The 486,720-nt window shown below is 42.2% G+C and overlaps 6 protein-coding genes across 22 annotated transcripts; 4 read left to right on the top strand and 2 right to left on the bottom strand.

Annotated features, from left to right (window-relative positions):
• Positions 1 to 87,815: 87,815 nt before the first annotated feature.
• Positions 87,816 to 294,416, top strand: DOCK10 (dedicator of cytokinesis 10). 13 transcript variants are annotated; one of them, XM_081861455.1, is made up of 58 exons: positions 87,816 to 87,845; positions 113,621 to 113,711; positions 190,568 to 190,684; positions 194,379 to 194,468; positions 200,750 to 200,832; positions 204,296 to 204,368; positions 204,646 to 204,768; positions 205,162 to 205,296; positions 214,823 to 215,006; positions 216,812 to 216,897; positions 218,405 to 218,488; positions 219,301 to 219,456; positions 224,863 to 225,081; positions 225,343 to 225,465; positions 226,067 to 226,149; positions 229,996 to 230,118; positions 233,998 to 234,077; positions 235,395 to 235,582; positions 236,632 to 236,697; positions 237,403 to 237,495; positions 238,434 to 238,557; positions 238,730 to 238,851; positions 240,568 to 240,654; positions 242,366 to 242,458; positions 244,639 to 244,757; positions 246,078 to 246,147; positions 252,392 to 252,505; positions 253,399 to 253,470; positions 254,896 to 255,042; positions 255,955 to 256,038; positions 257,424 to 257,520; positions 257,750 to 257,794; positions 258,234 to 258,409; positions 258,511 to 258,627; positions 260,246 to 260,357; positions 261,669 to 261,790; positions 261,882 to 261,996; positions 262,862 to 262,928; positions 264,581 to 264,628; positions 265,355 to 265,456; positions 267,565 to 267,689; positions 267,979 to 268,091; positions 269,284 to 269,421; positions 271,811 to 271,993; positions 272,704 to 272,814; positions 274,157 to 274,372; positions 274,895 to 274,952; positions 275,274 to 275,372; positions 277,231 to 277,337; positions 279,019 to 279,141; positions 280,180 to 280,293; positions 284,889 to 285,035; positions 286,799 to 287,009; positions 288,755 to 288,945; positions 290,629 to 290,729; positions 291,004 to 291,142; positions 292,354 to 292,429; positions 293,795 to 294,416. In XM_081861455.1, exons 2-58 carry the CDS (start codon positions 113,625 to 113,627, stop codon positions 293,860 to 293,862), a joined length of 6,546 nt encoding a protein of 2,181 aa, XP_081717581.1. In that variant the 5' UTR covers positions 87,816 to 87,845; positions 113,621 to 113,624; the 3' UTR covers positions 293,863 to 294,416. The 13 variants fall into 13 exon arrangements, with proteins under 13 accessions (XP_081717581.1, XP_081717588.1, XP_081717587.1 ...); XM_081861462.1 differs by lacking the exons at positions 87,816 to 87,845; positions 113,621 to 113,711 and adding an exon at positions 115,810 to 116,035; XM_081861461.1 differs by lacking the exons at positions 87,816 to 87,845; positions 113,621 to 113,711 and adding an exon at positions 115,810 to 116,035 and having other exon boundaries at positions 190,565 to 190,684.
• On the bottom strand, positions 208,372 to 211,623 carry LOC309341753 (uncharacterized protein). The gene is made up of 2 exons (XM_081861524.1): positions 211,590 to 211,623; positions 208,372 to 211,376 (listed from the first exon to the last, which is right to left on the bottom strand). Exon 2 carries the CDS (start codon positions 211,339 to 211,341, stop codon positions 208,486 to 208,488), a length of 2,856 nt encoding a protein of 951 aa, XP_081717650.1. The 5' UTR covers positions 211,342 to 211,376; positions 211,590 to 211,623; the 3' UTR covers positions 208,372 to 208,485.
• A 10,633-nt stretch (positions 294,417 to 305,049) lies between the features above and the next one.
• CCDC195 (coiled-coil domain containing 195) lies at positions 305,050 to 314,540 on the top strand. Its single transcript, XM_081861665.1, has 5 exons — positions 305,050 to 305,164; positions 305,968 to 306,096; positions 308,981 to 309,286; positions 311,879 to 312,140; positions 314,175 to 314,540. The coding sequence occupies exons 3-5, from the start codon at positions 309,022 to 309,024 to the stop codon at positions 314,305 to 314,307; spliced, it is 660 nt and encodes a 219-aa protein (XP_081717791.1). The 5' UTR covers positions 305,050 to 305,164; positions 305,968 to 306,096; positions 308,981 to 309,021; the 3' UTR covers positions 314,308 to 314,540.
• A 2,182-nt stretch (positions 314,541 to 316,722) lies between these two features.
• On the bottom strand, positions 316,723 to 338,436 carry LOC309341759 (guanylate cyclase soluble subunit beta-2-like). Its single transcript, XM_081861538.1, has 16 exons — positions 337,828 to 338,436; positions 335,922 to 335,995; positions 332,372 to 332,466; positions 331,612 to 331,772; positions 331,016 to 331,115; positions 329,475 to 329,695; positions 328,916 to 329,027; positions 328,185 to 328,288; positions 326,997 to 327,213; positions 325,358 to 325,678; positions 324,335 to 324,483; positions 322,891 to 323,037; positions 321,674 to 321,828; positions 320,152 to 320,366; positions 319,086 to 319,196; positions 316,723 to 318,369 (listed from the first exon to the last, which is right to left on the bottom strand). Exons 1-16 carry the CDS (start codon positions 337,828 to 337,830, stop codon positions 318,218 to 318,220), a joined length of 2,337 nt encoding a protein of 778 aa, XP_081717664.1. The 5' UTR covers positions 337,831 to 338,436; the 3' UTR covers positions 316,723 to 318,217.
• A 17,279-nt stretch (positions 338,437 to 355,715) lies between these two features.
• CUL3 (cullin 3) lies at positions 355,716 to 405,780 on the top strand. Of its 5 annotated transcripts, none has more exons than XM_081861529.1 (17): positions 355,716 to 356,177; positions 377,978 to 378,175; positions 384,681 to 384,794; positions 386,064 to 386,224; positions 387,976 to 388,090; positions 389,360 to 389,588; positions 390,602 to 390,747; positions 392,003 to 392,179; positions 392,920 to 393,090; positions 394,424 to 394,531; positions 400,472 to 400,596; positions 400,849 to 400,945; positions 401,643 to 401,777; positions 402,548 to 402,616; positions 403,418 to 403,604; positions 404,831 to 404,976; positions 405,301 to 405,780. In XM_081861529.1, exons 1-17 carry the CDS (start codon positions 356,112 to 356,114, stop codon positions 405,430 to 405,432), a joined length of 2,376 nt encoding a protein of 791 aa, XP_081717655.1. In that variant the 5' UTR covers positions 355,716 to 356,111; the 3' UTR covers positions 405,433 to 405,780. The 5 variants fall into 5 exon arrangements, with proteins under 5 accessions (XP_081717655.1, XP_081717656.1, XP_081717657.1 ...); XM_081861531.1 differs by lacking the exon at positions 355,716 to 356,177 and adding an exon at positions 367,327 to 367,439; XM_081861533.1 differs by lacking the exon at positions 355,716 to 356,177 and adding an exon at positions 367,563 to 367,694.
• Positions 405,781 to 418,107: 12,327 nt separating this feature from the next.
• Positions 418,108 to 434,549, top strand: FAM124B (family with sequence similarity 124 member B). Its single transcript, XM_081861590.1, has 4 exons — positions 418,108 to 418,239; positions 422,665 to 422,699; positions 428,494 to 429,239; positions 432,088 to 434,549. The coding sequence occupies exons 1-4, from the start codon at positions 418,214 to 418,216 to the stop codon at positions 432,742 to 432,744; spliced, it is 1,464 nt and encodes a 487-aa protein (XP_081717716.1). The 5' UTR covers positions 418,108 to 418,213; the 3' UTR covers positions 432,745 to 434,549.
• Positions 434,550 to 486,720: the final 52,171 nt, after the last annotated feature.

Raw genomic sequence — 486,720 nt, 5'->3', positions numbered from 1 at the left:
ATAACACAATGCAAGATTGCATTTTTAATGATAAGCTAAAGGTGGCATTTCAGCTGGCTGGAGGTCTTTTGTTAAAGCTCAATATATTTTGCAGGTTGAATTTATGAGGTAAGTAGCACTACAGCCCATAGAGCTTAATCCCCGAATGTTGATGGTGGCGATATTAATTCTGTGCCCTTCACCAGCAGGTTTCGGGGTGGGTTATAGCCATTTAAAATTCAGAATTAAAAGCAATTAAAACAAAGGGTCCCTGAAAACACCAATAGGATTGCAATCATGCTGGAACCTGATAAATTCCATATTATACTATGTAGCACTATTTTTTTGGGAGTGGGATATGTCATAAAGCACGGAGGTCCAACAGGTCGATCGCGATCTACTGGTAGATCCCTGTGATGTTTTGGTAGATTGTGGTCGATCTCTGGCTCCCTTTCCTCTGCGCATAGCTGTCAAGTGTTCCTTATTTGAAGGGACATTCCCTTATTCCAGCGCCATGTCCCGCTGCTGTCCCTTACTGATGGATGTCCCTTAAATGTCCCTTAAATGATGTCCCTTAAATTTCAAAGGAAGCAGCGCCTCTCCCTCCCTCCCTGCTGGCCAGGGAGGAGGGAGGCTCCAACTGTGTTGCTTGGTTGTGTTGCTCACCCAATAAGAAGTCTAAGAACGACTGGGGGGTGGAGCTTGCATGCCTTGTGCTGATCAAATCGGCTGCGTTCCCTGGGGACTCGCCTTTGCTCAGTGCTTCCCAGTGGAGAGGTGACGTGGTTTTCCTTGAGGATTCATTTGGCTGCTGGCTGGGCTTTCTGCCTTTGGCTCAGAGGGGCTTAGAAGTTGAACATACCTGTGCTGACTGCTTGGATCAGAATAGGATGGATACGTCATTGACGGCCCACTCACCCTTGCCGGCGAAAAGGTCTGTCTGGTGGGGGAAAAGGAAAGGAGATATCATGGGGGGGGGAGGCTGTGTGTGTGTGGGTAGTTAATGCAAGCTGAGGGGGGTTTTGAATGCTGGACGCCATTTTGTTGCACATGCTGCTGCAAACTTTGCAGTGCAAAGCCAGGTGGGGGAACCATCTCTGTGTGGCTGTTTTCATCCATCCCCCGGAACTCCCGTCCCCCCCAAAAACCCAAAAAAGCTCTCAACAACTTTGAGCTGAACCCCTAAAAAAAATGGGGGTAGATGATCACTGCCAGATTTTAATTCTGAAAGTAGATCGCAGTCTCTTGGGAGTTGACCACCCCTGTCATAAAGGATGGACACAGCTGCTTGTATTTTTTGCCTCTTCTTAGGGGTATGGCTATAGAAGCTGTCATGATGAGCTCATGCACATTAGCATTTACCAGTCCACCACTACATAGGAGTTGAGAACCATGTTGATAGTATCATTCTCTAGTACTAGGTTGTTGTTGTTGTTTTTATGAGATTCCTAGATTGCCCTCAGTCTTGCATACTTCCTGCATAGAAGCAGGGAAATGAAAAATGCACACCAATCTGATTTTGCCATTTAAAGTGTGATTTGTAATATATCCTCACCTTTTCCCTTTGTAGCTGAACACATTCTAATATTTAAGAGTCTGCCCTTTTTATTTTACCTGCTCTATTTTATTTTTGATAAAAATATTAATAAAAATGGTATGATCAATGTCCTCTTTAGTAGGGTGGCCATACTCCAAAGAGCTAGATTTGGTGAGAGAAGTCTCCTCACAGTGCCTGAGTAGCAGGATAACCTCCATTGTTCAGTGCGTCATTAATGAACAAACAAAACAGGCCACACACTTGGAGTTTATACGAAAAAACCCCCTCACAAAATGTTTAACGTATTTCCTAGCATATGACTTTTGTGACTCATGCCCTTTTCCAATACCCTGCAAATCAGCTAGTTTTTATCGAGGAACAGTGTACGATATTAATAGCAACCGCAGAAAATAGAACAGAAATAGAAGCTGCTTTTCCCAGGTTGTTGTCAAAATAAGGCTGTAAGAAAGCCTGCTCCCTTCCTGAATAGGCCTCATTAATAGTAGAATGTTTCACTTGTTTTCTTTAGGAGAATGTTATGATCTTCCAAATCCTCTTAAGATAATAGCCGTTCCTATCAGTGGATGTGCTGAAAGTGCCACCACTAAAGAAGTAAAGAATGTAAATGCGCTGTCCCAATTAACCTTCTTACAATTAAAAAACATCTCTATCTATTAGTGTGCCCATTAGTGATATTCTAGTTAATGGTCTGTCAACATTTCTATTAGACCTTTCCTCCCCCACCCTACCCCGCTGCACCCTTTCAAAAGTCTCCGCTAATCACCTTGGAAATACATCCCTGTGGATTTACAAGACACTTCATACATGCTTTAAAGGACTTAAATGTGGCTTCGCGCTATTACAATTCATTGCCAACGCATTTGTACAGCACATTCAGAATGTACCGAGCAATTTACTGGATAGATTTATCTTTTAATTTCCCTGCACATCAGAGTAAAAGCACATTAAAATGCCTGCCTTAAATTAAATTATTTGTGTATTATTTATTTGTAGAATTATTTTTTCTTTATCCAGTTCTTTCTCTTCGAAGCTTTTTTTTTTTTTAAAAAAAAGAGGTGGCAACAAAAAGCACCTATTGCCACTTTTATCATAACAACCACATGAAGCAAATCAGGCTGAGAGATGTTACCTAGTGAACTTCATGGCAGACCAAGTCTCCCCAGACATGCACTGCAGTCCTAGACATGTTTACTTAGAAGAAAGTTGCATTGAGCTCAATGAGATTTGCTCCTTAGAAAGGGCCTAACTACATATTAACATTGACTGCATGGGTTTAGAAAATTTAATCCTAGGCACAGAAAGCCTGGTTCCCATTAGGATTGCAGTTCACAGGGAGGAGAGGCTTAAACCCTCCTTCTTAAGTCATGAGCCTGTTGACAATTCCTACTGCACTCCAACTAGAGCTTAAAAATGCTTCTATTAGCACCAATGGGAGTCCCCCCCCCAACAGTAGTTGCAACACAGAGGGATTTCCATCAATATCATGACTGGGGAAGGAAGGGTTAAACCTCCCCTCTGCACACTTTGCTCCTATTAGAAATTAGGGGTCCCCATTGTCTTTTTAAGCCACATAACTAATTAACTTGTAGTTAAGCCCTCTGAGAATTTAGGATTCCTGCCTTGGTCCAATGTTTTCCAGTGGACCACCTCTGATAGATGAGCTGCATTTTTCATAACTGATGTCTGCCAAGCAACAGACTGATACAGACAGAAGCTTATATCTGATGATATGATCCTTTATTAAGAGATTTGGGACAGTAGGTTATGTTTTGCGCTCTAATGCCTAGACAACATGGGGTGAAGCAAGGACAAGGTTTCATCGTTAATAGCGTGCAATCCCATGACATCTTGACGGCTAAGCCACACTCCCCACATTATTGTCATGTAGATTCTTTGTGTGTCAAATGCATTACAAATTTAACATGCTCATGTATATTGCATTTGCTACTCCTTTAAACTTTAAAAACACATTTAAACATTTTATAGTGCCCTAGAAAAAAACTATGATATTCTAGTGGCTGGCAACACAGAGTATTCAGGGGGTGGGGGCTACAGAGAGAGACTGAAAAATCTTTTAAGTGCAGGTTATAAAATGCCATTTAAACACATGTTTTCAACCCACATTTTATGTTCCTACTGAAACCCTACATAAAAGCAGAAACACTAGTTGTAAAGACTGTCCATCTATGATTTTTGCACCCAAAGGCAGTAAATTCTTTCACATGCCCAGCCGAGTTTACTTTGGGCAGTCTGAGATGACTTGCATCAAAACATCACCTGCCCAGTTTGGTATGTAATTGAACTTCAACCCAGTTGCTGTTCTCTGTCTCCTATTTCTCGAATGTAGATTTTTATACTTTTGGTCTGCATGACTCATCGGAGCCTGGAAAATTCCCCAAAATGATGGAAGATGCTTTCTCATTAGCCAAGATTAATCCATTCAAGCCCCAAGAGATTATTCTTATTCTGTTTAATTGGATACAAGCCTTGCTCATTTTCTTTAGGTATTATCACCAGGACTACGCATGTGTGAAGATATATTCACAGACTCTGAAACCCTGTCAAGGTTGCCTTTGTCAGTATTATAGAGAGTCTATGTTCTCCAGTAATATGACTTTGGAGATTTCAATTCAGAGCTCATCACAAGCCATGCAGCCATACAACTCTCTCTTACACCCATTCTAATAGGACACCACTATAATTATGTGCTGACCCTCATGAACATGCAGGACAAAGGGGAGGAGGGTACCTTGGGTTACATACGCTTCAGGTTACATACGCTTCAGGTTACAGACTCCGCTAACCCAGAAATAGTGCTTCAGGTTAAGAACTTTGCTTCAGGATAAGAACAGAAATCGGGCTCCGGCGGCAGCAGGAGGCCCCATTAGCTAAAGTGGTGCTTCAGGTTAAGAACAGTTTCAGGTTAAGAACGGACCTCCTGAACGAATTAAGTACTTAACCTGAGGTACCACTGTACAAAGCTAAAATTCGCCCTCATTGCTCTGTCCACCATTGGCATGTGGACCCCGGAAAGCTGCCCAGAAGGGAATGTAGCCCTCAGGTGGAAAAAGGCTTCCTACCCCTGTTCTACATGATGTTGCAGTGTGTCAGAGATACTCCTGCAAGTGTCAGCTCCATTTCCTTAGGGCCTCCATAGCATCAAAGGGATGCAAGCATTACAACCCTTCATTAGCCATTGGCTAAGCTGCCTCCCTATAACAAAGCCTATGTAGATGTCACTGCAAATTCTTTCCTGTGTAGTTTTCTAGGTTGTAAGCCCATTGGGGAAGGGACCTGTCTTCTCAGTCTTTGTGTGCCATGTGCACAGATGCTGCAATAACATTGGATTCCATTGGGCTGAACAGAACTGCTCCGCTTGCTGCTTATGTAGGTATAACAGTGACCCAAATTCCAAGGTGCTTATGAGGACGGGTCAGAAAAGGAAATGTTATTGTAGATCCTCCCCCTATTGTGTGGGCAGGTGGTCCCTCCCCCTACCTGGCCTAATCACATTGGCAACGCCTCCCCAGGGAGGATTGGACAGCTGGCTGAGGTAGGCGGAGACCTCCAGGTATCCCACCTGGGGAAGGCGAAGCCAAGCCTGTGCTAATGGTGCTGCATAGGGTCCAGGGGGCTGTGTGCGACCATGCAAAGGGCGCCCCCCATTTAATGTGGGGAGCGGTCCTTGTAGATATCTTTACAGATGGGGAGGCTACACACATCCACACACAAATATATTTTTCTATCTTGACTGAAGGAAAAGTTTGAATCCCAAAATGGAAGCCAATTTTTTATTCAATCAAATGAGCTTGAAGCCATTCTTGGGGGTTTATGGGGTGGGTGGGTGGACTTTGGATGTGGATTCTTGACACTTTTGGACAGTTGGGACTAGCAGTATTTCAAATATGCCTAGCCTACTTTTTATGCGGTTCTATTATTCTTTCTACCATGCCTGCATTCAGACAGCAGTGAAGTTCTTATCAGGGGTCCACAACAGGCTGCTATTAAGCTTTGTGCAGAGAATGTTCAATGCATGGCCACAACATCTCTGAAGAAATAATTTATGTGTGGTGAAGGCAGATTAAAAATACAGGCACTTTAGTGCAAGACCCCATAAAGCAAAGATGTTTTGAATTTCCTGAATGGATTTTTGGCTGCAGATCAAGCACAGACTGGTAGTTAGATTCAGCTTTTCCATTTCTAAAAATAAACACAAAAACCTCCATACCGATCAGGCACGTGAGTTTAGTGGTAGGGACGATTTGAGCTTTAGGGCATCTTGTACCAAGCATATGGTGAAATTATAGCAAAATGGGTTTTGAAAACTATGGTACAGTATAAGGCAAATGGTAAAACAACCAGCGATTTCAGTTAAAAGGAGCAATAGAAAAGCTAAACTATTTTTAAACTTCTTTTCAGGCTTTGCTTATTTGCTTATAAAAATGTGAGTTCATTACCCAGGAAGGTAATGTAAATAAGGGTGTATCTACGTCTTTTAATAAGACCTAATAGATCAGCTAATTATAGTGCTGAGAAAGACTGCTATACACACAAGCAAATGTGCTACCCTAGTTGCAGTGGAGATATTTTTCCAGAGAATTTTTCAGCATGGAGGCATGATTCATGTTCCTACTGAAAGTTTGTTTGTTTAACAAACAAAATGACACTGTTGTCTGTGCATATTAAGGTCACCTGTAGCAATAATTTATATTCCAGTGTTGCCAAAATAGCATAATGCTATATATTGTTGTTATTCAGGGAGCAATCCTAAAGGAAGATCTGCCAGGCTGAGTGATGTCAGGAACCAGAAAATCTCCAACTGAGTCAGTAGGTTTCCAGCTCAGCTGGATTTTACTACCTGAACTCCTCCTTCCTGGCTCAGTCTGAGGTCTGCCAGCATTTTCTCCACATTCTGGCTTAGCCAGAGCCAGCTGAGCCAATTCCAAGGGATAAGATGGTGTAAGTCATGAAAAGGCATCCTGAAAGCAAGGCGGGGGTGGGGAGGAAGGAGGGAGACATAGACAGTATCCTAACCCTGTTCAGCATGATCACATGACCTAGCAACCCAGCATACATTAAGCTAGCAAAAAAAGGGTTTTCGGGACAGAGAAAAAACGGTGTGTGCAACAACAGATAATTAACATGGAATTTGCTGTTACAAAATATGATAATGGCCTCCAGTTTAGCTGGCTTTAAAGGAGGATTAGACAAATTCCTATGGGATAAGGCTATCAGCCATATTAGTCTTGATGGCTGTATGGATCCCCCTGTTCAGCAAGAAGCATGCTTCTGAACACAACTTTCTGTGGGCAGATGAATGGTGGCTGCTCACAAACATTTGCTGGAAACATGACACTGGACTAGGCATTCTTTTAGACCAGGCATCCTCAAACTCAGCCCTCCAGATGTTTTGGGACTACAATTCCCATCATCCCTGACCACTGGTCCTGTTAGCTAGGGGTGATGGGGGTTGTAGTCCCAAAATATCTGGAGGGCCGAGTTTGGGGATGCCTGTTTTAGACTGATCTAGCAGGGCTCTACTTGTATACTGTGTTCTCCATGATACAGGGAATTGGGGTGAGACATTAAAGCAGCCATGGGTGGTGAACAAGTCTGAAAAGTGGACACCATCTGAAGTAGAAGGTTATGTAAGAACTGTTATTCTAAAGCAGCAATGCTGCAGCAAGCAAAGGCTCTAACAGCTCAGACAGCTGCTAGTGGCTGCAAAGCCAGACAGGATGTGTGTGACTGCTGCCATGGAAACAAAGGGGCAGTCCATCCTTATTGAGCACAGGATATGAGCTCAGTGTGTGTCATATGACCTGTACAGGATGTACATGGGTGGAGTTTGGAGTTTTCTCTCTGTTTGTTGAAGAGAGCAGACATCTTTTACTGTATGACTGCTAAAGACAGGAATAAAGGCATGTAGTTACATTTCTGTCTGAGTCTGATTCCCCTCCCTGGGGATATGCTGGAGAGCAGGGAGGAGGAGAAGCAGTTGGTGTGTTTTTCTCACAGCCTGAGGAAAATCGCCGGAACGGACCTCGTGTGTTTTTCCTGCCGGGAGCCGCCGGAGGGAGGTCAAAGGAATTCAGCCGGTGCCTGCAGATAGGCACATACCTCTGACCGAGCCTGAATTCCAACAAGAACTATGTCCCACCAGCTCTACTTTTATTCTCTAAATCTATATGGGTGAAAACTAGATAAAGCCTTAGGAGTTAGTGCTACCTCCCAAATATTACAGGGCTACAACTCCCACAATTTCTGACCGCTGGCCATTCTGGCTGAGGTTGATGGGTATTGGGAATATAAGAACGTCTTGAGGTCACCACCTTGGTCACCCCTGGTCTGGATCCCTGCTTTAGAAGAGTGAGGGAACAGGCTAAGTGTCAGCGACTGTAGCACACATTTTAGCTGCCCATTGTGATTCTTCTTCACATTCTAGCAGCAACATGAATGACATACAGTATAGAAACATACGAAGACAAAACCACAGTTGTTACTTAATAGTGGCTGTGCAAATGCAGCAGGTGTATGTTTGTAGCAATAATTTTGCATTGGCATGTTTAAAAATCTTTAAACAATATTGTTGCTTATCCCATTTCTCGCTCATGTTCTCTTTTTGTTAAGTTATTGTTACTGATGATAAGTCATTGGGAGATGGGAGATGAGAAATAAACAAACATTCCAACAGGGTGTAATTATGAAGTGGGAAGCTTGAAGATACCATTAGCATGCATTTACTCATATATATTTAGAATTTGTTCTTGTTTTTCACTACCAGTCCAAGGAATTAGAAAATCAAAAGCTAGGTTTTGCATCGCTCCATAATAACAAAAGATTCTGCCTGTATGATACATAAGTTCAAGGAATGCTCCTGTCACATTTTAGAGCAGTAATATTGTGAATCATAATTCCAAGGCAATTGTATGATATTCTATCAATGCATAATGGATATGGGGTTAGCCTTGCTGGATAATGCACTACTTACGTGTGGAGACAATATCCACTGACAATATCAATGACTGAACTTGATGAACTCTTGCACAAAAGAAGAAGAGCGCTTAACCTGAAAGGAAGGGTCATGCTGAAGCTGACTGGTCTCAGGGTACATTTGTTGTCAGTTTCATTTCAGCTATAAATCCCACCAAAGTCTCAAGGCAATGTCTAAAGATTGACTCCAGACGTTAAGCTATGGGGTGATGTAGCTGAAAATGACAAGTGCCTTCACCACACTGATTTGAGATTAGTCCATTTCAGTGCCCATCCTTGTGCCCATCATTTCTAGCAAAGATATTAGGATCAAAAATTCTTGGACCATTGTCTGGGCACAATGATGTATTGGGTGGGGGATAAGAAGCTGAGGCTTGATCTAGACAAATGATGGTTTTGGTCAGTAAGAGAGTTGACCTGGGCTTGGAGTCACGGCCTGTGCTGAATGGGGTTGCAGTCTCCCCTGGAGGATCAGGTCCACAATTTCAAAATGATCCTGGATGTGGCCTTGTTCCTGGAGGATCAGGTGGCAGCAGTGCCTTCCATCAGCTATGGCTTATGTGCTCTTTCCTAGATTGTGCAGATCATATTACAGTCATTCATGCCTAGATCCCATCAGAGTGGGATCTTGCCACACCCTCTGCAAGAGGCTGTGCTTGCAGAATGTTTGGAAACTGCAAGTGATGCACAATGCAGTGCCTGCTTTCATGCGTTCACTTCTCATAACATATTCCACCAGTTCTTGGTTTTTGTTTTCACTGGCTTCATTGCCAGAAACACTATTCAAATAGCTTGTTATAACCTATAAAGCCCTAAACAGCTTGGGAAGAAACTGTTATCTGAAGGGTCACCTCCTCTTGTATAAACCCAGCTTGTGCAACTCGCTCCCAAAAGAAGCACGGCTAGCCTCCATCCTTTTTGAATTTTAGGGCAGAAAATGGTTGTTTTTAATTCAACTGTATCTTGCATTTGTTTTAACCACCTGCTGTATGAATGTATCTTGTTGCTTTCACATCCTCCTCCTGGGCTTCTCAGACTCGCTTTGCTGGATTCTGTTGGAAATGGGACTTGATAGAATCTAGATCTAAACCAGTAGATCTGTGTGCGAGAAGGAGTAACGGTGCTTCACACCAGTGATGCCACACACATTGCCTAGTAGTTGCCCCAAATAGAAAAAAAGCCCAGTGAGTTACTTCTCTCCTAACAACATGGTATAATTTTTGCAAAATGGAAAAAGGTGCTATCACACCAAACAGAAGTGATTCCTCAGTAATATGCATGGTCCCCACACAGCAAATGATCAACAACTGTGTGCTTGTGGGACTCTGCATTGACCATCCCGGAAGGCTCATAAAACATCTTCCTGCTGGCATCTGTTTGTCTCAGGAGATAATGGAGGAGTGTGCTGTTGGGGGTGAGGTGAAGCTGTTGACAGGCTGCAGTGCCTGCTGTGGCTGTAGAGACTGATATGGGAGAGACATGTTTTGTTGCAGCTGAGGTAGATGAAAGTGTCCAGTTGTGCTGCTGGAGATGCACCATGCCGTTTCTTCTCTGCGCTCCTCCCAGTGGTTATTTTTCTTCTGGTCCTAGCACTTTACTGATACAGTAGACCATTGGGTTACGTTACTCTTGAGTAATGTAAACTTTGGGTTGTGAAAGTGGTAAACCCGGAAGTATTTTTCTGGGTTTCACCGCTCACACATGTGCAGAAGCGCTCTATAGCGCTATGTGCGTGCGCAGAAGTGGCGCCTCTGGATACAGTTTTTTTGGGGTGCACACGGACCCCCGGAATGAATTAAATTCATATCCAGAGGGTCCACTGTAGTTGAAATATGGTAGGATATTTTAGTTTTGACTCGTTGAGCACAAATCAATGAGGACTCTCTGGTTGTCTTTGCAATCCAAGGGGAGAATGCAGGATTTGGGGTCCCTGCTGCCAGAACATTCTCTCTCTCTCTCTCTCTCTCTCTCTCTCTCTCTCTCTCTCTCTCTCCCTGCCAAACCATTGAGAGCAGAAGAGCACCTCATAGTCTTTGGCAGAGGATTAGCTTTCCCCTAAGCAAGATCATATAATCAGTCCGACTTGAAGAAACCTGATTGTTTGCATTCAAATGCAAATTCTGCAAGGTTTTGCAGAATTCTGCTCAGGCCCTAAAGCTGACACTTCATCCCTAGTGTAAACATTTCATTCATAGTCGTCTCCTTGTCAGGTAAACCAGGCAGAGAAGAAAAACACTTGTTTATCTGCAAGATCACCCTGAAGCGGCATGTATTTATTTATTTATTAGTTCAGAATCCTCTTCAGGTTCTTCTGGCAAATCCTTCTAACTCTAAAGAACTTGGAAAAACGTCTCAGAGTAGATGATATCATTGTGTAGATAAAATTATGCCTCCAGGCTGTCTGAAACTTAGCAATTTAGATTGGTTGCAACAGATCTCCTTGGGCTCCTGGCTTAAATTGAGCTATACAAGACTATAAGCATCCCTATCTCTTGGTTAAAAGATGCACTGTGTCAGGTACTTTATTAAACCCAAAGAACAGAAAACAATCTGCACCTGAAGTGTAACAAAGGGCAAGGAATAGGGGAAATCACTTATTTCCTCCATACAGGGAATCAATCCATGCAAACCTTGCACAATGAGGGCAATAAAATTAGTTAATTATGAATGTTCATTATTATGTTTTTTCTGTAGTATTAAAATATTAATGCTCTCCCTCCTCCTCTGTTTGCATGGAACATGTCCACCAGTTTGTGGTCTAGGCATTTCTGGAAGAAAAAGGATCTTTTGCCCTTCTTTTGAGCTATCTGTCACACAACATTTCTTGCATAAAAACTCAGATCCTAGAACAATGTTATTTCTCTCACATCTTATCCCCACCATTTTCAATGCATGTCCTGCTCTTCAGAAGTATGGTGACATTATGACATCCTGCATATCTTAGTTCTGCTGAGACTGACATTCCTTTGCTCCAGTTTAAGGCCTCCAAGGTCATAGAGCTGAGGGTGGAGAGTACCTTGCTTTGCATTGCAATAACATGCATCTAGTGAGTGAGGAAGAAGTCAAAAGGAAAAGAAACTTTATAACTTTTACTGAAAGTGGAAAATTTAGATTAGCATACATCTAACATGCTCACAGATGGAACCTAATGTCCCTGGGGAGGTTTAAAGAATGAAAGTGAAGAGCAGTTATTGCTTAAGGCATTGTTGCGTACAAGACTACTAATGCTATTTTTATAAATGGCTTCACTTGGATGAAAATTGTGTGCAACCTTACCATTGTTTTCCTCTCTGAAGGCAACCTATCATTCTAGTTAACTATGTCAGATTGTGTGTGTGTGTGTGTGTGTGTGTGTGTGTGGAATCTTCAATTGCTTTAGAAGCTGTGGAATGTAGCTTATCAGCAACATTGGTAAGAAAATTGATCAGTGGATCACACTCATTGGCATTTAGTCATCAGTTCATCTCTAATAAGCTGAGTCGGTTATCTAGAATTTAATTGTGGATACAGAGACTGACCTAGCATACGTAACCAAGACTTGGGGGGGAGCAGGGAGGAGTTAATCTCTCCCAACTGTACTCCCCTGAGTACTTGGTTCAGCATTAGGAAGAGGGGTGGGGTGGGGGAATCATGGTCTATCAGAATTCTCTCTCCAGTCAGTGCCAATCTGGAGTGTTTGTATTTTGCACTGGGAAGGCAGGACAGATTGGGGATTCTGCTGGAGTACCCCTCACCCTGTTGTCCAGCAGTTTCCCTATATGAACCGACAGAATTGGCCATGGATGTGGTGCTAATGACTCCAAGACTGATGGCCTTGGAACAGCTTGGGATTGAAGAAGAAGAGGAAGAGGAAGAGGAAGAGGAAGAGGAAGAGGAAGAGGAAGAAGAGGAGGAGGAGGAGGAGGAGGAGGAGGAGGAGGAGGAGGAGGAGGAGAAGAAGAAGAAGAAGAAGAAGAAGAAGAAGAAGAAGAAGAAGAAGAAGAAGAAAAGTTTCGATTTGAAATCCCGCTTTATCACTACCCAAAGGAGTCTCAAAGCAGCTAACATTCTCCTTTCCCTTCCTCCCCCACACACTCCCAAACACTCTGTGAGGTGAGTGGAGCTGAGAGACTTCAGAGAAGTGTGACTAGCCCAAGGTCACCCAGCAGCTGCATGTGGAAGAGTGGAGACGCAAACCCAGTTCCCCAGATTACAAGTCTACCGTTCTTAACCACTACAGCACCTTGGCTACCATGACAATCATGGGACTATCTCATCATTTCATCAGCCCAATACATGCAGCATAACACACTCTATACTTGGTTTTCTTGGAGGAAGGGGAAGGTTAAGTAAGAAGGTGCTCTGAAAATGGGGAATATTACATCTATTCCAAATGGATTCAAGGGTCCTTGAGGGACATCACTGGTACTTCTCTTGCAAACCCTGGAAGCAGAGATAACCCTGGCAGCTGACATGACCATTCCTGAGTGCTTTCTCACTTGACAGAGCCCAAATTGGAAGAAGATGGGGTGTGTGAGAGAATTTGCCTTCAGAAGGAACAAAATTAAGGCAAGCACACATGGGTTCCCATTTCAGCCCCAAATCAACCAACTTCCCCCCTCTCCCACTCTGCAGTCCTAAGTTGCAGTTCTCTTCCGGAAAAAAAAAGAAATGACATTGCCACAGTTCTCCTTGTTTTCATAATGCTCAGGTTTGATTACTGCAAAAAGGGACTGCCTTTGAAAAATGTTTGAAAAGTTAGCATAGTTCACTTGTACTTAATAACCTTCCTCACTTCCTTTCCCAATTGCTTGTTTTAACTGATAAAAGCTCTAAACAGTTTAGGACCAAAATATCTAAGGGATCACTTTCACCCACATAAAACTTTCACCCACTTTCATCCTTCAGCTGAGATCCTGATTAGAAGACCATGTTTCTCTGCCTTTGCCTTTAGAGGTGAAGCAGATGATACCAGAGATAAAGACATTTTGGTAGTGGTTTCACTGGTATGGATCCTTCATAGAATAATAAAATCATAGAACTGAAGAGTTGGAAGAGACCTTCCAAAATACATGGAACTGATGTAACTGTAGTTTTATTTCGGGTGCCCAGATACAGCTGTCTGGTTTGCCTGAGCCTTTAAGATATATCCAGTGGCACCCTGTGGAATGCCCCCTCATCAGATGACAAAGAAATAAACAACTATCTGACTTTTAGAAGACACCTCAAAATTGGAAAAATACAAACATACCAACGGTGAAGGAGTGGCAAACAAAATTTTATTGAATTGGCAGAAATGACCCAAAGAATCAAAAACCAAAAAAATGCAAAGTTAAAGGACGATTGGAATAAATTTATGGTCTATATTGAAGGTAATTTAGGAAACTTACCAACTATAGCAGGTCAGCTATAAAACTTTCGATGTATAAACCATTTATTAATACCAGCTGTTAAAACTTAACTATTAAAAGTAGAAATCCAAAATCAGCAGGGATGGAAGTCAGATGTTTTATGTGTAATGTATTAGTTTTTTTCTGTTTTGCGGTTTTTTGTGTTTGTCTTTCTTTTTTTTTATAATTTTTTCTGTTAAGATATTTAGTGACTAGTTGTATCTATTCTTTTCTATACAATTGTATTTGCTTTTCTCTTTTTATTTTTATTTTTCCCTTTTTTTTGGTACATTGTCTCTGTATGTGTGTCTCAAATGAATCTCAATAAAAAAAAAATTAAAAAAAAAAGAAGACACCTGAAGGCAGCCCTGTTTAGGGAAGTTTTTAATGTTTGATGTTTTATTGTATTTTTAATATTTTGTTGGAAGCCATCCAGAGTGGCTGGGAAAACCCAGCCAGATGGGCAGGGTATAAATAATAAATTATTATTATTATTATTATTATTATTATTATTATTATTATCATCATCATCATCATCATCATCATCATCATCATTTTCCATCTGTGGGGATGGAGGTCTGAAAAGAGTTTCAGAGCACTTTCAATTGAAAACACTCAGATTTCTCCTTGTGAAAAAGAACCCTGATTGCTTATCTGAACACACTGCAAAGCCCGCCCCTGACCTTCGCAGACAAGATGGAAAGGTTGGGGTTGGAGTGGGTGTGGGTCTGCTCAGCTTGTATAAGAGAGAGCATTGTGGCAGTGTGCGCAGGCACACACATACTCTTGCACACACCTTTTTGGCCACCCGAAGAGAACTTCTATTAGAACATTTATATCTCACCACTTAACAATAAAATCAAACTCAAGGTGAGTAATAATAAAAAGATACATTACAGCAAAATTAAAAACAAAACTAGCAGTGAAACACAGCAGCAAAATGGGCTCATAAAAACCACTGAATTATCTGTTTATTAGGGTGCTTCCCAATACTCTGTTTGTTGAGCATTCGTCCTGATTTCCTTGCAGGAAGATTAGACAAAGTTGGCTTTTTAATGAGCATTTGCTCTGATTAGTTTGCAGGAAGGGTAGAAGATGGTTGCATCAAAGGAGGTGTTACCCCACACTTTCCACACAGCATTTCCCTGTCACTCTCCTGATCACACAGAAAAATTGAATCTTACGGGAAAGGAAGTTTGCGCTCCAAATCAGCTTTAATTACACAATCTGAATCTGCTCATCCTGGTGGATCTTGCTACAGGATTGCACCACGACTGGCAGAGTCAGAATCCAGTGGATCTCTGGCTGGCCTGGGAGGTTCCGGGCAAAGCAGTGCTATGCTGGTGCAACTTGTCAGTGTTTGAAAAAGAAAATGTTCTGACCTCCTTTTTATTCCTTTGCCTAGTCCTCAGACCTTAGTTGGCACAAAAGAGTCTTTGAAAAAGAGTATTCTTGCAGAGTATTGCTGCTTTTATTCTTTAAAAGTCTTCTTCTCCAACCACGACCGACAGCTTTTACACACACCAAACGCAACCAGCTTTCTACCATCCATCCAACCAACCCACACCCAGCACTAACATTGACCACTCTCTATATACAGGTACAATTTGGTGAAAGGTTGCATGAGTCATTGTAGGCTGCTGACTTAGCTCTTTTAGCATTAAAGAAAAAGCGGCCAATTTTTAGCCGTGACACAACTCTCCATCCTCAGCTCAGCCAGAGATGTGCAGGTGTATCTCCCCCATCCCAGCTCAGCTGAGCCCTGTGGATCTTGAGTAAGCCTTGGAAAAGGAGTGCGATGGGGGTGCAGCCAGAGAGAAGACCCGCTCAGCTAGGTCATGTGACCTGGCAACTTGGTATAAATTAAACTGACAAAAGGTGTGGTGTTACTCAAACACTATTCAAGGGCTTCTTTCCTGCCTGCCATGATTTGGCCATCTCAGCCAGCAGTACCTCTGCTCCAGAATGGAGTTTGGAATGGACGTACTTAGTCACGGCTTAACTTTCTATCAGCTTCCAGCATATAGGATTGCCTTGCCCTTGCTTGAAACTCACTTGAAAATAGTGAGCCTGGAAGTGCCCTTCAACTAGTTGCTGTGTTAAATCATGTCCGTGAGGCTCCTTTAGACTGTTTTGCTCAAAGCATGAATGTTGGGGGTGAGTGCACTGAATGTGCATGCTCCCATCCTCTTTCCCAGTCTTAGAGCCATAAGTGTGTGTGTGTGTGTGTGTGTGTGAGAGAGAGAGAGAGAGAGAGAGAGAGAGAGAGAGAGAGAGAGAGGAGGGAGGTGCTAACATTTGAAATGAATAACCTGATTGTGCCAGTCCACAAGCTTTCCAATTTCATCCTTTAAACAGAAATCAAAGCCCAAAGTACTCCAAACAGACCTTTCTCGCAGCCATGGCACACACAGGATATGAAAGAGGGAAAGTGACAAGCATTTTCTGCCCACATATAGGACTCCAGAAAGGAAGTGGCATTATTACTTCTGTTATCTCCACCTTCACATTCTTCACCGGTCTCGAGCCACTTCAATGGCAACATGGTTTCGTATTTCTGATGTCAAATATCCTGCTGTTGTTCAGTTACAAATATCACCATACCTTTGAAACGATGGCAATAGAGCCAAACATGTTGGGCAAGATTTTTATCTAATTGTGAAGAAATAAAATATTACTGGCAGATTTTAGAATGGAATCTGCTAATAATAATAATAATAGTAATAATAATAAGCCCTACTAGTTTCTATTAATTAACATAATTATTAATTAACATAAGGTATAATTATGAAGTTTCATGCTTCCAGTCCATGATAATCCATGATTATGGAACCAATCCTTAATAAACTTCCTAGGGATTAAGGTGGTTGTTATTGTTTTGCTGACATTTGCTTCTAACTATGGATAGGTGGATCTGTCAATTTTGCTATTTCTTTGTTTTTCCAGTCTCTCGGTTCTCCACATTTCCACATTGGTTTGCAAACTAAAAAAAAAAAAAGGCCTCATGAAAATCCATCAACATTTTAGTAATAATTCCTCCTAATATACATGTTTTTATGCAATTTTGCCTAATTTACACATTTCTTCAAACCAGTTTTGCACAGTAAAATTCATTTGTGTCTGTTATTTTCACTAATATCCATATGGCTATTTATGTACACTTTGCCCTAGTAGGTGCATTTTTGCATGTATTACTTCGTTGGAGAACTGGATCACAAAATTCAGAGAAGTGTGAGTCTTGAAGGGTGGCTGTGAATTATGACATTTTAAGTTATTCCAGCATAAATTGATCCAATCCCAAACTTGGGAGCCTCTGAGAAAGAGATTGTGGTGAATATGGATCTCAGTTTTGAAGTATGAGTCTTTGATCACATGACTGAGCTGAGCAGGGTTTGGAATAGCGTGCCTTGTCTCATCCTGACCCCATCACACACATCTTTTGGGGGGACTTATGTAAGTGACTTATGTTCTTATGCATATTGATACACTCAACGAGCTCTGAAAAGTTAGTGAGTTTGTTACCTTCTGAGAAGCCATGTTCTTCAGCAAGACTTGTTCTTCTTTGTGCTTGATGATTAATATTTTTAATAATGCCTTTGACCAATTTATGAAGACCTGCACCATAACACTCTCCAGACATTTTCATTTAATTAGTTATGGTAATGTGATCATTGCTAATATTGAGAGGACAAACACTTACAGAAACAAAATTCCCACTGGACTTATCTCAACTAGGCTTTAACAATTGCTCTAAATATTGTTTCCCAATAGCAGATGGCTAGAAACTATGTCAAGATGTTAATCCACTGAATGTGCACTTAATAAAGTGACAATGGAAAACCCCTGGGTGAAGCCCAAGAACAGAAGGCTGGAAAATGGAGATGGGCAAGAAGAAAGGAACCAGTCAGGCATGTAGGAGAAAATAACTCACTCAATGGAAGGTTGAAAAGGAAGAATCTTAATTAAAAGGGTCAGTTTGTGAGGATGTTGAGCCAAGGATGTTCCTTTATGCCCTTAAAATGATTTGGCTCAGAAACACCATGTCCACTGTCTTCTTCCCCAAAACAAGGGCTAAATGAATCTAGTCAGGTGCTAGCCCAGACCTGGTGCCAGACACTGAGTCCTTGGAACATGAACCAGCACCCCACAGGTCAATAACCTTGTGGAGGAGACAGAATCTTCTGGAACTAGAGTTAAGAATCACCTTGAAGAGCTCTCCAGTGGGAGACCTGCTGAAGAACCTTGGCTCTGTCGGAGAAGGAGGTGGAGAATGCTGGTGCCAAAAGGTTGAGGTCAACTTTTGAGACAGCAACCCCTTAAACTATTTAATACCAGAAGCTATAGTTAGGGCGCGGTCTAGGAAGCCAGAGTGTATAAAGCCACTCTCTGGAGTCTTTTAAGTTGTTGATAGCAACACAGGTTTCTGGCTCATGAATCTAGTTTGTCTTTCTTAATATGGTGTACCTCCCCTAACCTTTTATATATTTCAATTCTAATTGTGTTGTAGGTGGCTTTGTGAACTGTTGCAGGGCTGGTGGCATCAATCAGAAATTGAACTGGAATAAAGCTTCACAGCCTGCCACCCCTCCCCTCCAAATTAGATTGATAAAGAGTAAAACGTTTCTTAAGCAATCCAAGGCTCAGCTAAACAGCAGCTGCATTTGTATTTGCATTGAAGGAATGTTACAAAGCAGGGACATTCAGTGAATGCAGAAAACGAGATCAACTGATCAGTATTATTTTTGATATTGGCCTTGGCTCTGTACTGATTCCCAGATGTTTCTCTTGACCTTTTTTATTCAAGGCTCCACCTAAGACAACATGTGGAAGTATATCTGAATCGTGTGTGGGTACTTTCTATCTTCATTTTCACTCTTGCTGGGTGAGAGGTTTAACAGGTCACCCCAGCACCACCACATATATGAAGAGTTGCAGCTCAGGGGTGGAGTATCTGCTTTGCAAGCAGAAGGTCCCAGGTTCAATATTGGACATCTCCAGGTAGAACTGGGAGAGACCCCTGTTTGAAAACCTGAAGACCCATGGCAAAGTGTGAGAGTTCAGAATTTATCTGGTTAAATTCCCTGGTGTGTGTCACCTGCTGACGTCAGCTTACAGAAGCTGGGCGGAGACAGAAGAATAGGAGGAGACTTTTTTCCTGTATTGTTCTGTTCCCTCTGTGTATCCGGAGAGGGAGACATGTTTTGCAGCAATGGCTGCCAGCAGTGACGGACTTTGATGTTGTAATGTTTTAATAAAGACCTGTAAATAGACACACTGTCTATGTATGCTTGCATGGAGAAGTAAGGCTGCTTTACAACGCTGCGTGTTTCACTCTGCTTAAAGCCGTGACTGAAGAGACAGCAGAAGAAGCGTGCCGGACCGCTGTAAGTGATTGATTGGGATCGTAAAGCTGTCTGAGATCGCGGCTCCATCGATCAAGCTCAGAGATCGCGTAGACAATATTAAGCTAGATCAAGTTGGACTTGAAACAAGACAGCTTGTTGTGTTCCTATAGCCAACGCAACACAAGACTTGTTCCCCATCTGAAAACAACCAAGCTAGCCTGATCAGTTCAGGTGTGGCAATTCCTGTTATCTGATGAATACTGGGCTGATTGTAAGGTAAAGGTAAAGGACCCCTGGACTGTTCAGTCCAATCAAAGGCAATGGGGTGCAGCGCTCATCTCACTTTCAGGCTGAGGGAATCGGCGTTTGTCCACAGACAGCTTTCCAGATCATGTGGCCAGCATGACTAAACTATGGAGGACCATGATGAGTGCATTCTTATACAAATGCACCCTTTGCAAGGCTGCAGGTAAGATCATTCTGCAGTCATTCTAATGCATCGGTGAGCATCAGCATGACAATCTGCAAAATGAGAATGTTCATATTCTTCAAACTTTTGAGGATAAGTGAATTTGAAAAATGCTTGGATACCATGACGTGACCATAGTAACCTAATGCGTGGAGCTTTGTGTTATCTTCCACCTCTCTCAAAGAAGTTCAGTTCTGTTATTGTGAAACAGCTACATTCAGGTTTTCCATAAATACATTTTTACCTTCTGTGTAGTATTGGAACACGAGACTGAACAACAAGATTTGTGCAACGTTTTGCATGCTGAAATCTACATGCAGAGCTGGCCCTGAATCCTGATCGTTCAAAGCATGCAAATCAAACAATTTGTGAAGCTACTATTTTATGGACACAGGTGGCGCTGTGGTCTAAACCATTGAGCTTCTTGGGCTTGCCAATCAGAAGGTCGGCAGTTCGAATCCCTGCAACAGGGTGAACTCCTGTTGCTCAGTCCCAGCTCCTGCCAACCTAGCAGTTTGAAAGCACATCAAAGTGCAAGTAGATAAATAGGTACTGCTCCGGCCAGAAGGTAAACAGCATTTCCGTGTGCTGCTCTGGTTTCACCAGAAGCGGCTTAGCCATGCTGGCCACATGACCTGGAAAAACTGTCTGTGGACAAACACCAGCTCCCTCAGCCTGTAAAGCAAGATGAGCGCCGCAACCCCAGAGTCGTCTGTGACTGGACTTAACTATCAGGGGTCCTTTACCTTTACCTTTAATGTTACATTTGGAATCACTGTGTTTCAGAGAAGCCTATACATTTTCTAAGAATTAGCAAAAGAATAACAGTGTCTTGCTATTGGCAGATGTATACAAACACACTCATGTACCACTAGACAAATGTAATGAAAGTCCATGCACTTTTTAAAATGGAAATTTGAACTATGGGTTTTCAATCAAGCTGATTGGGGTGCAAATTAAGTTCTGATTAAATTAAGTTGCGGAATTGTTATTAATTCAACAGCATCGGAATAGGCAGGCAGAGACTGGAGAAATGCACATTGAACAATTCCCAGCCTCTCATTAACCTAATGGGAATTTTCATTTTCCAAACCTTACCGTATAACACTTGCGGAACCAGGAAAGTGTGGCTGAATGCCATATCAAGGCACAAAGTTGAACAGGAAAGTTCAAATTATGGCTCCTCATCTTAATGACAACTGACACCATGGAGTGCTTAAGGAGCCTGGGACTTTCTAGCAGCCAGTGAGCAAACGGCAGTAGCAGCAAAGCTTCAGGAGCTGTTTGGCAGCCACCCACATCCTAAGAGCCAGAGAGAAAATTGTAAATTCTCATTCATTTAGCAATGACATACTGCAGAGGGAGGGAATAAGACTGGGACCAAAACCACTTATCACATTTTATGAACACTTTTAGCAGTGTTGAAAAAACGCTTCACTTTCTTACTGGAAAGAAAAACATTTCTAAACCACTTTTCATTTTAAAAATCCCAGTGTAGTTTACAACCGTGGAGTATATTTCTACAATAAAACAACAGGGCAACCATGATAAGACACAGCAATACAGTAAAGCATTAGCAAAACAGTACAGGAGGCATTTCAAATCTGGCATGAATGGTCACGAACCACTTGGTTCAAAAGGTTAGGTTTCCATAAATGACAGAAACACTTAACTGTTGGAGCCTGCTGTGCTGCAGGGGTGGGGGTGGGGTGATTGTTCCATAAAAATAGGCACCACCATAGAGAATGCCCACCTCCATGTTTCCACAAGATGGGATTCAACAGGTTGCCTGATGGCCAACATAATCCTCCATAGAGAGTGATCTAATAGGAAATGAAGTAGCTAGATCAATTGTTCGAAAGAAACAAATAGTACAAATACTCCCTCTCAGGGCTGCATGTAATTCCACAAGGCAATGTAAGAGCTATTCCCCCATCACTGGTGCTCCAAATTTAGAGAGGCTTCTCAAATTCTCTTTGACCAGCTTCCTCCTTTGCTTTTTGAATTCAGACTGGCAAACCTTGTTTCCACATTGGAAGCAACACAGTGGGAAGCCTCTGCTTGAACCAACAAGGGAAAGGATAGGCTGAGGCAGGCAGATTTACCACTGAAGTAAGTTAAGTCCAGGGACGTGGGTGGCACTGTGGGTTAAACAAGCCTAGGACTTGCCGATCAGAAGGTCGGCGGTTCGAATCCCCATAACGGGGTGAGCTCCCGTTGCTCGGTCCCTGCTCCTGCCAACCTAGCAGTTCGAAAGCCCCTCAAAGTGCAAGTAGATAAATAGGTACTGCTCCGGCGGGAAGGTAAACGGCATTTCCGTGTGCTGCTCTGGTTCGCCAGAAGCGGCTTAGTCATGCTGGCCACATGACCCGGAAGCTGTACACTGGCTCCCTCAGCCAATAAAGCGAGATGAGTGCCGCAACCCCAGAGTCGGCTATGACTGGACCTAATGGTCAGAGGTCCCTTTACCTTTAAGTTAAGTCCAGTAGGCAGGTGTAAGTCAGCCACATTGATGCAAGTCCAAGTATGTCAAATTGGGTCAAGGTAAGCCAGTTCATAACAACTTCAGAACCATGGTAAACGCCGGATGTGTATTACTACTTGAGTTATAAAAAGGACCATTAGAGTCATGTAGTCCAACCCCCTGCAATGGAGGAATCTCTTGCCCGATGTGAGACTCGAACCCATGACCCTCAGATTAAGAGTCATAAGCTCTTCCAGCTAAGCAGTCTCTGAAAGCAAAGAATATTGTCTTGGTAATTTTGACAATTTTCCTGAACTCCTTGCAATGAAGTTTGGCAGGTTTGTTTCACCTCCCTCATTTGTCATTTCCCTAAGTTGCTTTCAGTTGACATTATCATCTAGTCACATGTTCTGTTATTTGCTTTGATGCCATCTTCTGCACTATTAATTGATAGAATGGGGTTAGCCATAGCACTAGTTCAGGAGGAAAAAGAAGATAACAGAGAGAAGTCATGCTGAGGAAACATGCATCTTACACACAGCCTCATTGGATCGTTTTGGTGATAACTTGGTCCATTGCCAGGCTCTTCTTTGTGTGATATTAATGCTCTGTCCCCCAAAAAATCTTGTGCTTTTAAAAAAACTATTCTTCATCAATTAATGTTCAGGGATGTTTTTAATATGTAATGCTGTATTGTTTTTAATACTGATTAGGAGCCGCCCAGAGTGGCTGGGGAAACTCAGCCAGATGGGCGGGGTATAAATAATAAATTATTATTATTATTATTATTATTATTATTATTATTATTATTATTATGAGAAATTAAACATGGGAAGAGAAAACATTTGTGAAATTCCCATGGATGGGGATGTTGTGGGACAGCGGGTGGAGTTGTTGTACTTAGCTTACATTTGAGGTGGCCGAGAGCTTATGTAAGTATCTTTGTTTTCACCCTACAAGTCATCTCTCCAGATGTTCAGTGGAAAGAAGAACACACACACACACAAATACCGCCTTCTGTCATCTTGCAATAATAAGGTTAGCTCAACTCCATACCCATTTGAAGTTATAAAGAAATTTATTAGCCCCTTTAGCGGGGAAAGAACATATCTGGGGAATTGGAGGACAGGTTCTGGCATGGTACTAGTCCCATCAGATGCTGCTCCCAAGGTATACACACCACTGGGAAAGGGAAACAGCCTCTCATTTGCTGGTACAGCAAATTTATTGTGCTGGGACAGTAATAGAACAAGCTCTATTACCACACGGCAATTCACGTAGAAATTGATTGGCAGGAGATTCAGGGCAAACAAAGGAAAGTACTTCTTCACACAACATGTAATGAATTTATGGGATTTGCTGCCACAAGACATGGTGACAGCCACTAACACAGACAGCTTTGCAAAGAGATTAGACAAAGTTATGGGCGATAGGTCTATTGATAGCTTTTATCCCTGACAGTTATATGGAAGCTACACATTCAGAGGTAGGAAGCCCTTGAAATTCTGTTGCTGGAGAATCGCTTCATCATGAGAGGGCTACTCTTCTCTGGCTTTGTTTTTGGGCTTCCCAAAGACAAATCATATCGTATACCTAGATCCATTCACCACTCACCAGAAAAGTATTGATACTTTAGTATGAACTTAATTTGAGTACTTCTAAAGGTATTATGAACATGCATGAGATATTGCTGTGCATAATTTTCTTGTCTGGAAAGCCTGAGATAATTTGTTCATGATTACATGCAGAATGTGACAATGAGCTTTTGAAAAGCAACAATAACAACAACAACAACTAAAAAACAGCTCATATAGCTTTTTTTTTTAAGGTCCTTTCCACCCATCTATCACAAAGGCAGATAATAAAATATTGTATATGACAGAAAACCTGCATAAAATATCCAGACACTCATAAATTTTAATATATCAACTTCAATATTCTTTTTGTAGTCATTCATGAGTTTATTACATATTCTGTTTTCACTATAGAGATATGAACGGTTGTAAACAGGGTTGTCAAAAATGGATTTTTCCAACATTCCAACATTTTCTGGCTGTCTTGAGGTCTTAAATTGACCAGAAACATAAAGATATTCTGACTAACATTAGGAAGAAGTTTCTGGTGGTAAGAGCCATTCAACACGGGAATTGACTACCTTGGAAAGTGGCAGATGATTCTTTGTTGGAGGTTAGATGGCCATTGAGGTCCAGCGCCGAGGGCCTTCTGGCAGTCAACTTACTGCGATAAGTGAGGTTACAGGGAACCAGGCAGAGGGTCTTCTCAGTAGTGGTGCCCACCCTGTGGAACGCCCTCCCATCAGATGTCAAGGAAATAAACAACTACCTGACTTTTAGAAGACATCTGAAGGCAGCCCTGTTTAGGGAAGGTTTTAATGTTTTATGTTTTATGCTCTTTTAATATTCTGTTGGGAGCCATCCAGAGTGGCTGGGGAGGCCCGGCCAGATGGGCAGGGTATAAATTAATAATAATAATAATAATAATAATTCAATTTTTTAAGCTGTGGTTCCTGCATTGCAGAATTTTGGTCTTGATGGCCCTTGGGGTCCCTCCCAACTCTATATACTCCCAATTCTGCAATATGTACATAGTGATGTAGGCACTTCAATCTCCTCCATGCGATTGGACCAGATGCTTGCTTTTTGTCTGTCAAGCCCTTTCACACGCGAATGAAATGTGTACATGGCAGGGGGGTATGTGAACCTCTTCTTTCTCTCTGTGTGTGGAGGGGGTCTGACAGCTCTTCATCATCCAGCTGCCATCATACCTTCCGAATACCTTCTATCTATCCATCCTTCCATCTATCCGTCCGTCCGTCCATCCATCCATTACACCTTGCTGTTTCCCCATGGAGATCAAGGTCTCCCTTCACTTTATGCTCACAACCACCTTGTGAGTCAGGTTAGATTAAGATGTGGTGACCAAGGTCACCCAACTGAGCTTCATGGCTCGGAGGGGATTTGAACCTAGGTTGCCCTGACCCTAGTCCTATATTCTAGTCCAGTGGTTTTGCACCACTGTTCTTCTCTTAACTGGGCTAAACATAGACATTTCACTCTGCAGCTCTTGTTTTCCTTTCCAGAGTGTTTTGTCATTTAGAACCACAAGAGAATGTTTAAAAGGTGACAATTTTTTTTTTGAAAAAACAACCTTCTGTGTTTCAAAAATAAAGATAATGTGCTAGCATGTTTACTAAGGAATCTTTTATTATTTCTCTTAAATATTTTGTTCCAACCGGATGACAGGGCATTTATAATTAATAGAATTTGTTACAAACAATACAACACCTTGAATTGTTGAATGGCTGCAGTTTCAGAAAGGGTATGCATTATAGAGAAAACAAATGAATATCATGTCTCTGTGTGAGGTGTATATCTGAAATTAGTAACAGTAGATCAGGAATGGGGAACAGCCATAGAACACCTGCTTTTCAGGCAGAAGGTCCAAAGTTCAGTGCTTGGCATCTCCAGGAGAAGGTGGGGCTGTCTCATGTCAGAAACACTGTAGAGTCACTGTCAGGTAGAGACTATCCTGGCTGTGAGTCCTGCCAGACCTACTCCTTGGCTTGAGGCCTTTTCCCACCTAACCTGTGAGGGTAGGGCCTTGACTGACTCGAGTTACAAAAGCTGAGGCTGCTGAACAGACACTTGGGCTGGGGTATCATGCAGGGGGGTTGTTGCTATTGCTGATGCTAATTTTATGTGTCTTTGTTTTGCATCTTATTATGATTTATGTGGAAATGTTTCAATTTGTGTGCTTTTTGATCTCTTATTTATTGTTTATGACTACTTTTGTTACAATCTACTCTGAGTAAACTTTAATTGAATACTACCCTGTGTATTGTGTGTGTGTGTGTGTGTGTGTGTGTGTGTGTGTGTTTGTTTCAGGGGTAATATTTCAGCAGTTTGGTACAATCATGGCACAAGAAGTCAATTTTATTTTCTTAGTTTGTGCTAGTGCTGAGCACTGGCTTTTACTTTCATTTGTATCTGGAGAGCATCAGTCAGTTCCTCAAAGTGAGAAGAACACATCTTCCCTGTCAAGTTGAGATGGTATGTGTTCCCTATAGCCCCATTGTCATTATGAGTAGGTTAAGCATTGAAGGCATCATTTATCAAGCATTCCAGATGTTACTAATGATCTTGCTTGACTTTATTACACTGTCACTGACTGGTGCTCTCTTAGAAGACCGATCATTACTTGCCTCTCAGAATATGAATCCCAAGATGAAATCATGTGTCTTTCTTCATAATCCTGTTATTTTGATGGGATAATCCTGAAACCAAGGGCGTCTTTGGTGTGTGACAGTTGCAGAACCCTACATGGAATGGCTTTCTGCATTGTAACAATGAGCAGTGATAAAGTCATTATGATTAGCTAGGTTTGGGTATCCAACTGTCCATACATGAAGAGGTGCACAAATCCAATCCAGGCTAAATTATTCACGAGCCATCAGAATTCAGAAAAAAACAAAAGCAAAACACTTCCTTTCATTGGGCTGGCTAGAACTGAGCATAAAGAGCAGGGTTTCCTCCAGTTACAAAATGGCTGTGTGAGGAGGACCATTTCAACGAACACAGAATCTACTTTGGGCCTGTTCACATGCTGTTCATGACAACCTCTCATCAGCTTCTCAGGTTTGGTGAGCCCTTGTATTACAATAATCATCCCAGCACTAGGGTAACACAACAGGACTGGGAATGAATGTTTAGAACTACTTCCATATTTCATTTTAACATCTAATCTGAATTGCAGAATTGTCAGAGCACTGACAGGCAATGAAAGGCTCAAGGGCTTTATCCAGTTTCTCATAGATGGAAGCAGAGGTGAAAGAGGGCATAGAGATGGTACCCCAGAAGGCTTTAAAAAAATGCAGATTACTGAATGTATGTCCTTTTGTATCAAGGTTATTGGTTTCACATTCACCCGGCCACAGCCTAGCCAAAATAGGACTCTGGCAAAGAGTTGCTACAGGTTCTTTATCATGTACTTTAGCTTTAATCAAGATCAGCTTGTGAACATACCATCCTCAGGGAAGTGTTTCACAGGTTTTCCCATCTTTTATTTGTGATTGTTGTCATAGGAATTAGATTAAGCATCTATAGAGGGAAACAACATTTATTGGCTTTCATGGGTAAAAATATGAATGCAAGCTTGAAAAATATTTGAAGATTAAGTTTCTGGGTTTAGTGGTTTGATAGTGCCTCTGCATTTTGAAGACTACATTGTTAAACAGTGGGTGCAAATCATATGTGCAAAACAGCTCGTCACCACACTGCAATCCACTATGCTTTCAATACGTCAGTTTTTAGGCTGAAATCCTGGGAGGAAATCTCACAGAATTCAGGAGAGACTGCATTGGTTATTGTTATTGTTTTATTTGTCACATATTGCACAAAATGTTGAAAGCAATAAATCCATAAATGAAACAGTTAAAGAAACTGAAAATATCAGTAAAATAACAGAACCCTTAAAACACAAGGCTTGCACATGGCTGATGTAGATGTAATATCATAATGGACCTCTGTATTTTATGTTTTGTTGTTGTTTTTTTAAAAAAAACATTTTTGCCAACAGCAAGGAGGACAGTGTAACTCTGGTTCACAAGTCATTCCAGAGGCAAGGACCTACCTCCATGTGGGAGGAAGAGAAGGCCCTTTCATGTGCTTCTAAAGATTGAGAGTAGTGTACCCCCTGAAGAAAATTACATGTATTAAAGGAGAGGAAGGGATGTGGGGAGAAATTTGGTTCAATTCCCATTTCAAGGTGAATCAACCTAATTTGCACTTCCTGAAACACTATGTGAACCAAAAGAGAGCCAGCCTTTGAAACAGATGTAGAAATGTGGAGAACTTAACAGAAGAATGGAGAAACAGAGAGGACCTTTGTATCTAGAAATGCAGCCTAAAGCTAGAAGTAAAATATTTTCAAAGTTTGGGAAGGCAGGAAAGGGGACAGGAAAGCATGAAGGCAACAGTCTATGCTCCCCTTAAGGCATCATTTGCAATCAACATGGCAGGGTGTACTACATTTTTTCCTTAGATACTGCTCTAGCACTAAGGTCACGCTGTCTATGATTGAGCCTTAAGCAGATGACTGAATCACACAGTCAACCTCATTGCTGATGCTCAGCACCACAGACAGCTCCAGCAGGATGTCTGGGTGCAGTTTTAGATGCCTAATGATGTATTTCCATTTGAATGAATGGCCTAAACTAAATAATGAGAAAACTGCATACTTGTAATACTGACCACATCCTCAGCCCCTCATTTCAAGGCATGAGATGTTCCAGAATGTTTAGGGAACTTCTGGATGATGGTGCCACAATTGTTTTTAAGACTACTATATTCTGTAACATTCTGACTTCCACTTCTAATATTGTGTAAGTTAGCTTTCCCCCCTCTTTTCTCTTTTTTGCAAAGAGCTTTATGGAACAAACAGGTCACTTTAATATCAAAAGCCAATGATCCATACAATCAAGTAAACAATAATTTGCTTCTGCCAAAATGGCTTTATTTCTAATTCATTCCCGCCTTGGTAATGACTTTTCTCTGTTGTGTCTATTCTGCTGATATTAACCACAAATTGCTTTTCATCATCATCATCGTCGTCGTAGCACTAAACAAACTGCAGCCAAAAAGAAACAAAAAATATAATATGAATTAGCTATGTATCTACCGTTGTAATTGTAAGCCGCATAAAACAAAAAAGGAGGGACTGTTCTTTGTTTTTCATCATTTTCTTTAGCGGTATTTTACCCGCATCTCTATTTACAGGATTAGTGCAGAATCTCTAAATTGTTTATAAAAACCAGTGTAATTAAGTGGGGATGTTAATGAAGTGGAACTTTTTAAAGACCTTTTAGAGTCCCCTTGGGTTTTTATCTGGGAATCACTGGTTGTTGTTTTTTCCTGCCATTACCAGAAGCCTACTTTATATACTGGTGCTCGGGAAATTAGGGGAGTACTCAGCGGTCTCGTAATCTCACACAGTCCTCAGAGCTGGCTGTTCATAGCTAGGCTGCCTCCAGCCAGCTCCCTTGTATGGCCCAGCACTATAACACATGCCAAGCAAGCAAATGGATTCTGATCAAATTGTGCAATCTCAAAAACCAACCTTTCTCTTATTATACATGATATTCTAAAAGGGAAGAAGCAGATTTCCAGGAGGAAAAGAAAAATATGGGTTCTAAATGTAGTTCCAGATCATTTCAGACTCTATTCAATAGTGATGTTTAAGCCCCTACCATATTTTGTGGGAATGGAGTGAGGAAGGGATATTGCAGGAAAAAAGCCATGGATATTTCTGTTACCTGAATGCTTTTCTATAGAGCTCCCCGACACCCATGAAGGACATTCCTAGGCTCATGAAGGAAGGTGCTTCCTATATTTCAAGAATGGGTCTAAATTGTGACCAAAACAACTGCAGCAAGAACAGTAGGTCAATACCTAGAATGAATCATGCTAACTGGGTATTTCCGATATAGTGGTACCTCGGGTTAAGAACTTAATTCGTTCTGGAGGTCCGTTCTTATCCTGAAACTGTTCTTAACCTGAGGTACCACTTTAGGTAATGGGGCCTCCTGCTGCCGCCGCACTGCCGGCACACAATTTCTGTTCTCATCCTGAAGTAAAGTTCTTAAACCGAGGTACAATCTCTGGGTTAGTGGAGTCTGTAACCTGAAGCGTCTATAACCCAAGGTACCACTGTACTGATATTTCCTATAGGGCAGGAAATATTCAGCGGCCAAGTTGCTCACTGGAGCAAGACTGTTTGAGCATATTACACTGATCCTAGTCTGACCACTGGCTACCAATTAGTTTCTGGGCCCTATTCAAAGTGCTGGTTTTGACCTATTAAGCCTTAAACAGCTCAGGACTTCTATACCTTGGGGACTGCCTCTTTCCATACGAACCTGCTTGGCAGGGGGTTGGACTCGATGGCCCTTGTGGTCTCTTCCAACTCTATGATTGAATGATTCTATGATTCTATGAACCTACCCGGACCCTGAGATCATCTTCTGAGGTCCTTCTTCGTGTGTCTCCTCCTTGAGAGGTCCGGAGGGTGGCAACATGAGAATGGGCCTTCTCTGCACTGGCTCCCCGTCTGTGGAATGCTCTCCCCAGGGAAGTTTGCCTGGCACCTTCATTATACACTGCCAGGTGCCAGGCAGAAACATTCCTTTTTAACCAAGCCTTTGGTTGATTTGATTGATGTCCTATGCCCTTTTAAAATAGGGGGGGGGTGTTATTGGGTTGTTGTTTTTATTTTGATTATGTATTTTGTGGTTTTTTATTTTGATTTTGTTCTGCGAATTACTCTGAGACCTCCGTGTATGGGGTGGTATATAAATTCAATAAATAATACTAATAGAATAATGAGGATGAGGATGATAATAAATATTAATGCCACCACCATTTCACTGCTGGTATCAATGACTGAATACATATAGCATTTTTTTCTGCAGATATCTGCAACTTCCCTAATGCTGGTTGGTCTCCATATCTAGGATAGTACTTTCCATTAGATACAATTCCATTTTCATTCTTCTTTTCAAAATCTGACCACCAAATTGACCCATGAAAACATTGTGTTTGGTAATGGCTATAAGAACTGATTAGATTTCCCGTGGATAAAACTTCTGATGACAGAAGCTCCACTTCTATGTAGTGACTGTAATGGCAAATCTGTTGTTGTTATTATTATTATTATTATTCCAACATACATATATTTGGTTCTAATTTTCTATGGTGAGGTTAATATACTCTTTAAATTTCAAGCTTTTCAATAATAGAGCCCTATAAGCTGGCATTTAAACCCACCATTTTAAGATCCTCTCTCTTAGAAATTGCAAGTTTTCCTTAATTAAGGCATTTCTATTTCTGCAGAAGAGAAACGGCTGACCCAGAGGTTGCTATGAACCTTAAGGAGGAGAGGTAATTTACAACAATTTCCCCTCTGCAAATTCTCCTTAATGTGTTTAGCTCTAAATTCTTCTTTTGATCGTTATACTTGAATGAGGCTTCCTCAAAATAGTGAGAACATATAAATGCTACTTAAATATATCACCACAAATTTGTACTATCTGGTGGGGGAATGAGTAGCTTCCCATTAGCCTCTTGATGGCCTCATCATTCCTCTTTGCCAATTCTGGGCAGTTAGAATGAAGCCACACATTTTATTTTAAAGAAAACAATTGCAGAATACAGGATTTTTTAAAAAAAATAATAATCACCAGAATTCACAATATCATCACCATTATTATTACTGCTGCCTATGAAAAAATGAGAAGAGCCAACTGCATCACATGATATATCCCACATGCTAGGGATATAAAAAGGCAACATTTTCCATTTTGTTCTTCAGTGCCATTTCCATTCTGCTGCAGTTTGGCTTCCGCAAAAGAAAAAGATTATTTATTTTTCTGTGGCCAAATGTAATAATGTAATCAGTTGTGTTGTTGTCATATGATTCCACACTATTCACTGTAAGTGGGGGGAAGGTAATCAATAATGTACTGGGGACAAATAACAACAATGAATTGCGAACTGTGATTCCTTTGTGGCAAGGACTTGGACCCATGGAATCCCTTCAAACTCCACAATTCTATGAGTCTAGGATCTGAAGATGATAGCAAATACCAATTATACTTGCCTGCCTGATTTGTGTTCCTGTTTACAGGTGGACACACAGACACAATTTCTGGTACCATTTCCCATTTCAGTTGAGTTCTCTGACACCCCTTCCAAAGTTTCCCATGGTAACCAAACAGATACCTGTGGGAAGCCGATAAGCATGGGGGAAGGAAAGCATCTTTTGGGGGCACCAGCACAAAAAAGGTAAAGGACCCCTGGACGGTTAAGTCCAATCAAAGGTGACTATGGAGTTGCAGTGCTCATCTCGCTTTCAGGCCGAGGGAGCCGGTGTTTGTCCACAGACAGCTTTCTGGGTCATGTGGCCAGCATGACTAAACCACTTGTGGCACAGCGGAATGCCGTGATGGAAACCAGAGCGCATGGAAACACCGTTTAGCTTTCTGCCGCAGCGGTACCTATTTATCTACTTGCACTGGTGTGCTTTCGAACTTCTAGGTTGGCAGGAGCTGGGACAGAGCAACGGGAGCTCACCCCGTCGTGGGGATTTGAACTGCTGGCCTTCTGATCAGCAAGTCTAAGAGGTTCAGTGGTTGTAATGCCCCCCCCCATGGGTGTTTGTGCTCACTGCAGTATGGGCTATTGTCTGATTTCTGGCTGAGTGGATACAGCTGGGGTGTGGGGTGGGATCCAGGGCTTGGCCTGCTATAAGAACAGACTCTGCCATGGTCAGCAAGGTCAACTTTTTCTTCCTCTTCTCTACCTTGGTATGCAGCAGTGTGGCAACAGGAGAAATGTCAGGTAAGCAGCAAGCTCCACTAAGCTGCACCCACTACAAACATTGCCCTTTCTTTGTTGGCATACAGCCTTGCAGTGCAATTTTATATAAGCTAAGTCAGATGTAAAACCCACTGTGTTCCATTCGGCTTTGTGGTTGTTTAGTCATTTAGTCGTGTCCGACTCTTCGTGACCCCATGGACCAGAGCACGCCAGGCACTCCTGTCTTCCACTGCCTCCCGCAGTTTAGTCAAACTCATGCTGGTAGCTTCAAGAACACTGCCCAACCATCTCGTCCTCTGTCGTCCCCTTCTCCTTGTGCCCTCCATCTTTCCCAACATCAGGGTCTTTTCCAGGGAGTCTTCTCTTCTCATGAAGTGGCCAAAGTATTGGAGCCTCAGCTTCACGATCTGTCCTTCCAGTGAGCACTCAGGGCTGATTTCCTTAAGAATGGAGAGGTTTGATCTTCTTGCAGTCCATGGGACTCTCAAGAGTCTCCTCCAGCACCATAATTCAAAAGCTTCAATTCTTTGGCAATCAGCCTTCTTTATGGTCCAGCTCTCACTTCCATACATCACTACTGGGAAAACCATAGCTTTAACTATACGGACCTTTGTTGGCAAGGTGATCTCTCTGCTTTTTAAGATGCTGTCTAGGTTTGTCATTGCTTTTCTCCCAAGAAGCAGGCGTCTTTTAACTTCGTGGCTGCTGTCTCCTGCAAGTAAGAGTAGGATTGCATCCTTAAAGAGTGTTTTTTTATTATTATTCCATAGCCCATTGTATGGTGCTGCACTTTACCCATTGTTTCATCTGCTGTTGATGTCTCCCAATATCATTTTAGTGTTATTTTAATAATTTGAACTTTTAGTGCATTGCAATTTGCTGTTTGTCAAACAATTATGTTGAGCCACTTTGCAAGGGTAGAGGCCCTGAAAGGTGGATTAATATATTTAAAAACAAAACAAAACCCCTATTGAATAAATATGCTTGCCTTTTTCAATATCCTTGCAGTAGTTCTTAATCTGAACATTTCTTGAATCAAGATACCTAGCTTGAGATTAATTTAGAGCAAGGCGACTGGGGTACTGGAATTGGAAGCTGAGCATCAGCTTGAATTGCTGGTGAGAAGCAAAATGTACTCCTCCACAGAGCACCAAATGGGAAGCACCATGGTGAGCCTGGGGGAAGCCTTCACAGTTTGCCTCACACATTCACACATGTTGGAATCAAGAATCAAAGAAATTGCTCTACCATCCTGGGAAACTGAATTAAACCCGACAAAGTTCCAAGCAGTTATCTTGCTGGCAAGGCTATTAGAACATATAAAGAGCATTTAAAAGGACATTATGGAATATAAAAGGAAGCCTTTTTGAAATAAAGAGTCAGATGCTTATTATGGCACAGTGTTTTGCTCTCTGGATCTGTAGTCATGCATTTAGACAAGCAAGGTAGGGATCTATATCTATATCTATTTAAAGAAAATTGCTTGTTTGAACTCTGAAAATCAAACGTCTAATTTTCCAGTGAAAAATATGCTGCCCTCTCCAGTAAAAATAAGCATGCAATATATATTGTTCAGTCAGAATGTTACGCTAATTTTTCTTTCAATGATTTATGACCCATAAAATAATCTAATTAGCCATTTGAAATGGAAGGCACTCTTTCAATACAATATTATGTTGGGTACGGTAGACATCCTGTCCTCCGTTTCATCTTATGGATATAAAAAAACTATCCATCTTGTACCTTTGGTAGTAATCACGGCATATTGTAATGTTTGGAGTAGATTCATTGAAATTAAAACATGACTAAAGTCCTTTCATGTCAGCTTAGTTAGATATAACCCTCCACGTATTTCAAGTTTTGTGCTTCATGATCTTGGTGATCAGTGACAGAATATTAGTAGGGGGAAGGCAGATGTTTATACAGAATAACATGCTTCCTAATTCAGTTTTGATCTGTACCGGCAAAATAGAATTATTTTGAATTCCAAAATCAGCTGTCTAAACTTCCTCTGCCAAATCAAATGATATCAAGGCAGTCAAGCTCCCAATTCCTTGCCCCCCTTTAAATTTATTAACAGCTGGCTGGCTAAAAGAGTTATAACCCTGTAATTATGTGTGTGTGGCAGGGGAAAGGGTTAAGTTCCTGAAACCAAGTTTCTCGCAAACTTACTATATCAAATCACTAGAACAGACAAATAAAATCCTTATCTGCCTTCTTATTAACCCAACCCACCAGGTTGGGTTAATACCCTTCTGGATGTTAAGACCTTTCTGTATGTTTTCTAGTCAGTTATGGTATCTTAAAGGAGAGCTAAAGATATTATAATTTGCTTTTCTATAATTATCCCTAGGCCTGGGTTTATCTTCAGCATTTCTTCATGGATAATCCCTTTGATTTCTGGAAGATAGATTAGCAGGGTAGGAGTTTGGGAGAATTAACCTGGGCATATTTCTTCCAATGCTTGCATTTGTGCCAATATAATGAATCTTCCTTTCTTGTCCATTGGAGCACATCTGGGTATTATTAGTATAGGTGACAAAGGCAGGAGTCATATGACTTGAGAACCTCCTGCTCCATCCTCTCAAGTTGCCTTTTCCAGACTGCAATTCCTTTCATCTAGTAAGTACAGGGAATGGATTTCTAATTTGCCATTGGGTGCGGGACGGGAACATATGAATCAATAACCAAAATTTATCCTGTACATCTGGATCCTGAAAGTTTAGTTTGATACTGCCTCTCTGGTCACAATTAGACAGGTATTTAAAATTTAAACCATTTCCTAAATCCAGGGAAGCCCCTACAATGGCTTGAATTCCTGCTTGCAGCTTAGATTCTGCTTTCATTATTCCACTGGATTTCATTACTGAATGACCACCTGTAGAACATCTGGATACCTCTTTCTAGAAGAGTCATCATTGGAATTTGGACTTTCCAGGTGTGTTTATTAATCCATCGTTCACTGCCTTTTACTCCCGTCTGCACTGTGGGGCAGGAAACATGGAGTGTCAACCTGTAGCCTCCAGAGTTCGGTCAAAAGAAGAAGAAGAGTTTGGATTTGATATCCTGCTTTATCACTACCCAAAGGAGTCTCAAAGTGGCTAACATTCTCCTTTCCCTTCCTCCCTCACAACAAACGCTCTGTGAGGTGAGTGGGGCTGAGAGACTTCAAAGAAGTGTGACTGGCCCAAGGTCACCCAGAAGCTGCATGTGGAGGAGCGGAGACGCGAACCCGGTTCCCCAGATTATGAGTCTAGCGCTCTTAACCACTACACCACACTGGCTCTCCAGATGCCAGATTGGGGTTTGAACAAATTAGGTTAGCTGACAGACCAAGATCATTTCCTTGGAAGGTAGCAAGTGAGTTTTCAGCATACTCATCCACTATAAATAGCCTTGGATCAGAAGGGCTTAGATCAAAAATGGAAAACAATTCCAAGTCCATCTCCTGAGCATTCATATTGTAAAAGCAGGCCTCTGAGTTCAAGTTCCAATCTTGATAGATGTCATTCAATTGTTTTGCTACTGAATCTGATAGGGACGTAGAGATCTCAGACCTATCCCCATCTTGATGTACCTCCAAACGATCACCAACTTCAGTTTCTTTGCTGGTAGGCCCCGTCTGCGGGTCTACAGTAAGAATTCCTGTTTCCATTAACCCAAACAGTGTACCAATTATGGCACTGAAACAAAAAACTTGCTTTTCCAATGTGTTGATTCTGCTAAAGACCCCCCCCCCCTTTGCTGTTTGTTTCGTCAAGAGACATTGGTTGTGTAAAAGTTCCCACAGAGAAGACTTTCAGTCTCTGTCCTCTCTGTTATGGCAAAATTGTTATTACACTTCATTGTGGTTTTGTTATATGTCAGAAGCTGAGGTTGTCTAGGAGCATATGTATCAGCTCCCAACACTCCTGCTGGGGCCAAAGGAGCCTCTTCTGAACTGTGTTTGCTTAGGAGTAGGGGGTTTGTGGACATTTTTCTTACAATGTCTCCAGATGCCTAACTAAGTAAGAAGTGTGGCGGCTGTTCTACCATTAGAAGTTTACCAGCAATCAATGTATCCTCCTGGGCTGCTAATTGAGAAAGAGCAGCCACCCCCAATGACATTCTGGCCTCATAGCACCACATTTGGGGCCTGGTTTGTTTCCTAGTGCTGAGAAGGGGGCCCATCTGTCTTTCCTGCGCCATTTCCTGCAGCATTCGGAATGTCTCTGGCTGCCTCCTCACCAAGTTCTGACCTCGCCTCAACCTGCTTAGTTTATCAGAGCTGATGAGCTCGCAGCTTGAGACTGTTTGGCTGCAGGCAACAATTTGACTTGACTGCTGCTTTTATATTTACTCTACACACTCCTTTGGTCTATGGAGGAAGACGGCGAACAGGTGGTGAACCTCCCAGGAGCGGCCAAAGAACAATTAGTTTGTGACAGCTCACTTGCCATTGGAAATGAAATTGCTTTATAAGAGTTATATTTCTCCAAGGATCTTTTCTGCTTAGTTTCTAGGGCCATTCCCAGTGCATCCAATGAAGAATGCAAAAAATCTAGGTGAATTTTGGAAGCATTCCCCACTCAGCTATACTTACTTGCTGGAAGAGTATTGGGGGGGGTTATTGGGGGGGCAAAAAAACCCAGACTTCTTAAAGAGGATTTTCTCCCCACTCTGATTTGTCTACTGTGTTTTACTTATTTATTTAACAGGCTGTGAGCATAGAATCTGCTTGTGAAGGTGCAGCACAACACAGGATTGGATCCTCTTGCTTAAAAGGTAATATGGTAAAGGGACCCCCGACCATTAGGTCCATTCAGACTCTGGGGTTGCAGCGCTCATCTTGCTTTATTGGCCGAGGGAGCCGGCGTACAGCTTCCAGGTCATGTGGCCAGCATGACTAAGCTGCTTCTGGCAAACCAGAGCAGCGCACGGAAACGCCGTTTACCTTCCCGCCGGAGCGGTACCTATTTATCTACTTGCACTTTGATGTGCTTTTGAACTGCTAGGTTGGCAGGAGCAGGGACCGAGCAATGGGAGCTCATCCCGTCGCGGGGATTCGAACTGCCGACCTTCTGATCGGCAAGCCCTAGGCTCTGTGGTTTAACCCACAGCGCCTAGCAGTTGGTAAATGGAAGGGTAATGTACAGTGATACTTCAGGGGGCAGGAAGGAGGAGAGGCCCAGCAGGAAGGAGAAGTGCAGGGAAGCTACTCATGAAGGAGCAGCCCCATGCAGGATCTGAACCTGTGTGCCCCCTTCCCAGCCATATTTTGAAACCCTGTTTTAAATGTGTGGTAAAACCCTCAGCCCTACTCCAAATTACTTCATTGGCAGATCTGGGCTGGGTGATCCCTGGGGTTGCACACAGTGAATCAGCCTGGTCCTGGGCCCACAGGGCAGATTGGAGGGCCATTGCACAGCCCCATTTACTTTCAGCAGCAAGGCTGCCTGGTGCAACATTGTTCATACTATTGGGGCCAGCCTGCGCATGAGGTGGGCTGAGGCAGCTGCCTTAGGTGGCAGAAGCCCAAGATGCAGTGCCCGTGCCCGTGCCCGTGCCCGTGCCGGCACCCTGCCCACTCTGCCACTGGCAGCACTGGAGAAGCCAGCAGTGAGATATGATGAGATCCCATAGAGCTTGCTGAAATCTTGCAAGAGTTTGCCAAAATCTCATTGAGATCTCAAGCATTTTATAGAATCTTGTGAGAACCCCTTGAGATCTTGCAGAAACCCACCACTGTGCAACCCAATTTTGCAGCCCCTGAACTCTATAGGCAGCCCTGTTTAGGGAAGCTTTTAATGTTTGATGTATTGCGGTATTTTAATATTTTGTTGGAAACCACCCAGAGTGGCTGGGGAAGCCCAGCCAGATGGGCGGGGTATAAATAAATAAATTATTATTATTATTATTATTATTATTATTATTATTATTATTACTACTACTACTATTATTATTATGCTGGAAATCACTGTGGTCTTGTCCTTATTCTTTTCCCCTCTAAGCTAAACATTCTGTTCTTCCCATGCTTTCTTCACTTACTATTGTCAATACCCTTTCGTGCCCTAGCGAATGCACGACTGAATGGCAAATCAGTTATGTCTTATTTCTTATTCTCCCACTACTCTATTATCCATATAGGCTTATTTTTTTCCTTGACTTGGAAAAGAGGAGGAGTTGGGTTTTATTACGATTTTCCCATTATAGTCAATGATTGAACACAGATATTCATTTCATGCAGTAGAGTTTAGAACTTGAAGCACAGATCAAAGAGGAGGGAGCAGAGTCACAGAGTGGCTCAGAAACAGATCGTTTTTATTTTTATTTTAATGTAGAAAAATAGGTACAAGAGAAAACTTGGGCTCCAGTTTAGGCTGCCATGCTGCTGTAGCAAAGATGTCACCTGCCCCCCCATTATAGAATTACTAACAAAATCAATAGTCCTTGCACCAACAGAACCTCCTGAAAATTAGAAATGTATCACATATTAATGAACCAAATGAATCATATATTAATCATCAGAGCAGCTTACTGTTCTTACACTTAACAACTTTGGGAAGCTGTAGTTAAAGCTGGAATTCCAAATACAATAAATACCTTGATTTGTGAAGGTCTTTCTCTCTCCCTTGTCTCTTAAGTCCCTCCATAGGAGTTTCAGTGGATCTCTTCTACAATAAATATTGTATTCCTAATCATTTGCATGTTTTTTTCATTTAGCTCTAATCAAACTTTCTGATGACTAGAGAATATAGCCATGTACCACATAGGAGATCCCATAGCTTTGGCATCAGGTGAGACTCTGGAAGCGATGAATGAGTGCCTCAATTCAGTAATAAGCTGGATTTAAATGGAAAGTGAATTCTTCCATTTTGACAACAGGGAATTGCTATGGATGGGTGGTCTTTTTGCATTCACTCTGAGAGAGCACGTTTACAGGAAACTTGACTCTGCTTCTGAGCCCAATTCTAGCTGCTGGTGCTCAGCTGTAAGGACCTAAATGTCTTGGGTTCTATAAACCTGATGCAGAATGCACCTAGAGAGCATCACCACTGCTGAGCTGTCATATCCAAGTAGGACATGGAGCTGTGTGGAAAAATGTTCTCCCTCTCTGGCTTGCTTTTTAGCCTGGCCGCCATTTTTTATTCTCTGAAATCCTCCATACTTAGTCTCATTTCAGACATTATTGCAAGGAAGGAGTGTGAGGTACAGCAACCGTCACATAAACGTACAAGAGTGAATATTCAAAGGAAATTTTGCAAAATGGCCCTCATTTTCTGAGCAGAGAGTAAGAACAGGAAAAAATATTATAAATTTTCTCAGAAAATTATATATTCTGAGAGATTTAGGATAAGATCTATTTCAGATACTTCCCCATCTTCTGTTGAGCAATAGGAACAGCTGATCATCTGTAACACTATTCTAGTGATTTTGAGAAAGCTGGTCGTGTGATCAGTAAAGGTAAAGTGACCCCTGACCATTAGGTCCAGTCATGACCGACTCTGGGGTTGCGGCGCTCATCTTGCTTTATTGGCTGAGGGAGCTGGTGTACAGCTTCCGGGTCACATGGCCAGCATGACTAAGCCACGTCTGGCGAACCAGAGCAGCGCACGGAAATGCCGTTTACCTTCCCGCCGGAGCGGTACCTATTTATCTACTTGCACTTTGATGTGCTTTCGAACTGCTAGGTTGGCAGGAGTGGGGACCGAGCAACCCTGTTATGGGGATTTGAACCACCGACCTTCTGATCAGCAAGTCCTAGGCTCTGTGGTTTAACCCACAGCACCACCCACGTCCCTTTGGGTGATCAGTAGTGTGGTCCTTAAAAGCAAAAGACTTGAAATATTGTCTGGTTAGAAGAAGCCCTCGAGTGCAACTTTGTTGTAGCTGGTTTCTCTTTGAAGAATCATTTCCTGTTCTGGTTTGGGCTTTCACAGAGCCTTCTCAGCATGCTGAGTTCAAAAAAGCAACCTAGATTACTGGAGCTGAATGAACTGTATATTTCATAGGATTTCTAAGTTTTGTTATTTCCACTGCTCTGGTTTTTTTCAGTAACTGGAGCAGAAAGAATTTTACTCTACCTTAATGCATCCCAGGGAATACTTTTCAGTTACCTTCTGCTTATCAAGGGAACTAGGAGGAGAAAATGTAAAACACAGCCTTTTCCAGGACAGGAAACCTCAAATATTACACCGAAACCATTGTTATGAATTTTAACAACTGACCAGCTTCTAAAGAACCCTTCATACAAAAACTAAATACTTGGCATCTGGTCATTTATTTTACTTAAGGAAACCACATTCTCGGTCTGCCTCATGTATTTTTTAAGATTCCCAACCAGCTTGTACGCAAAAGACTTCATCAGCGCACAGTCGGTTTCCATGCAGCTGTGAATGAAATGTCAGAGCCTGTCATGCAATACATGCTTTACGATGTAAACAATGAAATTGCTCTGCCTCTCTCCTCCCTGCAAGTGGCTTCTTGAAAGATGTTTTCAAACTTGTTCTGAGGCACTCTTTTATTCTTCTTTTGGATGGCAAGTAAAGTTCTGCATCTCACTTCTTTCTACACTTTCCATACATTTGCTGGTGGGCCACTGGTGTTGTTGTTGTTTAGTCATGTCTGACTCTTCATGACCCCATGGACCAGAGCACGCCAGGCACTCCTGTCTTCCACTGCCTCCCGCAGTTTGGTCAAACCCATGCTAGTAGCTTCGAGAACACTATCCATCCATCTCGTCCTCTGTCGTCCCCTTCTCCTTGTGCCCTCAATCTTTCCCAACATCAGGGTCTTTTCCAGGGAGTCTTCTCTTCTCATGAGGTGGCCAAAGTATTGGAGCCTCAGCTTCATGATCTCCCCAATTGTATTTTTGTTCAAATATTATGGATATCTCATAGTGGCGAAAGAGATGCAGTCCTAAGTAAATTTTGGTGTTTGAGATTCTAGAATCAGTGTAGTCACTGCTGGTTGGAGCTGATGGGCGTTGTACTCCAGTAGAATCTGGAGGGCAGCACATTGACTGCCCATGTTCTAGAACAGGGGTTGGCAACTTAAGGCCCATGGGCCACAAGCAGCCCACGGGGGTCATTTAACCGGCCCATGGACCCCCACTGCCTGCTCGGTCGGCTCCCATGCACTGTGCTAAACCGGTGCAGAGCAGAATGAGTCCCGCCTTCTGCGACAATGGTCAGCTTCCCATTGGCTGCAGGAAGCTCCTGCAGTCAATGGGAAGCTGCGCACACCTCTTTCGCGCTGGAAGGAGCACCGGAAATAGTGTTTGCACATGCATGCACGCACACTCGGGCCCACTGCAGCATCTGTGGGACCGTGAACCGGCCCAAGCCACAAAAACTTTGCCAACCCCTGTTCTAGAATGTCAAAGCAGAAAGATGTCAAACAGCAGTATGAGATATATAAAAGCAGTACAGTGGTACCTCGGGTTAAGAACTTAATTCGTTCTAGAGGTCTGTTCTTAACCTGAAACTGTTCTTAACCTGAAGCACCACTTTAGCTAATGGGGCCTCCTGCTGCCGCTGCACCACTGCTGCACAATTTCTCTTCTCATCCTGAAGCAAAATTCTTAACCCGAGGTAATATTTCTGGGTTAGCGGAGTCTGTAACCTGAAGCGTATGTAACCTGAAGCATATGTAACCTGAAGTACCACTGTAATGTAAAACAGCAACATTCCGCACAGCATTTTAATTAAAGGCAGATTGGAACAGAAAAGACCTCAAAGCCTATTTTAAAGAAGATGAAGGGGGCCATATTATTTTCCTTGGGGAGAGTTCCAAAGCTGTACAGTCACCACTGAAAAGGCCCTGTCTCTTGCCTCAATCTCCCATGTGACAGCCCTTTAGATATTTGAAGATGGCTATCAGATCTCCTCTCAGTCTCCTCTTTTCCAGGCTAAACTTACCCAGCTCCCTCAACCATTCCTTATAAGGCTTGGTTTCCAGACTCTTGATCACCTTGGTTGCCCTCCTCTGCACACATTTCTGTTGTCAATATCCTCATTAAATTGCAGTGCCCGTATCTGGACACAGTACTCCAGGTGTGGTCTGACCAAGACAGAATAGCGCAATACTATTACTTCCCTTGAACATAACACTATACTTCTGTTGATGCAGCCTATAATTGAATATCCCTCTCTTCTGTAATGCACAGGTAAATATCCCTAAGCACATTGTTATATCAAAAAATAGTAATATATAAAAAACCTGGTAGGTATCATGTAAGTGGTACAAATTTTGATCTACTAGGCAAGGTTATCTTGACTAGACCTGTACTGCTGCAGTTTTCAAAAAGGCAATGACCCCACTTAGGCTGTAATCTTTAAGCCCCATTCAAGTATGGCTGGTACCAGCCAAATACTTGAAGACTAGTATATTTTTCCTGCAGCATCTAAATCATTGATGTTAATGTATATGGATTACTAAATTCCTCCCTCTACTTTTGCATTCTGATTTAAACACATTTGGCTTCTACAAATATGGATGGCACTGACCTATTTTATCACTATTTATTTAAAGCCTAATTCCATCCTTGTCACACAAACAATAATCTTTTGCATCGTGCAAATTCTGCATTTGTAATAAAAAATGCCTTGCAAAACTAGATAATTTGCAAATGATATCATGTCTAAATCCATCTCCTATGACAACTGAGTCATTTGCATCTCAGCAGAATTAAAAGTGACACTAAAAGCATGGGATGATTTAAGGGAAATGACATGGAAAGGGGATACTGTATAGTTTAATGGATGAAAAGGAAAAGGAAAAACAGCACATGGTCACACCTTTCTGATTCATTGGAAAGGCTCTGCTTAAAAAGGAATAGGCTATTCAGTCCAGAAAGCGTAAAGTACTAGATACTAATATCTGTTCCCTATAGAAACCATGCAATAGATCAGGGGTCAGCAACCTTTTTCAGCTGTGGGACAGTCCACTGTCCCTCAGACCATGTGGTGGGCCGGACTATTTTTTTTGGGGGGGGGGCAAATTCCTATGCCCCACAAATAACCCAGAGATGCATTTTAAATAAAAGCACACATTCATGTAAAAACAGTAGGCAGGCCCCCAAATAACCCAGAGATGCATTTTAAATAAAAGCACACATTCTACTCATGTAAAAACACGCTGATTCCCAGACCATCCATGGGCCGGATTGAGAAGGCGATTCGGCCGCATCCAGCCCATGGGCCTTAGGTTGCCTACACCTGCTATAGATGATACAGAGTTCACAATGCAGCAGCCGAACAAAAATCAGTCGCATGTCAATGACAATTCAGGAACAGACAACAGTTCATTTCGGCCTTCTGGTGCTAAGTCCAAATGATGGCAGGGCGAGGTGAAACACAGGACACCCAAACAGTGCTACTATCTTGCTCTGCTACTGCCCTCTACTGAGTTATTTCCAGTGTAGCATTGGTTGCAGTTCTCAGAGTAATTGATAAATAATACTAAGTGCCTGATTTTTTTCTACACCCTGTACACATATTAAAAGGGAAAGCAGACCCTGTCCATAGGACCACCATTTAATAGATATGACACAAGAGGAGGGAGAGAGAGGAAAGTGTTGACTTTCTGGGCAATAGATGGGGTCAAGTTGGCCTCCCCTTTGTCATTATGTTCTTGTTCTTTCTAGCTTGGGGGGGGGGACCTGTCACCTGTAACTGCTCCATCTCTAGCCAGTGAATGCTGCCAGGTAGGTCTCCTCTTGCTGCAAGAAATACAGCTTCCCATCCCAGCATAGCTGTCAACGTTTCCCTTTTTTAAAGGGAGATTCCCTTATTCCGAATAGGATTCCTCACAAGAAAAGGGAAAAGTTGATAGCTATGCATCCCAGTAACTCTTGGTCAGTTAACTGTAGATAGAATTTGTGGAGCTGACTATTCTGCATGCTTGATAACTATTTGCCAAGCCACCTGCATGAAATATTTCAAAGAAAGAATGAGTTGGTGCTGCTTTCACTCTGGTTTCAATATCCCCCAAAGTTGATCACACAAACAGTCACATAAAGCTAGCATGGGGTGCTTTGCAGTTAAAATATTTCAGTTTCTTTTTGTTTTGTTCTACTTTATTTCCTTTGATGTATTTGTCACACTCATTCTTGAAAGCTTAAAGCTGGAAAAGAGATATATTAGTTTTTCCTCATAGCTTCCTAAGCACCAATAACTTGCTTTTCATAAAAGGAGACTCAAGAAGGTCAAGATTTCAGCATGAGAGAAATGTACAGTGAGTTTCAGGAAGTCAGTCTCGATGATACCCTGGCTCCTCTCCCAGCTGGCGATCCTCTATCTTTGAGGTTAGGCTATATAAGAGGCAGGCTGCCAAACTACTTCCTTTGTCAAGTTAATGGCTTTGGCTGCCTAGTTAGGCGCCATGATTTAACATATCCAAAGATGTTGCTCTGTTGCCATAGTGACAAATGGGTGGGCCTTTTCCCACCTCACCTGGCTGAATGCCATGTCATTCTAGAATGAAGAACGATAGGTCAAGGGGGCTGGGTGTGGAAGATTGTGTGAGAGAGTGGGTCTGATGCTGGAAGCTGAAGGGACAGAGGCATGCCTTTCTCTGTGCTGGATCCAAAGCTGAGTTGAAGAAGCAAGATTACTGGAGTGTTAATGCTGCAAGCGCCTCCATCGTATGCTCAGGTTGTATATACTGTCTGTGTAAATAAAACCATATATATTGTAAATACCCCACAATCTCCACTGATCCTCATTCCAAGGGAACCAAACCCTGCATAAAGCATAGACCTTCCCAGAATCTATTGGCGCTTGGGGATTGAAGTAGCGTGTAGCAAAATGCTGTAATTGGAAAAGGTACATACAGAAAATTCAGAAAGCTTATTTTACATTTTGCCCATTCTTCATTTCAGATTAGCGTGGAAATTTCCTCTTTTAGTCTGGTACAGGCTTCCCCAAACTTGGCCCTCCAGATGTTTTGGGACTACAATTCCCATCATCCCTGACCACTGGTCTTGTTAGCTGAGTATGATGGGAGTTGTAGTCCCAAAACATCTGGAGGGCCAAGTTTGGGAATACCTGGTCTGGTAGACTATCACTAACCTGAGTTGTGTGGCATGTGCAAAAGGGCAGTCCCTGAAATAGAGGAGGAAATGAGGCATACCAGCCCCATGTATGGGTTAAGAATTTATTGATAACAGGAAGCAAATGGGGTTGGCATGGCATAGGGCAAGGATATGAATTTGAACAACCCACCTGCTGGGCACACCCTTGGTAGCTGCCAGCACAACTGTCTCCATCTTGGTTCATGCCGTGCATCTGGGAACTAGCTGACAACTCAAGGTGAGTGGCATCAGGGTCACCCCACTCAGCTAAGGCTATGGCCTGATATGTTACCCCCCGCAGACCCCACATGGGGTCCCTTGCCATATCCCAATGCCATATCCCACCACAGCAGCCAGGCTGCTGCTACAATCAAGTTACAGATTGGAATGGTTTATCGTTATTTAGCTATTTTGATTCATTGGCTTGTTGAAGGATAATTATAGAGCTTAATGTAAGGAAAGTCACTTATTAATTTTCTATCTTTATATTTAAAACTTTTTCTGCTTTGTAATATACCATTATATCTGATATCTATACAGTTCCCTTTCCTTTCTTCTCATTTATATTGCCTCCTTGCCTCCTTTGCATGCCATTCCTGCCGGCTAACTTCATAGGTTTTCTCTCCACGAGCAAAACTAATGGACAACTTCATTTTTGCTCCTGGAAAACTGCCTTGTTATTGGCTCATGTACGTCCACAACTACTGAGGGACAGTGATGCTTTAGTCCAACAGAGAATCCCACTCAATGATGCAATAAAAGCACATTAATGAGGTGCTAACAGGACAGTTTCCCAAGGGTATAACAAACTGCCCATTAACTTCTGTTTATGGAGCAAGGTCAAAGTCCAACCCCATAAAGGGAATGCCTCACAAATTTCACAACAGATTGCTTAGGTTGTTCATATATGCCAGTAGTACAACTGTTACTTCTTCGTAAATGAAAGTCTCTTTGATTTACTGGTCTTTTAACACTGAGTCCGACACAGAGATGCACCCCTTTAAGTAAAAGTATCTTGCATCTGAGCTGCATGATGAAAAAAATGTTTTCCAGAAGAGCAAAAGATCAGGAAGGAAAGTTTCAGAAGAACAGAGATTAAAGGTGCAAATGCAGACACACCCTGAAGATTATTTGAGCTCGTATCAAAGGTCCTATTTTTCTATTTCTCACTAATACATTTGAGGATAAATAGTGACTCCAGAGTCTAAAGAATGTCAGAAGGCTTAGCAGCTATCAGTAATCCATCTGGTAGAATACACCCAAGGCAAGCAGCTGGGTCATTGGGATTTGCATGGTTTAAATTTCCAGGGCTGGACAATGAGGGTAATTAAGAAAACAGAGCCTAAGGTTAGTGTGCAGTAAATCAAGCTGCATGTAGGTAAACGGAGAGCAACAATGCCAGGCCCCAAAGGCATAGGCTGATGGAAGTGAAGCAGTTAATTCCTCACTTACTGGCAGCATGTCGTTAACATAATGTCGAAGACCAGCTGAACTGAGTCAGGTAGAGTTATACAAAGCTATCAGCTAAGCAGCATCCAGAGTAGGGATGGGTGAATCTGTCAGTTCTGGATTCTTATTTTCCCAGTCTTAATTTCAGCTCTCCATGTTTCCACATCAGTTTGTGATTTTTATTTTATTTACAAAAAGTCATAAGCATTTTAGTGTGAATTTTTCCTCATATGCACAACTATGCAAGCAATTTTGTCAAATATATACAATTTTGCAAAGCAGTTTTCCCAGATTTATTTTGTATGTCACTTTCACTAAGATATGCATCTTTCTGCACAATTTAAACTAGTCTATGCAGGGTAGGGTTTTGTTTTTGTTTCTGTTTTTAAAAAAACATTATTTGGAGAAATGCACTGCAAAATTCAGAAAAGTGCAAATTTCAAAGGATGGCAGTATTTTGGTTCATGCATTGTTTCAGAAAGTGCAGATTAAGTAGGTCCACCTTTAAATGAGAACTGAATGAAAGGTTTTCCTGGCACCTAGTCTCAAATTACTACTTGTCTCATGTTTTGCTATATCTTCTGCTGTGTCTTCCTCTAGCACCAAAGAATGTGGTGCAATGGGGCTGCCATTGGCCTATTCTACACACAGAGCCACATGAAGAGGTCAAAACCTAAGGTGGAGTCATAGAATTGTGGAGTTGGAAGGGACCATGAGGGTCATCTAGTCCAACCCCCTTCAATGGAGGAATCTTTTACCCAACATGGAGCGCAAACTCATGACCCTGAGCTTAAGAGTCAATGGAGCTGAGTAAACTCTTGGCTTTCTGATGGGGAATGTCAAGTCTGAATGTTTTCCTAGCCCTTTCATGCATTATCACCCAAAGAGAGAACATGGATAGAACAGGGCTGTGCAGATCCACCTATAGTTCCACTCCTAAGCCTCATAACTCCACCCCAGAGCCACATAATTCTTTCAGCTCCTTGCGCTTTTGGACAGCTGAACCCACAGAGAAACTTGAAAGCCTCTGATCCAACTTGAGACATCTCCGTCGATTGCCTGGAGCATATCTTACCGCATTGTGGGCAGTATGAGCAAGCAAGGGACCAACTGATCAAACCCCTACTGGCAAATCTGCCGGGAAAATCTGAAGCCTCCCATATTAAATATCTTTTGGAGGATAGGTCCAACGATATTGCACTGGCCATGGCAAAGTTTCTTTCAGAAGTTAAAAGAAACAAAGATCATCATGCTTGAGATATAACAAAATGACCACCTCAGTTTCTCCCTCTTTTGTGGTTGGCTGTCTTAACTGTATTTTGTTCTGAAATTGTTCTATGGGTCTTTGGACCGCAATAAAGATTTTTTATTATTACAGTGGTACCTCAGGTTAAGTACTTAACTCATTCTGGAGGTCTGTTCTTAACCTGAAACTGTTCTTAACCTGAAGCACCACTTTAGCTAATGGGGCCTCCCGCTGCTGCAGCACCGCTGGAGCACGATTTCTATTCTCATCCTGAAGCAAAGTTCTTAACCCAAGGTACTATTTCTGGGTTAGCGGAGTCTGTAACCTGAAGCGTATGTAACCTGAAGCGTATGTAACCTGAGGTACTTGAGACATCTTGCTCTTGGCATGATGTGACTTGGAAAATGAGAACCTTCTCCAAATCACTCTAGTTTTAACAGTTGGTTGACCATAATAAATATTTGATTGGTGATTCACTTCATACACACAGAGCAGTTGCACACCCCTAATAAATGCAAAGAATAAACAAACAAGCACCACAATGGACTCAGAGAGCAGGAATTTAAGTTCTCTATCCCCCTCGTCAAGTGTTCTAAAGAATTGTGCTGGACTTATAGTGGGGAGAGGGTATGCATGCAATCCCCACCTCCAACATCCAATTGCAGATCAGTCCCTCTACTATCAATTGTGAGCCGAACATGGTGTCTGAGCATGGTGTCAACCACATTCAGCTGAACATGGCTAGAATCCTCCCCATGAATCCTGCACAATTAGAGTTGTGCATGCATGCATGTGCATACACACCCCACTCATCCTGCAGAATTTGAGACCTATTTTCTTTGTGAATGGTCAAAGAGTACTTATTAGCATCTTGACACTGAATATCACTCTGGGATTGTTATACAAACTGTGCTAGGAAAACCCTGTAATAGAGGAGCTTGATATACAGCTGAACTGCAACCACTGAAGTCTGGTTAAAGGCTTGAATTATTACCTTTTAAAAGTTAGTTATGGTGTGCCACTCCCTAGATGACTTCAAGCTTCCCTGCTGTCCTATTAAACCACCTATTGGTTCTTAGCCACATCTGAGCGTGATTGCTGGAAGGAACCCAGCAGTGCTTGTATAAAGGTTGCCAACAGTGGAGCACCTTTAGCAATTGCCTCCAGTCCTGGTTGCATGGATATGCTATGGATTTATATTCTCATCACACTGATTTAGGCCCTGTAGGTGCCAGGACTTAATGTGGAGTTACTGTCGGAAATCAAGCCTTTATCGGGAGAAACTGGCAACTCTCCCAGGCACCCAGCTTGGTCTCCTGTTGACCTCCCTGGCTGCATTCCCCAGCAAGATCCAGGCTAGGTCACGATAGGCGATTCTTCCCAAACGTGGGAAGAACACACACCCTCCCTCCTGCTCCCCCGGCAGGGAAAGGAGATAGACAGAAATGTATTGACATGCCTTTATTTCTGTCTTTGCAGCATTACAGAAAACATGTCTGTACTCTTCAAACTCCAGCAGTCAAGTGACAAAGACTTCCTGTACTTCCTGTACATACGCAAGAGGAAGAGCTCATATTACACTCTGAGCAAATTTCGGTGCATCGCCCTGTGAACTGACTGTCCCACTGTTTCCCACGGACAGTCCCAACATTCCCATCATGTTTTGTTTCCAAGCTTCCAGTTTGCAGCTGCATTGCTTCTATATCATAACAGTTACTCACTCTTACAGAAAAAAACCCATATAGTATCCCTTTAATTTCACTACCTTCTTAAAATTGGGTGATTTCACTACCTAATCTTAAACAACTTCTCACCCACAATAATACAGCAACCAGACTTAACATGGACACTGGTACCAGAGCCTGCAATAAACCCAGATGCCAACTCTGCTGCCACATACACCCAGACAACACCATCACTGGACCCAACAACATCAAACATACCACCTCAGGCCTATTTAATTGCTCATCTTCTAACATTGTGTATGCCATCAAATGCCAGCAGTGCCCTTCAGCGATCTATATTGGACAAACAGGCCAAACCCTATGCCAAAGGATAAATGGACATAAATCTGACATCAGGAATCACATGACAGAGAAGCCAGTAGGAGAACACTTCAATCTCCCAGGACATTCAATACAGGATCTCAAAGCAGCTGTCCTATTACAAAAGAATTTCAGAAATAGACTTGAAGAAGTTATTGAATTACAACTTTTTACTAAACTGAAAACTATGGAGAGACCTGGTCTGAATAGATATATTGGATTCTTGTCTCATTACATATGCTAAAGCTATTTTTAGTCATCTGCATACTATCCCTTGCTTTTTCCTGTAGGACTAATTGCAGTCGTTAACAGTCAACAGGCTTACCATACCCATTGAGTCAATCACCCATCTCCTACTATCCTTCTGAGAAAAACCTCACCCCACCCTCCCACTATATATAAGGGTCTGGTGACTTCTGTTTCAGTGTATCTGAAGAAGTGTGCATGCACACGGAAGCTTATATCCAGAACAAACTTAATTGGTCTCTAAAGTGTTACTGGAAAATTTGTTACTTATTTCGACTGCGTCAGGCCAACACAGCTACCTACCTGAATTTACCTTCTTTGTCAGTGATCATGTTAATGGATCTGTGCATGTATCTATTAAAAAGAGCTCCTTACAGAGCAGCAGGATATAAATAACATGATTGATGCTTTGACTTGTAGTGACAAATGCTCTCACACAGAAGCAAATGGGCAACACTCTCTTTCACTGTTGCCCTTAGAGGAGCATCAAAAAGTGACGTGTAGATTATTAGTTCAAATAACTTTGACACCAAAGGAATTGGCAGCATAGGGAAAACAAGGAAGAATAAGCAAAGTGACTACTAAAAAGTGACTTTCTGGATCACACAGACAGAAACCGGGTAATATGAAGATTCAGGATTTGTAAGCATTTCCCCAGCTGGCTTTTGCATATAGCAAAGTATCAAAAGTTAATCAAAGTGACTGAGATTTTAGGGATGGGGGACCTCAGGCCACACTACTCTTCTTTGCACCCTCCCTGAGTACTTCTGCCTGGCTTGAATGAGCCCTTGAGTTCTGCCATTGCTTCTTGCTTGCCTAGATGGAAGATGAAGAGAGGTATGTGCAGAAGCAAACCTATTGTGCAAAGATAAAATTAAAATGTGTTGTTACTTCTGCTTCCAGAAGATTGCCAAAAAGGGCATGGAAAGGGGCTGAAAGAGTTCCCTATCTGCATTTTGGACTTGCATAGCTGCAGCACTGGAAAGAACCAAGTGGGTCTACTAGAGCAATACAAGGCCCTGGAAAGGATATCCTGTTTCAAAGCTGCCCATGAGAACACATTCCAGTTTTCCAGTAAGTAACAGAAGACATTCCACAGCCTCCTTGAGCAGTTCTTCCCAGTTGTAATTCTATAAACACTGGGAGCAGGTCCCACTGAACTCATATTGAGTTTGCTCCTGCTCCTTCCACCTGCAATCTGCTCACTCCATGAAACTCTGCTCCAGAGGGTTTGAGGACCTTCCAGAGCATCATGAAAAGCAGGGCAGGGTGGAGGAACAAGAATTGCCTCTTGCCTTCTGCCAATGGGATCTTCTCCTGGATCTCAGTACCATCTGTGAACAGAAGGAGACCAGCTGTTCACAGGAGGCTAGTTAGGATCCAAGTTGATGGGACTTACTTCAGAGTAGATTTACATTGGATTGTGCACTGAATTTTTCAATGGATTTTCATTTTTCAATGAATTTTTCAACCAATTGGACATTCTAAAGTTTAATTGCTATTTATTGCCTATTGTACCTTGCTCTGTTCTTTCTAACATGCTTTTATGTATTTAAGATTTGTTTGGCTTTAAAAAAAAAGATTTAACAAAACCAATTTCTCCTCTTTTGTTCCTCTTTCACTTTTTCTTTTGTTTGGGCTTGGATCCAGGCAAAGAATATATGGGCTGGCAGTTTTAGGGAGCATTTGTTAGTCAAAAAACCCTCTTTTTTATTCATCATGAATTGAATTCATTCTATATATAAGAACTACTTTCTCTACAAAAATACTGTGCCAGCTTTTGGCTTGAGCATAGCCTAATAATATTTCTGGTTATGATATCCATGCCAACATAATTAATTGCTATTTTATAGCTGGACTGTAATAACATTCCTTCAGCCAGATAATGAAACGGCTGCTCATCTGACACATGATTTCTTTTTCTTTGAAGTTTTAATCTCATATTTAGGAGTTGGCATGGGATAACTTCCTTCTAATCTGACAGATAATAGTCATTAACTTGTGACTAGTTGACTGCACTGCTACTGTTCTGGTGTGGAGCTGCTTGCAAGCCTCTCCACTTTCTATTAAGGGCTCTTAAACCGCAGGGTCAAAAGGGGAGGAAACAGCTTAAGGAACGTAAGAGCATAAGAAGCGCCTGCTGGATCAGGTCAATTGTCCTTCTCGTTCAGCATCTGCTTCTCACAGAGGCCACCCAGATGCCTGTGGAAAACCCACAAGCAGGACCTGAGATCCCTCTCCCCTCCTGTAGTAATCAGAAGAATTACAGCCTCTGAGCATGGAGGGAAAGCATAGCATCATGACTAGCAGCCACCGATAACCTTCATCGTGTGATAGCCTTGATCACGTGGAACTTACCTACTCCAAAGAAACTGAAATAGGTGTAAGCTGGCAACCCAAAAACTACATGTTTACAACAAACTGTGGAACAAACACTTCAAAACGACCTTGACAGATTAGAGAACTGGGCCAAAACAAACAAGATGAATTTTAACAGGGAGAAATGTAAAGTATTGCACTTGGGCAAAAAAAATGAGAGGCACAAATACAAGATGGGTGACACCTGGCTTGAGAGCAGTACATGTGAAAAGGATCTAGGAGTCTTGGTTGACCACAAACTTGACATGAGCCAACAGTGTGACGCGGCAGCTAAAAAAGCCAATGCAATTCTGGGCTGCATCAATAGGAGTATAGCATCTAGATCAAGGGAAGTAATAGTGCCACTGTATTCTGCTCTGGTCAGACCTCACCTGGAGTACTGTGTCCAGTTCTGGGCACCACAGTTCAAGAAGGACACTGACAAACTGGAACGTGTCCAGAGGAGGGCAACCAAAATGGTCAAAGGCCTGGAAACAATGCCTTATGAGGAACGGCTAAGGGAGCTGGGCATGTTTAGCCTGGAGAAGAGGAGGTTAAGGGGTGATATGATAGCCATGTTCAAATATATAAAAGGATGTCACATAGAGGAGGGAGAAAGGTTGTTTTCTGCTGCTCCAGAGAAGCGGACACAGAGCAATGGATCCAAACTACAAGAAAGAAGATTCCACCTAAACATTAGGAAGAACTTCCTGACAGTAAGAGCTGTTCAACAGTGGAATTTGCTGCCAAGGAGTGTGGTGGAGTCTCCTTATTTGGAGGTCTTTAAGCAGAGGCTTGACAACCATATGTCAGGAGTGCTCTGATGGTGTTTCCTGCTTGGCAGGGGGTTGGACTCAATGGCCCTTGTGGTCTCTTCCAGCTCTATGATTCTATAAGATTGTCTCCTCCATGTTGGGCTCGAGCCTGATGCAGGATGGTGTGGTAATAAGGGAATTCAGTCTGTGTTTTATGTGTTCCAGTTTCACAGTGTTTGGCACAGTTCCTGTCCAGATTTTACATGAAGTGCAGGATATCTAGAGGTTAGATCCTGTGGAAGTTGAAGGGACATATTTCTGTTGAGCTTTCTTCATCCTTAATGTGTACTAGTTTGTTGTAAATGAAGAGATCTGGTCACCATTTTGTGTGTACAGAGTACATCTTACAGATGTGTCTGAGCAGAAGAACGATAGGTAGAGATAAGCTGTCCTCTCATGGACTTTTTCAGCTCAAAACTGCACTGCACAGATGCCCTATCTCTCTGCCTCTGTGTTTCTCTCTGTCTCTCACACACAGTTAGAGTAATTTTGATCTAAAATATAAGATGAAGAACAAGAGGGTTTACTTTTCCCTGTGAATCCTTTTTCTGTACAGATATCTCCTGCCCCACAGTTGCTCTGGATTAAAACACACACACAAAAAACCATTTTGGGTTTTTTGCAGAACTCTGGGCAGCTAGTTTAAGGAAAACAAGAATAATAAGTTTATCTATAGTGCCAATAATTTTCAAAGTAAAGAGCAATAACCATATATTTACTCCACCAGAATATGTGAATATTAAACATTTAGCCTTTGTTACCAGGTTCATATGTTTACCTAAGGCACGGTTTAGATTATGGAAGGTATGTATTGTCTGGTGGGTCATTTACTTTACAAGATCCTACAACTAGAACACCACGTTTCCCTCCTTAGCAACTGTATCCAAGGCTTCTGTTAGCTGTCACACTCCTGTACATTGTAACCTTCACAGAGGTCTGACTAATTAGATACAGTTTTACCTCATGTTTCATGTAAAGCTGAGATATTTAACCATAGTGCAAACTAATTATCATGCGATAGTCTCATTGCTCATATATAACCATGCGTTACTCTGAACACCTATCTTTTACATTAAATAATAATAAAGAATACATTTTAAAAATATATTATCAAGAACAACCTGCTGCAATTTTGGGCTTGCTTCCTTCACACATGGTAGGGGAAGACTAAACACTTTTCCTTTCAGTTTTGGCTAACTGTAGTTTCCTGCACAAATGTGGTTTAATCAATCCGAAACATGAAGGGAGGAAGGGCAGACCTACAAGCCTGAAGCTCACTGTATCTCAAATATGAAGGGATAATAATAATAATAATAATAATAATAATAATAATAAATAAAAAGTTACAGATAGGTAGCCGTGTTGGTCTGCCATAGTCAAAACAAAACAAATTCCTTCCAGTAGCACCTTAAAGACCAACTAAGTCAGTTCTTGGTATGAGCTTTCGTGTGCATGCACACTTCTTCAGATACTTCTTCTCGTATCTGAAGAAGTGTGCATGCACACGAAAGCTCATACCAAGAACTGACTTAGTTGGTCTTTAAGGTGCTACTGGAAGGAATTTGTTTTGTAATAAATAAAAAACAACTGAAGAATGACACAACTCACCTGCTCTGTAATGGTGCATTTAGCACTTTAATAAGCTGCTACTTCATTACAGTAGTGTGCAGTGAGAACCATTCTGGATCCTGCTACTACTGAATTTGAGAAAATATCTTTCAGGTTTGAGGAAGTGCAAGTAGATAAATAGGTACTGCTGGGGTGGGAAGTTAAGCATAATTTATGTGCGCTCTGGCACTCGTCACAGTGTCCCGTTGCACCAGAACCGTTTTAGTCATGCTGGCCACATGATCTGGAAAGTTGTCTGTGGACAAAGGCCAGCTCCCTCATCCTGGAGCGAGATAAGCACTGCACTCCATAGTCACCTTTGACTGGACTTAACCATCCAGGGGTCAATTACCTTACCTTTATTTACCTACTTATCCCCCAGTTTCCCAATTTTTGTAAAAAAGCATAATGATTAAGTACAAAATTTATATTTATCATAAAGAGACTCAATGTTGCTTACTATCTCTGTCTCAACAAGATCACGAAATAGATACTAAACACACACGAAAGCTCCTCCAACTAAAAACACCCCTTGTTGCTTCACTGGCCTTCAGGCAAATAGCTCTGACCATGCTCTGAACCAATGAATTATTCTGATAGGCTAATGCTACCTTTTACAGATGTTTATGAAGCAGTCCTGATTCCTCCCATATATGCTGGACAGGTCTTATGACAACACACGGAGTAAGAGCTTTCCAATCAGGGCTGACTTCCTGGCAACCCAAACAGTCACGTGATTTTTCTGCTTTAGAGATATATGGGAGGGAGACTGACAGAAATGCCTCTGTAAATTCAAGCAAGTATGAAATGTATGGGATGGGGAAAAGTGTGTGGCTTTGAGATTCTGAGGAGGATTTTTTTAAAAAGAAAAAAAAGAAAGCTTGACATTTTTAATTGGAGGACTGTGTCCTAGTAGTCCCAGTGAACTAGCCTCCACTGTCTGGATCCATTCATTGGTATAAGTAACTCAAACAGCTCAGACTAGCAGAGGCATGATGTATTTGCATCCAAACACCTTTTCTTTCTCTCTGATGCTTTCTTGAAACCTCCACTGTATTCTTGCCAAATGCCTGTGGATGCAAGAGAGATACCAACATACCGTATGTCTTTTTCTTTTCTCTTCCTCTAATTGTCACTTTGCATCCTTGCAAATTAAAGCAAAAATCCTATAAAATCAAGAAACTGCATATGGAAAAAGTCATTTGGCAAATTGTCTGGATTACATGAGATGTTATACTTGCATGCAGAGTGGGTAGTTTGCTTCCCGTATCTGACTTTGTTGGTGGTTTTTATGATACTACATAACATTTTACTATGCAAATCCTTTCTGAAATGGCAGGAATGACTGCACCATTGATTTCAAAGAGGTGCTTTGTTGTACAAGGAATATTTGTTTAATGGAGTGTCTTATTTCATAAATACATTCATTCTGGGCATAACTGGTACATCAAATTCATTATGTGGTATTTTTATTATGCTATTTCTGCCCACAAACTGAATGGGGTAGCAATTAGACGGCTCCTTAGATGTGCAACAGCATTTTCTGCAATATTGCTGTATGCCACACCAATCCCTGAGTGGGACAAGATTCCGGAGGTTCCAAAGCGTTCATGTTTCCTTTTGGAAATGTGGAACAGCAGGGACTGTGGTGTCTTTAGGATATATGGTTTATGTGCACATACATACAATCTGAGCCTATGATGGAGAGGGTCACAGTATTAATATCCCAAAGGATTCTTGTTTATCCCATAGCTTCAGCCTTGGATTCAAACAGAAATCAAACATGGTTTGCAAATATTCTCTGGCTCTCTCTCCAGTTTACTTGCTTTGCCTCTAGTTCACATCACTGCCACCTCTGCTCTGTTGAGGGAGAAGGTTCTACCCATTGGCCATTTTGCAACGAGCCCCTTAATCTCCCATCACCTCACCAGGAAACTAAATTGGCTACTTTCAGTATTAGAAGACTTGATTAACTTTCAACATTTGCTGAATCCAGGGATTAGAGGGGTCTGGAATATAGCTTAGTACCCCAAACTCATAGCAATATAATCTTTTTATTTATTTAATAGCGTCTGATTTTCAAGCCTCAGTGCAATAATTCCAAGACTGTAATGAAATTCCCATGTAACATGATATTCCTCAAATGGAGCTACCAGACAGCATCATACTTTTCTCAAGTCAAAGCAAATGTTAGCTGCAGTATTTGTTTATTGCGAGAGCAAAATGGTTGTGGCATTCTTCTGATATCTTCTCTGTTCTAAGACTATATTTTAGAGTTGACTCTTTGACTTCTTTTCTGGTTGTTTTAAGGCATTTTGTGATCAGTTGTGTGTGTGTGTTTTAAAATTGCAAACAAATTCATGAACCATTTGGTTAAAAAGGCAGGATACAACAAAGCAGTACATAAATGCCTAGACTTGGCATTTACTGCAAGTCTCCGAGCAGAATCAAGGTGCAGGACTTAGATCGTTGCTCAACGCATGCTGTGCAACTGGGTACTCATTTAATGCTATTTGCAATTTTAAAACACTTGCACCTTATATTGAAGACACACAACATTCAGTTTGGATCTTTGCCTGTAAAGGAATGAAATAAAATTGTAATTTTGTTACCTACAGTACTCATAGTTTCAGCTGTGAGGATATAATTGCACTCTGTTGAGAGAGAGAAAAGAGCCCATTGTGGATCATGTGTAACAACTGGATAGCAGTGGCACAATTACAGATAGGTAGCCGTGTTGGTCTGCCATAGTCAAAACAAAACAAATTCCTTCCAGTAGCACCTTAAAGACCAACTAAGTCAGTTCTTGGTATGAGCTTTCGTGTGCATGCACACTTCTTCAGATACACTGAAACAGAAGTTCATTATGTGGTATTTTTATTATGCCATTTCTGCCCACAAACTGAATGGGGTAGCAATTAGATGGCTCCTTAGATGTGCAACAGCATTTTCTGCAATATTGCTGTATGCTGTATAATATTGCTGTATGCTGTATAAACTTCTGTTTCAGTGTATCTGAAGAAGTGTGCATGCACACGAAAGCTCATACCAAGAACTGACTTAGTTGGTCTTTAAGGTGCTACTGGAAGGAATTTGTTTTGTAGTGGCACAATTGTTTGCATGGGAGAGGGGGATCACCCGGAAAGGCTCTCAGGATTTTGGCACCCACAGAATGAACAACATCTATGATAGATCTCAGGAAGTAATATGTTCTTGCATTTTAAGGCTGGAATTTAAATGCTTGTATTTAAGTTCTGCAGAATGCTTTGTCATGAGACTGATGGGGTGTGTAGGCACTAGGCAGGAGGCAGTCCCTTCCAGATGATCAGCTTATGCTGCACAAAGCAGGGCAGATCAAAATGGATGTCAAAGATCCTTACAATATGCAAAGGAGCTGCTACTTTGCATTAATTACTTTGGCACGTCACTTCTAATCTGAAGCAATTAAAGACCAGGGGAATGCAGGAGACGGTTTCATGTCACATTTTGCTTCCTTGTGCAAGTTCTATATTACGATGACTGAAAAGGAGAAAGTAATAGGATTTCCAGCAAAGCATATTGGTCTAATTTTCTATCTATGTTTAGGCCATGATAAGGGAAAAAAAATCTTTAGGAGTCTGCAATATGCACATCAGTCTCTTTTTGCCCCAGCAGTAGTTCCTCATGCTTTTATCTAATGGTTTTGCCGGGGGAGGGGGTGTTGCCCAACTTTCAGTGGTGACTTTCCAGGAGTTGTGGGAGGCACTGTTGGTGAGAGGGACGGCAAGATCTCCATTTGTGCATACTGAGTTTGATTGGGTGAAACAGCCTGAATTCTGCATTATAAAAAGGGGAGTTCTGAAAACTATATAAATTGTGAAATTTATATTTCTACTATTTATGTTTCTACTATTTGGGGGAGGACAGTGAACATTTCCTCAGGTTTTGCTTGTGTTTGTGTATGCATTTTTAGGAGCTCTTATCATTGGCATATTGTTTGTCAGCACGAATTGCCCACTGGGCATCAAGCATATCTTCAAAAGCCATAAGGGCTAGAAACCCTTATGATGGTCCCACTTTTAAAGTGAAAGCTGAGATTCTCAGAAAGTGAGGTTTGGTGACTGTTTGCTTTGCATTCACATGGAATTGCAGTACATCAGGACCTTTTCCAGGTCCCCCAGCCTCAAGAAGTGAGTTTAGTGGCTGCTAGAGAGATGGCCTTTTTGGTGGTGGCAGCCCACTTATGGAAGAGAGGTTTGCCATATTGCTCTTCAGGGTTCAATATGCTTCAGTTGTTGCATCAAGCTGCCGCTTCCTGTGTTTTGTGCTAGTTTTTATGTCTTTGCTTTATATTTATTTCACTGTTGTTATGTATTTTTAAGAGATTTTTTTTATTGCAAATTGAATTTTATTTTCTATTCAAACCTCACAGAGAAAATAAAGTAAATAAAACAAAGAAACGTTTCTATGAGGCTTCGATGTGCCTGGAGCTCTGCATTAGCAGAAGTTGTTCCTTTCATTTTCAGGGGAAAGACGGTACACTTGCGTACAGAGATCTGCCCCTGACATGCTTCCACAGACCATCATGTGCACATCAGAGAACTTACATTTATAAGCCTCCATACTTCTCCGCTATTTAGGGGAAATACAAGGGAGGGGGGCGGGGCTGACAGATTTCCTTTCCCTTTTATATTAAAATATGGTTGACTTCTTTAAAAAATATATAGAAACCTCAAGCTTTCTAAGAATCATTAAATATTTAAAGTTCGGTTAGTTAAAAGTAAGGGGGATCACGAATCTAAGCCATTTAATCCTTTTATCTGCTCTGACATGAACTCCAGCGCTTGATGAGAGAAACCCTGGGATACTTGCTGATGATGCATCCGTCAGCTTTCCTTTCCAATATAAAAAGCACAGTAAGTACAGCTAATTTTTCAAACTGACAGTGACTTTTGGAAAATAATAATAATTTGAACAATGGGGGGGGGATGTAAAAATATGATTGCATTCCAAAGGACCGGGAGACTTCTAAATTGGACTTGCATTCAGAGAACAGATCGAATGAGGAAATTTCTTCAGCATATATTCTTCATCTGTGGCCTTGTTGGTGTTTGAGTGGAGGATTATTATTTTTTAAGCCATAGGAGAAACAAATTAGGCCTTTTATAGAAGAAAATGGGGCCATTTCATTTGTTGTTTATTGTTTTTGAATATCCTAGCAAACAAAGCAAAAAAGAAGAAGTATCTCAATATTTCTGGGTAGGTGTGCATTTTAAATAGCTGTGCAGAAGCATGTCACCTGCATCTAAACATGTGAATTGTCAATGAACCAGACATCACTAAAAAGCTCTATTAATTCATTGCTTGTTGATTTCAATGAATTGGTTCTTGCATCAGTGGGCAGAGGGAAGTATCTTTTGTGAAGGGAACATATCTGTAATATCTCCCCCCACCCAAAAAAGAAAGAAAAGTTGCTTGGTCTCTCCTTTTCCTTACCCACAGCTACAATAACACAACTAGATGTTCAGGAACTCATTGAATGCCTGGGTGTTAAGTAAAGTGTTGATGGACATTGTAGGAATGATCGCTGGGAGCGGAGCACACTCCCCGCCGGCAGGTAGCTTTAGCTGCCTGCACGCGTGACCTTGGTGTGCAGGGCACACTCCCCCTCACAGATAAAGCCACAGCTGTCTGGACATCTTGCCCTCTGTCTAACCTTTTGTGGTCTCAGTAGTCTGTGGTGTCCTGTCTGTAACCTTTGTTTCTGAGACCTTTGTCTCCTTGTCATACACTGTGCAAGGGGAAAATGAAGCGGTGGAAACAGGTGCCAAAATAGCTTTGTACCACCCCACGATCTTGGAACTGGAAGATGTGTAAAGGTCACAGCCCAAAATGTATCTGCCTGGGTTTGCATATTGTGTCAATAAAAGGAGCCTCCACAGAGCTGGCCGACAGCTTGCTTGCAGCTCACCTGTGTGCAGCTCACCTGCATTATCAACTCCTGCCTCATGTCCTTCACTTCAGGACATAATCATACCAAAATCTCAGGAGAACAAAAGCTTCCCTCCCTAACGCCTTGTCTTACTTCCTTCTTTGGATGCATAACTTTGCTGTGTCATGCTCATGGTAGCAAGTGCTAGCTGACAACAATGTAATATGCACAGATGGGAGTGCAGCTTGTATGTAATCTTCCATCAAGTTGTGTGTCAGTTTCTCCCCTCCTCACCACCAGTGAATTTTTGAAATAGCCCTGTATACTAGGATATAGGATTCCTGAAAGAAGAATGGATTGTGACTTTACCTACTGGTTTAACTGTTGAGTGAATGATAAGTCTAAAATATGTGGTTGTCCTCTTTCCTGTGCTCATTAATTTCTGAAGCTCAGCTTTCTGTCAATACAACTGCTGATGCAATTATGAGCTGCTAAGGAAATAGGAATTTGCCTGTGAAGGCACAACCCTACCAGGGAGATGCAATTAAAGGTGTCAGATTTCTACAAGGGTGTCAGGGTAGTGACTGCCAGACAACTACATTGCACACGGATTTCCTAGACAAATTACTCTAGGATAGCACCTTCGTGCCTATCATGGTAAAGGAAGTGCCAGCAAGGGTATGGGGCATGAATGAGGTATAGTTGGTTGGATGGCAGAAGCAGTGGCTTAGCTTCTCACCTTAGACCAGCCTTGACCAATCTCAAGCCTCCCATCTGTTTTGGACTCCATCTCCCATCATCCCTGACCATTGGCCATGCTAGCTGGGACTAATGGGAACCGGAGTCCAACAACATCTGGAAGACTCCAAGTTGTATTCAACAGTGGAATAGGCCAACCCTGATCCTATGCATTTGTGATATGTAAGCCAGCCAGTGGATTTCAACATAATAAGAACACAAGATTATACAAATGTGTACAACTGAAAAGTATATTGAGTTTCAGGACTCAGACTTTTAATATTTGAGTTAATAATTCAAAATATGACTTAAGAGTAATGTGGTACAACTGCAGTGGACAGTAAATTAAAAATTACACGCTAAATGAGCAAAAGTTTATTGTATGGACTTTATTTCCATTTTAAAGGTAACTTCATATATTTACATTTAGCTCCAGGCAAACTATGCATAACAGCCATTCTCACTAGAAGAATGTAATAGGAAACCAGAAGATAAGGCTACTAACCATGAAGACTATGTTCTCCACCCCAGTATGGTTCTGAATACCAATTGCTTGGAATCAGAAGTAGAGAGAACACTGTTGTCTTTTCATTAGGCATCTGGTTGGCCACTGTGAGAACAGGATGTTGGACAAGATGGGCCATTGGTCTGATCCCACATGCTCTTCTTATGTTTTTTAAACTCCACAGATAGAACTGAAGCCACACAGCAATGATTTCTGCAAGTCTCACAGTGCTCTGATTGAGCTCTAGTGGTACTGTGGCTGTGCTTGATTAGACCATTTCATATATTACATTCTCCCCCAAATGCCACCTAGAAGGATGCTCGGGATGCTTTGCTTGAAGCTCTGTGAACTAGAATTAAGTCAGTCAGCTATCGCCAATCAGCTGCCCCCTGGATGTTGTTGGAGTACAACTTCTGACATTTCTGGCCAGTGGCCATGTTGGTTGGGGCTGATGAGACCACCACATCTGGAGAACATGTTGGGGAAAGCTGTCCTAGGAATTCAGTCTCATTAAACTTGATGTGAGTTAAGCTCTTCTCACACATTAGACACATGTGATGACTGGGGATCAGCCTGCTCAACTCGTCCCACAATTGTTGCCATTTGCCTAAGCTAGTCCTGCCCCCAACCTCCATGTGTTGCGTGTGGACATCAGAAGCGGAGCCCCTATGCAAAAGTAGCTGCTCATGCGCAGATGTTCCATGCAATTGGGAGCCCAGTTGCACCAGCTTCCTGGTCACGTGAAGCCCCTATGCTGGAGCAGATGCTCACAAACAGGGTCTCCTTCTTCAGATGTCTGCACTCAGCAAACAGATATTATGTGGGCAGAGCTAGCCTGGCTTTACAAGCTTGGTGGGCAGTGCTACCAGTGTGTCCTTTCTCCTCACTCAACGCATGAGCAACACGTGAAAGATGATTTTCCATCAGTATAATTATGCTTACAGTTGAAATGTAAGCCATGTAAATGGAGTAGCTATTCATTTCCCCAAGCTTGCTTTGTGTAAGCAGATCACACATACACACAGACACACACACCCCATAAACACTACATAGAATATTTGAAGGTCATTTACTCATTAAATTAAATTTTAACACATCTGTTTGGAACTGGGAAGGTGGCTAATTCTCTAGTTATTATTATTCTCTCTCTTGGCATAATTAGCCTATACTAAATCCAAAGTTGTTTTGATGATGAGTTTAAACTACAGAACGATTGTCTTTAGCTTTCTGCATTCACCTGCCTGTTGATAGAGGGCAGGCAATATTAATCCACACCATACAGTTAAAGCACGTTCAACAAACATTTAAAGCACACTTAAAGCTCCCCCCCCCAAAAAATACCTGGGAACTGCAGCTTGTTGAGGTGCTGGAAATGATAGCTCTGTGAGGAAGAAACTACAATTCCCATGATTCTTTGTGAGAAGCCATGTTTTAAATTGTGTTGAATATGCTTTAGTGGCATAATGTGGATTTGCCCAAAGGAAGGAGACTTGAAAGTTCAGGGCCACCATGTATATTTTTCAAATCCAATGCTTTTGAAAAGCACTTAGATCATCTAAAGTTCTCATCCCCCTCCCCCCAAAAATGTTTTGGCAGACACAGCCATGAATTTTGAGTCATTCAAACTCCTAAAGGTTCAATTTTGGGATAGGCTCTGCTACTTAAGTCCTGCTTCTTTCCGTTAGAAAACATCAATCATCCATGTAGATTTTCTGCTTGGAAACTTGAGCTTCAGTCTTGAAGATAAAAACAGTTGCACTTAAGCTGATGCCCTAAGAACACTTACAGGTTTAAGTGAATTACTTCCAAATACCATGTTTAGAATTGCAGTCTCTTAGAACTTTATTAGCTATCAAGACTGCACAGCTACCAAGTTAAATGCAGACCATCAGCCTCGTATGGTGGCCTGTTAGGAGCTGGACAACCTCTTTGTTTTGCAGGCCCAGGCAACAAATTGTTTATGATGCTTCTGGAGGCAAGCCCAGTCCTACCATTAGATAGAGGGAGGTGGCTGATGGGTGCTGATGGGTGGGTGGTGTCAGCAATGTGTTAGAGCAGAGAACGGAGCTGTTGTCCTACATGTCAGGCCACAAAAAGTCCAGCGTCAGTCCTGCCTAGAGAGGACAGCTGGATCTGGCACTGGGGTTTTATTTGATTTCACATGCCACGAGTTGGCACTTCATTGTAATGATCATTGGCTGCTACCATTAAAAATCTGAGTGAATGAGATTTCAGATGTAATGTAACATGAAACATGATTTGGTGTTACAAGGAGAAGCAAGTATGAGACGCTTGCTTCTTTTCTTCTTTCTTTCTTCCTTCAAGCTTTTGTTCACAGTTTCTGGAGATAACTGCATAATGTAATTTGTTCTAATTTCACTTAGCTTAAGCAAATAATGATCACACCATGGTTTCAGAACCTAGTTTGGTAGCTAAGTGTTGTTAAAGCAAACTGCAATTCTCCTTATTCAGGCATATTCTCAAAACCACACCCAGAAGCTTAAAACTTCCTCCTCTTACGCATAATGAAGGAGGGAAGGGGGGGAGCAAAAACCAACCTAAAGCTTTTCTGTGGCATGTTCTTGTCACAACCAACCACGTAACGTAACGTCAACACTTTTTAGTTGGAAGTGCATCATCAAAGAATTACATTTTTCAGCCATATCTGACTAGAAGTGAAATTTATTTCTGTTCGTTCAAATATAGCTTGCCCTTCGCATTTTATCAAGGTGTGCTTGCTGTCTTTTAAACTATGCCTCAGAGAGATTAATATCCTAGCAACTGCAGCTATGTTAGAAATAACTATAATAAAGCAGCACTTTAAAAATACATGGCTCCTTACAAAGATGAATGGGCTCTACAGTATGGTAAACTGCCATAGCTCATTTGGACAGGGAAGCAGTTCGGACTTCTTATTCCAATGCGTACATGCATTTGCAACTTCATTCCTGAGAACCTTCGCTCTGTTCGTGTATTACTCACTGAAAAATGTGTGGAGCAAGGAGTGTATGGGGCCACCTTCATGTTGCATCTCCCCTCATTTCCAAATAAGCTTATGTTGTGTGAGGTTGTGTGAGCGGAAAGCCCAGGTTGAGAGCTCCTTATGGACCCCTGGTCCAGCGAGTTCTGTACTGTCGACCCTGACTAGCAGTGACTCTGTGGGGTTTCAGGCAGAAGTCTCTTCCAACCCTTCCTGTAGATACCTAGAATTGAACTTGGGACCTTTCACACACAAGGCAAGAGTCTTGATTGTGTGGATCCTCTTCTTGGAGACTTAGGATTCCCTATTCACTGAGTTTTCAACACTTCATAATAAATGCTTCATCTTCTTAGGAGCATGGGTTCGAAGCAGCATAAAGGAAAAAATGTGCTCTGGAGAGGCAGAACTAGCATGTTACCGTATTTTTCGCTCTATAAGATGCACCAGACCATAAGACGCACCTAGTTTTTGGAGGAGAAAAACAAGGAAAAAAATATTCTGAATCTCAGAAGCCAGAACAGCAAGAGGGATTGCTGCGCAGCAAAAGCAGCAATCCCTCTTCCTGTTCTGGCTTCTGGGATAGCTGCGCAGTCTGCATTAGCTCCATAAGACGCACACACATTTCCCCTTACTTTTTAGGAGGGAAAAAGTGAGTGTTATAGAGCAAAAAATATGGTAATATAAAAATCCTGACCAGAGTCTTCTGCGTCCTTCACAGTTGAGCGGGAAGAGTACCCCATATGCAGTATCTTTTGAGAGGACAAATTCCACACAGGTGAATTTCTAGGAGTTTGAGACTTTTGGTTCAGGTGGCTTTTCTGTAAGGAAAGAAAGAAAGTCACAGGAGCCTTTGAGGGGAACAAGTTGGCAAATAAGCTAAATGAGATGTCAGTTTGTTTGGCTTTCTAATCATCTGAATTAAGTCAATGACTGCTTGTCAGCCTCTGTTCTTAAATGTGCAAAAATAAGTCTGGAAATGGGCACGAACCCAACGCCTGTGCATTGTTGGACTGCCAGATCCAATAACTTATAATTTTCTCACTATTAAGGGAAATAGGCTCTCCTTAAATTAATCCTATTTCTCACTAAATAAATAGTTAGAGGGGGAAATCACTTAATATTGTTTCCAAAAGAATTAGGATTCTTCTAAATTACTCAGAAGTAGGTTGCTGGGTTCCAAAATTCTGTAATATCAGCTAAGTTTTATTTATCTGTTTATTGTACTGATCTCCGCTTCATTCATTTTTGAAAAAATTGAAGCAGCTCACATTGGGCTCTTGGTAATAATTCACCCATCCAGACAGTAGCCTGCATTTGTCCTATTTATTTGTTTGTTTCATTTATGAATTGCTTCTCATGAGGCATCCCAAAGCAATTTACAATATAGTAAAAGCATACCCAGAACAACTGCATATACAAAAACTTAGGAGAATGTAAGTTGAGTGGTTATGTGCCAGACTTCACGGAGAATGTATATATAAACCTTCCACGAAGAGGGAATTGTGCACATTTTCTAGCCAACACACATAATCTCCAACAGGTCTTGGGAACTGTGCATTTATCAGCTGAATTTTGTCAACTCTCTGCCCATCGTGCATAATCTGCAACAGGCTTTGGAGAAATTAGCATATATTGGCTGGTTATTTTTAAAAAATTCTCCTACCATTATGCGGGGACACGGGTGGCGCTGTGGTCTAAACCAGTGAGCCTAGGGCTTGTCGATCAGAAGGTTGGCGGTTCGAATCCCTGCGATGGGGTGAGCTCCCATTGCTTGGTCCCTGCTCCTGCCAACCTAGCAGTTCGAAAGCACATCAAAGTGCAAGTAGGTAAATAGGTGGGAAGGTAAATGGTGTTCCCATGCACTGCTCTGGTTTCACCAGAAGCAAATTAGTCATGCTGGCCACACGACCCGGGAAAACTGTCTGCGGACAAACGTCGGCTCCCTCGGCCAGTAAAGTGAGATGAGCACCGTAACCCCAGATTTGTTCGTGACTGGACTTAACTGTCAGGGGTCCTTTACCTTTTTTACCATTGTGCATAGTATCCAACAGGCCTTGGGAAATGTGCATTTCTCAACGGCATTTTGTACATGCCCTGGGCACTATAAACATGCTTCAGGCAGTATGCATAGTCTCTGAAAGACATGCCTCTTTTTGTCCAGAAGTGTGCAATCTATACCCTAACAAACTTTTCCATTTATCAGTCAAGCAGCAGGTGCAGGGTGAGGGGACCTCCAGAGAAAATTCAGCATCCCCATTTTCACCACTTTCAACTGTTTGAGCAGAACAAGGGGGATTTCAGGGACAGAAAAGCTTTAATTCTTCCCTCCCTCTCCCAAAATCAGGATGTCACCCGGTAGTGGAGAGTGTTGCAGGGTGCCACCAATCACCTGTCTTTCGGTTAATCATATTGCTTCTTTTTACTGGGAGGTAGAAGGGGGTGGGCAAGATGGCAGAGAGGTCAGCATGGTGCAAACACACTGGTGGAGCCAACCCAGTACTCCTGCTAGTGTGTTTGCACCATGCAGTCTGCTACTGGTGCTACCACTGAGAAGGATCTAGTAATTTAGCTGGTTTATAATGAAGCCCTTGGAGTGGAAGTGGCAGGAACTGCTACCACCATAAACCCCTCTTCACTCGTCTGTGCCATGCTGTGGTTTTTCATGCCGCATGCTACATATATTGATGCTGGCTGATAAAAATGCTGGTGTATTGATTCATAGTCCTGGATTGGCAGGATGTCTTTAGCTCCTTTAAGCTGAGCTATAAACTAAGAAGAGTACAGTATTTGCATGTGGCGGATCTCAAAACGGATGCTGAAAAAATTGATTAATTTTGACTTCGAAAACAAGCTACTTGTTTTTATGTTGTGAACTGCCCTGTGATCTTCAGGTGAAGGGAGGTATAGATTGTTAATTAATAATCAAGAATAATAATAATATGTCATTTTCATATCATTTCTGCATATGCTGAGAGCATAGCACTCAGTACACTAACTCCATCATCTGCACTCTTAAGAGGCTTTTTGCAGACCTTCCTAAGTTTTCTTTCAAAGAAGTAATACGAAATGCAAATGAAGAGATCTCCATGGATTTATCCTCTATTTAATCCTGTAAGCTAATGTGGGCGATAGCAAGGCAGCAGATGCTATTTTTAGGGAAACAGCCTAAAGTTCTCATAAATTTTGAGAGATGTTATCAAACATTCTCAAACATCAGAAGGATGTGCAAGTAAGACTAATATCGGGCAAGGATTCAAGGAGTAGCACGTGTCTAACTGATATTAATGGCTTAGGAGCCTCTTGCCAGTCTGCAATGAAACCAACCAGAGAGGCTTAATCTTTGCATGGATGTCACTACAACTGTATCTAGTCCAAAGCATTTTGCTTCAGCTAACCTCTTCTTTGCTGCAATGAATTCCTACACTTCCATCTCCCCTGAAGTGGGAATAAAAAATATTATAACTCTTTTGTTCCCGGTATCTTGGCTACAAAGAGCATCATTTTGAGCACACTCTAGTGCAGCCTTCACCAGTCTGATGCCCTCCAGCTCTTTTGGACCTCAACTCCCATCAGTCCCAGTCAGCACAGCAGCACTTGCTGGGTCTGATGGGAGTTGTAGTCCAAAACAACTGGAAAGCACCAAGCTGGCATATGCTGCTCTTGCCTCTGCCAATGCTTCACTACCAAAAATAATATCATGGCAACTGGGGGGAAATTCTGGCCTCATTCATAATGAAGCTGCCGTTGCACCAGTACTTGCTTTCATCTTCCTTTTTCATTTTGCATCTATATGTCAATACAATGGCAAACCTGGGAGCAGAGCATCCCTTCCTTTAGGATTCACCCAATGAGCCCCTAAATCCCACAGAAGCTATGGAACCTTCTCACCCTAGAGTCTTTCTGGGACATTTATTTTCCCCTAGCCCACTTGCCTGCTCAGCAGTGGCTTGTGTGTACACACGCACACACAACCACAGGTCATCCATTAAATTTGATACATAATGGTCTCTCCACTGTAGTTTTCAGTGTCTACATTTGTCTTGCACAATGCACACCTGTTGTTCTAAACTTTTCATTTCTCACCTGGTCCTTGCTTGCTTGTTTATTCATACATAGTTGTTTACACCCACATTGTCTTGCAAGTTCTATATTTTGCAGCCTGCTAGAGTAAGGCTTCTGTTTTTCCTGAGAAGGTGCAATACTCAAGCAGTATTTATGTGGAACTATACAGACAGTGGTACCTCGGGTTAAGTACTTAATTTGTTCCAGAGGTCCGTTCTTAACCTGAAACTATTCTTAACCTGAAGCACCACTTTAGCTAATGGGGCCTCCTGCTGTCACTGCACCGCCGGAGCCCGATTTCTGTTCTTATCCTGAAGCATTATTTCTGGGTTAGCGGAGTGTGTAACCTGAAGCGTATGTAACCCGAGGTACCACTGTACATGGTTGAGCATGCAATCTTAACTTAACTAGGGAGTAAATCTCATTGTGTTAAACAGAAGGGGTTTTGCCCAAGCACTCTCGCATAATGAAAGCTTTGTGATGGTGTCCCAGAGATTGGTCCAGGATCCCATACAATGTTGAGCCACTTCTTATTTCTGCTGAATGTACAGACAGCAGGGTGTGCATTATATTACAGATATTAATGTTGTGCAGCTTGAAGCAACTGGATGCATAAAAACTGACTCCTTTTGGAATAAAACATAGTCCAGGCCCATAAGTATTTGATTCAAAACTTTACTTGCAGAACTTTCTTCAAAACAGAACAAAAAACAAGTGGTACATCCAAAATAGATGCATAAAGTATCTTGTGCATCTCCTGTACAGACTCAGCATCTTATAAGAAATAATTTTACTTCTTCCAGAATTCAAAACTGTGGCTGAATCTACAGATATTTAAAAAAACACTGTGAAAATGCTTTTTTAAAAAGTTTTTAAAAATAAAAATATGGAATTTGCCATAATGCACTTAAAACACACTTAAAACATTATATTTGCAATTCTGGGTCTCTTTCTCATTCCAGCCTACATTAGCCTGCATTCTGCCTAAGGCTATGCAGTCCTGTGGAGCCCTTATCACATCCTTTGTTGTTTCTGTGGTGTCCACAGAGTGACTAACAGACAACTCCCTTCAAAATGATGATTTACAATTTAATATCTTATTCATGTGATCTAAGGTTAAACACTCACAAGTTTAGAGCAGAGAACATTCTCACTTAATCATGTACTCAGTTAGATCTCAGAAAACTCTTAGTTTGCTGCCATGGAAAATCACCAGTGCTAGCAATACACATTCAGGTATTCTCCATTTCAGTGTCAATTTATCAATTATTCTTAACACATTATGCATCGCTGGCAAGGGCACAGCTAGCCAGTGCACCCTCACAAGCACATACATGCTTTCAATATGTGAGAGGGTTCTTATAAATCCTCCCATATAGACATCGCCTTTGTGCATATGTTCTCCTGCTGAACTGGGAAAAGCATGCACTAGATGTTGATGCACATCTTAAAATGCATTTGAAATATGATATCCATTTCAGTGTTTGGCATCAGATGTAACCCTCATTAGTGTGACATGGTGTGGACAACAGTGCACATTTTCATCCCCACTGCAGTGGGGATGGGAATTTAGTAAACCTAACCATAGCTCAGGCTGCAGATGTACACCTAGATCAACACCAATATTTCTTACTTATCATCCCTTTGTAATATCTAATGTATTTCCCTTGTTTTGCCATTCCAAACTGGTATCTTTCATATTAAAGTTTTTTGTAGTTTTTCAGGCAATTGTTATGTATTTGAATTGAGCTGTTAGATTGAAACCATTTAGCTTTCAGTTTGTGTTCCTTCCCTATCGCTGCTGCCACAAAAATAGTCAAAAATAATAATCAGGAAATTCAAAGTTCTCTTCACAATCCTGTTCAAATTCTATTAAGTTCTTTACAGCTTTAAAGAAATACACAGATTTACAGACTGAAGAAATACACTCTTGTTTTTGTTCTTGTAAATCAAAATGATATATGACAATGTGTTTTCATATTAGTGAGGGGAAGAGATATTATTTCCTGTATTGTTTCCTGCAAATCATTTTGCTGTGTTTATACATGCGTAGGCTATAAAACATATTGGCACCCCATGCAGAGATAGGATTAGGAACAGACCCTTAGATTGTTGACAGGGGCATTTTTAGGTCGGGAGCCTTCAGCCAAATCACCTAAAAACATATTTTATATTATTACTAGTCATCTTTGTCTAGAGATGTTTTGTTTTTCTGGGACCTTCATTGGAGTCTATTCATCTTGCTCTTTGAAATGGCAAAGTTGAGCACCTTGGTTAGTATAAAAACTATGACATTTTTTAGCTTATCTTATAAAGCTAGTTTGTCTAGTCCCTTATATTAAGGTAAATGAGGTAAATGAGTCAGAGGAGATGGAGAGGAAACCAATTTTCCTCCCCATCTGCACCACACACTCTGCATACTACTAGTGAATGGGTTCCACAGGGGAGAGCAGTCAGTGGGAAAGAGGTTAACTTCTGGTTCTCACTGGTGAACCAGCAATTAGAGTCATTGGTGGTTAACAATGGAATCATCTGGTGTAACCAGAAAACATCAAAATATGTTTGTATGTGACGTCTTGTTTAATCTATTTAAGCAGCAGTGGAAGATTAAATTTAAACAATTAATCCAAATTGCAGAGAATTTGTAATCTGAGATAACATATGGATCTGTCTTAGAGATGGGAAGGCTTGGGGGGGAATGAAAAAATTGGGTAAAAAACCAGGGGGGTTTTCGTATTTCTCCCAAAGCCGTTTTTTTCTGGGGAAATTGAAAAAAAAAGTGTGTGGAATATTCAAACTATATCAAACTGTGTCTCTCCCCCCCCCCCCAATTTTTCCAGAAAAAAAAGCTTTGGGGTGAAAAGGGGGGAACCTGGTTCCACCCTCCACCCCCAATTTTCCCAGTCTCTCCCCCCCCCCCAGACCTTCCCATCTCTGATCTGTTTTAACAAACTTTTATTTTAAATAAGCCACAGTCATGCTCAGGAAACTGTGGTTAGCTTAGTGAGAATAAGCCATGGTTTAAAACAGCTGTTTGAGCTTTCCCCCTCATCCAACAAACTATATCTTTGAGCATCATTGGGAACTGGGGTTAGTTTAAACCTCAAAAGCAGAAGCTTGATTTCTTCAACACTGCAAATGACAGGGAGAAAAAGCATATAAGCCCAATACCGTCCATGGCTCACCCTCATTTTTGTAAACCATGGTTTGCTGTTATATCTGAACTGACCCTCTATACTTGCAGTCACTAGTAAGGAATACTGGTGCAATGAAACACTGTCATTCACCAGCGGCACAGAAATATGATGCAACTCCGATACACCGTTTAATAGCAAGTATACATGTTAGCAACCATTTTTGCAGAAAAAGCTTTCCAAAAGAATGCCTTCTTCATTCTCTTGCATTTCGTGTTAAGTTTTATCCCTACCATTTTAGCGAATCCTTTCCAGAGTCCATATGGTAGTCCATCTGTCTTCAGCCTCAAGAGTTCAATCCATAGCGAATGATATATGCAGAAATATTAAAGAATAACAAATTGGTTACCATGTAAACATTCAATAATACATTATATGGTCTATTTACTTTTGAAATGAGGAGTAAGGAAATTGAAAGTGGGTAGATAGGGTGCTAATATTTCATGTCATTTAATGAAATAAATATGTAGGTCAGATGAATTACTCTTAAGTGCCTGGGATAGTTTTTTTCCCTCTGGCCTTTTGAAGAACAGCTGTTAGGTATTCAGCTTTTCCTGCAGAGGCTTTCAGAACAGTAGAAAGGTCAGCATTGCATAGTACAAGCCAATTATTTTCCAGACATAACAAATGAAACTGCCTGAAAATAGTAAACTCTAAGTCTGGTAACTTGAAATTGGGAACATGTGACAGTTCTTTCCCGCTGCCATCGTTACAAGAGTCTCAGAGTTTCTTTTTTTCTCAAGTAACCAAAAATATTCAAATACTCCTGTATAATAATGCTGCCTCTGGGATTAGACACACACAGCCTGATGAGGCTCAATTCAATTAACTAGCACTTCATAGACTTGTGGTACGGGAGTGCACTGACCACAAGATTTGCTCCAGACCCCATTTTGGTCCTTCGGATTACAGTCCACAGTGATCTGGAAAATTTCAGAGACTGCCCAATTCATTTTGTGGTTTGAGGCTAAGTTCACTTACAGGAAAACAAAGCTTTGTTTGAAATTTAACGATGGCTATAGCTTTCCCCCACTTTATACAGGCATCATAGCCTCTCCAGAGTGGATTAAACTTTTGGAAGGGGGGGATGCAGGCATCATAAACCCTTGAGTGGGTTATGCTTGCTAAATTATAGGTCCAGGGATTTTTGTTCTAGGCACTGTAATATTATTATTATTATTATTATTATTATTATTATTATTATTATTAATAGACTGTTTCAGAGGAGATGAATCCTGCCAAATATCAAAAGGATAGTGGCAGTGATTGTCCTGTGATAGAAGGCTTTGCGTTTACAGATATACCATGGACAAGCCCAGAATTCTTTTGAAGCTCTCCACTTCAGCTTGGGATCTGTGATTCATCTGAAGTCACTGCACACCTCTAATATGACATTATTAGCCCAAGCTTGTAAATAGCCACTTGCCTGGTTGCTTTTTATGAATAAAAATGGTATCCAAGAGAATCAGAGAAAGCATTTGTTAAGTTGGAAAGGAGTTTTGTTTCATTTTAGAGATGTGTTTAATGTTTAATCTGGCCCTTACAATGGGTGTAAAGGTTTAAGTTATGTTGAAGCCTGTTCTATCCCTCTTATTGTACAGTGGACACTTGGGTTGCGAATGTGATCCGTGCGGGATGCATGTTCGCAACCCACAGTGTCCGCAACCTGCAGTGGCGCATCTGCGCACATGTGGGTTGCAATTTGGCGCTTCTGCACATGCGCAAAGCACAATTTAGTGCTTCTGCACATGTGTGACCGCTGAAACCCGGAAGTAACCCGAAGAAACACAACCTGAAGCTTCTGTAACATGAGGTATGACTGTATATATATTTAGTATATATTGATTTTAAGAATTTTTAAGTGTATTTTTATTGCAGATTTCAAATGACTGGTTTTAATTTTGTGAGCTGCTTTGGGGGCTAGTTTGTGTCAAAGGCTATAGTTAATTTTGTTGTTAGTTCAGTCTAAATATTAATATTTTTATACTGTAGTTAAATATTTTAAAACTTGTGCTCTCCCACCTTGCAGCAACTGTAAGGAGGAGTTTGGTAGGAGATCAACAGCAGTTAATTTTGACAACTGAACCTAGGCAAATTGTAGTTAATCTTAATGATGGTTTGCCATAACAAGCCAAGTTCAGTGTGGTTTATGAAGCTGTAAGATTAACCGTGTAACACTAAACTGTGGTCAACGTAAAATGGAAGTGGAAGCTTCCAATCTCCTCACAGCTGGGGAGGAGGGGAGAGAGAGCATCATATAAGCCCCAAACTCACACAGACTTTTCCTTGCAATGCTAAAACAAAATTTACTGTTGTATGTGCAATGCAGCAGCTGTATTCCTCCAGGTAACCGTGCATAGGATTGCAGCCTAAATCCAAATGAGCTTCTACATGCATGGGACTGTAAATGTAATCTATTCTATCCACTTGTTTTAATGGAAGTTCTGAGAAACACACCAAATAATCAGAAATTCACTTTACATGTTTTCAGTTATATTTTCACCAGCAATGTGTTTTTAACAGAGAGGAGCTGGCGTGGCTGGCATACATCATACGAAAGGTGACTGGCTTCTTTGGTGTGTGGACTGAATTCCAAGTGTGCTTGCCTGTGACTTAAGACACAATTCACGCCAGTTATAAATTATAATAGTTTTGAAGATGAAATCCAGATCAGCTCTCAGCACTGAAACAAAACCCCATTACCCTAATTTATGATATTATTAACTTATTCCATCAGGCTCCTGTTTTCATTAAAGCAATGTGGTTTTTATAAGGCTTAATGTTACTCTTTAAGCATGCTATTAAATACTTGCTTTCTCTAAAGCACATACTTAATTAGAAGGCTCTATTAATACAGGCAACACATTCCCCGCCCCCCACAATTCTTCTGATTTCTGCAGCCAAAACTTAACATTAACACAAAACAAATGATGTTGCTTCTCAACAACCTTACAGAGAGAGCCTAAATGTTGGACTTAATTTATTTTTCTGCTTGAATGATGGATGTCATTTTGACTGCAGGCTACATTTCTCTGTTAGCTAGCCTTTCTGCAGCTGTAAATAAAATCCTCAGCAAGTAAAGAAACCTATGACATGTTGAAATGAAAACTAATATAGTGACAAAACTCCTTGATTATGTACCAGGCAGAAAACATCTGCCCTAAGCAGCGTCAGGGTGGGGTACAATGCCCAGCCATTCAGCAATCTATGCTACTGTGAATAGAGAGAGGACTTTGCCAGATATACAAATGAAGGTTGTTTATTTATTATAATGATAATTCTGAGCATTTGCATGGTGCATTTCAAGTGTTGAAAACTCAGATATTATCTTTGACCTCCTTCACATCATGATGGTGTTGCCCTGAAGGCATTGTTGGAATCCAGCTTCCATTATTCCTGACTATTGGCCATGCTGGCTGGGAATGAGTCCCACAATATAAGGTGAACACCAGGTTCTCCTCCCCTACCAAGAAACCTATATGAGAGGCAAGTATAGTTTTCCATATTTGTGCCCTGCAATCAGGAGCAGAGTGTGGTTGGGAGAAGATAACACACAAGATACAGGATACCTTTTAGTGGATACAGTTTCACAGAAGCAAGGGGTCCATGGCAAGCATCCTTAATTCTGACATCCCATGTGCTATCACAAATGCTTCATCCTGCCCACCTGCTGGGCCATGTTGAGAAGATGGAAGCAGGCTACAACTGCCAGCAACTTATACCATTCCCACAACTGTGGTCCATCCACTTGAGGCAAAGCAGTGGTGCTGTCCCTTGAGGTGGGTTGGCTCATCCTGATACCCTCAAGGTCCCTCCAGTTCCAATATCCCTCTCCCTCTTGATTAAAGGTCCTGTCTGTTGTTTGTTAAGGTTCTTGTGAGTCGCTAGATCACCCCTATTTCTCTCTCAGGGCTATAATTTCCAGAGTGATTTAACAATCAATCCCTCTTCCCAGGGAACTCTGGGAGCTGTAGTTCTGTGAGAGGAATAGGAATCTTCTAGCAGATCTCAGGACCCTTAACAAATGATAGTTCTCAGGAATTTTTTTAGGGGGAAGTCATGACTGTTTAAAGTGGTATGGGACTGCTTTAAATCTATAGTGCAGCTGGGGTCTAAACTTTCACCTTTATTTTAGTAGTTGTGTTGTTGCGAATGTAGAAATTAGTAGATATTGGGAGAAGCTGACCTGTCTGTGACCAATAATATATATGGTCTTACTGTTACTTTTTGGATTTCTATTTGTAAGTGATTTCAAGCATCTCCATTGATGAAAGCAGGAGGTTATATATATTAATCAACACATAAATAAATTCTACTTTTAAAACTCATTACATAGTTTTCTTCAAGTTTTATATGGAGCAGAGAGATTCTTACAAGGGATTCCCCCCCCCCCCATATTTGACTAGAAATAGCGTGGTGGAGTCCTGGAAATGGGTGGGCGTGTTGCGTCTTCTCCCTTGATATAATAACTATGTGTTTCCTATTCCCCCCCAAAGACCCCAATCCCCACATGCTGTCTGATGATCACACCATTCAGCCAATTTCAAACACACTCAGTGAGAGATTTTCCTGGATGGATTTTGACAGCGTGTCCAAACAATCTCTTAAAGTAACAATGCTAAATAAATAGTGTAGTGCCTGGTCACTCTTCCATGCTCAGTTCTCTCTGCATCTCCCCTCTAATCACATCAAAAACCCCTCTGGGTTTGGGAGGATGACGTGAATACAGACCTCAGAGGTTTTATGCCTGTTTGCCCAGGTCTATCAGACTCAGTAGCCAATTCTCAGTGATTTGTAAATGAAGATGCCAGGTCAGGTTACATTTGTCTTTGCACTTCTTCAGGTGGCATCTTCATGACAGCACTCCAAAATCTATCATATCTCCCAGACTGGGCTGCACTCTCCCTGAAGGACAAGGGCTGTTAGAGAGTCATTTGCTTGCTTTAGGAGAAGCTGATTTCTTGTTTTAGGTTTGTAGAGGCACTTATTGGGAACACAGTAAGCTGCCTTATACTGAGGGTTTGTCCACACTCCTATTCGTCCCATGCCTAGGAAGCATGGGTCTGAGCAGTTTTCCCCATGTCCTGCTCTTTTCCCAGGGAAAACCCAGCTCTAAATCAGAGCAAATATCAAGCCAGAGAAAACCTGAATTGCCATTTGCTCCAACTAAATAGTGTTTTTTCCCAGGGGGAAGCAGGAGGAAGTATTAATAATAATAATAATAATAATAATAATAATAATAATAATACAGTGGTAACTTGGGTTACATATGCTTTAGGTTACATACACTTCAGGTTACAGACTCCGCTAACCCAGAAATAGTACCTCAGGTTAAGAACTTTGCTTCAGGATGAGAACAGAAATCGTGGTCCGGCGGCGTGGTGGCAGCAGGAGGCCCCATTAGCTAAAGTGGTGCTTCAGGTTAAGAACAGTTTCAGGTTAAGAACAGACCTCTGGAATGAATTAAGTATTTAACCTGAGGTACCACTGTAATTTATTATTTGTACCCCGCCAATCTGGCTGGGCTTCCACAGCCACTCTGGGCGGCTTCCAACAAAATTTTAAAATACAGTAATGCATCAAACATTAAAAGCTTCCCTAAACAGGGCTGCCTTCAGATGTCTTCTAAAAGTCTGGTAGTTGTTGTTCTCTTTGACATCTGGTGGGAGGGCGTTCCACAGGGCGGGTGCCACTACCTGTATACCTTGCCATCTGCCTGTAAGTTGTTGCTAGGTTGTTGTCAATAGATCAATAGTTAGCCCCTTGCTGAGGCCATCACAGAGAGAGAAAGAGGAAGCAGCAAGCAGGTACCCTTCATTGTGCCTAGATACAGCTCCAGCTGTATCCTTTCCCCCTCCACCTATCAACTGACATGATTAAGGCCACCAAAATCAGCAGAAGAAGAAGCCCTTCTATTGTCCTTAGATCCAACTCCATGACCTGCTGAATTATTTCCTACTAGACTAAGAACCAGTGCCTGAGATGGCTGCTTTTCTCCTCCCTCCCAAACCGCTTTCCTCTTGGGCTGGCTGTACGGACTCAGGAGGAATCCAAATGCTTGGCACAGACCCATCCTTCCCCTTTACCAATGTTTTGGTGGATGTTTCCAGGCACGTTGCTATTGGAGGTGAATTGGCTGCTGTTATGCTACATTCAGCCATAAGGCCTACCACCTCCTATTCCTCAGTAACAAAGACAGCAAAATGATTCACTGGGAATCTTGAGGGTAAGTCCATTTGCACCTGTATCACCTCAGAAGTGGATTTTTGTTGTGCTCCAACCACACTTCACTGTCTAATTCTGGCTTCCCTCACTCTTCAATCTGTTACCCATGCCACCTTAGAAGACGTATTATTTACATTATTAATCTCTTTCTCCAACTTGACCAGGCTCCCGATATCTGTCTGGCTCACATCAGCCTCCTATCCCCCCTTTTCTGACATTAACCATCTCCTCTCCAGCTTTCCTATATCACCTGCTTGCTGTTCTGTTTTGCTCATTTCCCCCACATTTCTGTGTTCTGCATGGTTTTAACCACAAAGGTGCTGGTCGAGTTCAAATACTGCAGGCATGTCCAAAGTCCATGGGGAGGGCCTAATCCAGCCTGCTGGTCAGTTTAATCCAGGCCCTTAGGTAAAAAGGTCAACAACTTTGTTGTTGTATTGATGTATTGTTTTTAACACTCGATTGGGAGCCACCCAGAGTGGCTCAGCCAGATGGGCGGGGTATAAATAAAAAATTATTATTATTATATTATTATTATTGTTTGGCCCTCATACATGTTCACTTCATCAAATCTGGCCCTCTTTGAAAAAAGTTTGGACACCCCTGAAAGCATAGATACTTTCTCTGCCTCTGTAATAAACCATGTATTTATGTACCGCAAACCCTGGCTCTGCTTTTCCCCAACTTGTGCTGCAGTTCCTACTGCTGTACACAGTGACTTTTTGTTAAAGATCCCTGCATGTGTACGTCTGTGTATTGCTATACACATATAGATGAGAGCACATGGTACCAGGGGCTTCTGCCAGATCCTAGAGACCTTCAGCTAGTGGAACTGAAGAATAGGATTGCACACTTAATTGCAGCGTAAGTGGTGGAGATGATACCAACGCCACTGAGTAATGAGGTCAGAAAATGAGGGTTGCTCATGCAGTCAGTTCTCATAAATAAGATTAGAACTAGAAGGAAGCATGAAAAAAATGAATGTAATGGCTTGATTTTAACGTGCACGGTAACTGACATGGAAAGAGATTGTGGGATGTGTAATATTTTGTAGTGCAGGAAGCACAAAGTAAACCTAAGCTTTAAACCTTGCTCTTCAAAGCCCCAGCACAATCAGGACATCATTTTCTATACTGATCCTAATGATACTGAAATGTGTCTGTGTTTGTGTGTGTAGCTATAGCATGTGCACAGCAATATTTATGTTTTGATCAACACAGATCAGCTCATTTCATTCACCTGAAATTATGTTAAGCTCTTGCACACAGAAAAGTGTTGATCAAGATTATACATCATTCTCTATTTATAGCTGAAAAGCTTTTTTTAAAAAGTGCTATTTTATTTTACCAAAATATGTACATTCAACATTCCTGATGCTTAGCTCCATTTCTTAAAATGGAGCCCGAATTTTTATTTTTAAGCACTGGTTATATTTATGGGATCTGGGTCAAACCGAATGTTAAAACGAATTAAATCAAAGAGGATCGTAATTGGAATAAAGAAGATTCTGCCAGCTCCAGTGACCTCACATGTTGCATGGAAATCAACAGAGCATTGGTTGTCTGGTGCAGCTGTGGTTGCTATGGCGATGCAATCATAGGAGTATTCCATCTGCCGAGGTAGGGACAGCTCGGAAACCCCCTCGCAGGTCTGGAAATAGGAACGCAGTAAACAAATGACTCATCTGATTATGAAGGCAGATTTTGAGGTGCAGCTCTTTTGACAGATCCAGTTATGCTAATAATGAGGTTTAAAAAGATCCTTGTTTCTGAAATGGAGGGCTTGGTCACCTTTTTTTTTTTTTTTAAGGATTTCAAAATGTCAGCGGTTCAGACAAAGACTGAATGGCTACATGCAAGTGCGTGCAAAGCCTAGAAGGTGCCCCTTGGTGCACCCTACAACATTTCACATTTCGTTGGTCAAATTCCCAGTTGTGGGATTTTGATGATAAAGGATATTAAGCTCAAAACATGCTCAGAGCGGCTGCAAGCAAATACGTCAGACATAAAGATGCCCCTGGCTTTAGGTTTCTTAGTTTCAAGAATTAATTCTCGTTTAACTATTTGTGCTCAGTATCTTTGGCAATATTGCAATGTGTGATTATGTACAATTTTGCATGTTTATACAGTGGTACCTCGGATTACATACGCTTCAGGTTACATACCCTTCAGGTTACAGACTCCGCTAACCCAGAAATAGTACCTCGGGTTAAGAACTTTGCTTCAGGATGAGAACAGAAATCATGCAGCGGCAGCGCAGCGGCAGCAGCAGGAGGCCCCATTAGCTAAAGCGGTGCTTCAGGTTAAGAACAGTTTCAGGTTAAGAACAGACCTCCGGAACAAATTAAGTACTTAACCCGAGGTACCACTGTAACTCAAGCCTTCAGCTACAGTGCACCTGGCCTGACTCTCTTCAGCATCACTAAGGGCTTTCTGTCTTTAGCAGACCCTCAATTGTCTACCTGTGTCATGAGAGCAATTGTCAGGGGCGGGGTGGGGTGGGGTGGGGTGGGGTGGGGGAATAGACCAGACTGGACATTTTATACAACTGTCTTCCCGCTTGTGACTCATGACTCTCCAGGGCAAAAAAAGGTGGCTGCCTTTCTCCCACACTTCTGAGTTTGTGCAATTGAGACTGCATACACACTAATCTGTTTGTAGCACAAAGAAGTATTTAAAAAGAAAAGAAAACTGAAATAGTTCACACTTTTCCTCAACGTGCTGCTTTCAGTTGTTTCTAGATCCTGCTGTACGCAAGGATGGGTGCGGTAACTTGATATGCATTTGAAAACTTACCCATGCCCCAGGTGAATGGAGGAGAAATTCACGATTGTGATATTGGTATCTAAAAAATGTAGTATAAACACCGACAACTGGGAAACACTGGCCTGCAAGCACTTCAGTTGGAGAACAGCCTTTACCAAAGGTGTCATGGGCTTTGAAGACACTCGAACTCAGAACACAAAGGAGAGACGTGCTAAGAGGAAGGCACACTTGGCAAATCCACACTGTGATTAACTCCCGCCCGGGAACCAATATCCCCACTGTGGAACGACGTGTGGGTCCAGAATTGACCTCCACAGTCATTTATATTGTTAAAACCATGTTTATGAAAAACAATCTTACTCGGCTACAAGTGATCGCCAAAGAAGATACACCCACCCAATATTATTGGACAAATGTCCACACGCACACACTTGCTGGGCCCACCGACATCTGTTTTCAAATGGACACACTGGGGTGTAATGCAGAATCAATCAGCAATGAGCTTTTATTTTTAGAATGAAACCAGTTTCTCAAGAAGTGCTTTTTAGGAACAAAAGGTAAGCAACAGATCTAGACTGCAGGGGAGGCTACATAGAAAAGCCAAGTACTGCGTCTCCATTGATTTTAGAATAAAATGCCATGTATGGTAGAACAGTACCCATAGTTTACAGCACAGTCTGGCATGCATGAAGTTATTTTATTTTCCCTCTCTCCCCCTTCCGATAAATTCCTATAAATTCTAATTATTATTGATACAAAATATATTTTACTTAATGTCACCAGTCTAATCAATACATGTTACTATACATCATTTTATATCTGCAATAATTTTGGTATATACACTTTGACACAACTTTGTTAATACAGAATATTCAGAAGTGTTTGAGTGTTGATTTTGTTGTTGTTGTCTTTATGTGATGGTTGCATATCGTATGTTCTAACGTAAACAAAGATATATTTCAATGCAACCATGTTAAACAGTTTAAAGATGAAAATGAACAAAAACTATGTCATAAAGAGAGAATAAAATGTCCTGTGAGCGCAGCCCAAATCTATGGATGCAGATTGATGGGGATGAATATTGCATACTGCACAAACAGAAGTTGATGGTTTGCAGAAGCATGAAGTGAATCTGGTTAGTAGCAAAAGGGCACTTTATAGTCCCTGTCCCTTTTTTAAAAAGAATCTAGCCGACAGCTCTTCTCTTCCTCACTTGGCATGCTCTCTCTGAGTGCCCACCTTTGCTGCTTTCAAACTTCAGGCTCGGTAAGAGCTAGAGAAAAATCTGGTGGTGACTGAAGTTCCTTTGCAAGTAGGGCATTCATGCAGACACTTTGACAGGAGTGCAGGTAGAGATGGGGGAGAAAAGTTCCAGAGTCAAAGCTGAACTTTCATTTCAGTGCTCCTATTTTTGTGGAGGGGCGGCTATCCTTAAACAGGATGTCCATTCCATCCTATCTGATGGTGGATCTAGGGATGCCCTCCCAACAGGTCTCCAAGCTAGCCTACATTATGGAATGTGAAACTGGTAATCAGAAAATTAGATTGAATGGTTTGAAGTACCAAAATACACATTACAGGGAGGTGTGGGTACAGCTGAACCACTTCCCTTTGTCACACCCACAACCTCCAACAAACTGAATCAGATTGGCGACTGCTGGCAGGGTGGAGAACCACAAAAAAAGACACGATGACATTACTCTCTGCTTTACCCCACCCCCAACAAACATGGCTGGTGACCAGAGGTAGGGTCTTTTCTGTGGTGGCATCCTGTCTTTTGCAAATCCTTCCCCAGAGAGGTTTTCTTTTCTTTTTGTCCGGCTTTTAGTTATTGTTATGTTGTTGTTGTTTTAACCATCCTGGCCCTAGGTTTATGTGGTTAGAAAAACTGTGGTTTTTGTTAAGCTGTGTTATTGTTTTGACTGGGAGGATTCTTAACTGGTTGCTTTAAGCATTATCCATCCTGTTTTCTGGATGAAATACAGGGCCAGATTTATAAGGAAAGGAGGAAATCATGAAGTTCTCTGGCTAAGCAGCATAATTCTCCCCACTTCACTATATTTCTATTGAGAAAGCCTGGTTGCAGTACATTGGCTTCTAGAAACAAAGCTGTGTAATCTGTGGTGGAATATAAGGGTGAGGGGGTTTTTTGAGGGGGGGAGTCAGGGGTTACCTAAATCTGTATGCATCAAAGGAAAGTGCAGTGGTTACCTTTTCAAGCAGGCTTTGTTTAATAAAGGTAAATCCAAAATAAAATACGTTGAGGGACTTGCTGAAACCTTCTTGCAGGACAACTCAAATGAAATTTGAAGCTTCCATAGGCGCCGACTCCATGGGGCTTGAGGGGGCCCGAGCCCCCTCAAAAATTCGTTTGGGGGGGCTCCGCCCCCCCAATAATCTCCGGCGCCCCTCCAGCAGAGCGCCATCGCCGCCCCTCCCCCAGCCCAAAATGCACAGGGAGGGGCGGGCTGCATGCCTCCTGCCCTCCCTCCCGAGCAAAAGCTCCACCCAATTTCCTTTGGAGCTGATTAATAGGCGCAGCACGCTCTCCCCTATTCGCTCACGAGGAGGCGGCGCCACTTTATTTGCATATTCATGAGCTTATTTATTATTCATGAGCTTTCCCGGGCCCCCCCAATATTTTTTATAAGTCCGCGTCCCTGGAAGCTTCTTGCATCAAGAAACCTTTCACACAGAACTTCATAGGACTTGAGTTTTGTTAGATGATTTCAGAGGCTGTTAAAAACAAATGAAGGATCAACATTGGAATGTTTTATTGGCATTACCTGAACTAAATAATGAATGCAACACTATGTGAGATCATCGCTCCTCAACCTCCAGAGCATGGGAAGTCACCCAAAGACTTATAATTTGGCATAAAATTTGGACTATTTGATCGTAGTATAATTTGGAATGTTTTTAATGCGGCTTAATTTGGATTGTTAAAATGGAAAACTTCATAAATATTATTATTTTTAAAAAGAAAAAAAATAGAATAGTGCTGAATAGAGTGATTCCTCCCTCCCCCAACTACTATTGTCAAATATGAAAATGCAGTTGTTTGCTGCAGGGAACTGATAAATAATAATTCAGACTGCCTGTCATTTAACTACAGGAGGTTCAAAGACATCAAAGCCCACATGTCACACCAAGAGTCAGAGAGCACTGAGAGAGCTTTCGTGAAGTCTAGACTGAGGGGGGTGGTATGGAAAAACACCTACGTCTCATGCATCTTCTTATTTTTGTTTGCTACATGCAGCATCATACGCATTGCACTTGAGTGACACCAGACAATGAGAGGAGGGGAAATGAAATTAAGTGGAATTCCAGATTGATTTCCCGATGATGTCTAAAACAGCCCAGAGGTACGTTGGATATATGAAGACCGACGGCAACATATTGCAAGCTGTCAGAAAGTTAACATTTCAACCAAGCAAGAATGTATGAGATAAACAGACTAGAGATTAGGGGACAGCAGAATGGCCCAAAATATTGAATGTTCCAGAGAGGAGCCCTTTGCAGGCAGCCATAAATTTCTGATCTTAAAAAAAAAAAGCCATCTCTCCTTGTATTGCACATCTTAGCCTTCTTCAGGTCTGAACATGCAAAGACGCAAGCAGGAACATGAGAACTGAGGTCCACTTCCTCAGTGATGCTGCACATGCCAGGTGCACTTCTTGGCCAATGAATGACTGGCGTTAGCCTAGAGGGGGCTGTCTGACTTGTGCATAGGGCTTCCAACACAGTGACAGGAACCCTGCTCAATCAGGTGTCAAACGGAGAGCAGAATTTCCAAACATGGGAAATCAGTTGCTTAGCAACTAAGTCAGCACGTTGAATCAAAGCCACATGCATCTCCTTCAATGTCCTTTGGGCCAAAATTTAACCAAGCACCAAGTGTTCTAACAGATGGGGGACACACAGAGATTGTGCCTCTTGCTCTCTGTACGCTTCTTCCAAGTCTGTACCTCTCCATTAGAATCTATTTCAAAATACATTAGCTGCCAATCTTCCATTTTTGCTACTCGCTGTGTCTCATGCTAACTTCTTGTAAAACACTTCAATACCAGTATGGGAAGAGGGAATCATATTAAGCCTGAATTGTTCCCAGCAGGACAAGCACTTAGCCGAAAGGTCCCTTAGTCAAAATTCAAACATCTTAGAACATCTTTAGGCTTTCTGTTTTCAAATATCCTTTTGCAAGTTTCTTTCTTTCTTTCTTTCTTTCTTTCTTTCTTTCTTTCTTTCTTTCTTTCTTTCTTTTTTCCTACTTGAGATTTAAATGAATTTGTGGGGTAGCTCCACTCTCCCATAGGGAGTGCCCTTTTTATAGATATGTGACATAAGTTGCTCCACTCACAATAATTGTTGGTATAACTGGATGGCGGCTTCCAGACTCCAGTGGAGAGTTCCGTTCATGATCTCCAGTAAGAAACACCAGGGGAAAGGGAAGAAAACCAGCTTGTACTCTAAATCCATGCAAACTGTGTGCTCTAAACTTTCAATGCTGCTTAGACATCATGCCTCGTTTTCAAAATGCAGCCAATCACCTTTCCAAGGTTACACAGTCCAGAGTCATATTGGTGGCAATGGGAAGTGCTGGCTTTCTGGGGTTGTGCCCAGTTGTCTCTCTAGCTCAGCCTTCCCTGACGATTATTTCCCCAGTTATTGTTGGATTCCAGTCCCTATCACTCCAAACCAGTGTGGCCAATGGTCAAGAATGATGGTAGCTGTAGACCTACAACATCTGGGGACTCAGGTCAGGGGAGGTAGCTCTCACTGATTACATCAGAACTTGACTGAGCTAAAGAACATCCAGCGCTAGGGTGATCATATGAAGCAGAGAAAATAAACTACTGTATTGGCCTGAATATAAGCCTCACTTTTCCCCCCAATTCCAACCGTGAAAAGTTAAAGTGCAGCTTATATTCACGACCTTACAGTATGCAGCCAAGAGTGTGGGGCAAACAGCGCACCCGCCCTGTCCGTAGTCCCCTGTTCTCTCCCCCAAGGCCAAGAAGGGAGAGAGGGAGGAAGGAAGGGGAAAAGCCACTGGCAACACAGTGTGGCTCCCCCCCCCCCCCCCAGTATGCAGCTAGGAACAGCGAGGAATGGAGCAGCTTATATTCAGGTATATATATATATATATTTGCCCCTCCAATTTTAAAGGTGTGGCTTATATTCGGGCCAATACGGTAGTTGGACATTTTTACCTCTGAGGAGGCTCTATTAATCCATTATAATTTATCATCATTAATATAGAGACATTTCTACTGAAAGAACCAGATCATCTGCTGCCTGTTTCGCATCAGTTAAGAAGGTCTAGTCTGTGGCCACAGACTTAACTAAGCTAAAACTTTTAGCACAACCGCATTCACTACTTAGGTTTGCACATCTAAATATAGACACGGATCTCAACCATTAAATGCATCTGCTTTGTTAATAAGCATACAAAAAGGGCATGCAATAAATGTTATGCAAAAATATACAATTACACCATTGAATACCTTCCCATATCATACATATTTATTCAAAATAAATCTGCCCATAACTAATGTCTTTTGGAGAGTGTATTGTAGAAGCCAGGCAAACCTGTTGACTTGAAATGTGAAATAGTAACAAAAACAGTTGGGTGTATTCCCTCAGTTTTTAGGTTTTTTTAATCATGATTCTTGAAAACCACCTTGATGTCTACCTGTATTGGTGGAAATGGAAAGACGCTTTGGTTTCATCACATTTGTCTGCCTCTCAGTTTTATTGACTGAGTCTGGCAGAATGCCAAAAGTGACTGGGCTGAGTGTGGGGAAGGTTCATTGTGTGCTTTCAGACAATTAGATTATTTTAAAAGCTCCGTGCCAAGGGAAAGCATGGCAAGGAGGCTTTCCAGTTACAGCGATAACGAAAATAGTTACAGGCAAAATGTCATTTGAAAGGGAAGGAGAAGAAAAGCAGGGCAAAGGGATGAAATGTTGTCCTCCTCTTGCCGTCTCTTTCTCTCAGTCTTCCCCAGTGCACTCCAATTTCATGAAGCTGGAGATGGTCAGTGCTTCAATTGCCCCATTTCTTGATCAGAAAGGTGGGTCACTTATCTGGTTCAATGGTTTGGAGCCTGAAGGTGTGTGGTGTGTGTGTGTGAGAGAGAGAGAGCTTGTTCTCTATTTCTCTTCATCCTAAATTAGAGGTGCTGGGTGGAATTCATTCAGTTTGCATTTAAAGCTTGAAACTACCTGATTCACTGGGGGCACTGTCATACAGTGGTTCCGCTCCTTCCTCCTGGGCCGTGTTCAGAAAGTGGTGGTGGGGGATGAGTGTTCAGACCCCTGGGCTCTCACTTGTGGGGTGCCTCAGGGTTCTGTCCTCTCCCCCATGCTTTTCAACATTTACATGCAGCCGCTGGGAGAGATCATCAGGAGGTTTGGGCTGGGTGTTCATCAGTATGCGGATGATACCCAGCTCTACCTCTCTTTTAAATCAGAACCAGTGAAGGCAGTGAAGGTCCTGTGTGAGTGCCTGGAGGCGGTTGGAGGATGGATGGCGGCTAACGGATTGAGGTTGAATCCTGACAAGACAGAAGTACTGTTTTTGGGGGACAGGAGGCGGGCAGGTGTGGAGGATTCCCTGGTCCTGAATGGGGTAACTGTACCCCTGAAGGACCAGGTGCGCAGCCTGGGAGTCATTTTGGACTCACAGCTGTCCATGGAAGCACAGGTCAAATCTGTGTCCAGGGCAGCTGTTTACCAGCTCCATCTGGTACGTAAGCTGAGACCCTATCTGCCTGCGGACTGTCTCACCAGAGTGGTGCATGCTCTGGTTATCTCCCGCTTGGACTACTGCAATGCGCTCTACGTGGGGCTACCTTTGAAGGTGACTCGGAAACTACAACTAATCCAGAATGCGGCAGCTAGACTGGTGACTGGGAGCGGCCGCCGAGACCATATAACACCGGTCTTGAAAGACCTACATTGGCTCCCAGTATGTTTCCGAGCACAATTCAAAGTGTTGGTGCTGACCTTTAAAGCCCTAAACAGCCTCGGTCCAGTATACCTGAAGGAGCGTCTCCACCCCCATCATTCTGCCCGGATACTGAGGTCCAGCTCCGAGGGCCTTCTGGCGGTTCCCTCATTGCGAGAAGCAAAGCTACAGGGAACCAGGCAGAGGGCCTTCTCGGTAGTGGCCCCCGCCCTGTGGAACGCCCTTCCAGCAGATGTCAAAGCAATAAACAACTACCTGACATTCAGAAGACATCTTAAGGCAGCCCTGTTCAGGGAAGTTTTTAACATGTGATATTTTACTGTATTTTTGGTTTTTATGGAAGCCGCCCAGAGTGGCTGGGGAGGCCCAGCCAGAAGGGCGGGGTATAAATAATAAATTATTATTATTATTATTATTATTATTATTATTATTATTATTATTACTATTATTTCGAGAGCCAGTGTGGTGTAGTGGTTAAGAGCAGTAGTCTCGTAATCTGGGGAACCGGGTTCACGTCTCCGCTCCTCCACATGCAGCTGCTGGGTGACCTTGGACTAGTCACACTTCTCTGAAGTCTCTCAGCCTCACTCGCCTCACAGAGTGTTTGTTGTGGGGGAGGAAGGGAAAGAGAATGTTAGCCGCTTTGACACTCCTTGAAGGGAGTGAAAGGCGGGATATCAAATCCAAACGCTTCTTCTTCTTCCAAAACATCCTGTAAATATAGCCATCCTTAAACTTCTCTGAATGTTGCAATGCTGTTCCCCAAGAAAGCAATATGTATAAAATGCATATACTATAGTAAGCTGTGCATGCAAATGCAAATATCAGTGAGAATTGCATACACAAATGCATCAGGTGAAATTGCTTTGGAAAAATATGTGTATTAGGCAAAATATCATAGAAAACATGCATATGGGAAAAATTTGCACTAAAATTCTGATGGATTTTCACATATGCTTCCCAAAATTGCAAACTGATCTGAATTTAAGATTGGGTAAACAGGGAAGTGAGAGAAACTGAAACTGACAGATTCACCCCGATTTCCATCATATCTTGCCTTGGGCTAAAGGACTGAAAACAGTAATACACATATACACAGGTATTTGCTTTCCATACTTTACAAGTGTGTGGTAGGAAACTGTGGTGTACATGCAGCAATTGTGTTTCCAATGCAGAGCATGCAGTTTCCTCAAGACCATCTGCTCTGATATATTTCTTCAGACACAGCATCTTCCTGTGACAGGTTAAGTGGTAGGAGAATGAATAGGCAAACCTAAGAGTTTGCCTATACCTGAAAGAGCCCTAACCTGGAAAGGGAGTGAGGCTCACCTGATGTCTCTGAACAAGGCAGGCATACTGGGGCTCTGAAGGTACTTGGGACTCACAAGAAAACAAAAGGAATCTTCACAGTATATATTAGGCAAAATGGCATGCCAAAATCAAAATAAATTTGAACCAAAGTGCTCATAATATTTCATGTGGACTTTAAAAAGAATAGCAAGCAGGTGTCAACAGGTGAAGAACTAAACTTTAGATTGGAAAAATGAGAAGCTGAGAGAAACCAAAACCGACAGATTCATCCACCCCTAATAAGCACAGTTGCCTAATTGTTTAGGTACTCTTAATCCTTAGGCATATTCTACCAAAAGCCAGTGTGGTGTAGTGGTTAAAAGCAGTGGACTCATAATCAGGTGAACCGGGTTCAATTCCCCGCTCCTCCACATGCAGCTGCTGGGTGAGCTTGGGCTATTCACTCTTCTCTGAAGTCTCTCAGCCCCACTCACCTCACAGAGTGTTTGTTGTGGGGGAGGAAGGGAAAGGAGATTGTTAGCCGCTTTGAGACTTCTTCGGGTAGTGATAAAGCAGGATATCAAATCCAAACTCTTCTTCAAAATGGAAGTTTTGTAACCCCACTACAGGCCATAGCAAGAATGACATTGGTGCGTCACCTAGCCCAGAGTTTTGCCAACCCAAATTAAATTTGTTTTCTATTGCATATGTTTCAGGGGGTGACCCCCACTTGGATGACTGAGTATTTGGATGCTGAGTTTAATGGTCGATTTATTCAAACTAGCCTTCCGCAGCCAACAGGGAGAATGGGAAGCAGAGATGGTGAGCAGGCATGGCCTGGGAAGAGGCCCAAAAACCAGAGGGAGAAGCTTGGAGGAACACTCAGCCCTCTGTTGGGGAAAAAGTGCACTGTATCATGTCACTCAGTGGGTAGGTTTGCTACTTTTTGCACGAAGGTCCAAAAGCTAATAAAGATTATGATGATGATGATGAAAGTATGGCAAATATATAGAGAAAAATCACAGCTATATTCCCTGACTTGCTTGTGTCGTTGTATAACTTCCTGTTGGCCCAGTTAGCTCTAGAGTGAGTTTACAAAGAATAAAAATTGCCAGTTGTTTTTTTTTGCTTTTCTGATGTATGAAGCTCACCGAGAAAAATTAATGAACTGAATTAAGCTACAGAATTACATTCAGAAATGTTTCTTTAGTGGGGTGGGGTGCTATTTAGTAAGTGGGTTTAATTAAAACAAATAGAGGGTGGCATTCTCTATGTTCCACACAGCAAGACCCAGATATTTATTTGAATCCAAAAATAGCCATTTCATTAAGGAATTAATGATCACACGGATTATATTATTACTTTAGCCTGCTTAATATGTAGTTTACTGGAAGCAAAACCACAGGCAAAAGCCATTTCTTAAGCAGCTGCATTGTGTTAAGTTGCAAGCTGTTTATATCATTATGGTAGCTCCAGCACCAACCCAGACCGTGGTGCTGTGGTATTGGGAAAAGCTATATGATTTAGAGTCTAACTCACGCCACAGTTTACTTCTTAAAAGAACAAGCTAGACCAGTCAATTGGTGAAGCGGGCATTGTGTTGAATTTTCTGCTGCTGGCAGTCTTCTGTTTTCACTTGTCAATCAAGTTCAGTCCAGTAAGCAATGATGAAGTTTATCGTGTGCATCAAGTCAGCAGAAAATTCAGTAAATTTTGCCTTATAGGCCAATCCTGTTCTCCACCACTCTGAGTCCATGATGCTTCATGGCATCTGGCAAAAGGATCCAGGGCTATTCCCTTGTTCCCATGCTAAGGCATGACTCTATACAATCATATTGATGGGAAAAATCTGTAACCACTGTCTGTGTGACATTCACAAAACCACTGAGGAACTGCTATAATTCTATATCCCCTGCAGCATAACTTTGCACTGGTTATCAAATGGACAGGCAAATGTGCGGGGAATAAGGAAGAAGGAATAGCAGAAAAGAAACTTGAAAGTAAATGACGAAGCTCTGGACAATGTCCCTCCCCTCTGTCTCCCTCCTCCCCTGGTTGAAATTGCCCCAACTAACAAATATTGGGACCTGGGTGGCACTGGGGGTTAAACCATAGAGCCTAGGACTTGCCAATCAGAAGGTCGGCGGTTCGAATCCCCATGACGGGGTGAGATCCCGTTGCTCGGTCCCTGCTCCTGCTAACCTAGCAGTTCGAAAGCACGTCAAAGTGCAAGTAGATAAATAGGTACTGCTCCGGTGGGAAGGTAAACAGCGTTTCTGTGCGCTGCTCTGGTTTGCCATGTCATGCTTAGTCATGCTGGCCACATGACCCGGAAGCTGTCTGTGGACAAACACTGGCTCCCTTGGCCTATAGAGCGAGATGAGTGCTGCAACCCCAGAGTCGGCCACAACTGGACCTAATGGTCAGGGGTCCCTTTACCTTTATCTTTAACATATATTGAGGGGACTCAAATGGGTTCAGTTCCTAGGAGTTGGTGCCCCTGCCCTGAACTATGCCAGCTGGTCATTATAGGAATAACTGTTTAAGAATTTGTGCCTGAGTTTGATTTCCAACTCCCTCTACATTCCCTGTCCCTTTTACCTGTGTTGCGTGTTGCGCTGTGGTTTTTTGGGTTGCAAACCTGAGGGCAGGGATTGCGTTGTTTTAACTGATCAAATGTAAGCCCCCTGGAAACCTTTTTGGCTGAAAAGTATTTTTTCACACACACACACACACACACACACACACACACTCTCCAAAAGAGCCCTTTGGAGTAATATCAGGTCATTCCTGTGTTCTCATAAGGATCTATCACATGTATCTAACAAAATGTTAAATAAAGTGCCAACATTTGTTGTGAAAGCGTTTTGGGGAGTTCAACATAAGACATTGATGGAAGCTGGCAGAAAGCCTGGAAAGCAAAGAAAAGTAGCAAGCAGAAAAAAAATATGGATGTGGAAATCAGGTTGGGAACTACAACAAAGTGGTATTCTATACTCTTTCTCATGGTCAAAGCAGTGATTTGTGAGAAGAGGAACCAGAATACCGTTCTATGCAATGCTAAACCATGGTTTGGTGTTACAGGGAGGAGCAACATTGACCTTTTGGCTCCGCCCCTTTGCCCTCCCCTTTCCCCTTCCAGTGAAGCTGCAGAGAGTTCAGAAACTTCTGCTTCCGTTTTAAATTGAACATTTAAACAAACCCATTTGCTACCACAAGGACCCTTGCGCTTGCGTTAGGAGAACGCTGGCTACAGCGCAGAGAGTTTGCCGCCACTTAAAACCTGGCTATTTATAAAGCAACATATGTTTGTTTCGTTTTGTTTTAGAAGTGCTTGATTTGTTTTGTTTTGTTTTGTTTGAAGAGACACATTTAATTGGACAGCCTTGTGTACATACCACCGGAAGGAATCGGTGACAAGCACTCATATGTCTACTCTGAAAGAAGAATCACTTGATACTTTGTTTGGAGTTTCTCCTCAACAGTGAGCGTCCCTGTAGTGGAATACAAATGAAGTTGTACAGCTGGTCACTCTGCAAAGCCTATTAGAGTAAGCTTCATTAGCTCTTTTGTACAGTTTCACTAGGGGCTAAGCAGCGCTCTTTTCTGTCTTTGTCACTGTTAACGCATGTCTATGCAATCTAAATATAGGAACCTATAGATGCGCAGTTTATTGCCAAGGCGCAGCTGTGAAGTTACTGCGTACAACCAAATTAGAGGAAAGGAACAATTGTAGGGATCAGAGACCTCGCTAAAAGCTATTAGAAGCTTTGACTAAATGGGATATTGCGTCTTCTTCCTCCCTTTTTTTTTACTTCTGCATGCCAATATATCATCAATGAAGAAAACAAGCTTCATTATCAAAGTAATAATTAGGTTTTTGCTGCCAATTTTTGCTTTTTCTTTGTACCACTCAATATTTTGTATGGGGGGGGGGAGAACTTCCACAGATGACTATGTCTCCTTTCTTCCTTTTTTCATCCTTGTCTCCTAAATTGGCTGAATTCAGCAATTACAGTTTCAGGCTATTTGTGTTTGTCAAGCAAGCAAGCTTCCACTACACAGCTAGCTACTTGTGTATGCACCTGACAGTGTGAGTCCTGTCTTAGAACCATTTTTATCATCATCCTGTACATCTTTCTGTACAGTAAGAGCTGTTGGACAGTGGAATGGACTCCATCGCAAGGTGGAAGCAGAGGTTTGTTGGCCATCTGTCCTGGATGCTTGAGATTCCTGCACTGGCTCCTGGTGGAGTACAGGGTCAGGTTTAAGGTGCTGGTTTTGACCTTTAAAGCCCTATGCGGCCTAGGACCCACATACCTATGGAACCGCCTCTCCTGGTATGCCCCACGGAGGACATTAAGGTCCATAAATGACAACATTTTGGAGGTCCCAACTTGCAAGGTGGTTAGATTGGTCTCAACTAGGGCCAGGGCCTTTTCAGTACTGGCCCTGACTTGGTGGAACACTCTGTCACAAGAGACTAGGGCCCTGCGGGACTTGACATCTTTCTGCAGGGCCTGCAAGACAGAGCTGTTCCACCTGGCCTTTGGTTTGGACTCAGTCTGACCCTTATGTTTCCCTCCCCTTATGGTTTTGATCTATGGGCTACTTATAAAATGAGGCTGCATTTTAAATTGCATTTTAACCTGTATTTTAAATTGGTGTTTTTTCCCCTATTATGTTTTTACTGCAATTTTTCTGGTGTTAGCCGCCCTGAGCCTGGCTCTGGCCGGGGAGGGTGGGGTATAAATTTTATTTATTTATTTATAGTTCTACAGTTCTATAATTCTATGATCTCTACTCAGTTGTTAGCATTGTTGAGTTCAATGCAACTTACTCCCAGGTAATTGTGTAATGGATTTTGGCCAAAATCGGACAAAACCTCTAAATGTAATTCTGGGAACTTTCATATTCTCCTATAATATCATAAGGTATGTATGTATTCCTATGAGGCATATGTGTATCCTTTGACATTTAAAACACATTCGCTGTGATATGGAAGGATCTGGGGTTACATATTTGCTTTTGGACTGACTTTCTGTACGCAGTTTGTCAAAGAACCATCAATGGTTGTGCACTCTCATTTTATTAATAGTTGTTTCCACCCGAATTTAGCTCTCTACTGCAACCTACTGATATATCAAAGAATCACACATTTAAAAGCAGGTTTCCATTCACCAGCATTTTCTGAAACACAATAGTTATGAAAGAGTTCAAAGTCTCTGAGCTGAAGACAGATTGTGTTGGTTGAAATCAGTGGGGTGAGTTAGTTGTGATTGAAATTAAGTCCCAATGATTTCAGTGTAAATTGTTGTTGTTGTTGTTTAGTCGTTTAGTCGTGTCCGACTCTTCGTGACTCCATGGACCAGAGCACACCAGGCACTCCTGTCTTCCACTGCCTCCCGCAGTTTGGTCAGGCTCATGCTTGTAGCTTCGAGAACACTGTCCAACCATCTCATCCTCTGTCGTCCCCTTCTCCTTGTGCCCTCAATCTTTCCCAACATCAGGGTCTTTTCCAGGGAGTGTTCTCTTCTCATGAGGTGGCCAAAGTATTGGAGCCTCAGCTTCAGGATCTGCTTGCAGATCTTCTTGCAGACTCTCAAGAGTCTTCTCCAACACCATAATTCAAAAGCAGTAAATTAAGTGCAACTAACTTAGGATCTAATGTTGCTTCAGTGTGGAGAGGAGGTCTCTTTTGGCCCACTGGGCCAGATCTTTATCTGCCCCACCCTGGAAGGCCCACCTTGACAGGCCACCTGACAGTTACCTGCCATCATATTGTAGTCAGGTGATTGACAGGTGTGTTGTACTGCCCTCAGTGGTGGAAGGAGATATTGCTCAAGAAAAGCTGGGTTTTTCTTGCATCATTTCCTTAATCTTCTGCATATTTTCTTGGATATAAGGCTTACCGAACTCATGGGACTTCCTTCTGATTGTTTGCTTATTGAATTTATATCCTGTCCTTCCTCACAAAGGAACCCAGGGTGGCAAATAGCAGGCAATAAAACAACAAAAAACATCTTTTTAAAAGCATCTTAAAAACAATACCAATGCAGCTAGGAGGAATAGAGCTTGTTCTAGCCGGTCAGAAATGATTGTTTCATCCTAAATTCTGCTTTGCAGGAAAATGAAATTATGCATCCTTTAATTGCCAAGCAATCAGGTGTACTTCACAGCTAGCGTCACAGGAAGAAGGAAGCACCTCTTAAACACTTCAAACTAAATGAAAATTACTTAACTAATAAGATGCAGGAGATTTTGCAGATCTGTTGCAGAATGGCAGATATTTATTCATAAAGAGAAAGGGATGGGGGGGGCACAGAGAGGTCCATGCAAACCTACCCTTTCAAATTACAATAAGTGTTTTCATGTCTCAGAAGTATTGAGCTGATCCAGTTTTCCTCTCCTGCGTTTCCATCATAACATGTATGGACTCTTGCGTTCTATCCATCTATGCTGTTATGCTCTTTATTTTGTGGTATTAGTGTGTGGTGAGAATTTAGTACCAGAAATGAGCTCACAGCCCTTTCATGCAGACATCCACTCTTAGTCTCTCCCTGCCCCCCAAGTATCTTCTGTTTAGCAACCTAGTTTAGAACATATATTCTTGTTGCAATGGTCTAGAAATCAGGAAGCACAATTATGGCAAATATACTTTGAATCACTCAGGAATCAGTTTGTAAACTGGGAAACAGAAACTTGTAGTTCTACTGTGTCACCCAGAGATTACACGGACTGAGCCTACAGTAAACTATGACCTACACTCTATTTGTCAGAAATTGCAGACAAACATAACTATGCATGAGTGACAGGTAGTACGTGAAAGGGTTAAGACCAGAAAGTTCTGTTCCTAGACTTAGCTTGTGCTGCTTCCTGTTCCTTACATTCTCTTTGCACCATATAATTGACCAAACTGCATGCGGCAAGCTATCTTTCTGTATTTTGTACCCAAGAGTATTTTACCTGTGTTCTCCTTCCTGCTGCATGGAACAATGCATGAATCAGAACTTTGGATTTAGTAAGTAAAACTTTTAAACTTACTTAAGAGGGTGTGGTCTGTTCATTGCTAGATGAGTAGAGAAAGGGGGGCAAGAGCATTAAAGCAGACAAAATGGGATATGCAAAAGGGTTTAAGAACCTATATTCCATGCTATACTGCTTGTTAACTCAGAGAGTTTTAAACTCTGCTAAGGTCTCTCTCTCGCTGGAGAGTATGCAAAGCCCAGTGTTTTTTGATTCTAGGTATTCAGCGAATACTTTTGTTAATTGCCCACACATGGATCAGATCTTTTCCCACCTCCACACTATTAACCACAACTTTAGGCAGCTTGCTCATACAACCCATTCCAGTGCTATTGTGCTGGGGGTGTCTAGTCTTTCCTCAGTTTCTTGGCCAGTTTTTCTGGTTTTTTCACTCATATCCACATAAAACATGGATTCCCCCAAATAATCATTGGAACTGTAGTTTATCAGTCACAGGGCTAGTGTCATGGGCCAGGAGTCAGCTTCACCTGTTGAAAAGCAGCCTGAAGGGGGAGAAGGCAGAGTGACTCCACCTGCAGCTGATCAACCTTCAGGTAGTCAGAGGAGAAGATGCTGATGAGAACCAGCTGGCTTCAGCCTTCTTAAGCAGAGCTTACAGTCAGATGCTGATAACAATGCTTGCAGTTCCTGGCTCCACTTTGCTGCTTCCTGCTCACCTTGACCCTTGACCCCATGATCATCAGATTCCCTGAGCCTTGGACCATTTGACCACATGGATTGTTGCTTGTCCAACCTTAGGGCTGGACCTGACTTTGGATGCTGACTTTGCCTCCAGGCAAGTATACCTCAGAGACTCTTCTAATTGGCTGGCCTCCCCTTCCACTGAGTTCTGCATGTGATTGCTCAGCAATAAGACTATGACAGCTACAAGTCCCAGCACCTTTAACAAACTACAGTTCCCAGAATTCTTTGGGGGAAGCCATGTGCTTAAAATGTGGGTCATCTGCAGTTGTGTTGAATGCCAAGGATGGCAAACCTACAGATTTATGCCAGCTCTTCTATTACATTAGCAAATAGATTGAAATTGAGTAGAAAAGTTAAGAGTAACATAGAAGCCCTAGTGGGCACTGTCAACAGAACCATTTTAACCAATCAGCTCCCCCTCCCCCACCACCTCCCTTAAGGGTCATATTCATATTTAAATCTGTCAAGCAAAAATTACCAAGCAGGACATATTGTCAGGAAATGGTTTAAGGGCTATCTGTCACCCGCTGTTGCTGAATTAAAATGAACAGAGTTCACTCATTTCACAGAGTGCATTGGCAACTCAAACACTTACAGATATTGGGATCGTAAGGAACTACCGGTAATTTATGCAGCAGAACTTTCACCAGAGGAGGTCAGAATGCACACATACTTCAGGACTACCCAAACCCAGGGATTTATTCTTGGGATACGGTATTTGTTTAATTCATAATTACAAAAGCAGGGGGTGTCAACATCTGCTGCTGCAAGTTGAATGTATTAACAGCTCAGCAGTGAGTGATTTTGCTTCTGAGGCTAATGCAGATGTTGCTTTGAAAACTCATGGCGCAGAGTGAAATAATTGTAGCAAGAGAGCAGGCTGACATGACAACCACAGCCACACGTATACAGCAAGATCAGTGGTATATTATTTGGGCAGTAATTATATTGGAAGAATGTGAATGCCCATCACACACACACCTGAAAAGATGGGGGTATGTAGAATCATAGAATCATAGAGTTGGAAGAGACCACAAGGGCCATCGAGTCCAACCCCCTGCCAAGCAGGAAACACCATCAGAGCACTCCTGACATATGGTTGTCAAGCCTCTGCTTAAAGACCTCCAAAGAAGGAGACTCCACCACACTCCTTGGCAGCAAATTCTACTGTTGAACAGCTCTTACTGTCAGGAAGTTCTTCCTAATGTTTAGGTGGAATCTTCTTTCTTGTAGTTTGGATCCATTGCTCCGTGTCCGCTTCTCTGGAGCAGCAGAAAACAACCTTTCTCCCTCCTCTATGTGACATCCTTTTATATATTTGAACATGGCTATCATATCCCCCCTTAACCTCCTCTTCTCCAGGCTAAACATGCCCAGCTCCCTTAGCCGTTCCTCATAAGGCATCGTTTCCAGGCCTTTGACCATTTTGGTTGCCCTCCTCTGGACACGTTAATTTTAATGAACAGAGTTCACTCATTTCACAGAGTGCATTGGTAACTCAAACACTTACAGAGATTGGGATCGTAAGGAACTAATTTATGCAGCAGAATTTTCACCAGAGGAGGTCAGAATGCACACATACTTCAGGACTACTCAAACCCAGGGATTTATTCTTGGGATATGGTATTTGTTTAATTCATAATTACAAAAGCAGGGGGTGTCAACATCTGCTGCTGCAAGTTGAATGTATTAACAGCTCAGCAGTGAGTGATTTTACTTCTGAGGCTAATGCAAAATGAGACTTTCAAATGTAATGTAAAATGAGAGTTTCAAAACGACAAGAGTGCTGCAGGGAGAACAAAGCTTCTGTAGTCAGCAGAAGTCAAGACAAATAGTGCACCATATACAATGGAATGCCTTTAAACAATCTGGGCTGCAATCCTGAGATCTCTGGGAAGTGATCCCATGGGACAACAGGATAGAGCATGGGTAGGCAAACTAAGGCCCGGGGGCCAGATCAGGCCCAATCGCCTTCTAAATCCAGCCCACGGACAGATGGAATCAGCGTGTTTTTACATGAGTAGAATGTGTGCTTTTATTTAAAATGCATCTCTGGGTTATTTATGGGGCGTGCCTGTGTTAGTTTCTGTTTGCCACTGTGCAGCTGCTTAGAGTCACAAGACTCTGTTTACATTCCAGAGACATTCCAGGCTGTTGGAAGTCTCACGGGAGACAGATGTGACGTTACTGGTTTCCTGTTCCTTTGTTTGTTTCAGTTGCTCTCTGCTCTCACAGAGAGAGGATGTGTTTTCTGTCTGTGTAGTAAGAAATAAAGCATATCGATGTAGCCATAAATCTCATCACTTCCGCGTGCTGCTTTGATTTTCTGCTGAATGGGGATGTGCCTGGAGCCTCATCAAAGGCTCAGGTCGTCAATCACGTTGGAGGGCAATTCCGGAAGATGAGCTTTATCACCTCGGTCGAACAGAGATTCTGACAGCCTGGTGTTTTTACATGAGTAGAATGTGTGCTTTTATTGAAAATGCATCTCTGGGTTATTTGTGGGCCATAGGAATTCATTCATCCCCCCCCCCCAATATAGTCCAGCCCCCCACAAGGTCTGAGGGACAGTGGACCGGCCCCCTGCTGAAAAAGTTTGCTGACCCCTGGGATAGAGCATATCTCCCCCTGTCAGGCAGAGCAGAAGATCTGCATTTTCCTTGCAGCCACAGAAGTGTCTACAGCAGGCCCGCCTCCACTGCCGACAGCACAGAAGACCAAAAGGAGGCATTCTGGGGTAGGACAGGGTTCCCCTGATGTCCACAGAATGGGTAGGGTGGTAGCTAGACCTGGAGCTGGTGTGCTTGTTTCCCCTCCTTTTGGGACACACACAAAAACCTTCTGCCCTGCTGCCATAAGCCTAGCATGGCTTTGGATTTGGTGCTTTCTTCAGTTCCTCTCTCCCACACTTTCAGATGACTCCACTCATCTTTCTTGTTACAGAATTCTATTCAGCATTCTATTCAGCAATCTTTTCATTGTGTTACCTGAGGTGAAACAAAGGAAGGGCCTTGATGCAGAAGGCAATTGTTGCAGTTCAGAGCACCAGGTTCTTGGCCATGATGGAAGCACAAAGGCTGTTCTCGGATACATTAATTTACTACTCTTTGTTCCAATATGTTCATACCCTGCTTTTCAACCCAGATGGGCTCTCAAATCAGCTTACAATTTAAATTCATATAGTGGTACACAATATCATTAAAGTGTTGATGCGATGACAGAGGTGTACCTAGGGTCCCTTTTTCACCCTTGGCTGTATTGGAACCCCACCCCACCCAATGGTGGGGGGGGGGAACCCACTTTACTGTAGTAGCCTCATTAGAAATTACATTTTACACAATGAAAAGCAATGACAAACCTAGACAGCATCTTAAAAAGCAGAGACATCACCTTGCCTACAAATGCCCATATAATTAAAGCTCTGGTCCATAACTTTTCCCAGTCAGCCATCATAATATTATGTCCAACATCTTGTGCCCATTTGATCATAACCGATTTAACCATTTCATCCTGTGTATTCCATTTCAACAGCAAGTTATACATTCTTGACAAATTCTTAGTTTTAGGATCTAACAATTCTGTTTCCAAATGAGAAAGGCAGCCCTGTATCGGGAAGTTTTTAATGCTTGATGCTTTATTATCTTTTTATATATGCTGTAAACTGCCCAGAATGGATGGGGGAACCCATCTGAGCCTCTTGGGCTTGCCGATCAGACGGTCAGCGGTACGAATCCCCGCTACCGGGTGAGCTCCCATTGCTCTATCCCAGCTCCTGCCAACCTAGCAGTTCAAAAGCACACCAGTGCAAGTAGATAAATAGGTACCACTGAGGCGGGAAGGTAAACTGCATGTCCATGCACTCTGGCTTCTGTCATAGTGTTCCATTGTGCCAGAAGTGGTTTAGTCATGCTGGCCACATGACCCAGAAAGCTGTCTCTGGACAAACGCCGGGTCCCTCGGCCTGAAAGCAAGATGAGGGCCGCAACCCCATAGTCACCTTAACCGTCCAGGGGTCCTTTACTTTCACCTTTACCTTAAATAATAAAATTATTATTATTATTATTATTAAACCTAACATATGCATTTGTTTAAACATTTGTTGGCTGGAGAACTGGGTAACTGCAAATTTTGAAAACTGGCTGTTTTTTCAGTTCTTTTGGAAAGTGTGGCTTTGGTAGATAAATCTTTAAATATGAACTGAATGTAATTTCTCTCCTATACCTGCTGGTGAGAAATAGTGATTTGGCCAAAAGTTCATGACATTTACTCAGTAATTCAAGGAGATACGGTTTTGTGAAATCATCCCTCCCCCACCCCCAAACTTTGTTTCTTCAAATAATTTCCTTTATTCTTCAGCACGTTTCCTTGGAAGTAAATCCCACTGAACACATAGGGCTTATTCTGTTTCATTTGTTAGTTTATTAAACTTAAATCCCGCCCTTTCTCCCAAAGCAGCCCAGGGTGGCGAATAGCAGGTGACAAGACAACAAAAACATTGTAATAACATCTGGGAAACTATTCCAATACAGGTGCAGACTGGGAAAGAGCTCTACTTAAAAGGCCCTAGACTTGTGAGACTACAGTACTAACCAAGTGAAAAGCTGAACATCCAGAATTTAAGTATCGTTACCAAGCTAAGAAAGGTAAAGGAAAGTTCAAAAAGTATAAAAATGTGTGTGCAGTTGCTAGTAAACAGAAAAAGTCTGAAGCTGCCAGGCACAAGTTTGCCTCAGACTGTAAGCAGTTTGTATACGATGCGTGGACTACCTCAAAATGGGGTAGGGTCTTATATTTATTCTATTATAAGTGAATAGCTTCGCTATGATACTTAAGATCCAGAGCAGCAGCTTAATCATGAAACGGACCTGCCACAGATCCAAAGCCAAAACAACTCAGGCAGCTACTGGGCGCTTTGCCAAGCAGACAGATGCTGAGGCTTTTGTTCCCACAATCTGGTGTCTGCCACTGAAGTCTAGAGGATAAATTTTCCAAAGCTCCATAACAATATAGCAGGAACGTCAGGACCTCAGGTTTAAATGTCAGCACTTTGGCTTTCCTTTTTATTTTTGGTGACTGATGCGTATGAAGGCGAGACTGTTTTATTGGAAAGAATGCGATTTGGACTACTAAAAAAGACGAAAACCAAGACTCTGCGAGCAGGACCTGTGTACAACAACATCCTGCAAACTTGTAATTCCAAGTAACTGTAATTCAGAACAGAGCAGAGCCATCATGACTAGCAGCCATCCTGACTAGTAGCCTTATCCTTCATGAATTTGCCCATTCCTCATTTAAAGCCATCCAAGTTGGTCACAATTGCTATATTTTATGGGAGTAAGCACCATTGTTTTATTATGTTCTTTCAAGTGGGATAGCTCAGTTGGTACAGCATGAGACTCTTAGGTGGAATCTACACACATAGAAAAAACGTTCTGAAATGCTTTATAAAAACCATTTGTAAAAAAAAAAAAAATGTTGAATTTTCCATAAGGCTTGCCATCGCCATCTAGTGTCACATTGTATATTGCGCTTAAAACAAAATTAAAATGTTTTATTTGCAGCTGTATAGCTGAGCCCCTAGGGACTCGGGTGGCGCTGTGGTCTAAACCACAAAGCCTCGGGCTTGCCAATCAGAAGGTCGGCGGTTTGAATCCCCGCAATGGGGTGAGCTACCGTCGTTCGGTCCCAGCTCCTGCTCACCTAGCAGTTTGAAAACACGTCAAGTGCAAGTAGATAAATAGGTACCACTCTGGCGGGAAGGTAAACGGCATTTCCATGCGCTGCTCTGGTTTGCCAAAAGCAGCTTAGTCATGCTGGCCACATGACCCGGAAGCTGTACGCCGGCTCGCTCGGCCAATAAAGTGAGATGAGTACCGCAACCCCAGAGTTGTCCACGACTGGACCTAATGGTCAGGGGTACCTTTACCTTTATAGCTGAGCCCTTAATCTCAGGGTTGTGGGTTTGAGCCCCACATTGGGTGAAAGATTCCTGCATTGCAGGAGATTGGACTAGATAATCCTTGTGGTCGCTTTTAACTCTAGAATTCAGTGATTCTGTGATTTTTTTTTCCAGCATTCAGCTTAATCGAATGGCTCTGAGTTCTGTTATTACGAGAAAAATTCCTCTCTATCTGTTTTCTTCAAAGAGAAAGGTGTGGGTTTCCCCCAAATAGTTCTTATTGCAATTAGATAACAACCATGAATTCACAATTTCAGACCAACAGCTGCAGCATGGGTAGACTATACACAACATTTTCTAGCCAGTACTTTATACAGCTGTGTTTGAATGTTAGTGCTGATTCATGGAAGGTTTCTTCAAAGAATGCTGGGAGTTGTAGTTTGTTAGTTATTTCAGCAATGGAACGGTGTCCCTGGGGAGGTGGTGGGCTCTCCATCCTTGGAGGTTTTGAAGTAGAGGTTGGATGGCCATCTGTCCTGGATGCCTTAGTTGAGATTCCTGCATTGCAGGGGGTTGGACTAAATGACCCTTGGGGTCCCTTCCAAATCTACAATTCTATGATTCTATGATTTTTCACATGTATGGCCCTCACTTGATGCTTCATCTGAACAAAACTGAACATATGAAAGACCTCAATGGTGGGGGGAAATACTGTATCTGATAAGACAAAGTAGTTTGAAATTCATGAATCGTAACTGATCAGCTAAGGCCACTTTCACTCATTAAAACTTCTTTCAGTGCTATGGCCATCAGAAAAATCCATATGTAAGCTTACCCTTATTTAAACAGAAAAATATGATTAAGGAATCTCCAGATAATTGCAGTAATCAATAGCAAACATCACAGGTGGATTGCTGTTGTTTTTGCCAAAAAGGTTGAACGGATTATTGTTATGACTTGGATGCATGCATGGAAAGCTACATCTTTTAATTGTCAAAAGGAATTATACATGAAACAAGTCAACTGAACTGAAATAGATTTTATTTCTTTATGAGACAGTGGTGATTGTACATGAGCAAAGTTTCCTAATGAATAGTCCAGCACATTCTCTCTCTCTCTCTCTCTCTCTCTCTCTCTCTCTCTCTCTCTCTCTCGTGTGTGTGTGTGTGTGTGTGTGTGTGTGTGTTGTTTTGTATTATAAAACCATTCATCGAATTAGCCACTAGAGGGAGGCAGGAATACATAAATTCACAAACAGTTCCAGAGCTGGTAAAGGAGGCTATTCACACGACAAAGATTTGTTCAGTTTGAAAATATTGTGAATAGCAATCAGAGGGGGAGATTAATTACTTTGGTGTATTGTACAGGGGAGAAGTGATATTTTGCATAAATGTTTTTTGATAAAAGATGCCTTGGTAAGTTTTTTTCAAGCCAATAAATATGCGAAAAGTTGAAGGTTCGATCTTTATGTCCCATAATTAGCAAACATAAAAATATAGAGAAACTAAAACATCTATCACACAAAGAGAGTCAATTAACTATTTTGCTCTTAAAGAATAAGGGTGTCAAGAGAGGAACATGGGAAGCTGCCTTAAACAGAATCAGATATCTAGCCCAATATTGTCAGTGCTGATTTGGCAGCATCTCTCCAGGGTTTCAGGATGGAATCTTTCTCAGTCCTTCGTAAAGAGGTGAGGGATTGAACTGGGTTCTTTTACAACGGAAATGATGTGCTCCACCACTGAGCAATTTGTTTTGCTTCATGGAGCCTTGTCAGCTGTGAAAACAAACGAATTTTCAAAAGCTTGTATCTTTGCTGCAACATATATGTTTGCCTGGGAAACTCTGTCTTGTACATTGGACTGGCACGGACTTTGAAAATATGTTACAGAGCAAGGGAACTGGCAATCAGGGTTATTTAAAACAAAATTAGATATCGCCCAGCATGGTTTGAAAACAGCCACAATAGATTTAAGTTGAATGTGTATGTGGTAGAACATCCTCAGCTGCATTCTGTGTTGTGGGTCTGCTCCATCTCCAGACCATACTCTTTATCATTTCATGTTCCAGCCCTTCCCTTCCCTTCATTGTTTCACACAGGAGATATTAGTGTCAGGGACACGAGCAGTTTATGGAGCTCCTCTTTCCCTCTCCTCTTTGGGCAATGGATGGCAAAAGAGATGTCCTGGAAGCCCTAACATTACTGGATTGAAATGTCCAAGCCGTTGATGCTTGTCAATATAGCCAAACAATTTGACTATGTACACTCTCTTGTTTACTCTGCATCTAATGCGTCCTGCCGCTGGTTTGAAAAGCGGTGCACACACAAATTAGCCGCAATCCATATCTATCCTCTTATCAAATACAGTGGTACCTCAGGTTACATACACTTCAGGTTACAGACTCCACTAACCCAGAAATAGTACCTCAGTTCTCAGGATGAGAACAGAAATTGTGCGACGGCAGCAGGAGGCCTCATTAGCTAAAGTGGTGCTTCAGGTTAAGAACAGTTTCAGGTTAAGAACAGACCTCCTGAATGAATTAAGTATGTAATCAGAGGTACTGTACTCCTTTTTGATGCATTTCCCACAAAAACAGCTTTGATCCACATTGAAGGGGGGGTGACCTAGCTGTATTTTAAGTTAGCAAGGAGCCTTAGGGTGGATCTACACATGGGGTGGGGATGGGGAGACGCTATAAATAAGTCAGGAAAAAAATGCTATTTAAAATATATTCCAAAAAATATTTTTCTCTCCAGCGCCATCTGGTGTTGCATGTTTATAACACATTCAAAGCACTGGGTTGTTTTTTTACTAATGTACCTGAGTCCTTAGTCTCTGCAATGTGGGGGTGAGGGAGGCAGTAGGTCAGCAGCAATCCCGCCCCCTCCGCAGCAACTGCTGCCTTAGGAACCTTTTAGTAAGGTCCAGTCATTACTTTGTGGCACGTAGCCTGGCAACTCTGATCATTTGAGTTAATCAGTCTGCAAATATTTCTAGTTCTTACAAAGGCACTGGGGTGAGTGGGAAGCTTCACCATTACAGTGGGAACGAGCTGGAGGTCTGGCACAAACAGCTGTTTATGCAAAGAGGGGTTATTTATAGATTAGAAAACAAATTAAGGAATCCGGAGGGATTTGGAAGGCATGATTGAATTGAATCGGAAGGAAATAGCTGATTATAAGATTCTAGTTTGTGAGAACAGGCTTAAAATGCATGGACATTGGTGTTGCTGAAAGATTGTTCTGCCTCTACTCTAAACCTTAGATAAACTGTATGTGACAGCAGAAGTTTTCTGTGTTTTCAGCACAGAAGTGTCCCAGTGACACAGAAGTATATCAACATCTTCTGCTATCCTCGTTGCTTTCCCTGTTCCCAAGTGGTTCTTGCCTAGCTGTGGTCATAGCTAGTTTACAGGAGAGAATTGGTTAGTGAGAGAAATTGCTGGAGGGGAGGCATGGGCAGAGTTCTTCACTTTCATCACCTCCAGAATGTCCCTTTTGGTTCTTAAAAACAAAACTTGCTCTCTTTATGTGACTGGTTCAGCTGCATGCTAAACACACTATTGGTAGTAGCTAATGTGTTGAAATTTTTATTTTTATTTTTTTATTTTGCCATTCTACATCAGTAACTGAGAAAATGAATTTTCATTGGAAATGATCTAAGGGGAGTTAAAATGTTGGTGAAATTCTCGTGAGTGAGGTGCTACACTTACTGTACTTTTGTGGTGGCGAAGAGGTGTCTATGAATGTCCTTTATTTAATCCTACAAATCATCTCACCAGTGGAATGCACTCTGTAGTCATCCCAGGTGCCAGCTATCCAGTTAAAGCCCAGGGGTGTTTCTGAGTGTATTTTCTTTCAACCTGCAAATCATCTCACCAGTGGTCTGCACTGAGCAGCCTCCCCGGGTGCCTGCTCCTCAATTAAAGCGCAGGGGAGGACAACAGGAGGCAACTCCTCCCATGCAGCTCTTTCAGACCTTTCCAAACAGGCAATTGGGGAGGCTGCAGAACACTGGAGAAATGCTTGATGGAAAGAAAAGCATACCACCTTTGGCCACCTTGCAGCAATAAGGTAAGCTCACAAATCTACACCCACAAAATCCCCAGTGCTATGAAAATGTGGCAGAAAAAGATAATTTTGTGGAATTATTAGATAGGGCTGTGATAAAATCTATTTGTGGCCAGTGAGGTGGTTCACTAAGCAAACCCACCAGCAGCCACAGTATGACAACAGATCAGGGAAGGAGAGTTTTTTTGCCTGTACTGGGGAGGTGCTGGTGGAAGCACTGCAGAATGCATATTTCTTTTAGCTGCTCATCCAGGACTCATGGAGGTTTCCATGCAATTGCCAACCCTGGAAGATCAGAAATTGTGCAGGATGCCTCCATGAGTACAGGAGGTCCCCTGATTCAGAAGTTTGCTCTCCACTTTTTCAATATGATGGGGAAAGTGATGGGGTCGGTGGAGAAGTTCAATGTGCTTGTCCTTGTTCATGAGTTAGTTTTACACATGACTGGAACATCTGGTAAAGGCTTTAGAAGGCTTCCAACTAAGTCATTGCATGGGTGTGCCAACTTCCGTGACTTTAAGGGAATTTCTCCTCCCTCTCCTCCCTTCCTCCATATACTCCCCAGATCTGCTCTTGAGGTTCCCCAAACCCTCTAGAAAAGATGGGGTCAGTGAGAGGGGGTTAAATAGGGGAGGGGAATATCAGTGCTTATGGAACTTGTTCTGCTTCCAAAGTGATTATGTTAGATACAGCCCTGTCTCTTCACATGATTGTCATTGAAGGAATGCCTGCTATCTTTTGAAGTGCATGATCCTGCTTTGGTTGTTGCAGCACAAACCTCAGGGGAACAACTTGGATGCAAAAAAATCAAAGTTTAATTAATCCCAATGGACCATTTTTTCTGTAGCTGTATTTTTTTTATAGCTACATCCACGTTTCTCAGAAAGGGCTGTAGCTCAGTGGTACACCAACTGCTGAAAGTCTCAGGTATCTCCTGGTAGGGCTGGGAATATTGCCTGCCTGAAACCCTGGAGATCTACTGTCAGTCAATGTAGATGGACTAATGGTCTGACTTGGTGTACTGCATTTTGAATGGCCGTATTTATAATTTCTTATTAATGCACCAAGGAGCTCTATCACATGCTGTGTTTGTTAAGTGTAGAACTGTTTGCTCCTGCAGGCAATACTATGGCACCTTCTTGTGTTTTTAGATTTCCATCTCATAATTCTCTCCTGCCTGTCAAAATAATATAAAATAACTGGGGAGTGGGGAGAAGGGCAACCCTCCAATGGATAAGTCTATTCATCTGAGAACAACTCATTTGCTGGCATTATTAAAATACCTGTAGGTGCCCCGCATCTTTATTCTGGATCATATCACATCTACCAAAGGCTTAAGGATCTCATGTGTGATGCAAAGGAGCAGTTTCTGATTTTGCTACCCTGTGTAATCCACTCGCTCTGTCTGCCTCATTAATTTGCTTCATGCGAGCCAGCAAGCAGAGTTTGACCTCAAGCTGACTCTCAGTGCAAAGTGGTTAAAAGGTTGGTTATAAAGCATAAATGTTCGTGGTAAAGAATAAAGAGGGGAAAGTGGCTCCTTAATGTTTGCACGTATTTTCCTGTTTCAAGAAGAATCAATATCCTTCCATTTTTGGAATAACCCCAAGCCACAGATTGCTGTATGCAAACCACAACTGGTTTTGCCAAAGCAATACAGATATTAGCTCTGATAATTTATATTGGTCCAGGGACATAATAGACCCAAGATGAATGAATCAATTTTCTTTCTGCCTGCCTGTCTGTCTTCAGATTTTTAAACCTCACATGTGTTACAAAAGCTTGTGTCCTCTATGAATAATGGGCAGTACTTAAATTCTTCCCATAGAAGCAAGCATGTTTTTGTTTGTGAAAAGAATGCTGAATTTAAGTTAATATATGCATAAGGAGAATGTCTGTAATTACATGTGGTCTTAAATACCAATGAATATTATTTTAAAGGAGCTCTTCCTTAGATCTGATGAAATAAAGGATTTTGAAGAATCCAAGACTATTTTTTGAAAAACCTAAGACTATTCTTTTTTCATATAGTTGCTATTAAGGGCTTTCTCCCCTTTTCTTTTATACATATGTTTGAAACAGATTTTTAGTCAGGAAATAGCACACAGTTTACTTATCGAACCTTTACTATTAGCTGTGGCAAGTACAACAGAGTTCTAGAGAGAATTACCGTATTTTTCCATCTATAAGATGCCCCCCCATATATAAGACACCCCCTATTTGGGGAGATTCCAATTTAAGAAAAGAGGGGAGATCTATCTGCGTATAGGCCACACACAAATTTTGGACATTATTTTTTAGGGGAAAAACCTACTCTTATACATGGAAAAATATGGTATATGGTATAGGAAGGTGACTTTGGAAAAATATATATCTTACAGACATTTTCTGCATACATTCTTAACATGTAGTTCAGGCCCCAAATATATGTGGCATGCACTTGCATGCATCTTTCCCCTGCATTAAAAAGCAGGTTCAAAATGCTGTCAATCTGAGAAGAATGACAGGAAGAATAAAGAGGACACTACTTCACCCTTTCCCCATATTACCTTCCCCATATCCACTGTGAGCAGAGTAGTGGGTCAGAGGAAAAATTCAGGATAATAATGACTGAAAGGAAGAAAATTGTTCCCTCCCTACCTCCCTGCCCACCACTTCCACTCATACACTTAAGGCTATTTTTGTTTTGTTTGTTTGTTAAACTTCCCAGTACTCACCATACTCCATAAATCTTTTCATCCATAAAACATTTCATTCTAATGCTGTGTGAAGTTTCAGTCTCGGTCAAACTGACAAGTTTCACATCTCCCACACACAAGCTGAACTGCAAACATTCTGAAACATCTATATTCCCTGAACAGTTGGAGTATTTGTGAACATTCCATGCAATTGCATCATCTCAGCCAATCCGTGTCAGAGGCATTGCACACACAATACAACAAAACTCATCTGGCCATGTATAAAACATCAATCTCCTCCTCCCTGGCCCATTGCCTAAATTTGAAACAGCCTTTTCCCAGGCCAGGGCAGAACAACAAATCCAGTATATGATCTGTCTCATCTGTTGGATCTGGGAAAGCAATATGGTTGTCATAGCAGCTATGAAGTCCTGAACACACCTTTCAAATGTCCCTTTTGCCTAGATTTTTAAGTCCCAAAATGCAATTATGTTGTACTCAATACGAGATAAAGCCAGAAACTATCTCTGAGGTGGCTGGTCTGTGAAAGAATAATAATTCTATGCTAGATTCTCAACATGAGCTACAGACAGTGGAAGCTGATGGTGGTCTGCTGCAGGAAAGCAGGAACATATTGTTCAATTGCTTCAATCTGAAAGAAGTGAGAACAGCATTACCCAGCAAGAAACATATTGAAAAGGCAGATCGCAGATGGTATAATCTGGAACATCACAAACCAACATGTTGTTTGTGTTCTGTCTATACCACACAGTGATGCATAACCTTAGAGTGATAATTCTAATATTAAAACCATCCAGAACAATCTTTCAAGAGAAAGAAAGAAAAGAGAGGAAAAAAACCCATTGGTGGTTCTAGAAGGAACAGTTATTTGAATTGCTCCTAGGAAACGAAGCTTAAGCAGAATTTTATTTTTTCATCATCGTTACTTAGGAGGAGTATTTTGCAGTTCAGCTTTTCATGAAAAGGATCCCATCAACTCCTACAAAAAATATGTGTCATGGAAAGGAGGAGGAAAGTATTTCCAAAAAGAAAAAGGGTGATATGTTTCCTATCAATGTTTGCCGTTACTTTGAGCTAGAAATGGTGATTTTTCTAGTGTTCAAAGCAAGTCTAAACATGGGTCATCATCGCCTTAAAGATAACTAAACTTATCTAGGAAGAGATGTATACTGAAGTCTGTATATGCTGTGCATCCCATAAAGGAAAAAGCAGCGTAGGAATAGGCTCTGGTTCAGGCATAGGCCAACTCTGGCCCTCCAGATGTTTGGGACTACAATTCCCATCACCCCTGATCACTGGTCCTGTTAGCTAGGGATGATGGGAATTGTAGTCCCAAACATCTGGAGGGCCAGAGTTGGCCTATGCCTGCTCTAAAAAGGTAAAGGTAAAGGACCTCTGGCAGTTAAGTCCAGTCACAGCCTGCTCTAGTTGATGACAAAACAAGAACTAAGAGCAATTCCTGACAAGCAACCCCTGTTTCATAACAAAACAAATGATGACAACAAAAATAAGTTAAAGATGTGTGGTAAAGAGGGCAAAGTTCAGTTTCTTTACATTCCCATCTTGAATGATCTGTTTTTGACTAACAAAACAAGATGGGAATGTAGAGCAACTGAACTTCCCCCATGTACTTTTGTAATGAAATCAAACTGTTTCGACTTTGTGACTAACTGGAAAACTGTCAACTTCATTCCCAAAATGGTAAAATCATTCATTTGGATGAACTCCTCCAGCTGCCAAACCAACACTTTTGTAACACCCACAGACAGGGCAAGAAGGGACTAGCCGCCTCTTGTTTTTCCTACCAGCATGTAGTCATCACAATCTGTAGCCATTTGACAGACAAATCCTCCAGAAATTTGTCAATACCCATTTTAAACCGAACACAATTTGATTCAAATTATCTTATTGGTACACCACAAACTAGTTGTTGTTGTTGTTTAGTTGTTTAGTCGTGTCCGACTCTTCGTGACCTCACACACTAGTGGGATAGACTAATACAGTGGCACCTCGGGTTACATACGCTCCAGGTTACAGACTCCGCTAACCCAGAAATACTACCTCGGGTTAAGAACTTTGCTTCAGGATGAGAACAGAAATCGCATGGTGGCAGTGGGAGGCCCCATTAGATAAAGTGGTGCTTCAGGTTAAGAACAGTTTCAGGTTAAGAATGGACCTCTGGAACGAATTAAGTACTTAACCTGAGGTACCACAGTATGGGCATAGGTATGCAGGCAACTTCCGTTTTGCACGAGTTCAAAGAACGTATGGCTGTGCATGCACAGGATGGTTTTGGACCCAGAAATGTGAAAGGGGTGGAATGGGGCCAGCTTATTCATGCTCTGCCATCACACACGGCAACCTAGAACATAACCCCTGCACAATACAGGGGTTGCCTGTTCTAACATAGTTACTATCCCATTTGGTGTGTGGATTCCAACAATTATTATTATTTTTTGCCTTGTGTCGGAGTCACTTGATAGTATCAGTGCCTGTAAATACTGGTCAACTATCACATTTTCAGTCTGCATGTAAGAAATATACTCCTAAAGTTCTGGTCCTTGTATCTGGGAGAAATGTCAAGGAACACATATTAACATCTCAATGGCAATGGCTTTTCCTTCACATGTACATACTACCCTGATTCCACCACATTCACTAGATAATCCAAGCAACATAGGGTGCAGCCTCAGAGAGCCCTGAGGCTCACTGCTCTGTGCCCAGACACTGCCTTTTAAAATTAATGCAAACTAAGCTAGGATAGCTGGAGAGAGTCCCTGCAATAAGCTGACGCTGATTTTAAATTTCAAAGCCTTGGCATTCAATAACATAGCCCTTGGGCAACTAAACCTGTGTTTTCCATCTCTTGACTTTCCTAAGTGCCCAAAGCAGAAGAGATTATGCATTCATGTTCTAGCTTCAGACAGGCACCTTGCTGTCATTCAAGCAGAGGTGGGTGTGACAAACAAGGCAGCCACAATGGCACACATTCCTTTCTTTCCTGAATATATATATATATATATATATATATATATATATATATATATATTCCTCAACCTATATAAAAATTCCAGTTAAGTGAGAGAAGAGAATGCCACCCAAAAATCTCATTTCTGCCTTTAGTTTCCTTGGTTATGAATTGAGCGCACAAGCACTAGTGGAATAAGTTGCTGTTTCCTCTCTTCTAGATGGATGCATGCCATTGATGAAATGGAAGAAAAGGACAGATGTTTGCTGCTGCTGCTGCAGAATTTGTTCCATGCTGCCACCAGATTTCAGGTTTGGATTACCTTTTCATAAATATGAGATATATGAAGAGGGTTCGCTCAACATGGTTGTAAAAATGACCAGAAAACCACAGAAATTTAACTAAAACGATGTGACATGCCTTCCTGGACGTGCTATTTATATTTTTATTCAAAATTATACCACTTTACCAAATACCCTGGACAGAAATTCATTTGGAGGGTGGCAGAAGAAAATATTTAAGTTCATATGTTACCAGTTGTGGTGTGGTAACACTCATTCTGCTCCACTCATGATTGAAGGAAGTGATCATGGGGTGGTGTTGCTGTTAAGTCTCAAGACAAGATTACCAGCTTCCAGAGTGGGAAGTAACCATGCTGTCAACTCTGCCCATGATACCCACTTCCTAAAATGTTTTTTGAACTGTGTAAAAGCAGCCACACTGCAGTGTGGGTAACACAGGATCTGAGCCTTTTTTGCAGCCATTGTTTGTAGAACCGGATGTCTGGCAGAATCACTTATCTGCATTAAGTGTGTGAGGATCATTGCATCACTGTATCTGATGATGCTGACCTAGGAGTAATAATAATATAATAATAGTTTATTATTTATACCTAGCCCATCCTATGAGGGCCGGTGGCTTGATTAATGCCTTCTGTCCCCGTATGGGACAGCTGCATATTCCTGCATTGCAGGGGGTTGGGGTTTGGACTAGATGACTACTTTTAGAAGACATCTGAAGGCAGCCCTGTATCCAGAAGTTTTTAAAGTTTGACATTTTATTGTGTTTTCATGTTTTGTTGGAACCTTCCCAGAGTGGCTGGGGAAACCTGACCAGATGGGCGGGGTATAAATAATAAAATGATGATCCTTAGCAGGGCTGGATTTAGGTTTGATAAGCCCTAAATTACTGAAGGTAATGGGGCCCTTTATATGTCCAGCTGTCCTTTGTCAACAACAAATTGTTGCTGTTTTTTGTGTTGAATATATGCTATATGGTAAGTTGTGGACTTAATATGTATCTAAAGCCATTTGCACACAACAAAATACATATTTTATCTAAGTAATTGTTGAAAAGTCCATGCAGAATGTAGGCACCCTATATATAGAAATGAGCAAACCAGTGATATTTTAGGGAGCAGGCTAGCAGACGGGGCCCATTACTTACATCATAGGAGCCTACACAACACAAACACTGTTGCTATTTGTAGGTGTGTTGTTGTTTTTTTGTTTTTTATCTTATATTTTGGAAATGTACATCCAGGGTTTTTTTTCCCCTTTAATTTTTTGGGGGCCCCCAAGGGAGTGGGGCCTTAAGCTATAGCTTGTTTAGCTTATATGCAAATCCGACACTGATCCTCAGGGTCTTTACCAACCGTACAGTTCTGGAACGCAGGGGTGCCAACTTGAATTAGATAGGGGGGGGCAAGTAAGCTCCGCCCCTCATAATTGAACACAAGATGCAACCTGTGCACACAGCATCTGAACGGCAGTGCCCATCAACTTGGCAGTGCCCATCAACTTCAATATTTTGATGGGGGTATAGCTGTCAACTTTTCCCTTTTCTTGCGAGGAATCCTATTCGGAATACGGGAATTTCCCTTTAAAAAGGGAAACGTTGGCAGCTGGGGGGGGAGGGGAGGGCGCTACGAAGGGACCTCGGCCCCTCGGAGTTGGCTCCTATGCCAGCATGTGGGTTATTTCACAGGTAGCAAGGCAGCCCTGCGGAGTGTGGGGCCTCCCTCCTGCTTATTCTAGGGGGCATTTGCCCCCGAGGCCCCCGCTGTTTCCAGTAGGAGCCCTGACAGCCTCGGCCTGTTGCGGGGAGCGGCGAGGAGGCGCTGACTAGACCCCGCTCAGGCCAAGGCAGCCGTGTGTGTGTGTGTGAGAGAGAGAGAGGGGGGGGGCGTCGCTGGGCAGCTGGCGGGGAAGCTTTCCCGCCGGTCGTTCTGCAGAGTTGCCAACTGGGGCGCCTCCGTCTCCGCTCCGATGCCTCGCCTCGCGACGCTCCCCCCCCCCTCAAAAAAAGGAGAAAAGCGCCGCAGAGGTGAATGGGGGGGGGGGAGCGCGCGTGTCCCGCCTTCGAGCTGCCGAGGGGGAAAAGCGAGAAGAAGCAAGCAAGCAAGCAAGCCCCGAGTTCCGCTTCCTGAACGCGGCTGAGAGGCGGGAGTGCTGCCAGTCTGCGCCGCCACCGCCGCCGGACTTTTCCTGCCAGCCGCTCTGACCCTCTCATGGCTGTGGAGAAAACGCGGAGATTCACCCGGAGCCTGCTGCGACCCAGCTTGGCGTCCGAGCACCGCCAGAGCGCAGCCGCCGCCGTCGCCAGCGTCGCCTGCCGCTGCCGGCTCCAGCTGAGGGTGAGTTCAGTTCGCCTCTTCTGGAGAGCGCGGGAAAGGCGCGAAGAAGCGTCCTCCCGTCTCCCCCTCCGGGCGCCGCCAATGAACTCGCGCTGTCCCATCTCGCGCGCTGGCATCCCTTGGCAGGGCGCGCGTACCATGTGGCTTGGAGGGGGGGGGCGTGGAAGCAGCGGCGCAAAGTGGGGGAGACGGAGGGAGCCCTAGCGCCTCCTGTGGCTCGCGGGGAGTCCCGGCGTTTATTGTCGCGACGAGGCGCGTCTGTCTTGGCTCGGAAGGCCGTTGTTTCGTTGTGTCCCCTTCAATAGTATTGAGACTTGGCCATGTGTATAGCGCTGTCGAGCGTTCAGAGCGCCTCCCGTTCGTTCTTTCAAACTTCTAAGCAAACTTTAATCTGGGATAGCTCAGCCGTAGAGCATGATACTCTCAAGGTCGTGGGTTCGAGTCCCATGGGTGGTGGGGGGGGGGGGAAAGATTCCTGCATTGCAGGGGTTGGACTAGATGTCCTTTTGGACCCCTCCCAACTTTACAATTCTATGATTCTATAAGGGAAATCGGTATTTTCCCACCCACCCCTTTCATATTGGAGATGGGAACAGGGGAGAAACGCAGGGCTGAAGCTTTCAGACTTGAGGTTAGCCGAAAAAGTGGCACGCAACAGCGTCCGATGCATGTCTATTGGGGTTTGATGCTGGGATTTTACTCTCAGGGAGATGCGGCTGGGATTGCAGCCTTCCTTCCTAAATTCCCCCCAGAAGAAAGATTCAAAGCAAGGGCTTCCTGCTCGAGCAGCTCTCTTGCTGAGTAATACTATGCATGTGTGATCAGAAGCAAATCTGCACCCTTAGGCATGGTGTTACAGAAGCTCTTTAATTAATAAGATTGTGGCAAAGGTCTTTCATACGGCATGTTCTGGTGTGTTGCATAGGACCAGCATTCGAAACTCCCAGCGTTTTGGGATTTCTGAGCTCTGGGCGCAGTACTGCCCATAAGATTTCAGACTGAAACTGCCACTGCTGGAAGGATAGGAGGACGTTTTTCTGCCTCCCCACTTCCAGCCACTCGTAGAGACTGGAGATCCTCATAAGAATATTAGTGGGGTGGGCGGGGGAAGTGTGGCTTTGTTTTTTGCAGTCTTAAGATGAGGACTAGACCATGTGAAAAATGAACATAAGATTCATTCATTTTCAGCTTTGTATTTTATTATTAAAAAAAGCGAGCCTAGACACTCCATTGTGGTGCCCATAACCTAGGTTTAAGGTGCCATTTAGCTCCTAGCTTTCACATCTCAGAAACACTGCATAAGGCACACTTGGCAAATCCACACCATGATCAACTCCCGCTCGGAAACCAATGTCCCCACTGTGGAAGGACATGTGGTTCCAGAATTGTTAAAACTGTGTTTAAGGAAGACAATCTTACTCAGCTACGAGTGACCACCAAAGAAGAAAGAAGAAGATATGACATCTGTCTCTTTGTGGCTATCTATGCCTATGTTGTTCCTGCTGGACATGGGTGCTTTCAAATAGTAACAACTTCCTGCTGGGTTAGTTTGTTGCAGCTAAAACAGCCAAAGAGGCCTGTAGCTGCTTAAAGCATAACAAAATATATTGTGATACATAATAAATTTATGCCATTAGCATCCCTATACCAGAGTCCAATTTATCATGAAGTGGACTAGTCCATGAAACTGTATTTCATTATGAATTTGTTTGCAGGTTTCTTTATTGTTATTACTTTCTAACAGAGATCCCATCCAGCTACCCCTGTTGCACAGAAAGTGTCATGACCTCCATTGTAAGGAGGGTCCCATTGTTTTTACAGGGTTTGGGGGGTTGTTACCCACCTGAAAAATCACATAGTTTAATATAGACCACTGAGCTATTGATTCTGACTGTAACACTTGGGGAAAGATCTGATGTGTCCTTGGTCTGCAGTGAACAAACATTGCCAAATTATTTCCTGTAATTTTTATGGACATGCGGCATACAGGAACATTGGTGCAAACTCTGTGTCTCTTGCATAAGAAGTGGGTGGATGAAGATGTTCCATTCATAAACTGCCTTCATTATGAGTTCATCATCGATTGGCAATGTTTCCCCATGAAAAAATGATGTCTTAACCAGGGACAATTTTGAATGACCAAGCTGCCATGCAACTATGGCAAAAACCTACCTGTTTATTGCCATCTATGGCAAGTATGTATACATTATTATTCAGCATAAGAATACCCTGCCCTTAACAACAGTTTTTGCTTTACATGTGTGCAAAAAGCATAACTGGTTTTTCTGATACTGGCTGTTAGAACCATTGGGAGGATTTCAATGTAGTTTTAAGAAGATAGTTCCATTTCAGCATACCAGATGGAACAATCTCCCCTCTCCTTCTTCCCCATGCACTATTCTAGGAGTTCCTCTGAAAGCCACCACCCACCCACCCCAGCCAATGTGAGAGGCAAATCAGGAGAATAGAGGGGTGAAAAATACCTTATATTGCTTCTGCTGCCACGCCTCATTCATTTATTGTGACAGGAACAAAGTTAAACCTTTAGAATCAACATTGCTCCTCTCCTCTACTCCAGACATGAGAAGGCATTTGGAAGCTTTTGCTTCTGCTTCTGATTAAATACAATTCAGTATTGCTTTCAGATCTAAACAGCGGTAAATCATAATGATGGGGTGTGGAAACAAGACAGCTTCATAATCCATAATTTGAAGTTGGCTTGTTGCAAGCAAACTCTAGTTCAGATTAACCTCTCCCCCCACCCCCTTCCCCCCCCTTTTTTGCATTCAGTTCACGAGCAGCTATGGTTAATCACAAGTGAAAGCTTCCAAATTCCATTCTGCAGCTGTGCCAAGGGAGAAGAAAATGTGGGAAATATATGAGCCTGAGGCTTCACTAAGCTAATTCTTGTCATGATAAACCATGGTTGATTGTGACATCCAAAGACAGTGTCAGTGTGGGCTCGAAACTGCATAATTTTTATTGTTAAGAATCTTAAGTTACTGTTGGCTAGAGTACCACAGATCTGGAAAATGCTATATATTTCTTGGCTATTCACTCGGCCAAGGATTGTAGCCATGTGTGAACTTACAGAAGGAATTCCATCACCAAGTTCATTTTTATGCTGCACAGCAACAGATTTCTGGCAAAAGAGTTTCCAGCAGCAGTCATTTGGCAGTGATAAATACACCTTGAGTTAGTAACATAAATTACTTAGGTTTGATACATCAGAGTTATACAATGTATGTATTTGTATGTAACATTAAGCTAAACCGTGACTTAGTGTAAATGAGTAAACATGCAGGTTGCTGGAGTGAAGAGCTAAGACAGGGGTCAGCAAACTTTTTTCAGCAGGGGGGTGGTCCACTGTCCCTCAGACCTTGTGGGAGGCCAGACTATATTTTGGGAAAAAATTATGAACGAGTTCCTATGCCCCACAAATAACCCAGAGATGCATTTTAAATAAAAAGACACATTCTACTCATGTAAAAACACACTGATTCCATGACCATCCATGGCTCGATTTAGAAGGCGATTGGGCTGGATCTGGCCCCCGGGCCTTAGTTTGCCTACCCATGAGCTAAGCCATAACATGGTTTAGCATCATGTCTGAATCTGGGCTTGTGGTTTGTCTCCCCCAGACAAGCCACAATCATTATCAAGAGCAAGCCTTAGTTACTGCTCATGGTTTGTCTGGCATGAGATAAACAATAAACACCCACTTGGATGCAATGCAAAGCAAAGCCATGGTTTCAGCCTGAACAGCAGGACTTGAGGTGCAGCAGTCATAATCTTCACTCTGAGAACCTTAATGTTTGTTTGTTCATGCTTGTGCTCATGCTAAACCATGGTTTGGCTTAGTGTTACATGCAAACCAGGTAATTTCCTAAAAAATATTTACCTTTGTTATTTCCAGAAACTGAAAATATATACGGTTATTTAACAAAGCAAAACAAAAAAAACACCCAAGGGAAAACCTCTATTGTACAGTATTTTAAAACATAATCTGAAGGTTGCACCACACAAATTTAGAAGTCTTGCAAGTCTCACTGAAGCTATTTAGCATTACAAGCCTATTAATTCTTAAATTTTAAGACAGGATATTTCTGGCACATAAATAGGCTGGGTCTACACAGGCAGTGGAATGAAACAGGAATTAATGAACTGCATGATTAAAGCTTGCAGGAGAAGAATTATATTTTTGAATGTCCCTTCTGAAAAATGTGTGGGCCAGGCCAACGAAACATCCGTTGGATATATTAATCTACTTTCCTGTTTTGAAATTTTGTGGTTCGATCCATCATATGCCCAGTGACATAACCAAAAATGCAGATAGAATACAGAGGTCTTACTAGTTTGGAAAGCATCACATTTTGGATTAATTTTATGCCTGAATTGATCTTATTCAGATAAACCTATTTCAGTTTAGATGTGAGGGGAGAGGGTGACCCACTCATGACTATTAACTCTTTCAAGGCAGGGGTTTGATTATTTTAAATTGAATTCAGTATATGTTTATTGTACAGTCCCAATGCATTATATTTTCTTTATCTCCAGTTCTCAGCTTTTTCAACAAGTGTATCTTGATGATGTGCACATATGCATTAAACCAAAAGCCTACCCACTTAGATGCCAAGTAGGTGTGCCTACTGATTTCTTCTTCTAAACAACTGTTAAAGCTGTAGGATCCCAATTTTATTTTGCATCTGGCCATCAGTATCATAGCCAACACACTAAGAATCCCTTCAATAAATTATTAGTTTATATGTAATAATTCATTAGTGGGAATATTTAAGTCTCCAGAATATACCATAATGTTTAAAGATCGTTCTGTGTTCATTATTCTGATCTGCAGTTTTCAGTGGATGCAATGTAACTTTTTCTTTTCACCCACCCTTGTTGTTAATTGTGACTGGATCACGGGGCAACAGTAGCTTTTTAAAAAAAGTTTGTGTGGCCTTTCTTGCAAATGCTACATACAGTGGACACTCGGGTTGTGAACATGACCTGTGCAGGATGCACGTTCACAACCTGTAGCATTCACAACCCGCAGCGGCGCTTCTGCGCATGTGAGGGTTGTGATTCAGTGCTTCTGTGCATGTGCAAAGTGCGATGTCGCGCTTCTGCGCATGCGTGACCATCGAAACCCGGAAGTAACCGGTTCCGATTTCGGCGTGTCCGTAGCCCCAAAAAACGCAACCTGAAGCATCTGTAACCTGAGGTATGACTGTATTTGTTAATGTTGAGACTTCAATTTATTGACAGCCCCAGTGGGTGGCACTGACACGGTTATATGATTGTAGGTCTGATTTGCGCTATCTGCGGCCAACCCTCCCCCGCAAAAGCTCAAGAACTTCCCAAAAATTGCAATGGGGGGTTGACAAAAATATTTTTGCACCCGGTATCACCTGGCCTTGCTACACCTCTGTCCAGGCCATTTAAGTTAATGCTAAAAGCAGACCACAGACTGCATTGCCATCAGTGAATGTATTCTAAGCATGTCAAATACTGTGGCCTATTAAAGCCCCGGTAAACTATGGAGGGTCATTTCTAGAAACAAAATGAATAGTCATGGAGGCTTCTAGAAGCTGAATTTGTTTAGCTGGTGCTCTGCACATTTGCGCTATCTGCCTGCAGCAGTTGATTATGCGGAACTGCAGCGGAAGATGTGGACACAGCTTGCCATATGTAGTACCTGCCTCCTGTACACCTGATCAATGTAGGAAGTGAAGCGTGATCCATGTGTGTTTACTCAGAAATAAGTCCTCTTGTATTCGAAGGGTCATATTCCCATATACGTGTGCACAGGACTGAAGCCTTGGCTTGCAATCCTGAATGCACTTACTATGGAGCAAGCTGCATTGAACACAGTGGAACTTGCTACTGTGTAAAGCATAGGATGCCACTGTCAGACTCCCAAGGTGCCACAGTGCTTTCCATCTGTTCTCTTCATAGCAGGAAACAAAGCAGGCGTTTGTGCTTAGTTAATTTCACCCAGCACCATTTCTGTGTAGCCTTCACTCACCATTCATTTTGGTACAGAAGCCCCACTGAAGTGAAGATTGTGCTGCAGCAGTGCTTGGTAGATTGCTCCCTGCATTTGTTTCAGTAAGCCTCTGCATTCTCTTCCTGATGAATACAGCTGCTGATGTTGAGTTATCTGCTAGGAAATTTCAAAATGGACAAAGAAAGTTGAAACCCATGTTTAATTTCACTCTGTGAGTAATTAGACACTGCGGCATTGCCACAGGATGTGGTTAGGAGAAACAATGGTTCAGCAATATTCTAACACAAATTTTGTGTGTTGGGGAGAGAGACAGAGAAAGACCAAATGGTCTGAAGCTTATGGCTGCAGTCCACTTTCACTGTAGTTGTCCTGTTATCTCTAGTGAAATTCCCTTGAATAAATGGTGTGCAACCTCCGTTCCATGCTGTTTAATGGGAGCAATTATTATTTTATTTGTACAGAATGGCTCACCCCACTTTAGAGTCAGAGCTTTGGATTTGAATAGACCCAGAATATTATAACTGATAGGTTAAGTGGTAGGGAATTGGCAGAAAATCCAAGAAACATTCTTCTCTAGTGGAATTGGAAGAGTGTGTTCCCTGAAGAGCCAGGATTAAAATGTGAACGGATAGCAGATTTGCAAGAGCTACTCAGCCAACTTTAGTGACTTTCTCTCCTCTACTTTCTCCTCCTGATCTGTCTACAGGAGGTCTGTGGATCCAGCCAGTTATGATACATGTATGTTAAGTAGGATCTGGCTATATCAGGTTCCTACAAGTGTTGTTGTTGTTGTTTGTTCTTGCTGTTGTTAGCTACATAGTTCCATCACTGTACATGGCACTTTACAGGATACAAGAGAACAGGCTACTGGCCAATGGCTTTTCAATCTAAAATTCAACATGGGGGAAATAGAGAAAGGGAAGTAGAGGCAGGGCTAAACAGGGAAGCAATATACATTAGTTTCAGTCACACATCCTTAGCCTTAGTTGCAGGCTGTGTTCTACTGGGCATGGGAACTAGTGTGCTGTGCCAAAGGCTTCATGGAAGAGGTGGGTTTTGAAAACGTAACCCCATGAAGCAATAGAGGAGCCATCTGTTAGCCGTCACTTTAAATAATGCAGATGGGTTTTAGAGAGAAAAGAAACTGGTAATACTCTACAGGATAATCTGAACAAAAACTTCCAAAAATGCTGCAGAATATTTAGTCTGCGGTAAATCTCATCTTGTTAAACTGATCTTACTTACTGTAAGATAATATCTGTCCCTAGAGAAATGTTGTGAAGAGGCTCACTTCTTAACATTTGTGTTATCATTCAATAGGCTCAGCTACCAACATATAGATATATTTCATAGCTACTGGAACGGTGGATTAGGAGGCAACCAGAAAAGGGCAGAGGCAAGAATGTGTTGCTTGCAAATTCCCTGGCTGCTGGACTCGCCCTCTAGGAGAGACCAAGACAAAGGGGCAGTTTATTCCTGCAGCTCTGTCCAGCTAGCTTGACACCAGAGATGAATTTGTTCCTCGAAAGAGGAGGAGGTAGAAAAAGAGCAAGAAAGTCCAGCCAAAGGAATAAAGCATAACGGAGATGGGAGAAAGGAGAAAAGAAGTAGCAGAAAAAGAGAGAACAAAAATGAAATGGAAAAGGAGGAAAGAATCAAAGAAAGCTGCATCCAAGCTTGGACAGGTGGGTAGATGACTAACAAACTGACCCTTGTATTCTTGAAGATTCCAAGTTAACACACACACCCCTTAATTTAGGTGCGCTGCTATAAGCTGTTGTAATTTTTAAAGTTTTAAAGTAACAAAGAAAGAAAGAAAAAAGAAATCATTTGCTCTATGAATCATGTTGAATAGCAAGCATTTCAAGAGGTTTGTAAACTTCAAAAAAACAAACAGCAAATTAGCTTTAGCTTTACAAAATTTGTTGTCCTGCTGTGGCAAAGTAGCAAGTTTGAAGTGGAAGAGCTGAAATAAGCAACTGGCTTATTTCAAGCTTGCAGTTGCAGGGGAGGAAATGGACTGATTATCACGAAAGATCAATTGAGCTGAGTCAGTCTTACAAAAGAAGGACTAATAAATTTGCTACAGGTGGCAATATATCTGAACATTGTAATATATCTCAGATCTGTTATGATTTTTAGTTTCTACCTTGTCACCTTCAGTAATTCCTAACTGGTTCTTCTGAGGATGTGATTTTTGTATTTCTTGTATTTTGAACTTTGTTTGATGGTTGATGGACTGTAATAAACATTTGATTTATTGAATCATGCAAATCCCCAACTGCAGTCTGAAATAGTCAGGGTTGGCCCACCTGTGAGGCAGACTGAGGCAGCCACCTTGGGCAGCAGAAGCCCAAGGGGCAGTGCCCCCAAAGGTGCCCTGCCCACCCTGCTGCCTCCACTGATGGCAGAGAAGCGGTGGTGGCTTCCGTGAGATCTTGCAAGAGCTCTGTGTCACTTTGTGGGCACTGCTGCACAATCCAAGGTAAGGGTGCCTTCAGCAGGGATAGTGGGGTGACACCTCAGGACTGGAAATAGTGCAGTCAATATGTTTGGTACCTGGGTTGCTCTTTGTATAATTAGACTGCAATATTTGAATGGCAGATATGTATTCAGATGGTGATGATGTGCTCAGCAGCCAACTGAGGAAGGGAAATAAGGGGGCATTTAAGAGAAGGTCTAATCAAGGAGGAGATCTGAAGAGCCTTAGAAAGAAATGCTGGGAATATGTGCATACAAAATAATTAACGACTAAAATGGTAAATGCATGCATATTTCCTTGTAGGCCAGTTTCTTGTGATTCTAATTCTATGTGTGTCATTCCCATGCCACAGATTAGATTGTACACGTGGTGAGAAACAGTATATGCATGCTCCTCAACTGGGTCAGTGTGTGAACCAGCCTTCAGTCAAGGGCTGGAAATATTTAGCTCTAGTGATGGGTGAAATCCCCCTTCTTGAATAATATATTTCGGTCTTTCTGAGCTCTCTGAGAGATCTCTTAAGTACATACCCACACACCCGCATAAAACTGCAGGGGTCAGCAAACTTTTTCAACAGGGGGCCGGTCCACTGTCCCTCAGACCTTTGGGGGGCTGGACTGTATTTTGGAAAAAAAATGAATGAATTTCTATGCCCCACAAATAACCCAGAGGTGCATTTTAAATAAAAGCACACATTCTACTCATGTAAAAACACCAGGCAGGCCCCACAAATAACCCAGAGATGCGTTTTAAATAAAAGGGCACATTCTATTCATATAAAAACACGCTGGTTCCCAGACCGTCCATGGGCCGGATTCAGAAGGCAATTGGGCTGGATCTGGTCCCCAGGCCTTAGTTTGCCTACCCATGGCATAAAGAGTTTCTAGGCTCAGAAACACCCAGCCAGGTGGTACTCTTCCACTGACACAAGCCCTCTACTACTCATCCACCTCCCTACCCCATTTCCACGCATTCCCAACCATCAAATTTGAAAAGAAGGGAATCTGCAGTGAACTCAGCATAGACAAATGGTAAAAAACCAATGACTCACCCTAAATTCCTATGGTTGCTAACTGCAATGATGTATACATTTCAATATCACAATGTGCAGTGTTTCCATAAAAACATAACAGCTCTATGTATGCCCACTGCAGACTTGCAGCCATAGCATAAGATGGACAATTTTCCCAGTCTTTGCTGCCAATTTGCTCCCCCCCCCTTATAACGATAAGAAAAGAGGAAGCGGGAAGGAAACCAGTAGCATATCAAAATTAACCTATATAGGTATAGTATACTGTATACCTATAACTGGGTTAGCCAGTGTAGGGCTCTCCAGGCAGTCAACCACAACCCTCACCAGCTGTGGTCAGCATGGCCATTGATCAGGAATGATGAGAACTGTAGTCCAGCAACATCTGAATGGACCCACACGGACTACCCCTCTTCTGTAACACACCCTACACCTATCTATCTGGGACCGGAGATCTGCAGGAAAAGGTCTTCTGAAGCTCTGGCTAGTACCTGTAGTACATTGAGTGGTGGTGTGCTATAGGACCTTTTTTGAGGTGCCAGCTATGGAATACCCTCCCATCAGAAATGAGGCTGGCATGAGTTTTGATGGCAGCTGAAAACATCTCTTCACCGTATTGGCCCGATTATAAGCCACACCCAAATATAAGCCGCACCTTTAAAATTCAAGGGGGGGGGGAGGGAGGAAAAAAGACAATACCCGAACATAAGCTGCTCCTTTAAAATTCACTCTCACACCTGTTCCGTTTTACCATATGTCTATTTCAGCAGTGATATCGTAAAAGCCAATTTTTGTAAGGTCACGAATTTGAGCCGCACTTTAACTTTTCACGGTTGGAATTTGGGGGGAAAGTGAGGCTTATATTCAGGCCAATACAGTATTTCAGAACAGTTGATAAGTCGTCCATTTGTAATGGGGAACTGTTTTGTGGTGTTTGCTTGGTATGTGTTGCAATACTGGCCTTAATTTGTTACATTGTGTTTTATAATTTCAACAATAATATTTATATGTATAAACCACCCTAATGATGATGTGCGGCATAACAGTTTATTAGAAAACATATAAATAAAAATAGGGAAGGCTGTTAGCCGTGGAAGACTAGTGTCGAGTAGTCACAAATCAAGCTGAAAGTTAGTTAACAGGTGTGTTTGTTAGTTGCTAACTATTGGTTAGTTAACAGGTGTGTTTGACTTGATGCATACTTGCTTAGGATTGTTCAAAACCCTCATTTCTTAAACACATTGCTATCACTCTTAAGTACAAAATTGATGGCTAACATTCACATTTATCTTTGGAAAGAGCAACTGTGCACAGGAAGAAACAAAATTATATGCCATATATGGTGCATGTGCTCCTTGTGCTGTATCGTCATGGAATATAAAGTACATGGTGATTTCTATTGCTGAGTCCAAATACAGCTTGTTTAGCTTTCTTTTGTTATTGAGGGTAAGATAGACTGACTGGGAGCAAATATGAACTTGCATCACTTTGACATGTTGACCTAAATTAAATGATGCAGATATAATGGTGTTTAATGAATGCAGCTAGCTTACAAGCACCAGCAGGAGAAAAACACCTCTTCTCTAACTGGAGACAACTGATACCAGCATGGATGTGAAGAAAGGAAAATTAAATCTGATCAACAAAGGAATGTTTTTTCTGGTTTTATTTGTTGCTCTGCCTGCTTAGGTTTACATTATTACGAGTGTAGGTCTGTTACAGGGATGGCTTGCCTGTAGCCCACTATACAGTATGTTGTTGAACTCCAACTGCTATCAGCCTTAGCCATAATGACCAATGACCAGGGATGGTGGGTGTTGTAATCTGGCAACATCTGGAGGGTGACAGGTTAGGTACCCCTGGTTTAAATGTTTCTTGAAAGTAATTTCCCCTTCAAGTGGGGGGAACCGGGTTCGATTCCCTGCTCTTCCACATGCAGCTGCTGGGTGACCTTGGGCCAGTCACACTTCTCTGAAGTCTCTCAGCCCCACTCACCTCACAGAGTGTTTGTTGTGGGGGAGGAAGGGAAAGGAGAATGTTAGCCGCTTTGAGACTCCTGAAGGGGAGTGAAAGGCGGGATATCAAATCCAAACTCTTCTTCTTCTTCTTCTTATAAATACAATGAACCTCCACTCTCCCATGGAATTCTTCCATACTTAATCTAGGAGAAGAAAAAAGAAAGGATATGAATTTTATGAAAAAGCACATACAAAAGGGTAGTCAAAACCTTTGGTTAACCTATTTGGTATGAAAATAGGTTAACCAAAGGTTTGAAAAGACCTTATCTGAAATCTAAAAAGTACATACTAACTGTAAATTTGAAATGTCAGGTTGAGTCATTTTTTAATTACCCCAAGTACATTAATTTCTCTGTTTTTCTAATTGAAACCTTCCCAATGCCTGCTTTCCCTTCATTATTTCCAGCAGTAGCCATTTGTAGTATAACGTCTCATTCTGCCGAGAATGGGTCGGATTGGGGGGGGGGACCATTTTATCAGGATCGGACCCACAGCAGGTGGCAAAGGATGAAAGCCCCTGCTCCCCAGATTGGGGCCTCTGTACCTGCTATTTAACTTTTAAAAGCCATTGACATAATTGATAATTGTATGAAGAGCATGAATTGTTATTTGCACTGGTGGATATCCAAATGAATACAGATACCAATGATCTGAAATAAGTTTATCTTCTGCGTGCAACAGTCAGATAAACAATGCAAATGCAGTGGGACTTCAAAAGCTAGCCGGAGTCTTATGCTATCCACCTTTGCAGAAGAAGCATGACAACCAGATGGCTAAATTAAACATTATCACCTTTTGCTAAACAAAAAAGTCTAAGCTAACACAAGCAAATCAGTCATGAGTAAACTCATGATCAAATATGGAGTGAAAAAAGAAGCTATGAAAAGGATGGCTTATAATTTCCTCTCTCGGCATACGCTCTTATTGTTACTTTGTGTTCTGGCACCTACTTCAAGGGTCTGGACGGACTTCTGTTTCCACCCACCCTTGTTCTGGTGGGTTCAGTTTCATAAACGCAGAATGTCTATCATCTGTGAAGGTGAAATTTAACGGCATTTTGCTTTTATGCATGCCAGTTGGTATGTAGGGATGGTGATGATTTTCTCAACAATTGAACTTGCACTTGAGCGGAGCCCCGTTAATTCAATCTACAGTCAGGAGAATAGGGTGGGTCCTGGTGTGTGAGAGTGAGTGAAGTGTCAAAGGCCAGGGTAAAGAATCACAGAGTTGGAAGGGACCCTGAGGATTATCTAGTTCAACTCCTTGCAATGCAGCTGTCAAGAGATATGTCTTCAGCAGCTGCACCTCTGTAGGGAAGGAATTGCGCAGCTTAGGAGCTGCCACAGAGAGTGCTCCTTCCTAAACCACCACTTCCCAAACTTGCAAGGGCAGTGGTACTACCAAGATGGCCCCCCTCTGTTGATCTTAACTCCTGGGAGGGTCTGTAGGGCAAGAAGCACACATTCTTCCACTCTGTTCTCTGAAATTATTGGTCCTGTCTCTTGGTGTTGATCAGCATAACGGAACTGTAAGCACTTCATCCATTTTTCATGAAATGGTTATCTTTGAACTAACTAGTGACACCATCATGCCATGTGGAGTTGACAGATATGAAACTTGGGCTGGTTGGAATGTATAAGATGGAACTGCCTTATTATGATATAACTCCTCACACCCACCTCTACTAGCTCTCACTCTGAAAACTGGTACAGCAAAACTGTCAGATGTAAAACTGAGACTCTGAAGTAGAAACTGTCAACAGCTAGCAAAGTACCCTAATTTGCTGAGGGGTTTGTTCCTGTTTCCCCTAAATATGCAGTAGGATGTATCCATTTTCCATCCACTGGCTACCTAAGTAGTTTTTTTTTAGCAATAACTGTTTTTTAAAAAATGTAATCATACAAACATACACAAAGTAGGCAAAGCATACATAAGCTCACCCCAAAATAATGTCAAAATACTGGGGTATACAAGCAAAGGAAAGAAGACTAGATTCAAAAATAATAATTTCTAGGTATTAGAAAAGCAGGTGTGAAAGAGATTATTCTGAAAAGATCACAGCCACAACATTTTTGTGCTTCAAGAATGTGCAGCAAATAATATTTAATCATAGAGTTAGAACCTGAAAGTGATCTAGTCCTTCTTTGGAGAGCATGTCAGACGGCAATGCATATTATGCTTAAATGAGAATTACCGGTCCATTGGGGATACCAGTTGTTGGGAATCACAACTGAGGAAAGTGGTGTTACACTCTGCTTATGGGTTTTCCATAGGCAACTGGTTCGCCACTGCAAGAAGAGGATGCTGGCTTAGATGTAGGTAAATCACATTCAATTAACACTATTTGGAAATAAGATATTTATGGCTGGAATTTAGACCAGAACTCTGAATCTGAAGTAGTTTCTCCCAATAATACAATGGCATTTGTATTTACACCTCCTTTTTGAGGTGTATGTGTCTTTTTAATTTTTCCTTGTTTCTGCCTATAATTACCAGTCTTTCATCTCTACTTAAAGCTCATGTGTTGATGTTCTGTTCCCTTAAACAGCACCTTCTCTACTCACTCGACCTTCTTAAGTGAACTATTGCCTTTTGTCAAACCTTGTCTTGTCTGCGTTTCTGCTGCTTAACCTACATTTCATCTAGTGAGGAAAAAACCCCATGTCTCTCAATGTGTACGGCACATTTTTGATGTGATTTGTGTCACAGTGTCAAATTGTGTTTATTCACTGTGAAATAAGAAATCAGTCCTTTTAGAATGATAGTGTTTAACTTTAAATGGTTCTATCTTCAGAAATGTATATACGTACAATGGCTTATTTAAGAAGGTGGCTAAAAGCCCAAGAGGTTATCTGAAAACCTCACCCAGTTATTAGGGGTGCTTGAAGAACCCATTCTTTGTGAATTCTGATTTGAATTGGCTTGATCTGCCCTTCCTTATTAATCTGTGGATAAGAGCACAGCTTATCTTGCAGATTTTTCTCTTCTCTGAATTTTGTGGTGCAGTTCTCAGCTTAAAAAGCATAGCAAAAATGCATATATATATCAACATGTAGCATAAATTGCATTTAGAAATTTGTATTTTGTGAGAAAATAGGATCAAAAATATGTACTTAAATACAAAATTTCAAGCAGGTTTTTTTTTGGGGGGGGGGCAGAATCACATATCAATGTGGGGGAGAGAGAGAGTAGATGTATGTAATTTATGTGGCACTGACATGGGCCATGAACAAACTGAACCGTCAATCCCTAATTTGAATTTAGTTCAGCTATAGAGACTTCTGATAATTAAACTGAATGTGACTTACTTCTGAGTAAACATGTTTAGGATTACAGAGCAAGTTCTATTAAATTCCAGCTAATTAAGTTCTCTATTTGTTTGACAGGCACATTTATTTAAAAGTTATCAGAGACACAAGCTGACTCCCCAGTTGTGTTACGTGGCCATTTATTTATTTTACATAGTCAACTGAGACAACTTTTCACAGATTAATTCATACTCTGCATATGCTGTGCATTTCAAGTATTATATTTATTACCTTAGAATTAATTACCACAATCCCACATGATAGTATACCGGTAGTATTATTATCACCTAGTGGTGATATTTATGCCTGAGGCCAGATTTGAAAAAGGCACTTGCCTCCTCTCACACTTAAGCACTATGATCTTTTAGGTCTTAGTGAATTAATATAATTGAAATCAATTGGATTTTTCTTGCATATACTTTCCCCCTACCAATTAATCTTAAGTACATAAAGATGCTATCCAGAGTAAACCCATTCAAATTAATGGATCTAACTTAATCATGTCCTTTAATTTCAGTGGCTCTGCTCTGAGTAAACCTTAGCTGAATGGCACACTCTCATATGAATCCTATCCCAGTCTCAGCTTTCTGATGAAGTATGGTTACTTTGAAAGCCTTTGCAGGGACAAGAGAAACTACACACGCTAAAGCAAGTTACAAAAACAAAGCCAGCTCAAAACAAAGCATGGCAATGATGCCTGAGAACAGCAAAGTTTAGGGTTTCCTGCTAGGTGACCGAGTGACTTTAGATAGCTTGACAGGAAGTTGCTGCTGCGTTGAGGTGGCATGTTAAACTTTCTCAGAAATGTGCTTGCCATGTGATGTTTTCACTGTTTGCAAATGCTGTGACTCACTTGCCACTATGAGGAAGAACTATTGACTTATGAAGGTGAAAGCATACTGTTGTGAGTTTGGGGGATTCCATTGCTGAATTAGCTGGGCAAGGGTCGCAATGCCCATATGTACAGGTCTTTAGTATAAGAAAGGAAGTTGCTCTGTGCCAGAGGGCAAATGAGTGGGGGACCCCTTCCCTCAACTGGCTGGTTTAGTTGAACCAAAGAATGGTTCTTGTTGATGTTGCTTACTTAATGTTTTACTTTCTATAAGAAATATTCTCTAAGCATTCTGCTTTTAAATAATAAATAAATATTCTCAGCAACCACATCAGAAGCAAACGTGGAAGAGAGAGGGGGAAAGGACAGTGACAAACAATGCATCACAATGGCTGCAGATGTGTAAACTCATGCTTTATGCAACTATTCCCTAGCAGTTGAGGAAATGATTGATTGGGGTGTGTGGGGTACTTCGCAATATCTGGAGAGCACTGATGTGGAGTGTGGCTCATTATGGACTCATTATGGAGATGTTGTACTGGGGGAAAGAGAGAAAGGGTTGATAGGCTGATCAATAAGAAAGCCCAGGGGCGGAGCCTAACTGTGTTTAAGGCTCAACACAGGGGGTTTGGCAGTTAGTTCGGTTGGTTTCTTGTGGGTGGGAGGCATAGGAGTCAGAGTGAGTTAGACACAGAGGGGAGACAGAGAGAGTGAATCGGACTAGTGTTTCAAAGTACAGCCATACCTTGTGTTGTAGACGCTTCAGGTTGTGCGTTTTCGGGTTGTGCACCGCGCTGAACCCGGAAGTACCGGAATGGAGAACTTCCAGGTTTTGGCCCTCGCGCTTTACGCATGCACAGAAGCACCGAATCGCCACCCGCCTGTGTACAGACGCGGTGCTGTGGGTTGTGAACACTGCGGGTTGCGAACGTCCTCCTGCATGGATCACGTTCGCAACCTGAGCGTTCACTGTATTTAAAACTTGTTTGCGTTGACAATAAACTGGAATCTTTGTTAATACATTACAACCTGACTGAGTCTGAATATATTCCCAAGGAAACCTTGTTGGTGGCAGTGGAAGAGATAAGCTGTGGTGGTGCAGGGTCAATAGTCCGTGGAACGACTGGGGGGGCTCTGTGTGAACACCACACAGAGCTTTGTTTCTGCCTGGGCTATCTGCCTGTTATAGTGATGATCCATTGTTCAAGGCAGGACTAGATCCAAATGCTTGCTCCCTTGCCCTTCTCTCATTTAGCTTGGATTAAGTGGTCAGCTGGAATTAAAAATTCCTAGTTTTTTAAATGCTAAAGAAATTTCAGTAGGCATAGTTGCAATCCGGGAAGCTACTTACTTAAAATATTTCAGGGTGATCTAGCTGCCTTTCGAGGGTTACTCCCTAGAGGGTGCCATATGCTTACTAATTTCCTGCAGTTCCTCATTTGTCTGTTTGCTAACAGTAGTATTTTGAAGAAATTATGTCACTCTTTAACTGCGAGATATTGTGATTATCTGTCTGTCTGACGCAAGAGGTTTTATTTTTCAAATGGATGCTGCTCCCCTTTCTAAATAACGGAGTGTCTATGCACAACAGCAACAACAGCAACACATTCACCCTCATCAACAGCAACTATATCTGCCCACCATTTGTAATAAGACAGTTCGAGGGATTCAGAATTATCATTATATTGATTTCTCTCTTGATCCATTTCTTTTGAACAATGTATTGTCGGTTGGTTCCTGTGCTGCGACATATTTTCACTTCAATACTGAAAAAGTTGTTCTTTCAGTGTGCACATTTTAAATTACTTTGTGTTTATCATACTTGAGTTTGCTTTTTCGTTGCAGAGAGTAAGCGGGGTGCCGCGGGAATCTGTAATTGGTCCTGATCCAATTTATGTATTCATCACTGACTGCTAGATATTCCTAGTTAACTACCACTTCTGTTTGCTCATTCCGTAAGTGCTCTGCTTCTTGAATAGTTCCTTTTGTCTCATCTGATCCAGCTTCTATTTTGTGTCACTTTATTGCACTAGATGGACCATTTCTCACAATGATAATGGTGGTTCTTATCCTTTCCCCCCGGGCTGTGAATGTGCTTTGAGTTTTCTTTCATTTGCATGTGTCTGTAACATAGCAGGAGTAGCTAGCTGCAACATATAGCAATGAATATCATATATTTAAAAAGTGCTCTCGAAGCACATTCAGAGTGCTACAGATCTCATTCTCAGAACTGCAAATCACCTGTCTTGGCCTCTAGTTCTTAAGAGTCCTCAACACATAAGAATACGTGAGAGCCAATGTGGTGCAGTGGTTGGGAGAGTATTGGTCTAGGACCTGGGGGACCAGGGTTCAAATACCCACTCAGCCACGAAGCTCACTGGGTGACCTGGGGTCAGTCCATACTTCTCAGCCTAACCTACTAGGCAAGGTTGATGTGAACACTAGATGAGGAGGGGGCAATGGTGAAATATAAATGTGATAGATAAATACGGTAAATAAATAAGATGCAATCAAGCAAATGTTAGTTGTGGCACTGAGAACAATGAGATAGGATGAATGTATGAGTAACTGATTTGAATCAAGGTGATTTTAATAGGTGTTTTTTCCTTGGTGATTTAATATAGCAATTTAGACGTATTGCTTTACAGATGAATGGAGCTCATACGACTTAAGCATAAAGTCTTTGGCCATACTGCCAACTGACTGATTGACTAATTATTTCAATTTACATCTTGCCTTTCATCACTTGTGTGATCCCTGGCTAAGTAATTTCAATCAAAAAAGCTATACTGAAAGATAAAATGTGCAATCTTACAAAAATAAATTCTGTCAATAGTCAGAAAGGATATGAACAGAATCTGCCCTAAAGCAAGAGAAGTTGAAGAGATCTAACTTTGAAACAAGACCGCAGGCCTTATTATATGGGCCTTTCCCATGGAATCAGCTAGATAGGGTGACAGTTTTGGAAGGGGGGAAAAAGTTTGGTGGTTCAAGCCAAACAGTTGATTTGCTGTGCTGACGGGTTGTCTTCCTCTGCTCAGCCCAGAACACTTCTTCTGGCATGGAGGTGGTAGAGTTTGAGACTTAATTTCAGGGTTGTGGGTTTGAGCCCCACAACAGGTGAAAGATTTCTGCATTGCAGGAGGTTGAACTAGATGATCCTCATGGCTGATCCTAGCATGGATGATTCCAATGCTACTGTTCTATGATTCTGTTTTCCCCAATCTTCTTTTTATCAGACTGAACATGCCCAACACCTTCAACTTTTTGACATATGACTTTCTTGCCACAGTGCTGATCACCATTTTGCATTCCTCTGCATCCCTTCCAGGTTGCCTCCTTCCTTCTTAAAGTGTGATGCCCCAGAACACAATAGTCCAAACGGCATGTGCCTAGATGGATCTGGGTGAAAGGATCATCCTACCTTTTGGGTGGTAACCTGGTTCGTTCCAGATGTTTTGGATTACTGTGGCCAGCATCCCTGAGCATTGGCCATTCTGGCCAGAGCTGAAAAGAATTGTAGTCCAATTTGGACTACCTGGATGACACCAGGTTGAAGAACTCTTCAGTAGATTATTATCTGGGCCCTTCCAGATCTTCAGATCTAGTTTATACATTGCTGTCTGTATAAAGATAATTTCGTAAGATACCCAGTAAATAAATGGCTGGTTAACAGTAAATAAGTGCAGTTGCTGCTTTCCTTTTCTGCAACCCATTTGGCCTACAGTTGCCTTAGTTTGAAGCACAAAACTCCTCTGGCTTTTCATCCACACAGCAGGGTGACCAAGATGATAAAGGGTCAGGAGTCCAAACCTTATGAGGAATGGTTGAGGGAGTTGGATATGTTTAGCCCAGATAAGAGGAGACTGAGGGGAGCTATGATAGTCATCTTCAAATACCTGAAGGGGTGTCTCATGGAAAATTGAGCAAGTTTGTTTTCTCCTGTTCCAGGGGGAGCAGCCCAAACCAATGGCTTAAATTTACAAGAAATGAGATTCCAACTAAACTTAAGGAATAACTTTTTGATAGTAAGAGCTGTTCAAACAGTGGAATGGACTCTCTCAGGAAGATCTCCAATCTTCCTTGGAGGTTTTTAAGCAGAGGTTGGATGGCCATCTGGATGCTATAGCATGGATGCTATAGTTGAGATTCCTGCATTGCAGTAGGTTGGAGTATGATGCTCAGGATCCGTTCCAACTCTACAATTCTACAGTTCTATGAATTACAAAGAGTTTGTCTTGTTCCCTTGGGGTAGGCTTTGTTCTCTTTATACTTCTTTATAGCGATTATAAGCCACAGCTGCTTCCTAGCCATATGTCGAGCAATTCTTCTCTGTCTCCTTATTAAAGCATTTAAAGAGAATGGACCTGATCCAGGACTGTTCAGTTCTGTGGGAATTTTCCTCCACTAGTTTTTTAAAGGGATTTGGAAAACAATTGTATGGCATCCAGTTGCATGGTGAAATTGGGCCTTGTTGCCATAGAAACCAAACTCCAAGCACTCCAGTATGATATGAGTAAAATAACAGCAGCAGCCTGTCATGCCAGGGACATTAATATTGCCCAAGGCCATGCAGCAGACACTAGAAGAGCAAACTACATACACCATAATGGAAGTTAGTCAAACCCAGACTGGTGCTATTAAGACCAGCAATGATAAGTATTTTAGTCTCTTATCTCCCAAAAGGGTCAGCTTCTTCCTAATGTGCAGAAGTGAAGTAATGAAAAGACAAATGGTGCAGGCAAGAGTCAGAGAGGCATCCCATTTTGAAGCAGGAATGACAGCACTGTGTTGCTGCAAGTGTATTTGAAGAAATGAAACTGCTAAGCACAAAAAAGTATGCCTTGGACTTTTCTAACGTGTAACTTTCCTATGCACCAGATCATGATTCAAGAGAAGGAGTTTTCTAGTGAGATGACCTGGGGGGGGGGGAAGCAAAGCGTTTCCTGGAAGGATGCTAACAAAACTCAAGGCGGATAGATGCAAATGCTGTTTACTATGCCTGTTTGCCTCTCATATATGCATACATGACAGAGCAAGAGAGAATAGATCAAAGTACTGCAGTCAGTTCGCTCTTGATACAAGCAAAGAGAAACATTTGGCAGTGGCCAGGAGGCCTTTTTTTAAAAAGCGAGCCATTTAATGGCCCTGGTAAATATTTTCATTTAAATGCTGCCATATTGTGACAGATTACTGAGCAATTAAATCCTAATCAACCCCTGTGTAAAATGGTTCCGGAGAACAGTGTTAGCAGCCCCATTCTCTTTTTAAACAATCCATTCTATGAAACAGCCGTTCCAAAGATTACATCAACAGGAATTACAGGCTTACTCAAGTCCCCATGAAAGTGAATGGCAAGGCTCCCACTGCCTACAAAAGCAGTAGGGCCATGTGTGTGTGCACGCGCATGTGTGTAGACAGAAACAATGTTTTGAAAGTGAAGACAGATGTGACTGCAGATGCAACAGATAGTGAGAAAATAAGCAGAGAAATGAGAATGCTGTTCCTTCTGAAAACATCTTCCTTGCAACACTCGCAGCTCTCTTCATTTGTGAGAAATGAGGCTTAGTGCCAACTTTCCCTGAAGTACTCTTACCTCACACAACTGTACCATTAAGATCTTGATATTTATCCAAACGGGGTCATGTGGTTTCTAAGCACCTCTTTTTAGCAGCTTTCTCAATTACTTCTCTGCCAGCAGTTAGAATACTAAGTTGTTAACTGCTCAAACCCTGTTTCTTTCTCTGCATTAATTATTAGCAATAAAACATTTACTAATGCTTCCCAGTTGGTTACCTTGCTTTTTTATTTTTCTTTTGAGGGGTGGTGGTGGCTGTGGGGGTGGGTGGGTGGAGAGATAATCTGTGCTTAATTCCTTGGAAGTGAGCCCTCCTAGAAAGATTTGCCACACACAAACTGCCTCTGCCAGTATAAAAAAATGCCACAGTCTGCAGAAGTGTTTGTGTGGGATCACTCACAAAAAAACTAGTCTTGAAAAGCATTTCATAGCTAAACAGTGGTGTTTTTCATGAAGCCATTGATGTTCGGGCATGAGCTGTGCAACCCATTTATTGTTATTATCCGCCCCATCATGTTTTAATACTTTAACATGTTAATTTCGTTTGAGAAAATGAAACACTTTCATCCAAAGGTACCAGCCTATGTGCCTCAATGAAGCAGAAGCTGGATTTTATTTTTCATCCTTAATAAAGCAATACAACAAAGTATTTCATTTTTAGTCATCACTGTTTAATCCTCCTTATGGTTGTCATTGCTGATTTTCCTCTCTGTGATTGTTAACAGGCATTTAAATGAGTCTTGCCAGATTTTTTTTTTTTATTAAACAGCTGGTTTATACTTTTCAGCTCTCTGAATCTGGGATCAGGAGGAGGAGGAGGAGGATTATTGCTAAAGAAAAAAAATTGTTCTGTGTTTTCAGAAACAGTTACTGCAAAAAAAAAAAAGAAGAAGAAGAAGAAGAAGAAGGACCTTAATACTCTGTGTGTCGTCTCTCTGTGTGTGTGTTATGTTGTTTCAGTGGATCAAATCTTTCCTATATCTGCATCCAAGCTATTTGGTTGTGATCAGATGATTGCAGCTCAAGGAAATGATTGGAGCGAGCTGGCTGGCTGCAGCTGCACTGTAGGCTGTTTTCAGAGACAAGGAGCTACTGTTTTTCAAACATAGCATAAACATAGAAGTTATTTTGTAGGCTTCAGGATGCAGCTATGGGCTGTGCTGCCAGCATTGTTCTGCTTCATGCCTTTCGTTCAGTGGTACAGAGGAACTGTGCACATATTTGTAGAAGACGGCAAGAGGAATTGTCACATGAAATCCTGCCTCTGGATAGTGATGATGAAATGAGCAGACCCAGAACTCTCATCATAATGGTACAGTATACTCTTTGCATACAGTGACAGCTGAGAGGGGTTTTTAGGACTATTGTTTTGTGATTTCTTGACTTGCGATAGAGAGTGGGGGAGAAGAGGAGAAAAGAGCATTTGCTAACATGCTTGAAACTCTGTGAAACCCTCTAATTGAAATTCTGCCTCTTACCTAACAGAGTGCAATTTCCACCACTCTGCAGCTGAAACTAGGAAAGGCTGTATGCAATAGAGAAAAGGGCATTTTGCTACCTGACAGGATTTCTTTCTGCATTTTGTTCTAGTTGCTGCAAACAGCATCATTTTATTTTGACTATAATTTGTTTTGAATTCTATAGTGTTTCTGTCATCTTCCTTCAAAACTTCTGCCTCAGTGGTATAGACACAGCCATATTATAGAGCAAAGTGATTTCCTAGCACCTTCCCATAGTTCCTCACAACCAATTGTTGCAAATGATTCCTTTTAGTCTTTAAGGTGTATATTTTTGTTAATTTTTTTTTACGGCAGCTAGAGATTTCTTTACCCTGCCAGTAGGCTTTTCCACATTAAGAGTGACTTATTAGATTATGAATGAATACAAGAGATCTCTTCGTATTTATTTTGCTTTGGTTGAAAAGAATCGTGGTGACTTGGGCTCAGAGATGTACCTCCAATTTAAACTAGGTATGTTGGTTGTGCTAGAATTGGCTTTTTCAAGCAGAAGATTTAAGAGTAAGAGCACAATGAAATGAGACCACCCTCCTGCTCCCCTTTCCATTCCCCAAAACACTTCAACTGAATTTCTTATTATTTCTGATTAGGGTATAAAACAAGAATGGTCTTGATTGTTTAGTTCTCAGCATTTTATTTCCAGTTACCATGACCACAGCACAGTGTTTTCGGATGCACTAGTACATTGCAAAGTCTCAAGGCAGGTATGATGTTGCCTCGTGTTAATATTGCTCAGTTCTACATGTTATGCACATCTTTCCCCACAGGGTAAAGTATCAGTGAATATCATTTAGGTTCCTGCAGCACACTGCACCTGAGTAGAAAATCCACAATGCTGCTCCATAGGAAAGAGCCTCTTAATTATTCATAGACATTCAGATATATGGAATGTAAAAGGGGACAAGTGTGTTTTTAGTCCCATACTCATACCTTATGTCTACATGGTTCATATTGGATATCAGTAGATTCTGTCCCTGCAGAATACATGTTCAGCTTTCACTTGTGTTCTGCCAGTCTAGACAGCTGACATGGACTATTGTGGTACAAGTCTCTGTGGCTAACTCCCTGTTTTAACAAAGGATATTCCAGGTATCCAGTAGTATCACCCAGATACTACTATTAGCACCACTGTTAGCACAAATTGCCTTAGGAAGGATTTCTCTTTATGGACCGCAGTGGCCTGTCTTTGCAAGTTTCAAAATTTCACGTTCTTTTAATGAACATTTCTGTTTGTAATTGATTTATTATAGATATGTTTATACCAGGATGGTTTAACTAAGGTGAATTAATTCCCAGGATGGTTTGCATTAGGGTGAAAATAAACAATACAAATCCAGATTATCACAGTGAACACAAGAACTAAAAGGCAGCAAGAGTTTAGAAGCCAGATAAAAAACAATCAGTAGGACTAAAATTATGTGCAAAAGGTTTGGGAAAATTTAAATGCATTATCATGGCACCAGAAGGGGGGAAAGATGGAATTCTCTGGGAAGAGCATTCCCTGATTGGGATGCCATGGTTGAGAAGGCCTGCTGAGAAAGGCAATTTCACTAACACCTAGCACTGAGGAATTCAGGGCTTATCTTCTTTCTTAATGACATGCATCACAAGTGAGTTTCCTGAGCAGAAATTCTAAAACACAGATATTACACTGAAATAGTGCACATGAACAACCTACATATTGCTTTCATATTCTTACATGGAAAGCATTTTAAAATGCAAGTATTTGGACAGAAAATAGATACTATTACAGGTTTCGGGGAGCAATTGACAGCCATAACTGCTAGAGTTAGTGAATGTTAGAATTGAGTAAATTGTAGAATTTAGATAATATTTGGAATATTGAAGGGAAGATGCTAGGGCCTCAACTGAGATAGAAGTTGTTAAGAATGGCAAAAGGTGCTGGAAGCAAGTCTATGGAAACCATCAACTAGGCAAGACGTTGCCAAGGTCATGGTGGCAGGCTGTGCAGCAAGAAAAAGGTGCCGTCTTGCACTAGGTTTAGTTAGCACAACCCTGGGTGAGCATCTGGAACCCCTGGAATCTCATGTAGCCATTCAGCAGAGATTGGGGTGTCATATGTAACAATGTTTTGAAACAATGTATTTGGCTGAGCATACATTGAGGTTGGTGGAATAGCCCCCTATTTGGGTAAGCCTTCCATGGAGAGCTGTGAAATTCAACCACAGAGCTACTTACTTGTGACAAAATGTGGTATTTTTTGGAATGCTCAAGGGCACATGAGGAGCTCTCACCCAATGTATGCACAGGTTGTCCGTTTTCATTGACATCAGATGAAAACTTATTATTTATGTGGAAGCTATGAATGTATAATAGAACACTTTTCCATAGAATTACTTCCTTGCTTAGAATAAAAAATAGAAATGCAAAGCCATTTAAAACCAGTGAAAGGTATGTGACGCAATAGTTGCCAACATCTCCCCACCTGGAAGCTTTTATGTTTTTAAAGCAGCTAGATGAATTACATATATTAATCTCTCCCCATTACTGTAGCTGCATGGGAGGGGATTGTGGGGGGCACTTAATATTGTTGGGATACTGCCAGGGAGACAGAACTATATCCTAACAAGTATATGTTGATGACAGGAGTGAGCCAGCAGTAAATCACACTGAGCAAATAGGAGTTAACTCTTTATTAGCAAAAACAGGATCTGCATAGGAGTGTCAGGCGTAATGAGCAGAACAACTCACCTCCAGTAAGTCTTGCCCCCATGAAGCAGTTGCTGAGACAGGGCCCTTGCCTCCCCACAGGGTTTTTTCCAAGCAATCTGAGACTATGCCTGCATGAAGTTAACTTCTCCACCCTTTTCATGCCTCTCTTGGTTCTTGCAGACTGGGGGGGGGGGGGATTTGTCACAGGAGGAGGGGGAGACACCCGTGCCTTTTCACCAGCCAGACTCATCTCTGCCTCTTGGCCTCACTCTCCTTCTTCAGCTTCTGCCTCTGATTCTGGACTCCCCCCTGCCACAGACTATCCCATCTCACTAAGATCTGTTACCTCTTCAGCTTCCAACACCTCTTCCTCCCAGTCTTTTTCCTCTTCTCCCTCTGACCATTCATTGTCCCATCACCACTCTCTGGACTCTGAGCCTTCTTCCCTTGGGGGTTTCCCAGCTGGTTCCTCCCACCATTCCTCTTTGTCCAAACCAGTCCATGGCAGTTGATCATGCAACTGTTTAAAGTCACAGGAGCCTTGCAAAAAATAAAATAAATAAATGAGGCATTGATTTCTATAGGATTTCTATAGTACCCTTTGTGTAATTACATAGCCTCATATCAGTACAGTACTTCAGTGAATAGCCTTTCCCTGTTTTTACAAGCTCAGTCACTTCCTTCTTATTGAGTTCAGAGTCCATAAGAAGCAATCTAAAAAGAAGTTTGCTAAATTTCTGTTTCCTGTAGAACAGAGAATTTTACAAAAGCACCTGAAGTATTTATTCTTTCTAGAAGATGAGGTAGTAAACAGGATTTGTGCCTTGTTCAGCAAATACACCCAAATATTGTGAAACTGAGTGGGCTGTGAATTTGGACAGCCATTTGAGACTGTCATTAGAGGCTACTTGTGTGACTTGGTTGTGTGTTGTGTTTCAGTTCCTTCATTAGATTCTTTGAGAATAAGATCAGCTGTTGCATGGATGGAATTATCAAGCAGACATCTAAATAGCTGCACCTGATTAAACTTTAAATGGTTGAACCACAGTAAGGCTTACTATTATTTGTTAGAGGGCTTCATCCAAAGACCTCAAAGTTGCTACATTTAGTCAGACATTGTATGCCGTATCATCTGAGAGAGACAGTGATTTTCCAATTTGGTTGCTTTCTAGCGTACTCAGAAGTTTTGATGCATAATAATATTTATTAATTATTAAAGTTGATGTATTTATTGATTGTTTTTTATAATGCATCCATCAATGAGATGCTCCAGGTGGATGTACTAAAACACTAGTACAGCAACACTATGTACATCCTAGAACAATTTCCAATCAATGAGTAGCCACTCGGATGCCAGCTCCAAATACTGCTTTGTGTTCTCTCCAATATTTTCTAATCACAAATAAACACATGACTTTGTGCAGGAGACTTAGCATTAGGTCAGAGTGATTGTTTGTAGTTGGGTCAGCTGAAAAGATACTAGGCTTCCTGCTTTTCAGCACTGGAAGATGAAGGGATGCTCTATTTCTAACCTGTGTGGTTCTTTTCTCCCCACAAAAGTCAATTGTCTTATAACAGGAAATAAGATTTCCACTGGGAAAGGTCTGTAGCAATGTATGTTACCTTGTCTTAAGTGAATAGTTGCCTAGGTGCTTGAAGCCATTGTACACCCCAGTCTTCTGTGTTGCTCTAAAGAATGTGCAACCTAATGGAGGCACTTAGGAGGATTGCAGGAGTGTTACTGGTAGTTCACAGGAGGTAGTAGGAAGTCATGAGTTAGACCAGGTGTAGGTAGTTTGGTGCCCTCCAGACATGATTGGACTAGTGCCAGCCAGTATAGCCAATTGTTAGAGAAGATGGGAGTTGAGGGCCACAAAATATCAGGGCACCATGTTGGGTCTCCCTGAGTTAGACTGAAGGTTCCTATGTCAGAAAATGTTACGCGAAGCAATCACAGGCTGAGCCTTGTACAGCCATATACTGCCAGGCTTCTGTTTAGACAACATAGTGATATAAAAGAAATAGATAGACTCTCTCTGTATCTGAGAATTAACGACTACAGCCAAGGCTTTTTTATTTTATTTGTAAAAGTCAAGGATTAAATGATGTTTATGAAATAAATATTTTTAGTAGTATCACAATTATTCATTCAGCTATAGCATCATTGAATTATCTCGTTCAGATTGACTGAAATTACCCATGTGACTATTCAAGGGCTAGAAATAATCAGGTGTGGAAGGCACACGTGTGTATGCAAAGCTGAAGAAGCAACACCCAAGGAAACAATTGTATTGAACAGGACTGGGAAAAGGTGAATATATTTTTTTGGTGGGGGGGGGGGAATAAGTTACTGGTTGGGATGAGACATTTTGATGAGAGCAGAAATTGCCAGTTTTGGAGTAAAAACCCAAAAGTGGTCGGTATCTAATGAAGCCCTAGAATAAACATAGAAAGACAGTGTTAGGCTAGCTTTGTATTTAAGGACTCACCTGGCTAATGCAGCTACATGAGCAGTTGGTAGAGAAGGAACAGATTAATCTCTTTCTCCTCCGATAGCCCACTTGGGCTGTCTACACATTACCACTTACTCCGGCTCCAGCATGTCTATTTTTCCATGTGGGGCAAGGAGAGCAGTGTTTCTCCTCTTCTGTTGCCAGCAGGGAAAGAAAAGCTTTTAGCCTCAATGAAGCCTACTCCCAGCTTTTTCTTTTCCTTTTTTTGCAGGCTAGTAACTTTTTTGTTTTGCAAAAATAGAAGTCGAGAGATGAGAAATAGGAAGGCCAGAACAAAATAAAGATTGTGCTTTACTTAGTTTACTGTCAGATTGAGCCTAAATAAAAACGAGAAAGAGGGGGAGAGAGAGATAGAATCCACAAATGTGGCTTTGGTCCCAATTCAAGCCAGTTATAAACAGTTAAAGCTATAGTTGGTGTCACATAGTTTTAGACAGATGCAGAGACGCTAATTTTACTTTTAATCTATTCTCAGCTAAGAAGCTGCACCAGACATGTTTGTTTTTCAGCTGCAACCCATTTGCTTGGCGTGTCAAGTAAGCTGGACTTGTTCTTGAGTGTATATTTGTCTTTGGTTCCAGCTGAGTGCAGTTAATCTGGATAGGTGTAAACATACTTAGAAGCTGTCTCCAGGACTCTGGCTAGTAGCAAAAGTCTGTAAACTCAGTGTTGGAAGCAAACAGGCACTTCTTCAAGAGAGGCGCTGATTGAGGAACAGACCCATAAAGCAGAGAGACGAGATGAGGAAGTCAGCCAAGCAAAAGAAAATGCCAGAAATGAAGAGCTTCGTGGGGAAACTAGAGGGGGGATAAAGCAGAAAGATCAAGAGGCAGAGGCAGTATAAGAGTTCAGGGAAGGAGAAGCCAAATGTAAAATGCCCTAATTAAATTGGCACACTGTTATTGAAAAGATAGTTTATTATAATCCGCTTTCTAACCACTGTCTCTCATTGGTCTATCTTAATACCTCAATTTCTAATTATGATGATTAGCCTGAAATTTCTTTTCTGCAGTCCTCATCCTGCTAGAAAATCCTTCGATGTTGCGCATTTAACTACCATCTTACCTTACTTCGGGGATTAACATTTAACGGAACCTGAATGGAGAGTGATTAAGCTGTTTCTGGCACAGACTCCAGAGCAGATCTTCCCATCAAGCAATCAGCACTCGCTGTGCTTTCTTATGGGGTGCACGCCCTTCTGTGAGTGTGGAGTAAGCTCCACTGACATCATCAGCATCACACGTTGGAGCCTGGATTCTTGCAGCTGGACTCAGCTTCATGGAGCCTGGCAGATTTAGACACTGGAATTGTGCCTTTCAGCTTGCAACTCCGTAACTCCACCAAATGGCTTTTAGGCCTGTGGAAATTCTGTGTCCACCAAGGCACATCCTCCGGCAGGAGGCAGAGGAAAATAGAGAGGGCGGGATACACATTTAGCTGGTCAAGTTTTATCCTCTGTGAAATCAATGGTGCAAGTGAGTCATGGCTAACACTGAACTCCCGTTAATTTCAATGTGACTAAAACATGACAAGCAGAACAATCTTCCTGCTCTGCTCAGCAGCAGTGGGGCTGAATGTAGCAGTGCAGCCACTTCTGCACCCACAGCCCCACTGCTTGTGATGACCAGGGCTGAAAGGGTTGTGGAAGGGGACAGCAATGCCATTTTGCTATACCACCACTCAGGTTAGTGCGGCAAAGAGGCCTGGAGCAGGCCCATTGCTGTGGCATAATGCAAACAGGGCTGGCTCAGGATCAGCTGCCCTCTCCCTACCCTCAAAAACACCCCATTTCAAAGGTCACCACTAAGTACCACTAGCTAACCCAACCCACCACTGTTTAAGTTGGCACGTTGAGGCCCTCTGCACTGACAGAAGCAGGCAGGGTGGGGTAGAGGAATGCTTTTGCCTCATCCAAACCCACTCCAGCCCAATGGATAAGGGATTTGGATTGTGGCCCTATGCAATGGCCTCAAAATGCATCAGGCTATTGACAATATTTGAAGGGCTACTGGTTCCCCATTGCTGATGCAGTTCAATATCATCTACTCTAATTGGCATTTTTAAAACAGGAATAAATGGCACAATGCTCTAGTTTGATCCATGATGGCTATTTTGAGGTTTGCAAGCTGTCACTGATAAATATCCTGGTATGCATATACTGTACCTTTCAGGATGGAGGAGTAGTTGAAGCTTGGAAATGTGTGCCAGTTCTAGGTAGCTCATGGGCCAATTCTAGGTTGTTCATGTGTTTCAGTATCAGGAATAAATTGTTTCATTTCTCTTTATAGCTTCAAGAGATTCTGGACAGAAACAGCAAATGGGTGGGAAATGGCCTTGTCTTTCATATTGTCCAGGTCTCCTCGAGTTCAGAATTAGCCAGATGCTGCATGGATCCCCAATAAAAGACTCATTTTTTATTCCCTTAGTGCAGATCCCTGTCAGCCGTAAGATTGCCAAGTAGCAAGAAGAAGAAAAAAACTAGCCTGGCTTGCTCTTGGACCTTGAATATTTGATATAAAGAAATCATCCAATGAAGCTTTTTGTATCATGGAGATAAATAATAAATCCTGCTAATTGCTTCAGGTTCGACGGCTGTTTAAAGCATATTTAAATGGGCCAACTCAAAATTTGGCAGCCGTAAATGCTTAGGGAGGAAATATCCCTTTGAGTCCTGTCACTTATGAGAGCGAATAAGCTGACCTTCTGTGTTTATCTCTGCCTTTGCAATGGTTTTAAACATTTTTCCAAAATAGTTTATTGCTGCTTTATTTTTACTACTAGAATGTATTTTTAATCATGATCAACATGTGTTTTGCAGTAACTATAATCACTCAGTGTGTAGAGATAGTATTTTCCTGAGCTAATTACCCTATGAAAAATAGCAGTTTTATAGCTGGATGATGACGCCCCCAAGACAGCTTTATATTTAGAAACCATTTTACTTCTTTAAATTAGTGGTATTTCCTCTATCCACAGCCCTAATGAGACCATTTCTTCTGTTTCACTACTGGGGAGTCTTTTGATGAGAATAATCAAAATTAGAAAGGGATTCGGATGCTATAAAGACAGACGTTGAATGTGTTGCGTATTTTCACAATATCCTTGGAAGCATATAGGCATGGGTTTGCTTCCATTTAAGACATGCTCTAAGAGCACGAGACTAAGCAAGAGGAGGAGAAAACACAATTAACAAGGGTGTTTTTTCTGGGTTGCAAACAAAATGCAAACAAAATGTGAATGTAAACAATGCCAAATACAATTCGGGCTTGCACTAGGAGAAGCATCATATCTAAAATAAAAGACATGATTGTTCAAAACCGTTCAGCAGCACTGGCCAAGGATAAGCTGTTTTTTGACAGTTTATTGACAAAAGGGCAAGGAAAGTGACAATAAATTGTGTTTGCTTAACACTTGAGGAGGAAAATCTGAGAAGGTGAAGAAGTAACAGTTTTCAAATGTGTAAGTGTTACAACCTTGCATCAGTTAGCTTCCTAAAGTTTCCTTGCTACACTTTATAAGTAAAGATATACATTGTTCAGCAATTCCCCACTAGTAAGCGCTGACAAAGCCCAGTTACCATTTTGATATGTTATGCAATTCAAAACTGCTTTGGACCATGGCAGGAAAATGCTAGTGTGCAATTTTGTTTCTAAATACCGTACTTTTCCGTGTATAAGACGCCCCCTATTTGGGGGGACTAAAATTAAAGAAAATGAGGGGAGATGGCCCAAAGTTGTTAGGGGGAATTGCACATGCGCCATCACCCCAGCAGTGCCGTTGCTGGGGGTTGGCAAAGTGGGCAGCCGCTCTCCCCACACCTCTGCGGGTGGGAAGCTCCCTAGTGGGCTGGCCCCCCCAACCAGCTGGCTGGTGGCGCGCAGCTTCCCCTCCATGTACCTGCGGGTAACACTCCCTAGAGCGCACACCTCCCACAGCTGCATGGGGTGGGGGAATTGCGTGCCCCCAACCAGCTGGCTGGTGACGTGCAGCTCCTCCCCCCATTACTATCCATGTATAGGACGGCCCCAGTTTTTTTACATGATTTTTGAGTCAAAAAACCTCGTCTAATACACAGAAAAATACAGTATTTGTCTACTTTGGAAACCTTTCGCCCTCCGCATCTTGTGTTTCCTATTCCCATTGGCTAGCTGGTACAGCCAATGGTCAGTGTTGATGGGAGCCGTTATCCAACAGGATGGAGGGCCATCCTGTTTTCCCCATCCCTGCTGCAAAATGTACTGCCTGAATGGGGATTGGCTTGTTCAATCAATAAAACACCCAGTAAGGAAGAAAGCAATGAATGAGTTATTGGCAAGCCTACCTTTGTGCAAGCTACCAGGACTAGGCTGGTGTCAGGGATCAGCACTGCTGGGTAGCCGACAAGGCTCTCACCCATGCAAGGGGCCTTCTGCTGGACCCCCCAAGCCTCCAGGTCCTGTTCCTCCTTGTGGCTATCGCCCTGTTTACATACCCTCTCCAGGACTCAAACAGTAGGCAGACTGGAGAGATGGCACAGCATCCTTCTGGCTAGTTGTGTAGACTGGGCCCAGCAGAAACTTGCAAGCAAGTGGGCTGAAGTAACAGTGGCAAGGAAGAGAAGGGCCCATTCAAAAACGGCCCATGCTGGGAGCTTCCTGCCTGAAGATCCCCCCAAACCCAGAGCTGGCGCTGTTCAAACTTCCCTTAATAGGCAGCAAGTTACAGAAAATGAATACTATGTGTTGTGGAGAGTGACTCAACACAGGCCTGTCATTTTCAACAGCACCTGCATGTTCCTTGTAACATGTAGAACTGCCCTCTATAGACACAACTTGTGCTTACATCAGCCTTCCTTGAACCAAAGTCAATTCTGGCTTGTTCAGACTTCTCGTCTGTGCCATGCAGTCATCAGGAATCATAACCGCCTCAACAGATATGGAATTTCCATAGTTGTTTACAGATAAACAAAATTAGAATAACTGTGGAAATGTTTTTCCGTTTGCACTGGAGTCAGCATATACAAAGGAGTCATTTCCTGACGTAAATCTAATCAGATTTGCTGGCTTTTTTTTTTCCACAAAAGCAACTGAAGTGTATATATATGAACAAAAGTGAACTAATCAGTAATGTTTAGAAACAAACAATGAAACGAGTATGGTATGCATTTGGCTTTGCTGTAATGTTGCCATAAGAAAAAAAGAAGCAGATAGAATCTTGTCGGAGATCACAGAGACAGATCCCTAGTCATTCATGAAGTTGGCTGGGTGACCTTGGTACAATCACTGCTTCTCTGGATGTAAAGTACTTCACAGGGCTTATTTATGTTTTGTTTTTAGGCTTCCCTAGTTTTAAGTAGGGGTGCAGGTGGCACTGTGGGTTAAACCACAGAGCCTAGGACTTGCTGATCAGAAGCTCGGTGATTCGAATCCCCACGACAGGCTCAGCTCCCGTTGCTCAGTCCATGCTCCTGCCAACCTAGCAGTTTGAAAGCATGAAGTGCAAGTAGATAAATAGGTACTGCTCTGGCGAGAAGGTAAATGGCATTTCCGTGTGTGCTGCTCTGGTTCACCAGAAATGACTTAGTCATGCTGGCCACATGACCCGGAAGCTGTACGCCAGCTCCCTCGGTCAATAAAGCGAGATGAGTGCCGCAACCCCAGAGTCGGTCACGACTGGACCTAATGGTCAGGGGTCCCTTTACCTTTACCTTTACTAGTTTTAAGTTAAAGTACCATGTGCTAGTGATGGGATCACATGAAAATAAAAATAAAAATCACCTATCATAATAAATCAGAATAGAAGTCGGGGGGGGGGGGCAGATTAGCCTAAAAATACAGCAGGGTCAATAAGCCTAATCACCCAGATCACATTCCACCTGAAAGGCTTGAGAAAATAAAAATGACTTTGCCTGATGTCAAAAAGACAACTTCACTTGGGAAGGGCATTCTATAAAACATCCATGGCCATCAGACTCCATGATTCATCAGTCCCAGCCAGCATGGGCAATGCCCAAGGGTGATGGCTGTTGGAAGGCCAAAGATTCACCATCCAATCCTAAAAGAATTTCCATGGTGGAGAAAGCCTCTGGAGTTGTAAAGATAAACAGGAGACTTCTTGGTATAATAAAAGCAAACCAGAGATGGAAAAAGGTGGCCCTACAGAAGTTGTTGGACTACCACTATATCCCCTGACCAACATCATCCCTGACCAACAGCACTCCATTACAATAATGTCATAAATTATTCAGACAAACAGATTGCAAATTATTAATTCAACAATTCTCTGGAATACACTATATTAAGTGAGCCTGAAAACTGTGTACTGAAGCAGAAGCTGATGATTATATCTTCATTATCAAGTGTGAGAATAAAATCAGATATGCCTATATGTGTTATTTATGGGGTAATCCTATGACAAGATCTTCTGGGATGGGCATTTTAGGAGGCAGCGGATCTCCAACTCAGCCAGCTGGTTCCTGGTTTAGCTGGGCTCAGCCTTTGTTAAGTCCCAACCCCTGGCTCAGCTAATTTTATGCTGGCATAATTTGCTCTTCCCAGCTCATTCAGGGCCCAGCTGGCTGAGCCAAAACTCATTGTTTCATTTGAGCTGGTGTAAGTTCCTCAAAAGAGGAGTTCTGGAGGTGAGTGGAGAAGTGGGACCAGAAGGGGGAGGTTTAGGATGGATCCCAAAGGCCATTCAGCTCAGTCATGTGACCTGGCAAGCCAGTGTAGAACACTATTTTAAAGGTTTGCTTTCTCTCTGCCAGGTTTAGACAGAGGAGCAGCAGCTGTTGCTGCTGAATGAGGTTTGGATCTGGTGTAACTTTACATGGGCTTAATTTACACCATCTTGTTTTATGCCAACTTCTTGTGCATAGGGTTGTTCCCAAAGAATACAGTCATGTGAAAGCTAATTCAAGGATTCTTGTGTTCTGTACTTGAAACTTTGCACAGAACTCCAGATCATCCTACATGGAGGGGAAATATACAAAATTAAATTTTATTTCCTCACACAGGCAATGCATCTTCAGCTATGTGACTCACTTATTTGGTGCTTGGAAGTAAGAGAAATGTATTTGTGAAGAATACAAAAATTGTCTCCTTATTCCACAGATCCTGCTTTGTGTCATTTAAGGGTCATCATAAGAAAATGTATTGGGGAGGATGTGAGTTGTGACAGAGTAATTCATCCTTAACTACATAACACATTTCTGGAAGGACTGGGGCTACAGCCAGATTTTTTTATCTTCCATTCAGCATTCCAAATTCTGACCCTTCTGACATGCAGTATGATTCCAAACATGTTGAGTTGGAAATAAGCCTTTACTGAAGTTCAGTGAAACTACCTAATAAGCATGCTTAGGATGGCAGCTGAACTCTTTCAAAACTTTCAGCTCTGAGGAGGTCAAACGATTATTTTTATTCCAGATGTGATTGCTCGTGCAGATAATAATTTGCTTTCCCATGAGTAAGTGTGTTTGGAGTTCATGCTAGGGAAAAAAGAAGAAGAAATATTGTATCTTCTCATAAAAACTAATCCACAGCCTTTTAGTGTTGAGAAAATAGCATGTTTGAACAGTGCATATTCTGTATGCACTGAGGCCCTAGTCTAGTGCAACACACACATAACGTTTCATATGGCAATTTGTGCTTCACAAAGTAAATCTATGTATCTTTTCATGTGACAATCAAACATGGATCACCCAGATTAATCCAGGGATGAGTCTATATGATCTTCCTGCACAAACACCCAACATTGGAAGGCTTCCTCATTGTTAACACAATACTGTCAAATAGTTGATGAAAGGCTACTGGTGCAATTCTGAAAGCAATGTTCCATATGTGAGGGACACCAGTACAATCACCTCTGATTTTACATGTATCTGGAAAACTGGTCAAACTTTCTGTTTGTCCAGGAATGAAGTTGTAAAGGTTATTTCAAAACTGGCCCCATGTTGCTTTTCTATAACTTTTTTTCCATGCAAGAAGACAAGCCCTAATGACTTTGATCTGAGGTGTCTCAAGGAACATACCTTCCATATTCCACCAGTCATAGTAAGGATGTGCACAGCTCCCCACTTTGCATCCCATTCAGGGCCTGATTTGGTGATTCATATTGACCCTACTCTGACCCAACTTGACCCTCAGTTCCAGACTGTGAGCCAGAAAAACAAATCTTTAGGAATCCCATTAACTTGCATTGAGAAATCAAAATCACGATAAATGTATTATTATTTTTTACATAGGCTTATTTGTAAACATGGTAGCCTCTATAGAGGGGACTGCTAAATAGGGCCAAAATTCCAGGTGGGTTGGTAGCACAGCTTGAAGACAAGACCCAGGCAACAAACATTTTATTTTATTTACAGTAAAGGGGATTGGGAAAACTAACAGATATAAGGCTGAGTAGGTACTGGTATGCTAAGGACTAGAGAAGAAAACAAGAAAAGCTGACTATAAAACAACCAAATGCTGATCAACTCTTTGAAGCTTTCTCACACAAGAAAAACTAAGAAAAGAGTGAAGCAAGTGGAGGGAAAGCTCATAATTTTAATAATAATAATAATTTATTATTTGTACCCCGCCCATCTGGCTGGGTTTCCCCAGCCACTCTGGGCGGCTTCCATAAAAACCAGAAATACACTAAAATATCACAGATTAAAAACTTCCCTGAACAGGGCTGCCTTAAGATGTCTTCTGAATGTCAGGTAGTTATTTATCGCTTTGACATCTGATGGGAGGGCTTCACCATCCCTCCCCGCAAGCACTGTCATTGGGAAGATGTTAGATGAGACTTTCTAGTTGAGGAGTGGAAGCAAGACCGCTGTCTCAATAAGCAAAGCCCACCTCTCCATCTCCCCACCCTGGCATTCTAGCCTTGGACTGGAAGAAGAGTTTGTCAATAAGCAAAGTCCAACTCCCCTCCTACCCTGCTCCCCACACCTTTTCCTTGTATGGTGTATCTTTGACTTTTTGCTTCATTTTAAAAATATTTTTGAGACAATTGTCTGGGATTTTCTGAGTGTTTCTAAACTCAGTCTCCCTGGACCTCCAAAGTGACTTGGAGTGGGGCACTCTCGCCTCACTCTGTGGCCACCAAAATTGACCCAGGCTGCCCCAATTCAGTTTGGAATACAGGCAGATCAGTTGCACAGTCCTAAAACATACCATAGGAAGCCTTCCTTCAGGTGTCCTGTTTTTCAGTGGTGTGTCTGAAAGCTGTAACCAAGATGCGGGGTCTTCTCAGTGGTAGCACCTTGTTTGAAACTGCCTACTCAGATAGATCTGTCCTCTTTTTAACTTTAAAAGGTTTATGAAGACCTCCTTTTTAAGGAATGCTTTCAATTTTGATGTCTTTGTTTATGGAGTATTTTATACACCTCATTGGAGTTGAATGGCCAAAAATCTTATTTTAAAGTGCTTTTTATATACTTTATTGTGTTGCAAGCCCCCTAGAGAGTCTTGATCAGCTGGTTCCATGATTTTAAAAAAGCAAATGAATAGTAGCTTACATAGGAAATTGTCAAGCGTAAGCATTAGACAGTGAATGAGTGTGATCCCCTGCTAAGAACTAGAGAAATATATCTGTCTGAGAAACCAATGTGACTTTGGGTAAAGGACTTGACCTCCTTCTGCTTCAGTCATTTCAGCTGGAAAATTCAGTATAAAGCAGAGTCTGCAGAAACCAGATGTTGTGTCTGAGCTGGGCTTTCCTGCCTAAATTAACTTTTAAAAAATCCTTTCTATAACTACTGCAGATATTTCTGGTACTCATTAGGCAGCCATTCAGAGTTATGTGTGTGGAAATCCAAATAAGCATGTCTGGAAATAGTAAACTGCAGTGAATCTGAATATTCCACAAACCATTGAAAAGCAGCGGCAGTCAAGATTAAGCTGATTTGGGTTGCAAAGGAGAGCACGAACACAGCCACTTACTCTGCCATCCCCAAATCCATTATCATTTTAATTCCTTCTGTTCTCAGCACACCTGAGCTGGATCCAAATCAGCCCAGGTAGCAATACAGTCTTGATCGTTACTCTGAGGTATATTATGCTGCCTTGAGGTCACAAGTCAAGGTCAAATTGCCTAACCAAAATGTCCAGTTCTTTTTTCCTTTTTAAAGGTTAATTAAAAGACTGTCTTTTCATTTGAGGTGTGTCTCACCCCAACTTTATATTGCCCCAGTGAGGTGTATTCCACTCCAACTTGAAATTCTTTTAGGTGCAAAGTGAAGAGCCTCATCATTTTTCTCAGGCTTTCAGAGGCTGATAGGTTAAGTCATAACTAAATAAATATGAGCCTGCCCAAACTCTTAACAGCAACTCAGAGGCCCTGCTCTCTATCCCCTCCACATTGAAAAAAATGACAGGTGGTGTGAAGGACAGGCCCTTTTTGGTGCTGGTGCCAAAATTATAGAAGATCTTGGGAAAGATCCGGCGGGTTCTGTCTCTTGTGGGTTTTGAAAACCTGCCTTTTCCTTTTGGGATAGGCTTTTGAGTCATACCATTTGCTTTGCCATCTTAAGTTTTTCAAGCTGCCCTAATTTTATTTTACACTATTTAGCTTTCATTGCTAGGGTAGTTTAAAAAACCCCACACGCTTCATTTTAAAAATTGTTAATGCATGATTTGTTGTACATCACTTTGTGCATAGCTAATAGAAAAGGGGTGTGTGTGAATGAATGAATGAATGAAATGACTGGTAAATTGATCTTCCACAAAGCTTCCCTCATTCAGCTCTACCCCCTGAGGATTGCATGTGGAATTTGTTAAAGGATATTGGGTGTTGTCATTTATTGGACTTGAATTTTAAAGGCTTATTTTCTCTCTGCCAGGCTTAGGCTGCCTCACCCAGCAGTAGCCCTGCTCCTGAATGGATTGTGGAAGAGGGGCAATTTACACCAGCTAAACTTAAGCCTGTTTAAGTTTCACCAGCTTCCTTTACTTAGGATTGCTCTGCCTTAATTCAGATCCATTGACTTTAGTAGGTTTAACAGATTTTGCAAGGAGCACAACTGAGGTGTAACACACACACACACACACACACACACACAGCCCCTGTCATGCTTTATCCTGCATGGCCTCCTCTTCCCTTAGGGCTAAAGTAATGTACCAGGAGCAAAGTCTCCAATTAATTCACAAGGAAGCAGGGGTCTATGGAACATTTAAACATCTCAATTCTGGTGATTTAGCAAGGACGTCTTAGTGATCTTTGTACACAGAAGGGGGAGGAATGCTTTTCCTTTGGCAAGGCATCATAGCATCTGGACCATGTACAAAGGTAAAAAATAATAATTAAAAAAAATGGTTGTGCTGGTGGGAGGAGGGGTAGCTGATAATATATTTGTGTCATCCAAGACAAATAAAGAGACTTGCATAATTGCAGCCAATGCACTTTATTTGCTAGTGTGTGCTAGCAACCTTCTGGCAGGCAATGGGGTTGGAGGCAGAAGTGGAGGGGGGGTGTACTTTTTGTGCATGGCTGTCTCCTGAAAGGATGCCATCAGCCTACGTTGAAAAAATCCTCTGCAGTTACACCATGCAACTTCAGCTGTTTCTGTGAGTGTTAGTTTTTCTATTTCTATATTTGCCGAGAGGCAGGGGGGAAACACGGGGTCATGAAGAGTCGGACACGACTAAACAACTAAACAACAACAAGGGGAAAAACAGATTGTCACACACACCCCTTTCTCCACGTGGTAAGAGACTCCAGGGGTGCCTGCACTTAACCAGGGTTTGGATTCCTTGGAATGAAGGTCAATGGAGACTACGGGGAATTTAGGATATATGACATTATTTACACATTAGGTTGGATGGGCTCCTAGCAACTTGCCTCCCCATTAGGTTTCCAGGGAAGCCCGAAACTCAGCTTTGTGTCCAGCAAGGGGCAGACATGGCTCTGTCTCTCCAGCTTCCATCATTCACCAAACCCACTCACATTCAGCAGACACGCCCTAGCCTGTCTCCACCCTAGGCTGATGTGACATCCAGCCAGATGAGGTGGAGAAAGACTCACTCATTTGTCTCTGTGGCAACAGAGCTCACTCAGATGCAGATGATAGGCATAGGAACTGATTTGTATGGTTCAAGTTTCCTCTTATAGATTCTAGCCTTCCATACACAGCTATAGAGGAAGCAATGAGATGGCAGGTCTTTTCCATCCACTCCAATGAAATACTAGCTACATTTGGCTCCTATTCTTCACATCTTTCTGTTCCAGTGATATCCAGCTAAGTCATACACAGAGAAGACCTGTTAAAATCAATAGCTGTAACTTACTTAGAAAGGTGTCTGTGTCATAGTGCCATTGCCAAGTAACACTCTGTAGAGGTTGGTGGAATGTGGGGCCAAACAATCAGAATATAAAAGTCTTTTGAGATACTATTGATAGAGTCTGCATACAAAGTAAAGTCCATTCCGAGGGTCAGGCAAAGAGCAATCCATGTAGACCAGGCTTCCTCAACCTTGGCCCTCCAGATGTTTTTGGCCTACAACTCCCATGATCCCTAGCTAGCAGGACCAGTGGTCAGGGATGATGGGAATTGTAGTCTCAAAACATCTGGATGGCTGAGGTTGAGGAAGCCTGATGTAGACAATCCAGAGACCATGGAATCCAATGATCACAAAGCCAAGGGTCCAGGCGGATAACAGGAAGCTGCAAGGTAGGGCCAGGAACCACAGGCGTTGTTTTCAGCATCTGATTGCTGCTGAGAGCTCTGTTTAAGAAGGCTGAAGCCAGGTGGTTCTTATCAGTGCCAGCTGGTTCTCATCGGTGCCTTCTCTCTCAGCTGGTGGAGTCATTCTGCCTTCCTCCACTTCAGACTGCTGTTCAGCAGGTGAAGCTGACTCCTGACCCTTGACAGTTTGTCCCAGTGATAGGCTGATCTTCCAGCAGAGATCTGGCAGGCATGAAACTCAAGATGGTAGCACTGCAGGTCAGACGCTGGTTCTAAGCTTCCTTTGTGTCACAAGAGGCATTTTCAGGTCGTTCTACCCTGTCATTGTCATCCTGAAGAATCGGGTTATGCAGTGAAGCCAGCCCTGTTCTACTGATTCCTATAACACTCCTACTTCTGCTACTGGGAATTTTAACAATGTGCTGATGCCAGCCTGGTACCTACTTATCTATCCCAGGCAGTTTGCAGCCCTTGAACCTGAAAGCTTGACTCTCCAGTAGCAGAAATTACCCCTGTTGACTTAGAGAGCTTTTTCTAGTTAAAATAAGCAGGGCTAGATGGAGCACTTGTCATCTTCTGTTTGAGGCTGTTCCTTATAACCTAATTCACAGAATACCTTATGCTGAAATTCTCAGTATTTTTTTGGGGGGGGGGAATAGTGCAGAAAAAAGAGCATATGATAAAGAATGACTGGTGTGTGACAAATATATTTCTGTCTAGATTACTAACTTTTAGATCATGGAATACTTTCCAACCTTTTGAATTTGGTCAGTTTCTAAGCTTGATCTCTGATACTTTTCTAAAGAATTTATGAGCTGGATTCAGACTTAGTGTGCTTGAGTAGACCCATTGAAATTGATGGGAGTTAATCTAGACAGGACTAGTATATATCCCCTTGATGGCAGTGGATTTCTCCACTATGCATAACTAGGTCTGGAGTCCACCTTATAACTGAGGCTGCTGGGTCAGCACAGCAGCATAATCTCTTTTTTAATGATGTAGAGCCATTTAGTGCTTGAGACACTTTCCATTCTGAGCTAAAAATAAAAATTGGTAGGCAATCATAGGAAACATTTGGTTACTTATCAGAGAGGATAAGTTGCAGTGTATAGAAGAATAATTACATTATCATCCAATCGAGTAACCATAATCCATAGGAAAAGCAAAATGCACCGGTTATGGAACTTACTGAGTGCTTTGGTTCTTTGAGGCAGCCTCATCTTGTAGTGCCTATTGGAGCCAAAGATAAACACCCATCCCCCCCTCCAGAAAATATGAAACCAATATGGATTTTGGAGTTTTAGTAGGCTAGCAAAGGTATTTACCTAATATGGATTATGTAGGAAAGTGTATCCTTTCTACTTCCCCCACAAAAGCCCCCAGACCTGCAGTTTGGCAGGAAAAACCAATTCTGGAAGGGCTCCTGTGCCTCCAAATTTCAACTGCTTCTGCCAAAAGGAAAAAAAAGATTATACCTGTTTTTAGATACCCCCCAAAAAATGAATGGGGAACACAGCTGCTTTTTATACAGAATGGCTCAGAAGTCAAATCACAGTTCAAAGCAGACAGTTGTTGTTGTTTAGTCATTTAGTCGTGTCCGACTCTTCGTGACCCCATGGACCAGAGCACGCCAGGCACTCCTGTCTTCCACTGCCTCCCGCAGTTTGGTCAAACTCATGCTGGTAGCTTCAAGAACACTATCCAACCATCTCGTCCTCTGTCGTCCCCTTCTCCTTGTGCCCTCCATCTTTCCCAACATCAGGGTCTTTTCCAGGGAGTCTTCTCTTCTCATGAGGTGGCCAAAGTATTGGAGCCTCAGCTTCACGATCTGTCCTTCCAGTGAGCACTCAGGGCTGATTTCCTTAAGAATGGATAGGTTTGTTCTTCTTGCAGTCCATGGGACTCTCAAGAGTCTCCTCCAGCACCAAAAGCAGACAGAACGACTCAGAAACAAATTGAAATTTTTCAAAAGCACCTATACAGACAAAAGCATGAATCATGGGGTCGTTGCATACCCCTATGAAATTATTTATTTATTTTTATTTAACAAAATGTATATACTGCTTGGCTGTAAAAATAATAAGCTCTAAGCCTATTTCGTAGGAGGCTTTGGCTTTATGTTTGCTAGGAAGGTTTAGTGAGCTTGATTGGTTATAATGAGGGAGAAAATGGCTTTGTGTGGAACACTAGAATGGCATCAGTGATGGTGTGGCCTTTCCTCTCATCTTCAATAAAAATCTAATGTGAGATACAACTAAGTGTGCCCTAGAGACAAAGACTGTTTTGTCTTCACTGCCTACTCATTTGTATTTTCTGTTCGTTATTACCTTCCGTGAAAATGGTTTCTGGATTTGATTATGTTCCCTTTGTTAATCTGTTAATTCTGTTCTCTCACTCATTTCCTTATGTGTTTAGGTGGTCCATTCTGTGTAAGCCATGGTGTGTTTTTTCCTTTTGTTTTATTTTACCTAGTGCGTAGCACATTAACAATGGCGAGGAGGCTCATTGTCTTGAATTATTGCCGCCATTCAAATAGTCTGTGATTCAGTGCATGTAGCCATGCGTTTGGAGCAGATCTGTTATGTGAAAGAGTCACCAACATGGATGACCATAAACCTGGATTGCTTAAAAAGGGCTATTAGGCAAATTCAAGGAGGAAAGGCTATTGATGGCTACTAGCCATGATGGCTGTGCTCTGCCTCCACAGTCAGAGGCAGCAATGCTTCGGAAATACCAGTTGCTTAAAAACACAGGCAAGGAGAACGCTGCTTGTGGGCTTCCCATAGGCCTCTGGTTGGCTACTATAAGAACAGCCACTGGCCTGATCTAGCAGGATCTTCTTTTGTTCTTACATTCTTAAACCCTGAAGCTGTTGCCAAGGAGAACAGGGCTCATCCCCCTTTAATAATTATGTAGAAGATGACTTTTCTTCTTTTTGGGTGATCACTCGTAACAATGAGTATGTAAGTAACTGTGGAGGCCAATTCTGGATCCATATCCTTCCACAGTGGGGACACTGGTTTCTGGGTGGGAGTTGATCATAGTGTGGATTTGCCAAGCGTGCCTTCCTCTTAGCATGTTTCTCCCTTGCCTCCTGAGTTTGAGTGTCTTCAAAGCCCATTACACCTTTGGTAAAGGCTGTTATGCAACTGGAGCACTCACAGGCAAGTGTTTCCCAATTGTTGGTGTTTATACTACTTTTTTTTTTTTTAAATGCCTCGATACAGTCTTTAAATCTCTTTTGTTGACCACCAGCATTACGTTTTCCATTTTTAAGTTCGGAATAGAGTAGTTGCTTTGGAAGACGATAATCTGGCATCTGTACAACATGACCAGTCCAATGAAGCTGATGTTGAAGAATCATTTCTTCAACACTGGTGATCTTTGCTTCTTCTGAATATGGCATTTCAGCACTGGCAGCATATGCAGGATCCCTGCCACTCTACCTACTAATATCTCACAGATGAACTGAGGAGTTCTGTGTTTTCTCACAAGCTTTACATGCTCACGTCAAATACAAGTTGCTCATCTGGGAGACAACTCTTTATTGATCACACAACTACAAAACAGGGTTCATTTGTAATGGTTAGATTCGTAAGCAATGGTAACAGAAGTGGTGACTGCTATGTTGGCTTCTGTGAAAGGCAAAGACCAATCAAACTGTTTCAAATGATTTATTTTATTGGACTGTTTTAATAGGGTACAACTGTGCCTGCATTTAAAAAGTTAATCAAGATGATTGTGCAAAATATTGTTCAACATTTTTTATTATTATTATTATTATTTTGGTAGAGGCATCTTGCAAATCTCCCTCAACACAATATGTTCTCATGGGAAAAGTCATAGATTATGGAAATGCCTTTCTCAGGGTGGTTTCAATATATAATTTCACTTCCATGCTCTCAAAATCAGGAAAGTGGTTTTGACTAAATATTAAAATACACACAAACATATCCATGCAATGCTAGAGGTGTGAGAATAGAGCCAAAGTTCTGTTTTTGCTTTGCTCTTTAATAAAAAGGGAGAGAAGAGGAATTAGGTAGGCAAATTTCACCATGTGTTACGTTTGTTTGTTTAAGGTGGATTAGGAAAGCACTCCTATGCTTGAGCAGTACAGTGCAGGAGATCATAGTTCTAAAAGATTAGGTAAATAATGTTTAGATAAAAATTTAAAAGGTACACAAAATGGCATGGATATGAGAGAAGTTGTTATATTTATTTGTTAAATTTGTGTACCACCATTCGTCCATAGATCTCAGGGCAGTTCACAGCATAAAAACACAAGATAAAAATATAAAATACATAATAATAACAAAAGCAACCCCCTCCCCCTCCCACAAACACATTTAAAAGGATATAGGATGCTAGTCAGCCAAAGGCCTGGTTGAAGAGGAATGTTTTTGCCTGGTGCCTAAGTTGTTGTCCATTTTTAGGAATGATCCATTTCACATTGTTAGGAATGAGGTGAAACTTGTGTTCACAATAGTAATGGGAGTGCTAGCTGTAGGTGTGATTCCCCAGGAACAATACTTTATAATTTAAACACTAGGGAAAAGATCTTCTTGCAATGAACGTGTTGCCTTGGGTAAATCCTCTAGGTTGCCAGAAATATCTGAGTAATTGCCACACTTTTAAGGAGGGCTCAAAAATTAATTGGAATTGGAACACAAGGAAAGCAGGCTAACAATGGTACAGGCTCAGCACAAGCACAGGGTCGAGCAAGGCAAGAGATGCAGAACTGAACAGAAGCAACCATGATGTCCCAACTGTTGTCATGCCCTTCTTGCCAAGCTTTTAAAGATGAGGTGGGATGATCTCACTTTTGAGACTCTTACCTTATTAGACTGCTTTATATGGAAACACATGCTCCACCTGGACTGGGGCGTCTGATCCCACCTACGAAGGTGATGCCTGGTTCTTGGTGAAAACACTGTGTCTGACTGCAGCTCTGCCACCACTTCATCCACCTCAGATTGTCAAAGCCCTCTCCATTCCTTAATGAATCCCCATGCTGTGCAGGAGTGGTGATGTAGAGAGTTGGCAGATCTTCTCCTCCCTTTCTGATATCTAGAGTCTCAAAGGGAGAACTTCCATCCTTGGGTACCAGCTTTCAAGCCTCTTCTTCGTTTCTTCTCCATTCTCCCCCTGCTGCTGCTGCTGCTCCTCTTCTATCTCGAGCTGCCAAACCATTCAAGATCCTGATGGATCCATGAAAATTAGAAACTATGAAGAATTTGTAGGTGGGGGTTGAGGGAGAAGAGAATATTAACTACCTTTTGATGTTTGCTGTTGGATTCCTTTTGGGAGGGAGGGCAGGATTCAAATTAAATAAATCAATATGCCCTTGTGTAAGAATTAAACATTTTACACATGTGCCACACAACAATGTCTTGAAGGTAAAAGAATGCTTGGTCCATGAATGGAGTTTGCAAATGTGAGATGGCCCACTGTGCTTAATATTGATGCACAAAGGACCTAACAGAGCTCCCAAAATCCCTGGGCAAAATGTTTCAACTAAATAACACCCCAAATTAATTAGGTAGTAGCTGATCAAGCAATTACGGAACATATCCTGTTTTCACAGCAGAATAGAAGGAAAAATGGTTGTCATGGGTAGAGGCAAAGCCCAGCTCAATTAAGAATCTGATGTGCTGTCTATTAAAGGAAATGGAAGACTAGCTTCACGTATTACCAGGAATGCAGGAGCAGAATTCAAAATAGAGCCTTGGGTACACATGAGGCTAAAAGGCCTCTAAATTACTTGATCCATACTGAAATATCTATGGGATCAACTTCCATCAAGGAAAGAAAAACCCTTGTGGGTCACAGTGTGAATGACATGTGCAAATTAAATTACTATTCCCTCTCTGGAAGTAAAGGCATTGGGAAGAGTTCTGGCCTTCAACTTCTGCTTGATGAGCTCCTGTGCTGTGAAAGTCTTCTGGAAGGAAGGAAGCTATTATTACTCTGTCCCTAAACTCTTAATGACTGACTATTTGTAACAATTAGATGAAAGTGTGAGGTCATGCAAGGGAAGACGGTTGTCTCACATAAGTGATAACTAAATAGTTGCTGGTGGCTAGCAACCTGACTCATATGTTGATCCAGTTGGAACAGATGAACCAAAATAGCTAGGTAATCTGCATTAAAATATTCCAGACCCTTTCTTGGAAAAGTCAACTTTATAATGATTTACCTGTCTCAGTGCTTGTTTGTTGAGATCTGTACCAGTTAAATAGGTTATTGTTAAGTGTACCAATTAGCTAGGTAGCCAAGTTGTGCATGACCTAGAAGCCCAAGAATTTTGACCCAGCATCCTCTGTGATGTGGCAGAGGAGGGCAAAATGTGAAGTTGTGCATCAAATTTTACTGCTGACAATTCTAGAAGCCCCAAGGTAGCATCTGGGCTGTCATGAAATTGCTGGTAGGTAGATGTGACGTGTGAAATACCGTATACAGGCATGACCCAATAGTGCAGCTGTTGACAGATTCTGTTTTCTGGTGGATGGAAGGTGCAGAGAAGCTGGCTAGAAAGGACATGCAGTGGCAGTTGCTGAAGATTACAATTGGAACTGCTGTCAATAATTCCATAGAAGTTTAGACAGTGCCCAGAACCCCCAGCACTTTGACATAGGTTGTGAGAGGATTTAGAGATAGCCAGTTGTCGTAATATCTTATGAACAGGGAAGACTAAAGAGCTTCTTTAGAAACTACAACCTCTTTTGAGGAGATCCTGCCAAATATGGGGAAGTGGGAGGGGGCAGCAAGGCAGCAGAAGGCAGGAGAGCAGGCTAGGAGCTCATAAACTTTCTTTCTTGATGCCTTAGGTCAGAAACCAGCAGCTTTACTGCAAGCCCTGTTAAGTGTAGCAGGAAATGATGCATGGAGCATGTTATTTGTTATCAAAGAGTGGCATCACCCCTCTCTCCTTGACTGTAAATGACTTTCTCCATTATGTCCTGCATGGAGTCATGGGGTTATATTTGTAGCCAACATGAAATGTCTCACACAAGGAATATTTACAAGTTAATCTCCCCACCCCCCTGCTTGAATAGTTGCTCCATCTCTGATAGCAAACATGTTGGGAAGAGCAAAGGTATGCTTGCAGGCTATTGGTTCACAAATTAAAGCAAGCTCTGTCTCAGCTGAGGAATAACTCATATCAAAAAAGTTTAGATTGCTAAATTACCATGCCTTCAAGACTGTGCATCCCTAAAGGAAAGTCAGAGGGATGCGGGTGGCGCTGTGGGTAAAACCTCAGCACCTAGGACTTGCCGATCGTCAGGTCAGCGGTTCGAATCCCCGCGGCGGGGTGCGCTCCCGCTGCTCGGTCCCAGCGCCTGCCAACCTAGCAGTTCGAAAGCACCCCCGGGTGCAAGTAGATAAATAGGGACCGCTTACTAGCGGGAAGGTAAACGGCGTTTCCATGTGCTGCGTTGGCTCGCCAGATGCAGCTTGTCACGCTGGCCACGTGACCTGGAAGTGTCTCCGGACAGCGCTGGCTCCCGGCCTCTAGAGTGAGATGAGCGCACAACCCTAGGCAAGTCTGGCAAGACTGGCCCATACGGGCAGGGGTACCTTTACCTTCAAAGGAAAGTCAGCACAATATGCCTTTGATGCTTTATTTTATGTTATTTTGCTTAGAGTGCAGCTTCTGTGCTTGCTGGAGACTCAGATGCAGATGCTTCACAGATTGCTGCAAATAAAGGAAATTGGACAGGCAGCTTTGCTGCTGAAAGCTACAAAATGAGCGAACTGTTGGTCCTTCAATTGGATATCATATGTCAAGGTCCAGTGGGTTCTGGGGGATGATGGACAAACCTTCCACCACTATTTGAGACACAGATGTCAGTAATTTTCAACCAAACATAATGGTTTTATCCAGTGCTCTACAGTCTCCCTGGCTGCTAGTTCTTCCTCGTCTAAAAAAGCCCCATGCCTCATGTCTTCCCCCTGGGCTTTGATTGAAACCTGGACACCCAGGAAGGCTGCAGAGTGCTGATGATTTGTAGAATGAAAGAGGCTATAGTCACAAACAGCCCATGGCCCCTTGAAAAGTAACAGTTTCATTTTCAAATGCATATTCCTCTCTAATTACTTGGTGTGAAATTGTTAGGAGGGCATACAGGATAGGGCACAGCACTAGTTCTATATGAACACCATTTTTATTCACCCAAGACTTTTAGACTCTTGAGCATGTATGCATAATCTTCCTTAAATCTGAGGTTAAGGATAACCCAGAAAGAAGTGGTTTGGAGGGTTTTCTGGATTCCATCCAGGCTGTACCAAAAGGGCATGAGAACAGGAGCTATCTTTTTGAGATGTGACACTGATGAGGGCACATTAATTCACATGACCTAATCCTGCCCAGTAATGCAACCCTTATGCAGAAGTATGCAGATATTTAAACAGGATTGTCTTTATCCTCGAAACAAAATTGGGGAGTTTAACATTTGGGGATGTTACCATGTCAAAGCATGCTTCATCGACTAGAAACATGAAAAGGCACCATTGCTCCTAAACTTGACTGTTGGATTTGAGGATATTTCTGTCCTTACACTCAGGGAGAAAGCAATTTATGATTGCAAGATGAAGCCATACACCACCTACTTTTCAGTTGCTGGGATGCAGAGGTTCAGTCTTGCACCCAGTACTGAGGGGCCCCAGTATTGCACACGTTGCTCACCTGTGACGTCATGCACACACCATGTGTTGCACACCCACCATCAAATTTCTTTTTAAGGAGGTGGTAACATACTGCTCAGCCTTGGTTTTGCAAATCTTAAAGTTGCCTCTTCCTCTTCTAAACCGACTTGCCCTTCTCGGCTCACCTAAACCAGTGCCAAGCATCTGTTCAGTGTGTAACCATCCAGAGATCCTCTCTCTTTGTGTGTGTTTAAATCTAGATCTGTTCTGCTCAAATGGCGCTTTGTCACTGACTTCATTGGGATATCGATCCTGTTCCACTTATTTTAAAGTGTATGGCTTTATATATCTACTGAGGGAAGTGGGACTTTGCTATTGCTCTTCACTAACGGCTGCACTTGCAGAATTCCTTCTCCATTTTGAAACTGAAAGCAGAAGACAAAACAGTCTCAGCTTCGTTTGCTAGGTGGAAGCCATTTGGATGAAGTTCAGTTATTTATCTTGCCATTACAGTGGTTGTTTGGGCCAAAACAAAGTGTTCTCTGGCCAATGTACAAAAGCCCCCCTTTCTTTGTAAATTCCCTTTAAGGGCAAAGCATATTTACCATATTTCTCTGTTGGAGAGGCAGGGCAGAGTTGGAGCTATGTTCTCTTCCATTAGGGCTCTTTGAAACAACAGCATTCTTCGTCTTTATACAATTTGAACCAAATGTCTCTATGTGTGTGTGAGAGAGAAAGAAAGAGAGTCATATATTTGCATGGCAAAGGTATTTTAGGGGCAAGGAAATCTTAGAATGCTTTCCTGAGATAAAGTGTTGCAGATAATGTCCAATGTCCTTTCCAGCTACTGAAAAAAGAATCTCTACTTTCAGTGAAGTCAGCAGGGCTTGAGGGATCCTGTGTTAACTCCCGAGTCTGTCAGGGACATTTTGCCTTGGCAGTTCTTTTCAGAGTGTCATGCGAGAAGTTTTCAGAACGCCGCCAGTGTTGGTGGTGCGAGAGAAAACAAGGACAAATACCAACTTTGTTAATGTTGTGGTTCTTCCTTGGTAGTCACTGGGAATGTCTGCATAGCTTGGCAAAGACCTTTTGCTTTCTTTTCCATTCTTTATTGCCAGACGCCATTGCCTTTCAGTACTTCACTCAGTGGGAGTACAGTGAATCCACTCTTCTGCAAGTCTTCAGAGCAAGCAAGCAAGTCCTCCAGACTACAGTTCCAATCATCTCCAACCAGTGGTTATGCTGTGTGAGGGTGAAAGGTGTTTTATGTCCTGCTCCTGGTGATCTGGTGATACACAGGCAGAGAGGATGAGGGTTGGCCAGGGCCTGTACCAGAACCACAATCCAATTTCCAATACCGGGACAGCACTAGAAGCAGAGTCTATGCCATTACTTCTTATAAGGAAGCAAATAGCTGCCATTCACATTCTTGTGGGGAAACTAAAATACTGTGTGTAGGGAAAACATATTGGGTGATTTGGCCACCAGAGAGAGGGATATACTGAAGGGAGCAATATTCCTCTTGAAAGCACTTCCAGTATTTGGAAGAATGGCCATTATTGCCCCATCTGCACAGTACACTTCAAGCAGTATCATGCCACTTTAAATAGTCATGGCTTCCGCCAAAGTTTTCTGGCAACTGTACTTTGTTAAGGATGCTGAGAGTTATTAGGATACCCCCTCCATTCTGCTCATGGGGCTACAATTCTCAGAGTACTTTAACAATCCCTCTTCCCAGGGAACTGGAAATTATACCTCCATGAGGGGAATGGGGGTCTCCTAGCAACTCTCAGCACCCTTAACAACACTTTTCAGGATTCTGTGGGGGAAACTGTAACCGGTTAAAGTGGTATCCCAGTGCTTTAAATGTATAGTGAGGATGGAGCCTATGTTTCCAAAGTGGGAGGTGGGAAGGAAGCAATGCAGATAATTTCTGCACACAAACATGCCAATCCCAAATGCTTCTGCCTGATGGAAGAAGTTGTCCCTTGTCTTCCAACTCAGGGTCTGGAGGCTGTGGTTAGTTTGGGTCATCAGCAATGGTGCGGTTATCACCGGTAATTTAGTGATGTGGACTTAATGGTCGTATGGAGGTGGGGGAGAGGGCTCCTCAGATATTAATGTATATTGCTTCAAAATGTGGAAAGCTAGTTCTGCTGCTTTGGGGGGCCTTTCCTGATGATTTTGTTGAGTGAGCCCCAATTGTCCATCTCTGTCCACACCACTGGGCTTCAGGTCCAGATTTGAAAGAAATAGGACTGCCCTTTGCTGTGTCCATGTTAGTGGCTGCTTGGCCATGTGAGAGCGGGAGAAGAACTTTTCACCCATTTCTTTTTGCCTTTCCATTAACCAATGAGGCCGCTGCCATTGCAAGGGATGGCTATAGGGTAAGTACAGATTTTCTGCTTAGTTACTGGAAAGAGACTGTGTGGTTGATAGTGATGGAGTTGGGTAAGGAAGGACAGTAACTTTCCGTTCCTCCAACAGCCACCCGCAAAACGTGACTGGCCTTTAGAGAGTTCCTTAATGAAGATAATTTCTGTAAGATCAAACCAGAACTGCAATCAACATTTTTGTTGGTCCCCAAAATAGAAGCTTCCATAATTCAGCACAACCCTTTTAGAGGTCTAGCTATAGTGCCAAAACAAGATTTGATACCTTGGTATTGCAAACAATCAGGTTACTACCATCAGCAACAATTTGCTACATGATGAAGAGCTGTGGGAATTTTTTTTGTAATCAACCAGCAAGATCTCTTGTATAGCGAACTGGTGAGCATATTCAGCTTGTTTTCCACATGTAGTGTTGTACCTGAGTGTTTTTGGATTAGTAATTGAGGGGGGGGGTGTTGCTCCTCTGTTTCCATGGATGACCACGCAGGGTTGTGCTTAGCCTCTGCTAGAATCCAGCCTTTGCTGATGCTGCAGCTCCCTGGAATTAATTACCAGCCCAAATCAGGCAGGTGTCTGGTGTGATGATGTTTAGGCAACTACTGAAGACATTTTTGTTTTGTAAGTCATTGCCTGAGGTGTAACCCAGTCATTTAATCAATTTAATATCTGATGAAATAATGTTGAATTTTCAAGAAACCTTTTGGTTTAATATGCTGTGTGAAGGGCTTTCCTTGTTTACCCGAGCTCCAGGAAATTTCCCGGAAATTGCAGCTGTTAAGGGCTGTGCCCTTAATGAGTGTATTATTTAGGCAATATTTAAATGGTATGGTACCCTATCCTGTGATTAGCTCCACCTTCACCACTACTATGGAGCTGGATTTGGAGTTCGTGCCAGAGTGGTGGACCCAAGTTCCAAATTTGTCTGTTCACTGAAAAAAAAACTCATGGAGTCTGTTCAACTGAGGCTACCATTGCACATTACAAATACCCAACTGGTGACCAGTACAATCCACGTAAAATGATAAGAGTTGGATGAGACTTGGAAGGTCATCTAGGTCAACCCCCTGCCACAGGTAAAGTATTGTAAAGCATCTTCTTGTAGCAAATTAAGTGAGAGAATGGACATGACGGAGACCAATGTTTCACTGGTGCCAGCACAATGTTGAACATGAATATATTGCAATGTCAGGCAGACATTTTTCACTCCAGCTTCAGAGCATCATTGTGGCGATCATTTCGTGTGACAGGGCCCAGCTCAACGATATGTACACCATGAACAAAAATTAGCTTCAAACATGTGCAGAGTGGAATTTCCTCTAAAATGAGTCACCATTAATACTTTCTAGATTCGGTTTTCAGATCAGGTTCTCAGAACATCAATACTTTTTTTAAAAATGACAAATTGAAAGAGCAGTCATACAACTGAAGAATAGAAACCCAAATCTGTTTCGTTTCTCATACATTGTCCTAGAATTCATTCCTCCCAAAGTTCCATAGCCCTTTCCAAAATTTCGTTTCTCCTTTCCTGCTGAAGTTGACATTATGATGGCAATCTGGATTACAATGAGAGGTTAGGAAGAGAAATACTACTATATAAAATACATGCAATTGTTCAGCATTCTTTATATACATCGTTTTAGCTAATTACTTAAAATGTAATACTTTTTACTAAGCATCCAGTGACCCAAACTAACATTGCTAACTTTTGAGATTATATTGCTTTTCTCTCTCTCTTGAGGCTTGGGAGCATCACTGGACATTCCTGTCAGTTGCTAGAGCAGGTGTGGGAAACCTTTGGTTTTCCAGAAGTTATTAAACTGCAACTCCTCTCAGCCCCAACAAGCATGGCCAATAGCCAAGGATGATGGTAATTATAGTTCATCAATGTCTGGAGGGCAAAAGTCCAATGCTCTTGTGTTTTTGTTCATTTGTTTTCCTTCTTGGCTTGTGTGAGTGGCAATTGGGATCTAGGTCTTGGGTTAAGTCTAGATTTAGCCAAAGGAAAAAGCTTGCTTACCACCTATCCATGCCTCCCTCCCTGCAATCCCTATCTAACCTGTGTCCCTGGGCCCCTCTCTGAATGGCTGCCCTGCCCATGTTGGTATGTGACTGCCATACTCCATGCCCTGTGCCTGTGCAGCAGGTTTTGTTCACCCTCCATGCCCATTCCCTGGTCCCACCTGGTGTGCGCACAGACACGGGGGGGGGGGTCCTGGGCACCAACAAAGGATGCAACACCACTGCTTGGCTGGAGAGCTGCATTGCAAAATTCAGAAATGTGTGAAATTCAAAGGATGCTTGCGATTCAGTTCACACATGGTTTTGGAAAGTGTGAATTAAGTCCATTCACCTTCAAATGCCATCTGATTTTCTTCTCAAACCCTTGTTGACACCCTCCATGCAGTTTCCACCTCCTAGTCATGGAAGATTTGAGCTTCTTCTAGAAAATGTCTCCATCTTCCTAGGGAAGCCTTGCTTGCTTGCCCCTTACCAAAGTTGAAATTGCTAACTGGGTGGAGCAGTGGTGTGAGTTTGGGGTAACCAGGTTTCTTCTAATCAGAGTTTCTTAACTAAAACAGGATTTTCTTATGAGTGGGTCTGCAAAGGGAAATATTGTGCCTAAGGCGTCATCCCCACTAGGATTTTATTTGCGGTTCACTGAAGCACCATCTTTTTTATAGCTCACAGGAAGTAATGAGTTATAACTGAGGGTGCTGGGGCTTTTTTTTAAATGCAGCTTCTGTGAATTCAGTAAATGCTCATACTATACTTCCCCTTCAGGCAGTACAGCTAAGTTTCTTCTCTTCTCTGAAGCTGGTGTAGCCAAAAGGTTAAAGGAATATGCTGCCAGGACTCCTACTGACACCATGAGTTTTAGAGGGAAAGTATTTAAAAGGGAGGCCAGTGAACTCTGGAGGAGAAAAAGGACGATTAGGCGAGTAAATCAAGGAGAAATCCACAGGTTGAGCTGCGTATGTATTATATATATATCTATATCTATATCTTTCCTCTTCTTTTATCTAGTTCTTTTCTCATGCAAGTTCCCCATTCTACGGATAGGGGAGAGAGCGGAATTTGAGCTAGTTAATATCTGTGTACAAAGCCAATTGACACGATAAAGTTGGAGGCTGCATTTCTAGTCAAACAGCATATCATGATTCTAATCCTGTCTGAATGTTACAGAACAAAATTAGCTTGAATCTAGTTTTTCATCTTATCTTGGGTTTAGAATTACTCATTTTCCTGTTCCTTCAAGGAAAAAGAAAGAGGGAACTAATAATCTAGATTGGTCTGGCTTTAGACAATATGGGGAAAATTATTAGTATTATTATTATTATTTCAGATTGTTGCCTTGCTTGTGTTTATGACATCGAAATACTAATCTGTCAAAGGAGATAAATGTTGCATTACAAGAGTACAGTTTTAATCTTGGTTATTAGCCAGGCAATTGGCCAAGCAGACTGATTTTCACAATGTTACATCTTCCACCTGGACACACATTAGATTTAAAGCACCATTCCTTCCTGATATACATCCTTTGAAAACTGAGGCCTTTGGAAAGTGCTGCTCCTTTATCCCCTGTTGTGTGCGTTCATCATGCTTGTTTTTAATTCAAGTCCTGGCACAGAATTTTGCATCTTTAAAGTGTTTCTGCTTTCATGGTTTCTTTGCAAAAGGAAGATCCAATTACTTAAGCCTGTCGAGAGAAGCTCCAGAAAGCGGAGGCATTTGGTAATAGTCTCTAGGTCAAACCAGAAAAGATTTTGAGGACTGGGGATTAGATCTCACCTTTTTGTCATTTTTGTTTAAAAAAGCAGCCACAGAGACAGCCCCTCCCCAGTTTGGTTGGCAGGAAACTACAAGAAAGAAGATTCCACCTAAACATTAGGAAGAACTTCCTGACAGTAAGAGCTGTTCGACAGTGGAATTTGCTGCCAAGGAGTGTGGTGGAGTCTCCTTCTTTGGAGGTCTTTAAGCAGAGGCTTGACAACCATATGTCAGGAGTGCTCTGATGGTGTTTCCTGCTTGGCAGGGGGTTGGACTCGATGGCCCTTGTGGTCTCTTCCAACTCAATGATTCTATGATTCTATGATTCTAGGATGACACTGGCAATAGTTAACCCTTTCCCCATGCAATTTTCCTGATGCAAATCTTCCTCCAGCTGCTCTTTCTACCATTAGAGAAGCATAGTTTCCCCTAATGGGAAAGGAGATAAATGCTGAGGCAATGACGGGTTGGTGGTGGCATTAAACCCTCTCCTAAAGTGCTGTGGCAGGTTCAGGAGGGATGAACAAGATAGTGTCTGAATTGATTAATGTTGGGGAAATAGAAATGCTGTGTTATCGATATGCAAGAAATTAAAGAGACAGCATGTCCACTTGAAGAATACATGTTTTTCTCATGTCCAGTCTCAGGAATCCCATATTTAATCTTTGGCTTCTTCCATCAAAGAGACTGGGTGAAAGATGATGGAGAAAATATCTGCCTGAGATTCTTGAGAGCCACTGTCACGCAGAGTAGATAATCGCAAGGTAGATGGGCATCATAAGCAGATCTGGTATGGCAGTTTCCTCTGTCCCTATGCTAAATCTCCTTTGACCTTTCAGATATGCAAGGATTGTTGGGGGCATAGTTAGAGGTCTGTACAATTGTGGCCAGGAATTGAGACTCTGTGGCCCTCAACAGATAGAATCATAGAGTTGGAAGAGACCACAAGGGCCATCGAGTCCAACCCCCTGCCAAGCAGGAAACACCATCAGAGCACTCCTGACATATGGTTGTCAAGCCTCTGCTTAAAGACCTCCAAAGAAGGAGACTCCACCACACTCCTTGGCAGCAAATTCCACTGTCGAACAGCTCTTACTGTCAGGAAGTTCTTCCTAATGTTTAGGTGGAATCTTATTTCCTGTAGTTTGGAGCCATTGCTCCATGTCCGCTTCTCTGGAGCAGCAGAAAACAACCTTTCTCCCTCCTCTATGTGACATCCTTTTATATATTTGAACATGGCTATCATATCACCCCTTAACCTCCTCTTCTCCAGGCTAAACATGCCCAGCTCCCTTATTTCCCCTCTCCCGTGGTTACTATTCTATCTGCTTATTCTGAAAAGAATTTTGAATCTTTGACAAGATACATATTGTATTCTGGTCTCATAATATGGTGAGCCTTGGTTCAGGTTTCTAGACAGAATATTAAGGTGGTTTTTTTGGAGCTGATGACCTACTGCCCTGCTTCTAAATGTCTCTTCATTTTCATCAGGAAGATTTGAAAAATAAATAGTGGTGTATGTTTTGGTCGACCTTATTTGATCAGTCTTATTTTGTCGATCTTATCAGGTCAGCGTATGATTTGGGACATCTCATCTGCCTCATTCTTATTGTGGAAATATCTCACTGCCAATTAACTAGCATTCTGGATCAATCTACGTTAATGCAGCAAAATGGAACTCATTTGTAGCTTCTAGTTTAATGTTGCAAATAGTGGTTTTTGGAGAGTTTTTGGAAGAAACAGGGCACCCTGATCTAGCAGGGAAGGTCTCTTTGTGGAAGATGACTAACAAGCATGCAGATGTACAGCCTTGTTTGCATCAGAATACTTATCAATCCCCATTGAATTGGCTGGGTGGGTACCTTAATTCAGAATGTGTGTTTCCTTCCAGAGCTGCTAGTTTGAAAGTACATATACAGGATTCATTTATTTGCCAAAAATGCATACGCTGCCAAACCTAAGGGGGGGCGGGGCAGGAATAACATGGCAGTCAACAGCATGAAATCAACAATATAAATATATTCACAAAACAAGTTAAAAATACACAAATCAGAAGATCAGATTAATACATCAGTATGACTGGATCACCTCTCAGTGAGTGAACACTGGGTTACACAGGGGTAGGACTGCACCAAGAATAATATTTTGTATGTGGGGTGTGTGTGTGTGTTTGTGTGTGTGTGTGTGTGTGAAAGCCACATCCTGATTTAAAAACAAAATATTGGAGCACTAAAATAAAATTGTTGCTTTTAATAACATTGGTGGTTCTGATTTCATATGCAACATGAGCTGAGCTGTTGTAAACTGTGGCGGCTTACAACAGGAAAGCACTACTCCCTGCATCTTTGAGTTTGAATTAAAGTAAGTTGCAGTCACTGTGGCCTACTGTCCTGTTCAGGCATTTCTCAGTGGCTTGTTTTGCCTTCAGAAAAGTGCTTGAAACATGGATTCCCTAGACTTCACTTCTGCAGTTCATAACCTGTGCCTTCCCACCCAATATTTCACAACTGGAGCACACTAAATACTTGTCCCAAAGGCATTTCTGCTGTCAGTATACAGTGAGTCTTCCATCCTCCGCAGAACAGCTGCAGTTTTCCTCATTGTATTCTGTAAGGCCAGGATGCACTGACCAGCCACAGTGAAGGTGACTATGACTTCTACCATACAATGCATACATAATTCAGAATCAGTTAAGACAATTTACAGGACAAAAATTTTAAAAGAGGGAAAGGATTTGCTGAAATGGATAATTGACCTAGAATACAAAAAAGGGAGGTGTGAGGAGGTCAAGGAAATAAGCTAATGAAAGATTAGTAATGAGATCTGATGTATTTTTCTTTACGTATTTGTTTTTGTTTAATGGGTTTTATTTCTCTGTTTTTTTCATATTGTGATGTGTTTTGTTTTTGTTTAATGTGGTATTTTTATTTTTTCATTCTGTAACCTTTAAAATTTTAATAAATATTATTTTTTTAAAAAAACCAGAATCATTCCCTAGTTTTGTTGAAATCAGCTTTATAATATTACTGTGTCATAATGTCTAATAAATCATCCCTCATTCATTTCTGCCACTATGCGGCGAACTGTTACTGGCTTCTTCTTTTGTTAACAGTAATGAAAACTGTTGATTTGAGGCAAGGGTCACCAATCTTTTCAGGCTAAGAAGATGGCATGGGTGGCAGTGGCTGCTGTGGTGGTTCAGGTGTGGAATAATCCAAATTGCTGCCACAACTGGAAGTGCATAAAAAGAGACAGAAACACACAATGGTCCTGGTATGCTGCCCCATCAACCCACTAGCCCCCCACCCATCAATGGGGGGAAAGGCACTCAAATTGGCTACTGCCATGTTTGCTTATAGAGAGAGAAGCTCTTTGCACCTCTCCTGTGTTCAGAATAGATTGCAGGATGAGTATCCTGGCATCTAATGTTTAGGGGGGGGGGTGTTCACTGTAAGCCAGTGATGGCCAGACTTGGCCCTCCAGCTGTTTTGGGACTACAACTCCCATCATCCCTAGCTAGCAGGACCAGTGGTCATGGATGATGGGAATTGTAGTCCCAATTTGTAGTTTGGCCATCACTGCTGTAAGCAGATGTTAGTGATGCTGTCATTAAATTATGAACTGCTTGCAACTTGCAACTACAACTATTTTTTTTTATTGTAGTATGCATCTAAATCTATTTGCACTTGGAACTCCCTCCCCCCCTTTTAAAAAACTTTTTATGTGAAATGTTCCTATCACTTCCACTTATTTTCGTGTGATGTGACAATTGCATATTCAGTTTAGCTCTACCATCCCTGCAGCTTCCCTCAGTCTTCTATCAAATTCAGGTTGTCAGAGAATAATTCTAAGTTTCAGGAAGCATTCATATGATCTCAAAATTCACCAGGCAGTTTTAGGGCAATCTTATCCGTGTGCTCTTACAGAATATTCACTGTGCCAGGATTATAATAGACAGCCACAATTCTATGATTCTATGAATCCTTTAATGGCCTCTTAGGCTGCAGTCCTGGGCTCATTTACCTGGGGCGAGATGCCTTTGAATTCAAAGGGGCTGAGCAGAAATGTAGAGGATTGTGATGTTGATAGAAATGAATGGAATTTATATTTCAATTACCTGAAGTAGAAGTTATTAAGTACCTTTGCTGCTGCTCTGATAAAAAAAAATGGAGTGGCTTTAAAGTTTGTTTGTTTTTTAAAGCTAGATTATCTGATCACAGATTTCCCACATTGGGTGTTTCTCAGCCCAATCAACATACCTTACCTTCTTGAGTTGCTTAATATGCCTCATGGACATCCCTATTTTCATTGGAGAAATGTTGGAGTGGCCAAAGCTCAGTGGTAGAGCAACTACTCTGCATGCATAAAATTCCATGTTCAATCTCTGGCATCTCCAGGAAGCATTGGGAAAAGGCTGCTGCCTGAGAACTGGAGAATCACTGTCAGTTGTTGTAGACAAGATTGGGCTAGATCAGGAGTAGGGAACTTCCAGTTTTCAGGTGAAACCTGGGACACCAGACCTCCTCATTTTGCTTGTAAGACTGTTTTCCTTGAGCTACAGCATCACATGTGGGGCAGGTAGAGACCAGATATGGGGCAGGTAGAGACATGTCTACATAAAGCAGGATTGAATAACTCACTGGCTGAAGTGTGGAAAGTTCAGTCCTTCTTGGTTCAGGTGCACCAAATGGTTTTCCCGGGACATGGCTGGTGCAGCTGAACCTTACAAAATCAGCCAATGCTGCTTGGGCAGTATCCACCATAGACAAGATGACAAGGTATCCTGCGTCATAGACAAGATGACAAGGTATCAATATGGTGTCAAATATTGACAGGTGGATGGCCCCGTCAAAGTTGATCTGCTGGGGGTGAGAAAAAAAGGGATGAGGCAAAAAGGTTCCCAACCCTTGGGCTAGATGGACCTATGGCCTGCTGTGGTATAATGCAGCTTCCTATGGTCTTTGGAAACTCATATGACAAAAAACTCATGGCAGATGAAAGCGTATTTGGTTCTGAAATGCTGAAGTATTTGTCATCTTTTTTATTCCTTTTTGTGTGTGGAAGTAACAGGCTCTCTGAAGTTGGTTGGATATATCAGCTTCCGTGGATGGAAACTATGTATAGCTCTCAACCATTGGTTTGGAACTGGAGTGCTACGGTGGCCTTTAGCCATGAGTAATTGCACTATGCTTCCTCCAGTGTTGGATTTGCAACCTTCAGGTCTGATCCTCTTCGTTAATCAGGCAGTATTCTACACTTAAAACAATCTGTCTTTATATCACACCCTTGAATACTCTGGCAGGATTTTAACTATACTTCAGTATTTTCTCAGTATTCCAGCATTGTGGTTCAAAGCCTGCCAAATCCTGTGGTATTTGGCCCATAAAGCACAGTAGGGTGAAAAGAAGGAGCTTTCTCCACTCTGTGCCTCCATGTTAGGGTACCTCTGTGTTAGAACTGCCATATTTTCACTTCTTGGTGACAAGCTAAATTTTAAGGATGTGATCTAGCCGCAGTCTACTCAGCCACAAAGGGCCTAGAACGGAAATGAAAATATATTCAGCTGTGCTCCTGTTTTAAAGGGCCTCCTTTAAAGGTCCAGCAAGTGGGCCCATACTACTGCACCCCCACCCAACCATAGCCTAAATGTACACACCACAGAGAAGCAAACTGAAACAACCAAAGGTCATAGAGACTAACCATGTTCATTGGCACAAGCTTTTGTGGTCTAGAGTCCACTTCATTAGTTATTCATCAGAACACCAGAAGGCGCCTGTTGAAGTGGATTTTAGCCCACAAACATTTATGCTGCAATAAAGTGTGTTGGTCATTAAAGTACTCTTTTGTTGCTTTTGCTGCAACAGACTAGCCTGGATACAGCACTGGAAAAAGCAAACTGAGTGGCTAAATGTCTCCATAGGAAGCCACGCTTAACTAAGCAGCAGGCTTTTTCCTCTTGAACGGGCCATTTATGGAGGGTTTGTTTTGTATTGTACAGCTGGCAGTTTGGCTGATCTTGAAAATGCTGAGTAGATCAAGTTTATTGCATTTATGGGTGGGGGTTTAAGTGACTTGTCTTCCAGCTATCTCATCATGATTTTGCTAGAAGCTTCTTGTGAAATCAGGCTCTGTGTAGTAAAATACACCTTGTTTCTGTTTTACTTTCAGGGATTTCTGTCAGTCTCTTCTTTTTCATTGGGCGCATGGGCAGACCGAAGCATGAGTGTTCCCTGCAGGGTCATAGTGTGTCAGATTGACTCTGTTATTCTGTCCTGCGCCCAGTTAACTTCACATGTGAGACTTATTTCTGAGTCATGCTTTTAAAAACCTATGCTCTCGCTAAATACAAGGGCACCAGAATATGAGAAAAGCTTGGCTGTGTCAGAGGAAAGGTCCATCTAGCCCAGTTTCCTGGTTCCCACACTGTCCAACCCTATTTTTCTGGGAATCCCAGAACCAGGGCATAAAGACAATAACCCTACCTAGCTGTTGCTCCCCTACAACAGGTATGAGGGGTATCCTCCTTCTGATTATGTATCATTATACAATACAGCAGTAGTAGCCCTTGAAAGACCCACCCTCTGTGAATTTGTCTAATCTCTTTTAAAGCCACCTAAGCTAGTGGCCATCATTAAATCTTGTGGCAACAAATTCCATCGTGGCTTTTCATCACATAAGTAGTCACTACAGATAGCCTCCAGCTGCCTCCCTCCAACCAGCTGCTCTCTGTTTTCCTACATCTTGCATGGACAAGTTCTACCACACAACGTCCATTCTGCATTTGTAAGGAGTTGCGCTTTCTGTGCGGCAGCAGCTACACTCTGCAACTCCCTGCCCATTGACATTAGGTGGGTGCCTTTGCTGCACTGTTTTTGACATCTGCTAAAAATATTTTTATTTGGGCAAGCTTACCCAAATTTGTAAAGCTTTAGGGATTAAAGGTGGGTCCCTGACCTGACCTATGACCTGTTTCAGAAAACTCCATTTATAACTGTGATTTCCCCCCGTTCCTTTCCCTTGGTTATCACCTTATGAAAACGTCAACTTTTGGATGGTTTCTGGATCAACCAGTCTCCTGCCACCTCTCACTATCCTGCTCCCCAGCAGTCCCGTGTAGGAAGCTTTGAGGACTGTGGCCAACAAAGCAATTTGCCCTTCTGTGGCTACCACACAAGGAATAGAACATAATAGTTACAATGCAGCATGAGGTTTAACACAGATTGTACTCACTGGAGCTTTTCTGTTAGATTCCTATTCAGCAGTTGTGGGCTTTCAAGACAGGCTTTTAATTTAGGTGTTAAAAAGCAGTTCAGAGGTTCCGCACAAAACCTGTAGGATAGTAATGTGATAGAAAAAGCTCATCATGCAAAATGTGCCCCCAAGCACTCAAAGGTTATAGTCAACTTGCATTGCATCTGAAGGTGAATGAATGAATAGACTTTATTTGCATAGCTGACAGGCCATAGCATCAAAGGACAAACACCGACAAAAATACATTACGAATATAGTTACCATAAAATCTTATGACCTATTAAAACCCTAGTGAGAACAATTTGGCTTCACAAGAGCGGCCCGGGATGGCAGATAGGAGCGGCGTGATGGTCTCGTCCCTGAGATCTTTATATAGGGAGCAAGACAAGAGAACGTGTGACACAGTCTCTACGTAGCCAGCTCCACAGGGGCAGAGCCGGTTCTCGAATGAATTTTTTTTATATCTACCTTCAAGAACAGCTGAGGGTAACATATTTAGTCTGGCCAGTGTAAAGACCTGCCTGAGTTTTGGAATGGTTAAGGTAGACAAATAAGGTGCCCGAAAATCAAAGTGGGAGGGGGGCAGATAAGCGTACCAAGCACTAAATTTCTTAATATAGGCCAGATTATTCTGCTGCTCAATATCCTTCATGCGCTGGTCAATAAAGGTTTTTGCCTTGCCATTTTCAGGAGATGCTGTGCTTGGAGGCCACATGTAAGTAGTTTTTGATGCACTACTTTGGACCACCAACTTCTATGAGTATCTCGTGCTACTAGAGGTAGTAGTCCGGATGGGTTTAAATTTAAGCGAAGCCAATAGTTGAATGTTCTTAACCAGGTCCGGGTTTCGACGGAGAGGAGGCCAGTCTCCAGCCATAGGGCCGCATTTGGTGCGCCTGGTGGAATGGCTAGAATCTGTCTTAAAAATTTAGACTGGACCGTTTCAAGTGTGCAGCAATGATTTCCCGTCCAGATTTGGGCCCCGTAGAGTAATTGCGCCAAGGGTTTTGCTTGAAAGACCTCCAGAGCTGCTGGGATATGTCTGCCTCCCTTCGTAAAGTAAAAGCGAGACAGTATTTTGGCGCTTTGAGATGCTTTTTCCCTAGCATATTTATGATGGGCCTCCCAGGCCCCTGTTGACTGGAAAACTACTCCAAGGTATTTGAAAATTTTGACCTGTTCTATTGGCTGATTGTCCATCTCCCATCTGTGATGTTTGTGTCTCCTAGCGAAGACCATGACTTTGGTTTTTTGGTGATTAACCACCAGTTGATCTCTCCTGCAGTAGGCTGAGAATTCTCTTAGTAGCCTTTTGAGGCCTACTTTAGTTCGTGATAAGAGAACAGCGTCGTCCGCATAGAGGAGCGCTGAAATTGATTTTTTGGCCAATTTGGGGGCATGAAACTCCGGGAATGTTAGGTATTTGACCATGTCATTTATATATAAGTTGAATAAGGCCGGGGCTAAAATACAGCCCAGCTTGACTCCTTTGGTGACTGGTACAGGGCCAATTAGTTGCCCATTTACTGAGGTTCTTACATATAACTTGGAGTCTTTATATAGGCTTTTTATCAAGAATAGTAATCTTTTGTCAATGTTGGTGGCATTGAGTTTAGCCCAAAGTTTGACTCATGAGATCAAGTCAAAGGCCGCCTTCAGGTCAATAAATGCTGCGTATAAAGTCCCACGTGTTTTATTGACGTATTTGTCAATGAGGTGTGCTAATACGAAGCAATGGTCTATTGTAGTTCTGCCGTGTCTGAAGCCGGCTTGCTCCTCTGCCAGAACTGCCTCAGTTTCCATCCAGTCAATTAGTTTGATGTGGAGGTGTTTGGCATACAGTTTGCTGGGGATAGTAAGGAGGCTAATGGGTCTATAGTTCGCTGGATCTGCCATAGGACCCTTTTTATAGATTGGAATAATTACTGCCTCTGTCCAGCAACCAGGTATTATGCCTGTTGAATCGATATATGTAAATATTGACGCCATTATAGGAGCCCACCAACTGATATTGTTCTTCATGAGCTCTGCTGGAATGTGGTCTGTGCCCGGGGCTTTGTTGCTTTTCAGTTGGGCAATTAGTTTGCCCACCTCCTCTATGGAGACAGGAGGCCAATATGGTAAATTCTCGGAGTAGGCACTTGGATCATTGTGCTGAGCTTTGTCGTCATAGAAGAGGGTTTGAAAATATTTCATCCACTCCTGGGGTTCTACAGTACATGTGGGACCAATCCGCTCCTGGCCCAGGAGGCCTATAATGGTACACCAGAAGGAGGTTGAGTCTTTCTCATTCGAGGCCTTCACTAAATTACACCAGGCCAATCTCTCAGCTTTTTGTTTTTTTACCTTTAATAGCTGTTTGTAGTTTCATCTTAAATAGATGTAAGCCATAAATAGCGAGGGTGCTCCAGTGTTTCTGTAATTCCGATAGGTTGATCTCAGACGATTCCTTGCTTGTCTACACTCCAAATCAAACCATCTCTCTTGATCCTTTGCCCGCTTTGTAACAGAATTAAGTACCTCAGTTGTTAAGAAGGTCTTTAGTCTTGCTAATAACTCGTTGAACGAGTCCATGGCCTTTTCCCCGGTATTAGCTGATACAATGGCTGAGTAGATGGTCTTCACATCTTCCAAATGGAGGAGATAAGTTAGCTCTGTATTGAGGATGGGGGTCTATTTAATTCTTCTGGGGGCCAGTGATCCCAGATTAACAATGGGGGTGTGGTAAAGGTTAGCCATGGGTTTGTTAAACGATGGGCCATTGAGCGCTAAAATTAGTGGGAGGTGGTCGCTTTCAGTGTTATGTCCCACTTGAAACTTCGACACAGAGTTATAGGCGAATCTTGATATCAGAATATAGTCTATAACACTTCCTCCCATCTTTGAAAAATGGGTATACTCCCCTGGGCGATCCTCTTCCTTACTACCGTTTAATATCATCAGCTCCCTTCTTTTTGCGACCTGGGCTAGACATAGCCCCAAGAAGTTGCATTTATTATCTTTAGAAAGTCGTGAAACACCTGCTTCGGTTGGACTTTCAGGGTCCTGAATCTGATTATATTGGCTATTGGCTGTAAAGATTGTTATCATCAATTCCCATACGGGCGTTGAAATCCCCCCCCCCCCCCCGATTATAATCGGTGTAGAAGGGTGGGAAGATTCTATGGAGTCTAGGAATGCCTCTAACTCTGCCCAGTTAGCTTTCACTATAGATTTATTTTGGCAGGGGGGCAGATAGACATTGACCACTACCAGTGCATCTCTCTTAAATTTGAGTAGGACTGCCGTGGCTAGTGAATTGCAGTTTGGGAGGGCTTTTAAGGAATGTTCAAGCTCTGTGGAAATAAGGCTAGCTAAAACTCCACTAGGCCTACCTCCCCTCACAGATGGAGTAGCAAGTAGGGAGTGACAAGAATACCCATTGAACAGAATGGGGTCGCTGTGCCAGGTCTCCTGCAGGAGGATGATATTGAATCGCTTAAGAAACATTGCAAGTTGTTGATTGTTTTTCTTAGCGCGCCATCCTGCAATGTTCCAGGACAGCAGCTTTAATTCTTTGTCCCTCCATGGTGTAGATTTGTTGGGTCCACGGTGTCCAGTGACCCCTTTACATCTAAAAAACCACTCCCATTAAGTTTGTCAGTAGGCATCTGCTGCATAAGAGAATGATTATCCATAACTCTTGGGGACTTAAGGGGGTGATTTGGACTTGGGGGAGTAGCTATTTCATTTGGGGAGAGTTTTAGATAGTTGAATCAGGTACTCGGAGATGTGACAGTCTGTTTTAGTTTTGCCTTACCATACACCAGCGGGGGCTGCAATTGGTCTTCCGAATCTACACATTTAAAGGTGCCTCCCACCGTCCTCTTGTCCACTAGGCACTTGGGAGATATAGGCCATGTGTGTGAGCCTTCCGTAGTCTCAACATGGGCCTCCTTTTTGGTCAGTCTGCTTCTCAGGGTGTCCAGTCTAACCAAGATTTCCTTTTGGGCTGGCATCTGCAGTGACCAGAACCGATTTATTAGGGCATGTTCTTCTATGGAGAAAAAGTCCTCTCTGTCGTTCAAATGAAGTTGAGTCTCAATAGGGGCTATGTTTTCCTGCTGGTGCACTAAGCTCTGGTTTTGCTGGTTTTGTTGCATATGCACTCTATCGTTTTGTTCCTCTGTTCCTGGTCTTCCTTCCCCCTTGGCCGCCAGTAGGGAGGTTAGCGGAGCTCTATTTTCAAAGATTCTTAATAAATCTATTCCTTTCTTTAAAAATAGATTTCTTGTTCTAAAGATGAAGTTGACCAGATTATGATCTGTGAAAGTGATCAGGGCACGGACTGAATGTCCATCTTGATATAGGTAGTCTATACTGTCTATGTCAGTTGCTTTAACTGCCCCAGGTAGAATGTTGTTTATAATAGTCAGCAGGTGCCTCACGCGGTCTGTCCCTGTGCGAGGACCCAGTGGTTTTGGATAGTTCGTGAATACCATCTTTTCCGGGCTTAGGACCAGGATCCATTCTTTCTTTCTACTGGGGGCTTGGAGTTCCCGCGGGTTCCCATCTATATTGGGGATCCCCAACTTACTTCTGTTTGCAGTTGCTACAGGGGTCCTAGGTGGGTTCAAGACAGGAGCATCCAGCTGTAGTTTGGTTGCTTTTGTCAGGCTGTGTGAACATAGGGGGAGAACGGCCGTGGGGGGGGGCCTTATTTCTTTGAATGTACTTGGGGAATTATTTTCACATATGGGGAGAGGTTTGGTCTTTGGTGAGTCTCCCTTGTCGATCTCTTTGGTGCCTTGAGCTTTGATTTTTTTTTGTGGATATAGGAGGTGATGATAATAAGTTGAAGAGTTTCTGCCACTGTTTTTTGCTGATGTGTTGGGTTTTTCTAGACAGCTTAAAATTTTTGATGTTTTTAGTTTTCTTCGTCTTGGGTTCCGGTTTTCTGGGTGGTATGTGGATTCTGAGTCCAGGGTCTGATCTGTGGCTCTTTTTGCTTGTTTGAAATTCTCCACAAGCGTCAGGAGTAGGCCATTTGTTACTGCTAGGAAGTTGTTGTTTTTCTGAGCGTATCTGATTTATTTGATCATGTAACTGGTCACCCCTCTCTTCTATACTGTTGGCATTCGCTGTGGGCTGAGGGTCTTGCAGGTTTTCCCTGAGATTCTGAGGGTCTTGCTGGTTTTCCCTGAGATTCTGAGTTGATTTTTGGTGCTCGAGGTCATTGGGGTTAGGGGAATTGGTCATCAAGGCGTTCTCAGCTAGGTCCAGTTCCTGCGCCCAGCTCATGGAATAATTTGGTCTTTCATGCTCAGTTTGTAAGTCTTTGCGTTGTATTGGTTGACCACAAACTTGACATGAGCCAACAGTGTGATGCGGCAGCTAAAAAAGCCAATGCAATTCTGGGCTGCATCAATAGGAGTATAGCATCTAGATCAAGGGAAGTAATAGTGCCACTGTATTCTGCTCTGGTCAGAACTCACCTGGAGTACTGTGTCCAGTTCTGGGCACCACAGTTCAAGAAGGACACTGACAAACTGGAACGTGTCCAGAGGAGGGCAACCAAAATGGTCAAAGGCCTGGAAACGATGCCTTATGAAGAACGGCTAAGGGAGCTGGGCATGTTTAGCCTGGAGAAGAGGAGGTTAAGGGGTGATAGCCATGTTCAACTATATAAAAGGATGTCACATAGAGGAGGGAGAAAGGTTGTTTTCTGCTGCTCCAGAGAAGCGGACACGGAGCAATGGTTCCAAACTACAAGAAAAAAGATTCCACCTAAACATTAGGAAGAACTTCCTGACAGTAAGAGCTGTTCGACAGTGGAATTTGCTGCCAAGGAGTGTGGTGGAGTCTCCTTCTTTGGAGGTCTTTAAGCAGAGGCTTGACAACCATATGTCAGGAGTGCTCTGATGGTGTTTCCTGCTTGGCAGGGGGTTGGACTCGATGGCCCTTGTGGTCTCTTCCAACTCTATGATTCTATGATTCTATGATTCTATTGACCAATCCAGCACAGTAGGGGCAATTTCTTTTGGAGTGCTCTTGTGCTGTGGATTCTTATTCCCTTCTTTACGGGGGAAGTAATTGGTGATTTTACTTTGCTTCCTTTGGGGCTCCCACTCCCCCTGAGGTGATATTGGTGCAATTCCCAGGTCCATATAGTTCTTTCTTGTGAGGACCATGTTGAGCGTGGAAAAAGGTAATTGGGGGCAGTTTGTTGGAATCTCTTAGTCCTGGGTTTTTTGGCTTCACTTGGCTCAATTACAAGACGGATTATGTTTATCTTCCAGTTTCCCACCTTCGAAAGGTGGGGAGGGTTGTTTTACAAGCAAGGTTTCATGCTTATCTCGGTGGGCCTCTAGGGTTTCTGCTCCCTTTTCCGTCTTTAGTTCTCAGCTTTAGGGCTTTTAACGCTTCTGTCCTGTGGTGCCTTCCCCCTTATATTTGCGAGCAGAAATACCGAGGCTGTCTCCAGTACCCTCGTCACCCTCAAAGAAGTTATAAATGACTAATAAATCAGAACGGTTTACTGCAGCAAAGTAATAGGGCTTGTGCCAGGGGATAAAATGAAGCAGAACTTGCCTTCAGTTTCAGCCGCTCCTTGTTTTCGCTCCTGCACGTTGCTGGGAGCTTTCTCTTTCTTCGACCTCTCCTGACCTAATCTTTATCCTTGTATATATTTGACCGTTTGAAACTTTTGTCAGATCAAGGCCAGGTCTTATGTTCAATGGATGAAAGCTGTGCGTTAGTTGCAAAGACTGCAAACTATCTTCTTTAGCGTTCCTTGTTACTCTAATTAAAAGCTTAATTGAAGGCGGGAGGTTCTGGATAGGCTGCTACCTCCGTCGCCCATCTGAAGGTGCGATTTAACTTGCATTGCATCTGAATGTGCTGTTTTGCCCCATTGCTCCAAAGAAGAGCTCTCTGAGACTGGTCAAATTTTGGGACCTCAGGCAAGCTATGGATGCACTGTGTCTGCTTCTATGAAATCAATTATGAGGATATTTTTAGTCATCATTGCTGGAAGAGCCGCAACGCTGTGACTGGAACATACAATGAGAAATTGTAGGAGGTGGGACTTGATTTAATCATTAACAAGCTACATAACATTGAAGCCAGTGCATATATAACAGCTGTGAATTGTAGGGGGGAATTCTCTTTGGTTCTGGCACTAGCTCAGACCCAGGTGCCTGTTAACGATAGCTTGTCTATTGAGAATGAATATGGAAGGCTCCATTTTGCAGCCTAGTGAATAAATAGTCTGTAGAAATTGAGTGTAATAGTAGGAGCTTGCTGGTGAGTGCCTCTTTTTATAGTCACATCATCTGCATCTCGCTAACGTAATTCATTACTCATTTAAGCTAGCAAATATCAAAACAGCACTATCAAAATCCAATCCTGCATCATTCAGCCTTGGCACAGAGATTGCCTAATTGGTTCATTTCCAGGAGAGCCAGACAAGTTAAATTCAGGCGAGACAATCCTGAGACTGTTGGCGCTTTAAATTAGAATAAACTCCATTACAAATCTCCCAGAATACATTGCAAGAAAGAAATGCACTAATTCAAACGCTGTAAGACTTTCCTGACTGCTTTTTATCCCAAGGATCTTGGTGCAGAGATAAAATGGTAGCAAAAATTATCAGGATTTTCCATCTCAAACACAGAGAAAACCTCTCAAAATGCAAGGAGAAGGGAAGTGAATTGCAGGGCTTTGTTTGCCAAATCACAACCAATTTTCTCTGCAAAGAATGAAATCAGCACTACTCAGACTGCATATCCTGAACTTTAGAACTCTGGATTATTTAGGGTCCTGCAGCTGGGAGCATAGGGAAGAGTTCAGATATTGATCCCCCATCTCATTTCTGAAACAAAATTCAGGGGTTCCCAAACTGTGGTCTGTAACTTTCATTCTGGTGGTCTGTGGTGTCTGGTTGTCTGTGGTGTCTGTGGATTTGTGGTTGTAGATGAGAGACAGCCCATCATATTGATTTTAATTGCATTTTTAATTGCTTCTTTTATTTCTTATGTTGTATTTTATTGTACTACAGTTTGAATTCTATGGAATCACAATTGCTACAACAGGCAGAAAAATCATTAAGTGAGCCCACCAAGACCTGCAGCAATTTTCAAGTGGTCCATGAAGTGGGTGGGGGCGAGTCTGGGAATCACTGGCCCCGTTCTCTGCCCCCCCCCCCATCCATATGTTGAGAAAGAGAAATTGCATTATGTAGGGCTTCCATGCAATTGGTCATCAACATCATGAATTCAGCTCCCTCTTTCTTTGAAGTACACGAAAAAGCACCACATCACACAGCAGCCATCTTCAAATTATTTGTGAGCTTTGCGCTATCCAATTGCCCTTTAAAGTTAGTTGGACTAAGTGTGCAAAGCTATTCTCCACTTGCCTTGTGTTATAGTGCCATTTTTGCCAAGCTTCTGCCAAAACATATAGAGCATATAGGATATTTTATTTACTTGGAAAGATTTATATACCGCTTAATCCCCTCCCTCCAAAAAAATAATAATAATCTAAGTGGTTCACATAATAGTATGAAATATTCTTGGATAGGTTTGGATCACTTAATACTAAAAATCACATTGGTTTAAAATGAATGAATCTATTTTCCTTAACTGTCCATTACTACAGTTCTGGTAAAATAATGCTTCGTAACAATATACTTATCTAAAGGAAGTAATATACCATGCAGCATTGGAATGGCTCTACAAGATCCAGTTTAGAACTGTCCAGTACATGACTCTGGAGTTTTGGGGAAGCATAGCTGAACTAACACATGGGAAGTCTAGCAATTGCCTCATTTCACAAGTTGTGATGGTGGTGGCACCAGTGTAATACCAGAGGGGTAGAATGTTTTTCACTGGCAATAGGGACACAGAACTCAAGGGTAAGAAAAACAAATGGAAAACATAGACAAGATTCAGACAAAATGTGCTGTAGTAGTAAGAAATGTGAATCTCATAAACATGGAGTAACTTCAGTAAAACCAATTTCTCTTTGCTGCATAAGCTAATACAATGACCATCCAAAATCAAGATTTCTGTACAGTTTGCACTTTCCCTGCTTGGCTTTCTATCCCATTGCTTTCAAGTTTGTAATATAATACTGGCAACTTTTCTTTACTAATGCTCTTTGAGACAGCAACATCACACCCAGAACACCCGCAGTAACCTTGATCTTAGAACTTCTTAGAAGTCAGCTAAAACGCTAGGGACCATTCTAGTGTAACTGAATTGGTAGGATTTCACTATCTCCTTTATCTGATATCTTATTTGAATACTGTATTTTGAATAAGACTTGCGTACTCACCTCACATTACCTCTGTAAACTTCAGATAAATATTTGAAGTGCCTCAAAAGTCTTTTCTCTGTGTGTTTTTTGTTGTTCAAAGAATTTAGGTGCCTGAATATCACTGTGTTCAGTCCTATAAAAACAAACTGTAGAGTTGATGTTTTGCTTGCTTGATAGACTTCTGTTTGTACAATGAAACTTCTCCCTCCTGCTGCAGCCCCACCCCCCATGCACCCCCCAGATCTGCTCCAGGGGTTGGGGTAGAAGAGAGGATGGGGAAGCTCTGTTAACACAAATGCAGTTTCAGTTGCAGGCAAGTGGGATCATCTTTAAGGATGGTCCTGGTTGCCAGCAGACCCCCAGGCCGGTTCCTCCCCCCCCCCCCGGCGTGGGTGGAGTAATGCCGTCATGCCAGGGTGGCACCATGATCACGCCAGCTTCTTGGCCAATCACTTTTGTGTGGGGCGATCGTGAGGGGATATAAAATGGCATAGTGACGCATGTCAGGCACCTTCTTCGCACTGCCAAACACCCACCAACTCTTTATTTTAGATGTCCCCTGGCCTTGCTTTGGACTTTGGTTGGTCGCCTATTTTGGGTTGGGGGGCAGGTAGGAATTTTTCCATTTGGCAGATTGGCATTGGCCACTTGGTTTTCGCCTACCTCTTAGCAATTGTCACAACTTTGTAAGGTTTGGCGGTTAGGCATTGGTTTATTGATTTACGGGGTAGGGGAGGTCAGCCAAGGGTATTCCATTAAAGGAATCCAGGGCCTGGATCCTATCCGAAGTCCGCTTGAGGGGCTAGGGCCATACCAGGCCTCTGGGGACACGGAGGAGAGCTACAGACGGGTTCCCCTGATGTAGCTTCCTCTTTGGGTGGTTTACCCTTACTGACTTCCTGCAAAGAGGGCAGGAGTCCAATATAGTCCTTTGCCAATGCCTAAGCCAATACCGCTCACATTTCTGTAATCAGTAAAGTTGTGGCCTAAAATTTTGCCCAATAACCTTAAACCAAAATTCTGTGTCAGTGTGAATTTTATTCTAACGAGGGGCTGGTTTGAGGGCCTTGCCACGGAATTGGTTTTTTTTTTTAGATGAGACAAATACTTCACCCAGTGATTTCTGTGCGGTGGATCTGCATATATTATGGTTTGTCAAATATTTCCCCCGACTGTGGTTCCACATTGACTCATCACCTAGAGGACCACACATTTTGGCTGGCCTAGGTAGCTAAGCCAAGCTGTATGGTTACCAGGCCCCCATGCCTTTCCTTCAGTTCATCTGTGTTCAGAACCAAGGCCTTAGTTGCTGACCTATCTGTGTACCCCTTCAACAGGTCATAACAATCCCTTGTTCTCCTTTTCACATCCAAAGGTTTGCCACCAAACAGTCAAGCCCAAGCTGGAAAGGGTGTGGGGATCTTCTGCATTCATGTGCCCAGCCATCCCTAGTGCAACATAGCAATGGGCATGATCACCACCACCCAGCTAACATGAACAGCAAAATCCTAGCTATGTATACACAAAAGTAAACTCTGCTAAATTCAATGGGTTTTCCTTCCAGGTGAACGAGAGTTAGGACTGTAGCCATAATCTTACATTGCAAACTCATTTGCCTACTTAGTGGGCTCCCCAGCTGGTGTGGGTGTGTGGCACATGAATTATGATTATGATTATGATTATGATTATGATTATGATTATGATTTATTAATTTGTATACTGCCCTTTATCCTTAGATCTCAGAGCAGTTCACACCATAAAAATACAAGATAGAAAAGACAAAATACATAATAAAAACAAGAATAACCCCTCCCCTACACACATTTTATTATTACATGAAGATTTACCTTTTATTTGACTGCTTCTCCTGAGCACTTTTTTTTAAAAGGCTAATATTGCACTTCAGCAATAACAATGCTTTCACGATGGCTTATGAAGATATAGTCCAGCTTCTGACTGGCAATGGAATGGGGCTGACTGAAAAATACTTTATCCTGACAAAGAGATCAGGATAAATGCCAAGTTAAATAGAGCAATAGTACTTTTTATTTCTATTTCTAGTAAGCCACATGAATTTAAAATGTGTCCAAGCATAAAAGAGTAATGTGGCGGGGGGGGGGGGAATAAGTGTGCAGCTCAGGGAAACATTTGAAATTACAACAGGCTGTTCTGCAGCAAATTTACTGAGAATATTGCCCGTGAGCTGTGATAAGGCATTATGTATGTATTTTTTTATTTTAAAGGACAAGTTCCTGAGCTAAATGTGTTGATGTGTGTAGGATGTGTAGGATGATTTGATATTATTTCCACATGCTATAATTATCCACCACCCCTCCTTGAGCAAGCTAACTATCAGGGATAAATCAGGCTAATAATGAACATTTTGACCAGCCGATGATGCTTTTGTCTCGGTGTGTGCTTTTTCTCAGCACATCTTGCTGTGCATGAAAGCAGCAGATCTCATACTGTGTATATATTGTTTATATATTAGAAACTGAGGCTCCAAAGAAGATGTCAGCTCAGCTTAATGTTGTTCTTGCATCTTGTTTCTGTTTCATCAGCAGGAGAAACCCAAACTTCTAGAGCCTTTGGATTATGAAACTGTCATTGGGGAGATTGAGAAGACTGTTGAAAACGACGGTCTCAAGGAACTCATCCTGTTCCCAGATGATGATTTTTCGGTAAGCGACAAATGAAGCCAGAGCTCACCCAACACCATTTCCCCTCTAGAGCTCCTGGTTAAACTGGACTAGTTCTTATTGCAGAAGAGAGCAATGTAGTTCTACATCAGAAAACCTTTAAACCCAATGAGATATATACATGGATATTAGAGCATGTCCGTAGTTTTGCTTGTCCTGTTTCTTGAAAGCATAGGGCTAAGTATTTTTCCACTTGACTTGTGCTTTCTAGGCATGGGTCCAAGCAGTTTCCCACTTGTCCAACTCCTTTCCTAGCAAAAACCTGCTCTTTAGCTTTAAAGCCAAATGTAGTTACCAAATTCACCCTTCATCTCTCACAACAACTTCCCTGGTAAGTTGGGTGTTGCCGCTTGAACACTTTCACACATCAATGTCCAAGACAGGGCTTCCCCAAGGGAAGGAGATAGTGAGGGGTGTAGCTCATTGGGATCGCCTCTGGAAGAGTAATTGTAAGCATTGGTGTAGAACTGCCCCCACCAGACTTCCCTGCTGGTTAGACCCTCCAGGAGCCTTGGCCCACATCACTGTCAAACAATCCTCAGCCTTCCAGCCAGCTTTGGCACATTTGCCAGGATGATCTCTGTCCACCTCCACAGCTTCAAAGTTGGATGGAAGACCAGTAGCTCGTCATGGTCATGAAAGGAAAGTGCCACACACATAGTGGCAAGCATGGTTGAGCACTGGGTATAACTGCTCTTCCTATGGTGTGGTGTTTATCCACCCAGGTTACATTTTCCCTGTACTTATTGCCATAGCCCAGTAATCCATAGTACTTAATGAGAAATAATTCTTCTCCTTCTGCTCCACCACATCCAGGAATGACCAAAGTTTCAGCTCAGTTCAGTAGTTTTCATTTTTGTAGCATAATGACTTACAGATCTGGAAATGGAAGCATTTAAATTCAGGACAAACTAGAAGATTATTTGTTCCCGCAGTACTTAGCCTAGGAAAATAAAACATCTCATAAGCTACCTAATTCACTGCCTACTGAAAGGTATTGAGCTTGAGAGATTAGTGTTGGAAAACTTTAGCACCGGTGTCAAAGTTGTGGGTTCTTTCCCACTACTGTGATACCAAATGTGAAAGAAGGGGATTCTTTTCTCAAAGCCTTGCTAGAAGGGTACAGGGTCCAACAATCTCAACACTTCTCTCAGAATGAGAGCTTTTTGAGATGGATCCCCTCTCTCTGGCAGATTTGCTTCAATTTCCCCTCAAGTAAATTTTGGGATACACACACACACACACACACACACACACACACATCCCCCACCTAACCAGGTAATCAAAAGCCTGTGGAGGGAAAGAGCATTTCCATCTGTGGTAGGTCAATCCAATTCAAGGTCAAGATCCCATCCCATGCAGTTCATTCAAGCCATTTTGCAAATTAGTTCATTAAATATTTTGATTTGGGTGCTGAAATGTTATCATGAATGATTTAGGCTTTTGCTTCTTTCTGTACCAGAAGGCATTGAAAGTGGTGCATTTTAATAATAGCAGGCAATGAGTTTTAGCCACCTCATCTTTTGATCAAGAGATCTGATTCTGAGATGTATCTCTCTAGGGAGGCTCAGCCAGTTTCCAGTTGAGGTGCAATCTTACTTTGCCATAGTAAACCTCTCTAACTCATGAGAATTTCTGTTTATCCTCCATGCTTAGTAAGGGTAGTAATTCTGAATCACAAAAAAATAGAGATAGCACGCTATAAGACTGCAAAGTATCATTGTATCCCATTGCTCATTGGAGAGGGGACCTGGCATGATGGCCAATGTCTCTGAGATGGGCATGCAGCAGAGCTTCTCAGAGAGCATTAACTAGGTTGCTCAGCAACTGCTTTCAGGGGGCTACATCCCCTGGGCATGCTGTGAGTATTGGGCTGCTCCCCCAAATGAAGATCTGTGCAGATCTGTTTCTTTCTCTAGAGCTGTGTTTTCATTTCTACAACCTTTGGTGAGAGAATGTTTCCATTTAAAAATGTGAGCTGTTACAACCCCAAACTATTTGCTGCCCTTGTCAGATGCTAAAATCAACTCATTTCAGACTAATATAAACTGCAGCAGTTTAGAAACACAATTACTCTACTGAACAGGAAGTACTTTTGTGGCAGAGTTTGAAGCTAGTGGTCTGAGCACGCCTAATTCTCAGAAGGGAAGTTCATTGCAACTTGAAGAACAATACTGAGAGGAGCACAGGATTCTTCATACCCCAGTTCTTTCTAAATTTTGAGTCTTGAATTCCTTTTAAGTTATTATCTGTTCATTTAGGAGAATGTGGTGCATATTAGAACAACGGCTTTTAATCCACAAGCTGCCCATACATTTCAAACATGAATTTTAGTGCGTTATTTGGGCAAAACAGCTGAATAATTTCTGTCTCCAACCTGATAAATGGAGCCACAACATTTGTTTATACAATTTTCACAGCAGTGTGGTCAACTTGCCAGATGTTTGGCACCTGGCCCCCTTGTCTCTCTGACTGGTGGTTACTACTTCCTCCTCCCATCCATATCCACATTCATGCCACATCCGCATGGCATGAAATATACAAGACTGAACTTCAGAGAGGAACTGGGGATTTAAGGCAACTTTTCCCGGATTCTTCCCATCTCCCACAATGCGCAAGCCCAAACTTGCCCCAAAGAATCTTTGCAGTTGGTTCCTGACTACAGTCAATCTTCAAAGAGAGTGACTTTGGTTTAAGCCTTCTGTTGTTTGAGTTTCCCTTTCTTCAGGGAAAGGGCTAGAGCCATGCTCATAAACCAGGGATAATGGGAGCTGGAGTCCAACAACATCTGGAGAATGACACATTGGCCATCCCTGCTCTAAGCTGTGTAGAGCTGTCAGTTTTCCTTCCAGCTTCCTTTAATCAGAGATGGCATTTTTCATCTCCAAGTCCAATGGGTTAAATGCAAAAGCACATCTCTGATCGCTACAGGTACTCCTTCACGCTGAATAATATAATAACAATCAATTTCACAACATGATTATGGGGATTACATGATTAATGGGGATTGCAAAGCATTTTGCCTGGTGACATGTTCTGCATAAATACTAATAATTTATATAGAACACATTACCTTGCAAAATACTTTCCAGTTCCGCTCCTTAATCCCCACAATCATGCTGTGAAATTGTGATGTTTCACAAAATGTTCCCTGTTTATGCCACTAAACAGGTAGTTCTGTGTGAAAGAACATTATTAGATATTGAGATATATGTGAGAAGGAATATATTTATCAATTTCATTGAAAATTCATTTTCAGCAGGATGCAAAAGTAGCAATTGCTTTCAGGGGTATCAACATCCCTCCGATACAATTCATGTTGAGCTGATGAAGCAAATTGTTCTGTTAACAGTTTCATAGACTTGTAGAGTTGGAAGGGACCATGAGGGTCATCTAAGTCCAACCTCTACAATGCAGATATCTTTTCCCCAATGTGGGGCTCAAACCTACAACCCTGAGATTAAGAGTCTCATGCTCTACTGACTGAGCTATCCACTGGAAAGTCTTATTCTCTAGCTCAAATGCTATGATGTTGGGGAAGCAAAGGACTCCATTGCTGTATCACTTGTCTCAGAACCAGGTTATCCATCTCTATATAGCAGATCCCTGTTCCACTTCCCTATTAGACTAAAATGAGAATGCTGAAACATTTTGAATCTCTTTTGTTTAATTGCAGATAGCCACAGTTCCCTGGGAAATAAGAACACTGTACTCATCAGTTTCTGAAGATACAGAGCAAAAAGCAGAGCATTTGTTTGTTAAAGAGGTAAATTAACATTTGTTTTATCTCCTTGACCTTACATAGGTACCGTTGTTGCAGTGGATTTTATTTTAATTAAAGATTAAACAATGTTATGGCCTTTCAAGAAGGCATGAACAATAGCATCTTGATGGGATTTAGCCCAATACAGTCTACACTGTATTGTACCTGCCTCTCCAGGATTTCAGACAGGGGACATTCCCATCCCTAGCTGGAGATATCAGGGGTTGAACGTGAGACCTTCTGAATGGAAAGCAGATTCTCTACCACTGAGCTATGGCCCCTCCACATGAATCACTAGTCCACACAGTGTGGAGTAGCTGTTGTCCTAACTTAGCAAGTATACCATTTGGGAAAGTATCCTGTTTCCAGTTGTGATCTTCAGAAAAGGTGAGGCGGGAGTTGAAACATGATACTCAACACAGTAGCAAAGCCAGCACTGGCTTCCTTGCTTTTATTAGAAAAGCAATGACTTTCAGAGCGGAACATGACATATTCTATCTGGAAATTATTGCGAACTGGCAAGTTGTCGCTTAGACTGAAGCCTTCCATGGAGCCAAAGGAAGTGTGAAAGCAGCGGCACAATGACAAATGCAGGGAGATGGAATTATGATTTCAATGGGAATTTGGTTAATGGAACAGTCTCAGGATAAGGGCTTTAAACTGTTCCACTTTCCATTTCCAAGTCTATATATAGCAAGTAAACGAAAACCTCAGCACAAAGTATTTAGTAGCACCCAGGCTTTTCTTTCCTCTGCTGAGACTGAAAGTATTGCTAAGGTTCAGAATAAGGATGTGCTTTGTTACCATCAGCAGTAATAAAGGTCATTCAGAAATGAAGGACAACCTTCCCCAACCTGATGCATCTCAGATATTTTGGACCAAAACTCTCATCAGCCTAAGACAACATGACCAATGACTGGCGTCTGGTAGGAGTTTTAGTCTAACAACATATAGAGGGCTATGGGAGGTTATAGAAGGCTCTGGGAGGCTGATGTAAGGATTCCTTTATTCCAGCCCATATAGTTGAGGTGCCTGATGGAATGATTAGTAAGATATTGAAAATATTGTTTCCTCATAACAGAGCCACAAAGTGGTATGCCCTGCTTACAGATGATACCCACAGGACAGACTTCCTGGAATTTAACCTCAGGTTCTGTGGAGACACATTTTCCTTTACATTCACTTTTAAAAATCCTGGAAATACATAATAGTATATAATAACTGGTTTTACATTTATGCCTTTTCAATGTTATGGATATTTATTTTGCATGCTAATTATGAACAATATTTAGAATGCTATATGATGTAACTTGCATCAACTGGCCACTTGTCTCTGGTAACCTCTCTCTTAAATCATGAATGTTGGCTCATATAGATCTGTTTTGTTTTATTGGTACAATTGCTGCAGGTTTGCCATGGACCTTGGCTAGAATAATATTTGATTTGTTTTCACTTTCACAAACTTTGCTGTGCATTGCAGAGGAAGTTCGTGAAATGCCACACCCATCTTGGTTAAATTATATTAATTATTCTTTTGTCTTTTTTCCATGCTTATTACAGGGGTCAAATAGGGCACTGTAACATCCCCTTTCTCTCGCATGTTATCAAGAAAGAGGACCTGAGTCTAACCTGAGTATATTCAAGAAATGTTTCCAGCTTTCATTTGTAGGATCTTCTAGATTCCCATTCTTACCCCAGTCTAACCTTCCTGGCTGACACATGCCATAATGGTATCAAGGAAAAACTTCATATCATCAGCACGCTTTTTAAAGACTTGTCATCCAAATCTGGCATGATCCTACTAAGGAATAATCATTTTTTTCCCATTTTTCAGATGTGGCTCTGCCCAGTTTATAGATGGGTGGTCTGGCAGGAAGTAGCTTGTTGGAACATCATCTGAACTTTGCAGGGGCCCCGTCTTGCATGTGCTCATCTGTGGTGCACTGCTGTCCAAAAACGATACAGTTCTTCATATACTAAAGCTAGTCTTTTACAGTTATTTGAATGTGCTTTTTGTTCTGTTTACATTAGATGTATTGATCTCTATGAAGAAAAGCAACCCTTTAGTATTAAACTGTAGGTCCAAGAACTGTGGTTAGTTGTATGTGTCAACTCTGTATCTATTTACAATTGCTTGAGTGAATATGGCATATTATTGAGAATTAATGCTCTGTTGATCTTCCAATGCATGCGTAACTATTGCATTCCCCCCACTTATAATGACTAGTAAGAGAAATGCCAGTGGAAAAGAAGAAAACTGGCCCTTTCTTAAGAATGCAGTTTTTGTCCATGTGCCAGCTACAAAATGAATGAAGTGTGGGATCTTTTCTGATCCTTATCCAACTCACTGAAAGGGCTTTTTCATTGGCTCATATAGTAGTGTGTACACATTGCTGCTAATCAAATATACACTTATCATGGACCAGATGTTTACCAGCTTTCTTTCAGAAAAACCTAAATCACGGGGGGAGGGGGGACAGAGCTAGGAATGTTCTTGTCCACCTGCTAATCTGCACACAAGGGACTGATCCCCTTATATCCCAGTCCAGCATTTCATGCAGAACTCGCATTAGGTCAAATCTGGACTAAGTTGGTTGCATGTTGTTTCCATTTAGTTCAATGAGATTTAATTTAAGTCTTTGGTGACATCAGGTTTAATTAACTTTGTCCAGATACACAACCCATTGCCTCTAATTTTGTGGGAAAGATATGCTGGGTTGGGTATCTATCACTATCTATCTATCTATCTATCTATCTATCTATCTATCTATGCTAGTTAGCAATATAATAATTTATGTCTGCATATAATAATAATAATAATTTATGATAATAATAATTTATGATATAATAATTTATGTCTGTGTATCTGAAGAAGTGTGCATGCACACGAAAGCTCATACCAAGAACTGACTTAGTTGGTCTTTAAGGTGCTACTGGAAGGAATTTGTTATGTCTGCAGGCACATGGGACTGCTACCTTGCAAAAGCTAAGCAGGTCTGAGCTGGTCCGCACCTGGATGGGTGACTTCTTGGGAACAATGTGGGATTTGCCTTGGATTCCATGATGGAAGAAAGGCGGGATATGACTGGGAGAAAATTAATAAATGTGCTCCTCATCACACAAGGCTGTTCTTCACAGCTTTTATTTTGTTCCTCCTTGCAGCAATTGTACATTGGAGGTTATTGTTATTAGACTTTTGCAGACAGTCAAAGCTGGGATAGAGTGACTGACCCTGAAATCATTTTGTAACATTTTGGGGGCAATGGGGTGGATTTGGCAGAGGTGTCCCTCCATTCAGCCCTGCCAGCTTCCACTAGCATCACTCTGCTGGTTTGGGGTTCCCTGTTCCACTTGCCAAACATGTGGGGTGCCTCAGGGTTCTGTCCTCTCCCCCATGCTTTTCAACATTTACATGCAGCCGCTGGGAGAGATCATCAGGAGGTTTGGGCTGGGTGTTCATCAGTATGCGGATGATACCCAGCTCTACCTCTCTTTTAAATCAGAACCAGTGAAGGCAGTGAAGGGCCTGTGTGAGTGCCTGGAGGCGGTTGGAGGATGGATGGCGGCTAACGGATTGAGGTTGAATCCTGACAAGACAGAAGTACTGTTTTTGGGGGACAGGAGGCGGGCAGGTGTGGAGGATTCCCTGGTCCTGAATGGGGTAACTGTACCCCTGAAGGACCAGGTGCGCAGCCTGGGAGTCATTTTGGACTCACAGCTGTCCATGGAAGCACAGGTCAAATCTGTGTCCAGGGCAGCTGTTTACCAGCTCCATCTGGTACGTAGGCTGAGACCCTATCTGCCTGCGGACTGTCTCGCCAGAGTGGTGCATGCTCTGGTTATCTCCCGCTTGGACTACTGCAATGCGCTCTACGTGGGGCTACCTTTGAAGGTGACTCGGAAACTACAACTAATCCAGAATGCGGCAGCTAGACTGGTGACTGGGAGCGGCTGCCGAGACCATATAACACCGGTCTTGAAAGACCTACATTGGCTCCCAGTATGTTTCCGAGCACAATTCAAAGTGTTGGTGCTGACCTTTAAAGCCCTAAACGGCCTTGGTCCAGTATACCTGAAGGAGCGTCTCCACCCCCATCATTCTGCCCGGACACTGAGGTCCAGCTCCGAGGGCCTTCTGGCGGTTCCCTCATTGCGAGAAGCAAAGCTACAGGGAACCAGGCAGAGGGCCTTCTCGGTAGTGGCCCCCGCCCTGTGGAACGCCCTTCCAGCAGATGTCAAAGCAATAAACAACTACCTGACATTCAGAAGACATCTTAAGGCAGCCCTGTTCAGGGAAGTTTTTAACATGTGATATTTTACTGTATTTTTGGTTTTTATGGAAGCCACCCAGAGTGGCTGGGGAGGCCCAGCCAGATGGGCGGGGTATAAATAATAAATTATTATTATTATTATTATTATTATTATTATTATTATTATTATTATGTGGATAGGTGGATTCCCACCATTGGCAGCCAGTGGGAAGCCCCCAGATTCTAGGCTAGTGCAGCAATTTGTCTGCACGCCTTCCACCCACTGGCGGAGGAAGAGGAGTGCGGGGGAGCACATCGCCCCTGACAGTGCAATCCCAGCTGGGTGCCATCGCAGCTGCACCCCCGCCGCCCGTGCTGGGCGCCCCGCCCCTCAGGCAGCGTGCCACATCCCCAGGACGCACGCCACCCCTGCCCCCATCTGCTCTCCACTCCCTGGTGCCGGAGCATGAAGCTCTGCCACTGCTTCCTCCATTGCTCTAGCAAAATGCTGGTCTGCACAGCAGGGCTGATGTTGAAGAGATGGCCTCATTGCTCCACTAAGATAAGCATTGGCTTGCAACCTAACTCAAGGTCATTCTGTACCTGTGGTAGGACTGGTAATCAAATAAACTCGATGTTTCTAGGACTCCTGCCCTGGGCATTTGAATCAGAGTAAAAGCACAGATTTAATTTGAAGAACAGCATGTGTGGTCCTTTTTATTTTTTATTTCCTAGTTCTCATCTAAAAATTATTTCCACAGCTATGTTGTGGCACAAGCACAGGACAAAGAGCCAAGGCAGTCCAGCTGACACAGCAGTGCATAAATCAGCTTGCTACTAGGCACACTTGCAATTTGATTAAACAATGTTGTAGTGCTCTTAAGGCACTGTACAATTATTAAATCCTGCCACAAAGCTTTAACCCTAATTCTCAAGACAGAATTTAATCAAGTCCATTCTCTTTGTTTACTTCTTGATGAAGTTCCTGTGAAATTTTTATTCCTTAGCAAATTTGTCATAATATTAGAATAATATACTGGGAAATGTTTTTTAGTGTGAAGACAAAACTGTCTGCTGCTGTCAACACAGTTTACATGTTTAATGTTCCATTCCTCTGGACAGTGAGGGATCCTCCTTGAGGGATATGTGATGAACTATGGGTACACACAGAGAGAGAATCACACACATATTGAAAGATACCTCACTGTGCTAACGAGTGAGTCCAAGATGAGCAACAAAGCCAAATCATGGTTTGGAAAATATGAGTTGTGTGGAGGAAAAAGAAGTAGTTCTGCTTAAGAAAAAATAAAAAGACAGTTGAGATATAATTAATTGCACAGAGGCTGCAATCATTAACTTGATTGGAGTCTTGCCACAGATTCCACTGGAACAGGGATTGCATGCACCATAAGGAATATTAGGAAAAAACAGGGAGGAGGAAGAATGGAAAAGCTTAGGACTGGTGAGCTTGCAAGGGTAGTGAAATTACATTTGGGGGAATAACCAGCAGTCTCCATACAATATTGAAGGAAAGGGCTGCTTTTCAGGAGGGAAAGGCCTGTTGCGTACTTTCCTACAAGGTTCTTCTCACCCATTTACTCACACTTCAGCCCTGCTGATTTCATTGCATGACTTAATCATGGAGGATTACAACGACTGAATGTTACTTCCCCGAGGAACAGATCTTGGAGATGCTGTGCACAAGGGTTTTCTTACCTACAGCTGTTGTCTCCAAGAGAATAAATCAGCTGTTGGGAGTGGGTGGGAATGGCAAATATCAGTGCCTGGAAGTGGTCTCCCTCCAACAGCTTATTGGTGCAACAGTGATAATAGCACCAAGCATTTGGTGGTATATTTGGGATGCAGAACTAGTGTATGTACTAGGTATATTTCTTGGACATACATAACTTTTTGCACATGTGGGAGTGCATCCACAAAGGTGATCTGCATTTTTTTCTGTATATGAATTATCAATTCCCACCACCACTAAATTTGCTTGATGTAAGTGTCCCTTTCTCATTTATTTATTTTTAGGCTTGTAAATATTACAGTTCCCAATGGCACATTGTAAACTACAGATATGAACAGTACTCAGGAGATTTTAGACAATTACCAAGGTAAGAGACTCTCTATATTTTTTCCTGGTGCTTTAATGTTATTTTTAATAATTATATGTCAGTGTCTAGGTTTATGCTATGGAACTGCCCCTAGCTTCTGGTGAGTTATCTTAGGACACTGTATACACAACATTCTCTGCTATGGCTGCCATTCAGTTCAGTCATAATAAATTCATATCATGTAATTAATCTCCATGGAATGCATGGGCTTGATGGACTCTGAACTGGATCTCAAAATCGGTGTGCTGTTGTGAGTAAGAATGTAAGCATAGAGCCTGGGTGTCCTTGACTTAAAGTGTCTTCAACTCAGGTGTCTTTGGGCAAGTCATACTCCCAGAAATTGATATTTATCTGGAAACATAATGTGGTTCTTAACCCTTTCAAGTTGTGAGAGCAGTTTGGATATCAAAGCTATTCGCTCTTGGATGTTAAGATCAGCAGGAAGGGCGCTTTTTAAATTTCTGCCACCCTGAGAAGCTTGCAGGGGGGACATCAGCAGAAACCACAGAACAGCATGGTGGGGAGGACGAGGGGAATAGTTTTGCCTGACAAGCTGGAATGCTTGTATTGATGGAATGTTCATTTTAGCACAACACCACATTTAATTCCACCCTGGATCACACATGAAACTCAGGGACTTGTTGTTGATTATGATGTTGCTAACCGTAAGGTCCCGGGGTGAATTGCAACAATTAAAACACAGCATTAATATTAAAAGCAATATTACACAATATTTAAAACAAGGGAGACAATTCTCAATCATTCCTCCCCATTTCTGCATGCCCCTGCCCCCACAAATCAGCTATGAAGGGTCTGGGCCTCTTTGGGGCAGATTTAGGGGGTTGGAAAGGAGGAGAAGGAGGAACCCCTGAAAATTGCCTTCCTCCCCATTCTGCTTATTGATGCCTTTTGACAGCAGAGGGTAACCAACTGGATTTTCCCCTGTGATTGTACCAAAAACAAACAAAAAACAAAAAACCCCCAAATCATTCCTGACCACATTAAGCTAGCTTAAGCCCATAAGGATGTTTGCATGCAAAAATCTAGTTAGCTGAAAGGAGGGAAGGAAATGTGCACTATTAGAAGCGGGCACTTCTTCCTGTCCTCTTAAAACACCTTGGGAGTAGATCTAAGTAAAGAACTCACTCATGGCTTCCTGTACTTGTCAACCCTGTATGACAGGGACACCATTTGATCTGGCCCACTGATGACAAGGACAGCCCATAGAGCTGCACGGCAGATTCAGAAGACCCAGCACTTTGAGGCCTCTCTTTCTCAGCTGCCCTTCTACATCTCTCCTGTCCCTTCCATCTTAATAACAGCTTGGGAGTAAACGGGTTGGCCTTTCATTGGACACCTTGTGTCTCATCCCATCCTGACTTGTATTAGATTGTAGAATCTTAGAAGTTTGGTGAGGAGATGGTTTTTGTTTTAAATCAGCTTTCTTTCTTTTTTAAAAGTGCCTTCCTCCCAGCAAGCTATTTTTCACCAAATAGCCCATAGAGCTTTTATTTTTCAATAATAATCAGAACCTTGCCTTTGGATTTTGTACTGAGAACCACATGAATTAGAACCGGGCAGTGATACTACGCTGCCAGCATGACTGAAACCTTGAAGCGCTGCACTGGGAAGATTCAATTGTTTCCTTCCCTCAAGGCATGTTGCGTTAACTGGCTGTTTTGGACACTCACAGAGCACATAGATTGGTGGAGAAGTCAGCTTCACTCAAGAGCAATTTTTCTCTAGCAGGAAACATTTGGGGGGGGGGAGGATAAAAAAAATAAGCACAGGTGGGCATATAATCTGGAGACAAAAAAGTTGACTTTGGGACAGTCTTTTTGTCCTTAAATTGCGAAGTAAGATGACAGGGAAGCATTTACAATGTGTAATATGCCTCATCCTGTGTATTTAGCAGTTAGTATAGATTTTTCATGAGCATCTGACTTCTTCTTTAAGAAGAAGTAGGCCAGGCATGTCCAAAGTCCGTTTTGGGGGCCTAATCTGGCCCACCAGTTGGTTTAATCCATCCCCTGTGGCAGTTTATTCCTAAAAAAAGGTCAACAACTTTGGTTGGTCCTTTGGTCAGCCCTCACGGCCCTCCACTTCATCAAATCTGGCCCTCTCTGAAAAAAGTTTGGACACCACTGATGTAGGCTGTTGTTGAAAAGCAAAACTTTTCACTCTGCAAACTGAAAGTGCTAATATACACTATTCTTTGATATAGACCATATACACAGGCTGCTAGTTAGCTAAGTTGTTGGTACAGGAATACAAAGCCCTATGCAACTTGGGACTGAGATATTCTAAAATATTGTGTCACCTGTTATTTACCCAGCTGATTGGTGTGTTCTGCAGGAGAAATCTGCTGATAGATATAATCTCATCAAGAGATTATATATATATCAAGAGATTCAATGTGATATAGGAATTGGGTCTTCAGTGTGGGGGCACCATTGGAACTCCCTCCTAGGACCTATATGATAGACACATCTCAGCACCTTTCAAAGCCCTTCTTTTTCTAACAAGCCTTTAAATGGAGATTCTTACCCCACTGTGTCGCTATGTGGGATCTGAAATTGTTTTTAGTTTTCATGTTTTTTTATTGCTAATCACTTTGGGAAGTTTCCTGGGAAGCAACTCATTAAATAAACAAGTAGATAGCCCTGTCTGTTCAATAAGATCTTTAGTTAAGGCAGCCCCTGGTTGTGCCATGGTCTGTTGAAGTTCATCTTGTGGCAACTGGGAAGCAGGGCCTTGCCTGAGGTGGTGCCCAGTTTGGGGAGTTGTCTCTCTTCTGAAATGAGACAGGTGCCAACTGGGATGTGCTTTTGGCACTTGTTTAAAATTTACAGTAGTAGCAGTTGGCAGGTTGGCATTAGTGGGGTTGCATTGCTCTCCCAATACTGTATATCACTGCTGGTCATCAAGCGGGGGAAGGGCAAGACAATGGGGAGCTTGGCACCATGTAGGCAGGGGCGGAGGAAGGGGTGTGTGGTGGGGGCGGGCACTCACCACGGGGCCTGGAATGCGCCCAAGCCACGCGTCTCTCCTGGGAGTGACACGGTGGCTTAGGTGCCTGCAGGCTCCTTGCTGCCCCAAACAGTCAGCCCGCCACCTGTCCCTCAGCTGTAGGGCGGCTGAGTGGGAGGAGGCAGGCAGACTCCTCGGAGGCCCCATGGAGCGTCCTGCCCCGGCTGGCCCAGCCCCTGGGTGCAGGGCATGTGCGCCACCCCAGGCGCCCTATCGGCCTGCTCCGCCGCTGCATGTAGGAGCAATGGCAGAGCCAACCCAATGCTCCCAAGCTCCTCGATGCCTTACCCATCCACTTCTTACCACTATATTTTTAAATGATGGAGAAATAAGAGGTCTGACTGACTGCATTAGCAGCCCCTCCCCCTCTTTTAAAGGGAATACTCCATAATATTTCATGAAGATGAAAATTAATCCATTTGCTTTTCCTTAGGTATGAATGCAGACCGGATAAACTCCCTTCACATTCCTTTGAAATTGATCATGAAGATGTTGACAAGGACGAAGTAAGCATACCCGCCCCCACCTGCATTTTCCTCCTCAGTGCTGAGTATCTTGGTGTTTTCCTTATTTTCATGGAAACTTAATAGAAACAAACTTTGTTGGCCATTGCTTGCTCAAAAAAGAAATATATATACTTAAAAAGGAAGTGGAAATTGTTTTGTTTAATAGAAAGAAGGTATTCAATCACATAGTATGGCTTGATGTTTTCAACTTGCAAAAAAATAAGGGGGCAAGGGAAATCAACAAGTCAAAGGAATATTAACCAAGTGTTTTGCACAGGATACAACATCCCACTCATCTTCAAAAGGAGGTGGAGGAGGAGGAAATACAGGAGTTTTCAAATCAGGCTGGCTTTATAAAGGGAATTTTAACAGCACAGTAAACAACAGCATTATGGTTCGGGTAAGGAAAATACTACGTCTTCATTGTTTTGGTGATTATCTATCCATCCTCTCCCTTCTCTGTCTCCCACGATCATTGCATTTCTGCTTTCCGTTTTCATTTAGTTCTTTGTCTCAAAATAGAATAAATGAAAGTGCATTTGGGCTGCAATGCTATTCTCACATTACCTTGGAGTGAGCCCTCATTGAATTCAGCAGGGCTTACTTCTGAGTAGAAATGCATAAATTGCACTATAAGTATAGCAAAGTGGATGTTGCCATTGTCTACTGAAAACGTAACGTATGTTTGAAATGTTTATCAGTAGTGCTACACTTTAAAAAAATTCTCTGAATAAAACACCTTTCAGAAACAATTTGCAGTACGTCCAATCTTGGTTTGTTTGTTTTCACCTAGTCATTCAAAAAGCGCTACTTCCAGCTGACACAGTTGTCAGACAACTCATACATAATGAACTTCTACAAAGATGAAAAGATATCAAAGGAACCCAAAGGCTGCATCTTTTTGGATTCCTGTACGGGGGTTGTGCAGGTAAGCCATTTTGCTGGGTTTTCAAATATAAGCTATGTACAAATGTACCGGAATATGTGTGCGTGTTTCCATAATGTATGTCCCACTTAAACCATCCTTCTGAGGCTGTTTAAGCACATTGTGAAAATCAGCAATTGCTCCAATAAAAGCAGCATTAAAACAATATAAAACCATTGTGCAGAGGAGATGGTTGTATCATCTGCTCGCAGCTTCCGTGACACCCTTCTTTCAGTCTAACTGAAAAGCAAGAGTGACCTGCAACAAAATGTTGCACTGTGAAGTACTCCTGTTCAGGTTTCCACTCAACCTTGCACTTTTCCAAAATATCCCTCCGGTTTTCCATTTCTTGCACTAAAGCAGACACTTAGTGCTCTGTGACCACTAAGCATCCTCAGTCTTCACTGGGCTCTTTGGGCTTTTCCCTTCCACTGATAAGTCCCCCCCCCCAAAGCTTTTTTGTACTTTTGCATACCTGCAAAAAAACACCAAGGGAGACAAAGCTGAGCCCATGCATCAGCCAGCAAAGCAACAGCTGGGTGGAGCTAGATTTTGCTTCCTCCTTCCTGCCACTTGGCTTCTACTGTCAGTTGACTTAAACTGCGGAGCTGAAAGGAAGCATTCTGTGACCCCATTCATTGCTCAAAGGGTGCTGGGTGGTGTGGCTTTTTGTACAGTAGTGGTACAAAGCCACAGGACCACTCTTCCAATCCTGGCCTCTCCACTGCTTACATTGGCAGGGCTGTAGTATGGTAGCTCTGATTTCATTGCGGTCCCACCTTAGACCTATCCAGGTAAATAGCATTGAGGTCAATGCCAGGATAGTGGCTCTGTGGCTACACACAACCACATATTACCACTACTTTTTGTGTGTATATTGTGATAACCCATTGTAATTGACCTGAGGATCATTCAGTAAAAAAGTAAGATATAAATATTGAGGCCCCTTGCAAACCTGTTGATCACGCACATGTCTTGAGCATGAATGACACCATTTTGATTATACTGTATATGGATCAGTGCCTAGCAGATGAGTTTGTTATTGGTATATAGGCTAATACATGCAGGTTGAAATACAGATAATCATGAAACTACTGTGTAAGTTTGTATGCATGTACAATAACTATACAGTGGTACCTCTGGATGCGAACGGGATCCATTCCGGAGCCCTGTTCACATCCTGAGTAGAGCGTAAGACGTGACTGCGCGTCTGCGCATGCGCAGGTCATGTTTTGCCGCTTCCACGCATGCACATGACGTCATTTTGAGCATCTGCGCATGCGCGAGCGGTGAAACCCGGAAGTAACACGCTGCGTTAATTCCGGGTCGCCACGGAGCGTAACTTGAAAACGCTCAACCTGAAGCACGTTTAATCTGAGGTATGACTGTATACAAAGAGACTGTATGTGTTGACTAAGATTTCAGTCCAAATTCCCAGTCTACCAGGCTGACACACAAAACTACTGTTGGCATTAGCCAATGAAAATCCCTGAAATGAGGCATTTTGGGAGACAAAGAGGAGGCAGAACTGGGATGGCCATATATCCTCTGAACCCTGAGCCAGTCTTACCACCATCACCTGAAAGCATTGGGCCTGAACTGGGCCTCTTTGCTATGCCAGCCTCCCCCAACCAGCATGAGTGGCAGGGCTGTGGACGTGGTGGCAGCTGCACCACTCTGTTAGGCTTTACCACTACTGCTCAGGCATTTAGATTGCTCCATAAGTCATACTCAGAGTAGAGCCCTCAAAATCAATAGAATTAAATTACCTAAGTCATATTCCAAGTGTGACTCACACCGGATATCATTCACAGAACATCTCCTTAATGTAGTTATCAAATCGGATGATTGAGTGACCCAAATCATTAATTGCTTTAAAAGAAGAAGAAGAAGAAGAAGAAGAAGAAGAAGAGATGCCAATACATTTAATGATGAACTTTTTTGCTACATTTTGTTGAATGCACAAAGTAGAGCTAACTTAAATTGCACCAGATGTTTTCTGGTGGTGTCATGCGCTTGCCAACTTGGAAGCAAGAGAGTGAATCATCCTGATCTAGTAGTTCTCGGATGTTTGAGATAATACTGATTCACACATGGAGTTCCACGTGAGCCATGAAAGATCCCTCTTCCTCTTGAAAGAATGGCCTAACTTTTAGGGTCCTGATTCATAGCACTTATCCTTATGACTGCTTTGGTTGCTACAAATATGTTTTCTTTGGGTTCTTGAGGTTTTCTTAAGGCACTTTGCTGTGTAGCTGTGGTTGCTCAACCAGACTTCCTGGCGAATACTCAAGTTTTACAGCTGTACTATATTTATCGTCTTTGCTGAACAGAGGAAGTATGCCTCAAAAAGGAGATACAAATACTCTCTGACTGACCACAGTGCCTCCAACACAGAGCAACATCTAACTTAGTTGTAGCATCCATTCATATATTTCAACCATGCAAAATACAGAGTGTGTTTCTTCTACCGTACAATACAAATGTTTTATCTTACCTGCTTTTTGTAATTTCATCAATTCAAAACCAAGAGAGAGTTACATGAATCTATTTGCTAAAAAAGATGGAACTTGTTAGAGAAGGCTGGTAGCCTAGCATGTTGAATGTTAGTCATAGTTGTTTTTCTACAGTGCCTTTAAATAACACATTACATTACTTATCCCATTTATTCAAAAGGAGCAAACTGAAGCACATTATTTTAAGGTAGGGAACCTGCAGCCCTTCTGGATGTTGTTGAACTCCATCTCCCATCAGCCCCTGCCAGCATGACTAATTGCCAGGACTGTGGGAGTTGTAGTTTAACAACATCTAGAGAGCCACATATCCCCTATCCCTATCCCTCACCTGGGAACAAAATCCCATTTTTCCACATATAGAAATATCTCAGCATTTTTATATTTTAGTTAATGTTGCAGAGTCCACCCTCCCCCCCTTTGAAATACAATTATGGTAACATAGATATTCAAAGTTCGCTTTATCTTGTTGAATCCTGGCTAGCTTTTGTTTGGTAAGTTAGATAGATAGATAGATAGATAGATTCTTTATTGTCATTACACAAGTGCAACATTGCACAGTGCAACGAAATTGGATGCCATCCCTTAAAAAAACAACAAAAGCAAAACAGCAACAACAACCAAACAAACCACATTCCAGCCACACCCACACCCACACCCATCAAACTTCCAGGTCACACTATCGAGTTACAGCATTCAAAAAGGCCACAGCTCTTGGATAGAAACTATTTTTCAGTCTATTTGTCCTTGACTTGATGTTTCTATATCTCCTGCCAGAAGGCAGTAGTGCAAACAGACTGTATCCCGGGTGAGATGAATCCTGCAGGATGTTGTTTGCTTTCCTAAGACAACGGGAACCGTACAGTTCTTCCAAAGATGGGAGAGGATGACCAATAATCCTTTGGGCTGTGGTTATGACCTTCTGGAGCACCTTCTTCTCCCTAGCTGTACAACTGGAGAACCAAGCACAAATACAGTATGTGAGAATGCTCTCTATGGAGCCTCGGTAGAAGGACACCAGCAGTTTCTCACTCAGATTGTTCTTCTTTAAAAGTCTGAGGAAATAAATTCTCTGCTGAGCCTTCTTCACCAGAGCAGTGGTATTTGCGCTCCAAGTCATGCCCTGATCGATAGTCACTCCCAAAAACCTGAATTCCGCCACCCTCTCCACCCGTTCCCCGTTGATATACAAGGGCTGAATGACCGCCTTTTTTGTCCTGTAATCCACCACCAATTCCTTGGTCTTAGCTGTATTAAGAGCCAGATTGTTCTCTCCACACCAAACACAGAGCCGCTCCACCTCGTCCCGATAGGCGGACTCATCCCCTCCTGAAATGAGCCCCACCACCGTAGTGTCATCAGCAAACTTGATGATTTTGTTGCTGGAATAGATGGCTGTACAGTCATACGTGTAGAGAGTAAAGAGCAGGGGACTCAACACACAACCCTGTGGTGAGCCGGTGTTAAGGCTAAGGGCTTTGGACATATGTGACCCTACTCTAACCCTCTGAGAACGTTCTGACAAAAAATCCAAAACCCAGAGACAGGTGGAGTTGGAGAGTCCAATCGCCTCTAGCTTGGACACCAGTCTATGGGGGAGGATAGTGTTAAAAGCAGAGCTAAAATCCACAAACAGCAGCCTCACATAACTCCCCGGCTGCTCCAGATGGGACAGAGCAGCATGGAGAGTGGTGGTGATAGCGTCTTCTGTGGATCTATTTGCCCTGTATGCAAACTGGTAGTTGTCAAAAATTGGTGGAAGACAGGAAATAATGTGACGGCGCACCAGTTTCTCAAAACACTTCATGATGATTGGAGTCAGTGCAACTGGTCTGTAGTCATTCAAACTACTGATAGTGGGTTTTTTAGGCAGAGGAACAATAGTTGACGACTTCAGGCAGGGTGGGACAATAGACTGGTGTAAGGACTTGTTGAAGATCTTAGTAAAGACCCTCGCCAGCTGATCCGCACAGCCCTTCAACACCTTTCCAGTGATGCCATCAGGTCCAGCAGCCTTCCTCGGATTCACCATCCTCAATACCTGTCTCACCTCGTGCTCCTCTACAGTGAATGAGGGGCCCCTATGGGCTGGTGGCTGTAATACCGACGTCTCAGGTGGCTCCCTCTCGAAGCGAGCAAAGAAGAGGTTAAGCTCCTCCGCCAGCAAAGGGTCACCGTCGACAGCACCAAGGTTAGGTTTGTAGTTGGTAATATGCTGAATCCCCTGCCACATCTGTCTTGTGTTGTTGCTCCTTAAATTATCCTCAATCCTCTGTCTATAATCCAGTTTCGCCCGTCGAATACCCCTCTTCAAGTTTGCTCTTGCCACACTGTAAAGCTGCACCTCGCCCGACCTGAAAGCCCTGTTTCTTTCCCGCAACAGGCACTGGACCTCTCTATTCATCCAGGGTTTCTGATTGGGGTAAAACCGGATGGATTTATTTACTGTGACAGTGTCTGTGCAGTGATTGATATAGCACAGAACTGCCGCCGTGTGCTCCTCCAGGTCTGAACGATCGAAAATATCCCAATTGGTTCTCTCAAAACAGTCCTGCAGCTGGTGAATAGCACCTTCAGGCCAGATTTTAACAGTCCTTGATATTGTGGGAGCCCGTTTCCTGAGTGGGATATATGCTGGTACCAGGAACAGAGACATATGGTCGGACTGGCCCAAATGTGGCAACTGTAAAGCCCTATAGCCGTGATTTACATTCGAATAAACTTTATCCAGTGTCTTGTCTCCTCTTGTGGGACATTTCACATGCTGATAGAGCGTTGGGAGCACTGTTTTAAGTTCAACATGGTTGAAGTCTCCCGCAATGATGTGCACAGCTTCAGGATACTTGTCTTGCTGGCTGCTGATAAGGCTCTGCAGACATCCCAAAGCCAAGTTGGCATTAGCATCTGGTGGCACGTACACACCAGTTAGCATAACAGCTGTGAACTCCCTAGGGAGATAGGCTGGTCTACATTTAACAGCCACATATTCCAAATCCGGTGAACAGTGACTGCCCACAGTCTTAGAATTTTTAGACCAGCACTTGTTCACATATACACACAGCCCCCCTCCTTTGGTTTTTCCGAAGTCCATGCTTCGGTCATGACGATGTACCGCACAGCCTTCCAACTGAATAGCTATGTCTGGTATGGACGGTTGAAGCCATGTTTCAATGACAAATAAAACGCAGCAATCTTTTACAAGGCTGTTCTTTGCTGCCTGCAGCCGCAATTCATCCATTTTGTTGGCAAGAGATCTCACATTAGCAAGAAATATGCTAGGGAGTGGTGGTTTAGATGGACTCCTCTGCAATCTTACCAGGACGCCGGCCCGACAACCCCTCCTTTGCCTCCTGTCTCTACGCCGCCTTCGCCTCCTCCCTGGAGGCATAGTAATCCATGGAGAGCCCGGTGGCCTGGCTACTCCCACAGGAACGGTATCTGGGCGAAAATAATCAGCTCTTACAGCTTGTTCACACTGTAACCCGACCTTCAGAAGTTCCTGCCTGCTGTAAATCTTTCTTGCCCGGCCAGACATACTCAGAACAAGTAAAAATAAACAAAAACAAAACGCTGAAAAACAAAGGGAGAGCACTAAGCCACAGCGTCTGTGCGCACCGCCATCTTGGCTGACAGTTGATGACAGTTGATAGATGATAGATCTAAATAATCAGCTCTTACAGCTTGTTCACACTGTAACCCGACCTTCAGAAGTTCCTGCCTGCTGTAATCTTTCTTGCCCGACCAGACATACTCAGAACAAGTAAAAATAATAAAAACAAAAACAAAACGCTGAAAACAAAGGGAGAGCACTAAGCCGCAGCGTCTATGCGCGCCGCCATCTTGGAATAAAAGTTAACCAGGAATGGGGAACCTGTATCCTTCCATACATGGTTGGACTCCAGCTCACATCAACCCTATCCAGCATGGCTAGTCTAGATCCATATGTCACATACGTGGAACATTTGGAAATGTTAATTCCAAGCTTTGGAAAAGATTATTTGTTTCCCCTGTCTCTTATCAGGTGGTATTATCAGAGAGAAAAATGAGTTGATCCAGAGAACAAAGTATTGTTGGACAAGAAGTGTGAATGAACAGACCTGCCATTTGCAACCTCTAAATCAGAACATCTAGAATGTTTGTTGTTCTGGAAACCAGAGGTTTCTCAGAACTCAACAATCAGAGGAGAAGAAAGTAGAAGTCTGAGGGGCAAATTAGATAAGATACCTGGAGATCTGTGCCCAGATATTCAGCAACTTTTAAGTACATGTGTATTGTCTGTTGAACCTTGACTGTAGGCTAGGGACAATTAGTTAATTGTGTCACATAGCCAGTGATGAGGGTGGGATTCAGATCAGATTGGGATAGCAATCCTGGGACAGAAAGTATTTCTCCATACCACTTTCTCAGACTTAAATTGCCCTCCTGGTGCTATTTTTCCTATTGGTGAAAACTTGCAGGCACCACATGTTGTAGTGCAGCCTCCCAACTTTCTAATTCTCTATGTTTGCTCTTGGCTGTTCATCTGTTTGGTGTGAAATAAAGTATTTCACATCATGGAAACTCAATATATCCAGCCCATTAGAAGTACTGTATTCATAGTTGTTTTGATCTTCTACTTTCTCTGGCATATGTGATTTGGGGGTGGGGGGGTGGGGTGTTATATGTGGATTAATACATAGGCCTGGGTCTGTGTAACATAAAATAGCTGTTGGAAAGTTAAAACCTAAATAAACTCTAAATGTGAATTACTTCTCAAGCCACTCTGTGATCTTTTAAGAGATGGATAGTTCCAGTAGACATTAGACATAATCTGGGCTGAGCCTGGAATATCTATCTCAACCTATATGATGTGGTGTTTGTGACATTCTTTATGTAGACCATAATGTTGAACTTTAAGTTAAATGTGGGAGATACTAAAGTCTAAAGCCAATTTATCCAGTAGTAGGAGCAGTAAAGAATCAAAGAGGGGGGGGGGGACACACATTATATTAGCTTTGCCACAGAAGGGAATATTTGGCTGTAGATATGAAAAAGAAGCTTTTGCACAGAACCTTGTAGGCTTGCCAAAACTTTGAAGCACATCTTATAAATACATATTGAATTCCTGTTGTCTGGTATGTTTAAGTACTCAGCATGTGAAAATGATTTTTGCTATTAAAAAAAAAGAAACTCGATAACGTTTTGTCATCTAATTTGAATGACTTTGCAGAAAAGGTGAAGTGCCCAGTATAGAAAACATTCAAATTAAATGACATTTGTTCCTTGCTTTCATGAAGGCAGTTCATTTGCATCTTCTTAATAAACAGAGGATTCAGTCTATAGTTAAATCCTTGGCAGATTTTTAATCTTCCAAGAAAGTCACATCTTCTAGGATGCTTTCTTGTTCTTTAAGAATTGAATGAGATGCAAGGAAAGAATAATTTGAGTGCAGATTAAAAGAGAGGGCTCCCCCTTTGTATGTGTTTCTTGGGAGAGAAAGTATTTGCATGTTATGGAATGCTATAAAGAAGGTCGTTTATAAGGAATTCAATTAAGTCAGCAGACAGAGATCAAAGGCCATGCAGTACCAGTAGCCATGCAGTATCACTAGCTGGCTTTTATATTTCAATGCATTTCAACCCATTTATTTTGCTTGGCTTCCATTGGAATACACTGTCTCTTTTTTCTATTAATGTTATTTTCTGTTCTGAAATTACTTTGCATTTTGAGAAAATGCTTGCGTGGGATGTGGGGGTGCTGTTCCCAGCACTTTTCTGAATACAGTTTAGCCTGTCTGCAATTATTGAATATCAATCCAGTCTCCTCTTTAAAGCAAGGATAGCCAATGCAGTGCTCTCCAGATGTTGTGGACAACAATTTCCATCAGCCTCAACCATTGGCCATGAAAGCTGTAGCTGATGGGAGTTGTAATCCGAAACATCTGAAGGGCACCGTGTTGGCTACGTCTGCTTTAATGTGCTAATCAATAGCCATTTCAAGCAATGACCTGAAAGATCTGGCAGTTATTACAGAGTGACTAATCTAGTTTTATACAACCAAGTAGCAAGGTCCATCAGTCTGGTGGCCCAAAAAGCATAGATACTATGTAGAGGCCAGCATAGAGAGTATTATAAAAGGTAAAGGGAACCTTGGCCGTTAGGTCCAGTCATGACCAACTCTGGAGTTGCGGCGCTCATCTTGCTTTATTGGCCGAGGGAGCCGGCGTACAGCTTCCAGGTCATGTGGCCAGCATGACTAAGTCTGGCAAACCAGAGCAGCGCACAGAAACGCCGTTTACCTTCCCGCCAGAGCAGTACCGATTTATCTACTTGCACTCTGATGTGCTTTTGAACTGCTTGGTTGGCAGGAGCAGGGACCGAGCAATGGGAGCTATGGTTTAACCCACAGCGCCACCTGTGTCCCTTTTAGAGAGTATTAGAGCACCATAAAAAATATTGGTATACAACTGCCTTGTGCAAACTTTCTGAGCATTATCAGCTGTGGACAACTTTCAACCTTACTATTATAAGCAACTAGGTTTGTGGTCCCACATACAGTTACTTGATAGTAAGCCCAAATGAACTGAGTGGAACTGGGAGACATTACTGGATCAAATTGCAAAGCATCTGTTCAGGGATAGTCCTGATGGAAATAGACTGAAACTTTAAATACCTAAGACTTAGCAAGGCTGTAGCTCAGTGGTAGAGCATCTCTTTTGTAGGTCTCAATTTAAATCCCTAGGAGAACTGCTGCCAGTCGGTGTAAACAACACTGGCCTATGATAGGCAATTGGTCTGACTCAGAATAAGGCATTTTCCTATGCTTTTTCTCTTGTTTGAGGTATAGGAGGTACAGAAACCTTCAATTGCTTCTATCACTATTGATTCCCAATTACCCGCCTAAGGAGAACATTTGTATCTGCAACTTACAGATGCTACTTCTTGTTCTATTTGTTCAATATAGGATTTGTCATTATAGTTTAATGCTTTTTTCCCATTGCTTCCTCCCTGCTTCTTATAAATATCTTGATCCAATAGAATAACAGGCTTCGAAAACATGCCTTTGAGCTGAAAATGAATGACTTGACATACTTTGTGCTGGCAGCTGAAAATGAGCAAGATATGGATGAATGGATTTTCACTCTCAACAAGATCCTGCAGATAAATCCAGAAGGGTCCATTCAAGAGAGGAAGAGTGCAGACGTCACAGATCTGAAATTTGGTAACAGGGAATGCTTTTAACAATTTTGGGTGCATTGCATTTTTTTAAAGCAATGATAAAAGTAAAGCTTTGTTTCCGCCCCGCCTTTTGCACAGATCTGTTGAAGCATTAATTGTTCGGAATCCCTGTTGTTAACTGCATAGTGTTGGTTGTTTTAAAAGTTTTTCTAGGTGTGCTGCTCCGCGTAGTGTCCTTCAGAACAACATGGTATAAACCAGTACATACAGGGTATTAGCAAATGCATTTCTATCACTTTGTTTCCATCTAATTTATATATTGGGGCAGGAAGCCACAAACCAATCACACTGTTAAAGGTTTAGGAGACCTTATATAGTGAGACCTGCCCTATGATTCAAAATACATTTACATCAAAAGAGACGCAGTGGAAGAGCCTATGCTCTTATTAAGCCTCCCTTCAACCACAGGGCACATCCTGTGGTGGGCTCTACATGTGAGTCATAATTCCACAAGAGAATCGCAACTTTTCTTTGACACATGCAGGAGAAGATAGTTACTTGACAGCCACAGAGATGTTCCGTTGCTAAAGAGGTTTTGTGATGAGAGTGGCAGTCCTTGGCTAATTGGTATTGATGAAAAGATTATTAAAAATGTTTCTCTAGTGGTTTTATTTCTAGATAGACCAGTGGCGTAGCGTGGGTTGTCAGCACCCGGGGCAAGGCAAGTAAGTTGCGCCCCCTAACCCGTGGAGCCAGGTAGGGGCAGAGAGCTGCGAGTGCAAGCGCCCCCCCCCAGATGTTGCACCCGTGTGCCCGCCCCCCCGCACCCCCACGCTACGCCACTGAGATAGACATTGGGCAGTATCTAACAACGTAATTCTGCTGGCTCAAGGACTTCTGGCTGCACAACAGAACTTCCTCTCCTCTCCCTGCACACCCTCCTAAAACTGCTCTGGAAGACTAGAAGTAAATCTGGGGCAGATATAGGAGGTGCATGGGGAATGGAGAGGAAGGGGAAATTATGTTGTGTAGCTAGAAGTTGTAGCGCTAGTAGAAGTATGTTACTGATAGGCACATAGAGCTGTTTGGCAGAGTTGTCCTGCTCTTTCCCCCTACCCTGCCATTTGATGTGCAGACGGCAACTTATGAAAGGAAGCAGGAGAGCCCCTGCGTACGCAGAGCTCCTGTATCATATCATAGATTTCATTATTAAAGAATTTGGGAGAAATTAATCTTCAGTTGTTAATTAGCCAGCTCCTATATGATATCGAGCGACAGAATAATCTGGCCACAATAAGGAAATTTTGTCCATGGTATGATTATTTTCCACTTAGTCATTTTGACACGCTGGCACTCTGTTTGCAAAATTTAACAATTCCAAAATACAGACACACTTTCACTTTCACAAGATTGAATAAACTGCCTTCGGTTGTACTTGAGGGTCGGTTTCAAAATATTCCGCTGGAAAAATGGTTATGTCCCTGTGGAGATGGCAGTATTGAGTCAGTGACTCATGTGCTTCTGGCTTGCACACTTTATAAAGAATTGAGGAGGTTATTACCCCTCTATTATTGCCCATGCTGGGTCGCTCAACCATTGCTACTGTGTCCTTTCTTTTAGCAGATCAAGATGATCCGGTGACAGCAAAAACTGCAAGGTTTTTAGCAGAGGCAATTAGAATAAGATCTATTATTTGATTGTTGATGTAAAAACCCCAAAATGTATTTTCTATAGTTAGGTTTTTACCTCTATCTTCAGTACATTTTATTTTATTGCTGTGGCTAGTGGCTGATGCAAATAAATATTTTTCTGATTCTGAATCTTCAGTTGTGCTTTTCGTTTTTTAAGATTTGGAAGACATGTCGATGAACTATGATTGTCCGCAAGAGGAAACTGATTCTGCAGAGAACAGCTTGCATCCAGATTTTTCAAAAGTAAGAGACTACCGTTGTTAAAATAATAATAAATTCTGTTTGTTGCAGATGCCAAAGCTAAGCATTCATATCTGTGGTCCAAAGTGCCCTGCTCTAGTGGCAAGATGCACCATGCAGCTCCAGCATTGCAAACCAGCCTAGGACCATTCAACTCTCCTCATCAGGATAAGAACATAAGAAAAGTCCTGCTGCATCAGGCCAAAGTGTCATTTAGTCCAGCATCCTTTTCTCACAGTGGCCACTGTGGGAACCCTAATAGCAGGACCTGAGTGCAACAACATTCTCCTTACTTGTGATTCCCAGCTGGTATTCATAGATATGCTGGCTGTGACAGTGGAGGTAGAAACTAGCCATCTTGACTGTAAATCTGTCTAATCCCTTTTCAAAGCATCCAAGTTGGTCTCCATCACTAGGCCTTGTTGAAGTAAATTCAACCATTTAGTAAAATTGCTCCTCCACATCTAACCTTTTTTTGATAGGAGAGAATAGGTTTTGCTGGTAACAGCTGCCATCTAAAGATGTATCATTTTAGCATAGTACCGGGTGCAAAATGGGTGTAGATTTGGCTTGCTGGAGACATTGTGACAGATGACTTTGTCCACAAGCCATTCTAAAGGCATCTTAGCTGCTATGGAGCCATTTATGTGGTCAACCTCAGTTGTAAAGTTTTTAAATAGTACTGGGAGAAATATGAGTCATAGCAGAATGCACCTGTTAAATTTACTTCACAGTACATGCTGCCACATTAATACTGGTGCTTCATGATACTTTTTTCATTGTTAACAACATGGAGTCTTGTAGATGGCAGGAAACAAAACTGAAATCATTTCGGCTTCATGATTAAAGTGAGTTTACAATTAAAGCAAAAACAAAAAAAAACAAAAAAACTGGTTTGGAAAATATTTATCTGAACAGCTTGAGGTTTTTCCAAATCAGAGCACGTGAATGTAAATTTGACTCTCTTACAACAATTTGCATACATAGTGTCAGATTTTGAAGAGTTGCCTTGCCACTTACTGTTTATGGATTTTTAGCTTGGTGTTTGTTACTTTGCTGTTGGCAAATTTATAATTATAATTTATAATGTGGTACCGGTGCATCTGAAATAATTTGCTACAGCACTGGAAATAAGTATGTATTTTAATTACAAACAACACTATTGGATGAAATTAAACATAGTCGATAATTAGGTTAAATGAATGACTCAGAATAAGACAGGATTATCTGAATTACACCAATGTGATATTCTTGAATGTTTTGGAGATTCTGTCCCAGATTAAATGTAGATTTCCCACCTGGGTTTGCTTTGCAGGCTAACATTCAAAAAGAGGGAGAAATACCAGAAACAAAAAGAGACACAAATTATAAATTTGAATGTGTGTGTGTGTGTTGCAGGGAGGGGGAAATAGCTTTGAGGGTCAAATTTGAAACCCTGACATGAAGCAATTTGAGCTAATATGATGTTTACCTGTAGAATAAGAGGATGTTGTTGTTGTTGTTGTTGCAGTACCTCACAGAAACAGAAGAAACTGTCAGAGCATCTCGAAATATGGATAGGTTGAATCTATTCTCCCTAGATCCTGATATTGCTGTAAGTATTATTCTTTGTTGCTTTATATTGTTAGGTGAGAGAAAGCTAAAAGTGACCAGCATGTCCACTGGGGAGACAGCTGTGCCATTCTCACTGTTTTGCCTTTATTATTTATTATTGCTTTGATTTATATGATTTCTTACCTACTCTTCATTGTTAAGGTCCAAGGGCAGATTACAGTAATACAAGCATACAATTGAAAACAAGTAGAACAGTTTATATACAATTGTAAAGACAAGTTAAAACAAAAGCAAAAGCTGCAGAGTATAAATTAAACAAAGTGGAAAGGGTGGGTTCTACAAAAAAAAAAAAAAAATACCTTAAATGTCCAGGGTCAGAATAAAGAGGCTTATAATCAACATACAATGGAAGCTGTGTACTGAAAATGCTAAATGCAGCTCTGTGTGGAGGGAGTTCCACAGTTTACTGACGCTGCTCTGTATTTTGTATAGTTGCACGTATTTCTAATGCTCTGTATTTCAGTGTTTTGAATGTTTTGCTGTAAACTGCTTTGGGCACAGCTCATTGTGGGAAAATAGCATAGAAGTAAACTCAATCAATCACAATTTAAGGGCTGCCACAGAGAAAACTCCCTCCTGGGCCACCATCCATCACAATTATGAGGGCATTGGAACTATCAGGAGTGTCCCACATACTGTCTTTCTTCAAAAAGTAGCTTGTAAAGAAATGGATTTTATGCTGTCTGTCACTGGATCTCTCATCTTACAACTATTTCCCAGAAAAGTCTGTTTTTCCTATAAATTCTGTATACTAACTTCAATCAGCTAATTATCCCAGTGTCTTTATTCCAGGCCTTGAATCCTCAAAGAAAGGAATTTCCAGCAGCAGATTCATTGCTCAAGCCTTTTCAGGAAAAGGATGCCAAGCGAATCATGATAACATGCAAATCCCTTAATCTGAATCTTCAGGCTTGTGTTTCTGATAATGAAAGTGACCCAGTCACCAATGTAAGTCTTAAGCAGAGGTAGGGGGGGCTTATATCAAGACACTGGCCATGGTCAGGCGCAATATTGGCCAGTAAAGCATAGGGACATTGGCCTTTCCATGAGCTGCATGCTGGTACATACAGTTCAAGCAGTCTGCACTTTGCTCTGCCCTTCCTGGACTGGAAGAAACAAACAGTGGAATTGCTGGCTTAGCATCACATGCAAACAAGTGCTAATGGTTAGAGGGTGAGGCTGGTACCTGGGAGACCAGGGTTCAAATCCCCACTTAGCCAGGAAGCTCACTTGGTAATGTTGGGCCAGTCACTGACTCTCCGCATAACCCACCTCACAGGGTTCTTGTGAGGATGAAATGAGGAGTTGCAGAACCACGTTCACCACCTTGAGCTTCTTGGACAAAAGGTGCGATATAAATGCAATAAATAAATATAAATGAATAAACAAACCATGAGCTGAAACCGAAGAACAAATCTTCAGAACAAAGAACAAAAGAAATTTGTGAATGCGTTTTTGAGCTGTACTTTAAAGTGTCAGGCAATCGCTTGGTTACCTTACCCACAATGCCTTGCTCTGGGGGAGGACTCCCCCCCCCACTCTTTCCTCAGAGTGAAGGTAGAAGCACCTGTGGCTGATCAGGCCAGAAGAGGAATATGGAGCAGGAGCGAGAGAAGAGGGAGGAGATGGTGGCGGCAATGAGAGAGGAAAGAGGAAGTAGTAGGGAGGCAGAAAAGGTTAGCTGTGCCAGTCTCAGGCTGTGTAGTGTCTTTTGCTGGCCCTGTTGGGGAGAAGCAACCCATGAGCCCTGGTTCCCACATAATACTAAGCCAGATGTGCTATGTGGTTCATTTCCCCGCTCTAAGAAAGGAGCAGCAAAGCAGAGACATTGAACTGTGTTGCACGGGTGCAGTTTCTGTAGCCATGATTTATGGCCAGTGTTGCGTGTGAATGAAGCCACTGCTTTGTTTCCTCAAGAGAGTGATTCAAATCCCTTCTGAAGCCTGTTGCTTTTCATGGGGATTTGGTAAAAACAGCTGGTTTTATTCGGCATTTTTATTTTGCTGTTATTTCTGTATAAAGAGTGGTGATGTTATATAAATCAATTTATATAAACAACACTGAATGTACACATATTTTTGAAACTCAGTTTCCTTCTAGATTTAAGATAAATAAATAAAAATATGATGCTAAGCCTCTTTTTCACTTTAATATCCATCTTAATAGGTGCTTGCAACTACCTGACCTTCATCAGTACAAAAGCTGGCTGCATCAGGCTTTAGATCAAACCTTATACAAATAAATGAGTTTGTGTGTCTTTACCTATTCACTTTTATGTAATGTAATTTGGGGCATGGGGCCTTGGGAGCAAAGATCAGTGTCTGCTGTCTGATGAGGGACCTTGGAGCAGTCTATAAGCTGAAATAGAACTCATCTCACTGCAAATGGAATAGAATGCAGAATTACAGCCCATGGGTTGGACCCAGGCTAAGCTAGTCATGCTTTGCTCCTATTGAAAACAATGGGAGAAGTTTGCTACAACTTTCAATGAAACTTAAACATGACCAGCTTATACTGGATCCAATTTAACATTTCTCCAGAAAACTGTTTCTCATTTTTACATCAAAATGACAAAATAAAAAAATAACTGTTGCAGAAGTCCAAAATATAATGTATCTGTTGAAATTAGAAACTAAATAAAAGCTGCCTTGGAATAAATTACAAAATACCAGTTCAGGAGCATCAGATTTTTGCCAGTGTCTATGTTACAGAGGGCAGGTTGAAGGGCCTGTGTCAGTAGGTTCTGACAATGCAATTTCTGTGGTTTTTGGAGAAGACATTGATTTCTTTCATTAGCAGATGACATCAGCAGTGTTTATTTTGCACATGCCCGTCAATACTTTTTTGGCAGGATGAAAATGCTGGCGGAATCATAGCTGTAGTGAGAATGGGGCGAGTGCACCCCCCCTACCTACAAACTATCTAAAGCAAGGATTGGAGAACTAAGGTGGAGAGATTACTGTCTTTTTGGTGCTAGATAAAAGATATTTCCATGAATTTGACAGAAGAAGTCTTTGTGCTGGAGAGAAAGGGAGGAATTTTGGAAGTTTTTGTGTAACTCCCCCCCCCCCCGAACCCGGGAGCGTCCTGTGCGTGTGCCGGAGGAAAAAGAATAAGGAGTTTGACAGCTGTCAAAGGAGCTGTCAAACGGGCGGTTAAAGTCAAGAACTTTGCTATTTAATAACTCTCTGAACTAAAGGTGTTACATTTGAATTGAGGTGGTTGGAAACAAAGTAGTAATAAACAACAAAGTAACGGATTGTTGGAAAAGGACTATTAAGCAATTGGAATCCCCCTAGGGGGAACTAGAGACATTACAATGGCTGCAGAGGGAAAATTACTGGCAGAGATAGAAAAAATGTTTTTTCTCGTGGGAATCTTGCAAGAGCAGAGTACGGCTATGAACAAAGAACTTATGACCTTGAATTCTAAAACAAACAACTCTGCTGAATGCATAAAGGATTCGACTGATAAAAAATCTGCAGCTGAACCAGAAGAGACATCTTTGGAATTGGCGGAGAGGAAAGAAGGAGTGGAGAAAGTACAGGTGGAAAATACCAACCAGAAGCCTATATCGTCAGAAAATAAAGAAGAAGATCTTTGGATTACAAATCTGCGAAAGATAAGAAAGATGAGGAAGGAAGTCCCTGGAGTACTTGGAATACTGGAATTTAAAAGAATAAAGAAACATGATCGGGACTTCCTCTTTGAGTATGGGAGAGCAGCTGACCTTTTGCAGCAATTGCTTTTAAACATTTTGGATGGAAGAAAATTTGATGTGACTGTGACAGAACTCCTTCGAGACCTGAGGACCAACAAAAAGGATTACCAACAAAATCGGCAGAGAGAGACTGACAGAGAATTGAAGGCCTCGGATGTGAGGAATCCGGGCTAGGAACTGTTTTTGTGGACATTTGCTTGGGAAGGGATGGAAACCGGGATAGGGAGGGAGGGGAGAATAGAATTTCAAAATTTTTGTATTTGGCCATTGTGACCTATAATTAATATAATAAAGGGAGAAATTCGTGGAAGGGAAGTTAGGTCGACCTTAGAAAAAGGATTTAATGTTTATAAGAGAATTGGATAAATTAAATGTGGACAAGTAAAAAGAGCTAAGTTTTAAAAATAATAATAATATGTTTAAGATTATAGATAAGAACTTGCTGAACTAATTATCGGAATTGGGATGTATGAAGAGGGGGTGGGGGGAAGTCAGGGAAAGAGGGTAAAGAAAGTAAGGGTATGAAATTGTATATGTGTTGTCTTTGTCTTTTTGTGTGTGTGTGTCTTTATAAAATGTAAAAATCCAATAAAAATTTTATATATAAAAAAAAGAGAGAATGGGGCGAGTGCATAATTGCTTTTATTTTATTTATTTGCTAATGCAGGATTTCCAAAAAGTGGAGAGCAAGCAACTATCATTTGGAGTCTTAGTCAATGGTTTGGGACAGGTCGATAGAAATTGCAGAAATTGATAGAAACACATTTTATAAACCTAGCTGAAAGCATATCATCGAACAAACAACAGCCAAAGTAATTTAAAAGGAAAATGCACACATTTGCTTGGGTCGCACATAACACTAAACCATGGTTTAGTGCTATGTGGATGAACTTCACTGAGCATGAATGAAATGTGGGCTTGCACACTCTTCTCCCCATCCTCTGTGACCAGGAGGACTCCCAGGTTTCTTTCCAGTTTTAAAAAATCTGAGCTTAGCATTACATTCAAGCCAGGAACTCAGGTTTCAGAGTCTGGTTCCTTCAATATGCCAGCTTCAAAAATTTCTGTTTGAAGTTGCCTTGTTAAAACTGACCAGTGTTAGCTTGAAACAAGGATTCCTAGTTCAAATGTAAACCAGATTTCATTTACTGGCTCCAACTCTTTAAAAACTTAGAGGAAAACACCATAATAAGCATTTTCTTTTTAGTTACTTTTATCAGTTGGGTAGTCTCAAACAAAATACAACTTGGCCTACCCAATTCAAACTTACCCCGGTGCATTAATTAGCAAAAATGTTGCTTGTTAAGCTGATTAACAATGCAATTCTGTCCATGCCTACTCAAAAGTAAGTCCCATAGAGTTAGGGTTGCCATATTTCACAAAGTGAAAATCCAGACACAAAAGTTGTTGAGGTTTTTTTGCAAAGTCTCCCTCCCCCCCCCCAAAAAAGAAGGTTTTTTTTTTTTAGCCTATTTGTTAGGTAATTGCCAAAAAATCTACACTTCCTATATGGGCTGCTATACGCCCAGGTTTTTTCAGACCTTTCAGCCACTTTCCAAAAATTCCGCCCTGATGCCAATTTTGACAGATGAATTTGGACTATGTCCAGGAAATTCCGGATGCATGGCAGCCCTACATTGAGTACAATGATCCATATAAACATGTATATAATTGCAGTGTAGGGCTTCAAACCTATATAGACTCCTCTGGAAAGAAGTTGCCTGAATTCAACAAAGGAAACTTCCTAATACTGTTTCCAATCGTCTAGTTCAGTATGATGAGACTGGCAGTGACTTTCCAGGGTTTCAGACAGGGAGCATTCCCTGGCCTACCTGGCGACAGGTGCAGAGGAAGGGGGTGCGGTAGGAGCGGGGCACCCCAGGTGTCACCACTGAGGGGGGTGACAAAATGCTGACCCGCTCTTGGGAGTGACGTGGTGGCTTGGGCGCCCGCAAGCTCCAACCTGCCCCAAACGGTCCACACGCCACCTCCCCATCAGCTGTAGGGCAACTGAGTGGAAGGAAGCAGGCAGACTCTTTTGAGGCCCCACGGAGCATCCCGCCCCGTCTAGACCCGTCCCATGGGTGGCTGGCCCCGGCCCTGGGTGCAAGGCACATGTGCCGCCTCAGGAGCCCAATTGGCTTGCTCTGCCGCTGCCTGGCATTGCCAGGGATTAAACCTGAGACCTTCTACATGCAAAGCAGAAGTTCTGTCACTAACCTATGGCCCTTCCTCAGAGATGAATGGGGCCAATTCTCCTTCATGGTGAGAGTTGAAGTCACTTCTTGCTGCTTCTCAGTCCCATGCCTTATGCCACTTGATCTGAGTTACAATGCCTAGGATTGCACGTCAACAGGCTCATCACAGCTATCTGCCAATCACCCATTCCCACCACCCTTCTGAGTAATACCCCTACCCACCTTCTCACTATATAGAAGGGTCTGGAAACTTCTGTTTCAGTGTATCTGAAGAAGTGTGCATGCACACGAAAGCTCATACCAAGAACTGACTTAGTTGGTCTTTAAGGTGCTACTGGAAGGAATTTGTTTTGTTAGGATTGCACTGTCAACCTTGCAGCTTTAGCCTGCTATTATTCTGATTTTTCACTTTTCGTTCCTGCTCTTTGCCTCCAGATTGAGCCTTTCTTTGTCAGTGTGGCTCTTTTTGATATTCGGGACAGCAGGAAGCTCTCTGCTGATTTTCACGTGGATCTAAACCATACTCTGGTTAGACAGATGATGTCAGGTCCTTCACCCTCATTGGAAAATGGTACTATTGAGTCTGCTGGCACTAAAGACGAGGAACCACAGGTCAAGGGGTTTCCAGAAGAATGGCTGAAGTACCCAAAACAGGTAACTAAAACTTCACTAGTTCCACAGGCATTTGCTTTTGACTCCTTAAAGCAGAAAATTATAGTTATTTATTTATAACTTTTTTCTGTTCTTTAGCTGAAAAGGCTCTCAGTGTGACTTGCTAGGCTCAGTAGTATAATAGTCCCTGCCCTTGCAGCCAAGAGCTGGGCTTGGCTCATGGGAGCCTTTAGTTATTTAAACATTTCTCTCACATATTGGGACTTCTTCTGTCTTAGTGAATTTCGCCTCTTGTCTCCACAGGCTGTTTTCTCCATAAGTAACCCTCATTCCGAAATAGTTTTGGTGGCAAAGATTGAAAAGGTGCTCATGGGAAATATTGCCACCAGTGCAGAACCTTATATAAGGAATCCAGACTCTAACAAGGTAATGTGATTGAAAGATGGAATGCCTTTCGCAACCCAGGGGTCAAGTTGAACATTGTACTGAGAAGCCTCCTCAGAACTTGCTTTAGCAATCCATAGGACCACGGTGGATTTTCAGTTGTATGAACAATCTGCTTCTGCTTGTTTCTCATTGTCTGAGTATCTGATAGCTAAGTAATTGAACCTGCTGGGCTATGGTACTGATGGTTACAAATCCCTCCCCTCCCATAACTCAGCTAGGTCCATTGATGAAACCAACATAATGGAACCAGTTACTTAGAGCGGTGGCAGTCTGCCCTTCTCTGGAGGCCTTCAAGCAGAGGGATAGACAGCCACTTCTTGAAGATGCTCTTGCTCTGTATTGTCCTGCACTGGCAAGTGGGTCGGGCCCGATGGACAAATGAGCTTCCTCCAATTTTATGGCAGACCATTGGTTGGAGGAATCAACAAGTGCTTGAAATGTGCAGCTTTCGTGTCACTCTTTCCTTGTGAATAATTAAAACTTCAAGTGATCATCCAGCAGGGTAACATTTACAGTATGTTTATGGGATTTCTGATAGTTTCTTTATAGGAATTATTAATTTGTGGTTTCTTTTCCCTAGTGGGCCCAGAGAGTGTTAAAATCCAACAAGCAATTCTGCAGCAAGTTGGGGAAATACCGGATGCCCTTTGCCTGGTCTGTACGGTACGTAGCTGCCTTTGTAAATGTCATTTTCAGTGATTGATCATACCAACAGAGGCTGCGAAAGGAACTGGCAAGGCACAACAACAGCACTACCCCTATATAGAGGACTATGAATTGGTATAGTTCTCCAGGGCAAGCAAATGAAGAGAGCCAGTGTAGGGTAGTGGTTAGAGGGTTGGACTAGGAGAGCAGAGAGCAGAGTTCAAATCCCCACTCAGCCGTGAAGCTCAATGGGTGACTCATTGGTGGGTTTGGGTAGGGAGGATCCATTTCACTGGACCAGTATATGTATATGTGGATATCTGTCTTCCTTCACCCTCTAAATACCATTCTCTCTCTCTCTCTCTCTATTCCGGACTCCTGTGACATACCCCTTTCTCCATTCTGGCGATTCTGCTTTCCTTTCCTCAGTCTTCTGGTCTGTTCCCCTTTCCCTCCTACCCTCTTGGTCACTCCACTTTCTGTTCAGCTGCTGATCTGAACTTTAAAAACTACACAGAGCAGAAAAAGGAAGTTGGGGACATGATTCTCTCTCTCACTTCCTGTTTCACCTTTCTGTGCTTTTCAAGGCTGGGCGGAATTTCATTTCACTATTTTAAATTGCACGTTAGTTTGAAATAGAGTGGTCCAGTGAGTGGCATTGACTTGACAAGTAACTGCATCTCACACTCATCCCATTTAATTCCTGCTCTTATATGTTACCAGACAGACAAGGTACCAATCCATATACAGGTAGCTCACAGACTGCAAAAGCAGCATTTAAATTAAAGCACAGGATAGCTTTAGCACGGCTGGTAATTGTGGATCAATAGTCCCTTCACATAACCAAAGTAAAGTTTCTGGAGTTTGTAGATTTATCCACGTTTTAGGCTCACAAAGTGGAATTTGCCCTAGTAATTGCACAAGGCTATAAATAGATATTTCCACTAGACACATACAACATGCTGTGCAAAATGTGGCTCGGCTATGATGAAAAGCAGAAATCTTGGACTGTGAATGTGCTTTCCATTTCTTTAATTTCTGGCTATAGTACTATTCCCATTTAATGTGGATTTTTATATTTTACTTTGTGCTATTATAATTTAAAGCAGGCACATACAGCCATAATGTAATCTTTACTCTTGAGTCACTCCTAATCTGACAGTTTCTCAAGCTGGCCACCAAAACTGCCCTTTGTCACAACAGAAGTTTCTGTGTCCTGGAATTTGGGTTGTTGCCTGTACACTTTCCCAAGAGACAATAATTGCAGCACACATTAGAATTACAATGTGAGAAGTCAGTCTCCCTTTCTCATATTTCTACCACAGCTGCCAGAGTTTGCAAATAGGATTTGTACTTGGAGACCTCATTTCCCACAAAATATTTTCCATATAGCCTTCCTTCCATTCTATTATTCTATTATTTTAAAAAAAGGTGGGGGGAAATGTGGCCCTCCAGATGTTAGTGAATGACAGCTCTCATCATCCCACGGCTACTGGGCATGATGGCTAGGGCTGATGGGAGTGGGAACTGAACAACATCTGGAGCACTGAATATTACCAGACCATTTTAGAATCCAATATGTAGAATATCTCAATGACTTGTAATATTAGAAGTATCCTTTATGTCTGATTCTATATCTACCTAACCAACTGCTTCCCCAATATCCAGTGGTGGAGAATCTGAACCTGTATATCTTATGAAGGAAGGGCTTTAAACTAAGAGGTGAAGCATCAGAACCTAAACTTATCAGTTCTCTGGGTGGAACTCTTTTTTAAAAAAGATTTTTAAAAATTGAAAAATTTTCAACATAAAATACAATAAAAGCCAAACTAGTCTTGGGGGGGGGAGGGGGAGAACCAAAATAAGAAATAAAAAGGAAGAGAGAAAAAGGCAAGAGAGAAAAGAAGAAATAGAAGAAACAGACATAAAAGCCGACTGTCACAATTATATCATGAACTTTATGCATATTCAGAAAAGTAGACCCTTCCTGGGAGCTTCAGTGGAAAGTCACTCTTATCATCTTATCCTCAGCCCATGTTTCCTTTCTAGAGAATAATTTTCACATTGGCTTACCTTGTTCTTTTTAATAAAAAAAGCATGCTGTTTTTCAAGATGGGGACAACTGCATCTTCAAGTAAGCTACAGAAGAGATATCAAAAAGATAAGACAAAATGTGGATGGTGGGAAGATCAAGGATAATGATCCCTCATACCAAGGGAGGACAGAGAGCTGTCAGGAAAGGAATAGGGAGGGAGAGATGTTGCACATAGAGTTCAAAAGAAGCCAGTTTATTTGTATGCATGTGCCTACAGTTGCTTAACAACAACAAGAACCCAAAGTCTCCCAACTCCACTGTACCCCCAAATAAGGCTGCTGAAGTGAGAAAACTTAAGGTGAAATGGGGAGTAGACTTTCATGTGAGCTCAGTCTTCCCAGGCAACAAACAGCAGGTGTCCCCCTCAGCATTGATTCAGTCATTGACAGCCCCTTCAGCTTCCGTCTACACCCTCCCTGAGCCACTATTTTATACTTACCTTGGGACTGTAGTAAATACAAAGTAGATCCTGGAGCTCAGCTCTTAAGCTTGCTCAGCCCATCTTTAAAGCTGCATCCTAGAAAAACATCCTGATTCCCAACACTTTCTGTCATGTCATGGCAATGGTACAGAATTTCTATATATGATTCAAAGTGTTGGTGCTGACCTTTAAAGCCCTAAATGGCCTTGGTCCATCTCCACCACCATCGTTCAGCTCGGACACTGAAGTCCAACGCTGCTGGCCTTCTGGTGGTTCCCTCAGTGCGAGAAGTGAGGTTACAGGGAACCAGGCAGAGGGTCTTCTCAGTATTGGCGCCCGCCCTGTGGAACGCCCTCCCATCAGATGCCAAGGAAATAAACAACTACAGTGGTACCTCGAGTTAAGTACTTAATTCGTTCCGGAGGTCCGTTCTTAACCTGAAACTCTTCTTAACCTGAAGCACCACTTTAGCTAATGGGGCCTCCTGCTGCTGCCGTGCCGCCGGAGCATGATTTCTGTTCTCATCCTGAAGCAAAGTTCTTAACCCGAGGTACTATTTCTGGGTTAGCGGAGTCTGTAACCTGAAGCATATGTAACCTGAAGCATATGTAACCTGAAGTGTATGTAACCTGAGGTACCACTGTATCTGACTTTTAGAAGACATATGAAGGCAGCCCTGTTTAGAGAGGTTTTTGATGTTTTATTGTGTTTTTAATATTCTATTGGGAGCCGCCCAGAGTGGCTGGGGAAACCCAGCCAGATGGGCGGGGTATAACTATATAATTGTTTGTTTGTTTGTTTGTTTGTTTGTTTGTTTGTTTGTTTGTTTATTATGCAGCCCTGTGGCTGCATCTTCAGAAGTCAGTCTCACTCTGTTCTGTGAGGTTTATTCCAAGGTGGCCAAAAAGTGTAAGAGGACAGGACTCCTGCACCTTTAAGTGTGGCATGAGAAGGCATCAATTCCCTCATCTACTCCACCATTAAAGGTGCTCTGGTCACCCTAGTTTATTCCCAGGTAAATATGCATAGACTTGTACCCACAACAAGAATGGAGGTACCTCCTTGATATTATCCTAAGTGCTGCCAGAAATCTGGTGTGTGGTGTGAATATTATTGAACTACTTGGATTTCAATGCCCACGCCACAATCTGACTGACGTATTGCTGAAAACCTCCAGATAAATTATGTTTACTTTTAGGTTTGGGGATTTTTTTTTAAAAAAGATGGAATTAATAAAAAGAAAGCTTGAAAGTAGAACTCAGTGGCAAAGGAAGGAACTCATGCATCCCTAGAGATAATTAACAAAAGCTTGGTTTTCATTTAATATATTGTTTCCCCTTTGTTACAGACCAGTCTTTAAAGATAATCAGGGAAATATTGACAGAGATTCCCGGTTCTCACCTTTGTTCAGGCAAGAAAGTAGCAAAATTTCAACGGATGACTTAATGAAACTCGTCACAGAATACAGGAGGTAAGGAATCATTGCTTGGCTGTGTTGATTAACTCCTTTGCATCAATGGTTTTGTTTGCACAGAAGAGATGAGTGCCAAAACAACCACATTACATGGAATGGTTTTCACATTAGTCAGTTGCATGCCAAAGTGGGTTTCCAGCAAAGCTCTTTGGGAAAACTGGAGAGATGTTTGCTGCATTAACAAAGTTTATGGCCGCTTAATTGTAGTGCTGAATGGAATTAATTTCAGTTGAAGCAAGGGGAAAGTGTAGGAATTAAAGATATATAGATGCATTTCATGGAGGAGTGTTTTATCAGGTATATTGACTAAATGGAAGTACAAAGGTGTTTTTTTCTTTTTTTGCCAATTCTTTTTATTGCTTTTCCATAATTTTTAACAAATTGTCACCAAATTAATACAAATTAATACAAATTTAAAAGCTGACTTTCTATCCACACTGATGTCTCCTCTATTTTCCTCCCTCTTTTGCTGCTCCCAATGAAATAATTTTTTCAACTATCATTTCAAAATCCATTCACCCCCTTCTCCCTACACATCACCTGTTCCATTACCAGTTTCTGCTGTGGCTTTTGTACATGGCTATAAAGGTAAAGGTAAAGGTACCCCTGCCCGTACGGGCCAGTCTTGACAGACTCTAGGGTTGCGTGCTCATCTCGCTCTAGAGGCCGGGAGCCGGCACCGTCCGAAGACACTTCCGGGTCATGTGGCCAGCGTGACGAAGCTACTCTGGCGAGCCAGAGCCGCACACAGAAACGCCGTTTACCTTCCCGCTAGCAAGTGGTCCCTATTTATCTACTTGCACCCGGGGGTGCTTTCAAACTGCTAGGTTGGCAGGTGCTGGGACCGAGCAACGGGAGCGCACCCCGCCGCAGGGATTCGAACCGCCGACCATGCGATCGGCAAGTCCTAGGCACTGAGGTTTTACCCACAGCGCCACCCGCGTCCACATGGCTATAACCTGTCCTCAAAATAGTCAAGTACAGTAAATCCTCTTTTATCTATTTATAATAGCCATTCATCAATTTTGAAACATTTCCTTCTGATACCTCTTGAGTAACACTTTTCCTGAGAAAGATAGATCTTGCTTCCTTCCAGACAACAGACACACATTCCTCTCTAACATGGCCTTGAACATTGCTGTCCCAGTAATAAACAACTCAAGCCTCACTGGTGCTGTGTGCAGAGGGTGAAAATGAAATCCATACACGTGCACACACACACACACTCACACACACACACACACACACACACACACACACACTCCCTCCTCTAACACTGCCAATCTCCCAGGATTACCCACCCTTCACATTTCGCCAAATTTAATCTGAATTTTTACATACAACCAGCTCATTAATAAATCATTAATAAATAAACATTATCCATATCTTTTCTTCTCTGTCTGAAAGTCTCTGAAACTGTCAAGGTGGTATATACTGTGGTCCGTCCTATCCCTTTCACTGTTCCTATTTCCAACTTCAAGCTCCAAGAGGGGTGGGTTGATGTAATCTCAACAAAATCCATATCTCCTCTCCATCCTCCCCCCCTAAACTAATAAATCTTCCTGCACTCCATCCTGCAGATCCTCAGTTCCATTACATCCAACTTCACAGCTTATTCTCTTCTGAGTGCTTAACAGACAGTCAGTCTAGTTCTTACCAATCTTTTCTTCTTTACTATTTTTATTTCACAATACAAAGTTCCAAGGGGTGGTCAAAATCCCTCAAAAGTCCCTCAAGGTTGTTACTCTCCTCCTCCTTTCGGGCAAAGTTCTTCATTATAAAATAAATCCATCGCAAAGAGGTATCTTTAAAGTCCACTCTTCCCGAAAACTTTGCATTCCATTACTTTTGGGATGGTGGATAACATAGATCCCGAGAAAAGAAATATGTCTTAAAATAATGCCTTTCCTCCCCTCCTTCCACCGTTCAAGCAAAGAAGAATTTAGCATCTTTCATTCTTTCCAAACCTTTCCAAACAGATGGTTTTCTCCTGCAGCATAAATCAGGATCTTTTTGGGGTTGGGGGTGCCTCTTCACTCGCCAATTATGTCCGAATTCAAAGGTATTCTGCAGCTCACCATGGTAGCTGGTTGGGCCTGTCCTTGGACGGAGCCATTGAGCCCAGTGCCCTTAACTTTTCATCTGGGAGACAGGGATTTCCTACCCTGCTCACAAACAACAAAAAAGGCATTAACGGACAACCACGGTTCGTGCCCTTTCGATACCCTTGAAAGGTTAGGGGAGACATGCCCCTTTCCACCCCGCATTAATCTCCATCTGGGACCCCTCCCGGGTACTGGAGCACCCAAGAGGATGACTTGCCGGGTTCACTGCAAAGCAGGAAGTCCTGTACAGAGTTGTTTTCATCCAGTAACTGCTTCATTTCATGTTCACCCCTCTCTATGTTCACCCCTCTCTATGTTCATGTTCAATGATTTATAAGAATTTAACAAAGCAAGGCTTCTGTGTCATCTTTGGAACTTTGATTATATGTTCAGGCTCCATACAGGAGCTGGTAACCCAACTGGTTTAGAGCTGTGTACAGCTCCCTGGGAAGGGATGCGGGTGGCACTGTGGGTTAAACCACAGAGCCTAGGACTTGCCGATCAGAAGGTTGGCAGTTCGAATCCCCGCGATGGGGTGAGCTCCCATTGCTTGGTCCCAGCTCCTGCCAACCTAGCAGTTCGAAAGCACGTCAAAGTGCAAGTAGATAAATAGGTACCGCTCCGGCGGGAAGGTAAATGGCGTTTCCGTGCGCTGCTCTGGTTCACCAGAAGCGGCTTAGTCATGCTGGCCACATGACCCGGAAGCTGTATGCCGGCTCCCTCGGCCAATAAAGTGAGATGAGCGCCGCAACCCCAGAGTCGGCCACGACTGGACCTAATGGTCAGGGGTCCCTTTACCTTTTACAGCTCCCTAGCAGGGCTCTCAGGACAAGCCTGCTTTGGGTTTTCTCTTAAGCCAAGGGCAGAGAGAGTCCTAGGGTTACTCTGTACTTCAGGTTGCAGTACAAAGTTAATCTTCAGTGGCTGAATCCAGCCTAGTTTGCTTTTTCAGAAGCTACGGCAATTCGTCATCAGCAAGGCTTTGTTCTATATGGCTTAGCAATTCTAGCCTTGATAATGCTTTTCAAATTTGCCATTGAAGAGCTTTCAGCAATGGAATAATGGTCACCTAGACAGAGCTTTCACTTCGTTCCTCATCCCTTCACTGTTAAAGTGCAAAAGCTGACACCGTTTTTCAGCTAGGCGTAGCTGAATGACAATGCAGTGAATATTGCTTGGAGTTATTTCCTACCATTATTACAATAATTGTTGCTGAAAAATAACAGGAATAAGATTTAATAAAAGAGTTCTATTCCTGACAGTTACCTCACTTCTATTTGAGAAGAAAAATGGATTTTGCTGTAGTTCAGCAGTTCACTAAAATTTAATGTTTTGCTTTATTCTTTTCTTTGTGCCTTAAATCACTAATTCCATTTTCCTTTATACTTGGGGGCGGGGCAGGTTTCCTCCAAATGTTGCTGGACTATTTCTGTCATCAGCCCCAGTCGTATGGCCAATGAAAAAGGATAATGAGAGTTGTAGTTCATCAACATCTGGAGGGCCAATGTTCCCTAACCACTGCTTTATATGATGGTCCCACCATTAATTTGTACTGGGAACTGTAGGTCTGTGAGAGGTCTCCTATCAGCTCTCAACACCATTAACAAACTACAATTCCTTGGTTTCTTTGGGGAAAACAATGACTATTGATGTGGATTAAGAGTGCTTCAAACATATGATGTAGATGTGATCTATGTCTGTGTTCATTTGCAACTGCTCTTGCTTATTCTGTCCGTGCCACCTTTAAAAAATATTCCTCTGATGTTTGCAGGGCAGAGAAGATCAACAAAATTCAGATCATACCTGGCAGCTTAGAAATCACAGTTGATTCTGTACCTTTGGAGCACCAAAGTATGATTCCAATTTATAATTTCTAAGAAATTGCTAACCATTGTGATGAGACACTGGGATCAAGTGGGGGGGGCATGAATATCACTTTTTTAAAAAAAAATGGGTTGTTTTTATTGACTCTGTGGTTGCTTTGCATAGGAGTGGAGTTTTGTGAAGGAGTTTGGTAGACAGGCAGATTTTGTACCATTAACAAATCTGACACTAGGCTACATTGCACATCACCATGTCTGTGTTCCACAGAATTTCATGGATAAAACCATTTGCAATTTCAAACATTCCATACAAGCAGCAAAAGTAGAAGCATGACTGTCTTAGTCTTCCTTCCCATGCATTTTCAGACCTTGTGTGATGGAAAGAGATGCCTTTTTTTCTGACATGGGGACAGAGATAATATCCCCCATCTTCACATGAGCCCTAAGAACATGCACAAAGGAAATATGTATCACTCGTGTTTCCCCTTCTGCCAGTTTCATAGGATTTCCTCCTTTGTCAGTCGCACTTCAACAAATTCTGCATCCATAGGCATCTGCAGGAATTTTTCCAGGTGGGGGAAGGTCGAAAGTAAAACACTGAACAGGGAAAGCAGGCTGATTTCTCACAAAAACATGAGATGAATAGTACCTGTACATTTTACTTTTGTATCACATGTTCTGGGCAACCCAGTCAGATGGGCAGCATACAAATAATAAAAATCTACACATGCTAGAATTATGCTATTTTTAAAAGGTAAGCCAGGAATTTGTGGATTATGGTTCATCCAGTTTGGGAAGAAACAAGCCCCCCACCCCAGTTCCCACCCTGTGGATGCCCATGTGTGCATCTTTACAATAGTGTGTATCTTTACATAGTATTATGTAAAGACAACTTTAGTCCAAAGCTTTCCAATTACCCAAATATTCATCCCAAACAGGAGGATATAATATGCCAGTTCTGGAGGGTTTCCCAGCCCAGGGAACCCCCAACTCCCCCCAAACATCACCCAGAAAGGAAAACAGACGAGAGGGAAGCACCACTCATCCCTCACTGCTTCTGGGTGCCCAGCAGGGTTTGAATATTTCACATCTTCCAAGATTCAGCACTCCCCAACCCCACCAAGATATTGCTCAGCCAAGTATGAGTTTTGACCCAGAAAACCAATGTCTGATTGATTCATTCATCCATCAAGAGCTGTGATGGTGTGGTTGTTGTGGGGGTTGTAGGGAAGAGGTATAAGAAGCCCTGCTGTGTTTGCTGGGCTTTCTAGATTATAGCCCATAATAGTAAAAGGCTACAGTTTTGTGACTAAAGGGTTTTCTTTCTTTCTTTTTCTTTCTCAAGATTGTGTAACATCATCGTTTATTCCAATCAAGCCATTCAATGATATCAAGGAGCATCAGCCCACAGTAGAGGTGGAAGAATTTGTCCAAGAATCGACAAAGTACTCCCAGACTTATAGAGTATATAAAAACCAAATCTACATCTATCCCAAACATCTGAAATACGATAGCCAAAAATGCTTCAACAAGGTATGCCAAAGCAAGAGCCTTAGCACAGCAACCCTCAGTGTGTTTACTCAAAAGTAAGTCCCTCTTAGTTCAGCGGGACTTACCTATCAACTAGTTTGTGACTAAAATCTCGATTCCCTTAAACTGAAGGATTCACAAGCAGCTTTCAGTGCATAGGTTAGATCCCTAGCAATTAAGTGATGCTTTCAATTATTCAGCTGCTTGGCCTCAGCTGTTCTCACAAGGGATTTGAGTGCGATTAAGTAGTTGAATGCTAGCTTCGTTGCTCCTTGAAAGCTCACTGTGCTCCTAATAACCATTCACCAAGAGATAATTTGGCCCTTAGTTTGCAACGAATATAGAATACGTCTGAACCCTATTCACCTTTGGAACCCCCAGTTGTACACGCATTTATGTAAAAATAAGACCTGTTGATTTTATTAATTGCATTTGGACCTGTATAGCAGAATTTCCTGTGGAACAGGCCTCTCGTTTCTGTTTGTTTCTTTTGCTCAATTTAAAAAATGCATTTCGTTTTCCAAAATCTCAATCAGGGTTAATGAACTGACAAACTATAGTAGCTAATGATACTAGAGAAGCGGCTGCAATGTAATGGAACTAGGATTGATTCTAAACACTCTTTCATTAAGATGTGCTTCACTGAAATAAATGAGACCTGCTTTAAAGCAGGGCTCAGCCGCATAGACATACCCTGTTAAAAAAAAAAAAATCACATTTAAGAACACAGTATGTCCAAATACAGAACTCGTGTCAAACCTGAAAAAATAAACATAAATTAATGATCATTTTGAATATTACTATATACAGAATGCGAATTATAACCAAAGCAAGGTTTAAAAGTGAAGGGTCGGCTTTCTGTGTTCATATACTCCAGCTGATAAGAGGTTAAATATTTTGCAGTCTTCTTTCTGGCTTCATAACACTGCTCTGGTTTGCTCTCAACTTGGCAGCATAGTGCCAGATTTGGAACAAAGCCTTGTATTTCACACGTCTTTAATTTGCATGTAATTTATGAGCTAATAATTTCCATTTGCACCTTTCTCTTACAGGCACGGAATATAACAGTCTGCATTGAATTTAAAAGTTCCGATGAAGAAGGAGCCAAACCCATGAAGGTGAGCAGAGATGGATCTCATTCACAAAGCAATAGGTCAAAAGCAATTTCTTTGGCAGCCACACGACTGAGGCTGTTCCATGCATTGTTTGTATTTCCATAACAATCCTTTATAATGACAATTATTAGTAGGACTTCTGGAAATGCTTATTCTGCAGTACTTAGAATCATAGAATTATAGAGCTGGAAGGTACCCAAAGGGTCATCTAGTCCAACCTGGCAGGAATCTCTCTGCCAGAGGACTACCTAACTTCTGTTTAAAAATTCCAGTAGAGTCCACCATCCTACACTGTCAAACAGCTCTTACCACCTGAAAATGATTCCTAATGTTTTGTCAGAATCTCATTTCCTATCATTTGAAACCATTGGTTCAGGTCTTGCCCCCTGGAGGTAGGTAAGTAGGTAGGTAGGTAGGTAGATGAGAGGACATTGTACGCTGGACTGTTTCATGTGTGTGTGTGTGTGTGTGTGTGAGAGAGAGAGAGAGAGAGAGAGAGAGAGAGAGAGAAACAGTCCAGTGTACACTGTCGTCTCATATAAAGTACGATCCACATCAATTCTTCCAGCCCCATTATGACAAGAGTTCATATTAGTTATGAGAATCCAGGTTGATAAAGCCTTCAGAGCTTTGAGCACTTAAAGCAGTTGTTGGGAATACAATCCACAAAATGTTACAAACGAATTAAAGCACAATCTATTTGAACAGTGTATCTACGGAAAGCCTGGTGGACCACTCTTTGCATCAGCAGCATATACAGCTGTTCTGCATCATTCACAGAACCCTGATTTTTATGATGAGGTAAGCTTATTTTATTGTGACTTCGAACGTATTACTACTATTTAGGATACATTTAACAGTTAAAGCTCTTGGTCCCGCCACCCTCACAGGCATGCTTGGTGGGGACACGGGAGAGGGCCTTCTTGGTAGCTGCTCCCCAATTTTAGAACTTCCTCCCTAGAGAAGTTAGAGTGGCTCCCTCCTTGTCGTCCTTCCATTGGCAAGAGAAGACAGGCCTTTAGGAACTGACTGTTTTTAAGGAAAGGGCTGGGGCTGCGAGGTGGTTCTATACGCACACCCAGTTTTTGAAAATGATAAGATACACAGTCAATTATTTTGTTATTTATTTATTTAATATTTATAAAACGCACTGTATGTGGTGTACAACATAAAAACATAATACTACAAAAGCATCAATTAAAACATCAATAAAGACCGGTAGTTGAAAAAACACGTTCCAAAGGCTTGCCTGAACAGTGCTGTTTTTTAAAAGACATCTTTTTAAAAGTAATAGACTTATGTAACTGGGTAGAGCCAGTGTGGTGTAGTGGTTAAGAGCAGTAGTCTCATAATCTGGGGAACCGGGTTCGTGTCTCTGCTCCTCCACATGCAGCTGCTGGGTGACCTTGGGCCAGTCACACTTCTCTGAAGTCTCTCAGCCCCACTCACCTCACAGAGTGTTTGTTGTGGGGAAGGAGGGGAAAGGAGAATGTTAGCCGCTTTGAGACTCCTTAAAGGGAGTGAAAGGCGGGATATCAAATCCAAACTCTCTCTCTCTCTCTCTCTCCTACTCTCATCCCCATTTCATGCACAAGTTCCACAGCGTAGGGGCAAGAGGGGAAGTTGACTGTATTAAAACGATGATAAGTTAAAATCAGGCCCAAGCCATCCAGGATCTCCCTCTTGCTCTTGTTTGTGTCCGTCTCAACTAAAGATGGTTGCAACATTTTACATTTCAGGTGAAGCTTGAGCTGCCTACTCAACTCCATAAGAAGCACCACATTCTCTTTTCATTTTATCACGTCACCTGCGACATAAATGCGAAAGCTAATGCCAAAAAGAAAGAGGCCCTGGAAACATCAGGTAGCTATACTTTGATCGAAGCCATGATTTGTGTTGTTCCTGTATTACGTAGTACCATTTTAGGTCAAGCATTTATGACAAGATTAGTTTTTTGTGTGTGACCATTGTTGCTTCTCTTTATTTCAACAAAGCAAAATGTTCTAATGCTAATTAGACCTCCTTTTGGGTGCAGTGGGATATGCTTGGCTACCTTTATTGAAAGATGACCAGCTAGTGTCTCAAGAACACAGCATACCAGTGGCAACCAGCCTGCCTCCCGGTTATCTGAGCCTTCAGGATCCTGCAGCTGGAAAGGTATTGTGTAGCATTTGAGTTTTGTGTCTCTCCTACAAAAAGAAAAGTGTCTGTGAATCTTACAATTTGAAATCTTTATAGTATTTGTGCAGGTTTATTATCCTTGGTGTCTAACACTGCCTTGCTGAAACGAAGGCAAAAGGTTCACTTTCTACATATGATAAGTTACAGAAGTAAACCTCAAGCTCACAGACACACATTGCCTCATGTGTACTCTCTCTCTCTCTCTCTCTCTCTCTCTCTCTCTGTCTCTGTGTGTGTGTGTGTGTGTTTGTGAGAGAGAGAGAGAGAGAGAGAGAGAGAGAGAGAGAGAGAGAATCACCTCATATAACCACATCCTTTTTCTGGTGGCCGGCTCTGGTAAATAATTGTTTATGCATGCATTGCTTCACCTGGCACATTTTGCATGCAGTGTGGATTGCTTGAGAGAATTTTCTTCCATGCTGCACCTGCTATAGAGCTGACATAGTGAAGTACAGTGTAAATATGCCCTTCGTATTAAGACACATGGGGGTTTTCCTTCTAGCTGTTGGTTATAATCCCATACATGTCTGGAATCACATACTGAACAGCTACTTCTGTTCTGGACATCTACAAATAGATGCAGCATTTCTCTGGTTCTGGGTAGTCTATAAAATGTGCAGTGACATGACTTTGGATTAGGGGTAGTGGACATTGTGCTGGTGTCCAACAACGTTTAGGCCTCATCTGCACTTTGCATTTAAATCAGCATCATATCACTTTAAACAGTTATGGCTTCCCCCAAAGAGAGTTATTACGAGACACCTTTTACCATCACAGAGGGAAGAGGAACTGACTGCTAAACCACTCAGAAACTGTAGCTCAGTGAAGGGAATAAGAGTCTCCTAACAACTCTCAGTACCCTTAACAAACTACAATTCCCAGGATTCTTTGGAGAAAGCCATGCCTGTTTAAAATGGCACGATACTGCTTTAAATGCGTAGTGCAGATGGTGCCTGGTTGGCTACTCTTGCTTTTGATAACACTGTCAAGGGGAGGGGGGAGGTACCAGTGCCAAGGGCCTTCTGGCGGTTCCCTCCCTGCGAGAAGCCAAGTTACAGGGAACCAGGCAGAGGGCCTTCTCGGTAGTGGCACCCGCCCTGTGGAACACCCTCCCACCAGATGTCAAAGAGAACTACAACTACCAGGCTTTTAGAAGACATCTGAAGGCAGCCCTCTTTAGGGAAGCTTTTAATGTTTAATAGACTATTGTATTTTAATATTCTGTTGGAAGCCACCCAGAGTGGCTTGGGAAACCCAGCCAGATGGGCGGGGTATAAATTAATTGTTGTTGTTGTTGTTGTTGTTGTTGTTGCCTAAATTGGACATGTGCACAGAATTTTACATTTCCAGTGACAGGAAGAATTTGGCTCAGTATTTCTTTTTATAAATTTAGACATGGTGATCTTTATAAATGTAGACAAGTATGATTAGTCCTGCCCATGTGTTTCCGGTATTCATACACTTACCACAACAGCTGCAGAACTCACTACAGGGAAGTGTCTCCATTCTGAAAATGGTACCTCTGAATGGATCCAACAGAAGGCTGAGGTTCTGAAAGGCTGAAAGTTTGGCTGCTTAATGGCATCCTCTCCCATTTTCCCCCATGGAACAATCCTGCGCCATGCTTTAGCAAGTGTTACAAATCTAGTGTTACAAATTAAGGAATTGACGTGCTGTTTGTATTGTTTGCAGCACAGTGGAAGTGACGTGAAGTGGGTAGATGGAGGGAAGCCACTCTTCAAAGTGTCTTCATTGGTTGTATCAACAGTTTATACTCAGGTGAGCACCTTTACAAAAATTTATCTTGGTGAAAGGCAGTCTGTGTGAAAGGCTGAATACAAAGGCTGTATGTAGAATTTCTGCTTAATGTTTCAGTAGGGTCCCCATGGTTTTCATTTTACAGATGCAGTATTGAATACGAATGTATAGATAGGCAAATCTAAAAAAAGTAGTATAAGCACTGATAACTGGGAAACACTGGCCTGAGAGTGCTCCAACTGGAGAACAGCCTTTACCAAAGGTGTCATGGACTTTGAAGAAGCACAAACTCAGGGCGAAAAGCAGAATCGAGCTAAGAGGAAGTCACGTTTGGCAAACCCTCACCGTGATCAACTCCCATGCAGAAACCTATGTCCCCACTGTGGAAGGACATGCGGATCCAGAATTGGCCTCCACAGTCACTTACGGACTCATTGTTAAGACCGTTTTCATGGAAGGCAATCTTACTCAGCTACGAGTGATCACCAAAGGAGAAAGATAGACTATTTAAACTAAATAATAGTTTAATAAACTGTAATAAATTGTTTAATATGGATATTCCATACTTCCTCAAGGAATTACGGTGGTACCTTGGTTTAAAAACAGCTTAGTTTATGAACAACTTGGATTAAGAACACTACAAACCCTGAAGTAGGTGTTTTGGTTTGTGAACTTTGCCTTGGAAGCCAAACATGTTCCGCTTCCTGTTGAGTGTGTTCCATTTGTAAATTGAGTCCCCCGCTGCTATGGGAAAACACACCTTGGTTTAAGAACGCTTTGGTTTAAGAACGGACTTCCGGAACGGATTAAGTTCATAAACCAAGGTACCACTGTATACAAAGGTTGTCAAAACAAAAATTTCACAGCAGTCCTGAGCTATGGTTGGCAGCAGCAGAACAACAGATCAGCCACCACATCTGAAGCCCTGGTAGCTTATGCTGGGTCAGGGGAGGTAGGGGGAAAGGCTGCCTTCATTTTTGTGTGTGTGAGAAGCCCAGATCAAGCCCCTTTCAGGGGAATGGATGGGCTTAGGATGTGGAGATTTATGGTTGGCTGTACTCTGCTTTATCCTATTCTGGGGCTCTGTGCTGGCTGCCACCAGCAGTCGTGTTCAATCCATCAAGCTTTCCATGATAACAGTGGGGGCCTCTGGTGGACAACAGCAGCAGGTGGGGGACCTCTTTCACATTTGTCCAGCAGCACAGATCCATGGGGTAAGATTTTGCACAGTAAATAGCTAAAGAAAACAGACTAATTAATCTTTTGCAGAAAGGGGGAGGGTGCAGGTATTAGTGAAAATACAATCTTTTCTAGGAAGTCAGTGACACTGCTGACACTGCAACAGATCTGATCAACGCTAAATAAAACATGAAAAACATATATAAAGGAGTGGTGCAGAAGTTAACTGTATCAGGCTAATTTTTCATTGTTTCATTGCTTGCCATTACACTTCTGCTTATAAGAATGCAAGTCAGTATTTCTGACACTTCACTGTCATTTTGTGTATCACTTTGAAATAGACTGAGTGTCAGTAGTTTTGTTGTTGTATTCCGCTGCTGCTGAAATAGTTCGATGGAATTTGATACGTTTTTAATGATGAATTCGTACTGCTGTTTTGTTTCTTGTTCATATATGGTTGGATTTCCCTCTGCTCCTATTGGAGGAAGAGCAGGATACAATGTGTACATGATGTAGGTATAAATAAGTAAATAATGTATTTTGCTGCTTTTAGGATCCATATCTGAATAGATTTTTCCAGCAGTGCCAAAAAAGGAACAGGGATCTATCCCAACCACCTACCTCAAACTTTATCATCTCCTGTAAGGTAAGATGATAAATGATAATGGCAGAGTTAATGATAATGATGCATTTGATAGTAGTGATAAAGATGAGATTACCACTAAGTAATGCTACGTTTTGACTTTGCCTTTTGAATAACTCCCATTGTATCAGTTTTAGAAATGCACACATATTCACAATAATGGATGGCATGTTGCTGAATAGCTCCAAAGCAACTTTGCAAATGACACTGATCGCCCCCCCCCCCACACAAAAGGTTTACCCCAAAAGTTACCGGCCCATGGCAAATGTTTAATACCTGCCCACCTAAGTTCACCATTCACAGCATGGGCTGCTTTAAAAAAAGGAACATATCCTATTCTCTCCCAAATGAAAAAAATAAATCATCCTGCCTGGTCACACAGATGTAACTTTTATTTACCACTGGTGATCAGGCAAGTGGTTATTTACAAGGTTGTTCTGGAGCATTCAAGAAAACTCCAGGGTACACAATGTTTGCTTTCCTTATTTGACTCCCAGGAACTGTATGACCTTGTGTGTTGCTGTTTACTGTCCTTCCCATTCATTATGTGAGTGCATAGGTGGTAGAATGCCATAAGAGCATCCCTATGTCCAGTAGAGACCAGTAGCGGCCTGCATAGCAGCATATTGCTGGTGCTTACCAGAGAGGGGATAAGGCGTGGGGAGCTCAGAGCTGTTTGGGAATGTAATCGCAAGAGCGTCTGATTGGCTCTGTTGTGCCACACAACCCTGAACTCCCCTTGCTTCACCCCTCACCCTCTTTCTCCAATGAGAGCAGCCAGGAGATCAGCAATGCCCCATGTACAGCACTGAATGCCTAATACCATAAGAAGAGCCATGCTGGATCTGACCAGAGACTCATCTAGTCTACCCTTCTGTTCCCACAGTGAGTGACCAGATGTGTTTGGGAAGCTCACAAGCAGGATATGAGCAAAATAGTTATCTCCTGTTCGTATTCCTCAGCAACTGGTATTTAGGCATGATGACTCTGATCAGGGGGGTGGGAGGGGTTAGTATATAGCCATCATTGATAGTTTTGATGTCATTTATCATGACCAGGCATTCTTTTATTCTCCCTGAATATGTATAATCCCCTTTTAAAGTCATGAAAGTTGGAGGGATCACTGCAGCTTGTCCTAGGACACCAAGTTTAGGTTCACTTTTTTTTGAACAATAATTGTCTTATTTACAGATGATCAAATTACCCCTTTAAAACTAGCTCATAACTCTTTGTCCATCACTATTTCTGATGTCACTTTTGTCATGAGGTAAATGTGCATATTGCAGTTTGTGATCCGTGATGCTCTTGGAACAGCCATTTGCACGTTTTCATTCAAGAGCGTTTCCAAAAATTAAATTTAGCCACTTTAAAAGCAAAATCTGAAGCATTATGTCATTCTTTTGGGGGTTTTCCTCATTCAAACAGCTGCAACATATAGAGGAAGTAACAGGATGAGGAAATGTGGTCATTAACTACACCCCTCCCTTTGTGGTCAATTTTCCACAGCTCAGTCTTTAGCAATTTGCTGGCACTAAGGCTTCTCTTGAGCTTTCGTAAGGCAGCCTTCGCCAATGTGTGGCCTTTCAGAGGTTTTGAACTACAATTCCCATCAGCCCCAGCCAGCATTTACTGCCTGGAGCTGATGGAAGTTGTAGTCCAAAACCTCTGAAGGGCAGCAGGTTGGTGAAGACTGCCTTAAGGTTTAGAAAACAGCAAGCTATTGCAGAAAATTCTCCATTAATCTTGATATTAATTCATTTTTCACACTTCCCTTTGTCCAAGAATCTCACAATGGCATACACTGGGTCACTGTATTTTATCCTTTCTTAACTCTGTCATTGTTGGCTAACCATGCAACGATAGAAGAATTCAGATATAGACACTTAAAGCTGGTTAAGTTGAGAAAGTGTTATCAGATCAGTGGCACCCAGGCAGCTCCACTGGACGTGCAGAAATCCAAACTACATCTCCCTGCTCCATGTTCAACATTTGAACAGCTATACTGCTCTGGCTCTATCTTTGCATACCTATTTAAAATACAGTTTAAATCATAGGTGATTTTGGGTACAACTGTTTCTACAGCAAAATATAACTCTACTTTGATGAAATTACATTAATGTGCAGTTGTCACAAAGCAGCAGAGAATCTGCCTGTCCTTACATGTATTTTTGTTTCTTAACCAGAATTTGCTTAAAATTGAGAGGATCCATGTCATCGTGAATTTTCTGCCTGTGATTCTGAACCAGCTCTTCTGGGTGCTTGTACAGAATAAGGAGGATGAGATTACAACTGCTGTGACCAGGTTTATTTTCCATTGTATTTGTTTCATGTTTGCCGTGTGTATTGGGAATATAGGAAGTTGCCTTAGTCCCTCTAGCTCAGTATTGTCCACACTAACTGGCAGTGACTCTCAGGTGGGGGTCTCTTCCAGCTGTACCTGGAGATTCTGGGACCTTCTCTATGTAAAACAGCTACAACCTTCCCAGCAGGTGCCAGACAACCTCTAGTCACTTACACCGAAATTGGGAATGCCGTCTTAACTTTAAAAATGGCATTCATGTTTGAAAACATCTGTATATGCAGTTTTTTTGGGAGGGGTAGAGGCAATTTTCTGTGATTCTGTCATCTACACCAAAGCGGTCACATTTATGGGAAGGGATGGGCAGAATAACTAAGGCTGTATTTAGAATGCACTTCCGTATGACACATCTCTTGATTATCTGTGTATTTTTTATTTTTTTTTTTTGCCTTCGTAACGTCTTGATGAAGTTTTCCGTTCACTTTCACCAAGCAGAGTTTTGCAGCTGACTTCACAGAGGCCACAACTTTGCTAAATAATCCAATATGTTTTTGATATATGTAAGGTTGGGTCCATTTCATTATGCCCAAACTCCAGAATAGATTGTGAAGTCCAGAATGAATTTTTGTAGAAAGTAGTGCTTCCATATTTAATTCAATGAAAAATGCTGGATTTTTCTTCTTCCGTTCCAGAACTAACTGCCTTAATTTCATAGGCAGAACAGCACTGGAGTTTTATGATACCTTTATTAAAATCTCTGTATTAGAATTTTTATAGGCTTTGAAGGTAGGAAGCTGCCTTACATGCAGTCAGACCATTGGTCCCTGTAGCACAGTACTGCTGACTAAAAATAAACATTAAAAAGCAAATATGGAGCAAAGCATTTATCCTGAAGTTATCCTGTGCATCAGTGCTCCCAAAGCAGGTAGCAAGGCAAGCCCCTCGAATTTCCTATGTCAGCTGTTGGCTTCTAGAACCCGAGTTAACCGAGTGGGGGCCTCTGTCTTCCTTCCTTCCTTCCTTCCTTCCTTCCCTCCTCTGCCCTGAGGACTCCCAAGAAGAGAGGAGAGGAGGCTGAGGGAACACTCAACAAGAAAGGGTGTTTGAAAAAGGGCGAGAGGCGGCCAGCTCTGCAGGCAAGGGGTGACATAACTGGGCTCCTGAGCCCCACAGAAAGAATGTAGTCAGTTAAGGGAGCCATAGACTCAAAAAGATTGAAAATTTCTGCCTTAATTAATTCAATTTTCTTGTGTTCCATGCTGAATGTCAAACTCCAAGGGAAAAGGTGTATCTTCATGATCATTCAATAATTTAACTTTACAGGGTGCTTACTGATATTGTTGCCAAGTTCCATGAAGAACAATTAGATCACTGTATCCAAACATACGTAAAGGTAAGAGCATTTAACTCACTTTTTGATCATCTCTGTTACATTACATACCTATCTCAGGTTTCCTCTCTGATGGCAAGTAGCATTTTACGTTGTTGTAAGAGGTGTGTTATCTTCCTTTATTAGCTAACTGTGATGATTTCATCGATTGCTCCTCTTACAAGGAATTGACAAATGGTCAAATTGGCTTCGGTGGTCAATTTTAATAACGATGCTTTTCTGTGTGCTTTGAAATTGCTTGTGCCGTAATATTTCCTTATTTTTTCCCCATTATTTTCTTAAGAAACTTTTTTTTTATTTGTCCAAATTACAGTGCTTTTGTACCTGCTTATGGTATGTTAAATATTTTTAATCTTCCAGCATGATTCTTTGCACATTATCGTGAGTCTGCACTGCTTGTTATGCCCCTTCTCCATTCACTCCTCACCCAAAACTGCCATTGAACTTGCCGGGATATTTAGGAAGCTGGCACCAAGTACCTTAAAAGCATATCCTTGTGTACAGAAATTCAGTGCAACCACTTAGAAGTCCCTGCTGCAGACCTCGATTAGACTAACTTCCTGAAAGGAGAAAGAATATCCCCCAGCTGATGCATCTTCGGTGGATGGGGAAGTGATACATTTTTGCATGTACATACATAGAGCTCTATGCACATTCAGTACATTACATGCAGTCTTTTTAACAATACCACCCTTGGGGCAGATAGAAATCATGCATCATCAGACATGTGCATAGGAGTTCAGGCAGCTAAGTGGTTCCCAATTAGCTAAGTACTGCGAACACCCTATTTTTTCAAAAGCCAATCCACGGACCCCCCTGCTTTTGAAAATTTTGATACGTCTGTGGTAGCTTTTCTGGCATGAATGGTGCCACACACCTCCTGGGTGGGTTACACGGACTGCCTGGCATCCATGGAGTTATGTGCAGTTCCTAGATCTGTAGCACATCTTCCAGTTTATGGATTTCTGAATTGATATGTACCACTTTATGTGCTGCTTACAATACAGGGACGCAGGTGGCGCTGTGGTCTAAACCACTGAGCCTCTTGGACTTGCCAATTAGAAGGTCAGCAGTTCGAATCCCCGCGATGGGGTGAGCTCCCGTTGCTCTGTCCCAGCTCCTGCCAACCTAGCAGTTTGAAAGCACGCCAGTGCAAGTAGATAAATAGGTACCACTGCGGCAGGAAGGTAAACAGCGTTTCTGTACGCTCTGGTTTCTGTCACGGTGTTCCGTTGCACCAGAAGCGTTTAAGTTATGCTGGCCACATGACCCGGAAATATGTCTGCGGACAAACGCCGGCTCCCTTGGCCTGAAAGCAGGATGAGCGCCGCAACCCCATAGTCGCCTTTCACTGGACTTAATCATCCAGGGGTCCTTTACCTTTACAATACAGAACTGCAGCTCAAAAGATAATAATGAACCATGTGATCTTCTCCAGTAGCAATAAGAAATAACAGCTTGATTTACAAATAAGTTCCAACTGTTGCCTGCCAACATGCCTATCCCCAGACAAATCTGACTTTGCAGTCTCTTGAAGGGATGGCAAAGACCTAGAACAGCTTACTCCAACCAGGATCCCTGCATCTCCCATGAAACCCAGCCAGCATGGCCTTGAAGCCTGGGGCTGAATGGAGATCAAATCCATATCATCTGGAGGCACCAGGTTAGAAAGGACAGAACTGGATCATATTGAACACATTCACATGAAATGTTTCCATATGAGAATCTCTACTGTACACTTATCACAACAAAAATTCCTTGAAGTAAGAAAAATAGTGTGAATCAACTCACAGACACTGGCAAACCTCATACAAACTAGTTCAAAAGCAGCAGTTTAGAAAATTCTGTGTTTCGGTGAACAAAGGAATAAGGAAATTTAGAGAGCAGTTGGTGCCAGCCTTCACCTCTGGCTTGGAGTTGCACCGTATTAGTCCAGCCACTTAGAGGATTTCTAGAGAATAAGTGGTACATAAATTTATTAAAAGAATAAACTAGTGAATTTAGGTGTGATTCACATGTGCATGTACATAGCTTCAGAATCATTGCTCAGTGATTTTCCGCCGAATGTTTTTAAAGGGAATGTGTGAACTGCTTCCATTGTAAAGCATTGTGTTTGAGGTGATATGAAAGGTCTAACTGTGGTGTTTGATATGTGATAGCTATTTCATTCATGCAGTTTATCCTTGAAACAAAAAGTGAACGTATTCGTCCTCGCTATTGGGATATGAGTGTACCGTAGTTGAAACACTTTAGGACAGCAATGACCTAAAGCTAATAATTACGGTTATCAGTCCATGTCTGTATTAGGGTGAGATTTACTGAGTTCTGCGTCCATATATTGTCACAGATCATGAAGATTTGCAGGTATCTCAGGCAGATATGCCATCAGAAATATTAAGTGTTGGGATATAAATCCTTTACTGCTAGATTTTGTGTGTAGAAGAGGCCTAACAAAAAATAAATTGAATCTACAGTAGTTATACATTTTTGTGAGAACAAAACAAGAAACACTTTTTTCATTTGGTTCTCTGAGTATTACACTGCTGAATTTTGGCATAAAGAAAGCTTACACCTATGATGAGTAAAATAATAAAGTGGGTGTGATAAAGGAAATTAAACACCTTTCTTATGTTCAAATTGTAATTGGATACAGCATACAAGTGTGGATTACGTGAATAATTTTGGCGAATGGAATAAACTAGTATTCATTCTGTATGCTTGTTGTTGTTTTTTAGCGAGGGTTTAAGAACTTATTGCTAGAAACAGTGCCAGATTATCAAATAGGCAGAGAAGGCACTGGGCTATAGGCCCCACGCCTTTTAGGGGCCCCACAACAATGAATCAAAATAATATTGACTTGATCTTGAAAGAACATTACAATCAAGCTTGCTTATTTCAATGTTATCCCACTAGAGCATGCACATGGGTGAGGGGAGAGATTTTGAATGCCTAGGGGCCCTGGGGCTTCCACGGGATTTAATATAGCACTGGCTAGGGGGAAAAACGGGCAATGGTTAGAAAAACTACCTTGCAAGAGAAAGAAGCAACCCTATAATTAACAAACATTCTGAAGAATGGCAAGGGCTATTCTGCAGTTGTAGCTAAGAGAATGAGCTGTGAATCAGGCACCTTGAATTTTACCTCTGACGTGAAATCACTATGTGACCTTTAACAAGCTACTCCCTCTCAGTCTAAATTCTCCAACTGCTGCATAGGGATATTAATAAACCTCACAGTGTTGTTGTAAGGATTCAAACAAGATAGCAGCCCAGTTCGTATGCCATGATGAACCCCACTCACAAAAGGAGGAAACAAGCCACAGCCCTTGGCTAGCATCATGGCCATACCAGAGATCATGGTTTGTTTCGCCCCCAACAAACCATCATCTATATCCAAGGTTTGCTCCTGGCTTACTTGTGATTTGCTGGACTGAAAGAAATCACAATACCTGGTTTGGATGTAATGCTAAGCCAGGGTTTGCGGGGGAAGAGGAGAAGAATGAAACGATCACACTCGTGTATGATAAGCCATGCTTTATATTTACCATAATGTGCAAATGCAGCCAATGTATGTGAAGTTTTTTGAACACTCAGAAGTGTTTACAAATAATTGTTGTCACTGCTGCTGCTGTTCTATGATTTGGACTTTGGCAGCAGGTCAGCATCTGCTGCAAATGAATTAGTGCCCTTTCCCCTTCTTCAGATATTCGTCACAAAGCATGACGCCATTGTTCTGCATGACAATATCAAAATATACATTATCCCTATATAAATCAGGAAAGAAAGAGATGCTGTAGGTCAGGTGTGAGGGATCTTTGGCCCTCCAGATGGTGCTGAACTACAACTTCCATCAGCCCCAGCAATGGTCGGGGATGATGGGTGTTGTAGTTCAGCAATATTTGGAGGGTCAAAGATTTCACATAATTGCTATAGGACTCTGTTCTTTCAGACCGTAGCCTTGCATATCCTATAGTGTCATGTTTCAACCTATGAAGAGTATGTGACGAAAGCTTTATTAGGGAACAATTTCAAGATCAGTTAAGCTTAATGCTGTTTCACAACATACACAGTACATAATTCCTTGTACAAGTCACATTTCATTAGCCAAATTATGCCTGGAGTGACAGTGGTGCAAAGCTTAGATGTAGTGTATTGTTCAGGTGTAAATGACTGAGGAATGTGTAAGTGTTTAATTAGTTGTTGCTTAAAGTATTCTCTGACTTAATATGCTCAGAGCAGCATTGGTTGAATGGCTGGTTTGCCCCTTCGTACCATATTTCAGAAAAAAACATTAAATGTGCAAGTTACTACATTCCATACATTTCCAGATTGGCCAGTAAGGAGAGTTTATTGCCAAAGAATGGTGCATGTGCAAGCTAATTGCATCTGCTGATGATTTTGTGCTGCCAGGATTGATGCTTTAATATTTAAATGTATGTGTTCAACATTTAATTGCCTATTTCAAAAGGCATGTTTTGAAGGTGTTGCTATTCACCATTATCAGAAGACTTGGCTTCTGTGAGTAAACTTAAAAGTGGTGTGACCCTTTAGGGGAAAGAAGAGTGTGAATCAAGCATTAATGATTCTTATACCAAACTTGTAGGTAAAATAGGAATGTGGACCATGCTTCTACTCATTTGTTAGTAGATAATTATTGCCCTGTAAAATGAGTTTTTGTTTCTTTCTTTGTTTTACAAAACTGCCATAACATTTACCGTACTTCAAGGGTTAGCTCTGTCCACACTTTGGTGCAGGGTCCAGTGTTTTCATGATTTGGAAAGCAAAGAGCAGGGGATCAGTTAATGAAACCAAAAATTTCCAGAGTATGTGCTGCATATACACTATTCCTCTGAGGTACAATCAAAGCACATTCCCTCCCCACTCAAATAAATATGGGCATTGTAGTTTGTTGCTAGGAATTGTAACTCTGTGATGGGTAAGTTACAGGGGCCAGAATTCTTTGAAGGAAAGAATGTGCTTTGAATGTGTTGTAAATATATAGTGTGTATGCATCCATATTCACAGTACAATCCCATACATGTCTACCCAGGAAGGAAACCCACTGAGTTCAAAGGACCTTTCTCCCAAATTCAGCTATACCTTAGAGTAATCTGCATTAAACTCAGCAAGACTTACTTCTGAGCAGACTTGTGAAGGATTTCACTTCTTTTTAATTACATCATAGCCCAGACACTAACATTACATGTATTTGCATTAAAAATTCTTAAATAGCTGGACAATATTTCGTGATTCATAATGCATGTACAGTAATGGTTATTTGATGAATTAATCAACTGTATTTAGATTACTCTGAGCAGTGCCAAACCTTAATTTTGGTACTTTTTGGAAAACTCCCTACTGCAGTTGCAAGAGACAAGTTGTCCTCATGAAGCCACTTTTAGTCACGGGAGTACCCACACAATTTTATCTTCATTAAGTGGTGGGAGGCAATTTGCATTGCACGTAGCTCACTCCATAAAAGCAGTATTTCCAATGCCAAAGGTAGAAGGACTTAAGGATAAACAGCGTTGAGTGCTTTCCTGTCCCAAAAGAAGCTTCCAGCTCTTCAGCCTGAAGTGCTTATGCTATGAACAGCAATCCAGGATTTCTGCAGTTTGATAAACAAAAAGATATGGAGATTCTAATTATCGCCATGGCCTCAAGCATTTATACATAATTCCTATTCCTGCATATATTTATATACAGTGGTACCTCAGTTTAAGAACAGTCTGGTTTAAGAACGATTCGGTTTACAAACTCCGCAAAAAAGTAGTGTCCAGGTTTGAGAACTTTACCGTGGTCTAAGAATGAAATCCAAACAGTGGAAGGGCACCAGCAGCGGGAGGCCTCATTAGGGAAAGCGCGCCTCAGTTTAAGAACGGTTTCAGTTTAAGAACAGACTTCCGGAATGGATTAAGTTTGTAAACCGAGGTACCACTGTATCTAGAAAGCACATAACTCCTCCTGAACCTGAGGACTTTGAATTGATACGCTTCATCCTTTCATTCTGCTTGAGAAAGCAGAAATGAGACATTAGTGCAATAGATTCTGCTTTAAATATAAAGACCACTGTGACACATCTGTTACTTCTGTCAGATGTCAATCATTTAAAGGAAATGGGAATGTTACACTGAGTCTTGGGAGACCAGCCTTCTCACTGCCAGCTGTTCCTCTGTGTATGTGGATGATGTTTTTATTATTATTATTATTATTATTATTATTATTATTATTATTATTTATATATTTAGTATGTATTCAAGACCAAGTCATTTGAAGAAAGAACAGTTCACGAGGAGCTGGCCAAGAATATGACCGGTCTGTTGAAGTCAAATGAACAAAGAACAGTGAAACATGTTTTAAAGGTGAATCTTTCTTTTTTTTCAAAGCTACAAGTTCTAGAAAGGTTTGCATAAATTTACCATTTTCTTCATGCTCCTTTTTTGTGTGTCGTTGGCTCCATACACCAGAGAGTACTTCACTTCATTTTTGTTTGTTGGGTTATCCATTCCACTGAAGTGAACAGAGCCGTTTGCATAAACAGATCTTCCCAACTGGGTGCCCATAGAGGTTCATATGGGATTCTTGACTGGGGTGTCAGCATTTAAAGTGCGTGGAGATATGGGATGAGATCCAACGTGGCATTTGCACATGAAGTTTGAGACTTACATTGCACAAGCTGTAGTGCACAAGCTTAACAGTTACCTAGTAATAGGAACAGCTGTACTAGGGTTTGCACAACATATTTTACAAGTGCAAGGCACCCATTAGATTCTGTTGTTGCCCTACTCTAATCTAGAAATCACCCTGAAGTCTGAAAGTTCACACCAAGTTGATCATTCAGTTTTGGTTATTAATTGAATGAGTGCTATATGCTCTATGGACAACTATTAACTTATTAGTGGGTTGTTGTTTTTAATGAAATTATAGTACATTCCTTCTGTATTCACACATATACAAACTGGGAATTAAAGTAGATCCCTGATTATAGAAGAGCAAGTCAGTTTTCTCACAGTGCTCACAATCTTGCCAGTAGCTTCTGGAAACAAGATGGCAATGTGTGGAATATTTGGACCATTGAAACTCCAAATTTGTTTGTTTGTTTGTAAAACTTTTCTTCGTGCCTCACCTAAATTACAGAGATCATTCTGATTTTAAGAAGGAAACTATAAAGTAAGGGTGAACAAGGAAAACAAAGAAATGAGCATTGCTGTCATTGTGATAACTTACTGCTCTCTCTTTTTTCCAATTTTAATAGCACTCCTGGTTCTTTTTCGCAATTATCGTAAAATCAATGGCTCAGCATTTGGTGGATACAAAGAGAATACAGGTAAGACTGTGTGCTGCTCTCCATTATGAATAAGCAGATATCAATCTTTACAGAGACACACATTTAAAATAGCTTACTTGAATAAAAACATCCCTGAGCATAAGAAAATACTTTGGCATATACCCATTGTTACACACACACACACACACACACACACCCTACAGATAATTTGTATCAAACACCTCTATATATATTCAAACTCTGAAGTTAAAGGTAAATCTATGCAGCTAAGAAAATACATAGCTTGGCTCATAGACAGCCAGCAGAATCAAATGTGTATCTGGCAGAGAAATGAGGCAACAGCGACACATCTGCTGTTTCGGAGAGATAATTGCACAGAGTGTGCATGACATAATCCTTATCTTGTTCCGTCTGGCAGAGCCAAGGCTGTGATTACTCCACAGTCCCAATTATATTTCATTAGGCTGTCAGGTAAACACTTTCTTAAGCACAGTTTTTTCCCTCCCAGAAATAAGCTAAGTAAAAAAACAAAAACCCATTAATATCCCCTTCCTTCCCTCCCTTCCCCTTAAAAAGTAGCAGTTGCCAGGATCCAAAGATGTGTGAGCTAGTGCATAGACTGTCGCTTCTCAAAAGTTAATAATATAATGGCTGCACTCTAGGTACTGGAAGGACAATAACTCAGTGGTAGTGCATGTACTCTGTATGCTGGAGGTTCCCAGTTTAATCCCCATTATCACCACTTTAGAGTGACCTCTTAAGCGAGACCTCTGCCTGAGACCTCAGAGAGAGCTTCTGCTAATCAGTGTAGACAGTGTTGGATTAGATGGTCTGACTCAATATAAGGTAGCATTGTACATTTTTGTGCTCTCATGGCGCATCAAATGTAATTTTGAAGCATGGGTGGGACTTCCAGATGTACTACAACATCCATAATCCCTCACAGTTGGCCATGCTGGTAGGACTTATAGGAGCTCAAATAAAATCAATTTTTAATTGTTACAATCAATAGCTAGTAGTTGAACAACATCGGGAGGTTCACAGATGCAACCATCCTTCTGGAGGACCCCCCTCCCTTTCTTTGATTGGAGAGCTGCTGCTCAGTCAAAATAGACACTGCCGAGTTAGATGGATCAATGGTTTGTCTTACCATAAGTAGGTTCCTATGCAAAACTGATATAATTACCTCTTCCTCCCTTCCAATACATGGTTCTGAACCTACATGAGATCTACATTGAGATCCTGCCACCTGAGGCAGTTGTCTCAGCTGGCTTCACGGGTCGGCCACTCTGCCTAACAACCTATTCATGAGTAATACCATCAAATTCTCCTATAGAGTGCTCATATTGATAGCTTTGAAAGTTGTGGCTTTGTTGGGTTTTGTGGGCTGGGGAGAACCACTGGAGAACTTTGAGTGGTGGCAGGGTTAAACTTTTATTCTAAAGAAGTCATCTGTCTGTTCAGATGCCTCGCACTCAGAGATTTCCAGAATCATTCCAAAATGAGCTGGATACGCTCATCATGGTGATTTCAGATCATGTTGTTTGGAAACACAGAGATGCTCTTGAAGAAACAAGGAATGCAAATCACAGCATTGGCAGGTTTCTGAAGGTAAGATGCTTTTATCACAGATAGCCTTTACTTAGCCTTGGTATGGTCTGATCTACATTTTACGGCAGGGAGGCAGAGGTTATTGGACTCTAGTTCCCTGGCCAGGCCAGCCAGTGCTTAGGCATGATGGGAGTTGTAGTCCAGCAGTATCTGGAGGTTCCCCAGCCCTATTTTGCGACATCCATAAAACCACTACAAACAGTGTGGATTTTCTACATGTTGCTGACACAACATAATGTGTTACACTACATGGTAAAAGTCTTATGGTAAAAGTCTTATGTGATACATATAAATGTTTCTGGGCACCTGGTAAGCAGCACTATGTTGTTTGCCTTCAGCTTGGAACAGTCAGAACCTGGAAGCTGTGCAGCTACACTCCATGTGGAGAAGCTCATGCTAATTTAGCATACTATGCAACTTTATCATACTACCTTACAGTTTGTATTTATAGCCCTTTATAGAACCAGACACCTGGTTTTCACTGACACTAGTTCTGGCAAATCACAGGTTGCAGAGAAAGCATATTTCTAGTGCCATGTCAAAAGCTTAATTTATTTTTTTCATGGCATAATGTCAGTCCAGGGATATATGGGGTGGGGGTGGGGATTGAATCCATGCTTGTCAAACCTATAGTTAGGCTTCTAGACAATGCCTTACATTGGCTTCCCCTCCCTGCAAAAAAAGAACCCACATTACTGTGACACTTCATCTCTTAGTGCCTTTTACACAAGGTGACTTCCTTGTTGAGCTGAAAACTGCTGACAAATATTTGGTCCCCAAGACCAGATATAGTCCACAGTCAATTTATTGTTTGACAGGATTGTGATAACTTTGGTGCTCTGTTGCTTTTCTTCTGCTAATATAATCCCTTTCCGAGGTGAATGATTAAAATAGCTCAATTTTTATTCTTAGCGTTGTTTCACATTCATGGACCGTGGATTTGTATTTAAGATGATCAACAGCTATATAAGCATGTTTGGACCAGGTGACCACAAGGTAAGATAAATCATGTGTGTGTGCAGCCCAGTTCTTCAGCACCTGAAAGAATCAGGTGTTAGGATTCTTGCTCCAGGCTTGTAGTCATGGGATTGTTTTATGTCACATGACGGTGTATGTTTTCATTCTACTTAGTGGGAAGTGACGGAGACAGGATGTTTGGTATTACAGTGTTCCGTGATGTGGGACTATTGTCCTTTGTTCTTTCTCTTTGCTGTCTGATGAGAAAGAGGAAGGAGCTAAGTCAGAATTCTCCAAGTGTATTATATGTGAATAAAGTAGATTAGCCAAAATGCTGTGCTACTGAGTCTGTTACGCAAACCATTAACACTCTGCAGGATCCATAAGCGTGCTAATGCCTCTTGGTATCAGTCACTGTGATGTTCAGGCTGGAGAAAGCTTTTGAAGCTCCCGAACGACCGACCAGGAGGGAGAGAACATGCCAGTCAGGCATGTGTCTCTCCCAGGGTCCTACACACAGTAGGACGATCCTAACAATGGATTAATATGGAGTGTTGGTCTCTACAAGATACTACTTTTCTGTTGCATTTATAATCAAAGCTTTACCAAAACGTAAGTAGAAACAGTTATGCAACATTTATACAGTGCAGCCACAAAAGCTATTCCCAGTCCTACTACACACCCCAAGACTTCAGACCCCTCTAGACTGTTATTTTATTGAGGGTGCATTCTGGACCAGTAACAATGCATCAGTGGTGGAATTATTCTATTTCAGTTGGTTCTGTGGTGCTTCCCCAATGTTACCACATTTTTGCTATCCAGAGGGACAACAAAAATGAGACCAACCCAAAGCATTTGCAGACACAAACAGTATTCAAAGCAGAATCACATGTGACTGCTCTGACACAGTCATGTGCACAAATCATCATGGATGTGCAGTAAAAAGGATCCCTACATCAGCAGGGCACTCTGCACACTGCATTTCCTCTCGAAATACACCCCTTGTTGAAAGCTTATTTATAAAGGAAATACTGAAAGGCTCTACTCCAGCAAACTGTGCAATATCCATATCTGTTCTACATTCCCTTGCTTCTTGAGTAAATAGGAAGTGCTTACACAGTCCTTTTCCCATGGGTCATAGATAGTCCAAACACAAATGCAACATATGGGAATTGTTTTCACATTTATTACACAGTATATCCTGCCCTCTCCCAAAGGGTATCCTCTTATTCAGTACAATTTAATGCTCATAAGAAATAAAATATATTTAAGGATCCAAAATAAATTGCAGTGAAATAGCAAAACCAAACCCAGTTTTACTTTACATGACAGACCACTGGTTTCCTCTTTTCTGTGTGACCTATATAATGCAAGTGAAAATCTCCAATACTGAGTTCAAAACAATCACTATTTTAACATTTCAGATTTTGTTCCAGTATAAATTTGACTTTCTTCAAGAAGTATGCAACCATGAACACTTCATTCCTCTGTGCCTGCCTATGAGATCTGCAGACATACCAGGTAAGGACTTCCTTATTTATTTATTATTTGTTTTCAAGGAAAACAAACTTATTTATCCTAAAGACACTTACATGGAAATAAGCCCTAGGGAAATCAATGGAACTTTGATGCTTCATCTAATTATATGAAGGATCAACGTGCCCATTTTACATTTCCTAGGGAAGCTCATTGTATAAAAAGGTAATTGTTGTCTTTCCCCTCCCCTTCTATTTCTGCAAAATCATTTAAGATCCAGCAACACCATCAGAAACAACACAGCAGTTTCATGCATCAGGTAAGAGGTGAATTGCTTTTATTCCTTCCATGACCATAAATTAATGGATGAACACACTAAGAGGTCCAAATCCCATTCATAGCACTTCTGAAATTAGCTACAATATTACCTGAAGCCAAGCATTTGCAAATGTTGATAGTTGGGAGTCAGTTTGGATGTTTTCCATATTGTGAGATCTTGGATGAGACTAATATCCACCAACCATACCTGACAGAAATGTTTGCAAAGATAGCTAATATTTTATTGCCTTAGTAACTTTTGAAAAATAACTGGTTCAATCGAAAGAGCTTTGTGAAAATATAATGAGTTTTTTTAAAAAAAAGTTAACTGGATAATAGCAATGCCTGATAATAGTACTAGACTCTTGCTTGCATATCAATTTCTTGGACATGCATAACTTTAGTCATATGCAATGAACCTCTTGCCTGTTCTCTTCAAGATATTCCAGAGTATACTGTGACAAATGAGTTTTGCCGAAAGCATTTCTTAATTGGATTACTTCTGCGAGAGGTTGGGTTTGCACTCCAGGAAGATCAGGATATTAGGCACATGGCCTTGGCAGTACTAAAAAACCTCATGGCGAAACATTCCTTTGATGATCGATATGCCGACCTGGTAAATTTTTGCCTTACTTGCATATTCCTGTGTGCTTTTGAAATCTACCAGTCAGCCGCCTGCAGTGAGCCTTTCTCTTTGAATTTCATTTTTTTCCCCAGGAGAAACAGGCAAAGATAGCAAATCTGTATATGCCCCTGTACGGCATGCTTTTGGACAACATGCCAAGGATATATATGAAGGACCTCTTTCCGTTCAACATAAATACGTCCAATCAGGTAAACGAGAGTGAGCTTCTGTTCCACAAATTCATTTTGAGTCATTTTTGTTACGTATTCATGCAGACCTTTCTGTTTTCAGGTCTGTCTTTGCTGGGTGAATAATTAGGTTAATTTATCAACAATTGACCCAAATTCACAAGGCTGACGGCCCTTAAATGAGTTACACACTTATATATCTACCTCAAGGGCCCTCAACAGACTTGTGTTAGCCCTTAAGGATTAATTAACTGTATATTATATAGAAGCCTGTACATAGCCCTGTCTAAAGAGGCTTCTCAGCTATATTACAGTAGTATCTGGATTATCCAGCTATTGTTCTAAAACCCTGAGAGGTGACTGGGGCTATTAAAAAAAAATGAAACAATGAAGGACAAGAGGAAGAGTTACTATAATGCAATTAAGGACCAATTCAAGCATTCATCCACATGGTCCACTCATGTGACTGTAGTAGCTTAGTGCTCTCACTAAGAGATTTCTTGTTACAGATAGGTAGCCGTGTTGGTCTGCCATAGTCAAAACAAAACAAATTCCTTCCAGTAGCACCTTAAAGACCAACTAAGTCAGTTCTTGGTATGAGCTTTCGTGTGCATGCACACTTCTTCAGATACACATATACTGTATCTGAAGAAGTGTGCATGCACACGAGAGCTCATACCAAGAACTGACTTAGTTGGTCTTTAAGGTGCTACTGGAAGGAATTTGTTTTGTTAAGAGATTTCTTGTTTGGAAGAGCTTCCATAGCAAAAACCATATGAAATGCTGTGCTGCTCCTGCTCACTTCGGCCCTGTACAGTGACTCCCAACTTCTTATGGTCTGGGAGACAACCCCACCTGACCTAGCAACTTTCAGGGGAAGCAACCACCAGAGGCGTTGCAATGTGGGTGTGGTCTGCCCCGGGTGCCACCTCCGAGGGGGGTGACAAAATGCTGTGCGGCAGTCAACATCTGTGAGAGATGCTGTGGCTTTGACGAATGCAGGCTTCCCTCTGCTGGAATGGTCCTGCCAACCAGCTTTCTTTCAGGTGTATGGCGGCCGGCAGGCTCCTAATCGCAAGGCACGCAAGGCTCCTAATCGCAAGCTCAACAACTTCGGCTCCTCCCCCCAAAATGAAATAAAGTCAAACCATTATTGCAGGCAAATAATAATAATAATAATTTCAATGGGGGGGGGGACAAGAAATTTTCCACACCTGGTACCACTTGACCTTGCTCTGCCACTGACAACCACTGAGTGTATTCATATTGGCTGACTTGATGTACAGGGTTCATATGTCAACCAATACACTTGCCTTAGAAGCAAAGGCAGCAGAAGGTCCCTCTCCTTGCTCTACATGCATATGTAAAGACAAGTAGCACACGAATAGGGCTTTATCTGAATTTGATTTGAGCACACAGGAAAAATATGTAGACGGAAATATGAAAGATTAACTTGGTAGTGATTATAAGCTCTCCTTAGCATTAATCAGCAGATGCTGGGTTGTTTTTATTTTTAACATCATGCCAGAAAGCCATTCCAGTATCAATGTAATTATATAATGATCAAATTAACAGGCTGTTTTCAAAAGCTGATGATATGAGTGACTAAATTTGTTTCCTTGTTCTCATTGAAATCCAGGGATCCAGAGATGATTTGAGCACTACTGGTGGATTTCAGAGTCAGGCAGCAATGAAACATGCAAACTCTGTAGATACCTCTTTTTCCAAAGATGTTCTTAACTCTATAGCAGGTACGAAAGCAGATGGGGCAGATTGCTCTACTGTGAGGCTTGTTACCAGTTTTTAAACTCTGATTCTTTCCTTAAGATGCAAGGCAAGAAAACTTAACTTTCATATTATATACTATATATATTTTATATATATTATATTATATATTTTTGTCATCCAAAGAATGCCTGAGTTAGTTTTTCAGTTTGTACAGAGCTACAGCACTCTCACACCAGACTTTATCTTATTCCTTCTGTTAATGATATCAAACATGAGCCCAGCCCGTTCTTGTTTTAAGGAAGATTAATCCCTTTGGGATTTCTCCATGCTTCCTAAATGTATGCATATTCTTAAATATTCCTTTCTCCCATAATTCCAGGGGAGAGGAGTTAATCAGTTTATTTCACTTTCCCCTGCTTTGTAGTTACTGTAGGACTGTAAAAATTGGTGCCCAAAATAAACGAACTTTGAACAGGTCACATTGTTCTCTACTTATTTTTGTAAAGTAAATAATTAGAATAGTACATAATTATAAATTGTACCCAGGAGGAGTGACAGATTTACCAGCACATCTGAAGCCTTACTGGCTTATGCTGGTCAGGGTGGGAGGTTGGAGAGTGTTTCTTCCCCCAAAAATGTTGCTGTGCCAGCTCTAGGTCAGTGCAGTTGAAGGGCCCAGATTGGTCCCATGTGGGTAATGGACCTAATGGACCAACGTAGAATCCAGCAGATTCATGGCTGGCCTTCAGCACTCTGTTTTTAGGCTCAATGCTGTCAGTCACCATCAGGAATTCAATCCACCACACTTTCCACAGCTACAGCAGGAACATGCAGAGTGGCAAAACACCCCAACACAAGTCAACAGCAGAGGTCGGCTGAGCTCAGAAACATGGGCATCATTAACTCCTTGTCCTGCCAGAGACCTTCCAAAGGCGGGATACAAGTGTTTAAAATAAGTAATAATAAATAAAATTAACTGCTGGCCCAAATGATATAATAGAAAGACTGTTCGATGTATGTACTTATATCTGTATACAATACTAATTGTGCATAATAAAATTCTTCATTTCAGTGATCTTTGGTCCATTGTGTCTCAGAATGTACCTAACATCATCAATAACAACAGCACAAATATCCCTGTATATTTATCATGCTATGTCAATAGTGTTTCATACACTCAGACCCATGGCCATCAGTGTCTTCGTTAATTGAGCTACATTGTGTTCCACAACTGTGTCATTTTTCCACCCTACACTTTGAGTTTTCATTCTTCTGCCTAATTTTTGTGTCCATAAACATCATTTTAGCATGTTCGTTGTGGGTTTTGTTTCCAGCTTTTTCATCAGTAGCTATTTCTGCAGCAAACCATGCTGACTCCAGAGGCTCCTTAGCAAGTCTCGACTCTAACCCAAGCACCAACGAAAAGAACAGTGAGGCGACAGAAACCTGTGAAAAGGTATGCATGCGTGTGAATGGTTGGAAACCATTTTAAGAATCTGAAGGCCTCCAAGTCACTACAAAGATCCTTTGTATTTCACTCCTAACAGATTGTGAGGCCATTATCCCTAATTGGGTCAGCTCTTCGGTTTGACAAACTAGATCAGGCTGAAACGAGAAGTCTCCTGATGTGTTTCCTTCACATTATGAAAACAATTTCAGAAGGTGAGGAAAACCATAGAGTGCAAGCACTCACAAAAAAATGTTTCAAGCTTCATTTGGGAAAGTAAATAAAAGGGGACATGATAGCAGTGTATAAGATTACACATGGTGTGGGGGGAAAGTGGATAGAGTCAGGTATCCCCTACTTCAAATAAACCTTAATATTGCATAGGAAGAAGAAATTTTTTCTTCACATAGCGCATAGTTAAACCATGGAATTCATTCCCACGCAATGTAGCAGTGACCAACATAGATGGCTTAAAAGGGGAATTAGATAGATATATGAAGCATAAAGTTGTCATGGCTACCTGCCATGAAGACAATGTTCAACCTCCAGAGCTGGAGCAATATGCCTCTGGATACCAGTTTCTAGGACTGACAAGTGGGAAGCGTTCTGCTGCATTCATGTCCTCAGCTTCATTTGTATCCTACATAGCTCCTCCCCCTGGGCTTACCTCACAAGGCTATGAGAATGGTCATGTACTAACTGGCCTTTGGAAGGGGCTGTAGCTCAATGGTGCATCATCTGCTTTGCATGCAGAGGATCTCAGGTTTAATTCCCAGCATCTCCAGCTAGGCAGGGGGAGACTCCTATCTGAAACCCTGGAGACCCACTGCCAATCAGTGTAGACGATACTGAGCTAGAGGGACCAATGATCTGACTTGGTATAAGGCAGCTTCCTGTGTTCCTATGCTCTTGTTTACAGACTTGCTATAGGCATCTAGTTGGCCACTATGAGAACAGGGTCCTGGACTAGCTGGGCCTGTGCTCTGATCCAGCACGGTTCTTCTTGTGTTCTTAATGCTTTGAGTCAGCTCTTTAACTGCGGGCAAATAATAGATTTATATTTTTGATGTCTCTTTCCAGATACATTGATCTCCTACTGGCAGAGAGCCCCATTCACAGAGATAACAGACTTTTTCAGCATTTTAGAGTAAGCTCACTCTGAGGTTTGTCCTTCTAAGGCTGTCATTGGCAGTGACTCAAATAGAACGAAGCAAGGTGTAAATACTGGGTTTTACTGACATTTTGAAAATTCTAAGCCTCAAATCCACATATGAGTTGTTTTTGAACTGTTAAAGGTCAATTATTTCCAATCTTTGCTGGCCTTTGGAAATATTGTTCCCTCTCCCCACCTATATACCTAGGAAACCTGTGAATCTTGAACCTCTTCTAATAACATCTGTGCCTAAATCATGGTGTGTTATGGTCTTCCATATATAGAGAACAGAAAATGTTTTCATCATATGCATTCCTGACCCATCATGGGACAAATTCCTTCCCCTTCTTTCTGTTGTGAAACAAATGAAAATTATTTGCTCCCTATGTCAGCCTCACTATAGATCACGTGCCATGAAAGGGCTCAGAATCTCCTAATATCTCTTAGGTGATGATCCTATGCATGCATTCCTCAAAGTGAGTCCCATTCAATTTACTTCTGAGTAGACAAGCCTAGGAGTCTGCTGTCCTCAGCACTATGCACATGATACCTATAGTTTGCTATATGCAGAGCCAGCTACCTGAAGGTGAAAGATGTGGATGTGCTCAGTTATTAATTTATGGAAATATTTGTATACCCCTGTATCATTTTAAAAATATCAAAGCAGTTTCCAGCAATGGAAACATAAGACCATACAATAAAACCATCAAAAGCAGACATCAATTAACCATTGTGGAAGGGTGTGTTCTTAATTGCCTGCATAGGCCTGGTGGAATAGAAAAATTTAAAGGTTGGCACAGAAGGTGCCCACTTCTTTATAAAACTACCACAGAAATGATAGAGAAATTATTACACTGTCAGTTCTGTCGTGTTCAGGAATCCTCAGCCCTGTCAAAAGAGCCAAACTAGTTTAACCTCTAGAGCAGAGATGAAGAACTTTGGCCCTCCAGATGTTGTTGAACTCAAACTCCCATCAGCCCATTCAGTTTGGCCAATGATACAGGATGATGGGAGTTGTAGTCCAATGACTTCTGTTCAGAATTGGATGTGAATCATGACTCCCAATGCTTCCCTTTTCCTGGCCTGTCTGCTTCCAAAGGCATGGAAAACCTGAGCTGAAAGGTAGTTTGTAGGTCTTGTAAAGCTAGATATGGTTATGCAAGTTTGGTCTTGCTGCAGTGCCATACTCGTGGCAAGAGAGAAAAAATGGTTCAATGTAAAGTGTGTATGCACATTGTTATATATGATGTGTTCAGACACTCACCTGAACATGCAAATGCTGAAAGTGTGGTGGGGAGGGCATGCACACAACCCCCTCTCCCAATGCACATGGCGCACCCCACTCAGTTCCTGACCTTTACCATATTCCAGAGGCAAAGCCTGGGCTTCTCCTTGCACTCACTTGAACATGAGTAGGACTGTTTGTGCAATCAGGGACCCTGTTAAACCAAGGTTCCTCACCCCTACAAGACCTTCTCTGAACAGTATGAAGAAAATTGGAGACTTAGGGGATAGACACATGCAAGGAGGAGGGTGTGCATGCCCTGTTGCTGTTCAAACTTTCGACTTTGTGCTCAGGTGAGTGCCTGACCATCCCTGTACTATCAAACAAAAGCTATCAGAGTCTTACTTTTTCTTCCTTTCAGGGTTTGCTTCCAAAATTTCAGATATCTTGGGAAACGAAACATAGTGAGGTAAGTTGTGGTTTAATCATATAACATATGGCAAGATGAAATTTCAAACACACTTTGAAGCTGGCATGTAAATGAATGACCCAAATATCAGTGTGTACAAGTTCAATCCAGACTGGCTTTTTTCTCAGAAAGCTGAGCTCCAATGCACTCAAGCTGGTAGGATTCCAAGTAATGCTGCTTCCCTTGTTACTACCAAGAAGATAAGTAATTAGGTACATGAAAAAACTTAAGGAGGGTTCATCCCTGTGTACAAAACTTCTAATTTGATGGCATTAGCAGCTGCATGTTGCTTTTAACTTTTCCTATGACAGGTAGTATAAAAGGGATCAATAATACTTTGCAGTGTTTGCAATCCAATACCTTCTTGCCTCTTCATTTTTTGGCCACTATTTCTGAAGTATGAGGCTATTTTTGCAGCTGCCAAGGATCAGGCACACACTTTTCCTTGGCAATATTATGATGGTTTGTTTTTCATTTCCAGCAGCAACAATGAGCTGCTCTGTCTGCTACATTTCCAGCAGTTATAAAATGAAAACAAACTATTGGTATTTTTATTACCTTTTGCCTATTGTGTTTTTCATATGAAAAGGGGCAGCTCAATGCATGTTTTCTCAGAAATAAGTCCTGTTGCGTTCAATAAGGCTGACTACATAAAAGCATATTAAGGATTGCAGCTTACAACAATATTATTATTATTATTATTATTATTATTATTATTATTATTAGGAAAATTGCTGCTGCTTTTAAGGTTGCTCAAACAACACAGAATAATGGAACCCTAAAAGGCTCTAACTCATCCTGCCAGACCTCTGGACTTCTGCCCCAATGGTAAGATACATTTTGCTACTGAGCTTTTAACTTCATTCCAAGCTAAAAGGAGTCAACAGTAACCCTATCCCATGCTCCTCTTCTTTTTCTCTATATTTTTTCATGCAATTACTTCAATCTAACAAGCCACATGACCACAATATTTTTGTAATGTTTATCTTGTATCCAGTTCATCCCACGCGCTAATAGATCCAGCCAGTTTTGCATCTGGTTCACCTCAGTGCTGTGAACTAGGCTGCTTTGAGCTTACAGCTCCTTGGACATGACAGCTCTGCCTTGTGATCTGCATGTAGACCTACCACAGGCAAAGCAGCCAGTGTTCAGTGAATTTAAGAGCAGAGCTATACATGGCTACATCTCCCTGATATTTTCATTTTTTACTTAAAAGCAAAGTGCTCCAGATTTGTTTCTGCAAGCTGTAATTAACAGAACCTGTATCTTCCACTACCTCCCATTGTTGAGTTTTAGTACTTTTAAATAGATGTGTGATTTAGAGTAGAATCTTAATCTCATTTACAGAGATATAAGCCCCATTGAATTCCATGGGGCTTACTTTTGAGCAATCATAAATTAATCAAGTGGGAACTCCTCCTTCTCCAACACCAGCGTTGCAAAAAGTTCAGAGCCTCCTGTTGCTACTTTAAAGTAAAAGATGGAAATGTTGATGGGTTCCCATCCAGTTCACTTTTGGTTTTTTGACTTTAGGAATCCTTAAGTATTGTGATTAAAATCCCTGTTGTGCTGCTATTTGGTTCGTTGAAGACAGTGAGAAGAATCTTACTGTTAAGGGCTGAACGTTTTGAATCTGCTCTGCTTGTCGGCTTTAAGACACATTTATATTTTTATTCCATGGTTCTTTGAGAGCCACTTTGTTCATGCACAGCTAACTGAAACTCAACAGTTGCCAGTATAATAGCCTTGTGTCATGGCGAGCGGCTGGACCAAATGAAGCATGAGGGGGAATGATCCATTCCTTTGCTTCTCGCTCCAGAATAAGCCCTGATCTCACTTTACAGATCTGAATGAATCCTTTCACTGGGCCATTGTATTGCGGCATGTTTACAGGAAAACGACCCTGACGCCTCGACAAAACAAAGGCCTAGCAATGAGGTGTACTGCAGCAAATTCTTAACCCACTGCTTCACTCTACTCTCTCCAAAGCAATCACTTGGTCTTTTTCTTGTCATTGTGCCTTTAACTTAACAAGACTTAGAAGGCTGTATCTTAAGAGAATCTTGATAATTGCCAGTGCTCCTTCTGATTGTTTTTGAGAGCTTTATTAATTGGAAGTTCTGCTGTTAAGAAATCTGTTCTGCTGCTGAAGCCCCAGCCTACACCTCTGATAAAAGAAAGATATGCTTATCTGCAGGACCTATAATAGCAGGAATGGATACATGGGCTACATCCAACGTACCCCTGAGAAGTTTTTTGGTTTTTTTGTGGCTTATCAACATCGCCCTCCCATTTTTTAAAAAAACTATTAAATAATAATAATAGTAATATTTTAAATTCCTTCTGTTGGTGCTCTGTTGTGATGCCATGATGGGGGGGGGGTTGTAGCCCTCCAATAATCATCTGCTTTAAACAGAAAAAAATAAGTATAGCCATATTAATACCACATATGCTTTATACTTGTTTTTGCCTTTTTAAGGAGAGGTATTAATTTAGCTAAATATACAACCCATTAAATATATTTCATTGCTATACAATAATATATCAGGGCAGTGTATAGCTATAAGACATAAAACACCATTAAAGATTGTGCACAAAAAATGCAGTCTTTGACTCAAGATTCAGTTTTCCAATCCTGAACCCCTTCTGTCATTGCTGCAGCAAAGCATGAGGAGACAATTGCTAGTTTACCCAAGTCCCTAAAGTTACTTAACACATGTGTACAAAATTTCAGCTAAGTAATCTTTCTAGTGAGCTTTATATCCCACTTTGCTGCCCATTACTCCTCCTTGCTTCATAACATTCATATTGGGAGAAAACGGAATATGTCGAATAGAAACTGGCATCTTACTCTATAGGTTATTGAAGCAAATGAAGAATTTTTGGGACACGGTATGTAACATTTAAGCAAGACCCTCTAACTTCTCATTTTGCAGGATACATTCTGCCTCCAGTGGTGACGTCCACAAGCACCACAGATCTCAAACTTTACCAATAATACGTGGCAAGAATGCCTTCTCCAACCCTAAACTCCTGCAGATGATAGACAGCACCATTGCAAGTAAGCACAAAAGACCTAGGTGTATGTTGCATTTTGCTCTAATATCAGCTGCTGCCGTGTGGGGTAATGAGTCTTTATGAGTCTTATTCCAGAGCATCCATTAAAACAACTCATTCAAGCATATATCTTTAGCAATTTAGCTAAAAAAATAACTGTGATAGAAAGCCTAATGTTTTACACAAATGCTGTTAAAATGACCTCCCCTTCACTGTTGGCACTTGCCATTAGTCAATTGGTCTGCCCTTGTTGTCCTCAAATACATTTTCCCATGACATTTGTTTTGTTGTAGGTGGTTCCAATGAAACAGATATTGTGAGCTATGTAGATACTGAAGCCAACATTGCCACGGAAGTTTGCCTTACTATTCTTGACTTATTATGTCTGTTTACTCAACATCACCAGGTATGATTTCCATATGACAAAATCATGCTTTACATGAAAATCACAGTGTTATATTATTTATGCCAACCTATTATAGTTGCACAGTTTATTTTTTGGGAGAAAGGCGTGACCCAAAGGTATCATATCTGGGCAAAATCTACGAATCATGCTTGGAAAAGTAAGTGGAATATGCTAGGCCCAATGCACCTTGCATTATGTATTATTATGATAGGTTTTTAACCCTCTACCAAGATTCTTCTTACTTCCTATTCTCTACTGTGTCCTGTTTCTTATATACAGTTGCATAGACATTCATATCTTTCTGTAATAGGCATTTGCAGAGATGTAAGCAATTCACCTTTCAGACAGAAAAATGTGCATGGCTACATTTACTGGTGACGTACCCTAGAATCTGAGGGTGTTGTTTTTTCCTCTGCAATTCACAATAGTTATGCAGATCTAGGAAACGTAAGCAGGTGAGCAGGCATATGATATAATATCAGAAAGTTCTGCAAAGGTTACAAAATGTATATTTACTCTCTCTCTCTTTTTTCCTTGGAGCTTTTGCATGCAAGGCATGTGTTATAACAGTAAAACATAGCCCTAAACTAAAGTTTCAGTAGATTGTGGCATTGTGCCAAACAGCAGTGGTGTGAGGTGCTATTCAGTGGATCTCCCTCAGGCTGGGTTGCTGCAGGTTTTTCTGGATGGAGAGAGGGAAAGATAAGACAACAATGAGGTCTGCACTATGCAAACATCTCAATGGGAGTGTCTGATTGGCTCTGCCAGTGCATTTGCACTGCACTGCCACCTCAGCATTCCACCTTTCCTTCTTTTTATGCTGCAACAAGCTGGCCAAAGGGAGGTCAGGTGAACAGTGCAGCCCCACCATTCTTGGTGGCAAAGCCTTCCTAGAAACATAGGTTTTGATGAGAGGAGGAGGAGGAGGAGGAGGAGGAGGAGGAACATCATATAAGTGTCCTGGCACTTCCTGACCTAAGGGGCAGCAAGTGAGGGGAGGCAGAATTATTTTAAGGGAGAAGATATTATTTGAGATACTTTAGTTGGTAGTACTGAAGCAGCTGACTTGACATTGTGTTGCTAATTTTGTTAAAGCAGGCCTTGCCCATTTGGGCAGGAGAAACAGATGCAGAGAAATCCAGGCAATTTAGCTTTTGAAAGACTGAAAGATGTTTGTTGGCTCGTTTTTCAGAGACAGCTGCAACAATCAGATTGCCAGAACACACTGATGAAGAAAGTCTTTGATACCTTCCTGCTGTTTCTGCAAATCAATCACTCTGCAGCAGCCCTCAAGCACGTCTTTGCTGCTCTTAGATTGTTTGTGAGTAAGGTACGTCCCTACTACAGTTGGGTCACCTGTGATAAGGAATGCTCGTTTGTTGTTTAAACCAGCATTGAAACCATGTCTGCCACATAATTGGTATCAAGTTGCATCCTGCAAATCAGTACTGAAATACAATTTCAGATAATTTCTCATAGAAATTTGTATTTTAGATTCAAAATTTTACCTCAGACATTGATTGCTATAGACATGTTGTCAGTCTGTTGGTTGCTTTTTAAAAAAAATGCTAGCTATCAAATGCTAGAGTTCCAACAAAGGCATTGCATGTCAGCTGTAATATTTGATCATAGATCGATATTATTGAAGATCAAATACAGCCAAATATTAAAATTGCAGCCCATTTCTTGTTAACAGACACATCCTTTCTAATAACAAATATTAAAATCAAATATGGGATTAAACTGAGCTTTAGCATCAAACAGTAGATATTTGATACCCAGGCAACATTCAACATCAGAGTTCATAAAGAATTATTTGGGAGAGAAAGTCCAGGATTATTTTTTTTATATAAAAAAAAATCTAGTTCTTCAGCAAAACTCCTTGTGTTTGTCCATGGACTACTGAACATACGAACGTAAGAACAGACCTCCTGGATCAGAACAAATGCTCTTCTAGTCCAACTCTTTGTTCTCATGGTTGCCAACCAGATAGATGCCAGTGGGAAGCCTTTGCTTACTCATACGTCTGCAGCATGGAGTTGAACTGGCCTTCCCTTCCTCATTGCCCATTCCATCCACAGCTTTTTCCTCCACCATCTTCAGTCATTGCTTAATACGGCAAATTTTTAAAAGCCACAGTTTTGCCAGATAAAGACAAGCCCTTCCTTGAACAGAACCCTATGGTGAAGTACTCGAAACAGAATGCGAGGAGAATGCTTTTCTTTCACAACGTGTGATATTGTAACACCGCCAGTGGCATATTTCTAGGGCCAAGGGAAACATTAGACAAACCCAGCAGGAACAGCTTTCAATTACGTGGCAGACTGTCAGGAGCCTGTTTAATAGTGGGAGAGTGGAGACGTACAGATGCATAGGAAGCTGCCTTACACTGCGTCAGACCATTAGTCCATCTGGCTCAGTAGTGATTGTCCAGGATTTCAGGCAGGGAGTCTTTCCAAGCCCTACCTGGAGAACCCAGGGACTGAATGTGGGACCTTCTTCATGCAAAGCATTTTCTCTCTGCCACTGAGCTATGGCCTTTCTCCAGTCATCTGAACCACCCACTCCATTGTCTGGAGTGAATGGATTTGGATGCTTCCTTGAAATATCTATGGGGGTTAGCTCCATCTTGACATGGTAACATTGCTCTCTTCCTGCTCATTCCATTCCATTTTCCTTCAGTAATCTCATCTCAACAGGTGGCATGCAGGGAATAATATTACTTATTCTCCGTAGTCTGCTCAGCAGATCATGTTATTACTCAGAGAAATCTCAGTTCACTTATTCATATCATTAATTGGATACTATATTTATTTAGATTTTATAGTAGATATATCCTATCAAAATTAAAGAGAAGAAATCCCATCAGAAGCAAAAGCAAATTGGGACTTAAAGCTACTTCAATCAGTTCCTAGGATGTTTTTTGAAGTTATTGAGGCTTCGGTTGTAATGCTTGTCCAAGCAGAAAGGGGGAGCCCTATGCTTTCCAGGAGTCCGTGATCAATAATAAGAGTTGAAGGGTGAGGCTGCAGCCCTTACATGACCTTCCATCACCAGCATCACTGCAGCAAACTGGGAGGGGTGAAGCAGCAGTGAAGTCGGTGCAAGTGGGGGCATCCATTTAGCTCCAGTGCTACAGCTGCATCACACCAACCCTGCTGCTGCCTCCCTCCTCCCAGTAATCTGCAGTGATGCCGGTGAAGGTGAGTTCATGGAGGCACCCGCATTTAACCAACTCCTACTGCAATCCAATCCAACCTTCTACCTACACACTGCAGAAATCCAGAGCTAGAACATCCCCGAGAGATGACTATCTATAGTCTCTGTTTGAAGACTTCTAGTGAGGGAGAGGTCTGTTTCACTAAACACAGCGACTATACAACATGTTGCTCTCTGAGTTTCTCCTGCCTCGTGCTCACTTGCAACCATTGAGCTAGGTGTCAGATAGCCACATATGCAGCAATACTTGTGTTGCATCCCTAGGACATGTACACCTGGGTGAATCAGAATGACCTTGAGCAATGATCTTTGGAGATCACGGTGGCCCACGCAGATAGTCTTGTTGGTGTTTTTTGTGGGTCACGACTAGCTCCTTCTCAACTGTAGGCAGTTTATAAGTGGCATGAGGTCTTTGATTGCCTTCCAGCATTGACAGATGCTGCATTTGTGTTATAAGAAATCTCTTATGTTGTAGCAAAGGTATATCTTTGTCTCCATAGTTCCCTTCAGCATTCTTCCAAGGGCAGGCTGACTTATGTGGCTCATTCTGCTATGAAATTCTTAAGTGCTGCAATCACAGGTCACGGTCAACACAGATGGAAGCCTCTGCTCTGCTGTATTTCTTCATGAGAAAGAACTTTGAATTTAATAAGCAGAAGTCAATAGTCAGGTCCCATTTGCAGGTAAGTAAACACTATGGTGATGAATAAGCATCCCACACAGATTGCTTTTTGAATTTCCTGGTCATGGCATTGTTTTAGTTTTTGCCTCTACTCAGTCCAGAGATGAGCAGTGTCTATGTGCAGATCACATAGAGTTCCCAAGCACTTCTGTTCTTCCAGTCCTGCTGTACCTTGGCAAAATCCCAAAAACCTCAACTTTTCTTTCTAAACTAAAGGAAACTTTCTGGTTGGAAAGGTGCAGGTTTAATTCTGGAAATGCAGTCCACAGCATAGAAATATTCTTGAGACACACTTAGTATACTATATATCCCTGATTATAATTCTGAAATGTGGCATGGGGCACTGCCATCATTTGAGCTGTTAGTTCCCTCTTTGAGCATATACATGGAGACCCAGACAACTACTTGGACTATTGTCCATGTTGTAACTCAGTCAACATAGGATCCTCTTTGTACTAGGTCAGACACTTGAGCCATCTAGCTCAGTATTGTCCACACTGGCTGGCAGAGGCTCTCCAGGATTTCAGACACAGGACATTCCCAACCCTTCCTGGAGAAATTGATGGGACCTTCTGCATGCAAAGCAGATGTTCTGCCCCTAAACTACAGCCCTTTTCCAGTCTATTAAGTTGTACTAGTAGTTCATCTAAGGAATAACCACTTGCTAGCTTGATTTACTTATGCTAACACCTCCTTTTAATGTTTTTTTAGCTCATCAAAGCTGTAAGTCAGTTGATTGCAGATGCAGGAATTGGAGGCTCCCGGTTTCAGCATTCACTAGCGATTACGAATAACTTCGCTAACGGAGACAAGCAAATGAAAGTAAGAAATGACTGGTATTATGTACAACTATAGATAGATGGGTCCTAAGCTACATTATCCTCTATTACAATCTTAGTCCTTTCTGTGAAACCTTCCAAAAATATATTTTGCAAAAGAAATATACTTAATTTTCTAATCACTCTGAGATGCATAATTCAGTCCAGTCCCTACTGCTAATATCTATGCAGTGTATTGTATTTTGTTTCACCACTGCAATCATTGAAGCTATTTACCCAATATTGACTTGAAATTTGTTCAGAATCATTTAGGGTATTGCTAAATCACACCAATTTTTGTGGCTATTGAAACAGTTGTTCCTGGGCACCTTCTCCCCTGGTTTATCAGTACAAAGTCTGATGAAATTGTATATTCTGCTAAATATTCATTGTCAGCTTCAGGAGCTAATCAGGGTTGAAAAGTAGGGCACCAATGTAATAAATAAAAAGATAATGCTGATAAGTATCACATGGACTGGGTCCTTTAGAAAAAAATAGATCAATGTCAGTGGAAAGCTGAAGATCTCAGTTAGTACAGCATGAGACACTGAATCTCATGGTCATGGGTTCAAGTCCCACATTCCTGCATTGCAGGGGGTTAGACTATATGGCCCTCGTGGTCCCTTCTGACATTACAGTTCTATAAACCCTCTATAAGAGGTTGCTCTTTTCAGTCTGCTTTGTATGCTACTGGTAGCCTCATCAACAGTGTTCCCTTGGAATTCTAAGAGACCAATAATCAGTGCAGTTTTGAAATCAGCAATTAAAATCAATGCAGTTTTCAATGGTTCAGTCTGCCATCTTGATTCAAAGTAACATCTGGTTGTATCCAAACATAGACAAAAACCTGCTCCCTGATCTCAATCTTCATGCAAAATTGTGTTACAGTATCTCAAGAGGTGTCTAAATGCTTAGTGAATGAATAACTTTCCAAAGTATTAGATTCCTGGAGAGGGTTCACAAAAATGTATTGGGGTCATGGCTTTTTGCCTCCATACACATCCATTCTGACCCAGTATCTTTGGCTAACTCCTATGACCTCTGGGAAGTCCTGCATATTCCAGCTGCCCAGTCTGTGGCTAGATGTGCAGCTACCACTTTGCACATGATCAAGGTTTTTGAATTGCATGACAAATGCTATATAAAAAAGATGATGCACAAAAAAGGAGTGGCATGCAAAGATGTCAGTAACTGTGTATGAGCAGGAGCAGGAGCCAGCAAGCACAGGATCCAGTGGTTGTGTGTATGGTCCACTATGTCATCTATGCCAAAAGTATGTGATGTAACATGGAAACGGAAATTCTGTAAGTTTAAAAGTACACTTCTGCTGCTTCTCCTCCCCAAAGAACAGTAACTTCCCAGCAGAAGTGAAAGACTTGACCAAACGCATAAGGACGGTTTTGATGGCTACAGCTCAAATGAAGGAACATGAGAAGGACCCCGAGATGCTAGTGGATTTGCAGTACAGTTTGGCAAATTCATACGCCAGCACGCCTGAATTGCGTAGGACTTGGCTAGAAAGCATGGCCAAGATCCATGCTAGAAATGGTGACTTATCAGAGGTAACTTGCAAATACTAATGATGATTTTGTATCCGAAAGGGATTGGGAGGAGCACTCTATATGAGTCTGACTTAAATACATCTGGCTGGAGCAGAGCATGTATTATCACCCGTTGACATTTCCTAACAATTATTTTGTTAAAATGTAAGCACTTTATTGAGTATTATTGTGCATCCTTCCCCACCCCAAAAGAAACCTGATTCAGAGTTCGTATTATTTTAGACTCCTTTATTTTCTAAGCTCTTGCAAGCACATGACCCAGATAGTTGTTTTTATGGTTGAAATCCTGATGCTCTCATTTAACCATACTCTTAGCCTTTTTAGGCAAATCTCTTGGTAACTGGAGCTTAGCTCAAGTAAAGACTTCAGCATCAGTTTCTTGTTTTGCACAAACATTCACAATAATAAATATGTCAAGTGAAGCTTGGTTACCTTTCTGCAAAACACTTGCCTGACATTTATGAGGATAAAGAAAATCTGTGCGGCTTAATATTAACACTTGCATACAATTTCTTGTTGCAGGCTGCTATGTGCTATATCCATATAGCTGCCCTTATTGCCGAATATCTGAAAAGAAAGGGTAAGATAACTTTATTCCAAGGCTAGCATCGATGCAGCAAACAGTAAAATGTGACTGCCTATTTCAATCTGATGAAATTCATGTCCTTTTGTAGTTATCCTTTAAGCAGCTTTGACTCTTCTCAAATGTTTCCCATGTAAGATGCTACACCTAGTAAAATCAATGGTTACAACCTTGCATGTGATGTGAAAATGAAGCTTAACTCAATCTCTTTTGGGAAGGGGGACATTTGTATCTCATTTCTTTAGTGTGTATCATTAAGTATGCATGTATTAACACATACAGATAGCAGAATGCTAATAACATCTCACACTATCGTAGGTTACTGGAAAATGGAAAAGATATGTACCTCTCGTATGCTCCTGGAAGATGCTGAACTCTCTGATAGTAATGTCTTACTAACAACTCATACTGGAGGAAGTGAGTGTTCTAACCACGTCTGTTTATGTGGCATAGACAACCACATTTGACCCACACTGATTGCAGAGATTCAACAGAAGAAGAGATTAACTGAAAAGGGAGGGAATATCATGATGCATATTTATATTCTTTGGCATTGGGAGGTGTCAGGTCTTCTCTCTGTTTCTGTCATTGGTTGGAAGACTGAATTAGAAGAAGTCTTTTGCTACAATGCTGTATACATTATTCTTATAAGGATTACTCCAAGACAACTTCTCAGGTCATTGACTTTCCACATTAAGGTATGCATGGGGTATGCCTGCATAATAATCACTTAGGAAACCCACCAAGATAAACAAGAAAATGAAATTTGGTTGCCTGCAAAGGTCACTCTCTCTCTAACACACACCAACACACACCAGGGCATGATAAGTCAGCATGGCCACTTCTGCAAGCTTCCCATGGGCAACAGCAATCCTGTGCCCAATGACCATGTATGTGGAGTGGGGTCCACCTACCTCCGTACCCTAGTAGTTCCAGCTACCTTTTGTCCCACCTTTAGTCTAGTGGTTTCAAGGATTCTAGTCCTGGTAGAAGGAATATCTAGAACATGGATGGAGAACACGTGGCCTTGGAGATGTTGTTGGATTCCAGTTCCCATCAACTGCAGCCAAATGGGAGCCACCTAGAGGGCCAGAGGCACTCCATCCCTGATCTAGTAGCATCCAAGAAGGAAGTGGGGATCAGTAGTGAGATAATTCTCACTTCTTGTTGTAGGTTGCTTAGTTTATCTCAGTTCAGATTATGCTTGGACTGCATTTTGCATTACTCTTGTAGGTTGCATTTTCCTTGCCTTGCTTTCTAATAAGGATGGGAGAAAGAAAAGGCATGTAAATCAAGCTACATCTACATCTCCCTCGGGTGGAAAACCCCCAGTCCTAAGATGCATGAATCCATTGCCTTAGAACTGGACTGTTGCCACATAGTTGAGGAAATTAATAGAACAAAAAAACTCCTATAACATGAATTAATTTGGAGGACCCTAATAACATGGTAGCTCTTCCCAGTGAAATTCCATTCTTCCTGCATTAGAGTTCAAAAAAATCCATGTAACATCATTCTGGTGATATTTTTTTTTCTGTTTCCAAAAGCAAAATAAAATATATTTAGTGGCAAAATCAATATCAAAAGCCAACTTTGGGGAGAAAGGGAGAAAATGTGACCACTCACAATATTATGGTGATAGTTCTGAGTCTTGAAATGAGTGGATCAAATGTGAATTTCAACAGTTTGTTCTCTCAAAATCTTTCAAAATGGTTTCAGGCCAATCCAAGATTCAGGCCATGTTCAAAAGAGGCTAGATTCTGTGCCAGCAGTATTCATTGTCACCACCTTGCCCTATCCTCTTTTCCTAAACCACCTTGGCAAGGGGGCAGGATGATGGGGAGGTAATTCATCTTTTCTTAACTTCAGACTAAACACAAAGCATATGATTCTGTCAGCATTTTTTTATTTATAAAGAATCCAGGAGCGTTGTTTATTTATGAATGGTCCAAATAAAGAAATGCCTTGCCATATTAGCAATACAATTATTTGGGAGGGTTCTCAATAATGCTTTTTGAATAAGATTATTATTTGCCAGAATCATCCAATAATAATTTTCTGCAGCCTTGCCAATACGTTAATGAACTGAATGGAATTTATAAATAACCTGTCACAAAATTACCCCATTCCATTTGTTCTACTTGCCCTATGGGCTCTGAAAAAAGTCATTTTGCTCAGCATTTCTTTAAAGCATTCTTTATAGTAGCATCCTCTTCTTTTTAAGAGTGTAATATAAATAGATTCATGGGGCTCTTTCTCTTGTTTTTTTAAAAAGGCTTGTTTTCTATGGGATGGCCTGCTTTCCTCAACATTACACCAAATATTAAAGAAGAAGGAGCTATGAAGGAAGACTCTGGAATGCAGGATACACCATACAATGAGGTCAGCAGTGCTAATGTTTACACCCTGATCCCGTGCATGTTTTTTCAGAAATAAGTCTCACTGGTTGTGTTCATATGTCATGCTATATCATTGTTTAGTGTGACGTGCATGAGCTGGGATAAGCCTGGGTGAGCCTCAGATCTGCACACTCACCTCTTCCCTGTCCTCCTAGCCAGGAGGAGAACCACAGAAGCTTTTGTGGTCAATTTCTTATCAACTTTAGCTTGTCAATAGTTCTGATTAGTTTCAAAACCAACCAGCTTCAAAATATGGGTTATGAAGCTGACTTGTTTAAACTAACCATAGTTAGTGCAATCCACGATCCCTGGTTCAGATGCAATAACCAACCATGTTTAAGGGAAATTGAAAGAAAAGTCTTCCAAAGATTTCCTCTCAGCACACAGGAAGGAGAGGAGAGGGTGAAGCACAAGAGTAAGCCTCAGGCTACTTCCAGCACATGTGTTGTGCTAAACCATGGTTTACTGTGGCATGTGAACATGACCAGTGGGACTTACCTAGACCAATGAAACCATACATAGGATTGCAGCTACATTTTACTTTTGCACACTACTTTTTGTTGCTGTATGAAACAAGCCACAGTAAAAAAAACAACAGTTCTCCATCATCACAGCACAAGTACTACATATCCATAATTCAAATTTAGCAGCAGAAGTAAACCAATCTACAGAAATAGAATTTCAGCAGTGCTCTCTGAGGCATAACCAGGAAGAGTGAGAACATCCCATTTCCTTCAATGGAGGTTGCATAGGACAAAATCCTGACAAAATCCTAATTGATAGATAAATCCCCGATAGAGGGTAGGCTTATCATTGCCAAACCCAAAGTCTTGTTTCCAGTGTCTTATTGAAATGTTTACTAGCACAGGGGGAAGCTGGGAAGAGAAATCTGGATCGTCCATTAAGGAACTGGGATCTTCTAAGAATCTTCTAAGAAGCTGGGGATTGTCAGAACTTCGAACGATATGTTGAGGGACCCTCTCTTTCTATGAAAGAAAACAATACCTTGAGCAAAAGCTATATGCTCCAAAATGAAATGTCTATTGCCCACAGAAAGCATGCACTGAAATAAATTGGTGGGTGTGTCCAGTTTTGGAAGAAGAGGCATCCTTTCACCCCATATATCTGAAAGCAGGAGAACTGGAGCTAGTTATATCAATGTGTTTGATAGCTGATCATGCATGTAGCCTTTCTGGGTCTCAGAAAAGTCTGTTGGATTTTATCCTCAGGTGCTTGATCTGCTACCAATATAAATAATCTAGCAGATGTGGATGGTCTTTCGTTTGTGTCTGATGTTCCTTATGTCACCGCACTTTTGCTTAAAGTTAGGGCAGCTTCTTGGATGCCTTTACTATGCTGAAACTACCTGCATTTAGTAGACGTGCTCATAGATTGCATACAGTGATTCACAGGCCCACATAAGTCACCTTGTGCTATCAGCTTAAGAAAGATAGTGGCAGCATGTGAGCATGTACATTGCGGTGCAACACCTATTAACACACCTACCAAAGCCAAGCAGCCTTGGCATGTAAGATGCAAAGATGTCCTCAGATGTTTGCTTCAGTTACTTGCTTCACTAATTTCTTAAACCAGGCCTTTGACTTCAACTATATCAACAGTGTTAATACACAGATTTAACATTCTTTTTACTTGTGCAATTACAGAACATCCTTGTGTCACAGCTGGAATTGTGTGTTGACTTTTTGTGGAAATCTGAAAGATATGAGCTCATTGCTGAAGTTAACAAGCCAATCATTGCAGTGTTTGAAAAACAGAGAGACTTCAAGGTAAGAAAAGCTGAAAATAAGATCTAGCAGTTGCTCTGGGAAGAGTCCTGGAAAATGCCATGGCATACGTTGGACATACTTTCATTTTTCATTCTTTTTTCCATGTTATTCCTCCTCTAGTGGCTAAAGACTTTGTGTATAGCCTATGCACAGTGACAAAGGGCATGGTGGGTGATGCAGGGGACAGTTTCTAGGCTGCAGTTTTTCCACTTAAGGCTGGTACTATCATCAGTACAGCTAGGCAGCCATCTAGGGCACAGGCCTCAGAGAGGCCATCTCAATGTGAATTGAGTTTGTTGGTCTCTTTGCAATTCTGCACACAGCAAAAACCAATGTGCCAGAAGCTTTCTGCACACCTGTTGGCTCACCCAGGACAGAGGGTGTTGATGACATAAGAAAGACACAATAATTTGCCTTGCCTGTGTAATTCAGTTATCCATGTCCAGCCTGCTTCCTCCAGCTATGGCATTGCACTATAGAGAAGTGGCTTTCCATGCAGTCAGCTATATGTGAAGGGAAATCCTGGCCCCCCAGTACAAAATATGCACATTTTTTTTTTAAAAAAAAAACATTTTATTTAAAAGTTTTCCAACTAAGACAAATAATATGCCCAACTTTCTCCCTTTCCCTTCCCTCTTCCATTTAAATACTTGCCTGTACAGTGAGCCCAAATTGGCATTGCTTGAGTCAAGCATGTGTGGGGAGCCTCTTGAGAAGTTCTGTAATACAAGTGATTCATAGAGAGAGAAAATCATTAATAAATCCATATAACAATTACAATTAAAATAAGTGAAACTTTTTTTTCCAAATGCAGCTTTTGTTTTGAGTATATACAGAAGGAGCAAGTGGGAAAAGATTAACTCCCATAATTGACATAGGACTTACACACTTTGCTTGTAATGGCGAATGTGGCTAGACTAAAGCCTCTTAAATCAGTGGTCCAGGGAGCTCCCAAGTTTAGTGCAAAGTTGTATTGAAGATCAGTGCTTTCGCTTTTTAAAAAGCCTATTTTAATTTCATTCATTCTTCTACCTCCAGAGACTGTCAGAGTTGTACTATGACATCCATAGATCTTATCTGAAAGTAGCAGAAGTCGTGAATTCTGAGAAGCGCTTATTTGGACGGTACTACCGGGTAGCATTTTATGGGCAGGTGAGTGACTCCAACATGTTTGTGAACATACAGATACCATATACATTTCTAAAAGACAGTTTCAGAGACGCTCTTCTTAAGGAAAGTGTAATAAGAAAACAAGATGATAGGGGGTGATATTAAGGATGATGCTAGCTGACTTACTATTAAGGATCAAATTCTGAAATCTTTGCTGAAGAATGGAGTGAACCGGTGCTACCATCTCTAGAGCAAAAGTCAGGTCTTTAATATAAATATATATTTAATTGAGGCAGTGCATAAGCAATATTGATGGGGCCTTGCACAAGAAATTGGCTGTGTTCCTGCACATCTAGATGCAAGCCTATGCATGCTTACTTGGGGTGTAAGTCCTATTCAGCTTCCAAATAAACATGCATGGGATCAAAGACAATTAACATGACAGCAGAGAAGCACCGTGAATGGTGACACAGAAGTGATTGATCACTAACCAGGTTTACCTATTTGAGATCCCATAACATACCTCACAGTCCTTGGAGGCAGTCTGAAATTACGGCAGGTCTATCACTTTTGACTTTTGTGGCACCAACGGACCCAATAGCCAGTCTCATCATTCCAACTGTTTACTGGGAGATAAAAGAGAGATGAACACTTTCTAATGAGAAACAGAGAAAAGGGGATACAAATACCACATTTATCCTCTGGTAATTCCTCCTGCCACTCGACATTTGTCATGTTATCCAAAATAATTTTTTCCCTATGTGGCCTGAGATCCACATCCCTGCATTAGTTGTATTTCTCATAGACTCTATGGCTTTGCTTTCTAGCTTGCCTCTGATGCTCTCTGCAGTACATTGTAGAGTAGTCCTGGAGCATGTGCTCTTTCTGCATGCTTGTATTGGTGTAGTGTGTGCTTATGCTTGCCTCTGCTATACACCAGTTGGGTGAGGGGACTAAGCATGCTCTCTCAGAGAGCGCTCTCCAGGCAAACAATTCCCCCTAATCAATTGAAAAGAGGAGGTGTGTAAAGAACAGATTGATCTGAATCATTCTGTCTGCTAATTAGGTTTTAATGCAGAAATTTGCTCTTTTCTTCTCTTGGTCTTATTCAAGGCTGTGGTGAGTTGTCTATTCTTTTGCATGCTTTTTCTTTAATTCTTCTTACTCATTGTCTTCCCTGTATGAGTTAACCCTAACTTCAAGTGCTTTAGCATTCAATGTGAGAGGTGAAATGACATTGCTTTCACTCATTTATATGCCGTGTCGCATCTTGCAAAACTAATTCTTTTGTTCTGCTTTCTGAAATTACAGCTGTTTCTTTGCTGTTTACATACTTGAGGCTTAATGCTGTTCCTCTGTCCAGAGGAAACAGGTTCAGGCCATGTCTCCTTTTCACTGAAATGTCCACTGCAAGCAGATTTGCCAGTTATGTGTTTGCAGAGCTAAGAAGGTATTTATAGTTATCTCCATCCCCACCCACAGTGAAACTATTTCAGGGTCTTATGCATCCATGACATTGTTGCCATGAATAGTTGGGTTTATTGCCCAACTTAGATACCTATCTCTGCTCAAGAGGCCAGAAATCTTCCAGAATATAACTGCAGACCAAAGATAGGGTGCCTCTGGCCTTCTAGATGTTGTTGGTTGTTTGCAGATCTGGAACGTATTCGAAATTGAAGGGCATGTTCCAAACCAGCTAGAGGTGCAAAGCATGGCTGGTGGGAAAAGTGTCCTGGAAAGAGTGGCTGTGACCTGGGGAAAGTCCTGAGGGCCAAATGGAGAAGGTTGCATTTGGCTCCTGCCCGCCTACAAGATGGGAGGGGAGAGAGAGAGGAGGCTGCACTGAAATGGCAGAAATGGGGACACCACTAAGAGTCAAGAGGGAAGATGGAGAGGGAAAGCAGGCATGTCTAGGAGGAGCTACACTGCTGTTCCAAGGCCAGTCTATACCTCACCTACCTGACCAAGAGATGAAGGAGCAAGGAAGCCTTTGCATTCCAAGGGGACATCCCGGCAGATAGGCAGAAGAGCCCATGTGGCTGGCAATGTGGACAGCCAACCACAGGCTCTCCTGGATGCAGGTCCTGTGCTTAACCCCAGTCTCACCTGCTCACTCTTTTGGCACAAGGAAAGACCTCAGAATTGTCCCCTCTCTCAAGGAGGCAGATGCTTCTATTAAACTTACTTTTAGTGGAGCCCAGGTGATGTAACTTGGGGCAGAAAAGAAGAGACTGTAATATAAGCCTCAAGGCTATCCCTTGCTGTATCCCAGCTGATTAAGAGCCATTTTGGCAAGTAAGAGGAGGAGGCGGCAATAAATAAATGGTTATGAGGCAGAAAGGACTACAAGAGGTTTTTCTGTAATCATCGATGGGCTGCTGTTACAACCTTCTTCCGGACTCTGTCGCAGTTGCCAGACTTGAAATAAAACATTCTTATGTGGCTGGAAACAAGCTGTTCAGGAGGAATCACAAGGGCAAAACCCAGTACAAAAAGCTGGGAATGGACAGGGAATGACTTTGGCCCTTGCTTTTCTGGTTTCAGATGTAAAAGCCAAAGAACCAGCCAGCTGTCATTTTTAATTTTTGCTCAGTCTGCAGCTTTGATTTCTGAAAGGGAGGGCAATGTGAAAAAGACAAAAAAAAAAATGGAAGAGTGGACTTTAAAGTTGTGTTCATGTATGGAAAACCTATTATAGCATGTGATATTCCCCAACACCTTTCTATGCGTTAAATATTTCAGTGCACCTATTTATCAAGTGGCAAGGAGATCTTCATCTGCTCGGCTGTTGTAGCAGTTCTGTTCACCTAAAGCAAGGATGGGAATCTGCTGCCCCCCCCCAGATGTTGTTGGACTTCCAGCTCCCACCAACCAGTGGTCAGAGATTGTGGAAGCTGAAATTCAACAACATCTGGAGGACCACAGGTTCGCTATTCCTGATTTTAAAGGTGTTTATTTCAAAATTATTTTCTTTGAGTTACTTTCTTTGAGTTAGCGTCAACACCTTGTCGTCATGGTGATTGTGAACTTGCAGGTTCTCATTCCCTGGCAATATTATATATTAGAGGCTGCTCATTATGCTTAGCAAGCCAGCAATTTATACTGAAATGTTGGTGTCCAAACATACTCAATTTCACAGTCCAGTTCAAAAACATCGAGAGAGCTAAACCTAAGAAACTGAAAAAAGTAAATCTTCCCAGAAACTGCAGAAATTTCACAGGTTTAAAACATGTTGTTTAGTAATACCTTATGAGAAAGCTTCATGGTCAACAATGACTTTTAAAAAGAAGCAGAACTGCTATCAAATGACTTATTTAGTACTCATGTATGTACAAACAACATTAGTATTTCTATGTAACCAGCTCTTTCTTGGCAAGAATGCATTTGATGAAAAACCCACAGAAGACTCCAGTTCTACGGTTCACAAACACAGATCTGAAATACAAAATTCCTAAATGAGGATTTCTGGGGCTCACAGAAAAACTATGTATTAGACTTGACTATTCATAAGCCAGCCTGAACAATAGACAAAAATAATGCTTCACTCAAGTTCTGCAAAATAGGTGCAATTATGTGTACCTAAGGGTGTTTTGAAAACCGTGAAGTTTTCACAGAGCTGCTGACTTCTTAATTGCCACCTCCAAATGTTTGGCTGCCAGAAGAGTCAGAGTGAATGAGTCACCCCAACACAAAAAAGAATGGTGAAAGGAAACACATTTTCTTCCTACATCAGGATCCTTCCTGATGAGCTTGAGGATTCTGTGAACATGTGGAGGAGGCACAAAGGAAGGATTCAATAGTTGCACAGCACTTCATAGGAATATATCCGGCTTTGTTACTGGTCTTACTGGAAAACTTTACATTTTGAGAAACATGGCAGTCCTCTGTCAAGTTCTTGCCCTTCATTTCTATAGCACATAGTCAGGCTTAGGGCTTATCCACACTTACTACAACTCCCATCATCCCTGACCACTGGTCCTGCTAGCTAGGGATGATGGGAGTTGTAGTCCAACAACAGCTGGAGACCCAAGTTTGAGAAACTTCAGTAGACTAACAACACAAGCCTGTGTATGTTTACTCACAACCAAATCCTACTGTGTCCAGTCAGCTTTTCCACCTACTAAATTCTGTTTAGAGTTGGCTGTTAACCCCTAACATGCTTCTAAAGCATTTTGTCCTACTTCAATTGCAGACTTTCCCCCCGTTGTGTTTATTTTTGGCTGAATAGTGGGTTGAACATATATTAATGGCGCTGTGAGATTATTTCACATCTCCTGTGATAATTACTGGATTGCACCACACGGTGGTGCAGTCTCCACAAAATGCGGGTGCCCCTATTATACTGTACTGACTAGTAGTTTGCTCTCCAAAGAGATTTTCTTTCACATTTCACATCAGGGTTTTGTCCCACTGGTAAAAAGCTTAGATTCATCCTGTGCTAATATACAGAGTTTGGTTTTCTTGCCTCCCATTCCTTCATCAAGCACACGCTTCAGCATTCAGATAAGCTGGTGTGTGTGGTTTGCTTTTTGTCCCTTATCAATTAGATATGTTACACCTTCCATCCACAGTGGATTGCTTGGAAGTGTTGCCTTGCTTACTTTCCTCTTAACTATTATGGTTTGTATTTTATATAGGGCTTTTTTGAAGAAGAGGAGGGCAAGGAATACATCTACAAAGAGCCCAAATTAACAGGCCTGTCTGAGATCTCTCAGAGATTGCTGAAGCTTTATGCAGATAAGTTCGGAGCGGACAATGTGAAAATAATCCAAGACTCAAACAAGGTACGGAAAAAAATTAGTACCCCTGAGACTCTGAGCACAAGGTCGCTGGAAGTTCTGCTGACAGGCCCCACTGAAATAAATGGAATATGTGCAGAAACACATTCTTATCTGACTCCCAGCATTTCACTGGGATTTGCAAAGGAAAAAGTCCTGATGGATTGTCCTTGCAGATTCTGGATATGAAAGGATGTTGATTTCTAGCACATCTTAATAATCACAGTCCTGTTCCCTTGTTAGCATGTAGTAGTTCATAATACTTAAATGAGCAGGTCAGGGGCTAATTCCGCTAACCAGCAAATAAAGGAAAGTTTATTGTTCATTGCCAAATGTATCGAAATGCGGTTGCGTTCAGTGAGTAGACCAGCTGGAATTAATCGACCTAACTTACTCCTATCCATTCATTTCAGTGGGTAGGATTTAATTGGAGGCAACCCACTATAAGAAAACACTTGGTAAAATCTTTCTTTACAATGAAGGACTAGAAGGGTGAGGACCTTGTGCCCCTTCCATTTTTGGTACTTGCTAGGCCAGACTTCCTGGTGCCTTCTGGACTACAACTCCCATCAGCCCCAGCCAGCTTGGCCAATGATGGGAGTTGTAGTCCAACAACATTAGGAGGCCATCAGATTGGGGAGAGCTACACTAGGCTATTGCTGAGAATGAGAGATCCACGAGCACCTCCTATAGAGCCAGTGTGGTGTAGTGGTTAAGAGTGGTAGACTCGTAATCTGGTGAAACAGGTTCGCATATCCGCTCCTCCACATGCAGCTGCTGGGTGACCTTGGGCCAGTCACACTTCTCTGAAGTCTCTCAGCCCCACTTACCTCACAGTCTATTTGTTGTGGGGGAGGAAGGGAAAGGAGAATGTTAGCCGCTTTGAGACTCCTTCGGGTAGTGATAAAGTGGGATATCAAATCCAAACTCTTGTCTTCTATATTTCCAAAGAGCTCTTCCTCTCACGTGGCTGCAGTTTACTTGGTCTCAGAGACACAAGTAGCTTGCCAGAGGTGGTATGGAAGGCTGGGTGAAGATACAGATTTGGGGATGAATTGTATTTGGAGTTTCCTCTGATTTGCTTGCTTACTCTTTTCCATTCAGAAGACTTGAAATGACGTGCTAGAAATTAGATATTTAAAAAATAATCTCAGACATACAACCTCAGACTTTGTTGTTGCTGCTGTTATCATTTATTACCTGCCGTTCACCATAAGCTTACAACATTACGTTGTTGAAACTTTACAACCATAAGTTTACAATATAAAGATACAATATTGAAAGCAGTTAAAACAATGTACAATTCTACAAATAACTTGTAGGGTAGCTTAACCTCACACACCAAATCGCAGTGCAAACAGGAGGAGTTTGCATGTCTAGCTTCCAAGTGAAGGGTTGAATCATGGTGGAACTGCCACCAAGAAAGCCTTCCTTAGGGAGTGTTGCCTTTCACTTTCTGTCATGAGAACACTCCCCGCTACACACACAGTAGAAATGCCCAAGTACAAAATTCATGTGCACCCTGTCGGCTGCAAAGAGCACAGGGCTATATAAACCACTGCCATTCTTTTCAGAATGCATGGGAAAAGGACTCTGATCTTCCTTGCCATGCCAATAAAAGAAAGAGGATGGGGTTGTTTGCGCCTCCCCCCACTGCCTCCCATCCCCACTACCGAGCCATTCGTTGCTATATCTATCTTTAATTAATGTTTGGTCATCCTCCCCATTCTGATCTCAGCTGTTTCATTTCATTCGCCGTGCCTGTCCAGGTTAACCCCAAAGACTTAGATCCGAAATACGCTTACATCCAAGTGACATACGTCACACCCTTCTTTGACGAGAAAGAAGCCGAGGAGCGGAAGACCGACTTTGAAATGCATCACAACATCAATCGATTTGTGTTTGAAACACCCTTCACGTTGTCAGGGAAGAAACACGGAGGGGTGGAAGAGCAATGCAAGAGAAGGACCATTCTGACAAGTATGATGGTTGATGCATTATTTAGTGCACAAGGGAGGCTTGTTGTGGAGCTGCCAAAGGTTGCGCTCAGGAATGTATAGTTTCAGGAGGGAATCTTTGTTTTTAGGACATTTGGCACATAACCTCCCCCCACCCCCGGGACCAAAGTTCTTTATTGCTTTTGTTAAAATTGTGTGAGTTATTGGTTCAGCAAAGCTTATTTGTTCCTACAATCTGGATCTCATTTTCCTATATCAAATATAGTACTGTACCTTAGAACTTCAATACACAAAGCCTATAAAACTCATATTAAATAATCCATGTATTTTTTAAAAAAACAAGTAAACAACCATTACAGGGGGGGGGAGCAGAGAGGCAATATCTTGGACATGCCTACTGAAACAAAAGTGAAAGCTATTCCACATTCTCAGCACTACGAACAAAGAAAGAAACAACCCATAGTGTGTTAGCAAGCAGATACAGAGAAGTTTTTGCAAAATTGAGCAAAGGTGGAAAGATGCTATTTTGCCATCCAAGTTGGGTAGGATGCAGGCCTATGTTGGACACTCTTTAGTCCTGTTGAACTCCCACTGAGCTAGCTGTGATCAATTTTGTCCCACTGATTTCCTGTATGTGTCTACTCAAAATGCCCATCACGTTCCATGGGACTTACTCCCAGTTAAGTGGGCATAAGATAGCAGCCTAAAGTGATTAACACAAAGGTAAAGGGACCCCTGACCGTTAGATCTACTTGCAGATGACTCTGGGGTTGCAGCACTCATCTCACTTTACTGGCCGAGGGAGCCGGCGTACCGCTTCTGGGTCATGTGGACAGCATGACTAAGCCACTTCTGGCAAACCAGAGCAGCGCACGGAAACACTGTTTACCTTCTCGCTGGAGTGGTACCTATGTATCTACTTGCATTTTGACGTGCTTTCAAACTGCTAGGTTGGCAGGAGCAGGGACCAAGCAATGGAAGCTCACCGCCGACCTTCTGACTGGCAATCTCTAGGCTCTGTGGTTTAGACCACAGCGCCACCCACTGATTAACATAGCCTGGATCAAAAACTACTCCTTTTTGGTAAGGTTGCTGTTTCTACTGAAGCTTCTTGAGAGTTAATCCTGCTGGACAGATTTCCTCTAAGCATCCCCATCAGTAGAAGCCCTGTGCAAGGACTTCAATTTGTGCAACAGGGCCTCCTCCCCCCACGCCCCCCTGAGCTTAGCTGGAGAACCCACTGAAAAGGAAGGAGGGGCAGTTCAATCTGGCAAGCTACACAGTTTATGCAGATGTAGCGACTGACATTGAATTCCATTCCACCATGTTTGGGGAAGTTTTTAATGCTTGATGTTTTTGTTTGTTTGTTTTCCTTTCCCTCTCTGTTTCTGTTGGTAGCTGTTCAGAGTGGCTGGGACAACCCAGTCAGATGGGAGGGGTATCATAAATTTATTAATCTTATCATTTGCCCATCTCCTAATTTACTGGAGAATAAATTAAAAATAAAGTGCTAGATTTTATAATAGGAATGATGTCGTTCTTTTACTCTGAGAATAAACTCTGGTGTGTAGTGATGCAGTTTGTGTATTGTGTATTGTGTTGATTCAGAATTTTTTTATAAAAGATTGAAAGTCCCGTAAATGGATTTATTACATAAGCACTGCATGAATGATGGCTGCATTTCAATTGTGAATATGTGAGATTAATGCCTTGACTGCAAGAGAAGAGGAATTTTCCTTAAACCTGCCCTCTTGTGTTTGCATGCAGCCAGCCATTTATTCCCTTATGTGAAGAAAAGAATACAGGTCATAAGCCAAACAAGCACAGAGCTGAACCCCATTGAAGTAGCCATTGATGAGATGTCTAAGAAGATTTTGGAACTCAATCAGCTTTGCACAATGGAGGAAGTAGATATGATTAGGCTACAACTGAAACTACAAGGAAGTGTCAGCGTTAAGGTAAATATGGCTTGGTCCTTCACTGAGGCTTAAGGATTTCAACATTTCAGATTATGCATCATCAAAAGGATCAAAATCTCCACTTTTTTGTCGTTATTCTGTTATGGCCTTTATTACTCATAATCAAAAGCTACCACAATCTAAACCTGAGCTATGTGCCGACAACCCAAAAATCTCTCACCTCTTGAAGACTGCAGTGTGCATGAAAATATTATAAGGATAAAACCACAATGTCCCCTATAGGTTACAAGCAAGTAGATAAATTGTTACCTTTTTTTTTTAAAGAATTATAATAAAATGTTTTGTACTATAGCAACTGGAAATGGACAAACACAGGTGTCAGAGCCACCCTGGGTCCCAGCTCACAAGAGACCAAAGTCCAGTCCAAGCTATATACAAAAGGTTTTATTGAAGATCATTGTCGTCATTACATCCAAACTCCGTGGCTCCGCATCTGTTACCCTTAGATGTTAGAAGTCCCCTCTGAGTCCGTCCCTCCCCTGCACCAATTTAAGAGGCTTGTACTGCTCCACCTTTTCCTCTCTTTCCTTTTCCGCAGGGTCTTCCTGCCCCCCTGTCTTCCCTCTTTCCGGGACTCCCCAGAGGCTGAGTCTTCTCCCGCCTGCTCCCCCCTCCTTCGTGCTTTGGCACCAGGCTCCTCCTCAGAGCTCTCCTCATTTCCGCGCGCCTCTATATTTGAACTTGGCGCGCGTACGTTGCCTCTGACCTTCCTTTCTACAGTTACGCTGCTCTCGGTACTACACTCCTCCCTTTCAGGCAGGACGTCTTGCTCCGAACTCCTCCCCCTTCCTCCTTCCTGTCCTGCTCTTTCTGACACACTGGCAACTCCCCCCCCTCCACTCCGTTCCGACGGGGGAGCTGGTCCCGCTTTGCCACTCCCACTGGGGATTCCCTCTTCGTTCCCCTCTTTCTGACTGATTCCCTCTCTATTGCCCCTTGGCCTGACCAGGGGGGCTCCCTTCTGGGAATCCTCTGATTCGCTAGACGGACTTTGGGACAACCTCGGCTCGTTGTCGTCCTCTTCCTCCTCGCCCTCGCTCTCTGTCTCCTCTCTCCCTAAAACCCTGACAACAGGGCATCCCTTTTTATTAAAAAAAGTTATATTAAAATTTCCCCATAATACAGTAAAATTAGAAATAAACAAAGAAGAGAAAGAAAACAATAGAAATAAAGAAAGGAAAAAGAGAAAGAGAGAAGCTTGAGACCTATAGGAAGTTATTCAAGTTCCTACCAGGATTCTTATCCTAGACCTTGCATTGCGTTGCTGTTTAAGCAAACTGTTTTCAAGCCTGAAGCTGACAATTTCTGCTACCTCAAGTGGAATTTGGATTCATACTAGGTAACAGAACAGGATCTCGATAAACTTTTAAGCTCCTGACTGTTCCTTTGCCATCCCTCCCCAAACCTGATGTCATGTATGAAGTCAGGTGTAAAGTGGACAGGCATGGCTTCCCCAAAACAGCCTGGCAGGGCACATGGGGAGAGAGCCTGAGAGCCAAGTCCGTCCATCCGTCCCCAGCTTAAAGGTGTGGACAATTAAGCAGAACAGAAATCCTGTTGAATAAATGAAAAGAAATGGCAAATCCTCACAAGATAAGATAGCATAGGACTTTCTCCAGCTTTGCCCTTCCTTGTTAAAAAGCAGCATGTTTTATCTTTCAGGTAAATGCAGGACCAATGGCTTATGCGCGAGCTTTCCTTGAAGAAACAAATGCAAAGAAGTACCCAGACAACCAAGTTAAACTTTTGAAGGAAATCTTCAGGTAAGCTTTTCCATTGCAGAGACAGCAAGGCAATCACTCCTTTAAGAAATGTTCAGCAAATGAAACTAAAGCTATTTGACTTAACGTTAAACAAATCCTGACAAAGCACTAGGCGGCAAACACAGATCCGCATTCTTCTGTCCATACGCAGAGAGAGAAATCCCTTGAAGTTCAGTTGCATCTGTCTCCATCACTGTTTAAATCTGTAATGAGAGAAGAAGACTGTTTTGCATTGCCTAGATATTAAAAACGTGGCGTTTCCTGTGCTATGCAGGCAGTTTGCAGACGCATGCGGACAAGCTCTGGAAGTTAATGAGCGGCTGATTAAGGAGGACCAGCTGGAATACCAGGAAGAAATGAAATCTCATTACAAGGATATGCTCAGTGAGCTCTCTGAAGTTATGAACGAACAGGTTGGCGATTCTGTTTTATCTCCTTGTGGCTGATGGCTTGGACCTATTTTATTTCTCTTATTCCTACGGCATTAAAGATGTTACGGGAGGCAGCCTGAGCCTGGTTTGGAGAAGAACCTGGGGAGTGGAGGTTGGAAGTCCAGCTGGAAAGGAAGGGACAGGTCTTCCAACTCCCAAACTTCCTTCACTTGGAGAGCAATTCCTGGCTGAAGACACCCCCATCTCCACTCCTCATCCTCATCCTACAAAGCCTAGCCCTACCAGTGGTGATGCTCTGCCTCTACGGTCAGAAGTAATACTTCTGAATGCCACTTGCTGGAAACCACAGGAGGAGAGAGGGCTCTGGTGTTTGGGTTTTCTTGAGAGCTTCCCCACAGTCATCTGGTTGGCCACTGTGAGAACAGGACACTGGACTAGATGGGCCATGGGCCTGGTCCAGCAGGCTCTTCTTGTGATCTAAACCTCCAGGCCCCAGACATACACCCCCTGCCTTTTCCTCACATCTCACTAGGATTCAAGTAAGATCAACACTGATCAGGAAAAGAAATGCAGCCCACCATGTTGTCCATTAGACTTTTCCTTATGCCCAAGCAACAGATCTCTGTCTCTGTCCCACCTGTCAGTACGGCCTGCAGGAAGAACCCTAGCCTGCTGGCACATCTCAGGTCTCACAGGAGGCTCCAGGTTCAAATCTGCACTGGAAAAGGAGGGGAGCCCACCCCCATTCAGGTACAGCATCCTCAGTGATATCACCCATCACCTTCCTGCTGTTCTGCCCATTATGCCAGCCCCACTGGGTTGCATCTGAGGAGGCCTGAGCCAACTGACTGCCTCATACACCTTGGCAGTGGCACCTCTCCCACTTGCACACCCCAAGAGTCCTGCCCTCCCAGAGCACCTGAGTGAGCAGACAGCCATGGGAGATGTTTGGGTATAGGGTTACCCCTTTAAGCTTGCTTGGTAGATCTCAGCTTTCACCACCTCAGGACATATATTAACCATGCAAACCGAAAAGGTCAACTCTCCTGTTGTAATTTTACCGCATCCAAGTATAACGTTTGTGTCTCAACCACAAATAGCCCTTAACTGCATTTTCTCGCCTGGGCTTTGGGGGTTGCTCATTGCGTTGATCATTGTCACATTGTTTGTGCCTTCCATGGCAGTGGCATCTTCATCAACATCTCTCTCTCTCTCTCTCTCTTTTCTGACAGCTCTGTCATGGTCACTGCTTATACAACTTCTCTGCCTCACTGTCTAACATTTCCCTCAATACTATAGCCAAAAGCGGTATGTTTGGTTTTCTTTATGTCTACATGCTCCTTTACTGTCATACATCCTCACTTGGCTAGTCTTCTGTGTAGCCCAACTTTTACTGTCTACTTAAGACATCATCTCTGTTTCGATTCTTGTAGCATAGGAATGGGCAAGGCTTTTTTCAGCCAGAGCTCAGCTCTGACACCTCTCAGATGGATGCCATTGACATAAGAGAATAAGGGGAAAGTTTGTGGTGAGCTCCAGCACCTCTTTTTCTAGAAAAATAGCACTGGGAATGGGCATGAGTCACCATTTCCTTTAAAGAGCTTAGGACATAATATGGGATCAGAGAGAAATGTAAGGATAGGATACAGTGTACTCTGGTTTAGGCCTTTGCGGACTTATAACTGAGGCCCATTCCCTATGTTTATTTTTTAATACACACACTTCTCACTTGCATTAATATTTCTTTTGAACATTTGTGCCCCACAAACACTATTATTTTTACCTAACTTGGTAAATGTGACCTGTAATCACAGCAAACCAGATTCATATACATGTTTTGAGATATAGAAGTGCCATAGCAATCATGTTTTTTATTGTTGTTGTTATTGTTATTGTTGTTATTATACTGTCACATCACAAAAAGAAAAATGCCCAAGTTATTTACAGCAATAATACATTAAACCTGCAACAAAAAACATATAAAAATATTTTAAAACCCAGACATCAATGAACCAATGTGGAAAGTGATCTTCTTAATTGCCCGCATAGACCTGGCAGAATAGAGAAGTTTCCAGTAGGCATTTAAAGGGTAGTACAAAAGGCACCTGCTGAATCTCTATTGGCAGAGTATTCCACAATGCTGGACCAGTTTCTTCTTGCTGTCAAACGAGCATCACCAATTTGGGAAATGACCAACAAGGCTCCTGCAGATTATCTCAGTGATGGAGCTGGGAATATAAGGAAGTGTTCAGACATCGCCTGAAGATACCCTGGACCTAAGTTGTTCCGGGCTTTGTAAATTAATATAAGAACCTCGAACCTCTCTCTGTAGCAGAAGCAGCATGGTGATGTTACAAAGACAGAAGCAAAAGTTGGAATCAGGGCAGGGGTTTTTTTTGGTGGGGGGGGGGTGTTAGTGTGTTTTGCTTTCCGCTTTCTATTCAGGGAGCATTCCACCTTACAGGATTCCAGAAGGGGGCTGGGGGAGGAATGAGCAAAGTGGCAAAAGGCCCCATGCTTGCCTTCCTTTTCATATGGCAGTAACTGCCATCCAGTACGATCCTTGGAAAGTTATATTTTGGAACAGCTGTGTTTAATATAGTGCAATTGTATTGATTTCTGCCAGTTTTTCTGCATCTCATAAGTCTTTTTAAAAAACTTGTTCTTTAAAAGATCACGTACAAGGAGGATTCGGCAAAGCAGCAAGGATTGGAACCAACTTATTCCCATGCAATCAGTAGAACAATCACAGGCCCACCTGGGCCGCTGATTGCCTCCAGCGCTGACATTTGATGACTGAAATTGACTTTCGGCGGATTGATAGAAAACTGGGATTATTCTGAATAAGCAAAATCATGACGGATCCCATGAAAATGAAACGCGGTGCATTGTTTTAATTTATTGAACATTTTCAGTGTTTTCTTTTTTTTTAATTGTAAGTTTGATATTTTTAATGTTCTTGCCTTTCCTGATATTTGCACATTTCCTATGGTTTTCTTTATTATGGTTCAGCCTTTATTAAACAGACTGAACGTGATATTTCCATTGAAAGTTCGGTTTCTCAACAAGCCTTACGCTTGCTGTAAATGATAATATAATCTAATACAAGTCCTAGTATACATATATTTTAAAAGTCAAAAGTGGATGTTTTATAACCTTTAAGAATATTGCGATTGTAAATAGAAGATGTGTAAAATATGTCATTTTTACAAAGTTTTTAGTTAATAATTACTAAAATGTGGATAACGTTTCGGATACAATTATATTAAAATATTTGTCTATGTGTAGAAAATTACTGATAATTATTTCTTTGTGATACGGGAATTCATCGGCATGTTGCAATGTCCATTGTGAATTCACCATACAAGTTGGGTCCTGCAACAGGAGTGTTTCATTGTGCAGTGCTTTGGTTCAGGGTTCCATGCACTCAATTTCATTCACCTTTCCCTGCCTACTGTATTCTCCTTTCTCCCCTGCATAAAAAGTTCTTCATTGAGGGGCAATCCTATGGTAAGATCCATTGGGATGAGCTGTTTAAGGTGCAGCAGATCTCCAGCTCAGCCAGCAGATTACAGGCTCAGCTGGGCTCAGGAGGCATTGATCACCTCCCACTCTGGCATTATAAACTTAAGGTACATTCACACACAATTCTGCCTGTCACAGGAGTGGGGAACCAAACACTCTCCAGATGTTACTGGATTTCCTTGCTGGCTGGGGTTGATCTATCTCTGATCTATCACATTTTTATCTGGCCCCTCCTCCAAGAAGCCCAGGGTGGTTTGCTTGAGGGTTAAATGTGATTTTACACTCCTTGAGAGTGTTGGAGTCCAACAACATCTCTGTTGTAGATCTTCCTGTCCAGCCTTCTGCTCAGTGCAGGAATTTCAGAGCTGGAACATCCTTGTGAGGAAATTGCCCAAACTGTGCTTGAAGACTCTGCCTGTCTTTAAAGGTGAGGAGCTGGGAATGTTGGCATGCAAATGAAGTTCTCTTGTGGGATAGTCCTTTGAATGTTGCTGACACCTTCCTAGCCCTTGCTGAGATGAAGTTGATTTAGAAAGGTGATTATCTTTCAAAGTTGGATGAATTTGCTGTGATTTAAAAGGGCTTGTGGTACCCTTCCTGGTTGTGTTGGGTATTTGTGTGCAACTGGGGTATGAGGTGTGTGGGTGGGTGTGTGGGTGGGTGGGTGGGTGGATGGATGGATTGGTAGGTGCATTTGTGAAGGTAAAGAATGGGATGTGTAGCTTAGTATGTGAAAAAGTTGGGTGATATGTGTACACAGAGGGAAGAATAAGTGAAGGTGTGTATGACTGTAGAGAGCAGTACGTAATGGAGATCAAACAAGATGTGTTGAGTGAGTGAAAGACATGGGGGGCAGGACTGAAGAAATGGAGTGAACGGTGATCCTCCATCCTGCTCAAACCAGAGAAGCAGTCCCATCACTTTGTGAGTTGCCACTGGTTACTTTTCTCATTGGAACACAGCAATTTTGCTGACTCGGACAGTCTGCAAATATATAAATCAAGGCAGTTTTGATAAAAGAGGGAAAGGGTAAAATTTCATTGTTCTTAAATATTATCCTTTACCCCCTCTATTATCAACTTTTGCACTTATTTGTGTATTTTACTCTCATTCATGGAAGATAACTTGTAATACGGGGGGGGGGGGTTGCTTACTCATAATACACTATACTGCTCCAGTTCCCTTTTCTCATTTATATAGTGCTAGCATTAGCTTGTGTGTGGATAATAGTTCCGTCTGTCACTTCTATAATACACACTGTTGAGTGAAGTGCTCGCTTGTAATGAAAATCAGCCTGTGTCTCATTATCAGCTTCAGCCACATAACCACATGGATCTAATCTTCATGCTGGTGAGGACAGCTCTGTCTTTCATCTTCAGCACTGGGAAAATTAAAAACCACTAAAATCACAGGGTTGTTAACGAAAACGCAGTGTCTGAAAGTAACTTTTTAGTTACACGGTGATCTTCTAGGAGTTGCAATTCCTGCATTGCTGAGGAAAATATAACAAGAAAATGCCTGTGTATGTTGTTAAAAGTGCTTCTTTCTGAAGGTTGGTAACAGTGATCAGGAGGAGCCGGTAGTGTTTTTCCATTCTCTGGATAGAGGCAAGGGGGACCTAATTGGAACAATTTATTGGCCCTATATTCTGTTACCTGAGCACATCACTTTTCCTGCTATCATCAGGACCCTTGAGCCCAATGTCACTAGTTATGTTTTGAAACGAGGGTTGGCACTAGCTCTAGCACTGCTGTATCCCTCCTGGTCCCAGATATGGTACAGCCATTTAAAATGCCGCTCGTGACTTAAGCACGATGTAGACATCCTCTGGGAGACTTTTCAGCTCATTTGAATCAGAAACACCAGCACAGCCGTGACAAAGTTTCCAAGCAACAGCAGGACTGCTAGAGCAGTCTTAGACTAACATAACGGTTCTGTAAGATCTGAATGTACAATGTATAAGTACTGGTCTTTCAGAACATAACCAGTGGTTCTATGCTTAATTTTGCAAATGGTTTTAGTCTTCCTGGAGTGATTTTGGTTGCTTGTGTGCCTCAGATGCTTGAAGTGAGATAGCCTGGTCACTCTGGTCTGATTATTTCATAGAATAATAGGCTGATAGAATTGAACAGTTGGAAGGGATCCCAAGGCTCATTATTCCAACCCCCTGCAATGCAGGAATCTCAACATCAGGGCCGTCTTAAGCATATCCTTCGCCATGGTGCAAAGCTCTCTCCGGCGTTGCCGCCTCCGCCCCCCGTTTCCCAGAGTTTTTTTAGGGAGGACGGCGCTGCCGGCAGGGCTGGAGGAGGTGGGCAGTGGCTAGAGGGCAGCTCCTCCGGTGGGGAAGAGGCGGAGGAGGCTGGAGGCAGCACTTCCTGGCTCAGCTGGCCGCTTCATGCCATGGTGGCCATGGCAGACTGAGGCTCCAGGCACAGTGCTGCTTCGGTGCGGCATGGCGGACACGGGTTGATGCTGGGAGGCGCCGCGTCCAGCCTCCGCCTCTTCCCTGGCACCCTCTAGAACTTGGTGCCCCACACCACTAGCCTCTATGGGTAAGATGCCCCTGCTCAACATGCACACCCCCATCCAATTTGATACCATGCCAATGTGCTAGTTTTATTGCTGCTTCATTGTATATTTATTGTCCAATATAACTGCAGAATGTGCAGTTGTAAATAAGACACACAAGGCTGCAATCATAGACACACTTGCTTGGGACTAACTCTTACTGAACTCAGTTGGGCTTATTTCTAAGGAGGAGTATATAGGATTGCACTGCAAAGTTGCAATGACGTGCAAACTTACTTGGTAGTAAACTCTACTGAACTCAGAAGGACTTGCTTCTGAATAAACATGCAATTTAGATGCATATTTTCCAATAAGGATGCCTGGCTAATGGAAATCAGTTTTAAAATGCTTGCTGTGCAAACGCTTAAAGCCACCAGCTGTGGCCCAGAAAGAATATAACTTCATGTATTGATTTTCCCTACCTCTACCAGATAAGCAGCCAGTCACACCTCCAGATGCTAATGTGTAGCTCATATGTTTTAAGGTATATTTGTAGTTCAAGCTGGCAATTCCTGGAGAAGTGCCTGTTTGACACTTTGAGGCTGCCCTTACCATCCTAGAAATATGAGAGCTGGTTTCAGTTCTAAAACCGCATTTAGAAAAGAGACACCTCTTCCAATTTGCTGTGCTGCTTTTCATCATTATCAGGAAGAAGATACAAATGTAATTACAGTTGTGGTCAAGCCACAAGCTACTCTATCCATAAAAGCAATTACCCTTGAAATTTCTTTCATTATGTTCAGTTTTTATGCCTGGCAGTATGTGTTAGTAACTGCAATATTCTTAAACTGTTGAGATGTTCTGTCACTCTGAGCCTTGATTAATGCTACTGTACAGCCACCTGAAATCTGAATTAAGATGTCATTGCATCCAAGCACATTTCTATTTATAAATGTAGATTCTGGTATCACCAGCGCTTTTTTTCTTTAAAAAAAAAGTTTAGGGGTACTCTCATTTTCCTACTCATATTGACATACTGCCCTTCTCTGAGACCAAACTTGGATTCACAAAATGTTTAGGGGTATGCGTACCCCCAGAAAAAATGCACTGAGTACCACAGAGTATTTCTCTTTTCTGCAGCCGGGCTTAATACACTCCCCAACATTAATATACACACACTGGTAGAATTAAATAGAAGGCCTCTGAAAGGTCTGAAATTTACTGGTTGACTTGGGGCAATCTCTTGTGTGCTTAATTCCTCTCCTAAAGAGGAATGATAATGGTTTATTGCATTTATTATCTCCAAAGAACTCAAGGCAGCACACATCCTTCTTCCTGGATCCAAGTATGCAGCTGACCCAAGGACACCTAGTAAGCTTTGTTGATTATTTACACCTAGGTCTCCTTAGATGCAAAGCCTAATGTTCTAGCACAGGGTTTTGGAGCTGATGGGAGTTGAAGTCTGACAACATCTGGAAGGCCACAGGGTCCCAGCACCTGCCATAGTGCATTGACACACAGCTGTGACCTTCTTGCCCCTTGGCAACAGCCACCTTAGGTGCCTAATGATTGGATGGGCTGGGGGGCAAAGTGGGTCCCAATCTTGGAGGCCACCGCTCTGCTTGGACAGATCTAGTCCTGCACTCAGGCTGCAATCCTATGCACACGTACCCATTGAACTCAAATTGCTTGCTTCTAAGTAGAGGAGCATCAAATTCCACTGTAGATGGAAAGGTAACTACCGTATTTTTAAGACGCACCAGACCATAAGACGCACCTAGTTTTTGGAGGAGGAAACAAGAAAAAAATATTCTGAATCTCAGAAGCCAGAACAACAAGAGGGATCACTGTGCAGTGAAAGCAGCAATCCCTCTTGCTGTTCTGGCTTCTGGGATAGCTGCGCAGCCTGCATTTGCTCAATAAGATGCACAGACCTTTCCCCTTACTTTTTAGGAGGGGAAAAGTGAGTATCATAGAGCAAAAATACAATAATCTTCACCTTATCCTGATGGGTTGTCCCCATGTCCCAGCCGCTTAAGCCTGGGCTTTACCTCCATCCATCAACATATCAACCTGTAGACTCTGTGGTGTAGTGGCCAACTACTGATCTATAAATCAGGGGCTTATCATTTTGAACCTCACCCCCTACCATGAAGAAACTCACTAAGAGGTTTTAGACAAACCACTCTCTCTAATCATCAGAGAGATGGATGATGCTGTTGGCTTATCTTCAGGCACGGGGGCCAAAGGCAGCCCTCCAGTCCTCTCTCTGTCTGGCCCTCGAGACTTTTCCTAGAACACACACACCCTCTCCAACCCTGCTTTGCACCTTTTGAGTATTTTCACCTTGCTAGAATGCATCTTTGGACTCTGATAATGCTTCTTGCTCACCTAAGATGGATAGGGAGAGGGACGTTAACATTTGTTGCTCCACCCACCTTTGCTACTGGCTCCACCCACCACTGGCATTTGGTCCCAGAAGCTGGTGGAGAAGATAACATGGCCCTCGGTTGATAACGTTTCCTCACCCCTGCCTTTCAGGCTGGGGGCCACATTTCCTTCTGGACAAATTACCAGAGGCCACATGCCAGTGGTGGGCAGGGCCAGAGCCCAGGGTGGGTGGAGCAGCAAAAGTACAAAACAGTAGGCTAGTTTCTACACACACACACACACACACACACACACACACACACACACACCTCCCTCTTGTGCTCCATCAAGGAGCTTAAATTCCATCCAGGAGAAACATTCTAGACAGGCAAAATTACTTAAGAATGACATGAGGTAGGATTGGTGAAACATGGACCTGAGGAGAGTCCTGAGGACCAGACAGATGTTTTGGAGGGCCACACTTCCCCCTGGTTCTGAGGTTCTCCACCTCATATTAGGGCTAGTTTCTACATTGCTTTTCTCACCAGGCAATTAATCTCTGTGTCAGGGGGGTGGGACGGAATGTGTGAGGAACTTAAAATAGAGATCCCCTCCAAATTCCTCACCAGGTTTCAAATAATTGGATAGTTTCAACCATCGCAGCAAGGCATTAATTACTGCAAGATATTAATGAGCTGCCTCTGACCTTCCATCCTCTCTAAAATATGACAAAATTAACATTTAGACAAGGTTTTCACTTTGGGATTGTTTTGAAATACTTTTCCACTTCCCTCACTTGGGCTGCCTGCCTAATAGGTTGCCATTACTTGTGAAATGGAAACAGGGGCAGAAAACTGGCTGAATTTCTCAGTTCCTTCTTCAGATCTGTGACATGAGAACAGCAGAGCATAAAATAGATACTCTCAAGAGTTCTTGGTCATGGAGTAAAAAAAAAACCTAAGAACAAAGTGATGTTTAGCTTCTTGGCCCTCCTTTCGCAGTTTCCCAATACACCACTCAGAAATGTGACTCAGTTTTCTTTGATCCCTGTCTAGCAGGACCATTAGAGACACTAAGCACGTGTCAAGGTTTCGTGCTTAGAATCCCAGACTAGAGAGTTTTCAGATTTCCTGTCACATATCACAAAGCTGAGCAGTGCCCAGGAATTTAGGGAGGTTATTTTTCCTCTGGCCATCTAGTCTGGTATTGTCTTTTCAGCCCTGCTGCATCTCTCCACATTCCCAGCAGGGGACCTCCTGCACTCTGATCCTTTCAACAGGAGCTGCCAGGGTTGTAACCTGGGGCCTTCTGCATTCCAAGCATATACCCTGCCACTGAACTGTGGAGTGCTTTGTGTCTTTCTAATCTAATCTAAAACCTAGAGTGGACCTTGGACGTTATAACCAAGGTGGGTGGGAGAGGGGAAGCATCACAAAGCACTGATGATAAATTTTTATCAGGACTTGCAACCCTCCAGTCCTACCGTTGGGCAAACTGGACAGGATTCAGACTTGGAGGAACAGCCGGAAACACGTCTTCCAATCAAGAATCTTTCATTTTCCAGAAGTTGTAGTGCAGACCTTGACTGCAGATGCTAAGCTATTGATCACTGGTGAAGTGCAGTATGAAAGCTCCTTGGGATTATAGGTACCGGTAGGTATTATTTGGCCTTACAGGCTTATCTAACAAAATGGGGATGGAGGGGGGAATGATTAGCAGTTGGAGGCAGTTGGAGGACGGATGGCTGCTAACAGATTGAGGTTGAATCCTAACAAGACAGAAGTACTGTTTTGGGGGGACAGGGGGCAGGCAGGGGGGGACCCTGAATGGAGTAACTGTGCCTCTGAAGGACCAGGTGCGCAGCCAGGGAGTCATTTGGACTCACAGCTGCCCATGGAGGCGCAGGTCAATTCTGTGTCCAGGGCAGCTGTCTACCAGCTCCATCTGCTATGCCGGCGGAGACCCTACCTGCCCGCAGACTGTCTCACCAGAGTAGTGCATGCTTTAGTTATCTCCCGCTTGGACTTCTGCAATGTGCTCTATGTGGGGCTACCTTTGAAGGTGACCCGGAAACTACAACTAATCCATAATGCAGCAGCTAGATTGGTGACTGGGAGTGGCCGACGAGACCATATAACACCGGTTCTGAAAGACCTACATTGGCTCCCAGTATGTTTCTGAGCACAATTCAAAGTGTTGGTGCTGATCTTTAAAGCCCTAAATGTCCTCGGCCCAGTATACCTTAAGGAACGTCTCGACCCCCATCGTTCAGCCCAGACACTGAGGTCCAGTGCCAAGGGCCTTTTGGCGGTTCCCTCACTACAAAGTGAGGTTACAGGGAACCAGGCAGAGGGCCTTCTCGGTGGTGGTGCCTGCCCTGTGGAACACCCTCCCATCAGATGTCAAGGAAATAAACAACTATTTGACTTTTAGAAGACATCTGAAGGCAGCCCTGTTTAGGGAAGTTTTTAATATTTGATGTTTTATTCTGTTTTTAATCTGTTGGGAGCTGCCCAGAGTGGCTGGGGAAACCCAACCGGATGGGTGGGGTAATAATAATAACAACAACAACAACAGCTTTCATCATCAACTAAGGGGAATAGCCCTAGTTTGGGGGTAGCACATCTGCTTTGCACAAACAAGGTTCCGGGTTCAATCCCTGGTGTCTGCAGGAAAGGCTGGGGTTGCTGCCAGTCAGTGTCAACACTAGATAAACCAATGTTCTGACTTAGCATAAGGCAAATTCCTTGTGTTGCCACCTGGTCACAGCCTGGTACCACTAGCATTCAAAACTTTTGTGAACTCTAATAGCACACGCTTTTCACAAATGAAGGTTTTCTGCCGTTGGGTAAAATTGGACGAATCTATTGAGGTATTATTTATGCATTAGTTGGTGTCATCCCAACACCCCTAAAGGAGTTAAGAGTTATGCATATTTTATGTTTAATCACATCTTCAGTGACATCAAACCACAGGCAAAGGTTTCCATTTCAAATTGAAGACTCATTTAATGCTTAATAGGAATCATTCCTTGCAGAGTAATTATGTCTCGATATTCACAGGGGAAGTTTTATTAGATGACCCTTGGTTGATTGCAACAGGCATATTTGGTTAATATTGAGAAGGAAGGGAGAGCATTAAATCACCCTCGCATTGAATATGACATACTTTTTCCATACCCAATTATGTGAAATTCCACATAAAGGACACATGAGCAATAAAAAAGGAGCTCTTTGTTGCATTAATAGGAAAAGCAAAACAAGGACTGGATCAGACAGCATCTCTTTTGTGCTCTTAGCAAAACCTCCCACTACTCACCCAGTGGTGGTGCAGATATTCTTGCCAGGGGTGTACAGGTGAATGCTTGGACTGTTTGGAATGTCCATCTTCAAATTTGTGTCCAAAGGCAAGTGCCCAATCACATGAGAAATAAACAGCTGTAGCTGTATAGTATAAGTAATAACATTCTTTGTCATAATGTTCATTATAAGAGGAGTCATAAACCTTTTTGGCTGAATTTGCAAACTGGATAAACTGTTGTGGGCACCACAATCACACACACTACAACTTGCTCTATCGGCCAGAACTGAATGCTTCTTTTAAATCTAATTTCAGGTGTGGGGTTATAATTTCTTCAGGTTCCAGGGATGTGGGTGGCGCTGTGGTCTAAACCACTGAGCCTCTTGGGGTTGCTGATCAGAAGGTCAGCAGTTCAAATCCATGTGATGGGGTGAGCTCCCGTTGCTCTGTCCCAGCTCCTGCCAACCTAGCAGTTTGAAAGCACGCCAGTGCAAGTAGATGAATAGGTACCGCTCCGGCAGGAAGGTAAACAGTATTTCCGTGCGCTCTGGTTTCCGTCACAGTGTTCCATTGCTTCAGAAGCATTTTAGTCATGCTGGCCATATGACCCAGAAAGCTGTCTGTCAACAAATGCTGACTCCCTCGGCCTGAAAGCGAGATGAGTGCAGCAACCCCACAGTTGCCTTTGACTGGACCTTTACCTTTACTTTTTTTTACAACATTGGCAATCCCTATCACAATTACTTTCATAGCATGCACATTACAGCTGTTTGTAAGCATGCTGGAGAAAAAAAGCAAAGCATAAAAGCGTAAACACAGCAGAATACGTTCTATTTCTCAACCTTTTCCTTTTGAATTGGAGTTGTAAAATGTCACACTAATACTTACAGGATTTTGTGGATTAATGGATATGAAGATTGTCTTTTCAGTTCTACCATTCCCTGAATACAGGGTGGTAACATGTCCTATTTTAAGATGACATTCCTCAGTGGGAAAGGTTGCCCAATCTAATAGGGCTATGCACCAGATTTGGCCAACGACTGAGTCAAATCAGGCAGGTTTGGAGGACCTCAGATGAGCCAGGTATGCGCAGCCACAGATTGTTGCAAGTTAGGTTGGACTGGCCCTGGTAATCCTGTGTGTGTGCCCAACAGGATAGTACAGAGGCTCAGAAAACACCTTTCTCAGAACACTTTTCAAACTTGATACTGACACCTTATTGTCCTAGCCATAGCATCAAATCCCATCACATCTTGCAGCAGCAACCTTGCATGATATGGGCTGGGACCAGCCTAGGGTGGGGAACACATAAGTAAGCTGGGCAGGTGTACAAGTAGAAGTATTAATCAGTTAACTGGTATGATCCTCCTGTCTTTCACCAGAAGGGGAAAGATCTTGCATAGTGGCCAAATCATACATGCCACGTTCCTACGGCTTTCTTGATGCAGAGAAGACACCCTTCACATGGTGCTGGGTGTACATGTCGTAAACCGAAGCAACATCCCTTATGTAAGAGACATTAATGTTGGTCCAAGTGGGTTAATGTGTCAAAATCAAGCAACTGATCTACCTGAGCCATGTTTTCATACCCAAGCTCCACTGTGGCATGACTTGGATGCATAATCCTTTGATCGCAATGGTGGTTTCTTCTGCCTTGGCTTTTCCATCCTTGACTAACAGCAGCCAGATAAAATGTCTTGCGCAGGAAGCCATAAAGGCTCTGGCTTTGGTGAGTCTCTAGGAGAAGAGACTTACAAATCCAGTAGCAGCCACCCAGAACGAGGATGTCTCCCTATGCTTAGAGTACTGTGGGACTCACACAGTGCACACAGCAATATTCAGGCAGTACATGCATAGATCTGGTGTTTATTAATAACAGGCAATTAGTCCTCAGCCCAGCCCAATCCTGGAAACCTTATTCACTACTCTACCTGGGAAGTTCTTTTGCTGAATTTCTGGCAACACCACCTATTGGATTGGAGGTGTAACTGCATATGCAGCACCTGTTCAGTCAAATGGCTCCTCATCCATCTAGAACATGAATAATAGAATCATAGAGTTGGAAGGGACCCCCGAGGGTATGGATGCAGCCAGGATTTTTGTTGGAAGGGGAAACTGATGTGATTGGTCAATTAGTTAAGTATTTCTATTGTTTTACTTGATCTAGGGGAAACGGCTGCCCCCGTCTCCCTTTGGCTATGCCTATGCTTGAGGGTGATCAACAGGGATCTCAGCTAAAGCATCCATGACAGATGGCCATCCAACCTCTGCTTATAACCCTCCAAGGATGTCCATGTTTATATGCCTCTGAACTGCACTAGGACATTTGTGTAAAAGGTAAGGCTTTCACTGTATTTGATCAATGATATCTGAAAAGCAGGGAGTTAACATTTCAGTGACTAAATCATTAGTTTATTAGATAAATTTGCATTCTTCCTAAAACCTTCTCGGTTGAATTTATCCCAGGCGAATGACTTTGGTGTCCGCATATGTACATCCATCATTTATGGGGGGGGGGAATCTTTGCATATCTGTAAGTGCATTCCAGGCTCACAGTGATTATTTGCAAAACCATTTGGCTTTTGTTGAAACAACAAAGAATTGACCTGTCTAAATTTTGGAACAGCAGAAGCAGCTCAGCATAACAAATGGCTGTAAACAGCTGCTTAGCAATTCCAGTAGCAGAGTAGCTGTCACCGTCTACTGAAAGCAAGCTTTTATGAGGAACACTCTAAATTCCTGAGGCATCCTCCTTCACTTATGGGTCATACTGTTTGCCAAATAGAGTGGGACACGTGCCGCGTTTGGGCATGTTTTCTCCATCTGCCTTGTTTCTGAAAGGTCCCATTAGGATGTCCTGGGAGCTGGACCGGGCTTCCTCTGAAGTGTTGCAGCTATTATGCTATAGCCTCCCTAGGGAGGTTCACTGGTCCATCTCACTGCTTAGTTTTAGGGCAACAGTGTGTTGTTGTTTTTCAGTTGCTCCAGAAATGTAATTAGGTGCTTTCTGATTTATATTATTGTGTGTTAACCTTGCCACGATTCAGGCCTTTTGCACAGAAACACACAGAGCAGAGACAGGGAGCTGGATCCAGCCAACAGGTAGGATTCTGATCTCCTCCTCTCTTCTCACCCTGCAGGTCTTGCTTGACCACTGTGACTCACCTAACATCGCAATGGCCACCTGTCACCTTCCACCACCTGTCATCACAGCCACATCTTTACCTGCTCTATACCTGACACCATATATGAGATTAGGTGTAGGGCAGGTAGGTGTGGCTGTACCCAAACAGTTTCAAGGGCCAAACTGGGAGCTCTGGAGAGCAATGGATCTGAAGTTCTCCACCACTGATACATTGGAGGGAGCATGGTCATGCACACTAACTGGACCATCCCCATCTCCACGGGTTGCAGCTTCACACCTTCGTGCATTGGGTGGGAGGGCCAAAGGAGGATTCCTCATGAGTTCAGGTGAACATGTGAATAATCCTCTCTAGAAAAGGGAGCTCCAGTCATGCAAAGTTCCTGATTGTGTAGATGAGTCTACCAACATTCAGCCAAACTGCCCTTCTGGCATGGAACTAATGGATGGGGATCCTGGGGACAGAGACAACCTTCCCCTTTCATGTATTCTTTGAAGGCAAAGGTTAAAAGGGTTCCTTCATTTTGCTGGTATCTATCTAGTTTGGTCGTTTTCTATTTTATTCATTTATTAAACAATTATGGCCTTGAATGTTCCATATTTTCTTGCCTTGGGTGTCTTTGGAAAAAGATGCATGAAATTACTTTCCAGAAACAAATGACTACAGCAGATATTGCCTATACAAGATCAAAAGGTCATATGCATTTAGACTCCTCTAGTGGAAGCTGATTGTTGACAGAGTGAACCAAGAGGTCAGAAATGATACTATAATTGGGTGCTTTTGGTATCACTTAGCCTACACATGATCCCTTGCTGGGGAATATAGGAATAAGAAACTTGAAGACAGAATTCTGTTTGAATCTCTCACATGCCATTGCTTTTCACTCTGCAAACTTTGATACCAATGAGATGATTGACCAAAGCCTCTTAGTAAAATTGCGAGCACCACTGGGTCAAAAATGGGCCTTGTGCAAGTTCATGCAAAAGGGAGGGTAATAACAAATTGCTTGTGGCCTCTGATTCTTTCTTTTTTAAAATTTCCCTTTGGGGCAAATTAAGTTTCTTTACCTCAGAGATGCAGGAAAGATGTTGCAGATGTTGCTTTGGAAGAAGCGGCTTCAACCCAGAGGGAAACTGTTAGAACATGACCAGGCGAATTTACCTTTTTCGCTCTTTCCAAAACAAGATGCAGCCTGAAAAATGGTCATCGTTCAAAATTTGCGCTTCTCCAAATTTTGCAGTGCAGTTCTCCAGCCAAGTAATGTGTACAGAAATGCAGATGCTAGGGTAAGGAACATGTATAAAAACATATTTAGTGAAAATAAGTATTAAAATGCATCCTATTTGGGAAAATTTGTTTGCAAAAAAAATCTGTATATTAGGCAAAATCGCATATTGTAGAACGATGATGGTGAATTTTCATAGGGACTTTTTTTAAAATGCAAACTTGTGCAGAAATTTGGAGAATTGAACTTATTACTGAAAAAATGAGAAACTGGGAGAAACTGAAACTGACATGTCTGCCCATCCCTTGTTGTCACACAGGGCAGAGAGAAGCAGGCTTCACCCCAGTCTTTACATCTGAAGAAAGTCTATGCATGTATATGTTAAAATGTGTACCTGGCTACATACAGATGTTTCATTGTCTGAACCTATATGCTCCCTTCCTGCCACATGTTCACTCATTTGATTTTGTTTTATTTTATACAACACACACACACACACAGAGAGAGAGAGAGACTGTCAGCTGACATTAGCAACTAAAAATATTCCATCAATTCTGATGGATTAATATAGGCCAGGGGTAGCCAACCTGGTGCTCTCCAGATGTTATTAGACTACAACTCCCATCATCCCTCACCATTGGCCATGCTTGCTGGGGCTGATGGGAGTCCAACAGCATTTGGAGAGCATCACATTGACTGCCCCGATATGGGTAGTGCACATCGACTGCAAAGTGAGTCTCATTGTATTTACCGAACATCTGTAAAGGGCTGAGCCAATCATGGCACATGCACGCAGTCTTTACTATGATTAGCCACTTTGCATAATGAATCGCAATTGCTCTCTTCCAAGGTGATAAAGTGGGGTGGAGGGACTTCAGTTCAAAGCATACAGGTTTGAAATAATTTATGTGCTGATCAGAGAATACACTGAGTTTTAATATTAATGCCAAATCACAGAAGGAAAATTCTCAGTGCTACGGGAGGGCATTTTGCTGCGCAGAAATACTCGCAGGGAGTAGGTAACAGGAGCAGCCCATGATATTGCCTTTCGTTTCTAATGCAACATTCATGCTTGATGTGTCTCTTCTTACCGTCCCAGAATATTGCTGTGCACACTTTGTTCAAGCAAATGCCACAAACAAAGCTGAGCTGTAGCCGGGTGGAAATATATTCTTAGTTGGCAGCCAGAAATGCATTTTTGTTTAATGGGAACCGCGGGGAACTGTGGAAAGGCGTTGTTTCCCTCCCGCTCCCCCTCAAAGTCATTTCTGAAAATGGAACTTCTCAAGAAGCTGAGAAGGGAACAATGCATGTTGGCGGAGGTGAGAGAGGTGCATGCTGGGTGAACTTGGCTTCAGCTCAGAATAATTCTGAGTCTGGTGCATTCAGCAGCCCTGGACAGGATAGGATTGCTGAAGGCAGAATGCAGCCTTCCAGCATGAGATGCCTGAACTTGACAGGTGGGACAAATGCAGGAAGACAAACACACACATGACAAATGCTGTGTTTGAATTATCGTGCCTGCACTCCCACACGTTGCCACTTTCACAGGGCCAATGTCTTTGCGCTGAAATAGCTGCCACCAAAGGAAAACTCAGTTTGGAAAAATGAAACCCGGAATGAATAAATCATGGAGGGGCTCTTCAAGCCTTGACAGTTTATCCAAGGCTCTTTGGGTGGTGAAAGACAGCACAATGCTGAGCCCAGAGGAGGGAGTGCCATTGTTCGGGTGTGTTTATGTGCCACATGAGCCCCTCACCTTGGATTCATGGTTTCTTTTTAAAGCAAGCGGCGCCCAGGTTGGCCGTCTGGCAAGGAGGTGGGAAATGGACGGGAACAAGCAGCTTATGAAGGTCATCCACGAAATGCGCTCGGAAATCATCAAGCTAGAGAGAGAGAACAGAGCCCTCCGGGGGCAGCTGACATGCAGCAGGCAGAAGGCAGCAAAGCGAGAGGATGGAGAAGGGGCCGAAGACAAAAAGGACAAGGGCTGGAGCCTCGCAGACTCAGTCGAAGAGGCCGCTGCCTCGCCAGTGACTCTGCGCAGGAACGTCTCGGCAGGCTCTGCTCTGACACTACAGGAGCAAAAAGGTACCCATGATTCCTGATGGGGCAAGTTACGGCTGAACTTTTTGTTTAGTGACCCATCCTGGGCTAGAGGAAGAGGGAGGGTAGCCAACATGGAGCCCTCCAAATGTCATTGGATTCAGTTCCCATCAGCCCCAGCTGGCATGGGTCAGGGATGAGTGGAGTTGTAGTCTGGAGGGCACTGTGTTGGCTAACCCTGAGATGAGCTAAAGTATTCCACTGATAGTCACAAGCTGCTCTGGGTAGGCCTCAGGAACTCATCCTGTTACACTCGGAAATTAGGACAGCAGTAATTATTATTACTTTTGTTTTTTTTAATTTTATTTATTGAATTTATATACCGCCCTGTACCCAGGGGTCTCAGGACGCTTCACAGAATGAAATCAAGCACAAAATACCTAATAAAAATAAAAACAACATCCCAATAGCACCCCCCCAAAAAAAACACATTTCAAAAGCAGCTGTTGTAACGAGGCATGAACTAAAGGTTGGATACAGACTTCTGATATTCCAAGTCTCCCAAATCGAGGCAGTCTAATTGACATACAAATGGTTTGCTAATTATGTAAATCAAGTTGTGAGTTTGAAAATGGCTAAGCACCACCATCACTGCTTTTTGTTTACCTCACGCAGCCTCTTACCTTAACAGCAGGGAAGTGGAGTGTTGTTGTTGTTGTTGTTTTTCAAAATAATAATCATTTATTCAATTTATATACTGCTCTTTATCCAAAGATCCCAGGGCGGTGTATGACATTAAGAACATAATTTACATAGCATAATTATAAAACACAATAAAAAACAATCACAGAAAAATATCATAATAGCAGTCCCCCCACATTTAAAAGGCCATAGATTGTTTAAAGTGTTGGGCTTTCCTTTCATGTTACATGGAGAAGGCTTGCATTCGACCTTGCAAAGCCTAAATGAAAGCTAAGATGTCTAAAGATGGAATTTGGCCATACTTTCCTGAAAGTAAGCCTCAGGCTGGATGTTTTGCCACTTGAGGTAAAAATAAAATAAAATGAACCTACCACTGCCTCCAACAGCCATGGGTGCACCATGCTACAGGTCACCACCATGACAGCAATGCAGGTGTACCATTTAACCGTCCTGTTGCTCCACAGATGAGTCTGTGGAGGAGAAGGCAGGGGCACAGCCATGTAGGAGGAGGGGGGCAAGCAGCAGGCTCCTTGGGCCCAGACCTTCCACCTGAGGCGACCGCCTCACCTCAAGGGCAAGCCTCATTAAAAACACAGAGAGATCTCACTTCTGAGTAAATTCTCATAGGAATGCTAAGAACAGTGCAAGGGGGGATCAGGCTCATTTCCCACAAAACCACTGGGGAGAATGGCGCCAACACATTTTGCTTTCTGTCACAGGACAGAGGGCAAGAGACTCCCTTTTAAAAAAGGAGAGAGAACTAGAAATCCAGTCCAGCTAATGGTGTAAATGGGCATTGGGTGGCATGCCTAACATCTGGCCAACTGGATAACATGGCTCCCCTAGCTAAGTAGCATTTTGCAGCATATCAAAAAGGTCTTTGGGAATGGCCAAGAGCTCAGCACAAGTTGCACATAGTAATAATACTGTGGGGGGTATTTTTTGTTTGTTTGTTACTATGGTATGTATTTTTGTGTTTTTATATTATTCACCGCCCTGTGAAGGGCGGTATAGAAATTTAATAAATAATGATAAAAAATATCTCAAGGAAGTCTCCAGTTTGCAGTTTAATTGGTCTTTTGCATTTGCAATCAATTTGGCTCCAGTACTGGCTGCTCTGAGGGATGCGGGTGGCGCTGTGAGTAAAACCTCAGCGCCTAGGACTTGCCGATCGTCAGGTCGGCGGTTCGAATTCCCGTTGCTCGGTCCCAGCGCCTCCCAACCTAGCAGTTCGAAAGCACCCCCAGGTGCAAGTAGATAAATAGGGACCGCTTACTAGTGGGAAGGTAAACAGTGTTTCCGTGTGCTGCGCTGGCTCGCCAGATGCAGCTTGTCACGCTGGCCACGTGACCCGGAAGTGTCTCCGGACAGCGCTGGCTCCCGGCCTGTAGAGTGAGATGAGCGCACAACCCTAGAGTCTGTCAAGACTGGCCTGTTCGGGCAGGGGTACCTTTACCTTTACCTTTTTTACTGGCTGCTCTCACGTGTAAGGATCTCCCCTTGTTCCCTTGGTTCCAGTACAATTCAGGTCTCTCTCTTTTTTGGAGATTCTGTACGACAGGAAATGAGGGGGCCTATGTCTCACAGGCTAGGTCTGACCCACTAGTGAATTTTGTCAAGCCCACGATCCAGTCTTTCAAAGGTCTCCAACAAGTTAACCTTCACTTTTCAAGGGTGGCACTTCTCGGGTTGGAGGTTATCAGCCAACTTGTGCTTTCAGAGGAATACCTTCTCGGGTGAGAAGCTGGTCAGTGCTATCTAGCAGTGGAGGTTGCTCCATTAGGATGCATGGGCAATTGTCCCACCACCTCAGTCAGATTCCAGCTAATCTGTTAGGTTAAGATTGTCACTCCAGGCTCTTAATGAGAAAGGTTTTTTGTTTTTATTTTATTTTTTTAAAAAGACCAAACTACATGGATTACAATCTTTGCACAGGTAGCATTATGACGGTGAGGCGTTATTCCATCTCCTCATCTGTGCCTTCGCTCCCTGGCAACAAACACCATAAATCTGACAAGAGGAATCCATTCAAGGGAGCCCTAGATGTGAAGGAGATAATCAAGCAGCCGGCCTTTCCCACAGATACGCAACCAACCAACAAAGAAGAAAAAGGAGTTGCAAAAATTCCATCCGATTGCCTCTCCAGCAGTACATCCAACAAAAGGAGATCTTTTCAAGACCATGTTTACAAATGCAGGTAGGCCCGAATGAAATGATGGTTGAAGCTTCAAGAAATCCCTTGTCAGGTTATTGAAGAATGCAAAAGTCTGGTTGACCTGATGGCTCCAATCATTTTATAATGTCAGAAGTTGGCAATTTCATATCATTGGTATTGCTTCCTACAGCTATGGGACTGGACTTGAGCATCTTTAATTGAAGAATGAGCTTGATAAATCTCATTACCATATCCATCCATTAGACATCTATTTACGAATTAGTTATTTTATTAAGAGATTTATATTCTGCTGTTCACCCAAAATTGGTTACAGAGGCTTACCAAAAAAAAGTCAAAGCATTCCCGGTGCAATATTGCAAGCTGTAAACAGGGATGGAGAACCTGTGGCCTTCCTGATGTTGCTGGACTGCAACTTCTAACAGCTCCAGTCATCAGGGATGATGAATGTTGTGTTCCAACAGTATCTAGAGAGCTATAGAGTCCATATCCCTTGTGCAAAGCATGTCAACTTTGCAATGCCAAGTTTCACTATCATGGCAATCAAGAGGAAGCTTACGTGAAGTGCTCTGTGTGACTCAGGCTGCAGTCCTAAACACAATACCTACAACATTCACCTCATTGGCTGTAGTAGGATTTGCTTCTGACTTAACATGTATCAGATTACAATGTCACTTGTAGAATCACAGTCTCCTGTGAGAAGCATTCCAGTTATCCCACTGGTGCCTTTGGGGCATGCACATCTATTTAGAAGAGTTTTGGATGTCTTGACTATAATTAGCTTCCATATGAGGAACAGGAGCATCAAGAAACACTTTTGCCCTATTCATAAGAGGATAACTTCACCAGGACCCTGAAGCTGCACATGAATGTTAACTCTCAAGCAATGCCCAGTATTTGCTTCAGAAACATTTGGTAACAATGCGGAGCCATATTTGCAGATGTAAACCCTTTGCAAGCGTATACAAGTGCACAGTGCCCTCCAGATATTGTAGCCAAACTCCCACCACCCAATCATCCCATCCATTGTTAGGGATGATTGGAGTTGTAGTCCAGCAACATCTGCAAGACTCTACATGGCTAGTCTTGTTATAGTGCACTGTGGCTTTGAAGTGGTTATTCCGTGAGTCTTCCACATTGAGTAGTTGTTCTTATAAAAGGAATGCTGGAGGATTCATCTAGATGAGTAGGAAGTGCAACCTACACCATGGGGGAGCAGAAAGGAATTCAAATAATTATTTTTTAAACATTATAGTCTGGTATGGATTAGCATGCTTTCCCCCCCACCAAAAAAAAAAAAAAAATCCCCAAAAGGTATACAACATGGGTCTGCAAACTTAGGACCACGGGCTGGATCAGGCCCAATTGCCTTCTAGATCCGGCCCACAGACGGTCCGGGAATCGCTGCGTGGATCGCCAGCACGTGTGTTATTTCCCTCTCCCTCCCTCACATGGCGGCAGTGCCTCCTCCCTCCCTCTTCCTGGCTTCTCCCCACCCTGCCTAGAGGAGTAAGGGGGCTGGGTTTGTTGGTGCCAGCAGCAGCAGCAGCAGCGCTCGAGCGGCCACCATTTTAAGCAGCCCCTCTCGGGAGCCCTTTCGCACAGCACTCATCATCCCTCCACTGCTGCCGCCGCCAGCCCCTGCTGCTCACAAGACACAGGTAAGCAGCCACCGGGGCTCATGGTGCTCTTGCAACCTTTTTTTTTTTCCAAAATATAGTCTGGCCCCCACAAGTTCTGAGGGAAAGTGGACTGGCCCCCTACTGGAAAAGTTTGCTGATCCCTGGTATACAATCTAGGACAAAGTTGGCAACCTGTTGCCCATAGATATTATTGACTATGGCTACCATCAATCCTGACCATTGGCCATGCTGGCTTGGGCAGATGGAAGTCAGGGTCCAACATCTGGAGAGCTAATGGTTCGTCAGCCCTGATCTAATTCAGGATACATTTGCAATGATGAATTATGTTGTATTGATACATTTGTGATCCAGAAGGTAAAACATAGCGCATAACATTTTGTTCCAAATATCTTGCACATGTTTCTTTTTTCCCTAGGGGTAAAGTAAAGGCTGTCAGTTTCCTGTTACCCATGGACATGTCACGTTATTCAGAAAATCAAGGCTCTTTCACATGCTCGCAAAATCAGAACACAAAACAGTTAAGCACCATTATTGAAAAGGACATGTGAGTCGGTGAATATTTAAAGGGCCACCGTTGACTTCAGAGATAAACTCGCCTGAAGCGAGAGCCCTGCATCAGATTACATTTCTGCAAAGCTGTTTGGCAGAATGCCCTCAGAGAATCACCCGGGCCAGCACTGCAGGTCATTGGCAGATTGTTTTGCAAATGCGGGGAAAAACCTGTGACAGAGACTGTCAAAAGCCTATGTGAGGGCTGAAAGAAACCCACTGATAACAAATGCCTCTCTGCTGTATTTTATTTTATTTTTTACTTCATGGTTTATTTCTGGAACCCCATTAAACAGCATTTTATATAACAGTGTTCACTGTGGTCTTTTTAAGAGCGTGTACTATAACCTCCCTTTACTGCTCAAACTGCCAGAAATATAGAAACTTGTAAAGAAGAGGAGATAGTGTCTATTTTATAAAGCTTTAAAAAGTATGTGAAAGAAATACAGGAGCGTATCTGTCTTTCAAATAATAAAAGTTTGGTTTGTGTCCATTTGCATTTAGCCCCTGAAACATTCTGACAAATTACTAAAAACATACATATTAAAACATGGTGGATTTTAAGTATTCCCTTTTTGCTATGCTTGCTAATACAGTACCTGATGACTGATATATGCATTTAATTGCTCTTGTAATTAAACTGTTACTAGCCGGAGATATTAAACCAGCTTCCATGAGTAGGCATTTTCATTTTCCAAACTCAAGATTTGATGGCTAGTTTCCTCTAGCTAAATATTCCTGAAGAAGGAAGACCATAAGAGCATTGCTGGATCAGACCTAGGGTCCAGACTATGTTATGCTTAAAGTAGACCCAATGAAATAATTGGGACTTAAGTTAGCCATAACTAACTTAATTGATTTCAGTGAGTCTACATGGAGCAAGATAGGAGTCTGGATACAACCCAGGCAAGAGTGAGGTCAATGGCCATGAGATTAGAAGAGGCAAAAGGTCCTCAAAGATGCTTGGCAAGCTGAATGCTACAGATAGGTAGCCGTGTTGGTCTGCCATAGTCAAAACAAAATAAAAAAAAATTCATTCCAGTAGCACCTTAAAGACCAACTAAGTTAGTTCTTGGTATGAGCTTTCATGTGCATGCACACTTCTTCAGATACCTGGACTTCCATTTCATGCGGCTCAATGTGGTGCCTTCCATAGTTCCAGTTACAGCTAGGTAGCCGTGTTGGTCTGCCATAGTCAAAACAAAATAAAAAAATTCCTTCCAGTAGCACCTTAAAGACCAACTAAGTTAGTTCTTGGTATGAGCTTTCGTGTGCATGCACACTTCTTCAGATACGACTGAAGCTGAATGCTGAATGCTGAATGCTGACACTCAAGAGTACTGAAGGAGTTTGTGGGTGCAATCTCAGAGCCCCTGTCCATAATCCTTGAGAATACTTGGAGAACAGGTGAGGTTCCTGCAGACTGGAGGTGGGCAAATGTTGTCCTCATCTTCAAAAAGGGTGGAGACCCAGATGACTGCTGACCAGTCACCTTAACGTCAATACCAGGAGAGGTCCTAGAGCAGATAATTCAGCAGTTGGTCTGTGAGCACTTAGAGGGAGATTCTGTGATTGCTAGGACCCAGCATGGCTTTCTCAAAAGCAAGTCATGCCAGATGACTCACATTTCTTTTTTATGGAATCACAGGCTTGGTGGATCAGGGGAATGCTGTGGACATAGTGTATCTGGATTTCAGTAAGGCCCCCGTGATATTCTTGCAGAGAGGCTAGTGGGGCATGGGTTGGATGCAGTAACTGTTAGGTAGATTTGTATCTGATTGGCAGACTGAGCCCAAAGAGTACTCACTGGTAGTTCCTCATCATTCTGGAAGAAAGTGACAAGTGGGGGGCCACAGGATCTTGGGCCCATTGTTGTTCAGCACCTTTAGAAACTAGTTGGTTGAAGGAATTGAGGGGATGCGCATTACGTTTGCAGATGACACTAAGCTGGGAGGGTGGCTAACGCTGTGGAGAACAGAACTGGGATTCAGGATGACAGATTGGAGAGCTGGGCCAGAACAGACAAAATGAATTTCAGTGGGGACATATGTAAGGTTCTGCACTTGGGCAGGAGTGACCAGCTGCACAGGTATGGGATGGGCAACATCTGGCTTGCCGGGGATGCATGAGGTTCTGGGGGGTCATGGTGGACCACAGGCTTAACATGAGTCAACAGTGTGATGCAGCAGCAAAAAAGGCTGGTGTTGTTCTGGGCTGAATCAACAGAGGTGTGGTGTCCAGATCCAGAGAGGTGATGGTGCTTATGAGGAATTGTTGAGGGAGTTGGGGTTTCCCTACTTGAAACATTTCACAATAATGAGGCCTTTGGCAAAGAATGACATTCTTACTAAAAGATCACTTTGCAAATGATAGGCGCTTCCTTTCATGCCACAAAAGCAAGTGCTAATTTGATGTCTCATATAAAACATTTATTGTCCAAGTAAAAACTATACCAAACACCAGGAAGGTGCCTTCACAGTGACACTCATACAGATCTGCATATATGGAATTTGCTTGGAAACCAGCCATCGATTTCCAGTGAGCTATGCATGGCAACCATGGCTGCTAACCTTTTCTGATTTTTACTAACATGGGTAAAACTAAGATATAAAACAGTTGTGGGTGAAATCAAAATACATTCTGTTCTCCTTTTTTCCATGTAATGCTAGTGAAGGTGTTTCAGGGCCTAGTACAGGACTGAGGGGACGCGGGTGGTGCTGTGGGTTAAACCACAGAGCCTAGGACTTGCCGATCAGAAGGTCGGCAGTTCGAATCCCCGCAACAGGGTGAGCTCCCGTTGCTCGGTCCCTGCTCCTGCCAACCTAGAAGTTTCAAAGCACATCAGAGTGCAAGTAGATAAATAGGTACCGCTCCGGCAGGAAGGTAAACGGCATTTCCATGCGCTGCTCTGGTTTGCCAGAAGCGGCTTCGTCATGCTGGCCACATGACCCAGAAGCTGTACACCGGCTCCCTCAGCCAATAAAGTGAGATGAGCACCGCAACCCCAGAGTCGGCCATGACTAGACCTAATGGTCAGGGTTCCCTTTACCTTTACCTTTTACAGGACTGAGGGGAGAGGAAAGGAGCTATGTAACTCTTTCCTTCCAGCTGCAAATCCTTCTCTGGGCTGCTTTCATCCTTAAAAGGAAAACACGCAGATCCCTATATCATACTGTTTGTGTATGTGGGTGTAGAGAGCAAGAGGGGCAGGGGATATTGGGCAATTTAAATTCTAAGTGAAACAGCTTCCACTGACCATTGTCTTAGGGGTCATCCACACTCACCTTTTGCCCCATGCTTTCCCAGGCACAGGACCATTCCTGGTCCATGTCTGAGCTCTTTGTTTTCCTCCACCACTTTCCCCAGGAAGACTTTAGCACTGAATCGGAACAAATGGCAATTTGCCACTTGTGGTAAAGAGTGGGATTTTGTGGGGAAAGCACTGGGGGCGGGGAGCGCTTGAGCACAGAGCTTTAAAGCGCAGAGCTGTGCCTAGAAAACACAGCACAAAAGCAAAGTCTGGATGAGCCCTTAGTAAAGCTTAAATGCACTGCCATGCCAATTATATCCTCCTATGTTTCTACTTTCTTTTTCTTTTTTGGAAATCAAACACAGTTTGGGGATAAGGTGACAAAGACTTTTAAATACGCGGACATCTGGAGCACAACTCCCTTCAATCTCACACAACAAGATGTGTCATGTTCATACACGGAAAACAAGTCAAGACTGCAAACAGGGAAATACCCAGAGTTTGCTTCATTATTGCTACCAGTGATTTCAAAATATGTCAATATCAGTGCACTTGATGTACTACTACTGTATGAGAAGTCAGGACTCCAGGAGAGCAACAGCAAAACATTACATTACAGAAGACACTTGTACTCTTCGACTTTAAAACTCAGGAGCTTCTTAAAGCAAATTGCAGAAATTGGATCGGACGTTCCTGATCCGCGGCGCCGCTGCTACTGGCTTGCTTCTGCCTTGTGTAAGATGATAAGGATCTTTGCTTGACTGCTGGTCACCATGGAGACTCACATTGGTCTCTGAATCACGAGGTTTGCCTGTAAAGACATGTTCCTTCCATAAGAGCTCTTAAAGATGGCGGGCCCTGTCTTAATAACAGCATCAAGCCTGAATCTAACATGATCTTGAAAATCTGGGGTCATTTTAAAGCCTGAGAATGGAGAGAACCGCGATGAGAAGCTCTGCTTCCAGTGCCAAGTGCTACGTGCTACATCAGGGATACCCAATGCAGTGCCCTCCAGATGTTATTGGACTCCAACTCCCATCAACCCCAGCCAGCATGATGGGAGTTGTAGTGCGACAACATCTAGTGGGCACCGTGTTGGCTATCTCAGTGTTATGTTGAAGGAAACCTCTCCCAACACCCCTCTACACTCCACTCTGTGGAGAATAAACCCTTTTTAGGTGTCTTCTTGCCTCATCAATATATATTTGAGTACTATAGGACAAAGATTTGGCTTAGAACACATTGAGAGATTTTCTTAAAAAGCTACTCTGAAACAGCAGGGTGCCCCTCCATGCCCCAGATTACGTTCTTTCTGTTGTCATTGCTCTGTCCCTCCCTGCCTTCCTGTGAGGAGTCCCACTGGGTGGGTGGGAGGCAACTGGGCTGGGCTGGGCAGGCAGCTTGGCTGCTGGCCTTGGTCACTGCTACCAAGGATAGAGCCCCTCAGGACCATTGCCCCACCCCAGAGGTGGGGTGTATCCTAGCCCCATTCCCACAAACCCTAACTTCTGCCTGACTTCTTAATACCTGCTAAGTCCTTTGCTCTTGATTCATTTCTTCCTTTGACGCTGGTGTGTGCTTCTATGGGGCTATCTGCATATTTCATTGCTATGATAGGAAGCAATGTCTCATCTGAATCTGAAAAGGAATAGAAATAGGTACGTGTCATTTATTTTTTACAGCAAAATATTGTAGTATGGCTTCTCCTGTTAACTTTTCCAGTAAGTCAGCTGTGTCCTCCAACACTATACTTCATGTTGTTTTGCCTTCCACCTGGTTTTCTGTTCCCCACCCCTCAACATTCAGTCAGCTTTCCATGACCACTTAGCTTTCTCACTTCCCATCGGGATGTTTTTGGAGTCCCTTGTTTCCCAATATCAAAAAAATTATTTTATGCTTCTGTTAACTTTGGAGTTCCCTCAAGCCTGCTGATCTCTCTCTCTCTCTCTCTCTCTCTCTCTCTCTCTCTCTCTCTCTCTCTCTCTCATATATTTTCATTAAGATTTCTTAGTTTACAAAAATACCCGCAATGTCTCTTTTTTCAAGCTGTGTTTTCTACAGATCAGTTTCATTTGTTGTGAGACATTAGCGTTACATTAGGAAGAAAAGGGGGGAAGAGGTGGAGGGAGGAATGGTGAGTGGGGTGGGGTGGGGTGGGGTGGGGTGGGGTGGCCATGCTTCTATTCTTCTACTTAGTGTATGTGTTGGGGTTTGTGTCAGCATCACATGTGGGTTGTCTTACTATTTGCTTGTTGCATTTCCTTGGTAGTGTGAGATGTTGGGGTGGCCTAGGGTGTGATTGGTTGTCTTTGGCTGGCTGTAGTGAGATTTGTTTTTGTGTTTGAGTGGTGTGTGTGTGTGGTGTGTGTGTGTGTGTGTGTGTGTGTGTGTGTGTGTGTTGATTGCTATGATTGCAGATTGATTCCTGTGCTGTGGGCAGATTCTTGTTGTTATCTTGTTGGGCTGTGTATGTGATAAAGTGCATGATGGGTGATGCCCTGCTGACAACATAAGCAAGCTCACTCATGGCCTGAGCATCAGAAACAGCAAAATGATGAAATAAAAAGGAGTCCATTTGTTCTCCTTCCTCTACCTTGTGGACATGTGGTTTGGAATGCTTCAGCGCTGCACTCGAGAGACAGTTGAGCAGATTCATGGCTGGGAACAGGATCCCTCGGTGGTCTTCCCATGACCTCATCCTCAGTTGCCATTGTATTCTGGACCAGGAAGTAAGTGTGCATTTTCCCTTTGCCCTTTACATCAATTTCTCCCCTTTCCATCATTTCAAAATTCTTGTCCTTTAGGCACCTGAAACATAAATAAAGCAGCACATCTAAGCAGTGGGTTATGAAAATGGCGCAATGACAATAATTATATCAGCCTCTAATGTGGAAAGTTCAACATAGCTAAGGTTCTGTTGAAAGACCTGGAATGGTGACACAATGGTAATTTAACTAGCAGAAGCCTATAAAACAACATGCATTGAAATGCTTGCCGTCCAGAATGACTCATGGCTATAGAATGATGGCGTCTGAACTCATAGCCCAGCACCTTCAAGCACAGGCTCTGCACCTGCCTGAAATATTAGTGGTGTTGTGACAGTGTCCTGAATGACATGAATTGTGCCTGCCGTTTTGTCACCACTTAGCAATATCACTGTTCTTATACAATGATTCTTATGTCCCAGTGTTCAGTGCAAATTGGTGGGGCCCATTCAGGTAGGATGCTATAAATAAATACTAGAATCTTAAAAAAAAACACTCATTCAGAATTAATTAAAGTCAATGGCTATTTTCTTTAAAATGCAGGTGGAAACATGCATTTTATTGCAGTGATTCATCCCTTCACAGAAGCAAGGATTCTTATAAGGCTTCTTGTCTACATTAATGTAGACAATTTTGTCTACATTAATGTAGACAATTTTGTCTACATTAATGTAGACAATTTTCTACATTAATGTAGACAATTTCTCCACATTGTTCTCTTGTAACATGCATTTAAAGTACATCTCAGCCAGGGCAGACAAACAAGACATTCCATGTCACCACCCAAATTGCTGCACTAAAAATGATCCCACTGCAATTTTCAGCAAAACAAGGATCTCACGTTAACCCTAGGGGATCTTGAGTGTGGAAGGTTGAATCTACACCCAGAATATAAGGATTCTTTTTGGATGATGTTGATATAGCTAGGTCACCATCATCTGTGAACAAACCATTTTAGGAACTTCTGTGCTCTAAATCGTGCCATCATCTATCTTGTATTTTCAAAACCACAACCACAAAAATCACCATTCCCCAGTAAAGTAGAGCTCAACAGCCAAAATGTAAATGACATGTATTTTTGTAGGAAGGGAACATTTGGTAATTAACTCCACTAATTTGGGAACAAATCTAAATACTTTTAAAGTAGCTCCAATAAGAAAGCAGACACTATCCTATCACAAGGGTGGGTGGGTGTGGGTGGGTGCTCCCCAGCAGCTGATATTCAGAGACATATTGCCTTTGATACAGGAGGCAATCTATTCCTTATGAATAGTAGCCATTAACAGCCCTATGCCAAGTCAAGAGTTCAGTGCAAAGCACTATTAATGGATTGTCTCAGAGCTTACTCACTGATGAACGCTGGCACTCAGGTGAATTTTGCTTGGTACCCCATGGCTCTCCATCCGGGATGCTATATTCACTGTGTCTCCAAACAAGCAATAACGTGGCATTTTTTCTCCAACAACTCCAGCAAGGACAGGCCCTGTGTGGATCCCAACTCTGATCTGAGCAAGAGTTTTTTGGGGAAAAGATCACTTCCACAACAGGTTTCGTTTCAAGCACAATCTATCCATAAGTTCTAAACACAAACTAAACAGTCACAAGCCATAATCCACAGTTCCCTATGATGAACTCTGTTTAATAATAATAATAATAATAATAATAATAATAATAATAATAAAGTTATATACTGCTTACATGCCAAAATGGCTTGTAAGCACTGTTGAACCCAGGCCATAGTAATTCTTCATAAAAATTGATACTATTCATAAGCATTGTGGTGCACAGTGGGAAGCAAATCTATCAGGCTGTTCTTTCTGAGAGACAGAAACTGAAGCTCTAGCCCTGAATTCAAAGGTCTGAAAATAAGTGCAATTCTCTCGATCACGCTTGCAGGGACATTACTACAGCTGACACAGGAGGACACAATCTACCAGGAAGGTCTTGCTCAACATCCCCAACCCTTTAAAAGAAAATGGAGTTATTGAGTACACAAAATGGGAACTTCTATAACTGGAATGGGGGAATCTCAGGCCTCAAGACCAATCCTGCAGAGACATTTGTGTGTGCTCATGGTCTCCTGTCCTTCTAGCCCTTGTATCTCACATATAAAAACAGAACCTTTAGCCATATATCCCCCAGTCCAAATCTGTGTGCAGAGACTAGCCTTCCTTCCTGCATAATCAGGGATCCCTGTTGTGTTAATGCACAAGCCAGCTCCACACACTCATCCCTTTGAATGAGCAAAGCTTCCTGTTCCCTTGAACTGAATTATGGTACCCTTGCAGGGTTCAGAGCTCTATATGCACATTAAATATCTTGCAATTGACAAGAACTGATGGCCTTTGGGACGTTGGTCTTTAGTCATCCCAGCAAATTTGTCAAGCCAACCAACGGGATCTTTTACATACTGGCTTTTTTTTATTATGACAGCCTAGAAGCCTACAATTTACTGCACATGATGCACAAATCAAGTCTGAGATTGCTGATCATTATGGCCCTACATTGAGTCATCTCCATTTGCAAATAGTAAGCAGATAATGTGCATGTGTCTATTAGCTACTCACTTGAATAGGATTCCCAGACACTGGATTCTTTATGTCTTTTGCAGCTATGATCATTCCCAGCGCAAAGTTGGCAACCCGTTCAGCATGTGTGGATACAGGCACAGGAACACCCCCTACTACCATGTAGGCATCTCCTATGGTTTCCACCTTTAAAAAAAGAAGCGGACAAACCCTGCCATGCCAATAGTCTCTGCCTGAGCTTATTATTATTCCAGGGTAAGTGCCTGGAACCCCTGGAACATCACACCGCTCAGAGATTGGGGTGGCGTGTTAACACTATAAATACTTTTATAAATCAATGAATGAATTGTGATATTAGTTAGGACTTGCCTAATTATTTTAAGATCTGGTTTTGGGGAGAGAGGGTTAGTGTGAAATATCGTTAGCATGGAATTCTCACATTTTTGATATTCAAATTATTTTAACACGTAACATTGCTGTTTTGAACAATAATGCAAACTTTTTTTATTCTTCAAGAAACTAAAGCATTACAATGCATTCTGTTTGTGATTTTGCGCAGCGTTTTTTTTAAAATCACGGCCACCCTCTCTTCTGATACAGCTACTGATAGGCCAGTGCACAGAGGCCATAGAATGGACCAGGGCCTCAGAGGAAAACAGTCAGGATTCTTGCTCCCTATAAAACACACAGGGTGACCTCAGTCCAAAAATGGTTCCTTACTCCAGGTTTACCCTAGTAGCTTCTCAGCACAGGATCCTCTTTGTTATATGCAGTCCTCATAAATTCTCTCTGGCATCTCAGGCTTGCCACAGAGTTTGTAACCTCAGATTTACTGCCCTCCCCCCCCCCAGCTATCCCTTTCTTTCACAGATGTTTCTCTCACAGCTGTCTCACCCTGACCTTCTGCTTTATCTCTACCACTCCTCCCCACACCCCATTTTCCTATTCTCCCACTCTCAATTCATATTCCTTCCAAACAACCTCATGGGGCCAGAGGTCACCTTTGCTTTTTATCTCTCCCTTGCTGCTGTGTGCTAGACAGCACACTTCCTCCTCAACTTCCTTTGTGCATTTTGCTGCTGCTACTTGCATCCCACTCCCTCAGGCCCACCTGATGTCCTTCAACAGGCTGCAGTGGCCATGTGAGAGCCTTGCCCACATTGTCATCGCAAAGACATTTCCACCCCCACCCACACATTAAGGGTAAGCAGATGGAGAAGATGCACACACTTTAGACAGGATTCAGGCAGAGCAAAAGGAATGGGGGCATCAGAGCCCAGGTATCGGGAATAAGACAGGAGAATTTTACCCATCTCTTTTCTCCTTTCTTTTATAGGGGCTGCTGAGAAGGTGGAGCCAAAGAGAGCAGGGAATTACAAGGTACCAAGGGGGGAGGAGGAAGAGGAGGGGGTAGAAATGGTCCTTGACATCTTTCCCCCTAACATCACGTTCATGAAATTGTGGCTGAACATTTGTTACTGACCTTGTAGACATCATGCACTGTGGTCAGCCTGTCAAATCGCAGATACATCGCATTTAGCAGGAGGACAATCTGAATAGGTTCGCACTGGGCACAAATGTTGGTGAAAGTTACAACATCGCTGAATAATATGGTGCACTCTTTAAACTCTCCTGCAAGCCCAAAAGGACAAAGGTTAGGAGTGGGGATGGTTTAGTGAATAAATGTGGTCAAGACTTGTACCTATACTCAAGTTATTCATTCATTCCTAGATATCTAGATCTTGTAATAAAAAATAAATAAATTATGTAGCTAAAATTCATGCACCTGCACAGCAAAAGATCCAAACAGCCAACTATAAAATTATATATACATATGATATAGCCTGGGGATGGGGAACCTCTAGCCCTCCAAAAGTTGTTGAACTCCATCTCTCACATTAGCCCCAGCCAGCGTGGCCAATGGTTTGGGATGTTGAGAGTTGTAGTCCAACAGAACTTGGAGAGTCACGGACTCTCACCCTGATTTAGGCCAAGAGTGATTCAGCCCTTTTTGTTATAAGAGTTAAGCACATGCTTAACTCTCCATCCATATAAAAACAAGAAGAGCATTGCTAGATCATATCAAAAGTTCATCTGGTCCAGCATTTAGTTTCATAGTGGAGAACCAGATGCTTCCTACAAGCTTCCAAAGCAAGACCTGATAAGAACAGCCCTCCTTTGTTCTTTCTCCCCAGCATCTGATATTTAGAAGTATGTGCCCTCTAAACAATGGAGGTGCTCTGGGGAACACCAATGAACTACCTTCTTCCCTGACTATTAGCCATACTGTCTGGGTGGGAGACTGGAGCTGAAGCTCAACAAATTTGTGAAGGACCCCAAGTTTCCAACCCTTGGCGTTAAAATGAATGGCTAATGGCAACATTAGAGTGAGGGGGAAAGGGAGCCTGGACCAATTTTTCTCTGAAGTTTCTCATTTTGGCCTTCCTTAAAAGCTAAGCACCTGCACATTGGCCCCAAATGTTTTATCTGCCTCACACTCATTCACCTGCCTCGACTCGTTTCCCTTCTTTGAGCTGGTTGGCCACATGCTTTGGGAGCATGGCGTAGAGAAGGGCTTCCGTCTTTTTCTTCTCCTCCTCGAGATGCTTTGACAGAATCCGCAGCTCCTCTTTCTTCCTCTCGAGCTGATTGGACAGCTCCATCTCAGCCAGCCGCTGCTGGTTCAGAAGGATCAAATCCCTGGTGACATCGTGGGGGGCAATGTCGGCGATGTGCATGTGCCTCTCTTCCAGCTCATGCAGCGTGCGCAGGAGAGGGGAGCAAAGGTACAGCATGCACTGGGCAGACTCCATCCAAATCATCTGACCTGATTAAAAAAAAATACAGAATCACAGGTACGTTTCCTGCATGCCATTCATTCTAGTTATTTACGTTTTTGGTTGCTGTTCTTTCCCTCCAGATTATATCTGCATTGTTAAACTTCCAACCATTCACTAGACTTCTATTCCACCCAGTGTCAGGAGGTCCTACACACGAGTAGGAGTCTAGCAGAGACACATGCCCAACTGGCATGTTCTCTCCCCCCTGGTCGGTCGGGAGATTCAAAATATTTCTCCAGTTCGAACATCACAGCGAATGATACCTCAAAGGCATCAGCACACTTCAGGATCAGCAGAGTATAGGCAGTCAGTGTTCAGACTCAGTAGCGCAGCTTTTTGGCTAAACTACGTTTATTAACATATATATACTTGGAGCATCATAACTCAGCTCCTTCCTCTTCAGCATCATACAGCAAAGAGAGAACAAAGGAAAAATGTCCTACATCACGGAAACACAGTAGTAAAAACATCCTGTCTTCGTCACTTCCCACAATGTGGAATGAAAACATACACCGTCATGAGATAAAGCCAATCCCATGACTGCAACATGGGAAAAGAATCCTAACACCCAGAACATATAAAAAGTTGTCTCAATTATTACAATGAAGACACAATTTCAGAATTCAAGGGAGCGGCCGCCGAGACCATATAACACCAGTCTTGAAAGACCTACATTGGCTCCCAGTGCGTTTCCGAGCACAATTCAAAGTGTTGGTGCTGACCTTAAAAACCCTAAACGGCCTCGGTCCAGTATATCTGAAGGAGCATCTCCTCCCCCATTGTTCTGCCCAGACACTGAGGTCCAGCTCCGAGGGCCTGCGAGAGGCCAAGTTACAGGGAACCAGGCAGAGGGCCTTCTCGGTAGTGGCGCCCGCCCTGTGGAACGCCCTCCCATCAGATGTCAAAGCGATAAACAACTACCTGACATTCAGAAGACATCTGAAGGCAGCCCTGTTCAGGGAAGTTTTTAATATGTGACATTTTTGTGTACTTTTCATCTTTGTTGGAAGCCGCCCAGAGTGGCTGGGGAAACCCAGCCAGATGGGCGGAGTACAAATAATAAATTATTATTATTATTATTATTAGGGAATAGATTTGGGGGGAGGGTGCTCCCATATTTGCTACTGTCCAGGCGACAGGCAGTGGGGAGTAACGGTGGGTGGGGAGTGGGTGTCCCACCCCTCAGAACCTGGCCTGAAGCAAGTGCCTTAACACTCTTCAAGGGTTGCCCAGCCCTGCAGCCAGCTCTTCCTCTAGTCGCCTTAATCATGCCTGACCCCGATATTTATGGAGACAATGAGTTACCTCTCAGTTCTAACATAGGACGCTGCTTCCAAGATTCTGGCATCATCTCCCTCTTGGTCCGGAAAACAAATTGGCTGTTGATAAATTTCTGGACACTGGAGATGGTGAATTTCACTTCAGGACGTACGATACTGAAGTATTGGTTGAGGCGGATGCCTAGTGTCTGAAGGCCTGGCACGATCTTTTGAATGCTGACTCCGGCTTGCTTCACTCTAAGCTTAAAAGATAGAATCACAACTCTTTAGCGTCAACCCCCCTCAGAATTGTCTTGCAATCCTACCTCTGGAGTAAGAACGAGAGCAGCCAGCATAGAATGGTAGCACCACAGAGCCAACCACCTGGTAGCATTATCACTAGGTTGATAGGGCAGTAGCAAGGTTGGGGATGTAACTCCCATTGTCCATGATCATTGGCCAGGCTTGCTGGAGCTCGTAGGAATTGGAGTCCAACAACACCCAGAGGGCCAAAGGTCCCCCATCCCAAAGGTAAGGAAACATGAGACGGAAGTCCACTATTTCCAACCCCTTGCTGCTGCTCTGACTCTCCAACTCTCCAACTCTCCATGAGTTGGAGAGTGATCTTCTGATGTGAGGGGGTCTCTTGTATGCATGAAAGCTTTGCTGTACATTTTAGAACCCTGAATGCATGCAGGGAAGGGACAGAAGGCTTCCTGCTTTAGAAGATTGGCTTACCATTGATGGAACACCATCAGAAGAGTGACAGGGGGCAGAGGCAGCACACTGATCCTCACAGCCCCCATCCCATGTCTCTCTACTTAACGGCTGGAGTGGATTTTGCATTGTCTCACGTAACAGTATTACTGGGACCATGCTGGAATAATGGTGAAAAGTAGGCTATAAGACGATGCTCGATTGCCGTCTGGGCAATTTTCAGCAGCTAACTACTGGAAGGGTAGTTATTAATCCCGGTATTAATATATTATGAAACAGAATGTCTCAGGTTAACTTATCATGCAAACAAGCTTCTAGGTCAACAGTAGGCAGTAGCAGTAAACAATTTATTACATTAGGTGATTGAATCTGTAATCCTATGCCTACTTGTCTTGGAACGAGTCCCACTGAACTCACTGTGATTTTCTTCTGAGTTGCTATGCAGAAGATTGTGTTGTAAAATGGCTATGTTTGGTTCACATATGTAGGGAAACAAGTTATCATTAGTTTGACTCACCTCTTCATCAAACACAATGTGGAAAGGAAGCCCATTGCAAAATGTCTTCGGATCTATGCAGAGGGTCTTAGGATAGACAGGATCAAATCCTTTCAGAAGTCGTCCTGCAATATGGGGGGTGGGGTGGTAATTTCAATCCTACCATAATTCCCTGATAGAATCAGTACCATTATTCAGGTAGCATGATTCTGCAAGATAATTTAATTCTCATTCATAAATAAATTCATTTCCCTCCGTCTTCCTCCAAGAACTCCAGAATAATGTACATGAGGACTTTCCATGTATATGAATATGATGTGATTGGAAGAACAGGCTGAAGAGGCTTCCACTATAAAATAGAACCTGGGAAGGGTTTTCAAAAATAAAAATTTATGACATGTAAACATAACCATTATCTTGTGTTTTTCCTTAATACAACGTGGTCGTTTTTACTGGGATGCCACCATGGTGTAGTGGTTAGTGTTGGGCTAGGACCTTGGAGAACAGAATTCAAATCCCAACACAGACATGAAGCTCATTGGGGGACCGTGAGCTATTCACCATCTCTCAGCCTAACCCACTGCACAAGATTGTTATCAGGGTAAAATGAAGAAGGTCCACCACCTTGACCTCCTTGGAGGAAAGATGGGATAGAAATTAATAATATTTAATGAAAAAGGCTGGGTTTTAAAAGCCGTACTGAAAGCATTAATGAATGGTGCCAAATGCTTTTTTGAAAGTTACACTTTTACCTTTTCCTATTGTCACAATTCCTTTAATTTTTTCCCAGTGACTTTTCTTGACAGGGCATGTCGAAGGGGGGCTGGCTTTATCCCTGTTCTTGTTCATGGCTCTTTCAGTATCCTGTGGAATGAACCCAAAGCAATAGCCAAACTGTTAAAATTTTAAAAGTGAGAAGTGTACCAAGGTCTTTGCATTAGCAAAATAATTAATGTAATAATGGAAGGCACAAGCAACTTAAATTTCTTCCTACTCTTGAATTGGAATGCGCTTGGGATATCTTCCAGTATCCTTCACTGTTTCAAACTCTTTGGAGGCAAATATCCAGAGTTTTGAGCATATGCCTGGATTCTGAAAATGAAGTGTCTTACATTGACACCTGTTTTCTTTTTTCAACAATAATAATAGTAGCAATACTAATAGTAATAGTAATTTCAATGATGATGATGATGTAGAAGAAGATGACAACCTATTACTTTAAAACTGCTTCGATGCTATATATTTTATATACAGTATAGGTCTTCCTGCCAATACATACATGACTCCATACAAAAATGAATATCACAGTACCTCTTTATTCAGCTGTTTTTCCACCAGTGTTCCAGAACTTGAACGAAATGGCGAAGAGGAAGAGAACTTATTGCGCCTTCTGTATGAAAATACAGGTTTTTGTGTCACAAGAAATACAATGTGTTCCTTTTTCCCTGTTCTTTCTTCTTCTTCTGACTGATTGACTATTTCCATGGAAATTTCAATGTTGAAAAAATCCAAAGCTGCTGCACCAATGATTCCTGAAGCAAAAGGGGGGGGGGGGACTAGATGTTATTGGGGATATGCAGTGATTTGTTCTGGATGCCAGTTTGATGCTTGGGGGTTCGAGTCTGATTCATTCTCTTGCCTCCATTCACAAATTGGGAATTTGTTGAATGGCTATAACTTTCCCCCTCTGTTAACAGAAGTGCATGAAATTTGCAGGTATTGTAGCCCATAAAGATTGGATAAAATCTGCTAAATTACAAGTAAATGGGTTCAGGGGCTCAGGGGCTACATACTTTTAAAGTGTTTCTGGAGTGGGAGGGGGGAAGGGATTTACTTTCTAGATAAATTTTAAAAAATCCCTCTGATTGCAAACTGGATTTGTCAGTGAGAGCAAAAATCTTCCTCTGCACCTCCTCCCTACTCTGCCTTTTTCTTTCCTTTCCTCCATCACCTCACCCTAAACTAATACTAAGCTTAGAGACATTGCTTTTGCTTTTAGCAGACACTTGTTTGCAGCATTTCCCCCCATGTCTGGATCACCCATGTGCCACAAAGCTCATCAGGGGTTCCTGCTTCAACACATTCTGATAGCACAATCCACACCAACCAGCCTAGCTGCTGTATTATGGACAAATTATAGTATCCAAGAAGTCTTCAAAGGCAGCCCAATAGATGATACAACAACGTAAGTTTATTGTTCTAGCCAAAGGCCATGAAAACCTACAGGAACAGTACCAATAAAAAAATACAGATCATACATCCATTATACCAGCCAACAGCCATGATGTAAAAGAAAGGTTACCAGAGACACCAAGAAACTCAAATCCAGATTGATTTCAAATTAAACATTTGACTCACCATAGCAATTTATTAGGGTTGTCATATGTCAGGAATTTCCCAGATATGTCTGGGATTCAAACAGTGATAGTAGCATCCATGTGGAATTTTGAAAAATTGATAAATGTCCAGATTTTTGACAGCAGAACCAGAAAGTGTGTATTTGAGTATCACTCTTTGCCTCTTTGGGGTGAATTTTACATCTTGAAATATGGCAACCGTAAATTTATGACATTTTAACTAAGTCCTTTTTCCTGTTTGTTTGTTTTTCAGTCAGTGCATAGAGCGCCAGTCTTTGTTACAAAGCTATTATTCTCTAAATAAATATATAATAAGAATGATGGCAGGAATCAGCACGACATCACACCACTGGGACAATTGCTAGTTTATAGTGAATGGAAGGTTTGGAAGAGGTCTGTAAAGAGAAAAACACAGTGTGCAGGACATTCAGAAGACATTAATCCAATAGCTGACTATCCCACCTTTCAAAATCCATTCCAGAGGAAACTACATACCTGGAACAATATGGCACAAGCCTCGCCTGTCTGAGTAATAATGCAAATGCATCGACCCATCTTCATTCTTTTCCACCCTAAATGAAGGAGCGTTCATTTCCTGAAAAACACCCAGAGTTCTTAATAATCACGCATCTCATATTTCAGCTTATTTTTCAATATTGCCCTGAAGCAAATGGGCAACCTTCCTGGGCACCAAATTAAGCATGTGATCTGGGCTGTGGTGGTGGTTCTACCAAATTACAATCAAGGTGTGGCCGAAATTAAGCTCACTATTGAACAAATATAGAAAAACAAGTTGTTGTCCAAAGTTCTAAGAGGTAGGGGGCATTCCATGAATTAATGTTACATGTCTCTGGATTCTTCCCACTCCCCCCCCCCCAAAAAAAAACCACTCTGACTGGACTCAAGCACCTATGCTCCATATGCAATGGAGAAAGGCAATCAAACAGCAGCTAAATATTTCCAGCCCAAGGTCAATACACCCAAAGTAACTAATCAGTGAGAGTATGTATAATAATCATAGACATATCTCACATTATGCTGCTGTGAACATGTGCTGTGTATGTAGAACCACAAAAGTTATTTCCACTTACCTGGTAAGACAGACTTAGGTAGCTGTGCAATGCATCCAGATTCTCTATAAATTCATAGAGGTTCCCTCCCAGAGTCCGCAGCATATGGTCATAGCCTGACCGCTTGCAGAATTCAAAGAAATATTCTCCAAACTGCTTCAGGACCATATCGGGGGGAACATCTGGGAAAATAATTGTCTATTAATTAATATTATAGGATCAAGAACCCAGTTTAACTAGGGTTGTGTATGCAGCACACATTTAAAGCACGACTTTCCCGAAAGAACACCAAGAACTGTAGTTTATCCCTCACAGAGCTACAATTCCCAGCACCCTTAACCAACTACAGTTCCCAGGATTCCTTGGGGAAAGTCATGTGCTTTAAATGTGCTTTACAGTGGTGGCTGATGTAGACCCTCCAATACTTCTTTAATGAAAATGGGGACATCCCATTCCATAAAGATATTATATACCCCACACATCTTACTGGGTTGCCCCAGCCACTCTGGGCAGCTTCCAACATATATAAAAGCATAAGAAAACATTAAACATTTTTTTAAAAATTCCCTATACAGGATTGCCTCCTTCAGATGGCTCGGGGGTCAGATAAGTCCAACATTTCTGCAATGAAAATAGGGACATCCTAAGGAAAAGTGAGATCAAATCAGAAACCAGGGTGGCTTCTCTAAATCAGGGACATCCCTGGAAAATAAGGACACTTGGAGGGTCTGCTGGTGGAGTGGTGCAGACAGGGCTGCATTACTTTCCAAGCCATACGTACCTAGCATTTTGCATGCCTTATCAATCAGCTGCATTGTGATTTCATCTCTGTAAACTTCAAAAGTCAAAAAGGTATCCTGTACTCCAGTTTGGACTCTGTAATAGAAATAAATATTGGCTGGCATTTTAATAACATTTTTAGGGTTCAGTCTCTCATTCAGTCAGCTGGCCTGCCACTACTGACCCCTCTTAGGATCAAGCCATGTGATGAAATTTTGGGCAGTATTCTGGCATATAGTTCCAGAGCTGGCCCAGTCATTAGAGAGGATGAGGCCATTGCTTCAGGGGGCCAAAGCCCTCCGGCAGCACACTCACAGGTGTCCCACCTGCCCGTCACCTCTACCATCGGCAGAGAAGCACCGCTGCCACCGATGCCAATTTTGGGCACAATTACATCTATTTGGTTGAGATCTCATTGAAAATTGGCCCTGATGGCTGTGCAGCTTCTCTGCCCACAGCAGATGAGAAAAGGTGCATGGTGTCAGCAGAACAGTTGGCAGCATCAGTAGAAGGCATGTGGCAACAACAGCAGCACTTCCTGTTTTGCTTCAAGCAGTGAAATGAGACATTCTGCCCTGCTGGTATAGCTCTTTCCCACCATTTTCATGAGGTAATCATAAGGGAACAGAAGCACACAGAAGCACATAAAGGGTAGTGACATGTCCTATGACACCTGCTGTTGTGTCATGCCATGGTCCCTGGTACAAATGCAATTTACTGTACTTTGGGATAGCTGTATAACAACAACAACAACAACAACAACAACAACAACAACAACAACAATTTTATTATTTATATGCCACCCATCTGGCTGGGTTTCTCCAGCCACTCTGGGTGGCTCCCAACAGAATATTAAAAACACAATAAAACATCAAACATTAAAAACTTCCCTAAACAGGACTGCCTTCAGTCAGAGAGTTGTTTATTTCCTTGACATCTGATGAGAGGATGTTTCACAGGGCAGGAGCCACTACTGAAAAGGTCCTCTGCCTGGTTCCCTGTAACCTCACTTCTCCCAGTGAGGGAACTGCAGAACTCTCAGAGCTGGACCTCAGTAGATCCAGATGTCAAAAAGAACAACAACTACCAGACTTTTAGACGACATCTGAAGGCAGCCCAGTTTAGGGAAGCTTTTAATGTTTGATGCATTACTGTATTTTAATATTGTGTTGGAAACCACCCAGAGTGGCTGGGGAAACCCAGCCAGATGTGCGGAATATAAATAAATTATTATTATTATTATTATTATTATTATTATTATTATTATTATTATTATTTAACAGAAAGCCACAGTTCCATACTACAACAGGTAATGCAACGTAAAAGGAATGTTAGAAACCAGGGAACCAGGAGAGTTGCACTAGCATTATAACCAAGGAAACTGATGCAATAATCCCCAGGTCTCAGCACGCCCATAGATAATGCTGAACTTGATGGGCTGGCGGAGTGGCTCAGTATAAGGCAGATTCCTATACTCCTAAAATGTGGGCCTTGAATAAGCCCATAGCAGTCAAGAGAATATGTCCAGAGGGAGGGAGAATATAATGCTTTCAGTTAGAGTTAATAACCCTTCCTAAGGATGCCTGCTGTAATACTTTCAAAATTTGATGTGGCTTCATTCCAGTATGATGAGTTTTCAGCCGCTGCTCTGTCACAAAAATGTTCACCCAACCACATGCCATTCTATATCATTTTGCATAACAAATAAAGCAATTAGAGGAGAGTAGCATTATGTGATGAGGCAATCTCTTGCCTTTGTTTCAGTAATTGTTTCAGGTTATCCTCAGAGCAGGGAAATCATTCTGCTGCAATATGGTATTGCTTCTGCTTTCACTTAAATATTCTTTGGCTAAAGGCATTTTCTTCAGGGGTGGGGGACAAATGCTGAGTCATTATGAGAGTCTTGTGCTTCCAGATGTTAGGCATGTATGTGCTTTTACTCTCCTTTGGGGGTGCTACAATTCTATAGATTTAATCTAATGGGTAGTCCCTGTTTTCAGTCTCTCTGCTCTGAAAGCCATACATATTGCTATGAGTTGTGGGGGTTAGGTTGCCTTGGCCCTCTTCTAGTTCCTGGAATAGCCAGGCTAGCTTCCTGGTGAGGTGAAGAGCCATTAAGGAAACAAAGGAAGTGGCTTGGTGCCAGAGAACAAATGGGTGGGCCCCTCCCTGAGCTGGTAGTTAGAAATACAAAGGCAAGAGCTGAAAAATTGAAGCAGGTGGAAGCCTGAGAGAGAGAAAGAGGTGCTTGATTTCTGCTTCAATCCAAGGCTGTGGCTTTGGGGGAAAGGATAGGACACTGACAAACTGGAACGTGTCCAGAGGAGGGCAACCAAAATGGTCAAAGGCCTGGAAATGATGCCTTATGAGGAACGGCTAAGGGAGCTGGGCATGTTTAGCCTGGAGAAGAGGAGGTTAAGGGGTGATATGATAGCCATGTTCAAATATATAAAAGGATGTCACATAGAGGAGGGAGAAAGGTTGTTTTCTGCTGCTCCAGAGAAGTGGACACGGAGCAATGGTTCCAAACTACAAGAAAGAAGATTCCACCTAAACTTTAGGAAGAACTTCCTGACAGTAAGAGCTGTTCGACAGTGGAATTTGCTGCCAAGGAGTGTGGTGGAGTCTCCTTCTTTGGAGGTCTTTAAGCAGAGGTTTGACAAGCATATGTCAGGAGTGCTCTGATGGTGTTTCTTGCTTGGCAGGGGGTTGGACTCGATGGCCCTTGTGGTCTCTTCCAATTCTATGATTCTATGATTCTATGATTCTATGATTCTATGATTCTATGATTCTATGATTCTATGATTCTATGATTCTACAATTCAAATACCTCTTGGGGTGTTAATTGCTGTGAATCTCTCCATTGTGGGCTCAGGTTGTATATATGTGTAAATAAACCATATATCATGAAGACACCACAGTGTCTGCTGTCCCTCATTCCGAAGAAAACACAAACCCTCAGTAAGCACTTGGGACCCTTAGAATCTCACACCGCTCAGAGATTGGGGTGGCATGCAACAATATTCCTTTCCTGACTGAGTAATGTTGTGTCTTTGCAAAATGCTGCCATGGTATCAATTCCCTCCACCCACCCCAATCCCAGGGCTCTGAATTCTGTTGGCAGAGTGTACTAGCCTTTGCAAACATGGTGCCCTCTCTAGATGATTACGGTAGATCTACAACTCCCATCAGCATGGTCACACTGGCTGAGACTGATGAGAGTTGTAACCCAAAACATCTGGCATGCAGTAGGGTTGGCAAAGGTTGGGGTTGACAATACTGGGATCGACAGACAGACCAAATGATCCACCTCAGTAGGACAAACTCCATATGCTCCTGTTATTCACTAGACTTATGTCTAAGACTATGATGTGTTGGTGGGCATACAGCGAAGCATTTGTCAACGTGTACCTTGTAGGACACTTCCTAAGATTTCAAAAGGTGTTTCTGAATTATTATTATTATTATTATTATTTATTATTATTATTATTATAAATCACAGAGGGAACAAAACAGAAAGTCTATGAATAATTCCTCCAGGTATAAATTACCTTAATTTCTCCCATACTTCTTCACCATATTTTTCAACCACCAAAGACTTCAGGCATGTATTGATGAAGCCATACTGCAAAAGCAAATGCATGAAAATGGGGAAATAGAAGGTTCTCTTTTAAAAAGCTACATTTGCATCACATTGGATGATATTTGCATTTATATTTATTACATGAAACTTTGGCTTGCTTTTACAAAACGAATACGCATCGAATACAGAATCGGCCAGATAATGAAGTTTACTATTAGTGTCCTCAGGCTTATTTTGCTGTAAAATTCAGAATTTTAAAAACGTACCATTATAGTCTACATGACAGACTTGGATAGATCGGTTGGTAGAGCATGAGACTCTTAATCTCAGGGTTGTGAGTTCAAGTCCCACAATGGGCAAAAGATTCCTGAATTTCAGGGGGTTGAAGTAGATGACCCTTGTGGTCCTTTCCAACTCCACCATTCTATGATTCTATGACTGTGGCTGATGAGTCCAACAACATATTGAGGCGACCATGTCAGCCCGACAGTACTGAGCTAGATGTACCAGTTTCCTATGTTCTTGCTATTCAACATCCTTACCGGGCAGAAGCACAGAAACAGGAGCAAAGGAAACAAACACACCGTTCCCTTAAAAGTCAGGGAAGAATTTGCCATTTTCCTGATTCAGGGGCACACTCTCTGCATAGCTTTCTCTGTATGTCTGCTTGATTTTTTGTTACTGTTACAAAGCATATGAGAAAAGACTCTACTTTAGATGTCCAGTAATAGTCATGCAGATTAGTAATTCAGAATATGCGCATCCCCAGAAGAAGTGCCTGATCAAAATGACCTGTTTGGGTCAGTACAATTACGGTGAGCTCTTGCCCACCCACTCCTCTTAGTTTCCTATTCCCCCAGTTCATCAATAAGCACTTTTCTTCTGGACGCCCTCTGAGCTCCTTAAAAAACGAATGTCCTCCACAATCCCCACCCTTTACAAGTTTGCTGCACAGGGAGCCTTTCTCTCTTGCCTCCTTCTGCGTGCCTCCAGGATCCATAAATAGGAGAAGGCATCAAACGCTCTGAGGTGTGAAGCAGAATTGAATCAGCTCCGAATCCCACCGAGCTTAGAGATAAGCGCGTCTTGATAGGCTGGCGGTCTTAGTAACCGCAGCGCCTCTCTGCCCAGCGGCGCTGATGCGTCTCCAAGCCGCTGACTGAATTGCCAAAACCAAGCGCTGTCCTAGCGCACCACAACAAATCAGGGGCAACTGGGCTTGTCCGTTTTTGTTGTTTGTTGTTTTTTTAAAATGAGAATGTGCGTAATACTCTTTTCTTGACTTTTACTTGGCGCGAGCAGACGCTTGTGCGCTTCGGGATATTTTATTTACTACCTCCTGAATCCAGACCGATGTGCGGCCAGACGCCCCCTATTGACATCAGCCACAGTTCCTCGGACTTCATTGGAGGCTGGCTCGGCCACTGACGTGAGGAGGGAGGGGACAGCTACAGGTTGCCATCTCCAGAATCTATTGATGCTGGTCCTCCAGCCACTTGACTGACGGGCGTCGAGTGGACGTGGTCGCCCTGCTCGTGGCGCTGGCTTCTTGGCAAGACTTTAGCAGGGTCCTCAGCGCCCTTGCTCCAAAGTTACTAGGGCTGCTCCGGAGCAAAGTAGCTAAGGATCCCTTGCTTTTCTTTCTCTCCGGGAAAAGCAAAACAGAGCTAAACTGGCAGCAACGCCCCCCCCCCAAAAAAAAAACTTCCCTCCCAGATGCCCACTGCTCAGAGGAGGCTTTTTCTAAAATCGATTTGACACAAAGTCATCGGCATCTCCTCCGGATCCCGGATCCCTCTGTTAACTTTCAAAACAAAAACCACCCGTGGAAGATTGTTAGGGGTCGGTGGGGGAGACAAACAGTCGCTACTCACCATTCTGGCGCATGACTCAAGCGATAGAACCGTGCAACATTGCTTTATTCCCGTCGCTCAGGGTGATCCTTCTAAGGCTCTCTGCTCCTTCCCCGGAGACGCCACGTTAGTTCGGGGACCCTGGCCAGCTCCTTTCCGCGGGCGGAGAGCTAGGATGTCGTGACACCTTGGAAGGAACCAGCCTCTCCTCGAGGGCTCGGAAATCTGAGCGGCGAGCCTGCAGCCCCCATGCTCACTCCCCACCCCAACCCCACCTCTTCTCCCGAGCCTCACAACGGGCTTGTGGCTCTGTCCTTTCTTCCGCTGCAAGGTTACGATCGGCCTGCCACGAAGTCACCTTTGACTGCCTAGGATCTGAGCAGCCCCGTCACGAAAACAGCGCCTCTTTCTGCGCGCTGCATGACTGCAGCGCCTCCATCTCTAAGTGCCGGAGCGCAGCCTTGCCTTGCCTGAGTCGTTGCTTCTGCAAGGAACTGAAGGCGCTGTCCAGGGGTCTCTGGTGCTGAAATGGAGAGCCACAAGAGCCGCGAAGAGGCTGATTGGCGCCTTCAAACCTGCGGGCTGTTTTAGATTACATTTCACGCATCTGATGGAACCGGCTGTGGTCTAGGGAAGCTTACGCCACAATGAAATTGTTAGACAACAGAAATGGCACCTGTGGTCTGGCTTGGTATAAGGCAGCTTCCTGTTCCCAAGACACTTTCTGGTTTTTGCTGCGACAGAATTCATGCTGAAGGGTGGCTCTGCCATGCTGGAGAAATAGTAGCACATTTCCCACAGGGGCTGAGTCCCCCATGAACCTCAAAAATGCTCTTCAGTGGTCATCTTGGAGTGCTTTCAATAAGCTGGGGAAAATGGGAGGGCTGCTTATCCTCCTCCCTAATCTAGATGCATTTGCAAAAGAGACTTCACCATAAAAATGTGCAAAACCTCTGCGCATTTTGTTTTTGTCATGAGGTTTCCGTGGTCTCAAAGGAACGTATGCATGTGGAACTAGAATGTCTCAACAGCAGAAAGTAAACAACAACAACAAAAGCCAAACCTGCTGAGTTATTTATTGTACTTTTCTGCTGTGATAATAGGACCCAAGTCTTCTCAGATCCAGACACTAACCAGATCTGTATCTGCTTAGCTTCAGGCAAGGTTGCATCATGGTCCTTCAGACTTTGCCAACAAACCCCAGGAAAAAATAATTAACAGATAAACATCAATGGCTCCTGTTCTACCTCCACTCTCAGAGTTAGGATGCCTCTGCATCCCAGTTGCTGGGAATTGCAGGTGAGCAGAGTGCTATCTGGCTGATTTCCAGCTAACATGCTTCACCCAGGCATCTGACTGGCCAGTGTGAGAACAGGATGCTGGACTAGATAGGACATTGGTCTGATCCAGCACCCTTGCCTTATGTTCATAGGTAAGAATCACAATGATTCTCATGGTTCAAAATTGCTGTAAACTGAATGCTAGCTAACCTTGACCATGAACAGATATGACTAGGTCCTTCTTAATCCATATTTTGCCAAGCGGCTTATGTTTCTTCCTCATGCTCCTTGTCTTTTGTAGATAATATGAAAATGCATCATCCTAAATGAGCAGATCAGTCAGCTGCGAAACTAATACTGAACTTGAAAGATGTTTTCTCTTTAAACCCTTAATGAAAAATCTAGTAGAGGAAATTCAGTTGCTACTTTGGAAAATGCACATAACTATTATTCAGATTCTACAAGTCTTACAGTGCAAGCCCTTCTATGTCAACTCAGAAGTAAGCCCTACTTAAATCAATGGAGCTTACTTCCAGGCAAGTGGGGCTAGTATTGTAGCCTTGAGCCCATTGAACTCAGTGGGATTTACTTAAAAGTAAACATAGTATTACACTACACATTTTTTTAAAAGATACTAATGATAATTTGTCCCTAGACACTCTCTTTAGATCCAAAATATGTAATTGCACTACAACTCACCATTTTCAGCTACAGTTAACAATGAAGACGGGGATCTTTCACATTCCATTTATTCCTATATTCATATTCTGAAGAATTTATTAGACATCAATGTGTTTTGGTTTTTTTAAGTGCTGTTTGCTTTCTGTTGCAGGTACTCCTCATTATTTCGGTAACAAAATACATAACTGTTTCTTTTAAAAAGAGAGAATATCCAGCTTTGGCATGAGCAGCATTTGCAGAAGGGACATTGGCATATCCAAGTAATGCTGAATTTTGGAGTAATTTCATGCCTGGCATCTGAGGATTTTATTTTTGGAAAAGGCTGCTGTGTTCCCTGAATTGAAGGACTGTGTAATTTGTAAGCGTCTGGGCTATGATAAAGTGCAGTTCCACATGCTTCCCCATTATGGTTTGGAGCATAGAAAATAGAGTGATTCATTTGGCTGTTGAAGAAAAACGGTTCTTAGTTCACCAGCAAGGCAGCAATAGATCTGGCAATAGTGTGGCCATGATCCAGCAATGAAACCTGCATGCCAAGCAAAGCATTTTCACTGTGGGCAATGTGAATATGCACACAAAACCTCTCTGCATGTGAGATCTGGAGGTAAGCCAACTCATGCAGTCCATAGTCTGCCCTCAAAACATCCATTCATTGGATAAGTGTTTCATTCTCGTTATATCACACAATCCCACCCCCCAATATTTTTCATGGTTTCAGTTATTCATCTCAGGCTGTGTTGATGTTAGTACACTCTACAGTTATGGGTACATTTAGCAGTGCCAACTAACGCACACAATATGTGCTGTAGACAGATGTAGTTGTGACCATGGTGGCCGCATGGGAGTCTGCAATCCTGGATCTTCCCCACATTTTCCAGATTTTCCTGGACATTACCGGGATTTCAAAGGCAGAATTGACATCTAGGTGAAATATCTGAAAGGTGGTGCTTTTTCCTGGAGCTTAGGCAAGTCAATCGAAAAACTGACTTTGGAGTTTGTCAGTAACTTTCCCTAAAAAAGAAAAAAAAAGCTTTTGGGGTGTCCTGGTTTTTATTTTTTTAAATATAGCAACCCTAGTTAAGGCCTCTTGAATCCCAGGCTGGCAAGGACACTAAAGAGGCAACTGCAAAATGAGGCCCTTTGGGTTCATTTGTTTTTTATCCAGGTGACCTGCATATCTTTCTGAGACGCTGAAGACAATTGGTAAGAGACGAAACATTTCCAAAAGGATGGATACACGGTATGGTTACTTCCTCCGTGAAATCCTTCTGGAAATGTTTTGATTCCTGGTTGAATAGCTCTACTTTAAGAAGCCAAAACTTGCATGAACAGAAGCTAAAATCAAACACTTAGAACAATCATTTTAGCCTATCCGTGTGTGTGTGTGTGTGTGTGTGTGTGTGTGTGTGTTTCTGATAAAACAGGACCATATTGATAGTGTAATATCTTCAGTTTTACCACTAGAGGGCATTCCTTCCAAGTGTACATTTAGATGTGTAGCCTGAGTAGAAAATAGAATGGCTATTTCTAAATATTTAGGTTCCAAATACAGTGGTACCTCGGTTTACGAACTTAATCCGTTCCGGAAGTCCATTCTTAAACCAAAACTGTTCTTAAACTGAGGCATGCTTTCCCTAATGAGGCCTCCCTCTGCCGGTGCCCTTCCACCATTCGGATTCTGTTCTTAGACCGAGGTAAAGTTCGAAAACCAAGACACTATTTCCAGTTTGGCAGAGGTTGTAAACCAAATCATTCTTAAACCAGAATACTGTTCTTAAACCAATGTACCACTGTACCAAGAACCAAAGCAAGAAGCAGGGTGAGATACGGTTTTAAATGCAATAATCTAAACTGATTATAGAATCATAAAATACTTTTACATATACATACAAACACACACACACATTAATTAAGACAGTGAAAGTTTCAGCTCTAAAACCAAGGCAAGAGTGCCAACTACTTTAACTGCCTGCCTATTTTATTTTTTATATCCAGATTAGGTTTGGATCCTTAATTTTGACTCTCAACACAAAATCTTCCGATGAGTGCAATTCTCTCATTCCATTCATAGAGTGAAAACATAAGAAAACAGCATGGTCAAGGTTAGCTAGCATTCAGTTTACAGCAATTTTGAACCATGAGAATCATTGTGATTCTTACCTATGAACATAAGGCAAGGGTGCTGGATCAGACCAATAAATAAATTTATTTATACCCCGCCCTCCCCAGCCAAGACTAGGCTCAGGGCGGCTAACACCAAATATATAATATGTTAAAAACACAAAATCAAACGATTGATTAAAATACAGTTCAAAATCACATTTAAAATAAAAATAAAATTAGGTGGGAACCCACGAATCACAACCGTAGGGGTAAGGAATATTAAATGTTCACCAGGCCCAGCCACCCATGCTGGTCCCAAGTGGGTCGATAGAAGGAGCCAAGAGGTCACTTACATACAGGGTCCCATAGAAAGAGGGAAGAAGGAGGAAGGAAGGGGATCAGACTGGGCCCGGACCAAAGGCCTAGCGGAACAGCTCCGTCTTGCAGGCCTTGCGGAAAGATGTCAGATCCCGCAGTACCCTGGTCTCTTGCAACAAAGCATTCCACCAAGCCGGGGCCAGGGCTGAGAAGGCTCTGGCCCTGGTCGAGGCTGGTCTAATCTCCTTGACGCCGGGGACCTCCAAAGTATTATTATTTCTGGACCATAAGGTCCTCCGCGAGGCGTACCAGGAGACGCCCTTTCCCCCATGAATTTGACCAATCACCTTTCAAACCACCAAAGCTGGTGGCCATCACTGCCTCCTACACATCTTACGAAACACAAGATGAACCGTACATATTTGCCTAACAGAATTCAATGAAGCAGCTGGGCATGACAGGAAAAGGCTATTCAGGTCTGTCTCCGAATAAGGCAGTTCTTGTGTTCTTATATCCCTCATTTGAATGCAGGCTTTATCTTTCTCTCTCACCCAACACACCCACCACCCACCCACCCCTTGCATTTATGTTGCAGTGATTTCTGCTAGACAGAGCCATCTGTAAAGCCATAATAGTTACTCCCGATAGTCCAACTATCTCAGCAGTTCATCTTCTAAACATTTCAGTCTGCACTCCTGAACACCAGAGCTGTAAGGAAATATTTTCTCCGAACCATTTCTAGCAAAGCACCTCAATTGGAATTCTGACAGCTACTCTGCTTTTATTTGACACGTTTCACTTCCAGGACAGTTCAAAGCAATTCTGTGACAAAACTTATACTCACCTTGGCATCAAACTGCTATTCACTGCTGACACATAGAGAGAGAAAGTATTCATCTCACTATAGTTTAATCATATAGCAGGTGCTGGTGGTTGTTGTTGTTTTTTAAAAAAATGCTTCATATGGAGGAATCTTCCTGGTTGGCCATGCTACTCAAATACACATATAAAGTACATCTCAATATGAGAAAATAAGTTCTGAAGGTGTACTGCTCTGCACAGACTGTACAGTGGTATGTAATTTAAAGTGGTATGTAATTTTTAAAAGATTAATATTGACACACTATTCTAAAGATAGTAGGGAAAATTGACAGGGGTTCCATATCAGATTTCTGTAGCAGATCTGGAGACAGAAGAAAATTCTTAACAGATTCTAAAGGCTGTCTTTTGGATACATGAAATTGCTAAAAAATGGTGCATTTTAAGAGGCCTTGCATTTAATGTTTTATACCTCATAACTACAGGAATATTATAAAACACACATCAAATGGGTATCTTTTTTTAAAGCAAAGGATTCTATGCTTTTGACATGCAAATCTAGTACATAGACCCATTTGATTATTTTACATAACCACACAGGTGGCCAACCAGAATTCTGAGGACTGTAAGTCCTTGGACTAATTTCATGCAGGTGGCAAGGAGGGAGGTGGAAATTGTTGTGTATTGAGTCAAAGGATTTTATATCTGTATTATTATTGTCTGTAATTGCATTAGGGTAAAGTAACTGCCTTTTGGTTTCAGAGGGTACAGCTACTATTGGTTCATTTAAGCTGCTGTATTTGGATCCTCTGTCTTATTGGTTGCCTCCAAAAGGCAGGACTGTGATTGCCTGATATTGTTCCCTCCAAAATGTATTCTTTCTAGCTAGTTCCCTGTCCCTATAAATGTAGCTCTCCCCTCCTCAGGTCTTAGTCTTGTTGCTTTTAATAAAGAAGTGTTACTAGAGAACTGTCTCCAGCATAATATGTCAAGAGAGCTGAAATCACAAACCCCACGTCACAACAGAAATACAGTGGAATGTGATCCATGCAGGAGGCACGTTTGCAACCCGCAGTGTTTGCAACCCACAGCGTTTGCAACCCACAGCGTTTGCAACCCGCAGCGCCGCATCTGCACACCGAAAACATGCAACCTGAAGAGTCTGTAACCCGAGGTATGACTGTATGGGGTACCAGAAACAAAGGGAGGTGAGAAGAAAGGGATAAAGGCATTGGAAAGAGAAAGGTAAAACAATGGGATGGCTTCACCTACCTTTAGCTCTGGTCCCACCTCTCATCCAGGAGCACCCCAGACAGTGTTTCTGCTTCTTCAGTGGGAGTGCAAGCTGTTATGTATTGAAGTTCTCACCCTGGCCACCAGGAGTATCATGTATATAGTTTTCACTCAGGTCCACGTCAGTTACTTTAGGCGGGAAACCCTGGGTTGTTGTTGCTACAATGTTGACAGCTGGCTGCCTATAAAAGCAGGCCGGCTGAGCTGTTTGCTGTTCAGTTCTGTTCCAGCTTACAAATAAAGAGCTTCTTTGGAGAAATCGCTGCATCGTCTGCTATGTCTTTCTCAAACCCAGGACCCACCCTCCTACAGTGCCTCCATCTTGTCGGGATTCAAGCTATGCTTATTTTCCCTCATTCATCCCACCACAGCATCCAGGGCCCACACAGCCTCTCCTGATTCAGATGTTATCAAGAAACAGAACTGAGTGTCACCAGCGTGCAGATGCCACTTTGCCCCCAAACTCCTAATGACCTAATGTTACCACCGAATAGGGCCAAGAAAGGTAAACCTGAAACAGTTCATTGGCATGATTAAATCGTCTGACATGTTTTTAGTACCTTCGTTGGGCATGCAATGGCAAGTTCTTCTATATAAAAAAGAAAGGTGCTTCCAAAACATTGACACAGCATACACTCCTTTGTCTGAGTTTCCTGGCTTAAAAAGAAGTAGAATCATCATTATTCCCTCTAGTAACTCCCCACTCTCTAGACCCCCCCCACCCCCACTATACCAATAAAGCACTCGGTTCTTGAGGCTGGGTTCTCTGGCATTGTCTGGCACTGGGAGGGGAAAGATCCTTTATCCTTTCCCACCTTCTGAAACCTTCCATGCAAACCCTGAACAGCATTCCAAAGCTACTGTTCCAGCCCAGCTGGAGCCCTGCACAAGACAATTCCTGTTTGGGGCTGGAGCTATTTGTCTTGCTGGTTTCTCCTTGTATATTCATGATCTTAAAAGGTTCGTGAACAGTATAGAAGGAAAGCTGTGTCCTCCTTGCTCATCTTCTACAGAAATAACTAATGGATGTCTGCACGCATTAATGTGAACACAGCTATAAAAGCAATCAACAGCTGGAGTTGGTTTGGCGAGTTTGTATCCCACCCCCCACCCCTTGTTAGAAAGATTCATTTGTTAGATTCCTTCAGTACTCCCTGGGGTTCCTTCTCTGCTCTGGGTTAAAGACTACAGAGGAATCACTTTGTTAAAGCTGACTCAGCAGTTCTCTGATCATTCCTTTCCTTCAGGGTCTCTTTTAGTGTTACTTCCCTTAAAGGTTGCCCCGCAACAGCTGTTCAGCTTCCCCACAATTCTTTCCGCTAGAATCTTACTCAATGTTGCTCAGGTTTAAGTTTTGCAATAATATTACCTGTGATAACCAGTCATTGGTCAGGCTGGGGCTACTACCCCTAAACCTCTTAACTGTGGCGTTGTTGAGTAAATTGGATTACTCCAGAGACAGAATGACTGAGGACTGTGAAATGCAGGCACTATAGCATATCTGTATGTGGTCTTGAAACATCTTGCAGAGAAGGGTGGAATTAAAAAGAAGACTACTGTCACCACTTAAAAGAGAGGTGATTAGGATGCTGTGTTAAGGGATTTGCCTGAAATTGTGTGATCAAGCTGAAGGTCTGAAGAGGGTTTTTAAGTGTGTTCTATTAGGCACACTTAGAAACCTTCCTTCCAGCAGGAATCCTAGCTTATTGGGATTTCCCATTTGGGGGAGAGTTTCTAAGTGTTTTCAGTAGAAAATGGAACACACTTTTTCCTTGAAGAAAAAGTGGGCTATAAATGTAACAGATAAGCAAACAAATGAAGAGCAAATACAAGGGTGAGGGGGGGATATGGAGATCAGTACAGTGGTACTTCAGGTTAAGTACTTAATTCGTTCTGGAGGTCCGTACTTAACCTGAAACTGTTCTTAACCTGAAGCACCACTTTAGCTAATGGGGCCTCCTGCTGCCACCGCGCCGCTGGAGCACGATTTTTGTTCTCATCCTGAAGCAAAGTTTTTAACCTGAAGCACTATTTCTGGGTTAGCGGAGTCTGTAACCTGAAGCGTATGTAACCTGAAGCGTATGTAACCTGAGGTACCACTGTAGTTTAAATGATAACACTGATAAAAATGTTAACATAGTAAAAAAGGAAAACAAAAAAATAATAATTACTATAGGTTCCAGATGAGCCTCTTTAATGACAGCATTCTCCCACTGGGAGACCACCATTGAAGAAAGCCTCTCCCTCACAGACTCTCTCTGTTATGTCAAGAGTGAAGGAACACTCATAGAATGGCCTCTGTTGATGATCTTAAGGCCTGAGTAGATACATATGGGAAGAGGTGATCCTTCAGATCCAGGAGATCTGAAGCTGCGTAAAGATTTATAGGCTCTCCCTGAGAAGGTCAGAAAAGGCTAAACTACAAACCCCTAACAAGGCAGTCTAACCTGATGCACTGAGGAACAGCTTGAGTTTACACTACATATAGATAAAACAGAGCCTTAGCTTATTACACCTAATGGATACTAACACAGAGCTTAGAGGGGCTTAAAGAGGAACAAGTGTAAAAAGATTTTAAATGGAACATAAATGGAGCCACAGCTTCCTTTCTGTTTCAGAGTTAGTTCCTGGGAATTCTTAAAGGCGTTGGCAAGCAACCTCCCTTGATTCCACTGCATTATGGGAAATATTAAGTCCTTAAGGTAGGCTGGCAATTCAAAGAGGGAAATGAAAGGACTGGCAGGAGGCATATAATATTCCTAATTAACATGGAGGGCTAAATTAAATGACATTTGCGAGTGAGAGATTATTTATGAATAGGGAAGGCACCCGTTCATCCAGTTTCAGCATCTACTGGTAAAGAGATCACGTCACCTGACTGGTTTTAAGCAGGCTAACCAAAGTTTATATACTCAGGTATATTGAGATGTCCAATCTCAGTGTTATGTACTGGACATTGTTTTCCATTTGTTTATAGGTTTTTATTGAATTTTTAATAGAAACAAGGAACACCATCAAACAAGACATAACAAACCATAATAAAACAAAATACTTACTTTATAGGAATATGGGGAGTGGAAGCAGGCGGTGGAATGTGTGGCTGACAGTGCAGACCAACCCAGTGTGTTCATTCATTTATGCAAACAGATCTGTACATGGAGTCCCCATGTCTGAAAGTTTTCCACCTTGCTTGTACTTTTGCTTCTCACAGTCATGTTTGTAATTAATTGTCACACCTTCTGTCCATTGTACAATCAAACTTAAATATGTATACCTTAATTCAGGTCAAGGTGTGCATGTACAAAAGTAATTGTAGAATGGACAGAAGACGTAACAATTAATTTTAAACCTGTATGCCTTGACCTGAATTACTACATACGAGTGAGAAATTTTTAGGTGGGAGCTGTTAACTTGTACTTCAAGCAACAGTTTCCTCTGTCGTATATTAAGTTGCTTTCAATTAATGGTTTTCAATAGTGGTTTCCTATGCTATGTGATAGGTAAGTGTTAACATTAAAAGCATATTCAAATCACATGCTTAGGACTAGTCATACCTCAATGAAGCAGCCATGGGGGCTCCCAATCTGGAAGCTCCTTGGAGAAAAAGGTGAGATATAAATGCAAAAAATAAAATAAAATAAAGTTGAAGAAGTAGACTTCTCTTTCCTGACTGTGCAACTAAGCCCATTGGATACTCCTTGCAATCTGTCAGTCAAAGCCTCCTGACTAAGCAGGCTCTAAATATCAAAATGGTGCCAATATTCCGTTCTCCTTCACTTTCAAGTATCTAAAGATACTACATGTCATTTCTACACTTGATGTGATGCTCCTCGTGAAGTGCATTTTCCCAACAAGTCTCCCATAGGTTAGCTTGATCTTGTAATGTTTGGGCATCATCCTAAGGCATCATTCTATCTTTTTTCCTTTGGTCTCTCAAGCCAGCTTTCCATTCAATTTGAAAATGTAAGTCATGGTTAAGCTGAGATATATATTTGAGGTACATGCACAGATGACAGCTTCAATGAGTAGGTGTTTGGTGTGGGGAAGCAAATCAGGCAATGTGCATTGGGCAGAAACGTCCCCACTCCACCTCTGGTGTTTACAGCAATGACACAAAATGATGTGACACACAATGGGGAAAAGGATGCCATTGCTTTTTAAACCATCTGTGTGTATTTAGCCTTAGAGGTGAGGAAGTGGTAGCTGAATGACCACTGTTGTGACTGACCTCCCTCATGCAATTTTGGCACAAAAGCACTTCTGAATGCCATAATCTTCCTGTTACCTCATCCCAATGGAAACTGAACTTGGAAAAGTATTGAACTCTTGGAACTTCTTACTGCTTAGAGAATTGTGGTGCACTGAGCGCTATTGATATCACCAGGAACCAAACCTTCATTGTACAAAATGACCCTCTTACAGCACAATCCTCCACATGTCTACCTGGAAGTGCTTCTATGTTCTATGAAGCTTACTCCCAGGTAAGTGATCATAGGTTTGTAGCTTTAGTTATCAGCCAAGCAATCAATGGATTCATAAATCTTTCTATGGCACATTGCCCTCACAGTTGTACTGCATGATAGGTCATGCCTTTGCAAATAACCTTCCAGTTCATCCAGGTTTCTAATTAACCATGTGCATTGGATCTTTAGAATATATAAACAATGCAGCATTAACTTCATGTAGGCTCTAGCAGTGATGTGTTTTCATGTGTAGGTGTGTCATTAAAAGGCTTCCTTGAAGGACAACTTTGTGATGTAAACATAAGATGGGCGAGTCCTTAAATGAGCAGTGGCACCAATGCATTATGATAAGCTAGTTGTTTGTTTACAGTTCTCTGTCCTGGCAAACTGATGTCTTCAACTGCACTAGATAGAAGCTTGAAATAATTCTGCTGCACAGGCAGAAGCAACACTCGGAAGCTGACCACAGGCCAGCAAACGCCACAATAAATCCAGCAACAAAAAGTGGTCCCGGAGACAGCCCCAAGTGGTGTCAAAAATTCCCCCTCTTGTACCCCAATATTCCTACACTATTTGGGGAGTGAAGTCCTTGGTTGGGCCACCCTGCTGAAGTCAAGAAGTATATTTTCTTCCTTCTCTGTGGTTGGGAGATGTTCTTCAACCCTATCCACCGCTGACGGTTTAGCCACCTGTCCAGCAGAAATATCTGTTGCTTGACTTTTGCTGCGTTATTTGGCATAGGCATAGTAAACCATGTATAAACGGCTGCTGAGGCTAAGCTAGGAAGTAGGAAGGGAATAGAAACACCTGTGTGAGGAAGTCATAGAACACGGCATGCTGACACCAAGAGGCAAACTCCACCCATCTGTTTCAGTGCTACAGATTTTCTCTGGCTAGACTTGTTTTAAAAGTGTGTCATGGTGTAATTATAACATCCTTGTGATCTTAAGCCTTTCCTTTCAAGGTATACAAAATGGCAGCAGGCCACCAGGGATTATTCAGGATATGGTAGACACCTAGTAGAACAAGATCTGGTAGAATAAGGAGGATGCTGTTTTTCTTCAGCTTGGCTTGTTGAATTAAGTCAATAAAACCAGGGCATGAGGTAGCAATAAAGATGATATATACCATCTAGCATAGATTTGTGCATACATATACTGTATATATCCAACTGGATCTATGAGAGTTGGAGCGTCATCCTATACATGCTTTCTTGGATGTAAGTCCCGCTGTGTTTGATGCAACATTTTCAATTGCCCAGGGGACTGAAACTTGAAGTGATTTGCACATTTACAGCTATTTTATGATTTAGCATATATTATGCTGAAAATTAGGTAAAGAGATTTTTATAGTTTCTCTTTTCAAAGTGACATTTGTGCACAAAAATATCTACAATCTGTAAAGGGGGGAAATCATAGCTACCGTCAAAGTGTCCCAAAGTGTACATGCATAATGGTAACAACATTTCTTGAGAAACTAACAATACAATTCTATGCATTTTTGAGAACAATTAACTTTTATTACACTGTCACAGAACTGATGAAAACAAATTGAAACTCAAAAGTCATAAAACTCCAACAGTTATACAGAAACAAACTAATATACAATTAACCTAAGAAAATCCCTTGCAGCAGAAAAAAGGAATCTAGCAACTGTTACTGTTATTATTTTATTTGTGTCAGCCAATAAGTAGGCCAATTTATAATTCACAAGTCCTTCCTGGATATTTTAGTAGAATGGGAGTGAAAAATTTGTTTCACCCATCTCTGGAAAAGTACCATTTGAAAACAACATGTCTTAATGTTTCTATTGCTCTATTCCAGGCATAGGCAAACTCAGCCCTCCAGATGTTTTGGAACTAAACTCCCATCATCCCTAGCTAACAGGACCAGTGGTCAGGAATGATGGGAGTTGTAGACCCAAAACATCTGGAGGGCTGAGTTTGCCTATGCCTGCATAGGGTCAGAGCCATTCAATATATGGTGTACCCAAAAAAATTGCCACACAGTACAGCAGAAGGAGGACAATTAAATCATATACATGTTTACTCAAAAGTAAGCTCCACAATGCTCAAGGGATCCTGCTTCCAGGTAGGTATGTACAGGACTGCAATCTAAATGCATTTGTTAAACAATATATACTTATATATCATTTTCTAAGAACAATTGCAAGACAGCACAAAATAGAGAAAATGAAAATAATTAATGTGATAGGGAAGAACTGCTTAGCATATTACAGGGATCACCAATGCAGCATTCACAGGCACCATTACCCCCTCTGGTACCTATGAAAGATCTTAGTAAATATCCACTCAAAAATATTTTGCTCTTCCTGCTCAGTTTGTGTTTGCACTGAGTCAGGTTCTTCTCCATTGAACATGTCCCTTAAACATGTACACACTTTACTGGAGGCCAGAATTGGACACCCACCCTCCCATCTCTTCTGAACTGAGGAGACGTGCAAAGAGCTTCTCTTTGTGGTAGTGTGGTAGTGGCTGCCTTTTCCCTCATTGATGGGGCAGCTGATGGGGGGCATGTCCACAGAATTCTGAAGTCCTGTCTTTTTGTTTGATTTAGTCATATGCCACTTTTCCACAATGAGCTGTGTCCTACTGCAAACGTTCAAAGCATCAATATACAGAGCACTGGGAAACATGCAAAATACAGAAGATGACGGTTAAATTAAAAGATGACAAACATCAACCATGTGCCAAAAACAGTATAAATTCCATATTACAAAAAAAAAAAACCCTTAACAATCTAGTCTTAAGCACATAAATGCAAAGCAAAACAAGTCAACCAACAATTAAGTTTCTGGTACCAGTTTTGCTGTACTCTAAGCAGCCTGGCTTAAATACAGTTCAGAGGGTAGATGGCATCCGCTTGTTAAGATAGGGCAGGTATTATGCCATAACCCCATGACCCCGGCCTGGTTCCCACAGCACGTTATCAAAATTCCAGTGTGGAGGCAAGCTGTCTAACAGCTTGTTATGTTGATGCCTTTTTTGGTGGCAGTAATAAGAGCATGATATGCAATCTCTGCAAAATAATACTTATAGTTCTATTGCATGGCATACAGAGCAGTTTCAGTTGAGGTGTGCCAGCTTGGTGTGACCTGTTGGTTACAATATACTGTTTGTTTACTTTCTGCAACTGTGATTTTCTATTTGTGTGTATTTAGGTTATGAGATTTGGATCATTGTTCTTCCACTGGTGGGTCAGGAGTTCGAAACAGATCATGTAGGATATCCTGGCAATTGGGGGGTTGTGTATCCACACCTGCCCAATGATGTTGTGGGTGGGTGTATACCAAGATTGCAATCACTACTTCATTCTTGTTTCATCGGGGGCATGTGTAGGAAGGAAGAGGCATGGGTAACCTAATCAAGGGGAGGGTTTTTAAATGTGTACCAAGTAACCACACCTTCACAGACCACAGAATCTAGAATTTATCTAGATTGAAAGCATCAAGCTGAGGATGAGCATGAGCAATTCTGGAATGAAAATGAATATTTTCTGGAATGAAAATAAAATATATTGCGCTACAAACGGGTCAGTATATACACACAAACTGTAGAGTCATGTTCCCTTAACATAGTTTAGCTAGACCTTTGCATCCATAACCCATCAACCAGAGTATTTGAAGGGTGGTAAAGGGCTGGAATTCCTCCTGCTCTTCCAATGTACGCTTATAAGTTATGAGGAGATTCTGATTCACATTTGAGATAACAAACAGGAAACCAGGCAGAGGTAGTTAGTTATTATGAGTTATTTAAAGCAGACATCGGAGGTGTGATCTTGAATATGCACCCTCAGATTCAAATAACAGGAAGCTAGACTTTGTATATGTATAATGAACAACGCTGAGTTACAAACACTCAAATATACATTTAACTTCAGGCAAAATAATGTTTTCACTGCAGTTAATGCTGCACATGTGAATAATATGATGCATACCTATCCATCTTCACAAGCCTGAAGGCTGCTTATTTACAAAGTTCTTATTGTTAAAATAATTGGCACTGGAGCTCAAATCTGCTGGACGTCACTCTCTCTGCCCTATCATCTGGCCCTATCATCTCACTCTAGTTTAGCCTTCCACAACATGGTACCCTGCAGATATTTTGAACTACAGGAAAACAAAGTTGATCACTGGTGTGTTCTTGACAGCCTACTGACTGTCACAGAAGTGACTTCCACATAATAGGGTACAGTGGCTACAGTGCATTGTATCCAATGTTACTCCTACTCCGAGTAGACACATTGAAAATAATGGCTATGACTCACTTGGTTGGATACAACTGGTATAAACATGTGACTTCAGAGGTTATATCCAGTAGTGGACTTTGGGCTCTGAAATTTCAGTAGCAACGCTAAAATTTGGTGATCCCCCCCCCCCCCCCACAACTCTCATGCTCCATTCGACAGCATTGTAGTGGTGCCCCCTGCAGCCCAACACCCAGTGCTGCTGCACTGATTGAACTAAAACAGCTTCTGTTGTATCAGCTGCTAAAACCCTCTTGAAACCTACCGTATTTGCTATAATCATGACAAACTGTATTTTTTGAAAAAGGGCCTTCGTATACCAATTCCATCATTTCAAATGTCATACCATCTCCAAGGTGTCTTAGCACTGATATATATGTGAAACAGGCCTACAATCCTTTCTTATCATTTCACTTCATTTCACAAATTATCCAACTCCCAACTGACAAAAATATGTATTTGCTGTTGACCTTAGCGACACCATTCAAAACATTTATGAGAGTCTTCTTTCAATACTGCAAGGTATTAATGTGCATATGGAATAATACTGTTGACTTCCAACAATTTTCACATTCTGAATTTCAATGCAAATTTCAGCCCTCTAGGTTCCCAGTCACTGAAAAAAAAACATATGCAGCCATGTTGGTCTATTAGGGAAAAAAGTCCAAAATAGTACAGCAGTACTATTTCCTGACGTTTTGTTTTAATAAATGTATTACCATATTGTGGATTTCATTTTGCACCTGGCACTCAGTAAACACCTCATTTGTCTTTAGACCTGAACTTTTTAGCTCTACACTAGCATGTTGAAATGAATAACAACCTGTGTTTTCAGTCTCAGTATAAAGCCTATTGCAAGCATGACAAATGAAGGCAAGCTGACCTGTATATATGCTATATGTGGTTTCTACTTACACTGGACAAAATTTTGGTACTTTATGATCTTGACATCTGTGAAGGACTAATGTTCTATGGGTGCGATCATTTAAATTTTGTGCAAAAACAGGAGAAGTTTGAAAAATAATTTGGGGAATGTGCATGAACAAATAGCAGTAGGCAGAAGGCTCAAGCAGACAAGATGAGAGTGAAGACAAAGTCCTGCTGCATCCATGGAAGCTGCCAATCAGAGTTTACAATTAAGATTTATACCCCTCCCTTCAAGCATGTTATCTGGATGGCTTATCATAAAATATTAAAGACACTGTAAGATAACTCATAAATAAAAATAAGCTAAACCTGGAAAATTGGTAAAAGTAGCATTAAAAATACTATCAAAACAATCAGAATAAAACAAAACAAGTTCACTTGAAGCTGGAAAAATCAGAATGGGCACCAGGTGAGCCTCTAAAATTAGGGTGCCACAACTGACAATGTCCCTCTCCCTGGTGGGCTCCCACAACATCTTTAGATGGTGGGAAAACCTGGATAAAGGCTTTTGATGATGATCTCAAACCATGGAGAAGTGCATTTGAAGCAGATGAGGTGCTCCTCATGGTCCCTGTGCTGGATGTTCATGGTGTGGGGCCACGTGGGTCTTTTCAGTGGTAGCCCCCTGCACATGGAGGTTCCCCTCCACGGAGGACCCCTTCTATTTACCGGTAGTTTCAGGCAGCTAGTTAAGGTACACCTTTTTAGATGGGCATTTGGAGAGACCTGATCTGATAAAGTGATTAGTTGCTGCTGCTTTTGGTAGATTGTTATTTAGTAAATTGTTATGCAGCTGTTGTTTATTTTAAAGGTTGTGTTAGTTTATTGACTTTATACATATATATGTATGTGCGTGTGTGTGCGTGTACACACACACACTGCCCAATAAAACATCTAGCCTTTCCTTTTCTTGGGATTAATTCAACCAATCACCTACATGGGCTCTTTTTGCAGCTCCTTCATCTGGTTTGTATTATTCTGTTTTCTGTAATTACCTTATGGTAGACAAGCTAGTGTATTGTCAAGTATTTTCAACAGCTAAAATAAAATATTGTTTCCTAAGTATGCCTGGTTGGGGAAAGTTTTGTTTTCTATTTGCTTATGCAACACAGCTGTATCATAACTAATAAAAGTAGTGCTGCCTTGTGGGAGACATTAGGTAGGTGGGCAACCTATGACCCTCCAGGTGTTGAGACATCCCTCAGCATCCCTGACTACCATTGATGCTGACTGGGGCTCCTGAGAATAAGCACGCGTCCCTGGTTCCACGAGGAAAATAGCAGCAGCAGCAGCAGCCACGAATGTGTGTGTGTTTTACATGACGGCCCAGCAGAAGACGTGCCATTTATTCCACCGCCAGCCAAACGCCCTTGGCCAGGTACTCAAGGCGAATTGGGGCGGGTGAGGCGCTGCAAACCTCCCGAGTGATTTCCTAAGAGAGGCCTCCAGGCAAGCAACGGGTTAAAAGCGGGTTTAACCGAAACAAACGACCAACCGCACTACGTGCAAACCCGAATCACCGCCCCCTGCCGCACGTGACAGCAAAATCTACCCACTCGCCGCCTCCTCCTCCGCGCCACCACCCGCCAATCACCAGCACCGCTCGCCCGCCCGCCCGCCCGCCTCCTCCAGCTTCCCTAGGGTCAGTGGGAAGAAAGACAACACTGCTTCCCTCTCCCCCCCCCGCCCCGCCGCCCGCCTCCTACTATCGCGGGAGCCGTTTGGAGCTCTCGCGAGACTTGGCGGCCCCACTCTGCTCCCCCTTCCTCCCTCCTCCCCGCCGGCTGCGCTCCTCCCCTTTCCTCCTCCCTCCCCTCCTCTCTCTCTTGCGCCGCCGCCGCCGCCCCCGCCGGATCTGTCTGTGTCTCTGCGTGAGGGGAGGGGGGGCCTGTTCGGCCCTGCGCACTGAGCGATGTTTGGCCGCCATCGCGGCGGAGAAGGAGGAGGAGGAGGCACAGGAGGCTGAGGGAGCCGCCGCCGCCGCCGCCGCCGCCGCGTACAGACGGCCAGGCCTCAACCTCGCCTCTCCGCCCGCCCGCCCGCCCGCCCGCCCTCGGAGTGAAGGTCGCGGCCGCCTGAGGGGGGCTTCTCCCCGGCCCCGTTTCCCTCTCCCCGCCCCTCAGGAAAGGGGGGCTCCGCTCCCGCCGGGCCCGAAGATGTCGAACCTGAGCAAGGGGACCGGCAGCCGGAAGGACACCAAGATGCGGATCCGAGCCTTCCCGGTGAGTGAGGGAGGGAGGGAGCGAGAGGGACGTCGCGGCGCCGGGCCGGGACCGGGGCCTGGCGACGAGACGAGCCGCCGGCCGCGGCCTTGCGTGCAAGGGAGCCCCGTCTCTTCGTCGCCCGACCTGGCTTGTCACAGGGGCGGCGGAGGGAGCGGGCCGCGGGCACTGAGGGGAGGCCCTCCGGGGAGCCCCTCAGGAGAGGCTGTCAGCGGGCGGGGAGCCCAAGTTCCCGTCCCAGGAAAGGGAGAGGCAGGTTAGAGGGCCCGGCCGCCCTCCCCCCGCCGCCCCAGGAAAGGGGCTCTGGGGAGATCGCCCTTGACAATGGCCTGCCTAGTACAGCGCCTGTTATTTAAATAATAATAATAATAATGACAATAAATTGCGTGAAGGTCTTAACAACACACACACACACACACACACACACACACACACACACACTCGCCCGAAGAGTCCAACGTCATACTAGTTCTGTATCAACTTCAAACTTGTTGTGTTTTGTTTTGTTTTTGTCTCGCTAGTATCAATAAATGAAGCTGAATATTGTAAGGATTTTGACACCGGACAGTTTTTAGGACATTCCCCCCCCCCCCTCTGTGGGGTTGTCATACGGGGAGGGAGCATTTTCGAGGTGATTTGTACCGACCGATAGTTGTTTCAGCTGAAGATTGAAAGCCAATGGACACCCAAGATGAAGGCCTGGGTTTGTTTGTTTTTTTGTAACGTGTAAAGTTTTTGTTTTAAGGATATCTGACTTGCTGATTGCCAAAGTACTGGAGTGTTTATACACATACATATATGCTTAAAAGGAGATGTTTGGTTGTACGTTTTTTAGGCCTGAGCAAAAGTTTTTGTTGCGTTTGAGTCAGGAAACTAGTGGCAAATAATTGTTGCCTTCACAAAGAAACTGGCTCTACCTGTTTATGTGAATGAACTGTCACCATCAGCATTTGATCAACCTGCAGTTCCATTCTCAAAATTAAACTTGTATTTATATATTTTAAGTTATTACTGCCCAATCCTATTTACTCAGAAGCCCAATTGAAACCATTAGTGTTTTCTTCCAAGTCAGCATAGTTAGATTAGGAAAATTAACTCTGACAAAGAGCAACAAAACTTGCTTATTATATATTTACCCTGTTTTTCAGCTAAGATTGACTCCCTGAATGACAATGTAATAGATTCTGAAGATAAAGAGATCTGTGTTTTTAAATAAAGTGCTGTGTTCTTAGGAGCTGTTGAAAGTACAACATGTTAGTCAAGTTAATTTTGAAATGTCTTAAAGTTGGTTTTGGCTGCCTGAATAGCAGTGGGAGATGCTATCATGATAATCAACAATGACAGTTGCTTACAGTGTTTTACAATTATTCTCTAAGTAAAACATATATTACAAGTGTTTCTTGAAGTCTTTTAAATTTGGATTATGAGATTTATGCATCAAACACTTGGTTGTATATGGGAGTTGAACAGATTGAGAGAAACAAAGTTTGCAGTCAGGGTAAACATTTTTCATTTTCCTTTCTTGCAGATGAGCCTATAAAATGTTAGTGGGTGAAGAATGTTCACACAGCCTTCTCACACAAAGTAGAACATTGTTTTCCCTGTAAAAGTGTTTTTTGTTAGCAGTTGTCATAATTGTGGCTCATTCTAGAAATATATTTTAAAATAGCTATATTTAATGCCTACTTAGTGGGGAGGGTACATAGACATCATGAGCTGAAGATAATTAAAATAACCATTGTTAAAGCAAACTAACAGTAGTCTTCAACATTTTTGGACCTGGGACCCTCCTTTAACTCAAAGATGTATTTGGGGACCCAGTTTCTTTGTATTTCCCCCCTTACTACATATGTGCGTTTGTGCATGTTTTTATATGTATGTATTGTGGTAGTGCTGCATTTGCAACCTATCTTGGATCAGACTGATCTGGAACTGAGTCCAACCCACCAGTTGGAGATAATTTCTAGACAGGTTTATATACTGTGGTACCTTGGTTTAAGAACAGCTTAGTTTATGAACAACTTGGATTAAGAACGCTGCAAACCTGGAAATAGCCGAACATGTTCCGCTTCCTGTTTAGTGTGTTCCATTTGTAAATTGAGTGCCCCACTGCTATGGGAAAGCACACCTTGGTTTAAGAACGCTTTGGTTTAAGAACAGACTTCCGGAATGGATTAAGTTCGTAAACCGAGGTACCACTGTATATATAAACTGCCATTCTTTACCATCCAACTTCCAGCAGCAGCAAAACAAAGCAAAAACAACAAAACCTTGCTTTTTACCTTGAGGCATACCTTTTCATGTTTTGGCCTGGAATGGGGAGGGGGAGCATATTTTTAACTCAGCTCTTTAGAATATCGTGGGGAAGGGTTGCATCTAAGTAATTTGACTGAAGGCTGTCAGTAAGCAAGAAGTTGTCACTGAGCTACTGATAGAAGCAAAGATCTTCAGTACATGGGTACCAAGCATGGTGCAACTTATTCAGCAAAAAAGCAGCATTAGAAAATTAAGAGGAATGACAAAAAGATAGATGCCCACAATTCAAAGTTGAATTATGGGGATAATTAACCACGATCTACACTAGTTTATACATAAAGTATGTACAATGTAGTATTGATCACATGCTGAGACAGCCTTACTTAGTCCATATATTGACTTTGGATTGGGTTGATGAAAGTTTTGAATTTGTGCTAGTGGGTTGTAAAATTTTGTGGACAGAATTAATTGTTGCATAAGTAGACTTGCATTTGTGCCTTAACCTTCCTTTCCCTTAAATAACAACCCCAACCTGTTCCCAAAATCCATGCCAGAAGGCCTTCTTAGCCTTCTGTTCTACTTGTGCACAAACAGCATACAACCCTGTGAGAGACCCCTAATAAAATCTGATGGTTTACACTTAATGACCTATAAAGTGCTTTCTAACCGACTTTATCATTCATAGGGGAACACACTGAGAGAAAGCATATTTTTCTTTGGGAGTTAAGGGATCAACTGACCTAAGTTCAATATAGTAATTGAACAGGTCATTATATTGATCACAATATCTGCTTTTTAATTCAGTGCCTGTTATGTGATCTTAATGTCTGTTAAATGTCAAATGAAGTAAAGTAGGATATACATGTAATAAATAAAAGTTCTTTTGCTCCAACAGAAATTTGGACAGATTCTGAAAACCTCTCCCCTATAGCAAAGCAATGCAGTCTCAGAAAGTTTAGGAAATGGTTGGGGCAACATCCAACTGTCCTTCTACCAAGAGTGATCTTGGTGTCCTAGCTTAGTTTCCCAACCCTTTCCTGACCATGGCCCTCTTCTGACCTTGTTTCCTTCCTGTGTCCCCCCCATGGGTGTAGCCGGGGGGGGGGAGTTGACTCCAATAAGTAAAAATCAATATAAATATGATGTTCTGCCCCCCCCAAACAAAAGTGCACACCCCTAATAAAATTCTGGCTATGCCCATGCCCCCCTCATCCTACTGGTAGAAAGGTAGCTATTTAAATGTTTTATTTGTAAATAGAACCTGTTTTATTTATAATTTTTATTATTTATACAAAATACAATTACATAACATGATAGGAACATAATGAAATATTGTTGAAGCAGAAAAACATAGAATCATGGAGCTGGAAGGGGCCCCAAGGGTCATCTTTCTAGTATAACACTACACAGTGTAAGGAAACTCAGCTAAAGCATCCATTACAGATGGCCATCCAATCTCTGCTTAGAAACCTCCAAGGAAGGAGAGTGCAGAACCTCCTGAGGAAGATCCATCTTCCATGTAGTATAAAAAGTAAACAACACTTAACCATATTTTTCGCCCTATAGGACGCACTTTTCCCCCTCCAAAAATGAAGGGGAAATGTGTGTGTGTCTTATGGGGCGAATGCAGGCTTTTGCTGAAGCTTGGAGAGCACCGACCCCTCTCGCTCTCCAGGCTTCAGGAGAGCCGCAGCGCCAGCCCCACAAGGTCGGGGGACAGTGGGGAGGCGGAATGCCGCCATCCCGCTGTCTCCCGATGTGGTTTGGAGGCTGACGGCGGGGAGACGCGTGCTTCTCCTCGCCGCCAGCCCTGCAAGCTCCGGGGACAGCGGGGAGGTGCAGCGTGTCTTCCCGCTGTCCCCGGACCTGGTCTGCAGGCGGGCGGCGGGGAGAAGAGCGCTTCTCCCCGCTGCCTGCCCCGCAAGCTCCGGGGACAGCTGGGAGGCGCAGCGCGTCTTCCCGCTGTCCCCGGACCTGGTCTGCAGGCGGGCGGCGGGGAGAAGAGCGCTTCTCCCCGCTGCCTGCCCCGCAAGCTCCGGGGACAGCTAGGAGGCGCAGCGCATCTTCCCGCTGTCCCCGGACCTGGTCTGCAGGCGGGCAGTGGGTAGAAGAGCGCTTCTCCCCGGGGACAGCTGGGAGGCGCAGCGCGTCTTCCCGCTGTCCCCGGACCTGGTCTGCAGGCGGGCAGTGGGTAGAAGAGCGCTTCTCCCTGCTGCCGGCTCCACAAGCGCCTGGGGGGGGGGGAATAAATTTTTTTTCTTTATTTCCCCCCTAAAAAAACTTGGTGCGTCCTATGAGGCGAAAAATACGGTATTTGACCTCAATTATTTGACACAGAGGAGAAAACCTACAGATAAAAGTCCAAAAGGCGTGCAGGGAGTTCTGTATATAGGAGAATTTTAAAAAGCAAGTTCTCCTCACTGACCTGGTGCAAAAAGATCTTGTCATAAAACACTATACCCTCCACACCTTTACCTGGGAATAAGGCCCACTGAATTCAGTGCAACTTTCTTCTGAGTAGACACTTCTTTACTAGATGCAAGTCAGCAGCACCAGATGACTCCACTCGGCTAGGCGCTGGGGTGGATTGCACCCTGCATCTTGCAGAGTCAGGCCCAGGCTGTCACCAGGCCCAGCACTGGCGGCAGCAACAAGCAGCTCCAGCTCACCCATTGCCATGCCACCACCGCACTCACCTGACCTGGGGATTTTGGATTGCGGGTTCTACTGGTCAAAATTGGAGCCTCAGTGATCGCCCCCTCTCACCGGAAACAATCCAGGACTTATCCAAGAAAGCACACATGGCAAAAAGGAGCTCTAGGCCCTGGTGGGCCAACCCCTCACCCGCTTGTGATTGGCCAGGCTGATAGCCAGCCAATCAGAACTATTTTCTTTCTTTTTAAAAGAAGGTTCCCCCCCTTCACTGCTCACATTCCTCTGTGGCTTCCTAGCCTCGTGCTGTGCACCCCCTTACACAATGTTCACCTGTGGCCCCCTTGGATTATCCTGGCCCCTGGTTGGGAAACACTGCCCTAGGTGATGGTTAAATCTAGCCATACTTGTTTGTTTCCCCCTTGTCTGCCTCTGCATAGGCTCCTTATGTGGTGCTTTTCTACAAGATTTCCTTCTGCACCCACCTCAGGCAGGGACTTTAGTGACAGTGGTAACTTTTCCCTGTAGGGCAGAGATTGTAAACCTGCTGCCTGCTGCCAACAAATCCTTTTACCAGTGCCCTTGGGCAGAGGCCTCAGACTCTGTGAAATGGGAGTCAGTGTGAGGTGGCCACCTTGTATTTTTTCCCTGGTGCTGAGAATTGCTTCCTGTTGCTATTGGACAGAGACAGTATCAGTGTGTTTGTAAAAAAATAATATTGTGTGATCTCCACAGTAAGGACTAGCAGGACATAGATGGCTTCCCATAGTAAACATAAGGATGTCATGGGTGGGGATCTCCTATTGTGTGTTATGCCATGCTCCCCATGGCAGCCATTTTGTCTTATACCACAACCTCACCCCAGCAGTTGATTTGTTATGGGAATCCTCATCACTCTTTCAAAATTCAAAAGTTGTCCTCTGATCCAAAAAAGTTGGTGATTCCTGCTATAGGGAGTGGCCAAGTCAGACAGCAATAGATATAGGTATATTGTTTAAATTAAAGACTTTGTGTCTTACTTAAATATTTTGTATACAAGGACACTGCAAAATATTGCAAATTGGTGTAAGCATATTTTATGCAGCAGTCCTACTAGAAGGTGAGAATTCTGTTTTTGAGCCCATTGTTTACTGCCTAATCCCTTTCAGCCTCTTTCTTTGTGAGGTACCCAATAGCCTACTTCAGGAGATATATTTGTAGTTTGCTTCACATTTTCAGTTTGAATAATGATGCATTCTCTGTTTGATAGAGGTGGTGGCCAATTCATCTAAATGAAATTTCAGCAAGTGTTTGTTGAGTTTCCCAGTTGGTAAATGATGCAGTTAGAAAGGAGTTAGAAAGAAACAACAATGGCTCTTCAGTAGGGAAGAGCTTCGCCAGCAGAGACACATAATCTGCCATTGAGGGACCCTGCTATGCCTTCATATACTTAGATCTACCACTGGTGGTCTTTCTACCAGTGGTAGCAGGTATTAGGCCCCAAAATAGGAGTTTCTGGGACAGGACATAGGCAGCCTTGGATTCAAGGTTCTTTCATTCATTCAAGAGGCCCTAAATTGGATCCTGTGTGTCTGGTATTGGTGTAACTATTTCACACATATGAACAGATCAAAAGAGAGGTAAGTCCACACCCCCTTCTGTTCTGGCTGGTGTGTTTGTTTGCAGGAGTTTAGAAGTGCTGATAGATTCTGGAACTTTGCACACATCCCAATCACATTTAAGGTTGAACTCCTAGTCACAAACTAATCACAGGCCTTGTCTTTTACCCTACTTGCTTGTTATGGTGGTGGGGGCAAGACTTCAGTGTACAGTAGGAGGGTATTTTTGTTGCAATTATTATTGTGCTGTCTCGGGGTGGGTTACAACAATTTAAAAATACAAGATTAAAATATGTTAAAGCAAATTGCTGTTGGTAGAATAGGTGGGTCTTAAAAACAGAGTTCTGTTTGAATCATGTTGTCATTATAACACTCAATCCTGTGCTCAGTCTGGCATTTTGTCCAATTAGATAATGCATCTGTAATAAGGGTTGACAAAAGGTGCTTTCAACTGCTTTCAAAAATCTCCATACTAAAAAAATCACTTATTTTATTTCAGAGTTGTCTGTTTTTCAATAACTTTTCCCATTTGTTATAATTGAGACTATAAAATTGTGCTAAGCTATATGTGGTGAGGCAGCCAAGTATGTTTGTTTGCATACCTGCCCCATTCACAGGAAGCAAGAAGGTCTACTTTTTACCCCCACAAAATGTAGATGCCAGGAATCGAACTTCCTACACACTGCTGTTTGGAGAACTTTTGTCGCGGGCCTGGCTCACATTGGAGCCAAGCTTGGCAAAAAGAGCCTGAAGGGATGCAGGGTTCAGGATGTAAGGTATGGGAGGAGGTAGAGTTCAGCTGCTTTCAGCTATAAACTTTTTGCTGGAAAATGTAGATTCTTATCACCATACATTTAAGGCAATGAATGTAAAGAAATTTTTTTGTTGCTGTCATGTCTTGTGTGGCCCTTAACAGGAGCCCACAAATCCTAGTTTACCTTAGTAGGTCACATGCATGGAGGTGTAATCCTTGACATTGCACTGTACCCTGAGGACCAGGAAAATTATCTGCTGCCCTTTCCAGCTTCAAACTTGCCACAGTGGAGGAAAGAGTTGTTCCCACTTCAGGCCCCAAGTTTTGTCCACCTCTTGGGCTTGGAGTTGGAGCTAAATAGGGGATTGTCCTTGCAATTGCATTGTTTTTTGGAGGGCCTCTGGTATAGCACAAATGTGGAGATAACTTCTCCCCTCCCCACATCCCCAGCTTTAAACTCTAGAGAGTTTAAACTCAAGGGGTTTGTGTATGTTGCGTTGGAATTGTGGACCCTTGGCAAGCCTCAAATGTAAAAATATAAAATTCGTTTTCATTACCATTATTTCTCAGTTATCAATAAACCTAAAACATTGATAATGAAATTATGGCTTTGGGGTTGAAGAAGTCTTAATAAGTATAACTTATCATCTGCATGTCCAGAGATCTATACCCAAATCTGCATGTCCAGAGATCTATACCCAAACACGCTCTTCCTGATTCCTGTTATGAAAGTACATGTACTTTATTTGTATCTTAGTGTTTGGTTTATATCCATTTCTGTGGTGGGAAGCAAGAAAATACTTCACATGTATTACTTTTATTTAGAAAAGCCAATAGCAGTCTCTGTGCAAAGCCAAAAAGCAAACTTTGCTTCCTTGAAATATTTCTTCTTGCTATGGGTTTTTGATAACTTAGGGGGCTATATTTGGAAATATAAAGCTAGTGTAGGTGCTGAAGGTATCAAAGTCTTCCTAAACTTATTTTAAGGATTATAGAGAAGTCCTGAATCCTAAGTTTAATGAAGAGTAACAGAATAATGAAGAATACAAAAACTAGAATGACACCTCATAATTTGGGATTCTAATAGTGAAGACAAACATAAGTGTGATGGAACTCGTTGAAATGCATATTTACTGCCATGAAGAGAAATGTGTTTTTACAGCAGTAAATGTTTGTTCAATTTACAGCAAAATTAAAATATTACATCTGTTTTTACTGTAAGAACAGGGTGAACAGTAAATACAATGTTACAGTTTAGGATCATATATTTGACAAATTCAGAGTTTAATAACCAGTTGGAAAGCAAAGAGAAATTTTAAAATGGAGTTTAGTTTTGAAAAGGCATAAATATATTTATTTAATATGAGCATATTAACACAGGAGAGAAACAGATGCACAACTTCTGGCTTATGTGTTACCTTTATCACACTTGACAGTTTCTCCATGTTTCATCACAACATGTAGCAGTGGCTATCATATGATTTTTTCACATTTAAAAAAGAGTTTCTACATGAGCTCCACCTGTTCCTAATAATAGCAGGTGTTGGCAGTGGCATGGAAAGCCTTCATACCAGAAAACCATATGATTAATCATACTGCATGTTACAGCAGCAACATGCAAAAGCTGATAATTGGTGATAATTTACAACTTTCCTCTTCATGAAAAATGTAATGTCTGGACTGGCTCCAGAATGTAACTAATAACTAATGAAAAACCACAGTAAGGTTTTATAAGTATATCTGAAGAAACTCAAAGAAATTGAATTGACAGTTACCCTCAACAGGAAAAATGACAGAATTTATGGAGACTAGTGTACTTCATATTTACAGAGAATGGAGCCTTGCTTAGATATAGAACATCAATGAAGGCAAAGCAAAAATCCTTGTCAGGATAACAGGAAAGTGTGTTTAAGAATTCTTGGCTAATCTACAGTCATTCAAATGATGACAATCTGATTACATTAGTTAATCAGTATTGGATTCCAGAATTCATGAGACAGTCGTACAGTCATAGGAGACTAAAGAGCAAATGGCACTAATGTCTTAAAAACAAAAACAAAAAAAACTTGGTTTAGTGTCTGTGCTTGAAAAGTGATGAAACAAATAAACTTGTAAGTTCTCATGAGAATATGGAATATTACTTGTCAGCATGGTATTATTGATTAAGAAATTTGCATACCAACCTAAGATGTACTACCCTAGTTTCCTTCTTGAGCAACCAACTGGTTTAATAGACTAGAACAGGATTTTCCACACTTGTGTTTCCAGCTGTTTTTGGACTACAACTACAACAACTGAGCTAGTGAGATTAGTGGTCAGGGATGATGGAGACAGTAGTCCAAAAATAGCTGGAGACCCAAGTTTGGGAAACCCTGGACTAGAGGAAAACAGCAACGTTTCGGATGTGGTCTCATGTGATACTTTGATTCAGGAGCAGTTGTTGAACAAGGTGCCACTAAAGAACTTGTCTCCAGAGCCAGTCCGGCACTTTTGATTCAGTGGAGAGAGTAGGTGATATTTTTTCCTGATTCCTGTCTGCAGCCACCTGAATCAGCTTTAGAGAGCAGCATGTAAGGGGTGAGGGGTGGGAACTGGTGAAAATAATCTCCCCCTTTTCTTCTGTTAGTGGATGTATCTGCGGGTTCAAAACTCCATCTCGCTCAGTATGCTAGCAGCTCTTTGGGATCTCAGGTAGAGGACTTGTTAGCCTGCTATATGATCCCTTTTAACTGAAAACATCAGGGATTGAATCAGGATCCTTTTGCATGCAAAGCATGTCCTACATTGCTAAGGACATTGGTTCCTCTTCAACATGCTGAATCTGCTCTCTTGGAGTTTTGATTTTTTTAATTTCCTTACAATGCCATATAAAGTTTTCACATACACTATGAGCTAAAACATTTGAGTGATGGTGACACTTTGATCTTTATAATAGTAGTGTGTCTTCACTTCAAAATTCCTTAGAGATTTCCGCTAATACAAGCACTGAAATGCTCAGACATTTAAGAAAGTTGCCGATATACGCTAAGTTTTGGATGGAAGCTTGTGTGCTCCCTCCCTCTTTCTTATTTGCCAAGTGTTGAAGTCTCTTATTTATAGACTCCTTTTTAAAGTGTAGGAAATGTCAGGGGTTCTGAGCTTATTTGAATACATTAAGATTAAATATTGCTTTAAAAATGGTAAAATGATTAGTTTGACTGTAGGCCTATACTCACCTGGGACTAAGCACCACTGAACTTACCGGTACTTACTTCTGAGAGGTATGTGTAAAATTGCAGTGTTAAAGCAACATCTAAAATATTGATAAGGATAACATGAGTTAGATGCCAGGATACATAATTCTCATTGAAATAAACATATAGGGTTGTTTCCAACACTGCTGTTCCACTAGTGCAGCAGATTTATATTTCCACAATGGAACTTAGTTGTTCTTTTCCCTTGAGTGCCCCCATGCACCCTCAAAATTTGATCCAGAGGGCTGAAGAAGCCTCCAGAGCTGATTTTTTGGTGTACAGGAAGAGGATGTGCACAGTCCTGGATACAAGCTTATGTATATGTTCTTTCATTTTACAGTGAGGAAATTTTGAAAAAAGACAATATAAATGGTAGACACTTGCATTTCTAAGCAGTTACACCATTTACAGTGTTTTGTGGCTCACTCAGCATACCTGAATCTTCCATGTACATCACCGAAAATAATATTGTCTGCACTGAACTTGGGGGGGGGGGGTAGATGAAGAAACCTTGTGGTGAAATCTGGTTGCAAGAAATCATTGAATTTCTTTAAGAGATAGCTCAACATTCTAATGACATCACAGACTACTCTTGTGCCCCTTGGTAACCACATTAGAACATTGAGTTTGTGTGTGTGTGTGTGTGTGTGTGTGTGTGTGTGTGTGTGGTGAATAAATGAAGGCAGTTTTTGTAAAACTGTTTAAAATACTTGAAAATAATCCTTTCAAAGGATTCTTAGAAAAGCGTTATAAAGAAAACACTTCAGAGGTAACAGTGTATTATAAATCCTTCACTTGAGAAAGAAACCTGTAGTCAATGTGAGGTATTGCATATTGCCTACAAAGCAAAACAGAATTTTGCAGAAGTGTTCCATGACCTGTTCACTGGTGTGATGTGTTGCCAATTGATTCAGAGGCCTCTGAACTTCGTTTTTGTGGTAGTACAGCTTCTCCAAGTTACTTGCATGTATTTCGGCAGTGGTGGTGGTAGGATGTCCTGTACATAGCTGCTGGGCTTCTGAAGGTAATGCATGGCTATGGGAAAAATTAAACTTAAAATCCATCTTTTCCAGGGTTTGATACCCCTATTATTTGGCCAGGAATATACTGGCTTTCTATAGTGATGTTGATGAGGCTTAACCTAAGTGAATGACCATACCTTATAGTGCTTTTGAAAGTGTTGGTTAGCAGACAACCAGGGTGCATATTTCCCAACTCATTTCAGTTATAATTTTAACTAAGCACCAGCCTCGTTTTATTCAGAAATGAGATGCTTTATTGAAGCAGATGATAAAATCAATGTTGAGTACTGATAAAAGGAGAAACTTTAGACCGATTGCCTGTAATGTTACCATGTCTGTTTATATTGATCAATGCTAGTGAATTTAGAAGAGGTGAGAATGGTGAAATGTGAACTGACTTCTCATGTAAGCAGGCGGTATGTGCATGTGCTACAACAGCAAAAGTTTAGGAAAAGGAAATTTTCAGAATCTTTTTTAAAAATGCAATTCTCTCTCTCTTAAAGCACTCTTCACATTTTGGAAGTTGCTTGTTATTTTAGCAACATAAACGGTGTTATGTGTAACTTTATATACCCTAGAGTTATCAGTTTTTGTATATTGAAAGTTCAGTTTATGGGACAATAGTTACAAATTATATTTGTTTGTAAAAGTATTTGATACAAATGGAGCTACAAGCTGTTGAACTCTTAAGAAACCTAGCATCTCTTTGGTTTTTCTGCTTTATGAGAAGCAGGTAAAAAAACAATAAAAACAAACTGTTTGCATTATAGTAAAATAAATTATTATTTATTAGGAAAATTATTATGACTCCCATTATTAAGCAGCCATAAGGCATTAATTTTTATAAAAAGGACTGAGAAAAAGAGGAGAAATGGAACAAAACTCAGTAAATACTTTGAAATTTAGCTAGTCTCAAGTTGTTGCTATCACTTTCTGTTCTTCATAGTTGTCTTCCTATTTATCATGGACTTCTAAAGACTGAAGGTTATCCCAGATTGAAACAAGCTTTTATCCTTTCACATGTCAGTTTATTTCTTGATTTAGTGTATATCCAAACATAGACCATTTTCTTCAACATGCTGCGGAAGATGGTGGAATCTGAAGTAGGTGAGAAGCAAGAGAAGTCAGAGGCTGTGTTGTGCAAAAGACCTTGCCACCATGTTACATGAGGGATATGCTTGGCAGAATCCCAGAGTGCATTCCTTGGCCAAATACTTGAAGATGTTCTGTGCTTTGCAACATTTGAAAGTACCTTTCCCTAAATCTGCAGCCTGTTTTGTAAGCCAGTCAAATGCAGAAGCAGTGCTATCATTTACATTTCTACCTTTGAATCTTGGATCTGACAGTTTTGCAACAACATGAACTTGATGGCAACAAAATTATGTTGCTCTGTACTTTCTCCCACTCCTTTGAGACATAATAAAGAGGACAGAAACAGATCCACCAGCTATGCCAACAAGAGGAAAGCACAATCAAATAATGCATTGACTCCTTTCTTCCCTTGTGACAATGGCATTGCCCTTCCAGAATTGGAATGCACCTTGCTCTTGCATTTGAAAATTATACTCTCAGTATACTACTCAGGACTTGCTTGTCCTCTAATGTACAGGAATTGTGATGATCTCATTCTTTTTGTTACACAATTTTAGAAATAATTTTGGATTAGTGAAGTATGAATGCCTCATCTAAAATATTTTGTTCATTATTCTAAAGCAATTTTTTTTACAAGCCATAAGAAATTAATTATTTTGGGAACCTACCAACTAAAGAGGATCTGATCACTTAAATATATGGTAGCTGAACTCGTTGATTTATAATAAAATAATAATTTTGTGTTATATCCATGTGCCTGCTACCCCTCATCTCTCTTCCTCTGGCGTAGTCATGCAGAGGTTATAAGAAGTATTTGTTTCTGCTTCGACTAACCATGGTTTGTTATGTCTGAATAGGGAGCTACAATCCAAGCCAGGATTGTAATCCATGATTTTAAGTCTTTCTGCGCAGATTTAACTATGATTTAAATTAGCCACAGTTCATCCCAGTACTGACCTAGACAAACTGTGGTTGGTTAGGTGAAAACAGAAGCAGTTGATTCCAGTCTCCTTTTAGTTGCTCCAGGTGAGTTAAGGGGAGAATAATGCATGCACTCATGGCTCACCCCAGCACATAGACTTCTGTTTCAGTGTATCTGAAGAAGTATGCATGCACATGAAAGCTCATACCAATAACAAACTTAGTTGGTCTCTAAGGTGCTACTGGAAGGATTTTTTTTATTTTGTTTCGACTACGGCAGACCAACACAGCTACCTACCTGTTGCCAAGCTCATTATTGTAGTATGAAACTTAGCATTGTGTCAGAACCCAAGCTATCGTGTGCATGGTTTTGATTTTTACAACAAACAGTACAACTTGTTTAGCACATTAAGATTAAAAGTACAGTGGAACCTCGGGGTGTGAACGTGATCCGTGCAGGAGGCACATTCGCAACCCGCAACGTTTGCAACCCGCAGCGCCACGTCTGCGCATGCGTGGGTCTCAATCCGGCGCTTCTGCGCATGCGCAAAGCACCAAAACCCAGAAGTAACCCGTTCCAGTACTTCTGGGTTCAGTGCAGTGCACAACCCGAAATCGTGTAACCTGAAGCGTCTGTAACCCGAGGTACCACTCTATTTACTTTCTTCACTTAGGTAAGATATCTATCTGTCCTATCTATCTATCTGTCTGTCTATCTGTAGCATAGTGTTTGTACCTTGCTTGAGCTAGAAGTGGTATTTTCTTTTTTACATATAAGCAGAAATAATAAAATAATATAATAAAAATACAGAAAGTGTAGACTTAGTTATGATATACAGGTGTTGATGTCAAATTCATCACCAGCTCCACTTGTAAGTGGAGTAAGCCTCTGCATCTTTTTTTCATCCTTCCCAATTCATCCAGCACAGCATTAGTAGCCAGGAAATTTGTAACTGGAAATCATTTCATACCTGCTGAAATAGTACTTCAGGGCAGTCTTGCTACTTTCTTTGGACTTCAAAACATTTGTTTTGTAAAAGGAATGGTGGTTCCTGGAAAAACAATGTCATGAAAGCTTTTCCTATCTGCATGTTTTAACAGTGAGTAGCTTATTGCTATGCAGTTTTGGTCCTCCCAAGCACCCGTCCTCCCTTTCTGCTATATCATATTGTCTGATTCAAAACAGCTGTATACAAATGGGAATTGGTAAGTTAAACATTTGACCGGTCAAAATGGTCTTTGAGTTGACTAGTTAAATATTGACCCAAGCCATTTCCTTGGCATATATTTTTGGATAGACATGTTTGCTGCTGCTGAATTCTGAAGTAGTTTCTATTTGGCTCTGATCATTATACAAAACTAGAATGGAAACGGGTTCAAATTAATTGATGGAAATGCAACAGGTAATGTGTCCAGTATGAGATAGAGCAGGCAATCTTTCGCTAGATGGAATTTCCTTCAAATTGGGGTTGCATCATTCTGCTCTAAAATGCTTTTAAGTGGATGGGAAAAAGTGTAGTATAGAGTTTCTGCCAAATTTTTAAGTTCAAATTCAGTGTACTGTAGGGAATGCTTTTTGATTATAACTTTCCTGTCTGTTAAGGTCAGCAAGTAAAATTCTGTTGGGCCTCATATCCTCCAGAAGTTGAACTGTGGATGGATAGGATAGGGCCTCTTCTGTTTTTTTTTTTTTTTTTTAAATAATTTTTTATTAATTTTCCAATTTTTAACACTAAACAACAACAACACATAAACATCAACAAATACGAACACACACAAAAAATATCATTTCTTAACCTCATTTTCATACGCCTCGTTTCTCGGACTTCCCCATACCTCACCCTTTTTGCATCCTTATTTTACAGTTTTTCAACAACCCTTTTTGCCAATTAAATTTAAACTCATTGTCATTCTCAATTTCACCTTAAATCATCAAACAGTTTTAGCTGCAATTCTGCATCTTCCTTCCCCTTGACATTTTATCACTCCTCTATTTTACAACAGTTCTTAAGATATAGTTTAAACTTTTTCCAATCTTCCTCCACTGTCTCTTTCTCTTGGTCGCGGATTCTGCCGGTCATTTCTGCCAGTCCCATAAAGTCAATCACTTTCGTCTGCCATTCTTCCAGTGTGGGTAATTCTTGTGTCTTCCAATACTTTGCTAGAAGAATCCTTGCTGCTGTAGTGGCGTACATAAAGAAAATCTTATCCCTCTTTGAAACCAATTGGCCAACCATGCCCAGGAGAAATGCCTCCGGTTTCTTTTGAAAAGTACATTTAAGTACCTTCTTAATTTCATTATAAATCATTTCCCAGAAGGCCTTAATCCTTGGGCAGGTCCACCAAAGGTGAAAGAAGGTACCTTCGGCTTCATTACATTTCCAACATTTATTATTGGGCAAATGGTAAATCTTCGCGAGCTTGACTGGGGTCATGTACCACCTGTAAATCATTTTCATAATATTTTCTTTTAAGGCATTACATGCCGTAAATTTAGTACCGGTGGTCCATAACTGTTCCCAGTCCGCAAGCATAATGTCATGACCTATGTCCTGTGCCCATTTAATCATAGCTGACTTAACAGTTTCATCTATTGTATTCCACTTCAGCAATAGGTTATACATTCTTGATAAATTCTTAGTATTGGGTTCTAACAATTCTGTCTCTAGTTTCGATTTCTCCACCTGGAAACCAATTTTCCTGTCTTGTTTAAAAGTCTCCATTATTTGATAATAATGGAGCCAATCTCGTACTTTAGACTTTATTTTCTCATAGCTCTGTAGTTTAAATTTACCACTTTCTTGTTCTAAAATTTCAAAATATTTTGGCCATTTAGGTTCCATGTTAAGTTTCTTCACCTCCTTAGCTTCCATAGGTGATAGCCACCTAGGAGTTTTATTTTCCAGCAAATCCTTATATCGAATCCAAACGTTATATAATGCTTTTCTGACAATATGGTTTTTAAAACCCTTATGAACTTTAACCTTGTCATACCATATATATGCATGCCAACCAAACCTATTGTCAAATCCTTCCAAATCCAACGTGTCTGCATTCTCAAGAAGTAGCCAGTCTTTCAGCCAGCAGAAAGCTGCCGATTCATAGTACAGTCTTAAGTCCGGCAGGGCAAACCCCCCTCTTTCTTTTGCATCAGTAAGTATCTTAAATTTTATTCTGGGCTTTTTGCCCTGCCAGACAAATTTAGATATATCTTTCTGCCACTTCTTGAAGCAATCTAGTTTATCCACAATTTGTAGTGTCTGAAACAAAAATAACATTCTAGGCAATACATTCATTTTGATCACTGCAATTCGGCCTAACAAGGAAAGCTTCAAGTTCGACCATATTTCTAGATCTTTCTTTACCTCTGTCCAACATTTGTCATAGTTGTCTTTAAATAAATTCACGTTTTTGGATGTCATATTAATCCCCAAATATTTTACTTTCTTTGCCACCGTTAATCCAGTTTCATTTTGAAAACTCTCTCTTTCAGCATTTGTTAAATTTTTTTCCAAAACCTTAGTTTTTTGTTTATTCAACTTAAATCCTGCCACCTGACCAAAGACTTGAATTAACTCTAAAACTCTCTTTGTACTAGTGTCCGGCTCTTGCAAAGTCAATACTAAGTCATCTGCGAATGCCTTCAGTTTGTACTGTCTGGCTCCGACCTGAACTCCTTTTACCAGCTGGTCCCCCCTAATCATATTCAACAAAACCTCCAGGACAGATATAAAAAGTAATGGGGATATTGGGCACCCTTGCCGTGTCCCTTTTTCTATGGAAAGTTCATCAGTTACCACATTATTTACAATTAACTTTGCCTTTTGTTCAGAATATATTGCACCTATACCATTTTCGAACTTTTGGCCTACCCCCATCCCGTGGAGATTCTTTTTCATAAAGTTCCAAGAAATATTGTCAAAGGCTTTCTCCGCGTCCACAAAAATCAACACCGCTTTTGTATTAATATTTACAGTTAACAGCTCCATAATGTCAATTATATTCCTTACGTTCTCTGATAAATGTCTTCCTGGGAGAAAGCCTGCCTGATCTTTATGAATCTCCTCCACTAACACTCTCTTCAGTCTTTTTGCCAAAATATCAGCAAATATTTTGTAATCCACATTTAGTAATGATATAGGGCGGTAGTTCTTAATCTGATTTTTTTCAGTTTCAGTCTTTGGTATTAATGTGATAAAAGCTTCTTTCCACGATTCAGGTGCCTTTTCCCCCACTAGTATTTCGTTACAAACCTCCTTAAGCGGCTGTATTAACCAGTCCTTCAATGTTTTATAGTATCTGGAGGTTAGTCCATCTGGCCCTGGAGATTTCCCTAATTGCATATTTTGAATGGCACCCTCTATTTCTTTATCTGTTATATTTTCTCATTTAAAATCAACATACTTTGCTGCGAAATTTTTTGTAATCCATATTTCTTAAGAAAGTCCTCTATATCTCCTTCATTTTCAGGCCCTTGTGCATATAACCTTCTGAAATAACTCTGAAAATAATTGCTAATCTCGTTTGGTTTAAAAATGTTTTTTCCATCCACCTCCAAGCTTGTGACTGTGTTCAGTTTCTGTCTTTTCTTCAGTTGCCATGCTAAAAGTTTCCCACATTTGTCCGCTGATTCAAATGTCCTCTGTCTCATTTGCTTGATTTTCCATTCTATCTCCTGGTTCATCAATTCCATATACTGCATCTGATAAAACTTGATTTCTCTCAAAATTTCATGAGACTTTGGTTTAGACCTCAGTTTCTTTTCTCCTTCTTTTATTTTTTCCAAAATCTTGTCCTTCTTCTCATTTTGTTTCCTTCTCTTTAAAGAATTCTGTTGTATAAAGAAACCTCGCATCACAGCCTTGCTTGCGTCCCAAATCACTCTTTTCTCCACCTCTGTCCTCAGATTTATCTCAAAATAGTCCTTCAAAGTTTTTTGGGCCTTTTTATAAATCTCAGCATCTCTGAATAGGGTGTCATTCATTCTCCATCTGAAGGAGCCAGCTGTTGTCAGTTTCATTTCCATCTTCACTGCGTTATGGTCGGAGCGTGTTTTTGGGCAGATTTCCACTTTTTTTATCCTTGGAGCCATTCCACTAGTAATCCAAATTTGATCTATTCTTGTCCATGTCATCTGTGCCTCTGAAAAGAATGTTCCCTCTCTTTCAAGAGGGTTTCTTGTTCTCCAGATGTCAATCAAGTCCATATTTTCAGTCATTTCAAAAAAAGGTCTTAGGTAGTCTCCCCTCTTTAGAGACCACCTGTCTTTGTGCTTTGTCCATGTTAGTAGAAACGACGCCGTTCATATCTCCCAACAAAATCACCTTGTAATCCAGATAGTCCATTAATGTCTCATGCAATTTCTTATAAAATTCTGCCTTCCCTTCGTTTGGTGCATAAATGCCAACTATCAAAAAATTTTCTCCTTGGATTTGTATCTCAATTGCCAAAATCCTTCCATGATCATCCTTAAAGATCAATTTTGGGGTCAACTTCTCCTTTACGTAGATCACCACTCCTCTTTTTTTAACTTTGTCCGACGAAATAAATTCCTGTCCTAATCTTTTATTTATAAGCAATCTTCTATGTGCCCTTGTAACATGGGTTTCTTGTAAGCATATCAAATCCAATTGTTCTCTTTTCAAAATATGAAAAACCTCACGCCTTTTTCTGGGAAGGTTCAGTCCATTGCAGTTCCAAGTTAGAAATTGCAGAGACATTGTTAGGATAGGGCCTCTTCTGTAGTGGTATTGCAGTTCTGGAGCCAATTCCCTACAGAGACCAGCTTCGATCCTTCATTGTGTACTTTTAGCCAATCAGTGAAAATAGTTTTATTCTGACACATTTGGAATCTAGTATGATGTGCTTCTTTAGCTATTCATAGAATCCTAGAACTGTAGAGTTGGAAGGGACTCTGTGGGTCATCTAGTTGAACCCCCTGCTATGCAGAAATCTCAGCTAATCAATAGCAGATGGCCATCCAACCTCTGCTTAAACTCCTCCAATGAAAGAGAGTCCAACACGTCAATTCCGCTGTCAAACTGCTCTTATCATGAGAAAGTTCTTCTTCTTGTTTAGTCAGAATCTCATTTCTTGTAACTGGAGCCATTGGTTTGCATCCTACCCTCTGGAGCAGGAGAGAACAAGCTTGCTCCATCTTCCATGTGATAGCCCTTTAGAAATTTGATGGCTATTATATCTCTGCTGTTTTGTCAAGATACATTGGTTGCATAAAAGTATTATTCATTTCACTGTACAATTTTGATTTTGTTAGCTTTTATCTTGACTTCCTTGAATTGGAGATTCTGAACTAATAATTTAAAAAGTGAAGGGACTCAATCTGTTCAGGAGTGATGCAGTGGCCCAGTTCAGATGATGGTCTTACTGCTTTATAAGGTGAGATACGAACAAGCCTCTTGCTGGTTCAAACAGTCCATTTGTTCTTCCCTTTTCAGTACACCTGAATGCAGTGCAGAAGTTTCTATAGTTTTCTGTTTTGCATAAACTGAGCACCATGGTTTTCAGTTTTAGGACAAGCCAGAATACTAAAACATGATCAAATCCTATCTTAATGCATTGCCTTTTGAGTTTTGATTTTTTGGGGGAGCTACTATGTAGTTCTCAGTTTGCACATAACTGCTCCATTCTTTCACCGGTTTTGCACATGGAAGAGCAGCAAGGATATGAGTAGGTGTATGAATACCTTGCATGTTATGGCTTATTAAAGCCAGGGTTTGATTGTGTGTACTGGGTTCATTGGGTCAAGTTAGACTTTTAGCTTCTTCTGAAACTGAAAATGATAGCTTCCTATTTGTATGAAATTGCAATTTGTGATTAACTAGGGACTTCTTGGTTAAGTTGCTGCTTGGACAGAAAGCTTGATTATATATTGGCTTAGTAAGATGAGAGATGGTTCTCCAAGATATCTAGCTAAACTTTAAAAGTTTTTTATTACAACCTTCATTGTGCATGTTTCAACTTTGCAGTCCTAACACATAATTGAGGACAGCATTAGTATTGCAAATATGATTTAGAATCATATTGGAGATTGAACTATTATTATGCTACTCAATAGTATAGTAATGAGACAGCCATTTCAATATGGTTTTGAAGAGCAATGTTATTAGAATTGTGTATTATTTAAATTAATTGGAAATATGCCTAAAACAGCAGTGAAGGATTTCTTTAAAGCATCAAGCTATATCTGAAAGTCATTGTAGGTGGTTATGCTTATTATTAACATATTTATGTATTACTGGAGTATGAATGATGACTGTTAACTGTGGTGGCTGAGGATTTTTGCCTTAAACTGTGGTTTATCATTAAACAATTGGATTTCATACATAAATAAAAAGCCCTCCTGTTAATTTCACTCACTAACACATTTGTAAAGGATTACATTAATGATTTGTCCGGGTTATACCTTTATTTGCAAGGTATAACAATGTTTACTACTAATCTTGCATGTGTAAATTATCTAATATGTCTTGCTTTTCTTTCTTTGTTACCCTACTTTTCAGCCAAGGTTGTTTCCCAGATAAATAGAGTAGTTGATAATGTGAAAGTATAAAAACATTTAGCTTCCCTTTAAGTGTATTTGAGACATTTATATTGCCATAAGCATTTTTCAGTAAGCAAAAAACAAATGATTCAGCAGTGACTCAGATCAGTAGCTTTTGTTACACATTGGACTAGTAATGCACTAACAGTAAGCTGAACACCTGATAGTACCAGCAGTGCAAGGCTCACTGGTAATATGCATGATAGCGTGGGTAAGGGAAAATTGCAGTGATACTTAAATATATTTCCCGCGAGATTCTATTGTCTAGTGAAACTGAGATGGTTACTTTTGCATCATAATTACTCAGTGATTGATAGTTTGTAGCTGAATGTGTGAACTGATTCCTCTGGAAAAGGTTGTATTTGAAGTGAGATAAAAGTTCTGTGTCTGTGATAGCTTACTTATGTTTGCAAGACAACAGCAGCCATCAAGTAGTAATAAAACATGTGTGAATCAGTGGTGTGTGTTGCAAAGAAGAATGTCTGATATCTTACAGAGTTTTGTGCAGTGTGAAGATCTGTTAATACAAACTGCTGGAAAATTAGTCATGTATCTGGTATCGGGCTTGACTCACCTGTCAGCTTGGAACAGAGCTTCTGATAATCACATATATTTGGGGTTATGAATGTGCAACAGTTTTGAAAGGGAAATAATTTTGAAACTTCCTAATCAGAGTAGTTTCTGAATTAGTATTTTTCTTTGCCTTTGCAGATGACTATGGATGAAAAATATGTGAACAGCATTTGGGATCTTCTGAAAAACGCAATTCAAGAGATTCAGCGTAAGAACAACAGTGGTCTCAGCTTTGAGGAACTCTATAGGAATGCATATACTATGGTATTACATAAACATGGCGAGAAACTATACACTGGACTACGAGAAGTGGTTACTGAGCATCTCATAAACAAGGTATCTACGTGCAATCGACACCATATGCAAATTGGAAGCAAATGGCTAAGGTTATAGAAGAAACTCATTTCTACTTAAGGCATATGGCTGTCCTTAGAGAATCGTACACAATGTTCTGGTTACATTATGATTGTTTTCCATATGTTAGCAAATGCTAGACAAAAATTATAAAATTTAGCTTCTTGCACTGGGACATTCTCTTCACATACAGTGAAACTGTTACTAGTAAAAACTATTTATAAAGCACTTTTAATGTGTAGAAAGTTTTTACAGTCTTTCTCGTGTTTACATTCACAGCTATATTATTCTTAAAGTAAGCCATATTAATTTTACTGGTGAGACTGAGACTAAAAATTATTATTTGCCAGAAAACAGAAGCTTCTAATTTCTTTTCTTGTGCATGTAGGAAGAAGCATGGGAATCAGAACAGAGGCCACTTGTGTTTATAATGTCAAATCAGTTTGGTGTTTCATCTGAATGAAATCACGTTTCATTTAAACCCAGAAAAATGTAGTTTCCGCACAAACCAGGATTCCAAGTTTGGATTTGATCCTAGTTTGTGGGCAAACTATGGTTTGCCAAATTTGTATAAAATGATGAATGATTGTTTACTGCAAACCAGAAATGAAAGCTTCTAATTTTGTTCCTCACATGGAACAAGGGAGGATGAAATGCTTGAGCCCCAGACTTGCAACACCAAACCTGGTTTGGCATATTGTTTGAATGGAACTATTGCCGTGGCTTGTTTTCATGAAGGTGAGCAGTGTGAGCTGGCGGCTAGGCACTCCCCTTTCACTTCTCATGCATATGCAAATAGTGTAAAGGTTGCCACAACTTTCAACATATTTTTTTTGTAATGTCTGAATACAAGAAACAGTGATTCATTCAAAACACAATTAGTGCAACAGCTCAGGCTCTGAAACCTTGTTTAGTGTTTACAATTGAACTGGATGATTGGCTTGCTCAAGACCACATACTTCATCATTCCTGGCTAGCAGGACCAGTGGTCAGAGATGATTGGGGTTGTAGTCCAACAAACAGCTGGGGACCCATGTTTGAGAAACCCTAGTTTAGTGAAACCTTTCATCTTTCACAGATGTTTGCTCATGGTTGGTGATGGAATAAAGCAGAGAACTCTTACCCTTGGGGACCCAGGGCACATTTGGAATCAAAAAATGACTTCCACTTCTAAAAGAGCAAAATAGAGACAGAACCACAAAATGCTGTAGGCACCCTCACCCCCCCAAAAAAAAATCTGTGAGGTTCAAGGCACCTACCACAGCAACTGCCATGCTTGTTCACAGATAGAAAACTTTTTACACTGTTCTGAACAGGTGGCAAAGTCGGTGTCTAATTGTGGCATGTAATTAAATGTGAACATGTTAAAGGGGACATGTTGAATGTTGGAGGGGCTGAGCCAGTGCAACCTGTTTCATGCATTATGGATTTTTAAGGGGATATTTATGAGACCTACTGTGGGCGCCATGTGAGGTACTGGCTGTCATACTAGTGTCCATGTTGGTGCCCTTGACATAAAGACTGTGTCACAGAAGCAGCTGTGGTGGAAAAAAAGTGGTTGTCTGCTATTGGGTCTGGAAAGTGTCATCTACTAAAGTTGATTTTGGTGGTCAGTAGCCTAGTGAATTAGAGCTGTCTTTGCCTGTGGTGGTGACTGTGCCACCTGTTGATATTGACTCAGCTTTGGGACTGCTGCAACTAGTGTGAATGTAGCATTTTGGGTAATGGGAGTTTCAAGGCCTATTGCTGCAGAGGTATGGTTGGCTCAGCTCCATGTCTGGATCGCATTCTACTGTGACAGTAGTGATAGGAAGCAATCACGAGGAATGGATTGCTGACACAGCTACTTCCTATGTTAACATTGCAGCCATCTGGAAGTGACAGGCACACTTGTGATAGTCTTTTGTCATCAGTCTCGTCTTGTTTGAATCTGTTTCATTTAGTCCAGGAGTCAGCAAACTTTTTCAGCAGGGGGCCGGTCCACTGTCCCTCAGACCTTGTGCGGGGCCAGACTATATTTTGGGGGGGGAAATGAATGAATTGCTGTGCCCCAGAGATGCATTTTAAATAACCCAGAGATGCATTTTAAATAAAAGCACACATTCTACTCATGTAAAAACATGCTGATTCCTGGACGGTCCGCGGGGCGGATTTAGAAGGCGATTGGGCTGGATCCGGCCCCCGGGCCTTAGTTTGCCTACCCATTATTTAGTCTTTCCCGAAAATGACAAAATATATGTGAGAATACAAGGACAGATTTTGCACCTGTATATAAAATGCACTCAACCTCAGGTATGAATGGTTTATATGTGTTTAGGTTGCTGACATTGTCAGAAAAAAAGATAGAAGCAGGAACACCAGACAATTCAGAAGCATACTTGGCCATCTTTTAGAAGCATTTCAAAACCTTTATTGTTTAGGCCTAGTTTCAGAGATCAGGGCTAAACTGACAGGATTGGAGAGGTTTTTTAAAATACAGTGTTTTCTAGTTCTTAATTAATGAAACAATACAAAAAAATAGGAGGGGGAAGGTTGTTGGAAAAAAATTAACTTCAGGATCCTCTGTTAGAAAAAAACACTGCTGCAGCTTTGGGATTTGGGGAGGCATTGTGTGTATTCGTAATGCTGTCTTGGGCACTACAACACAAACCACCTGATGAAGCCTTATGCATTTAATATTTGCTGCTTATATTGGGACAGGTGTGCTGAGCACAGCATATCCCTTTAGCTCCACTCATGTATACTTGTAAGTAATTGATATACACATCACCCATGGAAAATCATAACTACATTGGTATAAAACCTTTAGGAACAATACTTTTAAAATGTTCCAAATGTGCTAACAATATCCTGTAAAGCAAGAGTTCAGTTAAGGTTCAGTTCAGGATAATAGTCTGGGAAGATTAGTAAACTGCTACTTGCTAATCACTGTATACAATTTTAAATGCATGCATTCATGTTTGGAATACAAAGTTGTTACTGTTTGGAGTGGGATTTCTTTTTATTTTTTACTGTGGCGCATATAGGAAGTATTCCTTTCAATTTGTTCTAATTTGTTTGCTGAATCTTCACTTAGACACTGGTACTTTAAACAAAAATTATATAACCTAGTAAGACAGTGAGCAATTATTGTTAAAAATCTATTCATGATTGTACTTGCTGGTTGTCATTATCTGCAAGCAGTGAACGCAAAACTTAAATGAGCAAATGAAAGCATGCAATTTTTGCATGAAGTATGAAATACTAAAACACATATTGTGATTCTTCAGCAGCCCAATTATATGTAGATAGAAGATCTTCTAACATGACTAGCATCTAGTATATGCTAAAAATAGGAGTCATTTTTTCTATAATTTGCTGTATAATCTATAGTTGTCTTAAGCACTTGACTTTCATGAAGCTTCTTTGCCTTGGAAAGAGGAGCTGCATAGGTGATAAATGTGAAGTAACTTTAGTGGGCAGATAACCACTACATACTCCATACCTATTCTTCCTCAAAGAAACAGGTTGCAATCAGTGTTAGAAACTGAGCTATACAAGCTAGAGGCCAAAGGTTACAGTTGGCAAAACAAAATGACGAGTTGCCGTTTTGGGGCAAGACAGCTCTAAAGTCTTTTTCCCCAAATGATTTACTGACTGTGATTGATTATCAGTTAAACATCTGGGTAGTTCAGATGATAATCTTGAGCTAGATTAAAAACTTTGAGAATTTAAGGAAGAAAAGCCACTTTATCCAGGGATCGTCCACATATATATTGGCCTATTCCTACTGCTTTTTCTTAATGGTGACACACACAATTCATAACATAAATATATTCTTCACAACTTTGAGCAGGGCAGTAGGGTGGGGTAAGTGAAGACAAGCTGCAACAGTTACCTATAACATTGCTCACTGTTCCTGCTCAGGCTGCACAGAAAAAGCATTTTGGTTCCTGAAATCCATTGTGATAAAATATAACTGATAGAATTCTACAGGATGTGGTATTAGTGTGTGAAAACAATCAAGATCCAATGATCCCCAGACATGCACCTCCAGATAGTGATGTCAGGTGCCATCCTGGCACCCAGGGATCTTCACTTGGTTGCAAGTGGCCGACAATCAGGTGCAAAATGTGCCAGGTAACAGGCTAATGTCGAACACTGGTTGCAATATATGTACAGGGAGTGATGCAGATCAAATGCACTGTCAGTAACAACTACACCAAGTCTCTATGTGCTATGCAGGAGAACCTAGACTTTACAGATGAAAAGAGAATGAAACATAAGGCATCTTCCCTATGACTGACTGACAGACTTCATTTTTTTTCTCCCAAAGAGTGCTTTTGTGACTTGGGAGCAGAGTAGTACTACAAGATATCCAGAACTGTTTGTTCAAGTGAATGTTACAAGAAAAACTTGAACACCTCCTTCTCAAGGACCCGATGTTCATCACAGAGACTATAGCTGTTTGTATAGCAGGAAACAGAGCCAAGACTTCCTCTGGGATATTGCTATGTGACTTCACTAAATAATAAACCTTTTTGTGGAATAGCGATGTCAAATGCTGCTATTCTTAAAACACAAGTAAATAGTCCTGAAATCTAGATGTTTATTTTTGTGTGCCCGCTACCACATGAGAATTTTGAAGTTAAAAGGCTACAGGAGCCAATTATATCCCCCATTCCCAATATGCCTGTATATTGTATAAACATTGAACTCAACAGCTGGTTGAAATGTAGTGACTAAGAATTTTAGTTGCGAACTAGCAAATGCTACTTTTTTAAGGATAAGAATGTACAGCCTCTGACTGTTACTTGCAGCTGCTGCTAAATGACAGTCTCCTCCCCAAATTTATCCTTTCCACGGACTACTGTAGGAATCAAAACAGTTACATGCTTGTATCACAAAAAGTAAGCTGCAAAGGGGATTTAAAGAACAGCAAACAACTTTCAAATATTTTGAGATGAATACCTGTTAGCCTCAGATGGGATCCTTCTATCCAAAAAGGACCATTCTTCAACCTTGTAAATCAAGGCACAAAAGTCACTAGCCTGCAAAGTGTTTTTGCTAGTGTGTTGGTGGCTGGCTGAGGAGGGATAGAGAGCTTTGTCCCACCTCCAGCAGCCTACTACATTTCTGTCATCGTTATCATTTTATTTGTAAGGCTTCCATACTTGTCTTTCATTTCTGGGACATTGTGCAACATTAAGATGAATGAAAGTATCTTTAATAGTATATTGCCTTGCTGTCTCTCCCTCACCCCTAGCTATAATGCTTTTATAAGGACACCTCACCCTCTTACTCATTCAAAGAAATCCCCCCTCCAATAAAACCCCCAAACATTTTAATTGGTTCACAGAAAGTGTTTAATTTGAGTTAGGGCTCAGTGAAAGCTTAGTCATAGAAATATGGCCCAAAAACAACAACTGTATGTTAGTGATTAGGAAAAAGAGTGGTAGTGGTAGATCAGAGCCATCAGAAATTGTGAGGCATTACAGAGGAAGACACTACATTATTTCCTCCCGTTACAGTTTTATGATAAAATTAAGAGTTATATTTTAAACAACATTGAATACTAATAATTCCAGACAGAGGTTGGGTGCCAGTACGTGGGAATGTAGGAAGCTGTCTCATACCTTCTCAGACCATCTAGCTCAGTATTGTTTACTGTGACTGGCCATAGTTCTCTAGTATTCCAGATCTGGATCTTTCCCAGCCCTACCTGGAAATAGCAATGATTGAACCTGGGATCCTTTGCATGCAAAGCATTTGCTCTACTACTTACCTGCTGAGTTAAAAATGAACAGAGGCAGGCTTCGTCAAATGCATCCAGAAGACAAGGTCACAATTGCCACAGAAAGAGGAGGGAGAAATCCAGAAGAGGCAGGCACCAAAAAATAAACAAGCAGGCTCCAAGAACCAACCAAGAAGGTTGCTACTCAAATCCATTTTCCATATGCCATTGTAGGAAAGAGCTGATGGCATGGTCAGTCAGCTCTTGATAAGTAAGCACGATTACTCTTCCTTTCGCATTTTGCACACATTACAAGACGAAGTCCCAGTAGCACAGCAATGCACATGACTAACTAGGGCTATTTCCTGTCCTTCCAGTAAGAAAAAAGTGTAAATGTTTGTGAGTAATATGACTTGCTGTGAGGATCACAAAATTAATTTGGTTATGCTTCTAGGAGCTTCAGGGCTAAATGTATCATTTATCCTATATGGTAAATCTGCCTACACTGCTAACAAAACATGATAAATTAACAAGTTTCATCTATATGTTTCATTTATATACTCATGAGTCAGACTATCTGCAGACAACACTTGTCTGTTTTTTAAATGCAAAGAGCTTCCTAATAGTGGTGCGATTTGAATTGGTAGTGTGGTTATTTGGCACATCTTTTTGCTCATTCTTGTGACAGTAGCATAGCAGTATATGTAGTAGCTTTCAATAACTTGCATTAAATAAGTTGCCTTGGTTATTTTGAAACATTCTATTTGGTTGCAGGTGCGAGAAGATGTGCTAAATTCATTAAATAACAACTTCCTCCAAACATTAAACCAAGCATGGAATGATCATCAAACAGCAATGGTGATGATTAGAGACATTCTAATGTATATGGTAGGTAATGTCTTATTTTTCTCTCTCTCTGGAGCTAGAAGTATTTAGTCGTAAGAACAAACTTGTAGATCTTCATACTGACGGAAGAATTGGACATGATAAGTTGAAATCTTTAACTGATATGAATGTGGGACATATACACACTGGAGTCCACTTTTCCTCCTCAGTAGTTTCATTGTGAATGGTTCTTTTGGGAAGCTGAGATTGGAATAGAGGTTAACAAGATGTGCTTACATAATGAAAGAGAAAGGCTCATATATCGGCCTCTATGTGGGGCACCTGCATAATGCATTGTTCTAGGTATGCGGTGGAGTATCTACACCCATGCCTCCATGTGAAATCTGTTGCTATTATCTCTCCTGAACTAGGCTAAAGACTGCTAATGAAATGTCAAGAGATCAGGATTGATTTTTGTTGTTGTTGTCATTTATCTAGTGCACTCTTTCAGATTTCCGCTTTATTCAAATAGCGTTTTGAACTGAACACAGTTTTAGATGTTTTACCCTTTACGTATCATGTCTTACTCTGTGGACCATATTGTCACAGGAAATTTTAATTTTTAAATGGAAAGAGCAGCTACTCTTTACCTTTACAAGGAATCTTGCAAAGCACAATTTAGGATTGGGTTCTTAGATATTTCCAGTGCCATATGAAAACACTCTTCTACCAAGAATGTTTGTATTACATTGTATTACATTTTTATGTCTGCTTTCATCTGAAGAGCTCTGAAGGTTTCCAAATAGTCTCTCTTCCAAGTTTTGACTAGGACCATTCCTGTTTAGGATTAGGTACCCTGAGACCATTTTATGATGCTCTCCTATTCCTTACAGTCAGTGTTCTCTATTATACATGTGTAACTCACAGGATCTATTTCTTTTTTCTTTGTATGTAGTCTGAGCTCTACTGTATTGGTCAGCTTTATCATCTTTCAAATGGCAAAGTTTTGATTGCATCGATTTATGTGTGTGTTACATGGTGATATGTGTGTGTTACATGGTGATAAACACACACATGATTTGAGAGAACCTAAATGATAGTGTGTTCCAATTTATTTATTTTGCCCTGATAATTGTAATACAGTTGTTTTCTGCAATATAAGCAATAACCATTTATAGTTATTTTGGTATCGGTTTTCAAGACAAAGTGCATTGGAGGTTGTTTTGGGGAGGGGGTGACTGAGGTATGCTCATGTAGCTGTAAGCAGTCTCTGGATAAACTGCATAAGAGTGGTATTGTATACAAGCCTTATTATTTATATTTTAATTTTAGGACCGTGTATATGTACAACAAAATAATGTGGAAAATGTCTACAACTTGGGATTAATTATCTTTCGAGATCAAGTTGTACGTTACGGGTGTATTAGGGATCATCTACGACAGACATTGTTGGACATGATTGCAAGGGAACGGAAAGGAGAAGTTGTGGACAGGTACAACTGCAAAAAATAGCTTTGATATCACTCTTGCAAGATCTTTGTTTTGTGTGCATGAGTTAATCTTGCTGCTGTTGTGCTTTTGTTTGTGTTTTTTAATTTCATTTTTAATAATAGTGGGATATATTTTACGAGGCCATCAATAAAAATTCCCTGGGTGGCTAATACTGTTAGTACACTATATTATCAAAATCAAGATGATAACTGAAACATTTTTTTAAAAAAAATACATGCCATCAATATATTCAGTATCCATTTCTTACCTTCTCTGCCACTGCAGTAGCTATTTGCCTCCCCCCGGCCCCATTCCTTACCATTTTAAAAACAATTTGAAACTTGATTCTATTTTGGCTGCAGGTTGGCTGCAGGTTCCCCATTGGCATTTTATGAATACTGTATATGGCTGTATATACCAGTTGCGCAACATTCTCCTCCTTTGGAGTGTTTAGGGAGCTTCATTCTCAACACATCTTTGCTTGTAAACAAATTGTTCTTCTGACATAGTTACAGAGTGTTACAGTGTTGGAATTCTAGTAGCTATTAACACTTCGTGAGTAATTTAAAATGTGTACACAGTATTTCAACTTGGCCAACTCCACATTGCTACGCAACCCTAAAGGCTGTATTCAAAGTAGTGCTGTGTGACCCATTCTGTTGGCACAAGGATATCTGCTTGCACAGTGGGATTTCCCTTCTGTGTACTCCCAAATCAATTCCAGGGGTTCCTTCAACACTCAGGAGTAGATATGGGATTGGAATATACTGAAGATGGGGGAAGAGTTTTGTTGTGCAGGCATAAATCCTTGTGCTAATGGAATGAGTTCATTGGATATTGCCCTTAATGCTTATCAAGATATTGATATCTACAAATTTACACAGATAAGTTAGTGTGAAGTTCCTATTCCAATTTCATAATTTAGCTATTTTCCTGTACAAAATTGCATATGGACTGGTTGCTGTGAGTATTAAATTATTATTATTTTCAGCTGAGGAGTTTCTAGAGATGGAGAAAGTTGTGAAATTAGGGAATTGGTGTGTGTGTTTTTGTGCACTTGAGAACACTGAATAAGATCAGTGACTTAAAGATGAAGTATCTAAAAATTTTCAGAAGAGCCAGTAAAGGAACTTTTATAATCTTATCTAAAATAATTGGTTCTAAACAATCTCCTTACTCAGAATAATACATAACATTTGCATACACTCTCAGTGATCCTCTTAAAGTCTGCAAAACAGGCCATTCCCTGCATATTGCAGATGGCGGTGAGGATAAGGGAAGCTATCTAATGCCACCTAGTGAATTCATGGCAGCTGGAATGATAGAATTTATGACTTCATGGTTCACGGTTCAGTCTCTTCAATAACTAATTATACCAGATCTAAATGGAGACAACGAGAAATCATTATAGCTAGGAAATCAAGTTGAGCAGCCTGTCAGTTCTGAGTAAACCTGGTGTCACTATAGTCTCCAAAGAGCCCACCAAAGGAGGGATTTCTTAAACTGCCTCTTGAAGTTCAGCAGCAATACACATTTTTGTTATCTCTGCTTGTGGTCAACTACTATAATCTCAGGGGTAAGAGTGGAGAAGTCTCTTCCTTGCTCTCTTTTAATTCTTACATCCTTTATGAGAGGGACTTGCATTGATCGCTGAGGGTGAAAATTATATGAGGATGTTTTGTTGAATGACTTTGAAAATACTACTTCTGCTAAAATATATCTAATCTCAACATCTGATTTAATATTTTGACAGAGGAGCAATCAGAAATGCTTGTCAGATGTTAATGATTCTAGGCCTTGAAGGAAGATCTGTCTATGAAGAAGATTTTGAAGCCCCATTTTTAGAGATGTCAGCAGAATTCTTTCAGGTACAAAATATGTTTCAAGTGTATGTGATGTTAACTGTTTATTGGTGTTAATCTGTTTAATGAATTCGTTTGGAATTACTTGCAAGTAATCTTTCTAATCATTCCTCCCCCCCCCCCCAATATAAGGTTTTTAATTGTAGATATTGACTGCTATTCTGCTTAAAGATTCACTGTCCCAAACATCCAGCAAAAATAAAATGTTATTTGGAAAATAGGAAAACTTAGTTGTATCCAATGCTGGTTATGCATAAGCAGAATGGACTTCCACTTACGCAGTGCAATTTTGTTTTCCTCTCCTCCTCCCTGAAGCGCTTTTTGTGCCCTCAGAATCTGCTCCGGCAGGTAGGGTGGGGGCCCTCCAGAGCATAATTTGGGCTGCAGTGGGAAAGAAGAAGGCGATGTCTCACACTCTCAATATATCGTACGGATGGTATTCTTTTCGCACATGGCATCTTTTAATCTCTGCTGCTTTTCAGTGGGAGCCCCCTTCCATGCATGCACTCAGATTCAGGGGGGGGGGGTCCTTTGGAGTGGAATCCCATAAAGTGCAGGATGCTCCAATTCCGAAGAAAGATAAGTGCGCAGATGGTGGCGGGAATGAATCCCAACCCATATCCACAAGGCTGTATTGCTGGGTTCTAAATTAACAAGTACAGTGGTGCCCCGCAAGACGAATGCCTTGCAAGACGGAAAACTCGCTAGACGAAAGAGTTTTCCGTTTTGGAGGTGCTTCGCAAAACGAATTTCCTATGGGCTTACTTCGCAAGACGAAAATGTCTTGCAAGTTCCTGCAGGTTTTTCCCCCTCCCCCCCTTTTCTAAGCCGCTTATCCGATAAGCCGCTAAAAGCCGCTAAACCGCTAATAGCGCTAAGCCGCTAAGCCGTCAATGGGCTTGCTTCGCAAGACAAAAAAAACGCTAGAAGAAGAGACTCGCGGAACGGATTCTTTTCGTCTTGCGAGGCACCACTGTATCACTAATTAGGGGGCATGTTCAAAGCTGATGTGGCATAGCAGAGTTATAAATTGGGAAATTCCTACTTCAAATCCTGCCTGTGTCATGGACATGAGGCCAAGCACCATCCTTTAATCCTCATTGCATACTGTAATATATGAATAATAATACAGAGTTGATGTATGGATTACATCAAGGTAATAGGTATGAAGTCTTATTTCAATTAAAAATGTTTATGGTGGGGGAGTGCATCTGTAGCAATTCTTTCAGAATATTATAGTATCACATGGCGTGCCTCTGCTTTGTTCCAATACAGATGGAGAGCCAGAAGTTTTTAGCAGAAAATAGTGCTTCAGTTTATATCAAGAAAGTAGAAGCTAGAATTAATGAAGAAATAGAACGTGTGATGCACTGCCTTGATAAATCAACTGAAGAGCCAATTGTAAAAGTTGTTGAGAGAGAGCTTATTTCCAAGCATATGAAGACTATAGTGGAAATGGAGAATTCTGGTCTAGTTCACATGCTAAAAAATGGAAAAACAGAAGGTAAATCCAGATTATGCTGGTTTACAGGCACTGAAGTAGTTTATAAGAATGAAGTGTACTAAATAATTCTTAATATTTATTCCTTTTTGTTAAAGTATCTATATTCCTTACAGATTTCTGTTGAAATATGAAATGATACATATATACTGAAAAAACAACTGTGTTTTCCATTCCTTCAGTAGCATTATTCTATCTAAAGCTGCCTAAAGAATAATTATTGTGACTAAGCTATAGATACTTCCTACATGTCCAAAGATTTTGTAAGAAATGCCATTTTATTTTAGAAAACTATAATGTCTGCCTCTCATCAATATTTACTAATGTAAACTTTTTGCTTTGCATAGTTCCATTAGCAGATTTGTATTAGTGTGTGCTCTATATGCTTGTGATGGTAACTAATGAGTGAGATGGGAGCTCACCTGAAATGAGTTTCAGCTCAGTTCATTCCTTGCAACAGCAATAAAATGTTATGTATCTCCAAGAAACTTTTTAATAGTTTATGTGGTATTCATGCTTGCTTATTGTGATCAACCAAATTCTACTTAAATACAATTATATTTACCAATCCTAGTTTAAAAGCCATTGCTCACTTAGCATAACATAGCATTAGGATTCATTAGGGTTTTTAATTTGTAATCTGGCATTAGTTTTATTATATTTTGTTGTTGAATTGGACACTCTGTGCTGAAAACTTTTTTAAATTTAAATTTTAAACATTTATAGCTCTTATATTCAAAGACGCTCAATGTGCCATACTGCTGCAGCAAATCACCATAATGATTTTATTATTTAAAATAATATAGCAGCCAAAAGGTGAAGAACAAAAATTAAGGTAACATTTAGGACAGGTCTGTTGTGTCTGCTATTCCAGGACAGAAGGAAGAGCCTCACAATGAGACTTCATGTTAAAATATGAGTTGACAAAAATTTGAGAACACTTTTTCTGTTCATCTGCTGTCTTGTGATATAAATACCATGTTGGTGGTAGTTAATATACTTTTCCTCCATTGCAGATCTTGCTTGTATGTACAAGCTGTTCAGCCGTGTGCCGAATGGTCTTAAGACAATGTGTGAGTGTATGAGCTCCTACCTCCGAGAGCAAGGTAAAGCTCTTGTATCTGAAGAAGGAGAAGGAAAGAACCCAGTTGACTATATTCAGGTAGTTAAACCTTACATATCTCATTTGCCCATCTTAATTGAACTTCAGATCTGGCTGCTCTTCTGCCACTGGTGGACTTGCCACAAGAAAGGGCAAACTTTGCTTGACTCCTTTCTCATCCCTGTAGAACTGACAAGACCCAAACCTTCAACATTTCTCAGGACAGACCAAAAAAAAATAAATCACCTGCAGCAACTAAAGCAGCTAGAATAGAAGCAAAGGAAACCCCACACAGGAGAGTCCATTTGTAAAGATCACACCTCTTAGCAGACAGGTGGACATCATCCTTCTAAAGCAAGTGGGGCAAGTTCCAAGAGATCACTTGTTGACAAATGGCTACAGCAGCCCACTAAAATGCCACCTCGGCAATTTCAGCACTGATCTTCTTTAAGCCATCTGAAGCATCTTGGAATCCTGGGGCCCTGCCTACATACTCCTAGGCAGCATCCTCACCCAAGTCACCTTGGTCTTAAGGAAGATATTCAGAATTTCATTGAAATCGCCCAGTGATCATTGAAATGGACTGCACTCCCAGAACCTTCCCCAAATCATTCTTCCCCAAGTGTAGAACCAAAATACAGAGAGGTGAAGAGCACTTTGCTATGCCCTAGAAACCATGGCACCAAGACCCAAACTGTTGAATGTTTGAATTCTAGGAAGAGCCAGGACATGCAGCTGTCATTCACTTCACAGTCCAGCATGTGAGGCTGTTGCCTGTGACTTGGACCTCCAGGAGCAAATACAACCATAATGAAAAAGAGTTGGTGGTGGTAGTTGCAAGATGGTGCTTGAGGTTATACAGGATGCATGTGAACCCTGGTAACATCCTCTTGCTAGCTGTCCTCTGCACTTGAGAAAGAAATCTATACTTAACAATGGATTTTCTTTTCCATTTGAAATACCAGGTTTTTCTAAGCTTAACCTAATGTCAAGTAAAGTTTCTAGACACTTTGAAGCAATGAGCAAATAGTTTTCAGTCAAATAACCTCACAATGGATGTGATTTCCATACAACATATAATCGAAATCTGTAACATATTTGAACGTTATTTGAAATAAATTAAAAAATTGTCCATTAGCACCATAGAGACCAACTAAGTTTGTTCTGGGTATAAGCTTTCATGTGCATGCATACTTCTTCAGAAACCTGAAAGCTTATACCCAGAACAAACTGGACAATTTTTTAATTCAGTTCAACTGTGTCGGACCAACACGGCTACCTACCTGAATATAAAAATATTCTTTATTTTTCTAAGGGTTTACTGGATTTGAAGAGTAGGTTTGATCGCTTCCTTCAAGAATCTTTCAATAACGACAGGCTCTTCAAACAAACCATTGCGGGTGACTTTGAGTATTTCCTGAACCTTAACTCTAGGTCTCCAGAGTACCTCTCATTATTTATTGATGACAAGTTAAAAAAAGGAGTCAAGGGAGTAAGTATATTTTCAGTTACAACTATGCAAATTTGTGACAAAACAGCAACATATATTTGTGCAAACTTCTGTTCTCTTATGATCCTGAAAGTATACTGTTTTAACTTTCAAAATGCAATAATCAGTGCAGATGAGTGAACAAATTATATGTGCTTGTCAGAATCTTTTGCAACTGCATGAACTATATATGTGTGTAAATAGAGAACTGAATAATTCTTGATTGACTTAACCACTGTTAGTCATAGTTGTTTTTAGAATGATAATGCTGATAATTATTGACATTTTAAAATGACCTATGTTAAAAGGAAAGTGTTACTGGTGGCAGTGTCAGAAGTACTAATGTATGTGTTCTGGTGGGTCTTGCACAGCAATACATCTCCAGCCCACCCAGCAAAATATGTTCCCATTTAGTACTTGAACTTTTGTCCCCTAACAAGTTACTGTTGTGCCAAAAACTTGAAGTCCATGCCTTCGTACATTTGAAGATATGTCTCCCATTCCCACTTAGTGTTTTATCACAGTGAATCACAGACAGTGTTATTTTGTGAAGTGTGAAGCTGCCCTGAGAAGGCTGTGGCTGCCATGCTACACGCTACATGAGCAGAGCAGGATTTATTTCTGAGTAAAAATGCATTGATTGTGCTATGAGTGTTTCTTAATTAATAGGCTTTTGTGGGCACGATCTCTAGTGATGGAGATTGGTAGCATTTGGTTGAAAAATAATGTTTTTGTCTTTACAGCTAACTGAGCAAGAAGTAGAGACTATATTGGACAAGGCAATGGTTTTGTTTAGGTTTATGCAAGAGAAGGATGTTTTTGAACGATACTATAAACAGCACTTGGCAAGGAGGCTTCTAACAAACAAAAGTGTTTCAGATGACTCTGAGAAAAACATGATATCTAAGCTAAAGGTAAAGTTAGTCCCTGCAATCTTTTACTTAGTGACTGTTTCCCTTTATTTCTGGTTTCAGTCAAACATTCAGTTGTCATAATTTTAGCTAATGTGGGATCATTGCAGTATGCTATATTTCTAAATACTAAAGGTAGGGCAATAAAAAAATTTCATTGCCAGCAAAAGTCTATTCATACTGTTTTTAAAACTTAAAACTGCAGTATTTGGAACTGCAGTCGATTTCCTGCCAGAAAGCTTGAAAAGCAGGGAGGAGTTGAAGAGGATAGAATGAAGCAGGTAATGTCAATTTTCCCTGTTCACAGATTTTCTGGAACCCCTGGTGCAGGGCAAAAGGTTCCTCCCCATTCTCCATCTAAGCTACAGTCCTCTTCCTTATTTTCACAACAAAGCGAATACTTACCTGCTATTCCTTCTTGGAGAAGGATTGAAAAACACCCCACCCTAACCTTCCAATCCATCTTTTCCTCTTCTTTATCCTGCTAAAAAAAGCACTTCATGTAATGTGCTTCTTTGGATAGTACCACTGGAACTAAACTGGGATTTTAAGAATGCACCTGGGAAGAAATTTCTAATTTTTAAATTTGAAATTATTTATATCCTGCTTTTCCTTTTAAGACATACACAAATAGAAAAAACAAGGGTTCAAGCCAGTATACAAAGACATGTGACTTTGTATGCTGACCGGAACCCCTGTTTTTTCTATTTGTGTATGTTCCTATACTGTGGGTTCTTTATTTTTGTGTTTCCTCTTAAGACAGAGTGGTATTTAATAAAAACAAAAACCCAATAATATAAAACAATAGGAGATAGCACGTCATTTAGAATAACTTGGAAGGCTTTAAAGCCTGATTCAAAAGTTGTAACTTTCCTCCTAAACATAAAGAATAAGGAAGACATATTTTGTTATATTTTTTAAAAGATTGGGAAGCAGGTTCTTCTGTTCATTTACAGAACAACTTTTGTCCGTCCCCCCAACCTGGTGTAGTAGTAGTAGTAGTAGTAGTAGTAATAATAATAATAATAATAATAATAATAATAATAATAATAATAATAATAATAATATATTTATACCCTGCCCATCAACCATTAAAATCATGGCATACTTTTACATTAATAGCACAACATTTTGTGGTAAACATTTTGGGATGTTTTCTACTGTTGGAACTGATGATTGGAATCAAGCAGAATGTGTTTCGCTTTTTCATATCTTTAACAAGTTCAAACATTTTCTCCATATTTTGTAATGTTCTGGTTCCAAGTATGTGGGCTAAATATATATATATATAATAGCATATATAATTTTAAAAGAATTGATCTCTTCTTTTTTATAGACTGAATGTGGATGTCAGTTCACATCAAAACTGGAAGGAATGTTCAGGGATATGAGCATCTCAAACACAACAATGGATGAATTTAGGCAACATCTACAGGCAACAGGGGTAAGAAGCTAACTGCTGGCTTGATCTGAACACTTATTTCAGTTATTCTAACAAAGTTTTTGAGTGAAACGCCCTTCTGAATAAAATACTGCTTTTTATTAAATTATTTTTAAATTATTTTAGAATAATGGGTTATCTTTTTGCAAGCTAGCAGCCAAAGCAGTTTAACAATTAAAGAAAACCAGTAAAGTATTCAGCACTGTAAAATACAAAGCAGCAGCAAGATAAAACAGCAACATGTGAACTCAAATAAAGAGAGCAGCCAGTAAATAAATTAGTATTTTTTCCACCAGAAAACTAACGCTGCTACCCAAAAAACCGCTGAATCTTAAATAGGGTCACTTTGAAGGTGACCCGGAAACTGCAATTAATCCAGAATGCGGCAGCTAGACTGGTGACTGGGAGTAGCCGCCGGGACCACATAACACCGGTTCTGAGAGATCTGCATTGGCTCCCAGTACGTTTCCGAGCACGATTCAAAGTGTTGGTGCTGACCTTTAAAGCCCTAAACGGCCTCGGTCCTGTATACCTGAAGGAGCGTCTCCACCCCCATCGTTCAGCCCGGACACTGAGATCCAGCGCTGAGGGCCTTCTGGCGGTTCCCTCATTGCGAGAAATGAGGCTACAGGGAACCAGACAGAGGGCCTTCTCGGTAGTGGCGCCCGCCCTGTGGAACGCCCTCCCATCAGATGTCAAAGAGATAAAGAATTACCTGACGTTCAGAAGACATCTTAAGGCAGCCCTGTTCAGGGATGTTTTTAATATGTAATGCTGTATTGTTTTTAATACTGATTGGGAGCCGCCCAGAGTGGCTGGGGAAACTCAGCCAGATGGGCGGGGTATAAATAATAAATTATTATTATTATTATTATTATTATTATTATAGGTCAACTACTGAAAGCCCAGAAAAATAGTACAGTCTTTGTTGGGTTCCTAAAATATGCAATAAAGGTTGCAGGTGGGTCTTCTTGGGAAATGTGTTCCAAAATTGGAGTACAACCAGAGAAAATATCATCTTCCTTGGATTACCTTGTGCAGGCAGAGGTGCCAAGAGAATGGCTTCCAGTTAAGGTTATAGTTGTTGGCTATATTCAGAGGGCAGCAAGCAGTCTTTCTGATAAACAGAGTATAGGACAGGAGTGGGGAACTATTTTTCTATTAAGGGCTGTTGACCTACAAAAAAAAGTCTATGGTGGAGCACATACCAGAGTGAATTCTTGTATTGCTAAGTGGGTTTTTTTACAGGTTCTTAATTATATGCTGATAGATAGATAGATAGATAGATAGATAGATAGATAGATAGATAGAACGAACTGCCTAGGAAGATGGTTCTGGGATATTACCCGCTTGAGAAGCTCTGGCTACTCAGGTTGGGATCCATTGCTTAACAGGAGCCATATAACCATCCCTGCAGAGAGAAGCAGGTAAAAGCTGTTTGACACTGGAACAAACTCCCTCGGGAGGTTGTGGACTCTCTTTCCTTGGAGGTTTTTCAGCAGAGGTTAGATGGCCATATGTCCTGGATGCTTTAATTGAGTGAGATTCCCTGCATTACAAGGGGTTAAACTAGATAACTTGGGGTCCCTTACTACTCTACAATTCTATGAGGACACCTGCTCCTTTCAAGGAATGGATGAATGGAAATAGATATTTCCAACATTTCATAAAGTAGGTGACACCAGTCAGTGGGCTCTGTCAGCAACTTGTTCCAGGTAAAAACTGGGTTAGCATGTTTACTCTGAAGTAACTCCTCCCAAATATTGCTAGCGGGTGGGAGTATCTTATCTTTTATGCTATTCTCAGCAGAGAGCAGCTGTGCTACCCATTACCTCAGTGGTAAAGAGTCCTTAGAAAAGTTGGGAGGCTGATGAAATTAAGTAGGGGGCTGTAGGTTCCCTGCTTCTAGTTTAGGGCTTTGGAGGTTAAAACCAAGACATTGAGCTGCATCTAGAAACAAACTAGGAATCACTGGAGTTAAGAAGTAGTGCAATATTCTCACAGTGCCAAGCTCCTGTCAGCAGCTTTACTGCAGTCTTCCAAACCAGCTGAAGTTTCTAATCACTTTTCAAAGGCAACCCCAAATATAACACAGTACTTGATTCAAAAGTCACACACTTCCATAGGAAAAAATATGTCCAAACTCCCAGTCAGGACTCCACTACCACTTCCTGAGGCAAGGAAGTAATCCTTGGTGTCTTTGCACCTTGCTCTGCCTGCAATAAAGTCTCCTTGGGAAATGGGTACATTCTGTAAATAAGTCCTTACTCTGTCTAAATCCTCTTTATTCCAATTACAGGGACTTAGAAGAATAATATATTCATCATTACCTCCCCAGTTTGGGAGTGAGTCATTTTGTGTCCCTGCTGTTTTTCTTGGATGTAGTAGCCATTTCTCAGGTTTCCTCTGGGGAATTGTAGATCTCTTTGGCCTCTTTCAACAAGCACAGAAAGTACCATCAAAAATTGAGTGCCCATTTTAAATAATTTCATCATTCTTTTGAGGGCCTGCAATTGGAACACAACTTAAATTCTTTAACAAATCAGATAGAACAACAATTCAACAAATTTTATATTGTTTCTGGGTAATTACCCAGCATTTGTTAAAATCATTGAATACTTTTGCATTTATAAACTGACATTGATTCAGATTTCAGTGTAGACAGAGTTATGAAAGCATATGAACTGGCTTTACCTTGATTTTTCATTTTATCAGCATTTCATTTTGTATTCAGTTTACTGACTTTAAATATGTATGTGAATAGAATTGAACTGATTTTGTGTTGGTTCTTTGCTTTGTGTATGCAATTTCAGCTATTCCTCTTCCGCCCAGCTCTGTTTATAGTTTTGGATCATTGTTTTTTCTTCTTTCCCATTTGTTCTCTAGTAATTAGACACGACTGATTTCCCTCCTCCCACTTGCTCCCCAAGGGAAGAAGCAGCAGAGAGAGAGCTGTGCTGGGCATTATTACGACAAGCTGCATATATAACTCTTTTGTTCTCTTTTATATTAAGGACAGAGACCTGTACTCAGGTCTAAAAAGTTATTTGTCCATTTGCTATAAATTCAGCAGCTTTGTATGCATTGTGCATATTGAGGAGGAAAATTGAAATTTTCCTTTATGTAATTTATTTTGCAATTTTTACCGTTGTACATCGGTAAAGGGGGGTGTGAGAGTTCTGTGCAGGAAGGCAACAGAGAAGAGGAAGCTGAGAATTAACAGAAGAATATGAGTTAAGTTCAGTTACAGGGACTTAGGCTGGGTTTCAGTAAGGGATGAAGTATTGGAAAAGGGAAAGACCAACATCACTACTGCAGCTTGCAAAGCAAAGTGTGGCAGAAGGTGAGAGCTGTAAAACTGGCAATGCCAGCCCTAGGAAGCAAGATTTCTGTGGTGGTGACTAGGTGAAGGGTTTGAAGGAGGAAAAGATTGTCGAGGGTGATTGCTTTCTGGGTGCTGGAGCACGAAAAGGGGAGACAACAAATTGGGATAAGATGAGAGAGGATAGTGCATGGGATAATCCTAGGAGTGACCACCAAAAAAACTGAGGATTGTATACAACTGGATAAACTGGATGTGAGACTCTTTGGAGGATGAATTATGAGGCCAGTGCTTTATTCTGGTCCCCACAGAATCATGGGGCTTCCTTGCTTTTTAAGGACAAAGGAAAACAGAGACACGCAGTACACAGGGATTTCCTTCATCACCCATCCCCACCAGCACCTGCTAGCTTTGGGATCTTGTAGCTCTAACACTAAAAGGGAGATGGTGTGATCCCAACAAGAGAAGCCACCTTCATGACAGCCATGTTTTCATTGCGTAGTACTAATGGCAATTCTGCCTTCTGAGTTCCATAAGAGGTCAATATTTGTAGCATTGCATTGTGGAAATTGTAACATTTGTGAGGCAGTAAATTGATGGCCGGTTAAAGCCCTTTCTAGAATACAGTGGTACCTTGGGTTACATACGCTTCAGGTTACAGACTCCGCTAACCCAGAAATATTGCTTCAGGTTAAGAACTTTGCTTCAGAATAAGAACAGAAATTGTGTTCCGGCGGCGCGGCGGCAGCAGGAGGCCCCATTAGCTAAAGTGGTGCTTCAGGTTAAGAACAGTTTCAGGTTAAGAACGGACCTCCGGAACAAATTAAGTACTTAACCTGAGGTACCACTGTATGTGCTACTTTTTGATTGAAGAAACATTTTGAATCTTAAAAACAAAATCTGTTAACTGAACTGCTTCACCAGCAGGTGGCACACACCTGCTTTTTGTTATTAAAATAATGAAATATAATTAAACTTCTGGCAGTATTTTTGTGAGCGCTGTGACCTTTTGTAGTTCATGCATTAAAAAAATAAAAGCATCTGTGTCATCAGAGTTTAAATTTTCAGAACTCTGTAACAGCTTAGCTCATTGGATCAAACTGACTTTTGTTACCTGATATTAGGACCTACTGATAACATCATTTTAAAGACTGTTTGGTTAAAGGCCAAAATAAATGACCTGTAAAATCGAGCTAATAGCTGAGAGGGCATATTTAAATTGGGGAAACGGTGCAAGGAAAGGGTTGAAGCTCCCCCTCCCTCCAACCTCAGGATCATATTGCAGTTGTCCTCCCACCTCCACCCCCATATCATTTCTAAATAAATTAGAGATTGCTTACATCTCCCATCTTTCAATGTCTCATCTACATAGGCTCTCAAATTATAATTTTGTAGCATGTCAAAACAAGTACTGTACTGGAATTATAATTACATCAGAATATTGACTGTAAAAAACCTAAGCTTGTTTATATTAAAAAAAAGTATTAAGAATATAAAGAGCCCTGCTGGATCACACCAAGGATGCAACTGCTTCCAGTAGTGCCCCCCCCAAAGGCTCCCAAAGGGGCCCTCAAGCATGAAGGTATTAAGCTTCCTCTATTCTTAGTCCTCAGCTTCTTGAACTCAAAGCTATGCTACCTCAAAATCGAGGTCTCTGAATATGTTTAACTATCCTGGCATATGAAACAATTAACAATTAATGTCAATAACTATTTAAAGAATATTTAATTTCAGTAACATGCCAAATATTAAGCAATTGTCAGAAGATCAAAGCACCTGCAGAATGAATGCACAGATAGATGTAAACAGTAAATAAAAGACTTAGCAGTCTTCAAAAGTGGCAGCTGTAATATGAAACAGAGAAAGTGCTGATATGCATAAATGTAGTTCTGTTAACCTCAGCCAACATGGGGACAGCATAAGTGGTCCTCAGATCATTTTCCCCTCCATGCCAAGGGTTTCCATATGCTTTTCCATATGCACACACACACACTCTCTCTCTCTGTGTGTGTGTGTGTGTGTGTGTGTGTGCGTGTGTGTGTGTTGAACTGATGGGAATTGTGGTTCAGAGGGCCAAGGGTTCCTCACATTAGTTCTATGATTTCCTCAGTTAGCTTTTGCAGCAGTTCAGAATAGCAACTTTTTATGATCAGATAAGCACTTTCTCTCTGTTTTGGCCTTGGGTAAATCCTTCAGTTCATGCCTGTCTTGGCCCCATCTGGTTAAGTACCTATAGAATGTGGGAGAAGAAATCTCAGTAGCCTCTGCAATTCCTATCACTGCTTTCCCTTGCAGGACACAGTACTTGCATAATTCCTGTGCTGTGTTTTGTTTTTTGTTGGTCCATCTCTTAACATTTCACTACACATTATACATCCTTCACTGCCCTCCTATGCCCTTCTGCATTTCATAGAAAGTGTAAAGTCTCCTGCTTCCACCTAAGGCTCACTTTGCACATACAAGTTTTTCTGCTGCAGCCCACACACTTGAATACCAGCTTCTAATGATTTTGCTTAATGAAATTAAGGCAGCCAAGTCTGTCTTCAATAGCAAGCTATGTTCTTTCCTGCCATGTGGAAGACAAAAAAAATAAACACATGTTTGTCTTTGTATTCATGCAGGTCTCATTAGGTGGTGTTGATCTGACAGTGCGGGTTCTCACAACAGGCTACTGGCCTACTCAGTCGGCCACACCAAAGTGCAACATTCCCCCAGCCCCCAGACATGCTTTTGAAATATTTAGGAGGTAAGGAATGGTTAAGATTATTTGTGTGAGTGGTTAGTGGAATGTGTTTTTGTAAAAAGAAAAAAAGATACAGCTAATGGCCAGATAATCTGCATGCATTAAATGCTTCTTTATATGCATGCAGTTGAAGCTTGCTTGCCATGTTATCAGTCACAAAATAGTAATCTTCTATATTGATATAGAAGAAGCTCTTGCTTCCATAGTTAAAAGTATAGATGATCAAATGGCCATTCAACTTCTTGAATTTTGTAGATTTTATTTAGCCAAACATAGTGGAAGGCAGCTGACACTCCAGCATCATATGGGCTCTGCAGATCTCAATGCCACCTTCTATGGTCCTGTTAAAAAGGTAAGTGCTGTGTCTGTAAACATATTATTGCTTTGAATTGTGCCTTCAGTTATTGTGAACTTAGAAATAAACTCAGTTCCACATACATTTCAGTCTTTCATATATAAGCTCATGTTAACAATACTTACCACTTTTAATATATATAGTCAGCTGTGTGTGTGTATATATATAATACACACACACACACACACACACACACCGTCTAGCACTGCAAATTTCCCAGAATATGAAAATATATATATTTTCATTTTTCTGGCAGGCTGCCTTTGCTTCTGGCTCTCAGTGGAATTATAGTTCACTTTGAGAAGCTGTGGGGTATCAGAAGCTGTGGTTGTCATAATGTGTAAAGTTTGACATTAAAAAACTTATCCAATTTACGTATGCTGAGAAACTGCACAATCTTGACTCAGTTTTGTGAAAGCCTATTTGTCAGATGCTATGGTGACTTCGATCTTCAGCTGGCTTATTACAAAGCAAACAGCTCTATAACCTGTTTTGCTTTTTAATGGCAAAACTAATTATATAAACTGGAATAAAATGGAATGAGTATCTCAAAATGAAAATTTTTGTTTTATATTTACAAGTAGATGAGTCAGATCATGACTTATACCTTATAGTAAGTACATAGAAAGCTGAAAGAAGGAGCATAACATAATGTTCCGAGAATGATTTTTGACTTTTTTGAAAATTAAAACAGGAAGATGGCTCAGAGGTTGGTGTAGGAGGCGCCCAAGTAACTGGCTCTAACACACGGAAGCACATATTGCAAGTCTCCACTTTCCAGATGACGATACTAATGCTCTTTAACAACAGAGAAAAATACACTTTTGAGGTATGAGCTATGACTTTCTCTGCTAGCTGTAAAATTTTTAACTTATCTCCCAAATATGCATTCATCTTCCTCTACCGTATGGAGAAGAGGGATTATTCATCCCTTTGAGCCATTTGTACAGGAAGTTCTTGAACTATTGGTATATGAGGCTGCTAACACTTTTAGAGTATTTTGGAATCTTATTGGTCCTCATCCAGGAATACCCTCACTTGTTAGTGAAAGTCTGAGATTGTATCATTCATTATATACTTATATACTTAAATACTTCTTGGGTTCAGCTCTCAAAATAATTTATATGTTTCAAAGCAAAGCCCTGTGATTCAAGGAAGATTTTAAAATTCCTTTGAATTGTGTTGGGTGAAATTCAAGTGTTGGAAACCCAAATATATTTATTTACAGTATTTACTGATAGTAATCACATCTTTTTCATGGTGTGTATTTTTCCTAATGGATACTCGTTTTTTACTTGCCATGTAATGATGTGGAAAACAAATCCTTAGCTACCATCTTGCCACCATGTGTGTGTGACAGTAGTACTTAAGTGAAAGTACTCTTTAAGTGTCACCACACAAGGTGAATTGATACATTGTGAAATTAAACAAAATCAAGCAGCCTGAATGTTAACAGTTTGTGGACAGGAAGTCTAGTTGCTACTTCCCCTTAAAACTATATTTAAATCAAACGAAATGCAATCCTGTAATCAAGCAATTACCATTCTTTTCTAGTTTGATGTTTTAATATATTTTGTAAAAAATCTTGTTCTTATATAGACACTAATTGCTGAGCACCATGTTCAAGTGACAAGAGTATTTCCTGGACGGGAACGCTTAAGTCTGCAGGTGCAGGAATTGCATTTTTGAATGCTCCCCCCACATTTAAAAAGAAAAATCCTTACATGTAGAAAATGAGGGAATCTGGGAAGGGTTTCTAGCAGCCTTCTTTCAGTGCTTCTTTATAGTAAGGAAGCCTTTTACAAGGAACTCTCTCTACTTCCTACCTCCTACCTGGAGTCTGAAGTGGTATAGTTCAGAGGGACTCTTCAGCACACCTGTGCCAAGAGGGAAGGGCCATGGCTCATGGTAGAACACATTCCTTTAATGCAAAAGGTCCCAGGTTCAATCCCCAGTATCTCCAGGTAGGGCTGGGAGTGACCTTTGTCCAAAACCATAGAGAGCCGTTGTCACTTAGAATAGACAGTACTAAGCTAGATGGACCACTAGTTTCACTTGGTATATGTAAAACTTCCTATATGCTGAACATATAGATCATCCTACTCCTCTACAGATTTGTGAACAAGGTGTCCTGTGCTACAGTAACTTGCACAGTTGAAGTTTATATAGATTACTGTATTAAGTGATAAAATTAAGTGCTGAAACACAATGCTGTCAACTTTTAGTTTAGAGTAACTTTCATTTTTTCTTTAAATAGCCTTTTCAGCTATGAATTATATATAGATTTACTGCCAGATGTTTTCTGAATTTGTCAAAATAACCATTGATAGTCTTGAACTAGTTTGATTAGAGGGGGAAGACATCTTCAAAACTGTTCAGAATTTTGTTTTCTTCATAACTACCTTTTGCCATAATAATAATAATTTTATTATTTATACCCCACCCATCTGGCTGTTAAATTTAATGTAGGAAATACAACAAGAGACTGATATCCCCGAAAGAGAGCTTGTACGAGCGCTACAGTCCCTTGCGTGTGGAAAGCCAACACAACGGGTTCTCACAAAAGAGCCGAAATCAAAAGAAATAGAAAATGGACACATATTTACAGTGAATGACCAGTTCACATCCAAACTGCACAGAGTCAAGATTCAAACAGGTATGCTCACTTTCATTTTCAGCTACCACGTCTAGAATCTGTCCAACTGCTGAATTTACAATATTGGAATCATACATTCTAGTATGGAAACTAAACTGGTCACCCATTCTTATGGGTGCCTTCAAGGAACTAATATATTCTTGAACCAATGCTTGCCTCAGTGCAAGCTGGATAGGATTCTGTTGTGTATCTTCTATTTGTGATCCTTTCCATGTCATGTACTGTGGTAATACAAATATTCATAAAGCCATAGCATTATAATTCCAGGTGGGTGTTTAACTTAATAAACCAGACATGTATTTTGTGAGCTTTATGCTTGCACATCCTTAAAGCCTTCATTTACTTCAGACATGAGAGCCCTACTATATCAGGCAAAAGACCCATCTGGTCTGGCATCCTGTTTTTACAATAGCCAACCAGATGCCTATAGGAAGGCCTCAAGCAGGACTTGAATGCAACAGCACTCTCTCTGCTTGTAATTCCCAGCAACTGGTATTCCGAGGCATACTGCCTCCGACAGTGGAGGGAGAGCATAAACCATCATAGCTAATAATCCTTGGTAGCCTTATCCTTTCTTCTTGACTAGTATATAGTTAAACTGATTACCAGTGATACACAGGATACTCATACAAAATGAAGATGGAGATGGAGATGGATCCAAATTGGAAGGGAAATGGAAGCCTAAAATGAAGAAGTAGGCTAAAGATCCACTGACAGCAGCTACAGATGTAGGGATATGCAGATAGAAAAAGCATGTTATGACAGACAATGCTGCCCTTTTAGACTTTGTGAACTACTTATGCTAGGAAAGCTTCATGATTATAGCAGATGCAAAGACCCAGTTCACTTACTATCTCAGTAGAAACTGGCACTTCAACAAAGCAAGCTAAACTAGCCCCAAAGGTTGTATTATATAACTTATTTCCGTGTGTGACTCAATATATGAAACCCAGTGTTATGCCTTTTAAATGCATTCAGTTGTGGTCTAAAAATATCAAATCCCTCAAGAAGCATTTGACCTGTTTTAAAACTTGTTGCTGTAACTGATAATCATTTATTAATCTTAAATATGTTCCATTTTTGCACTTTGGTTGGTTGTCCTTTTGCATCATATTCTGTTTCAAGTGTTTATTGACACTGCTAAAGAAAAATATTTTGGCTTTAGTATCTGTAGAATTAAATAGCTACAGTATTTCTAAATTGAGATATTTCTTCTGTTCTTTCAGTTGCTGCCAAACAAGGAGAATCGGACCCAGAAAGAAAAGAAACAAGACAGAAAGTAGATGATGACAGAAAACATGAGATAGAGGCTGCTATAGTCCGGATAATGAAATCTAGGAAGAAGATGCAGCATAATGTTCTAGTAGCAGAGGTAATCTCACTTACTGAATGGGGTTAGTCAAGGGTGGATGTGGCCCGCAGACCAAAAGGGTTAGCCACCTCTGCTTTAGAGCAGTGTCAACTGTATAATAAAAATAAATTGCTGCTGAACTCTTGAGGCTACTAACTACATCTTTTGGTACAGATGATTGGTTGCTTTATAGAATGTTGAATATACAATGGCCATTTGTGAAACACAGCTAACTGAGGTGGCACAAGTTCCCTCTTGTTTTAAAGTCAATGTTAAGTCTAGTGTGTGCATTCTTGCTGTGCCAGTATCATTAACAATATTAAAATAATTTTTATTATATTCCAGGTAACCCAACAACTGAAGGCACGATTCCTACCAAGTCCAGTTGTTATTAAAAAGCGTATTGAAGGACTTATTGAGCGTGAATATTTGGCACGAACACCTGAGGACCGCAAAGTATACACTTACGTAGCATAAAATGTGTTCCGCAAATATGATTTATTCTTGGACTATACTCTTCGCATGAACTGGGAAGTTCTTTTAAATCATTAAATATTAAGACGACCATCTCTTCTATTAAATTACAATACATGTTCTAGATCATTCAGATCAAGCCTTTTCTCCTTCGGAGAGTTTTTCAACATCAAAATGATTGAGCTTCAAGCTTCTCAGCGTTTATCCCAGTAGAAATCATCCTTACAGTTCCTCGGGAAAATGTGAATGTGCCGCGTTTTGTTTTCAATACTGTATGAAAACAGGAAAAAATAAAATAAAAACAAATTTAGAAAATACAGCTCATTAAAAAATAAAATTGTTGGAATTTCATTTCCCCGGATCTTCAGTGTTGATGTAAATGTGTTTTCTGTAGTGTTGCTTAGCACTTTGCGCATTGTATACGTTGGGTTACAAGAAAAACACAGCTGGTAAGACTGAATTTCCAAAAATACTGCTCTGCTTTGGATATTTCTTTAAAGAGCCATGTTTAATTTAAATATTTGGTGAATTTATAAAGACCTGAGAACACAGTTTTGGCATGCTTTACTTCTCCACCTGCATTCATTCATGTTCCAGCTAATATGATCAGGAACCTTTTTTCTAGGCACAGTTATGGGCTGTAATATTTGGCCTTCCCTTTTGTAATTTGAGTTCTTCCAAATTAAGTTACATACTGATTAGGTTTGATCTGGTTCCTTTATAGGAGAAATGGGAAGAAATTTAGTGTGTATAAACTGTATGATACTTTTTGCTGTTGTACTCACTGCTCATAGTGGATTGTACAGAGCGATGTTTTTATTTCACTCAATGTAGACAAAACAAATTTAAAATAAATGGATTTAGTGTACAAGGAACACTAATTCAAGTGTATTTAGAGCACAGGGATGGCAATTTATTAAACTAAATATTGCCCCTTGGAGAAGCACATTAGCCTGCACTCTATTCACGAAGTAGAGAGGGGGTTGTGGCTTTTGATTTCCCACTTTTCAGAAGGTTCAAGTGAAGCCATTGTGCACTATTAATTTACTGTTTTAAAATGCAATCTAAAAATGCAATAAATATTGTTACTTTGATCTTAATGAAATCTCCAGTTCTTACAGCAAGTATTTTCTCCCTCTCCTCAGGGTGGTTCAGCATAACATTTGCTCCAGTGCTTTCAAAACCAGGGTATTTTCTTAGAGGATGTTCGTAAATGTTAACTTTATGTAGTCCCTGTACCATATAACATACATGCTTTTGCATCAAATAACTACTGTATCTTCTTTAGAGATCACCCTCTAGCTTTATTTCATGCATAGTAATCGATAACCTCTCAGATGTTACAGCTCTGATTGTTTTCTCTGTAACATTGTGAACTTAAAAAACAAAACCAGTGCAGCATGAAAAAAGTTGAAGTTTTTTTTGGGGGGGGGAGGTGGGGAGATGCAAATTCCCTGCCTGTTATGTGTTGGCCCCTTGTAAAGGGGTCTGTATTTGAGCAATATTCACGTAGCAATCCATGTTGGTCTCTGTCAGGGTGAACTGTACAGCTAGTGCAAGTGAGAAGGGAAAACTTCCAAGAACTCAGTTGACCATTTTGCTGCAGTATATTTGTATGCTTATTTGAATATATAACAAATACCTTTTTTGTAGAATAGCTGCTACTTAGCAGGAGTTTAGCACATCTGCAATGTTTCTCATATATTGTCAGTTATCCTTATGGTGATGTAAAGTAAGTCAAAAGAATGATGGGGAAGAGAAATTGAAAGGGGGGGAATTGTAGGGGGGTGGATCTGAAAGACAAAGGTAAGGGGTAAAGGGACCCCTGACCATTAGCTGATAAATAAAAGTGGTTCTGTGACAGAAGCTGTTTGAAGCAAACACAGATAAAATGCATAGGCTTCAGCAGCAACGAACTGCATATATTTATACCTTCCCAAGATTTCCCATCCAATTTTTTAAAAGTACCGGTAACTTAAGATTGCAGCCTATACTTACTTGAACATGAAGATGATTGCTCTTAATATTTCTTATTGAGGCTACTACTGTTTGCTGATCATGTTCACTACAAGAATTAGGCAAGTTTGCTTTAACATTCCTTTTTGTAGTATTGTTAGAATGCCATATCCTTGCATTCAATTCTTTTCATAAGCTTGAAGGGCATGGATTTGCTAGGGAATTTATAACAAAGTCTGCAACAAGCATGCTAATTTAATTAGCTGTAAATTTAAGAACTATATCTGGCAGACTTCTCATTGTGACTGAAGTTTAGCTGCTGCAAGATAAACTTTGCTCTATAAAGCCACATCCTGTCTGCCCTATCTTTCAGTAGCCATTTGCTGATAGGAAGGAAGCAGCGTTGTCTTATTGCACTGTTTCAGGCTCTAGGGCTGATAAACAGCCAGTAAGATGCCCCTTAAGGGACTGTTGTGTCCTATTGAATAAGGTATTCACAAGATACATCTACTCTGCAGGTGAGGAATGCTGGCATGCAAGACTGGGATAAGGCTGCCAGCTGGTGCAAGCTGATAAGTTTTCCCCTATGCAAGTATATAATGGGGACCTATAGACTTGATCCTGTGATCTAGTGTCTGAATGTAAATAGGGCCAGAAGCTTATACATTTGGGGGGGGGGGAGTGTTAACTTTATTTTAAGTAGCAACAACTCTGGAAACAAAATTTGTTTTTGCTGAGGAAGGAGGGTTGCGGGTTGCTTAGCCCTTTCTGCCATTTCTCACTAAAATTCCACCCACCCCACAAGCTATTTGCCCTGCTGAGGAAAATGTATTGAGTTCAACCTCCCACCCTAGTATGCTGTTTAAAAAGGTATATGTGGAATGGGGATCTGCTTCTAGATTTCCTGCACATCATCTAGTTTAACCTTTAGATTGTTGCTAATTTATATTAAGGCTGAATAATACTCTATGATGAACACTGTTTCTAGAAGTTTTGGGAGGTGGGTGAAGGAGTTTTTTTAAGTTTTCCTTGCTCAACCCGTTTGCTTTAACTCCTGTTTACGGCCTTGGCAGCATTTGCAAATCCTACTACCGTACTTCTTGACTCCATTTCCCCATTATTCTGTGTCAATTAGGGCAGAAAGCATTGTGTCCACTCCAGATATACTTCATGATGATGCCACATAGAATCATTGTAGAGTTGGAAGGGATCTTGTGGGTCATCTAGCCCAACCCCCTGCTGTGCATGGATCTCAACTAAAACGTTCATGATAGATGGCCATCCAACCTCTGCTTAAAAATCTCCAAGGAAGGAAAAACCACCACCTCCTGAGTGAGTCCGCTCCACTGTCAAACAGCTTTTACTGACAAAAAGTTCTTCCTGGTGTTTAGTCGGAATCTCCCTTCTTGTAACTTGAAGCCGTTGGTTCAGGTTCTACCCTCCAAAGCAGGAACATACAAGCTTGCTCCATCCTCCATGTGACAGCCCTTTAGATATTTGATGATGCCTATCAAATATCTACCATTTCAGATTTTACCACTGTAGCAGAAGTGAGCATTGTTACACCATCACTGCTGCTAACATGAGTAAGCAGTTCCAATTATATCGGTGTGGGGAACATTTGGCCCTCCAGATATTGCTGAACTATGGCTCCCATTAACCCCAGCAAGCTTTACCAATAAATAAGGCCAATGAGAGCTGTAGTTCTGCAACATCTGGAGGGCCACAGTGTTCCCACATTTGCTATTACAGGTGTTAACAAAGAATGGCCAAAAGGTTGGGGGGTCCTTCTTGCGTCACTTCCTTATTGAGAATGCCTGCCGGAAGGAGAAAACGAGGTGCAAAGAGCCAGAAGAGCATAACTGGGACTCACAATTCCTCTAAAACAAAGAATCGGCAGAGAGCCAACGCCATCTTCCCTGGCTCAGAAACAGCGGGTTGAGGAAGCCGAGAAAACGGAGCAAATAGAACAGTGAGTAAAAACATTGGGGGAACCTCACCCCCCCTTAAGGAGGATGGCAACCACCCGACCCCCCTTCTCCCAGAAAAAGCTAATCCGTCCAAGAGGGCAAGAGCAGGAGCAGGAGCGGTTCCTCCCACTCCTAACACTGACCCACCCAGGCCTCTAGAACAAGATATTAGAGGAGCCTGATTTCAACCAATTCCAGATACGCTCCCCTACCAAGAGATTTGCATGTTGTCTGCAGAAACTATGGTTCTGTTCTTCAAAGACTGAATGAAATCCTCACCAAAATAGTTAACTTTGAGAAACAATTGGATACTAGTTCCTCCCCTTTAAATGCCCAAGGGCTTAAAAGAATGATAAGAAATGACTTTGTTAACAACTCACCAACTCAAACTATGGATGAAGTGAGGTCCTGTCAAGTCTTACAACCGAACCAGATAATGCTTGAGATTCACCGATACGCTCATAGGTGGATGAACCGCAGACAAATTACTATGTCCTTGTCTCAGCTCCTGAATTACCATTACCAAAATGTAGATCTAGAAAATTTCCACTTCCTGCCTACCTTGAGAAACACCACGCACCTATTTATGACCTTTAGGTCATCAGCCCTCCCATCTCGACTCATGGAGATAAAGGATACTCTATGGTGGTTCCATTCTCTCCGCCCAGTGAGGGTATTTAAGGACGAAACAAGGAGGCAATTGGTCCCTTGCATAGAGTCAAAGCTAATGCGGAGAAGGGAAACCAAGCTCAACACTAGAAACACTAATTGCCCGAAGGAAGAAAAGAACCCTGTAAGCCTAGAATTACAAGACCTGAAGAAGAGGCTAATGAGTATAAAGACTGAGATTTCTACCCAAAATATAAGGACAATAGAGCCTAGAGCACAATATTTAAAGACGGCCAACAGCTCTTTATCCCATAGAAAGACATCAGTGCAACTCCCTGTTCCCTTTTCAAACGACACCAAATTAGATGAGGAATTTGGCACCTCTGACATTTCTATGGCAACAACACCTAAAGAACTCTATGTTGCTGACAATCTAGAGATATCCAGCACCAAATCTACATCTGGACCTTTGCCTAATGTTCCAAAAACTTATCAGAATGATCAACCTTCTCTACTGTACTCCTGGCGAGACAGGATGGACAGATCTTCTGTATTCGAAGCTGGCTCTTTGTTAGCCAGTGATCCACATTTTATAGCACATACCTCATTAATACTCCCACAGCCACAGATAGAACCAACAATCCTCCAATCAACCTTGGAGGGAGAGGGGGATTGACAGTTAACGAAACACCATGAGACTGTCCTCCCCGCTTGGGGTGCGGTTGGTTGGGTTTTATCTTCTAGGGATACTTACCCTATCAAACCTCCACCTCTTCCCCATACCATTTTGACCCAGGAGTCCTGGCCCAAGGATGACTTGTTATTGAGGGGATGTTACCCCTCTATTGGGGAGGCTAGTATGGGGTCTGGGATTTCCACTATTGAAGGGCTAGGGAGGAATGGCAGTGGGGCTAGAAATCTCGGTGAAGGGTTTCGAGATGCAGTGATCCTCGAACCCCTTCCAATCTACGCCCCATCCCAAGGGATGAGGGTAGGGAGAGCAAGGATTACCCACCTCCTTCATTAGTGCTGTGCAATGCCAGGTCCATAGGCAACAAAACCGCCACCATGCGTGACTTTTTTGTCTCGCAGGGGATTGACCTGGCTTGCGTGACGGAGACCTGGGTACAGGAAGGCTAGTAGTCTCCCTACATGAGATAACACCACCAGGTTTCTCTGTCCTCCATCAATCGTGGTCTGTGGGTCGGGGGGGAGGAGTAGCGTTGTTAATCCGGGAGGATTGCTCTTTCAGAGCCCTGCCATCACAGGCGATCTCCGGCATTGAATGTGTTGGTCTCGTGTGGGACACCAAGGAGAGCTAGGCTGTCTGGCTGGTGTACCGACCACCCAGCACACCGGCAGCCACCCTGTCAGACCTGCTGGAGGTGGTGGCAGGCTGGGCCTTGGAGTTCCCAAGCCTACTGGTTTTGGGAGACTTCAACGTCCATGCCGATGCCGCTCCCTCCTCACAGGCTCTGGACCTAGTGACTTCCATGGCAACACTAGGGCTCTCCCAGTTTGTTTTGGGCCCCACTCATCAAGCAGGCCACACACTGGATCTGATCTTTGGGGCTGGCATAGATGTGATCATGCTCCCCCCTGTGGAAGTGCCATGGTCTGATCACTACGCTCTGAAAGCCAAGATTGACCTCCTCCTCCCCTGCTCGGTTGGCGAACCTATTTGGGCTCGTCCGCAAAAACTGATGGATCCTGATAGATTCTGACAAGCCTTGCGGGACCCTGCTCCTCCTGGCGACTCATTAATGACCTTGTTGAGGACTGGAGTAACTGGCTCTTGGCAGCCATTGATGAGATTGCGCCTAAGCACCCTCTGCGACCCCGTCGAAACCGGGCCCCTTGGTTTACTGAGGAGCTCCAGAAAATGAAGCGGGATCTCAGACGGCTAGAGCGAGTATGGCGACGGACTCATGACAGAGCCTCAAGAACATCTTATAGGACACTTATGAAAGCCTATGAGATGGCTATGAAAGCTGCTAAGAAATCTTACTTTGCAGCTTCCATTGCATCTGCTAGCTCTCGCCCGGCACAACTTTTTAGAATAATTAGATCAATAACGTCCTTAGGAGGACAACCAAATTTAAGCACAAATTCGACCCATAGCTGTGAGGCATTCGCGAGCTTTTTTGCAGAGAAAGTCCTGTTGCTCCGCCGTGACCTCCCTGCCAATTTAGATACAGTGACTGAACTGGAGGCCCCTCGACTGACTTCAGGTCCAGTGTTGGACTATTTCGATCGAATACTGCCTGCTGATGTGGATAGATTCCTCCAAGTTAGTAGGCCCACCACCTGCCTCCTTGATCCGTGCCCGTCTTGGCTGATTAGGGAGTGTCCAGATGTTGCGTGGACCCCGCTGGTTGAAATTATCAATTTGTCCCTTGACACGGGGACATTCCCAGGGGAACTGAAGGAAGCAGTGGTATGTCCACTCTTAAAGAAAACTTCATTAGATCCCTTAGACCTATCCAATTACCACCCAGTTTCAAATCTTCCATATCTGGGTAAGGTAACTGAGAGAGCGGTTGCTGAACAGCTTGGTAGGTTTCTGGAGGAAACATCGGCATTAGATCCCTTTCAGTCCGGTTTCCGTCCTGGTTTTGGGACTGAGACGGCTCTAGTGCCCTAACAGACGATCTCCGTAGACAGCTGGATCGAGGCGGGTCAGGACTGGTGATCCTTTTATTATTTTTTTTTAAATATTTTTATTAGTTTTACAGAATAATAAAGAACAAAGAATAAAATACAAAAGTTTCATAAATCATATTTCTTTTACAGAATCTTTTGGGCTTCCCCACATCTTCCCGAATCTGCATTATTTATAATACCAACTTCAGCATTTTGTTATCTTATTTCGTCGCTTATTGTATCTTTCATTTTGTCATATTACCCATTTCAATATATTTGTAACCCAATATTCATAATACAAAATCTTCAGCTATTTATTATCTTATTTCATTACTTATTGTATCTTTCAGTTCATTATTGTATCTTTCAGTTCATTACTTATTGTATCTTTCAATTTCATGTTACCAAAGTCAAAGTTATTGTAACCATGATCTTATATATTGTGATTAAAACATAATGCAATAAAGATTTTTCTTAATTTCACCTCTCTTTTCTTGTGCCTTAATTTTCATTTCACCTAATTACCATTGCTGGGGCTAATATTTCCTAAAAAGTGCATTTTCTTAACATTCATACAGCTTATAATATTTTTGTAAATAGTCCTTAAATTTTTTCCAATCCTCTTCCATTTTTTCTTCTCCCAAGTCTCGGATTCTGGTGATCCTTTTAGATTTGTCAGCAGCCTTTGACATGGTTGATCATGATCTTCTGGACCACCGCCTTGCAGACGTGGGGATACAAGGCATAGCCCGTAACTGGCTGTGCTCTTTTATCTCTGGTCGGGGACAGAGGTGGCACTAGGGAGGGAAATGTCGTCGCACCACTCCTTGGTGTGTGGAGTGCCGCAGGGTGCAATCCTTTCCCCAATGCTTTTTAACATCTTTATGCGCCCCCTTGCCCAGATTATCCGGAGCTTTGGGATGGGCTGTCACCAATATGCTGATGACACTCAGCTCTATCTGCTGATGGATGGCCACACCGACTCGGCCCCGAACACACTGACCAGATGCTTGGAAGCTGTGGCTGGATGGTTTCGTGGGAGCCGATTGAACTAAATCCTTCGAAGACAGAGGTCCTATGGCTAGGTCGGGATGGCATGGGGATGAGGGACCAACTCCCTTCTCTTGTGGGGGCCCAATTAGTGCCATTGCCTTCCGTTAAGAGTTTGGGTGTAATCCTTGATGCCTCCCTTTCCATGGAGGCGCAAGTTACAGCAGCAGCCAAGGCGACATTTTTCCACCTTCGCCGCATCAAGCAGCTGGTCCCTTACCTTTCCTGCCCCGACCTGGCCACTGTGATCCATGCGACGGTCATCTCCAGGCTTGACTACTGTAATTCGCTCTACGCGGGGCTGCCCTTGAAGCTATCCCGGAAACTCCAGCGGGTGCAGAATGCTGCAGCGAGACTCCTCACGGGGTCTCTGCCATGGGAGCATATTCACCCAGTGCTTTTCAAGCTGCACTGGCTCCCGGTGGAGTACAGGATCAGATTTAAGGTGCTGCTTTTGACCTTTAAAGCCCTTCATGGCCTAGGATCCTCGTACCTACGGGACCGCCTCTCCCGGTATGCCCCACGGAGAGCCTCAAGGTCCATAAATAGCAACACCCTTGTGGTCCCGGGCCCTAAGGAAGTTAGATTGGCTTCAACCAGAGCCAGGGCCTTTTCAACTCTGGCTCCGGTCTGGTGGAACGCTCTGCCTCACGAGACCAGGGCCCTGCAGGATCTGATTTCTTTCCGCAGGGCCTGTAAGGCAGAGTTGTTCCGCCTGGCCTTTGGCTTGGAGCCAATTTGATTCCCTCCCTCCCTCCCTCTCTTTCTTTTTTCTTTTCCTTCTCCTTCTGCGATGAGGCTACATTTTAATATTGTAATGTTTCAATATTTTAATGTTGCATTTTTTAATTTTGTTTTTAAGTTGTAATCATTTAACTTATTTTTATTATTGCTTGTAAGCCGCTCTGAGCCCGGCCTTGGCTGGGAAGGCGGGGTATAAATAAAAATCATTATTATTATTATTAATATTATTATCAAGCAGACAAGTTGGGACATGTTTTGACTCAGCCTCTGTGAACATGTTTATTTTCTATCATTAGACCAGTGTTTTCCAATCTTGGGTCTCCAGCTGTTTTTGGACTACAACTCCCATCATCCCTAGCTAGCAAGACCAGTAATCGGGGTGATGGGAATTGTAGTCTGAAAACAGCTGGAGACCAAAGGTTGGGAAACACTGCATTAGACAATGCTATAGTGCTGTTTGCTGGTACAGAGCCAGCAAAGGGTATCCACTATCTCTCAGGAGGCACAGACAGCCATTCTGGATAGAACTACAGAAAACAGACCCTCAAATCTATAATGTGTTGAGACAAAGTTTTTCAGTCCTGTTAAGATCAAATTACACTTCCTAAAAGCAAACTCTTAACCGTATGAAAGAACCTTCCTTGAAAAAGGATCCCTCTTCAGCATGGGAGGAAAATCGTTAAAATCACATTTGTTTGAATCCAGCACAGTAAATATGAAAACTGCAAATACTGTAAAGATGCCTACATAAAGTTCTGATTGTGTTAATGTGCACCTTTAGAGTAAATTAATGCAGCTCCTGTTTTCGGTACTTAGTATTTTTGTCATGCTTACTGTAAACCTTACTCTGTTTTGTTTCTGAGCTCCATACAGCTTTTCCCTTAAAATGGTTGCTGCACTTTTATATTATTAAAGCAGTGATTGACATGTTCTGCTTAAAAGCGGGGTGTTTTAGAAGGCAATGATACCATAACTTTCCACAGAATTCCAATTTCTATGAAGCTACTTGACAATAACATTTGAAGCCTCTAAATGACAGAACAGCCCTCTCCCATCATAGTATTGTGACAAGAACCCACTATCATTTGGTGATGGAGGCTGGTTTATTGGAGAAGTAATCTACTGAGACACCTAAAATTATACTGTAGAGCAATCTGCCAAGGCAGCTTTGCAATTATGTCACAAAACCTTTTGTAGAGCATTACAGGAGGAAATGCAGGGTTACCTTCAATGCATATTAAATTGTGCCTTTACAGATGAGATGGAAGTTAACATGATCCCGAAGACTTTGTTTGAAACTAGGGTTGACTGAAATTTAGTTGATTATTTGCTTTAGTGGGTTAGCCAGTTTATTGGTTAAATCTGCAAACATTTCCATAATATAGTTCTAAAGGGGGAAAGGTTTACTTTGAGCCAGAATCAATGAAGCAGGTGTGCTAGCTGGAGCCAGAGCAACAGAACTTATCATAGAATCATGGAATCATAGAGCTGGAAGAGACCACAAGGGCCATCGAGTCCAACCCCCTGCCAAGCAGGAAACACCATCAGAGCACTCCTGACATATGGTTGTCAAGCCTCTGCTTAAAGACCTCCAAAGAAGGAGACTCCACCACACTCCTTGGCAGCAAATTCCACTGTCGAACAGCTCTTACTGTCAGGAAGTTCTTATGCACCATCCACCTCCATGCAGCCAAAGTTAGCGTTTGTAGAATTTCTACACGTTTTTTCAGGTGGAGAACATTGTATTCTTTGAAATGTGCACATCTTCATTTTAATTATTGCCATGTCTGTGGATGGAATGTAGGCATGCATAATGCTCAAGAATTCTGCACCTGATGACAGGCCCACATATCTTTGACCATATCTCAAAGATGATAGCTTCCATCATTTAAACAGATCAATAGATCATTCACAATACTTGCAACTTGAGCTATATCCAATCAATAACAAGCAGCCAGACAAAATTGCACAACTTGTCCTGCATTTTGCAGATTTATTTACAGCCTGCACTTAGTGCTGTCCTGTAAATGCTTTCTTAACTGCTGTTGGAAGATATTTTACTGTCCCTCAGCCCAGTTTTACTACTTAATGTAAACTAAAACACTTTTCTCCAGTGGAGGCTATGTTAGGTCATATTATGAAACTTTTGCTTCTAACAGCATCAACGTGTTTGAGAATGTCAGAATACTGTAGTGAATGCATCGTGTGAGCAAGTTTGCACATGCATGGGCATCATCAAGTAATTATGGTATCAAGTGATGGCTGGCATATTTGAAAAAAACCAGCACAGGGTGGATAGGACACTTTTGTAATAACAGCTTTGGTGGAGACAATTCACCTACTGAGCTACAAGTAATTAATTGTCAAGAGCTTGGGTGGCACCTTGTTGGATGATACATAAATGGATGAATAAGTAAGGCATTGGTGAACAATTTGATGTGGGAATGAAAAGCATGAATTCTGCAAATAGTCTGAGAAACTTTGGGGCCAGACTAACCTACAATATGGAGTGGGGAACCTCAGGCCCCACAACCAAATGCAGCCTCCCAGGCTTCTTTCTCTGGTTCTTAGGGTGCTCCCAAGAATATACCTCCTCCTCAGATCCAAAATCTCAAAAAAGCTATGCCCTACACCTTTCTTGAGTGATTTTGACCAGCCGAGATGTGACAATGTCTCTTTCTTTCTTTCTTAGATGTATAACGGTGGAGCGACAGGGAGCAGGTGATTCTTGTGTTGCTGGAACAGAGCCTTCTCTATAAAAGTCATCCACTTTTTTTTTGCCTTTGGCCCCCGCCACTACTGGCATGTGTAGGGGAGCAGGTGGCGCTATGGTCTAAATCACCGAGCCTCTTGGGCTTGCCGATTGGAAGGTCAGCGGTTCGAATCCACCCGACGAGGTGAGCTCCCATTGCTCTGTCCCAGCTTCTGCCAACCTAGCAGTTCAAAAGCACACCAGTGCAAGTAGATAAATAAGTACCACTGCGGTGGGAAGGTAGACGGCATTTCTGTGCACTCCGGCATTCGTCACAGTGTCCCATTGCACCAGAAGCAGTTTAGTCATGCTGGCCACATGACCCAGAAAGCTGTCAGCAGACAAACGCCAGCTCCTTTGGCCTGAAGTGAGATGAACACTGCACCCCTTAGTCACCTTTGACTGGACTTAACCATCCGGGGGCCCTTTGCCTTTATCTTTTACTGGCATGTGGCCCTTGGGAGGCCCTTTGGCTCTAATTGCTGCCTTGCCCCTGCTATGAAACGTGTGCCACTTTATCCGTGTCTGGGTATCCTTGCAGAATAGCAGTGCCTGCAGAAGAGACGAGTTGCAGGGTTAGAGAGGAGGGGGTCAACATTGCCTTGGTTGCTCCGCCCACCGCCGGCGTGGGGCCCTCAGGAGCTTTGGCCCAAAAGGACCCGACTCAAGTGCCCCAGCCTGTGGCAAGGATTCGGCCTAGCGCCGCCTGGGGCGCCACGCAGCTGTCCCACAACCCCCAGCGACCTCCGTGTGGCCCTTTCCCCTCCCTGTTTTAGTAAAAGGGGATTTGGGACTGGCTGGGGGGCAGCTTCGCTCCTGAGGCGGCCGCGTCCCCGTCCCCCCCCCCCCCGCCTGCTGCGAGCAGCTGCTAAAACCCGGCGCGGGCGCGCGCGGGGAGCGCGGCGGCGGTCCCGCCTCCGAGTGGCGCGCGGAGAGGGCGGGCGGTGGCTTGGGCGGAGGCGAAGCCGGCGTCCCGGCTCACTTGTTGCAGGATGGGCTGCAGGCGCGCTTGGCTGAGGAGGCGCAGGCGGCTCCGGGGCGCCTTCCCGGCGCAGGCACCATGGAGCCGGGCGCTGGCTCTCTCAGGTAGGCGCGGGGCTGCCGGGGGAAGCGCGGGAGCCGCTGGCCCGAGCGTTTGTTGTTTGGTATCCAGGCTGCGGCGCGTCTCTTCGGACTCCGCCGCTGCTCCTTCCTGTATCTCGAGTCCCTTTCCTGCCTTTTCTCCAGCGAGGATGGGTGGTGGGTGCTTTCCCCAAGGAAACGGGAACGATAGGCGTCGCCTGTTGGGTTTTCCTCCCGCTTGGGGGGGGGGGCTGTTCCTTTAACCCCCCACCCCAAAGGTCACGTTGCCAACTTTGTTGCCCAGGCTTGCCAAAAACTTAAAATACAGGCTCCTCCAGCCCTTCCTAGTCTCTCAGGGACCTGAAGAGCGCTATGGTTGCTGTTTCTCCACCGGATGGAAGTTGGGAGCAGGAGAGAAATGCAGCTTTAAATATTTTACCTTGTAAAAGTGGCGTGAGTGTTTTTTAAAGTTTTTTTCAGGGTCGTTTTTCATGGGATTCCTTGTTTAATTGGTCCCCCCCCCCCAATATTTTTATTTATTGTGTACTTTTTAGTCAATCGTGTTTAAATTTAGGCTGCCTTGGGTCCTGCACTGCGAAAAGGTCGGCTGGGCTAAGCGAGATATAAAATCAGTCAGGCAATCAATCCATTAATAAAATCCAGCTTTTTCAGACCCAGAACCCACCTTTAACCCATTGGCAGTGCTGCTGCTGTTGTGATCCACCTTCGATCAGGCTGTGTGACCTGGCAGTGAGTCGCTTCCCACCAGCCAAAGGGAGCTGGTGTAAGTAATCTCATGGGGCTGAGAAACGGGTAGGGTGGAAGAAGCTGCCTCCAACCAAAGGTCTTATTTAGTCTGGCATCCTTTCCGCCCTCAAAGCAGCCACCTCGATGCCTTTGGGGAGCCCGAAAACAAGAGCATGAGGTCTGGAGTCTTCTCCTTCTGCTGTTTTCCTCCAGCGACTGGTATTCAGAGGCAGGCTGCCTGGGCTCCTAAAATGTGTTATTCAGATTGTAAATGGTTTTAACTGATTCTAATGGTTACTGTTCATGTATTTAAAGAAGTATTTCTGTGCTTTCATATCAGAAAATCAGAAAATGTGCTTTCATATCAGAAAAACACCATTAAAAGCAATACAAAGAATAATTAAAGTGACTGCAGATGTTTAATTAGACAAAAGCTTGTCCGCATAGAAAGGTCTTCAAGAGACTCCTGAAACTTTGCTGGACTTAACACAGCATGGGATCAACCATCAACTGCTAGCTGAGGCTAGTAAGGTGTCTTTGACACAGGGATGATACTGTATTTTTCCATTGTTGTGACCCGCTCAGAGACCTTATGGTGAAGAGTGGGAAAGTAGTAATAATAATAATAATAATAATAATAATAATAATAATAATAATGCTGTCATGACTAGCATCTATAGATAGCCTTATTCCCATAGTGTTTGTCTGTGAGAGTCCTTTGCTGATCACGTTTTAGCTGCAAATAACAACTTCCACTTTTCCTTTCATCTCTTTAAGGAGAAGTGCAGTGCAATCCTCTGTATATTTGTTCCGTACGAGTTCAGGGAGACTTGCTACCACAAGAGTGTATAGAATTGTAGCATTAGGCTTACTTTGGAATAGAAGCCTCTGAGTAAGTTCCATTGAGTTCATTGGGGCTAGTTTAAGTAGATGTGTAGGATTGTGTTGTTAAGCTTGCAACACAATACACCAGGGATTATTGGTACTGTCCCCAAAAAGGTTTTTCAAATGACTGCTACAGTTTATTCTCTCTTCCCATCACACACACACATACACCAAAAACCCGTTTATCTTCCACTTATGTACACACCCTTCACTCTCCCAAAATCTGGATGTGTACTTATTACAAAGAAACCACTAGTTCAGGGGTATGCAACCTAAGGCCTGGGGGGCCAGATCACCTTCTCAATCCGGCCCGCAGACAGTTCGGGAATCAGCATGTTTTTACATGCGTAGAATGTGTCCTTTTATTTAAAATGCACCTCTGGGTTATTTGTGGGGCATAGGAATTCGTTCATTTCCCCCCCAAAATATAGTCCGGCCCCCCACAAGGTCTGAGGGATGGTGGACCGGCCCACGGCTGAAAAAAGGTTGCTGACCCCTGCACTAGTCCTTCACTGCTTACTTGCTGTTTAGTGCAAAGTGGGTTTGCCTTGTTGTTCTGTTGGTGAATGAGGAGCAGATAAAGGGCAATATGATATAATCTTTGCAGTATCAGTTTTTATACACACATACATTTGTATTTGGCTAAATCTGTTGTGTGTTTTTTAAAAAGAATATTCACAAAATGATGTACATAAAAGCAAAAATAAGAATGTAAGAAAGAAAGCCCATTTTGCAAAGAAGTAATATATCAAGAGGTTACCAGGGTAGCTTGTCCTTATTCATCCTCTTGGCTAGGTTATTTGAGAAATGTGACCTTTTGACTTGTGCTTAACTTTGGTCTCTGGCTTCCCTGCCTACAGCTCCCTAAGAACTGCTATGGTAACAGTTCTGCAGCCTCCAAGAAAATGAGGTGATGAAGGGCAAGGAGGATGGAAAAAGAAGGGAGATTATATGGCTATTAATCAATTGTTTTGGCATTGTGATGGTAAAAAGTGACCTATCCGTGGGAACAAATAAAATCATTATTAATGTAGCACAACCTGGGTGCGTGGCACTTTAAAAAGCAACATAAGCAAAATATAAGTACCTCCTGTCAAGCCTCTTATAATCTCTTAATTTAGATCAATAAGTTGGAGAGAGGCAAGAAAATTTTGTTACTCGTGTAAAGCAGAATCTTATACACACTTAACCTTGAAGTGATTATTAATGGCACTTCTGAGTAGAGGTGTTTAGGATTGCTCCATTAGTCTTCATCCACAACTAGGGGTGGGGACTAATGGTACAATCACTTCTCCCATTAACTTGGGAGTAAGCCCCAGTGAATTCCATTAAATGGACTTCTGAGTAGACATGGGTAGGGTTGCACAGTAAAGGGTTAAACCAGCAGCCTCAAAGAGGTGCGTTTTGAGTTGGGATCTGGAGGAAGAGAGTAAGGTAGCAACATTGCTGTGATCTTTAGAAGCTGAGTCACAAATCAGAAGTCCTCAGTTTTCTGTGCAAACTATTATCAACATTGAATTTGCTTCTCTTTTTAAGCAAAGGCAAATCTGCCTTCAAAGCTTCTTATTTTGGATATTTGAACGGTTGAGATGCAACTGATCTAACTAAATTGGAATATCTACTCTTGCTTAATAACATAACTACCATGCTGACTTGGACCATGTTTAACACAGACCATCATTTTTTGCAAGAACCCCACAGGCATTTGGTGTTTGCTGTGGGCTGCCATCTCCCTTGTGTCCATCCCTGATACAAAGAACCAGCTTCTGCTCAGGAATATGCAAAGTGTGAACCCCTCTACCATAACAGAACAAAACTGGGCTACTACCCAAAGCTCTCACAGCTTTGTCTTTTGTTGTTGTTGTTGTTGTTGTTGTTGTTGTTCTTCACAGAGATTTTGAAGCATAGAATTTTGGCAGGTGGCAAGAGTCAGGGAAGACGGTCATCCTTATGAGATAACTACTGACTCTCTTGCATGTTTTTCTGCGCGCAAGAAAGTATGTTAAGAGGGTACAGGCTAGGGGGCTTGCATGGATGGGGCAGGCTACACAGTGACAGTAGGCTCTTTGCATATTGGCTTTGTCAGTTTGGCGGTGGATAAAGTTTTAAGTGTTAGAATAATAGAATTTTTGGAAGGGACTTTGAAAGTTGAAGTAATTCTTATCTGTTTTAGTATGTAAACTAAAAGTATGTAAACATACTTTTGTATGTTTCAAAGTACTTTGCAATTTTTTCTTGATTTTGCTGTTTTAACTTTTGGTAAACTGGGGTTTTTATTGTTGTTTTACACAATCAAGTGGTGTATAAATTTTATAAAATAAGTAATTTAGTCATTGATCCAGATCAATACGAATAGTAGTCCTGGGCTGAGCTTCATCTAGAGCAGTTTCCCAAACTTGGGTCTCCAGCTGTTTTTGGACTACAACTCCCATCATCCCTAGCTAGCAGGACCGGTGGTAAGGGATGACAGGAATTGTAGTCCACAAACAGCTGTTTGGGAAACTCTCATCTAGAGTAGCTCAAGGCACCTCCAACAGCTAGGCTAACTCTTCCCTCCACAGCAGCACTCTGCAGGAAGATTTCTCCACCTCCCGGGAACAGTGACTGAAGTTTGCTCCCCGCCCAGCCTAACTGTAGTGTGTACCTGGACCATATGACTTGCTTAAAGCAGTCCTAGCATCAGTTGGCAATCTCACCATAAAGGAACAGTGCCATTTGAAAGCACCCGTGTTAAGTAAAATAAATATGGTATGGCTGGACTAGATTATCCAGTGTACCCCATATGTACCAATGTACCAATAACTTCTGTTTTTTCAGGTTCCAATGCAGTGGATTGACAGCATTTGCCACAAGTAAGTAATCCTTTCCTTGCAGTATATATGCTTTGATTAAGGAAGGGATGCTAGAGATTAGATGCCAAAGTCCTGAAAACTAGTCCAGAAACTTTAGTTGGTTGGGTTCTTTCCATTCTCCTTGCAGTCTGCAAAGTATAAAAGCCTTATATTGGTCCAAATGTAATTCTAGCAGCTGTCTGAATACTGATAAGGTTTTCTGCTTTATGGGATCTGGTACCACACATCATCCCCAAGTGCAATTCTTATTGAAAATGCTAAGAACTCCAAATGACTCAGACTGGCGTGGATTAGCATTGCTTCCTTCCCGATGGACATATATTAGTACCTACGCATCAGCAAATCAACCTGGTGCCAAGAGGAGAGATGTAAGGCAGTTTGGAGTGCTCAGCCCATTTCAAATATACTTTTTATTATGTCCATACAATAGGAATATATTTTTCTATTGACGTTAGGGAGACACCCCAGGAATTCAAAATGGCCTTGGCTTGAGATAGCATTGGGCTTGGAATTGTGCACATAGGCAGGCACAGTCAAGCTTCATACTTTGGGAAGTTTCATCCTTTGGGAATGCTACTCCCAGCTATTGTGTTTACCATCCCAGTGAAATTTACTTGGTTCTCTCTCTTTCATTCTTATTTTCTTTCTTTTTTGCCAGGGTCAGAATTTGAAAAGGGACCAGCTTTTTGAGGCTCCATGAATAGCTCAAACAACCGCCTAGAGAGGTGGAAGGAACAATGTCATGCCAGCTGCAGTATAAATTACCAATTAGAAAAGCTGTCATGGGTGTGTTTCATGTGAGGACAAAGCATGAGCTGTTTACGACCAGAAGGCCAGAGGGATGTGCGTATGGACGCCTGCTGCTCCCATAAAGATAGCCTTTATCTTTCTACTCTAAAGTGGAGAAAGCCGCAAACTTTTATTAAGAGTTTAAACTTTTTATTTTCAAATAGAAAGGATGAAACTAATAACACAAGCCAAAGGGTGTTGGCTCAAAGGGGCTTTGTAAAAATAAAAAAATCAGTTTATAGTTTTTTGGGGTCTGTTGAATTGCACCTTCTAAAAAGTATTGCATTACCTGTTTGGTGTGCTCAATATTGCAATCCATCTTAATTGTTCAAGGGAGCGATCCTGGCTCCCGTCCAGGAGAGGTGAAGCCACAGCTGCATTCAAAACCCTGCTGTGAAAGCCAGTCAGGCTGCAAGGTAGGGGTGGGTGTTTTCTTCCCCATTTTGCAGAAAGAGCCAGTTCAAGCCCATCACTCGTAGATGAACTTGCTGAACTTGGGTCACAGTGGGTCTTTAGTCAGCTGAGCTGCGTCCCTCCCTGCCACAGAAATATCCCTAGTCTGTTGCCAGTGGGGATCTCATTGATGGCAGTTTCCACCCACTTTCAATTTTGGTAGGTGTAGTTAGAATACATATTGGTGGATCTCAGAAAATGGACGCAACTGCTGCTTCCTAACCTGTTCCAAGGTGGTGGATTGAGCTTTAGGATTGCTCTGTGAGGCTGCAGTCATGTGCATACTCATCGGGGAGTAAGCCCTGCTGAACATAGTGAGCTCTGTTGAACATGGTGGGAATTACATCTGAGTAAATATGCATGGGATGCAGGTGGCTCTGTGGGTTAAACCACAGAGCCCCGGACTTGCCGATCAGAAGGTCGGCGGTTCGAATCCCCATGACGGGGTGAGCTCCCGTTGCCCTGGTCCCTCCTCCTGCCAACCTAGCAGTTCGAAAGCATGTCAAAATGCAAGTAGATAAATAGGTGCCACTCCGTTGGGAAGGTAAACGGCATTTCCGTGCACTGCTCTGGTTTGCCAGAAGCAGCATAGTCATGCTGGCCACATGACCCGGAAGCTGTACGCCGGCTGTCTCGGCCAATAAAGCGAGATGAATGCCGCAACCCCAGAGTCGGCCACAACTGGACCTAATGGTCAGGGGTCCCTTTACCTTCACCTGTAAATATGCATAGCGTCACGTTGTAAAGCAACCGGGGATGAACGGATCAGTTTATTTCGGATGCATATCAATTGTGTGTGCTAATTCATAAGTCAGTTCTGTCCCATTTTTGCATTCTGCAGCTTTTTGCCATCTGCAAATTTCATATTTAAATATGTGTTTTATATTGGTTATCCTAAAGTGTTTGTTTATCCAAATGTTTATATACGGCTCTCTTGCAGAACATCAGGGCAGCATATAGCAATACAAAGACCTTTAAAAGCAACACAGAACAATCATTAAAATTTGCTTAGGTCACTAGTAATTTTAAACTACTGCATAGGACTATTAGCAACCCCCTGCCCCCTCCCCTGCACAGAGAACATTGGACTGTATGGAACTTAATTATTCTCATGGTAGACCTATTGAGATTAATAGACCCAAGTTAGTCATGTCAATTATTTTGAATGGGTGTCCTCTGAGTAGGACTAACATTAGATGAAATGACATTTGAAGAAATACGAAATCTAAATGAAAACTTCATTCCAATCACACAGTATTCTGGAAGGTGAGGATCAGGTATGTTCACATTCCTTAAAGCAAGTAACTGGGAAATTAGATGAGCGAAGCAAACAGAGTGATACGGAATTGGTGAAAGTTATAATAGGTACTGTTTCTTCTCTCCAGCTCCTCTCCTGTCAATGGAAGTAGTCAGTGACTACGTTGATTGGGATATTGATCATGCGGGCTTTGTCCAGAAAAATTAGTTTGGACTCGCAGATACTTTAGGCTTAAAGAGCAATATGGTAATTTTTTTAAAAAATGCATCAAGATAGAGAATAGTGAGCTATGTCGTGACTCAAGCTCATTAGCCTTACATTTCCTATCCTTACAGGCACAGGTACTTCCCAGTCCCAATGCTGCCATCTTTTTTTTTTTTTCAAATAATTTTTATTAAATTTTCCACAGCTTTTTATCACAATAAACAGAACATAACAATAAAAGACATGCAACACGTATAATTTCAAACTCTTAATTTCATATTCCTTACTTTCCCGACTTCCTCATACCTCCCCTTTCTGCATTCTCACGTTGAATTAATTAGTTAACAAATCCCTCCCTTACTTTCAACTTAATTATAATAACACTTATTTTCTTTAACTTAACCATTATTGCTGTTAACCCCTATTTTTCTCATTCAACATCAATCTAGCATTCACTAATTTTTAAATATTTCTTTAAATAGTCTTTAAATTTTGCCCAATCTTCTTCCGCCGTTGCTCTTCCCTGGTCTCGGATTCTGCTCGTCATCTCTGCCAAACCCATGTAGTCAATCCCAATGCTGCCATCTTTTTAACAAGAGATGCCCGGACTTGAATCTCTTGTGTGAAAAACCATGCGATTTAAACCTTGGGCTATGGCCCCTCTTACCTCAAAAACAGCTTTTAAATTATGCACTCCCCCTTTTTTCCCCCAGCTCAGTGTGGGTGTCACGAAATCTTCACACAAAGAAGAAAGCAAAAAAAAAAAAAAAGGAGGGTGAGGGGGTTGGGGTGGAGAGAGAAGAATACAGCTGCGTACGCCAAAGGATGGGGTATTGTTGGCGAAACCCATCTGAGTAATAGCTAGGGAAACAGGGCAAGTTGCTTTGCTGCATTCACATTTAGGAAAATTAGGGTTTTCAGTAAGATAGAATATTAGCATATTCCCCCACAGGAAGGTTGTACAGGAAAACAGGAAGCAGGTGGTAATTACTGATAATGGGATAATTGTTGTATTGTGTGATCTCTACCCCTCTCCTGCCATTTTGCTTTAGGAGCTCCCCAGAAAGATAGTTTTAAGCATGTTGTATCTAAGCAACACTGCAAGCGGGGCCATCTTTTGTTTGCCTTTTGCAATGATTTGGGAATGGGATTTGCTAGCGTTTCACGTTTGCTTTAAGTGCATCTAGGACATCCCCAGAATGGGAAACAATGATTCCAGCACTTTTATTCTTGCAATATAGCTGTTCTAGTTTGCATGTGACACTTCTAATTTGCATAGAATTTGCACGACACTGCTGTACCTATTTTACAGATGGGACCAGAATCATTGCAGAAAGCAGCCACAGATTTCCAGCCTAATCACATGAATCTTTCCCCTGGGTTTGGAGCTCCGCAGGGCTGCTCATTCTGTGGTTAGACGCCACTCAACTAGCCCTAACCGTCCCATTGAATCATTTAAATGTTAACATAGCCACATGGAAGCTACTCCTGCATGGCTAGGGCTGTAGCTGGCAGAAATGGAAGGTTAAGACTGGGGAGACTCTGGTTCAAATCTCCGCTCAGCTATGAAGCTTGCTGGGTGACCTTGAGCCAGTTACATTCCTTCTCTCCCTACCTCACAGGGTAAGGTAAAGGTAAAGGGACTCCTGACCATTAGGTCCAGTTGTGGCCAACTCTGGGGTTGTGGCACTCATCTCGCTTTATGGGCCGAGGGAGCTTCTGGGTCATGTGGCCAGCATGACTAAGCCACTTCTGGCGAACCAGAGCAGTGCACAGAAATGCCGTTTACCTTCCCGCTGGAGTGGTACCTATTTATTTACTTGCACTTTGACGTGCTTTCGAACTGCTAGGTTGGCAGGAGCAGGGACCGAGCAACGGGAGCTCACCCCATTGCGGGGATTCGAACCGCTGACCTTCTGATCGGCAAGTCCTAGGCTCTGCGGTTTAACCCACAGCACCACCCGCGTCCCTTTTACCTCACAGGGTAGTTGTGAAAATAAAGTGTGTGTGTGTGTAAGAATTTGTAAGACACCCTGGGGTCCTTGGAGGAGAGGTGGGATAAAACAAACTTGCTTAAATGCTTTAAAGCAGCCACGTCCAACCTGGGGCCTTCCAGATATTTTGGACTACAACTCATACCCAGCTAAGGCTGATGGGAGTTGTAGTCCAAAACTGTTGGATGGCACCAGGTGGGGGGGGAGGCTGCTCTAAAGGATTGAAGCAAAGGTGTTTTACACTTTCAGGATTGATCTCAAATCCATGACATCGGTAGCTAGGCAACGAACAAACAGCTTACATTTCTAGGAAACTCCCTCTGACACACGCATATACACTCACACTTTGCTTTGAGATTGCTGTGAGGAAATGAGGCCTCTGGAATAATTGGTGCAGAGCCAGATGGCAGCATGTGCAATAGCCATGCATAAAGGCAGCATTTAGAAACAGTTTCCCTGAAGTCTTGTCTCTCTTGAAATTGCTTCTTGGGAGATAGACATCTGTTATCTGCAGCATCCACATTGGATTCTCTTCAGTTTGTCCTATGTCTTTTTTGCCTTTTTTTTTTAAAGGTTTATCAGCACAGGACAGAAGGGTGTTGTCTCAGGAAGAATGCTTGCTTTGTAAAACACACACACACAAACACACACACGGCACAGAGATTTGAAGAAGAAAACAGCACTGAGCCTTTGAAAACATTAGCATCACCTTGCATTTGCACAGAGAAGGTGGCTTACACGGGTTGTGTAATATCTTGCCATGACAGAAAATCTGGTCTGGATTTGGGAGATTTGCAAACGTGAGATAGTTGTCCTAAGTACAGAGCTCCGGCTTGGGAGCTAGGAGATGTGAGATTTCCCCCACCCTTGTCTTATCATCACATTTCTAACATCCAATGTGCAGGTAATAAAAAGAAGATTAATCTCTTGTGTTAGTGCCATTCTGAGGTTTGCAGAGCATATAGAGGAGCTTAAGTGAGAATTGGTTGTGAAGTGCAGAGTTTAATTGTTGTACTTTTGTGTTTGCTGCTGTGTGTGGTATCCCTTAATCTGTAGGCACTGAGGCAGCGCTTGTGTTATTCCTTGTATTTTCAAGGTCACTATACAATGGATGGAAGAAGGACAGACTCATTGGTGATGACTGTGCACTTGCTTGCCAAATGTGGACACGCGTTGCCCTTGCAGCAAGCCCTCAATCAGCTTCAAGAATGGATCTGCCTGGACGTGCGCCTCTTCCTTGTGTCGGAACGCACTTCTCCCATTAAGTATTATGAGACGTACCGCCAGAGGAGCTCCAGGTTCCCTGGGACATCTGTCCTACTTTTCCTGCATGAGGACTTGGGGGAAGAGCGGATTTTCCAAGTCCACGACTTCTTCCAGCGCCCGCCGTGGCAGCGGGTCCACCTGGAGATTGCCGGCAGGAAGCTGTCCTCCCATGCCCTTGACGACCAGGACTTCTACGGGCTGGACGAGCACATGCCTGTGTGGGGACTGAGGCAGGTTCATTACGGCACGGAAATCCTGCGCGTCACGCTCTACTGTAGCTTTGATAACTATGCCGATGCAGTGAGGCTCTACGAGACGATCCTGCAGAAGGAAGCGACGGTGCAGAAAAGCAGCTTCTGTGCCTTCGTACTGTACGTGACGGAGAGCATTGCGGTCCAGCTCTGCTTGAAGCAGCTGCCTCTGGGAATATGCGTTGACTCGAAGGAGTCTTCGGTGTTGCAGTTCAAGGTGCATGAAATCGGACAGCTGGTGCCGCTTCTGCCTAATCCCTGCATTCCTATTAGCAGCACTAGGTGGCAAACTGAAGACTATGAAGGGAACAAGATCCTGTTTCAGGTATTGCTTGGTTTATAAATGGTGGGCGCAGTCTGCAAGGGGGAACAGCCGTAGCTCAGGGGGCAGAGGATTCGCTTTGCATGCAGAAGGTCCCTGGTTCAATTCCCAGCATCTCCATGTAGGACTGGAAAATAATTCTGTCTGAAACCCTAGAGACCCACTGCCAATTGATATAGACCATACTGAGCTAAATGGACCAAAGGTCTTGACTCAGAATAAGGCAGATCCCTATGTACCGCCAATGAACCTCTCTCTACTGCATTGGATATTGCATTAACACAGCAGCAGACACTGTGTTAGACTGCTTGGTGTTGATGGTTTCTTGAAATATGATTGTAATGCTCTCTGAATTTATTCATAACCCTTTTCCCCCTTTTGCGTTTATTTCTTTTAAAAACGGGGATGCCCATGTTCCTGTTCCCCAGTTAAAGCTGAATATTTATGTTGGGATTTTTCTCCTGCCTTCATCCTGAGTCACAACATTAAAACGATGGTTTTTACTCCAACAAAACTGGGAAGCGTATCACGGAAGTCTAATAGGAATTAAAATTCCTCATATTTGCTTTGCCTTTAGCCATTAAAAGACAAATAACATGCTAAAATGCTTCTGAGAAGTGTCTGGACTTAAGCATGCTTGTAGGCAAGTCAGTTACTATTTTGCAAAAATAAGTCTTCCAGGGAGGGAGTGTATTACAAAGCACACTTTAAGAAAATGCCACAAATCACTGTTATAACTATATGTGAAAAATGCTTGTGAACTTAACTGCATGGACCAACTCCAATGTTTTAGGGAGTTTTGTAGTTTGGGGGCAGTAGCAGGAACACACACTCTCTCTCTTTTTTCTTGTTTTTCTTGGTCTTTGTACATGGTATATCTTACTGGTGTCGTGTGTTTCATCTCTTACCAATCTATATTCATAAAAAGACTTTTAAAGTCAGGTGCTGGGAGCCTGTGGCTGTCTGTACATTGGACTGTATGTAGTAAAGGTAAAGGGACCCCTGACCATTAGGTCCAGTTGTGACCGACTCTGGGGTTGCGGTGCTCATCTCGCTTTATTGGCCGAGGGAGCAGGCGTACAGCTTCCGGGTCATGTGGCCAGCATGACTAAGCCACTTCTGGCGAACCAGAGCAGTGCACGGAAACACCGTTTACCTTCCCGACGGAGCGGTACCTATTTATCTACTTGCACTTTGAGGTGCTTTCGAACTGCTAGGTTAGCAGGAGCTCACCCAGTCACAGGGATTCAGACCGCTGACCTTCTGGTTGGCAAGTCCTAGGCTCTGTGGTTTAACCCACACGCCACCTGTATGTTGGACTACAACTCCCGTAATCCCTGACCATTGGCCATACTTGATAGGGGGGACTGATGGAAGTTGGGAATCCAACATCATCTGGAGGACCACCCTGTTCCAATTGCTTTCATAACACAAAATGCTTTGGTTTGCATCTACATCCAGTGTTAAGGTAATACATCAGAGCCACAAGTATTGCTCATGGGCTGCCACCTCGTGGTTTGGTTTGTTGTGTTCTGTAGCTCAACAAAAGCATCTCACTGTGAGTGGGGCATATCTGGCAAATGCTGCTTCCATGAAATGCCTCAACCAGTTTTATATGACAAGGAGACATCTCAACTGGAAGTGAAGGTGCATGAGGGAAGCACTCTTAGGACGCCACAACCTCTGGACAACTGCTGGGTACCATGATGCATCTGGAGACTTTAGAGGCAGGTCCCAATGGGGAGGATACTTAGGAGTGGGAAAGTCTTAGAAAGACTTTACTAAGGAGGAAAGAGTTACGGTATAGACTGCAGAAGAAGGAAATAAAGGAAAGAGGTTGTCTTCAACCTCAACAAGGGCTGAGGAACTAGAGGAAGGAAGAAGGAAGAGTCTGGGGCTGTTCATTCTATTGGTGAGCCAAGAGAAGACAAAGGAAGGAAGAGGGAACATAGGAAAAGTGTATATTCACATAGAAAGCAATCTGGTGATGAAATGAGGGTAAGCAGATTCTGAGCAAGGGCCTCAGCACAAAGTCTGAGGATCTTTGGGACCCATTAGGCAGAGCAACCTTGGGAATCAGATTCTGAAGTATGAAATACTTCAGCTTTACACAAATAGCTGCCATTTGAAATCCAGAAATGACCAAGTTGGTGAATTAACTAGGTGAGAGGCTCAAGAGAATTTTCTGTGATTCTAGTTAAGGTGCTAAGCTTATTGAGCATTACTCCGCCATGTAGATGTGCCAATAGTAACACTGGGTCCATCACTCAGCTCTGGCGTGGAATTGTTCAAATCCGTGTGTCGACTTCCATTTTCTCCTCTATCCATTCAGAGAATAATATTGGTTTGGAGGGTTTTTTTAGGGGAGTTAAGTCAAAATAAAGATAATAAAGATTGCCATAAGGGCAAGAAATGCTTTCACTGAAAGGATTTAAAGCATTAGAAAGCATGGCCCTCACTGAATACTGTTTTCAAGTGGTGTCCTAATGATAGTTCGTGTTTGTACGTTCTCACGTGTATTTGTTTGGATTAATAGACCTTAAAGTTCATTGCAAAAACCAACTATAATGCTATTTCATAACATCACATTTTGTAACAGCAGCATTGTATTGATTCTAAAAACTATCTATGCCAGTTTTGTAAGAAAAATACAAACATACATAATACGTCACTTTACGCCATCTTCTTCCATGAGTTTTTGCCCTTCATGAAAGGGATATGATTTTAAAGTTCTTGGTAGAAGCCTCTTTAACTATTGATTTGTGGATGATGGTTCCACAGGGGCAGGTGGAGTTTTGATCACATGATGGATGATGCTTAACCTCATTTTTGTGTGTGTTTTATTTTATAGGTTCAAGGCAACTCAAAGCACACTGGGAATCAAGACTCCTCTTCCAGCTGGCACAGCCATGAACACGAGGAAGGGCCCCTTCACTACTCCTCCAGTCCATCTCCATTGGCCATAAGAAAAATTGCAGTACAGCCCAAGAACCGGACAGTTCGAGCCATGAAGAATAAAAGCAAATCCTCACGAGAAGTTGCATATGCTCCGGGAAGTGTTTGCAGTCACTCGCCAAGCAACCTTTGCTCTTCATCCCAGTCATATAGACCAGCAGGTTCTTCTCTCCAGGGCTTAGGCCATTCTCAAACGAACTTGGCCACTAAATTGAGACATTCCAGTCATGAACTCTGGCCTCGTCAAAGGGAAGAGGAGACTAATGTTGACACAGGCAACAAAGTGATCCTTTCCGAATGCAGTGATTCGCCACTAAATAGATTTTCACAAGACATACAGAAAGCGCTTCTACAGTCTCAGGCACCCAGCTGTTTGTTAACAGGATCAGGCTCCACGATCAGCTTGCACTCTGAGGGCAGAAACAATCCGTTGTCATCACATATTGCCAAGAGGAATAAAGGATCAGGACAGGTACCATCAAGTTTTCCCTTGGGAGCATCCAAAACAAGCCGTGGAAATGGAAAGGATGATGAAGAAGAATTCTTTATATGACTTTTTAAGTATAAATCTTGTTCTAGATTTTATTTTAAGTGCCTTATTTCTGAAATAACACTAAAGAACTATCTGTATGCTGCACAACGACTCTGTCCTTGTGTAGATACCCCAGCTGCCTATACTACCTTTTATGTTAGTGTTAAAAAATAAAGGCTAAACGTAGTTTGCAAGAGAGCAAATAAGGTTATGGACTAGTGAGTAATGCTAGGAGTTTAAAAAGAAGAAGAGGACTGTGAGAGAAGTTTCACACACTGGAGGATTACTGTGCAATAGATTGAAACAAGCCATTCATTTCAGTGCTCCACAAGCTCACTAAAATTCATTAGCAACCTGGGAGAGATGAACTTGTTCTGCTTCTATGAACTTTCAGCATCCCTGTGCTGCCACCAGTTGGTGGCACAATATTTCCACATTCTAGAGAGATGCGCTTAGCTATGCAGAAGAACTTCGCACTCATGTGACCAGATATCTGAATTCATACAACATCATCTCATTTAAGAGTCTCTGGGGAGCTGAACGGCTCTATTCCCATAGTTTGCATTTGGCTCCTCTCTGTGAGGGAGCAGCACACTTTGTGATTATGACTTTGCGCTAGGAGCCTTTCAGTCCTCATGATGCTGCAGTTTGCTAATGTATGAATTTGACATGTTTGGTAGGTTGCGAAGTATATAAACTTCATGTCCCACAATGTGAACTGAGTGCTTTGGCTTTAGAGCTAGGATTGCTGGGTAACAGATTTAAGTGGCCTAGGTTGTGAAATCCCCTTTCCCTTGTGTGTGCTTAGTCCCTGTTAAAATCTGAATGGGGCTTCTTTCTAGGAAATCTCTATGTTTTTATTATACTTGGTAGTGTCCTATAGCTGATTCTTGCATCGCATGGTGACTAGAGATAGAATAGACTTACTGGTCTGAGTTTGGGCTGTTCCTCTTGATGGGGCTGCCCCCGTTTCCTCTCTCCCCTCCCCATTGCCCTGTACTTACACAAGCTGTTCAAAAGTGCTCTGCTGCTTATCTTTTGGAGTATATATCCCGTGTCATCTTTTTGGTTCCCCCGTGAACGCTAGGAAGCACAATGTCACTCTATGATATCACTCCAGCTACTGAATTAATCCTGGCTGAGCCAAAGGTTTGCTTCTACTTTTTCTAGCTTCACTAATTATACTTTATAGCCAGATCTGGAACACAGGGAAATTGATACCAGTCTCCTTGAATGCGCTTTGACCCTATCACATTTCCAGCATGTGTGCCAGAGGAGGAGTTGAATGGGATATGCTCTGTGGAAGTTAAGCCTTGCCTCAGGAACATTAAGGTATGCCAGTATGTGAGTGTGTAGAAAATCATGACATGTATGGGTAGGTTAAGTTGGATCTGCCTGGCTGGGGTAGGGATTTGCACACCCAACCCTTTGGGTAGGTACCAGCGTTGGCTGTTTATAAACAGCTGGTGGCTTTGGACCACCTCCACAGCATGACTGGGGAAAGAGGTCTGTCTGAAATGTTAACAAGCTGCTGCCTGCTGGGTAGGTGATACTGAGCCTGGACTGAGCCACGATTCGGCCTTAGTGCCAGGCAGCTTGCTTACAGCAGCGACCTGAGCAAATGTGTTTTTCTCTGTCTAATTACGCAATAATTCTTGGCATTGTTTTCATAGCGTTCCCCAGCTGTGCCACATTAAAAAATAATAATGCATTGTTGTCACGTATTGCTGTCTCCTCCTATGAAATGTACAGTTCAGCTTGCAGCATTCTTATGGGTGAGGAAAGGGCCTATTCTAGAAATAAAAGCATCATTTATACTTAGAAAATAGGACCTATATTTTCAAACACGTCATCTTCTGCTCTTTTCACTTCTATGCTCTTCCCCACAACCTCCAGTTAGAACATTGTTCAAACCGGAGTCTCTTAACAAGACGTAAGTTAAACCAAGTGCCCCCACTTGGCAATCTTCAAGGCCTTACTCTGTATGCATGAGGGAAACTGCAGATTTCTGAGGTGAAAGTTACCTTAGGAAGGGGGAGAGCTGAAGAGATTATGGAGGCAGTGACAAGAGTTTTAAATGTGAGAAGGGCCGTTTGTTTTACTTTGAAGGTGCCCATGGAATCTGTCAACCCAAGGGTTGCCAGTTTCAAGGAAGCTTGCACACAGTCACATACGTTTATGAAGTGGCCCTGAAAGCCACACTCCTTCCCAGCTATTCCTGAGTTTGTCCACACTTCAGCAAAGGGGAAATCTGCAAAGGAGCTTCAGGTGCAATACTTGAGGAGAAACAGAATGATCCATGCATGCAGGCTCATCTCTGAATAGTGGCAATGTAATGGTAACACCAAGTAAGTAATGCACTGGACATATGAAAGATGCAATATAGATCATGCACCATCAACACAGATTTCATATCACCTCTCATGAGTTGAGCCCATAATTTTTTAAAAATTGAGGCCATTCTGCTCAATTCAGCTCAGAGTCACCAAGTGATGGGATATCAGATGTGCTCAGTTCAATTCTCTCTTCCTTTATAAGGTAGTGCAGGGCATTAAGCAATAATGCACTCCCATTTCTCAATGTGTGCTCTATGAACAATGCACTTGTGATTTCCTGCTTCAATTCACATTTAGTCATAAGGTCCCCATTTGGACATAAGGTCCCCAAATAGCAGGCAATATTGTGCTAATATTGTCATAAGGAACACCTGTTGCATACCAAGTCAGGCCACTGGTCCATATAGCTCAGTGTTAGTCACACTATGGGCAAATAACTGATGGACCTCCATATGTTGCCAGAATACCACTCCCATCACCTCTGACTAGTGGCTCTGCTGCCTGAGGTTGGTATCCAACAACATCTGGAAAAGCACAGATTTCCTATCCTTTGGACCAGCAGTATTTCCCCAGGGTTTGAGACAGGATTCTTTACCAGCCCTACCTGGAGATGTTGGGTTGAACTAAGGACCTTTTGCAAAACTGAGCTGTGCCCCTTCCCTGAGAGAAGGGTAGTTGATAGGCATGGGATTTTTTAAAACCTTGAACTAAGAAGATGCCTGCTGGATCAGCCAAAGGTCCATCTAGTCCAGTAACCTGTTCTCACAAGGGCCGATGAGAAGCCTGCACATTGACCAGCAGTCTTCCTACTTGTGCTCCCAGCAAGACTCTCTGCAAATTGGCATTAAATGTTGTTCGCAGAATTCTGACATCCAGCTAAATAGTTATGTTAGTAATTAAAGTGTAAAGTGTTGTAAAGACCTCTTTGGGTACTCCATTAATGCATGTACTTTTCCATGTAGGGTCTGTCATTTACAGATTCATCACCTCCGGGGGGGAAAGCACAATATGAGTGTTTAAGATAATGTCAGAAATGAGTTGATGCCGTCTGCTTTGCTTTCCACTGCAGCCAATTAGTATGCAGAACATCATTCTCCTCTGCCTATTAAGAAAACAATTCAGCAAACATCTTCATTTGCTATTGTGATTTTCAACATGAAGGTGTTTTTGTTGCACACACACACCCTCCCAGCCAAAGAGCGCTGCAAAAAATGAATCATGACAATCGTCAGCCATCGGGCATGCCCAAGTGCTGCAGTGATTTAAATGACCAGGTGCCTTGCATTGCAGATTGCCAACATGCTATTGGATTGGGTCAGGAGGATCAGGGAGGCAGAAATGACATTTGGAGGGGGGGGGTGCAAGGAAGTGTCAAAGTTTGCAGGCACTGCTGGATGCAACGTTAGGCCTCAGGCTACAATAGCATCTTTTGTCTAGCTTGAAAATAGCAGCAGAGTACTTTTTGCTTTGCTTTTCTGAGCTTCAGCTAACTAGTTACCAAGGAGCTGGAACAGCGTTCTGTGGCATCTTAAAGACAAAACAGGAAAAGCATTAGGATTTCTGCCCCGTGTGCCCTGACCAAAGGCCTGAGAATATGACTATGGACAAACTGAATCTCTGCAGCAACACTCTCTCTCTCTCTCTCTCTCTCTCTCACACACACACACACATACACACACACACACAGAGAGAGAGAGAGAGAGAGAGAGAGAGAGATGGGATAGATTTGATTCTTTGAACAAAAGAATACTTTTCTAACCTATGAGATGCTTTTTGCCCAGGGAGATATATATTATGAAAGGTTATATGTAACCTTCCTGAATGAAATGAAATAATTGCATAGGACCATAGCTGTCAACTTACAGATTTGAAAATAAGGGACCAGCAGCCTCGGAAATAAGGGATCAGCAGCCAAAATAAGAGATTTGGCTTAGCTTATACAGAAATCCGGCACTGATGGAGCCATGCTGCTTTGGCTGTGACTGACTGTTTTGCAGGGGGTTGGACTAGATGATCCTAAGGGTCTACAACTCCGACAAAAGAAGAGTGGCAGACAAAACTGATGAACGACGTCAAGATGGCAAAGCTTACAGGTGGAATTAGAAACCAGGAAGAGGACTTCTTTAATAAAGAATGGGGAAAGTTTATAATTTATTTGAAAAGCTATTGTAAAGAGTTACATGCATTGGTAGGATTGACAGAAAACTTGTAGTAAAAATTTGAACTATGGATGGACAAATGATTTATGAAAATAGAGTTATGAAAGGGATGCAGAGGGGGAAATCACTACATTAAGATGCTGCACTGGTTGGAGGGTATGCTAAGCAGCACATCGGGGCTGCCGTCGTCCTGGCTTGAGGAGTTCCATCGGCCCTTCCCCGCCCGAGAGAGAGGGAGGGACGGAGAGAGACTCTCGCCCACGCTGCCCACGAGCCCAGCATGAGGCGGTTGCGGTGCCGCCGCAGCCGCTGAAGCGCTGCCCTTCTGCGTCCCTCCCCATCTGCCTCCTCTTCCTCCTCCCTCAGGTCGCCTCCCCAGCCGCTGCTGCCTCCGGCTTCCCCGGCAGCGCAGCGGAAGTCTGGCAAGAGAGGGGCTGCCTGCCTGCCTGCCGCCACCCGTCTCCTCACCACACACCCCTGAGGGGGAAAAGGGAGAGACAGAGACGCAGCAGCTTGTGCACGCGTTCTCTCTCGCTCTCTCGAGGCAGAGGACCCCGAGCCGCTGCTTCCCCAAGCCGGGCGAGCATGAAACCTGGGAAATTTAAGGGACATCATCAATAGGGGACAGCAGCGGGACACGGCGCTGGGATAAGGGAGTTTCCTGCCAAATAAGGAACGGTTGACAGCTATGCATAGGACAGCTTTCACCAACCTGGTGCCCTTCAGATATTTTGGGCTACAACTTCTATCAGTCCCAAGCAGTACGTTGGCAGATGGTGGCATAGACCCCTGCAAAAATAAAAAATAAAAATTGAAGCTATACCACAGGTGTGGCTAGCCCCAGGTTTGGCAGTCTGAGCTGGTTTTCAAGACAATTCTTTTCTGTTCTCCCAAGACCCCAGCAATTTTGGCATTGGTGGCAAAAGGGGGAAAAATTAATAAGGTAATAAAATAAGCATGATGGGGTGGGGGTGGGGCGAGAGGTTTAAACCTACCAGCCAGATGGGATGCAGATTGACACCCTCTCCAGTAATAAGACTGATCTATTGATGAGCATTGAGAGGGAAATAACCTGCACATAACAACTGAAGAGCTGTGTCTTGGGCATATGTACGTACCATGCTGGGGGCTCCAGGGACAAATAAATCCAAGCATTAACACTGTGTAAATGTTCATAAAATGCCATGGTGAAAACACTGCATTAGAATAAGTTGTGCAGAAAAGGAGAAGTGCCGACTGTTCCTCTTGAAATGCTTGCTTCAACTCAGCTGTGTGTGGTATGATCCCCACGCAGCATCGCCACCTTACGGTCAGAAGCGGCAACTTTTCCTAAAGGCTTTTTTCCATTTACTTCTTGCAGGATCTTTTGTTTAGCTCTTAATGCTATTTTGTCCAGTTCAGTTGCTTGCTGCCACTGCCCAGCATTCATGTAGCAGCACCAGCTGTTTACATGATGGATGCTGGAGCCCTCTGCATGCATGAAACCTGCCTGTGAGGCTGCATGTCATGGCGCCTCCTCCCAGGGCTGGCCCAAAACATTTCAGCACCGCCCCTGAAGCAGATGCCAAAATGGCGTCTCCCTTCCTGTCTGGGAAGAAGGGGCGAGGGAAGATGTACATCAGGAACATGGGTCAAAGAAAAGTTGACATTGGGATCTGCTGCCCTAGTGAATCCTGCCACCTGAGGCAGTTGCCTCACCTTGCCTCATGGGTGGGCCACCCCTGCCTTCCATGTTTCTACATGCTGGGTCTCCCAGAACTGGTGCTGAGGATTCCCTTAAAAGGGCTCTGTCTGGTGTGTGACCTGCTAAAGAACCCTTGGAATTGTCATAGGAGGAGGTGGGACCTCTCCTCAGTCGTCGAAAATACCAGCACCAAGAGGGCCCAAGAGCAACAACAACTACAGGACCAGAGTCATTGAGAGGCTTTGGAGGATGGGCTCTACTTGTGAGTAAGCAAATCCCTGAGGCGCCTTTTCTGCCAGCAGCTGTGATTAGGGTGTGGTCTGGGAGACCAGATGTATCCCTCTTGAAACTTGTCGTTGATCTTCACCTTCGTGTTTCCTATGCTCCCATTAAAGGTAAAGGGACCCCTGACCATTAGGTCCAGTCGTGACCGACTCTGGGGTTGCGGCGCTCATCTCGCTTTATTGGCCGAGGGAGCTGGCGTACAACTTCCGGGTCATGTGGCCAGCATGACTAAGCCGCTTCTGGCGAAACAGAGCAGTGCACGGAAATGCCGTTTACCTTCCCGCCAGAGCAGTACCTATTTATCTACTTGCACTTTGTGCTTTCGAACTGCTAGGTTGGCAGGAGCAGGGACCGAACAACAGGAGCTCACCCTGTCACGGAGATTCAAACCACCAACCTTCTGATCGGCAAGTCCTAGGCTCTGTGGTTTAACCCACAGCGCCACCCGCATCCCTCATGCTCCCATTAGGTGTTAGCAATATGGATGATCCTGTAAGACTTATAAGCAGGGGTTGCTGAACGTTATTTGCAAATGTAAGGCATTCCAGAATTTAGACACTATGTGAGGCAGTTTCTTAAAATATTTCAGTACAGCTGGTGTACTGAATATAAGAGGTGTACTGCCTCTTATATCAGATGTGAATAGGACAATTTGTGAGTGAAGCACATCCTGGCATCAATATAGATTCAGCATAGAGAGGTTTCGGCATGAATGGAGAACACTCCTCAAACGTTATATACTGTCTGTTCAGATATCAGTATAAAAGCAGATTGTCAGCTTTTCATTAGAAGGAAATATGTATATTGAGAGGAGGGAGGGGACATCCGCCTCCAAGGTCTCCGAGTAAAATAAAAAGAATTTCTCCTGCCATCCAATTTAACCTGCTGCTATGAGGGTCTGGTTCTGACCAGCAGAGGGTGGTGTGCCCTTAACTTGCACCTCCCAGTGGACAAAACCATTCGAGACACCAGTTGTATAACAAATCAGACTCCTGGTGTTCCAGTAAAATGTGTGTGTTCCTAGTGTAGAGTCCTGACAACTCTGTCCTCTGATGCCTTTTCTGTGAGCGCTGTTGGCAGGCTGTCACATCAGTTTGCATCACACACACACACACACATACACGCAATGCAGTAGGCCCCAAGTCATTTTTGGGTTGAGTTCAGGACAGACTCATGACACCAGCCCTCATCCCATTCCAGAGAGGCACACACTTAACAGAATAAAAATTATATTTCTGAAATGGTAATATTCCAGAGAAATAATCCAGAATACTAATTTTTAAAAATCATACTGTGGGACAAAGTATTCAGAAGTGCTGAGAGAATTAATGTTTTCACTGAGAAGTTGTTTGATGTGGATGTATCTCTGGACCAAGGACAGCCTTAGGAATCCTGTCTAGCTCTTTAATAACTTGATCTCAGGCACTGTCGAGTTACAACCGCAACTAGTGAATCTCAGCCCAATCACTGAGATAATCTGACAAGTTCCTTCTACATCCCTCCCAAAAGAACTGACGGGAAGAAAACAGGAGAGCCTTGGCAAAGCTATTCCTTGGTTGGCAGTTAGACCTGTCAGTCACAGAACTAAGCCCTGCTTCCCCTCATTTCCTTTCTATGGAGAGCTTGGGGTAAAAAGTATCTGTTTTTACATACTCACTAAGTGCCTTTGTCCATCTGTATTGGTACCAAATCTCTGTGAAACAGCCCAGTTTGGCTTAGGTTGATTCAGAAGGTACCTGCTTCAGTTGAGATTTGTCCAAAATCCTTCGGAAACGTGACACTTTGGCTCTGGATTTGGGATTTGTCTGAAGTCAATGCACATCTCTAATGTCTGAATAGCTCCTTGCACAGGAGCAAAACAACAAGCTTTCCCCGGTTGTCACTCTCCCTTCTGTAAATCTCCTGGAGTGTGGCTGCTCATCTCCAGTCAGAATTACAAACTGCCTCCCTTTCCACTGTTTCGGGGTCTTGTTTCTTCAGCCATCTGCATCTTCCCTTTACTCTTCTGCCTTGTGAAGCCAATCCAGGCAGGAAAGGGCAAAGTTTGCTGGCTGCGGTTACACGCAGCTCTGAATCAGAGTCTTGCATCACGCAGTTTCACAATCTGAAGCTGTGCAGAGACTGTCTTGCCTGAGCTACGGGCCAATCCTGTGCCCAGGCAGCTGACACCATTGTCTACTTGAACTTCATCACAAAGAAGGAGTAGGCAGGGTGGCTTACAGCCCAGTAGGAGCGCTGAGAACATTTTATCATCTTTACAACGTGTCACAGAAATGGAAACAACTTGTTTCCTGTTCCAGCCTTCATTCCCTCTCCTCCCACCTCTCATCCCTTTGGCACTCTCACCCTTTTCTCCATTTCCAAGAACTCTGCTCTTTCGGGGGCGGGATTTTTGTTTTGCATCCTCTTCTGTTCTGCTTCGGGCTGCAATTGCAGGTCCCTGGGAGGGCATCCCAGGCCTCATCGGATGTTTGGGATCTCCTCCTCAGAGGGTGGGAGAGATCTGTCCTCAGGGGCCATTCAATTCATTGAATGGATTTGGACTGGACAAATCTCTGTGGCCTTTGCCTTACTGTTATGTACTGAGTTGAATAGGATCCAAAATGCAGCAGTCTGATTGGCCCTAGAACAATCGGATTCAGAATGCAGCAGTCTGATTGGTCCACAGGGGCCACCCGGTCCAGCTCCAGGTGGAGGTGAATCCACAACCTGATTGGCCCATGGGAGAATCCCAGAATTGCCAATCACGTGGGGCCATTGTGTAATAATGTATATGGGGCAGACATTCTGAGGGAACTTCCATTCCTCCTCACCACTATGAGCTGAATAAAGAGCATGAAATCCACTCTCGACTCCAAGTATATTTCACTTACCAATGTTGGAGTTTCAACATTGTTATAGGCGAAACGGGGGATGCTGGGACATCAGGTAAAGGCTATGGGTCCGTGATAGGGCAAAAGGCAAGGAGACCAACAGTAGGTGAAGCCAGAGCCAACGACAGGCAGAGCAGACCCATTCTAGTTTCGCCCTTGCCGAGTTCTACAAAGACAGCACTGAGAATATGTTTACGTTAGCGACTTAAAATGCATTGACGTCACAAACACGCTGGCATGGACTGGCTGAATGCAGAGGAGTGTTGGGAGGCACCAGCTGGGGAACCCCCAAGGGAGGCAGTTGAGAGCCAGGGGATGGGTGGTGGGACAATGATGATGAGAGGTCAGAGGGGGAAGAGGGAGCAGACAGAGAGGAGGATGTGTCAGAAACTGAAGAGGTAACAGGATTTAGTGAGCGAGAAGAGGCTGGGGCAGAGAGCAGTCCAGAAGTGGAGGCTGGAGAGGACGGGGGGGGGGCTCAAGAGGCTGAAATGAGGCAGGCTGCTGAAGAAGCCCCCTCCTGCTGCGACCAGCTCCCCTCCCCACTCCACCCAGTCCCCCAGAACCCAAAGAGGCAGAGCAAATATTTCAAGATAAATCTGAACACTAAGGTGGAAAAAAGAATCATCTGGGACGCAAGCAAAGCGGTTATGAGGGGGTTCCTGATACAGCAGAACACTATAAAGAAAAGAGCACAGAATGAGAAAAAAGATAAGATTTTGGAGAAAATTAAAGAATGTGAGAAGAAGCTAAGATCGAGACCGAAATCACAGGAGATTTTGAGAGAAATTAAACTTTACCAAGCACAATATTCTAAATTGACAAATCAGGAAGTCGAGTGGAAAGTTAAATTAATGAAACAAAGATCATTTGAATCGGCAAACAAATGTGGAAAATTGTTAGCATGGCAGTTGAAAAAGAGACAAAAATTAAATACAATTACTAATCTAGAGATTGAAGGAAGAAATATCCAGAACCCAATGGAGATCAGGAAGTGCTTCCAGAGATACTTCAAACAATTATATACTCAAGGACCGCAAAATGAGGCTGAGATAGAACAATTTTTGATAAAGAATGGACTACCAAAGTTGTCTCAAGAAAATAGATCAATCCTGAATTATAAAATAACACAACAAGAGATCGAAGATGCCATTAAGAATATGCAATTGGGTAAATCCCCAGGGCCAGATGGGCTCACCTCCAAATATTATAAGATATTGAAAGACTATTTGATACATCCATTGTTGGACGTTTGCAATGAGATTATGGAGGGGAAGAAAGCACCGGAATCGTGGAAAGAAGCATTCATCACATTGATACCCAAATCAGAAACTGAAAAGACACAACTTAAGAATTACCGTCCCATCTCCCTCCTAAATGTGGATTACAAAATCTTTGCAGACATTTTAGCAAGTAGACTTAAAAAAGTGTTAAACGAAGTGATTCACAAAGATCAGGCAGGCTTTCTCCCAGGTAGACATTTGTTTGCCAATACAAGGAACATTATTGATATTTTGGAACTTTTACAAACAAATATCAATACAAGAGCAGTGTTAATATTTATAGATGCGGAGAAGGCCTTTGATAATATTTCATGGAAGTTCATGAAGAAAAATTTGGAAGGGATGGGAGTGGGACGGGGATTTGAAAATGGGATAGATGCAATTTATTCAGAACAAAAGGCTAAATTGATAGTTAACAATGTGGTGACGGAAGAGTTTAAAATTGAAAAGGGAACACGACAAGGTTGCTCTATTTCCCCTCTGCTATTTATTTCGGTCCTGGAGGTGCTCTTGAATATGATCAGAGGAGACCGGTTGGTTGAAGGAATTCAGGTCGGAGCGAAACAGTATAAACTTAAGGCTTTTGCAGATGACCTAGTTTTGACTTTACAGGAGCCAGAATCTAGTACAAAAAGGGTGTTGCAATTGATCCATGAATTTGGTCGGGTGGCGGGGTTCAAGTTAAACAAACAGAAAACCAAGGTATTGGGAAAAAAACTTGACATCTTCAGAATCAGAAAGGTTTCAGAAAGAGACAGAGTTAAATGTGGTTAAAAAAGTTAAATACCTAGAGGTAAATATAACAGCAAAGAACCTGAGTCTATTTAAGGACAACTATGAAAAGTGTTGGTCAGAAATTAAAAGGGACTTTGAAAGTTGGTCAAGATTGAAACTTTCCTTGTTGGGCCGAATTGCTGCTATAAAGATGAATGTATTGCCAAAGATGCTGTTTTTGTTTCACACTTTACAGATTGTGGATAAAATGGTGTGTTTCGGGAGGTGGCAAAGAGATATTTCGAAATTTGTCTGGCAGGGCAAAAAGCCCAGAATTAAGTTTAAAATACTAACTGATGCTAAAGAAAGAGGGGGGTTTGCCCTGCCAGACTTAAAGCTGTATTACGAATCAGCAGCTTTCTACTGGTTAAAAGATTGGTTGCTTCTTGAAAACACTGATGTTTTAGATTTGGAAGGTTTTAATAATGCTTTTGGATGGCATGCATATCTCTGGTTCGACAAGGTTAAAATTCACAAGACCTTTAAGAACCATATTGTTAGGAAAGCAGTGTTTAATGTCTGGATAAAATATAAAGACTTATTGGAAGATAAGACCCCAAGGTGGCTGTCACCTATGGAAGCCAAGGCTCTGAAAAGACCCAATATGGAGGTCAAATGGCCGAAATATTGGGAGATACTAGAAAAAGATGGAGACAATTGGAGGTTACAGAGTTTGGAGAAACTAAAAGATAAAGTGCGAGACTGGCTACATTATGCTCAGATTAAAGAGGTTTTTAAATTGGACAAAAAGCTAGGATTCCAGGTGGAAAAATCAAAGCTGGAAACAGAATTGTTAGAACCTAAGACTAAGATACTTTCAAGAATGTATAACTTGCTGTTAAAATGGAACACACAGGATGAAACGGTTAAATCAGCTATGATAAAATGGGCACAGGACATTGGGTATAATATTATGTTTGCTGACTGGGAAAAGTTATGCAATTTACCGGTATGCAATTTACGGCATGCAATGCCTTGAAAGAAAACATTATGAAAATGATATATAGGTGGTACATGACCCCAGTCAAGCTTGCAAAAATATATCATTTGCCTGATAATAAGTGTTGGAAATGTAAGGAAACTGAAGGAACGTTCTTTCATCTCTGATGGACTTGCCCTAGGGTTAAGGCTTTCTGGGAAATGATATATAATGAGCTGAAAAAGGTATTTAAGTATACCTTCCCTAAGAAACCAGAGGCCTTCCTTTTGGGCATTGTTGGCCAGAGGGTGTTAAAGAAAGACCGAACATTTTGTATGTATGCTATAACAGCAGCAAGGATACTTGTCACCAAACATTGGAAAACTCAAGATTTGCCCACGCTGGAAGAATGGCAGATGCAACTGATGGACTATATGGAATTAGCAGAAATGACTGGCAGATTCCGAGACCTGGGAGAGGAAGCAGTGGAAGAGGATTGGAAGAAATTCAAGGACTATTTACAAAAACATTGTAAATTGTATGAGTGCTAAGAAGGATGCGAGATTGAAAATAACATGGCTCCATCAAGTTAGTTGAAAAGAATATGAGATTAAGTGAACTTAAAGAGAAAAATAAATTTTGAACAATTATTATGTTTAAATTGGGTAACTAAGACTTAGCTAAAAGTATTCAAAGTTAGGGATATAACATTGGTAATCTATAGAATAAGAATGGAAACAAGGTGATAAATTGCTGATTAAAACTGTATAACTTTGGAATGCAGGAGCGAGAGATGTGAGGAAGTCCAAAAAGTGAAGAAAATATGGTTATTACAAAACGTTAAATTGTTTATTTCTGTTTTGTTTTTGTTTTTTAAAAAAATCTTTAACAAAGAGGCAGAGCAAAGACAGGCAAGACAATGGAACCTCAGATTGCTTGGGAAGGAACCAGGGCAGGAGACTTAGGGAACTGTGGGAAGGTTTTACTAGGCTGCTGTGCTCACTAGGCCTGGCCTCCTGGGCTGTCTTGTTTCTTTGAATAAAGAGTTAACTTCACTGAAGTTGTGTGAGTTATTGCTGGCCTGCTCCTGGCACCCGCCCCCTCACACATGCCAGCTGTATTTCAAGCCACATTTGCACACAGTTTGCACCAGAGCTAGAGGCTGGAGATGTCTTCACCCCAATGCACATGGCCATTTTGGTTTCCCTGCCCCTGCAGCACACACACAGAACTCTTGCTCACGAACCTATTACCTGTGCATGTGTGCTCATTTGCGCATGTGCGATGACAGTCTCAAGAGTTCATACCATTCTGAAGTATAGAGCGAATGCAGCTCAAGTTTTCTAATTGGATTGAAGCTGGTTTTGGGGGGGGGAATATATATCAATTATTATTAAGGATTAATAATAATTCTTGGGAGGAAAACTGTGTTGTAGTCTGCCACGGTGAATTAACTACGTGTGCTTGCCCTTGTAGTGCAGAGCTTCATTTTTGTGATCAGTTTGAGGGGGGGATCCTGAATTTTGGGGTCACACATTAATGAAGCTGTAGTGCAGACTAGATGAAACTTTGCTGCAGAGCTGTGTTGGGAGCCTTGCCAAGGAGCTTGTAAATTACCTACAATTAAAGTTCAACCCCAAGGCCTCATATCAACGCAAACCAGATCTGGGGCTAGTTCGCTCCTGTCATCTGCGGTGGTGCCAGTAACAGCTCTCTCTTTTTCACTTTTCCTGTCAGTGAACCTGGTGAGCACAGCCTGTCTGAAGAGACTCCAGACATAGGACTAAATGGTAAACCAAGTTAGTCAAAGTCAACTTTTGCACCACAAAGCAACATATGGTAGCTGTGAACAATTAACAGCTCAAAGAGATCATATTTCAGGGTGGGAACAGCTTAGCTCACTGCCAGGATCTCTCTCTGAGTCAGATAAGGAGTGAGAAAATTCCAATGAAAAAAACCCACAACTTTGGTTGTCTAGATGAGACTAATGCTGGGATATCTCTCTTTCCCCTGCCCTCTTTTGGGTCAACTAGGCTCTCTCTTACACATTATTTGAGGATGAGGAGGATGCAGAATACTTCTGATGTAATTTTGGTCGTGTAAACACCCAAGCATATTGTTATTATAAAAGCATGACAAACCAGGAAGGCTTTTTGCTGCTATAGTAACCATTTCCCCCCAGTCTATCCCTGTTCCAGAATGTATTCTTTTCCAGCCTGCAAATGCACCAGCCACTTTTAGCTCTAAACATTATCCGTGTATCTTAAGCAAAGTCATTTTGTAGGTCTCCTGCTATCAGGCGATCCTTCTAAATAATTTCACTGCAGCAAGAAGAATAAATAAGGAAGAACATAAGAAGAAGAGCCTTGCTGGATCCAACCAAACACTCAGGACATGGACTTCTGCTTACCAGAAGGTAGAAGTTCATTCTCATGGCAAATGAGAAGCAATTCCTACATCCCTGAGGGAGCAGTATCTGCCAGCTACACGAAAAGCAGCACCTCAAAAAAGCAGCACTTGTCTGTGGGACAGTCATCTTGTCCCCTCAACATTGTGGCCAAGACAAGTTGCTACTGTTGGTCCACATGGCAGACAGCTGCCCAAACTGGAAGTAGAAGATCATACCAAAGGACTTTGCAATGACATCTCTGGGGCAATTCCTCTGTCCTCCCCAGCTAATTTGATCACTGCCCATACAAGCTGCTTGAGAGGTGGAGAAGGGGCCATTATTTGGTGTGTGGGGCTCCTTTAAGCAGCTCTGGATCTGAAGGTCTCAGAAGTGAATCATTGTTGGTTCACTTAGAGTCATCCATGCGAATGATACTTCAGAAAAACATTGATTTCAACAGAGCCTTCCTCATTACAGGAAGCCCTTCTTTAGGTGTTTACACAGTTTCACTTGCTATTCCCATTTGTCACCAGTGGCTGCTGGTCAGGAATAAGTCATATTCACACCAATTTGGCAGTGGGAGTTTTAAACAACTCTTGTCAGCACATGCCAAGTGGCACGTAAGGGCCAAACTCCACATTACTACAAATCATGTTATTTAAAGTGTACTTAGAGCCACTCTCTTTTCTTAGCAACAAAAAGAAAGAAGGAAGGGAGGAAAGAAGGAAGGAAGGAAAGAAGGAAAGAAGGAAAGAAGGAAAGAAGGAAGGAAGGAAGGAAGGAAGGAAGGAAAGAAAGAAAGAAAGAAAGAAAGAAAGAAAGAAAGAAAGAAAGAAAGAAAGAAAGAAAGAACCATGCAGGGGTTATGCAAATACATTTTAACTATAAGGGATGGGAAGGAGAGAGCCCTTTCTTCCCACAACATTTCCATGCCAAAAATCCCCACCTAACCCCACAGAAATGGGAACAATTTGCAGCAAATTTGGAGAGATGGGTTTGTTTTGTTTTGTTGGTGAAGAAAGGCACAGAGGGAAAAAATTTTTAACTCCCAGTGCACCCCAGCTCTGTATTCACCATAATTTTAAAGTACATTTAAAATGCATTCCCCCAAAGAGTCCTGGGAACTGTAGTTTGTTAAAGGCATTAGGAAATGTACCTCTGAACTACAGTCCCCAGGATTCTTTCAGACCCAGCACCTCAACTCTGCTGTCCTCTTGTACTTTGCATGCCGATTGCAGCATCTGGGCTTGATGAGCCTCACCTGCTCTGAGCCTACTGCAGTTGAACTTCTACCAAAGCTAGTGAGTCCCACCTGGCCAGCTAGGGAGCTGGGCTGTGGGCCCTTGCCAGTCTCAGGCTCCTGGAGCACCCCTCCCACTGCTCCCTAGGCCTCAGAGCCTGCCATGTTCATGGAGACAGGGACCCCTCTGGCTCTGGTGATGGGTCCTGCTGCTCTGGTTTGGGGACATTGACCACCATCCCCTCGCCATTCTCTGCAACCCGGTGACTACTTCCTTCCTCACCCCCTGTTTGCCCTTGTGTGTCCCAGTCCTGACTACACCCCTTGCTGGGATCCTCTTCCTCCTCATCATCATCCTGCCAGTTCATGACATCAAGATGTTGTTTCAACACTTGACATTTTCCCTTTGCCCTGCTTTTGGAGAGTAGGGTGGGCGCAGTCATTTGTGGGTTTCAGGTCCCAGGAGGCAGGGCTGGGCAAGCAAGTGGACAGTCTTGTGATTAGGCTGGATCTGTTCACACTGGCACATCTGATGACACCTCCTTGGAGATGGGGATGAGGCACCTTGGTTGCTGGGGAGACCACGTTAGTAGGAAGGGGCTGGTCCAGGAGGCTCTCCTTCCTGAAACATCTGGCACTAGTGGGGTGGATTTGCCTGTTGGTGGACTTCTCAGCACCTCCCCAACATTGAGCTCAGCACTCTGCTCCCATTCCTCCTCCTCCTCTGATCAGTCCTGCCAAGAGGTCTCCCTGGGAGTCATGACACTGGGGTCTGCTTTCATTATGGAAAGAGAGTGACCAGTCATAAGGACATTTTATAAGCATATGTTTTACATAACATATAGTTTGACTCTTAGTGTTCATGTGTGTCCACTTATAAGAATGTTCCTTAAGCTCAAGATACAGCTTTTTAACACACATCTCCTCCTGCTCAGAGATTTAACTTCTAGATAGGCTTGAGGAAGGGCTGAAAGCTCAAGGGAAGCCATTGTCATGCCTGTGTCTCACGAAACATGAAAAGAAATATTCGCAAAGTCTCCCCGGAAGGCAAACAGTGGTGGCAGAGCGTGGGGAGGTTTACTAGCAGCAACCCCTGGAAAATGGGAACAGTTGGTGCATAGGAATAAAAGTCTCATAACAAGTTCTGAGAGAAGAAAAGTGCATAGCAATTAAAATGAGAAATGGCTTAAGCTAGGAGCAAGATATGCATATTTGCAATGTGTATAGGAGGGGGGAAAACACAAGACTTGGCAACTAAGCTGAATTTCAGAGACGGAGAAGGAAGAATTCATAGATAAAATGAAGGGTTTTTGGATGAATGGCAATGTGTGTGATAATGATATCTGAAAAGATGGAGAGTGAACACGTACGGAGAGGCGGCTAGCATGAGAGTATCATGTTGAACGTGAGACAGATATCAGTGTTCTGTCCATGAAAAAATGTATGAAAAGCATATTGCCTCTTCCTTTCTTTTTAATTAGTGAGGCGGCTCCACATTCTAAATCTGTACATATTGCACAACTGATTCATGCACTTAGCATCTTGCGGTTGGGCAATCTTTGTACCGCATTCTTAATAATCATTAAAGCAAGGAAATTCTTTGACTTGAGGTTGGAAATCTATCCTTCGCCCACTCTGTTACGACTTGGCAAGTGAGACTCCGAACCAAGAATTTGACTTGGCCCACAGATCAAGGTTTTCCAGCTCAGATTTCTCACATAGGCTCCATTTCTGCCACAGTTGCTGCGGCCTGCAGGTCTGCAGCATCCGAAAGGTAGAGCACAAAGCCCTTGTTTAAATCTTTGTTCATTCAGTATCATTATGAATACTCTCTCCATTGTACGCATCGTTCTACAGCAGGAGTTGGGAACTCATCAGCCTCAGCCATCATGGCCACTGGTCAGCCTAGTTGTGGGCTGCATTGACACAACAGTTCCCCCCATTTCCCTGACATTTCCTAGCTGTCAATCTCCACATTATATTTGAATTCCCACAGAGCATAAAAGCCACTCCTGGAAATCTAGTGGAATACAGTACTCATTTCTATATTAATTGATTCCCTGTTATTTCTGCCCCCCCAAAAAATGTGGAAGTAAAGTGATGAAATTTAGGGTGGTATATTGGCAAATAGAAGGGGAAGAAATGGAGGCAGTGAGAGATTTTACTTTCTTGGGCTCCATGCCCACTGGTGTGAATACCAGTTTATTGGTCAAAAAGCTACAGTTCTGTAACACAACAGGTTCTGCAATGTGAAAGGACCACTAGATAAATGGGGCAGAAGCACTAGCATTATATTCAGGAAAATTAGCTCAATATTTCTCACACCTGAATGCACTCGTAATCTAACAGAATGAAAATGTATCCTGCATTGTTTTAGCCTTCTCCGCCAACTTCTGTGCATTAATTTCAAAAGAGGAGAGCAAAATTTCAGGGGGGGGGGGACTCATGGACGGGATTGTGGGGCATTTGTTGTGCTTATTTTACTTTCAAGGTGGGCAAGGGGTGTTTGTGGGGGTTCTTTCACTAAAGTCTGTGAATCATCTCTCTAGTGGCCTGGCCTTTCAGTCGAAAGGAAAAATCAGTGACTGTAACAACTTCAGGTGCTCAGTAGCTTCCCTGCTTCAAATAAAGCTCAGGGGGGAGATGAAATGTGATAACATTTCCCATGGGGCTTTTTCAAGCAGAAAGTGCAGGTGACCGGGAAGGTGGCAGAGAAATGTGTACTGGAAACAAAAAAAATACACACAACCACCCACAGCTGGCTGCCTCACAACAATAAGATAAGCTCAGGCCTGCACACACACACACACCCCAAATTCTAAAGGGATTCTCAGTGGCCCTGAGAAAGGGGCCGGAGAATGAAAAGTCTCTTTTGCAGGAGAAGAAAACTTTCAAGAAACTGGCAAAGAGGTTTTAGCACAGCACCAACAACACGGGGAGCTGCCACCTATCCCTGTCCTAGAGTCAGAGCTACCCAAGAAAGCAGTTGACAAAAGTCTGATTCACATTTTACTTGGGGGGGGGGCATAAAAATGTCTAAGCTTAAAGGGCAAAAAGACAAAAACAGCACTGTCACTTGAAAATGGATTACGTGTGCTTAAAAGACCATGTGTCATCTAGATCAATGCATTTCAGCATTGATTGGTTTGTTATCATTCCGTATCTCCTAGAAGCTCAAGATGACATTCATGAATCCCTCTTCTTCTTGTTTATCCTCACAACAACCCTGTGTGAGAGAGTGTAAGAGAGACACTGGTCCAAAGCCATGCAATAAATGTTAGGGTTGAGTAGGGATCTGAAGTGAAGCCTGAACCTAAACTCAAGCATTTTGTCTAACACAGGCTTCCTCAACCTCGGCCCTCCAGGTGCTTTCGATCTACAACTCCCATGATCCTTAGCTAACAGGACCAGTGGTCAGGGATGATGGGAATTGTAGTCTCAAAGCATCTGGAGGGCCGAGGTTGAGGAAGCCTGGTCTAACACATTTCAAAAAGCAAAGGTGATCTGGCTCTGAGATAAGTTGGGTGCTCATAATACATTAAGCATACCTCAGAGTAGTGACAAAATTGCTCTTAAGAAAATGTTTGGTTTTTTAAAAGTCTCTTATAAACATTGAAATTAAAATACAGTGGTACCTCGGGTTAAGAACGTAATTTGTTCCGGAGGTCTGTTCTTAACCTGAAACTGTTCTTAACCTGAGACACCACTTTAGCTAATGAGGCCTCCCGCTGCCGCTGCGCCACCACCGCACGATTTCTGTTCTCATCCTGAAGCAAAGTTCTTAACCCGAGGTACTATTTCTGGGTTAGCAGAGTCTTTAACCTGAAGCGTCTGTAACCTGAAGCATCTGTAACCCAAGGTACCACTGTATTCCCAGTCTGATCAGCAGCTTCTGTATGCCTGTGAAATGACACACATGTTGCCTCTGTGAGCCTTGCGATGGGGCTCCTGTTTTCTTAAATCTGACGAAGAGCTTGGCTTCAGCACCCAATTTCAAAGGTGCCCCGGAAAGAGAGAGGTGCAATATCTCTCAGGGGTCTCCTTTCAGAATGAAAATAGGCGTTTATTTTCAGAACAACATAGGGCATGTCAAGTACAAAGCAAAACTCTGCTACCGCACCCGCAAAATAGGAATAATCAAAGGCTCATAACTTTATTTATTCTTCTTCTGGAGTCTATGTATTTCTGACATAAAACAACAACCACGAAAGCAACAAATGCTGTTAAAGTACACCAGGTTTTTTGGTTTGCAGTTAGATCTGAATACATCCAACAGCAGAGAAGTGAACATTCAGTCCACTTGCTGAATTCTACCCCCCTTTTCTCATTACCTGGGCATAGGGAACCCAAGGCCCAAGGGCTGGATGTGGGCCTCCAAGCATCTCTTTCTGCCCTATAGACACTGTGGTCCCAATGCAGCTCAGCATGGCCAGTCCCATTGTTGCTTTAAATGGGATCATGCAGGTAGCATGACCAAAAGTTTGGCCCTCGCAGTGGACGAATATGCCCATTTCCTTTTCTCTCGGTTTCTTTATTTTTCAAATCTTCACATTTCCACATCAGTTTGTGATCAGTTTGTGCCCATGAAAACTTGTGAGCTGTTTGGGGTGAATATTTTTTGTACATTATTTTCACTAACATATTCATTTTTATGGATGCTTTATTCCGCCATATGCATTTTTATTTACAATACCTGGCTGGAGAGCTACATTGCAAAATTCAGATATGTTGCAGATTTCGAAGGAGGACAGCTGTGTTTTGCTCAGCACCTTGGTTTCAGAAAGTGCAAATGGCATAAGTTCCCCTTTAAATGAAAAATGAATCAAATTTCTCCCGCATCCCTACCTGGCCCTTCCTAGAGGAGGAGACTCGACTTCTTCATCTACCTTATATCTCAGAAGCAGAGCAGACTCTGGCGCATGGGTGCCCTGTGGCCCCATTCTGCATTTTGCAGTGGCAGCGGATTTCTAATGTGAGACTGTGATTCCAAGAGAAATCACCTCCTGGCAGGGACTGGCACCTTCCTCGCCCTTAGAGCAGACAGCTGTGCTAAGTGCCGTGGGGACTGCTCTTGAAAAATCTTTGGCGGCAGCTGGTAGCACAGAGAAGAGCACATGTCAAGCCATCCGAGAGTGTCAGACTTTTATAGCAGCCACCTGTGCCTCTCTATAGGCAACATGATTTCTTGTGGCCTCAGACTGACAACTGGCTAATGAAACAACTAGTCTTGTTGTTTGATATCAGCTCTCTCTTCGCTCCACGACCTTCAAATGCTTGCCTCTCCAACAGGCTCCTTCTCTTGGATTCACAGAGGTATGTTTTCACAATAGGGTGTCTCTAGTGGGCAACCTGCCTGTCTAATTTTTCCCTGGTCCTAGGAAAAGAACCACTGATGGATCTCTATCCTAGTGTATATAATACTGTATACACTCCCTCCAAACATGTGATGGCTTTATACAGTGGTACCTCAGGTTACAGACGCTTCAGGTTACAGACTCCGCTAACCCAGAAATATCACCTTGGGTTAAGAACTTTGCTTCAGGATGAGAACAGAAATCGTGTGACGGTGGCACGGCGGCAGGAGGAGGCCCCATTACCTAAAGTGGTACCTCAGGTTAAGAACAGTGTCAGGTTAAAAACAGACCTCCAGAATGAATTAAGTTCTTAACCTGAGGTACAGTGGAACCTCAGTTGTCGAACATCTCCATTGATGCATGTTTCAGCTTTTGAATGCCAGAATCCCAGAAGTAGCTGTTTTGGTTTTCAACGATTTTCGGAAGCCAAACATGCCTCGTGGCTTCCATTTTGAGTTTCCCTATTGTATTGAGGCTTCCGCTTTCAGTTTTCGGTTTTTGAATGTTTTGGAAGTCGAACGGTCTTCCAGAACGGATTACGTTCAAAAACCAAGGTTCCGCTGTACCTTTAAATGTCAGAGGTCTGTGAGAATGTCAAATAGAAACGGGGGCTGTATTCAACTATCTTTTAATCAGAGCAGACGCATTGAAATTAACCTCTGTGACTAACTTTAGTCCGTCAGTTTTGACAGTACTGCTCTGAGTAACAGTTGAATGCAACACTAGGTTAGCAGCAGGTCAGTTGGAATTACTAGGATATGCAACAAAATGTGGTAGCGTAGAGTCCTGCTGCTCAGGATGCCTGTCAGCCAGCCATGCCCTTTTCTAGGATACACTATTCCAGCCTCCACAGCTGAGCTTGGGAGAAAAGTTTCTAAAATAACAGAACATGACAAAGGAAGGTGAAGAAAAAGGGGTGGGACTGAGTCTCCCATAAACTGTGTGCACCTTTTGTTGTGAAAATTATCTCTCACTTTCTATGTGAGCAGAGCAGACACATGTTTAAAAGCAGGGTGGTTATTCTGTTCCCTTAAGCGTGGCTCTCCTTCTTCAGTGCACCAAAAATTTAAAACATGTGTATGGCATGTATAAAGGGATGTCTGCGTATGGACTTTTCATTGCATGCCAATTTGACTTTGCGGCTACAATCTGAGCCTCACCTGCGAAACAAGCCAACTCAATCTTTCTCCTGTTGTTGAATTCAAAACTCTTCTCACCTTCAAAACTCTTCTCACCTTGCTTTTCAGAGAAAGCAACGCACCCTCTTAACCCAAAGCAACAATACAGGTTCAGCCTTGATTACCTATGTGGGAAAATAGATTTTGGTTGTGTTAGAGAAATGCAATCCCATACAACCCACAGCATGCATGGGTTGGGAGTTCAAAGACAGAACATCTGATCTTGCAATACGCAGGGGCTACAGGAGATTTTGGCAGGTCATGTAAGCGATACAAACTTGACTATGGCACCAAAGTAGCAATTGCTGCAGTCTTATGGTTGAGGAAACACTTTCATCCTTGGCCCTCATCCCCGGAGGCTTCCAGCCTCCTGAGAAAACTTCTCAGTGGGCTGAAATTTCTCATGCTCTCTCAGCCAGTGGATGGGAGGATTCCTCCCCCCACAGTTGGTTTTCCTGCTTGTTATTTAATTGAAAGCTTCTGTCAGTGCTTAATTGTTGAGATACTTCCTCCACAAATGTGTAGTTTACAGATCTGTTGATGGTTCACATCGGCAGCATGTGAAAGACATTAATTCAAGTGGAAATGTAGTCCAATTTCTTGAAATTCAGTCAGAGCGTGACGTTCTTCCCAAAAGCTGAATAGCCAAATACACTTAAATGTCCGGTGCCTAGGTTTTCTTTAATTTTTTAGTTACAGCTGTAATTCTCTGTTTCTTACCCCTTGACATCTTAACACTCCTCAATTTTACAACAGTTTTTAAGATACATTTTAAATTTCTTCCAGTCTTCTTCCACTGTCTCTTTCCCCTGGTCACGGATTCTGCCGGTCATCTCTGCCAGTCCCATAAAGTCAATCACCTTTGTCTGCCATTCTTCCAGAGTAGGTAGTTCTTGCATCTTCCAGTACTTTGCCAGTAGAATTCTTGCTGCTGTAGTAGCATACATAAAAAAGGTCCTATCCTTTTTTGACACCAATTGGCCAACCATACCAAGGAGAAAAGCCTCAGGTTTCTTAGGGAAGGTCCACTTAAGGACTTTCTTAATTTCATTATAGATCATTTCCCAAAAGGCTTTAACCCTCGGGCAGGTCCACCAAAGGTGATAAAAAGTACCTTCAGTCTCTGCATTTCCAACATTTGTTATTGGGCAAATGGTAAATTTTTGCAAGCTTGACTGGGGTCATGTACCACCTATAGATCATTTTCATTATGTTTTCTTTTAAGGCATTACATGCCGTAAATTTAACACCGGTGGTCCATAACTGTTCCCAGTCAGCAAACATAATGTCATGACCGATGTCTTGTGCCCATTTAATCATAGCTGATTTCACCATTTCATCCTGTGTATTCCATTTCAACAGCAAGTTATACATTCTTGACAAATTTTTTGTATTGGGTTCTAACAATTCTGTTTCTAATTTTGACCTCTCCTTCTGAAATCCAATTTTCCTGTCCTGCTTAAATGTCTCGTTTATCTGATGGTAGTGCAACCAATCTCGAACTTTGGACTTTAATTTCTCATAACTCTGAAGTTTAACCTTTTCACCATCTTGTTCTAGAATTTCACAATATTTTGGCCATTTAGAGTCCATATTAAGTTTTTTCACTGCCTTAGCTTCCATTGGTGACAACCACCTGGGAGTTTTACTTTCCAACAGATCCTTATATCTAATCCAAACATTATATAATGCTTTTCTGACAATATGGTTTTTAAAACTCTTGTATACCTTTGCCTTGTTATACCATAGATATGCATGCCAACCAAAACTATTGTCATACCCTTCCAGATCCAAAATGTCTGTGTTTTCAAGAAGTAGCCAGTCTTTCAACCAGCAGAAAGCTGCCGATTCATAATAGAGTCTTAAGTCCGGCAGGGCAAACCCCCCTCTGTCTTTTGCATCAGTTAAAATCTTAAATTTTATTCTGGGCTTTTTGCCCTGCCAGACAAATTTTGATATATCTTTCTGCCACTTCTTGAAACAGTCCATCTTGTCCAATATTTGTAAGTTTTGAAATAAAAACAACATTCTAGGCAATACATTCATCTTTATAGTAGCAATTCGGCCTAACAAGGAAAGTCTCAGTCTTGACCATATTTCTAGATCTTTCTTTACTTCTGACCAGCATTTTTCATAATTGTCTTTAAATAAATTCACGTTCTTAGATGTTAAGTTTACCCCCAGGTATTTCACTTTTTTTGTTATTTCCAAACCTGTTTCATTCTGAAAACTTAATGAAAGGGAACTAAAGGGATTAATGGATTAAAGGGTTGCTAAAAAATAAATAAATTGTAAAATAAGGATGCAGCGAAAGGGAGGTATGGGGAAGTCGGAGGAAAGAAGGTATATGAAAATAAGATTGTGAAATTATATGTGTTTGTTTTTGATTTGGTTTGTTTGTATTATGTGTTGTGTTTGGTTTTTTGTTTATGTGTTTTAAAAAAAAATCTGAATAAAAAATATTTAAAAAAAAAAAATGTCCGGTGCCTAGGAAAGCTGTATATTTTCCAGGGAGAGAAACAATTTGCCATGAGTCCTGAGACAGCTTCTTGAAAGGGCTGATCTGATCAGGGCAAAAGGTGGCGAGGAGTTTGAGGAGGTGCCCTAGGATGACTCTGGGCAAGGATCCAGTGGGTTGAGGTGGACCACATCAGGACCCCAGGATTTGTCCAAGCTGTAAAGGGCTGAGTTGGCAGGTGAGGAATCTGATCCCAAGGAGGGAACCAGTGGGTTGTTGCCAGACTAGTCCACCATTTTGTTTTCATTAATGGTCCACTAGATGCTTCTGGGAAGTCCATAAGCAGTAACTCTTTAAAGATGTCAATGGGAGAGTCTTTTAACTGGAGGCATATCTGGGAGTTTCTGCACTCAATGCATGTGCTCTACCACTGAATTATGGCCTCAGAAAAGACTGTGAATTGACAACGGCTGCTTTTCACTTGGATAAATGGCAACCACACCTCAGGTAGTTGCCCAAAACGCAACGGGGGCTTGCTCTGTATTCTTATCTTTTGTTGCTTTTTGAAATCCAGCAAGAACATGGATATGCTCCCAAATATATTTCAAAACTTTTCATTAAAAGCAGCACCATCCTTTCCTTCACTTGAGAGAAAACCACACTATCTCAAGTGACCTGTCCCACAAGGCTTGTTCACAGCTAGTGTAGCTGGGAAAGGACCATTCATCAATTTTTTAATTAAAAACACATGCTGACAATGTTAAATGACACAGTCATCTGTGTGAGGCCTTTAAGGAAGCTGAAATGTTCATGCAAAGGAAATAAGTCTCAGGTTTGCTCGGTATTCAACCATTGTTCAATAACTAACTATTGCTCTCAATGAAACATGAAGATACCCCAGCATATTCTAGGGTCAATGCCAGATTCAATCCCAGGCATTCCTAGTAGGGCTGGGGATGTCTGAAACTGCTAGGCAGTGCATACAATATGGAATTAGATGGGCCCAGTGGTCCAACTTGGTATGAGGAAGCTTATGACCCTCTGTTTATGCTTATGACCCTGTCATAAGGTTGGGAAGTTTTCGTCAGACAACAGCAACCACTGATGCACAATGTAGGTAGGAAGAAATGCATAACCTCAAGACATTGCAACACAGGGTAAGTGGGTGAACTTGACACAGGATGCCATTATTCACAGTAGCTCTATGCCTTCAGTGAAACGTTGTTTTATGTTTGTTTATTACTAAGGGCTGCTTAGATACCCCTGCTTGCTTTGCTCACCAACCTTCCACCCCTCTGCCAGACGCTCTCTCTCCTTACCTCTTGCTAAAGCACCCAGCCCTCTTCTCCTGTGCTTCTCCCCTTATTTCTTAGCAAACCCCTGCTGTTCAACCAGGCCCCCTCACTCAAACCACCCTGAGATCAGCTCACTTGCCTGCTTCATCAACACAAGTGCACAGCTATTCTTGCTCCACTTGCCCTGCTCACTTGTCAACACCTTGAACGTCACTCAAACCACCCACTACCGCAAGCCCAGATCACTTGCCTGCCACCCCTCTTGGTTACCCTGCTGTTGCAAATCCAGTTTTCTTGCTCACGGCCCACCCGCTCACATTGCCCTTGAGCGATGGCAGTGGCAGCACGACAATCGGCAGCATAACAATGGACTAGTACAAATGTAATACACAGAGAAATTTCTATCCCACCTTTTCTCGAAGCAGCTCATGGCAGAATTGGTTCTCTCCCTACCCCTCCCCCCCATTTAGTGACTTGCTTATTGCCACTCAAGGCTCAGGAGGAATTTGAACCAGACAACACTGTAAAACAACTACATCACACTTAACTCCCCCTGTCCTAAGGCTGGGCATCTTTTTCATACTTCACCTGATTTGTAGTCAGCAAGAACCACTAGTGGACATTGGAAGCTCACTTAAACTGAGTCAGGCCATAGCTTCATCTAGCTTAGAACCATAGGTGCCAACTCAATGGGGCTGAGGACAGCTCAGCCCCCCCCCCAAAGTACGAGCGAATGGGACTGAGCCCCCCAATCTTGAAGAGCTAGTTTCCCACCCATGATGGCAGAGGGCCTTGCCATGCCTACTCATGGTGGCAGCAGGCCTCCCCAAGCCTTGTGGCTTTCTCTCGATGCACGTAACATCATGTGTGTGTCACGTGTGTGATGTTGTGCACTTACGATGAGCCCCTCAGTGTTATGTGGAACTTAACACATTTCAGCAAGAGTGCCCACATCTTTGTCCAACACAAGGATGGAGAACCTGAGACCTTCTTGATGCAGCTGGACTCCAACTCCCATCAGCCCCATCCAGCATGGTGAAAGGTCACGGCTGATGGGATTTGTAGTTCAACAACTCTTATTTATCTGCATGATAAATAACGTCAGGATAATTTGCCAATCTAAAAACATTAAAGCTGTGAAGACTGTAAAGCACAGTAACACATTAAAACCAGTACTAAAATGTTAAGCTAACAACAGAAATGGGTGACATTGATAACTGTCCCCAAATGACTTGCTGAAGAGAAATATCAGCAATATAGACACTAGCAATATTTCTGATGGAAGATCCGTATATTGGATACTGCAAGAGAAAAGTCCCTGTTTCAAATCATTGCCTGTTGTACCACAGTTCCTGGTGATGAGATCTCCAGAAAGGCCTCTTTGCACATCTCAGAGCTGATATAGAGCGAAGTCTGTGACAATCCAAACACTTGCCATTATTCTACAGCTGCAGTTCAGTACCGCAGAGAGAGAGGTGGCAGAGGAAATCTTAAAATTGGGCTACCAACTGGATAAGTATTATTGCTTCCATGGGAAGCTGCTGAAAAGATCCGTTGCATGTTATTTTCAGGGATATCTAGAGACAGATGGAAGTAATAAATAAGATCTGTAAAGAGATTTGAATGAAATGAGCAGCAAGTCGCCCTGTGTTGCATAAGAAACAGCAGTTGCTCTAGATTGCTATCGTAAAAGCTCATCAGAGCAGACTGCTCTTGACATTGACAATGACCAGATGCTTAGCTTAAAAAACATCTAGTTTCCCTTCCAAATTAACTTTTGCTCTGCAACTCAGCTGCTTCCTGTTTCAAATCTGCTTCCAAAGTGCTCTCTATTCTTTTGGCAACATAATTATTAGATCCTCAGGCACAATCGAAAGCCCTGATAGTGGATGAAAAGAGATGCTTGTCAAATCGATTTCTCCACATTGCAATGACTGTACCTGCGAGGGCTTTTGCTTCATTCACTGACATGCCTAACTGCATGCTTCAAATCCTACACAGGTGTGGCCAGACTTTGAGAGGCAGGAAATAGGGCAGTGAGTACAAGAGTGGACTCTGCTTTCCCATCTTGATTAGCCTCAACTTCTTGAGTGAGGTTTTAATAAGCCAAGGGGCAGACAAGTTAATGGAGACCATTCCAGATTATTTTTCACTCAGCTGAATCTTCCTCAGTGATGCACAGCCCTAGGATGTAATGATGCCCTTTTTTGACTGTTCAGTTTAGTGATCAAATTTTCTGAAAATCTTGAAGCTGAGCTTGTCTGCATGTATTTTCCCACTAATTTGCATCTTGTTCCTTGATCTAGTCAAGAAGTGGGTTATATATTTTTCAGTCCAGGTAGAAATATGAACAATTAGTACTTATTACACACGCTGAGAGAGGTATTCAACTAAATAGTTACGTTAGCAGAATAATTAGTGCTATGGCAATGGGATTTCCCCTCTAAGCAACCTTGGGACGATGGCAGTGGGAAGGGGAAGTCTGATTCTATCTCCCTGTGCCACACAAATGCCCCCCAAAATGCCTTTTGAAAACTGCTATTTGCATTTGAAAGGAATCCTCCCTTGACTTCAATTGTAGTTGCTTAGATTTAGTTTGCCTCTGGGGCTTTTGTGGTGGCAACAGCAAGGGTCAGGATCAGGCCAGTTTCTCTGCTTGGAAAATAGGTGATTGTAGGGTGGCAGAGAGTGGAGCTGAGGAAGGGGTGGATCCTTCTCCTTCTGCCCATCAGAACTGATGGGATTTGAGCTAGTCATGCATCATCATTAGACAGGTTGAAGTATTCTGTCATTACTGAGTGATTTGCCTCCCAAACCATTTATCTCCATCTCCAGCTTGCTTAAAAGTATGTTGGAACAGTTCACACTGAGGGTCTCTTATGTGCCAAGAGTTTTTAGTGGTGTATCCTTCATAATACAGCTGTGTCAACTGTGATGCTTTGGGTTTGATTGAATGGGAGTGTTAGCATGTTATATTTCACAATGACTGATGACATTTTGGTAGGATACAGATGGTACTGCTATGAGCTCTAGATCATTTGCATTCTCCATCTCTTGGAGCGGCTGGCTGGGTTTTTGTTTTGGACAATGTGAAGGAACTGGTAGAAACTGGTAGATCAGGAGGAGGCACCTGTATATCTCTGGAACATTGCTATAGATTATTTTGTAAGCAGAAGCAAGGCAGATGATTTGAGAAGGAAGTCGAAGAATATTGTGGATCATTCTCCATCATCCCAAATATTAGAGTGCTGACTCCAGTCCAGATGGGCCAAACCAGGAAATTGAGAATATAGGAACAAGAAGCTGCCTTACTCTGACTGTTTGGAACACCTGGTTCAATATTGTCTGCAATGGCTGACAGTCTTTCATGCCTGGTGCTACTAAGGATTGAACCTGGCATTTTTTTGCATGCAATATATGTGTTCTACTACTGAGCTACAGCCCTTTCTGCCAGTTTGGTAGCTTAGTCCTATCTCCTTAGAGATAACCCTTATTTGACTTCCGGCACACATTAGAATCATTGAGTAACCCAGGCTATTATGGGCAGAGGTTTAAAGTCATTCTATATCATGGCCATCAACTCCCTTTTCCCTGGATTTGTTTAAAGGTGTGTATATTTTTAAGAAGATCTCATATTTCTTTGGTCTTTGAATTTATCATAGAGAACCGCAAGCTGCAATTATTTTCTGCATCATGAAATATTTATGGTCAGCTAATTAACTTGCTAAGTTTTATAGTCCTTCTGGGAATGTTTACACACACACACACACACAGAGAGAGAGAGAGAGAGAGTGTGTTCAGTGTGAAATTCACACACTAAAAGTGTCAGAATTAACATATGCTGTTTTCCAAACATAAAAATTAGATCCCCGCCCCCTTTAGACATTAAAATGATTTGGGGGAAGTTAGTTTCCTTTACCCCCACTTTCATCCAAGTAAAATATTAATTTTATACAATTTTTCATGCTGGTTCTGCTTCACAACCTACTCCAAACTAAATACCAGAAATGTGTCTTTTCAGTCTTCATAAGTGAGTCATGGAATACGGTGGATTTTTTTTATTTTTTATTTTTGTAAATACTTGTTTTCCCTTTCACAGGGCTGATGGCCATGTATGCAAAATTTTGTTTATGACTCAGCCCTTGGTTTCTGCTTATCTATGCATCTAAAAAGCTAGCTCTTGACAATCCACCCCACTCTTACAATAAACTGTCATGCAAGCGTGTGATCAAGAAACAGTACCCAGGTTGGTACAAAAAACATGGGAGCAGGTTAATGATACCTGGGGGTGAGAAGCAAGTTTATCACGGACCCAGAGTCCATCCTTTCACTTTCTTGCATAACAATGAATGGCTGGCATTTATTTCTGTAGGGAAAAGCAAGGGAAAGGCTCTTGTTTAGTGAAGAACATCTGTTTTACATGCAGAAGATTCCAGGTTCAATCCCTGGCATCTCCAGGTAGAAGTGGGAAGGGCAATGCTCCTATTTTCCTAAGGAAAACACTATGTTTCAGGACACTGATGTGTTGCAGATGAAGCCTGCCTTCTACCCTGTAGTCTAGATAGCATGTCCTTTCTTATGGAGATCCCGCAGGAGTTTACAATCTGCCTGTGTGCACTGAGCTTACATATATACTTTAGTTGAGATTCTTGTTTTGCAGGGGGTTGGACTAGATGACCCTCGAAGCAGTGGTGTAGCGCAGCTTGCCAGTATTCAGGGCCACACAGAGAAGTGGGAGGGAGGGAAACGAATGGAGTATGCCTGCACATTCAACTGCCTAGCGGCGTCCATGTCACCCAGTAGATGGCAGCCAGAGAGATAAGAAAAGAAGAGTCATTCTGTTGTCTGGAGAGATCTTTTCCTGGTTTGCATGGAGAAGGCGTTTTTAAAGGAACCCAGTGACAGAAGCGCACAGCTGAATTGAAGCAGCACCAGTTGCGCCCCCTAACAGTTTTGCAACTGGGACAGCTGCCCCTGTGGCCTCCCCCCCCCCCAATGCTCTGCCACTGCTTCAAGGTCCCTTTCAACTCTACGATTCTATGGTATGCATTGCACCCCCATAAGCCTTAGGGCCTAAGGACTACAGCAGTACTACAAGCCTTCTCTCTATGGACACCCACCCATCACAATGACTAGCATTTTTCAGAGCATTTTAATAAATGACAGCTTTACGAAATGTGGGAGAATGAGAAAGCTCTCCCAATGGAAGTGTTGCTTTTAGAATATTGTGCATGCAGCGTGGGCGTTTGCTTGCTTTTCCGACGCAGTTTTTGTGCTTTTTGGAATTGATGTAAGGCTTTAGTTCATGCCAGTTGGCATAGTTGTCTCTTTTCCAAAGTCCGTGCTGTGTCACTATTTCACAAAATACAGTCCCAAACTGTCAAAATATCATCTTCACTCTTCTCTGGAACTGACTCCCTGACTCCTGCAATTACTTTAAAGCAGGAGCGGGTTGAAATTGTTGCCTGTTATGACAGCATCCAAAATCCCCAGAGGCAAGGATTCCTATTTATTCTTACAGCCTCATCTAACTGCAACACACACACACACACATCCCTGCAGTGATCAGAATTTTAAGAGTGCAGAAGGATGTTTGTCACCTGTTCGAAAGTCTTTAAGCGTGGCTGAAAGTGCTCTGCTAGTTGCCATTTCCCCAGAAATGTTCAGTTTTAGAATGATTGTTATTCCAAGCACTTTGGCCTAAATTGTGGTAATTTGCTCAGTTGATTGCCTCACTTAGACCAGCGTTTGCCCGCCTGGCACTTCCCTGGCTCCATCAGGCCCTAATGTGCTGGCAGCAGTAGCAGTCCACAATATCTAGAGGGCACCAGGTTGGGGAAGGCTGGCTTAGACTATTTCAGAATAAATATAAAAAGGTAGAGAAGGAAGGATAACTGTGGACTAGTACGGTAATTTATCTCAATTTCTCTTCTGAACATTGGTTTGGTTCCAGGATAATATGGATCATTTATACAGGAAATGAAGTAAAGAATAGTATATACATGAATTTATGGGTGCCAGACCCCACTAAATTCCTGGGTCTGTTAGGTGGTGGAATTTAATCAAGGCTTGGGGAGTTGAATTGGATGCCAGACACCTAATCCCTGGACCCAGCTTCCCATGTTCCGATCGCCTGGGAGATGGTCCATTAAGAGAAGAAAGGAAAGGTAATGAGCCATTAAGAAAGCCAAAGAGAGGGGGCTCTGTGCTAAACAGCAAATGGATGGGGCCCCTCCTCCAGCCCTAAGATAGTTAGAAGAACAAAATCCAGAGTTTATAGCAGAGAGTTGGCTGTGATGTGATCTAGAGGGAAAAAGATTACAGGCTAGTAAAAGACCATAAAGAAGGCTGATCGCCGAAAAATTGATGCTTTTGAATTATGGTGTTGGAGGAGACTCTTGAGAGTCCCATGGACTGCAAGAAGATCAAACCTCTCCATTCTTAAGGAAATCAGCCCTGAGTGCTCACTGGAAAGACAGGTCCTGAAGCTGAGGCTCCAATACTTTGGTCACCTCATGAGAAGAGAAGACTCCCTGGAAAAGAACCTGGTGTTGGGAAAGATGGAGGGCACAAGGAGAAGGGGACGACAGAGGACGAGATGGTTGGACGGTGTTCTCAAAGCTACCAGCATGAGTTTGACCAAACTGCGGGAGGCAGTGGAAGACAGGAGTGCCTGGCGTGCTCTGGTCCATGGGGTCACAAAGAGTTGGACACGACTAAACGACTAAACAACAACAACAAAGGCAGCAAGCTGAAAAAGGAAAGAAGCAGAGCACAATGTTTGATGTCTGTTTGAATTCAAGGCTGCAGCTGTGGCAGATACAAGACCCTTTTAGGGTGCTGATGCTGTGACACCCCCCCACCCTATCACAAACCCAGGTTGTATATATGTGTAAATAAATACATCATAAAGACACACAGTCTCGGCTGTCCCTGAGTCCCAAAAGGAAACACGGATCATAGGTAAGCACCTGGAACCCCTGGAATCTCACACCACTCAGAGATTTGGGTGGCATGCAATAATATATAATATATAATATATAATATATTTTGAATTGTTGTCTCTCTCCCTCCCCACCACAGATCTTCCCATAGACCCAGGCCTACCTTCTGCCCATACTTAGTCGGCAATATACCATACAGAAATGAGCTCCCCTTTAGAGGAGTATGGCCTAAGGGACAGAGAATTGCCCTCAATTTCACAAGAGAATCCCATTATGAATTTAGAAAGGCACTCCTGACCTTTTTGCTTTCCGGTCCTTTAGCCATAAAGCTGTTTGCGTGTCAGTTTGGCTAGAGTTGCACAATCACTTTTCTCATGTATTTTCTCTCACCCCTGCCCCTGTTTGTTTATCTTCTCTTTTCTTTCCTGTGATTATACCATGAGCCACCCGCCACCCACAATGAGCTACTGTGCAATAGTTCTCAGTGAGATCTCCAAGTTAAGCCTAAAGGTTTTCTTGGCTAGACACCGAGCAAAAGGCAAGCGTTGTGTCACAGTCAGTTTTTAACTTTTGTCTTGTTTGTAAAATGTAAACCAGGTTAGCCAATGCTAATCCTCTAGTCTTAACGACTGTACTTATAATTCTATGATCAGAACCCCTTCCGTTTAAGAGAAGGCTCTTAGAAATCTACTCATGCTTCAGAAAGCATGGAAACTATTACTAAACTGTTAACTGAGCTGTCACTTTAACTTACACACCATGTAAGCAGAAAAGGACACACTATAGCAGGGGTCAAGAACTGGATATAGCCTGAGGGACACATTTCCACATCCCTCACCTCCAGGTGGGTGGAAATGCCCACCTGTCAGTCACCTGATGTCATAATGGTATCAAGAGAAGCCTTTTCCTTTTGCATAGCTTGGCTTTATTTGTGAGGATGGTGTCGTCTCCCTCACTAAATACAGGAATGAAAGCAATTCTGGGTAACCAGATAATAGAAAACTGCTTTACAGTGGTACCTCGGGTTAAGAACTTAATTTGTTCTAGAGGTCCATTCTTAACCTGAAACTGTCCTTAATCTGAGGTACCACTTTAGCTAATGGGGCCTCCCGCCACCGCCACACGATTACTGTTCTCATCCTGAAGCAAAGTTCTTAACCCGAGGTACTATTTCTGGGTTAGCGGCATCTGTAACCTGAAGCGTCTGTAACCCACTGTATTCTGAATCAGGAAGCTAATGAACCATTTATCTTAGTATTAGCTACACTGACATTCAGCTGCATTTCAGACAAGAGGTCTTCCCTGAAGATGCCAGGAACTAAACCTGGTACCTTTGCCATGTAACACATATCTTCTTCCACTGAGCATCCCTGTGATCCTAATTATAATTATTTAAAAGTTAGTTCTATGGAAATCAATAGGACTTAGTACTCAAGTGAATATGTTCTGCATTCAAGAGGATGTGTGCTCAGAATCATCTCATCCTTATTAAGAGAGAGACAAAGTTTTTCACTGACTTTTAACCACAGCAAAATCAATTCAGCCAATAATGAGAACAATGTCTTGCACTAGAGAGAATTAATGAACTATGCACCTGAAATCCCACAGACAAGAGAACAATAGCCATTAGGGCCCTGAAAACCCACTGTAAGCTCCCAGGATGGGTTATCTTCAAATATTTGAAGGAACCATTAGGACACTGGCAGATTTCCCCTCCCCCCCTTCCCACTGGCAGATCTCCCCTTCCCAGAACTCCCTAGTTCCATGCCGCCCAGCTGTGTGTGTCTATGCACTTCAAGTGTTCCAATTTTCCTGGGACTTCCCCAGAATTACAGAAGCCATTTTGGCTTCTGATTTGATTCCAGAATGCCCCCTTTTTTGCCCTCTAGCACCACCACTGAGCCACCGTTTGCAGTGCTGCCACCAAAAGGAATGTTGAAGGGTATGTTCTCTCTCTCTCTCTCTCTCTCTCTCTCTCTCTCTCACACACACACACACACACACACACACACACACACACACACTTACACAAATTCTTTCCTATCAGCCACAAACCAAGGCTTACTTGACTGGACTCTGACAGCTTCAGCTTATTTATTTATTACTTTTATATCCCAGCTTTTCCTACAATAAGCTCAAGGTGCCATATATTTTTGTGTCCCCCCCCCAAAATACCCCCCAATTCATTCCCACAACCCTGTGAAGTTGGTTAGGCTAAGAGGCAGTGAGTGGCTCAAGGTCACCCAGCATGGTTTGCGTCTGACTGAAGATTCAAACCCTGGTCTCTCACTGCACCACAATTGGGGGGGGGGATGCAAAATGCTCTCTCGCCTAAGGCAATAAAGTTCCTTGACCTGACACAGCGATGTGGGAACCATTGTCAGACTCAGGGCTGTATTTCTTTCTTGTCAACCTTCTGAAGTCCACGTTCATGTGGGGGGCGGAGCCAAAGGCAAAAATGGGAGGAGTAACTGAGGCACCTATGCACAGTAAGCTAGTTTCTACACACATTCATGCAAGATGAGTGAGAGGCCTTATCAGAGCGGCAGAGAAGATGCTGTGTATCAAATCTCATATTGTTCGGACAAATTTGCCCAATTATATAAGGGATGTAGATTCGTGGGTGTTAATAGAGAAAGCCTCATGGTTTCACTATAGAACTGCTACCTAAGCTCTATAATGAGGGACTTTCTGAGTGTTCTGAAAGGGTCATTCTGTGAGCCACTGTGAACTGAAAGACAAGGAATTCCTTCATGCTACGCTGAATGCTTTCACTATTCTCAAATCTAGTTGTTGGGCCTTTTTTCAGGGAATGCCAAGGCTAACTGCAGACTTGATATATTTTTTAAAAACAGCACGTGTTGCTCTCTTTTTGCTGGAGCTGGAGGTTAGGAAGAGGAGGGCGGGGAATGTAAGGAGAGCTGAACAGAATCCAGTTAACTGGACGGCTTGGGGTTGTCTCTGCAGAACATTAAGGATCACTGTCGGCTCGAACTCTAGCCAAGGCTGTCGGATGTGCTGATTTACTACTTTGTTCCAACAGGGATAGCTTATTGCCTGTAATTAGAACCTCATGGCTACTTCTTTGACAATAAAATAGCAAAGCGGTAACAGATAAATGAAGCCTGCAGCAGGAACAGATAGAGATTGGACATGTTGCAATTGACTTCTTCCCATTGTTCCCAGCAAACATGCACTTCTGTAGCCAGCAGAACTTGGAGGAGGAAAAAAAGATGATTCATTAGAATGATTTTCCCTAGCCACAGGGTATATCCAGAGTAAATTGGGAGGGGTGCAGGCTGGCTTTTTGATAGCAACAATGCTGTGTGCATGATGCAAAAACAAAACAAAACATGCATATATGAGGAGCACCAATCCCACAATACAAACACCTGCCTGAAGCACCCAGAATCACAGGATGTGATCATAACAGGAATAACACTGGAGGAATAACACATATTACCATCAATTTGGTATATGATTCTATTCACCTCCCTTCTATGTGTGATGAGAACTCCCAGGGCTGCAATGCTTACCCAGGTTTGGTTCCCTTTGTAAGGTGGGTACGGAAGCCATTTTGCAATATCTGAGTTCATTCATGAATACACAGGTTGAACACAGATGGAGGCAGAGCTTAACTCGCCAATAGACATCCAAATCCACTGCCCCCCATCAACCTTTAACTCCCCAAAGGCATTTCCAGAACTTTCTCTCTCCTTTCCTCTTCCCAAAACAAAAACAACTGCAGTCTGTTTCTTAAAACGCTCCGGTTGTTTTTCCCATCCACACCTAGCTAACCCAAACCCTCTGACTAGAGGGAGAGGTGAGTCATCTCCAACCATCTCCTAGCCTTCTCAGGCCATTTAGCTGTAATTTCCTCCCAAGATGCACCTACCAACTTTGCCACTGACCACAAAGCTCCATTAAATCTCACCTGTCCAAACTCCCAATCTTCACTACAGTCAGGGATACAAACACTTTCGCAACACCAAAGTTTTACACCTACTGGTAATTGGATGGAATGTTTCTGTTGGGAAATAACCAAGCAGTGGCAGGTTTGAGGCAGCAGAGTGGGAGACAGACGTGGAAGTTCTCCTGTAAAAGTTCTATTGCAAAATTAACAGGAGCTGCACCAGGACCATACAGCTTCAGTTCAACTGCATGGGGCCTTCTTGATGGATTGTGCGCCATGTTGATTAGTGTGTGTGGAAGTGTCATTTGGAAAGGAATTCACTTCTGTAATGGCATATTACCTGCCCATTTCTAGTGGTAAAGAAATGTATACAAGGCCTCAGCTTTTCAGATGGGACACCTGTGCTCTTCTTAACACAGAACATAGGAATCTGCCTTATGCTAGGCCAGACCAGTGGTCCTTCTAGCTAAGCATAGTCTACTGATTAGCAGTGGCTCTCCTGGGTTTCAGAGGTCTTTCTTATCCCTACTAAGAAATGTCGGGGATTGAAAGTGGGACTTTCAATACGTAAGGCAAGTACTCTATCGCTGAGCTATGGTTCTTCCACAAATCTTTCTAGAAACACGAATGATTTGCCTATTTTCTTCCCTGTAACAAAATGCCTCCTCCCTTTATAAAATAGTAGAGGATATTATGTAACCTGAAAAGAGTTCTTAAAATTCATGGAGTGAATTTTCTCTCTCATTAAGCCTGCTCTAGTCAGAAATCTTACACTGCTTACAACCATTCTATAAAATGCCACAAGACTCTTCCTCATAGTTTTTTGTTGCAATAACATAATGACTACCTTTCTGGAAGTAGTTTTCTTCTTGATCATCTCAGCTTTAACTTGTTTTCAGCTCCTGAAAATGTTGGGTTATCCCCAAACAGCGAGCTATGATCAAACAGTTAGTGGTGTCAATAAAACGATTGAGCACCAATCATTTGGGAGAGGTTCTTTTATTACCAAGTTTCCTGGTTGATCGAGTGACTCTGTAAACTATTTCTGGAGCAACATAGTCTTTTTAGGCCAATGGGACTGCTTTGTGGTACTGAAGTGTTTTGTCTTCTGGCTGTTATATATCATTTTTCTATTTTGTAGGCAGTGGCGTAGCATGGGTTGTCAGCACCCGGGGCAAGGCAAGTAATTTGCTCCCCCTAACCTGTGGATTTACGCCCCCTAACCCGTGGATTTGCGCCCCCTAACCCTAACCCCCAGATGTTGTGCCCGGTGCGGCCGGCCCCCCCTGCACCCCCCACACTACGCCACTGTTTGTAGGGGCCCCCATCTATGTTTTTGTGCTTTTAGGTGCGTAGGCATCTCGTGTTGGGAACATTTAGTCCTTTTGGGGAAAAAATCTGTAATCTCAAGACTGCTAGAAAATAGGTCAGCCAGAAAATTAGTACGTTAAACTTGTATAAGTGTGCTAATACCGGGAGGCATGTCCAAATATCATCCTTGAGTGCAAGGTCACTTCCCAACCCCTCTCCTTAGAAATTCAAAGTCACGTTTGTGAAGATGAAAGATGTCCACCTCATTTTCTACACTGAACTGTCTGGTGATTGAAAGGGACCAGTGTCTGCTTTGTGTGTCCTGCATGAGGCCTGCATGATACAGGTCTATTTCCAAAACCCTCAAGTGCATCTAATGTCCAACACCCAGGCTGAGCCAAAGATGGCACATCGTGCTCTTTTGAAAATATTAGATTGCTCCAAATGAACTCACTTGCACCAACATTTCTCAGAGCAACCTTTTAAGATGAGGATTTTGACAAATTGCTTTTCAAAGGCGTAAAGCATAGAGCACCCTAAGAAAACCACCCCAGAATCTTCAGCTTATGTTAATACGGCATTTTGAAAAAGGCATCACCATGGTTTCAATGTGTGAAGCTTTGAAATCCCTGACACTTTGGCCATTAAAAAGTCATATGTATAACATTTATCTCCTCTGTGTTCTCTCCTGTCACCCTTTCCCCCCTCAGCTTCCTTAAACAGCTAGAATAAAAGAGTGGTCAAGAAATACAGATTCGGCCATCGTGTAGCAGTTGAAAAAACTATTAATAGTGGCAATTAAAATAAATTCACAAGGTACCTTTCGGGTGTCCAAGGCTCCAATTTTATACATAACATAGCTGGGTGTAAATGCCACAAAACACAGTCTGACCTGCGTCTGAGAAAACAAAACCCTTAGGATCTTTCATAGGAGAGTCCTTTTCAATGCATCCAATAAGCTTACCTATTAAAAGCTACAGAAGGTGCAAGAATTATGGGGCAGAAACCACACATTAATATACCAACAAATAAAGTGTTAGGGCTGTGCATGAGCCCCTGATTCAAGTCAGGACCCAATCAAACTGGGATTGGGGGATCTGGAGCTGACCCAACCTAGATCCACCCCCCAATTGGTTGGGACAGGGTGGGGAGAGGAAACGACATGCCTCTTTTTCTCTCCCTGGTCCTGGCTTTTAAATCCTAAATAAAGAAGAGATGGTGGTGGAGAGATGCAAACAGGCTGTGCATCTCCTTCACCCACCCACTCACCTGCCACTGCTAGGTCACCCTCCTTCCGGCAACCCCAGATCGCTCCAGGTAGACACCATCTGACCTGGGGCAAGCCATAGCTGCTGCAACCCAATCCAACCGAATCCCGGGTTATAATAAAATAATAATAATATAATAATATTTTTTTATTTATACCCCGCCCATCTGGCTGGGCTTCCCCAGCCACTCTGGGTGGCTTTCAGCAAAATTTTAAAATACAGTAATAAATCAGCTCAATTTGTTGTGTGATCTAGAATTTGGCCATATCTGGTGCACAGCCCTATAAAATACATGTGATGGATCAAGTTATCGCCCATGCAAATGGATGCCACGTGCTAGTCTTTAAGGTGCCACATTGCTGCAACAGACTGACGTGGTTAATCTTTGAGTGCAGTGGGCCCTGCAGCTCATGCATAATCTACTTACATGATCATAACCATAGCCACATGGCCAATGAATGAATGAATGAAGAACAGTGAAAATCCACCATGGAAAGAGCTTGTTAAGCCCTCCGTCTTGCTTGCCAGGCTCTGGGAAGGAGGTGCAAGAGCTTTGGTAGTGCTCCAGAGCTCTCAAGCAACCATCCCAGAGACTGGTAAGTGAAGTAGAGGGCAAGGTCTGCCGTTGGACAGATGGGGATGGTCATGTGGTGGGGCCGGTTCCAGGATTTTCTAGCATTATACAATTTTGTGTTTGTGTGTGGACCCCCAGAACTGAGCCTGCACGTAAGCGGTGGACCCACATATTTTTTAATGGCTGGCACGTGGTACCTTAAAAAGGAATAGAAGGGCAAAATACACATGTCTCTGTCTCGAGGTGCTTACAGATTTCTGCATCTAAGTTTCCATCGTGAGAGAGATGACAAATGGGAGGCAAGGGAAAGTTGGAACATGGGTGACATGGGATGAAGTGGGCAAATGTATCTTATCTACAACCTGAATGTCAGCTGCTTAGCTGTAGTTCCTACATTGCAGGGGGCTGGTTTGGATGACCCTTGGGTCCCTTCCAGCTCTACAGTTCTATGATTCTACTTTCTGGATCATGATTATTAGTGGCGATTTTGGGTGAGCTAGAGGGGAAAAAACACTGTGCTGTGCTTTCAGATACCACAATGAATTTTTTTCCTAAATGGACCCTATACAAATCTCCTTCCCGTCACTTCAAATGTGTTTAGAAAATAAATAATTTCAGGAGTTTGGGAGATTATTTTTTAAAATCTGTCTGATTAGATTTCATCCTCTCCTGCTGCTACTTCTCCTGCCACTGCTCCCCCCCTCCATTTTTGCTTCATTGCTCCTCACAGCTGGACCTTGGTGACTGTCTCCTTTCTGTAACTGCATAAACCCTTCATCACGAACTGTCTGAATGTTTCGATGACTAAATCCTCCTTTTCCTAAAAGGTCAGCCAGCAATGTGTTGGGGAAAATGTGTTTGGTTCAAGAGAAGAAAAATACAGAGTAGCATCCGAAAGCAACTATCTAGGGTGGCAAGCACAAAATTACTTTCCTTGCAATTGAAGGAGTGTGAATTACATGCCTGAGACCGTAGCATCTTCTTGAAACCGCAAGCATGTTTTAATTTTGATGGTTAAAAATAAGTCTGAGAACAACTGTCTGAGGTCACTCGTCATGTTGCAGATTTATAAAATCCCATAAATGCATAGATTGGGAAGGAATCTCAAAGGCACTCCAGTCCAATGCCCAGAAGGCACGTTTCTTTGTAACCTTGACACTGACCCAGCAATCGGGACCAAAAAGTTAATGTATTTTACACAGTGCTCTTGGCTTTTAAATTTTTTGTTTCCCTTCCCTTGCTGTGCAGACTACATGGTTGTCATTAGACTTCTGTTTTATTTGGAAATAAATAGCTAAATAAAACAGCTTGTCTACAAAACTGGGTTCTATATATAAAAGAAGTACTTGCCTGCAGGCTTACAATCTAAACCTGGCTTTCAGGTGATTGATGGCTGCACAAAGAGGGAAGTGAGGCAGAATGCTAAATACATGCAGAAATAGAAGTGAGAAATAGGAGAAAGAACTTTTAATGCGTGGCTGCTTAAAAGTAAGAATGGGGGTATAATTGCCATTTGCAAAGCACGCACCCATTACTTTTGGGTTTGAATCTCAGCCAAGGAGATCAGGACCCTGGGTAGCTCCCTGTAGGTCCTGTTGGTTGAAATGTGGAAGATAACATCACACCAAAGGACTGGAGTGATCTTCAAGCTTTAGAAGGATGGCAAGGTCATTCCTTCCAGTGACTCCACTCACCTGGAAGAGCTGCCTGTAATCTTTGAAAGTTCCACAGGGCTTCCTCCCCCCCCCCCCCGTCCAAAGTGGGTGATCTCTAAATTGTCTATAGCTTAACCTTCATCCGGGCAACTCTGGGCCCATGGCTATGACACACTGAGGCTATGATCTGGTAGATATATTTCTAATATATTGAACAGCATAGAAATTAAATAAGCACTCAATTAACCTTGCTTGCGTGTGCATCCTAGCTACAGCTAAGAAGCAGGCAAAAGAAATGGAAACCAGACAAACTGCATTTAATGATGGTCAATGCATCAATGTAAAGATGCATAATAAATCTACCTGCCCTGGGAAGTCAGTATGCAATAAATGTCTTTGTAAAACTCCTGAAATCTTCTGAGGTTCCCCCCACCTGCCCCTAGTTCTACTGAAGTTTGAGCTTTGTGACCTGGCAACACTGAGTGTGCTTAAATGAGACAAGGCAAACCCAAGGGAAGGTGAGTGAAAGGAAAAGGTAGATGTGTGAGAGCAGTTCAAAGAAGCAAGATTTAAAATATATATATATATGAAATCAGGTATTTAAATAAATCAAAGGGAGAAGCCAGAAAGACTTAAGAGGGAATTGGGGGGGGGGGAAGAATCCAGAGGAGCAAAGAGACTACAATAAGACATAGGGAGAGAGAAGAACAGAGAAGTGTTAGGAAGACAATAGCCTTGCTTCCTGTGTGCAAAGTCTTGACTGCTATGCATTGACATGCAACTGGAATTCCTGCAGTTCTATATTAGAGAGAAGAAGGTGGGGAGGAAATGTCCTATTTAAAAGAACTACAGCCAAAGGGGGGGGGGAGAGAATCCATAAAAGTCAGGAGTAATGCCTGTGCCGAGGTGAAAAATGGAGATCTGCCTGTGTTAATTCTAAGATACGCTCTGAGCATCGTCATAGACTTCCCATCAAAAGTGACCTTTTAATTTTGGTGTGTTCTCCCGCAGAAGTCATCCTTTTCAGAATAAACATGGTGATGTAATCTCCTAAACAAAACCCGGCAAAGGAAAGTGTTCTCACTGCGGTCAAAATGTTTTGTTAACTAGGAGTGCTGCAGAGGAAGAAGAAGAAAAAGGATCTCACAGAAATGTTGAAACGGTGGGACTGGAAAGTCTCCCCCACCATCACCACCCCTAGAATTGCTCCACATAAGGTTTCTCAAAAATGCTCTTTTCAGCTTACAGTCACTCCCTTCATAAATTTTCTGCCTGCTGGCTCACTTGGAAGTGAAGTCACTGATCCAAGGTGCCACATCAGTTTACCACACCCGTTATGTTATTAAGCAGAAGTAGGTTCTGGGAAGTGAGCTGTTTTCCATAGACATCTCTGACAGCAGTTGGGGACAGGAGACACTTTCTGTGTATTCCACATTAACGACCAAGTCCCCCTAAACCCCAGAACAGGAGGATATATTCAACTCATAAGGAGAGCCTGCTGGATCAAGACAGTGGTCCATCTAGTCCAGGAGTAGGTAACCTAAGGCCCGGGGGCTGGATGCAGCCCAATCGCCTTCTCAATCCGGCCCACAGATGGTCCAGGAATCAGTGTGTTTTTACATGAGTAGAATGTGTCCTTTTATTTAAAATGCATTTCTGGGTTATTTGTGGGATCTGCCTGGTGTTTCGACATGTGTAGAATGTGTGCTTTTATTTAAAATGTATCTCTGGGTTATTTGTGGGGCATAGGAATTCGTTCATTTTTTCCCCTTCAAAATATAGTCCGGCCCACCACATGGTCTGAGGGACGGTGGACCAGCCCACGGCTGAAAAAGGTTGCTGACTTCTGATCTAGTTCAGCATCCTTTTCTCACAGTGGCCAACCAGCTGCCTCTGGGAAGAGCACAAGCAAAGCACTCTCCCGCCTGCTATTTCCAGAAATGGCTATACAGAAGCATACTGTCTCTGAGGTAGAACATAGCCATCACAGCTAGCAGCAGTTAATAGTCTTATCCTCCATTTTGTCTAATCCTCCCATCCTTCCTTTCTTGAATTGTGTGACCGAATCAACCACGTGTGGATTTTGTAGCTCCATTGGAAGCTGTTGGCTGCAAGTTTGACTAGAAGATGAGATATTACAGTCACTCATCATGGGCAGCTGTTGGTTCCTTTCAGTTTACTCAGATATACTGCTGCATGAACACCATTATTTGTCAAACAATTACTGTTTGCCATAAACTCAATGGATAGGAAATAATCTGTCAGTGATTAAAGGACTAAGGATCTGTGCATATATGCAAAATCATCTGCCCATAGTAAATGTGACTGCTTGTAAAACAAGCCTTTATATTCCCATAAACAAAGATTTATGCCTACAGGTCCTGCTCTACTGATTTCCCTTTCTGAATGGCTTGCATCTCATTTAGAGGAACATAAAAGATTCATTACTAGCTGTAAGGCAATTTAAAGGTTTGCTGTGGTGATGGTCATAATCTTTCCCCCACAGTTTTCATCAACCAGCATTCAGGATACACAGATGATGATGGGAGAAGGTGAGGGCAAGTTCCTTAGCAGGATGCTTTCTAGTTCAGGTGATTCATGACATTTTTTAAGTTAAGTTACAGAGGCATTCTGACCATGATGGAGGCATCCTGACTACACTCTGTCCTCTCCTCCTGCTCCATCTTCCTAGATGCTGACTGCTGCTGTGACAGATGCATCATATAATGTGACACACATCATCAGTGCTTCCCCCCAGGCGTCACTCAAGGGTACGTGGTACTGGCACCTCTTTTTGTTGTTGTTAAAAAGTGTGGCACTTAATGTAACAACTTCATGGTGAGTACCGGCACCTATTTCTCTCTCTCTCTCATATATATATATATATATATATATATATATATATATATATATATATAATTTTATTAAGTTTCCTGTTTTATAATTTAAAATACTTATTTTACATCCTTAAGATATCAATGACTTCCCTTCTTCTCTTTCCATGGTTCATTTTACATATCATAAATGCCTGCATATTTTACGAAAACTATACCATTCATTCTTCCATTATTGCATCCATCAAAACTTGTTTACACTGTTGAATTTATCTTAAGGCTGCCAGCTTTTTCAGCTGTACACAATTATTTCCCATATATTCAGTAAACGTTTTCCAATCTTCTTTAAACGTATGTTCTTCTTGTTCTCTTATTCTATATGCTAAGTCTGTGAGTTGTGCACATTCTGTCAACTTCAGTTGCCATTACAGTATTCTTTTGCTGGGACCTCGCTCGTTTTCCATTTTGGGGCTAACAAAACACGGGCCGCAGTAGTAGCATACATAAATAACCTTTTTTTGACACCTGGGAACTTGAGTCTGAATTATTTTTCTAGAAAAAAGAAAAAGAAAAAGAAAAGAAGAAAGCTCTGCACATCATGCATGCATGATGGTTGTATATAACCTCCACTATTAAGGGAGAATTATACGGAATTCCTGCCCTGCTGTGGGAAACAGGATGCAGGACTCGATGGACCTTTGATCTGATCCAGCAGGGTTCTTCTTACGTTCTGAAGCTTGAAAGGCTATCTCTGATACATTCTGGCTGCAGTTCTACAAGGGAGCAAGACCCCACGGAACTCTGTAAGCATGCTGTGGTTTGTTCAGACTGTGTTATATTGGCTTTTTTTTAAAAAAAAGTATGATATTTTCAGAGATGTGCTATTCTCTCAAACTCTTTATAGCAGGTGTAATCAACACCAACAAGCTGATTTTTTTTACCACTGGAATGTTTGTAACAGTCGCTCTGAGAATACAACTAGAAATATATGTAATGCTAAGGAATACTTGCACATATACTGAAAAACATATGGTATATGTGTGCATGGAATAGCCTTCCCTAAGTAGTAGTCATGTGCTAAAATCTTAGAAGCATCTAGATCAGGGCTGAGGAAGTGGATCTGACAACCAGGCCAAATCCTTATCCCATCTCCAAAGGTCCAATTTTAACATGGTACTGTCTAGCTAATCAATCACCTTATACAGTGGTACCTTGGGTTACAGATGCTTCAGGTTGCAGGCGCTTCAGGTTACAGACCCTGCTAACCTAGAAATAGTACCTCGGGTTAAGAACTTTGCTTCAGGATGAGAACAGAAGTTGTGCTCCAGCTGCGCGGCGGCAGGGGGAGGTCCCATTAGCTAAAGTGGTACCTCAGGTTAAGAACAGTTTCAGGTTAAGAATGGGCCTCTAGAAGAAATTAAGTTCTTAACCCGAGGTACCACTGTATAACAATGACATCAGGTAACACATTTTTCTTTGTCCACATGGATTAAAATTCACCTTTGGCTAATTAAGCAATATATGGCCTTTTAAACTTTGTGGCTGGGTGGGAGCTGTTGTTTGTTACTATGGTATGTATTTTTGTGTTTTAAAAATAACAACAACAACAACAACAACAACAACAACAACAACAACAAACTTTTATTTCTATCCCGTCCTTCCCGGCCAAAGTTGGGCTCAGGGTGGCTAACATCAGATATATAACATTAGTATAAAATCAAACAATAATTAAATTACCTCCTAAAAACAAACCTCCCTATGATCCTTGGATGAAGGGTTCTATATAAAATTTGTTGTTGTTTCAGGCCCTGCACAGCACTTGGCAAGCACCAGTGATCAGCTGATTGTCTGTGCTTGCAAAGCCTGGTATCCTTGCAAATACTACCATGATTGTTGGTGTTTGTGAAGGCCAGCATTGTGCAAGCAGTGACAATCAGCTGATTGGTGGTGCTTACAAAATGCAGGAATTTGCAGGCACTGACGATCAGCTGCTTGTTGCTAACTGCAAAGCCCTGTGCCTCTTCAGTGGCGCTAGGGGGATCCTGGAGAAGGACACTTGAATGCACCTGATCCCAGTGGGGTTTGCTTTCAGCATCAATCGGCTGATCAGCCGTGGCAGTGAGGCCCACTTGCAAAGGAAAAGTTCATACTTGAATGCTGTATGAACTTCACCATGTGAACAAGGAGAGTGTGTTGATCCTTGCACATATGAGGAGAAACACCTAGAACAGCCTACCCTAGCCTGGTGACCTCCTGTTTTGGATTACAACTCCCATCAGACCCTGCCAACATGGTCTGAAAAAGGCTGGTCCCAATTTAGCATGTGAAATGGCCATGTAGCTGTTAGAAGGAGGCTGGAATGAAGTTATGTGGCTTTAGCAGAAATATTATAAAGGACTAAGTAAAAATAGACTGTTAATGGATGAAAGGAGGAAAGGTAAAGTTACATTATATTAAGATAAATTATAGGATAAAAATTGGGAAGGATGGAAAGGATTTGTTGAAATAGCTAACCGAACTAGAATACAAAAAAGGGAGGTGTGAGGAGGTCAAGGAAACAAGCAAATGAAAGATAAGTTATGGGAAGGTTTGTTTTGTCTTTTTTTAAAATTGTTTCTACTTTTCTATTTTTCTGTTTTTTACAAGTTTGTGTTTAACTTGGTGTGTCTTCTTTTTCTTTTTGTAACCTTTAAAACTTTAATAAATATTATTGGGGGGGGGAATGAAATGGCCATGTAGCATGAACTAAAAGCCCAATTAGATGCAACCTTAAGAGTGGGAGAACTCTATGGTCACTCCACTTTCCATTACACTCACAGATGTTGTAATGTTTATTTTTTAGCAAATAAAGTATTACAACTGTCAGTGGTTTCCATTAACTGCAGGATAATTGTAGTTAGATCCAGCTGTCTGAAACATTCACACCCAAGCTGGGTGGAAATGGTTGTAAGATTATAAAGCATCCCTGGATTTGTATCTTTTCTGTTTGAACCGTGATTGAATATTTTTCTGCTACATTTACATTTCACTACATTTAGAAAAGACAACTTCGCAGAATTGATCAGGTGTCACAGTTGTTATACTTTCTCTTAATTCTGTGTATATGTTGCTGCTGCATTAGCTATTTTTGTGAACTACAGCAACATTGTTGGCCAGAAATGCTGAGAGAGAAAGAAAATGTACGATAAGAAAAGTTAGGAAATTTGTTTATGACCAGAATATTGTTATATGAAATAATGATATTGGAAACTGCTACATTTAATTACAAGGAAATTCAGATGGAAGAGATTAGAGGAAGTCAAGTAATATGTTTATGAAGATGGATTTTAATTACCTGATTAAGTTTTAGTGTATGTGGTAGTATATGGGATGTTGGAAGTATTTTATGTTTTTTACTTTTTCTTTTTCTTTTGTTATTGTTTATTCCCTTTTTTCTATGAAAATTAATAAACATTATTGTGGGGGGGGGAATGCTGAGAGAGAGAGAGTGACGGTAAGACTGTGAGCCCCGTTAAACAACTTGGTGTGTGCCAAGCTTGTGTCTGTAAATAAAACTTACTCCATTTATATATTTATGCTCTTACATTTATATCCCACCCGCCAATCCCATGACTGCAATCATGGAGCAGGAATTCTGACATGTGGAACCCAAGATGGCATATATGCGGTTCCCAGGACATCAGGACTATCTGTAACATAAGGCAGAGAGGGGCAACCACCTCAGACAGCCAATGCTGGAAGGAGAGACGGACCTTGATGCCCTCCTGCAAGCCCTTGCAGTGGCAGCTTAAGCTGGGTTTGGGGAAAGAGGTGTGATGCTCTGGTAAGAGAAGGCACCCTCCTTGGCTGCATCCCTGGTGTGACCACCCTGTTAGCACTGCCCTAAATCCAGCTCTGCCGGAAGCACAGCAGAAGCCCCCCCAGCTGTTTGCCCTGATCCCCTTAGCTATTCTTCTGTTGCAACACAACCTAGTTTGTCCAACCTAGTCCCTCTAGTTTGACCTGCTGCCTCAGGTGCAGTGAAGGACACTGTCCCACAGCAGTGCCCTTATACCCAGTATATACCCAGAACATACTTAGTTGGTCTCTAAGGTGCTACTGGACAATATTTTATTATTATTTACAGTGGTACCTCTGGCTGTGAATGGGATCCATTCTGGAGGCCCGTTCGCAACATGAAAAGCCCACAACCTAAAGTGCCGTATCTGTGCAGGTGCGCAGCGCAATTTGGCGCTTGTGTGAATGCGTGAACGGCGAAACCCGGAAGTAACCCTTTCCAGTACTTCCGGGTCGCCACGGGAGCAACCTGAAAAAACGTAACATGAAGCAAACGTAACTTGAGGTATGACTGTATTTATTTTGTCCCACAACAGTGGCACATGGAGTGATGGGGAACTCCAGTGTTACTTTACAACACCAGTGTTACTTACCTGGGATGGACTGGGGCAAGATGGCATCAGGTTTGGGGCCATACAGATTTACCAGTGGGGCCACTTTGCTGCTCCCATCACATGGTCCAAACACTACTGCCCCCACCCAGAGGCAGAGCTAGCTGCTCCGGCACCCGGAGCAGCACACATGCTGTGCACCCAGAGGCGGGGCTAGCTGCCCGCGGGGGCGGGGGGCAGCGAGCATCCCAGGGGGACAGAGGGGTGATGTCACTCCCCGTCAGATATGACACCCGGCACGGACCACAAACACAGCACCCCCTTCCTCTGCCAGTACCACCACCCCCTCCAAGGAAACAATGGCACATATGTCAAGAGTGCAATCTTGGCAGCAGTGTTCAGTCTAATCTGGTTTCTGTACATTAAATGGGGAGGGGCTATTGTTTTGTCTTTTGTCTCAGGCAGCATCCATACCCAGTTCTGCTTAGCTTCAGCTAGGCAGCTGTCTCTCCTGCCTTTAGATTTCTCCTTGTTTCATCATATAGCAAGGTCATTCTACCCTGGCACCTTCAATTGTGCTACCAACATCAGTACTGTAAAGTCTTTGCAGTGGCACTTGTGCACACCTCACAATGGGTTTACATAACCCACAAGCATGCTAGTAGGAACTCAGCTGGAGTACCATTACAAGAGGTAAGAGTTAATGCAACTCCTCAACTCTCCTTACAGATTTTTAGCTCCTGCCCCCAAAATAACTTACAGCTAAGCAAGCTAAGGGATGCAGGTGGCGCTGTGGGTTAAACCACAGAGCCTAGGACTTGCCGATCAGAAGGTCGGCAGTTCGAACCTCTGTGACAGGGTGAGCTCCCGTTGCTCGGTCCTTGCTCCTGCCAACCTAGCAGTTCAAAAGCACGTCAAAGTGCAAGTAGATAAATAGGTACCGCTCCGGCGGGAAGGTAAACGACGTTTCCGTGCACTGCTCTAGTTCGCCAGAAGCGGCTTAGTCATGCTGGCCACACCACCCGGAAGCTGTACTCTGGCTCCCTCGGCCAATAAAGCGAGATGAGCGCCGCAACCCCAGAGTTGGCCATGACTGGACCTAATGGTCAGGGGTCCCTTTACCTTAAGCAAGCTAAGCAAGAGAGCAAAGCAGAGTTTGGTCTCTTTAAATCTGAAAGGACTCTGTCCTGAACTCTTTGAGATTAGCACCATTTAGAGAGCAGGGGTGGGGGGGAAAGGGGCCATTTTGAGGGTGAATAAAAGCCGATTAGAAGACAGTTGGAATCTGGGCCAGACTTTTGCATCTCTCAGGGGATCTCATTATGTAAATTATGGATAATAAGTGTTCATCAGTAACTAAAACTAGATAAAATTATTTCAGGCTACATCCCCGCCTACGACAAATCATCTGAATTGCTGCACTAGTGGGACAAGTATTTACAAAATATAAGAACCCCAAATGGCATGTGTGAAGCCTCGTTTATCACAGAAATGTACATGAAAAGATGCACAGGGCTGTGGCCAAATGGCAAACTCTCCTCCTCGCCTGCAGCGTGTGGTAAAACCCTGTATCCTCCTGTTGCCATCACACTGTATTTTCTCTGTTGCAGCTGTCAATACAGGGGCACGAGAAGCTGCCTTGTGCCAAACTGGACTATGTGCCCATCTAGCTCCGTAAGGTCTACTCAGGCTGGCAGAAGTTCAGACTGGTGCTGCTCCTTGCAGTTCCCTGCCTCATTGGTGGGCCAGTTCTGTTCTGAGTTAAAGGAGCTTTGTAAATTGCAAACTTCCAGTTTGAACCAGCAGATTGGTTTGTAGGTGGGTATTGAGTGGATAGCTGCAACTTTACAGAATTTTGCAGACAGATAGAACCATCCAATATATGTACTCTCTCTCTGCTGGTCTATATTGCAGTGGAGAGCAGAAATACAAAGCCTGCTAAGACTGCTGGTTGAAAGAAAAGGAAAATCTGAAGTTTATTAGTATGTACAGGGAAACAAAGCTATTCTTCAGTATGTACAAGTTTATGTGTAGCTAACACAGGCAACATATTGCAAGCACTGTTGCTTTAGTCAACTGAACTAGCTGGGTCCTCTTAAACCTCCTCCTGAAACTGGTTGCGCTTTAGATTGGTACCCTTGGATTCTCACAAGAAAAGAGAGAGAGAGAGAGAGATCATGTGAGAGGTCAAGGCAGAGAATCTGCTTTGCATGCCAAAGGGCTCACTTTCAATCCCTGCAGTTACGTAGGCTGGGAATTGGCCCTATCTGAAATCCCAGAGAGCCACTGCCAGCCAGTGTAGGCAACACTGAGTTGGATGGGCCAATGGACTGACTCAGCATCTGACGGCTTTCTCTGATCCTCAGTATAGAACATGAATGGAAAACCTGGAACCCACTAGTTGTGACTGGAGTTGTGACTCCAGCTACCATCAGCCCTCACTAGCATGGACATAGTCAATGGTCAGGGATGATAGGAGTTGGAATTCAACAGGGCACAGTTTTGTCATTCATTCTGTAAGATGTAGCCTTCCAATCCAATCCCCAGCATGCAGAAGGTATCCATTTGGTCAACGAAGCAGGGTTTCCACCACCACCCCTCACTTCAGGGTTGATAGCTCTGCATTCTTACTGTATCTTTCAGTCTCTAGCAACTGCAGGATGGTACTGCTCAAAGAGCCTTGATGAGTATTAACCCCCCCCCCCCACAAAAAACCAAGCCATCTGAAATTGTAAAGTTTGGAATAGCCATTTTAATATCTGAACAACTATCATTCTTGGCAGCTGCACTGCATGCGGGGAGCAGTCCAAAAGTATGATAAATCAAATGCTGGCATTTCTCCAGACACAAATGTGTTTGAGAGAGGAAAACAAGTAGAGTGAGTAGCTTTCAAAAATCATCACTCCACTTTCACAAACACATTTATCTTTTTCCTCCCTGAAAGACTTTGCTTTGTATTCTGATGGGAGACTCCTACTCCAGATGTTTTATTCAAATGTTCATTATCTGTCCCTCACTCCTTTACTTTATTTCTCCATGCAGCCTTCCTTCCTTCCTTCCTTCCTTCCTTCCTTCCTTCCTTCCTTCCTTCCTTCCTTCCTTCCTTCCCTCCCTCCTTCCCTCCTTCCCCCTTTCCCTTACTAATTGCTCCTATGGATCATGTTGGTTCCAGAAGAGTCAGGCAGTCTTTGGAATGCTTTCCCCTTGACATTGTGCTTGAAGCCAACACTTTTCCAAGGACATCGTGCATGCAAAGCCTTAACTGGCCGCCCATGCATTTACAGTGTTTTAGGCTGCAAGCCAAACCCTCCATCCACTGTGCTAAGTGTGAGTGGAGATTTGACCCTGGGTCTCCCAGGTCCTAGCCAGACACTCTAGCCATGACAGCACACTGGCTCTGGATTGGAGGAAACATTGTGTCCCACCTGCAAGGATGCTTGTGAACCACAGATCGTCTATGGACCCCTTTTGGGGAGCCCTGTTTTAGCTCAAGAAGCACACTAGTCACTCTTTTTCATACCTAAGTGTGAAAGTTAATAGGGTTTGTTTCTGTGAGTGGTTTCCCTATTCTTAGGGGTGGGCAGGCGGCTTCTACAAAAATGGCTTAGTGTATTTACAAACCACATTCTGATTTACATATATAAATGAGAATTCAGCATGTGGAATGAAGATAACACGAGTCCAATGGAAAATAAGCCTTTGCAGATATGCTTGTGACTGCTGTGGTTCAGACGGGTGCCTTCCTTTGAATTACTAATGGTTTTGATGTGCTCCCAAACCATTTAAAATCAAATACTTGATATAGCAAATGTTGTTGAAAGTTGGTTGGAAAACTATTAGCACTGATTTTTTAAAAATAAATAAAAATGGGAAAAAGTCAAGTTTCTTCCTCCTGTGCTTTTGATAGCATGAACAAGAAAAGAGAAAAATAAACCCAGCAGATCAGTGATGGCAAGGCTGCATTACAGGATATTTGCTAGAACCGTGACTGGGAATTCAGCTTTTTTTCTGACCAACAATATTAACTATTTTGGATTATATTACAGCACTGCTACAAGAAGCTACTCTTGGCACAGCCGTTCAACCTGCAACACAGCGTATTACTGTCTCAGCTCAACTTACGATGTTGGGGGGGGGGAATGTTTAACATTGCAGTGGGGTTGTGCTCTCTCAGCTAAAGCCCAATGTGCAATGGGGTCTAGTGTGTTGGATAATAATAATAATAATAATAATAATAATAATAATAATAATAATAATTTATTTATACCCCGCCCATCTGGGTGGCTTCCAAAAAAATATTGAAATACTGTAATATATCAAACATTAAAAACTTCCCTAAACAGGGCTGCCTTCAGATGTCTTCTAAAAGTCTGGTAGTTGTTGTTCTCTTTGACATCTGGTGGGAGGGCATTCCACAGGGAAGGCGCCACTACCGAGAAGGCCCTCTGCCTGGTTCCCTGTAACTTGGCTTCTCGCAGTGACGGAACCGCCAGAAGGCCCTCAGTGTTGGACCTCAGTGTCCAGACAGAACGGTGGGGGTGGAGACGCTCCTTCAGATATACTGGGCCGAGGCTGTTTAGGGCTTCAAAGGTCAGCACCAACACTTTGAATTGTGCTCGGAAACGTACTGGGAGCCAATGTAGGTCTTTCAAGACCAGTGTTATATGGTCTCGGTGGCCACTCCCAGTCACCAGTCTAGCTGACACGTTCTGGATTAGTTGTAGTTTCCGGGTCACCTTCAAAGGTAGCCCCAGGTAGAGCGCATTGCAGTAATCCAAGCGGGAGATAACCAGAGCATGCACCACTCTGGCGAGGCAGTCCGCAGGCAGATAGGGTCTCAGCCTACGTACCAGATGGAGCTGGTAAACAGCTGCCCTGGACAC

Source organism: Podarcis erhardii (genome assembly GCF_964252035.2).
Source record: "Podarcis erhardii genome assembly, chromosome: 5".
Taxonomy (NCBI): Eukaryota; Metazoa; Chordata; class Lepidosauria; order Squamata; family Lacertidae; genus Podarcis; species Podarcis erhardii.
The sequence above is the reverse complement of the archived record's forward strand: the minus strand, read 5'-3'. Positions and strand labels throughout refer to the sequence as shown.

What these genes read in the sequence shown, in the direction of transcription:
- FAM124B (XM_081861590.1), top strand. Translation starts at nt 418,214, where the DNA reads ATGGAGCCGGGCGCTGGCTCTCTCAG. An exon ending in CCGGGCGCTGGCTCTCTCAG is followed by an intron (nt 418,240 to 422,664) that starts GTAGGCGCGGGG and finishes CTGTTTTTTCAG; the next exon opens with GTTCCAATGCAGTGGATTGA. An exon ending in GGAACAAGATCCTGTTTCAG is followed by an intron (nt 429,240 to 432,087) that starts GTATTGCTTGGT and finishes TTTATTTTATAG; the next exon opens with GTTCAAGGCAACTCAAAGCA.
- LOC309341759 (XM_081861538.1), bottom strand. An exon ending in GAAGTATGGGAGAAATTAAG is followed by an intron (nt 332,467 to 335,921) that starts GTAATTTATACC and finishes TTTCTATTACAG; the next exon opens with AGTCCAAACTGGAGTACAGG. An exon ending in TGTCTGGGAATCCTATTCAA is followed by an intron (nt 321,829 to 322,890) that starts GTGAGTAGCTAA and finishes ACTCTTGCTCAG; the next exon opens with ATCAGAGTTGGGATCCACAC.
- CCDC195 (XM_081861665.1), top strand. Translation starts at nt 309,022, where the DNA reads ATGGACGGGAACAAGCAGCTTATGAAGGTCATCCACGAAATGCGCTCG. An exon ending in GACACTACAGGAGCAAAAAG is followed by an intron (nt 309,287 to 311,878) that starts GTACCCATGATT and finishes ATCTTTGCACAG; the next exon opens with GTAGCATTATGACGGTGAGG. An exon ending in GACCATGTTTACAAATGCAG is followed by an intron (nt 312,141 to 314,174) that starts GTAGGCCCGAAT and finishes TTTTTTCCCTAG; the next exon opens with GGGTAAAGTAAAGGCTGTCA.
- LOC309341753 (XM_081861524.1), bottom strand. Translation starts at nt 211,341, where the DNA reads ATGTCTGGCCGGGCAAGAAAGATTTACAGCAGGCAGGAACTTCTGAAG.
- CUL3 (XM_081861531.1), top strand. Translation starts at nt 367,347, where the DNA reads ATGAAGGCAGTTTTTGTAAAACTGTTTAAAATACTTGAAAATAATCCT. An exon ending in TGTCAGCAGAATTCTTTCAG is followed by an intron (nt 388,091 to 389,359) that starts GTACAAAATATG and finishes GTTCCAATACAG; the next exon opens with ATGGAGAGCCAGAAGTTTTT. An exon ending in AACATCTACAGGCAACAGGG is followed by an intron (nt 394,532 to 400,471) that starts GTAAGAAGCTAA and finishes GTATTCATGCAG; the next exon opens with GTCTCATTAGGTGGTGTTGA.
- DOCK10 (XM_081861453.1), top strand. Translation starts at nt 138,441, where the DNA reads ATGGGCTGTGCTGCCAGCATTGTTCTGCTTCATGCCTTTCGTTCAGTG. An exon ending in ACAACAGCATTATGGTTCGG is followed by an intron (nt 204,769 to 205,161) that starts GTAAGGAAAATA and finishes GTTTTCACCTAG; the next exon opens with TCATTCAAAAAGCGCTACTT. An exon ending in GAGATCTGCAGACATACCAG is followed by an intron (nt 257,521 to 257,749) that starts GTAAGGACTTCC and finishes AAATCATTTAAG; the next exon opens with ATCCAGCAACACCATCAGAA.